This window comes from Canis lupus, chromosome 8 (genome assembly GCF_011100685.1).
Source record: "Canis lupus familiaris isolate Mischka breed German Shepherd chromosome 8, alternate assembly UU_Cfam_GSD_1.0, whole genome shotgun sequence".
Taxonomy (NCBI): domain Eukaryota; kingdom Metazoa; phylum Chordata; class Mammalia; order Carnivora; family Canidae; genus Canis; species Canis lupus.
The window spans coordinates 10,706,464-11,173,866 of NC_049229.1; the positions used below are offsets into that span (position 1 = coordinate 10,706,464).

Consider the following 467,403-nt stretch of genomic DNA (forward strand, 5'->3'; position numbering starts at 1 on the left):
GGCCATAGGATAGAGCCTAGCTCAAAGTTCTTAATTCTGTGACATTGGACATATTTTTTCATAACTACTGACATTCATATAACACCTTTAACTGAAACAATTCAGGAAACTATCACTAAATCATGAGAAGAAGTCTAATGTTTAAGGATGAACTAAATGAAACAAATGGACAAAAGAACTAAAAAATCAAAGTAGTAAGTTGTATCGTTAAGAACAGCTCAGTCTAGCATTTGTCTTGAAAAAGGAGTAGATTTCTGAGCTCACATCCATCCTGTATTAGTTTCAATAGTAATTAGGTATCTAGTTGATGCCACAAAGGCAGTTACAAGAAAAAATTCCTCCCTAATGAAGGTGATCTAAAAGGGAGATAATAAAATGAAATGTGATGTACCATGCATAGAAGAACATGTTAAGTACTCCAGGGACACAGGTGAGGAAGCAGTTAAATGTGCTTGATGTAAAAGGGTAAGAAGTGTTAAGGAGAATTAAGGGGAAGTGACATTTAAACCAAGCCTACAAGGAATGGGAGTCAGCCAGACACAATAGAGAGAAGGGCATTCAGGTGAAGGAAATAGTAAGAAATGTATACTCAGATTAGCAGAGACAATTAGGAAGACAGAATCCAAAACACTGCAAAGAATGCTCCAATGAAAAGGCTCCTCTGAGAAAAATGCCAATTTACAGAGAAGAGATATTATTTGCTCCATGGAATTGATTTTCTGGAGTCTGTGAGACTAACCAGCCATCTTTTGTGGGCAAAATAATCTCAAATACAAGAATGATAAAGAAAATTAGCTTTATTTATGTAAATTAAAAAGATTGTAGTGTTAGATTTTTGTCAAGTGTTTTCATTCTGAACAATTTACAAGAGTATTTATATACAAACATAATAAAATAGAGTACATCACATTGTTCCTGCTTGACTCAAAGTGTTTTCTCAATTCTGACCATGTCCCTATCACTCCAGTTTTTAATTTTTAACAGGGAAATACTATGATGTGACATAGTGCTTGATTCCTACATATAACACTGAAGTGGAAGGAGGAGAGTCAGTGATTACCAACAGTTAAAAAATATTTTTTCAACCAATATGACTCTATCATTAGATTTTTCCTATATTAAAATATGTTTCATGATAAAAAAAGTACTTGCATTCTGTCGATGATCTAAATTTGTTGTTTTATATAAACCTATATTTGACCTAAGTGTAGATACTAGTCTATATTAAACTTATTAATATGAATGTCTGTTATAAATGAAAATAAAATTGTCAAGAACAGAAATAACAGAAAATCCATTTGAGAAATTGAAGTGGAGATGCCCTATTCTATTTAAAATAAGTAAAATTTCCATTTTGCGAACCCAATACAAATCAAACCAAAAGGTGGTAAAAAACCATGATATTTATATACACCAGATCTTAAGTCACACTGTAGGGCTATAATTAATTAACTTGTACTACTATATAGTGGATATTTTCTAAATATCTTTCCAATCATTTATGTTGAGAAATCCAAGAACGTTTAATATAAATTACTGAATAAGGCAGAATTTTAGCAATTGGTATACAATATAAATGCAGATAATTTATACTATAGTCAAATCTATATTTACTAAAGTATTAAGGATACCATGTGTGTATGGACTGTCAGAAGAAATCCATTTCATTTCTAAAGCAGTGGATTGTTTAATATGTTCAATTCTTTAGCACTTTCTTGAAATTCCTGGCAAGAGCTTTGTGGTTTTATTAAATTGAAAAAAAAAATTCACAAAAAATGTTAGGTTTGATATTACTTCAAAAAGTCACAGCTATTGAAGACAATCAACCAGACCTTCAAGTGCACTTGTGTCTAAAATGTCACTTTGTCCCCTAAGAAAAGGAAATGATCAAGTATTTTAAGATGCTTACTATTAAAAAAAATAATCAGAGGAAGTTGGTCTTTAATTGGATGCTTGTATTCTTTCCAGGGTTCTTAGTATGTTTAGATGTTGGTATCTTGATTTTTACACTTTCCTGATTGCCCTTGATAGCAGCCTCAAGGCGGGCTTTCAGGGCTGGAGAAGAAGCCATTACATTTTTAAAAACTGATGAATACTGAGGCCCAATCTGCATGAGATTTTGCAAAGCGAAGTCATGTAAATTTTTCATTACAGAAGTTGCAGATCCCAGATCATTATCATCCAAAAGGAAGGAAATGAGGATGGGCAGGAGACAGGCCACCAGCTGAGAACCTGGCAAGTAAATAAATGATGTAAGTTCTGGGTTAAAGGGTGTAGATATTTATTACATAAAGTTGTAAACTCACTTATCTGTACACATTTTTTCCTACTGAAGGGGAAAAAGGATCCTTCTAATTTCTCCTCTCAAATTAGTACTACATAATATCAATACTTGGAATTAACACCTGCCTTTCAATGAATGCAGAAATATAATGTTGAGTGACCAACTGAATGTTTTACATTTAGAATAACATTAAACTTCTGATCTGGGACAGATTCTTATTTTAGTATGAATTTAATGCTGACACTTACGGTGTTGTTCTTCGGCAATGGCCACCAGTGCTTGCAAGACCTTTATGCCTTCTTGAAAGATCTGAAGCTCAGCAGTGTCTTCAGGCTTTCTCTTGTCTATTTCCTGTAGCTTTTCCACAATAGAGGATACTAAAGAGTATATGTATGGGTAAGAAACAGCTGGATTTGGATACTGAAAAATGGAAAGTAGTAGCTGATAGGTCTTGATTTGTACCTAATCAGATAAGAGACAAAAGAGTATAAACTGTAAACATAAATTTATATTAACATGCAGATTGCAATCTAAATTTTTAAAAAGGAAATAAAAATTGTGAACTGAAACGTTTTTCTTGAGAAAAGTCTCTTAAAAAGGCATTTTAATTTATTTCTAATTTAATTTTGGAAGTCCAAGTGCTAACAGGTGTTAAGAGGGACAACAGCCCCCCAAAAATGGAGTCACCTGGGCAAAGCCCATGTTACCAAACCAAGATTCAATACCTGACTTAATTACAGTTTCAACCTCTCCCAAGACTGGAATCTTAAACCAGTCAATCTGGAATTACCTGGTCAGCACTATGAGGTAATCTGCCTGATAGACCCCTGCTAGCCCCCTAAGGGATGTAGCTTTGGCTGAAACAATCCACTCTTTGCTAGTAACTTCCTCGTCCCTTGTTCTGTCTATAAATTTTTCTATTTGGTATGTTGGTTGCTGCCCAATTTGTGAATCACTGAATGAAGCCAATAAAATCTTTAAAATTTACTCAGTTGAATTCTGTTCCTTGACAGATTTGGTGATAGTGATGGGATCCAAAGGAAACCTCTGAAGGCTTTGGTGTGGGGGGTGTGGCGGGGGAAGGAGAAACACAGATGTGGACTGCTGGTTCCATCTGCAGTTCTCCATTTGTATGGAATCCCAGTCTGCAGTCCCCATTTGTTGGGGTCTGCTGGTTCAGTTTTTTCCCCAGACCCCGCTTCCACATTGAGAAATGCTGGTGTTGCACACAAGGCCTCTACAGGCCAGTCTGCAGTAACATCTCTTTGGTCGTTTCTGGTATGTTGATGTGCACACGAAATAAGACTGCTGTATAGGATAAATTGGTCACAGAATGGGTTAGAATAACACAGGTTACCCACCAACCTCAAGAGAATTTCTGTGCAACAAAGTACACTTTAAAACACCATACAATCCCCACAAAGCAACACATCCCTCTTAGGTATTAGTTTGGCTCTGAGAGACCCAAAGATTTAAAGAAATGGAATCCTTAAATTCCAAAAAGTTGAACAACCCACCTTTTGCCATACCTGCTTATTTTATGTCTAAAGATTATGGTCTTTCTAGCTATAAAGACCTTTAAGAATGGCAAAATCTTAAAAGGCAACAACCATTATGGAGAAAGTGCCAACTAGACAAGGTCATTTAAGAAGTGCACTTAAAAGCAAGAGTTTCCAAATCAAACAAAGAGAATGGGATACTTATTTTAATTGTTATGCAGAAGTTTCCAAAAGGCTTTAAGATTCCAAAATAGCTCCACTGAAAGTTTCTTGCAAAAAGCAAATAAAAAATTAGACACAAAAGGTATCTAAAACAACACCTCCTGCACTGCAGCCTTCTAGGCCCATCATCAAAACGTGGCCCAGAAACTGGTGTCTCATTTCTTTTAAGATTTTATTTATTTGACGGATATAGAGAGAGCCAGAGCACAAGCGGTGGGGGGAGAAGGGGACAGGAAAATGGCAGAGGGAGAGGGAGAAGCAGACTCCCTGCTGAGCAGGGAGCCCAATGTGGGGCTTGATCCCAGATCCTAGGATCACAACCTGAGCTGAAGGCAGATGCTTAACTGGTTGGGCCACTCAGGTGCCCTGTGATGTCTCATTTCTAATTAACTGGGATATTGGAAAAAAGATTGTTCTCAAAGGTTTTGTGTAAATCCTTCAACCCCAATTCGAATGCCTCCATATCTATCTTGGAAGGAAGGCCTCTGGTCCCTCCTGGAGCTGAAGAGATTCTGAAGGAATTTCTGGTACACTACTATTATTCTTTAAACAGACAAGGGAAACTAAAATTAAAACTAATGGAAAACCTCACCAAATTCTGGTAGATACTGGAGCTACACTCTCTGTGTAAATCCCACTCGGGACTGCACATGGCATGGCATCCCAGGGAAACTGGTAGAAGCCAGCTAAGGATGACAATCCTTACCAGAGTCCACCTCCCAGGTCTGTCTATAGTAACTAGTAGATTAAGGGAAATAAAACATCTTTTCCATCCTCTTTGAGGATGCCTCTTGAGTTCAAGGGGTTGGCTGGTCAGTATGGCCAGGAATATTTACTATTTGTCCTGGCTAAAACCTGACACAGAAGAGGTTCAAAAGAACCTTTCTTTTTTTAAGGTAAATTTATGGTCAAAAGTTGGGGGGGCAGGGCAGCCCCGGTGGCCCGGCGGTTTAGTGCTGCTTTCTGCCCAGGGGCGTGATCCTGGAGACTGGGGATCAAGTCCCACGTTGGGCTCCCTGCACAGAGCCTGCTTCTCCCTCTGTCTGTGTCTCTGCCTCTCTCTCTGTCATAAATAAATAAAAAATCTTAAAAAAAAAAAAGTTGGGGGGCAGCCTGGTGGCTTAGTGGTTTAGCGCCACCTTCAGCCCAGGGTGTGATCCTGGAGTCCCAGGATCGAGTCCCACGTCAGGCTCCCTGCATGGAGCCTGCTTCTCCCTCTGCCTGTGTCTCTGCCTCTCTCTCTGTCTCTCGTAAATAAATAAATAAAATCTTAAAAAAAAAAATTGGCCAAACTAGAAGCAGATTTTCAGAGCCTGATGGGAACTTTTTTTTTCTTCCTTAAACTAAAATGAAACTCTGTACTCACTAAAATACTCTAAGACACACAATTCTAAATCGAAAACCATAGCAATCTCTTGTTTTCCATCTTAGTTGATGATCTCCTATATATAAAGAAGCAAACTGAAGATAATGTAGTTGTATAGGTGGATCAACCTATGAAGTCTTTTAAGGTGCAAATCAATTATTTGAGGAGTTCAAAGCAATTGTCCTTATTTTACAAGTTTTTGCAAAAACAGAAATGAGGTTCCAGAAACAATTTAAAATCCATCTATCCTTTTTACCAATCCCAAAACGTACCCTTTTTATCTCGAAATGCTTATTAAGTATTGTTAAAAATTCAAGTCAAAGGGAACAAAAGTCCTTTCTGGAGGATCTTGCATTCTCTTTCCTGTACCTTTGAGATATAAATGATTTACCAGGCATTCTCTGGGAACTCTTATCTAGACCATTCCTGATTCCTAAAACTGAAGGGAAAAAGAGGGAGAAGAGGCCTTTTTTTCCTGTTTTTTAAATGGGAGGGGTGCTTGGGTGGCTCAGCAGGTTAAGAATCCAACTTGATCTCAGCTCAGGTCTTCATCTCAGGGTTGTGAATTCAAGTCTCAAATAAATAAGGGGCACCTTGGGCTCCATGCTGGGAGTGGAGCCTACTTAAAAAACAAAAAACAAAACTACTATATAATGGAATATTATTCAGCCATAAAAAAAGAATGAAATCTTGCCATTTGACAGGGTAGAAGAGCTAGAGTATTATGCTGGGCAAAGTAAGTTAGAGAGAGACAATGCCATATGATTTCACTCATATGTAGAATTTAAGAAACAAAACAAGCAAAGGGGGAAGAAAACAGGGAGGGAAATCAAGGAACAGGCTCCTAACTATAGAGAACAAACTGATGGTTACCAGAGGGGAGGTGGATGGGAGAGTGGGAGAGTGGGTGAAATAGATGAAGCTGACTAAAGAATACACTCGTCATGATGAGCACTGAACAGTGTATAGAATTGCTGAGTATACTGTACATCTGAAGCTAATATAACACCGTATGTTAACTGGAATTTAAATAAAAACTTAAAAGACAAATCTTAAATGTCTTCTCCACAAATGTTAGTAAAGAAAACTTTAGCCAGCTGAGCAGGTAACCTTATCTCAGCTGGCAGAAACACAATTTGGGTCCAACTGCTCTTTAATTAACTGGTAAGTTTTGCATATCATACCTATGTTATGGCTCAAATTTAAAATAAAAGCTCTTTGCTTGAGAACATCTAAGGAGTGACCAGGGAGGGCCATCAAAAATGTCATGAATGTTTTCCAACATCACTGATTCCAAACACCTTGATGCCAAAGACGCTTGGCTCTAAGGCATAAATAACTTAAGGAAGATACCTAATCATTCAATCCTTGTTTGATCAATTCCTGGATGTGTGAGAGGACACATACAACAGACTGCCTACCATCCTCAATAAAACTCCTGATCCCCTTGCAAGGATGAGACTCATGCTCCTTTTCCTTTCTGAGTCTCCTAGATGATTTGTGTATCTGCTCTATGTCTTCAATAAACACTGCCCATTCTTCCTTTTGGCTTGTGTTTGATTTCCATCCTGTGCAAGGCCAAAGACCTTCTTAGGGTGGGTCCTGCAGGATCCCTCTGGGTCCTCAGACCTGGCCTGCCTATATCTGTATGTCTACTTAAAAATCGTTTCTAAAAATCTTTTTAGGAACTTGGAACCTTAAAATTATACTGAGGTAAGTTGAAAGATGGATAGTCAATGAATATCTGGATCATTTCCAAATAAAATAAAAAACTGAAACATTAATTACTGAACATAGGTTTATCTGTTTTTGGTTTATTACCAAGAAATTTAGTAAACATATTTGGTTCCCCACCAAATATTTACTGAGGAAGATTATATTTTTGGAAATTATAAAATGTATTCATAAATTTGTCAATCTCAAGAATGATAGTATAACAGCTCACAGTTGTTCACTTAGTTTTCCATTAGCAATTAAAGTTTCTGGGGCACCTGGCTGGCAGAGTCGGTTGAGGGCCCAACTCTCGGTTTCAGCTCAGGTCATGATCTCAGGGTCATGGAATTGAGCCCTGGGTGATGCTTCGCACTTGATGTAGAGTCTGCTTGAGACTATCTCTCCCTCTATCACCCTACCCCACCGCATGTATTTTCTCTCTCTCTCTGTCTCAAATAAATAAGGGGCACCTAGTTGGCTCAGTCAGTTAAGTGTCTGACTTTGGCTCAGACCCTAATCCAGGGTCCTGGGATTGGGCCCTGTTGGGGGCTCCTTGCTCCGTGGGGAATCTGCCCACTTACCCTCTGCCCTCCTCCCCTTTTCCTGCGGTCTCTCAAATAAGTGAAATCTTAAAAATCAATAAATCTTTTTAAAAAAGAAGTTAAATCTAAAAAGATTTTATTCATTTATTTGAGAGAGAACAAGCATGTGTGCACGTGCACAAGTGAGGAGATGGGCAGAGGGAAAGCAGACTCTGTTGAGCAGGGAGACAGATGCAGGGCTCTATCCCAGGACCCTGAGATCGTGACTTGAGCTGAAGCCAGCTGCTTAACCAACTGAGCCACCCATGCAGCATAAAAATTAAGGTTTCTAAGAGTTAAAAAGTTTTTCATGTACATAATTAAACTACTAGAAGTATTTGTCAGCAGGCCCTCTAGCTCAACTATAGGCTCCAACAGTTAAGACCAGAAATAGACAAGATTGCTTAACTCATGCTCTAACTGAAACCCATTGTTATTTCTTATCGTACTTTCTTGAGGCACTGATGGAAGATGTTTTGCAATGACCTGAATATTCCAATTACCAGGCCAGAAAAGCCCCAATAGCAACGAAGACCACATCCCATGCCTTTCCCTCCCATGATGCCTAGCAACGAAGACCACATCCCATGCCTTTCCCTCCCATGATCACTTGCTGCACACATACCAATCCCCTCCCATGATAAGTGCTGCCTGCTTTTACATGTATCCCTCAAACCTCTCCCTATAAAATTCTAAGTGTCCATATTGTTGGCAGAGAGGTCAGCTGTAGCTTGAGCTACCTCGCCTGGAAGCTGGTGCCCAATATAAAGCTCTCCCTTTCTCTTTTCCAAACCCTTGTCTTTTGAGTGATTAGCTTCTCTTGCAGTTAGTTTACCTGTGTTTGGTAACAGTGTTGACAAACTCAGCCAGGAGCGCTTTTGCTTTGTCCAGTTCTCTTGGGATGCCTAGGAATGGAGCAGTTGGCCTAAGCAGCATGCCAGGGCTTAACCATTTGTTTCTTGAGTTAGTGAGTGTAATCCATTCATTGATAACAGAATCATCTTTGTATCCTAGTAAAGTAGGATGTGTGTTTCAGTAAAAGAGAGAATGAGGACTGCAGATGCAATTTTGTTGAGGGAAAAGAAAGTATTTTTTTCCTCAAGTGGTTAAACCGTTGTAGCTTGAGCTACCTGGTTATTTCAGGTATGGGAAAGAGGAAAAACAGGACAAAATCCGAAAGTACAAAAGAAAGTTATAGAAGGTTTGTGGAAAGGGATTTTGCTAAAGGAATTTTATGCATGGTCAAGCCGCCTAAGATTAGAATAAATCTGTTTAAAAAAATGAGCCTTAATATAAAAAAATACACTGGTACAAACTTAGATTTTGACTTTCTCTGTTAAAATGACAAAGTTTTCTTGATTATTGGTCTGCTCTTGTTAAGAGATTATAAGAGGTTTTTTTCTGCCTTTTAAAATAATCTGCCTAGAAAATAAAGATTCTATATTTTATCAAAATAATTTCCTGTTTCATGTTGTCTTATCAAGTCCTTGATTACTCAGGAAAACTGAATCTTCTCTATTAAAAGAACTAAGTTTTGTCTGTTCTTTAAACTATGTAACTTGCTGTATTGCCCATGAAATTTTTAACTGTCCTTCTGATTAAATTGATAATGAAGTATTGTTTCATAGTGATCTATAATCCTACTATTTGATGAAATGTTTGACAACCTTTTGATACTGACAAATTCCCCCAAATCTAATTCTAAATTAAGTCTTTCTTTCTTTCTTTCTTTCTTTTTTTTTTTTTAAATTTTATTCATTTGACAGAGAGAACAAATTAGCACAAACATGGGGAGCTGCAGCAGGAGAGGGAGAAGCAGGCTCCCCACAGAGCGGGGAGCTAGACGTTTGGCTAGGGTTTGGCCTCAGGACCACGACCCTGAGCTGAAGGCAGATGTCCAGCTGATTGAGCCACCCAGGTGTCCCTAAATGAAATCTTTCTGACCCAGAACCAACTTTGGAATTTTTCATATGGCTCCTGGAAAATCACAAAAGAATTATTTTTGCTCCTTACAAAACCAGAGCTGTTAAACTAACTAGGCTTATTTGATATTAAATCATGTGGGAAGAATTCTCAAAAGGAAGTAATACTAAGCTGCCTTTATGTTGTATTTCTATAAGTATAGGTTATAAATGTTACAGAAATATGTGAAATTCCTGGAAATCTGACATGTCTTTGTATAACGTTATTAGTGATAATTCTTATTATTACCTTAAAATACTGTGTGTCAACCAAATTTTTATGTTAGTTCCATTATAATGAACTCTCCTCAGAGCTTTAACCATGGACATTTTTAAGTCTTCTGTCATGTACAGTTATATTTTACTCTGATTCTTTTGCAAAAGTGAGACTCATGGAAAAGACCCTATAAAATTATTTTTGTATATTGATTCCTGCAGCAGGGTCTTCCTTTGATTTAACAGATTTTAATTGGTTTGGGTCTTGGAGGCTGTGGCTGCAAAGTGCACTCCAGACATTAGAAATTATCCTGCTTATGCTAATCATAATAATCATCTCCATGGTGTCCTGTTCTCCTCAAATGTTTTAAATGCATGTTTGTGGCTGCTAACCACCATGCAAACGACCTGCAAAAGACTGGAACGTCAGAAACGGAACAAAAAGAATGACCAATTTAAAAAATGTGAACCTTAAAGTAACTTATGAATACCACAAAGATCAGCAAAAACTGCAAGAACTTCAATGGTAGCACTAATGTTTTCAACTTTGACCAGAAAAGGTGAGAGTATGATCAAAACGGGGGAGATTGTTAAAAAAAGAGACAGCAGGCCAAATGGAGTTACCTATGCTAAAGCCCATGTGACCAAACCAAGACTTAATACCTAACTTAGTTATAGTCAATCTGGAATTACCTGGTCAATTAGTGAGGCAATCTGCACAACAGACCCCTGCTGTTTCCCAAAGGAAGGTGACTTTGCCTGAAACAATCCATACTATGCTAGTAACTTCCTTGTTCTGCCCCCTTCTGTCTATAAATCTTTCATTTTGTATAGCTCTTCAAAGCTCTTTTCTGTCTGTCAGATGGGATGCTGCTCAATATATGAAATGTTGAATAAAACAGTAAAATATTTAAAATTTACTCAGCTGAATTTTGTTTCTTAACACAGGTACTCAAACTTGCATGCTAACAATGGCTGTGCAGTCTGGAGTGAGAATAGAGGCACGTGGGCAAGATAGGGTAGGATAACTGGTGGTCAACTCTTTTTTTTTTTTCTACTTCCCATTTGCCTTCTCATATGCCCCTCTATAATATAAAAAACCAAAACCAAACATGAAAACGTGAAAAATATTTTTGGGATTTCAGAAAACATTCTAGATAAAAATCACATATATCTGATGTTCAAATGGCCTGGTCTTCAGGTTTTAAGGAATCATGTCTGGATCATATTAATTTTGTGTCATCACACAGGAGAGGGAGTGGGAAGAAGCAGACTCCCTGCTAAGCAGGGAGCCTGATGTAGAGCTTGATCTCATGACCCTGAGATCATGACCTGAGCTGAAGGCAGACACTTAATCAACTGAATCTGTCAGGTGCCCCCACTGTGATATTTGAATGATTATTTTTTTTCTGAGAGAAAATTTGGTTCTTTTATTTCAGGAGTCAAGGAATTTGGGCCACAAACTCATTCTGTAGTGCATAAAGGAGCAGGATGTTAATTTAGTGAATGAAGGGGTCATAAAGAAATGAGATAACTTGTGTGTACTTTTTTGGGATGAGTCCCATTATTTTATATCATATTCTTGAAGACAGGTGAAATCCTTTTTTAGGAAATCTATTATAATAAGCTACAAAATATCTTACTAAGGGGTGCATGCAGGATTTCTCTTTCTAAAATAAATAAAGAAATGAATAAAATCTTAAAGTATCTTACTAAATGTTCCTTGTAAGTTCTAGTGATATATCAATATTAAGATGCCATTTCAATTTTTTTTAAACATTTCCTTTCTCTTTCTCCAACTGTGCTCTATTCTTGAGGCCAAAGAATAAGACCGTTGTAATCTGGCTTTGTTATCCCAAGAATAGGAATTGCTCCAAACCTAAAAATAAAAAATTTAGTCTGGTACTTCTTGTTGGAGCCAGTAAAATCACAAGGAAAAGTTTTACAAAAGCCTAAACATATTCCTATTACAAACATCTCTATACTAAAGACACTTACCACAGGATCTTTTATCTCAAGAGTAGCCTTAAATTTCTCAATACAGCGCTTCTGAAGGCATGGGATGGTAGTAACTTCTGGACTGGTAGACAAAATAAATACTGTGATAGCAGTAAGTAGACTGATTTCATCAAGTTCTTGATGTGTTCCATCTACTAAAGAGAAATGATCTATGAGAAACATCCCAAGATTGCCATATTTATTGTTTTATGTATCTGTGTGAAGATGCCTCTAGTTTGACAGCAATAATTTCAATAATTTCACAACAGTTACAGACAATAAACACTAATGGACTGATTTTAAGAATGCTGGCAGATATTGTAGGTTTTAAAATGTACTTTTTAAGTAATTCTAGAGCCAAAAAGTACTAAAGTAATTATATTCTTCACAGGTAGACATTAAGTAAATATATATGTGTACATACTAGGAATATACATTTACTAGTTGTATGACCTTGGACATCTAACCCCATTTTTAGTTTTCTCATTTATAAAATGGAAATATTAACATTTCTAAAGTTATGAGGATTAAATGAGTTATTCATATAAGGCATTTAAACAGCATGTTGCACATATGCTCAACACGTGTTAGTTATTATAATATTTTTGTTGTGAAACAAATCAGAAATGCATGTACAGCTGATTTTTCTTCGTTAAGATTAAGGTATTTATATTTTGATAATACAGTGTCAAGTGAAAATACCTTATTGCTTTGCTATATATACCATTTCTTAACATTTTTTTCTTAAAAAAAAAAATACTGCATAGGCCACAATCATTTTGAAGGAATTTTCTATTAGGTATAATTTTCCTTCATTTTCTCCTATATTTATCTTCCTAATCTCATTTAATATTTTAGTGAACCTGCTATGAAAACTCAGTGTTATTTGAAAAGCAAAATCCATAGGAATGGATTACTACTTATGAAGAAATGATACACAGGAAAAGATTATAGCTTTGCTAACATTCATTCAACAAATATTTAAGAAACAGCATTCTTTTTGGCACTGAAAATCTAATTTACAGAGAAAATACACTGTACAACAGGAAGTAAATAATTTTGTTAGTCACAAGGTCTATGAATATTAAAAAAACATTAAAAGATAAAGTTGGGGCTCCTGGCTGGCTCAGTCAGTAGAGCCTTTGACCCTTGATATCAAGATCTTGAATTCAAGCCCCACACTGGGGGCAGAGATTACTTGCTTATTTACTTACATACATGCATAAAATTTTTTTTCAAGTAGGCTTCATACACAGCATGGAGCCCAATATGGGGGCTTGAACTCACAACCCTGAGATCAAGACCTGAGCTGAGAGATCAAGAATTGGATGCCTAACTGACTGAGCCACCCAGGCACTCCAAATAAGTAAATATACATACATACAAACATACAAGCCTTGAGGAGATTAATATCTTAACTGACACCTGAGAAGTAGTAATGAAACAATGAAAGCAAAATATTATGGATGAATGGGATTATGGATGAATGGGATTTTATAAAAATAATTTTAATAATTTTAAGGTAAAAAAGGTACATGGATCAGCATTTAAAATGATGACAGCATTATTATAACTACCTTATATATATTAAATATTTAATCCACATAACAGCACCATAAGATGGGTATTTTTATTTCTTCCATTTTATGGATGAGAGCCCGAGGAACAGAAATTTAGTCATTTGCCCACGTTACACAATTAATAAGGTGGACAGTTTGATTCCAGAGGGCATACTGTTAATCATGATGCTATACTGCTTCCCATACAGTTGTTATATTCAGTCATTCATGACAACTTGAAATTATAACACAGTCTGTTTAGTAAAAATGTCTTTTTATTTTCAGTAATATACAGCTCTCCTGGGTTCTTCCCATTTCTTCTAAAATTCACTACTTCCCCTCCCCCTCCCCGAACTCCCTTATTTCCATCCCCTTTTACCTAGCATAAATTCAAGTTTCCCTTAGCATTAGCCCTATGGAGAGGTCTCTTTGATAAGAAAGCGAAGCCTTCTGCTAATAGCCAGCAAGAGACCAACAGCCATGAGTGAGTCATCTTGGAAATGGATATTCTAGCTGCAGCTCTGGCCAGCATCTTAACAATAACCTCATGAGTGAGAACTACCCACCTATGCTGCTCCAAATTTCTGACCCATAAACTATCAGATAATAAATGTTTTAAACCACTAAGTTTTTGGGCAATTTGCTACACAGAAAATGGTTTACCTGTGATCATCAGATCCTGCTTTAATTTCTCAGTAGCTAGTCTAAATTCTCACAGTCCTAATCTCATTCTCTGATAAATGACAAAAAAAAGTATTTGTAAAAAAACAAAAAAACACAAAAAACCCCCCATATTTGTGGTGTGTGTGATGGAAGAGGCAAGCTCACTGTAACTCTCATTATAATAAAAGTTAAATCTGTTACTTCTCATTTTTACCTCCTATATGTCCCTCCCATTGGCAGAGGTTAATACTTCTAAATGTACTATGAATTTTATTTCCTCCTGCTTAGGAGGAGACATTGCTTCCCTCCCTGATATTTCCAACTCCATTCTCATCTCTACCTTCTTTTTTTCCCCCCTAAGCACAAATTCATGCAAGTGTCTCATCATTTTTTTTTTTTTTTTTGGCTTTACAGAGCTACTTTTTTATTTTTTTGTATTTTTTTTTATTAGAGTTCGATTTGCCAACATATAACACCCAGTGCTCCTCCATTCAAATGCCCCCTCAGTGCTCATCACTCAGTCACCCCGTCCCCCTGCCCACCTCCCCTTCCACCACCCCTTGCTTGTTTCCAGAGTTAAGTGTCTCTCATGTTTGTCACCCTCTCTGATATTTATCACTCATTTTCTCCCTTTCTCCTTTATTCCCTTTCACTCTTTTTTATATTCCCCAAATGAATGAGACCATATGTTTGTCCTTCTCGGATTGACTTATTTCACTCAGCATAATACCCTCCAGTTCCATCCACATCGAAGCAAATGGTGGGTATTTGTCGTTTTTTTTTTTTTTTTTTTTTCGTTTCTAATGGCTGAGTAATATTCCATTGTATACATAGACCACAACTTCTTTATCCATTCATCTGTAGATGGACACCGAGGCTCCTTCCACAGTTTGGCTCTTGTGGACATTACTGCTATAAACATCGGGGTGCAGGTGTCCCACTGTTTCACTGCAACTGTATCTTTGGGGTAAATCCCCAGCAGTGCAATTGCTGGGTTACAGATCTATTTTTAACTCTTTGAGGAACCTCCACAGTTTTCCAGAGTGGCTGTACCAGTTCACATTCCCACCAACAGTGCAAGAGGGTTCCCCTTTCTCCACATCCTCTCCAGCATTTGTGGTTTCCTGCCTTGTTAATTTTCCCCATTCTCACTGGTGTGAGGTGGTATCTCATTGTGGTTTTGATTTGTATTTCCCTAATGGCCAGTGATGCAGAGCATTTTCTCATATGCTTGTTGGCCATGTCTATGTCTTCCTCTGTGAGATTTCTGTTCATGTTTTTTTTTGCCCATTTCATGATTGGAATTTTTTTTTTTTTTTTTTTTTTGCTGTTGATTTTAATAGGTTCTCTACAGATTTTGGATACTAGCCCTTTATCTGATAGGTCATTTGCAAATATCTTCTCCCATTCTGGAGGTTGTTGTAGGTTTTAGTTTTGTTGACTGTTTCTTTTGCTATGTAGAAGCTTTTTATCTTAAATCTCAATAGTTCATGTTTGCTTTTGTTTCCCTTGCCTTCATAGATGTATCTTGCAAGAAGTTGCTGTGGCCAAGTTCAAAAAGGGTGTTGCCTGTGTTCTCCTCTAGGATTTTGATGGATTCTTGTCTCACATTTAGATCTTTCATCCCTTTTGAGTTTATCTTTGTGTATGGTGTAAGAGAACGGTCTAGTTTCATTCTTCTGCACGTGGCTGTCCAATTTTCCCAGCACCATTTATTGAAGAGACTGTCTTTTTTCCAGTGGATAGTCTTTCCTCCCTTATCAAATATTAGTTGACCATAAAGTTGAGGGTCCACTTCTGGATTCTCTGTTCTGTCCCACTGATCTATGTGTCTGTTTTTGTGCCAGTACCACACTGTCTTGATGATCACAGCTTTGCAGTACAACCTGAAATCTGGCATTGTGATGCCCCCGGCTCTGGTTTTCTTTTTCAATATTCTCCTGGCTATTTGGGGTCTTTTCTGATTCCACACAAATCTTAAGATGATTTGTTCCAACTCTCTGAAGAAAGTCCATGGTATTTTGATAGGGATTGCATTGAATGTGTAAATTGCCCTGGGTAGCATTGATATTTTCACAATATTAATTCTGTCAATCCATGAGCATGGAATATTTTTCCATCTCTTTGTGTCTTCCTCAGTTGCAAGAGTCTCATCTTAAAAAAAAAAAAATTCCTTTACACTGTTCACCATGCTCTCACCATTAAAACTTTTCTTTGGCTTCTGTGACTGCGTTCTCCTGAATTTCCTCCCATCTTGTTCCATAAACTCAACTTTGGTGATTTGAAATCATCTCTAGCTTGTATTACTTTCTTGAACTCCAGACCTCTACATATTATGCTCCACTTGATTATCCGATAGGAGTTCAAACACTACTCATTACATACCCCTGAAAATGTTTACTTTGGAATGGCATTATGAGTGCTCAGTCAATGTACCCTTTCAATTTCTATTTTTTTTCCCTTTCAATTTCTAAACCAAACTATCGGTAAATTCTGTTAATACATGCTAACATTTTATTTTTCATTATTCTACTCTTTATCCTTACTCTATTTTACCTCCAAGAATTCTGTTGTCTATAGCTGCCACAGTGATCCTTCAGAAATGCAAACCCTATCACTTACTCCCCTTCTTAAAACCCTTTAGTGATTTCACATGCATATTAAAAGCAATCCAAATTACAAGCCATGTAAACCTTCCACAATCTGGCTCCATGTACCATCCAACTTCATCTCTTCACTAATCACTATTCATTACCCTCCTCCTCTTCCTTTAACCCCAAATTCTTTGGTTATTCTGCTTGCTGCCCCCAAATGTACCATACTATTTAGGTCTACAGGCGTGTGATCACAATGTTGTGTCTAGAACCCATATCTATGATGTCCATGTGGAAGATGCTAATTCTGTAAGAAATTGACTCTTCTGAGAAGCTTCTTGTGGTAGATAAAGAGCTTTACCACTGAGATCCCCTTCATGGGGGAAGGTGCTGCACAGCCATGGGGAGTATGGTCAGTTAGCTCCCTAGTATGGCCTTAGCTAGAGTTGCCTTGACTGAGATCACATCCTTCTTGGGGTAGCCCACATCTGAGGATAAAGTACAAGCCTTTTTTATCCTATGTGCAACATTCGAATGGGCAATCTGCAAAGCTCCCAATTATTGGGGGCTTGCATTGGAGCCCGACTTTGTCTTTTGCCCAGTATTACTTTCCCCTACTCCCTTTACAGGTGTTTCTTTTTGTTTTTGTTTTTTCCCTCGCCCCACAGGTGTTTCTTAATAAACCTCTTGTTCCCCAAACTCCATCTCAGTGAGAGCTTCCAGAGAAGCCTGCTACACTCTGCCTGATTTGCTCAAACAGAGCAGATTACTCTCATTTTTTATGTTTCTTTTTTACTATATTTAGAAATGCAGTGATAATTAAGACATTACTGTTGCCATCAAGGAGTACTTTATGGTATTCATCAAAAATATTAATCATACAACAATTTATAGGTACCAGATTCCACCAGACTCTCAACTTTGGGCACAATAAATGCTGAATTCAACTGAAACCTTTATATCATATGAAAGAGAATCTGGTGAAATATGACATTTATAAACAGAACAAGGAAAGTGGGGATACTCTATATGTCTACGGGCTTTTTTTTTTTTTAAGATTTTATTTATTTATTTATTCATGAGAGACACACAGAGAGAGGCAGAGAGAGAAGCAGAGACATAGGCAGAGGGAGAACCAGGCTCCCTGCAGGGAGCCTGATGCGGGACTTGATCCCAGGACCCCAGGATCACGATCCGAGTCAAAGGCAGATGCTCAACCACTGAGCCACCCAGGCGCCCTATCTAAGGCCTTATTACAGGACTAATGACAATTACCATTACTTATGTTGAAAATGAAAACTATACAACAATAATAGCAAACAAAATTCAATGGCTACTGAACACATACTGGCTATCATTTATTGGTATATGCCAGATAATAAATGAAATGCTTTCCATATATTATGTTAGTGCTCTAACAATTTCCTGCAACATAATAAATACCTTTATTTTGTTAATGAGAAAACTAAGGCTCAAGGAAGTTGAGTAACTTGGCTAGTCAGCTAGTAAGTGGTAGAATGAGGATATAAACTTGATCATTCCTATTTTAGATTTACAATGCAGAACTTACACACTTTTAAATATATTGTGTGTATTAAAAGTTTCTGTCAACTAGTTATGGATCATATTATATTTGTAAATTAAAATTACATTTGAAGGTCTCTCACTGTCAACTTAATATACAGGCTGCCAACATTTAATTGCATTAAATAGTAAAGATACTAAAATGAGAACAATGATGTTTCTATCTATTTTATACATATTCTCTGAACACATACACAGTGAGTATGGGCCCCTCTAGGTAAGAATGCCAAACATAATTTAATAGCTTATTCTCAAAAGAAATCTCTCTTGCTTTTTATGACAAACTAAACAACTGCTTCTAAACAGACTTAATTACCTGGATCCCAACAGTCAAGTATTGTTGTTAAAGCACTACGGAGGAGGTCAGTCCAAGCACTGTGACTCTTTTCTGCTCTGGCCATGGGAGAAGACAATATTCCTTTCAGAGCCTGTAGGGAAGCTGCAACAGTTGAAGGTAACTGGCCTCCAGGTAACTTCACAGCAGTTTCTCTGAGGACCCCAATTGTAAGGTATAATATAGTAGGGAGAATTGAGATGCTTCCTGTAAGATATATTTTTAAAAATACTCTGTGTTTCAGTCTATATATATAGTTCCTAAAATGAAATCATCAATGAATAAGACAATGTCCAAGATTTCTAGCTTTTAAGACATTTTTCAGAAAGGATTACAACTGTTAAGATAATTGAGGTAGCATTAAGATTTTTAAGATTGCATCAAGTTTTGATTATAATTGAAAATGTTATTTAAATTATGTCACAGTATTTTTTGTATCTTTTGGTGTCTTATTTGGTAGCTCACAAATGGCGAATTTATTTTTATTTTTTAGTGTGATAATATATGGGCAACACAAAATTCACAATTTTAACAATTTTAGAGTGTACACAATGTTGTACAACCATCACCTATTATCCACTTGAATTTATTTATTTTTTTTCCACTTGAATTTATTTCATAATAAATTCATTTTCTAAGGAATTTGTAGCACTCAGTACAAATTATTAAAAATTTCATGGTCATTAAGGAGTTGAAAAGTCAGTTATGATTAAAATGGAAGAGACTAAAACTAAAATGATAAATTTAATGTTCCCAGAGGCTACTCAGCAAAACTCTTCTAGTGTATTTTTATCCCAAATCTTCTGCTAGTCACTTTTTCTGCCATTTTGGTGCAAGGCAGTATGTGAGAATAAGGAATACAAGTTTTAATTCAAATCAAAGCTGAAAATGATGTTAAAAGTAAGATGGCACATATGCTGGTCAAGACATGTTTAAGCAAAAATATGCTTATCAATTAAGAAATCTATTAAGAAAAAAAAAGAAATCTATTAAGTACTGAGTGCCTATTACATACTAAATTTCCTAAGGGATACAGTATTTCATTGGAAACAAGACACGTTTGCATACATGTTTATCTTTTTGATATGTAACAACAAATTACAGATAATGCCTCTATATGATGCATTAAACCTATCTACATGTAGAAGCAACATTATACATACACATATATGCATACACACATGAAAAAACAAAACTTTATGACCTAGAGTTTTTAGCAAAGAATTTACAGATGACATAGGCCTCGAGATGAACTTCAAAGGAAGGCAAAATTTTAAAAGGGGAGAAGGGATGGGCCACTTCAGATCAAGTAACACCATGGACAATAGGGATAAGCATGAAGGCTTGTAGGTTAGACTCACACAAAAGGAATAAGGAAGAGCTAGTGACTAGCAAAGCCCTATGGAGCCTTAAATGCTCTTAGAAGTATGGCCTTGATTCCAAACTGAGGACAATCTTGTCATTACCAAGATAGGGAAAGTCCATTGGGTATTTTTTTTCCCCATTGGGTATTTTATACCAAAAAATGCCCAAGAGCTAAATCAGTGCCACTGACAGGTTAAAAAAACTGTCAACCAAAAAAGAGCATTATCCGTTGATAGTGCATGCTCTCTGCCTTCACCCTTTTAGTAAAACAAATTACTAGAATGCAGTGTTAATCTTAGAGGATTAAAAACATTACCCACCAAACCTTTGAGTCAGCATTAATTTAATGAGAAAGGGACTGGCAACCATTGTCTGCTTTATTTATTAAAACCATTTCTCTTTCTCCAGGGCAAGAAAATCAATCAAATACCACAGCATACCTTCAGGAGAGCACACGGCAGGAAGTTCAGAGAGGATAACTAACGCAGCTGACACCAATCTACTTCCATCCTCAGACAGCACCTGTGGCTTTGTAGCTTTTACTCCTGGGCTGCCTGTCAATTTAGGATTTAGTTCTGGAAGCTGTCTAACTAAAATGCATACACACAATTCCAGTGTTGCAAAAACCAAAGATTTCCCAGGCACAAGTCCTCCTGTGTCCTTTCCCTCTCCAAACTCTGGCAGGGTTTCCTTTTCGGCAGCCCCATCATCAACTAAAAGACAGAAAGAACAGTGTTGAATAAACACTTGTGTTTGCTCTGCTTTTGGTAGATGGTAATTTAGTCCATTTCTGTTGTAGATAAAATATTTAAATGGCTGAAGTCTTGGGTGTTAAAGACTGAAAGATAAAGTTATGGAGGTAAATGGAGTTGTCTTTATAATGATTTTTTTTTTCCAGTGGATCAAAAGAAATCCTTGGTAAACCTCTCAGCCTTAATATGTTGTCTGGTTAACACCTTGCCATTACGACTGTGAACCTAATAGGTCCAGCTCCAGGGCCTACCTTGTAATTTTAAATAGTGATAATGGCAAGCAGAAAGATAAGAACTGAGGTCCCTGATTTTTTTTTTTTTTTTTAAATAAACTGCCACACTAGCTCAGGACCCACCTGCCTCTGGGGCTTTTTTTAGATCACAGTCCTTGTGTTTTAAAATACACTATTAGATTGAGTTTTCTGTTATATGTAGTCAAATGTAATATTAAAAAAACTCATCAGTACCAAATTAGACTTACAAACAAGCAATTTAATCACTTTGCAAAACATAAGTCATTAAATGACTGTCACTAGTTATGGGGTACTTGGCTGGCTCCATCAGTGGAGAATAAAATTCTTGATCTCTGGTTTTAAGTTCAAGCCCCAAAACTGGGTATAGAGATTACTTAAATAAAAAAAACTTTAAAAAAACTGTCAGTAGTTCTTACATGTCAGTATCAGTAGTTCTTAGTAAACATTCATAGCTAAATTAAGTACTCAACCAGTATAAGGGATTTTTTTCCCTCCCCTTCTAGGATTTTGTTAGAATTCTCATTTTTCCAAGGAATAGTTTCACTACTGATAAAATAAATCCAGGCTAACATGTAGAGGTGGATGAAAGGACTTAAAGCCATACCTAGAGACGTTTCATTTGTGCTACACACAAAACATTATCAGAACAACGTAGACATATATGAATAACTTTTAAAAATGCTAATTAATTTGATTATAATAATATGATTAATTTTGCATTATGGGTTAACATTAATTTTGCATTATGGGTTAACATTCACCTTCTGCACTTCGTCTTTTTTCCTTGACATGTTCTTGAGCTGCACAGATAATCTGTCTTACCACTTCAAGTGAAGCCAATTGAATAGAGGGTGATTCTCGGGTCAAAATTACTCGATGTAGTACATTCAACAACTCGATGCCCAAATCCTATCATAGAAAACATTTAGGGGAAACTGTATTGGAAATCACATACCTTCTTTTTTAAAATATTAATATTAAATGCCATGAAAAAATTCAAAATGGGAATATAACAAATTGCTCACAAAACATAAAGGTGTAGGTACAACAAAGTTAGGTAACACTTTTTCCACTTCAAATTGACCCCAGACTGGTTTTTGTCCAATCTTGCAGAAGATGGCACTATGATAAAAGACCATTTTCCTAAAATGGGAAAATGGAAAGGGAAACTTCCAAAGCAAGATGAGAAATCTGGCTAAAGGAATGTGGTAAGCACTGCCATCTAGATTTCCAGATCTGTATTGAGGTTTCTAGCAATAACAAAAAATGACAGAGAGGGATGACATTAAAAGTGGTAAGTTAATAAGCATAGAATGGATATCTCTCTAAAGAAAACAACAACAACAACAACAACAACAACAACAACAACACTGGGACACCTGAGTGGCTCAGTTAAGTGTGTCTGCCTTCAGTTCAGGTCATGATCCTGGGATGGAGCCCCATGTTAGGCTCCCTGTTCAACAGGGAGTCTGCTTCTCCCTCTCCCTCTACTCCTCACCCCACTCATGCACACTTTGTCACTCTCTCTCAAATAAATAAACTCTTTAAAAAGAAGAATAAAAAGTTTAGAATTTATTCTAAAGTAAATTCAAGTCAGGGAGGATGCTGTTTAGTAATTTAAACCTAATAAAAACTAGTGTTAATAGGTTAAATTACAGTCTACATAGACAGAAAATCATAGTTGCTCTTAGGAAATAAGTTAAAGAAAGTGCCATACTTTCATAGTGATCCTATTATCATGGTCACAACTGGGTCAGATATTAGTGTCTGATTCCACCTATAGACTAGCCAGTAGTTTCTTTAAAAACCAGGAAGCAGGGGACCCCTGGGTGGCGCAGAGGTTTGGCGCCTGCCTTTGGCCCAGGGCGCGATCCTGGAGACCCGGGATCGAATCCCACATCGGGCTCCCGGTGCATGGAGCCTGCTTCTCCCTCTGCCTGTGTCTCTGCCTGTCTCTCTCTCTCTCTCTATCATAAATAAAAAAAAAAAAAAAAAAAAAAAAAATTAAAAACCAGGAAGCAGAACTCAGCCAACAGGGATGCTCTGTAATAGACATAATAACTATGTGAACCAAGTAGATTCTCTCTTGAGAAAATGGAATATAAGATACAGATTATAGTATACAAAGAACAGAATACACTGAAGCCGCAAAATACAAAGAAGGAAGGCTATATGTAACTAGTGGCTACTATACCAGCCACTGCATTACAGCCCCTTCCTCTCATTGCTGAAAGTTCAACTACAGAATGGCTGTACTGAGTGGTCAGAGGCATGCCTGCTCCTAGATCAGTATAGTTGCTGACACCACTCTAGCCCTGAGAGATCTAGTCTTGCAGCAGTTTAGTTTTCTTTTTTTACTTCTCTGTGTTCGTGTTCTGTTTGCTGTAGTAACCTGAACATGTTTTTATTCCTGTTCCTTGAAAACTACATAAGCCTAATAACAAAAACCAAGAAATCACCTGATCACTGCCAATTTTAGATCTGGGCCAAGGAACATCTAGAAGGGCCTGTAAGGCATGTAAACAAGCAGTAATGCTTTCCATGGTTGCATCTGAGCGTAAGGAACACAGAAACTCCACACTTATTCCTGTAGAAAACAGAAAAAGAGAAGCTTCTTTGAGATTAATTTATCAAGTTAAGGAATTCATTTTATATTTAGATATGATAGACAATTAAGCTTAGCACAAAGGTAAAATAAAACACAATGAATTTAAGACTAAACAATTAAGACTAAACACCCTGGGTGGCTCAGCGGTTGAGTGCCTGCCTTTGGCCCAGGGTGGATCCTGGAGTCCCAGGATAAAGACCCACATCGGGCTCCCTACATGGAGCCTGCTTCACCCTCTGCCTGTGTCTCTGCCTCTCTCTCTCTGTGTGTGTGTCTTTCATTAATAAATAAAGATCTTTTTAAAAAAAGATTAAGCAATAAAGCAAGTTTTTTAGTTGTTTTTATCAACTTGTACATGAAGAGTAATCTCAATCAGGCTTGTGCACTACAGTGTACTGCTATGAAATAGTTCAAAGATGCAAAAATTATAATAAAATTACACTAGAGAGCTTAATGTGTAGAGTTTTTTTATTAAAAAGAAAAATTGGGGGATCCCTGGGTGGCACAGCGGTTTGGCGCCTGCCTTTGGCCCAGGGCATGATCCTGGAGACCCGGGATCGAGTCCCACATCAGGCTCCCGGTGCATGGAGCCTGCTTCTCCCTCTACCTGTGTCTCTGCCTCTCTCTCTCTCTCTCTGTGACTATCATGAAAGAAAGAAAAGAAAGAAAGAAAAAGAAAAAGAAAAAGAAAAAGAAAAAGAAAGAAAAAGAAAAAGAAAAGAAAAGAAAAGAAAAGAAAAAAATTGGGGGTGTCGGCCCTGGTGGCCCAGCGGTTTAGCGCTGCCTTCAGTGCGGGGTATGATCCTGGAGACCTGGGATCGAGTCCCACATCAGGCTCACAGGATGGAGCCTGCTTCTCCCTCTGCCTGTCTCTGCCTGTGTCTGTCATGAATAAATAAAAAAAAATTTTTTTTTAAAGATATTTATTCATGAGAGACACAGAGGGAGAAGCAGAGACACAGGTAGAGAAAAAGCAGGCTCCCCGTGGGCAGCCTGATAAGGGACTCGATCCCAGGACCTCCAGGATCATGACTGAGCCAAAGGCAGACGTTCAACTACTGAGCTGTCCAGGAGTCCCTAAAAGAAATGTTTTGTTGTTGTTGTTGTTTTGTTTTTTGGTAACCTGAATCTTTGACGTTTTATGTATATTGAAATTCAATTTCCCAACCTATAGTATAACACCCTGTACTTATCCTGACAGGTGCCCCCCTCAGTGCCCATCACCCAGTCACCCCATGCCCCTGCCCACCTCCCTTTCCCCAACCCTTTGTTCGTTTCCCAGAGTTAGGATTCTCATGGTTTGTCTCCCTCTCTAATTTTTCCCATTCATTTTCCCTCCTTCCCCTGATAATCCTTTCACTATATTATAATCTCCATATAAGTGAAACCATATAATGTTTGTCCTTCTCTGACTGACTTATTTCACTCAGCATAATCCTCTCCAGTTCCATCCACATTGAAGAAAATGGTGGGTATTTGTCCTTCTAATGGCTGAGTAATATTCCATTATATATATGGACTGCATCTTTTTTTTTTTTAAGATTTTATTTATTTATTCATGATAGACATAGAGAGTGAGAGGCAGAGACACAGGCAGAGGGAGAAGCAGGCGCCATGCCGGGAGCCTGACGTGGGACTCGACTGCAGGATTCCAGAATCGCGCCCTGGGCCAACGGCGGGCGCCAAACCGCTGAGCCACCCACGGATCCCCTGGACCGCATCTTCTTTATCCATCATTCATCTTTCGATGGATACCGAGGCTCCTTCCACAGTTTGGCTATTGTGGGTATTGCTGTAATAAACATTGGGGTGCAGGTGTCCTGGTGTTTCACTGCATCTGTATCTTTGGGGTAAATCCCCAGTAGTGCAATTGCTGGGTGGTAGGTAGCTCTATTTTTAACTCTGAGGAACCTCCACACAGTTTTCCAGAGTGGTTAAAATAGGCCCCATGCCCAATGTGGGGCTTGAACTAATGACCCTGAGATTAACAGTCACATACTCTATCAATTGAGCCAGGCAGGTGCCCCAACATGTAGAGTTTCATAACTTTGTTCTTACTAAAATTTCTCGAATTTTTTTTAAAAGATTGTATTTATTTATTTGTGAGAGACACGGAAAGAGAGGCACAAACACAGGCAGAGGGAAAAGCAGGCTCCCCATGGGAAGCCCAAAGTGGGACTGGATCCTAGGGTCCCGAGATCACGCTCTAAGCTAAAGGCAGATGCTCAACCATTGAGCCACCCAGGCGTCCCTAAAATTTCTTGAATTTATTGAGTGAATATTATGGATCAAGCACTGCAATCTTTACATACACCATTTCATTTCATTTCATTTCATTCTCACAATACCTGAGGAAGCAGGCACTTTTTTTTTTTTTAAGATTTTTATTTTTAAGTAATCTTTATACCCAAGGTGGGGCTTGAACTTAAAACCCTGAGTTGAGATAAAGAGTCACATGCTCCATGGTATTATTAACACTCTTTTTGACAGGGAGATGAGCACATAGAGCTTAAGTTACTTAATTTGTTCAATGTCAATTACAATGGGGTACATCAAGAATTTAAACTGAGGTAGTAAAACTGCATAGCTTATGCTCATAGTAACTGCCATCCTTCACTCTATAAGTTTGTTTTTATTTATTTTTTATTTTTTTAAAGAGTTTATTTATTTATTCATGAGAATACACAGAGAGGAGAGAGAGAGAGGCAGAGACACAGGCAGAGGGAGAAGCAGGCTCCATGCAGGGAGCCCGACATGGGATTCGATCCAGGGTCTCCAGGATCAGGTCCTGGGCTATAGGCGGCGCTCAACCACTGAGCCACCAGGGCCGCCCTATAAGTTTGTTTTTAAAAAGCTCCTGTCTCAAGGCAAATGGAAACAAAATTTTAATATACTCAACGATATAGGAAATGTGGTCATGTCTGGTCTGACAAATAATAACAGAAGTTCTGTGAACCACAAAGTTTATTTAATTTAATCTTTTACCTCTGTAACCCTTATATTTCATTTAATCGATAATTTCTTTATAGGTAGTGATCTAAATGGGTTGTTTTCTAAGAACTAGGTAAAATATGAAAAACATTTCTTTCATTTATTCTAGAAATTCACTCTTAGATATTTGACTTTATTTATTTTTTAATATATTTCACTTTAAAAATGAAATTTTGGGAAAGCCAAAGAATGGGTTAAACTTCATAATCTAAAAATTTCATCTCTTTGACTTTAAATATTTGCTTGCAATTTTGTACCTTGAATATATTTTCTTGAACCTTGCAATCCTTGAAAATGCAGGTAGGAGGCAGGAGGTGGGATGGGGTTTACAGGAGGAGTCAGTATACCAATATACTCAGTATATTTGTATTTTTTAATATAGAGAGAAAGAAATTTAAAAAATTTATAGACACCACACGAACCTTTAAAAATTGTGTGGGAAAAAACTAGGATTGTCTTACAATTCCTATAATTCATTCAACATGATGCTAAAGCCAGCTTGTAATGGGATTCCAGACTTAATGAAATCTTCAATTTTGTAAATTACTCAATTATACTCAATTATATCAAGGTTATCACTAACACCTAACAAAGATGAAATAATAACCACCAAGAGCTGATAGGCAGTGAGGCACATTTCAAGAAAAACTCTATACGGTTGGAAGCTTGTTAGCTCTTTTACTGACCTAAAATAAGATGGAATCTATCAGTGCAGACATCTTCAGGGGACTTAACTGTAGCTCCAGATGATGAACCCTGACACATGGAAGTTGGTGTTACAGGTCTTGAAAGATGAGCTGCTTCTTCATCCGGATCAGCAACAACAAAACCTGTGCTGGTAAGCCACAATGCTGTAGCATGCAGGATAAGCGCCCAGGAGTTGTAATAATGTAATTTTGCATTTTCACTAGTCTCTGCTGTGTAGAAAGCACCACCTACAAAAAAGCAGCAGCAGTTTCAGGAGGAAGAAAAGAGATTAGTTCCCACTATGTTTTCTCTCTTCTCTATTACACGATAACAGACCATTCCCATTATCCCAAAGTTCCTTTATGGAATTTACATGTGACGTGTGTTTGAAACAAATGTGCTGATATCCATTTACTTATTTAAAAGATTAACATTAACATTTTGCCTTCCTAAAAAACAAACAACAAAAGAAACACAAACATTTTGCCTTCTTAAATCATTTATTTATTTTAAAAAAACAACAAAACCCTAAAACTTTGTTATACCATTAATTCTATCCCTTCTGTAATCACTTTCCTCAAGTCAGTGAGTCACTGCCACAATAGATGCTTGTATTCATTCATAATAGATGTTTACAATAGATGTTTATATTCATAAATAACATGCGCTATTATTTTAACTTTTTAAAAGGCATCATATGGTAACCTTTTTGAACTTGTGTTTTTCATCGAATTTTTTTTTGAGATTTACTTATGTTGCTTTATGTCTATCATTCACTAGTAGCTGACATACTGTGCCAATGAATCAATTTATTTCCATTTTGATGCTACTGAAAAAGTACAATGAACACTCTTTATCTCTCTGTGTATAATTCCAGTTAAATTTTTAATAGAAGTTGTCAGGTCGACCTGAAATTCATATCCAAGAGGAAAAAAAAGGGAATTTTGGAATAACAGGAAGAGTAAAAGTGGCTACCAAATATCTAATCCAAAAAATGCAGATTAATAACTGACTACAAAATTAGATGCCTATTCCATTCACACACACACAAAATCTAGTTGCACTAAAGCCCAAATTGTAAAGTATAAAATTGTAACACTTCTAGGTCTTTATGATCTTAAAAAAAAACCCACTTATCAGGTATTATAAAAAACCACAAACCATAAATGACTGATTACACTAACTTTAGAAAGATAAAAGAATAAGCTATAGACTTGGAAGGCACATAATCACAAAATAATAATAATACCGAAATTATAGAAGGGATTAACAATTCAGTAAAATCATGACAAATACCAAGTAGAAAATGGACAAAGATTATGACTAGGTGACTGATGGAAGAATAAACTTAGCACATAAACCTATGAAATTATTATTATTTTTTATTTTATTTATTCATGAGAGACACAGAGAGAGAGAGAGAGAGAGAGAGAGAGAGGCAGAGACACAGGCAGAGGGAGAAGCAGGCTCCATGCAGGGAGCCTGACATGGGACTCGATCCCGGGACTCCAGGATCACGCCCTGGGCCAAAGGCAGGCACGAAACCACTGAGCCACCCAGGCGCCCCCAGCACATAAACCTATGAAAAAAGGTTTTCAATATACAAAATAACAAAATAAAACAACGAAAAACTACTTCATATCCACCTAATGGACAGAAATTATTAAGCGTGACAACATACAATGGTAGAAGATGTAGTGAAACAGAAACATGCTATTGGTGGGCATATAAATGGTTATAACTGCTTTGGAGAGCAATCTGGCAGTATCTTATAAGGTAAGATGTGCATGCCTTATTACCTAGCAGGTCAACTTCAGGGGTACCATCCTGAAGCAATTCTCACATGTTTATTCTATCTATAAATGGAAGTTATTATAGGGAAAATGTTTCAGATAAACATTACCTACTAAAGGATAAATTCTGAAAAAAGTTACTGATTGTCACTCTAAGAATTATGTACATATTTTACAAACTCCTTACCTTCAACAGGAAGTTGGGAGGCAAATTCTGAAGGCAAAGTTAAGAGAGCAAAATCCTGAAGTGCAGCAAGCCAGAGCCTACTCAGTGTGCTCAGGTCTGTGTGGACTAAGTCAAGCAGTCCATCTGTTGAATGTGGCCCATTTCTGACACTCTCTTCTGAACAGGGGATAGTCTTCAAAGGTTGTCTGTGGCTTTTATGTCTTTCTACAGCAATTATGTAGACCTGTGACAGGGTTAATTTGTAAATAGGAAGATCTTGTACCCATAATAAGGTGCTGTAATATTTTCATCTTGCTCAGGAGACAGACCTTACCTTTGAGCATACTAGATTTCAAATGCACTCTGATACCAAGATGGTATACACATGTAACCACACATACAAACAGGAGTAGAGAGATCCACAAATATTCCCTCAATGAGATGCATTATGGATAGCAAATACTTGACAAATATGCTACCGTTCTGCACTTTTATATCCTTGACAGCTCTAACTAAATGATCACAACATTCTTTCCACTAAACCTCGTTGTAGCCCTATAATCCACCTCAACATATGGCTTCAGGGTCCATTTCTGAACTGCGATAAGCTGAAATACAGAAAATATTTTCTATTTCAAAGTCAGTACTAAATTACTACAAAAAGTTTACATAAATAGATTGAACATGGATTATTTATAGGACTACAGAATGTAAGTATTCAACAGAGGAACAGAGGATACAGCATTTACTATCCCTTTAACTCTAAAATTCAAAACACTGAAAAGTAATTTCAATCTGGTAGCAAACTAGATTGAATTTACGTTCAATGTTTATGTTTAATGTTTATGTTCACTGTTTATGTTTATGTTCAATGTTATGTTAATTTATGTTTATGTAGGTTATTTATAATTTCTATTCAACATAATGTGAATATTCAAACATTTTACTACAGATATATTAATGTGCTTGATTAGAGATTCTGTGATATTGCCTCAATTTCCTGGAGGGATGTATGAAATATGCATTGTGTTACTTTTCAAAAATTCCTCAAATTCTGACTTCCAAATAATCTGACTCCAAAGACATTAGATAGCAGATTATAGACCTCAATTATACACAAACTTTCGGTCAGTCATTATTTTTACTGAGGAGGAAATGGGAGATAATGGGCTTAAGCAGGAGCCCAGAGATTTAAGTTATTATAAAAAACACTATATAAGTAGAGAATTATTTATACAATAGGTTACAAAGATTAGAAATTTTTTTTGCTCTACTAAAAGCAAATGTTTAAAAGCATACAGTGTTGACTATTAGAGTGCATGTAAGTTCCAGCTTACTAAATCTAGGCAGAACTATTTCCTAACCAAGGTTTGTCAAACCTAAATAATGACAAAAATAGACTCCAATTTTGAGGTTTTAATTTGCTTTAATGGAGAAAATGCTTTCTTACATATTGGCTAATTCTCTCAGTCGCAATCTGAGGCTACGTATCTTCACTAAAATGATACATAAGGGCAGCCCGGGTGGCTCAGCAGTTTAGCACCACCTTCAGCCCAGGGCGTGATCCTAGAGACCCAAGATCGAGTCCCACCGCTGGGCTCCCTGGATGGAGCCTGCTTCTCTCTCTCTGCCTGTGTCTCTGCCTCTCTCTCTGTCTCTAATAAATAAATAAAATCTAAAATAAATAAAATAAAATAAAATAAAATAAAAACAGAACTGAAGCTGGCTAGTGTGGGAACTGCTGAAGCTCCAATGGTGGGTATATATGAATGTATTATATTATTCTATCTACTTTCATATAAGCTCAAACATTTTCATAGTAAACTTAAAAATTATGTACCTTTCTTCCTGATTAAAAAAAGTAGACAAACATCTTCCTGCAATATTTCATTAATTTTGGAAAATGACTTATTTTATATTCAAAAGTCACTGTATGAAAGAACACTAAAAAAAAAAATACACTGACATATGTGTGTAGAATTGATACGACATACAAACAAACCCCATTTCCAAAAGTTGATTTCCATTGGTTATTATAGTCTCTCTGGCTCATGGCTACCCCTTCTTAAAGTAGCAGATAATAGACAATGAAGAATGTCTTAGAATGCTTGGCTAAAAAAAATTAATTAACATATAAAGAAATCTCATGTTGAAAGCCTTTTGTTAACCTTAAAAATGGACTTAGTTGTGTTTAAAATAGTTAATTTCAGTTTTTAGCCTATGGTCTTTATTAACAACTTCTAAAATTCCAGTTATAAATGGAGAAGCACTAACCTCTGCCCAGGCTTTCAGCACAGCTAAGATCTCCATGGTAGAAGCGCTTTCATTATATAAGTGACTCAGAGCCTCTTTTCCAGCCTGTATTTTTGTTAATGATGAAACAAGCAACTGATGAACTCTTCGTAAATCATTAAGGTCACTTACAACTCCACTTGCTATCCAGGCACTGCAAACCTGGTTTTTAAGAAAATCAAAAGTTACATTTAAAAATTATAGATGCCTCCTCTGTGAGTTCAGCAGAGTTCAGCCATATCTTAGGAATCTAGACACTGAAATCATCTTGCTGTAAGGAAACCCAACAGATCCTGCTGATAACGCCAGGCAAAAGCCAGGATTTCAAAAGGGAACAAAGTCTAAGGTTGAAGCAAGGAAACCAGTGCCAATAAGTATATAAATCAAAGAGTTTCAGATGTTATTAATATGGAGAAATGAAGCCATGAAAGGTACCACTTTCATAAATGTTTGGATTTACATTTGAACTAAATCTTCAATCTTGATTATTTCATCTTACTATTTTAATTTTTTTATTTATTTTATTTTTTTAATTTTTTTTTTAAAGTTTATTTATGATAGTCACAGAGAGAGAGAGAGAGAGAGAGAGAGAGAGAGGCAGAGACATAGGCAGAGGGAGAAGCAGGCTCCATGCACCGGGAGCCCGACGTGGGATTCGATCCCGGGTCTCCAGGATCGTGCCCTGGGCCAAAGGCAGGTGCTAAACCGCTGCGCCACCCAGGGATCCCCTTCATCTTACTACTGTAAAAGCAGTGATGTTGGTTAATTAATATAACTGTTGAAAGATAAATAACTTAATTATCAGAGGCTGTCTGGTTTTCTTGGATGTCACAGTATTTCTCTTTTTCTAGAGAAAATTAATTTTTCATCTTCCATCTATTTATTCAGTTCCTGTCTCATTTCACAAAATATTTTAGTGGCTTAAGGCAAGAGCACAAATAATGAAGTGATAATAGAGACTTGGCACAACATTTATTTATTTATTTGAGAGACAGCAAGAGCACACGCACACTCGCAAGAGAGAGCATGGGCACGTGGAGGAGGGGGAAAGGGAGAGAGTCTTAAGTAGACTCCATGCTGAGTGTGGAAGCCGATGAGGGGCTCAATTCCATGACCCTGAGATTACTACTGGAGCCGAAACCAAGAGTTAGATGCTTAACCAACTGTGCCACCCAGATCCCCTCAGTATGAGATTTAATATAGCTCTTTGAATATTCAAGGTATGAAACATATCCTAAACACAAGTGAATAAAATAAAGTTGAAAGAACGGACTAAAGTTAAGTTTATTCCATTATGTTTATAAATAATTCAATTCAAGCCAGTTCTGCTTTTAATTACTGCAGGTCATTTAGGGCTGGATATTGAGTGTTTGATAATCATTCCTAGAAAAGTAATATTTTTTAAATCCATCACTGGTTAAATAAATTATGACATAGCCAACACTGGATTACCATGCTGTTACACAGAAGGAGGGGGAAATTCTCTAAATTTAAAAAGTAAAGGAAAAGGAGCAGCTGAGAATGAATGGTTTGACAACTGTAATGTAGAACCCTTGCTATCAAATACAAACTGGAGAATTGCATAAGAGAGGGTTTTACTTCTTAAGCTTTGTCTTTTTAACCATTTACCTGACATGCTTTGGCAGTGACATCAGGTGGCGTCTCTGAAGTGAAGGCTGGCCTAAGTGCAGCTCCTACCTGGCAACAAGATATGAAATATCAAGCATCACTAAGTAAAATAATACAAACTCTTTTTAATATTATTTTAAAAATTTAAAATTATTTGTTTATAATAGGTATTCCAGACACCGATTATTTTTGACTGTCCAGTATATCTTCTTTTAGATAAGAACACCTCAATTTTCCTTTGGGGAACCTTTTCTCTCATTCACTCTTCGCCCATATTGTTGCTACAGAGCTGGAGAGCACTGCCTGACTCCAGAGACCCAAGCAGGGGTAATCAAAGGTCTCCTGAAGACGTTTGCTGGGAGTACTGGGACAGAAGCACAGACTCTTTTTAAGACTGGGTGCTAAGAACGGGGATGCCTGGGTGGCTCAGTCCGTTAAGTGTCTGCCTTTGGCCCAGGTCATGATCTCAGGGTCCTGGGATCAAGTCCAGCTTTGGGCTCCCTGCTCAGCAGGGAGTCTGCTTGTCCTTCTCTCTCTGCCCCTCTCCACTGTTTGTGCTCGCTTTCTCAGATATATAAATAAAAATTAAAAAAAAAAAAGATGGTGCTAAGAGAGCCATCTTGATACCACTTGGAGAGAGCAAACTCGAGAATAAAGCCAGTGTAGAGGAAAGCAGAGCCAACTGAGATTCTTGAAAACAATTTTCCTTTTCAGCTTAAGTGAGCTGTAATTATATTTCTATCATGTGCAGTTGTTTTTTTAAAGCAAGTCCTATAGCCAGCTCAAACTCACTATCCTGAGATCAACAGTCCCTTACTGAGCCAGCCAGGCACTCCTCATTTGCAATTTTACCATGGCTAAAAATATGAGAACTGAAATGAGAGTTGAATTGTAACATTTCATTTGAATATGATACTTCTATGTAACTCCAAGCCCTTTCTTTTGCTTTCTTCCAGAGCATACATGGGCATTTCCTGCTGGGAAGATGTGTTGGAAACTGCTAACTGGTGAACTGCTCCTGTCTCTCTTTACTGCTAGCTGACAGAAGCTGCCACTGAATCATAATGAGAGGTAGGAAAGGATGAATGCTACTGGAGGATTACATGTGATGTGTGTGATGGAACATTTGATGATTCTGTTATCTTTCTTGTTCTTCCTACATTGCTCAATGCCCAGTAAAACATCAGTTAAAATGATTATAGAACTAGTAATAGAAGGCTGAATTCTTTTCTAAGCTGAGAGAAAAAAAAAAAAAAAAAGGTTACATTTATTTCAGGAATGATTTTAAGGTAAGACATGCATGTAGGCTAAATGGAATATTTAGTAATGATTTAATGTTATTTTAAGAATATTCAGACATTTTGTAAAGAGTTGAATTAGCAAAGTCCTTTATTCCCCCAAATTACCAAGAAAGTTTTAATTATTAACCTTTAACCTTATAAAAGACCTGTTTTAGGTACCATTTTGCTTTTACTTGAAGATTTCTTCTTCACACATATTTTTCTATGTACTGATTATACTGGTGATATATTAGCAGAGATATATACTCATTTATGTATTAAAAAGTGACATGCCAATTAGTTTCACAGACTTTTTATCCCAAGTGTTTAAAAATAAAATTCTCTAACCGAAAGTGCTTACATTGGCTTGATACTGTTCCAGAATCACATGACCTGGAAACTCTGGTTCTGGAATAGCTGCAAATCGCCGAATAACAACTAATAGTGTTTCAAGGCCAGAAAGTCGGAGCTGGTCACTGTGATCTGTGGCAGCCATAAAGGCCATGCGAATTAAGTCGGCAAGATGTAGCACCAAAAAGTCATCTACAAGATTAAGAAAGTCTTATCAAGAAAAAGCATATGCTGGAACTAAGATTTACATTAAATGATCATTTCTCTTCCTTATAATTTCAGACTTTTTTAGACTTGCTTTTAAATACCTCTGATTTGATTTACTATTTCGTTGTACTGTTTGTTAAATACAGACTTTAAAGCTGGATTTGCTGCACTACTGCAAATAATCACACACAAAAAACTCCCAAGGCAAACAATTATGCAGCTATTCAAAAACCAAAGGCAAAATTAGCATCCTTTAAAAGAGTGCTAACAGTACCTTCAATAAAAACTTTTTTCAGACTTTCTGATAAAAGCACTTTAGAAGTATTTAGGAAACTTTGGGTGCTGATGAGTTAGGCAGTAATTAGATAGTATAACAGTAATTACATCAAGTTGAATCTGAAAGACTTCAATGTTCCTTTTGAAAAAGTTTTATGTGGTTATTTAAATGGATTAGGTTATGTTATTTCTGTATGTCTTAGTGCACCTACAAATGATATGAATATAAAAAATATTTGTAGCTATGAAATTATAAACGAGCATTCCTTTCATTCCTACAATACATTCTTTGGTATAATAATTCTACTGGGGAGAGCCATAGGACAATCACTTAACAATATTCCAATGATAAAATGTTCAGGGGTACAACTACCTTTACTAAAATATACCTGGGACTAATTTTAATAAGAATGTTATAGATCACAACAGAGAGACCAACTCATCTTAGTAAGTGCCAATTACAATTTTAATTGGGAAGAAAGGAATCAATAAGCATCTATTACGTACTAGTTTTATACCTGTCAGTATCTAGAATGGTACTCATCATAAATAAAGAGACTTAAGAACTACTTGTTTGAAAAATCATTAAAACAGAGATATCTAATTCATATTCCCACACTGGCAATAGTAACATCTTGCTATATAATTCTTTTGTCTGGTAAAAAAGAATCATGAAACCAAAATAATCTATAAGCAAAATTACTGTAAGTTAGAATTCAGAAAATAAATTTTGAGTGTTAGCTAATGTATGTACTACTTTCTAAGAACAGGATTATTCTCTATAAACTTGTCACATACAAGTCCATTAAACAAAAGTGAATAACTTAAGAAGCTAAATCACTGAAAATGAGTATAAGCATTAAAATTATGCTAGCTTCAAAGATTATGCAAATATTATAGTCAAATTTCATAATTTCAAAGAATACAAACTACTTTCTAGTTGTATTTTTTAAATTAATATTAAAAACATAAGCAGACAACATTTCTATGTACATACTCTGGTTTTTTCATTTTTATGCCACTTACTTCTTGAATCCCTTTTTTTCATTTCTTGTGCTAAAGCAATGTCAAAATGTGCGCTGTGTGCATTCTCACACTGGTTAATTATCCTACAGACACATTCGGCAGCAAAGACTCTAGTAGCCCAACGAGGATTGGTGAAAGGAAAAGACTTGTCATCATTTCCAGTGGTCAGAACTGAAGCATCATCCCCTTTATCTCCTTCCTCTTCTTGCATTGTATCCACACAAGTCACAGTTGTAAAATCTTTCATCAAGGGATAATATATGTAATTACATCAAATATAAGATATATTTATAAAGTAACACAAATGATTTCAAATTCATACTAGAATTGCTGATCAATCAAACATCTTTAACAATGTAAAATAACCACATAAAATACAAACTAATTACATCTAATAACTACAGACAACAGTGGTATCTAAAAAATGCTGTTGGGATCTCTGGGTGGCGCAGCGGTTTGGCGCCTGCCTTTGGCCCAGGGCGCGATCCTGGAGACCCGGGATCGAGTCCCACATTGGGCTCCTGGTGCATGGAGCCTGCTTCTCCCTCTGCCTGTGTCTCTGCCTCTCTCTCTCTCTCTCTCTATCATAAAAATAAAAAAATAAAAAAAAAAATGCTGTTAAGAAATGTTCTAGGTCAAAGTGATAAAGTTGTTGATTATACTCAAAGCGAAAAACAAAACATGGTAATACAGATATGATGCTAAATACTAGGATAATTATTAGTCCCCTATATAGATAGTTACTTAAGGAACCTCAAAATTCTCTGGCATGGAGCACGGTGGTTACACTAAGGAGGTTATTTTAACAGTAGGGCCTTGAACAGATAAAAGGTTCTCGAACCCACTGAAAATGTCCGAAAATATTTTTCTTAGGATAGACTCATTGCTGTCATTTATAGTTTCATAATGTCCAAACGGCCAGAGCCAGTGAGTGAGCATTTTTATTTTTTAGATAGATAGAGCTCACACGCACATACATGTGTGGGTGAGGGGGCAGATAGAGAAGGAGAGAGAGAATCCCAAGCAGGCTCCTTGCTTGGTCAGTAACACAGGGCCCAACACAGGGCTGGATCTCACAACCCTGGGATCATGACCTGAACTGAAATCAAGAATCATGCTCAATAGACTGAGCTGTCCAGGTGCCCTTATTTCCTCTTCATATTACTTATTAACTTAACTAATGCTATAAAAAAGCAACATTTTTTCCCTTAAATCATCTTGTATATGAACATTTTTTGAATGTGTTATGAAAGCGAATATGTCACAAAATTATGGCAAAGTCCTGTCTTAAGACTAAGATAATAAACAATATAGACTGAAATGTGTGTTTTCCTAATAAGAAGGGATATAGCCAAACTACAAAGGATAAAGAACAAATGGCAAAATAAAATTGAACAAGTAAGCGCAAGAAGTATGATGTAGAAGTATAAAAAAACAACAGGTGAGACACCAGAGAAGTAATCAACCTGTCTATCTAGGTACATAATAGATTTTCTTTCAAAGAAGTCCTTGTAAGTCTCAAGTAGTGGTGATAGAAGAGAGTCTTTTAACAGAGGGAAACATATGATGATTCATAACAGAGTTGAAAGAATGAATATAAATCAGTGGAAGAGAATAGGACCAAGGTAGACAGTGGAGAATATTAAAAAAAAATTTTTTTTAAATACCTTGCTTCCTTTCACATAATTCAGATACATATTAAATTATAAGGCTTGGGTAACTAATTTTAAGCGCTAATTTTAATACAGTAGGAAGCTGGATTTTATTATTTTAAAGATTTTATTTATTTGAGAGAGAGAGAGAATATGAGCAGTGGGAGGAACAGAGGGAGAAGGACAAGCAAACGGCACTGAACACAGAGCCTGATGTGGGGCTCGATCTCACAACCCTGGTATCATGCGTCACTGGAATCAAAATCAAGAGTGGCACACTTAACTGACTGAGCCACTCAGTTGCCCCAAAAGCCAGATTTTAAAGTGAGGTAGGGTAAGGTCTGAATACATCTGTTGTGTTTTGGGGCAAATTACCTAGCCTCTCCAAGTCTGTTTTCTCTTGTGTAAAATGGGATAATACTGCCTATTCATTGGATGGTTAAAGGATTAAATCAGACAAAGTATGTATAGTACTTGGAACAGAACTGATCTTTCTCCTTTCTTCCTCTCATTTACTTTCTCTTACTCCAAAGATATAAATTTGAAAGACTATAATACACTTTCTCACTAACAAGTATCTTATACTGACAAAAACATTAGGAAATAACACTATTTTCTAACCCTGTTTAAAATCAATATTACTGAGTGTATAGGAACTTGCTTGCTCAAAATGTAACTTTTGATGATTTTTCTATTAAGTGGATTTGATGCGATCTCTCAAATATTATGTATGAAAACAAATGATGCGGCTACTCTAAGTCATGTCATCACTTTTGCACTTTTAGCTTGTTTTATACAAGGAAGTCATAAAGATAATCAGAAGAATAAAAAAAACCACAGACATAATTGTTAGATGTAAACACTACTGTTTACATCTTTTTTTTTTTTTTAAGATTTTATTTACTTATTCATGAGACACAGAAAGAGAGGCAGAGACACAGGCAGAGGGAGGAGAAGCAGGCTCCATGTGGGCTCAACCACTGAGCCACTTAGGCATCCCTAAACACTAGAATCTTCATTTGAAAAAAGCAAAAGCAATTAAAATCCAAATACTCAGACAAAATTGATGAATTGTCACCAGCAAATAATTTTATATATTATTTTAATTTTCAATTTTATTCCAAACGGTAACCATCAATACTTACCAGCTGATGCAGCAAGTACATCTTTACAAAGCTTTAACCAGAAGGAGAGCTTATCCACTGCCATAGATGTAAGCATATGATTTAGAGTCTCTTTGATATCATGGCATAACTTCTGGTCTGTTTCTTTATCTAGTAAGGTCAATAATGCCCCTTCAAGGCCCACTTCTCTGATGTTAGCATCTGACAAGAAGAAAATCGATGATCTAAGTAATACAGAAAACAAAACTGCCATATGAGAAGCACACATATTCAAAAGCTATTAAAATATTACATGCAAATATTCTCACTGCAAAGTAATGAAGCACCTCAAAGGAGAAACATAAGCCTTGGTTTAGCATCTACTTCCTCTAATTCTGAAAGTGCCAAAAGAGCAAATAAATTTTCTCTTGAAAATTTAACTTTTTTAGCATTTATGAAAGCATCTAGATTCTAAATATTATGCTACTATTACACTATTTTGAAAGAGAAATTATCTTTTTTTTTTTTTAAAGGATTTTATTTATTCATGAGAGACAGAGAGAGAGAGAGAGAGAGAGAGGAACAGACACAGGCAGAGGGAGAAGCAGGCTCCATGCAGGAAGCCCGATGTGGGACTTGATCCCGGGTGTCCAGGACCAGGCCCTGGGCTGAAGGCAGCACTAAACTGCTGAGCCACCCCGGCTGCCCAAAAAGAACCTTCAGCGTCCCCGTCAGGGAATCGAACCCCGGTCTTCCATGTGACAGGCAGGGATACTCACCACTATACTAACGAGGAAAACCACATGAGTTCTTTACTGTATTTTACTCATACAGCTAATTCAAGAATTCTAGGAACATATATCAGCATGTTTACACAATGAAAGCCAAAGCAAAAGATGTAGATAATTAAAATTTCTCTGGTTAAGGTAAGTCATTGTTTTCATGAGTGTTGCAACCTGTTTGATGACTACTATACTAGTTAAGCAATGCTGATTAACTCAAGTCAGAGTTACTAAGTTTTAATATAATAACAACTAATTTAAGGAGCACAAGTTGACAGTAAAACACATCGATCTGAGAGCTTTAGATACTGGAAAGCTTTGTGAAGCCTGAGACTTCTAAATGTGTGATGGCACTTTGGAAACTATATACATAAAAGAGCTTATAAGATAGGGATCCCTGGGTGGCGCAGCGGTTTGGCGCCTGCCTTTGGCCCAGGGCGCGATCCTGGAGACCCGGGATCGAATCCCACATCGGGCTCCCGGTGCATGGAGCCTGCTTCTCCCTCTGCCTTTGTTTCTGGCTCTCTCTGTCTCTCAGTCTTTCATGAATAAATAAATAAATAAAACCTTTAAAAAAAAAAAAAAAAAAAAGAGTAAGATATTACCATTACTATTTTTGTAGGTTGTTTGAATTTGTGATGCATATTTGGGTTACTCACATAATTTTATTTTTTTTAAAGATTTTATTTATTTATTAATGAGAGACACAGACAGAGGGAAGGCTCCCCACGGGAAGCCTGATGCGGGACTCAATTCCAGGACTCCGGGATCATGACCTGAGCTGAAAGCAGATGCTCAACCACTGAGCCACCCAGGCATCCCTACTTACATAATTTTAAAATAAAGATATACATACTTAAAACAAATCTTACTGGCTAAGAAATCCTTTAATTCAGCTCTAAAATAAAGAAGGTATAAAATAAAGAAGATATAAAAACTCTCTAACCTGAAGAAGATTCATCTATGATAAATTTTATTAAATTAGATTTCAGAGGAAGAAAGGTACATATGGCAAACTACTTAAAGAATCCAACTTCAATTGATTGTTGTGAAAAACCTTGTTCTAAAATCTAAGAGGCTCTCAAATTTCAATATACATTAACAGGGATTATAAAACCTAGGTAAAAGATTGCTGCTTTCCACTCCTAGATTTTTGGCTAAGCACACTTGTGATGGGGTCCAATAATTTGCATTTCTAACAATTTCTCAGTGAGGTGGATATTGCTGGTCTGGGGGCCTAAGTTTGAAAACCATTGCTCTAAACCAGTAACATCACTTGCTAAAATGACAGTGATTGTTAGCAACTAGCAGGTTTAAGACATTATATATTAAGTTTTAAATTTCATTTTAAAACCTCATGTTTATATGGAAGATTTAAAATTAAAACAGTCATTTGAGCTGGAGATAATGCTGATAAAAAAGTCTTACCTGAAGTCAACTCTTCTCTGTTGTCTTTAGCAAGCAAAACAGCATGTTCTGAAACTTCAGCTGCTTCTCTCTGTACAAGTTGACGGAGACAGGCCAGTACTGCTCTTCTCAGTAACAAATAGGGACTACAAAGATTCACCTGAAAAATACCATTTGGGAAATGAAAGAGCTGAAATTCTTGGTGGCATTCACACTAAGTCTAACAGACATTCACTGGATGGATCCCTCCTAATTCTATCCAGCCCATCACTGTACTAGATGCAGTTTATTAAATACACAGAAACTTCTTCAAACTATTCTAGTACATATTTTTTATTATAACCTAGACATAGCTTAAGTACATGCACATGTACTTGATTATGCATTATTCATAAATAAATCCAAACAGAAGCCTCTTGAGTGTTAGAAGACACAAAATTTAATGAACAAAAATAGTTTTGAGAGAAAATATAATTGAGAATTTATTTGTAGCTCATATGTTTGCACTTCATGCAACCTTATAATGTTTTACATTTTCTAAGTAGAAATTTATACAGATCCATATAAGCAATATAGCATATTGGTTAAAAGGGAGGCTCTGGAGTCAAACTGCCTCAGTTTGAATCCTAGATCTACCACTTACTAGCTTTGTGACCTTGGGCAAATTATTTAATCTCTCTGTGCCTTAGTTATTCTTATTTGTAAAATGGAAATAACACTACCCCATCTCACTGGGCTGTTGCAAAATTAACACAAAGAAACATGCAAAAGGGCTTAGCACAGTACCTGGCAAGTAGTGAGTGTCAATAAATGTTAGTTATTATTAACTATTATTAACAGTCTTTATCAATAGTATTTTATTCAGATGCCATACAGAGTAAGTAAATGCATTTTCAAGTAACAGCAGAAAAGAGTTTTACTCAGAAAACATATTCACCAAAAACACTCTCTAGAGATACACATATATGTACATAGACTTGTACAAATCTAAGAGAGAATATTTTTGCTGACACACTCAATACATATTCTTTTTACTGAGAAGTATCTGAACAATGTATCTACTGAGGCTGTATCTACTAAAGGTAAATGACAGGATTATGATATACCTTAAATGAACAATTAAAACAAGTCAACGTTTTCTGGATACAAATTCTTACTCAGTGATTCATAAATAAAATAAAGTATAGGTTTCTGAAATTTATTTTTTTCTAACTATGGAAGTAAAGAGCAGTTTAGGGTGGTTTATGACAATGAATATGTGTTTTACATTACTGATTTTCCAAACAAGATTTGAGAAGTAATAGCCTAATTCTTATAGTGATCTTTATTTAGATCTGGTGTATGTGAGAAAAACAGGACTAAAGTAGGTGAGTTTGTTGAAAAGAGCAGAGGATAAATTCTGAGAAAAAGAGCAGGTAGTGACAGCTGGTTTCTGATACATAAGAAATATATGCAAAGACAGTGAAACCCTAAATTTTATCAGAAGTCAAAAGACAGAAAAGATGTGTGAATGTATCAGCAGTGAAACATATCAATGAGAACTGCTTTATAAATATATTCTATTATACCCTCAAGTCATATCATGAACTCAAAAGTGGAAAGAGGAATCCCATTCACAAGTTAATGTCATTCCAATCATGTTAAAGAACCATTGTTAGAAACTAGTATGTAGAGTAACGGAAGAGTTAAAATGTAAAAAAATTAAGTTTACTCATGCCCAAGATTACAGTTGTATTTTACAACAATGACAAAAAAGCATTCTACAAGGCAATTTTAAAAAAAAGTTAATGAATCTACTAATTATTTTCATTGGAGTTGTACAAGCATATAATACAAGGCAGGTGCGGCATTTATTCAGGCTGGTCAAACACTCTTAGAGAAAGCATGCTTAAAAGTACTCTTTACTTGTTTGGAAGAAAAAAGATTAAAGGCGATCACACAAAGCAAAATGGAACATTTAATATCTCCATGTCATTCTCCAGCATTGTATATTGGGAAGAGGAATACAGTGAGTTAAGGCAAACAAACCGAGCAGGCAAAATGTAGAAATAAAGTCAAACCATAATTACAATTCCTTTCTGAAATGAATATGTAAATCAAAATGATGCAAAATTAAGTGCAAGGACTGAGTGCACCAGCTGGAGAAGGTTAGGGAGGATATGTTTACAGTGGTATTAAATAAACACCATGTAACATGCTACACATACTGGACTTTGCATTAATGGTTAGCTTAAACAAAGAGATGCAGGGGAGAACAAGAACATCTACAACCAAAAAAACAACACAAAGAAACAGCACTGCAAACCTCAAAAAAAGTTAGGAATTGAGGGTCAGGGACCTACCAACACAGAATTATCCAACAAGATCTCCTGCACAAAAACAAATGACAGACTGGTCATGACAAAACCAAAAGATAAATACTAGGATGATTTTGACAACAGTCAGCTAAGCATTAAAATATAAATGTTCATAGAGCTATCATTCAAATTGGCTTAGCTTCAGCTTTAAAAATATGCCACAATTACTTCATTTTCCAACTTTAAAATATGAGTTGAGCTAAGATCTTGGAAATAGTCAACTCAAGATGTAAAGATATAAAATATACAATAACTTAAAAATGTACATTTGTGTAATTAGGTTTTCCTTTGGAATCTCTCATTAAACCTCAATAACAAAGCCAGATCAAGGAGACATGAGTATTAAAGGAGTGATCTGGATTGCATTCACATGAGCAGGAGTACAGCAAGGGACAAAGTTAATGATTTAACTCATCACAAGTTAATTATGGATTTTTTATTCTTGGAAGCCAACTTTTAAAACTAAGAGTACTCAGAATTACTAGTATAGCTAAGACCAAGTTCAGAATGGAAGTTACATAGCATGCAGTTAGAAGAAAACTCTTTCCAGTAAGATTCTTTCCTAATGATGACATGTATTCTGAATATTCAAGGAGTTTCAATTAATATGAAAACATTTCATGCTAAATAATTAAGTTCTCTGTACAAAAGAAAATCTGATCATAAAGTTGTTAAACAGAAAAGCAAAAGCAATTTTCTTACTACAGGGAATACTCTAAAATATAATAAATTCAATCAAATAAATTCAGAATAAAAGCTTACTAAAAATTAATAAAATTAACAAACTACAGTGATAGCAACTTTTAAATGATTTCTGTATAAGAAAAATTATTTTATAGCTTAAATATTATGAGTAACATGAATAAGATTTGTTAATTGTTAATTCTGATTTTCTCAACTGTTCTAAATATTCCTAAAAGAAAAATCTTTTTCTTTTAGGATAGTAGTCTCTATTATTCTCTATATGTAAACTTTCTCAGTCTGGGGGAAAAAAAGTAACAAACTTGGTCAGATCCAATTCATCAAGAATTAGTAGTAAGTTTTGCTATTTTTCAATAAACTTGGTAGATGAATTCATGTATCAAACAAATTTCAAAAGGCTACTAACAAAGTTTCTACTATAATTCTAGAAAAAAAAATGGCAGTAAAATGGAGAGTGAAAGTTTGATCAATTTGCAAAGGAGTGGCTATTTTTCAATGATTGGTTTTAGTGATGGCTCCTAGAATACAAAGAGTAATATTCCTAGGGAAAATTCATTGAGTGGTAAAAGTAAAATCCTTTTTCCAGTTAGTGCTATTTTCTCTACTACATGTTTAACCCAGATAGCAACCAAGTTTCTATCAGAAGTCAGTCACATCCTCCTTTAAAGAGTCTTACATAATCTTGCCTGTGAAAATCACAATGAAGATTAATATAAAGTAAAAATTATATGTTAAGAAAATAACATATATGGTTATTAAGTGCTTGAGACATGTGCCTTTATAGGTGGCATCTTGTGTAATCCTTGTGTTTTATAGACAAGGTAGCTAAGGCTGGAAGAGGTTATGGGACTTCCATAAAGCCACGAAGCCAGGAGGTGGTAGAATTAAGAGGTAACCATAACTATAAAGTCAGTACGAAATAAAGAAATGGGAACTGAACAAGGAGTATAGAAACCTGGATTCTAGACTAGAGCTACCACTACACCTAGGTATGTTAACTTGGGCAAATTATTTGATTTTTTTGGTCCTTGGTTTCTTCTTTTATTGGGGAAGTTGGTTTGAAAGATGTCTGAAGTTCTTTCAAGGTCTGAAATGCTGCATATCCTGCCTCAAGCTTTTAAACAAAAAGTCTGTCTAAAGTAATGATGCTCCACTGGCATGTTACTAATGGGAATGTGCTGTGGACATTCTAGGAGAAGTAAAAGCAATGGTGTCAAGTTTTAATTCCAAATGTAACTCAATTTTTGAAACAAGTCACACAGAAATTGGTGATTCTCAAGGTAAATCTTAAAACTAGTGACGATTATAAACCACTTTACCAGAACTTTTAGCATATTAAACATATTATTAAAACCCGGACACTGATGCCTTATGCCAACTAGAATATCAAAGAAAAATGTTCTGCCCATCTAGGGTGGACAGAACTTTTTATGTAATTATGTAGAATAACGGAAGGAAAAAAAAAAGACACGACATAAATTTTTCCATGTGCTGTGGCATTTAAACAGTATCCAGGACAATTAAGCACCTGATATGTTTACTGACTAATGAATAAATATCCCAAATGTTAGGTTCAACATTAAGAGAAAAATGAATTACTATATGAGAGATTTACAATGCGATTATATGAAAGTTGGCCCTACTCCATAAAAAAGACTAGAATTGAGAGAAAATAGCTATTATACACAGTTTCCAATGAAAAAAATCTAAGGACTCACTAATAAATTTATACTCACACAGAGGCAGCTGACCAAGCTGGACAAGTTGACATGTCTTGGTGCAAACATATGAAGCTGCTGAAGGCAAGAGATGGCCTGAGCTTGAACGAGGCAGTCTGGGTTATCTTGCATCACTGCACAACCCAAAAGACAGGAAGTCCTTAAGGTAGAAATGGAAGTACTATTACCTAAAATGAAAGCAGAGAGCTTTAAATAATTTGTCTATGAAATCATTCCTCTTTAAACATGTATTACCAGGTTTGTTTGTTTTTCAACCAATTTTAAACTTAAGGATCTGTGAAGTAAATTTCTTCTACAAATGCAGGGATAATCCAGATGACAGATTTTTAGTTATATTGTTATTCTTACTCTAATAAATTTACGTCAACATAAATCATTAGGCGAACAAGAACATAGGAAGGACTATCTGTAAGTTATATCAAATTTTCATGAAAAGCAGAATTAGAAGTGGCTAATGAACTAAGCACCCTGCTTAAATTAGTTGAGTTTCTTTCTAATATTAAAATCATATACTTTATATTTGAACAAATCAGATTATCTGAGTTTGGGGACTTATTTTTTAGAAGAGATGCGTTCTTAAACTATTCCACTTAATGTCTATCACCTTAATTGTCAAGGAAGCATTTAAAAAATACATCTAATCTTTCTAAATATGGTACTCTGTCTTTTCAAGGTAAGAGAAATCACACTGAATGGTATTTCACAAAATACATGATCACCTACTATATGTCAATCACAAAGACTTTTCAACTTTTCCCTCATTTGGTAGAGAAGGAAACCAAAGACAAAGATTTTCACCCAATTAAGTAGTGGTGGAGCTTATATTAAGTTTCCTCATTTCTGTGTTATTTTCTATTATGTCAACATGTAGGAGTCAAAGTCTTCTTCCCAAGATGACTCTCAACATTCTGCCCATGTATTTGCATAGAACACTGTGCTAAACTTCACGTCACTGAGAAGTATTTGAGTAATAAGAAATGAATTGATTTTTTATGCATTTTTTTTTACTGTAAAACATCATAAAATAAGCTATGCATACCCTGTAGCTCTGGACCCAATGTAGTAATGAGGGCATTCAAACAGCGACCAAGACTCTGGTGTACTTCAGCATGAGTAGGAGGCACATTTAACAGTAACATTATAATAAGAGAAAGGGTGGGTTCCACATGCATATGATAGAGGGGGCCAGCAGAATCAATTATCAATGATAGCGAATGTAGTGCCCAGGTCTGTGAAGACAGAGAAAAATAATTTAAAATGCTACAGCAGCATTAAGAAACATAAAACACAATGAATTGTTCTTTGGTGAAGCAAGTGATAAAGTAGTGGCAAAGTAAAGTTATTTGTGTGCTATAACTAACCTGGAAAGAAATAGAGAACATAAGTTTAGAAAAAAATTTCTCATCAAATATCCATTAAAAAACAATCAAAGACAATCATCTAATATAGAATGGTAAACTTAAATCTCAGCACTAAGAATTCCAAGACTATGTTTGATTCTTTAGCTAACAGCTTGAACTGAATCTAGTTTGCTGAAAATTATTTATTGTTTAATCTATGTGGAGAACAAAAATTCCAGTTTTTAAAAAATTCAAAATAAGTAAATAAATAAAAAAATGATTCAACAAAACCTACAATTACATGCAGTAATATGGACAAATCTCTTGAACATATACCACAGGATTCCATTGATATAAAGAATAAAAGCAGGCAAAACTAATATATTATACTGCAAATTAGGATAGTGGTTATCATTGGTGGGGCAGGTAGTAACTAGAAGAGAACATGAGGAGAGCATTTGGGGTACTGGTAATGTTCTATTTCTTGATCTAGGTGCTGGTTACAAGGTATGTTTAGTCTGTATATTCTATTCACAAAGATACACACTTAAGTGTACTTTCATAAACATATAAAAATGAATATGTGTATAAATATGTATATATAAATGTTTATATATTAAATGAAATACCTTTCAGCCAAATCTGACCTGCTACATGTTTTTATAAATAAAAAAGCTTTATTGAAACACAGTCATGCTCATTTATTTACGTATTTATGGCTGCGTTACTACAATGGCAGAATTGTGCAGCTAACAGAGACTGTATGACATGTAAGTGTACACAATTTACTAAGCGGCTCTTAATAGAATGCGTTTGTCAACTCTGGTATACATGAACGAACCTCAGGATGGGGCTGTCTTCAGAGACAGGGCCTTTAAAGAAGTTAAAATGAGGCTATTACAGTGGGCCTTAACCCAATGTGACTGATATCCTAAGAGAAAATTTGGATAGAATGACATTAGAGATGCACATGCACAGAGGAAAGACCATGTGAAGACATGATGAGAAGGTGACCACCTGCAAGCCAAGGAAAGAGGACTCAGAAGAAACCAAACTGGCTGACACTTTGATCTTCTAGCCTCCAGAACCATGAGAAAATAAATTTCTGTTGTTTAAGCTACCAATAAATCAATGAATGAACGAACAAATGAATGAATGAATGAAACAAGACTGACCATATGCTGATAATCAATGTAGTCAGATGATGGGTATAATAGGTTCCTTACAGTATACTTTAATTCTACGTATGTTTGAAGTACATAAAAAGTTCTCCCTTCAGGAAATTGACAAAGTTTTACCCCTCTTGCCAATGAATGCATAAGAAAGCTTACAGTACTTTAAAGATTTTTAATTTATTTATTCATGAGAGACACATAGAGTGGGGACGGGGAGAGAGAGCGAGACACACACACACACACACACACAGGCAGAGGGAGAAGCAGGGAGCAGGGAGCCTGATGTGGGACTCCATTCCGGGACTCCAGGATCACGCCCTGGGCTGAAGGCAGGCGCTAAACGCTGAGCCACTTGGGGATCCCCGAAAGCTTACACTACTTTAAATGCTACAAAAATAAACTGTTAAGTAAGAGATAGCAGTAATCAAGAAGAGTCAGATTTGATGACACTGGGAGCCACTAAAAGCACTTAATCAATAAAAAGGTATTTAATATAAACGTATGTGCATTCACAACAGACTTCTTGAAAGGGAAGAAGAGAAATATAATAAATGGAAGCAAAAAGTACTACAATAAAGGAAGATGAAAGAATGGAACACCTTATAAATTAACTCAGTCAACTACTAGATAATGATGAGGAGACTATTAGTAATATGGTAATTCAAAGAATGAAAGCTAACTGTGGATTAAGGATGTTGAAATTTGAAGAGAAGGTGGTTAAACTACATTTCAGAAAGAACACTAAAAATTTTGGATTATCAGAGAGGAATAGGAAGGGAAAAGAGTAATAGGAAAAATATAAGTGCAGATATGAGAAAGGCCTGTATAGGATGAAAACAGGCAGATCAGAAGTGCCTGGGTGGCTCAGTTAAGTGTCTGCCTTTGGCTCAGGTCATGATCCCAGTGTCCTGAGATGGAGGCCTGCATCGGGCTCTCTGCTCCACAGGGAGCCTGTTTTTCCCTCTCCTGCCTGCTACTCTCTCTGTTTGTGCTCTGTCAAATAAATAAATAAAATCTTTAAAAAAAAAAAAAAAAAAAGAGAAAAAGAAAAGAAAATAGGCAGATCATCTATAAGAGAAGCCAGTATTTTGGGGTAATAATAGACAAGGTTCCTGGGTCAGATTGGAATGAGAAGGTGATTTAGGAAGCAATAAGCAGTTTCCCCAGATTTTTGGTAGGGAAGGGGTAAGATGAAAGTCTTTCAGGAAAACAATGTGTTTTCACATCTAGGGAGAGTTGAAAAGAATCTAAAACTACTATAGTAATTAGGAACACACAAGGGAGGCAGAGATAAGATAAGGGGAGTAAAAGAACAGGAGGAATGTCAATTATTCAAAATTTGATTAAGACATCAAGAGAATGGTGATTTTTAACAGAAATGAGTAAGATATGTACAATAATATGGTAAAGTAGTTAAGAACATGGGTTCAGAGTTCATGACTTGTGTTTGTGAACTGATTCCATGATTTTTTTTTTTTTTATTCCATGATTTATTAGCTTTCAGCTGTGAGCAAGTTACTTAGCTTCTGTAAGCTCGTTTTCTTTTTGTATAAGGGGATTACTGTGAGGTTTAAGTATGTTAAGGTTTTTGAAGAATATAAAATAATGTTTGGTACCTATCAAGTTCTCCAAAATAGTCAATGTTATTAAGATGGAAGGAAGATTCATTTTCAGAAAAAGATACTGATTTTGATTTTGGAAATTCTGAGTGCAAAGACACTGAGATTTGAATTTCAAAAACTAGTCAAGGTTAACAATGGTCTGAATATTTGTTGAGGGGGGATTATTTACAAATTACTAATGGCATATAAAAACAACCTGCATTATATTCAAATCATGAATTTCAAGAAGGTATCACATGGGGTATTTACCTGCACATCAGGAGAAGTACTGTCCTGAGACAAAGTATAAAGGATTCCAACACAAGAACTCAAATGTTGAGAAGAACTTATTCCTCCTAAATATCTATGTAGAGATCCCAAAGCCAATGAGTATCCTGTTCTGGTAACCACATCCCTTGCTGATTTCAGTCTATAATTATGGAAATAAATAATAATCACTGAACAAAACTAATGCATGTACACTGTCACATAGGCAAAATGTATGGATAGCTGCAAAATTCAAAAATATATTTTCTGTTAACTGATAAAAATAAAAACTCTGGAATGACCTGAAAGGTACCTTGAGAAGAAAAACATTTTTATTTAAAATAAAAATGTTATTTTATTTTAAATAAAAATGTTTTTACATTATTAAGTATGAATAATTCCAATGTTTTTTCAGAGATACATTAAATTTGTAAGACAAGCATTATTAGTTTATTGTTAAGTTACTTTTCAAAAGTTGAAGTATCATAAACACACAATATCCTATCAGTTTCAGGTGTACATCATAGTGCTTTGACATTTTTATCCATTATGAAATGATCTCCACAATAAGTCTAGTTACTGTTACCATACAAAGTTTCTGCAATATTATTGACTATATTCTATATGTTATACATTACATCCCATGACTTATTTATTTCCTAACTGGAAGTCTGAACCTCTTAATTCCCTTCACCTGTTTTGCACCCTCCTCTCCTCTCTGGTAACCAACAGTTTATTTCTTTTATCATTTCTTTTTACATGTAAGTGAAATCACATGGTATTTGTCTTTCTCTGTCTTATTTCACTGAGCCTAATTCCTTCTAGGTCCATCCATGTTGTCACAAATGGCAAGATTTCCTTCTTTTTTTATGGCTGAGTAATATTACACATACCATCTTCTTTATCCATTGATTTATTAATAGACGCAGGTTGATTCCATATTTTGGCTATTGTAAATAATACTGCAATGAACACATGGGTGCATATTTTTTTTTAAAGATTTTTCTTTTTTTTATTATTTACTCATGAGAGACACACACACAGAGAGAGAGAGAGAGAGAGAGAGAGAGAGAGGCAGAGACACAGGCAGAGGGAGAATCAGGCTCCGTGCAGGGTGCCTGACGTGGGACTAGATCCCAGGTCTCCAGGATCACGCCCCAGGCGGCACTAAACCGCTGAGCCACCCAGGCTGCCCTCATATATCTCTTTTAATCAATGTTTTCATTTCCTTTGAATAAATATCCAAAAGTGGAATTGCTGGGTTGTATGGTATTTCTATTTTTAATTTTTTGAGGAACCACCATACTACTTTCCATAATGGCACCAATTTATATTCCCATAGTGTATGAAGGTTCCCTTTTCTCCACATCCTACTCAATACTTGTTATGGACACTAGTCAATTAGACAAGTGTAAGGCGATGTCTCGTTGTGGTTTTGCTTTGCATTTCCATGATGATTAATGATGAGAAGCTCTTCAAGTGCCTGTTGGCTATCTATATGTCTTCCTAGGAAAAATGTTTATTCCATCCTCTGCCCATTTTTTAAAAATCAGGTTTTTAACATTAAGTTGTATAAGTTCTGTATATATTTTGGATATTAACCCTTTATCAAATATATGATTTGCAAATATCTTCCACCATTTTAGGCTGCCTTTTTGTTTTGTTAATGGTTTCCTTCATTGTACAAAAAAGCTTTTTAGTTTGATGTAATTCCGTTTGTTTTAGCTTTTGTTGCCATTACCTGACCTCCTTCCCACTAAATATTGCTAGGACCAATGTCAAAGAGTTTACTGTCTGTCTTCGTCTAGGAGTTTTATGGTTTCTGATGTTACTTCAAGTCTTTCACCCACTGAATTTATTTTTGTGGTCCAGTTTCAATCTTTTGCATGTACCTATCCTGTTTTCCCAACACCATTATTAAACAGACTGTCTGTCCCCCATTGTTTTGTTTTTAAAGTAAGCTCTAAGACCACAGTGGAACATGAACTCAGAGCCCCAAGATCAAGAGTTGCATGCTCTACTGACTAGGCCAGACAGGAACCCGTTTTCCCCCTTATTCTTGATTCCTTTGCCAAATTAATTGACTAGATATGTGTGGGTTTATTTCTGGGCTCTCTATTCTAACACACTGATCTGTGTTTGTTTTTGTGCTAGTAATGTACTGTTTTAATTATTATCACTTTCAGCAATGCTGAAAACAGCCATTTCTCCAGCTTTGTTCTTCTTTCTCAAAACTGCTTTGGCTATTTGGGATCTTTTGTGGTTCCATACAAATTTCAGGATTTTTTTTCATTCTAGTACTGTGAAAAATGTCCTTGGTATTTTGATGGGGATTATACTGAATCTGTAGATTGCTCTGGGTAGTATGGATATCTTAACAATATTAAATCTTACAATCCATAAGCATGGTGTGTGTATGTGTACATTAAAATATGGAACACTTTGGGGCACCTGAGTGACTAAGTTGGTTAAAATACGGAACGGAACGCTTCATGGATTTGCATGTCATCCTTGTGAAGCATGGGTCATCTTCAATTTTTTTCAACAATGTCTTAATGTTCTTAGTGTGGTTGTTCACTTCCTTGGTTAAATTTATTCTTAGGTGTTTTATTCTTATTGACAACAGTAATTGGGATTGTTTCCTTAATCTTTCTGACAGCTTATTATTAATGTATAGATATTGATTCCTGTATGTTAATTTCATATCCTGACTTTACTGAATTCATTTAATTCTAAGTTTTTTGGTGGAGTCTTTAGGATTTTCTAGTTTTGTATCATGTCATCTGCAAACAGTGACAGTTTTGCTTCTTCCTTTCCAATCTGGATGCCTTTTAGGTCTTTTTCTTGTCTAAATGCATGGCTAGGACTTCCAAAAACAAGGTGAATAAAAGTGGAGAGAGCAGGATTTCTTTTTTTTGTTCCTCATCTTAAAGGAAAAGCTTTTATTTTTATTTTTATTTTTTTATTTTTTTATTTTTTTTTAAAGGAAAAGCTTTTAGCGTTTCACCACTGAGTGTGTTAGCTGTGGGTTTGTTATATTTAGTCTCTTTAATACTAGGGTATGTTCCTTCCATATCTGCTTTGAGAGCATCATTTACATTTTAAAAACTCACACTGCTGAGATACTTTAATACCATACAGTCTCAACTCAAGAACTTTGATTTTAAAGTTAAATATAGTAAGAATAATAAGTATTAGAGGAATTTTCTTATGCATTCGATGCTAATTGAAATGTTTTACATTTAGTTCTTTCATCCTTCCAACACATTGAGATTCTATACTATTATCAGTTCTTTTACAGATGAGGAGAACAAAGTGATAGCCAAAGTAACTCTTAGAAAATAACCTACTATTAAGTGGAAGAATGGGATTTGAACCAAGTTAGTAATCTGACTACAGATTTCAAACTCTCTTTTTTTTAATTTATTTTTATTTTTTATTGTTATTTTTAAAGATTTTATTTATTTATTCATGAGAGACACAGAGAGAGAGAGAGGCAGATACACAGGCAGAGGGAGAAGCAGGCTCCAAGCAGGAGCCCGATGTGGGACTCGATCCCGGGACTCCAGGATCACACCCTGGGCTGAAGGCAGGTGCTAAACAGTTGAGCCACCCAGGGATCCCCAAACTCTCTTTTTTTTTAAAGTTTATTTATTAACAATCTCTATACCCAACATGGGGCTTGAATTTACAACCTTGAAATCAAGAGTCACATGCACTACTGAGACTGAGCCAGGTAGGCACCCCCAGACTTCATTCATGCTCTTAACCAAATCAGTCATACATGTTCAGCAGACTGGAAAGTCAAAGTGCTATTTGCATTATTACTACTACTACAACTACAAATATAACTTTATATACATATATTACTAATAAAACCATGAACTTTTAATTGTGGTTGTTTTACTCTTTCATATTACTTTCATATTTATTATCTCATTTATCTTCATACTATTGAGCAGGCAGGGTACTATTAACAACCTTCTATCTGAAATAGAGCTGGCAAAAACGAAAATACAGTTTGTGCTTTCTGATCATAACAGCCTATAGCTTTTACTCTTTTCAGTAGATTGTTATTACTACCTATGATCTATATTTCACATTATACAACTCCCAGAGTCTATTCCACTCATAGCCAATCATACTACTCATATATCTTTTTCTTATTATATGAAAACTAAAACCAAAGTAGTAATTGTTCTATGTTTCAAGAAGAGCAGACCCTTCAATTGAAAATATCCACATTTATTAATTTTTTTCTGAGCTGATTCCCAGAATGAAGTTTCACTAGTTCCAAAAAAAATCAACAAGCTATACCCAGTACTAACACATCGTCTTTGAGTATTAAATAAGAAATTCACTTACTTGTCAAAGCTAACTTGAGCTAATGCAGCAGTAAAAGCTCCATCATTAACCACTTGGGCTAATCTAGCCCATGCCTCTGCAGCTGCACATCTCAAGAGGGGGTTGGGACTTTCTAGGGCTCCCATCACCAATGCTAGGGCAGGTTTTCTCATTTCTTCTGAACCCAAGTTTCCCTTGGAGCCAGCTAAGTACTGAAATATGTAAAGAAAAATCCAAACTTAAAACTGTAGCAAATTTTCTTTTGCTTTAAAAAAAAAAAAATTTTAGAGAAAGAGTGTGAGAGCAAGTGCAAGTGGGGTGAGGGGCAAAGGGAGAAGTGGAGAGAGAGAGAGAGAACCTCAAGAAGACTCCCCGCTGAGTGCAGAGACTAATGCAGGGCTTGATCTCATGAGTCTGAGATCATGACCTAGGCAAAATCAAGAGTCAGACAATTAACAGACTGAGCCACTCAGGTGCCACTGTAGTAAATTTTCAAATCCAGTGTGGAATGCATATTCTAGTCAATCAAATACATTCATATTTGGATTACTACTTAAACACACACACACACACACACACACACACACACGAATAAACACTGAACACCCAAACATAATTTGATTTTTCACAGAAAAGTTCTTTAGAATTTTAAACCTCTAGGCAAACAGTGTGGTAGTTGTTACTATACTATATACACGTTCAGAAGAACATTAATAAGAATTTCCATAAAATAACCAATGAAGTGTATTAAATTTTAGTTAGAGAGAATAAACCATAAATGTAACAATAAGCCAGATTTGGTCCCTAGGCCACAGACCGCCAATCTCTGGTATAGGATATTGGGCTGAGTAGGTTAATGCATGGTCCTAAGCCAAGACTTTAGGTTTAATTTCTGACTAACAAGTTTTACATGGAGAAAAAGTAAAAGAGGTATTACAAATCCTGAAACATTTTCATTAAGAGATTGAGAAAAAAGGGAAGAATAAGAAGGGCACCAGTTCTTTAAAAACACCTTACTCCAACCTACTTAATTGGCCATACATTTAAAAAAAAAAAAATTATGCAAATACCTGAATTTTAAAAATACAGAATTACCTTCAAGAAACTAGAGAGTGAAGAAACAACATGTAACTGAACTACTTGTTGACGAGCTCCTTTTGTGTGCTTTATACTGTCCAAAAGCTGTTCCAGTATAGAAAGCCTAAAATAAGAAACGAGATTTAAAAGCAAATAGTAAGATAGAGAATTTGTCAATAAAGATAAAGTAACCCAAAGGGCATTACTGAGTATCTACAGCTAATTTGTTTTGTTGCATTATTTTGTGGGAACTGCTAAAATGAGATAAACTGCTGAACATAGTAAAACATTTTAGGAAAAGAAAATATTAAAAATAAAAAAGTAGTTTGATTATGTGTCCTTCTGACAGTGGGTGAGAGGCACTATTTGTGGGGAAAAAAACCCACACAGAAGTAATCACTTAATAAATATTTACCTGGACAAATTCTACCTTAGTAGCTATTTTCTTTCTTTCTTTCTTCTTTTTTTCTTTTTTTTCTTTTCTTTTCTTTTTCTTTCTCTTTCTCTTTCTTTCTCTTTCTTTCTTTCTTTCTTTCTTTCTTTCTTTCTTTCTTTCTTTCTTCTTTCCTCTCTTTCTTTCCTTTCTCTCTCTCTCTTTCTTTCTTTCCTCCCTCCCTCCCTCCCTCTTAAAGATTTTATTTATTTGTTTGACAGAGAGAGAACACAAGCAGGGGGAGTTGCAGGCAGAGAGGGAGAAGGAGAAGCAGGCTCCTCACGGAGCAGGGAGCCTGATGTGGGCTCGATTCCAGGACCTTAGGATCATGAGCTGAGCTGAAGGCAGATGCTTAACTGATTGAGCCACTTAGGCGTTCCACATTGTATACTTTGTTAAAATACTTTTTCCTTCCCAACATTATTCCCATCTTATTAACTATGATACTGAAATAATTTTAAATGGCTAATAGTGTAATATAGTTTGGCAATATAATACTTCATTTAACCCACTTCCTAGTTTGAAACATTTAAGCCACTTCTAATTATTATTATACACATGATAAGTATATTATACATAATTTTTTTTTCAGTTTTCAAGACCATTTTTAAGGCATTTTAAGAACATGTTTGTGTCCAAACTGCCTGCAGAGACTATGTAGGGTAAACATGACAACAAAGAGAAATTAAGGATAACCATATGGTCAGGCTCACAGGTTTAAAAACCTAAAATGTCATTATTAACTCATATCCTAATCATCTGTTATCTGTGGAACAATGTCATGTTGAAAGTACTAAAAATATATAAGGTTATAGCTTGAGAATTTTGTTATATTGTAATTGAATTTGACCTATACCAGACCTGCCAGAGCCCCCTATTTTTTCTCCACTCTTTATCCCTAAATGCTGACAGAGATCTCCACAAAATATTCTAAATCTTCTGGAAGATGGAGATGACTTGTTTTTAGTAATACTAAATTGGTATGCTTAAGTAGTATTGATAATACAATTGTTAGTTTGGAATGATATTAGATACTGAAACAAAGTTTTGGGTCTACAGAAATTAGAAATATATACTTAACTGAATAAACAGTAAGACATAACATCTGAAAACGTTGATTTGCTATATGCAAATCTACCCTAGCTACAAGTCAGAATCACCTAAGGAGTCTTTAAAAATTTCCATACCCAATATATACATATACCATACTATTATATCAGAATCTACATTTTAAAAAAGTTGTCTAAGTGACTGTAATGTATTCTCAAGGGAAGAACAATCTTCAGGTGAACTAAGTAATTCATTCTTTGCCCTTAGGTACAAAATGTTTCAAAGTAAGCACAAACAACACATGCACAAGACCAATCATAGTTCTTTTCTGTATAAAATTATCTTGACATTCTAGAACTTTAAACATTTTAATGTTTTAAAATTCCCAATGCAGTTTTCTGACTTTTGGAATCCTTTAGTCAACATAGAGAAAACCAAATGATTTATTTTATTTATTTATTTTTAATTTTTATTTATTTATTTATGATAGTCACAGAGAGAGAGAGAGAGAGAGAGGCAGAGACACAGGCAGAGGGAGAAGCAGGCTCCATGCACCGGGAGCCCGATGTGGGATTTGATCCCGGGTCTCCAGGATCGCGCCCTGGGCCAAAGGCAGGCGCTAAACTGCTGCGCCACCCAGGGATCCCAAAACCAAGTGATTTAAAGACAATTTAATATCTAAGGGCATAAACAAAATATGAAAAACCTATTTCTAATCTTAGGGCAATCTCATGTCATAAAAGTTTCTTTTAAGCTGCTTTAAACACAAAGCTAACCACAATGACAACAAAATGCTTTGAAATATTTAGCTGCTGTTGTTAAATATTGAAATTTCAGTTAAAACATTTTTTTCTCTAGAAATGTAAATACACAGCCAAAAGAAAAAGGGTCTGCCATTTTAAACAAGTATCATACCTGGGATAACAGGAAATTAGAAACTTAACTTTCCTATTTATGTAGTTTCTCTCCTCTGGTCTTCTAATGACACCCAATGGAAACTGCTGATAGCTGCTTATGATCCACTTTCTGTATCTGGGATCCTGCCAGATCAATTCCTTTAAAAATCTCCAAAGTACTGCCTGCTATTTTTATTCAGTTAGAATGCAAACATAGTATGCTTTGCTTTTACGTCTCAACATTTTTTTAATAAAAACTCTCCTCCCTTAAATATATATTCATTCTATATGCTACTTTAGTCCAAGTGAGGTTAAAAAAACTTAGTTTATTTTAAAGTTAATTAAATTTTAGAGAGGAGTAAAAAATCATTTTCCTAAATAAAACCTCTAAGAGAGTAATAAAATCAATTTTTAAAAAGGAAAATCTTGTAAAAAGAATCTTCTTTTATTTTCACTTTTTGTCTTAGACCTATTAAAAAGAGTTAGTGGAGCCATTAAGAATATGCTTAATTTAGGGGCGTTTGGGTGGCTCAGTCGGTTAGCATCTGCCTTTGACTCAGGTCATGATTCCAGGGTCCTGGGACTGAGCACCAGGTGGGGTTCCCTGCTCAGCAAGGAGTCTGCTTCTCCCTCTCTTTCTGCCTGCTGCTCCCCGTGCTTATGTTTTCTTTCTCTCTCTCTGTCATATAAATAAATAAAATCTTAAAAAAAAAACATATATATATATAAAGAATACGCTTAACTTAAATCCTTCCCCCTCAAGGAAACCCCTGTTTCATTACTGTAGTTATGCTGTATTAATCCAAATTTATTATTTTAAATTATATGCTCTATAAAATGGTATAGTTACAAACTAGTTCACTCTCATTTTATCTTTTTTTTTTCCTTAAAGATTTATTTATATGAGAGAGGATACTCAAGCATAAGCAGGGGGAGGGTAAGGGGAGAGGGAGAATCTTAAGCAGATTCCCTGTTGAGCATTAGCTCAAACTCATGACCCATGAGATCATGACTTGAGCTGAAACCAACAGTCGGACACTCAACCGAATCAGCCATTCAAGAGCCCCTCTATCAATTCTCCTTTGAATATTCCAGACTACTATGGTTCTCTCATCTTTTAGTGCTATAGCATTCATTTATAAATTTAGTCATATATTATCCTAAATAGATTATAACCATAACTTTTAGTTACAATATACACAGGGAGCTAGAGGCTACAAATAAATTTGGGAAAAACATCATCTTTTAAAATTTAAACTCTGAAAAGACATTTCAGCATGTGTGTGTGTGTCTTATGATACTAAGCAAATACTGCCATCATTTAAAATAATATAACATGAGGCTATTTAAATCAACACAAAGTCAACATAAGGTTTAATCACTTTTCTATCCACTTAAAAAGTAAACTATCCAAAGACATGCTTCAAAACTGTGTTGCTGAAGTGTGCCTGGTTGGCATAGTCGGTAGAGCATGCACTCTTGATCTGGGGGTCATGAGTTCAAGCCCCATATTGGTCCTACAGCTTACTTTAAAAAAGAAAGCAAACAAAACCCCCCAAAAATGTGTGGCTGACAAGATTAAAAAAATTTTGTGAGTCTTCATCAAAAGAGACCAAGGTAAATTCTCTATCTAATTGATATTGTCTGGAAGACTTAACTAGATAAAATGATATAAAAGCAATGATCTAAATACATGTTATTATTTTTGATTTAGCATGCCAGAGGCAGTCAGGAAGGAAGGGAGAGTGGAGGGAATGTAGGGGGAAATGGAGAGAGACAGAGAAGGGAGGAATGGAGAGAATATGAATAAATGAGAACAGTTACTAATTTGTGAATTGTTAAACAGCATAGGCTATGGGAGAAATTCATGTTGCATTTAGTATCTCACATAAAAACAATTTCCTGAATACTAGATGAGTAGTGTTTTTTGTCTCCAAGAAAGTATTACCTCAGTTATCAATTATGAAACTGTCACTCACAATAAGAAGCCATTATTAACCCTTGATATTTCAAAACTGAAGCTTAAGGATGCCTGGGTGGCTCAGTGGTTGAGTGTCTGCCTTAGGCACAGGGCATGATCCTAGAGTCCCAGGATCAAGTCTCTGTCTCTCTCTCTGTGTCTCTCATGAATAAATAAAATCTTTTAAAAAACAAAACTGAAGTTTACTTTGAGTGGAGTGAAATCTACCAAACTGAAGACTAATCAATTTTTTTAAATTTTTATTTATTTATTCATGAGAGACACAGAGAGAGAGAGGCAGAGACATAGGCCGACGGAGAAGCAGGCTCCATGCAGGGAGCCCAACGGGGGACTCAATCCCCCCCTGAGCCAAAGGCAGATGCCAAACTGCTGAGCCACCCAGGCATCCCGAAGACTAATCAATTTTAATCTAATTTTTGAAATCCACCAAACTAAAGATCTTTAAAGGCTCCACAAAGCTTTGATGGTAAGAAAACTCCTGAGACCTAATCTAAGCAGAAAACCAGGGTACTTCTTTGTAACAACAGCTCATAAATCAAAATTCTTGATACCACTGATTTTTTTATTTGTATTTTCAGCTAGATGATAAGGTAATTGTGGATAAAGTATTATATCCACAACAGAGTCTAGCAGTTTTCAGTTTAATCACCAAATTTAATTGATGACTTAATAACTTATTAAATATTAGCCAGGTGAATAATTAAACAAGACCCTTTATCTCACCTAAAACCTGTCATCTATAACTCCTTTAAGGACTTTTTATGAGAGACAGAAGCACTCGCAGCACCAGTGGAGACGGGGAGGGGAGAGAATCTCAAGCAGACTCTGTGCTGAGTGCAGAGCCTGATGCAGGGCTCAGTCTAATGACCTTGAGATAACAACCTGAGAAACCAAGAGTCAGATGCTTAACTCACTATGCCACTCAGTCACCCCACTAATAAGAACTTCTGACATTTTTCTTATGCAACAGTTTTCTATCATGCATTCACTGAACCAATCCCATCCTTAAATATTGTATTTCAGGATAAGTGAACTACTAAAGATGGTTTACCTTTGAGCTTCTCCCACATGAGCACATATAACTCCAAAGAGCTTGACTGCAGAGCTAATAACTGAAAGTACTGGAGACAGGGGTTTAGGCACTGAATCTCCCTCTACATCTTTCTCATAAATAGAATAAGGGTCATACTCCAAACTTCCACAAGCAATACCATTACCAAGCAGGAGCTAAAACAAACAAAAAAATACATATATATAAAGTATTAAAATGACTGTTTACAGAATGAGTCAACCCATGAGTTATTGAAAAATGACTATACCAAAAAAAAAAAAAAAAGACTATACCTGTTCTTCAATAAATCTATGATCAGTTTCTTGTAGCAAAGGACTTAATATCACAAGATCATCCTGATGACAGAGGGGTGGAAGTAAAAATGCAGATGCTGCCACCTGTATATCAGAGGCAGTCAAGTCAGCAGCCAGCTCTTTGAGGATAGCACAGAAGTTTTCTGTTGAGTTACAGAAAATAGCAATTAGCAATTAGTAAAAGCAGTTAACTGTCTAGAATACAGGGTTAAAGAAAACCCAGGCAGACTTTTAATCTACACATCAACTAACTTTATTACAGTCAAATATTATATATCTCATCCTTGAAAAATACACTACAAACAAATGGTTCAACTGGTGCTACTGGTCACAAGACTAGGAACAGATACCGAAAAGACATCTCAAAGTACATGTGTATATACCTTATGATACTGAATAAATACTACCAGCATTTTAAATAAAATGACATGAAGGACAAAAACAATAAAAAAGATGAATACAAAAGCAGATAAATTATATTTGTTTTAAAAACCCATTGCCTAATAATAATTTATAAACATTCAGCATGTTTTTTTATTATGGAAAATTTCAAACATATACACAAGTAGACATAATAGTATTATCATACCCTAACTCCCCACCACCTCAGCATATGATTGAGTGTCATATATCTTGACCAGCTGGATAAATTTTGTTTCACTCTACCTCCATCCACCATCTCACCACCTCCCATATTATTCTGAAGTAAACCCTAGAAGGCAGAAAATTTTCATCTACAAATATTTCCTTGTTGTATTACTGAAAGCTAAGGACATTTTACACATTTCTATTATAATATGTTTTAAAAAACACTAAACATCAAATACCTTATTCAGTGTTCAAATTTTCAATTCTTGTAAATGTGTTTTTGTTTGCTTTTATTTGAATCAAGATCTAAGTCTACATTTTGTAACTAGTTGATGTATCTTAAGTCTCATTCAATCTACAGTTCTTCCCTCTACTTTTCCCTGTGTAATTTATTTGAAAAAATGAGGTTATTTGCTCTGTAGAAGTTTCTACAATCTTAATTTTTATGAATTTATGCCCTAGTGCAGTTTAATTTTTCTATTGTCTATATTTTTTTTGTAAATAAATAACATGGAAACTGGATCCAGAGAGGATCCATTTTATTTGTGTTTCAGGGGCTAACCTAGTTCATAGACAGCACTGCAATCTTCTATAAGACATGGAGGGGCCAGCGCAGGGCACCCGGAAGGCTCAGTTGGTTAACTGACCAACTCTTGTTTTCAGCTCAGGTCATGATCTCAGGATTGGGAGACTGAGCCCAGTCTTGGGCTCAGAGTTGGGCTAGGTATAGAGCCTGCTTTAAGATTCTCTCTCTCCCTCCTGCTACCCCTCCTCCAACTCTTTAAAAACAAAAACAAGGCATGAAGCAGCTTATGGTTGTTCTCTTATATATACACATTTTCAAAAACTGGTTCATTATCACATTGACCTAATTGCCATTTCAAAGATATTTACCACTAAGTGTGGAAATTGTTTCTCTATTTCTCATTCATTTTATTTTTTTTTAAAGATTTTTATTTTAGAGGGAGAGGGAGAGAGTGTAAGGCAGGGGGTGGGGAGAGAGAATCACCAACAAACTCTCCACTTAGCATGGAGCCTTATGTGGGGCTCAATCCAACCACCCTGAGATCATGACCTAAGTCAAAATCAAGAGCTGGGCACTCAATCAACTGAGCTACCCAGACATCCCTTATTTTATTAAGATTTAAAATCTTTTAAGTAATCTCAATGCACAATGTGGAACTCAGTCTTAGAATTCTGAGATCAAGAGTCACATGCTTCAAGGACTGAGCCAGTCAGGTGCCCCTCTCTATTTCTCACTTAAAGTGACTGCTCATAAAAATCCTTGAACAAAGTACACTTAAGAATGATTCCTTTTAAAATGCAAATAGGTTGGGGCAGCCTGGGTGGCTCAGTGGTTTAGCACCACCTCTTCGGTTTAGCACCACCTCTTCGTCCCAGGGCGTGATCCTGGAGACTGGGAATCGAGTCCCGCGTTGGGCTCCCTGCATGGAGCTTGCTTCTCCCTCTGCCTGTGTCTCTGCCTCTCTCTCTCTCTGTGTCTCTCAAGAATAAATAAATAAAATCTTAAAAAAAAAAAAGCAAATATGTGCTTTTTTCCATTTTTTATTTTTATTTATTTATTTAAAATTTTTTTTTTTATTTTTTTGAGAGAGAGAGCACAAGAAGCAGGGGGAGTTGGACAAGCAGTCTCCACACCAAGCTTAGAGTCATATGAGGGGCCTGATCCCACCATCTCCAAATCATGACCCAAACCAAAATCAGGAGTCAGATGTTTAACAGACTGAGGCACCGAAGCACCCCTGCAAATATGTTTTTGTAGAAGTACATCATTGACCTTCTATTGCTAATGAGGAACAACTTCCAGTGTGGAGAATATTAAAACACTAGCCCATAACAAAACTAAAACAGGAAATAAAAACTAAGAACCCAATTTTTATTCCACAAATTTTGGGAAACTAAGTCACTCATGAAAATATTCTGCATCTGAAAAAACAAACAAACAAAAAAATTCTGCATCTGCAGGATGACCACAAAGTCATTTAAGTTATTAAATACGTCGTATGCAACAAAGCAATTTTTTACTGTCTTGTAAACTTACTTTTTGACAAACCACTGTACCAAGCAGTATCATCAGAACTTTAACTTCCGTTTTGTTAACCATATTTTTGAGTTAGTGAGATGTATAACTTTAACGACCTATTTCCTTTTGTGTTAAAAGATTTAGAAATTACTATACATTATTATTGTATGATGAACCATTATTTTAAATTTCAACTGATATTTTAATGGTAAAGTTCTTACTGTTACGCTCCATATACATAAATCTATTATATAGACTACCATTTGAAAAAAATCCTTAAGGAAAAAAAATCCTTAATTTTATTTCTATAGTTTTAAAAATGAAAAAAGATAGCCAAGATATGGCAAATTATTTTTGGTTGAAACATGAAACTATTAATACCTCCATATTTTCTTTTTCTAAAACTAATTTCTTCTTTAATCATATTAAAAAATAGATATCCTTGAAGAAGATAAAGAGGGTAAAGGTAAACATAGATTCTGTTTCTCAAGAAGTTTATAATAATTCCTAACTTTGTCTCCCAGTGAATATTCTGGAACTGATTTAAAATCTATATATTCATGGGATGCCTGGGTGGCTCAGTGGTTGAGCATCTGCCTTCAGCTCGGCGCATGATCCCAGGGTCCTGGGATTGAGTCCCACATCAGGTTCCCTGGAGGGAGCCTGCTTCTCCCCCTGCCTATGTCTCTGCTTCTCTTTCTGTGTCTCTCATGAAGAATTAAATAAAGTCCTTAAAAAAAAATTCATACACGTGTATATTCATTATTCCTTTAGGACTTCTGACTGTATTCTCAATTCTGAGAAAAAAATACAAAACTTTGTTTTTTTCTTTAAATCTTTTAAGGGCAGATTTATATTATCATTTATTAGAAGATATATATTTTAGGTTGACATTCTGGTATTCTTAGATGTTTAATGAAGACTTTAAAAGAAATTAATTTTTTTATCTGTAGTTTGAAAATAAACTCCAAAATATGGTAAAAATGATATAAATGTCTAAAGGGAATTGTTTTTGCCAGAACCAGACAGCTACCTGAGGTATGGAACACAGAAATTATCTCAAGAGCTTTTATATCTAGCAGGTAGCTCTTATATACTAAGAGACAGTATACAAGGAGACAGACCTATCACTAAGTCTTGACTGTTCGTTAAATCTCTTCTAGGTTACTTATAAATAGGTATGTAGCATAGCATGAAGCAGATCTATAATCTTGATTCCACTATTTACAGCACATATGTTTCTAAGTTGGTTTATATAACTTCTCTATACCTTATCTGTCAAATAAGGAAAATATAACCAGATTACTGTATTGTCCTAAGATAAATGAGATGATAATATACACAATTTCTACCACAGTACCTCTCATACAGAAATGGTTCTTTTGATACAATTCCTGAGAAATGACAATTTCCCATTTTTTACAGTTCTTCTTCTTATCCTAAATGATTACTTTACATCAAATATTTTGATAGGCACATTTGTGAACCAGGAAGAAAGGCAGTGGGAACAATACTACTCACATTATAATAAAGGCCACAGGTTAATATTCTGAATTAATATAGTATATATTATATTGCACTTATCTGCAGAATAGGATAAGAAGCCAATAAATGTGTTTTTACAAGAAGTAGTTTTGAAGTAATTATCAACTTAATATGGCTGGCTAAAAACTATTAAGATTAAAAAAAATCAAGTTCCCAATGGAGTCCATTTATAACTTTCATCTCCTAAAACAAGCATTTTGAGCAATTCAACAGTAGCAATGTATTTTCTTTTTTTTTTTTTTTTTTTTTTAGCAATGTATTTTCTTAAAACTGTGTTTTAAATTTACAATAAAGTTTTTAGAACTAATTTTAAAACAGGGGCAAGTTTATTTTACCAGTCATAGTATACCATTAATCTAAGGTCATATCTAAACCCAATAAAGGCAAAACCTATACTCTAAACTTATTTTTTTTATTTTTTTACTCTAAACTTATAAAATCAATTATACCTTGGTAGTTCAGTATTAAACTTCTGTCTGGGCACAGTGAAGAATACAATAGTGGAAGAGAATGTGTACAGTAGATAATCACTGTAGAAGGAAGCTAGGGGTCAATATCTAATAGGCCTACATTATATATTCTGTACCAAACCCTAGAGTAGAATCAAGACCAATCTTTGTGACTTATTTTCTTCCACAGGGTGGAACTAGGGACTTTTATTCCCCAGAGGAGAAAGTTAAAAAGTAGGTTTTTAAAAAAATTTACTTTCCTTACTATATAATGGTGAACACAATGGTTGAGATTGAACTCACTATACCTCCTAGAAAAAAGGTACTAAATAAACACCATACCATTCATTTGGGTATTACTTTCCAGCCAAACAGTAAAACATTTTGGTTTAAAGCACATACCTTCATAGGTTTCAGGAGGTAATAAAATCAGTAATTCATAAAGCCTTTGTCTATAAACTACTGATGGCATTTTCAAAGTGCTTCCGTATGTTTTTAGTACTGAAGAAAGCCTTAATATAAAAGAAAAAGTATAAGTACATAAGATATATAACATACAAATACAAAATAGATTGACATATAAATATAAAAGTTATACATATTATTAGTAAACAATAGTGCTCTTTTTATGTTTTTTCTTTTTTCTTTTTACCTTTTTAAAAAAATAATGTAATGATAAGTTATAAGAGGTATTATAAGTGTCACACATGGAAATTATTCAACTACGTTTTCTATCACACTTCGTACAACAGAACTATTTAATTCAGCTTTAGATCTCTAAGGCCATCAGTACTTTGTCTAAAAACAAACTCTTACCAAATTCCACAATTTACAAATTGGCATTTGTAAAAAATGGAAGAAAAGGAAATCCTTATGTAGAAAAGGAATCATATGGAAAAAAACAAACAGGAAACATAAATATGCAGGTAAAAAATCCAAGTTTTTCTTTGAAACTTGATCTGGAATGCCATCACCAAAAAGGAAAAAAAGAGCGTCAAAACATGCAAAGATCATGAAACAAATTCTCTTTTAATAAAGCATAAGTCAAGCCAATGATTCCCTAAAAGTTTCAATCACAAAATCTCTTATCTCCTTCACTTTCATGTACTTTTTAATTTTCTGTTCATTACCACTACTGGTATGAAGGCATCATTTTACTGATGCTCACTCGTCTAACAAATATTTATTAAAGGATTACTACTGCTCTTTGAAGGTTCCATGTTACCAGTTGGAGTATGGTCTCCATCTTTTTAGCAATACAGAAATATAACGGAATTACTTTCAGTGTGTCAGGAATAAATCCACTAAATTATCATAGCATGAAGTTTCCAGGTACTTTAAGAAAGTCTGGTAATGTTTATTCATTTGTATTTTCTGGGAAATTAATACTTGCTCTTTCTGGTTTCTAGAAGAAATTAGTTAATTTTTGAGTTGTCACTGTATTTTTTTCCTTTTTTTTTTTGGTTTGGTCACTATATTTTTATTTTTTAATTTATTTAGATTTTATTTATTCATGAGAGACAGAGAGAGAGAGAGAGAGAGAGAGAGAGAGGCAGAGACACAGGCAGAGGGAGAAGCAGGCTCCATGCCGGGAGCCCGACACGAGACTCGATCCTGGGATTCCAGGATCGCGCCCTGGGCCAAAGGCAGATGCCAAACCACTGAGCCACCCAGGGATCCCTGAAGAAAGATTTTTTAAACCAAACACAGAAAATACTAAACAAAAAATACAGGACTGATAAATCTGATATTAAGTTAAGAATTCCTGTTAATTCAAAAAACTATTTTACCTAAAAATAAGTAAAGACATGCACGAATAGGGAATTCTTAGAAGGGGAAATATTGAGGAATAATAAATATATAAAATGTCAAATAATCAAGAATCAGTATATAAATTAAAATCATGATGAGATATCAATTTATACCTACTGGATGGGCTAGGAATGATGTCTAATTGTTAGTGAAGAAGGATCAAAGGGTAGTCACATAAAGTATTGACAAAAATGGGGATCCCTGGGTGGCTCAGCAGTTTAGCGCCTGCCTTTGGCCCAGGGCACCATCCTGGAGTCCCAGGATCGAGTCCTATATCGGGCTCCCGGCATGGAGCCTGCTTCTCCCTCCTCCTGTGTCTCTGCCTCTCTCTCTCTCTCTCTCTATCATAAGTAAATAAATAAATAAATCTTTTAAAAAAAAGTATTGACAAAAAAAGTATTGACAAAAATATACTAGAATTTTGGAAAATATATATTTAGATATTTCACTGACATAAGTTGCTATATACACACCCAATTAAATATTATATAGCAACCAAAATCAATGAACAAACTTACAGATAGTTAACAAACAATGATGGGTAAAAAAAAGTAAGTCTCAGAAATAATACACCATTTGCCTGATCAAAACCAAGCAAAACTAAACAATGCGCTGTTTAGGGAAACATACACGTGAGGAACTTTTTAAAAACGCAAGGGAATGACAACTATAAAATTCAGAAGAGTCATCACCTATAAGTGGAAAGAATGATATGTGAAAGGAACTCACAGATAACTTAAATACTATTGTTAATGTTCTAGTTAAGAGTAGCTAAATCTGGCCCAATGCCTATTTTTGTAAATCAAGTTTTACTGGAACATAGTGACATTCACTTATTTATAAATTATCTATGACTGCTTTTGAGCTACCAGAGTTGAGTAGATGCAACAGACTGTATGGCCTACAAAGCCTACAATATTCACAATCTAGCCCTTTACAGCAAACAGTGGCTAACCCCTGCTCTAGTTGTGTTGGATTCACAGGTGTTCATTTTATTATTATGTTTATAAGCCATATGTTAGATTTATTTTTTGGTAATACACTAAATTTTATATCATTAAATACTTTTTAAAAACTATACATTATATTAACTTGGAAATTACAAGTGCTCATGACATATATTGTATTTTCTCTATGTCTTCTTATCATAAAAGTCAAATTTGTGAAAAATAAAAACAACAAAAAATTTAAATTGTTAACAAGCATCTGGTTCTTATGAACACAGAATAGCACTAACAAACCAATAAAATGCATACCTGAAAAGGTTAAGAGGTTTAATATTTAATCTCTTGGTTAAATCTGACTATTTGGAAGATACAATATCCACCAAGTAACTTTCCTCCCCTTTTAATATGTATTTTTCTTCCAAGTTCCTAGCCTAAAAAAAAAATTGTGTAACTAAATGTTTGCCTTCCACTGCAAAAGAAAAATCATTCACCAATCATAGAAACTTGGCCTAATATTATTAATGTATTAAACAGATACTACATATTCAGAGGATAACTGATTACTATTAAACATTTTTAAAAATCTAAGTAGACATCCTTACTGAGTTAGCAAATCCACAGCACAAGGAAGTGGTGGAAGAAGACGTTGAATTACTTCCTCAGTAAGAAGGTCACCACAGTGGGAAACAAAACTCTTGACAGCTGAAAAACAGAACAGACTTACTCAGCAGAATGTAATGAGCCATGAGAAAAAGCAATCAATTATGGTACAGCATTTGCATTTTTATTAGAGGAATAAAGAAATGTGCTAAAAAAAAAAAAAAAATTCCTGAAACTCTAGCATGAAAAGGAAGCTAGTGTCTTTTACCTCTAGTTAAGCTAAAAAAAGTTTCTAGAATCACTAAAAGAGAACAACCAAGTTAACAAAATGTTATTTTTCTGAAGTTTTACTCAACTTCTGAGCTCACAAGTAGAATAATAAATTAGCTTAGAACCTCAAGATTGCCAATTCTATACTAATTCTGCAGAACTATGGTAACAGTTTAGCCAGCATTGTTAGTTTCTTATAGATGCTACCTGAAATACATACATTTTCATAGGAGTTATTTCATATATAGAATAAAATGAATATTTTAAAGTTAGACTGAGTTTCAAGATTAATTTCAAAATTGTTTTACTTTTTTTAAGAGTAAAAATGCCATGAATAAACAAATAAAACCAAAATCAATGTTTCCATGTCTTTCCAGAAATACTACCTTCCTTAGTTCAATATTCATGGTAGATACTATTTTTTAATGGTTCATATACCATAGAAGGGTATAACTTTCTATTTTTTTTTTTTTTTTTTTTTTTTTTATTTATGATAGTCACACAGAGAGAGAGAGAGAGGCAGAGACATAGGCAGAAGGAGAAGCAGGCTCCATGCACCGGGAGCCCGATGTGGGATTCGATCCCGGGTCTCCAGGATCGCGCCCTGGGCCAAAGGCAGGCGCCAAACCACTGCGCCACCCAGGGATCCCGGGTATAACTTTCATATAAAAAAACTAAATGGGAACCATATTTAATCAATGCTAATTAAATCTAAACCTAGTATTTCTAAAAAGAGGAATGAATGCCTACTAAAGACAAAGCAATCTTGACAGTTCTAACTAGATTACATCCAAGAAAATGTGCATTATCCTACAGATCCAAATTCTAAAATTCCTTTTATCACATATCTGCTATAATCACTAATTATGTTCAATTACAAAAATCACCATAAGTAGATATTTTCACCATTAAAGATATAAATATGGGGAAAGTTAAAGAATGGGAAAAAGCCAAAGTGAAGAGAGAAAAAAGACTAAACTTTACCTACCACAGAGCGCACCAGCTCGTCCTTCCAAGGTTACCTGCCAGGTAAATGAATCTCCTCGGCTCTTTTCTGTTTCTAGATCTTTAGGAGACACTGGAAAGACACACTTCCACAATAGCAGAAGTCGAGCAAGGTGATGACTGACAACTGCAGGACCTATAATTTATTCAACTTGTTACTTAAAAAGAACCCAAAATGTTACTCTTTAAAACTCAATAAACAGAAACTTCCCTCTTAAACATTTTAATCCACTATTCCAATTTGGCATTTTTTTTTACCTTCTGCTTTTAACAAATGTACCACTACTGAATGAACTGTTATCTGAAGGCACTGTGGAGTACGCAGAGGAAAAATAAGGAACTAACAGTAAAGAGTTCTAGGGTCGGCTCTTCCACTAGGGCTGTGACCTGGAGATTCAGTTTCTCTTATCTATAAAATGAAGCTAGCACCACTTGCATTGTCTCCAAGGGTTTGTCAGGGCCAAAGGAAAGAGCATACTTTAGAGTACTCTGAAAAACTATACCGTATCATGTAAATCCAAGGCACCACTGTTTTTGGTGACAAATAACATTGTATACTGGAAGTAATGCTAACTTTTGATTGCAACTTTTTCCAGGAAAAAAATCAGATGTGATATATCTGATTGGAATTTTTTTTAAGACTTCAGGTCAGTAACATTTATGAACTAATGGATCATGAATCCACAAACCTGGTAAAGGCAATGTACAAGGATAGATAGCATTTTATTTGATAGCACTATCAGTTAAGAAAAAAGAAAAACGGGCAGCCTCGGTGGGGCAGCGGTTTGGTGCCGCCTGCGACCTGGGGTGTGATCCTGGAGACCTGGGATCAAGTCCCACATCGGGCTCCCTGCATGGAGCCTGCTTCTCCCTCTGCCTGTGTCTCTGCCTCTTTCTCTGTGTCTCTCATGAATAAATAAAATCTTAAAAAAAAAAAAAAGAAAAAAGAAAAACTAGAAAGTGTAAAAAACTCACAGCTTTTCTCCCAAAAACTTGTAACTTCTTTACAAGTCTGGGTTATTTTAAAATCCTCCTGTAAGTACTCTTTACTTCTAATTCCCATGTTGTGCTAACTGTATGGTTTTCTTCCGCAGTAAGACAGTATAGCATAGAACTAACTGCACTGGCCTCTGGAAGAAGACCACCTAGGTTAAAACTCTGGTCCACCCACTTACTAGCTGTGTAAACTTGGGTAAGTTACCTAACCTTTTTGTGCCTTAATTTCCTCATCTATAAATGGAGACAATAATTGCATTTACCTCTTTAGATCCTTTCTGGGGTTTATGAGAGTTTATATATCAGTGTTTGACATGCAATTATCATTCAAAATTTGCCCTACGTACAAGAAGATGAGCTAATGGCAAAATGAAAGGGCAATTGCAAACAAATCTTTTTTTATGCATGTAATTTATAGTAGATTAAAATAGAATTAATTTCTCCATTTTTCTTCTGGCGTACTTTTTAGAAAGAGGTCATATGCTAACGCCTATAGTGTTAATTCAACATAAAGGCAATTCAACACTCTTTCGCTCACTACTTCCTACTTCCTTTGATGAAGTAATACCAAAAGAAAACCCCAGGGGCGCCTCAATGGCTCAGACGGTTGAGCATCAGATTCTTGGTTTCAGCTCAGGTCATGATTTTAGGGTGGTGGGATTAAACCCTACATTTGGCTCTGCGCTCTACAGTCTGTTTGAAGGTTCTCTCCTCCTGCTGCTTCTCCAACTCACACATGTGCTTGAGCTCTCTGTCTCTCAAATGGACAAATATTTTAATAAACCCCTAGAATTGTAATAAAATAAGGAAATCAGAATAAGGCCATTAAGAGTAACTCACTGAAAAATAATAAAAAAAGAGTAACTCACTGTTGGGTGCCTGGGTGCCTCCACTGGTTAAGTGTCTACCTTTGGTTCAGGTCATGATCCCAAGGTCCTGGGATCAAGTCCCATATCAGGCTCCCATATCGGGCTCCCTGCTCAGCAGGGAGTCTGCTTCTTCCTCTATCCCTCCCCAATGCTCATGTTCTCTCTCTTTCTCAAATAAATAAGCAAAATCTTAAAAAATAAAAAAAAAAAGTGACTCTAAGGCTTGTGTGTGTGTGCGTGTGTGCATTTACACACACATTCATATATATTGGGCTGTCAGAGGAAATTCTTAAAGAAAAATTTTGTCAGATAAAAATGTGTAGAGTCACTGAATATCCATGGTTAAGTTTCATAAATAACTGCCATTAAACCCTTAAGATATTTCACTAATTTAATAGTAAACAGTGTAGTAATTCTTTCCTACAAAGGTATCAAGGGAATGTCATTTCAGAGACATATATGAACTAACAAGTATAAATGAGTGTATAATAATTACAAAGTTAAAACACAAACACAAGAGTAAGTTTATTCACACCAAGAACAATATACCTATCAGAAACCACACACATTATGAGCCATCCACAGACATGTAAGACAGGTAGATATCTATAGGTAAATTAAAGTTGTCTCAGGTGGTATTGGATAAAGTACAAAGTGTGGCATAAAAACATTAAAAAATATTGCAGCTCACATCTGAGGAATGGATTTGAGTCTGCATTAGTTCAGAATAGTGAATATATTTAAAATGATGGAAACTGCAAATAGTAAAGGAAATGCTGAAAATGCAAAAAAGGTGTTAAAACTGTAAGGCAAAAACTAATGAGGCACTTGGACTGTCACCTACATATCATTTCCCAAAAAAAGAATCAGGACTCCTCAGAAAATGTCTTGTTACAAGTCTGGGGCAGAAAATGTAAAAGCTGGGACATCTTATGATGTCAAAAATTAACAGGTTATTAAAGAATACTAGGTTCATGTTAAAAGGATACATGAACCAGCATGAAGGGGCTTCCACTTATGAGACAACTTGAGGATCAAAAGGAATAATGACTGGTGGACTGAAACACATGAATGTGTAAAAATCTATGAGTTCACAATGATACTTAAGAGCAAAAATCTCAAATGAGGCTCTTTGAAAGTTGCTAGGTTACTAACAACATATTCTAAAATTTGATAATAAAGGGAAATAATAATGCACAAGACAAGAAAATAAAGCCCAAGAAAACAAAGTAATTGGAAAACATTAATTTTTAAAAAAGGATTCTATTTAAGTAAATATTCCAGAGAGAGAGAGAGAGAGCAAGAGGGGGAAAAAGCAGAGGGAGAGGGATTAGCAGACTCCACACTGAGCACAGAGCCAACACATTGCTAAATCTTAGGACCCTGGATCATGACCTGAGTCAAACCAAGATTGTCAGATGCTTAACTGAATGAGCCACCCACCCACCCCAAAACATTAAAGTTTTAATCCTTTTTTGTACGTTAATTAGGAATATACAATAAAATGGAGTACTAATCTTTTTTTTTTTTTTTAAGATTTTTATTTATTTGAGAGGGAGAGAGAGAGAGCACGTGCATGGGGGGAAGGGGAAAGGTAGAGGGGAAAGGGAGAAGACTCCCCAGTGAGTAGAGAGCCTGATGCAGGACTTGATCCCAGGACCCTGAGATCATGACCTGAGCCAAATTCAGATGCTTAACCCACTGAGGCACCCAAGTGCCCCCAATCTCTTTCTTTAAAAGAGAAGGGATCTCCTGTAGCCTTCTTCCGATAGAATTACTTTGTTCTGAAAAATTTCATTATTTGAATACTGCATTTATTAAGTAGTTTATGTTCTCCTATAATTAAGCAATATCATCAATATGACAGACATGAAACATCCAGCCAAAAGCAACTAAAGGCTTGGCCACATTATTCCCAACACTTCGTGAAACGATGACCTAGGTCAGGGTACATATTTTTTATAAAGGGTCAGACAATAAACATTTTTGGCTTTGAAAGCCATTCGGTCTCTTGCAATGACTTAGGTCAGCTATTGTAGTCCTTAAAGGCCACAGACAATATATAAATGAGTGATAACGGTTGTGTTCTAATAAAACTTTATGCACACTGAAAACTGACTTTCATATATTTCTCACGTATCACAAAACATTCTTCTTTTAAGCCACTAAAAATATAAAAACTCTTCTTAGCTCACAGCCTGTACAAAACAGTTGGTAAGCCAAATTTGGCCTGTAAGCTGAACCTTGATATAGTCCAATAAATCTCTTTAATCATCTCAAGAACATTATTTAAAGTAGTTCTTCATTTAGGATTGTTTGTTTTAATTTAAGCTCCTTTTAGATCAAATTACTTCAGAGGTATCAAAATGATTTATTGGTTAAATCCAGCCAGTTTTATACCTTGGCAATAAAGGTTATGATTATAAAAGAGAGATTTAAAATAGAAATTTAATAAAGTAATAAAATTGAGTTTCAAAGTTATAGGACATAAATATAATAGTCATGACCATAATACAATTACTGATTTTTTTTTTAATTTTTTTTTTTAATTTATTTATGACAGTCACACAGAGAGAGAGAGAGAGAGAGAGAGAGAGGCAGAGACACAGGCAGAGGGAGAAGCAGGCTCCATGAACCGGGAGCCCGACGTGGGATTCGATCCCGGGTCTCCAGGATCGCACCCTGGGCCAAAGGCAGGCGCCAAACCGCTGCGCCACCCAGGGATCCCCACAATTACTGATTTTTAATCAATATAATTTAATAAGCCCTATCCTCTTCAACTACCTTATCGGCATTACCAATTCTCAAAGCAATCAGAGAATTGGATTCATAAGCTATGATATATTCTCCTACCCACCCTTACATTGTGGAAATTTTTTTCTTCTGAAGATGAATGTGAATGATTTTTAGAAGAGTCAAGTCATTCAGAGTTAAGCCAGAAAGGTGATCAAATTGGCTTATCCTACTTAAGGCTCATAAATTAGTTTTGGAAAGAATTCCAAATAAGGAGATCTGAAGACATGTTGAATAAATTAAGTACATGGCTTCCTAAGGTGACTGTTAGAAGAAAAATGTATGGATACTTAAATTCTGGTACAAATTAAAAATCAGTTTCCTCAAATCATACATTACAATATTTTACATTCAGAAAACACAAAATACTTCATAGTCATGTAAATCTTCTACAAGACTGTTGTTACCTAATGTCATCAGAGCAGCAATCAACAACCAACCAGCTTGTGTGCGCTGAGCTGAAAGACGACTGTTTTGTACAGCTGAACACAGTAAATCTTCTGCTAAAGTCATAATAATCTGCGTATGAAAAAATTAAGTAAAAGGAAGCATATCAATTTATAGGTTACTGGATAAAAGACGTCAGTTAATCTCTTGAAAAATTATCTCTTACATATAACAAATATAAGTGATAAAAGACTGTCATTCATGTAGACCACACCATTGGACAACATCATAGAGAAAACTATTTAAAAAAGGTTAAGTTTCAAGGTTAAATACTGGCATTTTAGGTTGTACACAGCAACCTGTAATTCTTTGTAGAGCATAAATGGATGACATTGTACAATTGTTCAAGTCAAGGTGCACAGAATTTGAATTTACTTTTAGTTTTAAGCAATTATCTTAAGTCTGTAAGTACCAGAAAAGGCTTCCTTACAGGAATCTCCCTTTTTAAAAATTTGCATACCATTTTGATTCCTGAGTAGCTGATAATCTTTCCAGAGGCAGTATACTATAGAAATTAAAGTACTTAGAATAATCTCACACTAAGGTGAGTTTCACAGTAGAGTGGGATTCATAAAAATGTTATATTTTAAAAGTCTGTGGGGCAGCCCGGGTGGCTCAGCAGTTTAGCACCGCCTTTAGCCCAGGGCCTGATCCTGGAGTCCCAGGATCGGGTCCTGCATCAGGCTCCCTGCATGGAGCCTGCTTCTCCCTCTGCCTGTGTCTCTGCCTCTCTCTCTCAATCTCTGTGTCTCTTGTGGATAAAATTTAAAAAAAAATCTCAAAAGTCTGTGAAATAGGCAAAAGAGGAAGAACCAGATTATCTCATACATTGTGAATAATGCATGCTTATTATTATAGAGTATAGAGGCCAAGAGGCATCTGTCTGAGAAAACATCTCTGTTACCAAATATCTCTAGAAAAGCAGCAAATATTAATAGCAGGCATATAAATTTTCTAAGAAGAAGGCTAGTGTATTTTTTTTTTAAGATTTTATTTATTTATTCTTGAGAGACACACACAGAGAGAGAGGGACACAGAGGGAGAAACAGGCTCCATGCAGGGAGCCCGATGTGGGACTGGATCCTGGATCCCCAGGATCACGCCCTAGGCTGAACACGGCACTAAACCGCTGAGCCACCGGGGCTGCCCAAGGCTAGTGTATTTTAAAACAACTAACCAACTTACTGCTGCTAACTTAGGACTACTTGAAGCCAACAGAATCAATGGAAAACACTCAGTAAAAGCAAGGATAAAATAAACCAATCTTTTCTGCGTAACTAGTAAGATCTGAATTACTTAATTAAATTTAATTAAGTACATGTAATGGCAATTCTTTGCTTAGAAATATATGACATAATATGTTAGTTGTCAGTCACCTTACTCAAGTGACATTGGCAATACTCAACAGTTTTACAACTTCTGAAGCAATGGTACGTTCTTTCGCAAAGGCTAAACAGCAGATACGCTATAATACTAACAATGACATGACAGTGAGAAAGCAAGGAATGGTGATTTATTTCTTAAAAAGTACTTATAAGTGTGTAAGGCCCAGGTTACAAAGGCTTTCACTGTCAAAAACAACATTCTCTGATAACTCACAATTCCTACTTATACAATCCACTGGTGCCACTTTTTTCTTTTTTTTTGGATGTACATATTATCCCCTCTGGCCAGTGGGAGCCCCTTAAATTACCTTCTGTATCCTTTTAAATGAAGACACTAGTCTTTGATGACTTTCTTGTTCTCTGTTATGACAAAGCATTTCAGATTCACACTATGCATTTCCTGCCCTAGATATGGAACTAGCCATTCCTTCATGGAGCCCTGACTGCCTTTTGTTAAAATGGTGTTTAGAGCCATAATCTGGCCACTAGTGCTTTTCCTAGTTAACAGGGTTGTCACTACTTTTAGATCTTGCCACTGGGCAGAGTGAAGATTTAAGTATTTAAAAAAAAAAACAGAAAACAAAAACCAGTTCATAGTGATATTTTCCATTCAGATTTAACATATGGGGCTTTTACTTAACTTTCTTGATTTTACAGCTACAGCTTTTTTTTTTTAAATATGAAGTCTTATTTCCTAAGAACATTACCTACTCTATCTTACTTTATGTACACTAATTTCAAAATACTATCACCAATAATGCCAACTATAAAATTATTAATTAAGTTTAAGATTTCTTTTGTGACCCTACTTTCCTCTACATTGCAATTTTATTTCTAAATTTGTTTTAAAGACTTTTTTTTTTTAAAGATTCCATTTATTTATGCATGAGACACAGAGAGAGAGAGAGAAAGAGAGAGAGGGACAGAGGGAGAAGCAGGTTCCCCACAAGGAGCCTGATGTGGGACTCGATCCCGGATCCTTGGATCAGGACCTGAGCTGAAGGCAGATGCTCAACTGCTGAGCCATCCAGGCGTCCCTATTTCTAAAGTTTTATTTATTAATCTATTTATTTTTTTAAAGCAATCTTCACACCCAATGTAGGCTCAAACTCACAACCCTGAGATCAAGAGTTGCATGCTCTTCCAACTGAGCCAGCCAGGCACCCCTATGATGCAATTTAATATGCACTTCTGTGGCAAAGCTAAATATATAGCAAAGTAAAGCCTTCATGAATAAATTCTGTTACTAAATGGAGATATTTCCAATAAAAAGCACAGAAACCACTCCTATCTAAGTGTGGATAAGACATTTTTAACTATCTCTTTGTTTCTCACAGCAATTATTTAATAATATTTAAAAATTAAGTAATATAGCTGATTTCTCAGAAAGCTGTCCCGCATGGCTTTGAATGGATGATACAAAAGACAATGATGTTTTTAGAAGAAACCTGAAATGTCATTATCGTATGTGAAGAATGAAATCATTACCTTGCCTTTCCCATGAGGAATTCCTAAAGGACAATGTTTCACTGCTCCCAACAAAGCTGCCACAGCAAAACTAAAGCCAGTCACTGCTTCCGGTGAAGACTTAAGTACAGTAAGCCGTTCCAGGCACCGGTCTAAAAGAGGTGTTAGGTAAGAAGGTAATGCCACAGCAATGCAGTGTAAACACCAAGCCGTTGCTAGTCGAACAGAAATGCTAGGATGTAGAATAACTGAAATGACACTATCAAGAATGCCTGGAAGGACAAAAAAAAAAAAAAAAAAAAAAAAGTGAGCTCTACAGATAAACTCATTTAGCCATAAAATAGTCAAAAGAATAGGCAGCCACATGGATATAAAATGTTATCTTTATTAAAAGCCAAATCAGAATAAAAAAAAAGATTTTTAAAAAGATATATAAAATTATAAATGATTTTTTTAAAAGTAGACTCCATGCCTGGTATGGAGCCCAAGGTGGGGCTTGAACTCAAGACCCTGAGATCAAGACCTGAGCCAAAACCAAGAATCAGCTGCTTAACCAACAGAGCCACTCAGGTACCCCTAAATGATTTTTATATACAAGATTTACTTCTAATATGAAAATTGGTTAAAATTAATACACAAAAGAAAAATTTTATTTCCCACATAATGTTCTGCTTTTTTATCTTCAGACCATTATTCATTTGATACTATGAATTAAAAGTTATCAATACAAAAACACCTTAAAAAGAAAGTCACACTATGCTCCATCCTCCTCTTTCTAAAATATTTCTTTTGGTACATTTATCTACATAATTATAATGCTTCCTGTGTACCATATCACTCTTACCTGAGAACAAAATGTTAAACAAAATTGAGACTTTGCTAGGTACTCAATGGTCTACTAGACAATTATGAATACAGTGAATACCACTATCAGTAAGGATAAAAGTCTACATTTGCTGTAATGCAACTTTCAACTTCATCAAAATATGTAAGTTTATGTTAAATGTAACAGTTTATGTTGACTGCTAAATTATATGGGATAAAGAGCTTACAAATCAAATATAATGTAAGCTTTGGTGAGCAATAAATATGTATCACAGTTCAAGGACAAAAAACAACAAAAATGATTTTTTAAATGGTTAAATAAAAGACACACAATGTATGATTCCATTCATATGAAACATCCAGAACAGGTAAATTGATAGAGACAGTAAATAAATTAGTGGTTATCAGGAGCTGGGGGGAGGGGAAGGGGTAAAGGATCACTAATGGGTATAGGACTTCTTAGGATGATGAAAACATTTAGGAATTAGTGGTGGTAGTCGAACAACTCTGTGAATATATACAAACCACTGAATCGTATATGTCAAAAGGGTGAACTTTTTGGTATGTGGATTATCTCTCAAAGTGATTAATCTTCCAAGAGAAAGAAAATGGAGACTACATGGAAGAACTTCTGAAGAAGTGAATTACTTGTATCATATGGAAACTAATGTTTTCACTGCAGATGAGACACAGGAGTTCAGGTTTGCTTTTTTTTCTTTCCGTGTTATCTTAAATATCTCCAGAAATGGAGGAGTAAAGGGTGATTTTGTGAATAACCTTTAATTATAAAAGAAAAAACTCAAATATATACATATTTTTAATAACCTTGATTATTATTTGATAAAACCTCTATAACAAATCAGTAGTGGAATCTGTAGTAAATGAGCTCTAAAGACTGTTTTCCTCAGAAAAAGGTGTCTAGAATAAAAGTAAAAACAAGAAATTCAGACAAGTCCACAAACCAAAGATACCTGCACTTGAATCCTGCAGTAAAGGTGCAGCTGTGGTGCCAAGACTGTATATGAGATTTCCAAGTTCTTGTAAAGCACACACCAGCATATGCTGGCTGGCTGTCACATCTGTGGAGCCAAGCCGGATTTCCATATTACCGTCATTCATCACAGCATCTGACAGAAGCGTAAGAATTAACTACACATCACTGTTTTATTAAAATAGGTTATGGGGGTGGTGGGTGTTGGAAGCAGAGAAAATATAAAGGTAAAAATTAATACCTCCTTTCTATATATACATGAAACCCTTAAGGCACTTAACTGAAATATTAAAATAGGGACTTGCATCAATTGAGTAAGAATTGAACTAATATAACCAATTTAGTTCAAGCTACCTGACCACTGATCCCTTAATTACTAATACAAGTGGCACTAAAGAAAGAATGCATGGAAAACTAAAAAATATTCCAATTTTATTGATATACAAGATACAGAGAGTGGACTTAAAATAGTACAGGAACTGGGATGAACTGATTGTTTTTTTCTTTTTTTGTAAGGGGGGGGAAAGGGCAGACAGAGAGGGAAAGAGAAACTTAAGCAGGCTCCACACCCAGCACAGCTAGAAGCCTGACTTGGGGGTTGATTTCACAACCCTGAGATCATGACCTGAGCCAAAATCAAAAGTCAGACAGTTAACTGAATGTGCTACCCAGACACCCCTGAGATTAACTGATTATTTAAAAAACACTGTATCAACATCAAGAGGAAAATTATGAATCTGTGGAATTAATATCACTAGCCTTTAAGACTTATATAAATATACCACAGTTATATGTTAGATAATTTATCTCATTGACATATTGACAATTTTATCCTAAAACTGACATATATTACAAAAGTGGTTTTTTTGTATTAATATAGTAATATATACCAGTCTAGTTTTTCCAAAAGGACAATTCCTCTAGCATTGTTAAAACAGAATGTCTTAGTAGATCCATACCCACAACTTTCTTTAACTTCCAGATAGCCTGGCAAATATCCTTGGCAGCAGCAATTTGGGCCTTTTCTCCAAGAAGACCTCCTATAGTAGCTCGAAGGATAAATGAAACACAGCGGCGACCGCAGACAGCATCAGTCTGAGTTTGGGTGGCTTTGGGGTGCGACTGTGACACAAGGCTTAGGATATGAGAAAGAAAGGTAGCAAAATTTTTCTCTAGCCATGTTCCTCCTAATGTTGAAACAAATACCACATAAGCCTAAAAGAGAAAAGAGTTTTATCTTCAAAATGAAATAATTTCAGTTCTGTATATTTTCTCTTCTACAAAATATATAAAATTTGTTTCTTCTCTTTTCTCATTTATAGCTGCTTTAGCTATGTAAAGATAATATTATTTTTTTGCCTGTTTATTAAAGCCCAAACTAAAGTACACAGTCTTATAACTGGGATTTCATTTGTGCTGCATTTTTATTTTGGTCAGACTGTACAAAGTTTCAGGATAATCAGCATGGCCAGCTAATATAGAGAATGTGTCTATGGCTCCTCTGAACAAAGGATTCAAGATCTTTAATATTCTAAACAAAAAAACCCAAATCAAACATGAGCACATTGTAAGAATTAAATAAATTCCAATACCATAACTCTAAGGGAATTTAGTTCTAGAAATGTGAAAGGAAACTTTACAGTGATGAATCACTTCTCTATTTTAATGAATGTTAATGGTTGGTCTCACTCCAAAAATACAAAGACAGTAGTTTCCTTATGTAATCTGTTCTTGTAGAAATAGTTTACAATTACACTGGGACATCTTACATTTTCAAAAAATCCAGTTTCTGTATATTGTATAAAACACTTTGACATATGTGAATTTTTAAAAATATACATTTGCAAAAAAAAAAAAAAATATATATATACATTTGCTTTGAACCACAATGGCATTTAGAAAATAGAGACCTCTGTGTTATTTTATTCTAAGATACTTTTCCCAGATTTAGCTTAGATTCCCAGATTTATGCTAAGATCTTTACTTAGGAGTTGAAACCATTTAAAATGGAAATACAACATTTCCCATACTGAGTAATATGTACCTAACACGTATCTTAAATCTAAACTGTACAGGCACACAAAAGCACAATGGGAAACATGTTAAACTGCAAGACACATGAAAGCACAAGGCCTAGAAACAGACAAATGTTGTATTTCAAATGAAATAAACAAAAATTTCCCATTATTAGGAACTGAAAACACATTGTGAATATTGGCTTTTAGGTAACTAATGTTCTCTTATTTGTAATCTAGCTTTCAAAGAGTAGCCTTACCATCTCTATTTTATAAATATGAGAGCAGAAGCGATGACCTTGCACAGTATCACTTATGCCCGGAGTATTTAGATACTAAAATTCTTATTAGAGGCCAGTGAGCATTGCACATAGATACTCATTTGTGACTCTAACCTGAGTAACTCCAACTCGAACATCCCTACTGACTGAACTGGTTCCTTTCAGCATATCTCCACTGGCTCGAAGAAATCCTGAACTTCCACGTAGAAACCCTGTTCCTAGTAATTCCAGAACTTCCTCCAGAGATACTCTGCGAATGCTTTGACGTGAGACTGCTATAACAAAGAACAAAATAAAACATATGATTTGTACTTTACAGACTCAAATTTTAATGCATGACCTTGATTTGCATGATCTTGGTAAACATGTTAATAGAAACAAAAATAAACTAAAAATCCAAACAAAATGCAAAATTGACAGGACATTACACAATTAACATACAAAAAGTTATACGAGGTCAAATCATAAGACTCTGAAGTATCATGCTAATGACATCTTAAAGACTAAGCCACTTTGGGATTATGCCTTATTGCCCTCTTTTCCACAAAGAAGTTAGAAGGCTAACCATCTTCTAAAACAAAAAACATAAACTGCCCTTGTTCTCTACAAATGAAAATGCTATAAAATGCTTTAAAAACTCTTTTTAAATACTAAAAATGCCAAAATCATAATTCTGTATCTCCAAATGCTCTATAACTCTTAATGAAACTTATATAAAGTAACCGCCATGTCCTTTTTTTTATAATTCTCAACTGCAAGTACAACTTTTGTTATATCCTCAGTCTCTGAAAAAATCAAAAGCTAAATATTATTAAACAGCAGTTGGGCCTTAGGCTACCATAATTAAAGAGATTATTAGTTAGAGCCGAATGTTTTTGTCTTCAAGTTTGTCTGCAGTTGGACACAGCTGAGTTTCTCCCTGTGAATATTTAGGGAACAAGATCTCTTTAACACACACACACATACTCACAAGCACACGCTCTCACTCTCTCTCTCCCTTTCATTCTTCTCAATAATGAGGGTCACGAGCTCTGACTCTCATTATTGGCTCAAGTCATATATAGTAGAGAAATAAACTTCCATTACTCTAAGTTATGACCAAAAAGTCTACTGTTTAGCCTAAAAAAGAAATAACCATCTGAAGCAAATGAAAATCTATGTTGAAAAAAAAAAAAGTAAACCTATGTTGGCATAGATTTATATCAGTGAACAGTATAAAATCCATGCCCTTGTGGATCATAAATTCTAAGAAGGAAAGAATAATAAACAACTAAGTATAAGGTATGCTAGATAATGATTAAAGCAATGCAAAACCTAAAAAGTTATTCAAGAACATGGGGGGGGGAGCGGATGGGGAGAGAGGGACACCTGGGTAGCTCAGTGGTTTAGTGCCTGCCTTTGGCCCAGGGCGTGATCCTGGAGACCCAGGATCGAGTCCCACATCGGGCTCCCTGCATAGAGCCTGCTTCTTTGTCTGTCTGTGTCTCTGCCTCTCTCGGTCTCCCATGAATAAATAAATAAAATTTAAAAAACAACAACAACAACAACACTGGGGGGGAAGTGTTTGAGGTACAAATAAGGTAGTCAAGGTAGGATTCATTGGAAAGGTGACATCTGAACATAGTTTGAGGATAGTGAGGGAGTTGAGCATGAAGATATCTGGAGAAAAACTGTTTTAGGCAGAGGAAATAGCTAAGGCAAAAAGCCCTTGAGGAAGGATATAAACCATAGACCCAAGCAGAGCTATATTAACAGAGCAAGAAATGAGGGTGGCTTAAATCAAGGTGACTGCAGAAGAGTGGAGTCTGGATAAACATATGTATTTTTAGGTTTTTATCTGAAATTTTAAAAATTATATTACAAAAAAAAGCTGCAAGAATAGTAAAATAGGGCAGCCTCGGTGGCACAGTGGTTTGGCGCCGCCTGCAGCCTGGGGTGTGATCCTGGAGACCCAGGATCGAGTCCCACATCAGGCTCCCTACATGGAGCCTGCTTCTCCCTCTGTCTGTGTCTCTGCCTCTCTTTCTCTGTATCTATGAATAAATAAATAAAATATTAAAAAAAAAAAAGAATAGTAAAATAAATTTCACCTTCACCTAGACTCACCATATTCTCCTTGTCACCTTTTCATTTCTGAAGAATTTGCGTATGGCTAGTTGTTTTGTAGAACAGAACTCAATTTGAGTTTGTCTAGTATTTCCTCAGAATTTTTGGCAGAACTACATAAGTAATGCTATAAGCCTTCTCAATGTGTAATAGCAAAATGCACTGTCATGCTTGCTGTCAGTCTGTCCCTATACTAGTGTTAAGACCTTTGAATACGGGCAGCCCTGGTGGCGCAGCGGTTCAGCGCCGCCTTCAGCCCAGGGTATGATCCTGGAGACCTGGGATCAAGTCCCACGTCGGGCTCCCTGCATGGAGCTTGCCTGTGTCTCTGCCTTTCTCTCTCTCTCTCTCTCATGAATAAACAAAAAAAATCTAAACTATAAAAAAAAGACCTTTGAACACCTGAATAAAGTTTGCCAGGTCTGTCCACTGTAGAATATGAACTTTCCTTTTGTAATTACTCTGCAACCTGTATGGTGATATTTAAGATAGAATAAATATGCTGTAGCCCATCAAGCTTTCATCTAACAATGCACTGAGGATTCCTACCAGCAAAAATTATTACTATGATTGCAAAAGGTCATTATCTAATAATCATTCCTTATATGTTTATCGGTTGGCATTCCACTGTAAAAAAGCTTTCTCTTCTCCTTTATTTACTTGTTTTCAGTATGCATTCACAGATTTTTTTATTTAATAGGTTATAATCCATTCCTGTCATTATTAGTTTTGCTTCTAATACTGTCCCAGATTTGACCAGTGGAATTAACTTCAAAGAGTTGGCCAGGGGATCCCTGGGTGGGCTCAGCAGTTTAGCGCCTGCCTTCGGCCTAGGGCGTGATCCTGGAGTCCCAGGATCAAGTCCCACATCAGGCTCCTGCATGGAGCCTGCTTCTCCCTGCCTGTGTCTCTGCCTCTCTCTCTCTCTCTCTCTCTCTCTCTCTCTCTCATGAATAAATAAATAAAATCTTAAAAAAAAAAGAGAGTTGGCCAGCGGAAGCACCTAATTTTTTTTTTTTTGACACAACAGTGATTCTAAGGTCATCTTCAGACATCTCCTTTACCAACCCCATAATTAGCCAATTCTCCAAGGGGTCCCAAATCTAGGTATGTTTTAAGATTGTCCAGTAGAGGAGCTACTGAGTGTGAGAGATAAGAATATCGGGTAACTTTACAAATTTGGATTTGAACACCTGTAAGGACAGAGTTGGCATCAACTTAGCAAGCCTGCAAGTAGAACAGGTATGTAAATGTTCTAGAAGAGGAGAGATCAGGTATTCACTTTAGGAAAAGTTAATTTGAAACATCAAATAAACATCCAAAGAGATGTCAAATGGGCAGTTAGATATGAGCCTGGTGCCCAGGCTAAAGATATAAATTCAGGAATCTCTGACATATTGACGGTATTAACTGAATAAGATCACCAAGAGGATGAGCACACACACACTGCAAAAGACCAAGTACTAGGTAAGGGGCCTCTTCAATACAAAGATAAGGAATCAACAAGACAAAACAGGAATTTCTAGTGAGGAAGAGGGAAAGCCAAGAGAGACTGAAGTCCCATAATGCAGGTGAAAAAAAGACAAGGAAGAGTATCAGCTGAGTTAAATGCTGATGAGAAGTCAAGGGAGACAACAGAAAACTGCCCACTGGCTTTAGTGTGGCTGAGTATAAACGTACGCTCAAAAAAGATCTCAACCAAGTATTATTTGGTTAAACAAGTATTTATTTACTGATTGAATGAACTTGGAGGTCTTTGGTGACCTTAACAAAAACAGTTTTGGTGGAGTGAATGGGGGTAAATCCTAACTGAAGTGGTTTTGAAAGATGGCAGGAGATAAATTAAATACACTATCAAGAACTCTTCTGAGGAATTTTGTTGCAAAAGGAAGAGAAATGGAGCTCCAACTGGCTGGGAAGTAAGACACAGGTTTTGTTATATTTTTTTTTATGATAGGGCAACAGTGGTGCCTGGGGGGTGCAGTTGGTTAAGCAATCAACTCTTGGTTTCTGCTATGGTCACAATCTCAGGGTTGAGATCGAGCCTCATGTTGGGCTCCACACTCAGCATGAAGTGTGCTTCATATTCTCTCTCCCTCTCCCTCTGCTCCTCCTGCTTGTGCACTGGTGCACTTGCTCTCTCAAAATAAATAAAGGAATAAATTTTTTTAAAGACAGGAGAAAACAAAAGCACGTTTTTGTATGTAATAATCCAATACAGAGGGAAAAGCTGACATAAGAGAGGGGAAACTTAAAACAACAACAACAAAAAAAAAAACACAACAAAAAAAAAAAGAGAGGGGAAACTTCCTAAACCAATGTCCTTGAGCAGGTGAGAGAACGAGAAGTATTAAATTATATACATTAAAAGATCACATAAATTCCCAGCAACTTGTTCTAATCATAGGAAAGTGCCATACACAATCCCTGCCTTAAGTGCCTTGGAATAACTGACCACCTGTTTGAAACCTGTTAGTTTTACTAGGAAAATCATTTCAGAATTGTACTTCATAATCTTTGCATATTGTGCTGAGTGTACAAATCTCCACTGCATTTATTTTTCTAAATTGTTAAAGCATATTAGTCCCCTACCTTAAAAAAATCTATTATGGTATCTAGGTCACTTTTTAGTTGTACAAAAATAACTCAATTACTTGCAACCTAGAATTCAGAGATGCAAGATGACAATATCTAACAAAAGATTAGGCCAAGGATTTTCACTGTGGGTGAAGCTGATTCTTCACTTTGCTTAATTTGATTACAAAAACACCAGTATTATTTTAGTGCTACCATAGAAGCATATAAATATTTATTCATAACTCTTATGCAATTCTACTTTTTGCTGGTTTTTCCTGCAACTGTCTGCTAGTGGTAATGATACATTTATAGAAATGGGCAATTCACATTTTAAAAAGGACTTGATTAAACATGTCTTCTAATTTTAATTTCTTAGATGGCTTAAGATTCATCTCCTAAGTGTTCTAAACAACTTTTTTTTTTCTAGTTTGGGTTTTTTTGATGACTTCTTCCTATTCCCCATTTACCTTCCTCCCAGCCTCAATAAATAAGAAAGTCTTACTGAATTACAAGATTAGAAAAACAATAAAAATAAAAACTTCTTATTATAAATTTTATTTACAATCTCAATTGAAGAATGAGAGGACTGTAAATTTGTTAATGTTTCCCAGGTGACTACGATATGCTGTACTTCCTGTCCTCTCCCATCATTGGTTAAAAACACTAGCTTTAGGAAAAAAAAAATTTTTTTCCCTTTATATAACTATAAATAATTTTTCAAGTAATGCTTTTCAAACTAATGTGCATATGAATCATCTGGAAATCTTGTTCAAATGAGAATTTTGATTTAGTAAGTTGTGTGGGGCCTGGGTTTCTGCATTTCTTACAAACTCACAGGTGATGCTAGTTCTCCTGTGTGCAGATGTTTGAGGAGCAAGGTTCTATAGAAGAGTCACATTTTCATTTGTTGTGAGATTGTTTATTCTTTGGAGATAGAATGATAAAGCAAGTTTTCAGTTATTCAGCAATGTTTTATATACTCTGTTGATTAAACCTAGGCAGACTCTCTTGTTTTCAGAAATATCCCATCCGTGATCCCTGGGTGGCTCCGTGGTTTAGTGCCTGCATTTGGCCCAGGGCGTGATCCTGGGGTCCTGGGATCGAGTCCTGCATCGGGCTCCCTGCATGAAGCCTGCTTCTCCCTCTGCCTGTGTCTCTGCCTCTCTCTCTCTCTCTCTCTATGTCTTTCATAAATAAATAAATAAAATATTTTAAAAAGAAAAAGAAATATCCCATCCTTGCTCACTGCCTGGAAGAATATATATAAAAAGTAAGACAAAGATGGGATGTCTAGGTGGCTCAGGAGTTGGGTGGCTGCCTTCTGCTCGGGTCATGATCCTGGCATCCGGGATTGAGTCCCACATCCGGGTCCTGCGAAGAGCCTTTTTCTCCCTCTGCCTATGTCTCTCCCCTCTTCTCTCTCTGTCTCTCTCATGAATAAATAAATCTTTAAAAAAAAAAAAAAAGTAAAACAAAGCAAATTGTCCTAGTACAGTGAACTTCAAATATCTGTTGTTTGGAATTATTTATATCATTGCTCCCTTATACCAACCTAGAAAATGGCAATCCAAATATAGGTAATCAAATCCATTTACTTAAGAAAGAATTAAAATTTAGATCATATCTATTATTGCATAACAATGATCAATTTACTTTAAAAATAAAGGCCATAATATAAAGGAAGATAATTGAATAAAGTATATTTCTTCAAGAGTTTATTTTTTTCCTCAAATTTTTCTGGAATTGTTTGAAAATGAAATCTTGGGACCTATAGCAATATTTACAAACTAAAATTGATTTATAAGATATCTGGCCTCTTCTCAAAATTAATAATGGGTAGTAGTAATTCTACATTATGTTTGTTTAAACCAAATGGGAAAAAATTGCAATAAACTTTTGAAAATAATTATATAAATTTACCTGCTCCTGGATGTTTAGAAATTATAGCTCTAGCCAACACTGTGCCTAGTAGTTTTGAAACTGAAATCCGCACATCATAATTGGAACCTTCAAAGGACTTAAAACACAGTGTGGCCACACTATCCAGGTCTGTACTCCACATAAAGATGGCCTCTTTTTGAAGTTCAAGGAGACACTATTTAATTGAAAAAACAGACATTAATGAAAAACAAAATTTAAATGTCAGGTTCAGATCCATAGAAGTTGTAGAAATTATCAAGATCTAACAAAAGAATACAAATCCAAAGTATCTAAACAATGACTGCAGGGACAACAAATGAATACTTACAAATAGTCATAAAAACTATACTATATAAAACAACATGTCAGCAGAGGGTGGGAAGAGAACCCATTCTAACTCAGTAGGCTAAGAAAAATGTCTTTGAACCAATTTGTTGGCTACGAGCAACTGTGACAATAATTACAACATAAACAACTTTACTGTATTATCTAACCAACTGTATTAGGAAGCCATGATCATTCTGCTGAAGATCATAAGACAAGATCACTATATCCATAGAGGACTAAACTGCCTTATTTTGATTGTTTCCTAGCTTGCAAAAAATGCATATTAAAAAGAAATTAAAATATCAAAATCTAAATCCTAGACTTAAAAAAAAAAGCAACATGATAAAAACAAATCACTTTGAAATAACACAAACTTTACATGTAAATTTTAGTTTACAAAACTATAGAGAGGAAGCATAGTAGAGTAAAAAGAATACTTAGAGTTTAGTAACCTAAATCCCCCACCCTTCAACAATGTGTTGTGAACTACTTGGAGAACCTTGGGAAATTCATTTAACTCTCTGGACCTCAGTTTCCTTATATGCTACAACAAGAGAGCCCCAGCTGACTACCAAGGTTGTAGCTTGAAGGTCATGTAGCTGTTAACAGTGTTTTCACAGGGATAAACTAATTTAATTTTCTTTATATATATTTTGAGAAATTCTGCTTATTAGACCATTTTACCTTTGCAGCAGCACAACGAACAGCCATGGATCTATCTGTTAAGCAGGATTTAGCAGCTTTATAAACATCCCTGTGGCAAGGTGTAGCAGCAGCTCCTAGTCCATTCAATATATTTTGCAGGCTCAGCATAATCTCATATCGCCCTTGAGACTACCAAAAAGGAAAAATTTATATAGAAAAAAAATTAACCGTGAAAAGTAGCATTAAGCATCAAAATTTCTCTTATATATTACTGAAATTTTCAATATCTGTACACACTAACCAACCCATCTGACATCAGGAAACTTTAACAGCTATTATTTTATGAAGTGTTTACTAATTGAAAAGTGTTATGTGTATATATTATATTTTAACACAGTACAAAGAGTTGATGTGAAGATTAAATGAAATTACATGAAAAGTCCTAACACAAAGCTTGCATGTTGTTAAGCATTCAATAAACAGTTGCTATTAATGAGATAACACAGTAAGAGTTCAGGGACTGCCTCTTAGCTAGGTGACCTTGGGCAAAATTGTTTATCTGTTAAATGGACATATTTACCTCATAGGTTGTTGTGAAGACCAAACAAATTACTGCATGTAAAATGCTTAGAATAATGCCTGACATATAGTAAATACTCAACAGACTTTACAGCCATTTAATACTTCATTATTTGTTGGGCCAAGTAGTTTAACTCAGAGGATAAAAATCTGGGACCAAATCTGCCTCTGACCTTAGCATCTGTGTGAAATAATAATAATAATAATAATAATAATAATAATAATAATAATAATGTTTTTCGCAGTTATTTCTCCAGCTATAAAATGAGAATAAGATGAACCTCTTAGAGCTAGTGTGAGAAAAGTAAAAAGGCCTTATGGGGAAAACATTCACCACAGTGCCCGGCACACAGTAGATACTCAAAAAATAGTAGCTGCTTATATTACTGATATTTTAGTAAATGCCCCAGCTGATTTCTATATCCCAGGAAGTCAAGGCCACTAAAGATAACTAAAGCTAGGTGAAGACAAAGATCAATATCAAGTATGATTTTCATAGATAAATTAATATTATTAATTTATCTTTGTCCAGAGGAGCATAACACTAACTATAGGTGATATAACAAATTGGATCCTTTGTTGAAAATTCTGAACTTTTTATCCCAACTTTATGTTGTCTGTTACAACAACAACAAGGGTGAATCAAAGTTAGGATCCCTTTGTTACCTTCAACATTTTGCAGTACCTGATCAACAAAGTCGTAAAGATAAAAAAATAGCAAGAAATAAAATCCTCAGCAATAACTTTAAAATTTCTGAGAACTACAGATTAACCCTGTTAACCATGGGGCCTAAAAGGATTATAGCTTAACTAACGAAGTTAAGTGGAAAAACAGTTCAAAGTGGCCATTCCTCAGCAGATGAAAGTTCTTATAAACATTTCCTTTTGAATAAAACCAGATTTACAGATGTTAACAAATCTCTTCTGCTGAATCACTTTCTTCAATCTTTCAGCAAACCTGCTTAGAAGTGTTTCCTGAGTAGATTCAATCACCAATTCTTTTTGTTACGGACTTCACTTCTTAAACTTCTTGAATAAGCTATGATTTTTTTTAAAGATTTTATTTTTTTATATAATCTCTACACCCAGTATAGGTCTTAAACCCACAACCAAGAGCTGCATGTTCTACTCACTGAGCCAGCCAGGCATCCCAAATCAGTTACATTCTTCTCAAAATTTAGCATGTTTTATATCTGAACTTTCAAATTTTTTACCCGGGTACATTAAAAAAAAGGTGGGGTGCCTGGGTGGGATAGCCAGCTGGGCACCCGACTCCTGGTTTTGGCTCAGGTCGTGATCTGAGAGTCTTGAGATTAAGCTCTGAGTGGGGCTCCTTGCTCAGCGTGGAGTTTGCTTGGAGTTTGTCTCTCCCTCCCTCTCTGCTCCTCTCTACTGCATGAGTTCTCTTTTACAAATTATCTCAGAGCTGTCTTCTAGACTTCTTTTCTAGGTAAGATTAGAACAAGAACTGGTGGTAATCCGCTTCGAAGCTCAGAGTAGGAGGCTTCTCCGGGCTGCGTGGTCAGGGAAGTGGTTGGTTAGGATTTGGAGGGACTATCAATGGACACCCAGAAGGACGTTCAACCCCCAAAGCAGCAGCCAATGATATATATCTGCGGAGAATGTCACACAGAAAACGAAATAAAATCCAGGGATCCAATCAGATGCAGAGAATGTGGATATAAAATAATGTACAAGAAAAGGACTAAAAGATTGTTGGTTTTTGATGCCCGATGAAACATGGAGTTCAGAGGATTATCTTCATTTGTACCTGGATTTGCTGTTAATGTTGTATAGCCTTTGATTAGTGTATATATCTTTATGAATACAAATACACATGATTTCATTTTAAAATCCATCTTGAAAAAAATAAAAATAAAAAAAAATAAAATCCATCTTGTATTTAGGTATCAATAGTTTCTATAAAGAAAAGCTTTTTGTTCAATAATTGATAATAATTTACTTTTATTGTATATATAATCTGACACAGGGTGAAAAAGTGCTTCCTTAAACCACACTTTTAATCATGGCTTAGAATCTTGTGGGGGCCTTGTTAAAAATGAAGTTTTCTAGGGCTCTTTGAAGATCTGATTAAGTAAGTTCCTTGGAAACTACTGTTTTACATCACCAAGTCTGTAAACTCTCCAGCATCATTTTGTTCTGTGTATACTAATGTACTTAGCATGAATGCATTATTGAGTTAAATTTTTCATTTTTCCTTGATATAGGCTTTCTGTATTTGTATATAATGCTTGACTATGTTTTTAAATATTGGCTGAGGGTGGGACGCCCAGGTGGCTCATCAAATGAGCGTCTGTCTTTGGCTCAGGGCATGATCCCAGAGTCCTGGGATTGAGTTCCAAATCAGGATCCCTGCATGGAACCTGCTTCTCCCTCTGCCTGTGTCTTTGCCTCTCTTTTTGTGTCTCTCATGAATAAATAAATAAAATCTTAAGTAAATTTTGGATGAGGGAAAAAAAAAAAAAGAACAAGAACTGGTATTTTGTTTTTATATTTAAAGGTGCTGAGTGATCCTTTTTTTTCTTTTTAAAGATTTTATTTATTTATTCATGAGAGACACAGAGAGGCAAAGACACAGGCAGAGGGAGAAGCAGGCTCCATGTAGGGAGCCCTATGTGGGACTTGATCCCAGGTCTCCAGGATCAGGCCCTGGGCTGAAGGCAGGCGCTAAACCGCTGAGCCACCTGAGCTGCCCTGAGTGATCCTTAAATATTAGGGAGCGACCACAGATTTAAAAATTTTTGATAAACAAACATACAAATGCTTTAATTTCAAAAATGATTGGTGAAACCAGTTGGCAAGATATGACTATCTTAGAAGTCAAATGAAGAGACAATTACAAAAACAAAGAGTATTCCACAGTGGTTAATGATCACAAATCAATAAGGCTAAGGCTGAGAATATATTCCCCTGGCAACTAAAAGGTCAACCAGATCCTGGTCATACTTATATTCTCCATGCTTTTCTCCAACCTGGTTATATTCCTTACTCCTCTCTGATGCTGGCGGAATACTAATCCATCCATCAGGCACCCAAATAGTTATCAACTATGTATCTGAATCATTGTGGACAAGCAACTGATGTAGTACTAGTATTAGGGGAAAAGGTGATGTGAGAGGAAGAAGCAGGGATAGGTCTACCAGAGAAATACCTTAGCTTTTGCCTATTTGGATTTACCTAAAATCACAAATTACATTATTGATTTTCTAATAAAGATTTAATATACAAAATACATATGTGCATCTCCTAGAAATATTTTATCTATGGATATATTTATATACATACCCATGTACCTTACCATAGGCAAAACACTTTCACTGGCTCAAGGAACCATAAAACCTGTAAAATACTATCTTTTTATTCTTCTTTGTATGTAATAAAAATTACAGTTTATCTTTTTATTCTTTGGATGAACTTGTGCTTACTCACCTCTGCACTCTTCATAGCTTTAAGGATATTCCCCACTGTATCAGTAAAGGTGTTAACCAGTATTCTACCCAACTTCTTGTATAAGGAACCCAAACATACCACGGCAGCCCTGAAACATTTAAATTAGATATTAGTCATGAGCGAAAAAACAGCAATAAAAAAATCTCAGCCCATGTAAAGTTGACTATTTAATTTTAAAGGATAAAACTGCCCATATTCTATTCCATTGTTAAATCCTGAGGCATGATGCTTACATGAATATCAAATAATTACACTTTCAAGAACAGTAAGGAGAAAAAATGTATTTTCAAGTAATCAAAACCTCCATTCCCTCAAACTTTACAAACTAATTTTTCATAAAACTGACCTTCATATATTAGTCAAAGATAATGTTAAAGATACAAGATAAGAAAAACAGGAAATAATGTTCTTTTCAAATCTGAAGTCTGAAAACTTCATGGTAAAATACATTGTTGTAAGCTAAAAATTAGATCAACAAAAATTTCTGTAAAATTACTATTGTGGAACCATACATTTATGGAAAACTACTCTTTCTAAAATAACAGATGAAATAATGAACAGAATCCTATGAAGAAAGTAAATAAGCTAACCTTTTTAGAAGCTCAGAAGAGTATTTTTCTATATGGTATTTATTATTAATTTTTACTACTGAGAACTAGGAAGTTAAAAGAACACCCAAAATGTGAAGCATTCAAAATATCTTTTTGTTAAACACGCAACTAAGATTCTTTTTGTATGTATCTTTAAAATATGTTTTTATAGAAGACATATATTTGTTTCAGGTGTACAACATAGTGATTTGACAATTATAAACATTAAAAACTGCTCACTACAGTTAGTGTAGTTATCATTTGTCACTATACAATATGATTACAATATTACTGGCGATATTCCCTATGCTGTACTTTTCATCCCCTTGACTTACTTGCTTTTTATAACTAGAAGTCTGTATCTCTTTAGTTCAACTTACAGTTTTGTGGGAAGATAACTTGGAGAATCATCCTTGCTACGAATAAGATCATTACATTTATCGATTGTCTCGTAAACAGAGAATGTGTCCCCGATACTATAAAGAACACCTAGATTCTTAGCAAGGAGTTTGCGGGTAGGAGGCCCTGGGGAGCTGTTCAACAAAGACAGGAGCTGTTCAACAAGAGCCTTCTGTTTCTCCTTTACATCACTCTAGAAAGGAAGTAACAAAAATACAATTCAAAGTCAACATAATTACATGTAATCTTCTAATACAATGTTTCTTTAATAGTTTTTTAAGAATTAAAAACTCCAGAAAAATGCATTCATTTTGACTAAAAATTACAAATAAGTTGGTGGTATAGTCATTACAACGACACAAGGTAATTTTTTGCCCTGTGGATAGCTTCAAAAAATAATCTCTGGGCCACAATATACCAGTCTCTGTGAAGAAACACAAGGCTTCTATTTCTTCTGTATCTTTCTTCTGTTGAAAGGTAGAGCAAATTTGTATTTTAACTGGAGGTTCTTTGTTATATATCTGTATAAATAAGCAGTAACTGGGGTGCCTGGGTGGCTCAGTGGTTGAGCATCTGCCTTCGGCTCAGGGCGTAATCCCAGGGTCCCGGGATCGAACTCTGCATCGGGCTTCCTGCAGCAAGCCTGTTTCTCCCTCTGCCTGTGTCTCTGCCTCTCTGTGTCTCTCATGAATAAATAAAATAAAATAAAATCTTAAAAAAAAAAAAACCCAGCAATCTACAATCCATCATGAGTCAACCTTATGATGAATGATTATGTTACTCAGATCTTTTTCTAAGTTTAGTGCAATTTTCTTTTTGCAAGCTTATACATCTAAATGCCAGCAATGTTACTCTATTTTGTTTATTTTCTGAAAAAAGGAATAACAATATCATTACAATAGTAACAGTATTCAGGTGCTCACTAAGGCATAAGCTTCCACAATGAAGTACTTGTTAGTATATGGATTTTTGTCTTGTTAAATTCCAAATGTCCATGAGTAGTGTCTTTGCACCATTTTTGCATGACATATGGTATTGTTATTATGGAGGAAAATACCTTCACTTTTAGTAGGAGACATACATGGAAGTATCTAGGTGCAATATCACTTCATATGGCTCAATAAATCAATCAAATATGGTAAAATGTTAACTGCTAAATGTAGGTAAAAAGTATGAGTGATTGTTTTCTTTTTTTGGAAACTATTTCATAAGCTCAAGAGTGAATATGTTTACTAAAAGACTTTTAAATTCAAATTCTCCCTAAAGGGATGCCCGGGCGGCTTAGCGGTTTAGCACCTGCCTTCAGCCCAGGCCCCGGATAAAGTCCCTGCATTGGCTTCCTATATGGAGCCTGCTTCTCCCTCTACCTATGTCTCTGCCTTTCTTTTCTGTGTCTCTCATGAATAAATAAGTAAAATCTTAAAAAAAAAAAAGAAAAATTCTCCCTGAAAAGCTCAGAACTTTTTAAAAGCAAAACTTCCATTACAATATTTAGCAATATATTACATAAGGGCTTCAATGCATATGAAAGTGAAGAAGATAATGAAAATGAAATCTAATAGAATGTGGTTTATAGTTTATATTTTTATACATTTTTTAAAGTAATACAAAAAATACTGGCTGATTTCTTCCTGCTTTAAAAAAATTTTTTTAATCCTTTATTTATCTGAGAGAGAGAGAGAGAGAGACAGGGAAAGAGAGCACAAGTGAGGAGATAGAGAAACAGGATCCCCACTGTACAGGGACACTCAACATGGGGCTTGATTCCAGGACCCTGGGATCATAACCTGAGCCAAAGGTAGACACGTAACGGACTGAGCAACCCAGGCACCCCCTTTTTCCTACTTTTTGAAAGCACAAACTTCTTGTAATATTTCATTATAAACTCTTAATAAGGCCTAGCATTTGAAAGCTAATTTGGTTTATTCTGAACAGAATGAGATAAGCAAACCAAAGGACCTAAACATTATCTGGCACTTAAAAAAAGTTTTTGCAATTTTACCTACCTTGCTCGTTGCTAGCAAGAGCTTCTCCAAATATCTCAACCAATCGAAAATAAACTCTGCCTTCTGAACTTCACCTAGTTGATTGTATGCTTCTTCATTCAGCAGTAAGCTATGAGCTAATTCCATTCCTTGCAGAAAATTCTCCTAGCTGGTCACAATTCTTCTCGTTAAACTTCAGTCAATATACCTAAGAAAAAAGTCTGTAATAGAGAAAAAGAACAAATTTTACAAGGAAGGCAAATGTAAAACCAGAAATCTTCCACAGAAAGCACAAAGCATAATTAAATTGGAGATTTTAAAAAATAACAGCTCTAGGGTGAAACTGGGAAATCCAATACTAAACTCTTAACAGTGACACAAAATCCACTTTTGAATTCCTTTTTTTAAAGATTGTATTTATTTATTCATGACAGACATAGGCAGAGGGAGAAGCAGGCTCCATGCAGGAAGCCTGATGTGGGACTTGATCCCGGGACTCCAGGATCATGCCCTGAGCCACACAGGCATCCCGTTGAACTCCTTTTTTAGAGAGCAGACAGACAAAGCAGAAAAACATTATTGACATTCATATGTAATAACTTGCTAAACAGAAGGGACATTCCATTAAAATTTTGAAAATTTTTAGGTTAGGTTATTCAAGCATTAGGTTTTCCATTTTCTTTGTAGGATATATATCATGTTACTAAAAATGAGTCATGGGTACATATCAACAAATGACCAAATATCCAGACCTCCTACTAAAATTCTATAAAACCTGACCTCTCCCTGGGTACATATCCCAGTCATTTACCTGGAGATTGAAATGGAAGGAATTATTCCCATTAGCATCTGATCCCCCAGCCTAATAAAGACACTGCCTGTAGCTTGAGGCTAGGAGTTTTAGGAAAAAGTTTCATCTCAACCAGAATAGTCTTATCTCTGTAAGCCTTGTGAAAGACAAGTCCTGTTTTTGAAGGCACTTATATGGATATTGTCTAGGGGTAGTAGCAATAAAGATTCTATCTGCTACGACCCAGCTCCAAAGCAGCTTTTACTTCTGCTTTTGCAAATAATAAAAAAAAAAGACAGAGATTTTGTTTTGTTTTGTTTTTTTAAATTCATGAGTATATCCTGAGCATACACTTTCCAGAACATAAATAACATGTAACTGTATACACACATACATTTATAAGATGACATTGTGATTATGGATTTTATTTAGGAGAAGCATACTCAAGTTTATAGTAGCAAAGCAACAAATCTACAACTCATTTTTGAATCATTAAGTGAATAAATCAACTATAAATTATGGCAAAAAATTTTTTTTAAATTTTTATTTATTATTTATGATAGAGAGAGAGAGAGAGAGAGAGGCAGAGACATAGGCAGAGGGAGAAGCAGACTCCATGCACCGGGAAAAATATGGCAAAATATTAACAGCTGTATGTAGACAGTGGGAGTATGAATGGTCATTTTACTGTTCTATGCTTTTTCTGTATTTTTTTGAAAGATCACAATAAAAAGTTGGAAAAAATTATTTAATAAACTCAGAAACACACAAGCGGGGATGCCTGGCTGGCTCAGTGGTAGAGTATGAGGCTCTTGATCTTGGGGTACTGAGTCTGAGCCCACACATTGGGTTTAGAGTTTATGTTAAAATTTTTTTTTAATTAGAAGGGAAAAGCTTAAGAAAAAAACACACACATTGGCTTAAGAAAAAAATCATCACTATTACCTATAAGAGAGACAACTATCATCAAGAACCTTAAACAGGGAAGACACTATATATAATAGATGGGTACTCCTATTCACTAATGTATCAAAAATAAATTTGATAAATTATAAAACTCCCAACTAAACAGAAACAGGTAATTAGAACTGTATGAAAATATAGACAGATTGCTACAGGTAATTAAACTAAAAGATTTTAAATATATAGCTCATATTCCCCTAAATAAATCTCAATCTTTTATAGAGAAGCCAGTAAGTAATGATGTATTAGAAAATCAGATGGAAGACCTAGGGGAGGCTTTTCTTTCATTCATTCATTTTTTTTCTCCCAGAGTTTGCTGGTATAAAATTACCCACAGTGTCGGATCATAATTAATATAAATCTTAAAACAGTCTCCTTCTATTTTTTTTTAAAGATTTTATTTATTTATTCATGAGAGACACAAAGGGGGTGGGGCAGAGACACAGGCAGAGGGAGAAGCAGGCTCCATGCAGGGAGCCCAATGTGGGACTCGATCCTGGGTCTCCAGGATTGCGCCCTGGGCCGAAGGCAGATGCCCAACTGCTGAGCCACCCAGGCATCCCAACAGTCTCCTTCTAGATGTAATCACAAACTGGTACCCTGTCAGCCAAAGTTAGCCTGCAACATATTGAGGGGAAGGTGACTTACCAACATGTAAACATAAGATTTTACATGAAAATCTGGTTCCAAATCCCCATACAGCAACAAATGACTAAATCTAAGGGAGGACTCTCCAGCAGGCCACAGCTGCCACCTGGCCTGCCTCATTCATTTACATTACCTGACATTTCTTCAGGTATTTAACTTTTCAACTCCTTCTCTTTATCTTGCTTGTGTCCCTCTTGCTTGGCCCAACATTCTGGTATGATGCTGCCCCAGAAGTCAAAAGGCAGCTTTTACCCATCCACACCCACCAAATCTGTATGCTGCTTTAGCCATCTGGATTGTTCCCTTTCAGTGAGTCTCGCCTATCTGCTTAATACTACTATGACCTGGTACTGACAGTCCTCAAAAAAAAAAAAAAAAAGAGAGAGAGACACATTAGGTTATTTTCAAAAATGCCAATTTTAAAGAACAAGCATATAAACAATAGACTAACAAATTAGGATACAACAATTAAGGACAAAGTTAAATAAATGTTAGAGAAACAGTTTCTGGAAGAAATCTTCTAGCTATACAAAAGGTGAAAAACAAGTTTGCACTCAATATCTATGATTCTGTGAGAGAAAAAAAAATTACCTCAGTATCACAGAGAAAATTTAACTACCACATCAAATCAAAATTTTAAGAGGGGCATCTGGGTGGCTCAGTGCTTGAGTGTCTGCCTTCAACTCAGGCTGTGATCTGGGGGTCCTGGGATGGAGTCCCGCATTGGGCTCCCCACAGAGAGCCTGCTTCTCCCTCAGCCTGTGTTTCTGCCTCTCTCCATGGGTCTCTTATGAATAAGTAAATAAACAAATAAATAAATAAAATCTTTTTTTTTAAATCCTATCTTAAGAATAAAATTACCCTTTTTAGAGGTCATTAGGACTGCTGAAGAGACTTTTTTTTCCTTAGGCAGCAGCAATATTGTGGTGTAAAATGATCCATCAAGAAGCAAAATAGCTAACACAATGCAATAATAAATAATTCAGTAAAAAGATTGAGATCATAATCAAAGCCAAGTTCTCTCTAATGTCCTCAATATTCCTCATATAAATTACTACAAAAAGTAGACAATTCATAATAGTAATCCCACATTTAAATATCCATTCTAAAATGCACCTGTGATCTCCATGTATGCACTATCAATGGGATCAGCAAATGCTTTTTGCAAAAAAACAGATGTTTCTGTTCTTACCAGAAGTTTCACTGTAGGAAGATGAATACAAATGCAGTCAAACTATCATGTTTTAATATAACCACACCCTTCAACTCCATGTATCTGGAGACTGCTTATTTTTCTAATTTTCTCTTATTTTCCATTTTTGTTTCTTTTGAGATCGCAAAGTGATTAGTTCATCAAAAGTAAACATATATTAAACATATTTTTCAAACTATAGTTATGCTACTTGAAAAAAATGTTTGTAAAACTGCTGTTCCCACTGTAATGCCAGCCATTATTTTTGACAGAAGCTAACATTTATTGGCCACTTACTATATGTGCTTTACATTTTCTCAACTAATTCACAAAATTGTTCAAGAGGTATTTTTAGATGACAAAGAAACTGAGGCACAGAGAAACCAAGTAGTAGTCCTAAGGTCACTTTGAACCTGGATGTAGACATAAGCAATCAGACTCCAGATATATGTGCTTTAACCACCAGATACTCTACTGCCACTCTTTGATCCAATCAAACCGCTCAAACACCTTGAAATCAGCCATTTTTTAAAAAGCTCAGAACTTCGGATCCCTGGGTAGCTCAGCGGTTTAGCGCCTGCCTTCGGCCCAGGGCATGATCCTGGAGACCTGGGATTGAGTCCCACGTCAGGCTCCCTGCATGCAGCCTGCTTCTCCCTCTGCCTGTGTCTCTGCCTCTCTCTCCCTCTCTCTCTCTCTCTGAATCTCTCATGAATAAATAAATAAAAATCTTAAAAAATAAAAAAGCTCAGAACTTGTAGAGAATTTGTGAATAATACGGAACAATAGATCACTGTAATGTTTCCTAAAATATGAATACGAGATTCCTTATTTTAATAAGTATGAGAATCTAGTAATAAACAAAGCTACCCAAAAGATGTCTCAGGGTATTCATAGTATGTACTATGAATCTCTATGAATGCGATGTAGTCTGAAGTATTAACCAAAACACTGCACAACAGTAATTTCCAGACTTAAGTTGTCCCATAAAAAACATTAACAGGTACCTGTTTCAGCCACTCTTCCTATATTTTAAAAAGGTGCACAAGAATATTACTTTATAGTCAAATATTACATATGCTAACATAAAGCCAATAGTTGAGCTAAGCTTACAAATGTCCTTCAAAGCTTCTTAGACCATACATTTCTCTTCCATTGTAGTAACTGTCTGTAGTTTGTGTATGATAGATACTCCTAGTGACTCAGTTATAATTTTAATCCCTGAAGTCTTTTACATTGAGAAAAATAGTCACTGTGTATTAGACCTAAGGTTCTAAGGTACTGTCTACTATGGCTCTCAGAGTGGGATATCCCCAGCAGTGAGTGTACCAACAGAATACATATGCTGGAGGATCAAATTTTACTTAACCATTTCCCCTCTGATATTAACTTATTATTTTATATGAAAATAAATGTGCATTTAATATGCAGTAGAAGGCAAAATTAATAAAGTGTTTTAAGATAAAACATAAACCTTCAGAGGAATTCTAAGCATGACAAGCCTTTCTAAACATCTTTTTTTTTTTTTTTTTTTTCTAAACATCTTTTAAAAAAATCACTCCCCCACCAAAAGTTCACTCCCCTCTTCTGGTATGAATACTAGTTTAATGGAAATGTTTAAGAACATCTAAGCTACTAGTAAGTTGAACTATTGAACTGCCATTTTTATAGGTCAAAAAATAGCTGAGTGTCAGCAAATTCATCATATGGTTCAATTTACTTTATTTGTATTTACTGATTTGACAGAGAATGAGAGAGAGGGCCCAAGCAGACAGAGCAGCAGGCAGAGAGAGGGGAAGAAACAGGCTCTTCACGAAGCAGAGCTCGATGTGAAGCAGACGCTTAACCCACTGAGCCACTCAGGCACCCCTCACATGGTTCAACTTAAATATCATGTTCAGTCTTCAAAGATTTAGCATAATGTAAGAAAGGCTAATGGCTTTGTCTAAAGGCTAACGTTTACATTCTGTATAGTGTTCTTAGGTCTTCCATCTGACAATGAGTCCACATCAAATCTATGTCGGCAAAGAAGTGTAAGCACCTTTAAGAATTTCATTTTTTTCAGCTTCAACAATTTTATTTATTTAAAAGATTTTGGGGTAAGGGCGAGAGGGAGAGGAAGGAGAGATAGAGAATCTTAAGCAGGCTCCTCACCCAGTATGGATCCAAAGGAGTCTGATCTCACAATCCTGAGATCATGACCTGAGTTGAAATCATTAGTCATACACTTAAATGACGAAACCACCCAGGCACCCTAAAAGATTTTGTTTTTAAATAATTTCTACACTAAATGTGGGGCTTGAAATCACAATCTCAAGATCAAAAGTTGCATGCTCTACCAAGTGAGTCAGCCAGGCACCCCTCAGCTACAACAATTTTTTTTTTAATTTTTATTTATTTATGATAGTCACAGAGAGAGAGAGAGAGGCAGAGACACAGGCAGAGGGAGAAGCAGGCTCCGTGCACCGGGAGCCCGATGTGGGACTCGATCCTGGATCTCCAGGATCGCGCCCTGGGCCAAAGGCAGGCGCCAAACCGCTGTGCCACCCAGGGATCCCAGCTACAACAATTTTAAAAATAACACAAAACAAAACAGCCTACAGATTATGTCAGTCCTGATTGTGTTAACATGATTTTTTCTATCTAGGGTTTAAAGATCTATTTTAGTAGAGATAAGAACATATTTAAAATTATGGTTAAAATTTACAGGGAAAAAGAATCTTCCTAATCTTTTTTTTTTTTTTTTAAGACTTTATTTATTCATGAGAGAGACACAGAGAGAGCCAGAGAGACAGGCAGAGGGAGAAGCAGGCTCTATGCAGAGAGCCTCATGTGGGACTCAATCCCAGGACTCCAGGATCATGCCCTGGGCCGAAGGGAGGCACTCAACTGCTGAGCCACCCAGGGATCCCGAATCTTCCTAGTCTTTTTGGTCATTTAGTTTCTTAAAATGATTCATTATACCACTGTTAAGAGGGAAAAGAGGAAAAATCCCAAATGAGAACAACAAACACAAAATTAAGATTGGTCTGTTGCTTTGTTAGTTTTTTGTTTCCAGAGCATGAAAAGACTAATATACAAAATGAACAAGCCATTTTAAGTAAATGGAACTAATTCCCAAATGTATCAAGTGCCTGAAGTTTTGAAATATATCATATGTAAATTTCAATTACTTTCTTCAACTCTCACTTCTCTAAAAGCCATCACTACAGCTTCAACTCAGCCTCCAGTCTTTAGTTTTCTCAGTTTTGCTCAATAAACATAAAGCAAACAACAAAAAAACCCTCTCAAGAATCTCCCACACTTCAAGGAACATGCATAAATCTTAAAATCCAAAACTTCCCCCCAAAACAAAACAAAACAAAACAATAATTAGAATTAATCTAGAAAGAAGCTGGATCATTCTCTCTTGACCTAAATTAAGATTCTCTTTGACATGTGATTCAGGCTTTGCAAAATTATAGGTTACAAAATACAAACTCACAAATTACAGTGAGCTTTAGCTTTAGGTCATGCTTAAGATGTTGCCTAAGGGAGGCTGCCCCTGGTAAAGAAGAAGTCTTTGTTTTGTTTTTTTAACTGTACTTTAAATATATCTAGGCATAGCCCTAAAGTTAGTTTGCTGACACATTTATAATATTAGAGTTCTTTAATACTATTTTATCTTCTTGATTTCTAAATCTTGTATTTACTGCATCTTTGAATCTGAAATATCTTGCTTCTTTCTTTCTAAATAAACTTACTATATTAAAATTCAGGTAGGGGCGCCCGGGTGGCACAGTTGGGTAAGCATCTGACTCTTGGTTTTGGCTCAGATTATCATCTCAGGGTCTTGAGATGGAGCCCCAGTCAGTCAGCAAGGAGTCAGCTTAAGACTCTCTCTTCTCTGCCCCTCCCGTCTGTGTACACACACACGTTCTCTCTTTAAAATAAATAAATCTGAAGAAAATAATAAAATTCAGCTAAAAAAAATGACTTCCTTCAGGAAAGCTTTCATGATTATTCTTATACTGTTTCCTCTTGGTATAGCACTTTTTTCATTATACTTATGGTTTTGTTTTTTTTTTTTACACTGATGGTCCTTAAAATATGTTTGGCTTCTCCACTTTATCACCTAGATCATGAGATTCTTCAAATATTTTTCCAAATCATGATTTAAAAATCTTAACCATAATTATTAGAGTAGTAACATTATAGATTATGTTCTTTTCTCTTTCTCTAATTTTTAGTGATTTTAAAACTTTTATTTTTTTTTATTTTTTTATTTTTTTTTTAATTTATTTATGATAGTCACAGAGAGAGAGAGAGGTAGAGACATAGGCAGAGGGAGAAGCAGGCTCCATGCACCGGGAGCCCGATGTGGGATTCGATCCTGGATCTCCAGGATCACGCCCTGGGCCAAAGGCAGGCGCCAAACCGCTGCACCACACAGGGATCCCGATTTTAAAACTTTTAAAATGAAATCCTTAAAGACCAATAAACAAACTAAACTTTTGTTAGATTCCTAACTTTTAAAATTCACACCACCATTTGTCAGAATCACCTTTCCTCAGAGGAAAAAGGAAAAACAGTATTTTTACATCAAAACATAAGGAATAAAATGTGCAAAACAAATGGCAGGGGAGAGTGGAGATCATTAGTTTATATTTGGGCTCCTTCTCTATCTAGTTACTCCTACATCTTTCAGTAAATCACAAAATCAGCCTCATCTCCTAACTCTTCCAAGGAAAAGGGGCCCAAAGAATTAAAAGGGGAGTGTTAGGAAAATGGCAAGGGGAACAACACAGAGGAGACAGGTAAATTGTTAAAATTAAAGGATAGTGGGCAGCCCCGGTGGCTCAGCGGTTTAGTGCCGCCTTCAGCCCAGGTCCTGATCCTAGAGACCCGAAATCGAGTCCCACATCAGGCTCCTTGCATGGAGCCTGCTTCTCCCTCTGCCTGTATCTCTGCCTCTCTCTCTCTCTCTCTGTCATGAATAAAATGAATAAAATCTTTTAAAAAATTAAAGGATACTAAGCATGTCATAATAGCAAACCTGTAACAATGCATGTTAGTGGGTCATAACTCTAGCTGCTTTATTTACTTATTTATTTATTTTTAAAATATTTTATTTATTCATAAGAGACAGAGAGAGAGAGGTAGAGACACAGGCAGAGGAAGAAGCAGACTCCCCATTGAGCAGGGAGCCCAACGTGGGGCAGGAACTCATGACTCTGAGATCAAGACCTAAACCAACCCAGATACTGAGATGTGAGTCCACATCAAAAGTTGGACGTTTGGCAGCTCGGGTGGCTCAGCAGTTTAGCACCGCCTTCGGCCCAGGGCCTGATCCTGGAGACTTGGGATCGAGTTCCACGAGTTCCACGTCGGGCTCCGTGTGTGGAGCCTGCTTCTCCCTCTGCCTGTGTCTTTGCCACACCCGCCCCCCCTCTCATGAATAAATAAAATCTTAAAAAAAAAAAAAAAGCCGGGCATTTAACCCATTGAGCCACCCTGCAGCACCCCACTACCATCCCCCCCCCCGCCCCACCAGCTGGGAATGTTGGGTGACTAATGCTTTATATAGAACACAATCTTTGAAATACTAATCATTAAATACTATAAATCAAAAAATTTAGGTATTCCATTTTGTTCATACTATAAGATTTTTATTTTTATTTATTTTTTTAATTCATAGAGACACAGGGAGAGAGAGAAAGAGAGAGAGAGAGAGAGAGAGAGGCAGAGACACACACAGGCAGAGGGAGAAGCAGGCACCATACAGAGGGCCTGATGTGGGACTCAATCCCGGGTCTCCAGGATCACGCCCTAGGCTGCAGGCGGCGCTAAACCGCTGAGCCACCGGGGCTGCCCTATGATAAGATTTTTTATTAGAAGACTATACAAGTTAATATCACACCTACTTAAAAGTGGCCATTTCTGATTAATATTTTGGATCAAATTATCTAACATTAAATATTTTAAATATGAACAGAATCTTCTCTTAGCTACTCCTAGAATATGAATAAAGATGCTTTTAATTAAACTAGTATATCAGTTCACATAAAAATCTGTATTATTCATACTTGTTTATTTTTTAAAAGATTTTATTTATTTATTCATGAGAGACACAGAGAGAGAGAAGCAAAGGGAGAAGCAGAGGGAGAAGCAGAAAGAGAAGCAGAGGGAGAGGCAGGCTCCGTGCAAGGAGCCCAATGTGGGACTCGATCCCAGGACTCCAGGATCATGCCCTGGGCCGAAGGCAGGGACTAAACCTCTGAGCCACCCAGGGATCCCAAAAAAATCTGTATTATTCATATTTATAATTAAGTTTCACATTATACTCCTAAATTAAAACAGTGTATTACACCATAAATTTAACTTTTAGGGGGAATTCTGACTACAAATTCTCATAAAATCAATTTAATTCATATTTGTTGTCATATCACAAAAAATCTAATTTGTAACATGCCCAGGCACAGCACTACAATCTTTTTTTTTTTTTTAAAGATTTCATTTATTTATTCATGAGACACACACACACACACACACACACAGAGGCGGAAACACAGGCAGAGGGAAAAGCAGGCTCCTCACAGAGAGCCCCCCATGTGGGACTCAATCCCGGACACTGGGATCATGCCCTGAGCCAGAGGCTTAACCACTTAGCCACCCAGGCGTCCCTACAATCTTATTTTAATATATAATGAAAATACATCTAGTCCAGCGAGATTCTGCAAGACTGTTTCCTGCAAACTTGGTAGGGATGGGGAAACTGCTGCTTATCAGTACATACTATAAGCCAATAGGAATGGCAGATGCACACAGCTCCGTAAGAACCAATGGAGAACACATCCTTTGACATACAGAAGTTAGGGTGAAAGAGGAAAGAAATAGGAGTTAAAGGGAAATTTATAAACTGGCATAAGAAACGCCACAAGTGGGGATGCTATTTACTTTACCTTCCTCTTCTGTTTTTCTGAAGTACTGCAGATTCCCATTAGGGATGAGAGCAATGACAGAAACTGAATTAGGTGAAGGAGATTGCCAATGAGGGCTCCACTAAAGTTCTGTGGGCTCTTGCAATTCTCCTCCCAGATTACAAAAAAAGAAAGCCCCTGAAGGGTAAAAGGAAGTGTTGTGGGGAAACTCAGCAGTATGAACCAACTCTAAGGCAGTGATGGGAAAAGGAACTAACATTTTTTGACAAATTACTTAGTGGAAACGTTTAATCCTTATAACACTGAAACTTAAATATTATTATCCTCATTTTACAGGTGATGGTAACAAGAAATATGTCCAAGGTCGAAATGTTATTTAAGCAGAATAAGATAATGGCTTCATCTGTCTGGTTTCAATGTCCATGTTCCCTCAACTACTTCATATATTCTCTTCATAAAGTCTAATCGTTATTATTGACAGGTACTGCCATACCCACTAAAGCACGTAATCATTATAACTCTATTGTTCTTTCTTTCTTTTCTCTTTTTTTTTTTTTTTTTATCACTTCACTCTCCTCCAAGTCTTCCGTACTCTACGGTTTTCTGTTAAAGTGTGAGGTCTTCTAGAGACATCAACTTTCATCTAGACAGTAAATCAATAAGTATCAGCAGTGTTAGTTTAGTCTTTGGATATTCTTGACAATTTTTATCACTGTTTGTTCCACAAAACAACTCTTCCAACTCCCCCTTGGAAGGCAGGGCACTGGGAGTGCCAGACGGTACATTTTAAGATAGAAAGTTTATTCTTCTCTTATCTCCCACCTCACTCATCTCAAAGTAACTATATAAACAATCTTACTACTTGGTACCAAGTTGAAATTCCATTAAGAAGAAAACAAAGAACGTTTTCTTAAAAAAAAAAAAAAAAAAAAGCTATACAGAAATTGTTTCAAAGATCATGAACTTTACTGACCTAAGTCTCTCAGTCTCTCAGAGCCTATTCATTCAACATTTAGACATGACTAATAATCCAATTATCCAGATTCTAGAGGGTAGAATAGAGTCCCATATTAAAAGTAAAAGAGCAATGTCATTGAGATCAGGAAGAAGTCACAGCAGGATGCTAACAGTGATGGAAGCAATCAAAATACTAATTAATAAAGTAGAGACATTTTAAAAAGCAGGGCAGCATGAGACTGCTAAGTACAAGAGCAAAGTGCACAAGATGCCATTATTCCTCCAGGGCAGCAGAGGCCAAGAATTCTTGCCCAATTTTCCAATAACTCTATCCTTTTATTTGCTGTACATGCAATCTGTCACCTAGGACTTCTTAGTTTAGCCATTAGACCCCACTTGCCTTAGAATCTCCCCTCTTTTTCCCCTTCAAACTGTTTGTGACCCTTTTTTAAAAATTTAAATTAATTATTTTAGTTTTAAAATTTAAATTCGGGGATCCCTGGGTGGTTCAGCAGTTTGGCCAGGGATCGGGTCCCACATCGGGCTCCCTGCCTGGGGCCTGCTCCTCCCTCTGCCTGTGTCTCTGCTTCCCTCTCTCTCTTTCTGTCTCTCATGAGTAAATAAATAAAATCTTTAAATATAAAAAATAAAAATAAATAAATAAATAAATAAATTTAAATTCAATTATGTTTGTGACTCTTAATCAGGTTCAGCATTCACAGAAGCAGCCTTAATCCACACCATCCTCTGACATTTTGGCTTTTCCTCATGGCTCCCACTTCTAATTTACAACATATCCCGTGGAATACCCCGCCTAGAATTTAGCTACATTTTTACCTTCTTGGAGGTCTACCGGAGGGCTTTTATTGACAGACACTGCTTCTTATTCCTTGCCAGATGCCCAGCTAGGCTCCTAACTTTGCAAGTATAGTTTCCCTGGAACAACTCCATTATTACTCTGCCTTCTGGCTGCCACCCTTATAGCCCTGCCCAAGTAATACACTGAACATACCATCTAGTACCTCTAATCTGCAGGACAGTCTGAGGCAGCATTCCATCAACCAAATTCATTGATATTTCTGCAGCAAAAGATAAAACACACTCTCATAAGGTGGGATTAAATAATGACTATAAATAGCTTCATGTCAGTTCATGTTATACTTTGCTGCCAAATAAGTTAAAAAAAAAAACCTTCCAGAGTCTTCTGGACATTAGAATTAAGATGAAAGGACTTTATACATATATGTTTTTCTTTCTTTTCTTTTCAGATCTCCTCCCAAAATATTGAAGAAAATTTTTTTTCCTGGTGTTTCAATAGGTAATTTCAACTTTCTGATAATTTTACTTACATAAAAAATGTACTAAATAAATGAGGTATATTTTGGGCCCATACACAAAAATATGTATATAACAAAAGCATATGAATAGATGCTGTTGTATATTTACTGACAGAGAAGCTTTATCTAGGTAATAAGTACAACTAAGTTACTGAAAAAGTATACATATAAAACATTGTATTTAGTGAAATTAGAACCATACCATGGTTTTAAGATTAGCGATTCAGGATACATACTCCAAAAAAGTTATTTCTCTCTCTCTCTCTCTCTCTCTCTCTCTCCTCTCTCTCTCTTTTTAATGCAGAGGTCATTAAACTAGTTACCCAAGATTTAGAACAAAAAGAATTTTAGAATAGTAAGGGGCCTAAACAAATCCAGTTTTAGGACGCCTGGGTGGCTCAGTGGGTGAGTGTCTGCCTTTGGCTCAGGGTGTGATCCCTGATGGGTCCCGCATAGGGCTCCCTCAGGGACCCTGCTTCTCTTCAGGTGTCTCTGCCTCTCTCTGTGTCTCTCATGAATAAATAAATAAAATATTTAAAAAAGAAATCCAGTTTAATCTTCATTCTATTCATAGGATAATTAAGAAGGGGTCATAAAAGTCATACATGGCCTCATTCCCCTTCCTGAAGACAGATGCACTGCTTAAAAACAAAGTACTTAAATTCAGGTCTCCTGACTTATCAGGTCAGAAGTCTTTTTTCCTATATTACTGCTATCTATATAAAATAACTGCATTTTAAGACAAATCCAACCTCCAGTACTTTTTCCAACTGTCACTATTCTTGTTATATAAATCTTGACGGCTTATCCATTTTATTAAAGAAAAAAAAAGTGGGATCCCTGGGTGGCGCAGCGGTTTGGCGCCTGCCTTTGGCCCAGGGCGCGATCCTGGGGACCCGGGATCGAGTCCCACGTCGGGCTCCCGGTGCATGGAGCCTGCTTCTCCCTCTGCCTGTGTCTCTGCCCCTCTCTCTCTCTCTCTCTCTGTGACTATCATAAATGAATAAAAATTAAAAAAAAAAAAAAGAAAAAAAAAGTAAGGGTATTAAAATAGAAGTCTCAGCTTCATCAGTGATCTAAAATGACTTTATCACAGACACACTTTCTAAAACATGTGGAAAATGAAACAAGGTAAGTCTTCTCTCCCCATCCATCTGAATGCTCAGCTCTTAGGAGACTTCTGCTTTCCTCACACTTTAGCCTCACTAGATTATCTCCAAAAGTTGTGAACAGTACTTGTGGGCACGTTCTCCCCCGCTGCCTTCAACGTTTCCTCTAGGCTGTGAGTTCCTTCGGGGTGCGAAGCCTCCACATAAAAGGCGCTGCGTACCTGAATAAGTGAGCGCACCTAAGAATAACGTACAATTATGATCTTTAAGGAAGGAGCTCATCATTTGGCTTCTATTATCTGACTTGACAGTTATGAAAACCTCTTACCTCGCCAGAGGTATACATTATTGTGATTAGTCAGTACCAGAAAGCACTTTTATAAAGTTTCCGAACACTTGATAGTCCCTCGAAACGACGTCCGGCTGGCCGAGAGCACGGTAAGAGGAAATGTCTCCTCACACTAAGCAAACGCTACTCCAGCAAGGGCTTTCTCTCCCTGAGAGGACTGGAACAGTCCTCCGGCGGGAGGCGATATCCGCTCCGTCTCCAGAGCTTCTGGGAACCCGCCGCGAGGGTGAGGTGCGGGCGCTGCGAGAGCCTCGCGCGGAGCCCGGGCTGGGGCCCGCTCCTGACCGACCCGGGCGCCGCGGGCGCCACTCGGGCGGGCCCGACCTCCCGACCTTCCCCGCACGCAGGGAGAGCCGGCCGCCGCCGCCGCCGCCGCCGCCGCCGCCGGGCAGAGTCCACGCCTACCTGTTGGGCTCGGGTACAACCAGGCTCTCCCCGAGCCCGGCGAGGAGGACTGGCCGCGCCGGCCATCCGGCCGTCCCCGCGCCGCAACGGAGCCCCTCCGCGGCGGGTTCCGGCCCCTTCGGCCACGACACCTGATCCCTCCACCCGTGTCCCCGCACCCAGGGTCCCAGCTGCCTCACCCACTTCGCAGCCGCGATCACCCTGGGGACGCCCAAGCCGCCCACCTCACAGCGCAGGCCCCGGCGGGAGGTCCCTCCTAGTGGGCAGGCAGCCCGGCCACCGCCCCCTCGCGCCGCAGCGTCTCCACTCCCCGGGCCCCCGGCTGCTCACCTCCTGGGGTCCCCCACGGCTCAGCGTCGCTCCCAGTCCTGCCACGTAACAGGCTCCACAGCGCAGCAGGGCAGCGCCGAGACTCGCCGGCGGCGGCGACCGCGAGGCAGCGCGACGGGAGGGGCGCGCGCGGGGCGGGGCCGGGCGGCTCGGAGCCGCGAGCGCGGCGGGAGCCGGCGATTGGAAGCCCGCCCGCGCCGCGCGGCCGATCCTAGGCCCCCGCAGCCGGCCGCCGAGCCATCGAGCACCCACTCTGGCAGGCGTGACTGCTCCACCGCCGAAAGAGCGATGGGGGAGAGAGCTGCCCAAGTTGATCGAGGCCAGGGCAGTGGCTGTGCAGTCGGGAGATCTTGGCCACAACTATTTTTGTCTGTTGTGTCAGCGCCAGCCAGAATCCCTAGGGGCGGCAGTGGGGCGTCTGAAAGCCAAGATATAGCTGCAGCCTGAGGAAATTCAGGCAGTGAGTGCTGTGGGTGTGGATGGTGTCATGTCAGCCATGGAAGGGACCCTAGAGGGCCTTGTTACTTGCTACTCCTTGTTTTATAGCCTGAGACTCTGGGGCCTGACCGAGCGCCTTACTCAAGGTCACACACGGAGTCGCCGGTGGAATTGGGACTCATGGCCACTTGGCTCCAAGTCAAGTGCGTTTTTCCAGTATACTCAGCGTTTTGAATATAATTTTCAGTCTTGAAACAGTCTCAAGATTTCGATAATGTTGCAAGTATAGGACAAAGAACATCTTTTTCTGAACCATTTGCGATTTGCTGACACGATGCCACATTGTCCCTAAATACTTCAGTGTGTGGGTCTTACTAATTAAGCATCCTCAACTATGTAGTCACTATCTACCAAGACCAAAACGTTTATGCGATACATTACGTTTGGTCAATGTCACAATCACGTTTTTTACGGTAAAAGGATTCAGTTGAGAATCAAGCAGTGTGTTTACTTGTCATGTATCTTTAGTTGCCTTCAATCCGGAACACTTCATCAGTCTTTCCTTGAGTTTCATGTCCTTGACACTTTTCAAAATTCCTGGCCAATTATTTTGCACAATGGCTTTCACTTTCCATCTCTGATGTATATTTATGATTAGACATGGTAAGTGTCTATGACAGGACTGTCACAGAAGTGATGCTGTGTTCTTCTCATTGTGAGCCAGATGCTTGGTTCCTCAACCTGTTTTGAAAGCATAAGCAGAGCTACAGTTGTATTAGTTGCATTATTAGCTGCACATACTGTTTTATTCCTTAATTATGTCTTACGTACCTCTTATCAATCATTAACTTTGGTTTTTCCACTACTACTCTCTGTTTACCCACTGATTTTAGAAACCTAATGGGGACTCAACAATAACATTTGTCTTGAAATTATCTGACATACCTGATCTTAACAGTACCAAATGGTACCTCGTTGTCCAGAAGAATGCATTCTTCTACGTTGTTTCAAGTTCCACTCCCTTCAAGGTGTCAAGAAATCCTTCACCTTCCTCTCATGTATTCATTCACCTCCTTCCCCAAACGTACATAAGCTGTCTCTAGGCTTAACGGGATACAGCAGCCTTGGGAATAATTTCCTGCCTTCTCCTTTGGCTGCCCTCTGCTTCAAAATTAGTGTCTAAGGTGTTGGCTTATATGCATCAGGTGCACCAACAAGTTTGAGTTTGGTAACAATCGCATCCTATCAAGTGGCACATTTTAATTAGTCTCATTATTTTTTTTTCAAGATTTTACTTATGTATTCATGAGAGACAGAGAGAGCGCGCGCGCGCAAGAGAGAGAGAGAGAGAGAGAGAGAGAGAGAGGGGCAGACACCCAGGCAGAGGGAGAAGCAGGCTCCATACAGGGAGCCCGATGTGGGACTCGATCCAGGGGCTCCAGGATCACGCCCTGGGCTGAAGACAGGCGCTAAACTGCTGAGCCACCCAGGGATCCCTAATTAGTCTCATTATTGATATTTATTTTAATAAAGTGGTGTCTGCCAGGCTTCTCCACTATAAAGTTATTTCTTTCCTGTTTGTAATTAATAAGCATTTTGGGGGGAGGAGATTTTTTGAAATTGCATAAATATTTCCTCAGCAAAGCTTTAATTTATTTATATCAGTATAAGATCAGAGTTTCCTATTAAATGGGTTATAATCTGTTATTATAATCTGTTTCTATCATTATTTATTTTGATGTTCAAGTTGTCCTGAGTTTGGTCTGGGGGGAGCCCTATTCGTGCTGGTTTCTGTGTCTTTGTGTGTTTTAAATTCTTTTGTGAAACATTTTTTAAAATACAGAAAATATGAAAGCATTTTATATACCTGCTATTGGGGTATCACTGTTCAGGCTCACTTAGTGGATGTGACTAGGGAATATTTATACACTCATACAGTGCATCTATATATGTAACTATAAATGTATACTCACACATATTTACAGCTCTATTTATTTATCTAACATATATATTGAAAAACCATATGTTTGCAGTAATACCTCCAATCCTGCATCACACAGCATATTCTAGTTTCCTCCCATATTTGTTACTCCTTTCTCCCACAGAGAGAAACCTGGATCCTATTATCCTTCAGATATTTACTTTTTAAATACCTCCTCTATATTTAAGTGGTCACCCATAGCTGCCATCTCTCTGTTTGGAGGATGCCACCCTTACCCCATTATGGTTCTGAAACTCCAAAATAAGCCACCACCAGCCACCCCCCACTTTCTCCTTTCCTAACGCCGGCTCCCAAACCCTGTGCCAGAGCCTAGTCCATGAGCCCTCACCACCCAGCTCAGGCTCCATCTCTTGCTAAGCATTCCCTTAGGCATCCTCTTTATTTACTCTACTTGATATATGTAGACACACACAAACACAGATAGAGACACACTCACTTTGGGTACTAGAGAGTACCCTGAGAAAGGTATAAAAGAATTTTAGATCCTAAAGGAGAGAGCAACTACTGGAAAGTCCTGTTGGGAGGCTCACGGAGGGTTTTAAGAAAAAGACGACATTTAAAATGGGCTTTGGGGGTGCCTGGGTGGTTCAGTTGGTTAAGTGTCTCACTCTTGATTTTGGTTCAGGTCATGATCTCAGGGTCCAGAGATCAAGCCCAGTGTTGGGCTCCAAGCTCAATGTGTAGTCTGCTTGGGATTCTCTCTCTCCTTCTCCCTCTGCCCCTCCTCCTAAGCTCTCTGTCTCAAAATAAATGAATAAATAAAATATTTTTAAAAATTTTTAAAAGGGGAACCTGGGTGGCTCAGTGGGCTAAGCAGCTGACTTCAGCTCAGGTCACGATCCTAGGGTTCTGGGATTGAGCTCTGCATTAGGTTCTGCACTTAGCAGGGAATCTGCTTCTCCCTCTCCCTTTGCCTCTACCCCTACTCATGCTCTCTCTCTCTCAAATAAATAAATAAAATATTTTAAAAAGAAATAAATACAAGTTTTAAAAATAAATAAGTAAAATGGGCTTTGAAGAATGCATAAGAATAAATGAATAGGATGTATATACTGCATTAGATATTGAAAAAACTGGAAAATAATTTGAGCGGGCCCAAAGCAGAGAAAGTAATTCATTTTAGCTGAATATGTAGTACAAAAATAATGAGACAAGAATTTTAGAGTCCAACTACTAGTTTTACAGAGGATTCAAAGATGACTCCAAACTTTGAGCTTAGATGACAAAGAGATTAAATTATAAAAAGGAGTCAGTTTGGAGGGGAAAGTAATACATTTAATTTAAACATATCACATTTGAGTGAAGCATCCAAGGAGAAATGTAGGATTAGAGCTTCGAGGAGGGGTCAGAACCAGAGTTCTAGTTAAGAACTTTTCCATATGGCGGTGACAGCTGACACGATAAAAGAGGAAATAAAGAGAACAAAGATAGAACTCTGAAAGACAATCGTTTAGTTTTAACCAAACACAAATGTGTTCCACCTTTCAACTTCTATTTTATTTTTCTCTGTCCCATATTGAGATTCTGAGTCACAATATAGAAGAAGGAAGCTGTATTATAATTAGCAGAAAAAAAACACAGTTTTGAAGTCCACAGGGTGACTTGTGTTCAAATTCTACTTCCACTACTTAGTAGGCATGACCTAGGGAAAACCACTTCATATCTTTGAAGCTCAGTTTCCTCCCTTTAAAGTGAGAATAGGGATGCCTGGGTGGCTCAGTGGTTTAGTGCCTGCCGTTGGCCCAGGGCATGATCCTGGGGTCCCAGGATCGAGTCCCACATCAGGCTCCCTGCATGGAGCCTGTTCCTCCCTCTGCCTGTGTCTCTGCCTCTCTCTGTGTCTCTCATGAATAAATAAATAAAATCTTTTTAAAAATTGAGAATAAAATCTCTCTCTCTGAGGTGTTCTGAAGGTTCAGGATACAATAGAAATAACTAGCATGTGGCCCATTGTCAAATGATAGCTAGCACTATGAGGCATTTACCTTATTTCTCTGTCACAACTTATTCCAGTTTGTTACTATTGATGTCTCTGTTTGGCACACAGAAGCCTCTCATCCTGTATTTGTTGAAGCAATGGATAACTGTATATAGTTTCTATTTTTTAAAATACTCACCAGTATAGTGAATTATACTACCTTTTCTTGGCTTTTTATAAGGAACAACTTCCCCACCAATAAACGAAGTATATTACCAAAATAGAATGTTGGTATTTAATGATGTATGTAAAAATTACAAAGTAAACCAGTAGTTACCGATTTGACTGGCTATGTGATACCTTGCTTATCTCCAGGTTCAACACATTTGATACAATGACTCCAGGTTTCAACCAGCATAGATTTGGGAAACTGAAGATAATAGATTACCTTTAAGATTGCCTCTACCCCTGAGATTATAAAATTCAATGATAGTTGAACAGTATTATCTAAACAATGGTACTCCAGTGCACCCATGGAACTCTAAGGTCCTGCTCTTGATTATAATTCTTCAAAGGTTAATAGGTGTTCCTTTAAACAGGCATTTTAAATTTGAGAAACACTCTGTCAATATAGCCATCTTCTAGAAAGTCATCATGTATATTAGTAGGCTGCATTTCATGCAATGTTTCCCAAGTTTATTTGACAGTGGAATATAATATTTTTTTAAGGAATACATACTAGTATCTGTGAGAACTAGTGTTCCTTCAGAGCAGACTTTGGGAAATACAGCTCTGGAAGTTTGTTATTAGTGATCCACTCAGTCATGTCAGGTTGCTCAGTGTTGATGAAACCATCAATGAGACTGGAGTGCACATGTGGCAAGCTCATGTCACAAAACACATAAGTCAGGCACAGCTTCCACTCTGTCAATTTCAATATAATTTAAGCCTGAAATGACACTGATACCTCATGCCAACAAAAGATCTGCTTGCTCTTTGTGATACAGCTTTCTACTTTTTGGTCTATCAAGCATTATCCATCAATGTACTGCTGAGTTTGCTGTAATCAGTGACAGCTTTTTTTTTCTTTTTTCTTTTAAAGATTTATTTATTTCTAGGGATGCCTGGATGGCTCAGTGGTTGAATGTCTGCCTTTGACTCAGGGCTTTATCCCAGGGTCCTGGGATCGAGTCCCACAATAGGCTCCCCCATCGGGAGTCTGCTTCTTCCTCTGTCTATGTCTCTGTTTCTGTCTCTCATGAATGAATAAATAAAATCTTAAAAAAAAAGATTTATTTATTTTTAGAGAGAGAAAGAGAAAGCATGCAAGTGGGGGGAGGGGCAGAGGGAGATACAGAATTCTAAACAGACTCTCTGCTGAGTGTGGAGCCCAATGCAAGGCTTGATCCCAGGATCCTGAGATCATGATGGGTCCCAAAATCAAGAGTTGGTCACTTAACTGACTGAGCCATCCAGGCATCCCTCTGTGACAGATGTTAACACTAAATTTCTTTTTTTTTTAAAGATGTATTTATTAATTTAGAGAGAAAGAGAATGTGTGAGAGAGAGGGTACATGAGCTGGGAAGAGGGGCAAAAGGAGAGGGAGAGAGAAAATCCTCGAGCCGACTCCACACCGAGTGTGTAGCTGACATTGGACTCGATCTCACCACCCAGAGGCCATGACCTGAGCTAAAATCAAGACTTGGGAGCCCAACCAGCTGAGCCACCCTAGCACTAAATTTCTAATAAGAACTTTTGGCCATGGATAGAAATGGCTTCAGTTGGTAAACTACTATTAAAATATTCAGCCAAGAAGTGCTACTTACAGCACAGCATAGATCTTGATCTATGATGGAAAGTAAGTAATGGTAGACCATCTAATCTTGAAAGAAGCAGCTAATCTCAGGGCTAGTGCTTCTAAGCAGGAATATTGAATAAATGTAGTTTGCAACTACGCATTCAATAACACTCTACATAAGAAACAACTGCAATTATGTTCATGCTTGACTAGGACATTGAAAGTCCCTTCTAATTCCTCATTCTCCAATCAGATTAAGAAATATTGTGTTTTACATGTGCTTAAACTTTATGGTTTTGTTTCAAAGTTGCTGCCATCTATTTTATAAGCAAGCCATTTAATCTCTTTGGGCTTCAATTTCCTCTTCTGAAAATAAGTATGCATATTAGGTTTCTAAGATCTCTTCCAATTTTAAAATTCAAAGAGTCTACTGTTATTCTTATAAAAACCCCTTCAAAGTAAATAGAATAGCTATTATTTGCAAGAAATGAAACAAAAGCCCGGGATAGCTAGGTGATTTGTTCATGTTTGGAACAAGATTCCATAAATAAGACAGAAAATCCTTCTGAATCCTTTTCTGATATCTTTTTCATGTTATCATATTGCCATATATATTCATATATATATATATATATATGTTAAACTAAACAGCACTTTTAAAAGTGTTTCTTTTATACATGTGGTCATGTTTATTTTAAAATATTATTCACATAACTTGAAAATACAACTTTTTATTTTTATTTATTTATTTTTAAAAAGATTTTTATTTATTTATTCATGAAAGACACGGGGGGGGGGGGGGCGGGGCAGAGACACAGGCAGAGGGAGAAGTAGGCTCCATGCAGGGAGCCTGATGTGGGACTTGATCTCAGGTCTCCAGGATTACGCCCTGGGCCAAAGGCAGGTGCTAAACTGCTGAGCCACCCAGGGATCCCCAAAAATACAACTTTTTAAAACTCAGGGAAACAAAAACATAATCCTACTACCTTCAAATGACAATCATTTTCACTTATTTGTTTTTCTTTCAACTGTTGCATGTCTAAATAAAGCCATATACATATGGCACATCAAATTTGGATTCATAGTCATTTTATTACCAATGGCCATATAAACATCAGTTCCTGGTTATAATATTGCTAGTATTTAGTTACATGGACCTGAGGGGAAAGGAAAAAACTGCTATTTCCTGTTTGTAGGTAGGTGTAATTGGCAAGGAGTAAAGAGGACTTAAAATGACTCTATAGGCTGAGTGAAGTAAGACAGTCAGAGAAGGACAAACATTATATGTTCTCATTCATTTGGGGAATATAAATAATAGTGAAAGGGAAAATAAGGGAAGGGAGAAGAAATGTGTGGGAAATATCAGAAAGGGAGACAGAACATAAAGACTGCTAACTCTGGGAAACGAACTAGGGGTGGTAGAAGGGGAGGAGGGCGGGGGGTGGGAGTGAATGGGTGACGGGCACTGGGTGTTATTCTGTATGTTAGTAAATTGAACACCAATAAAAAAAAATAGAAAAAAAAAATGACTCTATAGTTTACCATGATACTCATTTTCAATTCATTTCTGGCTTTAAAATCTCATGATTAGAATCATCCTTCTGGCTTTCATAAGCTAAATAAAGAGACTTCAGGAGGTTGATGTCAAGATTCTCTTACCTGGGGTGGGAGAGAAAATCCTGGAGCTCTTTTCTGGCTTATTCCTTTATTACAGTTTCACCTTGGAAGATAGGGAAGATGTGACCCTGAAAGAATGAGCAGCAGGACAGGAAGGTTTCTATGGTAAGGGGGAGGACTGGGCAGCAAGAAACCTTCAGTAGCCAGGGAAAGAATGTTCTGGATGATGGAATCCAGAGCAGATTCCAGGAAGAGGGGAGGAGGTGTCTGTGGGAAATCAATAAAAATGGGGCTGAAAGGAATTAGATGAGAGTCCTTGGTCAGCTCGTCAATTTTTCCCTGCCAGAAAGTTCCTTATGGAACCACAGGAAGCACCATCATAAGCCAAATTAATCATGTAGTTAATCTATCAAGGTGAAGGAACAAAATTTAATGTCATTAGCAGCCTGGTTCTAAAATGAGCCCAAACCCAAGGAATAGGATAGGTCAAGCCAGAACTAGGACTGAAAAGGGGGGCTATGTTACTGAATATTACACAAACTGTTGACTTTAGCTACATGCTCTTTAGACAAGTAAACTGTTTACCTGTACACAGGTAATTTAAGAGAATAATTTAGTGCTTTCATTTAGGGATATTTCATCCTTTATAAATAGCATATAAGGCATCCTACCAAAACCTTATTCATCAGTTAGAAACATGTGAATATAAAACCTGATGATAGATAATTACTTAAAAATGAAATAGGGCCGCCCGGGGTGGCTCGGCGCTTTAGCGCCACCTTCCGCCCAGGGCCTGATCCTGGAGACCCCGATAGAGTCCCCCGTCGGGCTCCCTGCATGGAGCCTGCTTCTCCCTCTGCCTGTGTCTCTGCCTCTCTCTGTGTCTCTTTCTCTCATGAATAAATAAATAAAGTCTTTAAAAAAATAAAAATAAATATATTGAAACAATAACTATACAAGATAACATGATAATATTAAGATCCAAATAATTTGTTGTAAAATTCATAATCTAATATTATTTGTCCAACTCCAGAAATTGTACTCACCCAGTAAAAGGACAAAACTCTACCTGATCGATAAATACTATTCCTACTGAATTATCACATGTGAAGACAAACTACATACAGTATAATATGACACACTTATGAAAGTTCTTATCATGTTTATGTTTATGTCTATTAATGTCTCTGGGACATGTTATTCTTTTTTTTTTTTAAACTTGCCATCTTTACCTTTTTTTTTTTTTTTAAAAGCCTTTGTTCATTTATTCATGAGAGACAGAGAGAGGGAGAGAGAATGAGGCAGAGACACAGGCAGAGGGAGAAGCAGGCTCCATAAAGGGAGCCTAATGTGGGACTCGATCCTGGGACTCCGGGATCATGCCCTGGGCGGAAGGCAGGTGCTAAACCGCTGAACCACCCTGACTGTCCCCTGGGACATGTTATTCTTGAAATAAATTCTAACAAAAATTAGTTTAAATGTCAAACTTCTTGCTTAGCTACAAACTTAGAAGAGAGAATATCTAGATGCAAAAATATTTGACCAGTATGAACAATAACTCAAATTAAATTAACCGTATAATATGATTATGGTAATCAGTGGAGCCGGAGTCATAGATCAGGAAGAAAAAGAAAAATGTTAATAATATGGAATAGAATTATATACTCTTGAACTCAATTTGCCAACCTACAAGCATTCACAGACCAGAGCACAAATCCATTTATAGACTGTACTTGCTCATCTTAATAATATCTTATTGACTTACACATTTTCTCCTTTTGTCTGCTTCCTCTCCCTTACACTCCCTGAGATCAAAACTTAAGAAACAGTTTCTTATTATTTATGGTAAAATATTAAGTCATAAAAAAGCAAAAGCAAAATTTGAAATCCCTTTATAACTGAACCATGTTAAAATATGTGTGTGGTTATGAACAAAGATTATAAGGGAATAGATAAAAATAAAGTTATTGTATTTGAACAATGAGATTACAGGCCTTTTTATCTTTTTTATATTTGTTTTTTTAAATTTTTATTTATTTATGATAGTCAGAGAGAGAGAGAGAGAGAGAGAGGCAGAGACATAGGCAGAGGGAGAAGCAGGCTCCATGTACCGGGAGCCTGACGTGGGATTTGATCCCGAGTCTCCAGGATCGCGCCCTGGGCCAAAGGCAGGTGCCAAACCGCTGCGCCACCCAGGGATCCCTCTTTTTGATATTTGTGATTGTTTATATTGCTTTTATAAAACAAAAAGGACAGAAAGACAAAAAGAAAGGAAGAAAGAAAGATATTTTTTAAAGTTTTCTCTTTGCAATTTCCTGGTGCTATTTTCCCCCTTTTGAAAGGGTACCTGACACATATTAGGTACTCAACATAAATTTGTTGAGTAAGTATACAAAATGGCAACTACAACTGCTGGAAGATTTCCTTTAGGAAGAAGCCAAATGATAGCGTTGGCTATACTGAGGTAAGGATAAAATAAGTCAGTATTTACTCAATCACCTGCCCAGGGGCTTCTAATTACCTATCCTTGAGATTGTTATTTATAGATTGTCCATATAATTTGTTGTCTACAGGACACTTTTGAAAGTGAAAAGCTTAGCTATTTATAAATGCACTGGATTCTTAGGGATGGCACCTAAAGGATAAGTAACCAAAGAAAAAGATAAGTTGACTTCATCAAAATTAAAAACCTTTGTTATTCATTATTAAGGAAATAAAAAGATAACCCACAAAATGCGAAAAAATTATTTGCAAATCGTTTACTGATAAGGGTCTAGTATCCAGAATATATAAAGAACTCTTATAATCAACAATAAAAGGACAACCCAACTAAAAAAATGGAAAAATAATTTGAATGGACATCTCTCCAAAGATGATATACAAAAGGGTGATTCAGCACATGCAAATATGCTCAACACTGTACCTAATAATCTTTTGATCTCTCTGCCATAGTGGAAACCCAACTTCCTCCAGACCACACAGCTTCCTTTAAGTGAAGGTGATTCCTATTTCAAGGTCAGGAAATGGAACTGTCATTTCCTGGCTCTTCTAGCATTTTCAGACTAGTTCTCCAGTGGTCCTCTGAAGTTTTCATCTTCTTGGAACATTACTCGTTCCCCATCCTCAACTCTGCCTTTTGCTGACCTTCATAGTATAATCTCACAGTGATTAAACATATGGGCACAGTATTATGGATATTTCTCTTTGTTCTGAGTCTTATCATTCTGGGTTACCTTTATTGTCAAGGTGGTATAGTCATCCAAAACACTACCTCTTAAATTTTTAGAAAGATTTTATTTATTCATTTGTTTTAGTGCTAGGGTGAGAGACAGCATGAGCAGGGGCAGGAGCAGAGGGAGAGGAACACGCAGACTCCATACTGAGCACAGAGCCCCACTCCGGGCACTATTCCATGAACTTGAGATCATGACCTGAGCTGAAATTCAGAGTTGGTCACTTAACTAACTGAGCCACCCAGGCGCCTCCCACTACCTTTTAAAGTCCTTGACACTTTCACTGCAGCTACACATTCCTCATCCTAGATCTTGTTATGATTCCTAAAGGTTTTACCTCAGAAATCTCACACTGTGACCAGTCTCTAATCCTTCCATATTTCACTAACTTTCTTTGAACTTCTCCTTCTAGTCTTGACCCCTTCTGTCACCTAATCCATTAGCTCCTTGCTGATTTTATCTTTTGCTTGTCCAGTTTGGTTTCTGAGGTCAGTTGTTTTCTTACTATTTTCTTACTTGCACTCCTAATTCCTTTTACTACATGACCCTAATACACTGTCTCTCCCCTGCCAACCCCTGAATGTGGATTACTCCTACCATCTGCTTTTTCTGATCTGCTCTTGGACTGCCAAGAGAATTACATAACTCTGCTTTCTTTCTTTCTTTCTTTCTTTCTTTCTTTCTTTCTTTCTTTCTTTCTTTCTTTCTTTCTTCTTTTTTTTTTAATAATACATTCATTTTTTATTGGTGTTCAATTTGCCAACATACAGAATAATACCCAGTGCTCATATAACTCTGCTTTCTACTTTGCTGCATTATTTACGATTTCTAGCCTCAACCGGTTGGCTTACTTACCCAACTCCTAAAGTGGCTTTATCAAACATGCACTACTGTCCTTCAACCATTATTCTGTGCCATCTTCCTTTCTCCCAGATAATCAAGTCTTATGTTTTATAGCAAAAGTAGAGGGTATGATGTCTGAACTCCACTAGAGCTCTCCTTTTCATCCTACATTCAGCAATCTTTTCCTCTTATCTCAGAGGATCCAAAAGTTTTCCACAAACATCTGTCTACCTATGCTTTTGATATGGGATTTTGCTCTATAAGCCTCCCTTCTCTTCCTTTCAATTACATCCCCTACTTTTTCTTCCTTTAAAAACAGGCTCACATTTTCTGCATATAAAAAAAAAAAACTTAATACTGCTTTCATACAAAACTATAGCACTTCAAGCCTCTTAAACTTCAATTTCCTTGAAAGAGTTATCTATACTTACTATATTTTCCTAATTCTTATTCAATCCTCAAGCTATTTGGCTTACCTAATTCCAAGAAATCTGTATTCATAATGTTTAGTGACCTTCTAATTGTTAATACCAACAGCTTTTACTTTTTAAATTTTTTTATTGTTTTTAAGATTTATTTAACAGAAAGCACAAGCAGGGGTAGTAGCAGAGGGAGAGGGAGAAGCAGGATCCGTGCTCAGGGGCTTGATCCCAAGAGCCCAGGATTATGACCCAAGCTGAAGGCAGATGCCCAATCCACTGGGCTACTCGGTTCCTCTCCAACAGCTTTAAAAAAATTTTTTTTTCCCATTTGTCTTCTCTAGTGGACTGGCTATGTTTCACTACAACCTACTTGGATAGAACTTTTCCCTTCTCTTGAATTCCATGACATTATACTCTCTTAGTTTTTCTGCTTCCTCTCTTCCCACTCTTTGTTAGCTATTGATGGCATCTTAATCTGTTTGTTTCTTAAATATTCAGCTTCCTACTGTTTCTTGACATCTTTTCTACACACTCTTAGATAATGTCCTCCACTTTGGTGACTTTTTTTTTTTTTTTAAGTTTATGGCTCAGTGGTTTAAATATACTCAGATTGTTGTGAGACAGATCTCCAGAACTTTTTCCTTTTGCGTGACTAAAATGCTATGTTCATTAAACAACAACTCCCTTCTCCTCCTCCCCCCAGCCTTTGGCAATCATCATGCCACCTTCTTTTTTTTTTTTTTTTTTTTAAATTTTTATTTATTTATGATAGTCACAGAGAGAGAGAGAGAGAGAGAGAGGCAGAGACACAGGCAGAGGGAGAAGCAGGCTCCATGCACCGGGAGCCCGACGTGGGATTCCATCCCGGGTCTCCAGGATCGCGCCCTGGGCCAAAGGCAGGCGCCAAACCGCTGCGCCACCCAGGGATCCCGCCACCTTCTGTCCCTATGAATCTACTTTACATATCTCGTGTAAGTGAAGGTGATTCCTATTCATATAGTAGTTTTCTTTTCATGATTGGCTTATTTCACTTAATATAATGTCCTCGGGTTTATCCAGGTTGTAGCATTTAAAATGTATTCCTTTCTCTTTAGGGCTGAATAATATTCCACTGCGTGTATATGCCAATTTTGTTTACTCATTCATCCTTTTTTAATTTTTTTTAAGGTATTTATTTATTTATTTATTTATTTATTTATTTATGATAGTCACAGAGAGAGAGAGAGAGGCAGAGACACAGGCAGAGGGAGAAGCAGGCTCCATGCACCGGGAGCCCGACGTGGGACTCGATCCCGAGTCTCCAGGATCGCGCCCTGGGCCAAAGGCAGACGCCAAACCGCTGCGCCATCCAGGGATCCCCATTCATCCTTTTTTAAATATATATTTTACTTATTTATTTTTAAAGATTTGATTTGGGGGGATCCCTGGGTGGCTCAGCGGTTTAGTGCCTGTCTTCGGCCCAGGACGTGATCCTGGAGTCCCGGGATCGAGTCCCGTCGGGCTTCCTGCATGGAGCCTGCTTCTCCCTCTGCCTGTGTCTCTGCCTCTCTGTCTGTCTCTCATGAATAAATAAATCAAAATAAAGATTTGAAAATAAAGATTTGATTTATTTATTCATGAGAGACACACACAGAGAGGCAGAGACATAGGCAGAGAGAGAAGGAGGCTCCTTGCGGGGAAGCCTGCTGCAAGACTACATACATCCCAGGACTCCGGGATCATGCCCTGAGCCAAAGGCAGATGCTCAACCACTGAGCCATCCAGGTGCCCCTATATATATTTTATTTAATTTCAATTTGCCAACATATAATATAACTTCCAGTACTCATCTCATCATGTGCCCTCCTCAATGCCCATCACCCAGTTACCCTATCCTCCCACCCACCTCCCTTTTCCACTCATCCTTTGATGGACATTCGGGCTGCTTCTACCTTTTGGCTGTTTTTTTTTTTTTTTTAATTGTTGTTGTTGGTTTTGTTTTTAAGATTTATTTATTTGAGACAGAGAGAGAGCGAGCATGTATGTGAGCAGGAGGAGGAGCAGAGGGAGAGGGAGAGAGAGAATCCCAAGCTGGTTCCGTGCCCAGCAGTGCCCTATGTGGGACTCGATCCCAAGACCCTGAGAGATCACAACCTGAGACAAAATCAAGAGTTGGACACTCAACTGATTGATCCACCCAGGTGCCCTGGCTATTGTTAATAATGCTGCTATGCACATGGGTGTGCAAATATTTCTTTGAGAATCTGGTTTCAATTCTTCTAGATATATACCCAGAAGTGGGATTGCTAAATCATATGGTAGCTCTATTTTTTTTTTTTTTTGAGAAGCCACCATAATATTTAGTGGCTTTAACTACCATGTGTATGCACCTACCTTCCAAATCTATTTTCCCTGCCCCTATAGCAGATTTTAAATAAATTCTTATTTAAAAGACTATGCTGGGATCCCTGGGTGGCGCAGCGGTTTGGCGCCTGCCTTTGGCCCAGGGCGCGATCCTGGAGACCCCGGATCGAATCCCACGTCAGGCTCCCGGTGCATGGAGCCTGCTTCTCCCTCTGCCTGTGTCTCTGCCTCTCTCTCTCTCTCTCTCTCACTGTGTGCCTATCATAAATAAATAAAAAATTAAAAAAAAAATAAAAGACTATGCTTTTTGAATTCTGATTATATCCAACAAATAACTCCTAGGAGAGCTAAAATCCAATATTTTTTCTACTGATTACTGTGTAATTCAGGATGAATCACTATTGTAAAGTTAATGGTTGGTGTCTTGCAATATACATATCTGTTTGTTTATGATATCTATCACTGCTTTGTATATACTAAGTAGTAAGAATCTGGTTAATTAAATAATCTCAAATATTAATCAAACTGAAGGTATCAGTGGCTCACCATTAAAACGCTTGCATAATATCTTATTTCTAAATGAAAAATCAAGGAAAAAACAGGAGAAAACATGGGAATTAAAATGTGATTATTATCCTTCTACACATATTTTAGGATAAACACAAATATGTGGGATATATACTGGATGAACTTTATTCTGACCTCAGTAAATAAGAATCTACCAATAGCATTTTTGGAAAAGTTTAGCAAATAGCAAATTTGTGATATCACTGAAAAGAAAAAGATTTTAAAAAACCACCCATTGTTGGAGGATATGGACACTCATCGTTATTATTTATGAGATGATAGCAAGAACACTGAGCAACACTTAAAATAATATTCTGAAATCAGCCTGAAACTAAAATTAGGCCCAGATTTATAATGGAAAAAATCCTACCCAACACCAAGGTGATTGAGGGCACAAAATTTTATTGTTGCTTAAGTCAAATGTTTTCTCTTCCCTTACTAAATACAGCTTTAAAACTTGCATTAACTTTCGCCAATTCAGAACCCTGGGAAAATACGTCACTTTTTTTTATAAGAAAAGGAAGAAGGAACAATTATCAACAATGTAAAATGTATTATCATTATCAACAATGTAAAAGGAATGCAGAGTGGCAACAGCTCAGACTGGATCTGGTGGACTATGAACACTGGGATCACTAAGGAATCACAGAGCTATGAAATGACAAAATACTGAGTGAAATGCCTGAACCTCATTCCAAGGTTCAGCTTTTTAAAAAAAGGTTATTTATTTATTTGAGAGAGAGAGAGAGAGAGTGCATGCACATGAGAGAGAGAGAGAGGGGGTCAGAGGCAGAGGGAGAAGCTGACTCCTCACTGAGCAGGGAGCCCTATAGGGTCCCAGAACCTGGAGACCCGGAGATCATGACCTGAGCTTCATGGACGGAGCCACCCAGGTTCTCTTCTCATATGTCTTAATCTTCAAAATTATACTGAAATATTAGTGCTCCCCTAACTAGATGAAATCTCTATCTCCAAATCTCCACGGTGCTGTTTTTCTCTCTTTTAGCACCTCCAGTTCTACATGTTCCAATTAACTGTCTTAACACACCAGTTGCTATAATCTCCAAGAGGACAGAAATTGCCCTTTATTTTTAGTGTACTTCTATACTTAACCAGAGTAGGTGAATATTGGATGATTTAAATCTTGTCTATTTCTGGGGTGTCAACTATCACTTTCATAAATAAGTCTTCTAAATCTGTACTCACTGCCCTGAGTAACAAATCTGCTTGGTATTTCCACTTGGATAAACCTTCAGGTGTCTTAAACTCAATATATTAAAATCTGAATTCATCTTCTTTAGTAACCCACATGAGAGATTTTAATTTTAATTTCTGATTCTTCCCTTTACCGCACTGCAACCAGGCAGCTGCCTTGAAGTGTATTTGTTTTCAAACACCTTTCAGCATCTCCAGTTATGTTAGTTTCCATGTTCACAGCCACTGTTATGTTCTAAATCAGTCCAATCTCTTTATGTCTATACAACTGAAAAAAAAAAAAAAAAAGTCTTCCTGCCACCAAATTTTCTTCTCTTTGAAATTCTAACGTACCACTGCTAGGTCTATCCTCTTTAAGATTGTTTTAATTATGTCACTTTTCTCTTTAAAAGCCTCCAATGGCATATTACTATTAGTCCAAAGTTTGAAATGCCTCCTTCCTCACCCCTTGTGCTTATAGAAATTCTACTAGTTCTTCAAGGGATAGCTCAAATTGCCATGCCTATGTTAATAACAGGGATTCACCTTCCAGCCAGAATTATCTTCTCTATCTGCTGCTACTCTATAGTTCATAGGTAGTTCATCATCCAGATAGCACTGATCACATACCACCTAATACATTTGTGTCTATTATGTCCCCTACTACATGGTAAATTCCTTGAGATTAAGGGTCATATTTAAACAATTTGTATTTCACACAGCTTTCAGCTTGATTCCTGCTGACTCACAGATTCTAAAAACCACAACTTTTAAGTGGAGAGCAACTATCCATGGTGCAGTATTAAGCAAATGTTAAAAGCACATTTTCAACATCTGCCTTTAAAAAGGCAAGCATGTATACTATGAAATCATAGCCATGAGGACTACCTGAACGTAATGAGGAAATATATTAATCCAGGCTTTGAGCAAACTACACTTTGAAGATCATCATACCTACTCCTTAAGAGACTTACCTTGGGGCTGCACAGGAAATTAAAAGAATGCCTTGAGAGGTGCCTGGTTTGCTCAGTCAGTTAAGCCTTTGACTTCGGACTTCAGCTCCTGTCATGAGATCATGATTTCAGGGTTGTGGGACTAGCTGGACCTGGAGCCTACTTAAGATTCTCTCTCTCCCTCTGCCCCTTCCCCCGCCCCTTCCAAAAAGGGGGGAAAAAAAAAAACAACCAAAAACACCAAAAATGAATGTCTTGCATAGAAAGTATGCCTGAGTTTATCTATGTGTTGAACAAAGCTAAGTAAACAATTTCTCTAAGTTGGAGTCAAGGATGACATTTTTGCTAGTATGGTCAGATGTTCCCTAAAAATCTCTAACTCCCCCTCCCCTTTAAAAAAGTCCACAGTTACTTTCCCAACTCCAATTGTTTATAGCTAATGGTTCTCAGATACTGTTACATAGGGTGTGTTGCATTCTCTACATAAATTCTTTTCACATTCAGAAAAAAAGCTAATGTAACAGATCAAAAATTTTTTTAAGCTTAAGAGAAAAAATGCTGGCTAACCCAGTGCAAAAAATTCATTCATATGGGAAAGTCTGGTAAAAAGAAGTAGGGTCATATTTAGCACGACATTGGCTATTTGTGATCTATCCCACAGAACTGCTTTATTTTGTAATTAAATATAGAAGGGTCTTAATACAGCTTGATGCTTTAAAATTCATACTTTTAAAATAAAATAAAGACATTTTTATTTGGTTCACGATAAGTTTGTTTTATGAAGGACTCAAAAACAGGTTTTCCTAAATGAAATGGTTTTCCCCTTCTGTATTTTTAGAATGGCTTGCTCTTTGTTACACCTTTTAAAGGTACAGGGCCATTATGTAAGTACAGTTATATTATGTATATAGAGAGTGAACCTTAGGAAAATGTAAAGTGACCACTCTGATATAATAAAGGAATAAAATAAAAACAGCAATGCTCACAATTGTGTTGAATCTCAATGTTTTAGTTTGCCTCTAAGTTCTCTGATGTCATCTATTTTAATGAAGCAAGGAGTAGCTACAGTAAACTTACTTCCTAGGACATCTGGGTGGTTCAGTGGTTGAGCACTCAGTGGTTGAGCACTGCCTTAGGCTCAGGGCATGATCCTGGGTGGAGCCCTTGCATCAGGCTCCCCATGGGGAGCCTGCTTCTCCCTCTGCCTGTGTCTCTGCCTCTCTCTCTGTGTCTCTCATGAATAAATAAATAAAATCTTAAAAAAAACTTACTTCCTGTACATTCCAATCTCTTTTTATTCCATGGTAGCAAAGAAATACATATGTGAAATACTGGTCATACTGATCCAAAATCAAGAGTTTTCTGGCCACTGACATATCTTCATATTAATTTAGGGAATATTTAGTGAGAATTATGAGCATGGACAACATACACAGTACTGTGGAAGTACTATGGGATTTATAAAAAACATGTTATGTATGCTTGCTATTACATTGTCTCTGCCCAATGTTATTTACACTCTTAAAGACACATAAAATATAAAAAACTGAAAGCCAAAGTACTCAACCTCATAAGACCCATCACAAGTGTCAAGTGTGGGAAAACCACAATTTGGAGGAAGGTAGACAGGATAAATTACTGTGGGATTAGAAGAGATTGACTTGAGCTAGATATTGAATTATGATGGACTTAAGAGAGCACAGAGCACAAATCAGCCATGGGCATGATTTATGAAAAACATAGGAGTTACATTGGAGAATTTCTGGTGGGGGTAGTGGGAGAAAGGATTAGAAAGTCAAGCAGGAGGGGCACTTGAATGGCTCTGTTAAATGTCTGTCTTAGGCTCAGGTCCTGGAATCGAGCCCTGCATTGGGTTCCCCACTCAACTGGGAGTCTGCTTCTCCCTCTTCCTCTGCACTTCCCCCTGACTCATGCGTGCTCTGTCTCAAATAAATAAATAAAATCTTAAAAAAAAAAATAAAAGTCAAGTTGGAGCCAGAGTACAAAACTGATAGCAGCCCTAGAAGTCTGGGCTTCATTCTGAGCAACAGTGGTTCTGGGATTCCAGTGTACATGATAATCACCTGGGGGACACTGCTGAGTCAGTGGATTCTAAGTCCTGAGATTCTAACAGTACATTTGGGATGGTCCTAAAAAACTGCATTTTGTTAAAGTATTAGGCTCCAGGTGATTCCTGGCCCACTGGAACACTTTGAGACACTCTGGCCCAAGGATGAAAAACTAAATCTTTTTCTACTTCTACTAAGCCTTTTTTTTTTTTTTTTTAAGATTTTGTTTATTTATTTATTTATTTATTCTTTATTTATTTATTTATTTATTTATTTATTTATTTATTTATTTATTATTTATGAGAGACACAAAGAGAGAGGCAGAGACACAGACAGAGGGAGAAGCAGGCTCCCTGCGGGGAACCTGATGTGGGACTGGATCCCAGGACCCCAGGGTCACGACCTGAGCTGAAGGCAGACGCTCAACTGCTGAGCCACCCAGCCGTCCCACCTCTACTAAGTCTTATAATAAAATTTACCCCAATTTTCTAGAAGCTTGAAAATACCTAACTGCTAGGCCTAGAGGTCTTTGTGTCTCTTTAGTCTTTGTGTTACTCAATTTTTCTTCAGTATGTGGCACTCACTTTGTCACTATTTACACCTTGAAAATTATCTTCTGTTAATACTGTATTTTTGGGTTCTCTCTGCATTTCTGATCTCTATAGTGTCCTCTAGACTCTCATTTATTTGCTCTTCCTTTGTGTTTTCCCAAGATTCTGACTTTAGATCTCTTTACAGTTCTCCCTGATTTCATTCACTCCTAAGGACTATGGAGAACTTTTGTTCCAACTTCAGTTTAGACTCTGACGTGTAGTTAAAAGGTTATAAAGGTTTCTGAACGGTAATATAACACCGTATGTTAACTATCCTGGAGTTAAACAACTTAATTAAAAAAAAGTTTCTGAACTGTGGAATATCATGGAGAAAAGAATGTTCTAGAGTCATTACCTTGGAGATTTTCTGCAAAAAAAGGACTAGAGGCAGGAGAAATAGGAGAAAGGAAGAATAATTAGGAGACTATCAAACATTTAAAGTCATCACCATGGTGTGGCTTCGGAGTCAAAGTGTTATTTTTCTATACCTCTTCCCTTTCAGGAACTAGTATTTCAATAAATTAATAGATAAGGCATCTAATTTTTTTAAACCTCAGTAAGTTTGGGAATGATTAAACTTACTAATGAATACATCTAAGATTTTATTTATTTATGTGTGTGAGAGAGAGAGAGAGCGAGTGAGCGCATGTGAGCAGAAGGAAGCAGAGGAGAGAATCTCAAGCAGACTCCATGCTGTGCAGGTAGCCTGACTGAGGCTTGATCTCATGACCATGAGACAATGACCTGAGCCCAAACCAACAGTGAGACGTTTTACTCACTGAGCCACCCAAGTGTCCTAACTACCTTTAAATGTAACAAGTCAGGCCCTCTACAATATTAACCATGGATAACAAAAATAGGACATGTCACTGTCTTAAAACACCACTGTAAATTCTTATTCTCTAAAACAAGTGACATAGAACTCTCCAGTATTTGATCCTTATATTTGATAAGTTGAGTTCTTTCATTATGGAGTCAATAAATCATCATTAATACAGATATGATTCATTAATGGTAGGCCCTTTTTTACTTGAACTAATGAAGGAATGAATGTTTGATTTTACTTTGCATGAATACATTGAAGGTATTAAGGCCACATTCATTGTGTCTTATGTACAGTATTTTCTATACTTGAATCCATGTAGTTTCTAAATGGGCAGATAAAGTAATACTTTGAAATGAGATTCTAATTGAGACATTCTAGAATCTTAGAAAAACAGAGGCAGAAGGTACATAAATTAGGTGCAACGCTACTGCCACCTAATTTTGTAAGTAAACCAATGTATTGGGTGTTCTTTCTCAAGTGATCCACACTGGGAGATCCTACACCTTTACCAAGATGAATTTTAGTTTTGACAATTCTCACTACAGGAAAAGTGGAAAAATGGGCATTATTCCTCCCTATTGTGTGATCTTGGGAAAACTGTTTAAGCACTGTCTTACTTTCCATAGGACTATCCTCTTATACTAGGAAAACAAAAGGAGGGGTCTAATGAAGTTTCTTTGAGCACCTTGGGCCTGAAGAGCTCTAGAAAGCCAAGGTATAGTTATTTTCATATCCACTATTTCTCCTGCCTCTTGTTCTATCCTCTTTGGAAATGAAAGTTGGCCATCATTTTTGCTTAATAACCCTTCATGCAGTTGACATTGCTGTTCTCCATAAGTACCTCAAGCAAAATTTTAAAAAATTGCCTGAACTATAAAACAGCAATCTAGGGCTATGAGTCAGCATTTCACCTACACACAAAATCAAAATGATTTAAAATAGGTAACACATAATCTTTTCAAAAGACATATATACCTCCTTGGAGCTTTGAGAAAATTGGAGTTTGAAAGTTTATGAATAGTTTATTACATTTCAATAAGTGTATCATGAATCAATAAAGCAAAAGTTAAGGACAATGAGCTCATTACCAAGCCAGTTATTGATTCTCAAGTTCCAAAATAGAATAGTACAGGAAGGATATGGAGTAATAGGATTTTTGTGATAACAAAAATTTAAGTATCTTAGGAAGACAGACCTAAAGAAATTATGACACAAAGGAATTTTCAGCAGTTACTTAAGATGTTTATTCAAATTAATTTCTTCATCTTTTGGTAATTAGACATCTTATTTGGTGTTTACTCTTTAAAATATCTTTTCAAATAAAGTCAGAGGAGTTTGCAAAAAGTGAGTATTATTTTATTGATTCACATATTCTTTCAATTTCTTATATATCTTCCTCTCTTGACTGTAAAAAAAATCTACCTTATTAGCTATCTATCATGTATCACCATTTTCATCAGCTCATGCTGTTCTAACAAAATACCATAGACTGAGTGGTTTGAACAACAGAAATTTATTTTCCCACAGTTCTGGAGGCTACAAGTTCAAGATCAAGGTGTCAACATGGTCAATTTTTGATAAGGGTTCTCTTGCTAGTATGCAGGTAGCGCCCTTCTCACTGCATCCTCATGTGGTGGAGTGGAGAGAGCAAACAAGCTCTTTGGTGACTCTTCTTTTGAAGACTCTAATCTCATCATGAGGGACCCACACTTATGATCTCATTAACTCTAATTACCTCCCAAAACCCCATCTCCAAATACCATCAAGTTGGGGGACTTCAACATATGAACAGGGGCAGGGCACAAACATTAACTCACAAAAAAAAACACTAGCTTGCAATCAGCAGGGAAATAACATAGAAAAGAACAAGTCAGCTTGTTTCCAAGTAATTCCTGTAGAAAGCTCCCCCTTTTCTTTTTTATAGTAATCTCATTAAGTAAGAAAGGACTTTCTAAAAAGCTTATGAACATTAATTTCACAAAGCAGTAACTTTTAAAAACCAAAGACAGAAAATGAGACATACATCATTTGGGAAAAAACTGAGAAACAGAGTATTAATTAACCAATTGGCATATTAAAGGAAAACAATTTTTAATTCTCATACCTTGTTCTTGTATCAACTAAAGATTCTTAAAATGATTTAAAGCACTTGGATGTCCTTGGAAAGTAAATATAATGCACAATAACATTTCTACATTACATTTTCACAGATACTATTAAAAGGAATAGTAAATCGCATTTTTTTAAATCACATTGTTTTCATTCAAAATATGGAAAACTGAAATAGTAAAACAAAACTGACAAAACTATAATCAGTTTGTGTGGGATTTTACCTAATTTTAATACAAATAGTTATTTTTATTACATGCTTCATACGTTTGAGGGTCTAAGAATTATTTTCCTTGATTGCACAAAACTGTTCATGCAAAATACTTAAAATACAGCTCTCTTAGAACATTTCCACAATGACTATCAAGTGAATAGAAAGTATTTTTCAAGTTTTCAAGTGGAAGTGTAGGGGAGAGCAGAATGAAAGGTGACGGAGACCCAGAGTTTGGTGATTTGGCAAGGCAAGGTCATCCAATTAGCAGGTTGCAGAGGGATGGATGGGATCCAGGATTTTCTTGTCTAAAAATGCCGCAGATTAGTGTATTCAAGAAGAGGAAGAACATCTAATTTTGTTGAGATCATTTTATACCAGAAAACAACTGAGAAACTAACTTTTAATTTTTCAAAACTCAATTAGGTGTGTGTATGGTCCATTGGTGTCCAGCTTTAACACTTGCCTGTTCCCATAAGTACCATGTTCCACTACAACCCCGGCTTCAGCACACTTGCTATTGGCAGCTAATTCTTTTTCACATAGAGTCACAAATTGGGAATAAAGTTCTAAGCCTTCTTCTTTTCCAGAGTTAGAGTGATACTGCATATTTCTTCCTTTTACTCTCCCCCCAAGGGTGGCTTGAGGGATGATAAGAACATTGCCAGGTAGATCCAATATAGACACGTGCTTGCCATTTTCTGCTTCACTTAACTTCACGTTTAATAGTGTATTAACTGGGTGGGGAAGAAAGGGAAACACCTTGAAGTGAGAAACAAACATGAAGAAAACCAATAATCAGTCAGCAAATCTCCTGTTTAAAATCATTTGCTGAAAAAAAAAAAATAAAATAAAATCATTTGCTGGCTCATGCTTTTTACCTCAAATCTCTACTCAGATTTAAAGAACTGCTCCATTAAGCTAAATGATCTAAGCATGAATAAGGCAAATTTCATGCAAAAAATGGTATGATATTTTAAATCCAAATGGGCAGTCAAGATTTCCTAACAATAAATTCATGCAGAAAGGACTAAAAATTTATACTGAAACCTCAAAATATTGTTGCCCCCAGGGGGATACACAAAAAGATTTTGCCTGTTTCTTTTTACATTCCATAAGAAAATCTCATTGGAAAAAGGCTATGATGAATCCTATTCACACCAAATTCTACTTTACAACAAAGAATATTAAGTAGAAATCTTGTAGTAACTTAACTGCCTAGAATTATAAGCTGAGACAAAGGTTCTAGGTTTATTCTGATTACAACCAGATAGTTTTGTAGTTTCATAACCTCAAAGGCACTATTTAACACAGTCCAATCATTTGACAAATTGTAACCCATGGGAGAAAGGTAATCATCAGAAATTCACTGTTATAACCAAAAATGTAAATCAAAAGGTATATTGGCATTATGTTCATATACACACAAGAAAACATGGTGTTATTTTATGGCATTTATGAAATTATACTCATAGCTAATGAGAACTGTCAAAAGCCATAAATATTGGGGTGCCCGGGTGGCTCAGTTGGTTAAATGTCTGCCTTTGGCTCAGGTCACGATCCCAGGGGTCCTGGGGTTGAGCTCTGTGTCAGGCTCCCTGCTCAGCAGTTTCTCCTTCTCCCTCTGCCCCCTCCCAGCTCGTGCTTGCTCTCTCTCTCAAATGAATAAATAAAATTATTAAAAAAAGCTATAAATATCTATGTGTAGCTAAAAAAAATCTCAATTTAGAAAAACTTTACATTTTCAAAACAATAAACAAAAGAAATATAAATATATTTAATAATATAAATATAATATAAATAGCCTTAAGGTCTTCTTGACTCCATAAAGGGTATAAATAGCTTTTGCTTATAAAGAATATTCCTTAGGGGCCTCAGGGTGGCTCAGTCGGTTAAGCATCCCAACACCTGATTTTGGCTCAGGTCATGATCTCAAGGATGGTTGAGACTGAGTCCCTTGTCAGACTATATGCTCAGTGTGAAATAGGCTTGAGAGTCTCTCTTTCCATGCTTGCAGACACATTCTCTCTCTCAAATAAATAAATAAATCTAAAAAAAAAAAAAAAAGAATATTCCTTAGAAGACAAATGGTAAAAGAAACTATATAAATCTCACACTCTTCCCCAGTAATCAGGCTTGAAAAGGTATACTTTCTAGTAGGGTGGTCAAAAGTTTCAAGTATCGGAGGACCTGTAGTAAATACCAGTAAGGATTCAGTATGGTTGTCCCACTCTACAAATCAGGGAATTAATCTGGTAGAAATCTGCCACGATGAATATCCAAATGAATTCCTAAGCTGTGCATTAAGCACTATCAATTTTCAACTAATATCTATTTTAAAATACCTCTAAATTTTTTCTATTATGAATAGGGCTTTGCTATATAGCTAGCAGTTGTTATTGATCGCTTCTAAGGAAACTGTAACTCTCCACAGCACTTCGTTTCTAGGGAAATCTCAATCCAGCTATCCAGGCCTCAGGCTAGTAACAGACTAAGTAGACAGTTTTGGAATAACAGGTGAGAAAGGTAAGTACAATTTATTATACTTCCACACACCTCCCTCTACTGGCTATAACTGAGAATTCAATTAATGTTATTAGTTTATATATATCACTATGTAGAAGTATATAAAATACAAATGTCAGTAAGTAGAGTTAAAACGACACAATGGATTAATGGCATGTTGGAAACTCAAAGATCTTAAGACAGGTTATCAATCAAGTATCTCTAATGATATTTATGGGAAGTTAAGCTTTGACAGGTCCCTGGATCTCAGTTCAATTATATTGAAGATGAATTGTGAGAGATTCTGCACATCTCTATGTTAGCCACGTTACCCCAGACTCTATGGATGTAACTGGTTATGTTCCCAAGGGGTACCTGATTTGATTAGAAAGATCTGAATCCATGTAGGAAGTATGAAATGGAGTTTAATATTATCCCATCACACTGGCTTACTTTGCCTCCTGGAAAAAGGGAAGTACAAGCTAACACTATCAATAACAGTGGGACTTTTTTGCTTATAACTCACACCAGCAGAATGAGTTAGAGTCACAAGACTGAGAATCATACCAAAGTTTGGTTTTAGACTGTTCACTAAAAGTTATGGTAGACCTCCTAATTCATCAGTCTTACTGCATGTTTTCAAAGTGAATTTAGACAAATAAATCCTGGAAGCACACAGGATTTATTTACTATAACACAAAATGTAGCTTGGATTTGATTGGTTCATTTCATTTTATTATGATTCAGAGTCACTTAAAGTATGAAACAACTTTAGGAGTCAATCTTAAATCACAATGACAAAAATTCTCTTCCTGTTTTTGCATATTTCTAGTATACTTTTTATGGTCAATAAAGATTTAATTCAAGGCAAAATATTAACTTAGGAAAATGGACAGAATGTCCAATAACCAAGCAGTAGATCCTGGCAAATCATCCTCTGTAACAGGAGCCCTCATTTCATTTTCTCTCTTTTTTTAATGTCTATATCCTGCATGGGGCTTGAACTCACGATCTTGAGATCAAGAGCTGCATGCTCCATTGACTGAGCCAACCAGGGGCCCCTCATCTTCTCTTTAACCCTGTAAAGTTCCCCATTATCTTCCAGATTCAAGTTTCAAACCATCAGTTATTGTTTTCCCATTCTCTCCTATTGTAGTCCTTTAGTCTAGTTTTCATCCTCCGACAAAGATGTCAAACATGTTTGATGTCTTGGTATAAAATTTCGTCTAGGAGCTTTTAGCCTTTTGTCCCAGCTGTGTCTCATTGGGCTATTTACCCTTGAGTTCCATTACCTAAAGCCCTTTTAGGTTAACTTCTGCATGTTGCAACTACCTATTTGTAAAATTAGTATTTCTTATTAACCCAACTAATGGGTATTGTCCTCTACAAATAAAGAGAATATAGCCTCTCCCCAACCTTAGGGATAGTGTCACGAACTCAGGTTGTTTGGTTTTTTGTTTTTCCTTTTTGTATGAAATTATTTTATCTTAAAATAGTATTTTTTTTAAATAGTATTTTTTAAAGATTATTTATTTATTTATTCTTGAGACACAGAGAGGCAGAGACCTAGGCAGAGGGAAAAGCAAGCTCCCCATGGGAGCCCGATGTGGGACTTGATCCCAAGATCCTGGGATCGCAACCTGAGCCAAAGGCAGATGCTCAAGCACTGAGTCACCCAGGTGTCCCTATCTTAAGACAGTATTTGATGTGGTGCATCTGAATCTATGTAATTATCACAAAGAATGTGCAGTGCTATGGACTATCCAGGAATTTGGAAAACTGCAGGCAGGTAAATTATAGTTCAGAGATAACTGAACATTCCTTGCTTTTCTGTCCACGGAGGAGGTGTGCTTCTGATAACAATGAGCTTTCTTCAAGATGAGAACCTTATGTTTATATACATTTATTTTAAAAAGTGGATAAATAGTTAATTAAAAATTTTCCATAACAATGGTGAAAGACTTAGCTGTCCAGATTGTGGGACCCACATCTTCTACATTTAGTGTCACCTACATGCCCCTGTCAGGAACTGTGGGAGATAAGGAAACTATATTATGAAGCATCTGCCTCTTCCTATGTGGCCACTCTGCTTCTAACAAGTTTCTGTATCCTTCGCTGAATCTCAAGTGTGTTTTTTCTATGTGTGTATGTGTGTGTGTACACTCTTCTAAAGCAATCTATAAGCCATTTGAAATGGTGCAGATGTTTTGAAAGAATTCCACCATACCTGCTTACTTTAAACTTTGGAAAAGGCAAAAATAGTCAAAGCCAGCAACTGTAGAGTTCACTCATTTTAAAACTTACCAGTACAACTTAAGATTGTGCTTTTTACTCCTTCTGGTTCTTTCTTTCTTTCTTTCTTTCTTTCTTTCTTTCTTTCTTTCTTTCTTTCTTTCTTTCTTTCCATTTATTTTTATTTATTCATGAGACACAGATATATATATATATATATATATATATAGAGAGAGAGAGAGAGAGAGAGAGAGAGAGAGAGAGAGAGAGAGGCAGAGACACAGGCAGAGGGAGAAGCAGGCTCCATGTAGGGAGCCCAATGTGGGACTTGATCCTGGGTCTCCAGGATCATACCCTGGGCCGAAGGCCGCACTAAACCGCTGAACCACCAGGCTGCACTCTTTTATTTATTTTTTAAAAAAATATTTTTAAATTTATTTGACAGAGATAATGAGCAAGAGAGCACAAGCACGGGAAGCAGCAGAGGGAGAGAGAAAAGCAGGTTCCTCACTGAGCAGGGGACCCAATGTGGGGCTTGATCTCAGTACCCTGGGATCGATCATGACCTGAGCAGAAGGCAGAGGCTTAACCGACTGAGCCACCCAGGTGCCCTCACTTCTACTTTTAACAAACAAACATCAAATACATACCCATTTTGGGAAGAAGTTCTTTATTAGCTCCCTTGAAAAAACACACATAGATTACTAATCCTCTCTGAACCTATGAGAAATCACCAGAGAAAACTCAGATTAGAAAAAAAATTCTACAAAAAGAAAAAAAAGAAAAAAACTTCTACATAGAGATATAGAGGTAAATGAATAAAATTTCAAAACTGTTATATAGAGATTAAATCCAAAGAAACACATTTTTATGACAGATTTTTAAAATATGTGAGAAAACAAAATCTTTTCCAACATATGGTCACCTTAATTATCATTTCTTGCAAAAATTAAGTTCAAGATATAACCAAGAGGGGTGAAAACCACAAGTTGTACCCTCAAACATTTACTTCTAATCAATTTACAATCTAACCACTTCCAGTCATTATGACTATGAACTGGCCTCCTCTCCCTTAAGTAAGGCCGACACTTAGAAATGTTTAGTTTTCAGAGCCCCATTTATTCAACACCAAATGGATTCACATTATATTAGATATGGCCAATGTATAAGCAATTGCATGACTGATGTCTTTTGACATCATTACTCTTTATTCCTCCTAATCCATTTATTTGCAGCTAATAAAACTAAGGGTCTGACTCTACTTCTATAAATTCCAAGAAACCGTGCAATTATTTTCATTATTGTCAGTGCTTTATATTTTTATTTTTTAAAGATTTTATTTATTTATTCATGAGAGACACAGAGAGAGGCAAAGACATAGGCAGAGAGAGGAGGAGGCTCCTTGCAGGGAGCCCAATGTGGGACTCGATCCCAGGACTCCAGGATCATGCCCTGGGCTGAAGGCAGGTGCTCAATCGCTGAGCCACCCAGGCGTCCCTGTCAGTGCTTTAAATCAACATAGTGATTTAGCCTTGGAAACTGAATTTATGACACTAAGTTCTACATCATGAGGTTGTCTGTTATTAGAAGTGTTTTTTTTTTTTTAGAGAGTGGGGGAGGGGCAGAGAAAGAGAGAGAAACCCAACCAGTCTCCACCCCCATTGCACAGACTGCCTAAGAGGGGCTCTGATCTCACAACTCTGAGGCTATAACCTGAGCTGAAATCAAGAGCTGGATGCCCAACTGGCTGAGCTACCCACGTGCCTCAGGAATGTAAGCTTTTAAATATAATGATGTGGGTATTTATTAGTTCTTGTAGAATATATAAGGAAAAACAGAAATGATAAATGACTCTGATTTTGCTGGTAAGTGAATCATTAAATTTTTTTATTTTGTAGATTAACCTTCTTGAGTCCAAGAGCTATTATAAAGATTAAACGAAATAATATTTGTAAAGTGATTAAAACAGTGCTTACTTCATAGTAAGAGCTATGTTAAGTGTTTTTTTTTTTTTTTTTTTTTGCTATGTGTTTAAGTGAGTATGTAAAAATAAATTTAAGGGCTGAAGCCCATTTTACAGTTTAATTTCCAAAGCACTTTACAGACATAAGGACTCTATCTGTTGTTTGCATTTAAGTTCAACTGTATCTTACAGGCTCTATGTGTTAGCTAACAGTCTTCTATATAGACATAAATGCAGTTTTGCACTCACACTCGATTTACCAGAAAACAAGTAATTTTTAAGAAGTGCAAATGTGCTTCTGGAATAAGCAAAGGTCTCCCAAGCACACCCAGAGTAAGGAGCTAATAGGATGAATGTTACAGGTATCTGCACCACTGTCACAGGCCATGCCACTGGGATTTAGTACCAGCCAAAATCTCAAGCATATTCAGGGAAAATATCAGGCATATTCATATTTGGACACAATGTCAGAATTCAGCATCAAGTCATATGCAGAAAAAGACACCTGTTCTTTCCACCCATCATATTACTTCCTCAGTAAGGTCTTTTAGTTTATTCCAAAAATAGATCTTAAGTTGTGACTTACAAATTTCCCTCTTCAAGTCAGAACCACTTTCCTTGTAGCTTCTTTTGGTAGAAAACATTTTAAATATATAGGAAATTACATATAATCCTCACCACAGGTTTTTTAATTTTTTTTTTTTTAAAGATTTTATTTATTTATTCATGATAGTCACAGAGAGCGAGAGAGAGGCAGAGACACAGGCAGAGGGAGAAGCAGGTTCCATGCAGGGAGCCCGACGTGGGACTCGATCCCGAGTCTCCAGGATCGCGCCCTGGGCCAAAGGCAGGCGCCAAACCGCTGCGCCACCCAGGGATCCCTGGTTTTTTAATTTTTAAGATTTATTTATTTATTTTAGAGAGTAGAGACAGCGAGAAAGCATAGGCATGAGAAGGGGGAGGGGCATAGGGAGAGACTCTTTAGCAGATTACCGGTGGGGCACAGAGCCTGATGCAGGGCTGGATCCCACCACTCATCAGATCATGACCTGAGCGGAGACCAAGAGTAAGTTATTAACCAATTGAGCCACCCAGGTGCTCCTCTCACTATAATTTAAGAAAGTTCACTTCTTGAGAAGAAAAACATTAGCCTTTGACAGCAAAGGTCTAAATGAATAAAACTGAGAACACAAAGTAATCTTCAAATCTTTTGACAATTAAAACTATATATATATGTATATATATATATATTTAAATTATAACTTCTAATAGCATAGGAAAGAGGATGCTTGAGAAAGAGGAAAAAATTTACTTTGTCACTACCTAATTACCTGTCAGCTCTTTATACTAATTTAGTTATGTGTGGGAGTGGAAGGGAAAGCTTTAGAATAGCGTTTAAAGTTTATCGACACAAACTTATAGTTTGGAAAACTGCATAAAATATCTGATTTTGCATAAGGAGATGCGGCATGAAGAACATAAAAAGATAAAAACGATGGAAGAAATCTAAATGATTAAGTCTGGAATTTATAGTCTCATGAGTTAACTATAAAAATAGACAATTCTTTGGATAGGATGACAAACATGAACAAAATTCCACAATATGGAAGAGAAATCAAGAGCTCAAAAGCGGGGGCTGGGGGGGTGCATAACAAAAACAAGAAACATGAATTTTTGAGAAGAAATGGGTAGAGGGAAATACAAGAATATTTCCACTTAATATATTAAGTGGAAAAACTCATTGGCTCTCTTCCCCGCACACCATTTAGATAAGAAAAATATTTCAGCTCAGCAATGTTTATAAATACTTCTAAATTAGCAGAGGGTAACAGATTCTGATTTAAGAATAACCACCCACATATCATAGTTTATAGGTAACATTTATTTAAACGATTTTATTTATTCATGAGGAGGGGGCGCAGAGACATAGGCAGAGGGAGAAGCAGGCTCCCCGCAGTCCCCCTCTGATGCGGGATTCGATCCCGGATCCTAAGATCACGACCTGAGCCGAAGACAGACGCCGAACCGCTGAGCCACCCAGGCGTCCCTATAGGTAATAATTAACATAATGACTATGATTGTGTTGAAGAAAGCTAGATCTTGGACCGAATACAGCTGACGAGTGAAAAAGATGCTCCTAAATTTTCGAGTACCTCCAAAAGCCTTAACTATCAACTAATCTTTTTCTTCCTCTTAACTTACTCCAAAAATAGGTCAGGGGCGATGAAGAACATTACTTGGTTTTGCATAAACGTGGGGCAGGCTGTATGTATGTATGTATGTATTTATTTATTTATTGTCAGAGAGAGAGAGAGAGAGAGAGAGAGAGAGAGGGGCAGAGAGAGAAGCAGGCTCCATGCACCGGGAGCCCGAAGTGGGATTCGATCCCGGGTCTCCAGGATCGCGCCCTGGGCCAAAGGCAGGCGCCAAACCGCTGCGCCACCCAGGGGTCCCGCAGGCTGTTCTTTAAAAGGCAAATATTAAAGTAGAAGGAAATCCTATTAGTGTCAATGTTTCAAATTCTCTGGAGGAAACGCTGTTCAACACCACATTATACTAATAGTAGTAGTCTTTGTTTCTAGCAAGAAATATAATTTTTAAGTTTCTTGAAAAAAAAAAAGAAAGCTAAAAATTCCATGGGAAATCTCATTTTCTGTGGGCAACATAAGAGGGAATCCGGTGGGTCCTGGAGCACAAGTCAAAACAGGTCTTGAACATCTGCCAACGACTCTAACCTACAAGCTCAAACCAGACCAGCACTAACCAGCAGCAGCCCCAGCAGAGCGGAGGGCGTGGCAGGGCCCTCCCTCTGCTGAAGCGAAAGAGCGGAGACAGGCCTCAAGTCCACGGAGCTCCGGGGGGCAGAAGGTGAGGGAAAGTTCCAATTCCCGCGGTCCTAACCAGAGGACACGCTCCTCCGCTGGCCCAACGGAGGGAGGTAAGAGGGAGAAGGTGCCAGAGAAGGCAACGCCGTAGCGGGGCCGGCCAAGCCCGGGAGGCCACCGCGGGAGAAGGCGGGCCGGCCGAGCGCAAGGCCGCACCCCGGCAGCACGTGCCACGGGGAGACGCGAGCGGCGGGAGGCCGATCACCAAGACAACGCGGGAAGGGCCGCCCCTTCGCGCGGTACCGGGAGTGGCGGGGCCGACGTTACCTCCACCCACTGGCTCTCGGCGTCGCCCTCGGCTGGGCGTACTTGCAGCCTGGCGTGCAGGCACTGCTGCAGAAGCGCCCGCGCCTGAGGCATCCGGCAGCTGTCAGCCATGGCTCGAACCCGCGTGGCAACCCGACGCGTTCAAGGATCGCGCTGCGCAGGCTCCGCCTCCAGCGCGCAGGGAGGACGTGACGGGTCGTGGCGGCGGGACGTTCGTAAGGGCCCGTGGCGGCACCCGTAGAGGGGCGGGGCCTCTGCCTGGTTCCAGGGTGACCCGGATGTATGGTCTTCAGAGACAAGGTACTAGTTCCTAGGCCGAAGCTGGCCAACCTCGTAGAAAGCGCTCGGTGTGTCCTTTAAACGAGCGGAAAAACTCATTGGCTCTCTTCCCTGCGCACCGTTTAGAGAAGAAAACTATTTCAGCTCAGAAAGCCTAAGTTTCCAGACGTTAAGAAATTTTAAATCTGCTTGGGTCCTTATTATGCCCATTTTGAAGGTCGGTAAATAGAATCAATTGAATCGCAAAACAAGCAGGAAGTGCGATTAAAAGCTATAAATCTTTCAAAATTTTGCTTACTCCAGTCTATAAAACAACGATGCCTCCTCTATCAGGAATGCTGTAAATCACTCTGATGCTGTAGTTCCGGAAAGATGTTGGTATGCTGTGTGAACACACATTTGGAATTCAGTCTTTAGAAAATATCCTCACTAAAAGGATCCGCACTTAGCCAGGAAAGTGTGTCATTGTTAAAAAAAAAAATTTAACCTGCTGCTAATACAAAAAACAAACAAACAAACAAAAAGAAACGACATATTCTGATGCACGTAATGATCTAAATTTTGTGGAGTAAGTACATATTCTTCTTTCCCACACAACCTGTTTCTTGAGCATGCATCAGATTAGCATTATTTTTCTATGGGCGTGGAGGGTTTAGATGAGGAATAATGGTGTTACCATGATTGCATTACTCAGGTCATTGATTGGGGCTCAGTTGGCACAATATGCCTATACATTCAGGTCTGTTGTTTTGAAAGATGACATCATTGACAGTGTTGCTATCCATATAAAGTAGTGTGACTGAAGAAAATAATCCATGCATAATCAATGGTCCTTTCTACACAACATTGAAGCTGCCTGTTTGCTGGTTATCTGGCAGGCTGCCTTATTTTATTTTTTTTGTAAAAACCAAAAGCAAAATCTCATGTTATCTCTGATGGCTGCAGAGCACAGACAAGTTGTACTGTTCATGCCTTTATGTCATTAATAACTGTTGAATCTGTTTTCACCCCAAGACTCAAGCTTTACAGGGCTGTAAGGAACTTTGACATAAAGGCCTTTAGCCTTGACCCAGGGTAAGAGAGGACTATGATGTCCATTTGTATATGAGTACAGGAGACAGCAAGTTCTCTTGAAAATGGGATATATATAGTTCTCAGAGATCTTTCCACAGTGAAGGGAGTTTAGCAAATTGGGAAATAATTCTTGTGAATAGGTGGAGTCTGGTTGGTAATGGTTAATCTCTCAAAAATCACCAGTTGCTTTAAACTCTTCTGTTAGGTGAAAATGTTTTGGACACTACTGCAGGTGGTAGTATGTTGTGATTCACTTGTTCTTTCCTTCCACCTGTAGAGGGCAGTAGAGAGTAGGCACTAAAGTAGTCCTTTCTGTTTGTTTGTTTGTTTTTTTTTTGTTTTTTTTTTTGACCGTCTATTCTGCTTCCACAAAGAATTTAGGAAGGCAAGACATACATGCAATAAAATGGTAAAATGTGAATAAACATAAAGCACTAGAAGTAAAGAAAATAGAATTTTATCAGTAAGCCCCAGTGGGGGAAATTGGAAACAAACCACAGTTCTTGCCTTGAGTACTATTTAATCTTACAGAGGCTGGAAGAAATCTAGCCCCCCCCCCCCCACTTGAAAGCTCAGAGATTTATATTTTTCAGTGGTTAGTGAGGGGATCAGGTTCTGAGAAATTCGTTCACACTAACTAAAATGGACACGAGGGATCCCTGGGTGGCGCAGCGGTTTAGCGCCTGCCTTTGGCCCAGGGCGCGATCCTGGAGACTCGGGATCAAGTCCCACATCGGGCTCCCTACATGGAGCCTGCTTCTCCCTCTGCCTGTGTCTCTGCCTCTTTCTCTCTCTCTGTGTGTGACTATCATAAAAAAAAAAAAAAATGGACACGAATTGGGGTAGAACCAGAATACTAATTTATTCATTTGTAATTAAAAATACTGCTGTGACATAGAGTGGAAATTCTCACATAGTGCATGATTGACACCTTTTCCCTTGCTTTCAAGCATGTATACTGGGTCATGTTCAAGTCTCTTTACTAATTTACTATGAGAGAGAATCACTCTTCGCACAGGAAACTGAGGTTGGAAAGACCCATGTGGTTTCTGGCTTTAAGACACTTGCCACATGCATTAAGTCAGTGAGGAAAGAGGAAACAAACATATTTAAATGAGAACCTGAAACAAAAACTCCAATGGCAAATGCTCCAAACTGCAACAATATATTTTGTCATAGCCTCTTCTTACACATGTAGAAACGGAGGCCAGGAATGTTGATCCAGCCCAAACTCTTCTATATGGAAATATAAGGCCTGGGAAAACGACAGTTCCCCACCTAAGAGCTGAGTCTGTCTTTAACATGAATAGTTTGTATAACCAGGTAGGGGATGGCATTTGGAACTTGATTATTCTTTTTTTCAGTTTGCTTTTTTAAATTCTTATTTTCTTACTGCACCGTTTATTGGTATGTTGCCTAGGTAACTTGATATTGCAAGTGCTTTTTTTTTTTTTATAAACATGGCCTTTTTTTTTTAATTTTTATTTATTTATGATAGTCACAGAGAGAGAGAGAGAGAGGGGCAGAGACACAGGCAGAGGGAGAAGCAGGCTCCATGCACCGGGAGCCCAACGTGGGATTCGATCCCGAGTCTCCAGGATCGCGCCCTGGGCCAAAGGCAGGCGCTAAACCGCTGCGCCACCCAGGGATCCCCTGCAAGTGCTTTTAACCTGAAGGCAGTGATGTACATCTGGCGGTCTGTAGTGTTTCCCCCCGGTAGGCGGATAAATTATCTTCATCTTTGGGTTATTTTTGAGTTCTTAGTGTTGTGGTAACTTAGCAAAGCATTGCACAGCCTTTTGAATATTTGTATACTTGTGTTACCCATTTTGTCAAGTCAGGCCAAGCTGCTGTTGTAAGGGATTTTTTTTTTTTTTAAGATTTATTCATTTATTTTAGAGAGGAGGGAGGTGGAGAAGGAGAGGCAGAGAGAAACTCAAGCAAACTCCAGATTGAGCAGGGAGCCCAATGCAGGACTCAGTCTCAGGAGCCTGAGATCATGACCTGAGCCAAAACCAAGAGTTGGATGGTTCACTAACTGACTGTGTGACCCAGGTACCCCTGTAAGGGCTTTTTATAATTTAGACACCTGTATCCTTTGTAGGAAAAAAATTGTGAAACATTTTGAATGGACAGAAGAGATTTCTAGATAACCTTTTAAGGGAATGCTGGAGCCTCTGGGGATTCCTTTGGTCCTATAGGGCTATATAGGATTTGTATATGACTAGGCTGTCTTACAACTCTTTAGAGATAGAAGTTAACTTGTTGAACACAAATAGTAAGCAAATCAGTCTTATCCATAAAAATGTAAAATTTGATTATTACTCTGTAGATGCTGACTGATTTTGCCCATTTTGCATCCCTTTATAAATACATTTCAATATTCCCTTCCTGACTACATATGTATAGCACCTTAAGTTTTCTCTCTTTTGAAAATAAAGTTTAATTTTATAGTAGATTTAGATTTGTAACAAAGATGCAAAAATAGTACAGAGTTATATATACCTCACCCAATTCCGTCTTTTATTCACATCTCAAATTACTATGTTTGTCACAACTAAGGAACCAGCACTGGTACATTAATTAAACTCCATCCTTTATTAACATTTTGTTTATTTTCCACTAAATCCTTCTTCTGGATTCTATCCAGAATATCACATTGCATTTAGTAATCTTGTTTCTTCAGGCTGTGGCTGTTTCTCAGATTCTTCTTGTTTTTGATGACGTTGGCAGTTTTAGGGAATACTGGTCAGCTATGTTGTAAGATGTCCTTCTATTGGAATTTGATATTTTTCTCATGATTAGACCAGATTATAGGCTTTTGAAGGAGGATCACAGAGTGAAGTGCTGTTCTTATTACATCATATCAAAGGTACATGGTGACATGTCTTTTTTTTTTTTTTTTTAAGATTTTATTTATTTATTCACGAGAGACAGAGAGAGAGAGGCAGAAACATAGGCAGAGAGAGAAGCAGGCTCTATGCAGGAAGCCTGATGTGGGACTCAATCCTGGCACTCCAGGATCACTCCTTGAGCCAAAGGCAGATGCTCAACTGCTAAGCCACCCAGGCATCCCGACAACATGTCTTTTTTACTGATGATAATCACTTTGATCACCTGGCTAAGGTGGTGTTTGCTAGGTTTCTCCAGAATAGTTATACCTTCCTCCTCTTTCCACAAAATCCTCTTTGGAAGTACATCCTTTAACACAGCCTATACTCAAGGGGTGTTACTATCCACCTTTCTGAGTGAGGAATATCAATATAAATTATTTGGAATTCTTCATACAGGAGGTTTGAGCTCTCTTTTGAACTGGTTGTAATATATGACTGACTTCTTCCTTACTGAGTTAAATATTAATGAAATAAAAATCTTTGACACATGTTGATTTTATATTTGTATGAGATTTACAACTCTATTCTTTTAAAACTTATCCTTTTGTATTCCCCTACCAAGATATGTTGTGGGAATTATCTTTTATATAGTTCTTTGACATCTGTGAGCCAATGCCTTACACCAATATATTATTTTAAAAAGAAGATACTGAATATTATGTATCATCAAAGAATATAAATTATTTTATCACACTAACTGTATCAGTCAGGGTCCCATCAGGAATCAAATATGTTCTAAATAGGATAACCTGGGAAAGTGTTATTTACAAAGGGACTGTTTACAAAGGTGTAGGTATAGGGGATCTATAGGGGTAGTATAGTAACCCAGGGCATAGTAGCAGCTGATATGTTTGTTGCTTGCCCCTTGGCCTGAAGGGAGAAGGGAAAGGAGTCTGGAATTGAGAGGTAGAAACTTAAGAGGAGTTCTGCTAAGAAGCTCAGCCAACTCCAGAAGACCCTTTTGGGAGGGAGTTAGGGGAATAAATACCGGACCCTGTTATCCATCTCTCTTGCATTTCCGCCCAGAACTCCCCACTGGAAAAACCCTACCAGAAATAGGGAAGCAGAGGACCTGTTGCTGACCCAGGCTCCAGGGCAGAAGGCAGGGTGGAGAATACTTGAATGTGGATCTGGAAGGCAAGCAAAAGACACTAAGCAAACTGACTGAAGAGGTTTTTAAAAGCTACAATGGGGACTCTTTGGTCATCTTCTTGTTGGAAGAGGACAGCTGGGGAGACAGAGATAGCTACAGGTAACGTTTCTGATGAAACTCCTTAATTTCTCTATGAGTTTAGAGAGGTGAAGTTAGACTTTGTGAGTTATCAGTGTAAGATGAGCCAAGGTCCTTGCATACCTTCCTCTTCCCTTTTTTTTTTTTCTAGTTATTGGAACTATGACTAAGACATCAGAGAAGAAAGGTTGCTGGGATCCTTGCCTTTGTGAAAATGCGCTCTACACAGCCCAACTTGCTGCCTGGAGGAGATGGAGCTGCTGCTTCCAAGGAGTCTTGCAGAATTGGATAAGAGGCATATTACAGGGGGCCATTAAAGACTGAAATCCTGAAGAGCTCTCATGGAATCCTTTGTACCATAAGGGAAGAGACTCAGATCAGATTTGATTTGATATAGAAAAAATAATGAACCGTTTTTACTGTTTCTGAGTGTTGTAACTAAATAAAGTTCATATGGACTCCAGCAGGAAGTGAATAAATAATAGAGATTTCAATAATGAATTGTTCATATACACCTAAATCTTCTATTGCACTTGCTTGAGATGGAGAAGAGAAAAGGCATTTCCCTTTTCCCTGGTTGTCTGTTCCTTTTGACAAGGGAAGTGAAAGAAATACTATAGATTCTTGGTTTGCTTAAGGAAGAACATTCTAAACCTCACAAATGGTATTAAAGTGCATGCTTGTATTTATCCAATTGTTTATTATAAATGTTTAGGGCAGCCCCAGTGGCGCAGCGGTTTGGCGCCACCTGCAGCCTGGGGTGTGATCCTGGGGACCCGGGATCGAGTCCCACATCGGGCTCCCTGCATGGAGGCTGCTTCTCCCTCTGTCTGTGTCTCTGCCCCTCTCTCTCTGTGTCTATGAATAAATAAATAAAATATTTAAAAAAATAAATGTTTATCTATTGTGTTAGATACCAAATTAAGTGCTAGAAATACATGAGAAATAAGATGCAGGTTTTACTCTCAGGGGTCTCAGGTTTTAGTGAAGAGACAAGGAAAACAATGGGGGAGCATTAGAAAAACTGTTTCTCTTTCCACCAGTGTATTCTTTCCCTCCTCATAGGGGAAGGACAGGACTTGGAAAGGAAATCACCTCCTGGAAGCCCTGAGTTCAACTAAACTGAGATGGCTGGCCTTAACTGGAGGGAAGATAAGGTCTTCAACTGAAACAATCTGACATAAACTAGATTTTCTGGGTCTATCACAACTAGTCAACTTTCTCTTCTCCTTTTATAGCACTTCCCTATATAGGAATCAAGCAACGTGCAGGGTTCCAAAGTACACTCCAGGCTTGACCTCCAACTCAAAAGGTTTTCCTTCCTTTAGGCCACAATCCAAAGTCTAATATTTTAAGTTACTGTGTTTGGGTGCACTTTGCTGGGCATGAAGCTGATTAAAGTAACTCCCATTAACTTGTGAATGAAACGTAACATTCTTAAAAGGTATATTTGCATTTTAATGAAAGTCCCTTAAGGCAAATTAATCTAATTCATGGAATGTGTGAGAGTTACTTTTTGTGGGAAGAAGGAAGTGGAATTACTCCTTAATTCTCCAGGTATGAAAGAGTTGCCACTCTCAGAGCCTCTGGATTCTCACCTCCCAGACACTACTCAGCACGATTCAATTTTGTTTCTCTTCCTGAGAAGCTAACCATTTTGAAAAGCTTTTTAGGTTAAGTACGATGGACATCATCATCTTTTTTTTTTTTTTTTTTATGATAGTCACACACACACACACACACACAGAGAGGCAGAGACATAGGCAGAGGGAGAAGCAGGCTCCATGCAGCGGGAGCCCGATGTGGGACTCGATCCCGGGTCTCCAGGATCACGCCCTGGGCCAAAGGCAGGCGCTAAACCGCTGCGCCACCCAGGGATCCCCATCATCATCTTTTGAATAGCTTTTATCTTTGGGGAAATTCCCATATTATGAGCATCTTTTTCCCTCTCAGGTGGAAATCAGAACTCAGCTCCCCAGTCTGCTTTGGGGCTAGGATGCAGGCATGCCAATCAGATACCTTCATGCAAGATTAAATTTGGAGGTGAACAATGTGAATAAATGGCTCTGCATGGGGCTTCTGTGTTCATCATGGCGGTGTTGGCAGAGCTCTCAGGCACAGGACAGTTCAAGACTTGATGCAGTAATGGCATTGGTGTCAGCAGCAGTAAAACCAAGTTGCTGGTATTTGAGGTTCAGTAGAAGCAGTAGCAGAAGCTGGCGCTATTAACTGAAATAGAGAACACCAATGACAAGGTTCCTGATCTGGGTGGTTCTGTGGCAAAGTTTTGGGTACTGTTACTCGAAACTCAGTCTTGAATATTTCTCCAGCCACCCCGATAATTCTGTGAGCTACTTAATATCATTTAATAAATTGGCTTTTGGTCAAACCAGCAGAATGAAATCTACTGCTTGCAAATAATTGACAGAGGACTCATCTTCAACTTTCCCCTCTGTTTTGACATCTCAGCAGAATATACAGGAGAAGACTTTCCATCCCCACTCCTACTGTTTTAGTTCAGGCCACATCATCTGTTACCTGGATTACTCCAATACTGTCCAGTTTGACCACTCACCTCCAGTTTTGATCTCTTCATCAGAGCAGCCAGAGTGATGTTCTTAAAATGAAAATTGAATTCTATCACTCTTTGGCTGTAGATCTTGTAGTGACTCCCTAATGCCCTCAGAATAAAGTCTAGGATGGAGTCCCAACTCCTTGGCAGGGGCTTTCAAGATGGAGGTCTAGTTGACTTTTCCTGCTCATCTTGGTCATGCCTGCTTCTCACATTTATACTCCAGTCATACTTTTTTCTTGCTCTGAACCAGCAATAATGGATCCCCTGGGATCTAATTAGAAATGCAGAATCTTGGGGCACCTAGGTGGCTCAGTTGGTTAAGTGTCTGACTCAATTTCAGCTGGGGTCATGATCTCAGGGTTGTGAGATTGAGGCCTGAGTCTGGCTCCTCCCCTCAGATCAGAGTCTGCTTGTCTCCCTTTCCCTCTGCCCCTCCCCCACATGTGTGTGCTTGCTCTCTTTCAAGTAAATAAATACTTTTTAAATTTGTAAAATATTTTATTTACTTATTTGAGAGAGGAAAGTGCACAAGCAGGGAGAGGGTCAGCAGAAGAGGAAGAAGCAAACACCCTGCTGAGCAAACCCCTGATGTGGGGCTGGATCCGAGGACCTGAGATCCACGACCCCAGCCAAAGGCAGACGCTTAACCGACTGAGCCACCCAGATGCCCCCAAAATAATTTTTTTTTAAAGATTTTTATTTATTTATTCATGATAGACATAGAGAGAAAGAGAGGGGGTCAGAGACACAGGCAGAGGGAGAAGCAGGCAGAGGGAGAAGCAGGCTCCATGCAGGGAGCCGGACGCGGGACTTGATCCTCGGTCCCCAGGACCACGTCCGGGGCCAAAGGCAGGCACCAAACCACTGAGCCACCCAGGGATCTCCTAAATCTTAAAAAACAAAACAAAACATAAGCTTAGCCTTACTCCATTTTGGATGAAATACTATCAGCGTTTTAATAAGATCGGTAGGTGATTTGTATGCATATTTACATTTGGAAGGTGCTGCTTTATGGCATCATGCTTTCTTTCCTTCTGGGGCTTTTACACATTCTGCTTCCTTCTTTGTATTACCCTTACCCTTCTTTATATATTTAACCGTTCTCCAAGATTCATCTGGGAAAACTCTGACTAGTGAAAACTGGTTGGGATCCCTGGGTGGCGCAGCGGTTTAGCGCCTGCCTTTGGCCCAGGGCGCGATCCCGGAGTCACGGAATCGAGTCCCACGTCGGGCTCCCGGCGTGGAGCCTGCTTCTCCCTCAGCCTGTGTCTCTGCCTCTCTCTCCTCTCTCTGTGACTATCATGAATAAATAAATAAGTCTTAAAAAAAGAAGTTATTAAAAAAAAAAAAGAAAGAAAGAAAACTGGTTGATTTCCTCAAACATGGCACTTAATCCTTTGTACCATAATGACCTTTTAACTTCTTTTTCTTTCCTCCTAAACAGAGGTTTCTGTTCTGGTTGTCCTTAGAGTCAGCCTAAGAACTTAAAACAAACAAACAAACAAACAAACAAACAAACAAAAACCCAGATACCTGGATCCTATCGCTAGAGATTTTGGTTTTAATTGATTTGAGTAAGGCCTCAATACTGGTATTTTAAAAATTGTTCCAGATAATGATAACATGGAGCCAAATTCAGCACCAGCACACAAGACTTTAAGCTCCTTGAAGATAGGGATTGTGTCTTTCCGCTGCTGTAGTCTCAGAGCTCAGATTCTCATATTGCAGGTACATAAACTATACTAGTATGTTTCACAGGGCTATGGATTTGGTATCTGTTGTGCACACCATGCTACCTTACACTCCAGACCCCCCATATGTTAGCAGCTGGGCATTCATCTCATTAAAACAAAGAGCCATTTCTTGAGGAAAGAAGTTGAGCTGGCATTTGAAACATGTCTCTAGTCATCTCTGAATTCTTTTCTTGAGTCAGTTTGATCCTGATATAATGAAGCAGGTTTACATAATTGGATGCTAATAGGCACATTGTTCTGAAGGACTATCTCCAAATACTGGTTCCAAAAACAAAGCCACTAAGTCTTTGTTTATAAACCTCTTAGGTCCTCAGAATTCAAAATGGGAGATTGGTGAGATCAATACAACTATAATAGATTTTCTCAAAGTTAACCATAGTTTTATGAGAAGTTAAAAAATATATTCTGGGAGAATTTTCTTAAGTTTACATCCCCATTTTCTTAAAATTTAAAGTGACAAGTTAAAAAAATACCTCTTAATAATATATTTATCTAGTGTTTTGTATTTTAGAAGCAACTTCATATCCACTTCTCATTTAAGAGCTGTCCCCATATTATAGATGAGGAAGCTAAGGCTCAGAAAATTTGGATAACCTGCCTCATATAAAACACTAAGCTAGAGGCAAAGCCAGACCACCACTCAGATCTCCTGATGATAAGCTCAATGCTACTTTTTAACTTTTACTTTGTGTGTGGATCCTGACATTTTCTAGGCATTTGTTTGATTTTTGCAGCCAAAAAGGTGACTTCTGTTGAAATAAATGTATTAGGTAGATCTGGGCCCAGCCTCACTGCCTCCTAGCAGTGACCTCAGGCAGTGAGTATAATAGTTAAGAGCATGGGTTCTAGTACCAGGCTGCCAAGGCTTATAATACTGGTTCTTCCAATTTCTTATTCTATGGCCTTGCAAAAGTACATCACTTTCATAACCTGTAAAATAGGGATAATAATGTGACCTAATTCATAGAATTGCTATAGGATTAAGTGAGTTATTTTTGGTAAAGCACACAGAATCATGCCTACACACAAGGTAAGTGTTATGTAAATCTTTGTTAAATAAAAATCTGGTTCAATCTTATTATTTTATACTTGGGGTCACTTTTCAAATCACATATTGTGATAACCCATTATTCAGTTTTCATTAAGTATCTTTTATTGGATACCAGTTGTATATACTATTATAGAAATAGTATGACTGATAGGCTGCTTCTGTCCTTGAGTTTACAATCTACCGAGAAATGGAACCAAATATTAAAAAAAAAAAAGAGCACTTCCTTGTTTTTTATCGTAGCAAGTTTGAGGAGGAAGATAAAAGGCTGTCTCCGTAGCTTCTAGGTTTCCAATGCTATTCTTGATTTCAAAGAGTCATATGTTTCATCCAATAACTTCCTTAAGTCCTACATCATAAATTTCAGTGGCCTTGTCAGGACATACAAGTGTGCAGAGGGAAGAAGCACTGGCCCTTGCTTACTGCAGGGATACTTGGAGCCACAGCCTGCTCATCAATCCTACTCCTCCTGTTCTAGGAAAAACGGTTCCAGCTCCAAAAGCATGAAATAGGGGCCAGCAATGAAAATTGTCAAATACGCAAAGGTTTTTGTCCCTATTATTCAGAGAGAGAGAGAGAGAGAGACCAAGTCCCCAGATTCCAGAGAGGTAGTGATGCCAAGTCAATTAGCAGGGTTTCTAGGACATCAAACTACTATTACTTTTCTTTAAAAAAAAGTTAATAATGAAGGTTAATCTTCCTTCCTTTCTGTAACCCCTTGTAATTAATATTGTCCATTCTGGGGATTTCTGATTTCTGATTAGTTAATGAAGGTTAATTTTCCTTCCTTTCTGTAACCCCTTGTAATTAATATTGTCCATTCTGGGGATTTCTGATTGTCCATTCTGGGGATTTCTGTGGCTTGGAATGGTTTGTGCAAGGCCAGCTGGAATATTTAGGGATTGAGTGTTGTGGCCTAAATGTCTGCATTCTGTATCAGTTGAACTAGATAGATAGAACTATCTATTGACTGATAGAACTAATGAACTAAATATGTAAAAGGTAATATGTCAGTGATACTATATGGTCTTACATAATTTAGGTGCTCTTATATTATAAAAACTTGAAGCAAAACTTGAAAACCAGGGAAGATAAATTAATATTGTTATGACTATTCTAAAATTAAATACATCATGACATTACCTAGGCAGATTCTTAAACATTTATAATTATCAGTCACATATTTCTAAGACCGTTCAATCTATGGGTATTGAAAAGAGACATTTAAGATATCATTACATTGAAAATATTAAAGTATAAATTCTTTATGCTTTAAGATAGATATGAAAAATAAGTGCTTTGTCATCCTCATGTTAAATTTTGTTCATATCAATTAAATAATTTAGGTGCCATGTAAATAAGAAGGATCTTAGTTCAGATGTCTTTTTGTTAGAAGATTTTGTGACAGAAAATTCAGATCAGTGGACACTATTGGTATTTAGAAATTGATATTCCTATAGCCTCAAAAACCAAAGGTTAAGAATCATATTTGCATCCTTTCACACCAGCTGGGATGAGTATAATTGAAAAAAAAGGAAAATAATAAGTGTGGGTAAGGGTGTGGAGAAAGGGGAAATTTTGCACGTTGCTGGTGGGAACATAACATAGTGAAGCTTCTGTGGAAAAGTATGGTGGTTCCTCAGAAAGTTGAACATAAAATTGCCATAAGACCCAGTAACTTAAAATAACTCAAAATAATTGAAAACAAGGACTCAATCACATACTTATATTATCAGTGTTCACAGAGCATTATTCACAATGGCCAAAGGTAGAAACAACCCAAATGTCCTTTAACAGAAGAATGGATAAACAAAACACACAATGGAATGAACATACAGTAGAATATTATTTAGCCATAAAGAATAAAGTTCTGATACATGTTACAATATAGATGAACTTTGAAAACATTATGCTACACAAAATAGGCCAGACACAAAATAAGAAATGTTGTATCTATCTACTTATATGGAATATCTAGAATAGAAAATTCACAGAGACAGAAAGCAGATTAGAAGTTATGAGGGGTTGTAGGGAAGGGGAAATGAGGAGTTACTAGTTAATTGGTGCAGAGTTTCTCTTTGGGGTAATAAAATTTTTTGGAAATAGTGGTGGTGGTTACGAAACACTTAATGCCACTGAAATGTACATTTTTAAATGGTGAAAATGGCAAATTTTATGTTGTTTATATTTTACCGCAATAAAAACAGTAAAAATAATGACCTTTGCAACATCATCCATTGCTTGCTTTCTTAAAGCCTCTTTAATATTCGTAGATCTAACTATAGTACAGCCTGGATATCTCTATAATAGAGGGATTATATTATATAAAAGTAGAAGGTACATCTCTGGTGGTATAATTGACTGAGTCCATTGTTTGCTCTGGGATCCAAAATTTAAATGTAGGCTTCTGAATTTAGGTTTTGTGTCCTTTCTGCCAAAAAGTCCTCACTTAATGTTGACTCAAACAGAGCAAGAATGGACCTTTTGAAAATATTTTTGAAGTTCTCCCCAGTAAGCAGGTAGAGTGTAGGAGAAAAGATGGCATAGAAAGAAATAGTTATCACTGTAAGTATCTGAGTCAGCTGTAAAAGTACTGATTGGTTCTTAGTGAGAAGTAAGCCCTGGTGGACATGGTAGGGCATCCAGCACACAAAGAAAGAGATAATGGCAGTCACCATGACTTTGAAGGGCTTATTGGATTTAAACAGGCCTCTCTCTTTCATCTTGTTGGCTACTCTTTTATAACAAAGGGTGATGATAAAGAAAGGCAGAAGGAAGCCCAGCAAGAAGCGGCCAATGAAAAAGGCTACATGAATCTTTTCCCCTAATATTTGCATCTTTTTGCTTTCCCAGTTAGGAGACACAGCATAGTTATTTTGGCAGGTCACTCTTCCTTTATGGTCATCATGTGTCTCCCTGAAAATCAAATAGGGCATGCCGAGGACAATGGCAGAGATCCAGATTACCAGGATGATGCTGGAAGCCCAGCGTGGGGTTCGGTGCAGCTGTGACCACACTGGGTGAAGAGTGAGAAGGTAACGGTCAACGCTGATGGCTGAGAGGAAGAAAATGGAGGCAAACATCCCCACTGACAAAGTGGCATTGAAGACCTTGCACATGGCAGTTCCAAAGCTCCAGTGATTGTTCTGAAGGTAGGTGGTGGCTATAAATGGTAGAATCAACGTAGAAATAAAATATGAGAGAATGAGATGAAAAAATAAGAGTGTATTGACAGTCTTTTTCATCTTGAATTTAAGCACCCACAGGTAGAGGCCATTGGTGATGGAACCAATTATAACGGACATGCACAGAAGAAAGGCGATGATCGCGTTTGAGGCAGGAGCTGGAAAGTGAGTGCTGTTTCTTCCTAAAGTGGAGACATTGAGCAAATCAGTAAAGTTGATCAGATCCATAATTACCTGTAGAGAGAGACAAGGAAAATAACCACAAAAAAGAAGCCAAAAAAAAAAAAAAGGTTAAAAGGTTAAATATGGAAACGCAAACAGTAATTTTTGCATAGTAATAGTCAAAATGCCACTATTTTTATTTATTTTATTTTATTTAAATTAGATTAATTAACATATAATGTATTACTGGTTTCAGAGGTAGAGTTCAGTGATTCATCAGTCTTATCTAATACCCAGTGCTCATTACATCATGTGCCCTCTTTAATGAAAATGACACTATTTTTAAAATGGTAAACAAAGGGGCACTTGGCTGGCTCAGTTGGTAGAACATGCAACTCTTGAATTCAGGGTTTTGAGCTCAAGACCCACGTTGGGCATGGAGCCTACTTAAAAAAATTATAAAATGACAATATTTCCATAATATTACAAATCAGATATTTTCATAAGCCTTTTATTTTTATTTTGTATGAAGAATTAAGAGCAGATTAATTTGAGCATCCAAAATAGAAATAATACAGATGAAATTAATGTGAAAGAGAAATAAAGTTTGGGATATTTTGACTTGAAGCAATAAATTTAGGTAGCTAAAAATCTTCTATTTAGGAATGAACCATAAGTCTGACCCTCCTTGTGGGTCATAACTTCTTGAACAAAGCAGTGTAGGATCAGTTTTACTTGACTAAGACTTGGTCAGGGCAAATGTTGTAATGAAATTGAGTAACAAAATTAACAACTACTGTAAATCAGTAATCATTTAGAGCTATAATTAGGTTTCTCCCATGAGCTAATTATTATATGTAGTAAATGCTGTTAGCTAGTAGTTTAACAGTCAACACATGATAAGAACCAATACTCATTTGGGAGCCCTAGGCTAGGGCACCATAATAGTGTGACATGCTGGGGTGTCTGGGCAGCTCTAGGGTTGGTTAAGGGTCTGACTCTTGATTTTGGCTCAGGTTGTGAGATTGAGCCCTGTCTCAGTCTCTGCTCTGGGCATGGAGCCTGCTTAAGATTCCCTCTCCCTCTCCCTATGCTCTCACCCCCAGAAAAAGATTGTAAAGTGCCTTCAAAATTATCAATCAAAGAGGAACATGTACTGTTGAATATAGTGGTAATTAATTCTTCCTTACTTGGGGAAAGAAAAGAGGGAGAAAAGTCAAGGAGTTTACATTTATCTAATTATTTTTATATGCTAGGAGCTTTATAAAAAAGTCATTTCTTTTTTCCTCATAAAGACGAATATTTAAACAGAAGAGGAAGTGAGGTTTACAGGGGTTAAATTTCTTATTTATCAACATTTCCCATGGTGCCAGCATTGTGGTAGGTGGGGAACCCTACCAGTGTTTTATGTTATTTCTTTGAAAATTATAATTCATGTGTAGTGTTTTGCTAATGCTCCATGAATCTGAGTATTTGATTATACAAAATATCCTATTTCTTGGATAATTATTCCTGTAGTATTGAAAATATGAATCTGAGAATGTTTTGGAAAATAGCTACTATATATGATAGTCATAGCAACAAATTGGTTTTTGATGAATTGGATAAATTGCTTTAATGGAGATTGCTGATGTTTTTTTTTCACTAAGCAAAAACATTCTAAGAATATATATAGAGAAGAAATAATTGTTATTAAAACCACAATTGCTTTAAGTTAATTCTGCCTTCTAAGGGAGTTGCAAAATTTTTCTCCAAAATAGAAAAATGGCCCTCTTCAGGAAAATACCTTAGTAGTCTGCTATGAAGTGTAAGGACATGGAATAGGTAGGCAACGATGAGTGGAAGAGTAGGAACCTGGGAAAGAGGCTGTGAAGGCCCTGGAGCCATGAGAAGAGGGAGGAGTGAGGATGGTCTTCAGAGAGGGGGGCCTCAGGAAAAACACGGCGGGAGGTTAGGAAGCTTGAAGAGGAGAAAAGGTCAGTGAGATATTCTGAAAAGCAGAAATGACACAGAGGCTTTAAAATGAGGAATTGTCTAATATTCAGGTTTAATCCATTTGCTATGCTTTAACATGGTGTAATGTCCCTTCTCATTAATCACAACTGTCTTGTATTGGTGGTTGCTTTGGGGAATTGAAGGAAAAGAGCTTGTGTTCATGATCTGGGATGCAGTGGGATGGAGAAAACAGACCAGCAGCAGGAGGTGCGATGTGACTGAGATGATAAATATGGTGGAAACTGGGTAGATATTGGGGTATGAGTAGAAATGGAGAAACAAAATTGCATGGAGAATTTCTGATACTGTGTATGGATGGCCTTTGTGTATCTGTGTATGTGTATCTGTCTTTGTGGTGTGTCTGTGGTCTGTCTGTATATCTCAGGTGCAGTTGTCTGCATATGTGGATATATAGTCTTGTGTGTGTCTCTGTGGTGTGTTTGAATCCATTGGGTGTGCATGGAGGTGTGTGTGTGTGTGTGTGTGTGTTTGTGTGTGATCTTTGTATCTGTGGTACAGTAATGTGTGGCCTTTGTGTGTATAGTGTATGGTTTCTGTGGCTTGTGTGCATTTATCTATGTAGTGTGTATTTATGTGGTGTTTGTATGTCTGTGAGGTGTGTGTGTGGTCTTTTTGTGTATGTGTATAAGACACTGGATACCTGAATTTTAGGGAAGTTATTTTTAAACAGTTGTGTGACCTCTAGAAGGGCATCTGAAAGTAATATAGGAATTGAACAAAATCAATATGGGTAGTGGTTCTGAAAAGTATATAAATTTTCCCAGGAACTTTGATTTATTGCATATACCAGGAGATTTCTTCATTTTTAAAAAGGATTTTTATTTATTTATTCGTGAGAGACAGAGAGAGAGAGAGAGAGAGAGAGAGTGGCAGAGACACAGGCAGAGGGAGAAGCAGGCTCCAAGCAGGGAGCCCGATGTGGGACTTGATCCCTGGACTCTGGGATCAGGCCCTGAGCCAAAAGCAGACACTCAACTGCTGAACCACCCAGGCATCCCATATTTCTTCATTTTCAATGATCTTTTAACATGGTTTTAAAGTACTTGAGTATAAATTAGTGGGGCAGAACCTGGGCTCTGGTGTCCCACAGAACTGGGATTCCATTCTATTTCTACCACTTACCCGCTCTGTGGACTCTTAACTCTGAGCCCCTTTCACCTTCTAAACCCCAATCAGTTTTTATGAGGATGAAATAACATAATGTATATAAAACACTTAGCTCCTTTCATGGCATACATTAAGCACTCTAACTTTTTACCTATTATTTTATTACTGCAGGTGACATTCCTTTCTTCTTCAAAGCCTCTCTGCTGAATTCTAGAGTTCCAGCAGTGATTTCCAGAAGAATCAAAATGTTCTTCTGTGGGGGCAGAAATTCTCAGATTTAGAGTTATTTTGAGACCTTGCTATAGTGATACCTTTGGCATGCTGGCTTTCAGGTAGACCCCACCTCTGCTTGGGAACACTGCTCCTGTCGGGATGGGCATGAGAACTTCAGGAAGCTGATCTGTGTTAATTTAGATACTTTATTGTAATGTAGTAGTACAGAAGTGACATTAAGTAGTATGTTCTTTTCTATCTTTCATACTAAAGCTCTAAAAACTTTCCCAAGAGTTAAATTCACTTACTCTTCTCTCAACAGTGTGTTCATCATTAGCAATGACCTATCCTGTGTAGTGCAACAGCATTTAATTAAAAAATAAAGCACTGGCCTTCCCCCAAATGATACTTTTCCTTTATAATGCTCAAATATGGAGATTTTTGATATATTGGAGATTGCACGGTCTCTACACTCTGCATCTGAATTTCCTGTTGAGTTCATTGCTGTGGCAGGCACTGTCCTCCGGCAATAGCACAGCCACTTATAGTCTTCCTCACTGCCTGCTACAGAGACTAGAAAGACGTGCACTCATTTTCTCAAATTTCCTTACAGCAAGTGATTCAGTTCTAATCATCAAGTGATTCATATGATTCAGTGAATCATAAAGAGATGCCACCTGTGTAGTTTCTGGGGTTTGGAAGCTGATCTGGAGTAAACCTAGATGGTTTATTTCAGATGATAGCACCAGGATAAAACCTGCTTGCCCAGGGACTCTTACCTTGGAGTTATATCGGCATGTCAGATGGTCTTAGGCAGGCCAGAGTGATTCTAAACCAGCAGTCTGTTCTCCACGGACAGAGACAAAAATCAGTGACACTGTTACTTCATTTCATCTGCCTTTCTTCTCACTGATGCTATTCCCCAGCTTTGAACCTACTATTTAAATATTCCTTGAGGCCTTCTTGCTCTTTCCCAGTTCCTTTTTCTGTGAAATATATGCCAAAGAGGAGGAGGTAGAGAAATGAGTACTTCTTCAAGTCCTTTCTCCATTTTAAGAGGAAATTAAAAAAAAAATTCCATAAACAGTCATTCTATTTAGGGTCGATAAACTTGTTGCAGGTGTTAAAACACTGATTAAAAATGATATCCTTGGGATCCCTGGGTGGCGCAGCGGTTTGGCGCCTGCCTTTGGCCCAGGGCGCGATCCTGGAGACCCGGGGTCGAATCCCACGTCGGGCTCGCTGCATGGAGCCTGCTTCTCCCTCTGCCTATGTCTCTGCCTCTCTCTCTCTCTCTGGGTGACTATCATAAATAAAAAATAAAAATAAATAAAAATAAAAATGATCTTCTCATATGTGGTCATCCATCAGGCACCCACTCTGCCTTGAGGGTAGCATGTTCATTAGCATGTGGAGCATGGTGTTGGGTACATAGGGAAGTGGTACATATCAAGCATGGAAAAAAGTGAGTCTGGAAATGAGCTACCTAATCCCGCTGGAGTGAAAATAGGAAGAAAAACAAAAATTGAGTTTCGCATTAAAATGAAATGTGTGAGGGCAGGGAAAAGATTAATATTATTTAGTTGGGAAAGATGAAGACTTTTATCTTTTGCTTGCATCTGTACAATTGTTAAAAATGGTTGTGAAGAACACAGAGTTGGGTACCATATCATGGAAGATGATCTCGTTATAAGGAATCCGCAACACAGGTAATATATTTATGAACTGAGTCCTACATTTCCTATTTTCTTCTGTCCAATACATCTCTGAAATTTTTTAGGATTAGCTTCTGTGTCGACCCTAGTGTCCTAATTTCTTTCCCGCTCAGTTTCCTCTTGATCTCTGCTCTGCCAGTAGAGAAAAATACATCAAAACCTCTGTGTGGCTTCAGTGCAGAAGCTCAGGAATCAGTTACCTAGTTTGTGTTAGAATCTTAATGCTTTCATTGCTACTGTAGCCTTGTTAGAAATAGGCTTAAATTTTAGTTCTCAATTCATTTGAGACTGTGACTTTCACCCTAAGAACTGATCTTCTTTGCTTCAGGATAAGTTTTCAAACTTGCTACTGGATTCTAAGAATGATTTCTTGCTCAGATTTCATGCCCTTTGGGTTAATTCACACATCTGGGAGCAGCCTGAGATATTATTTTATTCAAATCTGCTAATTTTGAAGATTAGCAAACTGAGGTGCAGAGTTAAGTGATTCACAGTAGTTTTCACCAATAAAAGAACAAGGGCTCCTTCCACTGCCCTCTGCTGTTTTATTGATAAAAAAGGTGGGGGATGTGGACTATGCTTTTCCTTCTCTTTCTTTCATTCTGTATTTTCAAATTTTATAATTAGTAAAATTAATAAATAACAAACATATTAGATACTGTTAACACCCCAAATATACAAGGGTTAGTACCACCATTAAAGAGCCTAAAATTTAACTCTTTAATAACTGTCCTCAGAAATACTGTAATTAAAAAAAAAAAAAAAGAAATACTGTAATTAGTGAGTTTTTTCTTCGAATAGATAGTTAAACCAATGACATTAACTCTTTTGGGAAATAAGCAGACTGTTTGAGGAAGTTATCTTCTCTTCTGTGGCTTTGGTGATGTGACTTCATTCATTTCACTTTTATATTTCACATCAAGTCAGGTGGTTTCAAGAAAAGCAGTCATGGAAACAGAAACTGTTTTATGTTGTTTTGATATAATCACAGTATGAAATATATGGAAATGTGGAAGCAGATGATGTTGCAAAATCAAATGCTTAAAAGTCTAGGAACTCATCTTTGTATATAATTTTTAGAGCTGAGAGACACCAAGGAATTAATTTCATTTAATTCCTGATTCTATAGGTGAATAGACTAAGACCCATAGAGATATTTGAGAGCTTCTCCTAGATTCCATTATTAGTTAATAAATGAGTTGGGACAGAAATAATGTACACTAAAAATACTGATGCACTATATTGATTGCACAAGAAAGTATATGATAGAAAAAAACTCCTATATAGAAATCTCAACTCTGCTACTTATTTGTATAACTTTTCTGAGTCTCTTTTCTCATTCCTAAGTGTAAAAAGAAAGAAAGAAAATCTCTGTTTTTTCCCTTGCATGAGATTTTCATGTTTTTTTTTTTTTTAAGATTTATTTATTTATTTATTCATGAGAGACAGAGAGAGAGAGGAAGAGACATAGGCAGAGGAGAAGCAGGCTCCCCGCAAGAAGCCTGATGCGGGACTCAATCCCGGATTCTGGGATCACGCCCCGAGCCAAAGGCAGACGCCCAACTGCTGAGTCACCCAGGCATCCCAAGATTTTCATGTTTAATCCCTCAGTATTTAATATAGTACTTTGTACAAAGTAAATTTTATTTTATTTTATTTTTTAATTTAAACTCAATTAATATATAATGTATTATTAGTTTCAGAAGTACAGGTCAGTGATTCATCAGTCTTACATAATTCCCATCACATATGTGGCATCCTTAATGCCCATCACCCAGCTACCCCATCCCCCACACTCCCCTCCCCTCCAGCAACTCTCAGTTTGTTTCCTATGATTAAGAGTTTCTTATGGTTTGTCTCCTTCTCTGATTTTGTTGTTTATGTTTTCCTCTCTGCCCCTGTAATCCTCTTTTGTTTCTTAAATTCCACGAATGAGATATATGATAATTGTCTTTCTCTGATTGATTTATTTTGCTTAGCGTAATACCCTCTAGTTCCATCCACGTCATTGCAAATGATAAGAATTCATTCTTTTTGATGACTGAGTAGTGTTTCACTGTGTGTGTGTGTGTGTGTGTGTGTGTGTATTGTGTATATATACACATCACATCTTTATTCATCTGTCGATGGACATCTGGGCTTTTTTCATAGTCTGGCTATTGTGGACATTGCTGCTATAAACATTGGGGTGCAAGTGCCCCTTCGGATCACTCCATTTGTATCCACATCCTCGCCAACATCTGTCATTTCCTGACTTGTTCATTTTAGCCCTTCTAATTGGTGTCAGGTGGTATCTCATCGTGGTTTTGATTTGTATTTCCCTGATGCCAAGTGATATGAGCATATCTTCATGTGTCTGTTGGCCATTTGTAAGTATTGTTTGGAGAAATGTCTGTTCATGTCTTCCTGTTTCTTGATTGGCTTATTTGTTCTTTGGGTGTTGAGTTTGATAAGTTCTTTATAAATGTTTTGATACTAGCTCTTTATCTAATAAGACATTTGCAAATATCTTCTCTCCTTCTGTATATTGTCTTTTGATTTTATTGACTGTTTGGTGTGCAAAAGCTTTTTATCTTGATGAAATCCCTAAATGGTTCATTTTTGCCTTTGTTTCCCTTGCCTTTGGAGATGTGTCTAGCAAGAAGTTGCTATGACTAGGTCACAAAAGTTGCTGCCTGTGTTCTCCTCTAGGAACTTGATGGATTCCTGTCTTACATTTAGGTCTTTCATCCATTTTGAGTTTTTGTGTATGGTGTAAGAAAATGGTCCAGTTTCATTCTTCTGCATGTGGCTGTCCATTTTCCCAGTACCATTTATTGAAGAGACTTTTTTCCATTGGATATTTTTTCCTGCTTTGTTGAAGATTAGTTGACCATATAGTCGTGGGTCCATTTCTGGGTTCTCTGTTCTGTTCCATTGATCTATGTGTCTGCTTTTGTGCCAGGACCATATTGTCTTGATTACAGCTTTGTAATAGAATTTGGAGTTAGGGATTGTGATGCCACCAGCTTTGGTTGTTTTTTTCTACATTCCTTTGGCTATTCAGGGTTTTTTCTGGTTCCATACAAATTTTAGGGTTATTTGTTCCAGCTCTGTGAAAAAAGTTGATTTTGATAGGGATTGTGTTGAATGTATAGATTACTCTAGGTAGCATAGACATTTTAACAATATTTGTTCTTCTAATTCATTAGCGTGGAACATTTTTTCCATTCTTTATATCTTCCTCAATTTCTTTCATGAGTGTTGTATAGTTTTCTGAGTACAGATCCTTTGCCTCTTTGGTTAGTTTTATTCCTAGGTATCTTATGGTAAATAGTTCAAAATAATTGTCTCAATGTTTATAGTTATTAAAGAAGATGGTTCCTGAAATGACTAGCTTAGGAATGTTGAGGAGAGCATATACTAGGTCTTAGAATCAGTGTGGTTAAAGGCTTAGCAAAAGTGAGCAGTGCTTTGTTTGGCCTGGTTTTGCATTTTTCAAGATCACTTCTTACCGCCCTCTATGTCCCAGCATAGTAGGAACAAAGCAGGTGTTAGCTCAGTGGTCTCCATTCTGGCTGATGTCAGAATCACTTGGAGGTCTTTAAAAAAATGCAGAGTATCCCTGAGATTTAATTTATTTATGTACTGTTCATCAGATATTTGAAGTATTTGAAGGACTGTTCTTGGCATTAGGGATACAGAATAAATGAGAAGAGCTTTGTTTCCATAGAGCTTACATTCTAGTGGGAAGAAATGGACAATAATAAAGTTATTAAAGTTAATAAAGAAATATTACCTAGCACTATAGTATTATAAAGAATATAAAACATGGAGATGTGATGAATACCTAATTGGTTATTCTAGATAGGGTAGTTGGGGGATCTTTCTGTAGATGACATTTAATGGGATTGGAATGATATGAAGTAACCAATTGTACAGTAATTAAGAGGAAAAGCAGGGTGGGGGAATGAGTGAAATAAGTGATGGAGATTAAGAGGTATAAACTTCCAGTTATAAAATAAATAAGTCACCGAGATGAAAAGTACAGCATAGGGAATGTAGTTAATTTGTAGTTATGTATGGTGACAACACTTATGGTGAGCCTTGAGAAATGTATAGAATTGTTGAATCACTGTTGTACATCTGAAACTTACATAACATTGTATGTCAACAACACTTTAATAATAAAATTTTTTAAAAGGAATATTTTTTCGTTCTATCTTTTATGTTCTCTAATGTCCTTTTTAGTGGATAATTTTTCTTTGTAATTACGACCATTTAGACTACCAGTTTATCATTAAAGTTATAACATTTCCTTAGAATACTATTTTATAATAGACCTAAGTATATTGGACTCTGTATAAAAATGTGAAGTCTCTTATTATTTAAATAGGCAGACATATGTAATTACATAAGGTAACACCATCCTATTTTATTCCCATTTTATACAAACAGAGCACTGTTTGTTCAAGAAAAGTTACATTTAATAGATTACTACTGGAGTGGTTTATTTCTCTACCAGAAAGTATATTTTATGCATACTGCATTTTCTTTTTTAAAAAATATTTTATTTATTTATTTATTCATGAGATACATAGAGAGGCAGAGACATAGGCAGAGGGAAAAGCAGGCTCCATGCAGGGATCCTGATGTGGGACTTGATCCCAGGACCCCGGGATCGCATCTTGAGCCAAAGGCAGTTGCTCAACCACTGAGCCACCCAGGCATCCCTACATTTTCCATTTTGTATGTAGTGGCTTTTCAGTGATGGTGACGGTGCTTTCAATGATTTGCTTTTTAAGAAGTTAATTCTGGGTTTCAGGGGCACCTGGGTGGCTCAGTTGGTTAAGTGTCTGCCTTTAGCTCAGGTCATGATCCTGAGCACCTATGATCAAGCCCTGAATCAGGCTCCCTGCTCTACAGAGAGCCTGCTTTTCCCTTTCTCTCTCTGCCCCTCCCCCTGCTTATGCTCACTTGCTCTGTCTCTCTGTTAAATAAATAAATCAAATCTTTAAAAAAATGAAAATAGGGACACCTGGGTGGCTCAGTGGTTGAGCATCTGCCTTTGGCTCAGGTCATGATCCCAGGGTCCTGGGATTGAGGCCTGCCTCAGGCTCCTTGCAGGGAGCCTGCTTCTCCCTCTGCCTATGTCTGCCTTTCTTCTATGTATCTCATGAATAAATAAATAAAATCTTTTTTAAAATTTAAAAAATAATATTAATTCTGACTTTCAAATAAAAAGCATTAAAACTTATCATTATAAAGAATATATAAACACTAATTCAAAGAGATTTATGCACCCCTATGTTTATAACAGCATTATTTACAATAGCCAATGTATGGAAACAGCCTAGTTATCTATCAATTGATGAATGGAAAAAGAAGATGTGATGTGTGTGTGTGTGTGTGTGTGTATAGAGAGAGAGAATGGAATATTATTTAGCCATAAAAAGGAATGAAATTTTGCCATTTGTAATGATGTGGCTGGAGCTAGAGAGCATAAGGCTAAGCAAAATAAGTTAGATAAAGATAATTACCATATAATTTCACTCATGTGGAGTTTAAGAAATAAATGAGCAAGGGGGGAAAAAGGGAGAGAGGGAGAGACAAGCCAATAAACAAACTCTTAACTATAGAGAGAAAACTGATAGTTACCAGAGGGGAGGTAGGTGGGGGGATGAGGGAAATAGGGGATGGGGATTAAAGAGTACACTTATGATGAGCAGTGGGTGATGTATGGAATTGTTGAATATTGTACACCTGAAACTTTTATAACACTGTACACTAACTAATTGGAATTAAAATAAAAAATTAAAAAAATTATCATTCCAAACCAAAAAAAAAAAAAAAAAAAGAAAAGAGAAAAGAGGTAGAGCATTACCTTTCTATTTCTTATCTGTTCTTGCTCTCCTAATTGGGTCTCTCCATTTATTGGAATCTTTGGCTCATGACTTTTTAACTTTATTCCATGGTTTATGACTTGCATTCTTCTCCTTGGCAGGGTCCTTGTTATGACAGCCTTCCTGGAAACAAGAATTGAGCTTTATTCAGGAGAGTTCTGGGGTTTGCTCCTAGCCTTGTTGGATATAATTCACCTCATCAGGCTCCAGATCCTCTCCATATCTGGACTGTATTCCTGGAGCTGCAGGTAGGATGTATCTGGAGGAGAAGCTGAAAGTGAGGTTGGGAAGTTGGCCCAGATCTTGATTATGAGAGGACTTGGATTCAGGTCAGTTCTGGGAGAGAAAAGTTTGAGGTTTGGAGCACAGGTGGAGGGAGAGGCTTTCTATAGAAGTGAAAGAGTTAATACCCTGGATAGATTTGTTACCCTGCAAATTCAAACCCAAGGTAATCTGAAAGTGAACAGAGGAAGGATGTTGGAAAGTGATGAAGGTTTAGAATTTCCAATGAAAGTAATAAGAGGTATATAAAAATAATGAGTATTGTTAAGGGTCTGTTTGAGGTTGGGGAACACTCATTTGTGGGTCTATCCTCTTGGGAAGGGGGAGAATTACCTCATTGTGCACATTTTAAATTATGGGGCAGTAATTTTTTTAATAAATTTATTTTTTATTGATGTTCAATTTGTCAACATACAGAATAACACCCAGTGCTCATCCCGTCAAGTGCCCACCTATGAGCAGTAATTTACTGCTGATACATTTGCTTCCAACCTGGATGTTGAAGCTTAAGCAGATTGTCAAAATATTTAGGGCTAATGGCTTCCTTGAAATATTCAGGGCTGGTGGTTTGCAAGCTGATACTACCAGGGGAAGAGACCAACAGAATTAACAGTGCTGATAAGAGAGCAGTAGACGTGATATTGCTAGGTGTTTAGGTAGAACAGGGACTGTGCAAAGCCATGATCAATTTGATAGATGAGAAGAAAGGATTGAGGAACTTGAGGTCTGGTGCTGGCAGAGCGGTAGTGTTTATATGAGGATAGAAGATTATGGTCAGAGTGTGAGATACTGGAATTTTCAATTTTCAAAGTATAGCAGTTATGCATGATGGTAAGGTCTCCAATGTGACAAAACTCAGGTAGTAAAGCAGTCTATTTCAAGAAACTTGAAACTAAGGTACTGGATGGTCTTTCTAAGAGTGATGGGAAATTGAGAGGTTTCAGATAAAAAGTGATATAGTCACTGTGGCAGTTTAAAAAGATAAACTGACTTTTGAGATGGAGAATGGATTGATGGGTGGTGAGAGTGAAAGTAGGAAGACCAATTCATTTAGTTTGGGTTCTGAAACAGGATTCTAGGGCAACTAGTTTATTCACAGACCAATCCCAGGAAACCTGGGTAAAGAGAGATAGGGAAGCGCAGAACAAATAAAAGGTGAATTATTAAACAAGATACAGCTTTGGGTATCTTCACACATAAGCCCATTGTAGAACTCTGAGAAATGGTTTGGAACACAATGCTAGGTTACTCCATCCAAGAACAAGGAGCTGGGGTATTTATACACCCAACTCCTGTCAGTTGTTGGTTGAGGGATCCTTTCGGAGGATGTTAATTTCTTGGCACTTCCTCTGTCACACACATGAGCAGAGTGGGATCCTGTGGCCAGAGAAAGCTTTGGGGGGGAAAAAGTAGAAAGTAGATTCTGGCGAAGGAATTCTGGCTAGCAAGGACTGATATGGTAAAGTCAAGGAGTTATGGGTAGGCATCAAAGAGGATCTTCTACATCTGTTAAAAGGTTATTTTAGGGGTGCTTGGGTGGCTCAGTCAGTTAAGCGTCTGCTGTTAGCTCAGGACTTGATCTCAGGGTCCTGGGATTGAGCCTTTCATGGGGCTTCCTGCTAATCAGGGAGCCTGCTTCTCCCTCTCCCTCTGCTCTGTTCCTCCCACCCCTAACCCCTGCTTGTGCTCTCTTTCACTCTCTCTCAAATGAATAAAATCTTTTTTTTTTTAAATTTATGATAGAGAGAGAGAGAGAGGCAGAGACACAGGCAGAGGGAGAAGCAGGCTCCATGCACCGGGAGCCCGACGTGGGATTCGATCCTGGGTCTCCAGGATCGCGCCCCGGGCCAAAGGCAGGCGCCAAACCGCTGCGCCACCCAGGGATCCCAAATGAATAAAATCTTAAAAAAAAAAAAAAAAAAAGAAAGCTAATTTATTAGTCCAGGCAAGAAACAAAGGTAGGACTTGGGTAGTGGTGATGAAGACAGAGAGAAAGAGAGACAAAGGATTTAAGACATGTGTATACTACTACTACTACTACTACTACTACTACTACTACTACTACTATTACTACTACACACACGCACACACGCACAGATGCACACAGGCATGCATGGGTGAGAGAAAGAGAAGGAGGGAGAAAGAGAATATCAAGCAGACTCTGTGCTAAGCTTGGAACCTGACGTGGGGCTCAGTCTCATGACCCTGAGATCATGACTTGATCCGAAATCAAGAACTGGGTGCTTAACTGACTGAGTCACCCAGGTGTCCTGTGTGTATACTACATTTGTGTGCATTAGTTTCATGCTCTCTATTTTGTTCCATACTGGTAAAGGTTTTACATTTTCAATCCTCTAAAGTAAATTGTAAGCCCGAGATATCTCCAAAAGACCAGAATAAAGTCTGATATTCTTATTCCTAACTCAGGATACTAATAACATGCATCCTGTCTGGTAATTTTTAATTATATGTTGTAAATGTTTGCCATATCAGTAAACTAGTATGGTAATACTAGGTAAAAATCTAAGGCAATGCTGCCAAATAGAAATATACAAGCCTCATTAAAAATTCTCTAGAAGTCACATTAAAATAATAAAAAGTTCATTTTGACAATATATTTGATTTAATCCAACATATTCAAGTATTATCATTTCAACATGTAATCAACATAAAAATTATTATTATTTTTTAGAAGGGGCAGAGACAGAGGGAGAGGGAGAGAGAATCTTAAACAGATTTCATGCGCAGTGAGGAGATGGATGTCAGGCTTCATCTCACAATCCTGAGATCATGACCTATGCCAAAGAGTTAGATGCTTAACCAACTGAGCCTCCCAGGCACCTCCCCCTTTTTTTTTCAATACAAAAATTATTAACAGTTTACATTCTTGCTTTGTTCTAAGTCTTTAAAATCTGCTGTGTATTTTACAATGTAAAGCACATGTCAATTTGAACTAGCCACACTTATTAGTTGCCATATCGGACAGTATAGGTCTAGGATATGGCTTGTTTAAGAAATGTGTTCTTTTATAGTGTGCTATAAATAGCCATTACCTAATAGAAGGAAAACACTTTGCATTTAAGTATTGAATGTTAAAACTAAAATAAAGCAGGCAATATAATAATATTCTGACTTTTCTCCACATATATTATTTTCATACTTCCAGATCAAGTGAAAGATAGAACTTTTAAACTCAGTTTAAGTTTCTACACATGAGAACTAGACAACTAGAGTGATGACTTTCTTAACAAAACATTTTGACCTTAAAATAACTAGTAAGGGTAGCTTCCTGAAGATAAATTTTCCTTATAGTTTGCTGTAAGACAAGGAAGTCCTCGGACAGGAAGTCCTCTTTAAGTTTTGACATCAGAATCAGCCTTATTACAGCTCACTGTCCTTTCATGTCTCTTAAGCCCTCTCTTCCTTTCCTCATTTCAGAACCACAGTTATCAGCAGGTTAATATATAAGGCTGGAATTCAGAGCTCATTGTCTTATGAATCATGTTCCTTTTCTTCATGATGGGAATAAGAAATTTCTATTGCGAGGTCAGTGAAATAACTTAGGACAATATAAAATGGTCCTTGAGTAAGATTATGATCTAATTACCAGAGGGCCAGAGATCCTGAGATGAATGGAATTAAATATTTTAATATATTTACACTTATACAATTGCATCCTTTAAGATACTTTTATGACAGCCATGGTTAAAGTGGCTCATTTATGTTTTTCTCCCAATTTGTGTGTATAGACAGTACAGAAATGAAGGCAACTCAAACCTAGAGTAACTTAATCAACCTAAGGAGTCATTATGTCTCTACCTAATTTGGAGATTGTAGGTTTACTAGTTACCAAAATCTCATTTTTATGAATTCTTTTGGAAGTGTGGAGTAGATTTCCTTATTTTATAAACAAAGGAATCCCTTGAGAAGCCTGGGTCACCACTTAAAAAGTGGCCAAGAAAGTAGCCTAACAAAATGTAAGACAAGATTTGGATCTTTGGCTTTAGATACACCTGGATTCAAATCCTGGCTTTACTTTTTATAAGATGTGGCCTTTTACTTAGATTCTCTACATTTCAGATGCCCCCTACTTATCTTAAATAACTTTTTAAAAAAGTCTGTAACTCACTAGATTTGTTGCTGTGATGTATACCCCTAAGTATATATGTATATTTGTTTAAAAATGGGACCACATCATGCATCCTGTCTGGTAATTTTTAATTATATGTTGTAAATGTTTGCCATATCAGTAAACTAGTGTGGCAATAAATATACATCTATATCATCATTAATAGTCAATTTCAAACTACTTTGAGGATTAAATGTAATAAAATATATGAATATAAGTATCATATGATAATTTAAAATCAACTACAGCATATGAATGTTATTGAAACTCAGATTTCATCTAATCATCCTGGTGGTTGACCTTTGCTAGACCATTGTGCAGGTGGTCTCCAGCCACCTTATAGTAAGACCTCCACACAGAATTGTTTCATCCATCATAACCAGGATTCATGTGTCTCAGACATCACTGTGGGCACCAGAATGAAGGTGGCTCAGAGACCTTCACAGAAGATGTTTGTATGTCTGTTGGTGAATAATAGAATAATACGGAGGCTCTTTAAAGAAAGAAAATATGTGCTATAACTAGTTCAAGACCTGGAAAGCCAGCAGACCCCCAGAGATTTTCTCAGAGATCATTTCTTAGTGCAGAAAATTAATTTTCATTTCTGTGAAGGTCTTATTTCCAGCACTCTGGAAATGTTTGTTACCTTCCTTATGCAACAAAGCTCAGCTAATGACCTTCCCACTTCAGCAAGATTATCAGAACATGAAGAACACCCCAGACTTCTATTCAAAAATATGTGTTCCTCCTACTACATTTCTAGTTTTTAAAATACCCCCTTGAACATTCCAAGAATTATTTCTGTAAATGATCTTGGCTGCAATTCAAAACACTGTATGTAGCATTTGCTAGCCTAGTTCATAGTCCTCCTCTGAGTACCATTTTATAGAAGAGCTCTCAGATGGTCTGGGATAGACACAGATCCTGGGGGCTGAGCTGCTTGATGTCTCCTAGGTTGCATGTGGCTGGGTCTGAGAGAGGAACTTTGAGGTCTGTTGTTAACCGTTCCTCCTTAATACCATGTCTCTCGAGAAGGATACTCTGAGCTATGAGTACTGGTGAAAATAAAGCCTTATGGGAAAAAGGGCTGCATATTTGGTATCTCATGGTGCTGCCTCAGTGGCTCCAACCAGGCCCATTGAGGTCTCAATTCCTCAACAGAGGTAGTTGTAAATACCGAAAGAGAGAACCTATGATATGGTCAATTAATATTTATTGAAGCCCCCCTATTTGTCAAGTACTGTGCTGGCACTGTAGATAGAGAAGTAAACAAGATAAAAATAATTCAGTTCTTGTGGATCTTCTGAATTAGAGGACAAAACAGGAGATATGAGACAAATAATGACGACTGTATTTAGGGGAAATTGACCTAGACCAGAAGTCAGGGAGATTTTCCTGAGGTAGTGACATTTAAACTGAGACTTGAATTTAGGTGGGTAATGGGAGTGGGAGATTGGCACGTCCAGTAGAGGAAACACCTGTGAGAAGTTGCAGGCATGTATGAGAACTGAGAAAATTCAGTAAGGCTAGAGGGTAAAGAGCTAGGGAGAGAGGGATGAAACAGGAAATGTGCACAGAGCCAAATCATTTAGGGTTTTATAGGCCATGCATGTTACACTGCATTTTATTTTAAGGGTGATGGGAAGAGGGAAGATACCATATGTATTCGTTTGCTAGGGCTACCATAGCAACATACCACAGACTGGGTGGCTTGAACAACAGAAATTTATTTTGTCACAGGCTTGGAGTCTGGAAGTCCAAGATCAAGGTATTGGCAGAATCAGTTTCTCTGAGGTCTCTCTTTATAGTTCGCAGATGGCTGCCCTTTTGATGCCTCTTCATACAGTATTTCTCTGTGTGTGTATGCCCCAAGGGTCTCTTTGTGTGTAGAAATTTCTTCTTCCTATAATACCACACTCAGATTGGATTAGGGCTCACCATACAAATGCATTTTGACTGAAGTACTTCTATAAGGCCTTATCTCCAAATGCAGCCACATTCTGAGGTACTGGGGATTTGGGCTTCAACATGTGAATTTGGTGGTGGGTGGGGGGGACACATTTCAGCCCATAATACTAATAATGTGCCTGTAGTGTGGAAAATAGATAGGAGAGGGGGTAGTAGTGGAGACTTATAGGAGACTATTAAGAATGATAGTTGGGATGCCTGGGTGGCTCAGTGGTTGAGCGTCTGCCTTTGGCCCAGGGCGTGATCCCGGAGTCCCTGGATTGAGTCCCACAGCATGGAGCCTGCTTCTCTCTCAGCCTGTGTCTTGGCTCTCTCTCTCTCTCTCTCTCTCTCTCTGTGTCTCTCAAGAATAAAAAAAAAAAAAAAAAAGAATGATAATGGCCTGACCAGGGTGTGTGTTGTGAAGATAGAGCCAGGGCAACAAGTCTGAGAAGCCTTTTGATGGATTGATAGGATTTGAGGGTCAGAGAGAGGGAGGAGTCAAAGATGACATCTACATTTTTGGCTTTTGCATCTGGCTAGATGATGATGCACTTTATTTAGATAAAGAATAGTGGAAGAATAGAACAGTGGGGAAGAAGGGAAGATGATGGGTTTAGCTCTGCTCATGTTGAATTTGAAGTACCTGTCATTCATCAAGTGGAGATGATGAGTGGTTTGCTGGAGAAGAAATCAGTCTTTGTAACAGACAGAGCTGATGATTATATACACCAACATCTATAATAGATAAAGTTGCTCTTACCTGGCTCTTATTTTACTTTCTATGGAAAAAACTGTAGCCTTTTAAGAAAATGTGCTCTTGGCATCCTTAGGAATCTGTTCTCAGAATTTGCTAGACTAGGGTTCAGTAGCTTCTTATAGTCAATATTGTGGAATATTTCTTTTTTTTAATTTAAAGATTTTATTTATTTATTTGACACAGACAGCAAAGCAGAGAGAGAGAGGGAGAAGCGGGCTCCCAGCTGAGCAGGGAGTCCAAAGTGGAGCTCAATGCCAGGACTCTGGGATCATGACCTGAGTTGAAGGTAGACACTTAACCGACTGAGCCACCTAGGCGCCCCCTGGAATATTTAATAATTTTTCTTAGCTTGAGTTGTGACTTAATGTGCTTAAAGAAGTTGCCTAATTTTTTTAAAAAGATTTTTATTTATTTATTTGAGAGGGAGTGAGAGCATGAGAGTACAAACAGGGGGAACAGAGTATAAGCAAGGGGAGAGGCAGAGGGAGAGGAAAAAGCAGGCTCCCCATTGAGCAGGGAGCTCGCTGCAGGGCTCTATCTCAGGACCCTGGGATCATGGATAGGCTGAAGCTAGATGCTTTACCCAACTGAGCCACCCAAGAGCTCCTTGCCTAATGTTTGTACTCTCTTCTTAAGGATAAAACAAATCTTTTCATTTCCTTCTTGCATGCCAGAGCTTAGTAAAGGATGAAATCTTAAGCTAAAAATGAAGTCTGTAAAACTCTGATGTAGATGGTAGAACAGAGAGCGTTTTTGTGGGGCAGGACAGCTTTGTGGGGACTTGGAGGCCCTGCAGTGGGAAGAAGGGTGTTAGTGGTAGATGGGGAGCAGAAAGGCAGTGTTAAGAGTCAGCATGGGCTTTGGCACCAGGGTCACAGTTAGTGGTATCCTTGAAATGAAGGCTGAACTTTGGGGCAGCTGGAGGCAGACTGGAGCTACATCAGAGGTCAGGGAAGAGCTGGGTCAGTTCTGGTAGAAGACAGCGTTTTGTTGAATGCCCTTCCCCACATTACTTCAAGGGCCAAGGAAGAGATACAGCCTTACTAAAAGTCAGCTATAGGGAATTAAGATGACCAGTCTGCCTGGTTTGCCTAGGCCAGAGGGGTTTCTGAGGTGAAAGACTTTTAGTTTTAAAACTAGGAATGTCCTGGGAAAACTTCTATGAGTTGGCTACCCAAAGAAAATATTGGAATAGATCCAGGATCCTTGGTCCTTAAGTGGTCTTAGAAGAAAAAGCTTTAGTCTACAGGAAATAAAGCTGCATGATTCACTCATCATAACTTTCTTAGTAAAAGGATGATCACCATTTGTTTTTAATCAAATAATTTGTTTTTAATAAATTGGAGATCATTAAAGTGACCTAATTCTAGTTTGTCTGGGATGATCCCAGCTTATGCCTATTGTCTCATGTTATTAATAGTGTCCTTTTCAGTCTCAGAAGTGTCCTGATTTGAATGACAAATTGCATGGTCATTCTGTCTTTAATAAAATGGTCTTTCTAATTCTTCAGAGTACTGTTTTGTGAATCTTGGCAAAGCAGGCCAATTTTTATGTCATTATGTTTGACAGTGTTCCTTTTAAGATGATTCACTATTTACCACTCCTAATAAATTAAATTTTAAAAATTAAGTTTTTCTATTTGAAGTGCTTGACCATAGTTCCATCTCTGAAATCAGAATTTATTATACACATATTCTCTCTTTGTCTCACTCATATTCCACCATCTCATTATTTCACAAAAGTATCATGAATTTTAAAATTTACTTCTAATTAAACACATTTTTCATAACATTTTATAAACAATAAATTAGAATTTGAAACAGAGAAGATACATATGGCAGAGATCTAATGCAAATTAAGCGAGGGAAGAGGGAGAAGAATTATCCTTTTAAGGAAAAAATTAAAATTATCTAATGATGTGCTTATTACTCAAATATATTAGGTAATTTGGTTGAAAATCACATTTTTATGAATAGGAAATTAATTATACAGAATGTCTAAAAAATGATTAGTATGAAATTGAAGTATAGATTATTCAAAGAATATAGAGAGTACCTGTGGATTTAAAGAAGTTATATCTCAAATAAACCTCTTCAGATTATGGGACATAGATTTGAATAATTTTACATTTGTTTACAACAAAATTGAAAGTTCATTTCCACCTTTCACTCACATCTAAAATCACCCTGGTCTGGGTTTCCATTTCAATGAATGTTATTGACCACTAGAGGGAGAAACAAGAAAGGCTTTGAAAATTTTGACAAATCCGAGAGATTAGTTATATGCCAGTGGTAAAATGTACTAATTGTAGTGAATAAAGATTCAAGGGAAGCATTAACAGATATTGTTGGTTGTTGGAGATCTGTCAATTCTATGGGATCCTATAGAAATAATGTAACAGAAAGATGATGTGGCTTCTTTAAAACATGAAGAACAACATTGTGGTTGACCAGCTAAATTATAGTTTTGTTCAATGTGTGCCTTAGACCAAAGAGTAAGTGCAGTAAATAAACATATCTAAGGATGAATAATAAAAGGATTAGCTGCTTCAGGCTTCATAAGGAAAAGTGGCAGTAAAGGAGAAATACTATTGGGATGCCTGGCTGGCTCAGCGGTTGAGTGTCAGCCTTCGGCTCAGGGTGTGATCCCGGAGTTCCCGGATCAAGTCCCACATGGGGTTCCTTGCATGGAACCTGTCATCCCTCCACCTATGTCTCTGCCTTTCTTTCTGTGTCTCTCATGAATAAATAAATGAAATCTTTTTTTTTTAAAAAGGAGAAATACTATTATAACCATGACAATTTCCCTATACTTTACATTAAGTAAATTTGACAATTAATACTTAAAATTATAGTTACATACGTAGAACATAGTTGTTATAAAATGACTGAAAACCAAATCAGCTAAAGGTGTGGTTATCTCAAACTACTCAATACATGGATTTATCAAAAGACATTTCTTAAACTCTTACTTCATAAGAAAACATCTTTGAATTATTTGTTATCCAAAAAATTACCAACTCCTTTCTTATTTGAAAAAGATATAAAGATAAAAAATCTATTAATTTAACAATTTTGTTGAACATCTACTCAGTGTAAGATACTCAGGAGATTCAAGACTGACTTGGACATGAATTCTTTTCTCAAGAAATTTATAGTGGGGATCCCTGGGTGGCGCAGCGGTTTGGCGCCTGCCTTTGGCCCAGGGCGTGATCCTGGAGACCCGGGATCGAATCCCACGTCGGGCTCCCTGTGCATGGAGCCTGCTTCTCCCTCTGCCTGTGTCTCTGCCTCTCTCTCTCTCTCTCTCTCTCTCTCTGCCTCTCATGAATAAATAAAATCTTAAAAAAAAAAGAAATTTATAGTGTAAAAAACCTATTCATAAGAATTTGTAAAACAAGATAGTTGTGGGACATGCCACTAGAGAAGCAGAGTCAGGCACAATGGTTATTGGAAAGGAAGAATTACTCCTGATTTGATGTGTCTGTGAGGGGTAGGCAGACAGGAGGAATCAGAGAAAGCTTTCTGAAAGCTGTGGCATTTGAGCAGGGCCTGAAAATATTTAGGATTTAGAAATGTGGCAATTACAGGAAAAACATTCTAGGTTCACAGGACAGCATGAGCAAAGACATCGTGGTAAAATCCTGCTGAGGAAATGCAAAATTTGTAAGCACATAAATATAAAACAGAAAAGGATAGATAATCTAAAAAGACATAAATCTAGTCCAACATGTGGAATATATTTGGTTTAGACTGTAACTATGATGGTTAATTTTATGTTTTGACTTGAGTGGGCCATGAGGTGCCTAGATATTTAGTCAGAAATTCTAGGTATTTCTGTGAGGTGTTTTTGGAGGAGATTTAACTGATTTGACACTTAAATCAGTAGGCTGAGTAAAGCAGATTGCTCTCCATACTGTGGGTGGGTCTCATTGAGTCAGTTGAAGACATGACTGGAACAAAAGACTGAGCCTACCTCAATAAGAGAGAGTTCTAACTTATGGTTTTGGGATTCAAACTGGGACATCAACCTTGCTGATTCTGGATTTGCCAGCCTCCATAACTGCATGAGGCAATTCCTTTAAAAAAAATTATTTATTTATTTGAGAAAGAGAGTGAGTGCAGACACGAGCAGTGGGGAGGAGCAGAGGGAGAGGAAGAAGCCGACTTCTGGCTTAACAGGGAGGCCAATGTGGGGCTTGATCCAAGGACCCTGAGATAATGACCTGAGCCAAAGGCAGGTGCTTAACCAACTGAGCCACTTACACGCCCCACCAATTCCTTATAATAAATCTCTTTTCCTTTCTGTAAATACATCCTATTGGTTTTCTTTTCCTGGAGAACTCTAATACATTGTTAATATTGCTTAAAAAAGAGCATCTGTTAATCTACCAACAAATATTTATTTGGTACCATTTTGATCCCAATGTTATGCTGAACAATGGAAGAACTACTAGAATAGCATCAAATTACAGATAATTCTTATAAATCTGAGAGTTACTTCAAAGAAGGATAGACATACAGCTGATAAAACTAATTAATTTAGAAACAAATGTTGTACTTTATTATTAAAGTAAAGGAACAAGCTCGGTCTGCTCTGGGAAGCATGGGATCAGACAGATACCAATGCCAACCAGTGAGCCACTCCAGAGCCACTCTTCCAGCTGTACCCCTAGCCCCGGCACCTGGACTCTGTCTTCGTTTGTTTATTTTTGAATATTGAGATTGTTACACAGAATTTTTCTCTAATTTTTAATCTCATCAATGTAAATATCTTTGTAGTTATAGCTTTTTCATATTTTGAATTATTTCAGAATAAATTCCCAGAAGTGGTAGTATAGATCAGCAGGGGTGAATGTTTTTATAGTTAGTCTAAATTACTTTCCAGAAATACTGTATCAACCTATAAGGCTACTGAAATAAAACTGTACATTTACTTAATATTGAGTCTCATATTCATTAATAAAAGATTTCCTCTAGTAGGAATCTGACATTATGAAAACCTCAGTTCCTCCTCAGACTCTCTTGCAGCTAGGTATGTTCATATGACTATGTTCTGGTATATGAAGGCTGCCACATTGAGTTTCTAGAAACATTTTTGTTTAACTAATTAAAAGGCTCCAGCTGGCATGCATCTCTCCCTCTTTTCAGTTCTTCTTCCTGAATGAAATTTAGAGCAGAATTCCTGAAACTTTGAGCACAAAAGCTACAAGTTAAGATTGTAGAATAGGAAGCTACTAACTTGAGACTTTCTTGAACATCTATCTATACCAGCTCTGGACTCCTTCCTGTGGAATTTTTGTTATATGCTTAAATTAATCCATATTTAGTTAAGAAATCATAGTCATATTTCTGTTATATGAAACCAAAAGAAAATCTAATAGTAATATTTGTGCATAATTATTTCTCCAAAATAATGGGTCACTAAAATTGTAGGTAAAATTGGGAGGAGGGCACTATATTGATATTCTTGATTGCAAATAGGAAAACTAACCTATTTTTAGTTAGGTTAAACTAGTTTAGGTTTGCAAATAGGATTTAGGAATTGCAAATAGGAAAACTATTTAGGATTGCAAATAGGAAAACTAACCTATTTTTAGTTAGGTTTAAACTAGTTTAGGTTAAATTAACCTAAACTAGTTTAAACAAAAAAAGGAAATTTACTGGTTCATATACCAAGGGAAATATAGGGGTTGAACTAGCTTTGGACTTTACTAAGTGTCATCAATACCCTTGGTTAGATCTCTTTCTTCTTTCTCCTTTTTCTCTCTCTCACCCTTACACTATCTCTCCTGTGCATTCCTCTCCTTGTTGGGCTCTTTGATTCTAATGAAATGGACTTCTTTCACACAACTGGAGAAGTTTGCCAATAAGCATTTCCAGGCTTATTGCTTCAATATCAGTGAAAAGTATGAGAAGAGGGTGCTTCCACTTTTGTTAAAATATCAATCCTGGGGAAAGACTCTGGCTGATCAGGCTCATGTCACATGCTCATCCAAGGAGGGCGGGAGACAGGACAGCTGTGACTATCATCAATTCCACCAAGATCACTGTAATAGGGGCCATTCTTCAAAGAAAAAGTTGGGTGTTAACACTGTAACATGGCATAAAGGCTAAAACCACCTATCACCAATAACCATCTATTACTAATAAAGTGTTCTTTTTGTTATTCTAATTTACCTTTTTTTGAAGTTGAGAATTTTGTCTTCTCATTAATTTTGTTTTTGAAAATTCCCTCTTTTAAGACGTTGATTGTTCATTGACAGCATAAGTTTATACTTGACAAATTGGAGAGTTGAATATTCTTTTTATTTTGAACATGATACTAATTTTGTGCTTGTTAATCTAATATTCTGTACCTGAAATGCCATGTTCAAAGTATGGAAATATATATATATATATACAGACACACATACACACACATATTTCACACATTTACTGGAATTAAAATTATATATATATGTATATATACATATAATTAACATACAGTGTTATATTAGTTTCAGGTATGCAATATAATGATTCAACAATTTTATACAATACTCACTGCTCATAATGAAAAGTGTACTCTTAATCCCTTTTACTTATATCACCTATTCCCTACCGCCTCTGGTAACAGTTTGTTCTCTATAGTTAAAAGTCTGTTTTTTGGTTTGTCTCCCCCCCCCCTTTTTTTTGTTTCTTAAACTCCACAAATGAATGGAATCATATGGTATTTGTCTTTCTCTGGCTGACTTAATTCACTTAGCTTTATACTCTTTAGATCCATCCATGTTGTTACAAATGGTAAGATTTCATTATTTTTAATGATTGAATAATATTCCATTGTGTATATCTATATACCTATGTATCTATCTCTATCTCTCTGTTTACCAGATCTTATTTATCCATTCATGTATCATTGGACACTTGGGCTGCTTCCATAATATGGCTATTGTAAATAATGCTGCAATAAACATAGGACTGCAAATCTCTTTTTGATTTAGTGTTTTTGTTTTGTTTTCTTTGGGTAAATATCTAGTAGTGGAATTAATACTATTACTATAATAATTCTATTTGTAATTTTTTGAGGAGTCTTTACTATTTTCCACAATGACTCCACCAGTTTGCATTCTCACCAGTAGTGCATGAGGGCTCCTATTCTCCACATCCTCACCAACACTTGTTTTTTGTGTGTTTTGATTTTAGCCATTCTGACAGTTGTGAGGTGATATCTCATGGTGGTTCTGAGTTTCATTTCCCTGATGATGAGTGATGTTCAGCATCTTTTCATGTACCCATTAGTCATCTGTATGTCTTCTTTGGAGAAATGTCTATGTCCTCTGCCATTTTAAATTTGGTTATGTGGGGGTTTTGTGTGTTGAGTTGTATAAGTTCTTTATATATTTTGGATATTAACATTTTATTAGATATGTCATTTGCAAATATCTTCTCACATTCAGTAGGTTGCCTTTTAGTGTTTCTGGTTGTTTCCCTTTATGATTATATAGTGTCCTCCTTTGTCTCTTGTTACAGTCTTTGTTTTAAAGTCTGTTTTGTCTAAGTATTGCTACCCTGACTTTCTTTTCACTTCCATTTGCATGCTAAATGTTTTTCCATCCCTTTACTTTCAATCTTATGTGTCTTTAGATCTGAAATGAGTCTTTGGTAGGCAGACAGTCTTTGGTAGGCAGATAGTCTTTTGGTAGACCCATAAATGGGTCTTGCTTTTTTTTTTCTCATTCTGTTACCCTATGTCTTTTGATTAGAGCTCTTCATCCATTTACATGCAAGGTAATTACTGACAGGTATATATTTATTGCCATTTTTTAAGACTTGTTTTATGGTTGTTTTTGTAATTCTTCTTGTTCCTTTCTTGTTCTTTTCTCTCACTTTTTGTTGGCTTTCATTAGTGACATACTTGGATTCCTTTCTCTTTATTTTTTGCATATCTATTACTGGTTTTTGATTTCTGGTTATCATTAGGTAACCATTAGGTTACTGTTAAGTTTTATACAACATCTTCTGCATATTGCAGCCTATGTTAGGTTGGTGGTTGCTTAAGTTTGAACTCATTCTTTCCAATCCCCCCCCCCCAAGTGTTTTAGGTATATGGTCACATACTTTACCTCTTTTATTTTATGAATCCCTTGACTTGTTTTTATAGAGACATTTATTTTTATTTATCGCTTTTGTACCTCTTACTTTTTTTTTTTAACTCCTTATGATTTTTCCTTATCACTCAAAGAGTTCCCTTTAACAGTTCTTGTAGGACTGGTTTAGTGATGATGAATTCTTTTAACTTTTGCTTGTCTGGGAAACTATCTCTCTTTCTATTTTAAATGATAACCTTGCCAGATAGAGGATTCTTGGCTGCAGGGTCTTTTTTTTTTTCTTCCAGCACTTTGAATATATCATGTCACTCTCTTCCAGCCTGCAGAGTTTCTGCTGAACGATCAGCTTATACCCTTATGAGGATTCTTTTTTGTGTAACTGTTTTCTCTTGATACTTTAAAATTCTCTCTTTATCACTACTTTTAGCCACTTACTACGTGCTTTGGTGTGGACCACCTTGGGTTGATTTTGTTGGGGGCTTTTTGTGCCTCTCGGATCTGGATTTGTTTCCTTCCCCAGATGCAGGAAGTTTATAGCTATTATTTCTTCAAACATTTATGATTGTTTCTTTTTTTGTTTTCTGTCTCTTTGTCAAGGGTCTCACTGAGGTCCCCTACTCTTTCCTGAAATCCAGTGAGTATCTTTATAACCATTACTTTGAATTCTCCATCAGGCATATGACTTCTCTTTTGTTTAGCTCTCTTGATGTGATTTTGTCCTGTTCTTTTATTCGGGACATAGTCCTCTGTCTCCTCATTTTGTCTAACTCTCTGTGTCTATCTCTATGTGTTAGGAAAGTCAGCTATGTCTCCTGTTCTTCAAAGTAGTGGCCTTATGAAGAAGAGGTCCTGGAGTGCCCTGCAATGCAATGTCCACTACTCCCCAGAATCTGGTGCTTCAGGGGTATTTCTTATATGTGTTGGATGTACCTTGATGTTGTGGCTGAGCCACTCTTGCCTTTTAGTTATTTGCAATTTGTCTCTTTGCCTGTTGTGGGCAGAGTTTGGTCCCTGTGTTGTTAATGAGCCAGTTGGGGCCACTGTGGGTTTGACCTGAGTCAATGCAGGTGTTTGCCAGAGTGCAGTAGCACCAAACTGCAGGGTGCATTCCCTGTGTTGTTACCTATGAAACTTTTGTTAGTGGGTGGAGTCTGCAGTCGGACCACATGTCTGCCCCTGCCCACTGCTGGGGCCACAGACGGATGTCTGTGGTTATGTTCCCCTCTCCCCAGAGCAGAAGTCACTTTGGAATGGAGCTGCCCCTGATGGGGCTCTTGCACACTGCCAGGCTTGTGGCACTGCTTTGGATGGGCTCTGGTCAAGAGCATATTGTAGGGGGTAAAACCACAAGAGGATGCAGGGGCAGGGTGGGCAGTTTTAGCAATGTTTTTGAGGGTCTGCTGTGGGAGGGGATTAGAGTGGAGGCCTGGATGGTGGAGTGTGTCTGCAAGAGGACACGGGTTGGGTACACTGTTAGAAAGTTAGGTAGTGGGTATTGGCTCTGGCTGGTTCCTGTAGTTGTTGGTGTGTCTAGGTTGGGTGGCCACGGGAGTGAAATGGCATGTGACAGCTTCATTGTTCCTGGAGAAGTCTCCCAAAGATCCCTACTCCTCTGGCATACACTCAGAGATTAATAAACAAATCTCTCTCTTGTATACCCCAGGTGTTTTTCAAACTGCTGTTTCTGTGTTGTATCTCCTGGGGCTGTTTGTTGTGCTGTCTCTTTAGAGGTGGGGACTTGGTTTCTTCTCACCCTCCTGGCTCTCTCTGAGCTGAACTGCTGATTTTTAATGTTCCAGGTGTTAATCCCTACTGATTTTAAGAACTGATGAAATTTGGCCCCTCTGATTTTCTTTTTTTTTTTTTTTTTTAAAGATTTTATTTATGAGAGAGAGAGAGAGGCACAGGCAGAAGAAGCAGGCTCCATGCAGGTAGCCTGACATGGGACTCAATCCTAGGTTTCCAGGATCATGCACTGGGCTGAAGGCAGTGCTAAACCACTGAGCCACCCGGGCTGCCCCCCTCTGATTTTCACAGACAAATGTTATGGGGATTTGCCATATAGAGTACCTGGTGTGAAAGTCTGTTTTTCTCCCTTCTCCATGCCCTCAGCATCTCTCGCTCCTGGAGAGTCCTGCAGTTCCTTTTAGCTCCCAATTGCTTTCTTACCCTTTCAATGTGATCTCTTCTCTACATTTAACTGTAGAGTTTATTCTGCTAGTCTTTAGGTCTTTTTTTTAGATTATTTACACTGATATGGGTGGTATCTAGTTATCGGTGGGATGAAATGAGCTTAGGATCCTTCTACTCCACTGTCTTCCCTGGGAACTCTCCTCTTCCATGTTTTATAGTTTTCAGAGGATAGATTTTTCACTTCCTTGATTAAGTTTACTCCTAGGTATTTTATTATATTTGGTACAACTGTATTTGGGACTGTTTTCTTATTTCTCTGCTGCTTCATTATTATTGTGTAGAAATGCAATGGATTTCTGTATATTGATATTGCATCCTGCCACCTTACTGAATTCCTTTATCAATTCTAGCAGCTTTTTGGTGGAATGTTTAGAGTTTTCTATATATAATATCATTTCATCTGCAAATAGTGGAAGTTTTATTTCTTCTTATCGGTTTGAATGCCTGTTATTTCTTTTTCTTCTTGCTGTGGCTAGGACTTCTAGTACTTTGTTGAAAAAAAGTCATGAGAGTGAGAGGTGCTTGGGTGGCTCAGTTGGTTGAGCATCCAACTCTTGGTTTCAGTTCAGGTCATGATCTCAGAGTCATGAGATTGAGCCTTGCTTCAGGCTTTGTGCTCAGTGGGGGGTCTGCTTGAAGATTCTTTCCCTCTGCCCCTCAACCCACTCTCCTCCTCAAACAAACAAACAAATGAACAAATAAATATAAAACAAATTAAAAGTGGTGAGAGTGGACATCCTTCTTTGTTCCTGGTCTTAGGAGAAAAGCTCTTAGTTTTTCACTTTAGAATATGTTAGCTGTGCATTTTTCCTATGTGGACTTCATTATGTTGAAGTGTGTTCCCTATAAACCAACTTTTTTGAAGTTTTTATCATGAATTGATGTTGTACTTTGTCAAATGCTTTCTCTACATCTGTTGAAATGATTATATGGTTTTTATCCTTTCTTTTGTTGATATGATGTATTCTTTTTATTGATTTGCAAATGTTGGGCCACCGTGCATCTCAGAAATAAATCCCACTTGATTGTGGTGATTCTTTTTATTTATTTATTTATTTTTTTAAATGTATTGCTGGATTCGGTTTGTTAATATTTTGTTGAGGACTTTTGCATTTATATTCATCAGAGATATGGGCCTGTAGTTCTCTTTTTTTGTAGTGTATTTTTTCTGGATCTGGTATCAGGGTAATGTCATCCTCATAGAGTGAATTTGTAAGTTTTCCTTCTTCTAATTTTTGGAAAAGGTTGAGAAGAATAGATATTAAGTTTTATTTATTTTTTTAAAAGATTTTATTTATTTATTCATGAGAGACAGAGAAAGAGAGAGAGAGGCAGAGACACAGGCAGAGGGAGAATCAGGCTCGCAGAGGGGAGCCTGATGCAGGACTCAATCCCTGGTCTCCAGGATCACACCCTGGATTAAAGGCAGGTGCTCAACTGCTGAGCCACCCAGGCATCCCAAGTTTTCTTTAAATGTATGGTAGAATTTATCTGTGAAGCCATCTGGTCCTGGACTTCTGTTTTTTGGGAGTTTTTTTGATTAGTGATTCAACTTCACTGCTGGTAATTGGTCTGTTCAAATTTTCTATTTCTTCCTGATTCAGTTTTGAAAGGTTATATGTTCCTAGGAATTATTCATTTATTCTAGGTTATCCAATTTGTTGGCATATAATTTTTCATAATCTCTTATAATTCTTTGTATTTCTGTGGTGTTGGTTGTTATTTCTCGTGTTTATTTCTGATTTTGTTTATTTGAATCCTCTCTCAGGCAATTGTGTTGATCTTTTCAAAGAATTATCTCCTGGTTTCCTTAATGTGTTCTATTTTTTTTTTTTAGTTAGAAAAATATATCTTTTTTGATGTCTATGTAGATGTATTCTAAAGGCACTAAATATAGTGAGAACAGTAGCAGTGGTTCTAGACAGAAATTTAATCAATAGGTGTACTTGAGTCATGTAATATTAAGTATGGGGAGTTAAAAAATATATCAGATTTCCCTTTTGGAAGCCAACAGAATTTATTTTAATATATTACTTTGTAAGAATACATCTTTAGCTATTTCATTGGCATACTGGCATTATGGGTTGTTCTGCCAAACTCTGAATTATTGAAAATAAGACTTAAAAGTGCATTCATGATTTAAGCTTTAGATTAAGGCATAAAAGCAAAGCAAATTTTTTCTTTCAAATAGCCTAGAGGATCTTTTGGTAAACTATAAATACTTTATTACTTTTTAAATTTACTAAATATTAATGCAGTTGGTGGTCTATGGCAGTCATTTCACATATTGTTATGGACCACCTGAGATTTTATGATTTTGGACAGCAGAGGCAGTGGAGGCAGATTCTCTTATTCTTTACTTCCAGACTTTGACATAAGGGTAGCTCTAAGATATTGCATGAGGCAAAGGGGTGAAAAACCAAGTCATCACTGTGTATAGCTTTGCTCACATAATCCCACCAAACCGAATTTATTATTTATTTATTCAAGTATCATTAACATACAGTGTTATATTAGTTTTAGGCATACAATATAATGATTCAACAATTCTATACATTACTCAGTGCTCATCGCAAATGTACTCTTAATTCCCTTCACCTCTATCACCCATCCATCCCCACCCCACCCAACTGAATTTAAATATCCTTCAAAAGAGGGACAGTTGAGACATATTGATTATACCGTGTACCCAATATATTAAATCAGCTGGATTTCCCTCTTCCTTCCAGAAAAACAGCTGGTGATACAACTGAAAGAGTCTTCTGTGCCCTTCAGATCTGCTGCTGTGTCTTCCTGTTCCAGACCAGCTGCCACCTGCAGTCATGTACCCTGGTATGCTATTTGTGCTGAGAAAGAGCTTTTTAAAAATCTTTTAGAGTATAAAAAAAACAGGTAAAAATATCTTAGACAAACTTATCTGTCCATAAATATTAATTATATCAGGACTTGCATAGTAGAGACTTGTTCAGGGAAGTTTGCAAACTTGCCATTTAGACAAATGCATTTTATACAGAGCCTATTGCAAATGACATTTAATTTCCAGCAGATACCTGGGGTCCTAGTTAGGGCACATGCAGCTTAAAGCATCCTGATATCTATATAATTTCCTGCTTTTATATTTTTATGTTTTGACTCACTTGCCTGGAATTCTATATTTTGTCCTTTGGGAGTTAGCATGACTGTATGTTCTCTTGTTTTTTCAGACCACTTCCATTCCAGCAGAAGTTAGGTGCTACTCGTCTACACCCCCAGAACATCTTGTACATAATCATGTAACTGAGCTCTAATATAATTGCTTTTCTTACCTGCCTGCCCCACTGTAATTTCAGGGGAAGCTGCAATTGTGTTTAATTCATCTATGGCCTAGCAAAATACCTCAGTATACCTCAAAATACCTCAGTCGACACTCAGAAAGTGTTTGTTGAAAGGATGAAAGCAGTTGAAGTTTATCTTTGGGATCCTCTCCTCTCCCTACTTGTTTCCCTTTTTTTCCTTTATAGTGCCCCAGTTGCCTCACTCCATCTTATCATTTTTATGTCTTTATCCATTCTCTTCCTGACTTGCTAATGGTTCCTATTACCAGCTCCCTTCTAGGTTTGGAGATAAGTTTACTTATGTCATAAATTACAAACTTGGGGGATCCCTGGGTGGCGCAGCGGTTTAGCGCCTGCCTTTGGCCCAGGGCGCTATCCTGGAGACCCGGGATCGAATCCCATGTCGGGCTCCCAGTGCATGGAGCCTGCTTCTCCCTCTGCCTGTGTCTCTGCCTTTCTCTCTCTCTCTCTCTCTCTCTCTCTCTCTGTGTGACTATCATAAATAAATTTAAAAAAATTTTTAAAAAAAGGTTAAAAAATTACAAACTTGGAGAATGGGAAAGTGTTGACGATCATCCATTCAAAAGCGTTGAATTGTTCAGTAATTAGCAGAATTACACATTAGTTGTTTATTTAGATTTAAAATGTCTCGGGATCCCTGGGTGGCGCAGCGGTTTGGTGCCTGCCTTTGGCCCAGGGCGCGATCCTGGAAATCCAGGATCGAATCCCACGTCGGGCTCCCGGTGCATGGAGCCTGCTTCTCCCTCTGCCTGTGTCTCTGCCTCTCTCTCTCTCTCTGTGTGACTATCATAAATAAATAAAAATTAAAAAAAAAAACAAATCTTTAAAAAAAAATGTCTTGCTTTTATCCATTCATAAAAGTAATATAGTCATGTAGAGAATTTTTAAAAATATGGAATATGGTTACTAATAATCATATATTTGTCACCTATAGATAATCAGCATCAATATTTTGGTACATTGACACATATAACAATTCTTTTCTATCCATATATACTCTTCCTTTTTGCAAAATTGGGATCATACTTTATAAATTCTTTTATCCTACTTTTCCATTTAACATTATATCATGAGCATTTTATCATGGTATTAAGTATTCTTTTAAAATGTCACTGATTTAATATTTTTCTTATTTATGGACAATCAGATCCAGTTTTTTTCTTTATAGACAAGTCTGTGATGAAAATTCTGTGATAAATCTGAAAATTTCTAATTATTTCCTTAAGGTAAGTTAGTAGAAGAATTATTTGATTGGGGCATCTGGGTGGCTCAGTTGGTTATATGTGTGACTTGATTTCAGGTCATGATCTCAGGGTTGGGCACTGAGGTGAGGTCAAGTTCTGTGCTGGGTCTGAAGCCTGCTTAAGATTCTCTCTCTCTCTTCCTCTCCCTTTGCCCCTCCCCTCTCTAAAAAAACTTATTTGAGCAATCTGTGTCAACATTTTAAGGTCTTTTGATATTTGTAGACAAATCAACTTCTAGAAATGTTACATTATTTTAAAAAAGATATTACTTATTTATTTGAGACCCAGAGAGAGAGAAGCACAAGTGATGGTGGAGGAGCAGAGGGATAAGGAGAAGCAGACTTCCCACTGAGCAGGAAGCCCAAAGCCAGGCTCCATCCCAGGACCCTGAGATCATTACCTGAGCTGAAGGAAGATGTTTAACCAACTGAGCCACCCAGGTACCCCAGAAATGTTATATTATTTTATCATTTATTCACTCTCTCACATAAATAACAAGTCTTTACTATGTCCTTGATACTGTGTAGGGGCTAGGATTATAATGAAGGATAATTTATTTAAGATCCTTGACCTTAAGCTTCTAGGGAGAGACAGATAAACAAGTAAATAAAAAAACAAATAAAAGAATAATATATTGTTACTAGCGCTCTGAAGGAAGCTCTGATAGAGTGGGACTCTACTTAGGTTAGAGTAGTGAGGGAAGGCTTATGAGAAATCTCATTCAATTTGAAACCTGAGGCATTGAGAAGGCACAAGTCATGGGGGTGGGGGGGAGGGGGAGGAGGTCTGCTGGGAAGAGGAGAATGAGGTTGAGAAGTTAGGTAGGGTCAAAAGACCAAACCATGGTTCTCTGTTAGGTGATAGGGAGCTACTATAACAAACTAAGCATGAAAATGTGTTTATAGCTATCAGCAGGTAGCTGCATTATCAGTTTTCCTGAATACATGCATAGTAACAGAAGTCTTATAGAGAAGTCTCCTTAACTCAAAAGAATGCCCCACTGGTAGAATTTGGGGCACCATGATAGATGGGATCTCATATAACATTTTATATTGGATGGCCTATATATCTTGCATTAGAGAATTCTTTCCCAGGTTGTATCTGCTTCCATCAATGTCCAGTAGTCTGCAGAGGTATATTGGTCATGTATAGCAGCTATGCATGGACCATGGCTCATCTCTCCTTTTTAATTAAGGTTAATAAAAGCTACCTAGTCATGAATTTCTTGGGTTGATTGTATATATCTATGGCAATGGAATTTGTTAAGATGAATTTTTATTTTTATTTTTTTATTTTTTTAAGATGAATTTTTAAATCTTTAAATATGTTTACCACATATGCATTATTTTTCTCCATATAAATAATATATTAGAATTTATGTATAAACTTATTATATAATTACATATTCTGTATAATTATATTAGATCTATATACAGATAAAATGTCTATTAGATAATAAGAATAATATTTTGTATAGAGAATTAGGAAGGAATTAATTTCCAAAAAGCCTTATATGTGAGATAGAGATTGAGATTCAACAACACAAGCTGTTTTAAATTCTAAATCCTTGGCTTTGATTAGTTTGTGTTTATATTAGGAGTCAGGCTCTGTATTCAGCTTTCAGATTTATTTTTAAGTATTATGCATTGATGTTTACTGAGAACTTTCAGATTTATACATATTTATAAGTGAAAAGCTTATTTATTTTTTCTTATTGCATCTGGATTTTACTTATTTCTTACCCATCAAAAATAAAATGACCTTTTATTAGAATTCAGACTTTTTCAAGACTACTCCAAAATCAAACAAGATTATAGCGAGGAAAGAATTCTTTTCATTCTGTCTAAAAAAGCAAATCTATGCAATATATTCTGAGTGTTAACTTTGACAAGATATATTATTAGCAATAAAAACAAAGCTGTCTTGCATAAAAATCAAATGAACTCAACAAATGTTTGCTGAAAGTTTACTGTATATGAGGACCTGAGTAGTCACCGTGAGGGGAATGGAGTAGTGTATAATCTGTGCCCTATAAGAGTTTACATGTAGCCTAACAAGGGAGACCAATGTAAATGGAGTGGATGGAACCTAGGACACTGACATGAATGGAGCTACCTACTATGGCCTAGGAATCCTGTCAATTGCTTCCACATAAATTATCTCATATATAGCAGAGTTCATTACCATATACCAAATTCTTTAGTATTTTCCCACTCTCTACCAATTCATCCATCTTTAGGTCATCTGTAGTCGCCACCACCCTTGCTCGCCTCCCACATCCAATCATCACTAAATCCTGTTCCTGGATGCTTCTGATGGCCTCTTGTCTGGTCTCCTTGCCTCTGTTCTCTTCCCTTATTAGCCTTTCTTCCACATTGTGCAGAGTGAGCTCTCTAAAAGGCAAATATCATTAGGTTGATTACAACTTTTTGGGATCCAAGTAACAGAATTCATTTAAAAGCAGGGCAGCCTGGGGTGGCTCAGCGGTTTAGCGCCTGCCTTCAGCCCAGGGCCTGATCCTGGAGACCCGGGACCGAGTCCCATGTCGGGCTTCCTGCCTGGAGCCTGCTTCTCCCTCTGCCTGTGTCTCTGCCTCTCTCTCTGTGTGTCTTTCATGAATAAATAAAATCTTTTAAAAATAAAAATAAAAAATAAATAAAATAACCTTAGCAGAGGAGGTAATTTATTAGTATGACTGCAGCGATGTCTCTTGGGGCCCGAGAGTAAAATGCAGCTGGGTCAGATGAATAGAATAGGTGAAGACTAAAGTCCTTTCTTATCTCTTGTCTTTGCTCCCCACTTCATACGTGCATCATTTCTTCCTGCAGATTGGCTCTTTCTTCTTTCTGGTCTATGTGGTAGAATATGATAGCCAAACTGAGTCTGGACTATCACAGTTTCCATTTAAAATTCCCCATTAGAACAGCTTGGGTCAGATGTCGCCCTTGGATCAATCACCAATGGTAATCTGGGTTACTTTGTAAGGACAAGGTAGAGTTTTTTCTTAAATTGTATCTGCTTCCACCATTGCATGTAGCAGCTACAATGTTGTTGGAAAAAAAGGAGGAACAGTTCTCAGAAAAAGGGTTGCTTGGCAGATAAATCAGTAGGTGTTTCTTGAAGAGACTAAGCATTTGAGTTGACTGCAGGACATGGATGAGTCAGGGGTAAAAAGAAAGATGATTTGGGGAGCCAAAATTTAAGAATCTTTATGTGAAGCTAAAGAGTTTGAGCTTTATTCTATAGACATTGGGTCACTATTGCAGTTTTTAAAGGGAGTGAAATAATCATTACTTAGGATAATTAATCTAGAAGTTTATTAGATACATTTGAATTGGGAGAAACTGGAGCAGAGCCCACTTAGCAAGATGTTGCAGGAACTAAATATGATGATAAAGGCACTGGAAGAATGTGACTAAAACATTAGGGAAGGCACATATTACTTGGACATAGCGGTGTACTTTTGTTTTTTCATATTCATGAAATTTTTCTGATGATCCTACTGCTATTGAAGAAAAAAATCCCCCCAAACAAAAACCTAGATCATATATTTCATAGTTCATAATGCTAAATCCATACTTCTGACAGCTCTACCATGTTTCTGACAGCTTCAAAATTTCTTTCCTTTTAGAGATAAGGGCCAGGTTTTTTTTTTTTTGTTTTTTTTTGTTTTTTTGTAGTGTGTGTGTGTGTGTGTGTTGTTTTTTGTTTTTTTTCCTCTCTCTTATCATCACCACCCCAGCTTACCACATATTGGGAGGATGTTACTAGAAATAGATATGAAGCTGCAAAACTCTGGGGACAGGTTAGGCAGAGAGGCAGAGAGTGACAAAATAATGAGGAATTGTTTTCAACTCAAGATTGAAGTTCCTGTAACAAGGAGAAAGTTACTATCATTAACTAAGAGTACTGGATAGTGAGTCATTTTTAAAGAAATTCTGTCAAGCTTCCATAGCACTTTCTGTGTTATAGTTTACTTTAGCATTTATCACAGTGCATTCTCTTTGTCCACGTGGCTACTTGCACATTGGGCTGTCAATTTCCTTAAGGTAGAGACTCTTGCTTATTAATCTTTATAGACATGATGCTTGGCATGTAGCATTTAATATATTTAGATGTCTAACCAATGTTGACTATCTTCCATTGATTAGAGGATTTTAAAGGTAGGATTGTGCCATAAAGCACTTGGAAGGGGTAATTGAACACAAATTACTGATATATGAACTACCAGTCTTTTCTTTGTCCTGGTTCTTCTGAATTTTTAAAAATAAGAATTGGTACTTAAAAAGGTGTGAAGGAAAAACCAGAGTGCTAGGGTTGGGTGAAAACCTTTCTGGGAGCGTGTACAAAAGCAGCAAAGGACTGATTACCTGGTATGTGTGAGGACAGTGGATGAAAGAGAATACAGGGGATTTTTTTTATTTTTTTATTTTTTTATTTTTTATAATAAATTTATTTTTTATTGGTGTTCAATTTGCCAACATACAGAATAACACCCAGTGCTCATCCCGTCAAGTGCCCCCCTCAGTGCCCGTCACCCATTCACCCCCACCCCCCGCCCTCCTCCCCTTCCACCACCCCTAGTTCGTTTCCCAGAGTTAGGAGTCTTTATGTTCTGTCTCCCTTTCTGATATTTCCCACACATTTCTTCTCCCTTCCCTTATATTCCCTTTCACTATTATTTATATTCCCCAAATGAATGAGACCATATAATGTTTGTCCTTCTCCGATTGACTTACTTCACTCAGCATAATACCCTTCAGTTCCATCCACGTTGAAGCAAATGGTGGGTATTTGTCGTTTCTAATGGCTGAGGAATATTCCATTGTATACATAGACCACATCTGCTTTATCCACTCATCTTTCTATGGACACCGAGGCTCCTTCCACAGTATGGCTATTGTGGCCATTGCTGCTATAAACATCAGGGTGCAGGTGTCCCGGCGTTTCATTGCATCTGAATCTTTGGGGTAAATCCCCAGCAGTGCAATTGCTGGGTCGTAGGGCAGCTCTATTTTTAACTCTTTGAGGAACCTCCACACAGTTTTCCAGAGTGGCTGCACCAGTTCACATTCCCACCCACAGTGCAGGAGGGTTCCCTTTTCTCCGCATCCTCTCCAACATTTGTGGTTTCCTGCCTTGTTAATGTTCCCCATTCTCACTGGTGTGAGATGGTATCTCATTGTGGTTTTGATTTGTATTTCCCTGATGGCAAGTGATGCAGAGCATTTTCTCATGTGCTTGTTGGCCATGTCTATGTCTTCCTCTGTGAGATTTCTGTTCATGTCTTTTGCCCATTTCATGATTGGATTGTTTCTTTGCTGTTGAGTTTAATAAGTTCTTTATAGATCTTGGAAACTAGCCCTTTATCTGTTACGTCATTTGCAAATATCTTCTCCCATTCTGTAGGTTGTCTTTTAGTTTTGTTGACTGTATCCTTTGCTGTGCAAAAGCTTCTTATCTTGATGAAGTCCCAATAGTTCATTTTTGCTTTTGTTTCTTTCGCCTTCGTGGGTGTATCTTGCAAGAAGTTACTGTGGCCGAGTTCAAAAAGGGTGTTGCCTGTGTTCTCCTCTAGGATTTTGATGGACTCTTGTCTCATATTTAGATCTTTCGTCCATTTTGAGTTTATCTTTGTGTATGGTGAAAGAGAGTGGTCTAGTTTCATTCTTCTGCATGTGGATGTAATACAGGGGATTTTAAGAAGTGAATTGTGAATTGTGTGTTCTCTTCTAGGTATTTGCATTTTTTTAAAGTGCTTTTTGTTTTTGGATTATGTTCTTTTGATAACACCATTCTGGAATAGAACTACATTGGTCACAACTACTTAAATTTTTTACTTGTTTAGTAAGGATCCGTGAAAGGAAGAAGAAGAAAAAAGATACCTGGAAGAGAAGACAGTGAGAGTTAGAAGAAAAAGGAAGGAATTAAGGGACACATTAATGTCAGATTTTACAGAGGAGATCCATGAATGTAAACCATATACCTTGATTTCCATTTTGAAACCAATACAGTTGATCTGAATTATACATAATTTTTTTGGAAATTAGTGATATTTCCACTCAGATATAAGGGCCTGAGTTTTGGGAGAGTTGAAAGCATTAGGAGAAGCTCATTTGGCTTTGAGAAATTCCGCTGATCTTTTATTGTAAATGAAGTGAACACTGCATAGTAATTCTCATTAAAGAAAGGAAGCTTTAACATTAAAAAAAACCCTCTATTATTAATTTTCAAAATGAATTATTTTATAGTAGAGACCAAAACTCTTTTCCTCCAAAGAAATTTTCCTCTTAAAATTGAGTATTTTTATATAGAAGCATCATTTTGGGAATCAATAAAGTACATTTTTCTCAATGACATATTTAGACACATTGAGACATTGAGACTCAGGTTGTATATTAGGCTATACCCAAGGAACTTTAACATGTAACATTAAAAATATTCAAAGGGTAATAGAAAGAAAATGAATTTCAAGAATGAATTCATTTTTAGGAACATGTGTAACTACTACTGTTATGTAATACAATCTCGAATGAATAAATTGTGCATAAACAAGCTCGAAGCTTATCTTAAAAGTTTCTTGAGGCTAAATGTTCACATTTTAAAAAGTCAGGCTATTGATTATGGAATCATAGAATTTGAAAACAGAAAGGGACCTTTGAGATTTTCTTCAGCTCTCTCATTTTGTAGATGACTACAACATGCTATTTAGGTAGCAGCAAAACCAAAGTCTTCAATAATGGTTCTCCATTGAGATGACAACTTCTTTGACCTAACCATTCCTTCACCAAATCACTACAACAGACACATGCTGAAACACAGAAAGAACAAAAGCAAGCTCAGAGTTCTCTGGCATTGATAAGATTCCCTCATGCTGAGCTAACAAAACTTTGAACCAACAAGGCGGTTGCCTTTTTTTAATTGAGCTTGCCTCTATGTTATAAGGGTGGATGTAGAGATTGTAGGTAACTCCAATTGAATGGTTGTGGTGGCCAAAAAGAATTATTCTTATCTTTATGAAATACGATCCACATGGGCGTTACCAGATGGTACTAGAGGGACTGTTTTTAGTGGGACCATTGTTGTCCAGTCAACCAGGAATGGCAAGATCTACAGCAGAACAGGCTAGTGTACTTCCACTGACCCATTTTACATTTAGAGATGATAAGATACATGCTTGTCATGAAACAAACGAGTGAAGACAGTTCTATGAGCAAAGTGGCTGGGACGCCTGAGTGTCTCAGTGATTGAGCGTCTGCCTTTGGCTCAGGGCATGATTCTGGGGTCCGAGATTGAGTGCCGCATTGGGCTCCCTGCAAGGAGCCTGCTTCTCCCTCTGCCTATGTCTCTGCCTCTCTCTGTGTCTCTCATGAATAAATAAATAAAATTTAAAAACAAAAAACAAAATGGCCTTCAACTATCTGCTAAGGCATGATTTCCCCTCCCCAATCCCATCATTGAATACTGCAGTTCTTGGTTTCCATGCCTTTCTAGATGACTGGGAATAAATATCTTGAGGATAGGGATAGTTTTCTTCCTCTTGGTATATGAAACACGTGGAACATGGCAGATATTACATAACATTCTTGAATAGAATATGTTGCTGTTTTTGTTTTTTTGGTCTTGGCAGAGCCTTATCACCTACATCTGGTGAAAGAGACTTGAAGTGAGTCTTGAAACAATAATAGTAAGATAAACATTGAAAACATGCATTTAATGCTCTAAGCTTTGTAAAGGTATAAAGGCAAACATGTCAAGGACTCTTCTTTGGAGAGGCTCAATAAAACAAGGGAAGTTTATTAGTGTGTTAGGTGCCATAACAAACTACCACAGACTGGGTGGCTTAAACAGAATAATTTCTTTTCTCACAGTTCAGCAGGCTAGGAGTCCATCAAGGTGTTGGTGAGATTGGTTTCCTCTGAGGCCTCTCTCCTTGTCTTGCAGATGGTAGACATCTCCCTTGTCCTTCCGTGGCTTTTCTTCTGTGCATGCACATTGCTGGTGTCTCTTTGTGTGTCCAAACTTCCTCTTCATATAACACCACCATTCAGATTGGATTAGGGTCTACCCTGAAGACCTCATTTTAACTTAATCACCTTTTTAAAGGTCCTATCTTCAAATACAGTCAGATCCTAAGGAATTGGAGGTTAGGGCTTCAACATATGAATTTTGGGAGACACAATTTAGGCCACAATAGGAAGAAAACAAAAACAAATAGCTTTAATACTATTTAACTCTGATGAGAGGGATCTGGAGGAAGGAGACTCTTGCCAGGACGTCAGCAGGTGGAATAAAAGTATCACTGTAATTAGGACAGTCTCCTATTATTGGAGTCTAGAGTGATTTGGTGAGGGATGAGAAATCTTGTTAGTTAAATTGGTTAATCTTTTCTGACACACAATTGTCATCTAATTCAGATTTTCCTTAAGAGACTTCACCATCCTTTTGGCTTGACCACTTGTTTGAGAGAGTTAAATTATAATGGTGTTAGTTCAGGCAGAGTTTTCATCTTTAAATCCAATGAACCTAAATGGTGCTCATATGTGTACATACTTTTAGAAACAAATCTGGTAAACTGTGTTACAGATAAATGGCTTAGAACAGCAAGCTTTGCAGCAGAACTCTGAGAAGTTTGTGCCTTAAATGGTGTCTAGAATAATCAAGACATTTCTTGAAGTCATTCTACAAAAATCAATATAAATTTTTGAAAATCTTATTTGGGAAGCCATTGTCTAACTCGATGAGATGGCCTTGCATGAACTACACTCACTTACAGTCTTTAACGTACAGTGAAGTACTTTCTTAGCACCAATTTTGGAAGTAGACTGTCCTGGTTTGAGTCCCATTCTGCCTGGTTCTCTCCTCTGTTGCTTATTCTCAGGCTTATTGTCAGTCTCAGTTTTCTTTGTTGTCTATAAAATAGGGGTTCATGCTATACTTACCTTTGTGTTTTCTGGCAAGATACTTAACCATTGTATAACTCATTCGTCTGTGGAATAGAAATTGCAGTAATACCTACTTCATAAAAGTTCCTTTGAGGACTACATAAATGAGTGTATGTAAAGTACTTAAAATAGTATCTGGCATTCAGTAAGCATTCAGTAGGTATTAATCATCATTAGTATAGTACCAGGTTTGTTCTGCTTAATAAACATTTGTTACATGAATGAATGAGACTGATTATGAGTAGTAAGAAACGTGGCATTCTATAATTAGGCATACATCCAAAATTGTATGGTGAAGGACCACAGGTAGGGAACAATGGCTTATGCTAATGATGTGCTTGCAAAAACATGGAAGTAAGTTTCTGATGACTTCCTAGAATGTGTGCTGTGGTACACCTTTTCCCCCTTTCTTCCTTGCCATTAAAGTCTTGATTTTGTGCTGGTATTCATTTTGTACCCTCTTGACACAGGAAAATCCTTTTTTTTTTTTTTTGGAAAGATTTTATTTATTCATTCATGAGAGACACACAGAGAGAGGCAGAGACATAGGTAGAGGGAGAAGCAGCCTCACTGCGTGGAGCCTGAGGCGGGACTCAATCCCAGGATCCCGCGATCACCACTTGAGTCAAAGGCAGATGCTCAACCACTGAGCCACTCAGGTGCCCTGCACAGGAAAATCCTGATTAGTCTAAGTCAGTGATGGTAAACCCCTCCCAACCATCCCAACAGCCACACAAAGTCTGATTTGGGAAGGGGCATGAGACAGTTTTGGCCAATGGGAAATGAGGGGAAATCTGCAATGAGGGTTTCTGGAAAATATTTCCTTACTCATAAAGGACACACAGGACAAAGTACCCATTTTTTCTGCTGCCTATCGCCATGTCAAGGTGGAATGTTTGGAATTGTGGCAGCTATCTTATAAGCTGGCTATCAAAATGTAAACAATTTTTCTGCTAGATCAATGAGATTAAATCTATGGTAGAAACTTAAGTCTTGGTTTAAATGACGTTTTCTGTCTCATATGAAGTTGTGGTTATCTGGGTATTACATTCTAAGATTTTTATTTATTTTTTATTTTTTTATTTTTTTACATTCTAAGATTTTTTAGACTCTTGATCCAGCGCATTCAAATATGTTGACAATTTTTAGAATTAAAAAAAAGTGTTGCTTTAAATCTCCTACTTTTGATTCTTGTTTTCACAAATATCCGCAATCAGTCCCTTATTTTTAAAGATAATAGCTTTATTGAGACATAATTTCCATATCATACAACTCATTAAATTAAACTGTTTAACTCAGTAGTTTTTCACATGTTCACAGGTAATGCATCAACCACCACAATCACTTTTAGAGTATTTTTGTCACCCAAAAAAGAAACCTTACAACCATTAGCAGTCATTTCTCATTTATACCCCAAACCCCAAACTTAGGGAACTACTGATTTACTTTCTGTCTCTATGGATTTACCTATTCTGGATATTCCATATAAGTGGAATCATACGTTATCTTTCATGCCTGGCTTTCTTTCACTTGGCATTGTTTTCTAGGTTCATCCATGTTGCAGCATATATCAGTACCCCCCATTTCTTTTTATTGCTGAGTAATAGTACATTGTATGGATATACCACATTTTATTTATCCATTTCATCAGTTGATGGACATTTGGATTGTTGATACTTTTTGGCTATTATGAATAATATTGCTATGAACATTTGTGTGTAAGGTTTTGTGTGGGCATGTTTTCAGTTCTCTTGGATATATACCTAGGAGTGGAATTGCTGGGTAACATGGTAACTCTACATTTAACCTTTTGAGTAACTGACAGACTGTTTCCCAAAGTAACTGTACTGTTTCACATTCCCATCAGCAGTTATGAAGGTACCAAATTCTCCACATCCTCATCTTTCTTTCTTTCTTTCTTTCTTTCTTTCTTTCTTTCTTTCTTTCTTTTTTTTTTTTTTGATGTATGTTCTACACCCAACATGGGGCTTGAACTCATGATCCAAGATTAAGAGTCACATGGTTCTACTGACTGAATCAGCCAGGCATCCCCTCTTTTTGATAATAATCATCCTACTGGGTGTGAAATGATAGTCATTACAGTTTTAATTTGCATTTCTCTGATATCTAATGATAATTGAACACCTTTCGTGTGCTTATTGGCCATTAATATATCTTTGGAGAGCTGTCTATTCAGATCTTTGGCCATTTTTAAAAAAGCAGTAAATTTTTAGAGCAGTTTATTGAGGTTTATAGAAAAAATGAGCAGAAAATAGAGTTATCATACTCCTTTACCGACCACTCTCCCCACACCCAGTTTCCCTCTGTTATTAACATCTTGCATTAGGGTAGTACATTTGTTATAAATGATGAGCCACTATTGATACATTATTATTAACTAAAGTCCATAGTTTACATTAGGTTTCACTCTTTGTGTTGTACTTTCTATGAGTTTTGACAAATTTATAATGACATGTATTCACCATTATGGTAACATATAGAGTACTAAAAATCCCACATCCCACTACTTATCCCTCCCATTAATCCTTCTCCCAAACCTCTGGCAACACTGATCTTTTTACTATTTCCATAGTTTTACCTTGTCCAAAATTTCAAACAGCTGGAATCATATTGTATGTAGCCTTTACAAATAGACTTTTTTCAGTTAGCAATATACATTTAAAGTTCTTCAATGTCTTTTCATGGCTTAATAACTCATTTCTTTTTATCACTTAATATTATTTCATTGTATGGATATACATTTTATCCATTCATCTATTAAAGGTCATTTTGGTTCTTCCAAGTTTTGGCCATTATAAGTAAAGTGTGAGGCACCTGGATGAGTCAGTCAGTTAAGTCTCTGACTTGATTTCAGCTCAGGTCTTGATCTCAGGATCATGAGTTCAAGCTCCACGTTGGATTCCATGCTGGGTGTGGAGTCTTCTTAAAATAAATAAATAATTAAAAAATAAATAAAGTGGCTATAAACATTCTTGTGCATGTTTTTGTGTGGACATATATTTCAACTTACTTAGATAAATACCAAGGGGTACAGTTGATGGATCATAGTAATATACTTAGTTTGGAAGAAACGACCAAGCTGTTTCCTAAAGTGGCTGTACCATTCTGCATTCCCACCAGTAATGAATGAGAATTCCTGTTTCTCCCTTTGCCTGTTTTAAAATTGGATTGTCTTTTTTCTATTGAGTTCTAAGAGTTCTTTATATATTTTAGGTATAGCCCCTCATCAGGTATATACTTTGCAAAGTTTCTTCTCATTCTGTGGTTTTTTAAAAAAATTTTTCTTTTGTTGTTTGAAGCATAAACATTTGTAATTTTGATGAAGTCCAATCTATCTCTTTTTTCCTTTGTTGCTTGTTCTTTTAGAACCTTGAGTAAAAAAGGCTTTGTCTAACATGAGGTCAGGATTTGCTTCTGTATTTTCTTCTAAGAGTTTTTAGTTTTGCCTTTTACATTTAGATCTTTGATCCATTTAAAATTAATTTTTATATAAGGCGTAAGTTTGGGATCCAGCTTTATTCTTTTGTATGGGGATATCCGGTTGTCCCAGCACTATTTATTGTAAAGACTTTTCTTTCCACCATTAAATTGCATTGGCATTCTTGTTGAAATCAGTTGACCATAAATGTGAAGGCTTACTTTTGGACTATCAATTCTGTTTCATTGATCTGCATTCTCATGCCAGTACCATACTGTCTTAATTACTGTAGCCATGTAGGAAACTTTGAAATTGTTATGTGGGTTCTCCAACTCTGTTCTTCTTTTTCAAGATTTTTTGGCTGTTCAGGGTCCTTTGTATTTCCATGTGAATTATAGGACCAGTTTGTTAGTTTCTGCAAAGGACCAGCTAGGATTTTTGCCAGAATTGCATTGAGTCTGTAGATCAATTTGAGGAGCATTGCCATCTTAACAATAAGTCTTATGATGTATGAACATGGGATGTCTTTACATTTATTTAGATCTTTAATATTTTTGAACAGTATTTTGTAGTTTTAAGAGTATAAATCTTATCTTTTAAAATTGCATTTACTTGCATAAATATTTTACTCTTCTTCATGCTATTGAAAATGGAATTGTTTTCTTAATTTCAATTTGGGCTGTTTATTGCTAGCATAGAGAAATATAATGGATTTTTGTATCCTGAAATCTTATGAATTGTTTTATTATCTCCAATGGTTTTCAGTAGATTAATCAAGATTTTTCTGTATGTGAGATCATTATCATCTGCAAATAGAGATAGGTTTACTTTTTCCTTTCCAATCTGGATTATTCTTATTTCATTTTCTTGGATACTTGCCCTGGCTAGAAATTCCAGGGAAATGTTAAAGAAAAGTGGCTAAAGTAGACATCCTTCTCTTGCTCCTTATCATAGGGAAAAAGTATTCTGTCTTTCACCATTAAATATGATGTTAGCTGTGGGTTTTTCATGGGTGTCCTTTATTAGGAGTGCCTTAAAAGAGAAGAGACAGCAAGGAAGCAATGGAAAAATAGATGTTGGTTGGTCTGACATTGCAGGTCTTTTGTCCTGCCTTTTGGGCAAAGCCCTAAGGAGAGAGGATGACTATTTGACGCATCCAAGAAGAAAGCCTGACTATGGTTCCATATAGGTAGAACTAGGATTTGAAAAAGAAATGCAGTTAAGTTGTAGAAAAACCAAATTATATTTATTCCTCATTAGATTGGAAACTGACTCTAATCACTGTACTATTATTAATCATGAAAGTAATTTTTAAATAGATATTTTTCTCTCACAATTAGTAGTAGGTATAAATAATAATAATTACAAGTAATGTATTCTTTTTGGATGCCAGTTCTGTTCAATATGAATCAATCCAGTGAATAAAATTAGAGAATAAAATATTAAAATGCTAAAATATTTTTTTGGAATTAGCATTGATTTTTTAGGGACTCTCCTGTGGATATAACAGGGTATCTTTAATTGATTTGGAATCAGAGAATAATACATTTATAGAAAAGACGATTTCATTTTACACAGAAATCAATGACATTTTAGCATTTAAAGACTGTTGGAAACCTGACTGAAGATTTGAATCTTGACACAATCCCTTTTACACATTCAAAGGAAATATTTATGCATCTGTATAAAAATAAAAATTATACTTTCTTATTTTGTAGGATTGTTGTGTAATCAGAAGCAGGGTTTCATACAAAATGTGGACATACATTATGATTTTCCTAGCAAGATAATTACTACACTGCATTTAAATTAAAGGAAAAACCCATCTAAGTTCTAGAATTTGGCACTGGAATTCAAAACAAAAAATACTTAAAATATTCTTTCCCCTACTTTTTCATTTACTTAGTCATTTTAAGAAGAATACATTATTGTATCCAGTTGAGTGCTTATTTCATTTCTCCTTTTTTGAAAATTTAGAAGAGCACTGATATTTTTGCTATGTCTCTACCACATCCTAACTCATTATCATTCTGTCCTCTGACTTCAAACCCAACCACCACACTGAAATTGCCCTCTTGGATATGGCCAATGACTTCTTGTCTCTGAACCCAATAACTCACCTATGTCTACTGCTGATCCTTTCTTCCATTCTTCCTTACTTTCTGTGGCATAATGTCAAACTGCTTTTTCTACTTCTCAAACTATTCCTATTTCTTTTGCCGGCTCCATTTCTTCTTATTTGTCCCCTAGGTGTAGACATATTTCATGATTGTATTCCTGGCTCTCTTTTCTTGCCTATAAATGCTCATGATTTCGCTTGATGTCTTTCTGTATGTGTTCCCTGTAGTTAGTAGTTGTTAGCATGATCAGATACTCATTCCCTCTCAGTTTCCACGGACCCATTAGGGTAGCAGGAGAGATAGATCTGGCTTGCAAAACCTTAGCAAACTTTATCATTTTCATAATGAATCTTGGCTTTATAGAGGCCAACGATCAGATTCAAAGGAATTAACTTTGACAATCATTTATATTTCCTACCTTAATAATCTACAATCCCCATGAGGAACTCTCTATAGTATCTCTAGCATTTAGCAAAGTGCCTGGCACATAATAGGTACTAAAAGAATAAATAGAGAGTAGAACATCTTCAACATCAACACATTTTCAGCCACTTCTCAGTTCTGCCTCCCTTATACCACAATACTTTTCATGCCACAATGAGTAGGGCAGTGGGGGTGGGAAGAACCTCACTGTAGATGAAGATGTTTGTCCTGAGAGTTTTCTTGGGCTCTCAAGGGATATTATAACATATAGCACTCACCCATGAGTCCTGGAAAAGTTCCTTGATGGCTGCAGATACCTTAGAGATGAAGCTATTATTATTTTAATTTTCATCAAATATCCATAAGTCATAACAATACCATCTAATTGTGGCTTAGTTCCAAAAGAACTACATATTATTGTAAAAAAAAGAAAAGGAAAGTAGGGAGGGTCTATAAGGAGCCTAGAAGAAAGGGAGTCATTTGGTATCATGTTTCTGGGAAGACAATTGATAAATCACCAGGCAGAAGCATTACTGTCTCTTGGCAAAAGTCTCTCTGTGGCTTAATGAATGCATGAGGCTAGCACAGTCATTGACAGTATTCAGCTTGTTCTTCTAGTTCTGATTCTGTGATAAGAAGGAGTCAGATATTCTGCTTATGTTACATAGATTTGTCTACAGGTATTAACTAAGCAAAGTGAGCTTTACCATTGAGTTGGTAGTTTATGTTTTTTATTTTAAAATTAAAATTTTGGCTTTACATCAGTGTGTAGTTTTAGCATGGGTTAGTTGTCCCAAATTCAGTTATCTCCCGATACACTGACAAAATAGAATTTCTTGGACCTAAAAACTGGAGGTTATACTGGGGAATGTAGTGGCTACATCAAGGAGATGTCACCCTATGATCAACAGAAAGTGGACTCCTTCAACAAAAAGGCTCTCCTGTCTCTCATTCTGAAATCTCTATTTCATATCTCTTGAGTTTGAGTCATCTGGACACCTTCATCTGGATATCTCAGGTCCATCTTAGACTGATTTTTTAAAAAATATTTTATTTATTTATTCATGAGAGACACACAGGGAGAGGCAGAGACACAGGCAGAGGGAGAAACAGGCTCCTCACAGGGAGCCCCATGTGGGACTTGATCCCGGGACCCTGGGATCACAACCTCAGCCGAAGGCAGATGCTCAACCAGTGAGCCACCCAGGCGTCCCCTCAGACTGATTTCTAAATGCAAATTAATCACCTCAAACTCCTAGTCCCACCTTTCTGCTTTGGACTTCTTCATAGGACAGCTAGCCTTTGTAGCATTTACTTGTTTTACCCACTGGTTGTCTTCCTCCACCAGAATATAAGCTCCATAAGAGGAGGAGTTTTTGTGTTTTGTTCACTGCTGTATTCCCACTACCTATAAAAGTGTCAGGCATGAGGTGAATATTCAGTGGATATTTGTTGAATGAACCTTTATGCCAAATTTGCTCCTTTCCTGAACTAAGGCCCTTACTAGTGTTCAGAGCTCTATGATTTTCTACTGTATTCAGACTCAAATCCTTGTAGTCATTTTTGACTCTTCCCTATTATCTTCTTACAATATCCATTTAGTAAACAAGTTCTTTCCATGTTGTTTCCAAATATCTTTTAGGTTAATGTTATACTTTCTATTCTCCTTGCCACCATTATAAGTTAGATACTTGAAAACTCTAACTGGGACTATGATATAGAAATTTACTAAGGCTTATGTTCTCCAGGTTTTTGTTACTGTAATTAATCTTACATATCATTGCCAGATCAATCTTACTTGGAGCTCAGCTCTCATTATGTCATTTCCTTGCTTGAGGTTCGGCACTGTTTAAATACATCCTCAGCCTGGTATTTGGAACTGCCACAATATGACCCCAATCTGTCACTTCAGTTTTATCTCCCACTTTCCTTTATAGATTCCTTATGGTACAGACAAACTGGGCTACTTGTTCTTTGGATACTCTTTGAACTTTTCTTTCTATATACTTTTCTCATGCTGCCTATTTCAGGGATGTTCATTACCAGCTGTTTCCTGTGGTATTTACTTTTGTAAAGCTAAAAAATATCCATATTCTACAATCTTTTCTAAAAAAAAGATTTGTTTATTTGAGAGAGAGAGAGAGAGAGAGAGAACAGGGGGAGGGGCATAGTGAAGGAGAGACAGAGAGAGAGAGAGAATCATCAAGCATACTCCCCAGTGAGCATGGAACCCAATTCAGGGCTCCATCCCAGGATGTCAAGAGCCCAAAATCAAGAGTCAGATGCTTAACTGACTGAGCTACCCAGGCATCCCTACAATCTTTTGATTCCTTAGTTTTAACAACTGACTTATTGTGGTAGATGAGGATTTAGCTCTTTTACACTATCACACTTCACCTCTGTGCCAAGTATCTCCTGTTTGTCCCTCTGGTTCCACTAACCATCTGCTCACTCTCTCCCAGGAGTCTCACTTGTATCGACCACATATATGGCTTCCATACTCTTGGCTTCTTGTTGGGTTTGGTCGATGAGGAGCAGATAGGAAGTTTGAGGGAGGGAAGAAAAAGAGGTTAGGTTATTACCCAACTCCCTTCCAGTATCCCTCAAACAAAGGTCATTGTTTTTTTTCAAAGTAGCCTCCTCCTTACAACATTCTTCCTTTGGGTTTTGATAACTGCTCCCTCCTTCCTCCTTTAGGACTAGGGAGTCTAATCTTGTGATTCTTTTACATTCTGCACGCAACTGTGTGAATAATCCCTTTAGATATCTTTCTGGTTTATCCTAATTTGAGTGTACCTTTTGCTTCCTGTTAGGATCTGACTGATGATAGGTATGCTCTCCCTTCCATCCTCCCAATTTGGTTAAATAAACATTTTTGGTTAAGTGAAAATTTATTGTTTATAATATTGTGACATTACAAACATTAGTATTCCCTAAATATATTTTCTTTCTGGCATAGCCTACCCCCGCCCCCAATTGGTTATTATCTCATTTGCTTAGTTTTCTTTTTCTTTTTTTTTTTTTTTTAAGATTTTATTTATTCATGAGAGACACAGAGAGGGAGAGAGGTAGAGACACAGGCAGAGGGAGAAGCAGGCTCCATGCAGGGAGCCTGACGTGGGACTCGATCCTGGGTCTCCAGGATCCCACCCTGGGCTGAAGGCGACACTAAACTGCTGAGCCACCCGGGCTGCCCATTTGCTTAGTTTTCTATGTAATTCTAATTCTTACCAGGAAAACATTGAATAAATACATCAGACATTCTATAAATTCTATTTATTCCTGGAAACTTCCCCCCTGGGCCTTACCATCTTTCTGTTCAATCATGTTTAGAATTGTCTGGACCAGTTATCATTATCTTCAAAATCCTATGAATTTTTCTTTCTTGGTTTACCCTTCTGCTTTTCTGAAGCACATGCTCTAGTAGTTTCCTAAGAAATGACACATGGGAGATAACTTTAAGAGGCTTTGAATACCTAAAGAAGTCTTTGATAATTTGATTGGGTATACAATTCTTGGTTAAAAATGACTTTTCTCTCAGAATTTAGAAGGCATTGCTATATTATTTTCTAATTTGTGTTTTTGTTGAGAAGTGCAGGATCATTCTAATTTCCTAATTTTGAATGTGGCGTTAAGAAGTGTTTAGGGGATGTATCTTTATGTTGGTCTTTTGATGTTTTAACTGTGCTTAGCTTTTGATATACTGTTTCACTCTGAATATCTGTGTCCTTCAGTCTTGACACTTTACTCTCATTATTATAGAAGACATTCTTAGCTGCCTGGTCAATAAGCATTCTCCCCATATTCCTTATTAACAGAGTTCTGATTTTATTTAGGCAGCAATGTGCCCATGATTGCCAAAGCCAGTCATGGCAATCCTATTCTTATTTGCCAGATACACTACTTGTTTCTCCAGCTTACCTTGTAACTGTGTGATGCTTTTCTGGTCAATGAAATAAAAGAGGTCTGCTGGAGGGAGGGAGAGCTTCAGTGAATGGTTTTATTTTCTGATATGAGTCAGATGTGTGGGAAAAGCTCATTTGGGCAACCCGGGTAGCTCAGCTGTTTAGCACCGCCTTCAGCCCAGGGCCTGATCCTGGAGACCCAGGATTGAGTCCCACATCGGGCTCCCTGCATGGAGCCTGCTTCTCCCTCTACCTATGTCTCTGCCTCTCTCTCTCTCTGTCTGCCATGAATAAATAAATAAAATCTTAAAAAAAAAAAGCTCATTGTATTATCTGTTTTTCCAGCTGTGGATGTGATTATGAAAGGGCATGCTGTCACTTTAAAATTGTAATAATCATCTTTTTTATTGAAAGGTGACAAACCTAAGGACAAGATACCATAATACTGAGAAATAGGAGAGTTAATTGAATCAAAGCACCAAACCTAGGACAGCCTACCTCCAGACTTCATGTTATATGAGATAAATACTTTTATTACTTTAGCCACTTTTCATTTGGTTGTTAGTTTTAGCCAAATGACTTCCAACTAACACATACTTCACTGTTAAGTTTTCCCTGTACAGCTTCTTTATTCTCTTTTTGGGATTCCTATTAGTTGGAGGTCCTGAATTATTATTTTTTAACCCCTTTTTCCACCTCTCTTTTTTCAGTGTTTTTATTTTCCAGGAAACTTCCCCAATTTTAACCATTCTACTGAATTAAGCTTTCAGCCATTCTACTGAATTGTTAATACCAGCTATTGGATTAATTTCCAAGACCTCTCCTCTGATAGTTTTTGAGAAATGTATTTTGTCCTGTTTTCATGGATAGAAACTTCTCTTGTAAACATGGGGCTGTTAATTATTCTTTGAAAAGTTTTCCTCTGCTACCTACATTGTCTCTACTTCTTCTGAGTTACTGTTTTCTGTTTGCTGTCTTTTGAGTTGAAGTCTTTCCTCAATTGTAGGATGATACTAGGTTGTCTTTTTATACTTGCAAAAGATCCTAAAAAGTTGATTGGAAGCTTTATGTGTGTGGGTGGACTTCCTTGTAGGGTGATTGGGCAGCCAGTAAGCTTTAAGTTTTTTTTTTAAAAGATAGCCTAAAATAAAAGTATCTGTAGATATCTTCTTTTAGGATTTTAATTTGTCCAAAGAGGACCATCAAAAAGGTATGCATATTGGCTAGCATTGTAGGAGAGGTGGTGGTGCCAGTGAAACTGATTATGGGCTCTACAATTCACTACCTAGATTTTCACTTAATCCTTTTCAATGATTTGCTGGTAATTATTAGCAGTAGCTCTTTGAAAGAAAAAACCCCTGATTGGTAGCACTTGCCAATATTTGAAGTGTAAATATTCTCATTATGTCCAATTTCAAGCTACTAACATGATATCACTAAGAGTTGGGAAGATATGCACAGTAGCTCAGCATTATATAGTATTTCTAACATACAGATAGAATAGATATCAATAACTTCAAGAGCATAGGTAATAGTAAAGTGTAGTAAAAATAATTAGTAAGTTATGATCTTTAAGTATCTACTCTGTTCAATACAATTTATTTAGTTGTGAGCTTTTATAACTTAATTTTAAAAAATGGCTGTGTTTAATAACTGCCTTGTAAAATTACTGAATATTTAATAATCAGTTCTTGTGAGCTGGTACAAACTAGCTCTGGAGCATCACTGCTGTTTCCAGTCCTAGGCCCAATTTACTGTGTCTGTTTTTTCTGACTCTCTATTATTAATTTTCTCTTGAAAGACTTGTTCTGGTATCCTACAAAGGGGTGGTGGAGGATAAAGAATGATGGCCGAACTGCATAGATTATGAGTAAATAAACCAAGGATCTTCAGCTTGTTGTACAGGCTTTCAACAAATCCTAATATTTTCAGTGCCATACATAACTGTTCCCTTTTATGATACGTGGTGCCACAAAGTCCTAAGCTCTCTTTGGCTCTGCCAGCAAAATAAACTTCTCTGCTAGTGTGTAAGAGCAGATGCTCTGCTCTGCTGGGTCAGTTGCTGCTGTTCCATCTGCTTCCTATCTCTAAGAGGTTGTTGAGATAACTTGTTATTATCTTCTCTCCCATTTTCTTTGTTCTTGTGGGCTTACAACTTTTTTAATTCCTATTTTTTTGGTAGGAGCAGATAAATAAGTGTGTTCAAATAATTTTTTTTAATTGGAAGGGAGCACAATAAATATTACATTTAAAATTTGTTGAATTGGGACACCTGGGTGGTTGAGTGTCTGCTTTTGGCTCAGTGCATGATCCCAGGGTCCTGGGATTGAGTTCTGCATCAGGCTCCCTGCAGGGAGCCTGATGCTTTCTTTGTCTATGTCTCTGCCTCTCTCTGTGTGTCTCTCATGAATAAATAAATAAAATCTTTAAAAAAATAATAAAATAAAATTTATTGAATTGACTTAAGATTCCTGGATGCCTGCAGTAGCAACTAAACTTTGTCAGTTAATAGGACTTCACTAACCAATGATTTATTTAATGTATTATTTTTTTTAGGCTATAAGATATCCACTTTGATTTTTCTTCTATGTTCTTTTTTTAAAATAAATTTAAAATTTTAGAATAGTTTTAGATTTATGGAAAAGTTGCAAAGATTGTACAGAGTGTTTTCATATACTCCATACCCACTTTTTCTTATTACAAATATCTTAACCTTTGTACACTACATTTTTCACAATTAGTGAACCAATATTGATGCATTATTTTTTTATTTTTATTTTAAATTTTACAATTTTTCCTTCTTTTCTACTATTATTTTTTAAAAAGATTTTATTTATTTATTCATGAAAGACACAGAGAGAGAGAGAGGCAGAGACACAGGCAGAGGAAGAAGCAGGCTCCATGCAGGGAGCCCGACGTGGGACTCAATCCCGGGACTCCAGGATCACGCCCTGGGCTGAAAGCAGGCGCTAAACTGCTGAGCCACCTAGGGATTCCCACATTATTATTTTTAAAAACTATTTATTTTAGAGAGATAGAGGGAGAGAGTACAGGCGTGAGTGGAGAGAGGGGCAGAGGAAGAAGGGAGAGAGGGAGAGAAGCAGACTGCCCACTGAATGCAGAGCCCAAAGTGGGGCTCAGTACCACCACCCTGAGATCATGACTGGGCCGAAAGCAAGAGTCAGATGCTTGACTGAATGAGCCACCCAGGCACCTCATATTGATACATTATTTTTTTAAAAAGATTTTATTTATTTATTTATTTATTTATTTATTTATTTATTTATTTATGATTTTATTTATTTATTCATGAGAGACAGAGACAGAGAGAAAGAGAGGCAGAGACACAGGCAGAGGAGAAGCAGGCTCCATACAGGGAGCCTGACATGGGACTCGATCCCGGGTCTTCAGGATCACACCCCAGGACGAAGGCAGGTGCCAAACCACTGAGCCACTCAGGGATCCCAGCAATGTTATTCATTTATTCATGAGAGAAACAGAGTGAGAGGCAGAGGCATAGGCAGAGGGAGAAGCAGGCTACCTGGAGGGAGCCTGATGTGGGCCTTGATCCCAGGATTCCAGGATCATGAACTGAGTCAAAGGCAGAGACACTCAATCACTGAGCCACTCAGGTGCCCTGATATATATTTTTTAAGTCCATACTTTATTCAGGATTACAAAATTATTACCTAATATCCTCTTTCTATTCCAGGATCCTATCCAGGATATGACATTATATTTAATCATTATGTTTCCTTAGGCTCCTCTTGGCTATGACAGTTTTTTACACTTTCCTTGTTTTTTTTCATGACTTCAGAAATTTTAAGGAGTACTAATTAGCTGTTTTACAGAATGCCCCTCAACTGTGATTTCTGTGATGTTTTTCTCACAACTGGACTGAAATGATAGTTTTTGAGAGGAATACCATGGAGATAAAGTGCCATTTTCATCACATCATATCAAGAGTATTGCAATTTTGCAATATAATTCTGATGCTTACTACCTGGAGTTAGCACAGACTCTGGATTAAGGGTATAGTCCCAAGCAAGAATGGCTCACCTAATTAGGAAAGAGCTATACTTACATTTACAGCCTTATTATAAAGATACAAAACACAGAGCTCTTTTCATAGTGTCCTTGTAGGAAGAAAGTCACTATGTGCACTTAAGGTATGGGGAGTTATACTCAATTTCTTTGAGAGGGAATTATCTATTATTTAAATTGTTCGGAGTTTTTGATAAGGGAGATTTGTCTCTTTCCCCACATTTATTTATTCATGATTTACATCACTATGGCTTTATGCCTATTTTATACTTTCAATTATAATCTAATAGTTCTTTATTTATTTTACTGATCAAGTTTTTCCAGCTTTGGCCATGGGACCACTTTCAGTTGGATCCTGCGTCCCTTTGACATACCACTATCACTGTTATTTTTCGTTTTTTGTTTTCTTTCAAAAAGGAAAGAAACTTACTTTCTGGCACTATAATATGCTCCAAACTCATCTTGTATATTTTCTGCATCAGTCCTAGCATCAGCCATTTCTCCAAGGACTAGTGGTTTCTTTTTATTGGAGAATAGTGTTACCTAAATTCTTTGAAACCATTTTCTTTTCTCCTGAGTCTTTGTTTTAAATTTATTTTTGGAAATGATATTACCAGTCAGTGCTCATTCCCGTTTCAATTTCAGTGAGATTACCAAGATCTGGAAACTCTAAATCAGAGCCTGCCTATTCTCTTGCATAGGAGATAAAAACAGAACTTTAAGTAAAAATTGCAGTTGTAAGGACCCTGAGTGTTTCCTTTCTGATAACATTCAGCATCCCTGAGGGATGGAATTATCTCATATGAGATAGAGAAGTATTCAGGGAACTGTAGGATGAAGCTGTGGAAAAGAGCAAGAGAAAACATGATTTTGACTTCATGATTTTTTGTCTCAATTTGTATTTTGGAGATATAACACTGGAATTCTATCTCTCAAAAGCCTGGGATATCTTTTTTCTCACCATCATTTTATTATGAAAAATGAAGACATATAGCAAGGTTGAAAGAATTTGAGTGAAATAATTTTACATTGCAATATACTCACCCTACCTAGATTTTTACTTTTAAATTATACTCTCCTTGCTCTACCACGTATCTGTCCATCTAATCATCCCTTTTAAAATCCATTTTATTTTTTGATGCAATTAAAGTAAATTGCAGACATCATTACTTCTCCCTTAATATTTCAGCATACATATCAATAACTAAAGTTCAATATAGTTGTTAAAATGAAAATGTACTTATTAAAATGTGTAAATTTTATGTGTATATTTGCTGAGTTTTGACACATATGAGTAACCCAAACCACTATGACAATGTAGAACATTACCATCACTCCAAAACGTTCCCTCATGCTCCTTTCCAAATAATCCTTGCCCTTACCTCCTCCAGAGGCAATGACTGTTCTAATTTTTTGTCTAACATAGATTAGTTTTGCCTGTTCTAGAATTTCATATAAATGAAATCATACAGTAATAAATTATTAGATAATAATGTTTTTTAGATTTATCCACATCATTGCACATTTGTTCCTTTTCCAGCCTTTTATTTATAAATATACAAAAATTTAAAAATTTATTCTTCTATTGAGGTATATCTGGGCCATTTCCAATTTGGAGTTATTATGAATCGAGTTGTTATGAGTATTTGCATTCAAGTCTTTGTGGGACATGTTTTCATTTCTCTTGGTACATGCCCAGAAGTAGAATTGCTGGTCATAGGGTAGGTACATATTTATGTCTTCTAATGCCAGACTATTTTTCCAAGTGGTTATACCATTTTATTTTATTTTACTTGTTTTATTTATTTTATTTTATTTTTTTATTTATTTTATTTTATTTTATTTTATTATTTTATTTTATTTTATTTTATTTATTTTATTTTATTTTATTTTATTGGTGTTCAGCTTACCAACATACAGAATAACACCCAGTGCTCATCCCGTCAAGTGCCCCCCTCAGTGCCCATCACCCATTCACCCCCACCCCCTGCCCTCCTCCCCTTCCACCACCCCTAGTTCTTTTCCCAGAGTTAGGAGTCTTTATGTTCTGTCTCCCTTTCTGATATTTCCCACACATTTCTCCTCCCATCCTTTATATTCCCTTTCACTATTATTTATATTCCCCAAATGAATGAGAACATATAATGTTTGTCCTTCTCCGATTGACTTACTTCACTCAGCATAATACCCTCCAGTTCCATCCATGTTGAAGAAAATGGTGGGTATTTGTCGTTTCTAATGGATGAGGAATATTCCATTGTATACATAGACCACATCTTCTCTATCCATTCATCTTTCGATGGACACTGAGGCTCCTTCCACAGTTTGGCTATTGTGGACATTGCTGCTATAAACATCAGGGTGCAGGTGTCCCGGCGTTTCATTGCATCTGTATCTTTGGGGTAAATCCCCAGCAGTGCAATTGCTGGGTCGTAGGGCAGGTCTATTTTTAACTCTTTGAGGAACCTCCACACAGTTTTCCAGAGTGGCTGCAGCAGTTACATTCCCACCAACACTGCAAGAGGGTTCCAATTTCTCCACATCCTCTCCAACATTTATTATTTCCTGTCTTGTTAATTTTCCCCATTCTCATTGGTGTGATGTGATATCTCATTGTGGTTTTGATTTGTATTTCCCTGATGGCAAGTGATGCAGAGCATTTTCTCATGTGCTTGTTGGCCATGTCTATGTCTTCCTCTGTGAGATTTCTCTTCATGTCTTTTGCCCATTTCATGATTGGATCGTTTGTTTCTTTGCTGTTGAGTTTAATAAGTTCTTTATAGATCTTGGAAACCAGCCCTTTATCTGATATGTCATTTGCAAATATCTTCTCCCATTCTGTAGGTTGTCTTTAGTTTTGTTGACTGTATCCTTTGCTGTGCAAAAGCTTCTTATCTTGATGAAGTCCCAATAGTTCATTTTTGCTTTTGTTTCTTTTGCCTTCGTGGATGTATCTTGCAAGAAGTTATTGTGGCTGAGTTCAAAAAGGGTGTTGCCTGTGTTCTCCTCTAGGATTTTGATGGACTCTTGTCTCACATTTAGATCTTTCATCCATTTTGAGTTTATCTTTGTGTATGGTGCAAGAGAGTGGTCTAGTTTCATTCTTCTGCATGTGGATGTCCAATTTTCCCAGCACCATTTATTGAAGAGACTGTCTTTTTTCCAGTGGATAGTCTTTCTTCCTTTGTCGAATAGTAGTTGACCATAAAGTTGAGGGTCCACTTCGGGATTCTCTATTCTGTTCCATTGATCTATGTGTCTGTTTTTGTGCCAGTACCACACTGTCTTGATGACCACAGCTTCGTAGTACAACCTGAAATCTAGCATTGTGATGCCCCCAGATATGGTTTTCTTTTTTAAAATTCCCCTGGCTATTTGGGGTCTTTTCTGATTCCACACAAATCTTAAAATAATTTGTTCTAACTCTCTGAAGAAAGTCCATGGTATTTTGATAGGGATTGCATTAAACATGTAAATTGCCCTGGGTAACATTGACATTTTCACAATATTAATTATGCCAATCCATGAGCATGGAATATTTTTCCATCTCTTTGTGTCTTCCTCAATTTCTTTCAGAAGTGTTCTATAGTTGTGAGGGTATAGATCCTTTACCTCTTTGGTTAGGTTTATTCCTAGGTATCTTATGCTTTTGGGTGCAATTGTAAATGGGATTGACTCCTTAATTTCTCTTTCTTCAGTCTCATTGTTAGTGTATAGAAATGCCACTGATTTCTGGGCATTGATTTTGTATCGTGCCATGCTACCAAATTGCTGTATGAGTTCTAGCAATCTTGGGGTGGAGGCTTTTGGGTTTTCTATGTAGAGTATCATGTCATCGGCGAAGAGGGAGAGTTTGACTTCTTCTTTGCCAATTTGAATGCCTTTAATGTCTTTTTGTTGTCTGATTGCTGAGGCTAGGACTTCCAGTACTATGTTGAATAGCAGTGGTGAGAGTGGACATCCCTGTCTTGTTCCTGATCTTAGGGGAAAGGTTCCCAGTGCTTCCCATTGAGAATGATATTTGCTGTGGGCTTTTCGTAGATGGCTTTTAAGATGTTGAGGAACGTTCCCTGTATCCCTACACTCTGAAGAGTTTTGATCAGGAATGGATGCTGTATTTTGTCAAATGCTTTCTCTGCATCTATTGAAAGGATCATATGGTTCTTGTTTTTTCTCTTGCTGATATGATGAATCACATTGATTGTTTTATGAGTGTTGAACCAGCCTTGCATCCCAGGAATAAATCCTGCTTGGTCATGGTGAATAATTTTCTTAATGTACTGTTGGATCCTATTGGCTAGTATCTTGTTGAGAATTTTTGCATCCATGTTCATCAGGGATATTGGTCTGTAATTCTCCTTTTTGGTGGGGTCTTTGTCTGGTTTTGGAATTAAGGTGATGCTGGCCTCATAGAACGAGTTTGGAAGTACTCCATCACTTTCTAACTTTCCAAACAGCTTTAGTAGAATAGGTATGGTTTCTTCTTTAAACATTTGATAGAATTCCCCTGGGAAGCCATCTGGCCGTGGACTTTTGTGTCTTGGGAGGTTTTTGATGACTGCTTCAATTTCCTCCCTGGTTAGTGGCCTGTTCAGGTTTTCTATTTCTTCCTGTTCCAGTTTTGGTAGTTTGTGGCTTTCCAGGAATGCGTCCATTTCTTCTAGATTGCCTAATTTATTGGCGTATAGCTGTTCATAATATGTTTTTAAAATCGTTTGTATTTCCTTGGTGTTGGTAGTGATCTCTCCTTTCTCATTCATGATTTTATTAATTTGAGTCTTCTCTCTCTTCTTTTTAATAAGGCTGGCTAATGGTTTATCTATCTTATTAATTCTTTCAAAGAACCAACTCCTGGTTTTGTTGATCTGTTCCACAGTTCTTCTGGTCTCGATTTTGTTGAGTTCTGCTCGAATCTTTATTAACTCCCTTCTTCTGCTGGGTGTAGGATCTATTTGCTGTTTTTTCTCTAGCTCCTTTATGTGTTAGGTTAGCTTTTGTATTTGAGTTCTTTCCAGTTTTTGAATGGATGCTTGTATTGCGATGTATTTCCCCCTTAGGACTGCTTTTGCTGCATCCCAAAGATTTTGAACAGTTGTATCTTCATTCTCATTAGTTTCATGAATCTTTTTAATTCTTCCTTAATTTCCTGGTTGACCCTTTCATCTTTTAGCAGGATGGTCCTTAACCTCCATGCGTTTGAGGTCCTTCCAAACTTCTTGCTGTGATTTAGTTCTAATTTCAAGGCATTATGGTCTGAGAATATGCAGGGGACGATCCCAATCTTTTGGTATCGGTTCAGACCCGATTTGTGACCCAGTATGTGGTCTATTCTGGAGAAAGTTCCATGTGCACTTGCGAAGAATGCGTATTCAGTTGAGTTTGGATGTAAAGTTCTGTAGATATCTGTGAAATCCATCTGGTCCAGTGTATCATTTAAATCTCTCGTTTCTTTGGAGATGTTGTGCTTAGAAGACCTATTGAGTATAGAAAGAGCTAGATTGAAGTTACCAAGTATAAGTGTATTATTATCTAAGTATTTCTTCACTTTGGTTATTAATTGATTGATATATTTGGCAGCTCCCATATTCAGGGCATATATATTGAGGATTGTTAAGTCCTCTTGTTGGATAGATCCTTTAAGTATGATATAGTGTCCCTCTTCATCTCTCACTACAGTCTTCGGGGTAAATTTTAGTTTATCTGATATAAGGATGGCTACCTCTGCTTTCTTTTGAGGACCATTTGAATGGTAAATTGTTCTCCAACCTTTTATTTTCAGGCTGTAGGTGTCCTTCTGTCTAAAATGAGTCTCTTGTAGACAGCAAATAGATGGGTCCTGCTTTTTTTATCCAGTCTGAAACCCTGCGCCTTTTGATGGGGTCATTAAGCCCATTAACGTTCAGAGTTACTATTGAAAGGTATGAGTTTAGTGTCGTCATGATATCTATTCAGTCCTTGTTTTTGTGGATTGTTCCACTGAACTTCTTCTTAAAGGGGAATTTTAAGAGTCCCAGAAGCTCTTTATCTCTCCTTCCATTTTGAATGAGAGCCTTGCTGGATAAAGTATTCTTGGTTGCATGTTCTTCTCATTTAGGACCCTGAATATATCCTGCCAGCCCTTTCTGGCCTGCCAGGTCTCTGTGGGAGAGGTCTGCTGTTACCCTAATACTCCTCCCCATAAAAGTCAGGGATTTCTTGTTTCTTGCTGCTTTAAGGTTCTTCTGTTTATCTTTGGAATTTGCAAGCTTCACTATTAAATGTCGAGGTATTGAACGGTTTTTATTGATTTTAGGGGGGTGATCTCTCTATTTCCTGGATCTGAATGCCTGTTTCCCTCCCAGATGAGGGAAGTTTTCAGCTATGATTTGTTCAAATACATATTCTGGCCCTCTGTCCCTTTCGGCGCCCTCAGGAACCCCAAGTAAACGTAGGTTTTTCTTCCTCAGGCTGTCATTTATTTCCCTTAATCTATCTTCATGGTCTTTTTTTTTTCTTTATTTATTGATAGTCACACAGAGAGAGAGAGAGAGAGGCAGAGACACAGGCAGAGGGAGAAGCAGGCTCCATGTACTGGGACCCCAACGTGGGATTCGATCCCGGGTCTCCAGGATCGCGCCCTGGGCCAAAGGCAGGCGCTAAACCGCTGCGCCACCCAGGGATCCCCTATCTTCATGGTCTTTTAATTGTTTGTCTCTTTTTTCCTCAGTTTCCCTCATTGCCATCAACTTGTCTTCTGTGTCACTCACTCGTTCTTCCACCTCGTTAACCCTCGTCGTTAGGACTTCTAGTTTGGATTGCATCTCATTCAATTGATTTTTAATTTCTGCCTGATTGGATCTAAATTCTGCAGTCATGAAGTCTCTTGAGTCCTTTATGCTTTTTTCTAGAGCCACCAGTAGCTTTATAATAGTGCTTCTTAATTGGCTTTCTGACATTGAATTGTAATCCAGATTTTGTAACTCTGTGGGAGAGAGGACTGTTTCTGATTCTTTCTTTTGAGGTGAGGTTTTCCTTCTAGTCATTTTGCTCAGTGCAGAGTGGCCAAAGACAAGTTGTATTGGGAAAGGGAGAAAAAGAGAGGAGAGAAAGAAGGAAAGAAAAGAGAAAAAGAAAAAAGAAAAAAAGGAAGAAAAGAAGAAAAAAAAAGAGAAGAAAAAGAGAAAGAAAGGAAAAAAAGGGGGTCGGGGAAGCAAACAAATCAAAAAGCAAAACAAAAACAAAACAAAACAAAACAAAAAACAAAAACAAAACCCCAAAAAAACCAAACCAAAACAAAAAAAACGGGGGAGTATCTTCTGATTCTGTGTACTTTAAGTCCTGTGACTTCCCCTGGAACTTGTCCGTCTCGCTGGTCTCTTGGGGGAGGGGCCTGTTGTGCTGATTCTCAGGTGTTAGCACTTGGGGGAGCTGCTCTGCCCCTGCCTGGTGCAGGGCTCAGTGGGGGTTGTTTACCCCGTGAGGCCCCAGGAGGAACAACCGCAGTGGCGGGGCCCGCTCTGTAGCCCTAGATTCAGCTCCTGCAGTAACTCCGGAGCTCTCCGTCTGCAGGGCCTGGAGGCTCCGGGGCGGGGGCGCTGATCTGCTCAGCTCGGGGCAGGAGCGTCCTCGCTGTCCTGGGCCCTCCCGGCCTCTGCCTGTCCCCGGGGGAGGCCGGATCCCGGGCTGTGTCCAGGCGCCCTGTGTTCCGGAGCCTGCGCTGTTGGATTCTCCCTCCCGCCCCACAGCCCCCTCCGCGGAGCCGCCCCCGAGCCCCCCCGCCCCAGCTGCTCCGCGTCCCGCCGTGCGCGCTGCAGCCCTTAGGGAGCTCGGCGCATTCTCCCAGGGCGCAGGTGCCTGTTAGTGTCCCCGGGAGCCCGAGGGCATCCCCGCCCTCCTGGGTCCTGCTCCAACTCCCTGCGGGCCCCTTTCCGCCCGGGAAGGTCGGTGCAGCTCCTGCTTCTCCGGGACGGGGCTCTCCTGTCCTGGGGATACTCGCCCCGGCCTCAGCCCGGCTCCTCGCGGGGCCCCTCCCCCTTGGATGCCTTTTGTTTCTTTAATTCTTTTTTTCCCCATCTTCCTACCTTGATAGAAGCGTGAACTCTTCTCACTGTAGCATTCCAGCTGTTCTCTCTTTAAATCTCAGGCGAATTCGTAGATTTTCAGGATAATTTGAAGGTTATCTAGGTAATTTGGTGGGGACAGGTGATTTGGGGACCCTACTCTTCCGCTGTCTTGCCCCTCCTCGGTTATACCATTTTAAATCTCCACCAATAATGTAAGGAAGTTCCAGTCACTCCACAGCCTCGTCAATGTTTAATTTTGTCACTCCTTTAAATTTTAGACATTCAGTGGGTATGTAGTGACTGATATATCACTGCAATTTTAATTTCCATTTCCCTATTGATTAATAATGTTGAGTACTTTTTTCATGTGCTTATTGGCTTATTGTACTTTTGTACTTATTGAACTTTTATGAAACATCTTTTCAAACCTTTGTCTATTTTCTATTTGATTGTCTTTTTATTGTGATTAGTGGTGTTTCTTTGTATTCTAGATCAGTGCTGTTCAATGGAATTTTCTGCACAATCCAACATGTTTATTGTGAAAAGTGTCTAGTGCAAATGAGGAAGTGTATTTTTAATTGTATTTAATTTTAATTAATTTAAAAAAGATTTTATTTATTTGAGATAGAGTGCACATAAGCGATGGTGGGGGCAGAGGGAGACGGAGAAGCAGACTCCCCAGTGAGTAGGGAGCCTGACTTGGGGCTCTATCCAGGCCTGGGATCATGACCTGAGTCAAAGGCAGATGCTTAACTGACTGAGCCACTCTGGTACCCCTAATTTTAATTACTTTTTTAAAAAAGACTATTTATTCATGAGACACAGAGAGAAAGAAAGGCAGAGACACAGGCAGAGGGAGAAGCGGGCTCCATGCAGGGAGCCTGACATGGGACTCAATCCTGGGACTCTAGGATCATGCCCTGGGCCGAAGGCAGATGCTAAACCGCTGAGCCACCCAGGCATCCCTAATTTTAATTAATTTTAACTGAAATAGCTACATAGGATAATGGCTACCATATTGGACAGTGCAGTTCAAAATACCAGTCCTTCTGACTCTGTGGCTTAGCTATTCATTTTTAAAAATAATATTTATTTATTTATTTGGGAGAGAGAGAGAGAGAGCGGGAGCAGGAGGGGCAGAGGGAGAGAGAGAGAGAATCTCAAGCAGACTCTGAGCTGAGTGCAGAGCCCAACGGAGGGCTCAATCTCACAAACTTGAGATCATGACCTTAGCCAAAATCAAAAGTCAGCTGCTTAACTGACTATGCCCTTCAGACACCCCTTGGCTATTCATTTTTTTAGACCGTATCTTTTGATGAACAGAAGTTTCAAATTTTGATCAAGTCTAATTTTTCAATTTTTTTCTTTAATGGCTGTTGAATTCTATGGCCCATCTAAGAAACTTGTGATTACTTCTAAGTCAATTGGTTTATGATCAACCTTGGTGAGGTAGGGTGAGAGTTGGGGTTATTTGAGTAACACTGTTGAAAAGACCTTCATTACCTGATTGGATGTTTTGTAATCTTTTTGAAGAACAACAACAACAAAAACCCTGTATGGATCTATTTCTGTCCTCTCTGTTCTCTTAATCTATTTGTTGAGCCTCATGCCATTACTATGCTGTTTTGATTACTGTAGGTTTATTGTAAGTCTTAAAGTCAGAAGTGTGAGCCCTCCGATTTTGTTCTTTTTCAAGATTGTTATGAGTATTTTAGGTCCTTTGAATCTCCATATAAACTTGAGTCAGCTTGTTAATTGGAATTATGACCGGGCTTTTGATTATTTAGATGTGATGGAAGAAACATTTGATATTTCTGAAAGTGGATATTTATATAGGGTTGACATATTTTAATACTTTGTTAAGAAGGGAAATAGGGTCTGATCAGTCTTCTATGACCTCGGGCAGAAGAGAGCCTATAATAATCCATTTCTCCCATTTTGTATTGTTTACTTAGAAGGAACTTTGGACAATAATTCTTTGGCAGAATGTGGGATTAGAGTTGCAGACTCTCTGGAGCATGACAAATCAAAAATCTAGGTCCCAAGAAACAGAATAGAAACCACTTCCAAGATGAACTAGTGATTCTAAATGTGAAAAACCTCTATATAACTCTTTGATTTATGTCCTATTTAAGGAAGGCAATAAATTTTGTGCTTTTCTGGTCTGCAGCATCTCTAAACTATTTTGCCTTGAATTTCTCAAAATTATTTTAGGAAAAGTGAAGTTACACAACCTTGTTCTCTTCAGTATAAGCTTGGAAAAGAAATCTATGGATTGTTTAGTTTAATCTCTTCATGTCATATGTGGAGAAATAGAGTTAAATAATTTATCCAACATCAGAGGGCTAGTTAGTAGCAGAGTTCTGACAATATTTCAGGCTTTTTCAACCTCTCTACTCCACTGGTATTTCCACCATGTATTGCTGTGATAATAGCTAACAAATCAGTAACTCCCAAGCCTCTACCATGTGCCTGGCACTAGGCTATGTATAGAGGATTTAAATTACCATTATGATATAGCTCTGGTCCTCAAATACCATACAGTCCTGTGTAAGAGAAGACACAATTAGAAAACAGTAAAAGGCAATATGTAATAATGTTCCAAATTGGATAGAATTTAGCATAAAGTGGTATGGATGTACATAGAAGTAATATTGTGCCTCATTTTAAATAAACATGGTGGTGTTATGGCAATGTAAGATTGTAATTGAGAGCAGTTTGTATAAGAGAGACCTGAAATAGGCTAGCTTTGCTAATAACTTAAATGTATAACATGAAAGCAATAAAATTTCACCTTAAATACACGCTCTATTAAACAAAATGTTAACAACTGTTAAGGAAGGTGAAGATTAATATTTGATGAAATTATCAGAGAAGGCTTAATAGAAGAAGTAGGGTTTGAAAAAGAATTTCAAGGAATGATAAAATTATGAACAGCAAAGGATTATAAACTATTACAAATGGGACATGAATGATATTTTAATGAAAATTTGAATACCTTATAAATTAAAATATGATTTCAGTGCAGTTCAAGAGAAGGCCATTAAATATGTTTATGGGCCTCTGAAATAAATTACTTTAAACTAAAGCTAGTGAAGCCCAAATTTGTATGAGAAGCTTAGAGGTGGAAATGCCTACTGAATTAGTCAAGTAGGTATCTAGATTTCTTTGTACAGAGGTGGTGCTATTTTACCCAAGTGCTTCTTTTGTGATAGCTGGTCCAAATGGAATACTGTTTTTTTTTTTTTAAACAATATTCCTGTAAAGGTAATGAGAGACCTGTATTTCCATTTTGTTTTCAACAATTTATCCTAAAACAAATATACTAACATCTCCAGTATTTTATTTTCTTGTCTAGAAATGGGACTAATAACTTCCCTGACAACTTCATGGCAGTTGTGAAACCTGAAAGGATAATGTGTGAAAATGCTTTGAAAATCTTTCAGATATAAGATTCAGTAAATAATAATAATTGTACAGATATGGCTCAATGGAGAAATATTCTATGAAAATATTTTAGGGATAAATTCTGCATAATTCTCTGCAGTATTGACTTGGCTTGTCTCCAAAGATTCTAATGGGCATTATTATATTTTTCCTGGGGTGTAGATAACTATAATGATATATGTGCAATAGGATTAAATGCTTCAAAGATACTGAATCATCTTTCATCAACTGGGCTGATTTACATTTTTGCAGTGAGCTGTTATTTAGAGTATCATTGGAAAATTCTTGTTTGTATTACTTTTTATTTAAATATTAAGTACAAAAATTGCTTTCTTTATACTTGTATCCAGATTAGTGCAATTATTTAAGAATGATGATGATCTGCTAATGTAGATAATGAAGTTGCAACTCTAATTTCTTACATAGCTGAAGGGAAAGTATTTGCTCATGAGAGAAGAGCAAAAAAGTAGAACTGTAATGCTAGACAGCGTTTTTCTTTCATTATAAAGTAAATTCAGTTGTTACCAAAAGTGGATTCAAGGGGCACCTGGCTGGCTCAGTACATAGAACATGGGACTTTTGATCTCAGAATCATGAATTCAAGCCCCACGGTGGGCATGAAGCCTGCTTTAAAAAAAAGGTGGGTTCAGTTGTTACTAAGAAAAACAGAACTTGATTTATGAAGCAAAGATCGTTTTCATTTTACTACCTCCATGTGTCTATTCTCCAGTATCTCATATTAAAACATTACTCTATGTAGTTTGTTAATATAACAATTAATACTCAAGTAATAACACTTAAAATTATCAACATAGGTTCAAAATTTCTTAACAAAATATGCATATTTTTATATGGCAAAAAAGATTGCCATTACACATCAATTATATCTCTGTAATTAAAAAAAATTCCATACGAGAACCTTTACCTTGACTATATTATTACTAAAATCTGGGTTACTGAGTATTAGTTATCTATTGCTGCATAACCAATTACCAGAACTTGGTAACTTAATACGCTTTTTAAAGAAAAAAAGATTTATTTATTTGAGAGTGAGAGTGAGAGAAAGAACATGGGGAGGGAGGAGGTGCAAAGGGAGAGGAGGAGAGAGAGAATCTCAGACTCCAAGCTAAGCATGAAGCCTGATGTGGGGCTCCATCTCACATCCCTGAAATCAACCTGAGCCAAAATCAAGAGTTGGATATTTAACCAATTGTGCCATCAAGGTGCCCCAAAGAACACATACTTATTAAGGGGTCATCCAGGGCTGGAGTCTCATTTGAAAGCTACCTTGGGAAGGATCTACTTCCAATCTAATATGGTTGTTGGCAAAATTCAGTTCCTTGCAGGCTTTTGGACTGAGGACCTCAGTTCTTTGCTGTCACCTGTTGCATGCCACATGGCCTTTTCCATAAGCAGTTCATACCATGGCAAGCTTGCATTGTCAAAGCCAGCTAGGAAGTTTCCTAGAAAGCCAGAAGTTACAATCTTACATATTGTAATCACAGAAGTGACATTCTAGCACTGTTGTTGTATTCTATTGGTTAGAACCTATTTATGGGTCCTGGTCACACTTAAAGGGAGCAGATTTATAAAGGGGATGAATACCAAGAGACAAAGATAATCTTGGGCCATTTTAGAGTCTGTTCGGAAAAAACTGATTAATGTGATTCATAACCTACAAAGAGAGGGGAACCCACTAAGAAAACATTCTCAATTAATTCTATAATCCAGAAGGGATTGGTGGGGTGGGCTTAATAGAATTTCCTTTTAACTATACAGCATCACAAACTAATAAGCATCAACTACTAAGCACACTATTTTCTTCCACTATTCTGCTCTTTGTCCAGTATTGTCAAATATAAGATAGCTCTAGAAAACTGGAAAGTGGACCCTGGAAAACTGGCAAATAGTTGTACTTCGGAAAAGCATTATAGAAATATAGAAATATAGAATTTTAAATATATATATATATATTTCATCAGCAAACAGTGTACTGCATCAAAATGGTGTTTATTTTGTTATACTGGTAACTGATACCTATTAAAAATGTCATTCTCAACAGCACCTTGCCAGCATGTTCTTTCACATAAATAACCTTGGTTAAATAAAACTGTAATTATTGCACATGATTAGAAATTTGCAAAAGAGATTCAATGTGGCATTAATATAATAAACTCTTTGAGTAATTGACAAAACTTCTTCTGGTAATTAAAAGAGCTCTTTGTATTCCTAATCAAATCAAAATACCAGTTTTTAAACTACTCAGAATAATTATGCCCCAAATGAATATTTTTTATGCAAAAATATTTTTATCTGTTTTAAAGAGTAGCAAAGACTGGAAAAGCTGAGATGGAAGCAATTAGTGATTATCACTTCAATGGTGCTGAGTTATGGTTAGTAGATCGCCTCTAATAGGATTGAAAATAAGTTCATTAGCCTCAATCATTGGTGGTCAGGAAAACCCTATTTTTAATTTTTTTTTTTTTACAAAAGATTTTATTTATTTGAGAGAGAGAGAGAGAGCCACACTTGAGCAGGGGGAGGGGTGGAGGAAGAGAGAGAGAGTGAGAGAGAATCTCAAGCAGATCCATGCTGACACAGTCTGATGCAGGGTCAATATATTGACCCTGAGATCATGACCTGAGCTGAAATCAAGATGCTTAACTGACTGAGCCACCCAGGGGTCCCTGGGAAAATCCTATTTTATTTAGGATGCAGTGGAAAATGGACCCAAATACTGCTTAAAATGTTGTTTGGTATGAATTAGAGCACTTTAGGGAGCCTAATTGCTGTGTAGAAGGCTGGACAAAGATATATTTCAGACTTTGAAGTCTGCCAGTCAATCCTAGATCAAATTGATATTATTACCCTTAATGATGTTATTTCCACTTTATGGCTCTAAATCAGCACACAGATGTATTTTGAGAGATTATAGTGGTTTGGTAGGAGCTCTTAACTTTTATAAATGGATTGAACACAATTTTTGCCTGCAACATTTATAACATATCATGTATAATACCTGTAAATATGGTTAATACATCCTAAATAGAAAAGGTTAATAAATGAATTGACAAGATTTGGTATCAGAACACCAAGTAGACTAAGGTATTATTATGTAAGCCACATGACTATAGAGGACATCCTCACATTTTGGTAGCAGTGTATAACAGACAAAAATCTATATTATCTCTTTTTCCCTGAAGAAAATAGAACTTCAAATTAGCTGATGCGAAGGTTTGGTATCTTGATGGGGCTCTGCTTTGTCATTGTCCTTGGTGTGTTCTCTAAAGTGCACAGGAAAATTCTCTTCTGAATACAGAATGAAGTAAGGTGTTAGCACAGTCTTGTAGAGACTTAAGTCTTCTAATATCTAGAATAGAATTGAAGGGTAGGAAGACTTGGCTGAATGAATACAGGTTTGGTACTTGGAGAAAATGAAATAAAAAAGCAAAATTATGAGAATACTGAGGCCCTGTATGTGTAGCAAGTATTTGCCTTGGGTGACAATACTTTTTCTAAATTCTGCTTGTGTGGCTTCTAATTCAGGATAGGATCTTCTTTGAAGCCTTAAACAATAAATAGAGACTAAATTCAGCTATAACTCGAGCCCTGTGACCTTTGTCCACGGATTCAGTTCAATCTCATAAATCAGAAATTCAAATGTCAAATCACCCATGATTTATCCAGCTCTGAATACTGGCATTTAGAAACCCATCCTGTCTCATTCTAGAGGTGAATTTTTGGTCAGTGGGAGGCCTATTCTCAGAAGCCTATCTAGTCTGAGAATATACATACACTTGCCTTATATAATTTTTAAAAAGAAGAATGGGGACTTTCTTTGATAGCACCTTAGTTTACATGAGCGAAGGTACTGAAAGCCTTTGATATGAGAAAACTTCTTAGACTAGGTTTCCTACAGAGAGACTGATTCAATGAGAAACTATTTACCTAAGCCAGAAATACTTTATAGCTTAATGTGAAAATTTGTATTAGATATTGGTAAGAGACAGTGTCATGTTTAGTTATGAGCAGAGATATTTGGAAACAAATTGTACCATAGGACAAAAGAGGGTCAATTAATGGGGCTGTCATTTATACAAGTCCATTGATAGGGTGAGATTTTCATTTCAGCAAGCCTTGTGGGCAGGATAAAAGGTTCATTTGGGGACAATAACCTTAAACTGAAGGAACTGGCACTAGTTCTAAGCTTTAGTTAATATATTAACAGAGACAGGAAACTGTCCATACCTTCTTATTCCTTAGTGAATTGAACAAAGGAATGAAGCATGTTCTCAGCTGATAAGTTAAGCTTATGGATGGGGATGAGGCAGGCTCTGCCTCTGTGTAGGAATCTGAACTCTCAGCAAGCCCATGGTCACCTGAGGATCTTTTTTTGGGGGGAGGGGTGGGAATCTAGCAGATACAAATATATGCTTCCGAGACAATAATACAAAGTATTCCCCTATTTATAGGAGACATTCAAAAGAATCCTGTTTGTTTTGAATAGTACTTATTTATTAATTTCTCTTGGGGTGGTAGAAACCAGTATTGTGTGTATGTAGTGTCCAGATGTCTGCATGGTGATGTGACATTTAATCCGGAAGGTCTTTATCTGTTTATACCAGCATTGAATGAGATTCCACATACTTAACCATGCACGTTGTTGCCAAGTCTTCCTTTATTCTTGACCTTAAGGTTTCTTAAAGATCAGCTTTTTCTCTTAGCCACTCTTGTGGTTCCTTGCAGGAACTCTCTTAGCCTGTCTGCCTACACACGATACTCAACTGTTTTTATTCTGTGGTCCTGACACTACATTGATAGTGGGGACATTGATTCTGTTGTTATTACATCCCTTACACTGATTTGGGGCTCTGATATTCCCCCTCTTTACTGGGATTCAATTGGAGAGACATAGTCACAGTATATCTGGTTCTTTCTTTGGAGCTGTAATAGGTACTGATTATTTTAACTTCAAATAACAAAAATCCTAATTAACAGTGGTTAAAACAATTAATTATCTCACCCAACAAGAGAAATGGAGATGCAGGTCAGTACTGGCATAGCAGCTTAACTCTATAACCAAGAATTCATCTTCCTGATATATTTCTACTTCATTACCCTTACTGTTGGCTTTTGTCATTGTATCTGTCACCATTGTGCTTCTCATGTTCACACAATTGATTGCCACAACTCCAGGTGTCATATCCACTGTTAAGATGGGGGAAAAGGAGTAGTATCAATTAGGCTCTATTTTATCAGAAAAACAAAAGCTTTCTCAGAAGCCTTCCCCAGGAAATTTCTCTTACACCACATTGTCCGGAACCATACCATACATGCCAAGATCTATGTCTAGAATTAGCAAGTGAGACTAGAAAAGTAAGTATTTGGACTTTAATCCTTTATAGTTGAATGCTGCAAGGAAATTGGGGGTTAAGAATGTTCTTGGGCTATCCAATTACCAATATCTGGCTTAAGGACTTGTGAATATCTAAGTTCTCATTTTTCTTCTCTCTTGATTCCCCATAATTCCACAAAATTTTATATAGTCTTTCTAGGACAGATATTGAGTTGGCTTATTCAATATCCATTTCCAATAATTTTTTCATTGCTTTCCACTAATCTATAGGTTAAGGATATGTAAATGCTTTATTTCTCAGCTTCTCTTGCTTTTAGGGGTGGTCATGTGACCTGGTTCTAGGCAATCTGTTGTGTATGTGGCTTCTCTCTCTCCCTTTCCCCACCTCCCTCCAAAACAGGGACAAACACCAGAGAAAGCTTTTTATCTTTGTTATTCTCCTCTTTTCCTGTATGGAACATAGCCTTGATGCCTGGAGGTGCAGCTACCATCTTGGAGCAAAATAAGGACAACAAGATGATGGAACCAAAAGAATGAATCTGGGACATAATAACACAATGGAGCCCCTGCATCAGACCTGAAGAGTCTGCCTGTGAACTTTTCATATGAGACTAATATATTCCTACCTATTTAAAACAATGATAGAGTTTTCTGCTACTTGCAGCCAAATGTAATCCTAACTTATATAGGTGAGAAACCATGTTTTTATATCATGTAGTTCTCCCAAATGTATTGTCTTTGCCAGAGCTGTCCCCATTCTCCTTAAAAGTCCTGATTTTCAAAATTCAAAACCAAGAAAACAATCTATTTTCTTTAACATTTTTAGGTATCAAAAAATAATGCCACACAGTTTATTAAAATGGTGAAAGGATATATAAGGTACAAGGAAATTATAGGGGGGAATGTCTTGATAATTATAAAACATATCTTACCATACTTTTAGGTACACAAAATCACATCCAAACTAGGCCAAGGCACACAGAGAATTTATTGGATGGCTGCAGGTACATCTCATGGATCTACGAATAGGAAGTATAGCTGAACCTCACTATGGATTAGAACCAGGAATTGGAAAGCTATTATGAATCAGTGTAGTCGTTCTCCCCTCCATCTCTGCACACACAATTTCTGATGGTCTGCTTTATTTTTCTCTCTTGGCATTATCTTTTTCCACTTCTCTGTGCACAAAGAAGAAATTAGTCACTTCAGTCTTATCAGTTCCAATGCAAATTAGGATTAACATCTCTTGTTTTAAAAGTTTTCTGGATAAAAAAAAAAGTTTTCTGGAGAAAGAATCTAATTGGTCCAATTTTGTTTGTGTGTCCATCTTTAACCCAACAAGGGGATAGGGCCAAATGGCTTAGAAATTCTTAGGAGCTAAGGGAGAATATTCTTTTGAGAAGGAGGTGTGTGTGTGTGTGTGTGTTTGTGTGTGTGTGTGTAGCAGTAGTAAGAAATAATGGACATCTTTTCTATTCTGCTGATATCCTATTCTGAAAGGTAAATCAAATTAATGATTTATCCATTCTACAAACATTGATATTACTTGTTCCTTCCTTTACTTTCTCTCTCAGAGGATGTCAGTACCATTTATCTCATTGCCCATATCATAAACCTTTACATAACCAATATCATTACAATAGCTAACATTTATTGCGAATATGTACTTTGCGATAGGTATTCTACATGCTTTATTAATTGATTTTCTACATGCATTATTTTAAATTTAACCTTGCAACATCCCTACAAGTAGGTATTATCTATTTTATAAGCAAACATGTCTCTTGGATTATTACAGTAACCTATCTCCCTAACGCTGGTCACACCTCTCACAACCCTTTTTTTAAACCTGGTATTCAGTAGTATTTCTAAAATATAAATCTAATTACATTATTTTATCACTTTAAACCTTCTGTGGTTCCCTTAGGAGAAAGTCCAAATTCCTTTGAGTGATATATAAAGTCTTTTATGATCTACACACCCTTCCCATCTTTGCCATCTTCCATCCTCATCTCTCTGAGACCTGCACCTCACACTCTGTCTGCAAGCCATGAAGATTATTTGAAATTCTTACCAGTTCATTTCTTATCTCTGTACAATCCTCTAGCTATTCTCAGAGCTGATGCCTACACATTACCCACACTCAGGATTCAGCTTAGATGTTACCCTATCCAGAAGCCTTCTTGAATGAATTAAGGTGCCCTTTCTTTGTAATTCTCTATTTCTCAGTGCTTTCTTCCTATACTTATTACACCATGTTGAATTATTATTCTGTCTCTCACACTTGGTAAAGTTCTTGAGTGGAGGGATTATATCTGATAATCCCTATTATCAGACCATTGGGTGACCATAACACCATAGGGTGTTGAAAATCCCATGATTAGCACATTGCTTGGTGTATTGTAGTTGGTCAGCAAATATTTGTTAAATGAATATATCTTCATAAGTCATAAGTCTAGAATAATTTGAAAATCTACCTGAACACAAACAAATACTCAGCATTTCTTGTTTAGTGAATGGATTATTCTGATAGCCATTCTCCTTATCCCTATTCTTTTGGCTTATGATTTATAAAAATTGAGCAGATAAAATTGATAAAATTAACTGAGAAAACATATTGCAAAATAAGAAAGTGATAAGGCAAAGGAAGTAATAATGTGAGATTGGGGGAGAAAAAGCAAAGAACTGGATTTTTTCCCAGAGCTTATTTAATTCAATGTACTAGGGATCCCTGGGTGGCTCAGCGGTTTAGCGCCTGCCTTTGGCCCAGGGCGCGATCCTGGAGTCTCCGGATCGAGTCCCGCGTCGGGCTCCCTGCATGGAGCCTGCTTCTCCCTCCTCCTGTGTCTCTGCCTCTCTCTCTCTCTCTGTGTCTATTATGAATAAATAAATACATCTTTAAAAAAATTAATTCAATGTACTTGTTGGTAAAAATCTAATCCTTACAATAATTGTTTGAGATTGAGATGTTATGCCTGTAGTAAAGCCAGGAAAATTAAAGACCAGATTAGAGCAAAATAAACTGAATGATTATACAACAAATTCTCTACAGAGAAGAAGCAAATAAAAGAAATTAAAATCAACTTTAGAAAATATCATAAGGAATACGTGAGAGTAAGCCAACCTGCACCCTAATTGATTCTTTTGCTGGGTCAGGGTTTCTTTATCAGCCTTCTAGCGTCTTCTTTCACAGCTACTTCCCTCGCTCTCCTCCACTTTGGATCTAGGAATACTTCATTCCTCACATCAAAATAAATTCCACCTTCTTCCTCAAGCTTTGTCTCACTTAACTTTCTTCTTGAGCGAAACTTGCTTCTTTAGACCTGCTTTCTTATTTAGCTAAACTTTTTCGAGCCCAGCAAAGCACCTGACTTTTCTTTCAGGGAACTGTAAGCAACACAGCAGTAAATATCAATACATACTATTATTGTGGATCACGCCGGGGGTAAAAAAAAAAAAAAGGTAAAATCCTTAACACGGAGACTAGTGAAGATACCGTATTCTTCGCAATGCGAACACCTGGAGTCATTTTCAAGTTCTACAATTTCCTACTTCTTTCCAGTTGAGTCAAGTCTCTAAACTTTAAGTCTCTTAATACTGAAAAGAGAATACTGTTAAGAGTCTCCTATCTACCTACTCGAGGATTTCTGCGAGGACTAAACAGATGAGGTATGTGGAAAACGCTTCACAAACATTTGGTTAAACTTTGTAAAAGCTCTGTACCTGGCTACGAACGACACTGCACGAACAAGTCGGGCTCCCGGGCTGAGGAAACGCGAGGCGGCTGGTCTCTAGGGAGAGGAAGCCAAGCGTTACTACGTGACGTCATCACCCCGCGCCGGCCGCGACGGCTTCCGGGCTGGGCTTAAAGCTATGCTCCGCGCTATGGGGTGTTGGCAGCGTTTGCTGCTTTTTGGTGGGGTAACGCTTCGGGGTGGTGGCGGGGCCGGCGTCCCGCTTGGGGGAAGCCGAGTGTTGGTTTGTGGGCGCCAGGTTCGTGGAGCTGCAGGCCGGGGGGAGGCGGGGGGGACGGAGATGCGAGGGCGGCAGGGCCGCAGGTGCGCAGGCAAAACCCCCTGGCGAGCGCTCGCCGCAGACCTTAACGGGCCCCCGCCAGCCGGCGGCAAAGTGAGACCCCAGTTGTCTGGACGTCTCCACTTTCCAAGCAGGCCCCCATAGGACCAGGCCGGGGCGTGGCGGGACAGGACGGATGCCTAGAACGTGCATGTGAGACTTGTGCATTGCTTTCTCTATTTAGAAAATGGGTTAAAGAGAAGGAAACACGTGGAGGATTTAACTCCGTAAAGAGGCAGTTTATTTACTTTGCGTTTTTTTTTTTTAACGTCCTGGCAGATAAATTTCAACTTAAACAGTGTATTTCCACGACTGTGATCAATAGCAGTAAGAAGATAGCACGAAAGACCTACCTAATGGAGATCAGCAGCATTAGCCTAGAAAAGCAAGCCCTTTTCAAGACTCTGATATTTTACTTTAACAGCATGCTAATAGTGATGGCTTATTTTAAAACTTTTTTTTTTTTTTTTAAGTTGTCTGGAGCTGACAGTGAGGCCCTAAAACAAAGAAGAGCACAAATCATGTCCCGAGGACTTCCAAAGCAGAAACCAATAGAAGGTGTAAAGCAAGTTATAGTTGTGGCCTCTGGAAAAGGTGGAGTTGGAAAGTCTACTACAGCAGGTATTATAGGATATTCTGATCTCAGGAATTTATGCCAACTGGCAAGTGCACAGCATTAAAAGGATAGTTTTGATTTTTAGAGTTATTTGTGAAATTCCCAATCGCTGATTCCGTGGTATCAGGAGTTAGTAGTGATGAGGAGCTTAGATTTACAGTTCAAAAAAACTAGGTACAAAAAAAAAAAAAAAAAAAAAAAAAAAAACCAACAAAACTAGGTACAGATGGCCCAGGTCTTCGACCCCTTAACTGAGGAAAAGGTGGTCACATTGCCCATCAGATCTTCAGTTTACTTAACTGTAAAATGGTAATGATGATAAGGTTTTTCATAGGGTGGGCATGTAAATTAAACAAAGAGGAACACAGGCAGGGAGGGGGCAGGGGGGAAGGACAGAGAGTACCCTTAAGCAGGTTGCCTGCTGGGCGTGGAGCCGGATCCTGCGTTCTATCCCAGAACCGCAAGATCATGACCCAAGCCCAAATCGAGAGCTGGCTGCTTAACCGGCGGCTACTCACGTGCCCCAGAAATTTTTTATTTCTAGGAAGATGGTTCCAGTGTAATTATGTAAAAGGGTAATGGCTTCCCTTGTTCCGATCCTGCACAACAGAAGTAACTTGTATTATTAATTGGGAGTAATAAAACACTTAAAAAAAAAGATATGTTTATTTTAGAGAAAGACAGAGAGCATGATTTAGAGGGGCAGAGGAGAGGGAGAGAATCTCAAGTAGACTCCACACTGAGTGCAGAGCCCAACTCAGGGCTGGATCTCAACCCTGAGATCCCAACCTGAGCCAAAATCAAGTGTTGGGTGCTTAACTGACTGCACCACCCAGGCACCCTTGGAGTCATCTTATTGCTGCCTTGTTATTTAACATTCAGTCATTTCAATAGGAATGACTGCTAATTCAGATCTCTATCCCGTTTATCGTTTGCACATGATTTTAAAAAAATGACTATCTTTACCATATTTAGTTGTTGATTTGGTGTAGTTCTAGACTGACAAGGTATTTTATTTTATTTATTTTTTTTCTGACAAGATATTTTAAATTAAAAATATTTTTCAGACTATTAAAGTTGGGAGATATACGTGCCATGAAATTCTTCACTTCCACTGAAATCAATGACATTTTGAAATAAGGGCTAGTACAGAGTTCTGTGACTAAAGATCTTGTGTTTGTTTAAAGCTATTTTTAGTAATTTCCCAGTATAGCAGTTTTATGGTTGTACAATCAACTACAAATCCAACTATATAGTTTATTGGCTCAATTTTTTTCTCACTTTGACCTGAAGGTAATTGTGGAAGAGTTTTTCAGATATTTTACAGAAAATAAGATTTACCAAATATTATAGTTATAATAGACCTCTAATGTTATTACTACTTGATACTATATTACTATTATTATTATTGAAAGATTTTATTTATTTATTCATGAGAGATACAGAGAGAGAGGCAGAGACACAGGCAGAGGGAGGAAGCAGGCTCCATGCAGGGAGCCCGATGCAGGACTCGATCCCAGGACTCTGGGATCACACCCTGAGCTGAAAGCAGATGCTCAACTGCGGAGCCACCCAGTTGTCCCAACAGATACTATATTATTATTAAAAAATGATTAGTGATTGTTTCTAATGAATTAATGCTATATGCAACCATTTTTACTTTCTTTCTTAAGGGGCTATAATCCATCTGTTTAATATTTTGTAAAATTTAGAAGCTTTTAGTCTTTGGTTCTAGAATCCACCTCTTCTTGTTTTTTGAAAATTCAGAGTACATTTATTTGTTTTCAGTAATGTGAATTCCTTTGCATGCTCTGTGATTACTGGAACTGGTTAAAGATAAAAGTATTTTCATGATGCTATCCTGAAGTTACTTGAATTTTATGCAATATAATTTGTTGAATCTGTAGGCTAATGCTTGTTTAAAACATTGTTTTTGTTTAGCAGATCATCTATTGCCATGGAATGTGGCAGCATTTAAATAGGAAAATATATGAGAAAATATACAGTTGTGACACATAGTAGATGTTTCTGCAAATGCCCCTGCCTTGTTTCTTTTTTTATTTGTTAGCATTATACCATCTGTCCAAAACAATTGACCTTTACTTTTTTCTAACAGTTCTATCTGTATACATAAGCCTTAGAAATATTTCTTTCCCATATGTGTGTGTGTGTTATATATATATATACATATATATATATATGTATATATATATATATATTTTGTTCTGAACTATCTCAAAATTCTTCCCATTTGAATATGCGTACTAGAGATATTTTCAGTTAGAATGATGATACATGGTTAATACAAACATGCTTTGTGATTCCATTGTGTAAACTGAGAAGACTCTGACAATGAAATGAAGTATTCTCTAAAAGTTTCTGTTTAACAGTTAGACTGTTTAACCTATGATGTACCTGAAATTCAGCATTATTTTATAATTTATAAAAATTAATTTGTCAAGTACCATATCCTAGGCTAAGTATTTTATGTGAGTATTTCATTTAATTCTCAAAACCGTTATGAAATAGGAATTATCCTCATTTTATAGAGGAGGAAAATAGATTTAGGGGTAAAATATCCTACTCAAGGTTATGTAATAGAAGGTGGCAGAACTAGAATTTGAACCAGGTCTGCCTTGAAAATTTATGCTCTTAACTACTTTAAAGGAAACCATCTCAGCATCATTTATAACATTGTTCTATTAAAGAAATGTGATTCACAGTATGAGAGTCTATTTATCAGTCTTGGAAATTTGTTACCTTTGGACCTTTCTTCATCTCAGATGTAGCATATCTCTGTTGCTGGGCTAAAGGTGGTTTTGGGACTACTTCTTTAGGATTCATTTGCAATTGACAGTTTTGGGAACATGTTTACCCATGTAAACATGTTAAAGGAGTTAAAGGAACTGCCTTACCTTTGACTCTCTTCCTTTTCCTCTGCACAGTGGTCCAGTCTTTCATATGGGGATATTTGTGAGTTAGGTATTTGAAATTCCTGCATTATCAGCATTTATTCTTAAAAGGCAAGAAGATCATACACATTTTTATTTATTAAAAGGTATATACTTTTTCTGCAGAATGTTTTTGAAAATAATTGAACTGTATATATCATAACATTTTATTTATTTGTTTGTTTATTTATTTATATTTTTATTTTTTAAAAGATTTTATTTATTCATGAGAGACACAGAGAGAGAGAGGCAGAGACACAGGCAGAGGGAGAAACAGGCTCCTCGCAGGGAGCCTGACGTGGGACTCAATCCTGGGTCTCCAGGATCACACCCCGGGCTGCAGGCAGCGCTAAACCGCAGTGCCACCGAGGCTGCCCGTAACATTTTTTTTTTTTTAACTAAGTAGATTATTTAAATAAAATGTAAAAGATTATAAAAATGAATTATTTAAAATGTTAATTATAGGGCAGGAATGTATTGCTTAGTTGGAATATTACTATCTTTTTTACTTTCTGTATTCTCTCCATGTTTTTGTTTTTTACAAGTAAAGGAGAGATATTAAAAATTTCTGTGCTTTGGTTATTACCTTGAAAATATTAAAAGGCAAACTGAATTTTAGTAGAAGGAAAGTTACTAAATTTTTTTTTTTTTAGTTACTAAATTTAATTACCTTTTGTTTCTTACAGTGAACCTTGCACTTGGACTAGCAGCGAATGATTCGGTAGGTGTTTATTAATAACAATTATTACCTGATTAAAATGTTTTTTAAAGAAATGATAGAGCATATTTTTCATTTACTCTGTCAGAGGCTATATATTGTAGCTCTAGTCACTTGCATTTCTTTAAGGAACTAAAAAGTCTGCCATAAGTACTGATTACATTTAATGATAATGATGAAAATGGAAGGAGTCAAAGAATTCAGGCAGTGTCTAGAAGGTAGAGAAGGCAAGGAAATGGATTTCTTTAGTGCTTCCAAAAGATGTGTAATTCTGCCAACACCTTAATTTTAGCTCATTGAAACCCATTTTGGACTTCTATGATAATTTCTTACAGCAGAAGTAGGAAATAAATATGGATGGGAAGTCAATTATCTTAGTTCTTAAATTTCCAAAAATGTCTTTATTTTGCCTTCGTATTTGATTTGACTTTGATTTCACTAAATGTAGAATTCCAGGTTCAAAATAATTGCATCTCTGAATGTTGTAAACAACATTCCTTTTTATTCTCACATGCTAAATGAAATGTCTGATGCTAGTCTGATTCATATTGCTTTGTAATAACCTGTGTTTTTCCCCTCAAAGCTTTTAGAGTTTTCTTTATTTCTTTTAAGTTTAAAAATGTTACGAATATGTGTCCAATTGGTGACTTTAAAATTTTTTACCTGCTTGGAAATTAACTAGGCAATATGAAAGTTTGAAATTTCTTCCTTGTTGTGTTTTTCTGTCTCCAGAAACCTATTAAATGGATATTAACACTTTATGCTTGTTAAATTTTCTCTCATGTTCTCCATCTCCTTGTCTTTGCTGTATGTTTTGGAAGATGTCTTAGACTATTTTCCACACTGCTTTGTTGGGTTTTAGTTGTTATTTAGCCCTTCTGATTTTTATTTTTAAATTCAGAGATTGTATTTTTTCCAGTTTTCTAGAACTCTTATTTTACAAATACTGGAAAAACAATGGCTGTATCATTCATTTAAATATCTCTAAGGATGCTAATTAAAATTAATAAAAAATTGTTCCTTTTAGTGATCTCTATTTATTTACCATGGTGGTTCTTATAATGTGGTCCTCAGAGCAGTAGAATCATCATCACCTGGGAACTTGTTAGACATACAAAATCTTGAGCCCATCCTAAACCTACTAAATCAGAAACCATGAGGGTGGAATCCCGTAATCTGTGTGTGTGTGTGTAAAAATACAACCTATTTTTAATGTAATGTTTTTCCCCTTGTTGTTTCAGTGGGAATTTGGAGCAAAGAGAGATAATCATGTATTTAGGCAACCTTATTGAAGTAAGAGCCAGTAATACATTTTTAAAAATATTTTTAAAAAAATTATACTTAATTACCTTGAAGAAGAGACCTCATTTTCCTTAAAGAAGGGAGGAAACAAGGAAGATCCAATGGATGGGAAAGGTAGATACTTTGTAGGTGTGAGGATCTTTTAAATTGGTTATTTCAGCCAAAGCTTTGAATCTTAAGTCAGTGTGAAACACTAATGTAATAAGAGATCAAAGGATGAAAAGAATAGTTAAAAAGGGGTTGATTCCCTCATGTTAAATATTGCTAGTCTTGCTAGCTCAGAAACTTTTTTTTCTTCCTCTTTTTTAAAATAAATTTATTTTTTATTGGTGTTCAATTTGTCAACATGCAGAATAACATCCAGTGCTCTTCCTGTCAAGTGACCACCTCAGTGCCCACCACCCAGTCATCGCCCCCCCCCCCCCCCCCACCTCCCCTTCCACTACCCTTAGTTCGTTTCCCAGAGTTAGGAGTCTCTCATGTTCTGTCTCCCTTCCTGATATTTCCCACTTATTTTTTCTCCTTTCCCCTTTATTCCATTTCACTATTTTTTATATTCCCCAAATGAATGAGACCATATAATGTTTGACCTTCTCCGATTGACTTATTTCACTCAGCATAATACCCTCCAGTTCCATCCACGTTGAAGCAAATGGTGGGTATTTGTCGTTTCTAATGGCTGAGGAATATTCCATTGTATACATAGACCACATCTTCTTTATCCATTCATCTGTCGATGGACACTGAGGCTCCTTCCACATTTTGGCTATTGTGGACATTGCTGCTATAAACATCAGGGTGCAGGTGTCCCGGCGTTTCATTGCATCTGTATCTTTGGGGTAAATCCCCAGCAGTGCAATTGCTGGGTCGTAGGGCAGGTCTATTTTTAACTGTTTGAGGAACCTCCACACAGTTTTCCAGAGTGGCTGCACCAGTTCACATTCCCACCCACAGTGCAAGAGGGTTCCCTTTTCTCCACATCCTCTCCAACATTTGTGGTTTCCTGCCTTGTTAATTTCCCCCATTTTCACTGGTGTGAGGTGGTATCTCATTGTGGTTTTGATTTGTATTTCCCTGATGGCAAGTGATGCAGAGCATTTTCTCATGTGCTTGTTGGCCATGTCTATGTCTTCCTCTGTGAGATTTCTCTTCATGTCTTTTGCCCATTTCATGATTGGATTGTTTGTTTCTTTGCTGTTGAGTTTAATAAGTTCTTTATAGATCTTGGACACTAGCCCTTTATCTGATACGTCATTTGCAAATATCTTCTCCCATTCTGTAGGTTGTCTTTTAGTTTTGTTGACTGTATCCTTTGCTGTGCAAAAGCTTCTTATCTTGATGAAGTCCCAATAGTTCATTTTTGCTTTTGTTTCTTTTGCCTTCGTGGGTGTATCTTGCAAGAAGTTACTGTGGCTGAGTTCAAAAAGGGTGTTGCCTGTGTTCTCCTCTAGGATTTTGATGGAATACTGTCTCCCATTTAGATCTTTCATCCATTTTGAGTTTATCTTTGTGTATGGTGCAAGAGAGTGGTCTAGTTTCATTCTTCTGCATGTGGATGTCCAATTTTCCCAGCACATTTATTGAAGAGACTGTGTTTTTTCCAGTGGATAGTCTTTCCTCCTTTGTCGAATAGTAGTTGACCATAAAGTTGAGGGTCCACTTCGGGATTCTCTATTCTGTTCCATTGATCTATGTGTCTGTTTTTGTGCCAGTACCACACTGTCTTGATGACCACAGCTTCGTAGTACAACCTGAAATCTGGCATTGTGATGCCCCCAGATATGGTTTTCTTTTTTAAAATTCCCCTGGCTATTTGGGGTCTTTTCTGATCCCACACAAATCTTAAAATAATTTGTTCTAACTCTCTGAAGAAAGTCTATGGTATTTTGATAGGGATTGCATTAAACGTGTAAATTGCCCTGGGTAACATTGATATTTTCACAATATTAATTCTGCCAATCCATGAGCATGGAATATTTTTCCATCTCTTTGTGTCTTCCTCAATTTCTTTCAGAAGTGTTCTATAGTTGTGAGGGTATAGATCCTTAACCTCTTTGGTTAGGTTTATTCCTAGGTATCTTATGCTTTTGGGTGCAATTGTAAATGGGATTGACTCCTTAATTTCTCTTTCTTCAGTCTCATTGTTAGTGTATAGAAATGCCACTGATTTCTGGGCATTGATTTTGTATCCTGCCACACTGCCAAATTGCTGTATGAGTTCTAGCAATCTTGGGGTGGAGGCTTTTGGGTTTTCTATGTACAGTATCATGTCATCGGCGAAGAGGGAGAGTTTGACTCCTTCTTTGCCAATTTTTTTTTTGAATTTTTTTAAATTTTATTTATTTATTTATTTATGATAGTCACAGAGAGAGAGAGAGAGAGAGAGAGAGAGGCAGAGACATAGGCAGAGGGAGAAGCGGGCTCCATGCACCGGGAGCCTGACGTGGGATTCGATCCCGGGTCTCCAGGATCGCGCCCTGGGCCAAAGGCAGGCGCCAAACCGCTGCGCCACCCAGGGATCCTTTCTTTGCCAATTTGAATGCCTTTTATGTCTTTTTGTTGTCTGATTGCTGAGGCTAGGACTTCCAGTACTATGTTGAATAGCAGTGGTGAGAGTGGACATCCCTTCTTGTTCCTGATCTTAGCGGAAAGGCTCCCAGTGCTTCCCATTGAGAATGATATTTGCTGTGGGCTTTTCGTAGATGGCTTTTAAGATGTTGAGGAATGTTCCCTGTATCCCTACACTCTGAAGAGTTTTGATCAGGAATGGATGCTGTATTTTGTCAAATGCTTTCTCTGCATCTATTGAAAGGATCATATGGTTCTTGTTTTTTCTCTTGCTGATATGATGAATCACATTGATTGTTTTATGGGTGTTGAACCAGCCTTGCATCCCAGGAATAAATCCTGCTTTGTCATGGTGAATAATTTTCTTAATGTACTGTTGGATCCTATTGGCTAGTATCTTGTTGAGAATTTTTGCATCCATGTTCATCAGGGATATTGGTCTGTAATTCTCCTTTTTGGTGGGGTCTTTGTCTGGTTTTGGAATTAAGGTGATGCTGGCCTCATAGAACGAGTTTGGAAGTATTCCATCTCTTTCTATCTTTCTGAACATCTTTAGTAGAATAGGTATGGTTTCTTCTTTAAACGTTTGATAGAATTCCCCTGGGAAGCCATCTGGCCGTGGACTTTTGTGTCTTGGGAGGTTTTTGATGACTGCTTCAATTTCCTCCCTGGTTAGTGGCAGGTTAGTGGCAGTTAGTTCAGGTTTTCTGTTTCTTCCTGTTCCAGTTTTGGTAGTTTGTGGCTTTCCAGGAATGCGTCCATTTCTTCTAGATTGCCTAATTTATTGGCGTATAGCTGTTCATAATATGTTTTTAAAATCGTTTGTATTTCCTTGTTGTTGGTAGTGATCTCTCCTTTCTCATTCATGATTTTATTAATTTGAGTCATCTCTCTCTTCTTTTTAATAAGGCTGGCTGATGGTTTATCTATCTTATTAATTCTTTCAAAGAATCAACTCCTGGTTTTGTTGATCTGTTCCACAGTTCTTCTGGTCTCGATTTTGTTGAGTTCTGCTCAAATCTTTATTAACTCTCTTCTTCTGCTGGATGTAGGTCTATTTGCTGTTTTTTTCTCTAGCTCCTTTAGGTGTAAGGTTAGCTTTTGTATTTGAGTTCTTTCCAGTTTTTGAATGGATGCTTGTATTGCGATGTATTTCCCCCTCAGGACTGCTTTTGCTGCATCCCAAAGATTTTGAACGGTTGTATCTTCATTCTCATTAGTTTCCATGAATCTTTTTAATTTTTCCTTAATTTCCTGGTTGACCCTTTCATCTTTTAGCAGGATGGTCCTTAACCTCCACGTGTTTGAGGTCCTTCCAAACTTCTTGTTGTGATTTAGTTCTAATTTCAAGGCATTATGGTCTGAGAATATGCAGGGGACGATCCCAATCTTTTGGTATCGGTTCAGACCCGATTTGTGACCCAGTATGGGGTCTATTCTGGAGAAAGTTCCATGTGCACTTGAGAAGAATGTGTATTCATTTGCGTTTGGACGTAAAGTTCTGTAGATATCTGTGAAATCCATCTGGTCCAGTGTATCATTTAAAGCTCTCGTTTCTTTGGAGATGTTGTGCTTAGAAGACCTATCGAGTGTAGAAAGCGCTAGATTGAAGTCACCAAGTATAAGTGTATTATTATCTAAGTATGTCTCAACTTTGGTTATTAATTGATTGATATATTTGGCAGCTCCCACATTCGGGGCATATATATTGAGGATTGTTAAGTCCTCTTGTTGGATAGATCCTTTAAGTATGATATAGTGTCCCTCTTCATCTCTCACTATAGTTTTTGGGATAAATTTTAGTTTATCTGATATGAGGATGGCTACCCCTGCTTTCTTTTGAGGACCATTTGAATGGTAAATTGTTTTCCAACCTTTTATTTTCAGGCTGTAGGTGTCCTTCTGTCTGAAATGAGTCTCTTGTAGACAGCAAATAAATGGGTCCTGCTTTTTTATCCAGTCTGAAACCCTGCGCCTTTTAATGGAGTCATTAAGCCCATTCACATGCAGAGTTACTATTTTAAGATATGAGTTTGGTGTCATGATGATACCTATTCAGTCTCTGTTTTTGTGGACTGTTTCATTGGACTTCTTAAAGAGTAATTTTAAGAGTCCCCCTTAAAATTTTTTGCAGAGCTGGTTTGGAGGTCACATATTCTTTCAGTTCCTGCCTGTCTTGGAAGCTCTTTATCTCTCCTTCTCTTCTGAATGAGAGCCTTGTTGGTTAAAGTATTCTTACGTGCATGTTCTTCTCATTTAGGATACTGAATATATCCTGCCAGGCCTTTCTGGCCTGTCAGGTCTCTGTGGAGAGGTCTGCTGTTAATCTGATATTCCTCCCCATATAAGTTAGGGACTTCTTGTCTCTTGTTGCTTTAAGGATCTTCTCTTTATCTTTGGAATGTGCAAGTTTCACTATTAAATGTGGAGGTGTTGAACGGTTTTTATTGATTTTAGGGGGGATCTCTCTATTTCCTGGATCTGAATGCCTGTTTCCCTTCCCAGATTAGGAAAGTTTTTAGCTATGATTTGTTCAAATACATATTCTGGCCCTCTGTCCCTTTCGGGGCCCTCGGGGACTCCAATTAAAAGTAGATTTTTCTTCCTCAGGCTGTCACTTATTTCCCTTAATCTATCCTCATGATCTTTTAATCGTTTGTTTCTTTTTTCCTCAGTTTCTCTCTTTGCCATCAACTTGTCTGATGTCAGGCACTCGTTCTTCCACCTCGTTAACCCTTGTCGTTAGGACCTCTAGTTTGGATTGCATCTCATTTAATTGATTTTTAAGTTCTGCCTGATTAGATCTAAATTCTGCAGTCATGAAGTCTCTTGAGTCCATTATGCTTTTTTCTAGAGCCACCAGTAGCTTTATAATAGTTCTTCTGAATTGGCTTTCTGACATTGAATTGTAATCCAAATTTTGTAACTCTGTGGGAGAGAGGACTGTTTCTGATTCTTTCTTTTGAGGTGAGGTTTTCCTTTTAGTCATTTTGCTCAGTGTAGAGTGGCTAAAAACCAGTTGTATTGGGAAAAGGAGAAAAAGAGAGAAGAGAAAGAAAGAAAAAGAAAAAAATGAAAAAAAGAAGAAAAAAAAAGAAAAGAGAAGAAAAGAAAAAAAGAAAAAAAGGGGGGGAGCAAACAGAAATCAAAAAACAAAAAATAAGGGGGAGTATCCTCTGATTCTGTATACTGTAAATACTTCAGCTTCCCCTGGAACTTTCCAGGGCTGCTTGATCAATAATTTGTTTTTCCCCTGTCAGTCTAGCTGGTCTTCAGTGGGAGGGGCCTGCTGTGCTGATTTTCAAGTGTTAGTATTTGGGGGAGCTGCTCAGCCCCCTGCCTGGTGCAGGGCTCAGTGAAAGATGTTTAAGCTGTTTATCCGTGAGGCCACTGTGAGGCTCAGTGGGGGTTGTTTATCTGGTGAGGCCCCAGGAGGAACAATAGTGGCAGCGGCCAGCATTGGAGCCCTGGATTCAGCTCCTGCAGTAACTAGGGAGCTCTCAGTCTGTAGGGGCCTGGATGCAACGGGGCGGGGCCGCTGATCTCAGCTTGGGGCAGGAGTGTCCTTGCTGTCCTGTGCCCTCCTGACTTCTGCCTGTCCCGGAGGGGAGGCCGCATCCTGGTCTGTGTCCCGGCGCCCTGTGCTCGCGGGCCTGCGCTGTTTGATTCGCGCTCCGGCCGGGCATCCCCCTCTGCGCGGGCCTCTGAGCCGCCGCTGAGCTGCTCCCGGGTGCAGCCAGGCTCCGGCTCGCACTGCTGCCCTTTAAATTTTTTTTTTTTAATTTTTTAAAATTTATTCATGAGAGAGAGAGAGAGAGAGAGACAGAGATATTGGCAGAGACATAGGCAGAGGGAGAAGCAGGCTCCACGCACCGGGAGCCTGACGTGGGATTCGATCCCGGGTCTCCAGGATCGCGCCCTGGGCCAAAGGCAGGCGCTAAACCGCTGCGCCACCCAGGGATCCCCTGCTGCCCTTTAGGGAGCTCGCCCGGGGGTGTGGCAGGCTCTCCCCTGGGCGCAGGTGTCTGTTAGTGTCCCCGGGAGCCCGAGGGCATCCCCGCCCTCCTGGGTCCTGCTCCAACTCCCTGCGGGCCCCTTTCCGCCCGGGAAGGTCGGTGCAGCTCCTTCTTCTCCGGGACGGGTCTCTCCTGTCCTGGGGACACTCGCCCCGGCCTAGCCCGGCTCCTTGCGGGCCCCTTCCCCTTGGAGGCCTTTTGTTTATTTCTTTTTTCCCGGTCTTCCTACCTTGATAGAAGCGTGAACTCTTCTCACTGTAGCATTCCAGCTGTTCTCTCTTTAAATCTCAGGCCGAATTCGTAGATTTTCAGGATGATTTGAAGGTTATCCAGGTAATCTGGTGGGGACAGGTGATTTGGGGACCCTACTCTTCCTCCATCTTGCCCCGCCCTCTACTTTTTTTTCTTCTTTTGGGGAGCAGGATTCAGGGCAGATCCATCTTTAGTGCTTTATATGTATGACAGGGAAATTGGCAACAAGAAAGGAAAAATAGTAACACTTTTCCTGGCTCATTTCTTCAGAAGCCTTTATTATCCTTAAGTGTTTTTCACCATGTTTGTGAAATCTTCCTTAGGAAGGTCTTTAGTATTCTGTGATCTTGATTAAAGTGTTTTTTTGTTTTTCATTTCTTGACTTTTTTTTTTTTAAGCAAAGTTAGTGTTTTTGATGTTTGAACTAGCATGTTTGGCTTAAACTGTGTTCTGCCAGAGGACAGCTTGCATATAGAAAAGAAGAGCTGTATGTGCTCTATATGATTTATACATATCTGGTATTGTTTTATACCCTGTATTTCCCAACTTAAGATTTATACTTATTAAGATTACACTTATTTGGAGGACATGTTTGGTCCTTAGGGGGAACTCATGGTTCCTCCCAGCTCTTCTGTTTGCCTGAGTAGATAGATATAGATGGTACATCACTTGATAGGGTTAAAACCCCCAGTTAGGATGGTGTCTTTGGAGCCTTTCCAGTGATTCATTCCCAGGGAGACTTAATTCTGTGGAGTTTGTATTGTAAAAGGGGTCTCTGATTTGCTTTTCTGTAGGCCAGGTTTATTTAAGACTTTGCTAATTCTTACTTCCTTTCTTTTCCATGGGTTAGTGCTTGCCCCTTTTCAGCATTGGATGGGAAGATCTAGATCCAGGAAAGGGAAACAGGCCCAGGAAGCTATTCGTTTTACTTTTGATATTCATCTTATTAATGTCTAAACTAGATTATATAAACCCCAGGGGTATGTGTAAGATAGTCCACTGGGATGTGGGAGGGAAATTTTTTTCATTTGTATTAATTTTTATCTTTTAAAATTAATGTTTTTATGTATGCTTTATGATTTATATTAGTATACATATATAGTATATGTAGTAGCTACAATGTAATTTATAAACAAATATACTAACATGTATAGGGCATATATGCTGAAACATTTTTTACTGCTTTGAAGTGCATGATCAGAAAATTTCAGATGTCATTAGCCTAGGCAAAAGGAATTTCTGGGTTGGATCATATGCCCAGTTTAAAAGAAGACTACTTTGTAGATTGAAGTAAAGGCCTTACAGGAATAGGGTATGGATTTTCCCTTTTGCTTGTCTTACGTACTTTCCTTTGGGGACGTTGAAGGTAATATTGCAGAGCAGAGTTTGAGATCATGTGTACCATGAATCTAAATATTGCATCCAGTGGTTTGGTGGAGCTGGCACATTCTCATTTATGAGGGCCAATGTTAAAATTTTGGGAATTTGAAATTAGTTGATATCATGTTGCTACCAGAAAAATAGGCCATGGTGGAAGTATTTAAACCGTGGAAATTGGCAAATATTGAAAATCAGACACCACACCCCACCTGGAGCCACTTGTTAAACATTTCCCAGCACACCACAGATCATATATATTGACAATTTTTTGATTTTTCTTTTTTCAGTCTTTTTTTATTATTATTTTTTTTTAGAGAGGGAGAGGGGCAGGGCATGGGGAGGCACAGAGAGAGAATTTTTTTTTAATATATAATTTATTTATTTATGAGATAGAGAGAGAGAGAGAGAGAGAGAGAGAGAGAGAGGGAGGGAGAGGAATAGGGAGAAGCAGGTTCCATGCAGGGAGCCTGATGTGGGACTCGATCCCGATCCCGGGACTCCAGGATCACGCCGTGGGCCAAAGGTAGGCGCTAAACCGCTGAGCCACCCAGGGATCTCCACAGAGAGAGAGAATCTTAAGTAGGCTCTACACCCAACTCAGAGCCCAACTTGAGGCTTGATGTCACAACTCTGAGGTCCTGACCTAAGTAAGCCTAAATCAAACTTGCTTAAGTGACTGAGCCACCCAGGTGTCTCCTTTTTTCCATTTTCTTAACCATATTATGGATCTCATTCTTCTACAGTATTTAAATTTAATAAACAGTGAGAAGAGCACTGAGACTGGGAGAGGGAAATATAAAGACTACCAGGAATCATTCATTGATAAGCTCTATAAGATTCCTAAGTCAGTTCAGTTCATTTTAGTCCAGCAAATGAGTACCTGTAACACTCATTGCCAGACAACCTGGGATTATAAAGAAAAATAAATGTGTTGTGGGAGTTCACAGTCTGCTAAACTACATTCACAAGACAGTGTTGTGTCTGGGTATATGTGTTTATACAAGTGTGTAAATATTTGTGTGTGTGTGTGTATGTTTTGGTGGTGTTTAGATGAATTAGGTTTAATAATCATTTCTTCTGTGAGAAAGTGCTAATTAGGACAACAGTTAAGGTTTTATTGTGCTTGATAACAGAGACACATTGTGTGTACTCTTGAAGGTTTTAGAATCTTGTGAACAAAAAAGGAAGATAAACGTCTTAAAATGATAAGATATATTCAAGATCAAATATAGCAGTGTAAAAAGCTACAGGATGAGTAGCTTTTATTCCAGGGAAGGCAGTTTTTTTTTTTTTTCTTTTCCATAGGGCATTTTCATGAACATAATTGTATTTGGTTCCCACAGAAACCTGTAATGAAATGCTGTAGTATTTATCAGTTTTACAATCTATTGATTCTGCCCTATCCTGGCCACATTTTATCCATCAGCAAATACTCTTGTTTCTGTCTCTGCAATGTTTTTCCAATATGTATCTTTCTATTGTCACTATTCCCACTCTCACTAAGGCTCACTGTGAGCCTTACTGTTGGGTTCATTTATTAATTTACACTTAAGTTATTGAGTGCCTATTCTGTCCTAGGCACTTTGTTTGGAAGGTACAGAAATGAACGGGACACGTGGTCCCTGCCTTTGAGGAACTCAGACTAGCAGACCACTGCAGTGGTCAAATCCATTACCTGCTCATGCTCAAATCCATTCAGTGCATAATGCCTCATTACTCTTACTGAAGCATTATTGGAATTACTTCACTCCCTGCTTAGTGTCACTACTGAATGCCTTTGCTGTATGCAGGATCCTCAGTGATCTGGCTGATCTTTGTGTTTTGGCCAACCTGGGTTACTTGAAGTTGCCAATTTGGGTTGGATATACTACGTTCTTGCTAGCTTACAGCCTTTCTTGTACATTTCTCCTGGAGTATTCTCTTCACCTTTCTTCAGCTTTACATGCCCTGTCTTCCAAGCTGCCATTGATGGCTGTGCTCGATTATATTATGCACAGGGTGCTTGTCAAGGACGTTGAGTGATGACAGAAATCCAGACTACCCTCTTCTTAGACAACTGCAGGCTGCATTCTTTTTCTTTTTTTTTTTTTTTTACTTTATTACTTTTAAAAGTAAGCTCTAGACCCAACTTGGGACTTGGGACAAGATCAAGAGTCACATGCTGTACCTCCTACTGAGCCAGTGAGGCATCCCTGCAGGCTGCATTCTTACTCATACAGAGACACTGTATGAGCCAGCTTTGTCCTGAGGGGCAGCTTAGTGCAGTGCTCCCTGAATTCCTCTTTTTCTGTCTTGGGAAATCCAGTAGCACTATTTGTTTGTATGATTATTGTGCCCATGCAACCATTCTGGTAATTTTTACAATAACAAATGATGTAACTGACATTTATGGAGCATTTAATATATGTCAGGCACTATTCCTCATGACATAGTTCTTAACTCGTTTATGTTTCATAGCAACCATATGGCAGTAGATACTATTATGATCCCTGTTGTAGATAGGAAGCAGAAGTACCTGGAGGCTATTTTGCCCAGGGTTACTGAGGGAGTAAATGGCAGAACCAAGATTTGAATGCCAACCTAGATCCTGTGCTCCTATCATATTTATGCAGCTGCTTCTGTCTTAGCTAGATTCTTATGATTAAAGATTGTGTTGTCTTCATCCTTGGCTATCCTTAGCAGTTAGCACAGTGCTTTATGACTTTGGGAATTCACAATAAATGTTTGCTGCTTGGATGAATTGAGCATATAGAATAGTTTCACCGTATTTTAGTAGAATGTTTTGTTTTTCCAGAAGTGGTATGGGGTGGGAGGACATTTTGTGGCTTAGTGGGCTTTTCACTGTTTTTTTTTTCTTCTTAAAAGATGGTGCATTTTATAATTCAACTTAACTGTCTTCTCATTTTATACTTTTTATCTCCTAATCTCATTTTTCCCCTTGTTCCAGTTACTACCCGTGTGCCCTTGATTCCAAATTCATCACCAGCCTGGATCTCTCTCCTGGGTACCAAACCTGTCTGTCTAGTTGTCTCTGTAGACGTCCTCTTGAATGCTTGACAGGCATTCAACTCAGTGTGTGTAAAATCAAACACTTTTATACCATAACTGTCTTTGTCCTGTGGGGTCATTTGATTCCTGCCCACCTTCATATTAGTCACCTGTTCCTGCTGCTTCTACCACTTAAAGTTCTCTAGATTTTGTCCTCTCATTTCATTCCTTAATGTTGCTGCCTTATTCGGACTCTTACTGTGTATCTTCTGTGAGAGGATTCCTGCTCTCTATTTTCTCTGCTATAATGTTTTGAGGAAGAGACTAACACTTTCCATATTATTTTAAAAGAATCTGTTTATCTCCTATGCTAGTCTGTGAACCTTTTAGGGGCAGTGATGTTGGTTTTATTCCTTTTTTTTTTTTTTTTTAAATCCTAAGTGCTTAGTCCAGTGATGGTATATGGAAGTGTTTTATATATATATATATATATATATATATATATATAGTATATACACATATATTTATATTTCATTTCTATGGCAAATTCTGAGTGTTGGATAAGTTTATAATTTGTTCACTGCTAAATTATGCCTTTTTTCCCTCAGTGAATGAAATAATTAAAATTTAAATGGGATAATATATGTGAAGGGCTTAGCACACTGGCTGATACATGGTAAGTTCTAAATCGCTTTTTAGTATGGGTGGCTAAATAGAAGCTTTTTGTAAGTAATATTTCAAAATAAAAGTTGATACATGTTTTACTTACCTATTTTCACAAAACTTGTTTTAGGTTTTTACTTATTTTCCAGTGCTAGAATGAATCATTAATTAGAATTTTAATTGCTCTTAGAGACAGAAAATGAAGCAGTATTATCCTCAGAGTGTGTTTTTGTTTTTTTTTCATTGATGTTTATCTTAAAATATTTTTTTTTCCAAGGTCACATAATGTGTTTACACTTATTCTGTCCAGAGGTACTTCTCTTCTTCACAAATTATCACTAGTTGTCCTTTAAATGTAATTAAGGTTATTTTATGCCTTTGAAGTTCTGTGATTATGTTAGGAAAAATTAGGAAGTTTTAGTTCAAGATTTAGGTTTCAGTTTTTGAAAAGTTCAGTGATCCTGGAATGTCTTACGTACCACCACTTAGAATACTATGATTTTCTTCTTTAACAGTTACGTGTATAGCAGTTAATAGTCACGTGTGTAGCTTTTTGATATACAGAACTGGGCTTGGTTCTGACTCTGCCTCTTGGAAACTGTATGACTTTTGCCTATACCTATCTCCTAACGTTGTAAGTATTAAAGGAGATAATGTATATAAAGCATAAAGTACAGTGTCTGGCCTATAATAAGTGCTAATAAGAGCTATTTTTATTAGCCAGTATAGTATTCCACATGCCAACCTGGACATGTTATTATAATCTGGAAATCTGGATTATTAGTTACAATGTGAATTTGGATTAAATGTGGATGAAACTGTGTTTCTCACAATTACATATGTGAAATCCTGATGTATACTACTTAAGTTCAAGTGTGTAAGGTTGGATCTCATCTTTCTTTAATGCCAGTGTTGTGAGGGGAATGCACTATTTTAGATTGACCTGTTCCTAATGTTTTTTTTAAATTGTAGTTTTGTGGTATATATAACAGATACATTTCTTATGACAAATATTTTTTGGAGGAAGGGTACACAATGGGTGTTTAAAGTATAATTATTTTAAAGTTAGAGGGAAACTGGGGCAAGAGATCCATAAGGAATAATTTCAAAATTATCATTTTTTTCCTTTAATTCAAAGGTAATTCTTGGTAAGAAGTGTATTTTACAAGTGCATTTGAATTCATAAATTTTAACGTTTACCAAGGAGAAAGAGACTCCAAAAACGTATTTGCAATTAGAGCAAAAGTCTTTACTAAAACACAGAATTTCTTTTAGGATAAATGGAGATATTCACGATAATTGATGACTTTTCTTGCAAATATTTGATAATTGTGATAGCTACACATTGATACATAAATGGGAGGTATTCACTTTATAATCAGTGAAAAGAATGAATAGATTTCTAATGAATTACTTTTTCTTATTTCTTCATATATAGATTTATTCATTCATTCATCTACCATTTATTGAAGGCCTGTCATCTCCTAGGTGCTCTGTTTAGCATGAGGATGCAGAATTGAAAAAGCCCTGCCTCTGTCCTCATCTTAGTTAATTTATAGTGTGAGTGCCTGGGAGATTATTTCCATTCAGAACAGGGATCACTGTAAACTTGATGATTCTTGTTTCCAGTCTTTTTTCTTTCCCATTTACCTTCTATCCCATTCTAGTTTTTTACTCCCATTCCACATGAAAAATCGATTTTCATTGGTAATGTATTTGTTATTTTCTTCTTCCATCCAGTGTATCATTTTATAGTCATCATGATCTCTTGTCTCCTCCTGCTTCAGAGAAAGAGATATCAGACAGATACTTTATCTGGACTCTTATCCTTCATTTCTTACCTTTTCTTAGACTTTGATTCATAAATTCCCCTTGGTTATCATCAGTTTCTCTTTACTAATTCCTTTCCCTTGGTCTGTAGATTTGCTTATTTTCCTCATACACACTGAACAATATAAATGTGTATTTTTTGAGTTGGTGAATAAAGCAGCCAACCTTCTTTACCCCTGTTTTCCCCAAGCTTCTGCCCTCTGTAATTTGCCATTATAGCCATACTCATACTGGAGAGAGTAGCCTACATTATCTATGTCAGTTTACCTAATTCTCATTTATTTCCCAACTTCTGTAGTTTGACTTCTTATCACCATACTATTGAATTTCCCCTCCTAGTTACCAACTATCTGCCAAATATATTTGTTCCTTTTCTCTAGATTCTACTTGATTACTGCATTTGATACTGCTGACCAAAGGGGCTGACACCTTCGAGAATTTATTTGTTTGGCTTTCACAGCATTATTGTATTAATTCTTCCCTCTTTCTCTGACCCTTTCAGTTTCCTTTCTAACTTTTCATATGATTCCATTTCCATACTTTCTGGTTTTTCTCCCTTATACAAACATGTCCTCCCTTTGTTTTCAAATACTGCTTCTTCATTGTCTATCTCTTTTAAAATCCTTATTTTTAGTATTTTACTCAACATCTCCATTTGGTATTCTACAGATGTGTCAGATTAATTAATTAATTTTTTTCTTTATTCTCCATGATTTTATTTAAATTCAGGTCAGTTAACAAACAGTGTAGTATTAATTTTAGGAGTAGAATTTAGTGATTCATTAATTACCTATAACACCCAGTGCTCACCATAACAAGTACCCTCCTTAGTACCCGTCATTCATTTAGCCCATGCCTCCATTCATCTCCACTCCAGCAACCCTCAGTTTCTTCTCTCTAGTTTCTCTTATGGTTTGCCTCCCTCTCTGTTTTTATCTTATTTTATTTTTCTTCTCCTTTCCCTATGTTCATCTGTTTTATTTCTTTAATTCCACATTCAAGTGAGATCATACTGTATTAGTCTTTCTCTGACTGACTTATTTCACTTAGCACAGTACATTCTAGTTCCATCCATGGTGTTGCAAATGGCAAGACTCCATTCTCTTTGATGGCCTAGTAATATTCCAACACACACACACACACACACACACACACACACACACCACCTCTTCTTTATCCATCCATCATCTCTTAGAGATTTGGGCTCTTTCCATACTCTAGCTATTGTTGATAGTGCTGCTATAAACACTGGGGTGCATGTGCTCCTTCGAATCAGCATTTTTGTATCCTTTGGATAAATACCTAGTAGTGCAATTGCTGGGTTATAGAGTAGTTCTATTTTTAACTTTTTAAAAAAATTTTATTTATTTATTCATGACAGACACAGAGAGAGAGGCAGAGACACAGGCAGAGGGAGAAGCAGGCTCCATGCAGGGAACCTGATGTGGGACTTGATCCTGGGTCTCCAGGATCACACCCTAGGCTGAAGGTGGCACTAAACCACTGGGCCACTGGGGCTGCCCTATTTTTAACTTTTTGAGGAAACTCCATACTGTTTTCCAGAGTGGCTGTACCAGTTTGCATTCCTACCAACAGTGTAAGAGTGTTCCCCCTTGTCTGCATCCATGCCAACATCTGTTTCCTGAATTGTTAATTTTAGCTATTCTGCAGATATGTCTGATTTAAATGATTGAAATGGAACATCTTTCTCTCTGAGCCTCTGTTCCTATATTCTTTAATAATTCACTTTTATGTTACCATCACCCATTTCAGTTCCTTATCGATGTATAACAAAGTACTCTAAAGTTTGTGATATAAAGCAAGAGCCATAATGTTCATAGATTCTGTGAGACAGGAATTTGGACACAACATAGCAGGGATGTCTAATCTTTATTCCACAGTGTTTGAAGCTTTACCAAGGAAGTCTCAAATGACTAGATCCGGAGGCTCTTCACTTGTATGCTTAATACTTAGATGGGAATGATTTGAAGGCTGAGCTCAGCTGGGAATGTTGATTGGAGTGCATTTTCATGGCCTTTCCATGTTACATGAGCTTCCTTACAGCATGGCAGCCTCAGCGTAGTCGTTTGACTTCTTACATAGTGGCTCAGGGCTCCAAGAGTTAATGTCCCAGGGAATAAGGAGGAAGCTGTATGGCCTCCTTTGACCTAACCTTAGTAGTCAGCCTAAATTCTGGATTGAAGTAGTCCTGTGCCTTCCCAGATTCAGGAGGAGGAAGCATTGACCTAGCTTCATGATGGGAGGGGTATCAAAAAGTACATGTCTATGTTTTAAAACTACCATGCTAGATCTGCTGGTATCTTACTTGGATAACTTGATATTAACCTTGTGTTTCATTTCTCCAATCACACTCTGCTTTTGTGTATCAGTCACTAAGTGCTGGCCTTTTTAATTTGGAGAAATATCTCCTTTTCTCCATTTTCATGAACCTTGGTAAGAATTTTATTACCTTTCACTTGAGAGTTTTCTGTAACCTCTTACTTGATCTACATAATCTCTCCCATCTTGAATTAAATAATAATTCCTCATATTGATTGTAGGATAATTTTTACTACATGCGGGTCTCTGTCCAAATTGCTTAGTTCTTCAAGGTTGACTCTACCTAAATTTCCACTCTACACTTGACTTTGTATTCTTTGCCTTCCTCAGCCACCTCTCTTCATCCTTCAGGTCTCCTGTGTTGCTGTCACTCCCTATATGATGAAGTCTTGCTAGTGGCTTCAAATAATGTCATTTCTTCCTCTTTTGGTTCATATATTTATCTCCTGCCAGGATGGTAACTATAACTTCCATGAGGTCAGGGACTGTGTCTTAAATCATTTGCCACTATTCCCTGGCCTGTCATACATATTTGTTAAATGCTTGTGAGGTTGATTGAAAACAGAGTACACTTGTGTGGAATTCTTCAAAGGTTTGATGGAGTCACTAGACTTTATTAAATGTCTGTTAAAGTTTTTAAGTAAGGGAGTTTACATTCTGTGCTTCAACAATTTTATCTCATTTAAAACATATACAACAAAACCCAAAAAACTTATATTTGAAATATTATTCTTGTATGCCAGAAAATTTAGGGAAGTGGGGCAAATTTTATTAGATTTAAAACAAGCTTTGATAAGATTAATGGCTAGGGGAATAAAGTTGAAATCAGAATAATATTGTTTTCAGTTGTGGCATTTTAAAGTTTTAATTTCGGCCTTGAAATATCTCATGTTATAGATTTCATCACAGCCTATTTCTTTTTGGGCAGAACATGTGATACTTCACTTTTGGCAGTTGCACTGTGTGAAAGGGCTAGGGTCAGCACTGCTGTGCGAAACAGGTCACTGAGCACTCAGATGAAAGGGGAAAAACTTTTAAAGAGTCTTTATTTATTGTTGGTATAATAAGACAAAACAATTATAAGCTTGAACCTCTCACCATGTTCTTGCTTCCTCCTCTGCCTCTCAAATGCTTTGCCAAATTAACCACATCAACCGATTTTATAGAAAACGGATTGCTGTTTTAAGTAGTTCTTTAGCTATTATTCTTAAGAAGCTTCTTCAGAAAGTCTCTCTCCTCTCTTCTCTTGTCTTCCAAAAGGACATAAGTTTCCTTTGTACTTTGATAAAAATCTTAAATGGTCACTTAAAGAGAACAGGCAGTATGTTCTACTTTAGTGCTTGGTAAAGTACAACTGCCTATTTTTCAACTGAGTTGGAAGGAAGAATTCTATCCTACTGTTGCTTTAAAAGATGATTTTATTACTGTCAGGACAGATAACAAGCTAGGATTTTCTAAGAGCAATAAATGACAAGTTGGTTTCGGCCTGTGGCTCTTAAACAATGTAACATTCTTAAATTAAGGTAGGAAAGATACTCAGGTAGTCTTTAAAAGCAGTCTAGATCCCCTGCATGGAGATAGGATTGCTCTCTGTTTAGATTTTTCCTGAATAGAATAAGACACACAATTTTCTCCAAACTCTGGAACAGCCTTTGCTCTGAAATCTGTGTTGGAATGTTATCTGGAGTGTGATGGGGCTCTTTGCCAGTCACCATGGAAACTGAACAGGTTCTATCTAGTTCTGTCCTTTGGGCTACTGGGGGTGGCTTAAATAAAAGATGACCAACATATCGAATCTTATTCTTTATATATATTTTTTTTTCTTTAAAAGTGATTAAAAATATAGCTTATTTAAGAGAGAATAGGACACCTGTGTCATTTCTATTAGGCTATTTAAAATATTCAATGCAGTTGAAGAGTATTCTGGCCAAGAAACATGAATGAAAATTTTCATTTCGGTTGGGCATAATTCCATTGGTTTGTGAGTTTGTCTATTGGCTTTTGTGCTTATATACGCAACAGAATAGCAAATGCTAAATTTCCATTTACCTGCTTAGTGATGGAAGAGAACTTGTTATAGAAATGAAGACATGGGTATTATTTTATCATACCATTGCCAAATGAAATGGGGTTTAAGTGATGATGGCAGAGACGTGAAAGTTAAAAGTGCCTGTGAGCAATTGAGATAATTAAGTATATTATAGATATTCAATAGTACCTCTTCCAAAATGACCAGTCTATCTAAAGTTAGGGAAGGCTTTATATTTATGGTGATTAGAAGTTTGAACCTAGCTAGCCTCTCTTATTTCCTTAGTGGGACTGGTGAACAGAAGAGGAAGATCTGAGCAGAAATTATCTGAGGAATTGCCTGATGCTGATAGAAGAGTCTTTTTTTTTTTTTAATTAGCGAATTTAAAAAACTGAGGTAAAATTCATATTGACCAAGAGTTTTGTGTTATGGGACACACTGATTGCATTGTTCCACTTCAAGAATTTGTTCAATTTTCAAGGGGTAACTCTGATTAAAAAGGTATAGTGGGGAAACCTGGATGGTTCAGTCAGTTAAGGTCATGATCCCAGAGTTCTGGGATCAAACCCTTCATCAGGCTCTCTGCTCAGTAGGGAGCCTGCTACTCCCTCTCCCTCTGCCTGCTTGTGTTCTCTCTCTCTCTCTGTCAAATAAATAAAATCTTAAAAAAAAAAAAGGCATAGTGGGAAATTGGGTGGTTAGGGTTCCTGTTGGTTATTTCAAATAACATGATTTCCTTTAATGTCTAATAACATCTATTTGTATGAAATTAAAATGAAGAGTGTAATACTTAATGCTTTTACAAATATACTTTCATTTGTTCAAGTATATACTGAGTATTTACCATTTACTGGATACTTTTCTGAGTCCTGAAGATATAGTGGTAAAAAAGTCTAAGTTTCTGCTTTTTTCTAGTGTTTTTATGTTCTGAGTTTATATTCTAGTACAAGAAATATAATAGATAAATATATACTTTTAGGTGGTAATAAGAGATGTGAAAGATTGTAAAACAGTGTAAGGATGGAAGTGATGGAAGGTGTTTTTTTAGATGGGGTTGTCAGGAAGGGTCTTTCTTAAGACGTTTGAATCGAGGTCTAAATGAATTGAGAAACTGGGCCACAGGAAAAGCAGAAGCCCTGAGGTTGACTCAACTTGGCTTATTATAGAGAATAGCAGGAAAGTCAGTGTGACTAGAGTGGACCCAGGGAGCGGTAGTCAGGGATTTGTTATGCAAACCCTTATGAGCTATGGTGGAAATTTTGGATTTTTTTTCTAGAAATGATGTAGTGGATTTTTGACCAAGGCAGTGACATGATTGAATTTACTCCTTAAAAGGATGTGGCCGTATTATAGAGTGTAGATATAAGGGGATAACAATAGAAGCAGGGAGACTTGCCTAGTTTAAGCTAAAGATGATAGCTTGGACTGTGATCCCCAATGGTGTAGTGGTGTAGTGGTATTTAGGTTCTAAAAATATTTTGAGGATAGAGACAGGAGGATTTGCTGATGAATTGGATGTGGATGTTTAAGGAAATAGATGGTTTCTTGTTTTTTTGTTTTTTTATATAGTAAAATAATTTATATAATTTAATATTTTAACCATTTTTATATAGTTCATTGACATTAAGTGCATTCACAGTGTTATACAACCATCACCACGATCCATCCCCAAAACTGTTTCATCATCCCAAACTGAAATTCTGTATCCATTAAATAGTGGAGTCCCTATTTCCTCTATTCCCAGCCCATGGCATTTGTCATTCTACTTTTGTTCTCTATGAATTTGGCTATTCTAGGTATAACAAAACCATATAAACAGAATCATACAATATTTGTCATTTTGTGTCTGCTTCTTTCACTTAGCATAATGTTTTCAATTTTTATCCATGGTGTACCATGTATCAGAATTTCATTTCCTTTTTTTTTTTTTAAAGATTTTATTTATTTATTCATAAGAGACACAGACAGAGGCAGAAACACAGGCAGAGACAGAAGCAGGCTCCCTGCAGAGAGCCCAATGCAGGACTTGATCCCAAGACCCCTGGATCAGGACCTGAGCCAAAGGCAGATACTCAACCACTGAACCACACAGGTATCCCCCAGAATTTCATTTCTTTTTAGGTTTCTTGATTTTGGTTTAAGCAACTGTGAGAGAGTTTAAAAAATTGATATTTATAAAAAATGTTCTACTTGGTATAGCACATTGGTTTTAAGTGGTTGCCTTATTATTTTATTAGCCAATTCGCTTCCTTTCTTTGTCTTAAAATGGTAGTAAACTATGATATTTTAGGAGTTCTCTGAGGACTTAAAATTTGTGTCAAGATGACGTGGGTATTGACAAGAATGGTTATTTCCAAAAACTGCAAGGTATAGAAATTTTACCATGGTAGGGACAGTTGAAAATTAATAGATGACAGTGATAATAGGATAGAGGGGGCTTGTTTATGAATGGTGTATTTTTGTAAGCAAACACCAGCTGCACATGACTAAGAGTGGCTATTCATCCAGGGGAAGGACATTTTGAGGAAAATTGGTGTCTTGGTTTTTTCTTTTCTTTCTTTAATAGCAGAGAGGCTTTTTAGTTAGACTGCTGGTCTCTTCTTTTCCAAAGGATTAGGTTTCAAAAGAAGGATCAGACCACTCTGGTGGGGTGTGATAGGGTAGAGGACATATTTGGAATAAGAAGGATTTGCAACATACTGGGGTAGAACTTTCCCTAGGTACCATGGTTCTTAGGCATTTGACCAAGTACTTAAGAGCCAAATCTTAATATTACTTGTTTTTCTTCATTTAACGAGAATTGCTCAGCTTAATTAGCTCTCAGTTTTGTTCCTACAGTGGTCACACCACAGAGCTTGTGAATATCAGTTCTTCTAAAAGAATTTTCCCTATTATAAATAATACATGTTTTGAGCATCAAATATTTGTAAAAGTAGTCTGGTAGTAGAAATTGTTTTTATAAGGGAGAAAAAAGGGGTTTGATTTCATGTTACCAAAGGATGTTATAAGTAATCAAAAGAAAAAGGAAAATTTGTGAATCTTGAAAGTCTATCAAATGTCATTTTTAAAAGAGGAAATTGAAGTCAGGAAAGAACAGATTTGCTTGGAAACAAGCCCTATAAATGGAACTTGAGTAGCTAACATCTGCCTTCGACAAAATCCCCTGCAAAGCTGCTACTTCTCCTTGTAGTCCTTGAGTTAGGGCTCTGATATTTTCATATTTGCCATGGAAATGATTGTGATAATATAAATGATGTTTTATTTTTATACATGATTAAATAGGAAAAATGGAAGCCAGCTGTTGAAGTGCGTGTCTTATGAAACATTGCAGAGAATGCGACATAGGCAGTAATAAATCAAAGGTGGCAGAGAGGGTATTGCTGAGGGTCATGGAACAGATGGGATGGGACAGATAACCTATCTTGGTGACTCTTGGTTTTGGCTCTGGCAGAGTTGGATAGGTTAGCTAATTATATTACATGGCCTGTGGTTTTATGACTCAGTTTGTGAAACTGGAGAACCCGAGGCATTCCTCTACAGTGTGTTTATTAACTATCTGCTATATGTCTGTTCTATATAGTAGGAATTTTGGATAGAGTGGTGAACAAGACAGTCAACTTGTTTATTTACATCTGTGATAAGTGCCACAAAGAAGAAATCCCATTGTCAGGGGAGCATTTAACAGAATACTGGTCCTAACCTGAGGGTTGAGGGAGGACTTCCCAGAGGAAGTAATGGTAGCTGCTTTCCTACAAGCACCATTACTCTATCACATTAGTCTTTTTTAGTTAGTTTTACTTTTTTAAAGGTAATTCTTATTTGTCTTCTCCTTCTATGTCTCCTTCTCCTTCCTTTCTCCCGAGTGAAAATGAAAACTCCTGGAGAGCAAGGGCCTTTGTGCCAGGAAACCCTGACTGGAAAGAAGCATGGGTGGGGTGGTGTTATGAAGGAACTGAAAAGGCCAGTGAGGTAGTTGTGAGTCATTGTGAGAGGGAGAGTAGTAACCTTAGTGACCTTGTCAAGAATTTTAGAATTTCCTAAATGGCAGTGGAAAGCAATTTTAAACAGTAGATAGACATGATCAGATTTGCTTTAAAGTTGCTTTACTGCCACATGGAGAATGGATGGGGGATATTAGAGTAGGCACAGGAGACCAATTTAGGCTGTTACACAAAGCTAAGCAGGAGAGCATGGTGATGTCTTAAACTAGGGTGTTGGCAGTGGAAATGGAAGTGGAGTTTTGGTAGGTCTTGACGATGGACTGGATATGGGAGAGGAAAGGAAGGATCAGCGATGACCTCCATTCCGTGTTTCTTGATTGTTCAGCTGAATTGATATCAGATACATTTTCCCAACGCATTTGAAAAATCCTCCTCTTCAGATTTGGTATATAGTAGAATTGCCCCTGATTGTGAAAACTCAGTAAGTGTGTTGAACTTTTCCAGTCAACTTTTGGTCAGGATAGAAGAGCACAATAGTTGTTAGTCTATTATTTCACCTACTAATAAGTAATATATAGCCTTGCTTAAGGTTTGCTAATTGTTATTATTGGATGGAGTCCTACTGCTTTTAAAACTTTAAAAAATTAAAAAAAATTTTTAATTGGAGTTCAATTTGCCAACATATAGCATAATACCCAGTGCTCATCCAGCCAAGTGCCCCCCTCAGTGCCCATCACCCAGTCACCCCAACACCCCCCCCCCCCCCCCCCCCCCCCCCCCCCCGCTCACCTCCCTTTCCACTAACCCTTGTTCGTTTCCCAGTTAGGAGTCTCTCATGTTCTGTCACCCTCACTGATATTTTCACTCATTTTCTCTCCTTTCCCCTTTATTCTCTTTCACTAATTTTTATATTCCCCAAATGAATGAGACCATATACTGTTTGTCCTTCTCCGATTGACTTATTTCACTCAGCATAATACCCTCCAGTTCCATCCACGTTGAAGCAAATGGTGGGTATTTGTCGTTTCTAATGACTGAGGAATATTCCGTTATATACATAGACCACATCTTCTTTATCCATTCATCTTTTGATGGGCACAGAGGCTCCTTCCACAGTTTGGCTATTGTAGACATTGCTGCTATAAACGTTGGGGTGCGGGTGTTCTGGCGTTTCACTGCATCTTTTTAATTTTAATTCCAGTATAGTTAACATACAGTGTTATATTGGTTTTAGATGTACAATATAATGATGCAGCAATTCTATACACTACTTAGGGCTCATTATGATAAGTGTACTCACACTTCACCAATCCCCCACCCCCACCCCAGTAATCATCAGTTTGTTCTCTATAATTAAGAAATTGTTTCTTAGTTTGTCTCTGTTTTTTTTTCCCCCTTTGGTCATTTGTTTTGTTTCTTAAATTCCAGATAAAAGTGAAATCATATGGTTTTTGTTTTTCTCTGAGTTATTTTGCTTAGCATTTTACTCTGGCTCCATCCATGTTTTTGCAAATGGCAAGATTTCATTCTTTTTTTATGGCTGAGTAATATTTGTGTGTGTGTGTATGTGTGTGTGTGTGTGTTTCTTTATCCTTTTATCCATTGATGGACATTTGGGCTGCTTCTGTAGTTTAGCTATTGTAAATAATGCTGCAGTAAACATGGGGTTGTATATATTCTTTCAAAATAATGTTTTTGTATTCTTTGGGTAAATCCCCAGCATTGTGATTACTGGTTTGTAGGGTAGTTCTGTTTTTAATTTTTTGAGGAACCTCCATACTGGTTTTCACAGTAGCTATACCAGTTTGCATTCCTGGAACCAACAGTGCAAGAGAGTTCCTTGTCTACATTCTCATGAACACTTAACTGTTTTTGGTGTTTTTGATTTTAGCCATTCAGACAGGTGTGAGATGATATCTCATTGTTTTCATTTGCATTTCCCTGATGATGAGTGATGTTGAGTATCTTTTCATGTGCCTATAGGCTATCTGCATATCTTTTTTGGAGAAATGTCTGTTTATATCTTCTGCCTACTTTTTCTTTTTCTTTTTTTTTTTTTTTTGTTGTTGAGTTGTGTAAGTTCTTTATATGTTTCAGATACTAATCTTTTATTGGATATGTCATTTGCAAGTATTTTCTCCCAGTCAGTAGATTGTCTTTTAGTGTTGTTGATTGTTTCTTTTGCTGGGCAGAAGCTTTTTATTTTGATGTAGTCCCAATAGTTTGTTTTTGCTTTCGCTTCCCTTGCATCAGGGGACCTATATAGAAAAAAGTTGCATGACTGGTGTCAGAAAAATTACTGCCTGTGCTTTCTTCTAGGATTTTTATGGTTTCAGGTCTTATCTTTAGATCCTTAATCCATTTTGAGTTAATTTTTGTGTGTGGTAAAATAGAGTGATCCAATTTCATTCTTTTGCATGTAGCTGTCCTGTTTTCCCAGCACCATTTCTTGAAGAGACTTTCTCATTTCATATTTTTGGCTCTTTTGTTGAAGATTAATTGGCCGTATATCATGGGTTTATTTCTGGGCTTTCTGGCTTGTTCTGTTGATCTATATGTCTGTTTGTTGTGCCAGTATCACTGTTTTGGTTACTGCAGCTTTGTAGTATAACTTGAAATCTGGAATTGTGATAACTCTAGCTTTGCTTTTCTTTTTCAAGATTGCTTTGGCTATTCAGAGTCTTTTGTGATTCCATGTGAATTTTAGGATTTTTTGTTCTAGTTCTGTGAAAATGCTATTGGTATTTTGATAGAGATTGCATTAAATCTAGATTCCTTTGAGTAGTATTGACATTGTAACAGTATTATTCTAATTCTATATTCTGTATTATTCTAATGCATAAGCATGAAATATCTTTCCATTTATTTGTGTTGTCTTCAGTTTCTTTCATCAGTGTTTTATAGTTTACAGAGAACAAGTCTTTTACTTTCTTGGTTAAGTTTATTCCTAGGTATTTTGTTATTTTTGGTGCAATTATAAATGGAATCCTTTTTTGATTTCTTTGTTGCTTTATTAGTGTTTATTTATTTTTTTTGCTTTATTAGTGTTTAGAAATACAACAAACTTCTATACAATGATTTTGTATCCTGTGACCTAACTGAATTCATTTATCAGTTCTAGTAGTGTTTTGGTAGAATCTTTAGGGTTTTCTTTTTTTTTCCCCTAGGCTTTTTTTTTAAATTTAATTTTAGTTAAATTATGGTTTAGTTAACATATAGTTTAGTGTTGGTTTCAGGAGTAGAATTTAGTGATTCATCAATTACATATAACACACAGTGCTCATCACAGGTACCCTCCTTTAATACTCATCACCCATTTAGCCCATCCCCCTTCACTCCCCTCCCATCCAGCAACCCTCAGTTTGTTCTTTCTAGTTAAGAGTCTCTTATGGTTTGCCTCCCTCTCTGTTTTTATCTTATTTTATTTTTCCTCTCCTTCCCTTATGTTCATCTGTTTTGTTTCTTAAATTCCACACTCGAGTGAGATCATAGGGTATTTGTTTCTCTGACTGACTTATTTCACTTAGCATAATACATTGTAGTTCCATCCTTGGTGTTGCAAATGGCAAGATTCCATTCTTTCTGATGGCTGAGTAATATTCTGTTACACACATGACCACCACCACCACCACCTCTTCTTTATCCATTCATCAACCCATAGACATTTGGGCTCTTTCCATACTCTAGCTATTGTTGATAGTGCTGCTATAAACATTGGGGTGCATGTGCTCCTATGAATCAGCATTTTTGTATCCTTTGGGTAGATACCTAGTAGTGTAATTGCTGGGTCATAGAGTAGTTCTATTTTTAACTTTTTGAGGAAATTCCATACTGTTTACAGAGTGGCTGTGCCAGTATGCATTATGTGTAAGAGGGTTCCCCTTTCTATGTTTCCTTGCCAACATCTGTTGTTTCCTGAGTTGTTAATTTTAGCCATTCTGAGAGGTATGAGGTGGTATCTCATTGTGGTTTTGATTTGAATTTCCCTGATGATGAGTGAAGTTCAGCATTTTTTCATGTGTATTTTACCCATGTGTATGTCTTCTTTGGAAAAATGTCTGTTCATGTCTTCTGCCCATTTCTTAATTGGATTATTTATTTTTTGGGTGTTGAGTTTGGTGAGTTCTTTTTTTTTTTTTTAAAGATTTTATTTTTTTAATTTTTATTTATTTATGATAGAGAGAGAGAGAGAGAGAGACAGACAGAGACACAGGCAGAGGGAGAAGCAGGCTCCATGCACCGGGAGCCCGACATGGGATTCGATCCCGGGTCTCCAGGATCGCGCCCTGGGCCAAAGGCAGGCGTCAAACCGCTGCGCCACCCAGGGATCCCGGTGAGTTTATAGATTCTGGATACTAGCCCGTTATCAGATATATCATTTGCAAGTATCTTCTCCCATTTTGTTGGTTGCCTTTTAGTTTTGTTGACGGTTTCCTTCACTGTGCAGAAACTTTTATCTCGACGAGGTCCCAGTAGCTCATTTTTGTTTTTGTTTCTTTTGCCTCCAGAGATGTGTCTAGTAAGAAGTTGCTACAGCTGAGATCAAAGAGGTTGCTGCCTGTTTTCTCCTCTAGGATTTTGATATTTTCTACATTTAGGTATTTCATCCATTTTGAATTTATTTTTGTGTATGATCTAAGAAAGTGGTCCAGTTTCATTCTTTGCCTGTTGCTGTCCAGTTTCCCCAGCACCATTTGTTGAAGAGACTGTCTTTTTTCCATTGGATATTCTTTCCTGCTTTGTTGAAGATTAGTTGACCATTTAGTTGTGGATCCATTTCTGGGTTCTCTATTCTGTTCCATTGATCTTTGTGTGTGGTAAAATAGAGTGATCTATTTTGTGTCTGTTTTTGTGCCAGGACCATACTGTCTTGATTATAACTTTGTAATACAGCTTAAAGTCTGAGATTGTGATGCTTCCCACTTTGCTTTTCCTTTTCAACATTCCTTTGGCATTTCGTTTTTTTTTTTTTTTCTGGTTCCATACAAATTTTTTAGGATTGTTTGTTCTAGCCCTGTGAAAAATGCTATTGGTATTTTTGGTAGGAATTGCACTGAGTGTGTAGATTGGTTTGGGTAGCATAGACATTTTAACAATATTTGTTCTTCCAGTCCATGAGTGTGGAATATTTTTCCATTTCTTTGTGACTTCTTCAGTTTCTTTCATAAATGTTCTATAGTTTTCAGCATACAGATCTTTTACCTCTTTGCTTAGATTTATTCCTGGATATCTTACAGTTTTAGTTGCAATTATAAATGAGATTGAACCCTTGATTTCTCTTTCTGCTGCTTCATTATTGCTGTATAGAAGTACAACAGATTTCTGTATGTTGATTTTATATCCTGGACTTTGCTGAGTTCTTCTATCAGTTTTAGCAATATTTTTGTGGAGTTCTTTGAGTTTTCTATATCGAGTATCATGTCATCTGCGAAGAGTGAAAGTTTGACTTCTTCCTTGGCGATTTGAATACCTTTTATTTCTTTTTTGTTGTCTGATTGCTGCGGCTGGACTTCCAGTACTATGTTGAACAACAGTGGTTGTCTACAATCATTGTAAACATCTCTGTCGTGTTCTTGACCTTAGGGGAAAGGTGCTCAGTTTTTTCCCATTGAGGATGAAATTAGCTGTGGGTCTTTCATATATGGCCTTTATGATAGTTGAGGTATGTTCCTTTTATCCTTACTTCCTTGAGGGTTTTTATTAAGAAAGGAATTTTGTCAAATGCTTTTTCTACATCTAGTGAGAGGATCTTTTGGTTCTTGTCCTTTCTGTTATTAATGTAGTGTATCATGGTGATTGTTTTGCAGATACTGAACCACCCCTCAAGCCCAGGAATAAATATCACTTGATCATAGTGAATCATCCTTTTAAAGTATTGTTGGATTCAGGTAGTATCTTGTTGAGGATTTTTGTATCCATGTTCATCAGGGATATTAGTAATTCTCCTTTTTGATAGGGTCTTTATTTGGTTTTAGAATCAAGGTAATGCTGGCCTTATAGATTGAGTTTAGAAGTTTTCCTTCTATTTCTATTTTTTGGAATAGTTTCAAAAGAATAGGTGTTAATTCTTCTTTAAGTGTTGGTAGAATTCCTCTGAGAAACCATCTGGCCCTGGATTCTTGTTTGTTGGGAGATTTTTGATTACTGATTCAATTTCTTTGCTGGTAATGGATCTGTTCAGATTTTCTGTTTTTTCTTGTTTCAGTTTTCGTAGCTTATATCTTTTAGGAATGTATCCATTTCTCCCAGATTGCCCAGTTTGTTGGCATATAATTGCTCATAATATTCTCTTATAATTGTTTGCATTTCTGCGGTTGTGATCTCTCCTCTTTCATTCATGATTTTATTTATTTGGATTCTTTCTCTTTTCTTTTTGATAAGTCTGGCAAAGGGTTTATCAGTTTTGTTAATTCTTTCAAAGAACCAGCTCCTAGTTTCATTGATCTGTTCTACTGGTTTTTGTTTTTTGTTTTTTTTAAAAGGTTTTATTTATTTATTCATGAGAGATACACAGAGAGAGAGAGAGGTAGAGACACAGGCAGAGGGAGAAGCAGGCTCCATGCAGGGAGCCCAACGTGGGACTTGACCCCGGGTCTCCAGGATCATGCCCTGGGTGGCAGTGCTAAACGCTGAGCCACCCAGGCTGCCCTAATCAGGAAATTAAATAAGAAATTTTAAAAATACATAAAAGCAAATAAAAACACGACAGTCTAAAACCTGTCTGGAAGGAAGGCAGTCATCAGAGGGAAGTATCTAGCAATATAGGCTCTTCTCAATGAGCAAGGAAACTCTGAAATACACAACCTAACCTTATACCTAAAGGAGCTGAGAAAAAGAAGAGCAAATAAAATCTAAAACCAGCAAAAGGGAAATTATTAGGATAAGAGCAGAAAAAAAAAAAAACAATCCCACAAAATCCTGATTTGTGACCCAGTATGTGATCTGTTTTGGAGAATGTTCCATGTGTGCTTGAAAAGAATGTGTATTCTACTGCTTTAGGATGAAATGCTTTGAATATATCTGTTAAATCCATCTAGTCCAGTGTATTCAAAGCCATTGTTTCCTTGTTGATTGCTTTGATAATCTGTCCATTGCTGTGAGTGGGGTGTTAAAGTCCCCTATTATTATTGTATTATTATCAATGAGTTTCTTTAAATTGTTATTAATTGATTTATGTATTTGGGTGCTCCCAAGTTGAGGGCATAAATATTTACAATTGTTAGATCTTCTTGTTGGATAGACCCCTTTATTATGAGAGAGTGCCGTTCTTCATTTCTTATTATATTCTTTGGTTTAAAATCTGGTTTAAAAAATAAATACAATCTAGTTTATCTGATAGAAGTATGGCTACTCCAGCTTTATTTTGATGTCCATTAGCATTAGCTTGATAGATGGCTTTCCACCCCCTCACTTTCAATCTTGTGGTGTCTTTGGGTCTAAAATGAGTCTTTTGTAAGCAGCATATCAATGAGCCTTGTTTTTTTTTTTAAATCCATTCTGATACCCTATATCTTTTGTTTTTTGTATTTTTCTTTCTCTATGTCTTTTGATTCAGCATTTAGACCATTTGCACTCAGAGTAATTATTGATATGAATATGGTACCATTATATTACCTATAAAGTCATTGTTCCTGTAGATTATCTCTACTCCTTTCTAGTCTTTGTTGCTTTTGGTCTCTCTTTCCTGCTCCAAAGGCCCTCTTTTATATTTCTTAACAGAGCTGTTTTAGTGTTCATGAATTCCTTTTGTTTTTGCTTATCTTGAAAACTCTCTCCTGTTCTAAATGACAGTCTTGCTGGATATAGTATTCTGGGCTGCATGTTTTCTCATTCAACACATTGACTATATCATGCCACTGTCTTCTGGCTTGCTGTGTTTCTGTGGACAGGTCTCTGCTAACCTTATGTGTCTACCCTTATAGGTTAAGGATATTTTGTCCCTAGCTGCTTTCACAATTCTCTCTTTTTCTTTATATTTTCCAAGTTTCCCTATGATATGTCTTGGTGTCGACCTGCTTTTGTTGATTTTTTGGTTAGTTTCCCTTGCTTCTTGGACTTGAATGGCTATATCTGTCTCTAGATTAGGGAAATTCTTAGCTATAATTGTTCAAATAGACCTTCTGCCCTTCTTTTCTGTTCTTATTCTTCTGGGATTTCTCCTATATGGATATTATTGTGTTTTGTGGAATCTTTGAGTTCCCTAAGTCTGTATTCATGACCTAGGAGTTTTCCTCTTCTCAGCTTCATCATTTTCTGTAATTATCTTCCATATCACGGATGTGATTCTCTGCTTTTTCCATTCTCATTGTGATTACATCCAGTTGATTCTGCATCACAGTTATAGCATTTATTTTTGGCCTGACTAGTTTTCAGGTCTTTTATCTCTGCAGCCAGTTTCTCTCATGTCTCCTATGCTTCTTTCAAAACCCAGCTAGTATTCTTAGGACTGTTGTACTAAATTCGTTTTCAGATATATTGCTTGTATATCTGTTTTGAACAAATTCCTGGCTATGATTTCTTTTTGATCTTTCTTTTGGGGAGAATTCCTCCATTTTGTCATTATATATAGGTTTCTGTCTTTTGCATGTTGTGAAAGCTTGTTATGTTTCCTGCTCCTAAGAGTAATATTGTATTAAGAAGGGGTCATACACTGTCCAGGGCTTGGCACTTTGGGAGGTGTTTCTGGTGTATGCTGTGTGCACTCTGCTGTTGCGTTTTGACTGCTCTTTCTCACAGGTCAGTCCTCTGCAGATTTCCTTCTGTCTTGCATTGAGGAGTATTTGGACCTTTAACTAGGTTTGCTTTGATTTGTTGGTGAAGTTAGGGCTGATTAAAAAAAAGAAAAGCCTGATCAAAAAAAAAAGGAGAATAGGAAACAAGCCAGCAAATGAACAAAAAACTATAAGCCTGATGTCAAAGAAAAAAAAGGAAAAAAAAAAGATAAAAAAGAAAAAAAAAAAGAAAAAAAAAAGCCTGTTCTTATTTCCACCAGAACGAAAGCTGATGCTTTGGAGCACTCTATGATTGGTAGCCTTGATGCATGCAGAGGGCCTTTGTTAGTCTTCTGAGGGAGAGGCCTGCTGTACTGGCTCACAGTCAGACAAGCCCTTATAAAGATGCCCCTGCTGGGTGCTGGGGCAGGGTTTATGTAAGCGACTCCAACCTCTTCTGAGGTGCTGTTTCTCACTGAAGTCCAGCTGTGCTGGTATGTGGGTGTGTGTATGTGTGTATAGTGTAAGATGGTGTCACCCCCTGTCCCTGAAGATGGGAACTTGTTCAAGAGACCCTTACAGAAAAGCGAATAATCTCCTTTTCTGTGTCCTAGGCTTTCATCACGTCCCTGTCCTCAACTTGTCTGTGCCTGGCTGTCAGCATGCGTGGTGCCACAGTTCTCCTGTTTTATCTCTGGTCAGTGGCTGGCATTCAAAACAACTAATCTTAAAGTACCCAGCAGCGCATGAATCCACTCCTTTCCTCTGGTGGAGAGCCTTGCAGTGCTACTCCTGGCACTGTTCTGCCCCAGAAAAACAGTCACTCACTTTCACGAGTGCTCGTGCTATGTTGAAGTACAGCAAAAGCCTGCAACCAGATTAGCTGCCCTCTGCATGTGCCTCTGTCCCCTGCTGTTGAATGGCCCCTCAGTACACTGGATGGGCCTTTTGTCCTTGGAGAGGCAAAATACCCTCTTCCAATATGCTCCAGGAAGGGGAACCTTCTCTTCGCATGTGACCCAGGAGATTCCCATTCCTTGGCTTCTTGTGCGAACTCTACTCATTCATCTCTCTCCCTCTCACTCCCTCTATTCCTGATTTCACTTTGTGAAAAGGGTTCCCACTCCTCCAAGGCACCACGACTTTTCTCTCTCTTAATTAACATCTCTCAACCTCTCATCTGCTACTTTCTTTCCCTCCAATTGTGCAGATTGTTTCCTTAGTCTTTAATGGATTTCCTAGTTGTTCAAAATGATTTGATGTTGATTTAGCTATGTTTGAAGGATGAGGCAAGTTCAGGGTCCCCACTACTACTCTGTCATCTTCACTCCTCCTTCTTTAGGGTTTTCCATAGTATGTTATCTGCAAATAACGAAAGTTTTACTACTTTCTTACCAATTTGGATGCCCTTTATTGCTTTTCTGATTGCTGTGGCTAGGACTTACAGTACTATGGTGAATTAAAGTGGTGAGAGTGGACATTCTTGTTTTATTTTTATTTCATTATTTTTTTCTTTTTTAAAGATTTTATTTATGTATTTATTTATTCATGAGAGACACACACAGAGAGAGGCAGAGACACAGGCAGAGGGAGAAGCAGGCTCCATGCAGGGAGCCCGACACGGGACTCAATTCTGGGTCCCCAAAATCAGGCCCTGGGCTGAAGGTGGTGCTAAACCTCTGAGCCACCCGGGCTGCCCTGACATTCTTGTTTTATTCCTGATATTAGGGGAAAAGCTTTCAGTTTTTTTAACCTTGGAATATAATGTTAGCTGTGGGTTTTTCACATATGGACTTTATTATGTTGAAGTATGTTCCCTCTACTACTATTTTGGAGAGTTTTTTTAATCATAAATGGATGTTTTACTTTGTTAAATGCTTTTTCTGCATCTATTGAAATAATCATATAGTTTTTATTTTCTCCTATTGATATGATGTATCACATTGATAGATTAACCACCCTTGTGTTGCAGGGATAAATCCCACTTGATCATGGTGAATGATTTTTTAAAATGTATTGTTGGATTTGGTTTGCTGGTATTTTATTGAGGATTTTTGCATCTATCTTCATCAGGGATAGTGGCCTGTAGTTTCTCTTTTTTTTGTAGTGTCTATCTGATTTTGGTATCAGGGTAATGCAGTCCTTGTAAAATGAATTTGGAAATTTTTTTCCTCTTCTATTTTTGGAATAGTTTGAGAAGAATAGGTGTTAACTCTTCTTTAAAGGTTTGGTAGAATTCATCCGTGAAGCCATCTGGTCCTGGGTTTTTGCTTTTTGGGAATTTTTTGATGACTGATTCAGTTTCATTACTGGTAATTGGTCTATTCACATTTTCTATTTCTTCTTGATTCAGTTTTAGAAGGTCATATGTTTCTAGGAATGATCCATTTCTTCTCGGTTATCCAGTTTGTTGGCACATACTTTTTCATAATATTATCTTATGATTGTTTGTATTTCTGTGGTGGTATTGTTATTTCTTCTCTTACATTTCTCATTTTGCTTCAGTCATCTTTTTTTTTTTTTTTCTTTTTTGATGAGTCTAGCTAAAGATTTATCAGTTTTGTTGATCATTTAGTGCACCAGCTTCTGGTTTTGTTGATCTGTTCTTTTCTGTTTTTAGTTTCTATTTCATTTATTTTTGCTCTAATCTTTATTATTTCTTTCCTTCTACTGGTTTTGGGGTTTGTTTGTTTTTTTCTAGCTCCTTAGGTGTCAGGTTAGGTATTTGAGGTTTTTTGCTTTTTGAGGTAGGCCTATATTGTAGCTTTTGCTGCATCCCAAGGATTTTGGACTATTGTATTTTTCATTCCTACCAATTTTTTAATGGTTTGAGATAAAATTCACATACCATATAATTCATCTGCTTGAAGTGTATAATTTAGTGGCTCCTAGTATACTCACAGAATTGCATCTATTACCATCAATTTTAGAACATTTTCATTACTTGAAAAAGAAACCTTGTATCCTTAGCCTGTTTCCCAATGTACCCTTAGTTCTAGGTAACTACTAATTTATTTTCTGTCTTTAGAGATTTACCTGTTTGGACATTTCATATAAATGGAATCATACAATATATGGTCTTTTGTGACTGTCTTTTTTCAGTTAGCATTATGTTTTTAAGATGAATCCATACTGTATATTTCAGTTCTTCATTTCTATGTTTTGCTGATAATAGTCTGCTATATGGATATACCACTTTTTATTTATCTGTTTTATCATTTGATGCAAATTTGGGTTGTTTCTACTTTTTGGCTATTATGAATAATGCTGCTATGAATATTCATTTATAAGTTTTTGTATGGACATAGACTTTCTGTTCTCTTGGGGATAGACCCAGCAGAGGAATGCTGGGTCATGTCACAACTCTATGTTTAACCATTTGAGGGATTGCCAGAATATTTCTAAACTTTACATTTATACCACTTTACATTTCTTCTAGCAGTGATAGAAGATTCCCAATTTTCTAATATCCTTTTTGTCAATACTTACTTTCTCTTTTTGATTATAGTTATACTTATGGATGTGAAGTGGTTTCCTATTGTGGTTTTGAATTGTGCTTCCCACTAGTTTTTCTAAAACTAAATGATAAAACTAAAACAATAATGAGATTAAAGCTGGGCAGTTTACTGGCTAACAGAATTTAAGAAGTCATTTTAATTATAAAAGAGTAGAGATGATTTGGCATATATGAGTAAGTATTTTAAGCATTTTGCAAGACTTTACCTTCTTTTTTTGGTTCTTATTTAGCAATTAATAGCTAAAACATTTTATTTTGAATCTAAGTTCAAAAGGTTTTGAGGTTCCACAAAAAATAATCTTGACAAATACCCCAAAGATTTTTGTTACAGTTTTTCTTTCCCTTTAAAATACAGTGTCCATCCCTTTTGGCTCCTAAACAACATAGTTGAGAATGTTAAATAATTCTGAACAAATTCAGTTGAATAATCCAAGGACCATTTTATATCAGACACTGTGTTTACTCATGGATGCTACCTTTACAAAGCTTCTAGTCTTTTGGGGAAGACAGATATACATATTTATTTACATATGAGGAAGAATGCAGCAAGCATAGCAGTTGGTGGGTATAAACAGTATGTTAATACCATAGTGGAGAGAAATTAATTCCAGTTTTAAGCAGAGGCAGTACTTTGGAAATTAGATAGAATGTTGGCAGTTAGAAAAATAGCAGAAAAGAAGAAAATTCTATGTTGAGGGAATTTTGTGAGCAAGGTCATGGTAGGAGGTAATTTTAAAGTGTTTGGATTGTAAGTAATCTGTATGGCTACAGTGTATGGTATACTGGGACCAGAGGGCATATGTGGAATCCAATGGGGGTAGGCAAGGGATGGGAGGCAAGGGATGCTGTCACAATAGCCAAAGTGAGAGTTGACTTTTCAACTAAAATTGACTTAAAAAATAGTTTTTTTAAAAAAAAATTTCATATAACAAGAAATGTGGAAGTTATAGAGTTGGTTAAAAGGCAGCCCAACTATATCAGGTAGCATTTCTGTGTTTCTCTTGGCTTAATCCTTATGGTCACAAGATGGCTGTCTCACTCAGTCATCAAGTGGAAGAAATAGAGTGTGCTTTCTTACTGTTTTGTTGTTGTTGTTGTTGTTGTTGTTGTTAAGGAAGAAAACTTTCATCAGGCACTCTGAAGTTTCATTAACCAGGACTGGATCTCATGACTGATTTAGCTGCAAGGGAAAGTGGGAATCTGACATCTTCCACTTTAAAAGTGGGAGGTGGGGATCCCTGGGTGGCGCAGCGGTTTAGTGCCTGCCTTTGGCCCGGGGCGCGATCCTGGAGACCCGGGATCGAATCCCACGTCAGGCTCCCGGTGCATGGAGCCTGCTTCTCCCTCTGCCTGTGTCTCTGCCTCTCTCTCTCTCTCACTGTGTGCCTATCATAAATAAATAAAAATTAAAAAAAAAAAATAAAAGTGGGAGGTGAATTCTGCCTTTGAAAAGTTGGGGCCGGAGTGGGGCGGGGGGGGGGGGGGGGGGGGGGGGGGGAGCAGGGGTTTTCAGGGGGTTAGTAACCAGATAGTGTCTGCAGATGCTAATCTTCTCTAGTTAGTAGTAAAAAAGACAAAGAACAAGACACATTTAAGAGACAGATTAGAAAAGGAGAGATTACAGACAATTCTAGGTTTTGGTGGTGAATGAAAAGATGGTGATGCCATTTGCCAAAATGTATTTCACAATTTGAAATTGAATTGAGTCCTTACTCTATTAATAACATTTCTTGACCATAAGACTTGATGCTTAGGACCCTTTAGTCTCACTTTCTAATCACTAATAGAATGGAACAAGGAGGAGGCAGTGGAGGTAGCATGGTGGTTTTTTTAAGTGCTACTGCTAGGACCAGTGCCAGCTTGCAGCATAAGAATCACCTGGGGAGCTTGTTAAATCAGAATCTCTGGGAATTGATATTTTTAGGTCTGGGATTTGACCATCAATTTTGTTAACAAGATCCCCAGGTAATTCTGATACATAGCTAGGTTTGAAATATTTGGTAAGAAAAGTGTGGACTTTGGTTTCAGGCATACCTGAATTTGAATCCTAGCTCTTCACTTATTAACTGTGTTAACTTGGGCAAGGCACTTCTCAGAGGTGAGGCCCCTCACCTGTGAAATATGTAGTAATAATAATTATAATTATAAAGTAATATTAACATTACTTAATGATATACCACAGTCGCTAACTCAGAAAATTGCTCTATCCTGGGTAACCTGCTCTATCCATTCTATCCTGGGTAATCTGATGGGGCTGGACAAGCTGAAAGTATAGCTCTTGGCTGGATTTGCCAACACTGTTGCTGAAGAAACTCAGATAAACTTGTCACAAGAGAAGCCAGTCACTCAATAGATGAGGATTTGGAAAAGAGAAAGGGAGAAACTTATTTCAGGTGTTGGCAGTCAGGATAGGTGGCAGGCTCAAGCCTTAACCACCTCTGCCGGCAAGATGGACATCTAGAGGCTCGGGGGGCTATGCCAAGAGAGCAGGCAGAGGTGCATGATCATGGTGGGGGTGGGGGAGCATCCATTTGTGTTCAGCCCACAGTTATGTACATGGGAAGAGGACATGTGGTGTGTGGCTTAGGCATTCCATTGCTATCAGGGCTCTTCTGGTCTGGTGGTTGGAATGTTCTGGTCATTGCACAATGTCTTGTCAATGCCTCAAGAAAATGCAATTAGAAATAAGCACAATGGTTTTTAGTTAGATCAGGGGTTAAGCAGTCCTGCCTATTTCTGGTTTTAACTGTTGAGGTCTCTAGTGGAGGAACAGGGCTTGCTAACATTAATAGTTACTTTATAGAGCTGTTGTAAAATATAGGGAAATATATGTAATGTTTGTAGCATAATAACTGGCACATCGTAAAGATTCATTAACTCATTATATTTTTGTGTGTTAGTACTACACATTTGAATTAGCAAAAGAACACAGATTTCTGTACAGCTACAACAAAAAGCAGATGATAATAAATTGCTTCTCTTGGTGCTTAGTAACCATTGTTATCAATAGCTGATTTCCTTTTGGCCCAGCCAGGTATCTTCCAGTCTTGAGCATATGAACCTTTGTTTATTTTCTTAACTGCATTTTTGGCTGCTTCTGTTCTGTGCAATCTATATCAGTATATAACTTAAAAATCAGCTAATACACCAAAAACCCTAAATCCAATTTCTGTGAAATGTTACTTAATATTTAATAGAGGCTATTTTTCACAATGTTCTCATATAAAACTTGACACTAGACAAAATTCTTGCTCTTATAAAGCAAAAAACAGTATCAATTCAGATGAAAGTAATAATTGCATATTAAAGATCATTTTGTTATTCTCAAAGCTTATATAGTTGCCTGGGTTAATAATGAGAATGTTGTTTTGGATGGTTGTCTTTGGAAAAATACTCGCTGAGAATGAATGCTTATTTTTACAGTTTCAGTGCATAGAGGGGTCTTTGTGGAAGGGAGGGAAGGCACTAACATTGAGAACTACTTTGCACTAGGAGTTTGACTTGTTGGATAGAGACTGCATGTTGTAGTATTACCTGTGAATTCTGAAGGCCTGCTGCCTGAGTTTGTGTCCCAGTTCTGTACTTAAAGCTGCCTGACCTCAGGCAAGATACTAACCTTTCTGTGCCTGGGTTTTTTCATTGAAGATTATTATAAACCTGCTTCAAAAGGTTGTGGTGAGGATTAAATAAGCTAACCTAAAGTCTCTAGAAAGTGCCTGGCCTGTAGTACTGTATAATTGTTAGCTGTTCTTTAAATTTTACAAATTCACATTGCTCTGTAATTTCACAACATTCCTGTAAGGTTGGTGTCTTCTTAATCTTTATTTTACAGATAATAAACTGAAGTTCAATGAGGTTAGCAATTTATCTATAATCAACCACCCATTTATTTAGTGATGCAAATCCTAGATTGCTTCTTCATGCATTCTACTATGGCTTTTCTTTTTTCTTTAAGATTTTATCTATTTATTCATGAGAGACAGAGAGAGAGAGAGGGAGAGAGAAAGACAGGCAGAGAGATAGGCAGAGGGAGAAGCAGGCTCCATGCAGGGAGCCCAATGTGGGACTCGATCCCGGGACTCCAGGATCACGCCCTGGGCTGAAGGCAGGCGCTAAACCGCTGAGCCACCCAGGGATCCCCCTCTATTATAGTTTTAATATGTCAGTTATTTTAAAAAATCCTAGAAATAGTGATCACTTATGTGATTCATATGGTATTAAGTAATGTTGATTTTCATTTATCAGAAAAACATCTTTGCTGCTTGGCAGAATTAATAAATTAACCATTTTCGAACTTTGAATAGGGTGTTAATATTTTGAAAAAATCTGTTATTGATCTTTAAAATATCGCATCAAGAGGTAACAGATATTTAAAAATAGATATTACAACAGCTATTTGATTCAAATTAATTTGTAACTTTTATATAATATGCTATATAATTTTAAATATAATTAAACTATGTATAAGAATATAGCATATCTGTTAATTTGTAACATCACTTTTTTAGGTGATGATCATAATGGTACCTTGAGGGTTTTTCATAATTGTTTTTTCACTCATGATCTTGATGTTGTCTGTGATTAAGTAAATTATCTAAATCCCTAAGATTCACACATTTTATAGAAAATAGAAACAATAATGCTTGCTAATGATAACCACTAATGCATATTAATAGTATTCGCTGACTTGAGATGTGTGTGTCTACTTCTGTAGTATCTTTTATAAGAATAATTCAGAGTACTGAGTAAGGAACTAAGCATCAAATATTGAAATGAAAGATAAGAAAAAAAAAGAAAGATAAGGCAATTTTAAAAAGTTAATTGTGTAACAAAGGAGTGGACATGTGTTAAACTAGATCCTAAAGCCAGTCTTCTATTAGGAATTCTTCCTTATTTGCTCTTTCCCTTCCTCCATAAGCACACAGACAAAACACAGCACACTCACACACCAAGATAAAATAAAAATGCTGTTTTATAAAATGATCTTCAGATAGGTAAAAAGCCTCAAACTGCTTTTCTTCTCTATTTTCTACATGGTTTCAGGAAGCTGTATGCATAACATGCTTTGAGATTTTCAATTAGAAGCAGTAGCAATTTTATTTTGAATAGTTCTAAGGAATCTATTGGCTGTGTGTTTCCTCCTCAGTACGCTTTGGCCTACCTTTTAAATTTCTTTTGGGAAAATGCAGCTTGCTGCCAGTAATTCATTCTCTCACTTTGTTCATGGAAGTTGCTGAATTTGATTATAAGTTAAAAAGAGAACTCTTACCCTAATTTTACATTTGGTATATTCTTCCTTACTTTCATTTCACATATAACATACTAGTGGCAAAACTGCTGCACATCCTTTAAATTTCAGGATCTGATTCTGTCCAATAAAAAGTTATCCAGATCTTTCTCATAGAACAATCTATTTTTTTCCTCTTATTCTCCTGTCTCCTCCCTAACGTGGCTCTCACCAGTTCATTTTACTTCTCTCAGTTTTTTTTTTCTCAGTAAATTATTTCCCCCATCCTATCTCCTTGAGGAATTAAGGAGGGCCCTTAATCCTTAGTAGGGCAGTTAGAAGGGCCACTGAGCAGTGGGTATGTGAAGAAATGGGTTTCTAAACCAGCTGCTTGGCTCCTGTGATTTTGAGTCTGGAGGTTGGATCGAGTGCTCTGTTCACATCCAATTCCTGTGATTGCTGTATTGCTTTTCTTTGGAGGAGCTGCTTTCAGAATTGTAAATGCTTTTCCCTGCATTGCAGTTTTGCTAAGTACATTCTAAAGGAATTGATGTTGGTTTTCACTGCTTTTGCTGCAGTACTTTATCTGGTTTGGGAAAGGTTCTTGTTTGATCAGGTTTCTAGGTTGGTGGGCTTGGAGTTTGGTACAAAACTGATTGGTTGATGTCACAGATAAGATGATTTATTTTTAGGGGTTAGTGTAGAAGTATCGTTTTCTGCATTTTATGAATTACCATGCTGATAAGTAGGCTAATTTTTCTATTTGAGACTTTACTAAGGGCATTAATACTTTCTTTCCCCTTGAATTAATTATACAGGCCAAAGATTTAAGGTTTTTCTTTTCTTCTTTTCTTTTCTCTTCTCTTTCTTTTCTTTTCTTTTCTTTTCTTTTCTTTTCTTTTCTTTTCTTTTCTTTTCTTCCTTTCCTCTTTCTTTCTTTCTTTCTTTCTTTCTTTCTTTCTTTCTTTCTTTCTTTCTTTCTTTCTTTCTTTCTTTCTTTTCTTCTTTCTTCTTTCTTGATTCTTTATTCATTTATTCATGAGAGACACAGAGAGAAAGAGAGAGGCAGAGACACAGGCAGGGGGGAGAAGCAGGCTCCATGCAGGGAGTCCGATGTGGGTCTCCATCCCGGACCTCCAGGATCATGCCCCAGGCTGAAGGTGGTGCCAAACCACTGAGCAACCCGGCCTGCCCCAGGTTTTTCTTTTCTTAATCTTAATTGTTTTCCCCCTGATTTACTGTCTCTGTTAATAGATGAAAATGTGGAATGTAAGGAAATTGCTTGTTAAAAAAATATGTTACTTATAGGAGTGCGGGGTGGCTCAGTGAGTTAAATGTCTGCCTTCAGCTCAGGGCATGATCCTGGGATCCAGGGATTGAGCCCCACATCCTCTCTGAGCAGGGAGCCTTCCTCTCCTTTTCCCTCTGCTGCTCCCCCTGCTTGTGCTCTCTCACTCTCTCAAATAAATGAATAAAATCTTAAAAAAAAAATAATGTTACTTATCTTGTTCTGGAAAGGAAAAAAAGCACAACAAAAGTCTAGTGCAGCACTTTTATATTTGAAACTCTATTGAACCTAATCTTGTTAGTGAGCAGGTTTAAAAGTTTAAAAATTGCCCTCTTTTGAATGAGCCCTTTTATACCATGTTTGTGGCTTTTGTTTTTAAAGATTTATCTAGTGTATTTTTATCATATTTTTTTTTATAGTAGCCCACTATAGCCATTCTTTGTACTAGATTTTCTTTCTTGAAGTCCTGTTTTTCTGGACTTGAGATCAATAGAAAAATGAAGATGACATAGATTTTCATGGGGAAAAGTGATTAGGAATAGGTTGTAAAAATAGGACTCTTTTTTCAACACCAGAGTATTTTTAGCCTTATATACATTATCTAATTTTAAGTCCTGTAAGTTAAAATGTTTGTATAGAAGTATTAGAGGAGGGACTTTCATGAACTCATAGAGTATTAAAACTTAAGAGGGACATTAGGGATCATATAGTAACCATCCTGATATTCTGCAGAGGAATAAGTGGAGGTTTGTTCATTCATTTGTTAGTTCATCCATCCATCCATCCATCCATCCATTCACTGAACAAATACTTATTTAATGTTTACTGTTTTAGGTGCTTTTGGATATCCCTACCCTTAAGGAGTTTACAATAAATAGATAATAAACATCATAAGTAAGCTAAAAAAGGTAGAAAGTGGTAAAAGTGATCTGGGATTGCAGTGTACTTAAGGGTGAAAGTGGATTTGCGATTTAAAATACGGCTGGCTGCATTGAAAATATGATATTTGAGCAGAGTTAAAGGAGATGAATGAATGCATTTGTGACTCTCTGAGGGAAGAATATGTTGGGCAAAAGGAACAGCCAGTTTAAGGGCTAATGGGTAGGAGCATGTCTAGTTTTTTATTCAAGGAATAGTAAGAAAGCAATTGACTCCTTGAGTAAGAAGTGGAGGGAATGATAGGTGATGAAATTAACAGCATTGGGAGATAGAGAGATGGGGAATTGGCTAGATGATGTGGACTCTGGTGAATTGTTATAAGGCCTTTGGTTTTTGCATGAGTGAAATGAGGGAAGGAAGGGACATCATGAGGCTTTTGAGCACTCATGGTCTGACTTATGTTTCAACTGAATCATTCTGACTGCACTGTTGAGGAGAGATGCCAGGGTAGGGTTGCTAGATTTAGAAAATTAAAATATAGGACACCCACTCAGTTACATTTGAATTTCAGATAAACAATGAATAATTTTTGTGTGTGTGTATATATATATATCTCATGCAGTATGTGACTATTCACCCATATGGCAGAATGTTAGCTACTCTTTTATATATACATATAATTTAAACTCTTCAGTGTTACTGCTGCTTACTATAAATTACCATTACCATGATACTGCTGGTTCCAAGGCTTGGGCCCTTAACAGCAAAATAAATTTTGTCTTACTCTTTCTTGTATTATCTGTATTACTGTTTTTTACATTGTGGCCATCCTATACTTCAGAGTGTTATAAATACAGTTTGTTGGACCCCAGCCTACACCCCAAGAATTAGAATTTCTTGGGGTGGAACACAGTATCTCTATGACTGCACAGTGTTCTAGGTTCTAGGTATAGTAGAACAAAACATACAGAAATCCTTATGCTAATGGAATGAACATTCTACTGGGGAGACACAATAAACGAGACAAATAAGTAATTATATTGGATGTTAAATATTGGTCAGTGCTAAGAAGAAAGAATCCAGAAATGGAATGGGAAATGTCCAGTATAATGATGAAGGAATTGCATTTTTAGATAGGGTGGCCAGTGAAGGCTTCACTACATGGTGATGTTTGAGTCAAGACTTGAAGGAAGGAAGTAATGGAGAGAATCGAGTGGCTATCTGTGGGAACAGGATTCTAGACTGAAGTAACAACTGCAGAAGGCAGGTGCATGCCTAGTGTGCTTTATTTTAGATATTTTAAGGGGGCAGTGTCTGTGGAAAAGGGGTAGAAGAGTAGAGGATGAGGTGAGAGAGATAAAAGGGAATGGCTGGTGATTGTTAGTGGTTAGTTTTTATTGTGTATTGGAGAGAGATTTGGATTCTAGGCCCAGCTCTGCCAGTATCTCTGGATCTGTTTCTTTATCAATAAAAAGTGGACAGTGCCCTTGTTCTTCTTTCTTTACTGAACTTGAAGATTTAGACAGTCCTCTGATAAATAGTAGGAAATTGTTTTCTTGTCACCTTGTTTAACCATTCATTCTTGTCACAGATTCTTATTTAATCTTAGCTAATAGAGTTAAGAAACATATTTTTCTCTACCAAGAGATTGAAATTCTTATGAATGGCAGTTTGACTTAAAGCGAGGCAGGAAGAAAAGAAAGAGCCTTGACTCAACTCTAAATTCCAAATGCCTGTTCAAGATTAAGTGAAATGTAATGTGCAGGGAATCATGAGATTCTTTTCTTTTCTTTTTTTAAAGATTTATTTATTCATGAGAGACACAGAGAGACAGAGAGGCAGAGACACAGGCAGAGGGAGAAGCAGGCTCCATGCAGGGAACCTGATGCAGGACTCAATCCTGGGTCTCCAGGATCCGGTCCTGGGCTGAAGGCGGCACTAAACCGCTGAGCCATTGGGGCTGCCTGATTCTTAACTGGATACTTCCCTGGAAAGAATAACCTTTAGGTAGGTCTTAGTCTTAAATGAGTGTTTGCTCAGAAATAATTTGATGAGATCCTTCTGACGTTTTTTGGTGAGATCTATCAGCAGATGATAATGAAACAGTGTAATCACTCTGAGTATATCTACCACCTTTTAGCTTTCACAGGGTAATATGAATTATAAAGAAACAAATCCCAAAATCTAAATAGTATTTTGGTGTTTGATCTCTCTTATTTTATGTCATCTGTTAGACTTTGAGAACTTCCGGAGAATCAGAAAAAGAATATAATGTTGGATACCCACATATTAGGTTATGTTTATGATAATGTTGAATATTGAGCAATCATGCTTTATAATAGTTTATATTTATTTTTGCTAATATTTTATGTGTTGTATATTTGGTGAGGCTTTTGTAGTGATTATTCTTTTAATCCTGGCAAAATTAAATATAAGAAAAGTCCTAATAGAAGTTTTCTTGACTAAATACAATTATTTCAGGAGGAATGAGGTAGAAAGGATTCATAAAACTTAGCTAGATAGCCAGCTGCATTTATTTATTTATAGCCTTGTGTCTTGCTCATTTATGTTCTGACAGTATAAAACCATCTTTGAAAAAAAATTTTTTTTAAAGGTTTTATTTATTTATTCATGAGAGACAGAGAGAAAGAGAGAGGCAGAGACACAGGCAGAGGGAGAAGCAGGCTCTATGCAGGGAGCCCGATGTGGGACTCGATCCTTGGACTCCAGGATCACGCCCTGAGCCGAAGGCAGACACATAACTGTTGAGCCACCCAGGCGTCCCCATCTTTGAAAATTTAAATTAAAAGACTATTTATATACCTATAATAGGAGCCTATTTAAAAATAATAGAGTAAATTATGAAAAACAAATGAAGTTTATTTGGGACCTTTTGAACATTATTCAATTCTAGAGTTGAAAATATGTTTAAGCTAATTTTTGTAGCTATGGTAATTTTACTGGTCCAGGAGCTATGCCAACTCTAAGTATAATACGTTTTAATTAATACAGGCTTGATGTTTTGTTTAATCGACACCAACTTTATTCATGATATATAAAATCTAAGTAATACATGTTTAGTTCCAGTGAAATAGCATGAAAAATGTGCTATTTATTGTTTTTAAAAACTACCCAATTAAGTTATGGAAGTAAATCTTTAATGAGATAGCTCCTCTGACATTAAAAGAGATGACTATGTCATACCTGGTCTTGGCAAAACCAAAATTAGATTGTTGGGTGATGGAATAACTTGGTCATTAAAAAGTTTATTCTCTAAATCAGAGTTGGCAAACTGTGACCTGTGTACCAAATCCTGCCTGTTTTTGTAAATAAAGGTTTATTGGAACACAGCCATGCTCATTCATGAACATCTTGTCTTTGCTTTTGTGCTACAGTGGTAGTGTTGAGTAGTTGTGGGTCATATGATTCACAGTGCCTAAAATAGTACAGTTTGGCCCTTTAGTGAAAAATGTGCTGACCCTTGCCTCTATATCTAAGCCTTTTTTAGTCTGATCATGTTAAATAAAGTTCTAGTGGAGATTTATGAAGTTAGTATTTTTGTGTTTAATTTCTTATTCTGCTTCATTCTAAGATAGAATACTTATATATATAAAAATTTGAGTGGCAGTTTCCCAGCTTTCTCATCCATAGGTAGGCATAATACTACCTTGCAGGGTTGCTATGAGGAGTCAAGAAGAAATGTAAATAAAATGTTTAGGGTGTGTGGCATCAAGAAGGAGTACAAGCAATGAGGAGGTATAATTAAAGGAAGTTTAGATGTTTATTTGGGTAGTTTAGGATGGCATGCTTTTTAAAAGCTTTCTTTCTTTCTTCTCTTTTTTTTTTCTTTCTAAAAATCTCAACTCTGATTTGTCCACAGAGCTGGCTATATAGAGGCCTAGTTTATCCAGGTTCTTAATAAACCATTGCTGGATAACCTCCCTCCATCTTTTCCTCCCTCCCTCCATCCCTGCCTTTGTCCTCTTGTCCTTTCTTTTACCTTATCTTCATACTTTCCTCTCTGTTTCCTTTTTGATATATGTAAGCCTTAGTACTAAATTTAATCAGTGAGTAGTAACTACTACTACGGAGAGTATGCAGAGAACCTAACACATAGAAGATTCTCTCTTATCTGTAGTTCCATTTTCTAAGAAACAGGAACTCTAAAATCTTGTAATCTCCCTCTCTTTATTCCTTTTTTTTTTTTTTTTTTTTTTTTAAGAGAGTGTGAGCATGCAAGTGGCTGCTCCCTGTATTCTCATGTGATTATGTATATTAACAGCCATCTAGGTATGTGTAAAATCTGTTTTTTACCACAGCAGATTTTAGGGCAGATCAGTTTTGTCTTGAACCTTGATGCCTTGATGCCAGCTTTAGACAGCATGGTTTTCTTCTGGGGACAGGGCAAATAGATGATAGATTCTCCTTAGCATTTGAGGGCACCTTGAAGATCTAGTGATACAAAAATTGACTCTAGTCAATTTGTTTGTAAGCACCCACTTGTTTCCTTGTTTCATGAAAACAAAATTAAAGCTAAATTATTTTACTTGATTTTATTTTTAGGAAATCAGTTCAAAACCTGGGACCTAACCTTTTCAAGTTATTATAAAACCAACATTAATATAAATAACAAAAAAAAGTTAGAATATTTTTTGTTTTTATTGACATTTGTCATTTTGTGGTAGCTTTAAGTTTTTGTAAGTATCATGAGAAAAAAATATGGAAAAGAGGTGAAATTCTAGGACGATATTAATGTAGGCAGCCTGGGTCCAAGGATCCAGAGTGGGGGGGATCCTCATGGGACAAGCCAACAGGATCCTTGACTTTGCCTCGGATAGAAATCAAACTCCTGGAGAAAGTAAAAGCAGAGTTTATTGAATAGTGTGAATGACAGAGAATAGCTGTTGGTCTGTCCGGGAAATTTGGAAAGGAAAATAGAATGAGTCTCAATGTTGCTTGGGGCTCAGGGTTTTATATTGCAAAGAGGTCTAGGGCATGTGTTCCTTTGGGAATCCTTAGGGTCCCATCAAAGGCAAATGTCAGGTGAACAATAAGCATTATTTCATAAATTAGCAAAGATAGCAGTATTGCTGCCAGTGTCAGCCGAGGTTTGTTCAAAGCTAATGTCCTGGAATATGTTTGGGATCTAGCTTTTCTTAGATGTTATCAGTTGTTTGGGGCCTAGGACAAAGCTCAGAGAATGATTAACTTTCGTTTCCCTTTAAGTGGGAACATAACTTCTTTGGCTTATTCAGAGACAAATATGGATTATGAGTAAATGGGGACTGCCAGAAAAATGGAACTTTTCTAGAATGGAGTCCCTTCAGCTTCTTTACTTCAATAGTAATAGCATTAGCAGACCCTTAGATGATAGTATGAACAATTATCTGCATTTCTTAAGGTTTTAATCTCCCTCACTTGAGAATCTTTTTATCTGTAGTAAATTTAATTCTGTATTAGTTTAACTAAATTATTTTGTTTATGGTTTAAAAAGAAGTTAAAAACAGGTCAGAATTTCTCATTGAAAGTTCCTACTTTTTTAAAGCTAATACTTAAATGCATTAAACCTAAATTTTATATGCTACCTTTCTGTTAAAGTGTTCTTCCTATTCTCTCATTTATTTTACAGTAAACTGAGATTTTGGTAGAGGAAGATTTTAATCCCTAGTCCTCTAAGGCTCCGTGAGTCACACAGGGACATTAAATGGTTTTCTTAGAACTGCAGTTTTAGTATAAAGTTAGAAACATAAATGTTGAATGTACTTTATTTTATGTATTAATAGGAACCAGACAGCAAGGTTTAAAAAGTAATTTTGTGTCTGGAAATAGGTAGATAACATGGAAGATGAGGGATTATTTAATTAAAAAAAATTTTTTTGAGGGGTTAAGAATTTTATCTTGCCAGGAAAAAGGGAGAGAGGGAGGAGAATTCTAAGTCTCTGTGAAACATAGCTCAAAGACATATAGTTAGTATTAACATTCTTTTTGCTTGTATATGGAAAAACCAGTAACAGATTGATTTAACCTATCAAAGGAGAAATAGGAGGGGAGAAGAAGAAAAAAAGAGACATATTTGGAAATAGTGAATTTTGTTTTCCTTTACTTGGCTATGTTGCTGATAAACTGGAAACTAGTAAAGAGAACAATGAGGATATTCTCCTCTTGGGTAAGTTGACAGATCATCAATGAAAAACAGTTTTAGAAGACCTTGGATGTTTAACTAGGACTTGAATGTAAGATTGCCGTGTCTCTGTCTGCCATGGTCCTCATTAGCATTTCCATGCTGAATCTGTGTCAGAATTTGTCAACTTGCTTTATTACGGTCTTATTTCTATGATTTTTTTTTTTTTTTCATTTTGTAAGGCTGTTGTTCCATTTTCCTGGGGGTTTTGCCATTGTAAGTCATCATTTAAACATTATGTATAATTTGTTAGTCTTCAGATCAGAAAGGTCTCAGTCTATTAGAGATTATATGGGAGATCTGAACTGCAATGTGTAAAGCGTTTTCAGGGGGCTTCTCAGTTATCTAGAAGAAATTAGTAAACCAACAAAAAAGTGTTTATCTATATCGTTTATGATCTTTTACCTTACTGTTGCTTTGAAAGTTTATGTTAGGATTTTGGAATATTTTGCAAATTTTCTTTTTTATAGTTAGATTTACTATCACTATGTATGTTATCTTTGATAGAGAGTGGAAACAATCTTACAGCAAATTCTGTTTCTTTACAGTCAAAGGCCGTTGGATTGCTAGATGTGGATGTGTATGGCCCTTCAATTCCAAAAATGATGAATCTGAAAGGAAATCCAGAATTATCACAGAGTAAGTAAAGAAGAGAGAGACAGGGCAGCCCTGGTGGCTCAGCGGTTTAGTGCCGCCTTCGGCCCAGAGTGTGATCCTGGAGACCCAGGATCGAGTCCCACGTCAGGCTCCCTGCGTGGAGCCTGCTTCTCCCTCTGCCTGTGTCTCTGCCTCTCTCTCTCTCTCTCTCTGTGTGTGTGTCTCCCATGAATGAATAAATAAGATCTTAAAAAAAAAAAGAGACAGTATGATAATAGATATCCTTTTTAAATTACCTCCTGAATGTCAGGTGTTGTGCAATGTACCATGCATACCTTATCCACAGTGTAGTATAGTCCTTCTGAAATCAGCTATGGAGCCAGACTGTCTGGGTTTGAACGCTAGCTCTCTCACTGACTGTGTGGCTTTAGGTGAATTATTTAATCTCTTTGTACCTCACCTCTGCCCCCCTATGTAAAATAAGGCTAACAATTACCGGGGTTGCTGTGAGAAATCACTCAATTAGAAATTGCTGTTAAGAAAAAAAAAAAAAGAAAAAAGAAATTGCTGTTAAGGAGCCAGGGCAGGGAAAAGAGGGGATGGAGAGTAAGTAGTTCCTTAGATTTGCCTGAGGGCAAGTGACTAGCTAGTTTTGCCCTTTTTCCTCCCACCTTGTATGTTGATGCCCCCAAAGCAGGTCTGTTCCCTCTCCCCTATCTCCACAGTCACCAGAGATGAGCATATTTCTGATGGTGAAATAGAGCAGTATTTGCCTACTCCCTCAGGAAGTTGGAGAACTTTCAAAAAGCTCAAGTTGCAAGACAGGCTGCCATGGGGGTTTCTAAACCTCCCTGATGCGCATCGGGGGGGAGCATTCACACCATTCTGACAGCAGCTTGATAATAGGCCTGTCATATTCGGCAGTGTATATGAGTCCTAAGGGTTGGGTTTTTGTTTTTGTTTTTGTTTTTTTCTTGTTTAAAGGAACCAAGGGACTTTGCAAGCCTGGAGCCTGGAGTAGAGGTCGGGAGCAATGCAGGGACAACTGGGTTGGAGAGAATCCCAATCCTTGGGGCTAGAGAGGAAGTTACACATATTCATATTATGAGGGATGGCTTTCTTCCTAGACTGATTGGAGGATATTAAGCTTTCTTCTGGTTTAAATTGGATACACTGCTGCTGCAGTCCTGATGGGCCTTCCTTGTTGATTTGGAGCGGTTGGCCTTTCTCATAGCCCTCAGAGGACAGGAATGGGACAACTCTTGGCCCTGTGTCCATCACAGGCATTGACAGGTTTTTGTGTAGGGGATTATAAAATCCTCTACCTCATAACAAAGTGACCCTGGGTGGACCAAAGCTCAAAGGGCTTTGCAAAATTTTAATATATTAAAACAAGAGGCTACTAGAAAACATTCTATTGTATATAAAACCTGAGCTTTTAAAATAAAAAACCTAAAACCAATAAAAAAAAAAAGAAATTGCTCGTAAGTGTAGTGCATTTGACACAATGCCTGGCACATAGTCAGTGATCATTATCATTATCTCTTCACATTAAATGTGTGGATGTATGGAAGTATTTGAATAGAAAGTATATATTTGTGTTAGAAGACATGAAAATTATTTTTTCTAATCCTATATCTGTTGTATTTGTCTTAATGTATTTATAAAAACCCCTCAAATACTAGTTTCTTTTCCCAGGCTTCACTGCTATCAATAGGACAGTAATTTTTTGAGTAAATCTTTAATATTTATCATGCTCGTTATTACACTTTCTTGCAAAATTATCAAATATAAAACATTTAAGAACAAGGAAATGCTGTGATAAAAAAATGAAGTATTGGAAAGGAATATCTGGCTGGCTCAGTTAGTAGAGCATGAAGCCTCATGTTGGGCCATGAAGACTACTTAAATACTAAAAATACTAAAAATAAAAAAAAGTATTGGGAAAACTTTTAACTTCTTGAAAATGGTTTTAAGTGAAATTAGTTTATTAAAATTTATTTCAAATTATAGGGGTGCCTAATAAAAAAAGTTATAGGGATGCCTGAGTTAAATAGCTGACTTTTGATTTAGGTCCTGGGATCCAGCCCTGTGTCAGGCTTCATGTTCCATGGGGAGTCAGCTTAAAGATTCTCTCTCCCTCTCCCTCTGTCCCTCCTGTCACTCATGCTCATGCTCTCTCTCTCAAATAAGTAAATAAATCTTTAAAAAAATTATTTCAAATTGTAATAAGGGTATATAATTGAATAATTTCTTTTCATTTCTTATTGGGCTTTTTATTTTCCATAGATCTAGGACAGAATGACTATATTTACTGTAGGATTTTTGTTGGATTATCTGTGTAAATAATAGAAGTATTTTTTGTTGTTGTTGTCATCAAATGTTAGTTAATTAGGCATTATCTGGGATCCCTGGGTGGCGCAGCGGTTTAGCGCCTGCCTTTGGCCCTGGGCACGATCCTGGAGACCCGGGATCGAATCCCACGTCGGGCTCCCGGTGCATGGAGCCTGCTTCTCCCTCTGCCTATGTCTCTGCCTCTCTCTCTCTCTCTCTGTGTGACTATCATAAATAAATAAAAATTAAAAAAAATTAGGCATTATCTGCTATCGAATGTACTTTTGTTTGTGCTTTAGTTGTTGGAGTCAATTGCAATGTTAAGTTCTGAATAATTATAGGAAATTTGAAGATGTAGTGATGATAGAATTGACCCTAGCAGTCTTACATTGTAAGCACTCAATTAGTTTTTCTTGTTTGATGAAAATAAAACTTAGAAAGTGAAGTTATTCTAGTTTCTTTCTTCTTTGTCCTTTTAGTGGAATGTATACTTAGTTTGTAAATATGTGACATATGCCAAGATGTCAAACTTTCACAAAGAAGGAGTAATGAATTTGTGTACTTTAAATGATAGACTTACTATGTCTGTCTCTTGATTAAAGTAATGTGAAAACTGGTGCATGCAGCATACGAGTGATGGCAAAATGGAGCCCTTGGTGTCATTTTTTTCTTAAGCAGTCTGTTCAGTCTATGCCAATATACTTGAAGTGAACTTTATAATTTCTTTCTTCTTCTTTTACTGAAGCTGTAATCTTAAATTTGATGTTTGCAAATTGACTGCCATTAAATAGGCTTTCTGGTAAAGATGAGATGCTGGAAATCTTGGAAAGCCTTAAAAGAATACTTCTTTTGTGTTGACAAGCTGATCTTAAGTCACCCAAGAAATGAACTGAATGATTAAGGCATTCACTTAAAAGAATGTGAATTCTTAAAAGCCCAACTTATAAATTATTTTTGGAATCTTAGGTAAGTCTGCCACCATTATACTAATTGGCATCATTTTGACATTTCTATATTTTAACATGCTAATTATCCTGTTGTATTCTCTATTGCAGAAAACAAAATGTAATATGAAATTATCTAATTAATAAGGAAAAACTGTGAAAGATTTGTTTTTAGCAGGTCATAAATCTTTGTGTTTATAATTAGCACCTACTTCAAGACAAATGGGTATTCTGTGCTTCTTTCCCTTTTTGAGTTATATCAGAAAGCTATCATTAAGGTGTGTAGACTAGTAGTATGGTACATTTATAATTTGGCCATATTCTTCTAGGGCTGTCTGTACTTCACATTTTTTTCTAGTCTAATTCTAGGTTAAAAAAGCACAAACTTTATTTCCTATTTCCTAATCTTCTGATCATTCCTAATGTTTTTCAAAATCATTGGCACATTTTCAGTATTTTCTCTCAGATGAGAAAAATTAAAAGAACTTGCTATTGTTAGATAGTGGAAGGATTAACTTGCAATTTTATTTTTAATACTCTATCTTAACTTATGTGCCTTGCAAATTTTTGCTTTTTAAAATAGACTTCATTATTGCTGATTCATAGTTACTTTAATAATTTACTGGGTACTTTAATAAAACATTTTTTTTTTACATGAGAACAGAGCTTTATTTTTATTTTTGATTAAGATATAATTCACATACCATAAATGTCACTATTTCTTTTTTCTTTTTTTGAGGTTAACAGAAAATAAAGCATTTAGGAAAGTAGTTTGGTGAAAGCAGGATGTAAAATGAGTTTTGAAGGTGGAAGATGTGGGGAATATACATATATGAATTGCAGACTATAGGAAAAGGCAAAAAGATGAAAAATAACACTATACTAAGAGGCATGAAAAGTTTTGACGGTCTAGATTTGGTGAGGCTAACTTAGAAGAAATTAGGTATGCTACAAAAAAAAGAAAGAAATGTGATCTTTTTCACTTCCCTTCTGGACCTCTACTCTAGATTTTGTGTATGTGATATGCATCTATACTGGGTAATGGACTGAAATGATATTTTGTTGTTAAAATTGGACAGACTTCGTACACCCATGTTCATAGCATTATTCACTGTTGTTATTATGAATTCACTATTCATTGTTCCATTATGTGGAAGCTACTCAACATATCTCAGCAGATGAATAGATAAGCAAAACATGGTATATACGTAAAATGGAATGTTAATCAGTGTTAGAAAGGAAAGCAGGAGCTTCCCACTTGGTAAACACATGATTTGGAGAGAGTGATGTGCTTGGAGAGGTCATGAAGTTATCTGTTCTTCCTCATGTATCTTCCTATGTATCTCATCTCTCTGATTGTTTCGGAGTTATATCCATTTAATTTAATTTAATTTAATTTAATTTAATTTAATTTGTTTTCCAGCACCCATACCTCATCCTTTCCCTGCTTCCCAACACTGAGAGCTAACCAATAATATGAGTTATATTCTTTTATAATAAGCTGGTAATATGGCTGCAGGGATTAGGATGTGGACATCTTCGGAGGACCATCATTCTTCATATCATACCACCATTAGATCCCCTCCACTCAAGGTTTTTGCCACTGTCAACACAGTGCTCATTCTGGACATTGTCTTCCATTGTACATCAGCAAGAATTTCTTCTTGCTATGAATCTAGGAGTGTAATATCCAGGTCATGAGTTTGTGAATGTTTACATTACTTTCCAAGATGTTTGTATCACCTTATGCTCTGTTCATTATATATGAGAGACACCATAGATCCACATCCTTTTTACATAGGACATAAGATGGTATCTCATTATTGTAAAAAAAAAAAAATAAGGAAAGTCTTGCAACATCTTTGCAACATGGATGAACCATGAAGACATAGTTCATCCCAGGTGAAATAAGCCAGTCACAAAAAAGACAAATGTTGTATGATTCCACTTATATGAAGTACTTAGAATAGTCAGAATCATAGAGACAGAAAGTAGAATGGTGGTTGCCAGGAACTGGAGGGAAGGGGAGAATGGGAATATATTGTTTAATAGGTGTACACTTTTAGTTTCACAAGATGAAAAAGGTTGTAGAGATGGATAGTCATGATGGTTGGACAGCTTTATGAATCTATTTAATATCACTGAACTATAGGCTTAATAAAAGATGGTAAATTTTGTTTTATATATTTTACTATAATGACAAAAATTGGAAAAAAAAGTTAAATAGATTTGCCCTGGCAAATATTGCCTGGCAATATTACCACAATATAGGATTTCTTCAATAGTGTCCATGGTATTGACCCAGTGATTCTGTTTGCTCTTTAAAAGAGCAATCATCACTGGAGGAAAATAAAATAGTAATGTTTCATTGGGAGACTTAGTAATTTAGTTTTAAGCCTTCTCTACTTTCCAGTTTGGAAACTTCACTAGTCTACCAGATACTAGGAGTTGGAGCCTAAAATTTTATTTTCATCTCATGTAAAAAACTTATTACATTTAAAATCCTTAATGTTATCATGACCAGTATTACCATTTGGAACATTACCAGCACTGTAAAGCTCTGTATGATGTGATCCTCACCTTCTGTCTACTTCCATAGTCCCAATTCCAACAAGCTTGCTTTGCTAATTCAGTCAACAGTGAGTTTTATTTTCCATCACCATAAATGTCACCATTTCTAACATGTGAATGTTTACATTATTTTCCAAAATGTTTGACAGTGTTTGAGCCATGATGGAGAGGACAGTATTCAGCATGCCATCTTTGGGACTTTGAGCAACCTGGAAAAAAAGGAAGGAACTAGTAGGTCATTGTATACCACCATTCTTTCCTCTAACCATCTGTATTGCCAAACTAAAATAGTGCATGAACACTAAAAGATGTTACTTGTTACTGTTTTTCTGGAGGTTGGTATTATAATAGGTTAGGAGAAGTGGTGAATGAGGAAGCAGTGACAGTAAGGTTTTCATCTTATTCCCTGAGGTCTTTCAGTTAAGGAAAAGAAAACAGAAAGAGCAGCTTGCAGTTTCATTGGCTTTGAGATATCCCTAGCAGTATATAAACCACAGAATTTCTTTTGAAGTGGTAGAGTGAGTGCCTTGAACTGAGTTCTCCAGAAAACAGATTCCTGTGGATTGCTAATTTATTAGAAGTACAAACCCAGATTGAGGAAGGAGACAAGGAGGAAGAGCTAATATGAAATTGTGCTATCAGACAGCTAACTGTCCCTTAATGTGACAGATTGCTTGACTGCCTGGGACTGTGTATGTGGGAGGAAAGGGGAAGAATTTATCTAATTATATCCATCTCCCATTGTCCAAAGCCTCACCTCAGTAGGTAGGAACTCACCTGCATTTCTGAGTTCTGTATGAGTGAGTCCCACCAGAGTCCTAAGGCATCCTGTACTTTGGCATCAGGATGGTCATTTTTTTTTTTTTTTTGGAGGGGGGGAGGTGAAAGGCACATAGTATATAGGCCTGAAGTGAAGTACTTTCAGAGAGCCCCTGTGTGACATTGGTCAGAGCCCATGCAGAGCTGGTGGCTGGAATGAGAGTGAGGCTAAAAGGGTGTAGAGAGGTCATGTGGGACTTTCAATGCATGGGGATGGAGGTGGGGAGCTGAGCTCTTGTGTACCCAGACAGCTATTTCAGTGAATATCTTATTGACTGATGCTAGGACATAATGGCAGGGAATCAAGAAATTGCAGGATTCTTTCCAATTTTGATATCCTGAATTCTTAAGAGAACATAAATTGATCCCTCTAGTCTATTAAACCAGTACATTTCAAAGTTTATTTCTTGGGCAGCCCAGGTGGCTCAGCAGTTTAGCGCCATCGTCAGCCCAGGGCATGATCCTGGAGACCTGGGATCGAGTCCCACGTCGAGCTCCCTGCATGGAGCCTGCTTCTCCCACTGCCTGTATCTCTGCCTCTCTCTCTCTCTCTCTGTCTCTCCGTCTCTCATGAATAAATAAATAAAATCTTTAAAACAAAACAAAACAAAGTTTTATTTCTCAAGAGAGTGCATGCATCAAAGGGATATTTGAGTAATATTTAGAAATTCAGTTTCATAGTTGTCTTTCATAAGATATGCACAGAAAATAAAATGGCTTTATATGTTTTTAGTCATTTTATTCTTTCAATTTGATAATTTTTGATTTTTAAAAATATAACAGTATTATTTGCTGTAGTCATTGTGTTGTATATGTACATAACATATACTTTTTAATTTTAAAATATAAAATTTGATAGTATCAAACTCTATATCTAAAAACTTGGTTTCTTTATGATTGAGGTTTTTGGGGGGACTTGTAATGCTTATCAGTTTTAAGTATAATAATATTGTGGGGATTGGGACTTGAGTATAAGGGCTAAGTTTTAACTGATGTTTGAGATAAAGACGGGTGCATCAGTAAGCCACTTTCTTATTTCAAACAACCGATTGCAAAATTTGATATTTCACGTTGTACACTTGACCAAAGCCTCACAATAAGCAAGAATGTTCTGTCAGATTTGGGCAAGAATAGTAACTAAAATTGAGATAACAGTCTTGGTAATCTGAGTTTAGATGGCTGTGTTTGGATACAATATGGCTTTTTACTTATAAATGTTTATTACAGATTCCATAGCTGGAAAAAAATACACATGTACATGCATATGTACATACACACATATATTTAAGTAAAGCATCTTTTAAAATTCTGTTACTTGCAACCTAACACTGACTTAAAATAAAAGTGGTTGCTTTAGAAATAAATTATGCTTATTTTAAATCTAGTTTTAAAATTTGCTTATGTATTAAAAGTGAAATGTTAAAGGAAACATTATTTCCATTTACTTAGCAAATGCTTATTGGGTATATCCTATAGTTAGTAGTTAGTAAGTATGAAAAATATTTGATTTGTTGGCTGTCAGATCAAATAAGGTTTGTTGCTCATTCTCTTGGAGCTTATAATAGATATACTAGCCAGTGATCAAAGCATAATAAGCATAAGTAAATGCTATAATAGAAGGTAAGCATGCTTCTTTGTGAACTGAGATGGGGACTATAAGTCAAACTGGAAATTTAGAGAAGTCTTCTTGGAGGAATGATTTTTGAGCTAAATTTTAAAAAACAGATGAGCCAGGAGTTGGTGGTAAGGAGTTGAGGATTGAAAGTAAGGAGGAAATTCCAGGCAGAAGGAATATTATCATGTGTTAAAAGCCTACAGAATGCAAATTGTTTGGTATGGCAGTAAGTGAAGAATCTCTGTGGGTTAGTTGCAAGAGTAAGATTGGGCCAAGAAAGATAGGTGATGGTCTTATCATAAATGCCTTTTTGTGCTTTCAGTTTGAGGAACTGATGTGTAACTCAGGCTGTGAGAAACTCTCATGAATTTTAGGTAGGGGAGTGATACTATCAGTTCTGTGTTCTAGGAAGATCATTTTGGCAACATTGTGGAGGAAAGGTAATAGGACCAGATGTGGGGTAGGGCCAGTTGGGATGCTACTATAGTTATCCAGGTGAGATGTTATAAGGCCTGATTTAAGTATATGGCAGTAGAAATGGAGGAGAAGGGACCTAATTGAAAAATATTAAGGAGATTGAAATAATAGGATTTGGTAATTCATTGAATTTGAATGAGAAAAAGGTGTCTACGATGGCTCCTGGAATTCTGGATTGAGTGATTGTGTAGATAAATGTGTCATTTATCAAGATAGAGCAGAGAAGGAAAAGGAATAAATGTAAGGAAAGCAGTAATGAGTTAAGGTTTATTGAATTTGATGTCTAAAGAGAGTTAGGCAACAGGTGATTGGAATATATTGTGTTCAGGAGAGAGGTTTGGGTTAACAGTACAGATTTGGGAGTTAGCAGTGTGTGTGCGTGCATGTGTGCATGTGTGTATATTTGAAGTTGCTAGTTTAGATCACTGATTTTCAACCTGGAGTGATTTTCTTCCCTCAGGAGACATTTGACAATGAATAGAGATTTTTGATTGTTACAGTTGAGGGATCTTGTGGGTAGAGGCCAGAGATGCTGCTAGACATCCTGCAATGCACAAGGCATCCCCTTACAACAAATTATTACCTGGTCCAAAATGTCCGTTAGGTTGTGGTTGAGAAATTCTGACTTAGCTATGATAGCCCAAAAGAGTTATAGAGAGAGTCAAGTGTAAGACTTGAGGATAGAATTTGATAGGATAGAACCTAAAGGGATCAGGGAAAGACTGAGAAGAGCTGACCAGAGAAGTAGAGAGAAGACAAGGAAAATATGAACATTAGAAGCCAAGAGGAAGTTTTAGGAGGAAGTAGCAAATATTTTCAGAGTGGCTAAATAAGTTAATAATTGAAGATTATATTTTAAGTTTAATAGTATGTTACAACCACTATTTTGAAGATATCTCAGTACAACTTGTGCTATACTTCTTGAAGAAATATATTTTATAAAATATATATGACCCTTGGGAAATCAGTCATTTGGGAATCTGTTATTGAACATGTCTATAAAGGTACTGTGCTATGTTCTAGGAAATAAAGACGAGTCAGTTGAAAACTCTGTACTTAAGTTTGCAGTCCAGTGAGGGAGATGGAAAATGTCAGCACACTAAGTACTCTGGGAAGGTATGAACAGAGGACCATGGAAACAGAAGAACTTCTAATCTTTCTGTGATGCAGTCCAGCCAACCCTGGATCTGATAAGGCTTTCAACTATAAAGCACGAAGAAGAGCAGGAGACTTGGTCATATTAAAAAGAGAGAAATTATGTTTACCTTTAAATTTTGTTTTAAATTTTCATATTAAACAAAAAATGAACATTTAAACTATGGGTGATATATTCCATCTGTCATGAACAAAATATATGGGATGTTTTATTTATAAATCACAGGTTAATCTATCATCCTTCTACTACTACTTCTACACCAAAATGGTCTTTTATCTTCAGTACCTGAGGCCTGCCTTGTCTGCTCTATAACCTTCCTCCTTCCTCTCTATTGACTTTTGTTTCTTTGTAATTTCAGATAGAGACTGGAAATGGTAGTAGTGACAAGGGGCTGTGGAGAGTTGAAGGTTGTCTGGACAATCTGTCGGTTTGTCCTGGTATCGGATTGTCCTCTTATATGTCTCTTTTCTCCAAAACAAACAATAACTGTCTACCACCTAATTCCAGGTTTGACCTGAGGTAGAGAGTGGGACTTTTTCTCATAAACTTGAATGTTTTCAGGGTTCCTACTTTAGATACAAATCTTTTTACTCTATTCATCTTCAACTTCTGAGTGTTCCATTATAGCATAATATAGTATAGTAGTTCTCAAACTTTTTTGGCCTCTGGAGACTCTTAAGCTCTTAAAAATATCCCACACTGCTTTTGTTAATGTAGGTTATATTACCAAGTTAGAAATTAAAACTGAGAAATTAAAAACATTTATTAATTCATTAAAAATTACAAACTCACAAACTTGTTAACATAAATAACATTATTATGTATTCTGAAGTAAAAAATTAGCAAGATGAAATGGAATTGTTTTACATTTTTGTAAATCATTTTAATGTCAGGCATAATAGGAGACTGCTAGATTTTCATATCTACTTTGGCATTGCATTCAGTCTGTTGCAATATGTTGTTTTGGCTGTGGTATTTGAGGAAAATATAACCTCACATAGACATGTAGTTGGAGAAAGGAAGGATATTTTAACTAGTTATTTCAAGTAACTATTGGATTCTCTTCTTTGATATTATACCACAATTTTGATAAGTGGTGGCTTCTTAGAGATTAGTTGCAGTATGGAATCTGAGACTGTATCAGCGAACTTTTCATAGTCTGTTATATTCAAATCTTTGGTCTATTTTAGACTTTGAGTTGGATTTTATAACATCATGCATTGTCATTTAGAAAATATTAGTTCACTGATTTATGCTGGTCTTCCAGTTGTTTACATGTTTCATTATATAATATAAACAATCCATTTATTAGTACTATATTATTGTGTATTATCAGACGGTTCTCTAAGTATCAGAAGTTATTAAACTCATGGTGACCAGATAAAGGTTTTTTCAGAAAATCTAATTTTACATGAAAGTTCTAATTTTGTCATAGAAACAAATATTGTCAATTGGATGATGTGAAGTGACAGGCTCATTTCATTTTGTATACTAAATATCCAAATCTGAGCACCCATCATTTTGAAGAAATGATGTTCTATGAAAAAATATATCTTGATTAGCTTACAACTCAGTTACATAAGTGCTTTCCTTTGAGAGCCATTGTAATGTAATACAATATACAGCAGAGGTGCTTTATGTGTACTTCTCATTTGTCACACAGAATGTTTAAAAAGACATGTACTCAAGGGTCAGGATTTGGTAAATACTTGTCGCCACTTCATCGAGACATTCTTCAGTGAAACTGGCATTTATTTTTACTGTTGTATGTGGTGGTGAATATGGTGACTATAAAATAGGGTTTGGTTCCACCACTGCCTTGTTTTTTACTAAGGTGCTGATAGTCTTGCCTACTATTGTTTTTGGACCATCAGTGTGAAAGACAACTCCAGTTAAAAGCCAATCATATCTTAATATTTTTATGAAAATAGTTTTACCCTTTTGGATTATCTGAAAGGTTCTTGGGATCTCCAGAGGACCAGTAACACTTGAAAACTACTGGTTTAATGGAAAGTTCTTCAACCAGAAGTCAGAAGTCTTACTTTCTAGTTTAGTAATTCTTATTATGGCTTTCATGAAATTTTTGGCCTCATTTTTTTCCTTACTTAAAAAAAATGATGTAGAAATGAATGCTTTAAAGTTTATGTCTGAAGTCTGGAAATAATAATTTAGATGTGGCACTTTGTAAACAAGTCCCGTAGAGATTTGAATTAGTTCTTTTCTCTCCATTTATTTTGTTTACTCTACTGGTGTTAAGGTACCTAGAGCTGATAACCTGTTTTTGAAAAACTTCTAAATAATTTTTTAAAAATGTAATGTTTGAATATGATTATCCTCAACACAGACACTGCATTCATGTTGGAATCTGGATTGTAAGATACAAAAGTTGTCCTCAAGCTGCTTGTACCTGATTAATAAAACACTCAGAAATAGCAATATAATGTACTTTAATGTACATTATATACATTTATAATGTACTCAGTCACATAATTGATTTAAATGATATATAGGAGACCAGTGAGAGGGTAAGATTGAGGGCAGGGGAGGTAGAGAATGGCTCCATGATGATGATAGAATTAAATCATATCTTAATGGAAATGGGGAAATGATATGTGCCAATATACAAAGAGAACATGTCATACTTCTTTTTTCCTTTTCAAACTCTATTCATTCCCTTTTCCCTTTAATATTCTCTCTTCCCTTTCTGTGGTTTGGGACATAGTTTTTCATGTACTCCTTTTCTTTGGACTGTTCTGAGGCCTGTCATTTGTGCTTCTGTTAAGACAGTGTGATGTGATGGAAAGATCTTGGGCTTTTTATATATATATATTTTATTTATTCATGAGAGAGAGAGAGAGAGAGAGAGGCAGAGACACAGGCAGAGGGAGAAGCAGGCCCTGTGCAGGGAGCCTGATGTGGGACTCAATCCTGGGACCCCAGGATCATGCCCTGGGCCGAAGGCAGGCGCTAAACTGCTTAGCCACCCAGGGATCCCCAGATCTTGGGCTTTGGTTTAGATTGACTCAACCCCCAATTCCCATGGCACTACTTACTGCTGTATACTCGTGGGCAAATTCCACAACTTTGAAGGCAGTATGAAAAAGAAGTGAGATAATAAATTTAAGGGTTTTTAGTAAATGTTAACTGCTTATCCCTATTATTACAAGTGGTTGATAGTAACACAGGATGCATTAATTGAGTTGATAGTATGGTTTGATGAAATTTATTTCTTAGACTCCGCAAAAGACTTATTACAAGGCAGTCAATAAGATACAGTAGGGATTTAGAATCTGAGAGACTTGCAGTCAGATCCTGACTATAACTTATTACCTTTGTGTACTTTGGGCAAGTTGTGTTAAACTCTCATAGCCTTAGTTTATTTATATAATGAATGGGAATGGTTTTGGGAAGATATTGGTAGGCTCTCCCTAAGTATTTATTTCTTCTTTAATTGAATATGATTTTGTTCAGCCTCAACTGTCATGAATATCTTGACACGCTCTATCCACTTCAAGGTGAGGGGAGGGAACATATCCGGATCTGGAAGGAGACAGTCCTGTAGGGATGTCTTTCTCAGGAGGAGCAGTGAGATTCATTGGAGGGACCCAGCCAGCCCAAGACACCGCACCCCCCCCCGCCCGAGAAAAACCAGGAAATGAAATACCCTGACCTCCCTCTCCTTCCTCTTTCTGCTCTGCTTTTGATGTAATCCATATGGGGATCCCTAATTCTGAGGACAGGGTGAACTGGAAGGACGAATGACAGATAATCAAGAAGGACAGGCTTATAGTAGTTGCCTGGCCTTTTCCTTCAGAAGCAGAGGCGTTTGTTTCAAGACACAAACTCAGGATTTGAAACGAGAGAAAATCCATCTTATAGATTGTCATCTGCTTGCCTTTCTATATGTATATAGTTACTCCTAACTAGTGTTCTGTGTGTGCACTGAAGAATTGATGAAAGCAGGGAGGAAGAAATAATGTTACATTATCTAGATTCCATTAAGTTCATCAGCATATTTATGTTACAGGTAAGGAGGGTAATAAAGTAATAAATTTTGCCCCGAGTGGTAAGCCAGAATCTAGATACTCCGTAACCCACAATGTATTTGTGTGTAAGAAAATTACCAGAGGAAAAGAGAATTACCAGAAGGAAAGAGAAGGAAATATTTTGATGTATATCAAAGTAGTTTATTCAACTCTGAAACATGGTAGTGGTGATTATTTATATGTAACCTATATTTACATGTCAGCTGTATGTTCCATGCCTTCTACTTTTAACTTATTAATAGACATAGATAGATAATTAATTCAGTCTTTCTGTAAGTCATTAAAAGGAACCTTGGTGGAAATGAGGCATTCCTTATTATAAACAGAGACTGAGAACATTTAATTACAGACAAATTAGGAACATGAATTAAAATGGCTGCTGTTCTCTAGCGTAAGATGTATTTGAAACTCTTGGTTTGTGGTATTATAAAATTACGGAATCCACAGAAGTGTGATAGGTGATGATCTGCCTAAACAGTTCCAGTAAGGGAGATTTTGCTGTGTCATGACAGGTCTATTTAATGTTATTATTCTGAATAAAAATCTACGTCATAACTTTGACATACTTTTACTAGTTCTGTTCTTATGAGAACCACCTAATCTATTTTCTTTTGATAACTTGTGAAATATTCGTATACCATGATCACAGCCTTATGTTTTTTTCTCAGCTATGCAATTTCCAGCCTTCAGCTTTTTCTCATATATTAATGCAGTTTCGAGTATGCTGACCATTCTAGTTATTTTTCTGGCCATGGGTCATGTCAGTATGCCTCTTAAATGAAGTTGCCCAAGTTGAATATTATTTCTTGGCATATTCTGAAGTGTTGTAGTGAATACATTTTTAATTACCTAGTACAAAATGGTGAGCAATGCAATAAAGGTGAAAAGGGATAAAATCAGTTCTTTACACTTTACTTTTTTTATGGTATGCTTACTCAACTCCCATAGTTATGGAAGTAAGTAAGGAAACATCTAGGTTCATCAGATTCCCTTAATCTCTTATTTCCCTATTGCTTGTCTGTGATCCCCCCCGCTCCCCCCCATCTAAATTCCTTAGTTCTAAGGAGTAGACAAACTGCATTCACTGTAAGATACTTGAATGTACACATTGACATTTCATTTAGGCTTACTCATTATCAAGAGCCCTCAAAGTTTTGGTAATTTGACCTTTGTGATGTTTATGTTCCTTGTTTGCTATCTAGTTCATGCTGGTCCTTGAAAACGTGGACAGTTTCTTGACCTTACTAAGATATCTGATCACCCTTTGAAAAGATTACCTTCAACCTTTTAGGGCTAATGACTGTATAAGTAGCCAGCCATGGAAGTTAAGTAATAAATAATGGTGGGCATGTAAGATTCTGTTTTATAGTCATAATTTATCTCATACCTAATTGTTGCTTATTTTGTAAAATGATACACTCTTGAAAACAGCAGTAAACTACAAAGTAATTTCTCTGTTGCATCTTTCCTGTCAATAAAAAGAATGTAGCATTGTGGCATTGAGTCAGATGAGAAAGATAAGAGAAAAAGCAAAATCTAATCAGTCAGTAAAGATATTAGTTGAATTTGAGTATAGTGTACAAAATACCACCAGCTTAAAGCAGGCAATTAAATGTTGTGTTAGGAGGCTGCTTAAAAAATTTGAAGGAATGTATAATATATTGAGATGCAGGAAAAGTAATGGGCCTGAAAATTCCTGGTAATGTAAGAAGAAATTTGGCATGCTAGACAGGTAGAGCTCTCCTAGAAGGAGCCCCTAGGTCCTGTGATCCTTTCTTGACTCTCTGATGATCACTATCCCTAAACCATATCTTGGTAAACATGCTACCTTTAGTTATGAAACAAATCTATCATTAATAATTTTGTATTAAGTTTAGGAAGAAGTTTTATAATCATTGTAATAATATATATCTGTGTTTTTAAAGGTGCTTTTGATGTTTAAGAAAATCAAACATACTAGAGAATCTGAGACGTGATTTTAAATGATTTTAAATTTTGAAATGTTTAATTGATACTATATACTAAGCATATAGTAGATGCTCAGTAAGTATGTTGAATGAGTGAAGGGATAGAATTCTAAGCAATTAGTGTTTATTAAAAATAATATTTTATTTTAAAATATTTAAAATAAAATTAATTTTTAAAGAATGGTAATTTATGTTTAGCCTTTGTTAGGGTTACACCTATTTTATAAGGTAATGACTTTTAATCTTAGATGGCACAGAGTGGAGTTTTGAAAGCATTATTTTAGAAGTACTTGAGTGATAGCCAGAATCACAAAACTATCTGACATTGCAGTATTTCATTACGTTTCTGTGCAGTGTCCAGTTTACTGTGGGGTCACAGACATTAGTGACTGTACTTGCTATTATTTCTTTCCTTTGATTTCTTGTATATATATTCTGAACTATGGACTATTTGTTTGAGCCACCAAACCCTTGGTATAACTAAATGGGTAATGTAGTAAGGCTTTTATTGTGTATACAAAATATTTATGGAAGAGAGTTGGCCCCTAAGTATTTGTAAATTTACTTTATGTTTTTTATGTTTTTATCATAATTTATTTATATTCCACAGCTGTGTCTTTTTATTACATTGTTTTTGTTATGTTAGATCAATTTTTTCAGTAGTCTTCTTAAAATAGCTTTTCATTTCTAGGCTTTGTATCTTTTCCTTTCCTCTTAAAACAAGTTGAGTCTATGAAAGTCTTTTAACCATCCTGGTATAAAGTCCACACTGAAGTCAGTGTTTTGTCTTTGTAGTACACCTGGTTATTTTTTTCTATTCTGTTTATGTTCTTAATTGGGACTTTTATATAATGACATTCATCATTTTGTCTTCATTTTTTTTAACGATTTATTTATTTATTTGAGAGAAATAGTGTGCTCATACACATGCCTCCGTGGGGGGCGGGGGGTGGAGAAGCAGAGGGAAAGAATCTTCAAACAGATGCCCTGCTGAGTGTGGAGCCCAGATGCAGATGCAGATGTGTGGCTCAAGCCCTTCACTAGTGAGATCATTACCTGAGCTAAACCAAGAGTCAGCTGCTTATCTGACTGAGCTATCCAGGTGCCCCTTGTCTTCATTTTTTTGTGTTTAGAATTTTTTTTTCTTTGCTTCACAGTATATACACAGTAACAGGTGTTACTCTTAGAAGTGCAGTTTTGTGTTAAGGCCTTGTCATATGGCTAAGATACCTTTTTCTAGTCCCACTATTTCACTCCTGTTTTGCTGACTTGCTGCTAAATGCTCTCTTTTTTTTTTTTTCTTTTTTTCTTTTTTTTTTTTTTTTTTTTTTGTCACTGTGTTATGGGCATGCATTTTTAGTATGTTTCAAATCCCTGCTCCGGAACCCTTTTTACTTACAGTTAACTATTGCTGTTTAAAAAGGAATTTGTTGGGACATCTGGGTGGCTCAGCAGTTGAGCATCTGCCTTCCGCACAGGGTGTGATCCCAGAGTACTGGTATGGAGTCCCACATCAGGCTCCCTGCATGGAGCCTGCTTCTCCCTCTGCCTGTGTCTCTGCTTCTCTCTCTCTCTCTGTGTTTCTCATGAGTAAATAAATAAAATCTTCAAAAAATAAAAATAAAAAGGAATTTGAGATTTTTAAGAAGCCAAGAGAGCTAAGAGAAGAAAACCAGTCTTACTTGGAATATAAATTAGATTCTTATCTAATGATGACACTGGAAATGTCACCATATAAACAGAAAAATTGTGGAGATTATAGAAATTTAGTTAAAAGTTATATCAAAATAACCAAAAACAGTCAACTGTAATGCTATAGCTAGTAATCCTAAGAACTTGCAATTGACTTAAAACATAAGTCACATTACTTATGGAATAACTTGGTGTTTTGTGCTCTGAAGCACTGTTAAATCGTTTCGTGGAACTTGTCTAGGTGTCTTCAAGCAGTATAAGGAAAATCTATACTAGCTAACTATCCAACTGTGTGTTATCTTCTGATCTCACATATTTGCATGATCTTAAGCCTCCTGCTTCTTTGGATATGTGTGTGGAAAAAATATGAAACTTAAACATATGTAAATAATATGGAACTTACTGCTATTGTTGCTGCTGGCCGTTTAACTTTGGGCAGCTTAGTTTAGTTTTCTGATCTTAAACTACTTCATATGAAGCATGACATTTGAAGAATCTAGATGTCATATAAAAACAACTTGTTCACAGCTAATAAGTGGCTAATTTCTGATAATAAGTAATATTTTACTGCATTACAAATGCCTAGATGACCAAATATAGGGTGTGCAGGTTTCCTTCAGTATCTATTTACTTTTGACTATTGAGCTATTTAGAAAATTGTTTTGGTTATTATATAACTATAGGCTTTGAACACCAGTTATACTAAGTAAGGGGAATGTGATATTTAGTTGGGGAAGTGGGTTAGAGCCATAAAAAAGATAAATAATCATACAGGATAACATTTGTTAAGTGTTAGATCCTAGAGAAGATCAGAAAAGATCAGAAAAGGAAATGATTATGGAGAGCTGGTTTGGAGGCTGCAGTGGAAGAAAGGGATAAAGCAGGGAGGAGGTTGGGGATAGGCTTCCACTTTTCTTTCCAACTGTAAAATGGAGATAGTACTTGCCTCATAGGATTGTTGTTAGGATTCAGTGAAATACGGTATCTGTAAAGTATCTTCTACAGTGCCTCATGACATAAAATGTAACTCCTATTGTGTTACTCTTCTAGTGAACATAAGTGGTTCATTCTGCCATCTTTAAAACTTTAACTTCCCAGATGCCTGACTACTCCTTTAACTCAGAGATCATGCATCGTTTTCATCTTAAATATCAACTGGTAGCCTGGAACATTGTTCTGAGTCCATTAACTGGTTTCAGCAGGAAAGAATGTGATCAGTTAGTGATTAGTTAGTGATAATTTATGATGCCAAAGCAGGTATAAAGAGTTGGAGACCAGGAAGGGTGGTATGTGGTTTGTGGAAGTAGGAGCATGTAAATCAAGTATTTATCATCTTTACTTAAAGTTCCATTATCACCTAGGTTTTCTTTCATTTCTTCCTGTTACACTCAACAATATAAATCAGCAGATTTTCAGAGGTAGTGTGTCAAGTTTATTATCTATACTTCTAGTTACTCAGTAAGTAATTTGCCGAGTGATTAAGTAAATGAATAAAATTTTAGCCTCATAGTAGACAAGAGTCTAAGTTACCACTTCTGCTCTAAAATATCCCTTATTTAGTCTCCCGTGTGTGTGTGTGTATATTTATTTATTTTTTAAGAGTGAGAGAAGGTGCACACCACAGGGGCAGGAGACAGAGGGGGAGAGAGAATCTTAAGCAGGCTCCACACCCCACATGGGGTTTGATCTCATAACCCTGAGATCATGACCTGAGCTGGAACTAAGAGCCACCCAGGTGCCCCCCTTCCGTTTATAATCTACTGAGCATATTCCATTTAAAAATACTTGTATTTCCTACAAAGCTTAAGCTCTCAAGACTGGTGCACTTGTTTCATGTCCTTTTCCTAATGGAAATCACCCACATGAGAAAAGGAGAATTTTGTTTAAGGAAGGAATGAATTGGAAAAGAAAGGGACAGTTCCTTTTCCTGGGAAAGAGGTTGGATGTTAAGAAAGATATCTGAATGGCTTTCAATTTTGAGATGAATGGATGCCTATGAGGTTCCAAGTTGGTACAAAAAGGTAAAGTATGCTGAAGATAAATGAAAAAAAAATATAAAGGATCTTATTTATTTATTTATTTATTTATTTATTTATTTATTTATTTATTTTAGAGAGTGAGAACAGGGGGAGAGGCAAGGGGGGGAGGAGAGAATCTTCAAGCAGACTCTACACTGAGTGTGAAGCCCAGCACAGGGCTTGATCCCAGGACCCTGAAATCATGACCTGAGCTGAAACCAAGAACCAGTCACTTAACCAACAGCCACGCAGGCACCCCGATAAATGAAATTTTATTTTATTTTATTTTATTTTATTTATTTTTTTCCCAATAAATGAAATTTTAATATTAAAAGTGATAGGTATAAAATCGTAAAAACATTGAAGAATTTTCTTTATGGTCTTTCCTCTCCCTACTCTAATATTCTAGATACCCTTCCTTTCCACTACTAGATACAGTTTTTTAAATTTATTTTTAAAATTAATTAATTAATTAATTTTATTTTTAATTTATTTTATTTTTAATTTTTTTATTGGAGTTCAGTTTGCCAACATATAGCATATCACCCAGTGCTCATCCTGTCAAGTGCCCCCCTCAGTGCCTGTCACCCAGTCACCCCAACCCCCCCCCCCTTTCCACTACCCCTTGTTCGTTTCCCAGAGTTAGGAGTCTCTCATGTTCTGTCTCCCTCACTGGTATTTCCCACTCATTTTGTCTCCTTTCCCCTTTATTCCCTTTCACTAATTTTTATATTCCCCAAATGAGTGAGACCATATAATGTTTGTCCTTTTCCGATTGACTTATTTCACTCAGCATAATACCCTCCAGTTCCATCCAGCGTTGGTGCCCATCGAAAGATGAATGGATAAAGAAGCTGTGGTATGTGTATACAATAGAATATTACTCAGCCACTAGAAACAACAAATACCCACCATTTGCTTTGATGTGGATACACTTTATTATTGCAATAATTTATTTATTATTGGCATTTGAATTTTGATACACTCCATTTTCCTGTCTTTACTCAACTTTCTCTAAATCCTTTTCTTCCAGGTAAACAAGTAGGGTATTTTAAACCTTTACTGGGTACTAAGTTGTTGGAACTACTTTGTCAAACCCAGCCACTTGAAGTTCTCCGGAAAGAATAGTAGCAGATTCAGCTTTTTTCTTGCATCTGATATCTCATAAAAAAGGATCTCGGTTTTAGAAAGAAAAGAAGGAATAGGAAAGTAGAGGGTGAGAAAGTGAAATTGTTAACTTTGTACTGGATGTCCTTTCCTACTTTCTGGAGGTTCTTGTACCTTTGAATTTCTTGTCATGAATATGTGCATAAAACCTTGTTTTTATAAAACTACTTTCTTTATCTACTTTATCTTTAAATATTTTTAAAATTCATGAAATGAGGATGTATATTCTTTGTCCTCATTTAAAAAAATTGGATTTAATGCCTTTATTGTATGATTTCAACTTATATATTCCTGAACCTTGGTGTTCAGTATATTTAAAACTCTTCTTTGATTTCTGGAGTCAGGGAACAGAGTAGTAAGTACAGAGATTTTTCCGGCATATTGCTAATACCAGATAAGTGTGAATGTCTACTACTTAGGTGAGGTGTAGAGATTACCTAAAAATAAAAAAATATAAAATATAAAAAATATTAAAAAAAGTAAGAATGTGTTATTCAAAAGACACCAAAGAGTTCAGCAGAAGCTTGTTCAAGATAATAAACATGAATGCCTAGTACATTTGATTAATGTATTTGATATTTATACAATTGGAAAGTAGTTTAGGAACAGATTACTAGGAAATACATAGAAAATGAAGGAAACACATAAATGCACCACAAAGGTCTTCCTACCACCAATTCAGGGAGACAAAGGAAAAATAATCATATTGTATGCTACATTGCTCAGCTGTTAATAACATTTATGTGATGATCTAATAAAAATGTATAATTACATTGAGAGAATGAGTGCATGAAAAGTGTGCCCGTGTTCATGAAAAAGAACTATATCCTATAATATTCTATGAGATTACTAGAAACTGTGAAACTTTGAATAAGGTTCACAGATTAATTAATCATACTATTTCGTTAATTTCCTGGTTGTAGTAATTGTACTATGGTTATGGAAGATGGTAACATTAGGGAAAGCTAGGTAAATGGCATATGAGGACTCTGTACTGTTTTTATAACTTTCTGTAAGCCTAAGATTAATTCAAAAAAGAAGTTAAAAAAATCAGTCGAGTTGAGATTTGTTGGCTCTAGGGAGTAAGACATGGGAAAGGTTGAGGATATTGACTTTCGGTAACAATTTTATAGTACAACTTGACTATTTTCTTAAAAATTGTTTTATTTGGGTCACCTGGGTGGCTCAGTGGTTGGGCGCCTACCTTCGGCTCAGGTCATGATCCTGGGATCCAGGATTGAGTCCCACATCAGGCTGCCTGCAAGGAGCCTGCTTCTCCTTCTGCCTATGTCTCTGCGTCTCTTCCTCAGTCTGTGTCTCTCATGAATAAACAAATAAATCTTTTAAAAAATTGTTTTATTTGAGGGGTACCTGGGTACCTGGGTGGCTCAGTGATTGAGTGTATGCCTTTGACTTGGGGGTCCTGGGATTGAACCTGCTTCTCCCTCTGCCTCTGTCTGGCTCTCAGTGTGTGTCTGTCATGAATACATAAAGTCTTTAAAAAAATTGTTTCATTTAAATTCAGTTTAATAATGTGTTATTAGTTTCAGAGGTAGAATTTAGTGCTTCAGTTGAATATATAGTACCCAGTGTGCATTACATCAAGTGTCCACCTTTATGCCCATCACCCAGTTACCCCATCCCCCCCACTTGCCTCTCCTCTAGTAACCCTCAGTTTGTTTCCTACAGTTAAGAGTTTCTTACGGTTTGCCTCCCTCTCTATTTTCATCTTATTTTATTTTTCCTTCCCTTCCGCTATGTTCATCTGTTTTGCTTCTTAAATTCCACATATGAGTGAGGTCCTATGTTGTCTTTCTCTGACTGACTTATTTTGCTTAGCATAATACCTCTAGCTCAATCCATGTCATAGCAAATGGCAAGATTTCATTCTTTTTTATAGCTGAGTGATATTCTGTTATATATGTGTTTTATATATGTGTGTGTGTGTATGTATGTGTGTGTGTGTGTGTGTGTGTGTATACACCACATCTTCTTTATTCATCTGTCAGTGATCATCTGGGCTCTTTCCATATTTTGGCTATTATGGACATTGCTGCTGTAAACATTGGAGTTCCTTTTCCCCTTCAAATCACTATGTTTGTATCCTTTGGATAAATACTTAGTAGTGTAGTTCCTGGGTTGTAGGGTAAGAACTTGACTCTTTAATCTGTATGCATATAAAGTTGAAGAATATAGAAGTAAAAAAGTCCAGAGCACAATGAAGAAAGGTTATTTCTCTGAAATTTTAAGTTGGGAAAGAACTGACATATTAACTATGCCTATATGTCTTATCTACAGTTCTCAATTTCAGTCTCTTTAAGGAGAAACATTTATGGAATCTGACTACATAATCCTGCTAGATTTTTATGATCTGTCCTAATACTAGTCCAAATTGCATGAAATATCTAGAAGGCTTTTATTATACTTTGTTATGGTGGAGAAGTAGAATATAATAGAAGAATGGGAATGTGGTTGCACAGATAGTTTGATAAAATAAACTATATTTTATAGTAATATAAACTTGTTAGTTAATTGTGTAAAGTGTAATTTTTTTTTTACTTAGACATAATCAGTAGATTGTTTTTCCCTTGAGATTAATGCAACTTCTTGCCTCATATTAGAAAGTAGAGTTTAAAATTATCTTTTTATTGTGGTAAAATACCCATAACATAAAATTTACCGTGATAACCATTTTTAAGTATATAAGTCAGTGACATTACATTCATAATGTTGTACAACCATCACCACCATCCATCTCTATAGCTCTTTTTGTCTTGTAAAACTGAAACTTCATATCCTTCAAACAGTAACTCCCCATTGCTCTCATTCTGTGTCCCTGGCAACTGCCATTCTCCTTTTTGTCTGTATGATTTTTACTACTTTAAGTACTTCGTATAAGGAGAATAATACTGTATTTCTCTTTTTGTGACTAGCACTTAGCATAATGTCCTCATTATTCATCCATGTTGTAGCATATGTCAGAATTTCTTTCATTTTTAAGATTGAATAATATTCCATTGTCTATGTTTCATTTTTTGTTGTTTTTGTTGAGTTTTAAGATTTAAATATTCTGGATATGAATTCCTTATAAGATATATGATTTACAGATGTTTTCTCTCATTCTGTGGCATGCTTTTTTACTTACTGTCTTTGATGCACATTTAAAATTTTTCGTGAAGTCCTATTTTTCTAGTACTTTTGTTTCTTGTGCTTTTGATGTCATATCCAAGAAACATTGCTAAGTCCATTGACATGAAGTGTTCTATGTTTTCTTCTAAGAGTTTTATAGTTTTAGTTCTTACATTTAGGTCTTTGATCCATTATGACTTTTTTTGGATCCAAATTTTGACTTAATTTTTCTATATGTAAGGGTCTAACTTCATTCTTTTGCATGTAGACATCCAGTTTTCTCAGCACCAGTTTTTGAAAAGACTGTCCTTACCCCATTGAATGACCTTGGCTTCCCATCAAAAAGTGTTTGACTGTATATGTGATGGTTTTATTTCTAGGTTTTCTGTTCTATTCCATTGGTCTCTTTATCTGTCTTTATGCTGGTATCTCACTGATTTGCTTACTGTAGCATTGTAATAATTTTGAAATCAGGAGATGTGAATCCTCCAACTTTGTTCTTCTTTTCTAGATTGGTTTGCCTGTTTGGAATCCCTTGAGATTCCATATGAATTTTAGGATGGATTTTTTTATTTCTGCAAAAAATGTCATTGGAATTTTGATAGAGTTGCATTGAATCAGTAGATTGCTTTGGGCAGTATTGAGAATATTAAGTCTTCCAGTCAGTGAACATGGTATGTGTTTCCTTTTATTTATGTCTTCTTTGACTTTTTCAGCAATATTTTGAGGTTTTCATTGTACAAGTCTTTGGCCTCCTTTGTTACCTTAATTCCTAAGTGTTTGATTCTTTTTGATGCTCTTATAAATGGGAATGTTTTCATAATTTTCTTTTCAGATTGTTTATTATTAGTTTATAGAAATTCAATGGATTTTTTTGTGTTGCCTTTATATTCTGCTACTTTGCTGAGTTCATTTATTAGCTCTAATAGTTTTTTTGTGGAATCTTTAGGGTTTTCCATAAGATAATATCATCTGTAAACAGAGAAAATTGAATTCTTCCTTTCCAATTTGGATACTATTCATTTCTTTTTCTTATCTAATTGCTCTGGTTCTTTCAGTATTATGTTGAATAGAAGTGGCAGAAGTGGGCATCCTCGTCTTGTTCCTGATCTTAGAGGAAAAACTATCTTTTACCTTTGAGTCTGATGTTTGCTATGAGTCTTTCATATACTGCTTTTATTACATTGAAATACAAAATAGAATTTTTCTATTCTTGGATTTTTTATACTTTACAAATACTTCAAGTAAGGACAAAAGAAATACAGAGAACTTATTAGATGCCTATGTGCGTATTTGTATGTGTACTTGTCATGTATATGCATAATATGTATGTAGTTTTTATTATTTATATATGAATAACATTGGTGGATAAATTACTTTTTTTTTTAGAAACACTTGAAAATTATATATAGTTTCTTTTTTTTGAAAGATAATTATTTGAGAGAGAGAGAGTGAGAGATAAAGAGAGGAAGCACAAGTGAGGGAGAGGGTCAGAGGGAAAGGGAGAAGTAGGCTTCCTGCTTAGTAGGGTCCTGGGATCATGACCTGAGCCAAAGACAGACAGTTAACTGACTGGGCCACTCAGATGCCCCTAGATGGATTGCTTCTTAATCAAGCTATATTCCAACTATTTGTAGGTATTGGAATTGGTTGTATGATTGGTATAATATTTAAACTGTTGCAGATTGAGGTGAATCAGTTGAAAATTAAAGAGCAACATATGAGTAGCCATTTATATTTTTAATTTGACACTTTTTTGAGTTAATTTGACACTTTTTGATAAGAAAATAGGTCAGTATGTTTATATATGTATATTTTTTGTTTTAATTTCAGACAACCTAATGAGACCTCTTTTGAATTATGGTATTGCTTGGTAAGTATATCTTTTTTACTTTATGCTACTTTTCAGAGTAATATTAATATATGTAAATTAGTTATATTTTTGGTTTACTGTTACAGTATGTCTATGGGCTTCTTGATTGAAGAGACTGCACCAGTTGTTTGGAGAGGCCTTATGGTAATGTCAGCCATTGAGAAACTGTTGAGGCAGGTAAGAAAATTGCATTGAATATCATTTTATTATTGGCACACTGTGGTTATTGCACTTGCTGATTGGGGAGTTGTTAAAATTTGCAGTCAGGTTTGAGATGTTTTGCAAAAGAATCCAGCTGATAGACTGAGTATATAAGGACTTACTTATGTGGCGCCAAGACCAATTTCACTGGTCTGTGATTTAATCTTCCCCATTGTTTCTAGTGAAAATCCTAATGTCTTATTTTATATTGTTCTTTTGCTTTGTTTCATCTGCGGTGAGATCAAGAAATCTATTTTATAAGTAATCTGCCGTCTTTAAATTTATGATTCATCTCATTATGGCCAATATTGAGTTATAAGGGCAGTGTAGATGTTCTTGGGGTATAGAAAAAATTCTATAAATCATGCTCATTTTAAAATTGCTTTAGAACAAAATGAAATTCTTTTTTATTTTGAGTACATCTGGCTCTATATTTATGTATATAATATCTTTCCAATCAACTTACATTTATCCTTAAGGAAGAGAACAGTTGATTGGGTAACCTAAAAATATCAGATGGGCTATATGTTATTTATGGAAATAACTTTGATTTTTTTTTCTAGTAGATATGAATATATAGTTAATTATGTTCTAGGTAAATATTATAAGTAATTTGGATTTTCTCCACTATTTACAGCAATTACCACTTATTTATTCAGATTTCACTTTGGGTCAGGCACCATGTCATTGGTTGACAATTCTAATCATAGATATTCCTATATTCATTTCTAATTGCAAGAGTTAGTAGATGAAATATGTCTTGAACTCTTTTTTTTTGGTTGTCACATCTTGTCTTTCTTCTGCTACTTGAGTTCTAATAAATGTGCTCTTTGATCTCTGGTCCCAGAATCCTCCTCCTTTCCTAGTGCATTCAAGTCTTGCTGTATTACCTCCTCTTTTATACTCAGATCTCATAGTTGGCTATTTCAGTTATACTCCCGACAATACCTCTTCTTTACCAATTCCTTTGTGACCTTAATCTTTATGCTTTATTTGTGTGGATTAACTCAGCCTCTATTTTTTTTTAAGGAAATTATAAAACAGTCTTTATTCAGCTTATATTTAAAGTTAGAGTCAATAGAAATTTAGGAACAGAAAAGAAAATTTCTGATTTTTGTTATTAGAATATTTTAAATGCTAATTTTTCCCCTCCTCTATTAGTTTTGTAATTCTCAACAGGAAATGATTCAGATTTTCACCTAAGCCTTATGGATGGCCACAAGAAGATGAAAATACTTCTGCTTTCCACAGTGAACAAAGACTTAGAGATCCAAATCAGTGATAAGAGACACAGAGATAAGCGAAGTGTTGGTGCTCCCCTCTGAGTGATGCAGGATCCTGCCTCTAAGTGTCCTTTTTAAGTAATAAGATCCACTTGAGCCTCAGATTGCAACAGGTGGTGAAAACATCTCTGCAAAGGAGCCCCTGAAGGTGAAAGAGAGAGATAGGTGTGCACATGCCCTCAGGAGAGGGGCAAAGGGAATGTCTCACGGTAGAATTGAGAGTAAACCTGACAGTGCAAATTGATTATGATGCAAAAAATTTGCACCTGAAACTTAGATTTAGTAACTGCTTTTATAAATGAAGAAAACTTTATGAGACCAGAAGTGAAAGATCAAAAGTCTGAAAGAACCAGAATATATTGTTTTTTCATTCTGTGAGATACTGGGGAAGAGAAGAAGCATAGGATCCCATTCCATAGTCTCAGTCAATATCCCTCTAATAACCCAGCCTTTTTATCTACTGCTGAATACTGTCAGAGAATATAGAATAATTGTGTTAGTTGCTGGCATTATACATTTTTGGTCTCTGAATTCAGCTACCTCTCTTCACTTCAGTCATCTGACATTATTCATGTTTACCTCAATATTCATCAAATGCTAAGTTTAAAAAATATTTATGGAATTTGATAGTCTGGCAGAGAACCTAGTGGAGATTTGGATATTTGGCTCTCTGACACATAAATCATAAAAAATCAATTTACTCTGATAAGTGCTGAAAGTATGTTTTTAGCAAACATGCTATACAATATCAGATAAAAGATGAGGTGAGAAAATGACTCCATAACTTATTTTATTGGGATACTCTAGATATCCTCTAAGATATTAGGTCATTACATATTTATCTTACAGTCTTTTGAAAAGTTACTGTTATCGTTTCTGCATTTTAATTGTAACTGAAAAGCTGATATTTTTGGATTACACTATGACCGGTACTGATCATCTCAACTGCTAATTAAGGAGTGTTTTGGTTTTGTTTTTTGCTTTGCTTTAGAAAGCAGTTTTTGGTAAGTTTAACATCCTTTGTATAAGTTTAGTAGCTGGATAGATGTTCTGTACAGCATTGGGTTGTGGAGGCTACCTGATTCATTGGCTGCTGAAAAAAATTAAGTGTAATATCCATACAGAAGAATGTACAAGTCAGAAGTCTACAGATAGATGGATTATCCCAAAGTGAAAATTCCTATATAATTTTTCAAGACATGATAAATAGAATATTAGTATTCTAGAAGTTCCTTTCATGTCTCTTCCTAGTTGCTGTTTTGAGGAGAAGATAAGTACTTGTGGTCAGTCTGCCATCTGAACTGAAAGTCTGGTTTAAAGTTTTTTTCCTTTGTCTCATGATATTTTATTGAGTTAAATTTATACGTGCTATGGGATGCGAGATCTTATGTGTATGGTTTAGTAATTTTTGATAAATGTATATTCCTGTGTAACCACACCCCAATCAAGATAGAGAACATTTCCAGCCCCTACAACATTTCCTTAGGTTTCCTTCTATTCACTCCTCCACTCATAGACCATCACAGTTGTGATTTCTAAGATCATAAGTGAGTTTTGTTTTGTTCTTATACTTCATATAAATGGAACCCTACAGACTATATAGCCTTCATATAAATGGAACCCTACAGACTATATAGCCTTCATATAAATGGAACCCTACAGACTATATAGCCTTCATATAAATGGAACCCTACAGACTATATAGCCTTTGGTGTCTGATTTCTTTCTCTTAGCCTAATGCTTTTGAACACCATCCTTGTTGTTGCATATATAAGTAGTTGAGTCGTTTTTATTGCTGAGTAGTATTTCCATCACATGAATACAATCAAATACTGTTTGTTCTTTTGTTGATGGACATTTGGATAGACACCAGTTTTTTGGCTATTATGAATAATGCTGCTATAAATACTTGTACAGGTGTTCATAAGACTTACAGTTGCTTCACATTTTGTCAGCATTTGGTGTTGTCAGTCTCTTCACTAGCGGGTATAAAATGATACCTTCCCATTGTTTTAGTTTGTGCTTTCCTGATGATCATTGATGTTTAGCTCCTTTTCATGTGCATATTAGATATCTCTGTATCTTCCGTTATCAAGTGACTGTTCAAGTCTTTTACTCATTTTTTTTAATTGGCTCATTTTTCTTCTTGTAATCAAGTTGCAAGAGTTTAAATATATTCTGGCTATGAGTCCATTGTCAGATATATGCATTGGGCATATTTCTTCTAGTCTCTGTAGCTTGCCTTTTGATTAACTGATGTTTTAAATTTTCATGAAATCCAATTTATCGAAAAAAAATTTTTTTTAATGCTGAGTGCTTTCTGTGTCCTAAGAAATGTTTGCCTGTATACCCCAAGGTAATAAAGATATTCTTATATACTTTTCCTCAACACTTTATAGTTTTGGCCTGTACATCTTGAATTAAATTTTGTGTGGGAAGTGAGATAAGCAGCACAGCTGTGGTATAATAGCAAATCTGTTTGTTCTTTGTCCCTGAGTCCTGGTGCAAAGCTCCTAAAACTCTTGGGATGTCCTGAGTGGTGGAGTATCTTTTGTGATTCATGAGGAGCCCCTTTTTGAGCACACTGAGTTCATGCTAGTAAGGTGACTTAGGGTGGGGGCCCCTGGATAGTCTCTCAGGATGGGGCTGATCACCAGAAAGACCAATTGTTTAGAGGGTTAGGACTTTCAGCCACACCCACTGGCCTTTGCGAAGGGGATGGAGGGTGGGGTGCATATTAAGCTCTGAAAACTGTTGATGAGCTGCTGATTGGTGGTTGGTTGTGTTCTGTGGGGACAGAAGCTCCTATGCTGAGGGCCTTTTTGGACCTTGCCCTTTGTATCTTTTCATCTAGCTATTTATATCCTTTCTAATACCCTTTATCATAAACTAGTCAACATAAGTAAATATGTCTCTGAGTTCTGTGAGTTGCTCTAGCAAATTAATCAAACCTGAAGGAGAGGGTCATGGAAACCTCTGATTTATAGTCAGTCCAGAAGCACAGGTAATAACTTGGACTTGTGATTGGTGTCTGATTGGTGGGAGTAGTCTGGTGAGACTAAGCCCTTAATTAACTTGTGGAATCTGATGCTGTATACTGGTAGATAGTGTTGGAATCAAACGAATTGCTTGGTGGAGGGGAAAACAAATAGTAGTTTATCTAGTTCTAGGACCATTTGTTTAAAAGACTTCCTTTTCCCCCTTGAATTAATACATTAGATGAAAATCAGTTGAGTATGTGTATGGGTTTATCTCTGGACACTGTATTTTGTTCTATCTGATTTAAGCCTTACAGTAAAACCATACTATCTTGATAATTGTAGCTATGTAGAAATCTTAAAGTCAGAAAGGGTGAGGCTTCCAACTTTTTTTTTTCAGAATTGTATTAGCTACATTAGCTTCTTTTCCGTTTCTGTATAAATTTTAGATTCAGCTTGTCAATTTGTACAGAAAAGCATGTTGGTATTTTCATTAAGATGTTACTGAATATATTAGATCAATATTTTGTGAATCAAGATTCTGACAACATTGAGGCTTCTAATCCATTAGCATGGTATGTTTCTATACTTATTTAGATTTTCTTTAATTTCTTGGAGTAATATATAGTTTCTAGTGTAATGGTCTTGTACTTTTGTTAAATTTATTCTAAGTATTTTATATCTGAGATGATTTTGGAATTGTCTTTTGTATTTAATTTCAAGTTGTTTGCTGTTAGGACATAGAATATACACTATCTTTGTATAATAACCTTGTGTTATGTGACTTTGCTAAATTTGTTTTTAAAGTAGTCATTTAGTAGCTTTCTTGGTACTTTATATGCACATGATTGTGTTATCTGCAAGTAAAACAGCTTCACTGCTTCCTTTCCAGTCTATTTCTTTCATTTCATTTTCTTGCTTTCTTACTGCACTATCTAGTACCACAAGTACAGTGTTGAACAGAAAAGAGGAGAGCAGACATCCTTGTCTTCATCTGGATTTGTAGGGTAGAGGAACAATAAGTATTTCATCTTTAAGAATGATAGTAGGTTTTCGCTGATGCACTCTCTCTTTCCTGTTTCTTTGTTTACTAAGAGTTTTTATTGTGAATGGGCATTGAATTTTTTCAAATGCTTTTTCTTCCTCATTTACTGAAATGATGATGTTACTTTTTTTCTTTTATTTTATGGATGTAGTGTTTTACATTGCTTTTCTGTGTCAGATCAACCTTATATTCTTGGGATAGATTAATCTTATTTTAATTATAATAAGTAATATTGTAATTACTTCTAATATATTGCTAGATTAAAATTTGCTAATATTTTATTAAGGAGTTTAAGGAGTTTTATTAAGGAGTTTTAGATCAGTATTTGTAAGGAATATTAATAGTTTAATGTTAATTAATATTAATAGTTCCTATTTTTTTTCCTGTAATATCTTTTTCTGGTATTGTATGGGAGCTATCTTGCCCTTGTAAAATAAATTTGGAAGTACTTTCCTCCTTTTATCTTTTGTGAAAGTGTTGGTATAAAATTATTAGCTTTGGTGTAATGTTTTGTATTTAGTGGAATTTATCAGGGAAATCTGGGGCTGGAGTGTTTGTTTTTTTCTCCTTGATTGAGGGAGCAGGTTTCTGAGGATTAATTCTATTCAGACTTTTAATTTCATCTTCTTTCAGTTTTGTTGTGTTTTATAGGAGTTTATTATTTCACCTGAGTTACAGAACATATACATAAGATTGTTCACAATGCCTGCAACCTTTTAATTTTTATTTATTTATTTAGCCTACTGCTTTTTGAAATAGAATATGAGATGCAGTGTATATGAGATGCAGTGTTTCCTCTTCCTAGTATTGGTAATTTGTTTTTGCTAGGGTTTATCAATTTAATTATTTTTTTCCAAGAATCAAATTTTAGCCTTTAAAATGTTCTCTATTTTATTTTTGTTTCCTATTTCATTGTTTTCTGCTATTTCTACTTTCTTCCTTTTTAAAGTTTTAGGCTTAATTTGCTCTTCTTTTTTCTACCTTCATAAGTTAGAAACTTAGATAATTGATTTTAAATATATATATTTTTTTTGGTATAAGCAGTTGTGACTGTAAATTATCTTTAGTCATTTCTTAGAATCCTGCAAATTCTGATGTGTTGTGTTTTCATTGTCATTCAGTTCAAAATAAATAATTTCTAATTTCCTTTTTAAAATTTTTGTAGTGTGTTGTTTAATTTTCCTAATATTTGGGGATCCTTTTAATAACATTGTTATTTATTTCTAGTATAATTTTGTTCTGATTAGAGAATTTACTCCATAAAATGTTAATCTTTAAAAATTTTTTGAGACTTCCTGGACTAGCACGTGGTCTTTGTAATTGTTCCATATGCCTTTAGAAAGAAATTGTATTTTGCAGCTCTTGTGATTAATATTCTGTTAATTACACTTAGGTCAAGTCGACTGTATTGTTCAATTCATTAATTTCTTTACTGACTTCTTATCTAGTTACTCTGTCGTCTACTGAAAGAGGATGGTTAAAATCTTCAACTCTGATTCTGGATTTTCTTCTATTTGGTTTTCACTTCATATATTTTGAATCTCTAAACACGCATTTAGACTTGTTATATCTTCCTGGTGAATTGCTCTTTTATTGTTGTGAAATGTTTCTCTTTATTATCGGTGATAAACTCTCATCTTTATCTGATGCTAATATAGCAACATTAGTTGTCTTACGCATACCATTTCCATAGAATATCTTTTTTATCCTTTTACTTTTAACCTTCTGTTTCATTATATTTAAAGTGGATATTTTGTAGACAGCATTTAGTTGTATCTTGATGATATTATCCAGCCTGATAATCTTTGGCTTTTAATTAGAGTGCTTAGTCCATTTACACTTGCTGTAATTATTGATATGGCTTGTTTTAAGTCTACCATTTTAACTTTTTTTCTCATTTTTTAAAAAATTTTTTATTTATTTATGATAGTCATCACAGAGAGAGAGAGGGGGGCAGAGACACAGGCAGAGGGAGAAGCAGGCTCCATGCACCGGGAGCCCGACGTGGGATTTGATCCTGGGCCTCCAGGATTGCGCCCTGGGCCAAAGGCAGGCGCCAAACCGCTGCGCCACCCAGGGATCCCCTTTTTTTCTCATTTATTTCATCTATTTTTTCTTCCTGTTTTTTTGTGTGTATTCTTTTGCATAAATGAAATATTTCTTTAATTCTGTTTGAATTCTTCAGTTGACTTTTAAAAAAGATTTATTTACTTGTTTTAGAGAGAAAGAGAGCACACGTGTATGCACATGTGCACAGGGAGTAGGAGGAGGGGCAGAGGGAGAGGGAGAGAGAGAATCTCCAGCAGACTCCTAGCTAAGTGAGGAGCCCAATGTGGGGCTTGATCCTGCAACCCTGAGATCATGATCCAAGGCAAAATCAAGAATTGAATGCTTAACTGACTGAGCCACCCAGGTACCCCACTTCTATTGACTTTACCTATACCTGTTTTTAAAAATATTTTTAATTTTTTATGTAAATTTGGTTAATTAACTTATAATGTATTATTGGTTTCAGAAGTAGAGGTCATTGATTCATCAGTCTTATATAATACTCTGTGCTCATTACATCACATGCCCTCCTTCATGTCCATCACCCAATTACCCCATCTCCCCATCTCTCCTCCCCTCCAGTGACTCTCAGTTTGTTTCTTATGATTGAGGGTCTCTTATGGTTTGTCTTCCTCTCTGATTTTGTCTTTTATTATTTTCCTCTCTTCTCGTATAATCCTCTGTTTTGTTTCTTAAATTCCACATATAAGTGAGACCATACGATAATTGTTTTTCTCTGACTTATTTTACTTATCATAAATCCCATCCATGTCATTGCAAATGGCAAGATTTCTTTTCTTTTTTTTTTTTTTTTTTTTATGGATGAGAGTATTCCATTGTGTATATATATATCACATCTTCTTTATCCATTTATCTGTCGATGGACATCTGAATTCTTTCCATAGTCTGGCTATTATGGACATTGTTGCTATAAACATTGGGGTGCAGGTGCCCCTTCAGATCACTCCATATGTATCCTTAGGGAAAATCCCTAGTAGTGAAATTGCTGGGTCATAGAGTAGCTCTATTTTCGACTTTTTGAGGAAACTTCATACTGTTTTCCAAAGTGGCTACACCAGCTTGTATTTCCACCCACAGTGTTGGAGGATTCCCCTTTCTCTATATCCTCGCCAGCATCTGTTGATTTCTGACTTGTTAATTTTAGCCATATTGACTGGTGTGAGGTGGTATCTCTTTGTGGTTTTGATTTGTATTTCCCTGATGATAAGTGACGTTGAACATTTTTGTTCATGTGTCTGTTGGCCATTTGTATGTCTTTGGAGAAATGTCTGTTCATGTCTTCTGCCCATTTCTTGATTGAATTATTTGTTCTCTGGGTGTTGATTTCGGTGAATTCTTTATAAATTTTGGATAGTAGTCCTTTATCTGATATGCCATTTGCAAATATCTTCTCCCATTCTGTCTGTTGTGTTTTGGTTTTGTCAACTATTTCATTTGCTGTGCAAAAGCTTTTTATCTTGATGAAATCCCAATAGTTAAGGTTTTGCCTTTGTTTCCCTTGCCTCTGGAGACATATCCAACAAGAAATTGTTGCGGCCAGGTCACACAAAGGTTGCTGCCTGTGTTCTCCTTTAGGATTTTGATAGGTTTCTGTCTCACATTTACGTCTCTCATCCATTTTGAGTCTATTTTTGTGTATGGTGTGAGGAAATGGTCCAGTTTCATTCTTCTGCATGTGGCTGTCCAATTTTCCCAGCACCATTTGTTGAAGAGACTGTCTTTTTTCCATCGGATATTCTTTCCTGCTTTGTTGAATATTAGTTGACCATAGAGTTGAGGGTCCATTTCTGGCTTCTTCCATTGATCTAATGTGTCTGTTTTTATGCCAATATCCTACTGTCTTATTGGTTACAGCTTTGTAATTGAGCTTGAAGTCCAGAATTGTGATGCCAACAGTTTTCGTTTTCTTTTTCAACATCCCTTTGGCTATTTGGGATCTTTTCTGGTTCCATAACAAATTTTAGGATTATCGTTCCAACTCTGTGAAATAAGTTGATTGTATTTTGATAGGGATTGCATTGAATGTATAGATTGCTCTAGGTAGCATGGATATTTTAACAATATTTCTTGTTCCAATCTATGAGCATGGAACATTTTTCCATTTCTTTGTGTCTTCCTCCATTTCTTTCATGTGTATTTTATGGTTTTTTGAGTGTACAGATCCTTCACTTCTTTGGTTAGGTTTATTCCTAGGTATCTTATGGTTTTGGGTGCAATTATAAGTGGGATGGACTCCTTAATTTCTCTTTCTTCAGTCTCATTGTTAGTGTGTAGAAACGGATTTCTCTGCACTGATTATATCCTGCCATTTTGCTGAATTCCTGTATGAATTCTAGCAGTTTTGACTTTTGGAGTCTTTTGGGTTTTCCATGAAGAATATCATGTCATCTACAGAGAGTGAGAGTTTGATAACTTCTTTGGTGATTTGGATCTTTTTGTTGTCTGATTGCTGAGGCTAGGACTTCTAGTACTATATTGAATAGCAGTGGTGATAGTGGATATCCTTGTCGTGTTCCTGACCTAGGGAAAAAGCTCTCAATTTTTCCCCACTGAAAATGATATTCATTGTGGGCTTTTTATATATGTGCCTTTTATGATATTGAGGTATGTTTTCTCTATCTCTACACTTTGAAGAGTTTTCATGAAGAAAGGATGCTGTACTTTGTCAAATGTTTTTTCTATATCTGTTGAGAGGATCATATGGTTCTTGTCCTTTCTTTTATTATTGTAGTATATCACATTGATTGATTTGAGGATGTTGAACCACCCTTACAGACCAGGAATAAATCCCACTTTGTTGTGATAAATAATCCTTTTAATGTACTATTGGATCTTATTTAACCATACCTTTTCATATTATTATTCTGTGGCTACTTAGGAATTATAATAAGCTTTCTTAACTTTTCACATTGTTTTTAAGCTTTATATTGTGTTTCTTGATATAAAATTTTTTCAAGGTATTTTATTTTATTTATTTCATTTTTCTTTTTATTTTAATTCTGATGTAGTTAATATACAGTGGTATTTTCTGGTGTAAAATATAGTGATTCAGTAATTCTGTACTTCACTCAGTGCTCATTAAGATATTGTACTCTTAATCCCCATCATCTATTTCTCTCTCTCATTTCCCTTTGTTCATTTGTTTTGTTTCTTAAATCCCACATATGAGTGAAATCATATGGTGTTTGTCTTTCTCTGACAGACTTTATTTGGCATTTTACTCTCCAGCTCTATCCCTCTTTTTGCAAATGGCAAGATTTCATTCTTTTCTTTTTTTTTTATAGCTGAATTGTATATATACACAACATTTTCTTAACCATTCATCTATTCATAAACACTTGGGCTGCTTCCATAATTTGGCTGTTGTAAATAATGCTGCAGTAAACATAGGGGTGCATATATGCTTTTGAATTAGTGTTTTATGTTCTGTGGGTAAACATCCAGTAGTACAGTTACTACATCATATGATAATTCTATTTTAAGTTTTTGAGGAATCTCCATACTGTTTTCCATAGTGGTTCCACTAGTTTGCATCTCACCAATAGTCCACGAGGATTTCTTATTCTCATACCTTTGCCAACACTTATTGTTTCTTGTGTTCTTGATTATACCCATTCTGACAGGTGTGAGATGATATCTCATTGTGATTCAGATTTGCATTTCCCTGATGATAAGTGGTATTGAACATTTTTTTCATATGTCCATGGTCATCTGTGTGTTTTCTTTGGAGTAATGTGTGTTCATGTCTTCTGCCTATTTTTCATTGGGTTTTTTGTGGGTGATTGTGTGTGTGTGTGTGTGTGTGTGTTGAGTTTGCTAAGTTCTTTATGTATTTTGGATACTAACCCTTTATCAGATATGTCACTTGCAAATATCTTCTCCCATTCAATATGTTGTCATTTAGTGTTGTTGATTGTTTCCTTTGTTGTGGAGAAGGTTGTTGTTTTTTTAAAGATTTTGTTTATTTATTTATTTGAGAGAGAGAGAGCAAGAATGAGCAGGGGGAAGCATGGAGGGAGAAGCAGACTCCCCACTGAGTGAGAGTCTGACGTGGCTTTCAATCTCAAGACCCTGAGATCATGAGCTGAGCCGAAGGCAGCTGTCTAAACTGACTGAGCCACCCAGGTACCCCTGTTGTACAGAAGCTTACTATTTTGATGTAGTCCCAATAGTTTGTTTTTGTTATTTCCCTTGCCTCAGGGAACCTAGCTGGAAAAAAGTTGCTATGGCCGATGTCAGAGAAATTACTGCCTGAATTCTCTTCCTGGATTTTTATGGTTTCATATCTCATGTTTAGATACTTAATTTGAAAAAAAAAAGATACTTAATTTGTTTTGAGTTTATTTTTGTGTATGGTGTAAGAAAGTGGTCCAGTTACATTCTTTTGCGTGTAGCTGTCCTGTTTTCCCAGCATCATTTGTTGAAGAGACTGTCTTTCTCTCATTGAATATTCTTACCTTCTTTGTCAAAGATTAATTCACCATATAATTGTGGGTTTATTTCTGGGCTTTCTATTCTGTTTTATTGATATATGTGTCCTTTTTGTGCCATTATTGTACCATTTTGATTACTACAGCTTTATAGTATAATTTGAAATTTGAAATTGTGATAACTCTAACTTTGTTTTTCTTTTTTTTTTTTTTTTTTTTTTTAAAAGGATTTTATTTATTTAAATTTTTTTTTTAATTTTTATTTATTTATGATAGTCACAGAGAGAGAGAGAGAGGCAGAGACATAGGCAGAGGGAGAAGCAGGCTCCATGCACCGGGAGCCTGATGTGGGATTCGATCCTGGGTCTCCAGGATCGCGCCCTGGGCCAAAGGCAGGCGCCAAACCGCTGCGCCACCCAGGGATCCCTAACTTTGTTTTTCTTTTTTCAAGATTGCTTTGGTTATTCAGGGTCTCTTGTGATTCCATACAAATTTTAGGATTATTTATTCTAGTTCTGTGAAAAATGCTGTTGATATTTTGATAGGGATTGCATTAGTGTAGATTCCTTTGAGTAGTATGGACATTGTAACAGTATTATTCTAATTCTGTATTCTATATATTATTCTAATGCATAAGCATGAAATGTCTTTCCATTTATTTGTATTGTCCTCAGTTTCTTTCATCAGTATTTTACAGGTTACAGAGTACAAGTCTTTCACCTTCTTGGTTAAGTTTATTCCTAGGTATTTTATTATTTTTGGTGCAATTATAAATGGAATTGATTTCTCTTTCTGTTGCATCATTATCAGTGTTTAGAAATACAGCAAACTTCTGTACAATTATTTTATATCCTGTGACCTTACTGAATTCATTTATCAGTTCAAGTAGTTTTTTGGTGGAGTCTTTTCTAGAGTCTTTTCTAGATACTTTTCTAGAGTATCCTGTCATCTGCAAATTATGAAAACTTTACTTATTCCTTACCAAGCTGAGTGTCTTTTATTTTTTTCTCTTGTCTGATTCTTGTAGCTAGCACTTTCAGTACTGTGTTAAGTGAAAGTGGTGAGAATGGAAGTTCTTATCTTGTCCCTGACCTTAGGGGGAAAGCTCTCAGTTTTTCCCTATTGAGTATGATAGTAGCTGTGGGTTTTTCATGTATGGCCTTCATAATGTTGAGGTATCTTCCTTCCAAATCTACTTTATTTTGATGGTTATCATGAATGGATGTACTTTGTCAGATGCTTTTTCTGCATCTATTGAAATGATCATACGATTTTTGTTCTTTCTCTTATTGATGTGATATATCATGTTGATTGATTTGCAAATATTGAACCATGTATCACGGGAAGAAGTCCCACTTGATTGTGGTGTACATCATATAAAAATAATTATAACAGCATAGTTCACTTAATCACCTTCCATTCTTTGTGTATTATTGTGATTTATTTTTTTTATTTTTAGGGAGAAAGAGAACAAGCTCAGGGAGGGGACAGTCAAAAGGAGAGGGAGGAAGAGAATCTCAAGCAGGCTCTACACCCAGCACAGAGACTGTGAACTGAGCCAAAATCAAGAGTCAGAGGTTGAACCATTGAGCCACCAGACATCCGTTTTGTGATGTATTTTAAATATATGTACATTATTGGGGCATCTGCGTGGCTTAGTTGGGTTAAGTGTCTGCCTTTGGCTCAGGTCATGATCCCAGCATTCTGGGATTGAGCCCAAGTTGGGCTCCTCACTCAGCAGGGAGTCTCCTTTTCTCTCTGCCCTTCCCCTGCTCATGTGTTCACTCTCTCTTTTCTCTCTTTCTCTCTCAAATAAATAAATAAAATCTTTTAAAAAAAGATTACAATAGACTGTTAACTTAGTTTCTCTGAAGAATGACTTTTTTTTTTTTAAGAATGACTATTTAAATAAACTGGTAACACTCTATTGTGAGATTTATAATGTACCTATATCTATTTTTTAAAAAGATTTTGCTTACTGATGCTCCGGGGTGGCACTTTAAGAAAAAAGATTTTATTTGTTTATTTGAGAGAGACAGAGATAACAACACAGATAGCAAGAGAGTACAAGTGGGGAGTAGAGAGAGAAGCAGAGAGCCCAATATGGGGCTTGGTCCCAGGACCCTGGAATCATAACCTGAGCTGAAGGCTGATGCTTAACCAATTGAGCCACGCAGGTACCCCAGTAAATAAAACCTTTAAAAAAAAAATATATATATATATATAAAATAAATCTCACAATATGGTGTTACCGACTTATTTAAATAGTCATTCTTTAAAGAAACTAGAGAAATAGTCTATTGTAATTACCCCCATAATTTGCTGTATCTGTGCTTTTCATTTCTTTAGATCTGAGTTTCTATGTCACTCTTCTTTATCCTGAAGAACTTTGCTTAGTCTCTTCTGTGGGTCTGCTGGTGACGAATTTTCTCAACTTTCATTTATTGCATATGTTTTTATTTTCTCTTCCTCCTTTCACTATATATAGAATTCTGTGTTGGCAATTTTTCTTCAATTCTTTCTTTCTTTCTTTCTTTCTTTCTTTCTTTCTTTCTTTCTTTCTTTCTTTCTTTTCTTTCTTTCTTTCTTTCTTTCTTTCTTTCTTTCTTTCTTTCTTTTCTTTCTTCTTTCTTTTTTCTTTCTTTCATTTATTCATGACAGAGAGAGAGAGAGAGAGAGACAGGCAGAGGGAGAGGGACAGGGACAGGGAGAGGGAGAGAAGCAGGCTCCATGCAGGGAGCCCGACATGGAACTCGATCCTGGGTTTCCAGAATCACACCCCGGGCCAAAGGCAGCGCCAAACTGCTGGGCCACCAGGGCTGTCCTTTCTTTAAAGGTCTTATTCTGGGCAGCCCAGGTGGATCAGTGGTTTAGTGCCGCCTTCAGTCCAGGGTCTGATCCTGGCGACCTGGGATCGAGTCCCGCGTCGGGCTCCCTGCATGGAGCCTGCTTCTCCCTCTGCCTGTGTCTCTGCCTCTCTCTCTCTCTGTGTCTCTCATGAATAAATAAATAAAATCTTTAAAAATAATAAAATAAATTTAAAATAAAATAAAATAAAGGTCCTATTCCATTCTTCTGCCTTTCATTATTTCCAGTGAGAAATCTGTAATTATTATTTTTTTTTTGTAATTATTTTTATAATTTTTCCCTATGCTTAATATCTTTTTTTCTGGCAGCTTGCATAATTCTCTTTATTTATCTTTGAGGTCATTTTCTCTGTTACCACTTAAATGTTGATGTTCTCCAGAAATATACCCATAGCTCAGTAGCTAAGGGCATGGACTCTGGAGCCACATCTGCCTGAATCCAGTCTCAGTGGCACATCTAATTAGCTGTATGCCCTTGGGCAAAAACCTCTCTGGGCTATAGTTTCCTTAAGTATAAAATAGGGCTTATGGTAGTTATGGCTGTTGTGAAGATTAAAGGAGTTAATATGTGTAATATGCTTAAAAAGCATATTAAGTAACTATAAATGTGCCCCGTTTTGATTGTATTTTATCATTCATAACACAAATTAGTTTTTTTGTGTGTGATTTAACTTTTTTCTAATCAGGATGTATCTAATAGTGATGGCTTCTTTATTCCTGGCTTTTCTCAGAGTCTTTCCCAGAGGTTTTGTGTTCCTTCAGTAACCTGGGACACTTTCAACCTGAGGCAACTTTAAATAGACTTCTCTGTTATGGGTTTTTGGGACCACAATGGTGGTATGAATTCAGTTGGAAATCTGCATGGTTAACAACTTGTGATTTATCTTCTTACAGAGGTGTTTTTCTGCCTTATGCCAGTACATTGAAAGATGTATATTTCCTTGAAATGTATTTCTGAATTGTAGATTTGTGTTTCATTTTTCTTTAGTTTAAGAGAGAATAGTCCTTTGGGGTCCCAGCTGTATATAGGATTCTTTTTTTTTTTAATTTTTTTAAAATTTTTATTTATTTATGATAGTCACAGAGAGAGAGAGAGAGAGAGAGAGAGAGGGGCAGAGACACAGGCAGAGGGAGAAGCAGGCTCCATGCACCGGGAGCCCGACATGGGATTCGATCCCGGGTCTCCAGGATCACGCCTTGGGCCAAAGGCAGGCGCCAAACCACTGTGCCACCCAGGGTTCCCTATAGGATTCTTATAATAGGTTCCTCCTCATCTTGGATGTTTTTTTCCTCTTTCAGTGCTACATAAAATAATGATACATCATATAGTCATTGTGGTATTAGATTTAATATTAGGTATCATCAATTTATTATCACCATCATCCTCCCTGAGACATCTCTTCTACTTTCATGGCTTCAGTTATATTAATTATTGCAAGAGAAAAGTAATGGGGTTGAGGATATCCATTTGATTGACATTCCTAGTTTGGAATAGATGATTTTTTGGGAATTAAAGGAATTTGTAAAAAGGAAAAGAAGTAGTTTAAGAAGTATGTAAACAATTAAGGATACTAGTGTCATGAAAATTAAATAGAGCAATGGTTCTCCAACATATCTATAAGAATCATCTGGGAATCCTTTTTTTTTTTTTTTAAGATTTTATTTATTTATTTGAAAGAGAAAATGAGAGAGAAAGTACACAGAGGGAGAGGGAGAAGCAGACTCCCACTGAGCAGAAAGCCTGATGTGGAACTTGATCCCAGAACCCTGAGATCATGATCCAAGCTGAAGGCAGATGCCTAACCAACTCAGCTACTGAAGCACCTCAAATCATCTGGGAATCTTAAAAATTTCAGTTTTCAGGTCACACTCTAGACTGGTTTATTGAATTCTTGGTATGTAACCCAGGCATCAGCATTTTGGGAGTTCATCTGATACCATTGTATAGACAAATTTGGGAGCCACTGGTTTGCAAAGTTTTAAGAATGATAGGTCAGTGAGAATGAGGCCTGACAACGGACAAGGAGATAATAGATGTTAGGTAGTTACTTGTAATCCTTTAGTAGAATAATGAATGCAGAAAAGTCATATTTTAGGAGTTTAAGAAGGGTTATTTATAGCAAGACCATGGTGGTAGAAGTATATTCTGTTTTTTAGATAAAATTGGCCATGCAGAGGTTTGGGAGATGTGGAAAAGGAAAGGAAAATAAGATAAAGGCCTAAGGAGGAATGGTATAAAATGAAAGCCCTTTTCATTTGCTTTCCAAAAGAGGCAGCCATACCTTTTCCAAGGCAGAGGATACAGTGAAGAGGGACTGAAGATTCTAGAACATGAGAGGATTACTGGAAGAGTCCTATGAATGAGTGAAAGGGGATAGGATTAAAAATTTATGTAAATGAATTATTTTTGGAAAATAAGCACTAAAAACACAAAAGTTATATTTCCTTGATCTTTTCAGGGGAAGAAAAAAGAAAGTTTACTTAATAGAGCAAATTTGATCTGCAAATTTCAGTATTCATAAAAATTATCTGGGGAGCTAATTGAAAATTTAGTTGAAGATTTTCTTTTAGTAAATCCAGGGGAGTCAAGGAGTTTGTGTTTTTAATAGATGATCCCAGATGACTTACTAATGCTAGCGTTTGTAAAAGGTCAGACTCAGGAATACAACAGTCCAGAGGGGTAGTGCTTTTTAACTGCTTTTAGAATTAAAAAAGAAAGAGAGAGATGAAGAGATGAATGATAGGATCCCTGTGTTGTGGTAAAGGCCCACTGATGTCGATTTTTTAGTTTTGCTAAGTTTTTGTAATTGTCTAGCAGATCTCTGAAATCTGAAAGCCGACATGGGCAAACTTGTGGTTGGATTCAGGATTAGCATCACGAAAGTCCAAAGGGGAAAATTACTTAGGGCATTTAATGAGAGAAACATTGAAGTCAGGGCCTGATTTCCAGGCAGACAGGTAGTGAGGAGGAATCGGGAGGCTGCGTAAAACTGGAGTGATTGAATAATAGAAAATCACCTTGATGGGAAGAAGTGATTCAGTAGCTGTGGGAAGAACAGGTGTAAAAAGTGACAGATAAATTGATTTTATTCAGAGAAGGGACTTTAGAAATTAGTCTAATTTTTTTGTTCAGATGGAATTGGGAAATGAGATATTATTGAGGGAAGGCAGCTTTGTATTCAAGTGAAAAAAATGTCAAGTATCAAGGTATCTCATGGTGGAGTGATGATAGTAGGGTTGCCAGAAAAAAATTCAGGATATACCCAAATAACTTGAATATTATTAGATACACAATGAATTATTTTTGGTATGGGTATGTCCCAAATATTGGTTGGGACAAACACTAAAAAGTTATTTGTAGTGTATCTGATATTGCAACTAACTGAATGAGGGTCTTCTACATTTATTTTTTTAATTTTTAATTTTAATTTTTTATTTATTTACTCGTGAGAGACACAGACACACAGAGAGAGAGAGAGGCAGAGACACAGGCAGAGGGAGAGAGGCAGAGACACAGGCAGAGGGAGAAGCAGGCTCCATGCAGGGAGCCAGGATCAGGCCCTGGGTCTCCAGGATCAGGCCCTGGGCTGAAGGTGGTGCTAAACCGCTGAACCACCTGGGCTGCCCGGTCTTCTACATTTATATGTTAAATCTGGCAACCCTAAGTGGAAGTGAGACACACAGGAAGGTGTCTAAGAGTCCGGTTGGGAGAAAGTAGGCATTGTGGTGAAGTGGAGCTTAGCTGTCTGACCGTCAAAGTATGAAGTAATTAATGTCAAGGGAACATTGGAGAGTGGCAGGTGTAAGTAATTGAAAGAGGTGCCCATTGGAATGGGAGGTGAGACAAAGAATTATATTGGGAGAGGGGAACCCTACTGGGACCATTCTTTGTAATTTGGTGAAGGAAAATATTTTGTCAACTTCTTTTACCAACATCTGGAGCTTCTTCTAGAGGATAACTTACTTTTCTGCGTACAGAATTAGTGGTATAGGGGGTCTCGGTTTCAGTTTGCGAGTGTCTAGTAATTTATCTGCATAATTTTACTCTACCTCCTTTTAACCTCATTTGCTTGAAAGGGAAAAGATTGATGAATAAATATGTTATATGCTCACGAATGTTTTTTGGGTTGCATCATGTTTCATGAAAGCATGCCAGTTTATAAAAACAGAAGTTAAATTTTCTGATCAATTATGATAATAACTAGGCAGATAAACGTTAGAAAGTCATTTTGAGTACTGGATTTATCAGTATGTCTTCCTTTTTATTCTCCTGAGTTTTGAAACAATTTCCTTTTATTTTCCATTTTGACTTTAAATAATGAAAGACATAGATGTGTAATACATTTCATTCAATGAATAATGTTTTAAATTGAGTAGGATTTTTTTCTCCTAAGTTGTGCTCAACATACATATCATTAGTTTAACTCAAACGAGGAAGTCTTGTTTTAGAATCTTTGAGTTTGAAAATGTGGGATATTGGGAAAAAGTAATTTTAGCTATTAGAAGGAGAGCTATGGAAAGAAAAGCTTCAAAGGCTGGTCTGGTGTCAGCTCCTGCTGTGGTCACAGTGTAAACCCGGGAGAGCAGGGATTTTGGCAGCAGTTTCAGTGCTTTTTTAGTTCAATCTCCAGTATCCCCAAATGTGATGCAGATGCCAGTTTTCTTCTCTAGGGTTCTGATAATGGCATATAATGAGTTGGTTGTTTCCTAGCAACTAAAGAAGCGGTTTTCCTTTAGCTGATCCTGCAGTAGGAATGAGACATTTTCCCTTGATAGATGGTATTAGTGATTTCCCTGACAATGGAATTTCACTTCTGAATAAGGAATGTTCTCAGCCTTTGGTTTCCTAAAGAATTTTGCTTTTGAGTGTGGGCTAAGCTCTGCTTAATCCTGTATAAAGTGAAAAAAAAAGATTTGAGCTTCCTAAGCACCTCTCATGGGAAGAGCCAAAGGAGTTTGATACATCATTTTTCAAATGGCAAGTGATTATACAAGAAGCTATAATAATTGTATTTTTCCCAGTGTTTAGGTAATCAACAACCAATTTTTTTTCTGTATTTGATGTTTGAGGTAACAGATTTATTAAGTATTGGCCAAAGTGTTGTAGAAAAAATATATATGAAATTTTATTACCAGCACTATTTCAATATAAAGTCAGCATAACACAGTTCTGTTTTCTAACCTATAACCCACTTGATTTCAATGAGTATTCAATACAAAAATGCTATTGTACCTATTATCATTATAGTTTACTTTAAAGTAAACTGTTGAACAGTTCAGTTTTTAAATATTAGTAGTTGTAAGGTATCTGTACTTAACTGAATTCTATCTAAATCCTTATTGGCAGTACTGCTAAATCCAGAGATCTTCTAATGCTTAAGATAAATGGAGGCATGAGAAAATTACTTTCAATGACCTTCTTTTAGTCATTCATAGTTTAAACAATTTCTAAAGAAATTATACGTTTTTCTCTTTTGAAATAACATAACTGATATAAATTACCTTTCTCATCCAGATTTATAATAGTATATTAAATTTCAGAGGTTCCCAGATGCTTAGGCAAAGAGATAAAATATTAAATGATGTTCTTAAGATGATAATTAAGTTAACTATATCTAAATATACCAAAGAAATTTATTACCTTGCATGAAAAGGTTCATAGACTATGCATTAACTATATAGATGAAGTTATTGAATGTCTTCATTGTCAGTTATAGGCATCTCGCCTTCTTATTCATTGCTCCCTATGAGTCTTGTTTGCATCCTCAGATACTTAGCAGGTCTCATATTTAAAAATGTTTAATAAGTAAAACTATTTAATTAGACCTTCATGAAGCATTAAGGAATAAAGAACATTTATTTAAAAGAAAACTCTTTTAAACACACATGAAACGTGTAAGTCAATTATTGCTCTTAGATTTCTTGGGAACCGTCATCTAAAGATAAAGAGTCAAGTATGTTAAGCCTCTCATCTTTCCCCCTTTAAAACTTCCTTTCCCATTGAAGGAGGAAATAGAGATATAACTAAAGCCCAGTTCTTTGAAATATTTTTTATGAGGCAGTATTATCTAGTAAATAGCTCAGTTTGATTAATCTAGCTTGATCACCATGCATTCATTCATTCATTTAACAATTTATGAGCTGGCATCAGATAATTACTGCTGTACTTTTAAAATGTCATTGGGCTTTTTGTCATCTTCAGCAGCAGACATTTAGCAATTATATACTATGGAGCATTGGTTAGATGGTGAGGACATAAGGATATATAAGCCATAGTTCAAAATTGTAAAATGAAGCTTTTAGTTACAGACCTACTCTTGACTTGTAGTCATAAGCAAGATGTTTAGATATGTTAGAAATTTTGATGATTCTCAGATACTGTTTAACAATATTTTATATCAGGCAGTAAAAGTTGGAACTTTGAGATCAAGGCTGAGCATCACATAGTGTTGACCATTCAGGTTGGTGGTATTGGTATAGGATACCAGGTTTCCTGGATCCATTAGGTTCCATGCCATAGACAGAAACATGTCAGCAGTGAAAGAGAACAAGTTCTGAGGAATTAGACACAATTTATGAATATTAATTGGTTATTTCTTCTTACTAAAATGCTCTTCTTTTTTCCAGTAATCAGAGATGACCTACATGAGTACCTCCAACTCACCATGATGACTGAGTACTTACATATGCATCTTTTGATATTATAATGCACTTTTTTCACATGTTGCTGATGTACTTATCTAAGAGAAAAAGCTATTACAGTGTTTTAGACTGGGACCATTTGTCCCCAACTCCCTACCCCCAGTCCTTATGCCAGGGTTCTCAAGAGTTAGTGTAGGTCTGGTCAGTGTCATTATTAATTTACTCTTCTGTTCTGTTCCTATTAGCATAGGTGTAAATGACCTTAGTGACCTGAAGGTTTAAGTGGGTAATTTTATTTAAAACAAACAAAACAAAACAAAACAAATAAAACAAAGCAATGAAAGAGTTTTTAAAAAGGAGAGTTATTGCTCTTCATTGTCAACAATTGATTCTCCTTTCTTACTTGGTGTAGTTTTAGATTTGAGCAATTTGTAAGGCTGGGAGGGCCATGACTCTTGGAACTTCTTTTCTAACCTGACACGCAGGGAAAGCTTCCTGCTAGAGCCTTCTGATTATATATAGCCCAAACTATCTTCTGCTCTACAAGAGTGATCGGCCTTCTTGGTTCAGCCCTAGTCCTGATACCTTTGGAAGATGAAGGTATTTTTTTGATCATGAATTCCTTGAATTTCTTCCTTACGTTTTAGGCCTTTCTGTTACATCTTGCTCTTTTCTGGATGCAGGAACTAGCATGTTACCTCTTCTCCCATTTGGTATATCATTAGCTATTCACACTAGCCCTCTGCTTTGGCAAGGTTAGGCTTCTTTACCTATTTAGTCACATGTCCTCCTTACCCAGAACTTTTTAATATGATATTGGGTTTCTCATCTCTGATCTTCCTCTTTCTTCCCAGTTCAAAGGTTTTGTTTACTTTGGATGGATCTTTTCATCTGAGTGGAAAAAAAAAAACTTCTCAGCTCATTTGTAGGCTAACCCATGCTCTAAGAATGATTAAAGCTGTGGACTAAGATTACCAGTTTTACTTCCCTGTCATTGTCTCAAGTGCTTCCTTAGGAGAGATGGGACCTTGCCCTGATTTTGTCCCTTCATATTAATTTTCATTCTCAGCAGTGAGCATAGCGAATCAGGAGTCTTACTTGTAGAACATAGAATGGGGTATAACAACAGATTTCATTTATGATTGCTCTGGCAACTAAATAAAGAAGTAGGGACAATTAGAAAACCAGAGCCTCTGGTTTAACTCTAAGCCTGAATCTGAAAAGAGAGCAGGAAAGGAAGTAACAAGAAAGAGAAAGAATAGACAGGTATCTGGAAATTCAAGTCATCCTTGTGATTTAAACTTGGCCAATGTTTCATTGATAAAGCAAAGATACTTGAGTATTCTTTTGTGCGTGATAACACAGAGAAATTCTTCCCATTTCCTTCTTTGTGTATCTACCAGAGAGAGCTATCTACCAGAGGAAAGTAATAAAGGTCCTGGGATAGTTCATCTAAGTGGGCTCAAACGGTTAGCTCTGACACAAAGGGAAGAATGCTGACTTGTTTATAAGAGAACTGATAAAATGGACTGTCTCATTTAATTCAAGTCAGCAATCAGAATTAGTGCACAAGGAAGTACTAACAGAAAAATGTGCCAAGTCAGTGAAATACACTGATCAAAAGGGAATAAAAGGATGATAGATGCAATTCATTAGCAAAAACTGGTAAGGCTAAAATAATTTGCCTTTGAAAATGAATAAATAAAAAGGCCAGTTTCCAAACCCTTATAATACCTACCTTGAACACTTTAGAATTCCTATCTTTTTCACTCTTTTGTTTTACTGATGCAGACTTTAAAGAATAACCTACCTAGAGTCTAGGATAAGAGTAATTCTAAAAGAAGGGCCTTGTTTTCTATAGTCATGGTTAAGGAGCCTTAATAAAGGTCACATAAAATTACTTATTGGGCCCTTATGAGAGATTCTTGGAGCTGTGGTCTCTTCAGGAACAGATGGGGAATCATAGAAGCCTGCTAGAGCCATTCAAATTCCACAAAGGTTTGAACAGATCCCAAGCAGGTTATGAGGGAGATTTTTGGATACTAACTGAGGACTTCATAAGATTATAACCCATTATTATTTAGGCAGATAATATATTTAATTGATTTTAAGATACATATATTTCAGATTTTAATATCTCTGAAACTGGAGTATGTTTTATAGTCAGCAACATCTTGGCATCATATCAGTTTAATAACTTTTTCTCTTTGTTGGTGTATAAAATAATGGTATATTTTATAATAAAATAATGTTATATTTTATAATCTGTGGTATTTTCTGTTTGATGAGATGCAGTGATTATTTTTGTTGTGATTGCTTTAATGCTGACTAGTTACTGTTCCAGTAACTTCAGTTAGACATTGTCAGCTATTGAAAGCTCAGGTAGTGAGTTCTTTTCAAATCATTTTTTCCCTTTGCAAACAAATGTATTTATATAGAACACATATTGCATAGAGTAGACCAAATATGAGGTTAGAGAAGTGAGGTCTAACCTCACTTCTGACAGCAGGTACAATTTAGGGGTTTTCTTTTCTTTTTTTTTTTTTTTTTTAAGATTTTATTTATTTATTTGTGAGAGACACAGAGAAGAAGACAGAGACATAGGCAGTGGGAGAAGTAGGCTCCCCGTGAGGACCCTGATGCAGGACTAGATCCCAGGACTCCAGGATCACAACCTGAGCCAAAGGCAGGTGCTCAATCATTGAGCCACTCAGGTGCCCGATTTAGGAGTTTCCAAGACCACCCTTCGGTTCACTAATTTGCTGGAAGGATTCACAGAACTCACCGAAAGGTCTATACTCATGTGTATGGTTATTACAGGGGAAAAGAAAAATAGATTAAAATCAACCAAGGGAAGAAGTACATAGGGCAGCAAATGCTGGGTAATTACCAAATGCAGAGCATCCATTGTCTTCTTCCTGTGGAGTGAGGGTACATTACTTTAACTGGCATTGATGTGTGATGTTATGCATAGAGTATTGCCACCTGAGGAAGCTCATCAGAGTCTTGGTTTTCAGAATTTTTACTGCAACTTTGTCATATTCAGAATTTTTACTGCAACTTTGTCATATGGTCATGATTGATTGTTTATGTGACTGATCTCAGTTTCTGGTCTGTAGCTGCTCCAAGCATGACCCAAAGCCCTCTCACTAAATTACATTGTGATTGTGTGGGTAGCCCACGGCCTCAGGCAAACAAAGACCTTAGAGATTACTTCCCAGAAGCTGATCAAAGGCCAATTTTTGGAGGGCCTTTGGGCAGGGTTAAATTCTTTACCATACAGATACAGTGTGAATAATATTGCTTTCCCTAATGAATCTATGTCTGAGACTAAATTTGGATATTAATCTAGTATATTGGAAAAGCTGAGAATTTCTAAGTATTTTAACTAAAAATGGGAATTCCTGGAAAGTATAGTTGGTCTGGGCTGTGGAGTTTTCTAGCCAGAGAGATTGCTGAGATTGCTTTGGCTATTTTGAGGCCTACTAATTCTGTAATACCCCATGTTCCTGTCACTCTTAATAATTGCCCAAATATAAGCCTGCCTGTTCATCAAAAAAAAAAAAAAAAAATTCTCTTCTTTGTGCTGTTTAGGACTTCCTTTCTCCTAAACCTAAACTTTCCTTCCTCTTCTTCCCAAATTGTTGTTATGTGTTTTTTGAACTCCAGTTTATATTAAATTAATTCAACTTAATAACCTTAACTGAAAACTTCTCTATCTCTTTGCCTTCACTGAAAACTGCTATTCTTTGTAGACAGTGCTTTTCACAGTCTTCTTCTTAAGTGGATGCAGCTCATTCCTTTACTCTTGACTCATTGTCTACCCAAGGGTTGAGGGTGAGGTTTGGGATATTCCTAGGGCAGCTTCTGTTCTAGTACTCCTCCATAATTATATTTTCTGATAATCATGGTTATTAAAGGTAATCACCTTCTTTTCTTCTTTGATCTCCTTTTTTCATTTCTTAAAGACACTGACACTTCCTTTTCATTTTAGTTCTTGCTACCATCTTGTATGACTTCAGTCTCTATATAGACACTCCAGTTAACTCAGCCTTTCAATTTCTTCACTTTCTTAGTGTGAGTGCTCTCAACCTTTGTTCTACATCAGTCATTTGTCCTCATGGTACACCCTCAATCTTGCCCCCTGGTAAAATTCATTGTCTTCATCTTACCATATCTTCTCATCCTTTCTACCCTCTTATTATGCACCTTAGGTTCCTTGATTGTCCCACTCTGCCTGTCTTTTCATATCTTTCATTTCTTTCCTAACAGAGATACATATGACCTGTTATTGTACTTCTTTGCAGAGAACTTCAGCTCTTTTGTACCCTTGTCTTTCCATTGTACCACCTACCTCAACTCCAGTCTAGAATGGACTCAACATTCTCCTTTTCTCTATTCTTCCTCTCAGGCTGCTGGGTGCTGCTAAAGAAGTCCTTATAAATGGCACTCTGAATTAATGATTTCTAACATTGAATCCTCTGTTGTCCAATAATTCCTAGGATGTTTTTTCTTGTTCTTTTTTCTCTCTCTTGCCTAGAAACCCGTTATCTTCATGGGGACTATTGAAAAATCTGCTTTGTTACTCTGAAGACCTCTATCTTTCCTTATACCTCCTCCTTGACTTTTTATTGTATGATCTGATTTTCTGCTTCACAAAGAAAATTAAATTTATGTGGTACAAACTCAGGTTCTGTGCAGCCCTCTTAAAAACTTATCTGCAGCTGAGCTCATTCTTGCCCTCTTCTTTTTTGTGTCTTTGCTTCTTTCTCTTTATTAACTCTTCCACATCAGCATGCACACTTATACATACATGTGGCAGATAGTATTGACTGCAAATGTAAAAGTCATTTCCACCCTCATTTCCATTACTGGCTCAAAATAGAGCCTGGAAACTCAGTTTCTCAGCTTCTTTTATAGCTAAGAGTAGCCAGCCATGTGACCTAGTTCTAACAAATGAGTTATGAAGGAAAGTCTGATTGGGGGTATGGAACTCTGGGTAAGGTGTTTTGCTTCTTACCAGAGGACCAACGTTTGTATTCCCCTTATTTTTTTAGAAATATGTTGTGTGGACATGATGCCTGGCAGTGGTAGCCATTTTGTGGCAGAGCTTGGTCTGATGACATCACTGAGATATTGACAAAACCCTGGAGGTGTCTACTTTCAGACCTTTTGGTAAAGGTCTAAATGTCCCAGTGGTTTAAGCATTGTTTATTATGTTTTCTTTTACTTGTTGCTGGAAGCATCTTAACTTTACAATTCATGTTTCTCCTCTCAAAAAACAAGAATAAGCAACTCTATTTTGACTCTATTAAATGCTAGTCTAATTTTCCTTCTCTCTTGTAGCCAAAATTCTTAAAATAAATTTCTAAATCTGTCTCTTATTCTTATTCCCTTATCTACCATCTACTTCTGTTCTATTCATCTTTACCAGGCATTAGCTGGGGTCACCAGAGGTTTTTTTTTTTGTTTTTTTTTTTTTTTTTTTTTTTTTTTTTTAATGCTTTGTGTACTTTTCAGTTCTTATTTTAATAAGAACTATAGTATTTGATCAGTTAACCTTAATCTTGAAATACTCTTCTTCATTAGTTTACATCATACTGTATTCTCCTATGCTGTGTACTTTTTGTCTTCTTTCTCATTCTACCTTGTAGTTTCTTTTTCCTTTATTCATTTTTAAAATATGAGCCCTCAGCACAGGTATAACTATCCCAGTTTTACAGGCCTAGAGACTGAGTGGCCTTAAGTCATATAATTAGTAGATGGTGCAGCCAACATTAGAAGAGAGTCTAAAGCCTTGACAATTCATCTCTTGGAATCTCCTCTGATCTTGTGCTTTCCTTGGGCAATGTCATTCAGTCCTGAAACCTGGCTACATATGTTCATCCCCCAGCTTTCTCCTGAGCTAGTTACTTATCACATATGCAACTGCCTACTGGGTAGCTCTGCTTCACAGCCCTATGGATACCTCGAAGTCTGGAAGTCCAGATTAGAACTCTTATTCGTTGTTCTGTACACATATGACCTTCCTCCTGCCTTCCTTGTGACAGACTGATGGGCATTATCATCCACGTAAGCTGTTAAGGCCGAAAGCTTGAGTGTTATCCTTGACTCATCCTTCTGTTTCTACCACTGCTCATATTCACTGTGTCCTGTTCTCTCATCTCTGCTATGTCCCTCCCACCGTGCAGTCCCCTTTATCTCTTCCCCCAGGAAAGCTGGAACAGACTCCATATCTCTATCTCTGTATAATCTGAAATAGTCTGACTAATCTTTCTTAAATGCAGATCACATCATGTTACTTTCCTGATTTAGACTCTGTAGTGACAACTCGTTGTTTTCTGAACAAAAGTTCAAAACCTAATTTGGGAAATAAGGCCCTTCTTGATCTGATCACAGTTTACTCCCTCACTTCCACTCTCTGTTCCAGCTGTCCTAAATTATTTGCTATTCCTGGATTCATCTTGCACTTTCTTGCCCCTAGGACTTCCCTCATGCTCTTATTTTGTGCCACTATTCTCTTTTCTGTAACTCCATCTTGTCCTTCAGGTTTTGCTTAGATGTCACCTCCTCTGAGAAAGCCTTCTGTGATAAGCCTCCCCCCACAACCCCAACAGCTCTTGTTATGTTTGCAGTGCCTTGAAAGGACCACCCACTATTGTCTCAGGGCCTTTGTACATGCTGCTTCCTCTGCCTCTGTCCCTTCCCTGATCCCTGTTGCGGTTCATTCAGATAATGCTCAGTGGTAGTCCTACATTTTCCCCCATCATAGCTAAGAAATTCTTTTATTCATTTTGTGAAATTTGAAATAATTCTGTTGCATTCCTAGGAATTTAAAATATTGAATAGTTTGCTTTTAATTTGTGTCTCCTTCTCCCTTAATCCAAACCCTCAAAAACAAAATAGAAACCTAAGTCTGTTCTTCAGCTTTTTGCTTCTACAAGCAAGCTGACATTGCTTAACTTGAGAATCGATTATGTGCCAGAAGTCAGCTGATGCTGTTTGGAAAAAAAAAAAAAAAGAAAAGACAAAAAAAAGGCATTTGCAGCTTTCAGCTCTAGCCACTGAACCTGACAAGTTCTGACATCTCTTCTCTTGGCTGCCTCTTACTTCTTTTTCTGTTTCCATGGAAATGGACATCAGATCAGAGAAACATAGTAAGATACTGGTGGCTAATTGCTATTGCAGATTTCTGAATTCTCTTTGTTTGTGGAGTGATTATTTCAGTGACTCTTGCCCACTCTGCAGTATGTGGTAGTTAGCCAAAATATCTAAGATAGTTTCTGGATTTGAAAGCCAAATGATGTTTCCCAAGAGTCACTAACTACTATCCTAAAATGTATTCCCTATTTCCGCTCTTAGAGAAAATGTATTTTAATTTAAGAAATGTAATCTTGTCAGAATAGAGCACTAGATTTCAAACCAGGAGATCTGGCCCTAGTGCCAGACCTGCTGTTGTCTCACTGTTTGACCTTAGTCAATTTTGATATATTTATTGAATGAACCCATTGCTGTTACTTAGCCCTGTGGCTTATTTACAAGGGTCCCAGAGAAAAGACTGCCTCTCTACCAGGATGCTTTAATAGAAAACATAGAAATAAAATATGCAATTAATTTTAGTTAAGGAAATCAAACCAGGCTTCTAGACATCTAAAATGGAAAAATGCTTTTAATTCCAGCGCTATTTCTGTAAAATGGTTAGAATAAGGCTTGTCATATAGCTAGAAATATTAGCTTGAGATTCTCTTTTTAATGTACATGTGTTTTCTTAGGACACATGCATTCTATCCTATAGCAAAGTAAAGTGATTAAATTTATAGTTGAAAAATTCTGTTCATTTCCTGTTTAATGAAGAAAGTTATTACATTGCTTATCTAATTTGTATTTTATTCACATCCAGGATGTAGGAGGATTTGCCACAGCCATATGCCTCTATAGTAGGCTAATCTATGCCAGGTCAGGATTTCCTTGTAAATCTAAATTTAGAACTTGGAAAGCTAGGTTTTGTTAAGTGCAAAAAGGGACTGCCATGAACATATAAAAGAGATTAGTATTGCTGAGCCACTTCTTCAGCATATAGTGTCTGCTTTATATCAAATGAACTTGAGTAATTGAAATTGAGTATGAACAGAATAAATCTCTTTTTGCATGACTACACAGAATAAAATACAAGTTTATACCAAAGTCCCACTTGTAGTTGCATGTGTACAGATATTACATGAAAAGACATTATTAATAAATTAAATGGGGAGTAATCCATTTTACACTGTGTAATTGTGGTAATTTTTTGAAAAGTTAAAAAACCCTTCTTTATTTAATTTGCAGTGAATTTAGTTTCCCAAAAGGAACTTGCAGTAGAATTGAGGTCTGGTAGTGTCAGACACAGTTGCTGATTGTGTAATCTACCACAGGCCCCAGTACTTAAGATACAGTGCTTTTGAACAAATGTTTAAGTAAAAAATAGTCTATAGTTGTTGTAGATAAGCAGAAAAAAATGTTCAAGAAAGAAATTATAATGCCCCACTACCCTGTTATCAAAGTAAGCCTCTTGATTTTTTGGCATTTTCTTTCACTTAGAAAAACTCTACCAATATATAAGACAAAATTGGAAAAAAAAATTGGGATAATGCTGTATGTGCTGCTTTTTAGGACGTCATTTACCATATCCTGAACATTTTATGCTGGTATCATATAGTCTTTAAAAATGATTTTGGGGCGCTACGTGGCTCAGTTGAGCATCTGACTCTTGATTTCAGCTCAGGTCATGATCTCAGAGTCATGAGATTGAGCCCTGCGTGGGGCTCCCCACTCAGTGGGAAGTCTCCTTGAGATGCTCTTCCTTCCCCCATTCCCCCAACCCCTGTTCTCACATGTGCTGTCTCTCAAATAAATAGATAAATCTTAAAAAAATAAATAAGTGTTTAAAATGATTTTTAGAAATACATAATATGCTATCACAAATGATTCCATAATTTATTTAACTTTTCTTATAAACTTCTTTGAACAGGAGCCTATAAAGTTTCTATATCCCTTCAGTTGATGTAGAAAGTGCCTAAATTATCTGATTTTCCTGGCTGGTACCTCAGAAGTTTTTATTTTGTTTTATTTTTGTCTGCCATATCTCATACTTCTCTAAACCTTACTAATTTTATCTCCAAAGAGCCTCTTGAATTCATTCTTTCATCTCCATTCTCACTATGATTGCAGTTGTTGTGTCTTCATCATCTAAGTTGGATTATTGCAGTAGTCTCCTATCTAACTGATCTTTTCTACTGCTGGTTTCTTCCAATGTATTACTTACGGCCAAAATTGTCTTTCTAAGGCATAGATATGGTCATATATTACTTAACTTTAAAATCTTTGATATTTTCATCACTGTTTGCTGCATAAAGTTTAACTTCTTAGCCTAATATTCAAGGGCATTCATATTTTAATGCTGTCTAACCCTTTAACCTCATTTCTCTCTGCTTTCCACATTCAGCATATCACAGGCAGCCTTTGCTGATCACATTAAGGTTCTCATAGCCCTTCATGTACTTTGGCCTCTTTCCATTTCCTGTGTACTATTCCTCATCCCTGGTAATTCCGTGCTCCCTTCTTTCGAGACATCAGCTCAAATATTACCTATTCTGTAAAGCTCTGCTGTCCAGTACAGTAACCACTATTTACATGTGGCTATTAAAATTAATTAAAAAATAGAATTCAGCTCCTCAGTCATATTGCCACATTTTAAGTGTGCAATAGCTAGTAGTTAGTGGCTATTGTACTGGGCAGCACGTGTTAAAGAACATTTTCCTCATTGCAGAAACTTCTGTTGGACAGGACTGCTACAAAGCCTTTTCTAAAATAATTGATTTTCTCCTCAGAGCTTCTATAACCTTTAAGATTAACTATTTTAAAAAGCTGTTGAATTCCTTTATGGGTAGGAAGGGACCAAGCCTTGTTCTTTTCATCTCTAGCATCTAGAATAGTGCTTGGCATATAATTGAATTTCAAGATGTGTTGACTGAATGAACAAATGAGTAAAAAAAATGACATGATTTTCAGAAGTCATATGAATTAGGACAATTTTAGGGGTCTTTCAAGTATAGAGAAATGCTGATTCCCTTTTGTAAAAATGCATGGTTATCAGTTTCACTTCATTAGTGCCTCACAAAACCTTAGATAGATTTCTCAGTTTCTCTAATTCTTTTATCATGGAAACATTGGGGAATTAGATATATTTCTCCCCATACAGTTTAATGTAAGGCCAACATTTACTGACTCTATGCCAGATATTGTGGACCTTACATAAAGGTGTAAAGCAGTTTCAGTAAATTCTGCACTATTGCTTGAGTTTATATTCCATGAGCTGAGAGAGCAGACATTTAGTTTGTGCATGGAATTCTCACCTCCTTAATTTTATTTCTTTTTTATAATATTTTGATGAGGTACTCTTTTTTCAGATAAGGAAGCAAGCATAGAGAGAAGCTAAGTAGTTTGCATAAGGTCACATATAGCCATGAAGGAACTTTTTATTACACCTCAGCTACCTCTCATTTGAACTGTTAATACATTCACTGCCTCTGGGTAGCTTTGGTGATTTATATATTTTGTAATTGTTCATGGCCAGAGTTTGTGTCTCTTGGTTTCTGATTTTAAGAAAAACCAACAGCCTGAAAAAAATATTAAAGAAAGAAATTATAGTGGCCTCCTGTTAACATTTTGTGATTGACTGCTATGGTCTGGTATCATGCCTGGGCTAATAGGATCTAACCAGATCAGGTTAAAGGAGTAACCATAAATTCTGTAAGGAGTAGAATTCCAGAAGCCTTTTGGAGGCGTTTAACTACTTTATGAATTGCAATTATCATGTCATGCCTCTGGCTATCTAGCTAGTTTTCAAAAATACTTCCCAAAGCTCAACATCAACATTTAAAAAATTATACAGTACAGTGCCTGGCACAAAGTTAGCTTTCAGTGATGGTTTGTTTAATGAATGTATGACAAATAACAGAAATACTGGTAATTGGTAGTAATAATAGCTAACATTGTTTGAATGTGTTCTCTTTGCCCAGAATTGTGCTAAGCTCTTTACTTGCATTATTTCACTTCATTCATTGACGGTTGAACACCTACAATATGCTATAGGCACCATGCTTTGTGATGGAGATTTGGTGGTAAAACAAAGACCTTGCTCTCATGGATCATTCTTTTTGGTGGAGATACAGGAATAAACACATAAGTAAAAACCTAATATAATATTGGTTAGTGTTCATTGCTATGGAAAAAAAATAGGTAATGATCAGGGAAAGCTTATCTGAGAAGGTGATGTTTCAAGCAGACTGGAATGGAAGGAAAGAGAATGAGTCATCCAAGGTATTTGGGATTAGAACATTTATAGTGGAGGGAACAAGTAAGTGTAAAAGTGAGCAAGGAAGCTAGGACTAGATCATCTAGGATCTTACAGGCTGTGGTGAGGATTTTGAATTTTATTCCACATATGATGAAAGCCCTTGGAGGTTTTGGGGGAGTGGAGTTCTACAATCTGGTTTGTTTTGAAAGGATCACTTTGGCAGCTTGTATAGAGAACAGAATATAGGGAGCGGGAAGAAAGGGGCAAGAAAAATGGAAGTAGTGACAGAACTCCAACAATCCTATGAGATAGATTCTATTACCTCCTCCAGTTTTAGGTTAGAATACCAGAGGTCCAGTGAGTCGAAGAGGCTGTTCATTTCTACAAATCTAGTCTGTGTCTGTTTTATATAATCTGTGCTATTACATTATACTGCTTGACTTCCACAAATGACTTTTAAGAATTTTGGCGTGGTATATTAATCCAGTATAGCTAATATGTATATAAATTTCCACCAAATGTTGTCTTTTTTAGTGAGATTTTTTTCTTAATAGATAGCAAATTGTGAAAGCATATATTACATAGAATTTGTTAATCCTATTATATTCATTAATTGTTACTCATACCAGAATGAATGAAGAATAGATAGCTACCATTTGTCTATCAGTTCTGAGAGCTCTCTCTTACCTGTATCTATATGGAGAATTGCATAGGTAGGACAAAAATACATACATTCTGTTTTTATTTTAATTCTGATATAGTTAACATACAGTGTTATATTAGTTACAAGTGTATAATAGAGTGATTCAACAATTCTATACATTGCTTAGTGCCCATCATGATAAGTATACAAGAATATATGTATTCTTATTAAAAGGCACTCATTAGAATGCTTTTTTACTAGAACAAGTTTCTTCTTTATGTAAACATAAACTACTATGAGATTTAGCTTCACTATCAGTAAAACTGATTCATGGAAACAATGAAAACTCAATGATTGGATTAAAATAGGAAAACCAACACAATTTTTAAGTAACATTTTTAAGTAATTTTTAAGTAACAATTTTTAAGTATGGCAAAAAGAACATGGACTTAGGGCAAGAATATAATCTTTGCAAAATTTCTTTAATCTTTCTGAACCCATTTCTTCATCTGAAGTGAAGATAGTATTATCTACTTCATTGGACTGTTGTGATAATTAAATGTGATAATGCATCTACAATGTCAGCTATATTGCTTTGTACATAGGGTTAGTAAATGTTACATTCCTATTAAAATCAGTATTGTGGGTTCAGGAAGGATTGTTCAAAAACATTAGAAATTCCCAATTAATAGCCTAAATTCTTATAAAACCTTAATATTTTTACTCCTTTGCCTCCTATCTTAAGACTCATGTCCTATGAAAGTCTGCTAGAGATACTGGTGGAATTATTTTAGCCTGTAGGAGACAAAATTCAGAGATGCAGGATAGCTGTCTTTAAATCTGTAAATGGTTATCATATGGAACAGGGATTTTTTATTTTTTATGACTCAATAGAGCAGAACTATGATCAGAGGGTGAAAACCAGGAAAGGTTATTTTGTCTCATTAAAATAAAGACATTTCCGAAAGTAGAATTAATGCTTTATCAGTGGGAACTGTTTGCACATAGCTACATCAGTTTTCCAGAATGTGTCAGCCACTGAAGTTTTTTTTACTTAGTTTGAAGATTTCTTCACCTAAGAATCACTAGAATATAAGCTACATCAAAGTAGAGATCTCGTTGGGCAGCCCCCGTGGCTCAGCGGTTTAAGGCCACCTTTGGTCCAGGTTGTGATCCTGGAGACCCGGGATTGAGTCCCACGTCAGGCTCCTTGTATGGAGCCTGCTTCTCCCTCTGCCTGTGTCTCTGCCTCTCTCTCTCTCTCTCTCTCTCTCTCTCTGTCTGTCTCTCATGAATAAATAAATAAAATCTTAAAAAAAAAAGTAGAGATCTCGTCTTTCTTGGTATTTTCATTGCCTAATTATTTGCTGAATGAGTGAATGAGTCAGTTATTCGTAGAACTCATCTGCATCCTTCATGCTTCTTTGCCTTCAGTTCAGTTCTAATTTTTGGTTGATGGTTTGACTATTTATTTGTGTTAAAGATGAGGATATAGGGAATTGCTGCTTGGTAAGACAAAGGAGTTAGTGGAAGATTTCTCAGCAGTGACAGTAACTCTATTGATATTTTGGGTCAGGTGATTGTTTAGAGAGGGACTATCCTTTATATTATAGAATTTTTAGCAGCATCTCTGGCTGCTACTCATCATGTGCCAGTAGTCCTCCTCCTCTCACTCATGACAATGAAAAATGTTTCCAGACATTGCCAAACATCCCTTGGGGAGCAGATTGTCCCTTGTTGGGAACTACTGAGTTAGCAAATAACCCACTAGAACATACCCGTGCAAAAGACAAATCCAGGGAGATCCTTCTGTATGCTAGATAGGATGATGCCTGCTTGTTTAATAAAACCAGTTAGGTCTTCATATTTTTTTAAAAAAGGAAAAATCCAATATTTTCATTATATGAAGTTAGAGAAAATGGTGTTTGTCATTTAAGAAAGCTCATTGCAAATTATTTATTTATTTATTTATTTATTTATTTATTTATTTATTTATTATTTTAAGATTTTATTTATTAATTCATGAGAGACACAAACAGAGAGAGAGAGAGAGGTAGAGACACAGGCAGAGGGAGAAACAGGCTCCATGCAGGGAACCCGACGCAGGACTTGATCCCGGGACTCCAGGATCACGCCCTGGGCGAAGGCAGGCGCTAAACTGCTGAGCCACCCAGGGATCCCCTCATTGCAAATTTTTAAAGATGAACTATACATTGATGAATTGAGATGTATGTTGAGGCCTGTATGTAGCTTTATAATGAAGTTGTCTGTGTAATGCTCCTGCATTCCTACTTGGCTTTGAAATGTGAAGTTGATTCTTTAGTTTCAGCATCTCAGTAAAGAAGGCTCACTATATTTCTTTGATGGTAGTAGAATTATTTATGTTTTTAGCTCCAAATTGTTTTGGCAACCATTATATGGCCAGTACAGATGTGGAGAGTTCAAAAGTAGGGGTTGTTGGAAATGGTGGCTTGAACAATCAAAGACTGCATGAAGTGTGAGTAACAACAGCAGAAAGCTGAGCCCTGATCAAAGATTCTAGAGGCAGGAATACTAACTTTTTTTTTTTTTTGGTTATATATATTTAAAAATTTATGTTTTGGTCTTAGTTTAAGACTATGATCATCTCATGATAGATATGGTTTCATAAGTTATTATGGTATAAACCATTCATATTGGAAGTCAATTATTTTTAGGCCTTACTGAGTTACTTTTTTACTTCTCTCCCTAGTATTTGTGTTGATACTTCCTGTTTAAATCTTCTAGAAGGCAAGTTCTAATAAATCTTTACTTGCATTATATTTTAACTCAGTGTATTTTCTTGTCACATCACACTTTCTTTACAACATATTTTACCAAACTACTCATGGTCTTGATTTAATTATAAGGTAGACATTGTTGCATTTTAATGTATAACGCTTGCATATGTATTGTGATGTAGTCATTTCTAAAATACAGTACACTCACTAGGCATTATTATAAAGAAACCATCTGTCAGCATTTCCATTATAAACCCTAATTTATTTTTAAGGAGTTTCTGACTTGTCTATTACTAAATTGCTTTGGGCTGAAACCTAGTATAGAAGTTGTCAGCTGAAATTCAAGTTTGTTATATTATAAAGGGAAAATTGAAGCTAGTATTTTTGACTACTTTGCATCACAGCATTTATAACACTGCTATTTTTAGTGGATTCAGGTGCTTTTTACTTGATATTTATTTATTTCTCATTAACTTAAGTGAGAAATGGAAACTGGCAGTCTTTTAAGTGGGCTTGTTTCTTTTCCTGTGTTGTGTTGTAAAATTTTTGAAAGATTTATTTGAAAAGTATTTACTGAGTAGATGCATTAAGTATTTTGTTAGAACTACCTTAGAACATGAAAGTATCTTTATAAAACCCATACAATCAAATTCAGGTTTACTGGGAACGGAGAAAGTTGCAAAAGCATTAGCTATAATAGATTCTGGAGATTGCTGTATGCTTGCAAAAGTGAGTAACTTTTTAATGATCAAGAATTGAGATTCTTACTCTCCTTGTGGAATTCGCAAGTGGTATTATTTTGCAGTCAGTAACCTGGTTGATTTCTGTTCCTCCCTATTTTTTATGAGATATTATTGTTGCTTTGAGTAGATGTTTGTATAATATCGTTCTTTCAAATTGCTTTTAAATACTTGAAAGCCAAAAGTATGACTTATTTATCATCTGATTTTGAACTTGAGATTTTAGTATCCTCTGAAACGGATTACCTGTATAAAAGGTCAGCTTTAGTTAATGTAAACTTTATAAAAAATTAAAAGCATTAAAGAGTTTATCAAAAATTGAGTTTATTCACTTATAATTATTCAACAAGTACATATATCTTACTGTATGCAGAATATATAATGATGAGCAAATCAGGCACAGTCCATTCTGCCTTGCATAATCTAGTAAGGGAATTAGATAATAAACAAATAAAAAATAAAAGTAAAAAAGGACCAATTTATTTCAGTGAAGTTTATATTCCAAATCTCTTACCTATTTATAAATGATCCATAACACAGAAACCTATATTTAAATGTACAAGTTTTTTGTTGTTGGAACATAAAGATGAAAGCATCATATTACTTAACTTACATCTAAACTCTTATTATTTCTAGGGCAGCCCGGGTGGCTCAGCGGTTTAGCGCCGCCTTCAGCCCAGGGCCTGATCCTGGAGACCGGGAATCGAGTCCCATGTCAGGCTCTCTTCATGGAGCCTGCTTCTCCTTCTGCCTGTGTCTCTGCCTCTGTCTCTCTCTCTCTGGTCTCTCATGAATAAATAAAATCTTAAAAAAAATTAAACTCTTATTATTTCTAAACAAATGGAACCTTTTTGCTTGTGTGTATATTTTAATTAGTAATTGCTATTGTCTAGGAAATTCATTTTATGTATTTTTCCAGTATTTGCCCATCTGAACAGTATTATTTATTGTAATAGCTTTTCAATAGAATTTCTAGGTAGGGACACCTGGGTGGTTCAGTTGGTTGAGCGTCCAACTCCTGATTTCGTCTCAGGTCAGGATCTTGGAGTCATGACAGTAAGTTCTGTGTTAGGCTCTGTGATCAGCAGGAAGTCTGCTTGAGATTCTCTCTCTCTCTCCTCCTCCCTCTGTTCCTCCCCCTGCTTGCACTCTGTCTCTCTAAATAAATAAATCTAAAAATCTTTAAAAAAAAGAATTTCTAGATAGGTGGTCCTTTCTTTCATAATGTTTATATTTCTTAATTGATTGTCTAGCATCCGTAGTTAAATTCTAAGTAATAATAGTGTCAGTAGTCATCCTGTCTCACATATATTGACGGCAATATTTCTCCTCTTTCACTAGTATGTAGGGTTTGCTGCGTGTTTTTTTTTATCAAGTTAAGGACATTTCCTTTTATTCTTAGTTTATATAGATTTAATGATTTAGAGCAAGATTCTGTTTATATGATGGCAGTCTAGGTAATTTGTACTAACTCCTAAAGACAACTAAAGAAGCTGGTAAAATATGAAACAAGTTCTTAGAAGAATCTGGGAGAGGATGAATAACCCCATTTTCTCAAAAGTACTTTTCTTTTCTAAGTATATTTATTGATTAGAGCCTACCAGCTTCGAAACTGATTTCTGCTTTCAGGTGTTTCACAAAACTGAGGGATATAAGTAAAAACTGAATATAGTGTGCTAAGAGCCATCTGCCCTTACTCTGAGCTGGAACTGCAAAATACTGGTCCCTCAGAGTAGGAGTGAATTGATGATAATTTGCCCTCCTAAAATCTTGCAACACAACTTTTAAACATCTGCTAGATCAGGGAATTTTAAGTCTAGAACTTGGGTTGTAATGGTCTTGGATTGATAGAGAAGTAAGTAAATGAAAATTCTTTGTTGAAGAGCATGATATCCAATGTATCAGGTTATTTTTTTGAAATAATTTTTTTCAATTACATTGTCCAAAATGCAAGCAAAATAATCAGGCATAAAAGGGGAAAAAGCATATGAGTAAGAATAATTAGCAGATATAACAGAAAATAGAAACAACTAAGCTTGCTACGTTCAAAGAAATAAAGCCCAGAATGAAAATTCAGCAAGGACCTGGAAGCTAGAAAAAATTACCTAGCAGATTTGAAAAAGAACTAGATAATTCTAAAACTGAAAAAATAGTATTTAAAACTTCATCTTTAATTTTAACATCAGATTAGATAAAACTGAAAAGAGAATTAGTGAACCAGAAGATAGGTTGAAGAAACAATCCACAGTGAAATGAATGTGAGAAATGGAAAATACAAAGAAGGTAAGAGACATAGACATTCAACACAGATAACAGGAAATTGAGAGCCACCTTGAATTCAAAATTCCATACTTAGTATATATAATAAGTTTGACTTAGATACATTAGTTTTTTTTTGTGCCTATAGATTTTATCATTACTTCTAAAATGGATACTATTATGCTAATGCAATTTTCACTTACTTTAGTCCATGGAGTGCTCATTTTTTTGCTATAACTTCTCCCTCCCTCTATTCAATCATTTAACAAAAACATTTACTAAGTACTAATATACTTAGTACTACTAAGTACTTAGTAGTTATACTTAGTAGATATACTTAGTATATATACTACTATATATACTATACTAAGTACTTAGTACCTAAGTACTGACACTTAGGTGTCAGGAATGGAATCAAAGAACACTTTGCTCATGAGATGCTCAAAGAGTACTTTCAAGTCTCAATGTGGATAGCTGAGAGACTGATTCCTGGAAATGCCCTGTGCTCTGAAACCCAGAGTCAAATACTCAGCACTGTGGCAACTATCCATTGTTGTAACATTCAGGAATGACACTACCTCCTTTTTGAGACCTTCTTAGAAAAAACTTAGAAAAAAACATGACTGGTAGATAATCTGAGTCTTAATTTAGTCAGATTCATAATATAAATTAAGGATGGGATTTGAAATTCAAGCTGATTCCAGATTTCTGGTTGTTTGTATTGAAAGGAAGCTGAACCCAAGTTTTAGTTCTTTTATTACTTATGCTGACTTTATTTCATTCCTTATTTAACTTTCTTAGTTTAAAAAGTTGGATTAGGCTCTGTGCAACTCATTTAATTATTCTATATTTCAGATTCTTCCTATCAAAAACAGATAGCACCTTCTTCACATACTCTCAAAGCTTTACTGTGTCTGTTTATTTATTTATTTATTTATTTATTTATTTATTTATTTATTTATTTTTTACTGTGTTTAAAAACTTGAAGTACAGATGACCCTTGAACAACATGGTTTAAACTGCATGGGTCTGCGTATACGTGGATTTTTTTTTTCTAATAAATGCAGTACTGTAAATGTATTTTCCTGACCTTATGGTTTTTCTAAAACTCTAATAAAACTCACTGGGTTTTTTTGTTTGTTTGTTTTGATTGCCACTCTAGATTCTTCTGGCCTTGTTTCCAGGTTTCTGCTTCAGCTTTTAAGGCCTTTTATCCCCTCCCTGCTTTCTCAGCTTTTGTCTCCTGGAAAACCTAAATGCACAGAGCCTTCTTGGTCACCAGCAGTGGTGGGCTTTTCAGTAGTACAGAGGGGAAAGGTGCACTCAATCTCCAGCTCCTTGCATGTCTTCTCAAAGACATTATAGCTCCAAAAACTCTTCTGGAGTTTCTGAGCATGTTTTTCCTCTGATCGATGCTCATCGGTGGATAGTGTTTGTGGGCTTGTTCTTTCAATATTTGTGCATGTGTCCTTTATAATTGCAGAGCTTGACAGTTAAAGGCAACAATTCGAGCCACCAAGGAAATGGTGTTCTCACATACTCTCACATACTTTGCCATGATCTTTCAATAACTGCCCTTGCTCAGTTTTTAGCTACTTCTTCTCATTGGCCATTTCCAAAGACAAAAGTCTTTTTATGACATCCTCAACCTTCTAAATTCCAGTGTAGAAAGGGGTGGATCACCATCTTTACTGGGCCAGACTGGTTTCTAGAAGGCATGTCCAAAAATGATCAGGAGGATGACACCACAAGGAGGTGAGGGAAGGGCCCACTGATCAGAGGGAGGTGTGGGCACTCCTGGTACCAACTGGGTTACTCAGGCACCACACCATACTGGCTCAGGCTCCACCAATTAAAAGTTCTATGTGATTTTCTTAACATTTTCCTTTCTTTAGCTTACTTTAAGAATACAGTATACAATACATATACAAAATATATGTTAATCAACTGTTCATATTATCAGTAAAACTTCTAGTCAGCAGTAGACTATTTGTAGTTAAATTTTTATGGAGTCAAAAGTTACACATGGATTTTTGACTGTATGGAGGATGGGTGTCCCTCATTTCCACATTGTTCAAGGTTAGTTGTATATTGCAAATTCTAAAAAACTGAGGAATGAGAGTTATCAAGCCCTTCGTTTGACACTAATGGTAATGATTTTTAAACATTTGTTTTAGATTTTTATTTATTTGAGAGAGAGAGAGAGAAAGAGTACACGAGCAGTGGGGAGGAATAGAGAGAGAAACAGACTCCTCTGCTGAGCAAGAAGCCCAATTCAGGTCTTGATCCTGGAACTCCAGAATCGTGACCTGAGCCAAAGACAGATGTTAACTGACGTAGCCACCCAGGCACCCCTTAAACATTTTTTAATTGCTTAATTTAATGAACTACATTAATAAATTTTTGGTATTCAACAAATTTTGTAGTTTTATGATCATATTCCTTTAATGCACTGCTGGATTAAGTGTACCAGTTGTTAAATGTAGGATTACAATAATTTTTTTTTGGAGTATTAGTTTCCTTATTGGAAGAATTCTTCCTCAAAACTCCGTGCATCAAATGCCTTTTGGGGAGTTAACTTTAAATAGAGCAGGGAGTAAGTTTTATTTAAATAAAAAATGAATTTATTCAAGAGTAGCAGAGGAATTGCAATTCAGGACAAGCAAGCTGTAGTGAACCATAGCCAGGTTCAAAGAGACAATGGAAAGATCAGCTTTTATTAGGTTTTAGGAGGAAATTGGGGAAAGTTGTTTAAACAAAGGTTTATTGATGAAAAACAAGAGTTTGAGGTAGTGATGGTTTCTCATTGGCGGCAATCAGTGGTTAGTATGTTGTTGCTAGGGCAGGGAGGGGTCTTCCTTCCTTAAAGGCAGGAGATAAAATTACTGTGTGAAAACCATACTACTTTGTTCCAATAATTCTTTTTGTTTTTTTTGGTTCCTTTTTTTTTTTGGTTCCAATAATTCTTAACTTCCTTCTTCCTGATGGTTATGTAGGCTACAATGGATGGTACATGCACAAAAGCTCTTTCTTCAGGGCTTCCCAACTCCATTTTAAATGAGATTTCCTTTATTTATTTTCACAGGTTTATGAATTGATCTTTGACTGTTTTCTATTTTCTTGTATTATTTATTTATTCATTCAGGTTTTCTACCTCTTCTTGTGTCAGTTTTATTAATTTCTAGTTTCTTAGGAAATGATCCATTTTATGTAGTTTGAAAATTTTATTGGTATGTTGTACTTATATTCTATTACAACATCAAAACTTTCTTTCATAGCTGTTAAATCCCTTTTCTTATTTCTAATGTTTTTGTAATGAGGTTTGTCAGAATGTTATTTTGTTTTACTGGTCTTTTTTGAGAAAAAAAGCTTCTGGTTTTTTTGTTTTTAAAGATTTTAGTTATTTATTCATGAGAGACACAGAGAGAGAGAGAGAGAGGCAGAGACACTGGCAAAGGGTGAAGCAGGCTCCCTGCAGGAAGCCCGATGTGGGGATCGATCCTGGAACCCCAGGATCACACCCTAGGCTGAAGGCAGATGCTCAACTGCTTAGCCACCCAGGCATCCCAGCTTCTGGTTTTATTGACAAAATTTGTAGGTTGGTTGTATTTATTTTATTGAAGTATACTTGACATATAATAAGATGCCAGAATAAGTGAACGCTTTGGTGAATTTTAGATATTGGGTACATCCATGTATTTAATATCCAAAATGAAAGAGCATTTCCATAACAACAGAAACTTCCCTAGTGTTCCTTTTCAGTTCTCTCCCTACGCCTGAAGACAATCACTTTCTGAATTTTTTAAATCACAGATTAGTTTTGCCTTTGTTCAATATAAAGTTTTTGAGATTTGTCAATGCCATGCGTATTAGTAAACTGGTCTTTTTTATTGCTGAGTAATGTTTCATTATATGAATGTGCCACAACTTGTTTATTTACTGTCTTGTTGATGGACAAGTGATGGACAGCTGGATTGTCTGTTTTTCTTGTGTGTGGTTATTATGAATAAAGCTGCTATTAAAAACATTCTATACTAGTCCTCTCCAGTATGGGTTTCCATTTGCTTTACAATCTTGTCAGTAGTTGATATTGTCATTCTTTTTGCTTTTAGCCATTCTGTAAAGAATATAGGAATATCTTATGTTTTACATTTGCATCTTACAGACTTCTAAAGAATACCCAAAATACCATTATTACATTGAAAATAATCAGCAAAAACCCCTTAATATTGTCAAATATTTAGTCTGTGTTTAAATTTTCTCAATGGTTTTATGAAGTTTTTTTACATTTTGTTCAAGCCTATACCCAAATAAATAAATTGCAACTGGTTCATATGTTTCTAACATCTTTTAAAATCTGTATTAGGTTTCAACTGGAGAAGTAAACCAGGATATATATTTTTAAAGATTTTTATTTAATATATTTACAATATATTGGCTCATGAACCACATGGGTCCACTTATACATGGTTTTTTTTTGTAAATACAGTACAGTAATAAATTTTCTCTTCCTCATGATTTTCTTAATACAATTTTTTTCTCTAGTGTACTTTATTGTGAGAATGCATTATATAGCATACAAAATATGTGTTAATTGACTGTTTATGTTATCATTAAGGCTTCCAAACAGTGGTAGCTATTAGTAGTTACATATAATCCAAATTATATGTGGATTTTTGGCAGCGTGGGTAAAGGAGTCATTGCGCTTAACCTCCACATTGTCCATGTGTGGATGGATGGATGGGTGGATGGATGGATGGATGGATAGACAGACAGACAGACATGTGAGTATGTGATGGGATCTGTTTTTGGATTCTTTATTCTGTTATCTGCCTCACACCAATGCTGTGTGTTCTTGAGTGCTGTGATATAAAACTTATAGATTTGTTTTCTTTTTAGATTGTTTTGGGAATTTTAGATCACGTGCAGTTCCATAGAAATTTTAGAATTAGCCTGTCAAAATCTTCAAAATAAACATTTGCTGGAATTTTGCTAGGGATTGTGTGGAATCTCTAGCTCAGTTTGGATTGAATTGCTAACGTAATGACATTGAATCTTCTAATCTTCTAAACATCATATACCTTGTCATTTATTTAGGTTTGTAAAAAAATTTTGGTAGTATTTTGTAGTTTAGTAAACTTGTATTTCTTGCATTTGTTAGGCTTTAAAAATATTTAAAACAATAGTTCTGTTTTTAATTTCATTTAATTTCATTCTGCCAGTATATAGAAACACAATCCAGTTTCATATATTGATCTTGCATCTTACTACATAACTAAATTATTTAACCTGGTAACTTTTGTATATTTCATACAGTCTTCTGCATACATTTGTGTCATCTAGGAATAAAGAATCTTGGTCAAAAAAGCATATTACTTGTGTATATTTCACTTGTGTGATAAATATCTGAAGCATGCTTCACAAACTGCTACAGGGGCACATAAAACATCCTCTCCGCAAATGGAACCTCATTACAATAGCTGTACTTTTTAAAGTGAGTATAGAGGCACCTGGGTAGCTCAATGGCGTCTGCCTTCAGCTCAGGTCATGATCCTGGGGTCCTAGGATCAAGTTCTGCATCGGGCTCCTTATAGGGAGCCTGCTTCTCCCTTTGCCTGTCTCTATGTTTCTCATGAATAAATAAATAAAATCTTAAAAAAATAAAGTGAGAATATATAATTCAATCTTCCAGCATTTCTCATTGTTAGAAATTCAATATTTATGGCTTTTGTTTCTTTTTCTTGTTGTAATGCACTAAGATTTTCCAGTACATCATAGAATAGAAATGATGAGAATGGATTTCTTCACCTTGTTCCTGATCTTTGGGGAAAAGCATTTAGTATCTCACCATTAAATATATTTGTTAGTTGTACTTTTTTCATAGATACTATCCATCTGCTTCAGATAGTTCTGTTCGTACTTGACTGAAAAGTTATTAATAACGGGTATTTGATGCTTTTTCTGCATTTGTTGAGATGATCAAATAGTTTTTCTTTATTCTACCAATTGATAAACTATTTTTTTGTAAATTAAACCAACCTTGTATTCCTGAGATTAAATCCTACTTTGTCATGATGTATTTCACTTTTATATTTTGTTGGATTTCTTTTTCTAATACTTAAAGGGTTTTCTTTCAGTGCTCATGAAGGATGCTGGTCTATAATTCTCTTCTGTTAAATATAGTTTTGTAATGGTTTACTGTCAAGGTTAAATCTCCAGCTTTTGGTTTGTAGAGCATAAATTTCTTCAGTTTTAAATTACTTTCCTCTTCTGTTTTCTCAAGGTTTATTATTATTTTCTAAATTTTTAATCGAATATCATTTTGAATCACAAATATAGTATAACTATCTCTCTGACTATTGCTTTGGCTACCACATTTTATTTATTTTTTTAAAAATATTTATTTATTTATTCATGAGAGACACAGAGAGAGAGGCAGAGACACAGGCGGAGGGAGAAGCAGGCTCCTCACAGGGAGCCCTATGCAGGACTCGATCCTTGATCCTGGGATCACCCCCTGAGCCGAAGATAGGTGCTCAACCACTGAGCCACCCAAGCATCCCAAGCTACCACATTTTAAATAGATGTTGGATTTTATTTATAATAGAGGATATGAAATGTTGCAGCAGGAATACCATGTACTTCAGTCACAGATAGGTTCTAAGAATGATTTTGTATCTACTCAGTGTTTCTACTAGCTGCCTGTCGTCTTCTTTTTTTTTTTTTTTTTTCTTTTTTCTGCCTGTCTTCTGTGAATGCAGTATTGTCTCTAAATCTGGCCATTGACCTCCAGATTATAGGCAAGAATATGAGTCGGGGTAATCTGATGACATTTTATAGTTTGGCAACTCGCAGTTTTTGCTACTGACATTTTAGACTGGGTGATTTTTTTTTTATTGGGAGAGCATAGGGCTGGCTTGGGCACTGGAAAAGCATCTGACATCTGTCTGTTAAATGTCCATAGCAGCCTCCTTTGTGACAATTAAATTTTTCTCTAGACATTACCAATGTCCTGTGGTGAGGATGAGGTCAAAATTGCACCTGGTTAAGAACTATTGCTCAGGTCAGTTTCTTTGTTTCATTTTGTTATTGCTGTAGAGCTAGCTTTCCATGCAGAATGAATTCAAGGCAAAGGCAGCTATTTCAAACAGCAGGAAAATTATGGAATATATGCTGTGACTTCTACCTTGTTTGCTTTCATAAATGTTATGTGAACCAGGGACTAAGAGCATTTGAATATATGGTTTGAGACCGGGAGAACAGTATCTCTCTAGTCTGTGCCTTTTCTTTAGATGTATCCTACTAATTCTTTTAAAAGCAGAACTGCTTCCTTGGTTTTAAAGTCAGAGTAAGTATCCATTCATAATCTTCAACAGTCAGACAAGTATAACACTTGTTTATATTTCACCTGTGTTATGAATAGGTGAAGTCTGCTTTACAAGCTGTTACAGTGGCAGGTAAAACCTCCTTTTTAAAAAAAAATTTATTTATTTATGATAGTCACACAGAGAGAGAGAGAGAGAGAGAGAGAAAGGCAGAGACATAGGCAGAGGGAGAAGCAGGCTCCATGCACCGGGAGCCCAACGTGGGATTCCATCCCAGGTCTCCAGGATCGCACCCTGGGCCAAAGGCAGGCGCTAAACCGCTGTGCCACCCAGGGATCCAAAACCTCCTTTTAATAAATGGTGACACCATTATGATACCTGTGTATTTCAGAGTGAGTATGTATGACTCAATCTTCCCAACTTTTCCTCATTACTAGAAATTTCGTGTTGTGTTTGCCCTCCCCATTATAAGTATTAGTGTGAAAAATATTTTCTGTATATGGCAGAGACTTTTTCTTTTATGAATATACATATAAGTATGTATAAAAAGCCATATTACTTCCCCAAAGGACTGTGCAAGCCGTTTGTGATGTTACTTTTCCCTTCAGACTTTTTTGACACTTATTTTTGCCTTTTTTCCAACTCCCTAACTTTAAAATCACCATTTTAAAACTATTTAACAGTGAAGTGTATAAGATGCACTAGTATTAATATATTATACACATCTGCGTAACTGCTATCCAGATCAAGATCTAGAACATTTTTAATTCCCCATGGTGTACCCTCTTGTGCCTTTCCACTCAGTGCTTACTTTAGAGGTAACTAGTATATGATTGACTGTTATTTATTTATACGTGCATGTTTATTTTTTAGCGTTATAATTGACGAATAGAATTGTATATATTTGAAGTGCACAATGTGATGAGGTGGCATACATATACTTTTAAATGTTTATTACAAGCAGGTTAGTTAATGCATGCATTGCCCTACATAGTTAAGAATTCTTTATTTTGCGTGTGGCGAGAACCTGAGGTCTACTTTAGTATATTACTTTCTTAAATATAAGTTTTACTTGTCCTTAAACTTCATGTAATAGAATCTTCTATGTTTTACTTTTTTCTTTTGACATAATGCTGTGAGACCCGTCCATGTTTTTACATGAATTCTTGTTGTTCTTCATTTTCAGCTTTTTTGAGGCAAATTGATAAATAGAATTAAAATGTGTTTACAGTGTACAGCATGATAGTTTGATATGTATATACATTGTGAAAGAATTCCCACCAAGTTAATTAACATATCCATCACCTCACATATTTCTGTGTGTGCACCCATAAGTTCTTCCTTAGCAAATCTCAATTATACAATATTATCAATAGTAGTCACCATGTTATACATTACATCTTAGACCTTATTTATCATGTAACTGAAAGTTTGGATACTTTTACTGCCCTTTCCCTATTTTCTCTATCCCTCTGCCCCTAGTAACCACCATTCTACTCTGTTTTATTAATTCATCTCTTTTTTTCCCAAAGATTTCCACATGAAAGTGATAGTAGTTCTGTTTTTAATTTCTTGAGGAACCTTCATACTGTTTTCCATAATGTCTATACCAATTTACATTTCTACCAACATTTTATAAGATTTCCCTTTACTCCACATCCTTGCCAGCATTTATCTTTTATCTTTTGTATAATAAACATCTTGACAGGTGGAAGTAATATCTCGTTGTAGTTTTGATTTGCATTTCCCTGGTAATAGTGATGTTGAGTGCCTTTTCATGTACCTATTGCCTATTAGTATATCTTCTTTGGAAAAGTGTCTGTTCAAGCCCTTTTCCCATTTTATTTAAGTAATTTATTTATTTTAAGATTTATTTGAGAGAGAGAGAAAGCGAGGAGAGAAAGGGGCAGAGGTAGAGAATCTTCAAGAAGATGCCTGCTGAGCATGAAGCCTGATACGGGACTCCATCTCCTAACTCATGAGATCATGACCTGATCCAAAACCAAGAGCCCGAGCATGAGCTGATCCAAAACCAAGATTGAGCACTCGATCCCGGACCCCAGATTACACCTGAGCTAAAGGCAGATGCTCAACCAACTGAGCCACCTCTTTTTTTTTTTTTTTTTTAAAGATTTATCCTTTGTCTATTTTTAAATGAGGGTTGTGGGGTTTTGTTTTTGTTTTTGTTTTTTTGCTATTGAATTATATGTGTGTGTATTTTAGATATTAACCCCTTTGTCAGATATGTGGTTTGTAAATATTTTTTACCATTCTATAGGTTGCATTTTTGTTTTGTTGATGATTTCCCTTGCTGAGCAGAAGTGTTTTGGGATGTCTGAGTGGCTTAGTGGTTGAGCATCTGCCTTTAGCTCAAGGTGTAATCTGAGGTCCGGGATTGAGTCCCACATCGGGCTCCCTATGGGGAGCCTGATTCTGCCTCTGCCTCTGTGTCTCTGCCTCTCTCTCTCCCTGTCTCTCATGAATAAATAAATAAATATTTTTTTCAAAAAAGTGTTTTAGTTTGATGTAGTCCCACTTGTTTACTTTTGTTTTTGTTTCCTCTACTTTTGGTGTCACATCCAAAAAAATCATTGCCAAGATTGACTTGAGGAGTTTACCCCCTGTTTTCTTCTAGTAGTTTTATAGTTTCAAGTTTACTTTCATTTCTTTAATATAGTTCGAGTTGATTTTTGTATATGGTGTAAGATAGAGGCCCCACTTCATTCTTTTGTATGTGGCTTTCCAGTTTTTTCAGCACCGTTTATTAAAGACACTATCTTTTCCCTGTTGTATATTCGTCTCCTTTGATTCTTTTGTAAGATTTTATTTATTTATTCATGAGAGACATACTCTGGGACTCTGGGATCACGCCCTGAGCTGAAGGCAGACCCTCAACCACTGAGCCATTCAGGCATCCCTCTTGTCTCCTTTGTTGAAAATTTATGGATTACTTCTTAATCCCTTTTACCTGCTTTAGCCTATCTTTCCACTACCCTTCCTTCTGGCAACAACCAGTTCTCTGTATTTGTACATCTGTTTCTGTTTATTTTGTTTGTTCATTTGTTTTTAGATTCTACATGTAAGTGAAACCATATCACCGAACTACTTTCTGGATTTCACTCAGAAGGAACTGCCTTGTGTGTTGCTATACACTTGGTGTGCTGATGGCAGGCAGGAAGTTCAGGAGCCTTCAATGTTTCCAGATCTGTCTGGTGGTTCCTTTGTTCTTTTTGTTGCTATATAGTATTCCACAATATATCCTTTCTCTTTGCTATTTGGATTGTTTTTAGTTTGGGGCTATTATGAGTAATGCAGCTATACACATTCTTATGCATGCTTTATGGTATACAGATGAATTAATTTCATTTTTGGTATATATTTAGATGTGAGATTGCTGGGTTTTAGAGTGAATATATGTTAAATTTTAGGTTTTTTTCTGCCAAGGGATTTTACAGAGTAGTTGTTTCAATTTAATCTCCAACCTTTAATATAGGGGAGTTCTAGTTGTTCTACATCCTTGTCAACACTTGGTATGATTTCTCTCTTTGCAATTCTCTTGGATATGTTGTGGTATCTCATTGTGGCTTTAATATTCATTTCCTCATTGAGGAAATGAAACTCTTTGGCTCTTTGTATCTCCTTTTTTATGAAGGATCTATTTATGTTTTCTGTCCATTTTTAAATTGCATTGTTTGTCTCTTACTAATAGGAATTCATTATATATTTTGCATATGAGCCCTTTGTTTTTTTGTTTTTTTTTTTCATATGAGCCCTTTGTTAGATGTATTGCAATAATCTCTTAATCTGTGCTTGTATCTTTACTTCTTTAGTAATGACTTTTGATATAAAATATTTTGATAAAGTATAATTTATCAAATGTTTTTCTTGTAGATTTACATATTATTTAAGAAATTTCTCCTACCCTACTCACAAAAATGTTCTTCTATATTTTCTTCTGGAAGCTTAGTTATTTCAGCTTTCACATTTAGGTCTATGATCCCTCTCAAATTAATATTTAATATGGTGTGAAATAAGAGTGAAGTTAATTATATTTTTTTCAAGATTTTATTTATTTATTCATGAGAGATAGAAAGAGAGAGGCAGAGACATAGGCAGAAGGAGAAGCAGGCTTCCAGCAGGGAGTCTGATGTGGGACTTGATCCCCAGACCCGGATCACGCCCTGGGCCAAAGGCAGACACTCAACTGCTGAGCCACCCAGGTGACCCTAATTATATTTTTCATATGGATATCCAGTTGTTCCAATACTTAGTTATAGTGGCACTTTGGTCGTAAATCAAGTGACCGTATATATTATCACTACCCTCAGATTTGACAGTGATCTCCATATGTATCCTACTTATACATCTTTTCATTAGGGTATATATGCAGGACTACAATAATGAGTAAAATTTTCTGGTCTTGCTAGTTGAACTTAATAGTTGAATTACTTCTTTCTTTCTTAATAGAAAAGAGTAGAGGCAGTTTGAACCCATAACCCTTCTATCTCTGACCTTTCTGTTTCATTTATTTTTTTCTTTGAAATTGTTCATTTTTCATTTGGAAGCTCACTTTTTACTTAATAAATAAAAATAATGGTTCACTGCTGGCCTTCTACAAATTTTGCATGGTTACTTTTATATTTAAATACAAAACTTGAGAATTTGAGTGTTTTTAAGTTTTCAATACCAACTTTAAAAGTACTCTTACTACTTATGTCATAACTCACATATTTTGAACAAGGTATTTGATATGCTCAGTTTCACCTAAATTATTGTGATTTGTTTTACCTCCAGGCTATATATGTCACAAATGCAACAGGAGCTTAATTACTCAGGAAAAAATAATTTGAAAATAAAATTATTTAAAGAACTGAGATAAGAGATGGCCAGTTGGATGGTTTGTTCAATCATTGGGTGTTTTTTTCACCAGAGGCTACAACCTTACAGAGCTTGTGATAAGGGATTTTGTCATGTGAGTTTTGCTTTTTTATAGACTAAATTTTGTGAGCTTGATTCTCAGATTCAGATGATTGGGATGAGCTCTCATTAGTTCCTTATCTTCCCACTCTTGTTTTAATTTTATACTCTGTTATTTGGTATGCTTCTAGGTACTTTGAGGAATATATTTAAATAGCTCTCTATGTATTTTCTTTCTGCCAAGAAAGTAATGATAATCTGGACGGCCCAAGGCAAGAATGTGTCACCTGATGTCTGAGGAGAGGAATTACCTTCAAATTTTAATATTTCTGGTAACAAGGTATTTGTTAGTTGATTAGTTGATTGGGAGTAAGGTTTTTCTAATTTCCTTTTTTTTTTTTTAACATTTTATTTATTTATTCATGAGAGACACAGAGAGAGAGAGAGGCAGAGACACAGGCAGAGGGAGAAGCAGGCTCCATGCAGAGAGCTCGATGTGGGACTCAATCCTAGGTCTCCAGGATCACGCCCTGGGCTGAAGGCGGCGCTAAACAGCTGAGCCACCTGGGCTGCCCTGGTTTTTCTAATTTCCTATGTGAAGAAGTGTCTTAAAATTAACTATGCTTTCCAGTTTTTTGTTGTGATTTATGAATTTTCAGAATTGTGTTTTGTTATGTAGGTATATCCATTCCTGGTCTCAGAAAGTAAAGTTTCAGGGAGAAAGTGAGGGGAAACTCTGTTATATAATATTTAGTCATTTATATTCATTTTTAAAATTTCGGCGGTTAGGCAAAGAATATTTCTATGGAGCTGATATGTTAACAAGATTGGGTAGATATCCATAGAATTTTTTAAAATAAGTTGGTCGAGAAATTAGATTAGAGAAAGAGATGTACAAGAGTGTACATATCAGTGGACCATATAGGAAGTACCACCAAGAATTTAGACCAGTCCTCATTACCTATCAAGAGCTTTGGCATTTGGCTTGCATTCTTTCCACATTGACTTAGGACATCATCCTGGGTCATCTGTTTTAATTCTTCCATCTCAACTTCTATAAATTTTATTCTGACTCCATTCTCTTTCAGCAATCCTTTCACATAGTCTTTTGTTACTATGAGAACTTTTATACCTCTGAATATTATATTTCAGTATCCTACTCTGACTTTAACCTTCTAGTTTCCTCACTCCCTAACTTAATACACCTTGTTCTCTGTTTAATCTCACCAAGACCTTTAAATCTTGACATCTTTACTTTCTCTGAGTCTATCAGTCCTTTCTTTGCTGAACCTGAAGTTCATCATCACTCTTTAGAAGATTTTCTCACCATTGTCCTCTTTGTCTTTCAGATGCCCATCCCTGTATCAGAATTGCAGTTTCTATGTTTCCATGGTCAGGTTGCTGAATCTACCTGAAGGAAATGACATATTATCCAGATTGGTGCCATTTCGTATTTATGGTACCCATACTCATCGGGCTCTTAATGTTGCTGTTTTCTTTCCTCTTTTTTCTTTTTCCTTCTCTTTTTTCTTCTTTTTCTTTTCCTTTTCCTTCTAAGAATGTATTTTTATGTAATCTCTATACTTAACATGGGGCTCAGCGCCATAGCTCTGAGATCAAAAGTTGCGTATTCCACTGACTGAGTCGGCCAGGCACCCTCAGTGCTGCTCTTTAATGATCCAAAGATTTCCTGCCTGAGGAAGGCATTCTTTTGCCTGTGCCTACAAAGTTTAGAGAAAAACACCTTGAAGAACTGGAAAAGGATTTTTTTGTGAGAGCCCATATAGGAATAAGGATAGAGTTTTCCTGAAAGGAGACACTCTTGTTTGGTGTGTCAGAGTAGTTAACAAATAGAAGAACCCAGACTCCTCAACTGCCTCTGCAATACTGTTCCTCAGGGTGTCCAGAGTATCAAGAGTGAGAATGGCAGAAAACTAAGTTTCCCCCCACCCACCTCAACACTTGCCTGCATATCTGCACCAGTTCTCAATTCCTGGTTCCTTTTCTTATTAAGAGCTCAGTTTTTGTTTTCGTAATCTCATATCCTCCTCATTTCTCCAATATCTTCCAGTGGTTGATAACCTCCTTTCATTGCTTTGACATTAAAAATGGGGAAAAGGTATGAGAAAGAAAAGTTAGAAAAGTCATTGTCTTAAGTTTAGTAAGACTACGTACTTAAGTGAGAATTTCTACATGCAGAACAGAATGCCTTCTCATCCTAAAATCTAATTTATACATATCTTATTGATCACAGTAATATTTCCATAAGTGTATAGAAATTGTTAAAGTATAATTGACATAATTTAAGGTGTGTGTTTGGAAATTATAAGCTATTGTGAAAATATGCTGAATAAAGTAAAATGAAAAGTACTAATGTCTTGCTAAAAATTTTCATTGATTCTCCAGAGAGGCCTATTGCCTAAGTAATTAGTGGTGGATGGTTTATGTGGCTCTTGTACAAGCATGTGACTCTAAATACAGGTTATGTTAATATCTTCTTTCAGTCAGCTCCTTTGTTTCAATTTTGAATTTACTATGCAATTTAAGAATATGAAATACTTCCGATGAGTGAATATCCTGTTTCATTGATGGTGTAATGTCTTGTTTGCTTGGAAGGTGTATACCTCATGATGATACATTGCTGTCTTGGTACTAATCATCCTGAAACAGCAAGAACAGTTTTCTTCAAGACCAGATAATCCTTGAAATTCTGGGTCTGCATATCTCTAACTCATTTAAAGTAATTAAAGTGACATTCTAACCAACTCTTTATAAACTATATTACACTAGTTTTTATAGTTGAGTGTAGGACAAAGTGTTTTTGAGAGGAGGTCAAAGAAATAGCAATGAGAAAGGTTAAGGGAATGAAAATATGTGCTTTGGTATTGTCAGGCAAAGCCACAGCTCTATTTCTCACCTCATATGCAGGGTAAGGATAGTATATTAGAAGATTGGTGGAGAAACAAACTGTCATTTATTTTGGGGATTGCTTAGCATCTAGATAGGGAGAATGAGAAAGGAGAAATAGGGAAAATTTTATCAAGGGTACAGGAAGGCAGTGGGAATGAAGTGGAAATGAGAAAAAAAATGTGTTATTTTGTATAGAGAAGGTAGATTAGCAAAAGAATTTAAGGCTAAGAGTCAGTCAGCCTTATGTCATATATATAAATATAAAGGATCTATTTTGTATTACAGAGAATGTTAATAGATAAAGTGTTTGATGTTTGTACATTCTGTGTTTAAACAAATGATTTGGAAATCTTCTGACTATGCACTTTTGAATAATTGATATTCAGAATACATTTTGTTATCTATGAAGATGTTTGGTGGAGCTGATTTGCATTAAAACGTTCTTGATTCTCAGTAAGAGAAATACACAGATGCACAAAACAGTTAATTATCTTTCTTTTAAAATAAATGTCAAGAGAAACATTTAAAAGTAAGATAAAATATAGTGCTTAAAGAAAATTCTCAGAATTCAAACTATTTTATAATTATACACAGGGTAATGTAATTTTATATATTTTAATGTATATGTTAAAGATCTTATGGAATCTTTTTTAAAAAAATTCATCAGACATAATTGCTTTTTCAAATAAACTCAGACTTCTTTCTTTCAATAGTTTCCTATAGGTCTAGGATACCTCTCTATTAAAATATTTGATCTGTATTTGTAATATTTAGAATTTATTTGTGTTTATCTTATTTTCTCACTTTGTAGTTTTGTTTTTTGAAGATTTTTTTTATTTATTCATGATGGGGGGCGGAGGGCAGAGAGAGGCAGAGACACAGGCAGAGGGAGAAGCAGGCTCCATGCCGGAGCCCGACGCGGGACTTGATCCCGGGACTGCCGGATCGTGCTCTGGGCCAAAGGCAGACGCTAAACCGCTGAGCCACCCAGGGTTTTTTAACTGGCAGAAGTACTTCTTTTGCTTTGAGTAGTTCAGTAGAGTCCAATTAACAGGGGCAGTGTTGATGTAGGGTAATGTAACCCAGAGCTATCATTGCATATTAAAAGGACATTGTGTCCTAGAACCCAGTTACTATGAAATAAGCTATACTTATACATAAGTATAGTTATAAGACCTAATGGAGGGATCCCTGGGTGGCGCAGCGGTTTGGCGCCTGCCTTTGGCCCAGGGCGCGATCCTGGAGACCGGGGATCGAATCCCACGTCGGGCTCCCGGTGCTTGGAGCCTGCTTCTCCCTCTGCCTGTGTCTCTGCCTCTCTCTCTCTCTCTCCGTGTGACTATCATGAATAAATAAATTTAAAAAGAAAAAAAAAAAAAAAAGACCTAATGGAGATCAGTAGCATTTGTTTAGCTGTTACCCATAAGTATAATACATATAAAAATGATTCATTTGTCATTGTTATCTTACCAGTTAATATTTTGTAAATATATATTATCAAAATAGGGTAACATGAAATTTTTCTATGCAGAGATGATCTGATATTCATTTTGAATATGAAAATATAAGTATTATGTCTTTAGAAATCTTGTCATTCAGAAAGTGATATTAACTGTTTTTATTACTGTTAATAATAGGTTGAGGTTAGGCTCCTTCTGGTTGTAAACCTTCCATATTCTCCCTTTTACTTTGTAGGGAGAGACAAGGGACCCAACAGGACAATTTAAATGATTAGTACTCACTTAGAAATGGGAGAATGGAAAATTAGCTTCTAATAGATGAATTGGAGTTCCCATCTTCCTCCAAAATTAATTGGCTAGTAACAACTAGCTGGTTAATGTTTTTAAGCTGTTTTTCTAATTTTCCTGTACCCCAGCTGTTTATATATCCATTGAATTTGTAGTGATCTGTTAGCTGATGTGAGAGATTGAGAATCAGTCTGAGTTAAAATGATATTTATTACTGGAGTGCTTGGGTGGCTCAGTTAAGCATCTGCCTTCAGTTCAGGTCATGATCTCAGGGAGTCTGCTTCTCTCTCTCTCTCTCTCTCTCTCTCTGCCCCTCTCTCCATTTGCACACGCTCTCTCTCTCTCTCTCAAATAAATAAAGTCTTTTAAAAATAATATTTATTACTGTCTTAAAATTCTTTACCCAGTATTGCTTCTCGGCCTTTTGGCTAAGATAAAGTGTAAAACTTTTTACCTACCATATCCTTTGTTAATATATTTGGGAGAAAAGATGAGAAAATTAATTTTCTAAGAAGGAAAGTAGAAATTTATCTTATTTGTGTTATTTTTATTCTTGGGGGAAAAAGAATTGTTATTGAAAAATATCATAAAACTATTTTATTTCTACTTCCTGAAATTTTTAATTATTTTCAGTCAAGATAAAGAAAAAGAAAACCAGTATAAGGCTTTGGTAAATATTTACTTAATTTTCCATTACCTAGATGATTTTTTTCCCCCTAAATCTGCTCCTCCTTTAGTGTTTCCCATAAACCAAGAATCTTCGATTGGAACCCTGGGACTTGTTCTTGATTTTTTTTTTTTTCCTTACCATGTATATATAATCTATCGACTAAGTCTCTGGACTTTACATTCCAAACATGTCTTTAATCTATCTGCTTCTCTTCATCTTCTCTACCATCCTAGTATAACCCATTATCATTTATTTAGACGACTGCAAGAGCCTCATAAGTGGTGTCTATGCTTTCACTCTTGCTTTCTTATATACCACTGGATTATCCTGACAGTATTCGGAATGGTCTTTAAAAACTTTCTTGCTAATAAAACTAACCAGTATACTAAGCAGCCAATTTATTATTTGATAAACTTGAAAATAAAGAGAATCAAGTATTTATCCTTTTCTTACACTGTGGAGCATATGGTTGACAAAGGAGGTTTTTCCTTTACTGAAGTATTTCAGTTGATAGGTAAAGAAGGAATTATAGAATTATAGTATCAATATTTTATACCCCTCTCATTAAGTATTATAGTAGGATAATTATTGCTAACTGCTAATATGTGCATGTAGAGATAACATATTGTATGCCTCCCAGTTGGAGTATATAACATGAACTATGGAGTAGTTTTGCTAGAAATTTGAACTTGAGTCTGGTTAAACATTCAGATCTACCTATCATTTGTAGGAAATACAGAAGACAGAGGAACATGTTAAATGACACTATAAGGATACCATCAGGAAATCTGGAGTGTGGAAAATCCTATAGGACAAATAACCCAGTTTTTTCCCCAACAAATTGTAAGAAGAAAAAAGTGAAGGAATCATAATCTATAGATTAAAAGACCAAGAAACTTATTATTTGCAACATCTGGACCTTATTTGGGTTTGATTTGAACTAGTAAGCTTTAGAAAAAATTAATACACAGGAAAATTTGGACACTGTCTAGGGAGTTGGTAATTTTAATGAATTATTCTTGAACATAAAGATTTAATGATAGTAATGTTGATAGGGGTTATATTTGCAAGAAGAGTCCTTATCTTTTAGTGATATATAGTAAAATGTATATAATGAAATGTATATGATGAAATGATACAATATCTGAGGAATAGATAAGAATGAGTAAAGGTACAAATTAAACAACACTGGCCATGAATTGATAATTGTTGAAACTGAATGATAAATATATATGGATCTATTTTGCTCTGTTCTCTCTTTTCATACACATTTAAACTTCCTATAATTAAATTTAAAACAAAAAGCCTTTGCACTTAGACTCTAATTCAAACTCTTTATTTTAACAGATTATACCCAATCTGACCTCTACTTAGCCCATATCTAGCATGTTCACCCTTGCTCACATTACATTTGCTTTTTTCCTTTTCCTCAGATACCCCAAATTCATTCCTACCTTAGAGCCTTTGAACTTGATGTTCTATCTGGACCCTTTGTCCCCTAGATCTTCAGTGTCTGTCCCCTGTTGGCATTCAGGTCTCATTTTATTTTTATTTTTTCAGGCCTCATTGTAATGTCACCCTAGAACAGCTACCTGTGACAATCATTTAATCTAGTTTTATTTTCATTGGAGCACTTACCCTGATTTGACATTTTCTTTTGTATTTATTTGTTTATTCATTGTTTCCACCCATTAGAGTATAAACTACAGGTGGGTGGTGGTAAGACTTGACTCTCTTGTTCACTTTTAAATTTCCAGGACTTTACCAACAAATAGGTGGCAAATATGATTGGTACTCAACAAATGTTTTTTTGAGGGCAGCCCAAGTGGCTCAGTGGTTTAGCGCCACCTTCAGCCCAGGCGTGATCCTGGAGTCCCAGGATTGAGTCCCACATCAGGCTCCCTGCATGGAGCCTGCTTCTCCCTCTGCCTGTCTCTGCCTCTCTCTCTCTCTCTTTCTCTCTCTCTCTCTCTTTCTCTGTCTCTTATGAATAAATAAATAAAATCTTAAAAAAATAAATAAAATTTTTTAGGGTGAATAAATTAAATGTTTATGAAGCTGTCGAATGCTAAGAAGATTAACATTATTAATCTTTTACTTTTAGAATATCAACAGTATATAGTATTGTTGCCTAGTGAAAGTATTTAAAATTCAACTGGCATTTTCATTTATAAGTGTTTTCAAAGGCTCATGTGCAAGAGAATTAGCTTTGTAGCAAAGCTTCAGAAAGATTTTTGAAAATTCACAAAATGTCAAATTTTCTGTTAGCATTTGTTTAAAAATATTTGTATTTTGGGTAATGTCACATTTTGTCTAAGAGCTGTTTTTTGTATCTACATAAGTAGAGGTTAAAATTTGTGATATGTGTTTATATATGTGATATGAAAATTTGGCATACATTTCTTGGTTCATGTGAATGATAATGAAACACTTATAATTATATCTTCCATCAAGAAGGAACTGAGAATTACTTTATAGATAAATGCATTAGAGTAGATGAAACTGTAAAATTATTGAGATCTTCTCTTTATAGAAAAAAAAAAAACATAGAAGGGGCACCTGGGTGGCTCAGTTGGTTAAACATCTGACTCTTGATTTTGTCTCACGTCATGATCTCGGGGTCATGCGATTGAGCCCACATTGGGCTCCATGATCAGCACAGTGTCTACTTGATATTCTCTCTCTCCTTCTGCCTCCTTCCCTCCCCCTCTTCAGCTCTCTCTTGGTCTCTCTCTAAAATAAGTAAATAAAATCTTTAAAACAAACAAACAAAAGAAATAATATATTTGTTTTCAAATATGTGTATGTAAGATATATAAACAAATATATGTATGTATGATATATAAATATATAAATAAATCTAAGTAAGTATTGTCATTCAACATAATGGCTTTTGGGAAGTTGTTTATAATGTTTATTAGAATAAAATGATGTGTTTCACTGACAAAATAATTTTACTGTAATATTTATTAGAGATACATATGTGATGCAGACTGGTGGATTCCCTCTGTGTGTCCTCAGGAAGCGTTCTCTCCACAGCACACAGTATGTGCTGCAGAGTTGGGCTCATTTGGGCCATGGCAGAGGTTGTTCCTTTCATCATTATCCATGTGGCATATGGGAATTGTAGATCATGGCCTTTCCACCAGAAATATGCCATTATCTGCTTCTCTTCTTCACTGTATTCTATTAAATGATACAAATCTGGGAACTTCTTCAGATTTGGCTCTGTGCCAAGACACATTTTAAGTGGATTTGCTTGTTTGTTCTTGTACTCATTTCCTCATTTAAGTCTGTTTTCAACACAGGTTTATTGTGGCTTGTCATGTGGAAAACACGAGCTTAGAGATTGTAAGGAATTATAGAGATTGAACAAAGCATAATATATTCACTCCAGGGCTATTTCCTTTGGTAGTTTCCCTTTTGGAACTTCTCTTCTGGAATTGCCTTTAGAATGAATCTCTAAGTTATTTATATGCCCACACATTTATCTTAGTTTAGGAGGAGTCAGAGAAAATGAGCCTTTCCTCAGAGTCTCCCAGGAACAGAAGGATGAGAAGAGAGAATATCACTAGGCCCCGGATGAACCCAATGCTGGAGTCTCAGGGGCCTAGTTTTCTACCAAGGAAAAGTGCTGATTTTTCTTGTCATGGTCCCAGCTTTGCTCCTCTGCTCAGCCTCTAGTTTTTAGAAGTGCAGTTCCCAGAATGCCCCCTTCCTTTAGTTGCCTAACATTTCCACTTAGGGAAGAAGACTGCTTACCCTCTTGTGTTAGGATTCCAGAGGCATTGTCATCTTGCTGGATGGTGAAATGAGATCTCTCTAGTACCTTGCCATTTGATTTCTTTCTGTTGCGCTTAGAACCTGAAGATTGAGGAGTCTCAGATCTCTCAAGATGTTTGAGCCCTGGCTGGCCATAGGGCTTTCTGTGAGCTGTCTTGTTTCCTCCTTGGAAAACGCTTGCTTGGAAGGGAGCTCAGTCTGGCTTCAGTGTGTCATCTGGAATAACTGGGTGTTTGGAGGCAAGTCCAATTCAGATGAAGGTGCCTCTGAGGTTATAACAGGCCCTCGGGGAAGATTTGATTTGTGGGCTTCTGTCTCACAGACTTTATTCAGCTATTTTACCAGAGGGCTTGTGGGAAGGGGTGTCTCCACTACTAGTCTTCATGATATCCATGCAGTGCCAAGGATAGGAGAATGGGGATTTGAATCCTGGGCCTGAATAGGACTTTTGAGGTGCTCCTCTGTGGGTAGGTTGGGCTGTGGGGTTTGCATCTGGATGAGGGTGCACAGGATGCCTGCACTAAGTGTATGAAGATCTGCCATCCCAGCCAGATGCTTGTGCTGTGGAGGCTGCACTGAAGTGACTGGGATGCTCTTGGGTGAGCCCATCTCAACCAGGAGGAATAGTGTGGGGCCAGGTCCAGCCTGGGTGAGGAGAGGATACTGGACTGCACTTCTGTCTTTGCGTACATAACAACTCCAGTTTGTTGGTTGATAATTTAACTATTGTCTCATTAAAGGATATTGCTGTTTGAGCCATTTCTTCTTCATTTTGAAAAATATTGTACTGAGCATCTTTATATATGAGATAGTACTGTTTTTGGATATATGGTTTGTGTTTATTAACCTGTTAAAGCACAGATTATGGTATACATAGATGTGTGTGGGGGCTAAGTGAACCAAATTCTTGTCTTTGCTAGTTTGATGTTCTCCTGGGTGCCTTTACATTGTACCAAGTTTTTTGAGAGCCAGTTTCTCTTCTTTACTTCCTTACTCCTTCCCTCCATCCCACTTCCCTCCCTCCCTCCCTCCCTCCTTCCCTCCCTCCCTCCCTTCCTTTCTTCCTTCCTCCCTTTTTAGTGAGAATATTTAAGTTCTACTCTCTTAGCAAATTTCAATTACACAGTACAGGGGATCCCTGGGTGGCGCAGCGGTTTGGTGCCTGCCTTTGGCCCAGGGCGCGATCCTGGAGACCCGGGATCGAATCCCACATCGGGCTCCCGGTGCATGGAGCCTGCTTCTCCCTCTGCCTGTGTCTCTGCCTCTCTCTCTCTCTCTCTGTGACAATCATAAATAAAAATAAAAATAAAAATAAAAATAAAAAAAAACAATTGCACAGTACAGTGTTACCAACTATGATCACCATGTTTCACAATAGTTCCTCATACCTTATTCATTTTATAGCTGAAAGTTTTTATCCTTTTAATAACCACTCCTTATTTCCCCCACATTCCAGCCTCTCACAACTACTTTACTACTGTTTCTCTGAGTTTGACTTTTTTCAAATTTTACATATACGATACCATACAGTATTTGTCGTTCTCTGTGTGACTTATTTTCACTTAGCAGAATACCCTCAAGTTCCATCCATTTTGTCACAAATGGCAGGGTCTTCTTGTTTCTCATAGCTGAGTAGTATTTTATTGCATATATATATGCATACCACATTTTCTTTATCCTTTTGTTTATTGACAGACATTTAGGTTGACCTGGCTCTTGTGAATAATGTTGCAATAAACATGGAAGTGCAGATATCTCTTTGATACCCTGTTTTCATTTTCTTTGGAAAATATATACCCAGAAGTGGGATTGCTGGATCATATGGTAATTCTATTTTTAGTACATGAACTTTTTGGCCATTTATTATGTCTCGTTTGGAAAAATATCTTTTCAGTTCTTCTGTCCAGTTTTTAATTGGATTGTTTTTGCTGTTGAGTTATATGAGCCCTTTATATATTTTGGATAGTAACCCCTTATCAGAGATGACTATCAGATATTTTCTCCCATTCAATAGGTTGTCTTTTCATTTTGTTGATTGTTTTCTTTGCTGTGCAGAAGCTTTTTATTTTTTACTTTTTTTTTAGAGAGAGACAGAGGGCATGGAATGGGGTAGGGGACAGTGGGAGAGGGAGAGAGTCTTAAGCAGGCTCTATCTATGCCCAGCATGGACCCAAAGCTGAGGCTTTCCCAACCTTGAGATCATGACCTGAGCTGAAATCAAGAGTTGGAGGCTTAACCAACTGAGCCACCCAGGTGCTTCTGTGCAGAAGCTTTTTAATTTGATGTACTCCTACTTGTTTATTTTTGCCTTTGTTTCCTTTGCATTTGGTGTTAAATACAGACAGTGTCAATGCGCTTAATACCCCTGTTTTCTTCTAGGAGTTTTACAGTTTCAGATCTATTTTCAATTCTTTAATCTATCTTAAATTGACTCTAAGATAGTGGTCTAGGTTCATTCTTCTGCATGTGGCCGTCCAGTTTTCCCAGCACCTTTTACTAAAGAAACTATCCTTTCCCTATTGTTTATTCTTGGGGAACCAGTTTCTTGCTTTGCTTTCTTTTCTTTTTTCTTTCTTTCTTTTTTTTTTTTTTTTGCCAAACATATCAGAAAGTTTAGTCATCCTATAATTACCAAGAATAAAATTGAATTGTTGCCATAGTTTTTTTGGAGAACAGAGGCCCTGTGTTTTCAAAATAAAGGGTGAAAGTATTTTGTAAAAGTGTTTTCTAAGTATATTAGAACATAAGTTATGCATAGGCCTTTAGGCAAAGATAATTGCTTAATATTTCATGTTTAAGGAAGTTTCTAACTTAACTCTGAATGGTTCTTAAGATGTGACAGGACCTATGAAATTGAGTATAAAAAATCTTTGAGTGAGTAGTTCTTGAAAGAGTCAGACACCTTACTTTTAGCTTTAATAGTAGTTGGTTTTTCCTTCAGTTTGATGGCCATCAGGAGACAAGGCTGCTTCTCCTATGATGGCCATGCCTATAGCATCTCCTAGTGTGGAACCCAGAGCCTGCAAACCACCCAATAACTGTCAGTGTTGATTTTGAGTGCTTTGTATTTCTGTGAATGATATGTCAGATGACAGATTTTAATGGTTTCCTTTGTTTTGAAGAGGACAAATTTAGAGTATTGATGGAAGTTTATGTGCAGAACTTTTTTGCCACAATTATTTGGTAATTTAAATGCAACCAAATTCAGTTTTTACAGATGTCTTGATCCTGTGTATAGGAACATCTGTGACCTACACTGCTAATGGGTGTGGATAGCTCTCCACGAAGGCAAGAATATCAGTCAATATTTTATTTTTACTGCAAAACATTTTTGCATTTGAACATCTGATTTTGGAATGCATGATTTTTTGGTTTATAGATATTTGCTGCTGAGCTTAGTTTATATATATAGCGTTTGGCTAGATATCTGTCACAAGCTTAAGATGATTGCTGATTGAAAGAATCTAGCTGAGGAATGTTTAACTGGTTATTCTTGAGTTTCCTTCATGAATCACTTATGTAGCTCCCCTTCACAAAACCATGAAATTTATACTATGAGTTTTCATCAAGAGTCTGTGTAAGAAACATCTACATCTGTACTTCTTTTGGAGAGTGGTGGAAGAGGAATAGACAGGATAGAGGTAACATTGAAAGGCAGTACATTATATGAAAGGAATATGGGCTCTGGTGTCAGAGGTTAGTAATTCTGTTGGTGGGAGTATGTAGAAAGTCTCTTTTAATTGTCTCTGTGTTTTCCAACAAAATAAGACATTTATTAGATCAATATGTTCCTGGCATTTTGGTTGGCCTGAACATACAAAAGTAAGTAAGACTTGTCCTCTGCCCTTAAAAGACGGATTCAATATTTTAATAATAAGACAGCAGCATGACCCTATTGCTAATCCACATTTCTTTCAGTTGTTTTTCTTTTGTATCCAAGATTTAGCTTTAGTTTTCTCATTGTAGGGGGTGTGTGTGTGTGTGTGTGTGTGCGCGCACGTCCCCCACCCCCTATCTGTTTTTTCATGTATTGACTGGGGAATTGAGAGAAAGAGAAGGGGTGTAGTGATTGATTGATTCAAGCCATTAGCTAACATATGTTGGCAATCTATATATATTTCTTTACTCTGATTTATTGTCCTATACATTAATATTTCAGAATTACTGAGAGTATACTTGATTCAAGGAGTTAATTGTGTATATCTTCCTTGCTGGTACCAAAATAGCTTGGTTAGAACTTCAGCCTTTAATTTTGTTTGTTTATTCATAACTAGTTGACTATTTTATTATTTTTTTAAAAGATTTATTTAGAGGAGAGAGAGCAAGCATGCACACATGAGTGGAGGGAGGGGCAGAGGGAGAGAGAGGGAGAAAGAGAATCTCCAACAGACGCCATGTTGAATGTGGAGCCTGATGCAGAGCTTTGTCTCACGACCATGAGATCATGACCTGAGCCAAAACCAGGAGTCACTTAACTGATTGAACCAACCCTCTAGTTTACTGTTTTAAATATAAGACTCAAGCATTGGACTGTTTTGATGCAATTCTGCAAAAGTGTGCATTCATCATATGAAATAAAATTATTTCTTCTACTGGAAGAGAAAAAGAATTATATTAAAATGTGACTTAAAAACCATAGTCTGGAGACAGGTGGGTGGCTTAGTGGTTGAGAGTCTGCCTTCAGTGGTTGAGTGTCTGCCTTCAGTGCAATCCTGGAGTCCCGGGATCAAGTCCCACATCGGTCTCCCTGCATGGAGCCTACTTCTCTCTCTGCCTGTGTCTCTGCCTCTCTCTCTCTCTCTCTCTGCCTCTCATGAATAAATAAAGATAATATTTTTTAAAAATCAGTCTTACTAAAATTAGTCTAATTGATAATAAAGATTTTTTAAACTGGCAGCCATGATATTTGGAATAAAAATGACTTCTCTGGACATTGGTACTGAAACTGAGGCTGAGAAAATATGTTCCAAATAGTTTATATTTATTATTATTATCTTATTTGAGAAACCATAGCTTACAAAGTAGCTAGTTTATATATAGAACATGGGTTTGTGTTGAGTCTCATTATGATCCAATTATTTTTCTTCTGTTTCGTGGCATGGCTTATGGCCCCTACACTAGCCTATGTGTATGTATGTGCCACTAGAGAGAGGGATAGATCAGGGAAAATTGGAGTACAAGTCCTATTGGTCCATAGGTTTTTGGCATAATTTTTGTTTAAGAAGGTTATGATGATACTTACCTAAGTAATATTACTCTTCTAGTTGTATAGAGAGCAAAGTGAGGTCTAGAAAGATGACTTTCATGAAGATTACAAGTAATGTACTAAGTGTTTTGTTTATTGTCTTATTTTCCCAGCTTCATGAGGGCAGGAACTTCAGATGTTTTGTTCATTGCTATATTCTCAGTGTCTAGAATGGTGGTTGGCACATGTAAATGTTGGTATTAGTTTCTATGTAATTAAACTTTGTAATGATTATCCTCTGTACCCACTTATGTACAGTCTGGCTTTAAGCATGTACATTAATGTGTGATCTGTAATATTAAAATAAATATGAACACACTAGATACCTCTTCAGGCAAGAACAACTTCTAGATTCATTGCCACGTTCACTTGCTCTTCAGGGTACAAGACTATTGTGAACAAGCCTAGTTATAATGACCAATGTGCTTAAATGAGAATGAAGGAACAGCTGCTCATTTAATGGTCTTTTAATGAGATGCATAAAATTCAGTCCGTTTTTCTATTTCTTTGCAATTTCGTGATCTCAGGTTTCTTAGATGTCTTTTGGGTACTTCTGAAGTAATTATGTAGTTTAGGAAGTTGGAAATTGCTGAAGTTGATGTGGTGGGAATTAGGTGGTTTTATGTGTTTATTTTTTACCCAGTCTTTTTTACCCAGTCTGTTTCCCATATATTATCTGTATCACCTCCATCTCTATTCTCATAGATGTATGTATTCCTTAATCTTTCTCAAAATCCTTTGTGTTAAAAGAAGTTATAGTTAAAACCTGCTGCATTATTTAGTTTTTATTAGGAAGTCACTTAAAACAGTAAATTTATTGTTTTTTCTTTAGTTTTGTGGATGACTGGTCTACTTGTAAGCTTGAACAAGGTACACGTCACTAAAATGTAGAAATCTAAGTAATACATTCAACCAACATGTGTGACTTCTGCTCACTTCTTAGCCCTTATTTTTAGTCATTTACATATTTTTAAATTATATTCTGATTGAATATTTTCATGCTTAGTTTTACTCATGAGAAATTTCCCTTTAATTTGCAAAAAGCCATTTAACTTTGCTTGTGTCATGTAGGCATATGGCAAAGATATTTTTAAGTTACTTGTTTCGATCATTTTGGAATGTGGTGACCTCAAAAATGGGCAAATATTTTCTTAGCATTTGGTTAGAAGAATAAACGTGGTATGCTAATTGAGAGAAATTTTAATTTTGACTTATATGACAGGACAGGCTTGTATTTGTTTTTGTTTTTGTTTTCAGGCTTGTATTTGAAGTGATTTTTTTCAGTGTTAATATTATGGCTTGATTACCTAGTGCCTTTTTTTTAAAAATCCATAATCTCATTTCCTTTTTGGATAAAAACCCTATAAAGCAGACAATGGTTGTTATTATCCCTATTTTGCAGAGTGAGTTTTGGGCAAGTCATTTGACTTCTGAGTTTCAGTTCTTTATCTGTAAAATAAGAATATTGGGGAGGATAATCTCTGATGTCCTTTAGAGCTCTACAGTTCTCTGTTTATACCATTGTAAAATGAGGGAACGGAAACACAGATGAGTTAAATAATGTTTGTTCAAATAAGTGCAAATAATGAATTAATAATGAAATCTTCACATCTGACTTTCTGATACACTATGAATTGACACTTTCACACAGTCCTTATGCCTATTACTGAAGTTTTGCTGACTTCTTATTGAAAATTCAGCAGTTTATAAAAATTATGCTATAGATTTAATATTTTTTTAAAAACTCAAGTATATTTATACTATAATTTTCAAGTTAAATTTATATAGTTTAGTAGGTGCTCACTCATATTTTTAAAAGGAGAAGGTCTTATAAATATCAATTCCCTTAGCAACTAAAGACAAGTCAGAAAAGCATATCTGAAATTTTGTAGTATGGTATAATAAGTAGGTCAGAAGTAGAGCAGTCTCACCTGTAGCAAAAGAAATAAATAGAAAAGATACTTTTTTAAAAAAGGATTTTAAAAATATTTTTACTTGAGAGAGAGAGCAAGTGAGTGATAGAGAACATGAGTGGGGGGGAAGGGCAGAAGAAGGGAGAAACAGACTCCCCACTGAGCAGGGAGTCTGATGTGGGGCTCCACGCCAGGATCATGACCTGAACTGAAAGCAGACACTTAACTGACTGAGCCACCCAGGCACCCCAGAAATATTCTTTAAAAAAATTTTTTTATTATAATTGACATAAAATGTTACGTACATTACTTTTAGGTGTACAACATAGTAATTCAATAAATTTATACATTATGCTACGTTCACAAGTATAGTTGCCATCAGTCTTTATGCATATTACTTATTATTGACTATATTCTTTATGCTATGCTTTTTATTTCCATGACTTATTTATTCCATAACTGGAAACCTGTAGCCCCCATCCCCTTTACCTATTTTGCTCAGCCTTCCTCCCCTCTGTCAATCATTTGCTCCACCTTCCTCCCCTCTGTCAATCATTTGTTCCCTGTATTTATAAGTCTGATTCTGTTTTTTGTCTGTTTATTCATTTGTTTTTATTTTTTGTATTTTATTTTGGTTTTGTTTTTGGCTTCCACATATGAGTGAGATCATATGGTATTTCTGATTCTCAGTCTGACTTATTTCACTTAGCATTAATACCCTCTAGGCCCATCCATGTTGTCTCAAATGGTACGATATCTTTTTTTTTCTAGCTGCACAATATTGTCTTCCTTATCTGTTTGTCTATCAGTGGACAGGAAAGGTTCTTAAGTGACAATTTTCTTCCATCCTTTTCTTGATCCAAAATTTGTATTTGAGTGTTTGATAAGCATTGGAATGATTTGAGCTTTCTTTTGTTAGCTGAGTATATATATCCCTTTCATGACTGTTTATAGAAAGATGTTTTATATTAGTAGGAAAGTTAGATTAGACTTCTCAACCTTTAAGGGTTTGTGATTGAATTCCTTCCTATTCCTCACCTCAGTGGCAGTCCCTTCAATAACTTTTCAGGATTATATCAATCTTGCAAATTATGACATTTTATATAGATATAACACATTAATTTCTAGATGAGCTAGGATGAGGCATTTTAAGATGGCAGTCAGAGTAGATTGTAGTTCAATACAATCTTTAAATTTAAATATAAGTTCTTTGAAAAATTCTAAAAACTAAATTTTTGAAAGGAAATCTGATCACTCTATAAAATTTATTCAATATACCAAATCAACTTCTAGGTTTTTTTTTATTTAAGGATTTTATTTATTTATTCGTGAGAGAGAGAGAGGCAGAGACGCAGGCAGAGGGAGAAGCAGGCTCCAAGCAGGGAGCTGGACGGGAGACTGGATCCCGGGTCTCCAGGATCACGCCTTGGGCGGAAGGCGGCGCTATACCGCTGAGCCACCTGTGCTGCCCAACTTTTAGTTTTTTTTTTTTGTTTTAACGTAAAGTATCCCCATTTTGGAAAATAAAGGAGCTTGTTTTACTTTGGTGCTTTTGTATAAAAATAGCTTTTATTCAGTTTTTCCTGTAAAATTCTTCACAAATATTTTTCAGTTGACACAAGGAAATCATAGTCACACTTTTGTTTTTTAGGTAGTTGGAAAGAAAGTGATCATCTTATCTAAAATACTTTATTTTACACTTGAGAAAACGGAGGTCCAGTGAGGTTAATTCTCTGACCCATGGTTATATAGCTAATTGTGACAATAATGATTGGAATTTAGATATGCAATTTCTGAGTAAAACTCTTCTATTTGATGAATAGGTATGTGGATTCTTGTCTGTATTCAGCTAGAGTCATAGTCTAGATTTTTGCCAAGCTCTATTTTTCCTATGCTGTTTTTATATTAAAAAAAAACAACAACAGTAATTTCTGAACCAGAATTTAAAATCCAAAAGCTGCATTATAATAGCTCACACTTAAAATGTAACGGCATATGGAATTATAGTTTCTCACAGTTGGTTTCCCATTTGATATGATTTAGATCTTTAAATTTTTAGAATAAAATCTGAGCCAGTTTCAAAAATATTATGTTCAAAAGCTATAGATATTTTTAAAAATCTTTAAGGTATTTATTTTCTGTTCTTAGTCTTTATAAGTTATTTACTTTGATTAAAATAATAATTCCAGATAATTCTTTTGTATAAGTGGTTGGTAGAATTATGGTTATTGATTTAAAACAAAACCAGAATTTCATAGTAGATTATTGAAAACTAAAATATTCTTTAACAGCACAAAGTCAGGAAATTGACAGTTAACATTTCCATGGTTACCAGGACTCTTGCTCTGTAATATAAAAGACTTTTAAAGGATCATATAAGCAAAGAATACCAACTATGACATACCATAAAAAATTCTCAGAAGCAAAAGAAACATTATAATTAACCAGAAAAGGAAAAAAATAAGGGAAGTGAATGAATTCTTCTATTTCTTATTTATATTATCTAAGTAAATAATTTTCTCTGGGTCTGTAGACCCAGAGATTTTATTTTAGACTGAAAAAGTAATATAGTAAAAGCTCATATGTTCTTGTGGTAATGAAGTTTGCTAGCAGAACTCTTCAGGGGATTGGAGAAGAGTGATGGTACACTCCATATTCTGGGAGATTGGGAATATGACTTGAGTCACACAGACCAAGATTTATATCACTGCTCCACCATTTACCAACAGCCTGACCTTGGGCAACTTCCTTAACTTCTCTAGTTCTCAGTATTCTTATCTGTAAAATAGTGACCATAATGCCTGTTTTACAATGTGATGTAATCATGTATATAAAAAGTGTTTAGTGCCTACCTTAGTAACAGTTCTTTTCTTCCTGCTCTCCTTTACCTGTTACCTGTGGACCCACTCTCTACCTCTTCCCTCTTCACTAGTCCTATTCCACCTGATGGACCTAAAGCCCTAAAGCTCTAAATTAAGACTTCATATGGCAGGTGGCTAGAACTAAATAAATGGCAACTTGGCCAGCTCTTCACATCATTCCTGGCTGGTGCGATTGGATAGGCTGGTCTCCTGGAGCGAGTATCCCTTAAGTTCTGTAATATCCTTAATAGCATTAGAACCCTTAGACAATGACTGTGGATTCTCTTAGTGAGGCTCCATTCAGCCTTTATGACAGCTATAACCCTGCTTCTTCAGGACCCTGAATTCTCCCCAATACAATATTTTTTTCCTAAGGATATTCTTTTAAAGAATATAGTTTTATAGTTTTCCATATTAAAGAAAGCACTACATATCTAAATGTATAGGCTGACCTGGGAATTGGATAATCTTTTAAATATTAGTTCAGAAATTAGATACAGAGTTACCAAAGATTGATCCATATATCAACTTTTAGATGAGAAGTCCTCTGTGAATTGAGGCTATCTCCAGGTTGTCAGGGCCAGTCTACCTCTGCTAGAACAACTGAGGAAACGGGAGATGATGATAAAGGGAAAAATAAAGAGTAGAGTTTCTCTTCTTTTCACTCTCAGAACATTACTATCACTTGGGTTGGTAGTACCTTTGGAGGGATTTATTCAGGGTTCCCACCCCGGCCCCCCGCACATACATACATACTTCTTCCTATAGAAAATAACATATTTGAAAATGGATTAGAAAACTTTATCATCTCAAAGATGAGTATATCAGAGAAAATATATCATTATAACTTGAATAATTTGTTCTCATTTTATAATTGGGTCACTGTCTCATCAAACAGTCTTCATGGTTAAATTTATTATATTTTGTCTTATCATTTCTTTCCACAATTCAGTAAACCAGCAACTCGAGTAGAAATCTTTTGCTATTCAAATTGTATATTTATATAAAAATAATTTCACTTTTGTAGCATTCTTCTTGTAACCAAAATAAAATATTGTATGATTTGATGAATAGGCCACTAGGCAGAGCAAAAATATGGTTTACATTTAAAAAGAACCACTTTATGTTCTGTTTTAGATTTATATTGTATATAAAAAAATGCCTCACATGGCAAAATTTTAATTTTAGTAGCATAAAGTTGTAAGGGGCAACTTGACTTATAGAAGCACTCAGTGGATGTTGATGGAACACTGGCTAGGCATTAGGAAGGAGTCTAGATGTGGAGAGGGAGTCCAGAGATTAATAAATAGACTTTCTTACATTGAAGTTGGGTGGATAGTTACATATAAAAAAAAAGTAAGTACCCTAGAATATTTAGAACTCAAAGACCCATTAAAAACCTGGAAGTTAGTTGAATTGAAAATCCTAGGAGCTTGGTAATTTGCCTGTCAAATTTGTCAATGCGCTTGGGACAAAGTTAGCTGCATCTCCTCATAGTGGCATGGTTTTATGTCTGGGACTCCAAGCAAAGCACAAGCACTGTTCTGTTTGCTATTTGGGTAGGACTGTACCTAACTAGAGTTGGAGGACCAGGAAATCAGAGACAGGTGGCATAACGTAGCCATAGGACAGAAGTAGCAACAGATACATGGCCAGAATCAGACCCACAGACACTACCTTGTGATCTACTAATTATGAATTAAAGGCATAAGAGTCAAAACCAACTCTTCAGTCAGTAATTAAGAATAAACTGGAATGAAAGAGGCAGTATCTTAGGCCCAACTCAACTTTCTTTAAGGATTGGCCTTATCACTGATGGAACAAGCACCATTTCTCCTGTTTCATGATTTCTCTATTTATTCTTTAGTTACCCCTTTTTCTTGCCTTTAGGAGTTTAATTCTTCTTGGCTACTACTTTGCCTCCAGCAGGCTGTAGCTCTGCCTCTTTCTTGGCAGTGATTTTCTTCTTGATTCCACAGGCCCAGGACCTACCCCACTGATGTTATTTTCATCTGGCTCATATTGGCCTTGCTAGGAGACCTAAGGTTTCTGGGACTCTTTACCTTTGCTTTGGAGAAGCATATATTGACCCTATATGCTTAAATGTGGCCTGTGTAGTGATGCTGATGGAAACTGCTACCCTAGAGACTGACTGTGATAAACTACTTGAGCCAGCTGTGAAGCGAAAAATGTAATGCATCTCTGGGCCTTTCTTTTCACACTTACAGCTCAACCTGCCTGCACTTGTGCTCCCAGTATCCTCTAGAGTGAGGCCTGACTGCTGCTGCTTTAGTCAGCTTCTTAACAGGAGTGTCCATGGAAGAAAGTGGCCCATGTTCTTTTCCCATACATAGCACCACATCTTCATAACTAATGTCCTGGAAAAGATAACTTACTTTGTCTGCCTAAATAGAAGATACACTTTTATCTCCTCCGAAAGAAGGGATTTGCCTTCATTTAGTTTTTTAGTTACTTTCAATTTATTGGGCATTGTTTTGAACATAAAATATAAACTATAATTTGGAGAAGGACTATCAGCCTAAAATGACCCAATCGGTGCTAGTTGGGAGTAGTTTCCCTTCATAAGGTTGACCAAAAATGAATGAATGAATGAATGAATGAATGAATGAATGAATAAATAAATAAATAAATAAATAAATAAATAAATAAAACACAGATTTAGTAATTATTCCTGGTGGCATAACTTTCAAGTTTTGGATATCTTTAGAAACAAAGTGAAAGAGCAATAAAAGAAAGACAATTGCTTAAATGGTGATGTTATAGCAATTCACAAATGCATATGTGTCTATAGGACAGATGAAGAAACAATGTTCTAATGTTATTTAAATGGCTTTGGACAAAAGCTCAGTGGCTGTATTATATTTGGATACCAAAAATCCTATTATCTCAAACCCTTTAGAGGAAAATAAAGGTTATATGTTACGTGTAAAAAAAAAAAAAAAAAAACACTGCACAGAGCCTCTCTCAACACACTCTGGTCTGAATTCTTCCCCTGGATCTGTACCTCATCCCATCTTTCTAACCAGTGGCATTTGTTTTTGATCCTCCCTTTATGCTGTTGTATATTCCCCTTCAGATTACTTGTTAAAGGTTTTATTTATGTATTTATTATGTATTTATTATTTATTTGAGAGAGAGAAAGAGAGAGATGGAGCACATGAGCATGAGCAGGGAGAGGAGCAGAGGGGGATGGAGAGGGAGTGGAAAGAATCTCGAGCAAGCTTATTGCTGAGCCGCATGTGGAGCTCAATCCCATGACCCTGAATGAGATCATAACCTGAGCCAAAACTGAGTGTCAGAAGCCTTACCAACTGAGCCACCCAGGCACCTTCCACTTCAGATTTGATGCACATGTTTGACTTCCTAACTATATTAGTGAATTCTCTGCTGTAGTGCTGTCTCTTTATCCACAGAGCATCTCTGAACTACCTTGGTAACTCTACTTCTGGACGGATTTAGTCTGTCCTGATGGGATCCTTATAGTGTGGAGATTGAGAGGGTTTTACCAGAGGTGAGGTTACCATGACGCTAATGAAGTTTAAACTCCAGATTCTGTGCTCACATGGGTTCCTGTGATGTCGTGGGAGTTGTAGAATGTTCCAGGTGGAAAAAGGAAACAAGCTGCAGTCAAGCAGCATTTCAATGTAAGCATTTATGTTATTCAAGAGATCTCAGAGAAAGGAACTTGAATCTCTAAAGTTCCAGCATTTTAGGGTGATTTCTTTTCACAGTCTAAATTAATATTTACTTGTTTTAATATTTACTTTTTGTGCCTAATTTTGCCTTCATAATTTTGTATTCTTATTTTTAGAAAGGATCACACAAATTGTATATGCTTCTGGCCACATAAAATCCCAGTGGGATCTTATCACTGGTTTTTACTAAATGAGGACCCTGGGTGTTTTGCTAGTCCTTATTTATCTGCACTATTTATAAGAATAAACAAACACTAAATAGAATCTAGAGAATACCCAAATCACTCTAAAATCAATGCTATACTGACCCTTTTACAAAAGATCTGTAACTTGCTGGCAGCCAGTGTATTTCAGTGTTAATATTAGTGAATGCTGTAAGACTGGAACTCAGATACTGACTTTAGTTCATTTTAAGTCAGCAGGCTTTTGTGGAATGCCTACTGTGTGTGATCAAGGTGCTGGGCCAGAACCATTTTTTAGTTTAAATGCAATTTAAGAGTCATTTGAAATTGTCTTAACAGTGAAGTATTTTTAGTTCCTTGGAAACCTAATAGCAGTTCTCTTTAAATAAATAAGAAATTGGAGCCAATGTGATAAATATGATTAAATGCCAGGGAACAACAATGATAAATTGTTGGCAGCAATCCTTTGATGTTCTCTGAAACAAAGAGACTTGTCAGTATGCCAGTGCTAGGAGTTTCAGTGCAGAGGATACAAAATGAAAAGTATCCTTGATCTTTTCTGTAGATAGTTTCATAGATGATGGCCCTGGGTAAGTTTGGGGTAACTATTTTTCAAACCAAGGAACCCTAAATTGAAAATGAACTGCTTTATGTTCATCATTTCATCATTCTTTTAAAATGTGTCATTCAATCAGTATCAAATACTTGTGTTTGAGAAATATCATAAAATTCCTAAAAGACAAGTTAATATATAATGTCAGGTACTGATAAGTGTTTGAAAAAAAAAAAAAAAAAAACAAAGTCAGAGAAGGAGAGAGATTGATGGTGGGAAGTGGGATGCTATTTTAGAAATGCTATACTGACTTCCTAGCTATTCCTCAAATTTGCCAAGCATATCCCCATTGGTTAGAACCTTTCTCGCACTTGCTGTTGCTTCTTCCTGGAGAGCTTTGTTTCCTTCAGATGACTGCTGCAGTTATTTTTTGACTTCACTCAGTTTAAAGTAGTACCTTCTACCATGCTATTCTTTTTCCCTACTCTACAAATATCCTTTACCATTTGACTTTGGGAATCAAAGAGATTAAAAGAAATTCTTGGGGCACTAGGGTGGTTCAGTCAGTTAAGCATCTGCCTTCGGTTCAAGTCATGATCTCAGGATTTTGGAAATGAACCCCCATGTCAGCCCCTCCACTCAGCAGGAAGTCTGCTTATCCGTCTGTCTCTCTCAAATAAAATCCTAAAAAAAAAAAAGAAATTCTTTGATAAATCCTTTGCTATCTGAACTCTTACTACTTGCTCTCAGAAATTCAAAAATTGAAGAGATTTTTAAAATATCTCTTGCTATTATTTGACCTAGATATCTGAATTAGGAACCAAGTAATTTGTATAGTAAAGGATACTTGTTTTCTTCATAGCCCTTTTTACACTCTGATTTGTCTTACTATCTGTTTGTCTGCCTAACACTAAAATATTAGTTCCACAGTGGCTGGGAAGGGCGGGGACTTTGTTTTGTCCACAGCTCTATCCCCATCACCTGGAACAGTGCCTAGTACTTAATCAGTTCTCAATAAATATGTGTTGAATATATGTGTTAATAGGTGAATGAATAATTGCTCTTTAGCTATGTTGATCTTCTTTCACTTGCTTACATTTACTAAACTCTTTCCTTTGCAAAGGTTATTTCATTATATGCTTACTCTGTCTCCTCCTATATTATAAATTCTGTGAGGCTAAGGACCACGGTACCATTTAATTATCAATACCTAGCTCGATGCTTAATATGTAGGAGACACTAAAACATTCTACAAGTGAATGAATGAATGAACAATTAGAAGTACCTACTAGGAACACCATATCTAATCTAATGGGAATGAGGGGAAGTGAATTTCAAGCTGGATTATGAAGCATGAGGATGAATTAGCAGATGAAGAAGACCAGACAGAATGTTCTAGAGCTTAAGCTCAGACTTTATCCTAAAAGCAATAGAATAATTCTAAACAAAAAAGAGACACTATTAGACTTATATTTTAGAGGAGACCTTTTCCAGTAGTGTTAGGAACAGATGGGATGGGCAGTGTCAGAGCAGAGACTGGTTGGAAGGCTTTAGTGATAGATGCCTGTGATCTCCACTGGGTTCTCAGCAATGAGAAAAGAGAGAAGTGGATATATGCTTTTTAGAAGGCAAAATAAGTGACCAAGGCTAGTAAGGGTAAGGGAAGAGTTAAAGATGATTCCAAGCTTCCACTTTAGGCAAATGAAAAGATCATAGGGGTATTCACTGAAACTGTGTACCCAGAGGGAGGAGCCATCCAAGGACTAAAGAGTGTGAGGAACCCTTAAGACCTGTCTAAATTGAGGCTGAGCCTTAAGAACTTGGTAACATAGCTGATATTTTCTAGGTATAGATACTTAGAAAGGTGCCTGGAAAGAAATAATAAAAATATAATAGTATTGGAAGTCTAGTTATGTTTCTGAATTTTTCTTCATACATTTCGGTTTTCATTATTAGTGTGTTTTAAGAAGGAAAAATAATAAACCTTAAAAAATTATATTAGGATCTGCCATAGAAAATGCTGTACCAAAAAACCAAAGAGCACAGAACTGAGGCCTTCCTAGGTATAGGCTATCCCCAACGAAAATAAATTATTGGTCCTGAATAGAAGAAGCCCACTGTGGAATAGGTTCACCTTTGTGTGTGTGTGTGTGTGTGTGTGTGTGTGTGTGTATGTTGGAGGGTGGGGCAAGAGAGGAGGGTTCATTTGGAAATTTAACCTTTTCATTCATAGGTCTGTTAAAGCCAGGAAGTCTCTTACTTATTCGCTTATCCTTAGCCTTCAGCACAATCCCTGACACTTAGTGTAATGGCTTAAGTGAAAGCTGTTACTTTGGATTTGTTATTAATACATTCGTTTTTATTTATATCACTATTCACTGTAATTGTCATACAATGATATTTGTGTCATCTTGGTTTTTAGGTAGATTGGGGTCCACTTGACTATTTAGTTGTTGACACGCCACCAGGAACTGGAGATGTACAGTTATCCATCTCACAGAATATTCCCATTTCAGGTAATCTTAAACTTTAAAGTAATTTGTGCTGTCTTTGGTGTTTTGCTATTCCCATACAGAAAAAGAAACTCTGTGATAGGCAAACATTTTTATGTCTTCAAAACAGTCATTTATAAATTTTTCTTTAGAGATCAGATTCATAAATTGAATTTTTCAAAATATTACCAAAATGACTGTGTTTACAAAAACATAAAGACACTTTGAAAAGGAGGTGATATAAATCTGTATTCTAGAAAAACAATAACAAATATTGTTTAGGTAGAACGTGGCTGTTTGGTTCATAGCTGTCCTGCAGTGACAGCATAGTAGCACTCAGCAAATATTTATTGAGCAAATACTGAATATAAATTAATATAAGGAAAGTTTGGCTTTTTTGGTGTATGCAAGTATGGGAAAATTTATATTCAGCTAATTATTTAATGTTAACCTTAAGAGGGCAATAGCATATTAGCTTACATCAACTATACAATATTTCATTATGATAGTAGCTATCTTGTCTATGGTAGAGAATTTAAATATAAGTAGTTGGCTTTTATGTTGAATCTGTTTCCAAGGATTTTCCTAAATTCCAGTGGAGAAATAATTGTGAATCTCTCTTATACATAAGGGTGTTAGGAAAATAATTGAATTTTAGAATGTCATTAGAAATCAGTTATGTATTGGTAATAAATAACCAAGAAATATTACTGACATTTAATCACCAAAAGGTTTAGAATCTAGATTTTTGATAAGTCATACACATTGGTTGGAAATATCAACATAGCATCATTAAAATGAATTTTTTTGAGATTGCCCCAAAAGGCAGTAACATGAATATTTTTGATATTTAAATATATTTGCTACCTTACTGAGTCAGAGACTCTTTCTTTAGTGAAGCAATCTAGACAATATGAGATGGGAGTAAAGTGAAGTGGCATAGGAAAATAGTTGGATACATCTGTTTTGTAATCAGTGTACTGGATAGTCTGTTCTTGGTATTTTTAAGTATTTATGGGACTTGTGTATTTCTGAATCTTAGGAATACTTGCTAGATGTTTATTGAATAAAATGTGCTCCTGGCATCTTGAAATGCCTGTTGCAGACTTCCAAAATGTTTATATTATTTATATGGATAATTCGTTGATACAGTTGGGCTGAATTATCATGTATTCCCTGAATTGTGATTTGGTACCTTGAAAAGTTTAATTTACTTCACACAGATAAACTGATAGCCCCAAGCAATTTACCTTTGTTTACTCAGATAACAGCCCCTCTATTTGTATAGGATTTATGATTATATCACCCTATTTTTATTTGTACTTAAAACCAACAATATGTAGATTGAGGTTAAGATTTGCTTCTCCTTTGAAGATTTTTTTCTTATATGCTAAAATTTAACCAGTAATATTTCTTTATTCCTTTACTTTGATGAAGAGTCTGCCCTAAATAAATAAGTCATTAATATCACATGGTAATAAAAAGCAGTATTTTTTTGTTGTAGTGATGGTAAAACATGACATTCAGTAATATTGAATACATGCATATTGTTGTGCAGCCATCACCACAATACAACTCCAGAACTTTTTCATTTTCTCAGACTGAAACTCTGTATCTGTTAAACAGTGACACTTCATTTCCTCCTTTCCCTAAACTCTGGTAACCACCATTCTTTCAGAAGCAGTATTTTTTATGTTAAGATGAGGAAATGAATGAGAAAAATATATGAGAAAATATATTTTGAAGAATAGGTAAATTTATGTATTTACTATTTACTTTATTAATAAAATTTTAAATCAACAAATATTTATGCATATAAAGATAGATGCTAAGCACTATAGAGGATCCAAGGATAATTAAATCACAAATGTTTTCCCTAGACCAGAGTTCCGTACCTTTTTTGATACTCAGAATTTTTTGAGATTTAAATAATATATGGATTCTCCCCAGGAAGATGTATTTGTATTTACAGAAACACTATTTTAATGTGCATTTTAGGAGATTCACAGTTCTTAGGTTCAAAGCCCCAGCTCTAGAAGATAGAGCCAAGGGGAAGGGCACGGGGAACAAGTGGCTGCTAAGAAAAGAACTACAATTCAGTGTGAAAACCTGCTGTATGAGAAGTCTAATCACAGGACAAAGAGATCATGGATTTGAGGGGAATTGTAAAACACTTAATAGAGATGAGTTTTTAAAGAATAAATATGAGGGTACCTGGGTAGTTCAGTTGGCTAAGTATCTGGCTCTTAATTTCAGCTCAGGTCATGATCTCAGAGTCGCGAATTGAGCCCCATATTGGGCCTCCATGTTGGGCATGAGTCTGCTTAAGATTCTCTCTCCTCTCCCTTTGCCTCTCCCTTGAATACTCTCTCTCTGTCTCTTAAAAAAATATATATAGCACCATACCTTGTTTGCTTTGCATTTTTTCAGCCTAAGGGGAAGAAATAAAAAAAATGAAACTTTGGGTGTTTATATAATTCTGTTATAGAAACATAACATTTATTTTATTTCCCAAGTCTGATCCATTAAAAAAAATAGAGCCAAGTTCCAAAAAAAAGTTTTTGAAAATTCATAAATTTAGTGATTTCTGGACTGTGGAAGTAAAGTTATGATTTATCAGTATTTTCTAAATTTTCTTGAATGAGCATGTATATATTTATAATTTAAAAACTAAATAGAAAGCATTGATTCTTTAAGGACAGATTTCTGTATAAATTGGTACCATGATAATTACCCATTATTAATAAACTGGCATTTAAGGACAGTATCTCATATATTAATTTTTATATTTAATTATCACAGATATTATCCTTATTTTCTTATATCTTTGAAGAGCTAAGCAGCTTTCCCAAGGTCACACTGTTACAATAGTTCATAGCTGAGGCTTATATCAGTTCTGATTGAGTTTAAAGCTCATGCTTTCGGGGATCCCTGGGTGGCGCAGCAGTTTAGCACCTGCCTTTGGCCCAGGGCACGATCCTGGAGACTCGGGATCGAATCCCACGTCAGGCTCCCGGTGCATGGAGCCTGCTTCTCCCTCTGCCTCTCCCTCTCTCTCTCTCTCTCTCTCTCTGACTATCATAAATAAATAAAAAATTAAAAAAAAAAAAGCTCATGCTTTCAACCTCTACATAAAGCTATTCTAACACAAAGCCCAACAGCATTTGACTCACTTATTTTCTGAGGTTAGTTCTAATTCACTCAAACTCGTTAGATTGAAATTATTCTGATCTAGATGATTTCTGATAAAAATAAACTTATGAATATGCCTAAATCTGGGACACCTGGGTGGCTCAGTAGTTGAGCGTCAGCCTTTGGCTCAGGGCGTAATCCTGGATTCCCAGGTTCAAATCCCACATTGGGCTCCTTGCATGGAGCCTGCTTCTCCCTCTGCCTGTGTCCCTGCTTCTCTCGCTGTGTCTCTCATGAATAAATAAATAAAATCTTTTAAAAATATATGCTTAACCTGTACACCCCTATATGATAAGTGTCCAACCAACAGTCTGTGCTAGTGTTTACTATGTTTAGTCTTGTTTCTGTTTTGATTCCTGAGAGATTGCTTTGGGCTTCTTTGACTCATATATTCAAGGGAAGATCTGGAGATACTAGAAGCAGTCTCCTTTGACCTTTAGGAGTAGAGCTCCAAATGAGTCTTGGAAAGACCATTGTCATCTTTGGGTTAATCATACTGGTCTTGGACAGTTGGCTAGTTTCCAGGTACACTGGCTCCCAATACAGAATTGTAGCTGTCAGTGTTAGTACATTCGTACTCTCAGTTATTATGTCAGTATTAAAATTAGCAGCAATGAAAAGACTAGATTTTCTGCACTGAACATCTCTTAATTTTAAACTTAGAAAAAAAATCCAGCAATAAAAGTATCCTACCAAAATGATGTGTGTGGGGGGGGGGGATTGTGTATGCATGGCGTGCCCATGTGTATTATAAAGGCTTAGTTCCTGAGGTTTGGTTTTATTCAGGCCAATGTCATTTTAGTCAATATTTCTGAAGAAATAAAAATTGAGCTCTCTCCCAGGAAGGGTACTGACCAAGGAGTTGCTGAACTTGCTTGAATCATGGCTTTCATCAATTTATATTACCTGGAACAGCCTATCAGATTCATATCAGCCTTTCTAAGCCTAAATGAATGATCTCTAGTTACTAACCTAATTTTCCTTTCCTCTTAACGTTGACTTTAGAACTCTCTTAAGATATTCTGTTCTACCTTTTCTTATGTCCTATATCCCATAAACCATATAAGCTTTTTAGACTCCCATTTGAGCCCACCTGTGATTTGACTTCCTTCACCTTCCCCCTAAACTCCTGCACATAATCTGGAATCCCCTTCCCAAACCCTTAGGTGCTTACTGCCCCCTCCATCTTCCCTTTACTTTCCAAAGTTTCTGTCTTTATATGCATTTCACCCTTACTTAGACTATCTTTTTTTCTCTAATCAGTGGGTACCCAAATCCTGCATACCCTTTATTTCAAATGTCTATTTTCTGTCATCTTCCTCAAATCCCTAGTTGAGAATCATTTCTCCCTCTTTTGGAATTCACATAGCGTTTCATTCAGACCACTCTTAACAGCACTCCTTATGTTCTCCCTTTACAGCCTGCAAAACTATTTTCTTACCAGACTGTTACTCCCTGGAGGGCTAAGGATTTGTTTAATTCATCCTTGTATTTCTCACAGTGCCAAACTCCGTGCCTTCCTGTAACCATTCAGGAAATGTTGAATCAGTGAATGAGTTTTATCTATGTGTCCATATTATCTTCTCAACTAGGATGTAAGTTACATGAATGCAAGAACTTTTTCCTATTTATCATGATATTTCTTAGAGTACCTTGGACAGTGGCTTATGCAATTAATATTGATTGAATAAATAACAAAGCTAGTTGACTAGTTATCACTGTTTATATAAAGAAATTTGTGCCTCCTTATTTTCTTACCATCTACTAACTCATTCCTGTGATCTCCTCCACCCTAAATGCTTTTGCCCAGGTGTTTTTTCTGTATAAGTTTTAAAAAGTATTTATTAAAAACACACATTTTATTTCACTCTCCCTTTGAGGGAAAAATACTTTCATTTTAGGGGTTTATTTATGCTATCCATTTTCCTGTTCTGTATATAATGTCCTTGTGGTTAGATGATACCTTTTAGTATTAACTTTGTTTTGGTGTCTGGGAAATAATGTGCATGTGGACACTTGCTATTTGGTTACATACAGACTCCACCAAGTTAGTAGAGAGAATTACTAGCATTGCTCCATTGTAAGACAATAATAAATTTTCTCATTTACTTCCAGGGGTGCTACGTAAGGTGCTTAACTCACTCTCTATTTATTCTTACCTGTGGAATACCTGTCTACCCCACAGACTTATAAGGATCAAATAAAGGATCATGTAAAACCTCTATCTAAATGTATTATATTTTTTTAGAAACTACTTTGAGTTTTTTGGTGAGGTTTTGGTGGTGATATGTCCTCAATTAGAAAGAGCCTTTGTATCAACTTTGCATATATCCAAGGCATGTTGAGAATGAAGTGAAATGCTTTGTATTTGGAAAGAGACCTCCTTTTGGAAAATTTATGGAGGCAGACCTGTATAAACAAAACAATCCTTTTTCTGAATGCTAGTTAGCAGCTCTTTGTATGTGTTACATTTTTTTATTCCATTAAATGGATGACAAGCTCATAAGAAGAAACTTTAAAGAAAAAAATCATCCTTTTATATGTGTTAAAAGTGTTGTGTACCAACAATAGTAATAAATATGTTGATAGCAGTATTAGTGGCTAATGATTTAAATTTGAGCATACATGGGCTATTGAATCATTACATGCTACAAATAGCTAGTAGTTGTAGTAATTGCTAGAGGGAAAAGGACAGGATAAAGGATGGGAAATAACCAATTATAGTCTTTGGATTTGCTCTTGTTGAACTTGCCAAGGAACAGAGGCAGAGTTATTAGTGCTGGTTTTATTTTTTTTACTCTTTCTTCCCCCCCAAGTGATACAGTTTGCTGAGTTTTTGCTTGTTGGTTGTTAGCTTTTAAATTAGTTGTTGCCATATACTGAGTCAGGTAAATCCTAGGGTTGACTTCTGGGTTTTTTAAGACATAACGATGAGCTCTTGGGAATTTTTGAACACTTATCTGCTCTTCCATAATGGAAGAGGATTAATATTTCTTTGAGGAACATTATGAGTACCTTGAATATTTTGAAAATATATGCACTGTGCTGGTATTTGAATTCTAATAGATGTTACTTAAATTTTTTTCTCTCCTCCTTTGCCTTAACTAAAGTCCTCTGTATGACTATATAGACTATCTGACTTTGACTTTAACTCTTAGAATATGAAGAGTCAGTGCTTTTTCATGAGACTGGAGAATTTTAGTAAGTTATTTGTATTAAGATGCTATATTAGTCAGGGTCCTGGCAGGAAATAGATGACATACTTTAAAAGGAATTAACAGAATGAAGTTAGTGAGGGGGGTGGTAATAGAGAGATGGGCAGCATTAAGGAAACCAGCAAGAGAGGGTGAAGTACCTACAAACTAGTGGCATAGGAAGTCATTACTGTCCCTTCTGCCTAACGGGGCCTGGGAATGAACTGTGGCAGTAGAACCTGGTGACCGCTAGAGCCATAAAAAGGGTCTGCCATTTGGGAATGGTGGCCACAGAGGAACTTAGCCAAGGCCAGAATGGTTGCAAGTTAGGGAGTGAGTGGTGTACGAGGTAGGTAATAATCCTGCAGCCTCTTTTTCCTCTCAGAGTCTCATATCCTGCAGGTACTTCCTACTGGCAGATCCCCATTGAAAGCCAGTAAGAAAACTCAGGTGGTTTAGTCCACGGAGATCAGCTACCCAGGCATTGATCAGGATAGAGAGGGGTGGAAAATGAAGCAGAGCTTGGTGGGGGGAGGGAAGTGAAGTGCAGCAAGTGGAAAATAACTAAAACAGCTTGTTTTCTTCTTCTGGTCCTCATTATAATTGTGAATTAGTAACTTGCAGTAGCTGAAATACAAAGCAAAGACCTGTGCCCTCTAAAAGTTTGCGAGCTAATACAGATACCAGTAGTAGTACAGTCAAAGTAGTGAAAATCCATACTATCACAAGGCAAAATTGTACTGTCATCAAATTTATGAACAGAAAATTTATTTGTAGATAAGTAATGAAATAAGTAAGTTTTGTATAGTGTGGAGTAATGGATGGAAGAATTTATTTTGATAGGATAGAGTTATGAAAAAAGTTGCCCTTTGTTAAGTAAAATTGATATAGGAGTGAAACTTGGAAACTATTTTTCTGATAGAAGGGACAAAGATTGAGCAGTTGAGAGGGGAGCCATCATGATCCCTTCTTTGTTTTCTTTCTTTTTCTTTCAGGGAAGGGCAGAAATGGAACAGAAAACAGTCTTAGTGTGGGTCCTGCTTTGATTCCTTTCTCCTAGAGAAGGAGTTACTGTATATGGTAGAGGAGTCAGCTAGATGATATGCTAAATATGGACTCCAAGAGAAGCTACACTAGCAGACTGGTATTACATTACAAAAATGAGGTGATGCCCTTTCTTCCTGTCTATGACACTTTCTGTCTGGACCCTGTGGTTAGAAGGAAAGCCAGAGGCCTTTTTGCCTCTCATTCATTTAAATGAGTCGAGGTAGGAATTTGAAATTATGCCACTTGAATATTTCAGTCATTGTTTAAAATGAAAAGCATTTATTGCTTGTGAAAGGCATTGGGCCTATTGCTACAGTAACTGAACTCTATTCATTCATCAAAGATACAGGAGGAAAAGCTGTACAATTCCACACTAGTGTTTTCCCCTCCACCAGCAGTTTATTTGGCCTAATCAGTGATCTCTTTTCAGGTAATACTCTTTGATTGCTAATTTGGACAGTAGTTTTGATAATATGAAAACCTATTGGGTTTTGAAGGATCAGAAGCTTATTGTTGCTATTATTGAATAAGTGAATTACCTTAGGCCATCCTTTGAAATAGTTACCTTGTTATCTGGAATTTTCTCTCTCAAAACAAAAGGAACATAGTGGTTTCACTTAGATAACCTAAATGAAGTCTTTAATTTTTTTTTTTGAATAGCTATTTTTTCCCCTTAGAATTGTTTTGAAATTTAAGAGTAATTTTTTAAAGATACAGTACTAATCCTTTGGAAAACCATTGATAACTCAAAGAAAAACATTTGGCTATTTTGGATTTTATTGCTTTGTTTCCCCTACAGTTTTATAGTTTACAATGACCTCAAACTGTAAAGCTAGAAACATTCTGATACTTTAAAGATAGAAGACTTAGGTCATAGCTATTCCTAGTATTCAAAGATACTAAATCTTCATTTATGTTTTCAACTTGCAGAATGGAACTTTGAAGGAGACTGTCAATTTTGGACGACTTCCATATGTACTGTGTTTCTATGCAAAAACTAGGCAGCATTATAATTAACGGCTTTTTGGCAAGAATTGCATTGTGTAGAAAAGAATTATTGTTTTATTTATCAAATTATAAAAATTATTTTCAGAATAAATTTGTCTTGTTATATAAATTGTAGCCAGGTGTTAAAGGCTAGAAACTGTATTCCAGAGTTTTATCACTTAGGGCATTCCTGGTACTCAGTCTGAAACTTCAGTCTTTGTTACATTGGGAATCAAATTATAAAACTAAATATAATATCACTGGTTAATGAACAACAGTATTTTCTAATCTAAATTTTAAAGAAATAAGCTTTTTGGGCTCTTCTATTTGAGTTACTGTATTTTATAGGTTGAATTTATAGCAATCAATTAACAAGTTTAAAGAAATAGCCTGAGAATTAACAAATTCTGAACTGTGACATGGAAAGACCCAGGATTTTTTTTTTAAGACCCAGGATTCTAAAACCTTTTTCAAATGATTCTTATATAATCAGCTTTCAGAATCACTTTGTCTCTACCAACCTATCTGACATTTGAATTCCTTGATCATTTAGCTTATGTTTGGATGGTAAGTAGTTCATTCAGTTTCATTGTTTGAGAATTTCTGGGCACTTACTTCATGATATATGCCTGACAGCTAAAATTCCTTAATGTCTTAAAATTCAGTGACTAGTATAATGGCCAATGGATAGTCAGATTCATATTAAAAACTACTTTAAATTCATTAAGCACTTGTATGTAGAAAAGTACAAGTCCCACAGTCTGTCATTTAAAAATTTTTGCTCTTGATCATAGATTTTAGAAATTTGATCTGAATCAGAAGTTTAGCTCTAAAGGATGTTTTCACATCTTAAGTATGATAGTATTTGGAAATGTAGTAAACTTTTTCCATATAAAATCTCAGTCTCTATTTCCTAAGACATACCTGGTTAACTAAAGTTAGGGTAGTCAGGGAGTAGTAATTCTTCTCTCTGGAGTTCATATTAGAGAAAGAATATATATAAAAGGAATGTGTTTCATTATTAAACAAAACGGCCTTTGGTGGTGACTCACTGTGAGCCTGGGCAGGTTGAGCTATACATGCATCTAACAGAATTTGAAATGCAAAATATTAAATCTAAGAATACAACATGAACAGACTCTCATAGAAGAGCAAAAGAGCTTTCTTTCTGAGTTGTAGAGACATAGGTATACTACAAGTAGGCTCCCCAAGGTGTTTACTGATCAACATTAAAGATGGAATCAAGACTGCAAAGAAGCAAGGATTTTAACTTTACTGGAAACATCAGAGGTGAGAGGAGGAAGAGAATAAGAGAGCAAGCAAGCATGAGTGAAGAATATGAGCTATTTGTTTCCAGCTCAAGCTCTTTAAAATCTCTGAAAGTCTCACTTATCCCGAGTGGTTCCTTGGTAACCAGCCGTCTGGATAGCCCTGGTGAATTCTTTATCAGCATCATTAAGGTGAAGTGATTAGAAGCCCATTACCTGTTAACTCCATTATTGAAGAGCCAGTCTTTGTCCCTAAGTAGCAGATACACATCTAGATTCCTTTGACGAACTTGAATTCTCATTAAAGTTCCAGAGTGCACACTCTTTCTCTCACTAGTGAATTTGAAATACTGTGGTTTCCACTAATTATTGTGTTTGTATAATTTTTGTTAGCCATTGACAAATTTCCTGTACCATAATTCATTTCTAAAGTGAAAATAATGATTGATCTTTAAATTAATAAACATGTGACTATAGTCAATTCTCTGTTGGAATGGTGCAAAGAGTCCAAAACTATGACTCATGAAAGAATTATTTATATTTTCTGTTGAAACACAGTCTGAGGGTACATTTGAGATAGATTTACGTTTTTAAATATTTAGTTTTACTTAATCATATACTAATATTAGTGGACATTCCTTCATCTTATAGCAAATAATTTTTATAATTAAGGAAATTTCAGGGCTACAGAGGCGAAAGACAGGAAGAACTAAAAAATACCAAAACCAATCTATTGTATAGTTAATAAACAATGATACATTTGGTATTTATTTATGTTAAGCTAGCAGAAGTTGAATGATTATTTTACCGCAAGTATCTTTAAATCTAGGAGAATCAGCATCACTTTTTATTAGAGTACTATGAACATTAAGAAGAGCAGTTAATTTGCGGCACGTGGGTGGTTCAGTCGGTTAAGCATCCAAATCTTGATTTCAGCCCAGGTCATGAGTTCAAGCCCCACACTGAGCTCTGTGCTGGGCATGGAGCCTACTTTTCAAAAAGAGAGAATAGCAGTCAATTTGTTCTTTTAAGTCTTAGTTGACTTTACATTGATGTACTCAAGAGTTGTAAGGTATGGAGTTACTCATCTAGATATCATTATGAGCAGTTTTTGTTGCACATAGTAGTTTCCTACACTGAAATTCTCAATCAGGCATGGGAATTAGATCCAATTTATGCCCTGAGATGCACAATGGCATAGTTGAGTAGTTCCACACTGCTGTAATTATGATCAGCCTAACATCTGGAATAATCAGTTTTAAATGTTTAACTACTCTGAACTCTGACCCAAATTCATGTATGCAGTTATAGAATTTATTTTTAATAGTCAAGAGAATTAGCAATTAAAACAATACTCTAAATAAATATTGTTTAGAATGTTTACATATTTGCCAGAATCTGCCAGATAATATTTTAGTAAATCTCCATTGATAAAAAGCCTTTTAAAAAGATTACAACTTGGAAAATAACGTTTAAAAATATTGTTTAATTGTTTGGACTTGGACATTTATTTTCTATCAAATTATCCCTGGAATTCTTGAGATACTATTCTTTTATAATACTATGTTTTACCCCTAGAAAATATTCTTATTTATTGCAAATTGAAAATTCTCTTTGTCGCACTAGCATTCCTTGTGATCAGTAGAGGGAGCACAAGTTTCCGAACTAACCCTCCATCAGAAAACTAAAGTGACATCATCAGTGATGGTATTAAAGGGGAAAAATTTGAGTTTATATTTATTCATGCGCTGATAAAAATGAAAATTTATTAGGTAGATAGCCAAAAATAATAAAGATAAATGTAATAGCAGATTTGGAAACCATGTTTTAAGAAAAGAGATACAGTAACAAGAAAAAGCTTGATATAATTCTTTTAAAATTTAAAAGTCTAGATTGTAATGTATAGATTGATTAATAAGATTTAATTTTAATGGAGGTTTTGTTTATTTTCTTATACATGCTAAAGGTCATTGTAGGGCTGTCTGAAATGGTTACTTATTTGATGTATTAAAATTTGGTATGACAAAAGAAGTAGTGATTTCTGTGTGTGCTAGTTATGTTTTTGTATTCTTTAAAGAAGGCTAGGGATCCCTGGGTGGTGCAGCGGTTTGGCACCTGCCTTTGGCCCAGGGCACGATCCTGGAGACCCAGGATCGAATCCCACATCGGGCTCCCGGTGCATGGAGCCTGCTTCTCCCTCTGCCTGTGTCTCTGCCTCTCTCTCCCTCTCTCTGTGTGACTATCATAAATAAATAAAAATTTATGAAAAAAAAAAGAAGGCTAGAAAAATTTTCTCAGAATAGTCCTAAAGACTGATTACATTGTGATTAAGAATTTAATTATTTAAGAACATGTACTTCAGCAAAAGAACTCTTACACGAAAAAATCTTTTTAAAAAAATATTTTATGTATTTGAGAGTGAGAGAGAGAGAGAGCACCCATGTGCAAGCATGAGGGGTGATAGGTGGAAGGGAGAGGGAGAAGCAGGCTCCCCACTGAGCAGAGAGTCTGATGGGGTCCAGAACCCCAGGATCATGACCTGAGCCAAAGGCAGACACTTAACCATCTGAGCCACCCAGGCTACTCCCCAAAAATCTTTTATAAATGTGGCTGGTAGTTCTAATGGAATGTTTACATTTTGTAAGCATTTGATGATAGAAAATGATCAGTGTCCTTGTCAAAAAGTTGTTATTAATTGATTTATGAATGATGCTATTTAGATTACAAAGAGACTGAGATGATGTAGATGCTTACTTGTGATGCTATGTTAGGGTTAAGTACAGCAAAAATCAAGGTACTTCAGCCTTCTCTCTAGGGTCTTATAGCTATCAAAATAATATTGCCAAACATTTTTATAACACATACATTTTTTTTAATGGAACATCTCTTTGAGTTAAATAGGAACAATGGATATTGGTACATTTAACAGAAGAGTTCTGTATAATACATCTTGATGTATTGAGATTTAGTGAGCTATTCAAGGTTATATAGTTACAAAAACATAGTAAACATAGCCAGAATTCAGAGCTCTTAACTGCTAGTTCAAGGAGTTACCAACTAAGAACTCATGTAGCAGTAGTTCAGGATAGATGATTTGAAAATATAAGAAATTGTTATTTTTTGTTAAGTGCCTATTTTGTGCATGACATTGTGTCTGTTTTATTTGAGTAATAAATGAGAAAAATCATAACTGCCCATGAAATTATATCATATAGTGGTAATACAAATAGTAAACAAAGGCTATTTAAAATAATAAAATGATTGTATCGTGTGAAAGCTGAAAGTGCTTTTTAGGGCTAATGCAATAGAAAACCCCCTGTATACTGTTATATAATTAAGAGAGAATTTGGTAGAAATGGCCAAGGAGGTTTTATTTACATGTGAAGAGAGTGGCTCTGAGATTGAACAGTCATTATTCTTAGAGTAGGGTAGCATTTCACATTCACTTAAATAGGTTTACTGAGTAGTCAGGATGAACAGGAGTGGTTTTGGAAACTATAGTTTAGAAGCAGTGCTAAAGCATATAATCTGAGCTAGCTGAGACCTTGGAGACTATCTAGTCTTTGCATTAACTTTGTAGCTAAGGAAACTGAGACCTAGAGTGATTCTGAGTTACTTGCTGGAGGTCAGTCACACAGCTAGATGGGCACAGAACTGGAATCAGATTCCTTCCAAATGCCTAGATATGAAAAAGCAGTGAAATAGATTGATAACAGAACCTAGAAGGTGGCAAATTGTGGATGTATATTAGCTCTGTGGAGTAGAGTCGAGTATAATTTTTTTCAAAGATGTGATTTCCATCAATCTTTGAAAGACAGGAAAGAAAACAGTCAACTAGTTTTTGGTTCCTTGGGCAGAGCAAATAGAAATAGAAGGATGTGGTGACCCATGAAACAGTTTGAAAAGTATGGTGAGCTGCCTGGTGGTACATATAAAAGTGACTTTTCCAGCAACTTCTAAGACATTTTATTAATAACAGTAATAAAATAATGTGATAATATGAGCAACAACAACATCAGCTACCTTTTACTGAATGTTTACCCTGTGTCTAGGCATCATGTCAAGCACCTTACATACATTAGTTTCATTTAATTATTTCTGAGATTTAGTTTCCTCATCTATAAAATGGCATAGTAACAGCAACCTCAGAGAGATTATTGCCCTAGTAACATAGGAAGTTGGCTATGGAATGAAAATTTGATTTCTGATTCTGTTGGAATTCCAAAGCTAGTGTTTCTCAAACTTGAGTAATGAATAGGCCCTCCTTCTAAAGGAAAAATAATCTGCCCCATACCCCATATTGACTTATTCTTATTATAAGACTACTTAGCTAGGTGTAACTATAAATTCCTTAAGCTTATAGGTCTTATGTAATTTTTTAAAAACTAAAAAATATTAGAGGAAATACAAGCAAAACTTTAAAAAATCAATACAATTCAAATTAATGACATTAGTTTAATGTGAAAGATGAAGTGTTTTTTTGCTGAAATGAAAATATTGATTGCAAGATGAATTTGTAGCTAGCTCCTATGGCACAGGTTCTTTTAAATTTGGCATGCCTATATTGCCATGTGCTTTGTGATGACTTGGTTTCCCTGCCACTTGTCTTTATTTGGACTGCTTCAAAATGCCCCTTCAACTATACTTTGTAGTATTGTTTGACCTTCATTTGGAGCAGTCCATTATTTATTGTTGATCCTACATCTGTTTCCATTAGTTGTGATGAAATACTACCTTTTAGTGCCAGTTTAATAGTTTGGAGCTCTGAAATGTCATGTCAGTGTATATTTAGTTAGAAGATGATGGTTATCTAGGTAATGTAGAATAGGTTTATATTAATTATTTTTCAGGTTATCATCTAGAAAAACCCACAAAATTTAGGAAATCACAAACTGCAGATCATAACCAGCCCTCTGATATTTCCACTTAAAAATTTACACTGCACTTTCTCTCGAAATGCTATATCATAGGACCATCTGGTTTCTGCAGGGTCATAGTGGAGACCCAGGAAAGCATCTATCTTCACCTACCTTTGTTGCTGCCTTCATTTAGGCCACCACTATTTTGCATCTTAGTTTCTACCACAGCCTCTAGTTTTACCCCCACCAAACTGTACTTTATGGTGCATTCTGTACTAGTGAGTTTCTATAATATAGATTTTTAGGACTCAGCTCAGGAATCACCCTTTTCTGAAACCTTTCCCCTATTGTTTCTCCTTGTCTCCTGCTTTTTCACTCCATCCATTATCACCTTCACCATTCTGACCCCTAGAATGAGTTAGTTATCTTTCCTTTATTTCTCCTTTTTAATTCCATAATATTGAAGAGGCATACTTCTGTTACAATGGTTAGCACATTGTGTTGTAATCTTTAATTTTTTTGGATTTTCCAACTAGATTATTAGCTTCTTGAAAGCAGAGCTTACCTTGTGCATCTTCTAACTAGCACATTATCTGAATAGGAAGAAAGTCTTGATGACATAGCTATGATCTTGAATCATTGGTCAGTCAGTTGTTATTGTAGAAGTGAGGAGTTAAAAATAGTCAAGAACAAAGTAGACATTTCCTCATCTTTCCCATTCATGTATGTAAAATTTGTACAAATGACCTAAATAGTTAATGTAGTAGTAGGCTCTTTTAGCATATAAGCAATATAATTTTGGAAGTAATCTTTCCATAAAGAATTAAATGATGGTGTCATTTCTATTGGTTAGGTGCTGTGATCGTCTCTACGCCCCAGGACATTGCATTGGTGGACGCACATAAGGGTGCTGAGATGTTTCGGAAAGTCCATGTGCCTGTAAGCATTTACAGCTTCATTGTTACAATATGGAATACTCAAACTAAGAAGCAAGTCATTGAGAAATACAGTCCAAATCTTAATTTATTTCTGTACAGAAACCTATTTGAAAACACTACTTCATCTTTATGGTAACTTTAACAACACACATATAGGTGCTAATGTGTATATGTTATATTAATCAAGAAAAATTCTAACTGCATTAAAATATTTTTTTAAAGAATTCTAAAACATCAGGTATGAGTTCTATGACCAAGTACTATCTCTCCAAATACTTGGAGATATTACCAACAGAAAACTCCCCCATGAGTGTTTAGGTGGAGGTACTAGAATAGAGCACTGATAGGAAGACAAGGTGAAAAAGATGACTTTTTTCCTTCTGTCTCCAATTTAAGTCATTTGTAGCTCACCATCTTCTAAAAAGTATCTAAGGGTTTTCTACACCATATGACGAAATAAAATCAATCTAAAATGTAGTAATATTAAGAAAAAGGATAATTAAAATCAGAATGAGAAGCAAATCTGTAAACAAACTACATGCCATTAAGGAACTTAAATACATGCTAGAAGTAATCTATGAATTTTTTTAGGAATCACATAGAGCCTTTATAAAACTGTCCATTTCCATGAGATTAGAAAGAACATGATTTTCAAGAGAAGGAGAACTGAGACCAGAGAGGCATAAATCTCCCCTAGGTTCTTAGAAAAGACTGTTTATATAATGAACACACTGATTGCCTTTTTTTAAAACTATAAGTAGAGGGTTCATCCTCCTAGCCTGCATCAGCAAAAGCAAGCGGACTTATGCCAGAGTACAGTTTAGAACAAGCATTTTTGTACAAAGCCAATGTGATGCCTCCATCCATATGATTATCTAGTGGCTTTGCTTAATTCAGGGATAGATTTTAGAGCTTATAGAGCAGAGTTTTTTAGGCTTCAGCCCATAAATTAGCTTCAGGAATCTCATGATTCTTTCTCCCTCCACCCCTCCCCCACTCCCAAATCATATGTTCACTTGAGTTTGTTTTAGTATGGAGAGAATTCATAACTTTCATTGAATTCTTCAATGAAACTAACACAGTATAAGATCCAGTGATGTACTAGCATGAATGGGCTCTTTCACAAATATTTTTCTCCCAGGGGAGCACATCTGAAAAGTATAAAATAATAGAGTAGTGGAGTTGAGATGATCCTCTTTGACAAGTACCTCTTCTCCCTTGCCAGTTAGTGCAGAGCTGTATGCATTAACAAGCTGTGGAGCTCTGGACTGGGTCCAGATTGTCTTAGGAAAATTGAGGAGCCTAATAAGGATGATCTGAGGGTATTCCCACAATCAGAAATATTTAAAGCCTATCTTTATATATGGATAAATGAATGATAAAACCCCCATGGTATTATATGTTGTGAATTTTAGCTTGGAAAATTTTGAAAGCAATGGTAATCAAGTGCACACCTCAGAAAAATGTCTCATTAAAGCACATAGTTTGCAGGGCGCCTGGGTAACTCAGTCAATTCAGCTCAGGTCATGATCCTAGAGTCTGGAGATTGAGCCCCACATCGGATTCCCTGCTCAGCAGGGAGTCTGCTTCTCTCTCTGTCTCTCCCTCCTGCTTGTGTTCACCCTCTCACTCACTCACTCACTCTCTCTCAAATAAATAAATAAATAAATAAAATTAAATAAATAAAATCTTCAAAGCACATAGTTTGAGCAATTATGCCCTCCAAAATAAACTAGGTACAAGTAATACTTACCCACCCAAATAACTAAGTAAGAATACTTACATGGGATTTTAAAATATAAACCAGCAAAAAGTAAGAGAGACGTCTATCTACCAAAAATTATGAGAGCAAGTAATACATAATCCTTCTTTCTAGCAGAAATTAGGTGACAGAGCCAGTGGTCTGTTCCTGCCACTTCAAGGTTAATCGTCATCCTATCAGTATACAAACAAGTGAATGCTTAAGTTCTCATTCTGTAAGATGAGAGTAAGAGGCATATGTCCAGTTTACTTTAAAGTATCATGAAATTATTGAGGAAAAGTTTTTTAAAAAGCAGAAACCAACATTTTTTTATTTCCCACTCTGTAAATTATCATTTTGTACACCAAGAGACTATTTTAATGAATGCTGTCACTTGATGTGACTATGGCTATGGGGCGGGTTTTACATGCACTTTGCTAGTTGGGGGTCTAATGACCATAGATGGCAAATTCAGCCATGCACCTTTTTAGTCTTTAGGTTATTTTCATTTACCTGCAGCACCTGATAGGTACTGCCATCTAAGTAAAGAGGCAATCTTATAATTGTTCTGACAGATTTTTCTCTACACTTTAGGACAAAGGGACAAAAGGTGAGACAGAGACTCCTATGGAACATAACAGTGGGAAAGAGGGATGGTCACTAGGTGGGTGCCACTGAAAATGAAAGTTGAAGATACCAGCAAGGAAATACAGTGAGGAAATATTTCAAGTGAAGGATCTTGAGCTGCATAAAGCTCATAGACTAGTGCAAGATTAGTTTTGGAGTGAAAGAGCTGTTTGTGATCCAGAAAGTTAATGTTGAAGTTTAAGTTTGCACCAGAATGTGATTGGTCATGGGTGTGTGGGACTGAAGTGGAATAGAAGTAAAAGTCATTGGAAATGCATAATCCCTCCAAATTGGTTCTTTTGACATCATCCTGTATCCTTATTATAACCCTCTTTTTTTCACTCCTATGTTTCAATTATTTGCTCTCTAAACAGCAAAAACTTTTAAAGGAGGTAGAATATATTAATCATCTCTTAAGCCTGCAGAACAAGATCGGTGCTCAGTAATCTTTGCAAGTGAATGAGAGAACTTTCCAACAATGAGCTCTAGAAACAATTGGACAACCATGGTGCAGCTAGCTTCATTGTATAGGGAATCCTGGCTATAAGTAGGATGTGGATTTGATGACCTCTGAGATCCTTCTGACACTTAAGAGCATTGGAATCTAAGTTAAGGCAAAGCATTTGAAATTAGAAAGTGTTCCATAAATGCAAACGAGTAATTTATGCTTTGTTGATGCCATTTATATTTCATTTTTTTCCTAGTTTTTAGTCTTGCTTTCTTTTTTTTCTCCTTTTGAAGTGCATTAGTTCCCATGGAAACAATGATGTCATTGGAATTCATTGGTATGGACAGAGTTTAGTAATATCTACAAGAATATTTTGAAGTTAATTTAAATGGTTTCCTAAAACTCAAGGCTTGTGGGACCTGGGTGGCTCAGTCGGTTAAATGTCTGCCTTCTGCTCAGGTCAAGATCCCGGTGTCCCGGAATCAGACCTCCTCATCCATCATCAGGCTTCCTGCTCATCCAGGGAACCTTCTTCTCCCTCTGCCCTTCTCCCTGCTCATGCTCTCTCTCTAACTCACTTTCTCTCTCTCAAATAAATAAATAAAATCTAAATAAATAAATAAATAAAACTTAAGGCTTGGTTAGGGGAAGGAGAAGAAGAGATGAACTATTAAATTCTTTGTTCTCTGCCTGAAATCATATCAGCTCTGCCAAATCCTCGATTATCTCAGTGTTTACAGACTGTTTTTTTTTAAATAATAATTTTTTTTTCAATCTTACACATTTTGAACTGTGAGTACTTTTTGCATTGTCACTCTTAACCATTTTTATTGCTTCTTCTTCAAAGGAGGCCCAGGCACCTCAACTTGGAGTCCTTCTACCATTTGAACTTAGAGTTTCAGGGATTTCACTATCCAGCCCCAACTTCTTGGGCAATCTCCTTCCCAGTTCCTGAAAAGTGTATTAAAGTATATTTCCCCTCTTACAGCATCTATACATAGGGATCTATTAGTTAATTTTAATTCAATAAGTAGTTTATTTTACAAATATATATTTACTCCTATTGAGTGCCTTCCATAAGCAAAGTACTGTGATAAGTTTCTCTTATTAATTAGAAGAAAAAAAAAGAAGGATGAAGGTTTTTGTTTTTGTTTTTGTTTTGCCAAATACCTTATCATCCTATAGACTGGCTCCATTATGGTCAAGGGGCCCTGATTTCTGAAGAACATGAGGACGCTTTCTACTTTGTGCTAATAAGTAGGGCTGTCATGGAAAAGTCATGATTTTTTTCACATCCTGTTATTTTGTACATATAGTCCCTTTCCTGATAAACCATCGTTAGCTTGGGAACTCATATTCACATTTCAGATCCCTGCTCAGCATTACTTTTTCTAGGAAGCTTTTATCAAAGTCCCGGAAAAGGTTAATCTTTCTCTGAACTACTTGAACATATGTCTGGCTTGGCCCTTATCCCACTATAGTTTACCTGTCAGTCTCCACAGAAGAAGAATCTTGGAGGGTAAGAAAACATGCTTTAAATATTCTTAAATGCTCAGTTACCTGGTATATAGCAGGCATTTAAGTACCTATTATATAGACATTTGACCTGGTATATAATGGCAGCCACAATCTGCTGTTGTCTTTATCCCCAGCTCATAGGCCACTCTGCCTTGCATTCTCTCTGCCACAGTGAAACTGGTCATGTTCCACTTCTTTTAGACTTCCACAGAATTTCTTTCTTCATGGCCTTGAGCATGCTGTTTCTCCACATGAGATCCCTTTACCATCATTTTTCACTTGGTAGCTCCTTTTTATCCTTTGGTACTTAGATTGAATGATTGTTTCTCTGAGAGACTGCCCTGTCCCTGTTAACTAGGTGGGCTTGTTCTGGTGCATAATCTAGTAAGACTCTAATTCCCCTTTTGTAGCTGTTTTCATATTTGTCAGTACTTTTCACATTTGTGCATGCCATGCTATAAGCTTTGAGTGAAGGGACCCCTTACCTCCCCCTGTGCCAAGAACATACAGCTGCTCACTAAATAAATACAGAATGAATGAATGGAGTAGGATTTTCATAGGCATATCCAGAGACTTGAGTAGGGACAGAATTTAGTCTGAAAAGAATCAGGAAATCACAAGTTGCGTTCAGGGTTGTTCAGTTTGTCTATAGTTGAAGTAATATGCTTTGGTGTAGCTCTGCTAGGCCCAGATTTGGTAGAGTTTTAACCACAGAGCTAAAGATTTGGACTTTCTTCTTGAGATTTAGAGGAGTCCATAAATAATGTTGGTTGAGAAATAGACTTAATTAGAATGGAGCTTTAAAAATATTTAATTTGGTGGAAATTAATAGAAAGGGCAGGAGCCGGGAGAGTGAAAACATTAAGGAAGCATTTGCAATGCTCAGAGTTACTCACACTGCAGGTTGTGACCCACTCATTAGTCATGAAACCAATACAGTGAGAAATGAAACCCTGTAAACAATACAGGGTAAATTACTCTCAGGAAGACAAAGTATTGCTTTATAAAGATTTGGTCTCAGTTATACATACACAAAGGGGGTTTTTGTGTTGGATCAAGATTTAAAATATTTCTCTTATGGTAAGACAGTTTTAATAATTTGGAACAACACTGATGTAGGTGATAGGGAATAGGGATCTGACAGCATTGAAAATGGAAAAGAGAATAAATATAGTTGACATTTTGAAGGAAGAATTGACAGGCTTGGCAATTGATTACATAGGGTAGGGGTGGTTAGAAAAAAAATGACAAAAATCTAAGGGATTTTGAGAGTTAGGCTGCCATTAATAAATCTACCAGGTGCTAGTTTTTTGCTCAGGTTGACAATGAGTAGAAATAAGAGGTTAGATCCTCAGTCACAAATCCCTGCCCTTACTTTCTATGAGGATTATGATTTAAAACTGTTTGGCAAGGAAGAGACTGGTAGAGAAAATGATTTTGAGTTGGCCTTTTTAGTACTATTCACATCACATGATGTATGTGACCATCTCCTCACAGAAACATTTATTAATCTGTATATTTGTAGCCTTTTTTTTTTTTTAGATTTTATTTATTTATTCATAGAGACACAGAGAGAGAATGAGAGGCAGAGACACAGGCAGAGGGAGAAGCAGGCTCCATGCAGAGAGCCTGACGTGGGACTCGATCCAGGGTTTCCAGGATCACGCCCCAGGCTGCAGGCGGCACTAAACCGCTGCGCCACCAGGGCTGCCCTATTTGAAGCCTTTTATACCTAGATTGATCTTTTTAGCACTGAGAGAGCTATATTCTTTAGTAAGTATATAACCTCTCTTATGGTTGCAAATTAAATTACTTCAGAAATCTTATAGTAATTTTTTAAGCAATAGGGTGCTACTGGCACAAGCATTCTTACGTAGTGGTGAAGAGAGTGAGTTCAGGAGTCTGAAGGCTAGAGTTCAAATCCTAACTCTCTCACTTGGTAGCTGTATAACCTAAGCAAGTTACTTAATTCATAAGGTAGAAATTATATTACTGTTTCCCTCATATGGTTGAGGTGAGAAATAAATGAAATAATGCCCACAAAGGGCTTAGTAGCACCGTGTTTGGCACAAACTGAATAACCAATAATGTCAATGTAATTAATGTTGCTTATTATAAACTTTTAGAATATTGTGAAACAGATAAATTTATAATTTATAGATATTTATGTATTTGGCCTACATATTTTGACTAGTCCATATTTGCTAAAAAGAATTTTAACAAGAGGAGCACCTGGGTGGCTCAGTGGTTGAGCATCTGCCTTTTGCTCTGGTCGTGATCCTGGGATCCTGGGATTGAGTCCCACATTGGGCTCCCTGCATGGAGCCTGCTTCTCCCTCTGCCTGTGTCTCTGCTTCTCTCTCTGTCTCTCTCGTGAATAAATAAATAAAATCTTAAAAAAAAAAAGAATTTTAACAAGAAATTGTTAAAAATTTAGATGAATATTGTGAGATTTCCTTGAGTACTTTACTTGAGCCTAAACCATTCTCTTAATATAGATTAAATTGCTAAGTATATAGAATCTAAAATTATTTAAAATATGCATTATTTAATACAGTTAATTGCTGTCACAAGTAAATCTCAAAATACATAATGATGTAAATGGAATAGCAGTTTATTTCTTGCTCATGTAATAGTATTCATAGATGAACAGGTGAGCAGGGTGATCTTCCAGGAAGTTACTTAGGCCACTGTAGTCTCTGCCATGTTCACATGTGAGTATCAGCCCACCTTTGGGGCCATCCTCATTTGAGCCAGCCAGAAGGGAAAACACAGCACAGAGGCATGCATGTGGAGATTTTTATGAACCAAACATACATACATCTCTGTTCACACTTCACCTAAACTCAGTTGTATGGTCATATGTCACATTTCTCAAGGAGCCCAAGAAATGTAGGTTAGCTATGTGCCAAGGAAGATGAGACCGTGGACTTAGGTCAACAGCTGCATGTCTGCTACAGCTGATCTGGAAACAAAAGTATAGATTAAAGCCTAATGCTAGTCACTGAACTTACTTTTTTTTTTTTTTTCTGTGTAAATAATTCTGAAAATTCTGTAACTGTTTTAGCCTTGCAAGTATTTTAAAAAAGGAAATAGGAATCTTGTTCTTCCTGTGGTTTACTTTTCCTGCTGGTTAAAAACAAAAAAGTAAAAGAAAAAGATACTACTGTTGTGTGGAGCTTTTAAATATTTATTTATAAAGGGTTAATTGTTATATTTTCTATATATATTAGGTGATCTTAGAACCTAAAATAGAGGATTCTTATCAATGTTTTCTTTCCATGTTCCATTGCTTTTCATTTTCATTGTCACAGACTGTAATGTTCTGAGCAATGAGGATCGAGTTGTGGTTTATTATTTTTCTGACAGAGTAGCCATTTATGGTAGTTTGGTTAACCATTTAGACTCAGAGTTCCATATCTTCACCCCTGAATGTCTTCAAAACCCAAGTATTCATGATACCTGTCTTAGAGCTGTTTTAGCATCTGTCTGGTTTGTCTCTTAGACCCCAAAAGTCCTACTATATGTAATACCTCAAGCTGACCTGCCTTAAAAAACAATTTAGAAAAAGATGATCTTACATGAAAATTGAGGCAAGTGACATATTTATTTTCTCCTTTCCTCCTTGAGCATAGTTTTTCCTCTGTGATTATCAACCAGTCTCATTTGGTTCTCTGGGAAGTTTCATACCTTTGATGTATTTGAAGAATCTTTCATTTTTGGCTATAGAGGCCTTATGAAGTCCTGTTTGAATTCTTTCTAGGAACACACTAATTAGTTTGCCCATGACATCACATGTGGCTTCCTACTTCACAATTGGTTAGCTTTTCCACTTTTAGAAAAGTGGCTTTTCTTTATAAAACTGGGTAGCATGCTGCATCTTGGCCATAATTACATCTCAGAGACCAATTTGTATGCTCAGGTGTGTCTTTCCTTGGAATCTCTCACAAGTTTATGAATGCTTTTAACTAGAATGCAGTTCTATTTACATGAATTACATGCGATTTACATGAATTAAAGTAATATAACCCTAACAACTCTGTGGGATAGATGACATTGTTTTTCTCATTTTACAGATGAGGAAACTGTAGTATAGAGATTAAATAACTCACATAAGGTCACCTATCTGTTTAGTGGGCATCTGGGCTCCTATCCCAAGCAGTTTGCTTTCCAGAGACTACATTTTAACTGCTGTTTCTGTAGATTATCCAAAACTGAATAGTCCAGAATTTAGTAATGTGAACACAGTAGAATATACCACACGGTGAGAATTTTTAGGGAACAAGAGGAGTCTCCATTAAATTTACTTATCGTTGGGGTTCTGATTGTCCAGGTGGGCAAGTGAAACAAGAAATGGGTGTATTGAAAAATGAGGAGTTAAGGGGCCCCTTACCCCCTGGACCTTCCTCCTCCCTCTATCCCTGACGGTTCTGGCTTTCCCAAACCGCTTTTGATCTTCTGATTCCTCTTGGGTTGAAGCAGACCAAGTTCCCCCCAGGCACCCCAGGTTGGGGGGGGGCCTGTATTTTTTTTAATGACACCCCAGTTCCTCACCTGTTCCTCCCTTTTCCCATGCTGCCAACTTCTAACCGCAATAGTGACTCTGTGTTTGTCTGTTTAGTTCTTTTTTTTTTTTTTTTTTTTTTTTTTTTGTCTGTTTAGTTCTGTGTATAAATGGCATGTTGTGGAAAAAAAAAAAATAGCTTCAGGTGTAGTCAAGAGAAGTATAATGAGTGTTTTGGGGAAGTGGAGCTCCATAACCAGGGGAAGGAAGTGAAGTCTAAAGCCTTGATTGCTGCAGTTAGTGTGAAGATGGTTCAAATTAGGCCTTCCCTTATAACTGTGCTCTTAATTATTATGCTAAACCCCTCTACTAACCCATATTGACTCATTGTTTTGGGCCACCTAGTTCCCATGAACAAAATCCTTGAGTTCTCTTGTTTAGTGACTTCCACATACAAACCAGTGACCTAGCCGGTTTGAATTGTGGCTATGTTTTATACTAACTGCGATCTTGAGCAAATAATACAGCTTCAGTGTTTTGTGAACCATCTCATAGGTCATTAGGGCAGTTAAATAAGATTATATATACAGTACTTAGCATAGATAGACCTTAGCACCAAGTACTGTAAAGGGTGGCTCTGAATGTTATTGTTTTAGTGGTAGATTTTAGGGGTCATAATTATGAAATCATCATTCGTTGTAAACCCTCATTTCAGGATTCAAGACATAAAGAAGTGAAGCTGTACCTCATGGACCCACAGCTGTTTAGTTGGTCCCTGAGAGGAATATGAATGCAGGTTTCCCCATTCATTGTTTTTTCCATGCCAGACTACTTCTTCTGAAAGAGAAAACAGAAACACCCATCTCAGTTTTAAAAATTACAATATTTGGGGGCACCTGGCTGGTGCAGTCAATTTAAGCATCTGACTCTTGATTTCGGCTCAGGTGGTGATTCAGTCATGGCATCCAGCTCCACCTTAGACTCCACAGTGCATAGTATGCTTGGGACTTTTCTCACTCTCTCTCTCTGTCCCTTCCCGCTGCACTCACTTACAATTGCACATGCTTTCTAAAATAAATGAAAATAAATCTTTAAAAAAATTATAGTATTTGGGCACTTGCTTCAAGGAATATACTGAAAACTAAGTTCAAGGCTAATGGAGAACTGAATAACATTTAAGAATCTAATCTATTTCTGTTATTATTCATTTTCTATTTAACAATTTCTCCTCATTTTTTCTTAAATCATAGTTTTAGTCCTTGTGACAAATTCCAACCAACAAGAATTTAACCTTGAGAAATTGAATTATATAGTAATCTGAAAATCTTGCTTGTTACTTACCTGAATCTGGATTTAAATGCCAAGAAGAAATTAAAATTGGGGCCTTTTGAGCTTGCATAATTCAATTCAGTTGGACACAAAAATCCAATATTTCAGAGCAATGTTGATATTTCAAGAGAGTCAATTTTTTTAAAGTTAATAAAAGAAGTACCTTTCTGAGCCAATGATGGATTGGAATAACGTAAAAATAACATGTAAAAGGTTTGTGGTGGCTGATGTTAAGCAGGCATTTGGCATTTACATTCTTTGAGTAAAATAGCTGAAGTAAAAAGAGATAAGGATCGTATACATGTTTTCCTCTTTAAAAAAATTATTTTTAGTTTCGTTGACACAAAAAAGGATCTTATATTTTGATGAGACATTAAAAAATGATTGAGCATGCTTACAGCTGCATCTCAATAGTATTATGTAAATTAGGCTCTGGCAAAGCATCTGTTTTCTAATGTTTCTACTATCAAAGATATACAAAATAGCTCTATAATAAACAAACAGCTTAACAACACATAAAGTATTCACACAGCATAAAACATTTGGGAGGGGACATGTGGACATGGTCACGTGGACATGAACTCTTTCATATTTAAGAAAATTTTTATGAATAAAACTGTCATATAGATATTCTGATGTTAATTCTTATTATTGGCTCCTATTCAAAACTCATTGATTATAGAACACTTTTAAAACTATAGTATTGATTATAGAACTCTTTTAAAAACTAGTATAGTGTTTTCTAATCTTTTTAATACTCAAGGTTCTCTTCTAAACTTTCTTCCAGCTAACCCTATGGTTTGAAAAAGTTGTCTGACACATACTCTGCATAATTTAATAATTTGTTTTCTTTTCTAATTAATCAAATAAATATATGTATGTTAATCACACTCAGTTGTTAGAATTTCAACTAAAAGCAAAGACTTGACAGTTTATCTTTCCTATATAGTCTTGAAGGTAAATGTTTCTTCAATTTTTAAAAGTACTCATAAATCACTGGCCCTCATAAATGTTTTTGTGCATCTTTAGGACCTTGAAACAGCATTAAATAAGGTAATTACCAAAATTAGTTCTATAGTCACACTTCAATTGTCTACAAAGTGCTGTCTAATAGAAAGGAAATGCAATTCACAAACTGATTTAAAAATTTTTAGGGATGCCTGAGTGGCTCAGCAGTTGAGCACCTGCCCCTGGCTCAGGGCGTGATCCACGGTCTCCCTGCCTTGAGCTTGCTTCTCCCTTTGCCTATGTCTCTGCCTTTCTGTCTCTGCCTTTCTCTCTCTGTGTCTTTCATGAATAAATAAATAAAAATCTTTAAAAAAAATTTGACTATCCATATTTTAAAATGTAGAAAAAAATATGACCTTAATTTTAATAATATACTTAATATATTAGGGGATCTCTGGGTGGCTCAGTGGTCGAGCATCTGCCCTTGGCCCAGGGCGTGATCCTGGAGTCCTGGGATCAAGTCCCACATCAGGCTCCCTGCATGGAGCCTGCTTCTCCCTCTGCCTGTGTCTCTGCCTCTCTCTCTCTCTGTATCTCTCATTAATAAATAAATAAAATATTTTAAAAATATTATTTTAGTACAAAATCATTAGCAAAGTTAATCATTCAACAAAAGAATTATATTAAAAACACTAGGAATTCTTAAAATTCAATTAAAAAACATAATCAATGGAAAAATAGACAAAGAGAACTGACCACTTTACGGAGAAGATTATACAAATGACCAATAAATATGTTAAAATATGCTCGACTTCATTAGTAATTATGGCAATGCAATTTAAAGCCACAGTGCAGAGGGGAGATGGGCCTAGTATCAGGAAGAAAGAGGACAAACTGAAATACATCTGCATTCCTGCAAGTTTCTTTCCCCACTTGTCAACAAAGTAAACTGTAGAGTATAATACCCATAGCTTCACTTCCACCTCCCAAATCTCATGTCACTTTACTTTTAGGGAACTTTAACAGGGAATAATAAAGGAAGGAAGATTCGGGGGCAGCCTGGGGTGGCTCAGTGGTTTAGTGCTGCCTTCAGTCCAGGGTGTGATCTTGGAGTCCCACATCTGGCTCCCTGCATGGAGCCTGCTTCTCCCTCTGCCTGTGTCTGTGTCTCTCATGAATAAATACATAAAATCTTTAAAAATAAATAAAGGAAGGAAGGAAGGAAGGAAGGAAGGAAGGAAGGAAGGAAGGAAGGAAGGAAGGAAGGTAGGTAGGTTGGTTCTAGGAAATATCAATGAGATACCACTACTTGCTCACCAAACTTTCTAAAATAAGAGACTGATAATACCAAATGTTGGTGAAGTGTGGCACAGCTCGAATTCTCATACATTTCTCATGCAAGTATAAATTGGTAAACTTTATTGGAAAGCTTCTTAGCATTTTTTTAAAGTTAAATATGCACAACCTAAATATTCAGCAAGAGAGAGAGAGAGAGAGAGAGAGAAACATGTGTAAAAACATTCATAGAAGTATTATCTATAATGGTTTCTCCAAAGTGGAACCCAAATTTTAACACCATAGATCAGTTTTGCTTGTTTATAAATTTTTGTAAATGGAATAATAAGTATATACTTTGTGTTGCTTATTTTGCTTAAAATTATGTTTGAGAGATTCATTCTTACTGTTGATTGTAGCTAAAGTTTTTTCATTTTCATTATTGTGTGGCATTCCATCATGTGAATATGCTACAATTTATTTGTCTATTTCACTCTTGATGGTCTTTGGGTCAGTTTCTATTTGGGGATAATTAGTGTTGTTTATGGATACTTTTGTACATGTCTTTTGTTGAATATTATGTTTGCATTTCTTTTAATATATAACTGAGAGCAGAATTATTGTGCCATAGTATAAATTGAACATATATCCATTTAATTACATTAACTGCCAGTTTTCCAAAATGGTTCTATCAATTTAAAATGATTGTACCAGTTTACACTCAGCTGAAACTGTGAGTTTTACTTGCTCTGTGTCCTCACCAAGATTTGGTATTTGTTGTTTTTGTTGTCGTTGTTATAATTGTATGGACATTCATTTGTTCTAATCAGTTCTTAAACATAAATGTGTGGTATCTCATTGTGGTTCTGTTTTGCATTCCTCTATGATTAGTGAAGTTGAAAACTTTTTTCTCAAGTTTGTTGGTCTTTGGATATCCTCTTTTAAGGAATGCCTGTTAGGTCTTGCCTATTTTTAAATTTCTGATGTTCTCTTACTGGTTTATGGAGTTCTTCACATATTCCAGATAAAAGCCCTTTGTTGTGGATGTGTATTGTAAATACCATCTCCGATTTTTAGCTTTCCTTTTCACTCTCTTGTGTCTTCCAATTATGTTATTAATTTTAATATAGTCCAGTTTAACAAAATAATTTTTTATTTATATTTTTATTTCATTGTGTCCTGCTAGAAAAATCTCACATCACTCACACCATACCTCACCCATGTTGGTCTTTCAATTCCTTAAAGGAGACTTGTGCTCCCTACTTCTGTCTCTCTTTTTTTTTTTCTTGTTTTTACCTGCTGATTCTTTAACTTTTAGGTCACATATTTCCTCAAGGCACTCCTCTGTGACTCTCAGGGTAGATGTAGTCCTCTCTGTTCTGTGCTCTCATAATCCTCTGTGCTTTGCTTCCAGAGAAACTCTTCCATTTTTAAAGTAGATTTTTGTTCTATTACTTATTCATTCTGTTTCTCTAATTAGTGTGCAAGCTTCAGGAGGGCAAGGATCAAGTCTGTTTGCTTATCACTGTATCCTACTCCTTTTGTTTAGCTCAGTTACTGGCATATAATAGGAACTCATTAAATACTGAGTTTGCTTACAGTTTTATGTTGGTGACATTTTGCAGTCTATATAGAGAACATGTCTGAGATTTTAACAAAATTTTTTTAAGATTTTATTTATTTATTCATGAGAGACACAGAGTGAGAGGCAGACTTAGGCAGAGGGAGAAGCAGGCTTCCTGCGGGGAGCCCAATGTAGGACTCAATCCCAGGACCCTGGGATCATGCCCTGAGCTAAAGGCAGACACTCAAACTGAGCCACCCAGGCATTACCATGTCTGAGACATTTATATAAGCCATGGAGAACAATAATAAGATATTGATAATAAGTTAATCATATATGTTGAAAATACATTATGCTCCATACCTTTCTATGTCTTTGGGAGTCTAAGAAATTCTGGAATAGGGGTGCTTTTCCTGTTTTCTCTGGATTAGAATATACCCTCACCTAGATTTTCACAATATTTAAGTGTTTTTCCTTTTCCCATTTCTTGAGTGATTTTCTTTTTTTAAGATTTTATTTTATTTATTTTTTTTAAAGGATTTTTTTTTTCATTTATTTATGATAGGCACACAGTGAGAGAGAGAGAGGCAGAGACACAGGCAGAGGGAGAAGCAGGCTCCATGCACCGGGAGCCTGATGTGGGATTTGATCCCGGGTCTCCAGGATCGCGCCCCGGGCCAAAGGCAGGCGCTAAACCGCTGCGCCACCCAGGGATCCCAAGATTTTATTTTTTTATTCACGAGAGACACACACACAGACAGAGGCATTGGCAGAGGGAGAAGCAGGCTCCATGCAGGGAGCCCAATGAGGGACTGGATCCCGGGGTTCCAGGATCACGCCCTAAGCGAGAGGCAAATGCTTAATCACTGAGCCACTCAGGCGTTCCTCTTGAGTGATATTTTTATGTGTAAGTTGAAAGCTCTACAGTGAAGAAAATATATCACATTTAACATAAATGGCAGTAAAACTTGACCAAGCAATGGGTGTATGATATAGACATGCTGAATAAACAAATAAGGTATGTGATCTTTAGCTGTGTTTTCTTCTGGCTTTTTGGAGATACTGTTGAATTACCAAAGTACAATATGATTTATTTTTATAATACTTCGCATCAGCAAAAAAGCATATATTAGATGCTTGGAAAATGCTTAGCTACAAATTTATGTCCCTCACAATTTGTCTTCATTTGCATATGTTCTGGTAAATTTTAGTCTGTTCTGTTTCTCTTTTCAGAAAAAATAACAAATTTCATCACCTTCATGTCTGTATGTTTCATTGTGGACTGTCAGTGCCATTCTTCATTTAAAATGAAAATGTTCTGATAGAGATACCTCCTATAATGATGATCTTTTTGGTGGAATTTGATGGGGTGATATAGACATGTTATCTCTAGGCCCATGATAATTGTATTTCTTATTTTTATTCTAGAAGAGATGCACTGCTTTCCATTAATAAGAAAATAGGATTAAAAGAAACATGAATAAGGATTATATTTGCAGAGCCTGTTTATTCAGCAGATGTTCATAAAGTACCTACTTTGTGCCAGAAGCTAGGGAAACTCAGAAATAGATGGACACTTTCTATAAGACTTGAAATTTTTGTTTCAAGTGGTAACATTCTGATAAGAGCTGAGTTTTAGTTTAGTTTTTAGTTTTAGTTTTTATTAGCTGTGTCCTTTATCCCAGCTATGGAATGGGGATGATAAAAGACCCATCTCGTAAAGTTTTTGATAGGAGTGAATAAGATAGTTCATTTAAAACACTTACCCCAGTGCCTGGTATATAATAAGAAGCCCTCAGTGTTTGTTAGCTGTCATTTACTATGAGGCTTCGTAACACAATAGCCTCTTAACAACTTATTTTCCTGTGTTTGTTTCTGTTTATTTTTTCTGTATTGCTATCAGAGCTAAATTTCTAAAACAGATCTTATTGTGTAACATTACCTCTTGAGACCATCTTTTCAACTTTAAAACCTTTTGTGGTTTTCTGTTGTCACAAGAATAAGTCATGAATGGCATTTAGTACCTTACCATCTGACACTGACCTCCTTATCAAATGAGCTTCTGCCTTGGCCCCCCATTAGTGTGCAGTCCTAATAGTCCGTGTACAATTATATTTAACTGCCTTGGCTTGTGTTCCTCTTTCCGCCTAGAATTCCTGCTATAGGCTTTCACCCTTCTTCTCACCCTCAACTCGAAGAAGCAATTCTGGGTAATATGGGCAGCCTAGAGATAACCTCTTATTCTTCCCAGACAGAATTTTTTTGATCCCTGTCATTTCTTTATCTTTAGCATTTATCACATTATTAAAGTTAATTACATGTGTCTCGCTCTTCCACTAGCTTGTGAGTTCCCCTTAGAGCAGAGACCATAACTTATTCATCATTGTATCACTAGAACCCAGTGGGCACTCAGTAAAAACTTGTTGAAATAATGGATTGAGATTTGGTTTTAACTTTGTTTTAATTTCAGTGTTTCTTGTTATTCTAGGTTTTGGGCCTTATCCAAAATATGAGTGTTTTCCAGTGTCCAAAATGTAAACACAGAACTCATATTTTTGGTGCTGATGGTGCAAGAAGACTAGCACAGACCCTTGATCTTGATATTCTAGGTAAAACCATAAGATATTCCTTTGCAGAGGAAATGGCAGAGGGAAGATGGGGATAAAGCATGATGATGAAGAGTGTCTCAGAAAATGATGATTGTCTTCAGTTTTGTATTTTAAATTAAGATAGTGTAGGGAGTTGTACATGTTAACCTTTCTTTGCTTTTTATAATATTTCACTAGTGGAAAGCTTTTGAAGAGGAGACCTATTCTGCCAATTATAACTTTTACTGTAGGTAAAAACTGCCTATAACTTGAATTTGAGAAGAGTTTCATGGTCTGATTACTGTAATTTAAGTCCTTATTTTAAATAATGGTTGTCTGTTTGCTAAGTTGGGAGCACATATCTCAGTATAAACAGATATGTGAAAACACCTGGTTAATATGTTGTAGCAACCTTTGAAAGTGTCAGTTCTTGGTACATATGAAAAAAATGCCTTGCTCTAGAAAAATAATATTCTTTTCTCTGTAATTTTTTCTATATTTTTGCCATGTCTTTGAGCTATGGCACCTGAAGTTTATATTGTGTATACTGTTCACATTACTGAACTGAAGGATTAATTAATGTTATGAGAAGTAAAATCATGTGGTGAGTGAGCAAAACACAGATTTTAGATAAAACATAATTTTTGAAAAATCCACAGGCAACTTAATGGACATTTTAGGAAACATGTGTTGGTATTTTCCTTATGAATGAGTTTCTGTTCTAGGCAAAGGCAGATGTTAAAAACTGAATAGGGAGGAATAGAGGGAATTATTAGTTTTAGGTAGTTAACAATTAAGATCCCTTAGAGATCAAGGAATTTTAAAACATTCTTTATTATAATTAAATTTCTAAAAGTTGATGTTAAATGCATTATTGTTATTATGCATTTGCACTGTAGCAGCCACCACACCAGGTGAATACTAATGATATATTTTGATACATTGCTATAATTATAGCCACTAATTATATTCTGCAACTTTTTTGTTTAACTAACCTAGAAAGTTCAATTTCCCAAATATGCATAGCAACAACAGATTGACATTCACTTCTATAATAAAGTAAATGTATAATTATAATGGCATTATTGAATTATGCTGACAATATTATAATTCCCTGATTTATAAATGGATGGTATGATATTGCAAATAACTTATTTAGAATTTGAAATATATCTCCTGGAGAAACAATCTCACATATGGAAGTTACATTTTAGCCAACAGCTCACAAATGTATAGTTACTTTAAAAATGTGTCAGAAACAGATTATTGATCACAAAAAATGGATAGTGCCTGTAGATTGCTGTAACTAACAGTGTTATGAGAAAAATAATTCAGAGTTTCAACTCAGGGCATGTCTCCTCTTTTTAATGTAGTCATGGGGCCCTGTGAGACCTCCCATGATCTGAAGCAGGGGCTCCAATAACAAAGAAGTTGGAGTCAGGAAGAAGGACCTGAGTAAGAGCTTCCCAGTTATGGCCTCCTGGCTGGTTGAACTCCCTAGGAAGGCTTATATGTCCATTACTGACTCCCTGGCTGTCTCTTAATTTATTTTCATCCATTTGGCTATGTTAAATAATTATTTGATAAAATGGCTCTCAGAACTTTCTCCATATTACCTATAGACATGGATTGTATGTAGTAGTTATGTCTCTGAAATACGCCCTTGCTTCCTTCAGACTTAGCCCCTCAGAGATACTTTTCAAGTCCAGGCAGCACTTTACCCACTCTCCATACCATTACTCCTTTTTATCCTTCTCTGTCATACAGCTGTTAGCCCATTACCACCCTTACTATGGTGTGCCACCTATTTTCTAAAAAGGTTTTCCTCTTTCTTGATCAGCTTTTCTGTGCTTTTATATATAGGATTAGGAGCCTCTAGAAGGCAGAAACTATATTGGTAGGTGGCTATGGAAAGGAGAAGGTTTTGCTTTTTTTTCTTCCATTACTGCAGTAGAAATTAAAGCATTCAGGAATCCTTACTATAATGGCATAAATCAAGAAAACCCTTTATAGGTTTCTAAGAATTCTCTTTAACATATTTTCCCTTACTCCTGTGACAGTTTCTTATAGTCTTAAGTTGATCTATAGAATAGATCCTCAAATTTACTGAAAAGCTAATCTTAATTTTTTTTTTTTTTTTTTAAGATTTGTGTATTTATTCATGAGAGACATAGAGAGAGACACAGGCAAAGGGAGAAGCAGGCTCCCTTCAGGGGAGCCTGATGCTGGACTTGATCCCAGGACTCTCTGGGATCATGACCTAAGCCAAAGGCAGATGCTCACCCACTTAGCAACCCAGACACCCCAAAAGCTAATCTTTAAATGACTACTGAAATATCCAGGTATTTTGTCAGTTGGCTATTGAACCTTTAGAAAAGATTTAAAGAGTTGATTAAAATCCCCAAATTTGCTGACAAGAGGAGATTGAAATATGTTCCTTTATGTACTTTATAAAGTAACTTGTAATAGGTTTGTAATTTTGTAACATATACTTCTGCTTTATTTACATGACTTATTTCTATAAACCCATACATACACACATTCAGTAACCGTTGCAGGAGTTTTTGAAGTAGTTCTAAGAATGCTCAGTACTATGATACATCAACTCTCCTGCCTATGACTCCATTTACTGCATTTTAAGTCTTAACCTTTTGAAAGGTTTCATTTGTGAAGGGATGGTGGAGTCAATTGGATGACAGATCAGAGCACTTTTCCCCTAAATTCTACCACCTAATAGTAACACATTCTGAGGAAAGACACACAACCTTTCCAACCTCCTGTCTAAATAGTGGAGGTTCTTATATACTTCCTGAGATCTCATCAAAGTTTACAAGTTATATGTAATGCTATATAGATTGACACCTAATAAAACTGAGGCGCCTGAGTGGCCTAGTCAGTTAAGTATCAGCCTTCTGCTCAGATCATGATCTCGGGCTTGGGATCGAGTCCCACATTAGGTTCCCAGCTCATCCAGGTGTTGTCTTCTCACTCTGCCCCTCCACCATGCCTGTGTGCATACGCTCGCTCGCTCTCTCAGATGAATAAATATAATCTTTTAAAAAATTAAAGAGAAATAGTTCTGTCTGATAGAGAGGCAGGTAGTGGAGATAACATATCTGCCTTACTTTTCAGAAGTTCTCTTAGCTCATTCATCTGCCAACATCAGGAAGATAATTTTATTATACTTTTTTTGGACAACTTTGTCTCCTCATCTTTTCCTCTTCATTTTTCTGTTGTTATTTGGTATGATATTTTTATGTCAGGCATCATAGAGAGAAATAATTTTACAAATATCTTCCAAGCCATTTCTTGCTGGAAGACCTCCAGCAAAGAATAAATCAGGGGCCTTATCCCTTGATTGGCTGCCACATAGCTTTCACATGTACATATACAATCACTGAACTGCCCTCAATGGAATATATTACCCCTAATTTTTATTTGAAATTCCTTTTTTAGAGATTTAACCACTTGAGGATAGTCATAATTCAAGTTGATTTGAATGAATTTAATTGATATTTTAGGGTTTTTTCTGAAGTTCAAATAGTGAAATTCCAAATGCCTATATAAATTTTTGTAGTGTTAATGGATGTCTGGTGGACTCTTTTAGGAGACATTCCCTTACATCTTAATATAAGGGAAACTTCAGATACAGGCCAGCCGATTGTGTTTTCACAGCCTGAAAGTGATGAGGTAAGTGATGTTTTTAAATATGTATTTTTGTATCTTTAAAAGTAAAGATATTTACTTTTTGATACTTAGAAAATTGGGAAGATCAAGTTCATTTGCAGTGCATGTGTTAAACAAAGATTAGTTAACTTATTTAAAGCATCCTTAAATAACTATTTTATATGGTAAGCATATCAGTGCTATCTCTGAATTATCAGCTGGATAGATAAACCTATGAAAACCTAGCCAGTTTTCTCATGAAGAACACAAACAATGAGTGTTTGTAAAATTCCTATTTTCCTGGCTAGCCATACCTAACTGCCCCAGGTTACCATATTTCAGTATTAGAAGTTCAGCTGATTATTAGGAAAAGGGAGACTAATGTAAAGAAGTATTGAGTTGGAGGTGCCTGGGTGGCACAGTCGGTTGACAGTCTGACTCTTGGTTCAGGTTAAGTTGTGATTGAGGGTCATGAGATCCAGCCCTACATTGGGCTCTACACTGAGTACAGAGTCTGCTTGAAATTTTCTCTCCCTCTTCTTCAACCCCTCCCACTCATGCTCTCTCTCTTTCTAAAATATATAAATAAATCTTTATTTTTTTAAAGTATTGAGTTGGATATAGGGAAATTGTTATAATGCTTTAGAGATGGGATTTTCACTACATTTATTTTAATAACTATGATTGAGGAAGTATGGTCGAAAACTAGTTGTGTTTCATTAGCCAATGTTATTGGGGATGCAGTTGATTGATTTTCAAGATTGCTGAAGCTTTACAACTTCAAGAATAAAATCTTTTATTTCACTTTCTTTTTTTAGATAGGAATAAAATCAATCATGTATATCTCTTTTGTCCTAAGTAGCACTTGCTACGTAAGCTAGAAGCTCAGCTATCATCTGAGTGCATCAGTTTTGATGTAGTTTTGTGCTCCTTGGCCGAAAAGCCCCAGTCAGCCTTCTAATAGTTATTCCTTTTTGTTCTTCCTTAGCTAATGGATATACTTTTTAGTACTATTATTTTGGCTATCTACAACTAGTACTACTACTCTCCTTCTTTCTTTTCTTTAATCTTACATGAACTGGAAAATAAAAGAGCCAAGCTTAGTTAGAGCTGTAAAAAAAAAAAAAAAAAAAAAAGTAAGGGTAAATCGACAGTCAGGAATCTTGGATAAATAAAGTATTTCATTTTGAGTTCTTTCTTTCAAGGGACCCAAGTTCTTTTAGCCTTTCTTAAGAGTAGTTACAGTATAGGTGATTGAGTTATTGGGGATATGATCTCTGAGAAAATAGAGTATAGTATGTAGCATATTGTTGTGTTTCTTTTTTCTGTGTTTTAGGTAGTAAGGTAGTAAGTAGGTAATGATAAATTTCCTTTTCAATCTTTTCTTAGAAATCTTTCAGATAAGCAAAAACAAGTTATTACTCTCATAATTTAAGTCTAGCAACCTAGCTACCATAGGTGTACTTTATGTTATGCAGTGGATGAAAATTCTATGAAAATAAAGTGTATTTTAATTACACACTTTTAGATGTCTCCTGAGAATAGACTAAAAACATTCTATGGTGATTTCTAGTGACTAAGAATAATTACTTACTAGATTATATCAATTACAAGTTTAGATTTTTAAAGTATTTTCTCCACCTATCCATTATCTTAATTTTTGGAGTTAATTGTTTTTTAAAATATCATTTACATTTACATAAACATTAGACCTATCATTTCACTGTTGCTAGCTGAATGAGAACAGCCTGACCCATTATAGTTTGTGCTAGATTTGATTTGGTGAGGTCTTGGCAAAAGTAGTGAGAATTTCGTGTACCAGATTGCCAACCTTAAACTGAAGACTTTTAAGTCTTTTAAAGTCTTTTAAGTCTTTTAAACTGAGCAATTTTAAGATTTAGACATGACCATGAAAAAGGGGGAAAAATAGTGCCTTGTATTTATTCTGTTTCCATGGAAATTATTACTTCTGACTCTTAGATTGCAGACATTCATTAAATATCCTCCTAATAATAATAGCAATTACAGTGTGTACAAGACACTGCCAGACATTTTACTTACATAATTTCTGTGCTCACAACTTAGTACAATGTATAAAAAGTCCCCATTTTTCAGATGAGGAAACTGAGGTTCAGAGAAGTTAATTTTCCCAAGGTTACAGAACTGATAAATAGTAAAATATGATTAATAGACAAGTCTTCCTTGCAAACATTGGCCTCCTTCCATTATATTACTCCAGGTCCTATACTAATAGCTATGCTTTCTTTAACTTGTTTTAAGAAGTAGTACAATACTTGGGTACGTTAAATACATTATCTTATTTGATTCCCATAACACATTTGTGAGACATATATAATAATTGTATGTATATGTATAAGATATGTATAATAATAATGTATAATAATAAAATACAATAATCTTCCATTTTTCAGATGAAGAAGCAGAAGTTTATTTAAAGAAAGGAACTATCCAAGATAGTGCTAGAGGCTATTTCCCCTCACAGCTGTGACACCATACTCTATTCATTCTCCTCCCAATGCAATACCTGCTTCCCTTCCTAATAAATTGCAAGATTAGCTCAGTGTCTATGATGTATATTTAGATTGGAATTTAGTTCACCTCCTGTTCATATCACAGTATCCTTCTGTTAACCCTTGTGATGAATCTTTCCTCTGATAGCCCCCTTCTCTTTTCCCCTGTGAACACCAATGGAAATAGCTAGTAACAGCCCTCTCAGCAAATTCTGTTGTATTTGTGGAAGTTTAATGCCCATTCTACTTGCATGTCTTCATTTAAAGAATAAAGTTTATACTTGCCAACATGGTAAACTTCTGCAAAAGTTAATGGGACTGAACCTTTAAAATTATGTGTTAATCATTAACCCCTTAGATCAACACTTTTTATTGTTTGCTTTTAGGGGTTGACCTAAGGTAAAATTATTAATCAGTAAAGGTTTCATCTTCAGTTGTTTTTTTTTTTTTTAATGAAGTTTTCTTTTTTTTTTTAAGATTTTATTTATTTATTCATGAGAGACAGAGAGAGAGAGAAAGAGAGAGGCAGAGACATAGGCAGAAGGAAAAGCAGGCTCCAGCATGGACCCCAGGATCACACCCTGGGCCGAAGGCAGACCCTCAACCCTGAGCCACCCAGGCAGGCATCCCAAGCTTTTTGTTTTCTTTCTAACTCCACCTTCACCATCTCCCATCACTCCCTCCTCCCAACACCAGATTCCAGGGCTGTCATTCTCTGTGCATCAGATCTTTTAAAATTGGACATTAGAGACTTCACTCTCCCAGTAACATTTAACTTTTGGAGGACACAAATGCTGCAGTGATTAATTTAAAATATGGTTCATGCTGAATTTAAGGCATCATCAGAAAAGATGGAAAGAGTTGCAGTACCAGTTAAAAAGCACCATCAAGCTGCTGCCTTCTCAGTCATTGGGCAAAACTTTCTGAACATGTGCACTGCTGACAAAAGGGGAATAATTGAAACTCCAAATATAGTAGTAGATAATAGCTAGAGAAAGCCACAGAGGAGGGGAGAGGAAGTAGACACTTAGGATTCAGAACTCTTAAATTCAATAGCATTGCCTTTTGTTTGTGTGATTATAATTGTAATTCAATTTTATCTACTTTTTGCCTTTGCTTTAGTTCAGGACACAAGTAATGGACCCATGATTGACCAATAATTTTCATCCTTTTGTTGCCAAATAAGAATGTTAATATTGACATACAGAAAGGTGTGCTATAAGTTATTCCTGGTAAAGACTTTCAAATATAAGTGGAAATTTTATTATCTTATAATTTCTAAATTATTACCATATAATCTTAATATGAAATCACTGTGTATGATAAAGTAGAACTTCAAATCTTTAAAAACAAAGACAAAGGAAAAAAGTTCTCCATAAAACTGCTTGCACTTTGATTGCCGTCCATTTCCTTTAACTTGTTAATATAGAGTAAATAGGATCCAGCTATCTTAACCATGCTTCTGGATGGCCCAATAAAAAATCTCCGGTAGAAGTGTTATTCTATGTATATTTGAGGTGATGAAAAAAGAGTATTAATAGTTTGAGAAATATAAATCATTTTTTGGTATATGATACACATATTTGCCTTTTTGCTAGTTATGGATTAAATGAAAGGGAAGGATTTAGTTTACTATTTCCTCAGCCAGAAGTATCTATGAATACATGTTCATGTGAGCTTTTCAATGAGATTGTAAAGTACTTAAGGATATACTAGGAATAATAGCAGCCACTAATATTTACTTCTTTTGTGCCAGTACGACACATACTTTATTATTACTTAATATTACCCCAAACTCTTTGAGGTAGATACTATTACTTCAGCCATTTTAGAGATGTGGAAATTGAGTCTTAGAAGGGTTAAGTGGCTCAAGGCCTCATACTAATAAGTGATGGAGCTAAGTTTTAAACCATGCTTATCCAACTTCAGAGCCCCAGGTCTTTACAAATGAGCTATTCTGGCTTCCTTTTATATTGTTACATCCTAGAAGTTTCCCCAAACAGTGACTTGCACATGATAAAAATCAAAACGTATTTGTTGGCTGAAAAAATTCAATCTCAACAGTTCTGTAGAAATCGAAACTGTGAAACTAAGCACTTTTAGTGATTTCTTAGCAAATGACAATCTAAGCATTACTTTGAGTGTGATATATTGAAAGTTTAAGCTTGGAGATAGTCCATTAAAAAGCAAAGGTTAAATGTAGCAAATTTTATTATTCTGGAATCATTCGGTATTTTGTGTAGTCTGATAGGTTTATGTCTCTAATTTAACATAAGTAAGAATGTAAAGATGAGAGAATGATGGCCTTCTCTCAGCTTGCCTTAGTGAACTTTAAATTTTCATCACAATAATTTTAGGCTTAAATACTCAGAAAAGCTAATAGAGATAAAAGGTATTTACAAAGATGCATGGGTGAAAATCAGCACACTAGGTTTAAGAGAAATATTTATTTACAAAGTACATGTTATTTCCATTTTTAAGCAAAATTGTTGTTTCTATTAACTACAGCAGAGAGTGAAACCATTTTTATTTTTATTATTTTAAGGTTTTTCTTTTTTAATTTATTTATGAGAGACAGAGAGAGCGGCGCAGAGACACAGGCAGAGGGAGAAGCAGGCTCCATGCAGGAAGCCCAACATGGGACTCGATCCTGGGTCTCCAGGATCGGGCCCTGGACTGAAGGCAGCGCTAAATCGCTGAGCCATCCGGGCTGCCCTGAAACCATTTTTAGATCAAGCATTATGATTAAAATTGCTGGTACTTTGGATTTACTGTTTAATATGTAGTAGAAGGATCTACGCTTTGCAGTTAGATGGACCCAGGTTTGAATATTCTCCAGCTTACTGCCTTTGTGACCTTATCCAAGTTGAGTTGATGATGCTTGTTTTACATAAGTGAAATTACTTATGCCAAATACTTGGTATAGTTGGTACTAAATTTTTAAAAATTTAGGGCTTTATTCATATTTTGAAACTTTTTTTTTTTTTTTATGGACTCAGGTGAGCCTTTTAACATTTTTCTGGTAAAACAAAAGAATTCAGCTATTAGGGCTCAAGCATGATTTTTTAAAGTGAAAATGAGTGAAACACTTAAGACACTCATCAAGTTGCAATAAACAGACCTCAAATTGTTCTTTTACCATGCAGTCAGAGAGTTGGTCAGTCTAGGTTCAAAGACTAGCTCATCCCATTCAGCTGTAATGCTTTGGGCAAGTCTCTTCACCTTTCTGGTTCTTGGTTTCCTTATCTATAAAGTGGGGTTACTGACAGAATTTCTCCCTTAGGGTGGCTGTGAATTTAGATGAAACAATGCTTGTTGGTAAATATTAAATACTCAAGTAAATTTTAGCTATTATCAGTCATAGTAGTTGTAGTAGTAAAAGTAGCAGATATTCATAAGTCTAAGTATATAAATATATAGATTAATGGTTTTAGAAGATCCACTATTGTATCTTACAGGTTTCATAGATTAGATAGGGTAAATAAATAAGATTTGCACTGCAGTTATTTAAAACTGATAGAATGCAAATGTCATGACCCTCATTCTAACTGGACCATGTAGGCATTGGTTAGTTTGTGGCCCACAGTGGCTTGTTGTTCTTATTATTTGGCTGCACTGAGGAGCCCACAGATGAAGAGTGTAACAACTGATCCCAGAAATTCTTGCCTGGTACCCAAAATTCAGCAGATGAAGGAGCCTTACAGGGTGCTCGCTGCTGGTACTGGATGCCATTCTCAGAAAGATGAGGAAAATGCTTTCCAAAGATAAACCATAGGGTGGTAATAAACAGTCCTATTTAAAATGACTAACAGCTCTTATGCCACAAAAGTTTTGCAGTGTCTAACTCAAGATATCAATTTGTCAGAAGAGGAAGATCTAATTTTTCTACAACTAGACTGGGTTTGCTAGTTTGCTGACTTGGGAATTAGAGCTTAAAAACAGTAATTGCTGGTATTAAATATTTTTTCAGAAAGTCACCTTCTAAGTATCTGCCCCCTAAATAAAATTCTTTCTTCCCTCTATGTACACCTGCAGTGTATACAACAGCATCCTCTCACTGCTGAATTTCCTCATCTCACTCAGCCTTTTCACTATTCAGTTCAGTAGACAGCTCTGGCAAACAGTTCATGAGTCATTTGATGTCTGCTGGGGAGAAATACAGAACAAATGAGTCTCTTCTTTTCCAGGCCAAAGCTTACCTGAGGATTGCTGCAGAAGTAGTAAGAAGATTGCCGCCACCTCTAAAGTGAGTTCCGCAAGTGTTCTGGAATGTTGCCTGGTGCTTAACAATAAGAAGACCTTTGGAAATCAGCAATGTGGTTATGAAACCTACAGGAATAGTAGTAATCATAGTTGTTTTCTTGTACTTCTAAGGAAATAATGTCTTATGTTCAGATTTGATTTGCTAAGCAGTAACTCACAAATAAAATGTTTATATATCAATGCTAACTACTACATTTAGGAATTTACTGAAAGCTGGTGTGTACCAACTGCACAGAACTGCATTTTATTTTAATGAATTACCCCTTGGGGAATCAGGAGTTTGTGTTAGAAGCCCAATCTTCCAGTCAGGAAAGAACTGTGTTCTTTTTACGGGACTACAGAGTAGTCATTTAAAGGATTTACTAAATTTGTGTGCTGATATAAGTATGACAACACTCTGTCAGTTTGGTCTGGATTTAAATCCTGCCTTGGACTATCTTGGACACATTCATAATATAAATAAACCTTTACTTCATCTGGACCAGGTTTACCCTAGACTTACTAAATATAATCTGCTGGGGTGGGGCCCAGACATGTGTATTTTTAATAAGATCATAATGATTTTGATTCTGATTCTGATAGAAATAGAATAACATTTATTAAGTGTTTTCTTGTGTCCTTATAATTAATCTTCCATTCATATGAGTGAGGTAATGTGTTATCTCCGCTATATAGATGAGAATACTGAGATATGGGAGTGTTAAGTGTCTTGCTGAAGGTTACTATTTCAGCAAGTGATGGAGCTGGAATTTGAACTTGAGTGGCAGGATACTGGATCCTTCCTTTTTTTACACAAAGAACATTCATTTGTTTCAAAAGAGAGAAATATGGTATTCAGCATTTCTTAAAACTTATGAGACCATGAAACTGACCCTTTCCCCATTTAGGACCATTTTGTGGAGTTCATATTTCAAATGATACACTTTGAAAAACATTTGTCTTGTCTAGTTGAGGCTCAGAGAAATTCAGAGGGCTTTCCAAGGTCAGGTAGCAAGATAGTTACAAAGCTGCAAATACTGATAAGAATCAGTAGTTGATAAAGAAGCAGTCTATGACCTTTGGCAAATACCTTGACATCTTTTGTTTTGTGTCTGGCTTAAATAGCCAGAAAATTAGTCAAAGAGTTGCATGTCATTATAAACATGTTTTCACACACTTATGTTCACATAAAAAACTACATGAGTGTTCATAGAGGTTTTATTTGTAATAGTAAAAAACAATGCAGAGTTTTTCAATGGGCAAATAGTCAAACTGTGATATATCCACGCTATGGAATACTACCTAGCAATACAAAAGAACAAACTATGGACATATGCTACAATGCGTATGAATTCCAGAGAACTATGCTGAATGAAAAAGCCACTCCTAAAAGGTTTTATGCCATCTGGCTCCATTTATGGAACATTCTTGAAATTATAAAATTATAGAACTGGAGAACAGATTAGTGGTTTCCAGAGTTTAAGGGGGAGAGTTGTATGACTATAAAACGGCAACATAAGGAATCCTTGTGATGATGAAAATGTTCTATATTGTGACTATATCAATGTCAATATCTTGGGAGATAATTGTACTATAATTTTGCAAGATGTTATTGTTGGAGGAAATTGGATAAAAGGGCACAGTGAAATCTGCATTGTTTCTTACACTGCACATGAGTCTACAATTACCTCAAAATAAAAATAAAAGTTTAAAACACACACTGCTGTGACTGAACTAAAAGGACTTGAGCCAAATTATCCATGCTAATTAAAATCATGAATAAAAGTATTTGTGAACACACAGTAATCATCATCATTGTGAGAAGGAAGTAATGACTTTAAGTTGTAGATTTATACTAGTGTTTTTATCATTTTTTTGAGAGAAGACAGGTATAAATAATCATTGAGCACTTCTAAATACCAAAAAGCAGGTACTTGAACCAGTCTTAACTTTACCTAGAAAAAGAATGATTTAAATAAGCTCCAGAGACACTTAAAAGTTGTGTGCCAATTTATACATCTCGTAGAGAAATGCGAAAGTTCATTTTTTTCTCATAAATACATGGCTTAGCGCTACACATAAAATTACCCGCTCTCTTCTCCTTTACTCTTGTCTACAAGTCTCTGCAGATGCTTCCAGGAAAGCCACAGAAAAGATGGTGGTTGGAGTATATATACAGGTTCATAAGTAGAAGAAGAAAAAGTAACCGTAATAGCGAGAATGAAGCTTATTCTAAAATTTAGCCTATGGCAGCCTTTGCTAAGCTTCAAAGAGCTGACTTTAAAGATAGACTGTCAAGCACAGCTAGTCCACCTGTTGTTAGGGGTAATATTTGTTCCTTATTCTTCACATGTCCCTAGAGTATAGAGAATTTCCATTCTACTCTCCAGGAGATGAAGGCAAGCTGCCCCACTCACTCCATGCCAGGGAAGCAGGAGTAATACATCTTATGGGTAAATTTCTTCCTGTCTGCATTTCTTTGATTTCAGCCAGATCCTGAGCTTCCTGAGGCAGGCTACAGGGAAGCCTGTCTATCCCTGCCCTGGACATGGGTGGGCAAGTTCATCTAATTTGAGGATTGGGTATTTGGTAGTCCACTGGAGTCACATACCCTCTACTCCAGCTTTTTGTCAGTAATAGAGCTAATATTTTTTACCATTATCTGAATTGTGTCTCTCAGTTCCAAATAGGAAAAGAATTTTCTCCCTTAAACACCACACTCCAAAAAAAATACCAATACCTTTCTAGAATCCTAGAAAATCAGAACCAAAGAGTACATTAGAGTTCAGATACTTGCATCACTCCATTGGAGACACTTCTAATTAAAAAGTAAGTTCACCAATGGCCAGAAGCTTTCTGGGCAGGGGGTGGGGCGATGAGGGACAATGGGAGGAAGTTATAATATACGGTATATAATGTATACGGTATATACAGTAAAGCATGGGAGACATATAGGTCAATTATCTGCAAAGTGGACACCCAACACTAGGTTAAGAAGGAACATCACAGAAGGAACATCAACATCACAGGAGCCTCAGTACTTTCTCTCACAATTGCTGCCCTCTTCTTCCCTTACAAAGTTAACTATTTACTGATGTCTTAACACCTTCAACATTATAGTTTTGCCTATTTTTTGCAACTTATATTAAATGGAATGATACATTATTTTGCTGTGTATTAATTGCTTTTATTTTGCTCTATATAATTGCTCTTTATTGTTTCTGAGTTCCACCTCTAACTGCATATAGCAGTTATTCATATTATATGCTGTAGAATATTACGTTGTTTGAGTATACCAAACTTACCCATTCCACTGTAGATGGATATTTGGATTGATTCCAATGTTTTACTCTTAGAAATAGTGCTGCTCTGAGCATTCTTATACATACTTCTTGGTGTTCCATTTCGATTGAGTTATTTATGAGACTAGAATTATTGGTAGTTGTTTAGTGGTATCTCATTGTGATTTTAACATACATTTCCATGTTACAAGTGAAATTGAGTACCTTTACATATATTTATTGGCTAATTATATTTCCTCTTTTGTGTACTGCCCAGTCAAATCTCTTGCCCATTTCTCTATTATGCTGTTGGAGCACTTTATGAATCCTTGTCAGTTTTATGTTGAAGTCTTTCCCACTCTATTATGATTTGCTTTTCACTCTCTTAATGGTGTCTTTTGACAACCAAATAACCTTAATTTGAACATACTCAAATTTATTATTTTCCTTTATGATACTGATTTTTGTGCAGTGCCCCAAGGTCATGAAGATATTATCCTATATTAATTTCTAGAAGTTTTAACGTTGTTTTGCCTTCTATATTTTGTTTTTAAATCCACCTGGAATTATTTTTTTGTTATTAGGTGAGGTACCCTTTAAGTATTTTGTTTTGTTTTGTTTTCTTATGGTTATCTAATTGTAAATGTCCAGTGGGACTCTCTGTTTCCTCTACTCTTCTGCAGTACCACCTTTGTTGTAAACTAAATGTCTGTGTTTCTATTACTCTGTTTCTGGACTTTTATTCTGTCTCATTGGTTTATTTGTCTGCCTTTGCATCAGTAACTTACTGTTTTGTTCACCATCACCTTGTTGTTCTTCAAGAATGCTTTGGCAATTCTTGATATTTTTCATTTTCATATAAATTTGGGGCCAGCTTGTGACGTTCAAAACAACAACAAACTACTAGAGAGTTTCAATTTTGTTTAGGATGGAGAAGACTAGGAAGAGCATCATACTACTCTTAGAAAAAGAAAAAAACTGTATGATCTACAAAATCATAAATTTTCTTAAACCCACCAGAGATCCTAAGTTACATTGCAACCAAGTCATCTGACGTGTATGAAAAGACAGACTCCTTCAAGGAGAGACAGGATGCAAGTATACCTTTGGCAAAACACAGAAGAGATGACAAGCTCCCTACAAACAGGTTAGAAAAATCCAGTGAAAATTTTTAACAAATTGCTAAAAGTTGAGTGTGGGATAACAGAGAAAACACAACCTCTGGAAACTGCTAATGGAGGTGAGTTTGCACCCACTTATAAGCTTTTCTCTATGGATCTTACAAGGTGCCCAAGAGAAGAATTGAGCTTAGTTAGGGCAAGGGACTAGAGACAGCCCTAAGTAGTCTGAGGCCTGGAGAAGGAGAGTAGCTGATGTTTTGAGAAAAGCACAAACTTTGCCTAACTCTCCTTCCCTATGGAACAAACACCAATAAGTCACTAGGGGAGGATAGTAAACCTGTCCTCAGATGAAAACCCATTATGACTGCCAGAGAGGAAATAGAAAAACCCTCTAATCATGGAGGAGAACAGGAGGTCATCCTGACCCTGGCCATTAAAGACATCCTATCACTGAGGGAGGGGTGGTATCACTGAGAAAGCCCATTCACCAAGACTCAGGGACATAGGGCTTACCTAAGCTAAGGCTGGATCAGACAACAGAGAATCCCCTGCCTTGCAGCAAGCTAGCAAGCACTAAGTATCAAATATTAGCAGTGTCCACTGGTGGAGGAGGAGGGGTAAAGAATATGAATAGAGAGATCAAAAGCTAAGAGTAGAGCAACCTATCCTTCAACTTAAGTACAAGGTAATAACAGAGGGATCTGAAGCCAGTAGTGTACTGAAGGTAATCATAACAACAAAACCTAAATAAGATGAACTCCTGACTAAATTAACTCAGAACTGTACATTGTTTCTAACAAAAGTCATGCACATTTTCAGCCGTAAATACTATTTACCTCCATTTCTGCTGCCCTGCACATATGTCCAGCATTCAATGTAAACAATTATAAGATAACAGAACTAGAACAAATAATCCTAAAATTCTTTTTTTTTAACGATTTTTAAAATATTTTATTTATTCATGAGAGACACACACATAGAGAGAGAGAGAGGCAGAGACACAGACAGGAGAAGCAGGGTCCATGCAGGAAGCCTGATGTGGGACTCGATCCCGGGACTCCAGGATCAGGCCCTGGCCTGAAGGCAGGAGCCAAACCGCTGAGCCACCCAGGGATCCCCCTAATCCTAAAATTCTTATGGAACCACAAAAGACCCTAAATAGCCAAAGAAATCTTGAGAAAGAAGAACAAAGGGGGAGGTATCACATTCCCAGATTTTAAGATAGACTACAAAGTTATAGTTATCAAAACAGTATGGTACTGGCACAAAAATAGACACATAGATCAATGGAACAGGATAAAGAGCCCAGAAATAAATCCATACTTATATGGTCAATTCATCTATGGTAAAGAAGGAAAAAATATACAATGACAAAAGAAAGTTTTTTTCAATAAATGGTGTTGGGAAAACTGGATCATTTTCTTACACCATGCACAAAAATAAATTCAAAATGGATTAACAACTGAAATGTGAACTCAAGCCATAAACTAAAAGAAGACATAGGCAATAATTTCTTGGACATTGGTCTTAGTAACATATTTATGGATATGTCTCCTCAGATAAGAGAAACAAAGGCAAAAATAAACTAATGGGACCACACCAAATTAAAAGTTCTTGCATGGTAAAGGAAGCCATCAACAAAACAAAAAAAGCAACCTACTAAATGGGAGAAAATATTTGCAAATGATACATTCAATAAGAGATTAATATCCAAAACATATATAACTCAGCCTCCAAAAAAAATTGATTATAAATGAGCAAAGGACCTGAATAGACACTTTTCCAAAGAAGACTTAGAGATGGCCAATGGGCACATGAAAAGATGCTCAACATAACAACTCACACCTGTCACAAATGGCTAGTATCAAAAACACAAAAAAATAACAAGTGTTGGCAAAGATGTGGAGAAAAGGGAACCTTTGTGCACTGTTGAGAATGCACATTGGTGCAGCCAGCATGAAAAACTGAGGTTCCTCAAAAAATGAAAAATAGAAATGTTAAATGATCCAGTAATTCCACTACTGGATATTTACCTGAAAAAAAAAAAAAAGAAAACATTAACTTAAAAAGATACATGTACTGCTATGTTTATTGTAGCATTATTTAAAATAGCCAAAATATGGAAGCAACTTGTGTCCCCTGATATCTGAATGGAGAAAGAAGATATGATGTGGGTGTATGTGTGTGTGAGATGGGCTATTTCTCAGCCATAAAAAATAATGAATTTTTTTTGCCATTTGTGGAAACATGGATAGATGTAGAAGGTATTATGCTAAGTGAAATAAGTCAGAGAAAGACAAATACTAGGTAATTTTACTTATATGTGGAATCTGAAAAACAAAGTAACAAAAAAGAAAACAGACTCATAGATACAAAGACCAAACTGGTGATTTCCAGAGGGGCTTGGGGTAGGGGGGTGGGTGAAAATAGGTAAAGGTAAGAGATACAAATTTCCAGTTAATAAATAATCACAGCGATGAAAAGTGTGGCATAGAGTATATAGTCAATAGTATTGTAATAATTTTGTATGGTGACTACACTTATGATGATCATTGAGTAATGTATAGAATTGATGGATCATCATGGTGTACCCCTAAAACTAATATGTTGTATTTTAACTATACTTCAATAATTTTTAAAAAACCAACATTTTAAAAATTATAATACATAACAAGAAAAATCAATCCCTTAACAAAAGACAAAACACTCAACAGAACCAGACAGAAAAATGACTCAGATGTTTGTACTATCAAATAAGGAATGTCTGTGAATATGTGTTAAAGGGTCTAAGGAAAAGGTGGAAACATGCTTGAGCACATGGGGAATTTCACAGATAGATGGAAAGCATGAGAACAAATAAAATAGAAATACTAGAAGAAAAAGAAAACAGTAACAGAGATCAAGAATGTCTTTGGACTCATCAGTAAAACTTGACAGATGAATCAATGAACCTGGATATAGGTAGTTCTTATTTATCCAATTGAAGGACAAAGAGAATAAAGAATTACACACATATGCCACATGTATGAGCAAAAGTTGGGAATAAATTGGCATCTCACCTCATAAGAAGAAAGGATCACTGGGACAGACAAAATATTTGAAGAGATGACTGCTAAGAATTCTCTTGATAAAATGAGAAGTATCAAACTGGAAAATTCACAGAACTCAGAAGGCCCCAAGTGGAATTTTTAAAACAAATAACAGTTTGAAACTGCAGGAAAAATAAAGATAAAAAGAAAGTCTTGAAGTCAGTAAATGGAAAAATTCACATTACATACAGAAACAAAAATATGAATATATAGTAGCCCTGTGTAAGGCATATAACAACAAAGGGAGATTTTTAAAGTGCTGAAATTAGAAAAAAACCCTACCAATCCAGAAACCTCTGCCAGTGAAAATAATATTCACAAGGGAAAAACTTGGGACATGTGGGTGACTCCGTTGATTAAACATCTGACTCTTGGGTTTGGCTCAGGTCATGATCTCATGGGTTGTGGGATGTAGCCCTATGTTGTGCTCTGCTATCAGCAGAGAATCTGCTTGAAGATTCTTTCCCTCTGCCCTTCCCTCTACTCATGTTCGCTCTCCTCTCTCAAATACATCTTTTTAAAAAGAAAAAGGAAAACCTTTTTTTGGACAAAAGCTGAGGGAATTCATTAACAGTATATACTACAATAAATGCCATAGGAAATTCTTTAGGCAGAGGGAATTAGAACACCAGATGGAAACTTTGATCTATACAAAGAACTAAAGATCTCTGAAAAATGGTTGAAATAAAGATAAACATTAAAAATACTTATTGTCTTGAGGTGCCTGGGTAGCTTAGTCAATTAACCATCTAACTTTGACTCAGGTTATGATCCCAGGGTCCTGGGATCAAGCCCCACATCAAGTTCCATGCTCAGCTGGGAGCCTGCTTCTCCCTCTCCCTCTGCCCCTCTCCTCCATTTGTGCTGTCTCTCAAAAAAATTAAAATCTTTTTAAAAAGTTCTTATTGCCTTGCTTTTAATCATCTTAAAAGAAAATTATCTAAATACCAAATAATAGCAATACATTATGGACTTATAGCATATATAAAAATAAAATATATGAAAACAATAACAAAAATAAGGGGGATATATTTGGAGTATACTGTTATAAGATTCTTATACTATATGAGAAAAGATATAATACTATTTGAAGTATTAATTAAAGCCAAACACTGTAAATTTTAAACAATTACTAACTTTTTTAAAAGATGGAGTTTAAAAGCCAGTAATGGAGATAAATTTGAATCAAAAATCCTTAATCCAAATGCAAGCAGAAATAGAAGTATAAAAGGAACAAAGAGCAGATAGAACAAATAGAAAACAGCTTGCAAGGGATGCCTGGGTGGCTCAGTGGTTGAGCGTCTGCCTTTGGCTCAGGTTGTGATTTCAGGGTCTGGGATTGAGTCTCATATCAGGGTCCCTGCAGGGAGCCTGCTTCTCTCTCTGCCTGGTCTCTGCCTCTCTCTCTCTGTGTCTTTCATGAATAAATAAATAAAATCTTAAAAAAAAAAAAAAAACAGCTTGCAAGATGGCAGACTTTTATCTAAGCATATGGATAAGTACAATGAATGAAAATGTTCAAAACATACAAATCAAAAGACAGATTATCAAATTGATAAAAAAAAAAAGTGAGACCCTACTATATACTATCTAAAAGAAATCCATTTTAAATATAAAGAAAACGATACTGATGCAATGAAACGCCAGGACACCTGCACCCCGATGTTTATAGCAGCAATGTCCACAATAGCCAAACTGGAAGGAGCCTCGGTGTCCATCGAAAGATGAATGGATCAAGATGTGGTCTATGTATACAATGGAATATTACTCAGCCGTCAGAAAGGACGAATAGCCACAATTTGCTTCAACGTGGAGGGACCTGGAGCGTATTATGCTGAGTGAAATAAGTCAATCGGAAAAGGACAAACATTATATAGTCTCTTTCATTTGGGGAATATAAAAATTAGTGAAAAGGAATAAAGGGAAAGGAGAGAGGGCAGCCCGGGTGGTTCAGCGGTTTAGCGCCGCTTTCGGCCCGGGGTATGATCCTGGAGACCTGGGATCGAGTCCCACGTCGGGCTCCCTGCACGGAGCCTGCTTCTCCCTCTGCCTGTGTCTCTGCCTCTCTCTCTCTCTCTCTCTCTGTCTTAAAAAATCTTTTAAAAAAAAAGGGGGGAAGGAGTGAAAATATCAGTGAGGGTGACAAAACATGAGAGACACCTAACTCTGGGAAATGAACAAGGGGTAGTGAAAGGGGAAGTGGGCGGGGGGGTTGGGGTGACTGGGTGATGGGCACTGAGGGGGGGGGGCTTGGCGGGATGAGCACTGGGTGTTATGCTGTATGTTAGCAAATTGAACTCTAATAAAAAATTTTTTTAAATATAAAGAATCCATTTTAAATATAAATATAAAGGTAAGTAAGCTAAAGGTAAAAAATGGAAAAGACATATAACGTAAACATTAATCTACTTTAATGTTTACTTTTCTAAAGAAAAGTAGAATGGAAAAAAAGCAAGCAGGAAAGAAAGAAAAGTAGAATGGCTATAGTATTATCACACACAGTAGACTTCAGAACAAGACACATTGCCACAACTGAAAATCCATATTACATAATGGTAAAGGTGTTAAGTAGGCAAGTAGATGTAACAATCCTAAATATGTGTTCACCTAACAAAATAGCTTTAAAATACAGGAAGCAAAAATTGATGAAACTGAACGTAAAAGCAGACAAATCCATAGTCAAAGAGATTTCAATACTCCTCTCTCAGTAATTGATAGAACAAGGACAGATATAGTATTAGAAGACCTAAACAATGATCAACATTTATAGATCACTTCTCCCCAAAACAACAGAAGGTATATTATTTTTCAAGTGCACATGGGATATTCACCAAAATATACCATATTTTGAGTCATAAAACGTACATCAACATTTAAAGTAACTAAAATCACATAAAATGTGTTCTTTTACTGTAAGAATTAGAATTCAATAGCAAAAAGATATCTGGAAACCTCCAAAAATTTGGAAATAAAACAATTCTAAATTACCCATATGCCAAAGAGGAAGGAACAAGAGAAATTAAATATTTCGACTGAATGGAAAGGGAAGTAAAACATCAAAATTTGTGGGGTGTGCCTAAAATAGTGCTTACAGGAAAACTTATAGCATTAAATGCCTATACTAGAAAAGAAGAAATCTTCTATCATGAAATAACCTTCTCTATTAAGAACCTGGCAAAAACATGAACAGAAATTACATTTCTTTTTTTTTTTTTGAACAGAAATTTCACAGAGGAAGACATAGACATGGCCAACAAGCACATGAGAAAATGCTCCACACCACTTGTCATCAGGTAAATACAAATCAAAACCACAATGAGATACCACCTCACACCAGTGAGAATGGCAAAAATTAGCAAGACAGGAAACAACAAATGTTGGAAAAGATGTGGAGAAAGGGGAACCCTCTTGCACTGTTGGTGGAAATGTGAACTGGTACAGGCACTCTGGAAAACTGTGTGGAGGTTCCTCAAAGAGTTAAAACTAGAGCTACCCTACAACCCAGCAATTGCACTGCTGGGGATTTACCCCAAAGATACAGATGCAGTGAAACGCTGGGACACCTGCACCCCGATGTTTCTAGCAGCAATTTCCACAATAGTCAAACTGTGGAAGGAGCCTCGGTGTCCATCTACAGATGAATGGATAAAGAAGATGTGGTCTATGTATACAATGGAGTACTACTCAGCTATTAGAAATGATGAGTACCCACCATTTGCTTTGACGTGGATGGAACTGGAGGGTATTATGCTGAGTGAATTAAGTCAGTTGGAGAAGGACAATCTTCATAAGGTTTCACTTATACAGGGAATATAAAAAATAATGAAAGGAATTATAAGGGAAAGGAGGAAAAATGAGTGGGAAAAATTAGAGAGGGTGACAAAACATGAGAGACTCCTAACTCTGGGAACCAAGCAAAGGGTAGTGGAAGGGGAGGTGGGTGGGGCAGGGTGGGATAACTGGGTGACGGGCACTGAGGAGGGCACTTGATGGGATGAGCACTGGGTGTTATACTGTATACTGGCAAATCAAATTTCAATTAAAAACATTAATTTTTAGAAAAAGAAACTGGAGATAAAAAAAGTATGTGAAATCTAGAACAAACAGAAAAAAAGAAGCAACAAACGAAATTGAGAAGAAAAGCAGTAGAGAAAATCGGTGAAATCAAAAGCTGATGTTTTGAAAAGTGAAAACTGACAAACCTTTAGCCAGGGTCCTTTAGAAGAGAGACAGACTTAAATTACCAACATCAGGAATGAAAGAGGGGATATTACTAAGATCCTACAGACATTAAAAGTACAATAGGAGCTATTACAAACAATTTTATGCCCATAAAATTGACAGCTAAGATGAAATAGATACATTCCTTGAGAAAAATACTACCAAAGCTTATTCAAGAAGAGGTAGATAACCTGAGTAGCCATAAATTATGTAAAGAAATGTAATTTGTAGTTAAGAATCAACAAAGTAACCCCCAGCCCAGGATGTCATCACTGGAAAAATATATACCAGAATTTAAGGAAGAAATAATGCTGATTCTATAGAAACTCTTCCAGAAAACAGAATAGGAGAGAGCACTTCCTAACTCATTTTTTGAAGGTAGTAACTAAAGCAGACAAAGAAATAGAACTGTCTTCACTCACAGATGACATCATTGTCTATAGAAAAAACTCCCCAAAATATTCAAAAATGTAACTGGAACTAATATCAATGTAGGCAGAGTTGCAGTATACAAGGTTAGTATAAAAAAAATCAAAATGTATATGGAAATAAATAAAGAGGGTCTAGGATAGTGGAAACAGTTTTGAAAAAAGAAGATTAAAATCAGAGCACATACATTACCTGATTCCAAGACTTTTTATAAAGCTATAGTAATCAAGACATTGTGGTTTTGGTGTAAAGATTGACATGTAGATCCATGGAACAGAACGGAGAGTTTAGAAATAGATTCAAACTTGATAAGATAACTTGATTTTCAACAAAGGTGTGTAGGCAATTCAATGAGGAATAGATCATCTTTTCAGGAACTGTACTCTAACAATTAGACAATCTTTTTGCAAAGAAACGGAACTTACGTTTTACCTATATATCTACAAAAGTTAAAATGGATCATATACCTAAATACAAAATCTAAAACCATGAACTTCTAGAAGGAAAACATAAGAGAAAATCTTCATCATCTTAAGTTAGGCAAAGATTTCTTAAATAGGACATAGAAAAATCACTATAAAACTGTAAAAGGAAAGGTGAAATTGTACTTCATAAAAGTTAAAACAGCTGTTTAAAAACACAATTAAGAAAAGACAATTTTCAGACTTAAGAGAAAACATTTATAAAACATATCTGACACAGAATTTGTATCTAAACTATACAAAGAACTCTTACAAACCATTAGATAGACCAAAGAAAAATTCGTAACTTTAAAATGGGCAAAAGATGACTAGAGACCTTACCAAGAAAGAGATACCACTGAAAAGCACCATGAAAAATGCTCACATCTTTAGTCACTAGGAAAATGCCCCCCCCCAAAAGCTTCAAAAACAAAACTCCACAATGAGATATCACTACACAACCTCAACAGTGGCTACAGTGAAACAAACTGACCACACCAACTCTTGGCGATGATATGGATCCACTGGAACTCTATCTCATACACTGTTGATTTACATTTGGAAAGCACTCTGGCATATTCTAAAAGAGGTAAACATGCCCTAACATACAATCTAACTATTCTGCTCCTAAATATTTACCCAAGAGAAACAAAACATATATTTCCTGAAAACTTCTATGCAAATAAATACTCCTACCAGTTTTGTTTATAATATCCAAAAGCTGGAAATGATTGAAATATCCACCAAATGGTGAATGAACACACCAGATTTGCGATATCTTTGCAATAAAATACTTCATAGAAATAAACGGAATGTATTATTGATACAACATTAATAAATCTTAATGCTGAGTGAAAGTGGCAGATGAAAAAGTGGAAGAAACTGTATAATTCCATTTATTTATTTGTGCTGAAAAATTCAAATATATTTATAAAAATTACAACAAATGTAAAACAACTACTGTTAAAAGATGAAGAAAATTATATATAACTAGGGTTTTTTTTTAGCATTTGGATATCCACATTTTTAAAAAATTTAAATTCAGTTTGCCAATTTATAGTATTACACCCACTGCTCATCACATCACATGCCCTCCTTAGTGCCCATCACCCAGTTACCCCATCCCTCCACCCACCTCCCCTTCCACAACCCCTTGTTTCCCAGAGTCCGGAGTCTCTCATGGTTTGTCTTCCTCTCTAATTTTTCCCCACTCAGTTTCCCCCATTCCATTATGGTCCCTTTCACTATTTCTTATATTCCATATATGAGTTAAACCATACGATAATTGTCTTTCTCCGGTTGAGTTATTTCACTCAGTGTAATACCCTCCAGTTCCATCCACATCGATGTAATGGTAGGTATTCATCCTTTCTGATGGCTGAGTAATATTCCATTGTGTATGTATATATACATACACCACATCTTTATCCATTCAGCTGTTTAAGGATATCTTGGCTCCTTCCACAGTTTGGCTATTGTGGACATTGCTGCTATAAACATTGAGGTATAGGTGTCCCATCATTTCACTACATCTGTATCTTTGGGGTAAATGCCTAGTAGTGCAATTGCTGGGTCATAGCTCTATTTTTAACTTCTGTGAGGAACCTCCACACTGTTTTCCATAGTGGCTACACCAGTTTGCATTCCCACTGTGTAAGAGAGTTTCCCTTTCTCCACATCCTCGCCAACATTTGTTGTTTCCTGTCTTGTTAATTTTCACCATTCTCACTGGTGTGAGGTGGTATCTCATTGTGGTGTTGATTTGTATTTCCCTGATGGCAAGTGATGTGCAGCACTTTTTCATGTGCTTGTTGGCCAGGTGTAGGTCTTCTTTGGAAAAATATCTGTTCGCGTCTTCTGCCCATTTCTTGACTCGATTGTTTGCTTTTTGGGGGTGTTGAGTTTAGTTATTTTTAGATCTTGAATACTAGCCCTTTATCTGATATGTCATTTGCAAATATCTTCTCCCATTCTGTAGGTTGCCTTTTAGTTTTATTGACTGTTTCTTTTGCTGTGCAGAAGCTTTTTATCTTGATGAAGCCCCACTAGTTCATTATTGCTTTTGTTTTCCTTGTTCATTTATTTATTTTTTAAAAAGTTTTATTTATTTATTTATTCATGAGAGACACAGAGAAAGAGAGAGAGAGAGAGGCAGAGAGAGAGAGAGAGGCAGAGACACAGGCAGAGGGAGAAGCAGGCTCCATGCAGGGAGCCTGACGTGGGACTTGATCCTGGGTCTCAAGGATCACACCCTGGGCCGAAGGCAGCACAAAACCGCTGAGCCACCCGGGCTGCCCCTTGTTCATTTATTTTTTTAAAATATTTTATTTATTTGAGAGAGAGAGGAAGAGTGAGCAAGAGAGAGAGAGCTGGGGGAGGAGCAGAGGGAGAGGGACAGCAGACTCTTCCCTGAGCATGGAACCCTATGCTGGGATCCATCCCACAACCCTGAGGTCATGACCTGAGCCTAAACCAAGAATCCCATGTTCAACTGATTCCATCACCCAGGCATATCTGTGCAATTCCATTTATATAAATTCTAGAAAATTTGTACTTAATTGCGTGAAAAGTAAATCAGTGGTTGCCTGGATATGGTTGTTGGGGGAGAAAGGGATGAAGAGAGGGAAGGATTAAAAAACAAATAAGGAAACTTTGGAAAGTGATAGAAATGTTCAATAACTTGATTATAGTGAGGTTTCACAGGTATATATGTAGGGCAAAACCAATCAACCTGTACACTTTAAATATGTGCAGTTTGGGGTGCCTGGGTGATTCAGTTGGTTGAATGGCAGACTCTTGGTTTTAGCTCAGGTCATGATTTCAGGTTCATGAGATGGAGCTCTATGCTCAGCAGGGAGTCTGCTTGAGAATCTCTCCCTCTTCCTCCACCCTTCCCCCAACTTTTATGCCTTTTCTAAAATAAATCTTTAATAAATGAAGAAGTGCAGTTTATTGTACATTAATTATACCACAATAAATTTATTAAAAAAGAGAATGATGCAGTAATGAATTGCTTTCTGATATTGGATTATGCTTTTTCAAATAGTATTTTTAAATGAAGATAACCCTTTTCAAACATGTAAAATGTCACAATTCCATATATGGTTATTTTCAAATGACTTTTTCAAACTTTCATTTTTTTTCTATCTAAAAAAGCATATTGAAAACTAGATGAACATTCTCTCTTGAGCTAGTTTGAATGACAATTGATGTTTAGATTTCAGGTTGAAACTTGAAGGATAATCAATTCAATTACTTGCTTCTTTTCTTTCTTCTGCTACATCCTATTGTGTGATCTGAGGCAGCAAATTGTTTTCATATTTAAAACTATTTTTAAATAATTTGGCTTAAAGTTTCTATGGAGTACAATGACCATAGAACTTGGTCATAGACGCTTTCCTAATCAGACACCTTTATTTAAATAACATTTAAATCCAATCTTCAGTATAAAGCATATCAGTGTTTTGAAAATCTTGTTAAACACTGAAATTGAATGACCTATATAAATAATTATGTGCCATACTTCCAACTTATTAATTGAAAAGTAGCTGACTTTTATCCCCAGGAATGTTAGGTTTGTAACAACAGTTAAGTTGGCTAATACCCAAAAGATGTTAAATACTAAAAAGAATATCCTTTAATAAGAAAAGACAAAAAGTGGTCATTTATTTGAAGATATTTTTAAACTACTTTCTTGCTCTTTATTATTTGTAATCTTGTATAGATATTTTAAAGTTTCATAGCTATTGGTTTTTATTTCAACACATTCATACCCTATGCCTTCGGTAATTTTTATACTACTGCAAATTAGTTTGGGCCTTTACAGCAACATTAGTTGTCTTCTACAAAGTGAATATATCAAGCAATAATGATGTTTAATTTTTATTATTTTAATTAAGAAATAAAATAGGAACAATAAATTATGTATCTGTTTCCAGCTTTAGAAAAGATTTTGAAGAATATGGGTGTTGCCACTGTTGAACTGTTGTTTAAACATTATTTCTCACACTGTGCCTAATGGATTTAATTATGGTTCACACACTTGTTTCTTTATCATCTCTTCAGATGGAGAGCTATACAGATACATTGTAAACTACAACAAGAACATGTTATTAAGCTGTCTCTGGTGATGAAGGTATTTTCAAATTATGCTGTAAAAGTCCCTTGCAAATGAATTCCATTAAGCACTGGCCTTCTCTTGTAGTTCACTAATCATAGTTACCCACCTAGATCAAGTACAAAAGCAAGCCAACATATCCAAATAAAAAGGTCTTATTGTGACTGGACCCAAAGGTCGGCAACAGTAATTAGTCTAAAATCCATTTAACATGGAAAAGAGCCCATCAAAAATATTTCTTCAACTCTTTTGTAACCCATAGTTGCTACCCTAGGAAGCTCATACTTTAATTCAGGATGCTAAACTATCACAAATAAAGTAAAATTTAAAACTAATAAGAGCCAAACTGACTTTAAGTTTTAGGGAACTGGACTGGAGAAAGATCTGCAATCAGGTTTGAAGACTAGGTGGTTTAATATGAGGAAATAATACAAGCAAAGATGGGGTATAAGTGGGCTGACCATGGTTTACACGAGGGAGCTCTGGAAAAACTAGCCTATTTAGAGATATAGTTTCCTATTTGGAAGTAATGGATAATAGGATGGAAAAGTTAATCAGATTACAGAGAGCCTTAAGTGACATGAAATGAAGTTTGATCTTGACACAATGGGCAGTCATAAGATTTTTTTAAATTATTTTTTATTTATAATACATGGCTTCCAGAAAAAACTTAAAAGGTATAAAAGGGCATTATATAAAAAATAATTGTCCCTTTTAATAAATCCTAACAATCTGATTGAAACATCTCTATGAAGAGCAAAGATGCAAGAATAGCTGAGAAACCCCCTGTATAAGAAAATAAGAAGGAAGAGGAGGAGGAAAACAACTTGCCTTACCAGATATCAAAACTTACTACGCATTTATAGTAATTAAGACAGTTTGTTGTTAACACAGGGATAGAAAATTGACAAAATAAGAGAGCCCAGAAACAGTCTGTACGTATTTGAACACTTGATCCATGACAAAATGGGTATCGCAGATCACTGGGGGAACAGTGATGGGACAATTGGTTATCCATATGGAAAAGAACAGATCCCTTCCTCATGCCATAAAATCGACTTTAAAAGGTAAAATTATAAAATTTTGACGAAAACATGGGACTGTTGTGACCCTAGGAGGGAAGAATCTCTTTTTTTTTTTTTTAGATTTTTTTATTTATTTATTCATAGAGATGCAGAGAGAGAGAGAGAGAGAGAGAGAGAGAGAGAGAGGCAGAGACACAGGCAGAGGGAGAAGCAGGCTCCATGCAGAGCCCGATGTGGGACTCGATCCAGGGTCTCCAGATCATGCCCTGGGCTGCAGGCGGCGCTAAACCACTGCGCCACCGGGGCTGCCCAAGAATCTCTTAAACAAGATATGAACAGCACTAATCATAAAAGAGAAAATTGGTAAATCTGGCTACATTAAGATTAAGAATGTCTCTTCAGTAAAAGACATACAGAAAATGAGATAAACCATAAACTGAGAGAACATATTGCATCACCTGAAATTAGTTATTTCAAATAATGCAAGAAGAACTACAAATAAATCAGTCAGGAAAAAAACTTAATTGAAAGCTAGGCAATAGAAACAAAACAGTTATTTCATGGAAGAGAAAATATGAATGGTCAATAAACAAAAGAAGCTCAATCCCAGTAGTAATCAGGAAAATACAAATCAAAACCAATGAGATGCCACTTTTTACGCAGTGGATTGTAAAAATTAAAAAGTCTTACAAAAAGTGTTGGATGTGTCTTAGACATTGCTGGTAAAATGCTAAACAACCACTCTGGAGAACATGTAGCTATAATATTACGGTCACATAACTTATAACTTACTACTCTGCTCTAGATGTTTCCTAGAGAATTTCTTGTGCATGTACACCAGAAGACACATATGAGAGTGTTCATAGAAGAGCTATTTAAGTAGCAAAAATCGGGATCCCTGGGTGGCTCAGCAGTTCAGCACCTGCCTTTGGCCCAGGGCGTGATCCTGGAGTCCCAGGATCAAGTATGTGTCAGGCTCCCTGCATGGAGCCTGCTTTTCCCTCGGCCTGTGTCTCTGCCTTTCTCTTTCTCTCTATGTCTATCATGAATAAATAAATAAAATCTTTTTAAAAAATGACTGTGTTGTACAGTCCTTAAAAAAAAAATAAAGTAGCAAAAATCTGCAAATAACCCAAATGTCCAGTAACAAAAAAGTGGATAAATTTATTTTAGTATAGTCACAGTAGAATATTATGCAGGAGTGACAATGAACTGCAGCTCTTCATAAAAATGGATAATCATAGAAACATAATGTGTGAGAATGATGAGCTATGGAAGACTATAGTATTCCATTTTATAAAGTTAAAAAAAATCAAGTAATATATGATATAGTCATATATACATATGTGATTAAATTTTCCTGAAAACCTATGACAATGACAAACATTAAAATCAGGTGAGAGTTACTTCTAGGATGTCAGTGGGGGATGAGGCAGGAAAGGAAAACAACAATAGCTACAATTTTGGTAAACGAGTTTTTAGTTTTTTAAGTTGGGAAGATGAGTGGGGTCATGGGTATTGTTTTATTTCTTAGCTCATTTGTCCTTTTTTCTTTTTTCCCTTTAGAGAGAGAAAGAGGAAGAGAGAGAGAGCCAGAGGGGGGGCAGAGGGAAAGGTAGAGAATCTCAAACAGGCTCAACGCCCAGTGCAGAGCCTGGCATGAGGCTCAGTCTCACAACCCTGAAATCATGACCTGAGCTGAAACCAAGAGTCGGTTGCTTAACCCACTGAGCCACCCAGGTGCCCCACTTGTACATATTCTTTGTATGAAATATAACCTTAAAAATGATAATTTGAAGAAAAAATATATTTCCTCCTTCTACTCATTCAACCACCTATTTGCCTTCCACAGAGACTTGTTAAATAAATTGCAGAGCAGCCCTACAATACAGTACAATGCAGCCATTATAAAAGAATAAAGGAACCCTATATGTTCTGAATGGAATGACAACTGGATTATATTGTTAAAAGAAGTGTGTGTATAATGCTACAATTTGCATTAAAACACACACATTTGTATATGCATGAGTCAGCTATCTGTAAGATTACCAAAAACTGGCTTTCATGAGTTCTTGACTCTGAAAGTGACTTATGGAAGCCACATTTAAAAAAAAAAAAATTTGACCCAGCCACATGTAAGAAGTGAGGTGATGGCAGTGATGGGTGGGGATGCAAGGGAGGACATTCAATAACAAAATCAGGGAAAACAGGAGACCAGCTGGAGAGCCATCACAGGAAGAACCATAAGGGAACCAGTGCTGGGGAAAGGTGATGGCAGTGGGATTATAAACAGAAGAGCATATGAGAGTGAAATAGATGTTTTGACACTGTAAATGATTAAACAGTTCATTCTGCCTAATTATTCTTGCCAAAACCTAGTAGTCTACAAAGTCACTTTTATGTATTTTTAATCTACTAAATGCAATTTATTTTATTACCCTATGTAAGACCTGTTAAATTCAGGGTGTGGTCATGGAATGTCACAACACAAATGGTCTTCACAAGGTTTTGTGGGATCTCCTTTTGCATTAAAGCCACAAAGGGAGAAAAAATCTCTACAGAATCTGAAATTCTTTCTGATTTACCCTACATAAACTACTTTCTGACCTTTCATCCTGAGTAGAATTCAATCAATAAGTCTTCTATGAGATTATAAAAGTGTTTGCCTACTAATAGCAATGCCAAAAATACCCTCCTAACTGGGTATTTTAAGAGGAAAATAGTTTTAAGGCAGAAAGTAGATATCACAGGATTTATTCTTTTGATGCCTGTGATTAAATAGAATTAAAACATTATGAACCTTTTCTGCTACCCAGGTACCCTATGATATGAATTTTGACATATATGTTATACCTGCAGTTATGAATTGTTCATTTTTCTGAAACTGTCCCATCAATTATTGATATGCCCATATTTTTACTTGGTTTTAGTAAAATCTGTTGGTAATCTAAAATAAAATAAATCCATCCTTTTTCTCTTCTCTCCACCCTCCCACCCCCAATGCCTTCTTTCTTCTATGCTTCTTGCCCTCATTACTCTTCTTGCAGTTGCTCTTTTTGCCAAAACAAAGCCCAGAGCTAGTTGTATGCAGACATATTGATGGTAGTGTTAATGTGTGTGACTCTGTGCTATCCTATTTTCCTGCACCTCAGATGGAGTTGTCCCTCTCACCAGAGCAAACCAATCACTTCTTGTTGAAGTCCCAGAGTCTTTGAACATCTGTTGTCCTTTACGTCATCTATGGGCCTCAGAAAAGATACACTTGAAGTTTTTTCTCTCATACCACAGGGATTTTCTAAAACTTGTGTTATTTCCTGTGGCCCAGAGATTGTTTCATTTTCCTGCAAGAGGAAGAAAAAAGGGATCTAAATGCTTCCTGTGATTGCATAAAGTTTATTTTAGGAACTAAAATCTGTGGGCTTTTTTTTTTTTCTATTATATCCTATTTTCCTTGCTCAAGATTTATAGGGAATGTTAGGTCATGTTTGCGCCTTTGCACCAAGGAAATGTTTCTTTTACTGACTAGAAAGTTTTAAAGTAAATATTCTGTTGACCCTTTAGTTCAAATTCCAGGCTTGATGTATTTTTCAGAAGAGAAAAAAACATGGCTCTGAATCTAGCTCCTTACTCTTTAATTAGTGTTCAGCTTTTTGCTTGAAATAGTTCACATTATTTGGTCTCTGTCTTCACTAACCAATTTTTATAACTAGTGTGCATAAAATCACCAACAAGCAAAAATATCAAAAACTTTCATTAGTTTATGTCTTTTTGTGATTAGGAGAGAAAGTTTCTACTGTCTTGAATTAGTGACAAATTGTTTTCTGTTGAATCAGGGAGATTTCTTATCCTTCTAGGGAGGAATTTTCATATAAACAAGCTTTTTGTATCTGTCTAAGGCTTCCAGTTAATTACATTTTGCAAGTAATATAAAAAATGGAGATTCATTACAATCACTACTTGTTAGAAGAGAATAAGACACAGGAGTGATTTAGTCAAGTTGCTTTTTTATAAAATGAGGTACTAGAAGGAGAGGAAAATATGCCATCTAAGCATTTAGGCTGGAACCTGTATAATCCACTTTTATTTCTGAATGATGGCTTTATTGCCATGCTTTTTAGACTGCTTTAGTGTCCTGAGCTTTTAGAAACCAATGTGTTTGTGACTTGCTTGCACATTTTCTAAGAGCATATTTTCCAAATACAAAATAGGTGCTACCACTTCAGTTTTAGTTTCACTTTATAACTCTGTTAATAAAAAATCCCTGTTGCAAACTAGTTTTCCTTGACAATTCATAAAAACCTTAACGTGTTATTATTTTAAGCAGTAAGTGAAGGAGTTATTAATTCCCATGTAAATAAGAGCATTAGTTACCATCTTCAAAACTGGTTTGAGGAGGGAGGTGAGGTTTGATTTCCTGATGATTTAAGAAACCAATCTGTGGAGAGAACTCTCCCTTGGTATAGTTAATTTATCTGTGCTGGAATGTGCCATACTAATATGAATTTCTTTCCCTCTATTATTTTCATATATCGATACACCTAAGCTACCCATTTTTTCAGGTGGAAGAAACTTACCTAGGTAACACTGTCAAAGGAAAATACACCCAAAGAAATCCAGGAATCATGATAAGCTTTTATTAGCTGAAACAGTCAACAGTATTAAGTGAATACCAGCGGATGTGAGATTCTCTTCCTATTACCCTATGTTATCTATCAGACTTTCTTTGCTTTACTCACTGAAGACCTTGATACGAATTTGAAGGAAAATTTTAATCCAAACACAACTGTACCAGATAAATTAGAATAAATGTAAGTGGCATCTTTGTTGAGTTAAATATTAGTGAAGACCATCACTTTGACTCATTTCTTTCATTCACTTACTCTTACTCTCCTCCAAAAGATTTGCTTTACTTTATGGCTTTAAAGAAATATTGCTTTCTCTCAACTCCATTGCTCTGGTTTTTAAAAAGTAATGATTGAGGGAAGCACTCAAGAGAGGTTGGCATCTGGGAGGAATAAGGAGTATGCCTCTGGTTTCCCCACCATAGAGAGTGGAGGAAAGGAAGTGTGCAGTGCTTGAAGTGATTAAATTTTCTGGGCCATCTGGTCATCAGGAAAAGGCTGTGTTTTCAATTTCACTGTGAATGAAGAGAAGCGTATTAAGGAAGGAGAGCATTTAGTCTAAGGAAAATAGAAATTATACTTTATTTCTACTACTAAAAGCTTCAGCTTCCTTAATTATAGAAAGAAGGGTCACTTGTGGGAGACTGAGCCTTTAATGGTGCTGCAAAGTTACTGGGGGGACTTGAAGAATGGTCTGGGAAGGTGAGTGAACATACAAGGGTAGCCACTTAGAATGGAGTCACTCAAATCTTCTAAAGTCTCTTTCCACCCCCATACAATCTTTATGGAAGGAAGAAAATGAGCAAAAGGGCTAAATTTTTCTCAGGCCACGGAAAGAAATCAGAGCTCCTGTTTCCTTAAAGTTTATTGTCAGTGTCTCTGGTCCAGGTATCAGTTGGAAAGCCACAAATCAAGTGTAATTTTGATTAACATCCATCCACTCTTCTATTTATTGAACTACCTCATGCTTTAAAAGTAAAAACCAAGTTCATGTTTTATTTACCACTTTTTAAATAAAGCACTAGTTTCAAGAGAAGCTGTAGAGGGAAAATCAAGAGTAGAAAAGAAATCAATGCACAAAGCATATATCTGCACTAAACATTGAAATTGAAAGATGGCAATGGACAACGGTATGCCAAAAATTAAGAGCTTGGATGTGAGTCCACCTGTTGCCACCAGCTGCTGATTCTGTCATCTTTGCAGGTAATTAATAGAGTACTCTGATGCTACCTGAATCAAACCTAGAAAGCTCAAATCTTGATGTGTGATTGAGATTGTGCAGCCTGAACATTTTTAAAGGATTTGTAGAACCTGCAGTTCCACAGAAAAATGCAGTTTGCTTCATTCAAGATGTAGCTAATCACTGACTATAGGAAGAAATTTTCCTGACCTTTTTAAGAGACTATTGCTCAGGTAATCTTTGTTTTTTTTAGGAGTGCTTGTCAAGGTGAGGATTTGTTTTGGCTTCATTTGAAGCTGCCAATATAGAGAGAGAGAAGTGGGGTGATGAGTGGATTCCCCTTCCAAGAAGGGACCACATTGCTGTGAAGGAATATGTATTAGTATATTTTCACATACTGACCAGCGAATACAATCACCTGGACTCTGACTTCCTGAAGAAACTCTACGATGTTGCTGATGTCAAATACGAGGGGAATTTAAAGGCTGTTTATTTTGTTCATCCAACATTTCGTTCAAAGGTATCAACGTGGTTTTTTAACACCTTTTCTGTCTCAGGACTGAAGGACAAAATCCACCATGTGGACAGCCTCCACCAGCTATTCTCTGCCATATCACCAGAACAGATTGACTTTCCTCCTTTTGTCCTTGAATATGATGCCAGGGAAAATGGACCTTACTATGCATCTTATCCCCCATCACCAGATTTGTGACCTGCCGTCTTTTAGTGCTACTGGTTTCCAAGGACATCACTTTCTCCACGAATTGCTACTATTGAAGTGAAATTCATTTTTGCTGTTCAGATCCAGAGAGCCTTTTGTCCCCACCTCTCTGGTATTTTTTTATTGACTGTATATTTTCTGGCACATAAGCAATCAAAATGGTAGGCCATTCTGAACTGCACACTTATTTTAAATTTGTATATTTGTATCAAATGAAAATGTTCATTTTTAGAGGGTTGTTAATAGAAATTGGGGAGCAACTTTTAAGTATCTTCAGTTTCCTGAAAGGACACTGGATTTTCCATTAGACAAGCCACCAATATTGTTCATGCCATCTCTTTAACATTGCACGCTTCCTTTGTGTACTTAAATGTTTCTCAAAATATATAGCATGGAGTGTGCAAAAGCTTGAAGGCTGAGAGCTTAGTGGACTTCCAGACCACTGACATGGAGGTCAGCATGGGTGGACCAGGGCTGAGGTGAGCTGGAAAGGTGCAAAGGGCCAAGTCACAAAGGGCTTCCTTCCACGTGAAGGGAGTTGGACTTTCTCTGCAGTTGATAAGGAGCCCCTGGAAAATGTTAGCAGGCAGCCCTACCTGTTTCCTGATGCCTTGGCTCACTGTCTGCTCTTCATTCCAGGCCCCATGCTCACAGAGTGTAGTGCTTTGATGTGCAGCTCTTGAGCCTCAAAGGGTTTTTGACTTTCCACATTCTCTGCCTTCAGCTCTCTGACTTTGTTCACATTTAAATCCACTCTGCATCTAAAATCTGAAAGAAACTCTTCTAACTCTTAATGTAGTAATTTAACCATCCTTCCTGTTCTCATGTTCCCTTACCCTCATTAATGCTGCTTTTCATGACTTCCATTGCCTTGATGTTTCTTAACTCAGTTCTTCCCCTCTCTCTGGACTTACCTCCCGTGTTAGTCAGGGTCCTCCAGAGAAACAGAACCAATAGGTTGTGAGTGTGTGTAGGTAGATAGGAAGGTGGATGTACCTGTATCTACTTATCTATTGATTGAGAGACTGTTTATGTATCTACTTATTATTGAAGCTACACATCAAAGCAATGGTTTCAGGCTTCATATTTATATCTTTAATAATCCATTTTGAGTTTATATTTGTATATCATGTAAGAAAATGGTTGAGTTTCATTCTTTGGCATGCAGCTGTTGTTTCCCAACACCATTTATTGAAGAAAACTGTCTTTTTCCCAACATTCTTTCCTCCTTTCTTGGGTTAATTGACCATATGAGCATGAATTTATTTCTGGGCTCTCAGTTCTGTTCCATTGATCTATGTGTCCATTTTTATGTCAGTACCATATTGTTTTCATTATTACAGCTTTGTAGTATAGTTTGAAATCTGGGAGTGTGATACCTCCAGCTTTGTTATTTCTCAAAGTTGCTTTGGCTATTTGGAGTCTTTTATGGTTCCATACCAAGTTTAGGATTATTTGTTCTAGTTCTTAGAAAAATGCTATTGATACTTTGATAGGAATTTTATCAAATCTATAGATTGCTTTTGGTAGTATGGACATTTTGACAATATTCTTCCAATCCATGGGCATGGTGTATCTTTCCATTTATTTGTGTCATCTTTCATTCTTTCATCAGTGTCTTGTAATTTTCAGAGTATAAGTCTTTCACTTCCTTGGTTAAATTTATTTCTAGGTATTTTATCCTTTTTTATGCAATTGTAAATGGGATCACCTTATTGATTTCTCTCTGCTAGTTTATTATTAGCATATAAAAACAGATTTCTATATATTAATTTTGTATCCTCCAACTTTACTGAATATATTTATTCTAATAGTTTTTTGGTGGAATCTTTATGGTTTTCTATATATAGTATTATGTCACCTGCAAATAGTGACAGTTTTACTTCTTCCCTTCGGATGCCCTTCCCTTCCCTTCCCTTCCCTTCCCTTCCCTTCCCTTCCCTTCCCTTCCCTTCCCTTCCCTTCCCTTCCCTTCCCTTCCCTCTTTCCTTTCCCTTCCCTTCCCTTTCCTCTTCTTGTCTGATTGCTGTGGCTATGACTTCCAGTATTATGTTGCAAAAAGTGGGGAGAGTGGATATCCTTGCCTTGTTTCTGATCTCAAAGGAAAATCTTTCCGCTTTTCATGATTGAAGATTATGTTAGCTATGGGTTTGCAGTTTATGGCTTTTACTGTGTTATGTTCTCTCTGTAGAGTTTAGAGGTCTTTTTCCTCTCGTGAATGAATGTGACTTTTGTTAAATGCTTTTTCTGCATCTCCTGAAATAATCATATGATTTTTATCTTTTATTTTTTTAATGTGGTATATCATGTTGACTTGCATTAGAGAGATGTATTTTAAGGAATTGGCTCACACAGTTATGGAGATTGGTGAATCCAAAACCTGTAGGGTAGATTGGCAGGATGGCGACCCATGGAAGATTTGATGTTGTAATTCAAGGCAAAAGGCTGTCAGGCTGAAGACCAGGAAAGAGCTGATATGATTCAAATCCAAAAGCTATTGGCACGATTCCTTTCTTACTTAGGCAGGTCAATCTTTTCTTGTATTCAAGCCTTCAGTCAATTGAGTGAAGCCTACCCACATTATGGAGAACAATCTACTTTACCCAAAGTCTATTTATTTATTTATTTATTATTTATTTATTTATTTATTTATTTTTATACTTTTAAAAGATTTTATTTATTTATTCATGAGAGAGACACACACACACACACAGAGGCAGAGACACAGGCAGAGGGAGAAGCAGGCTCCCTGCAGGAAGCCCGACATGCAACTCTATCCAGGGCCTCCAGGATCACGCCCTGGGCTGAAGGCGGCTAAACCGCTGAGCCACGCGGGCTGCCCTATTTATATTTTTAAATGAATTCTAGAGCAGTGATTCCTATCTTAACATCACAGCTCTTCTTTTTTCTTAAATTTTTATTTAAATTCAAGTTAGTTAACATGTAATATAATACTGTTTTCAGGAGTGGAATTTAGTGATTCATCACTTACACTTAATACCCAGTGCTCAAACACAACAAGTGCCTTCTTGAATATTTACTTATCACCGCATTTTGCCCATCCTCCACCCACTTCCCTCCATCAACCCTGAGTTTATTCTCTATTGTAAAGAGTCTTTTATGGTTTTTCTCTCTCTTTTTCCCCCTTCCTATGAGCCCAAATGTCCATTGACTGATGAATGGATAAAGAAGATGTGGTGTATATATGCAATGGACTATTACTAAGCCACCAAAAGGAATGAAATCTTGCCATTTGCAATGATGTGGGTGGAGTTAAAGTATATTATGCTAAGTGAAATGAATCAGGCAGAGAAAGGCAATTACCATATGATTTCACTCCTATGTGGAATATAAGAAACAAAATAGATCAAAGTCCATTTATTAAAATGTTAATGTTATCCAAAAACTCTCATAGGAACATCTGGAATGATGTTTAACTAAATATCTGGGTGCCACAGCCCAACAAAGTTAAAACATAAAAGTAACCATCCCACCTTCCTGTCTTCTTTAACCATGAATGTGTCCATCGGCTTCTCCCTTGCTCCTTTACCTTACTGTGTAACTACCACGCCTGCTTTGTCAACCGCCAAGTTTGTATCACTCCTGCCAATCTGCTTCCTCTACTCCTAAAACTGTTCAGCAACACTGAAGAAAACCACACACCTGAATATAATGGTGCTACAGGTTAGTGGTCTCCAGCTTCAGTGAGGTCCTTAGGGCTGCTGTGTGTCCCTGGCCAATTCCCTCTCCATTCCCACAGAGACTCTTTCAGACCTCTACAGTACTAGGGACATCCCAGTCTCTTTCTCTCGGCAGATGAACTTATCTATTACAGCGCAGTGAAAATTATGGATTTTAAACATGAACCACCTCAACTTGCCCCTCTTCCTCCCTGTCTGAACCACTTGAATGATCTTGGCCTGCCCACATATGAGAATGTTGGGAGCAGATAAGGGGCCATCAGGCATATACATTTTTTCTTCAGAATTCATCCAGGGTGACTGTGCCTCTAACCCCCTGCATAGGACTCTTTGAAGGTCGTTGCCAGCTGCCTTCTGACTTCACCTGCCCCTTCCATGGTAGTCCATTCCATCTTTCAACTTGCCTCACCTACTAAGTGCCCACTTTCAACTCCTTTATCTGACATAACAACTCAGAGAGGTAAATCCAAATAGGATTTAGAAATGGTAGGACATAGTATCTGGATGTGGTTGGACAGATGGTACCACTCATGGAGAAGTGGCAATAGCAAGAGGAGCAGGGTGTTTTAGAAGGAAGATGATAAATGACTTTGGCCACTGTAAGTCTCAGGTGCCTGTGGGACATGTATAACCACTATTATCTCTTAAAGGGTGTTTATTAGGCCTGACTTATTCCCTCCCTCCAGGCCATGTGAGTTCATTTTTCATCTTATAGGGTGCTAAAACAAAAGGAACAATGTTGATCACCTAATCCTAGTGTTGTTTAAACAAGAGGGTATTTATTATGTGTAATTGAAAAGACCCTTGTTACAGCAGGCATACGTTGCATACATCAAAGATAGGTCCCAGCCCCTGGCAACATCAGCAGTCTACCAGTCTCTGTATTGTAATCTTTTTCCATCGTTGCCTAATTGCTGGTTGAAATTCATCCCAGACCCTAGTGAGCTTAGAGTAACTCTACCAATCACCAGTTGTATTGTTTTGGTCAAGAGTGTGGTCTGCAGAATTATTAAATAAGGCTCCTCAAAAAGACCTCTGTCTGTTTATTCATCAGTTCATCTAAGCGTGTCATATAATTGCCAGCAAGGGGAGAGGATGGTGAGGACAGTCCTAATTGCACTGCAGGCATCTGGGAGGGTCTGGAATTGTCAGCTGCTATTTGCAGCATTGGTTGGCATTAGAAACAGGCATGAAAGAAAACATGTGCTGAGACATCTCTTGATTCTATCTCTAGACTGAGAACCTGGCTCATTCCCACATAAAGACCCACTCCTAAAAGGCTATTTTGTGTTGATGATGGCAAATGCCAAGGGTGTGTGTGTGTGTGCGTGTGTGTGTGCATTTGAATGCTGCACCTTTGAAAAAGGCCTTGTAGACCTCTATACCATAAGAGTATTAATGTCAGAAAGGCAGTTCTACGTCTGGCCTGAAGCTCAGAAAGGAGGCTGGGAAGCAGACAGAGCTTTGGGAGTCATTATATGCTGGTGGAGGTTGAAGCATTTTGTTCTTTCTTAGATATCTTTTGCATCCTTCAACTCCCAGATTCCTTAATTCCAGCATTAGAAATTTATATTCTCCTTAACGGTACAAAAATTCAGCAGGCATGTAACTCTTTAAAATAAAGGTATTGTGTCCCCCCCACCTCTTATCACACAGTTGTAAACTCTGCTGGTACAGGGTATAAATAATCATGTTAGTAGAAAAATAAAGGGAGAAAACATTGTAAAGTTTTAAAGAGGAACATTCAAAAAGTATTTTTTTTTAAATTTCCAAAAGATTGGAAAGTGAAGACAGATCCTCTGAGTGTCTTACAAGAATGAAATCTTTGCAGAGTTTACAATCACCAAAAAGGTATCAATAGAATGTATACAAAAATGGACAGGTCAGTTGTTCTACTTCTTAAACACTGAAGTACATCTAAAAATGCACCCAAGTACAGAATTATAGAGGAATGAATAAATGAATGAGTCAGTAAATTTACCTCAAGAGTAAGTTAAGCTCTTTGGGATATCCCATATCTTCCTCAACCTACTTACAAGTCAAAGGATGGTACTCCTTTAGTTTCTGAGGGTCTCCTGTTACTCCTAAACCAAAAGCAAAAAATGATAGATCCAATGTTCCTATTAATTTGTTAACTTTGCATTATCTCATCAAGTGCCACCAAGAAATTGCAGTCAGTCACCCACTTTTCTTTTTCTTTTTCTCTAGTGTACAGAGCTGCTCCAAATAATACATGCTTTTTATTCATTCTCTGTGTCAAATTTCCAGGAAAGGTGATGTCCCAGGACCAAGAGACCAGACTTCCAAGATTCGTGGCAGTAGATCTTATGCTGATGAAACCAAATACGGTTTGCTGAGAATATTGATAAAACCACTCATTTTTACTGAGGGCTATTCACACTGATAGATGGTCAAATACAGGAAGCAAAATAAATATGGATGATCCTGGCATTACTGCTTTTTTATTACTTTAATATTTTTCTATCTAATCTGTAGGTGTGGATGAATGCCTGCATTTAATTTTCCTATGCCTCGTGGAATTGTGGTTGTGAGTTTTATGTACTAATTATTAAAGGAAAAGATATTTTTCTATATGAAGATGTGTTGCTTCACCCTGATAGTATGACTGCTGCTTTCTAAATATGTTAAACTTTAATTAACAGATATCTATCTAATGAGATATGCAGATGAATTGAAATATAGAATTATTAAAACCTTCCTAAAACAGAATTGTTATAATTCCCTGCCTTAATAAATTATATTCGGTGTAGTCTATTTACCTTCCTTTGATTAATCTGGATTTTGTCATGCTTCAGGCTATAAACAATCATTTCTGCTGCAACCATAATATATATGTATATATAGAAGGAGAAAGCAATTCCTCTCTATTTCCAGGATGTAGCCTCAGAATTGCATTTAAAACAACTAAAACCTTTCCATCCATCTGTTTTCTTTTGGTTGCCTCTTTAACCCACGAGCTAACTGAGTGCTACCCCAAATTCAGTTTCTTTTTTTTAAAATTATATTTATTTTTTCATGAGAGACACACACAGAGAGAGAGGCAGAGACACAGGCAGGAGCCTGACATGGGTCTCGATCCCAGGTCTCCAGGATCACGCCCTGGGCTGAAGGTGGCGCTAAACCACTGAGCCACCCGGGCTGCCCCTAAATTCAGTTTCATTGGGAATTTAGTTATTTGAGGTTTTAAAATCACTGTTAATCCTTTTTTCCAATTTCAATTGGAAGTCA

At 36.4% G+C, this 467,403-nt stretch overlaps 5 protein-coding genes, 5 long non-coding RNA genes and 1 pseudogene across 53 annotated transcripts; 5 read left to right on the top strand and 6 right to left on the bottom strand.

Annotated features, from left to right (window-relative positions):
* Nucleotides 1–779: 779 nt before the first annotated feature.
* HEATR5A (HEAT repeat containing 5A) lies at nucleotides 780–112,586 on the bottom strand. Of its 14 annotated transcripts, none has more exons than XM_038544420.1 (38): nucleotides 112,451–112,536; nucleotides 109,943–109,999; nucleotides 97,472–97,671; nucleotides 95,447–95,658; nucleotides 94,456–94,564; nucleotides 90,466–90,615; nucleotides 89,455–89,629; nucleotides 82,966–83,126; nucleotides 81,515–81,770; nucleotides 80,536–80,691; nucleotides 78,761–79,011; nucleotides 75,848–75,959; nucleotides 70,766–70,918; nucleotides 69,510–69,609; nucleotides 66,551–66,660; nucleotides 61,502–61,665; nucleotides 61,209–61,384; nucleotides 55,816–55,921; nucleotides 54,742–54,932; nucleotides 50,380–50,539; nucleotides 47,033–47,222; nucleotides 45,991–46,160; nucleotides 43,538–43,564; nucleotides 41,217–41,355; nucleotides 39,049–39,228; nucleotides 36,252–36,491; nucleotides 34,753–34,934; nucleotides 33,112–33,180; nucleotides 31,465–31,644; nucleotides 29,212–29,434; nucleotides 27,231–27,479; nucleotides 23,405–23,532; nucleotides 21,707–21,854; nucleotides 20,380–20,652; nucleotides 18,557–18,781; nucleotides 11,841–12,010; nucleotides 2,533–2,746; nucleotides 780–2,232 (listed from the first exon to the last, which is right to left on the bottom strand). In XM_038544420.1, the coding sequence occupies exons 3-38, from the start codon at nucleotides 97,595–97,597 to the stop codon at nucleotides 1,925–1,927; spliced, it is 6,183 nt and encodes a 2,060-aa protein (XP_038400348.1). In that variant the 5' UTR covers nucleotides 97,598–97,671; nucleotides 109,943–109,999; nucleotides 112,451–112,536; the 3' UTR covers nucleotides 780–1,924. The 14 variants fall into 14 exon arrangements, 13 of the variants coding, with proteins under 13 accessions (XP_038400348.1, XP_038400346.1, XP_038400351.1 ...); XM_038544418.1 differs by having other exon boundaries at nucleotides 109,933–109,999; XM_038544423.1 differs by lacking the exon at nucleotides 109,943–109,999 and having other exon boundaries at nucleotides 82,966–83,123; nucleotides 112,451–112,586.
* On the top strand, nucleotides 1,342–10,762 carry LOC119872827. The gene is made up of 2 exons (XR_005363103.1): nucleotides 1,342–2,252; nucleotides 9,432–10,762. It is a non-coding gene; the product is annotated as an uncharacterized LOC119872827 (long non-coding RNA).
* On the top strand, nucleotides 92,485–92,998 carry LOC119872826 (DNA-directed RNA polymerases I, II, and III subunit RPABC4-like). The gene is made up of 2 exons (XM_038544431.1): nucleotides 92,485–92,858; nucleotides 92,896–92,998. The coding sequence occupies exon 1, from the start codon at nucleotides 92,566–92,568 to the stop codon at nucleotides 92,740–92,742; it is 177 nt and encodes a 58-aa protein (XP_038400359.1). The 5' UTR covers nucleotides 92,485–92,565; the 3' UTR covers nucleotides 92,743–92,858; nucleotides 92,896–92,998.
* A 22,015-nt stretch (nucleotides 112,587–134,601) lies between the features above and the next one.
* Nucleotides 134,602–145,659, bottom strand: DTD2 (D-aminoacyl-tRNA deacylase 2). 3 transcript variants are annotated; one of them, XM_038544434.1, is made up of 4 exons: nucleotides 145,440–145,578; nucleotides 143,281–143,336; nucleotides 140,975–141,044; nucleotides 134,602–136,324 (listed from the first exon to the last, which is right to left on the bottom strand). In XM_038544434.1, exons 2-4 carry the CDS (start codon nucleotides 143,323–143,325, stop codon nucleotides 135,999–136,001), a joined length of 441 nt encoding a protein of 146 aa, XP_038400362.1. In that variant the 5' UTR covers nucleotides 143,326–143,336; nucleotides 145,440–145,578; the 3' UTR covers nucleotides 134,602–135,998. The 3 variants fall into 3 exon arrangements, with proteins under 3 accessions (XP_038400362.1, XP_038400360.1, XP_038400361.1); XM_038544432.1 differs by lacking the exon at nucleotides 143,281–143,336 and having other exon boundaries at nucleotides 145,440–145,656; XM_038544433.1 differs by lacking the exons at nucleotides 140,975–141,044; nucleotides 143,281–143,336 and having other exon boundaries at nucleotides 134,602–136,349; nucleotides 145,440–145,659.
* An 86-nt stretch (nucleotides 145,660–145,745) lies between these two features.
* On the top strand, nucleotides 145,746–151,418 carry LOC102156213. Of its 6 annotated transcripts, XR_005363107.1 has the most exons (4): nucleotides 145,746–145,935; nucleotides 146,022–146,096; nucleotides 150,713–150,938; nucleotides 151,069–151,418. It is a non-coding gene; the product is annotated as an uncharacterized LOC102156213 (long non-coding RNA). The 6 variants fall into 6 exon arrangements; XR_005363104.1 differs by lacking the exon at nucleotides 146,022–146,096; XR_005363106.1 differs by lacking the exon at nucleotides 145,746–145,935 and having other exon boundaries at nucleotides 145,942–146,096.
* Nucleotides 151,419–158,006: 6,588 nt separating this feature from the next.
* On the bottom strand, nucleotides 158,007–164,004 carry GPR33 (G protein-coupled receptor 33). 2 transcript variants are annotated; one of them, XM_038544027.1, is made up of 2 exons: nucleotides 163,757–164,004; nucleotides 158,007–159,713 (listed from the first exon to the last, which is right to left on the bottom strand). In XM_038544027.1, the coding sequence occupies exon 2, from the start codon at nucleotides 159,705–159,707 to the stop codon at nucleotides 158,688–158,690; it is 1,020 nt and encodes a 339-aa protein (XP_038399955.1). In that variant the 5' UTR covers nucleotides 159,708–159,713; nucleotides 163,757–164,004; the 3' UTR covers nucleotides 158,007–158,687. The 2 variants fall into 2 exon arrangements, with proteins under 2 accessions (XP_038399955.1, XP_038399956.1); XM_038544028.1 differs by having other exon boundaries at nucleotides 158,007–159,661; nucleotides 163,757–164,002.
* On the top strand, nucleotides 159,232–170,825 carry LOC119872986. Its single transcript, XR_005362832.1, has 3 exons — nucleotides 159,232–159,446; nucleotides 159,552–159,644; nucleotides 170,676–170,825. It is a non-coding gene; the product is annotated as an uncharacterized LOC119872986 (long non-coding RNA).
* A 31,325-nt stretch (nucleotides 170,826–202,150) lies between these two features.
* Nucleotides 202,151–236,108, bottom strand: LOC102156351. Of its 2 annotated transcripts, XR_005363115.1 has the most exons (5): nucleotides 236,001–236,108; nucleotides 233,210–233,455; nucleotides 231,945–232,129; nucleotides 225,982–226,020; nucleotides 202,151–202,165 (listed from the first exon to the last, which is right to left on the bottom strand). It is a non-coding gene; the product is annotated as an uncharacterized LOC102156351 (long non-coding RNA). The 2 variants fall into 2 exon arrangements; XR_005363114.1 differs by lacking the exons at nucleotides 202,151–202,165; nucleotides 225,982–226,020 and adding an exon at nucleotides 226,389–230,291.
* NUBPL (nucleotide binding protein like) lies at nucleotides 236,100–466,605 on the top strand. Of its 22 annotated transcripts, none has more exons than XM_038544437.1 (14): nucleotides 236,108–236,270; nucleotides 236,825–236,972; nucleotides 240,605–240,639; nucleotides 290,297–290,387; nucleotides 316,114–316,153; nucleotides 316,240–316,330; nucleotides 393,651–393,744; nucleotides 409,121–409,206; nucleotides 425,648–425,768; nucleotides 429,355–429,437; nucleotides 436,132–436,190; nucleotides 452,854–452,923; nucleotides 455,497–455,545; nucleotides 466,423–466,605. In XM_038544437.1, the coding sequence occupies exons 1-14, from the start codon at nucleotides 236,151–236,153 to the stop codon at nucleotides 466,509–466,511; spliced, it is 1,176 nt and encodes a 391-aa protein (XP_038400365.1). In that variant the 5' UTR covers nucleotides 236,108–236,150; the 3' UTR covers nucleotides 466,512–466,605. The 22 variants fall into 22 exon arrangements, 18 of the variants coding, with proteins under 18 accessions (XP_038400372.1, XP_038400374.1, XP_038400376.1 ...); XM_038544435.1 differs by lacking the exon at nucleotides 455,497–455,545 and adding an exon at nucleotides 459,986–459,999; XM_038544438.1 differs by lacking the exons at nucleotides 452,854–452,923; nucleotides 455,497–455,545 and adding exons at nucleotides 446,899–446,970; nucleotides 459,986–459,999 and having other exon boundaries at nucleotides 236,109–236,270.
* On the bottom strand, nucleotides 264,108–284,415 carry LOC119872829. The gene is made up of 3 exons (XR_005363116.1): nucleotides 284,294–284,415; nucleotides 277,252–277,353; nucleotides 264,108–264,409 (listed from the first exon to the last, which is right to left on the bottom strand). It is a non-coding gene; the product is annotated as an uncharacterized LOC119872829 (long non-coding RNA).
* LOC102154049 lies at nucleotides 376,586–377,367 on the bottom strand (annotated as a pseudogene).
* Nucleotides 466,606–467,403: the final 798 nt, after the last annotated feature.

Excerpts from the sequence above, each read along its gene's own strand:
- HEATR5A (XM_038544417.1), bottom strand. The coding sequence starts at position 97,597 with ATGGAATTAGCTCATAGCTTACTGCTGAATGAAGAAGCATACAATCAA. Across the intron at positions 47,223-50,379 it reads GTACTTCTCCTGATGTGCAG|ACCTGGGCACTACATTCGCT; the intron begins GTAAATACCCCA and ends CTGTCTTCACAG. Across the intron at positions 39,229-41,216 it reads CAGAGAAGAGTTGACTTCAG|ATGCTAACATCAGAGAAGTG; the intron begins GTAAGACTTTTT and ends TCTTCTTGTCAG.
- DTD2 (XM_038544432.1), bottom strand. The coding sequence starts at position 145,550 with ATGGCTGACAGCTGCCGGATGCCTCAGGCGCGGGCGCTTCTGCAGCAG. Across the intron at positions 141,045-145,439 it reads CCGAGAGCCAGTGGGTGGAG|GTTCAGAGAGGATTAGTAAT; the intron begins GTAACGTCGGCC and ends GATTTCTCATAG. Across the intron at positions 136,325-140,974 it reads AGAACTTCTTCCCAAAATGG|TTAATACACTATTAAACGTG; the intron begins GTATGTATTTGA and ends TTCCCCACCCAG.
- GPR33 (XM_038544027.1), bottom strand. The coding sequence starts at position 159,707 with ATGGATCTGATCAACTTTACTGATTTGCTCAATGTCTCCACTTTAGGA.
- NUBPL (XM_038544435.1), top strand. The coding sequence starts at position 236,151 with ATGCTCCGCGCTATGGGGTGTTGGCAGCGTTTGCTGCTTTTTGGTGGG. Across the intron at positions 236,271-236,824 it reads TGTTGGTTTGTGGGCGCCAG|TTGTCTGGAGCTGACAGTGA; the intron begins GTTCGTGGAGCT and ends TTTTTTTTTAAG. Across the intron at positions 436,191-452,853 it reads AGATTGCCGCCACCTCTAAA|ATGGAGAGCTATACAGATAC; the intron begins GTGAGTTCCGCA and ends TCATCTCTTCAG.
- LOC119872826 (XM_038544431.1), top strand. The coding sequence starts at position 92,566 with ATGGACACCCAGAAGGACGTTCAACCCCCAAAGCAGCAGCCAATGATA.